The following is a 570,551-nucleotide window of genomic DNA, read 5'->3' as shown; positions in this document are numbered from 1 at the left end:
GAGTCTGTTCTTGCTGAATTTTGTATCCTTTTATTTCTTTCTTATTTACAGTTGTTTGTTTTAGAGCTAACAACATTTAACTGTAAATAAGAAAAATCCATTTCTATGCAATCTGTGTACTTACAGAACCAAGACAATTCTGTTTCTGTTTTATCAGTGCAATCTGTGTACATATAGAACCATCTCATCTCATTATCTGTAGCCGCTTTATCCTGTTCTACAGGGTCGCAGGCAAGCTGGAGCCTATCCCAGCTGACTACGGGCGAAAGGCGGGGTACACCCTGGACAAGTCGCCAGGTCATCACAGGGCTGACACATAGACACAGACAACCATTCACACTCACATTCACACCTACAGTCAATTTAGAGCCACCAGTTAACCTAACCTGCATGTCTTTGGACTGTGGGGGAAACCGGAGCACCCGGAGGAAACCCACGCGGACACGGGGAGAACATGCAAACTCCACACAGAAAGGCCCTCGCCGGCCCCGGGGCTCGAACCCGGACCTTCTTGCTGTGAGGCGACAGCGCTAACCACTACACCACCGTGCCGCCCCATATAGAACCAATATAATACAATTCTCATCTCATCTCATTATCTCTAGCCGCTTTATCCTGTTCTACAGGGTCGCAGGCAAGCTGGAGCCTATCCCAGCTGACTACGGGCGAAAGGTGGGGTACACCCTGGACAAGTCGCCAGGTCATCACAGGGCTGACACATAGACACAGACAACCATTCACACTCACATTCACACCTACGGTCAATTTAGAGTCACCAGTTAACCTAACCTGGATGTCTTTGGACTGTGGGGGAAACCGGAGCACCCGGAGGAAACCCACGCGGACATGGGGAGAACATGCAAACTCCGCACAGAAAGGCCCTCGCCGGCTACGGGGCTCGAACCCGGACCTTCTTGCTGTGAGGTGACAGCGCTAACCACTACACCACTGTGCCGCCCAAGACTTATCTTATCTTATAAGGAACATTACAGTACTGGTTTCCTGTTGCCTTCTACTGGATTATTATAGAGGTTTTCTCCTCTCAACCATTCACACCTATGGACAATTTAGAGTAGCCAGTTTACCTAACCACATGTTTTTGGACTGTGGGGAAAACCAGAGCACCCAAAGAAAACCCACGTAGACAACATACAAAGTCCACATCAGTCGCTGGGCTCAAACCCAGAACCTTCTTGCTGTGGGGTGACAGTGCTAAGCATTACACCACTATGCTGCCCTGAGTCTGTCTGTCTGTCTGTCTGTTAGAGTGGACTAATTTTGGGTCGAGTCTAATAGCTCCAAGAGCAACATGTCTGTACAGCATTGTTGCCCGGCTAAACGCTGAGGGCAGGTTTAAAAGATAATGGAGTTCTACTACAGACACACTTTTAATTTAATACAGGACTTGGGAACCCAGCTGACTATGGGCGAAAGGCGGGGTACACCCTGGACAAGTCGCCAGGTCATCACAGGGCTGACACATAGACACAGACAACCATTCACACTCACATTCACACCTACGGTCAATTTAGAGTCACCAGTTAACCTAACCTGCATGTCTTTGGACTGTGGGGGAAACCGGAGCACCCGGAGGAAACCCACGCAGACACGGGGAGAACATGCAAACTCCACACAGAAAGGCCCTCGCCAGCTACGGGGCTCGAACCCGGACCTTCTTGCTGTGAGGCGACAGCGCTAACCACTACACCACTGTGCCGCCCAAGACTTATCTTATAAGGAACATTACAGTACTGGTTTCCTGTTGCCTTCTACTGGATTATTATAGAGGTTTTCTCCTCTCAACCATTCACAACTATGGACAATTTAGAGTAGCCAGTTTACCTAACCACATGTTTTTGGACTGTGGGGAAAACCAGAGCACCCAAAGAAAACCCACGTAGACAACATACAAAGTCCACATCAGTCGCTGGGCTCAAACCCAGAACCTTCTTGCTGTGGGGTGACAGTGCTAAGCATTACACCACTATGCTGCCCTGAGTCTGTCTGTCTGTCTGTTAGAGTGGACTAATTTTGGGTCGAGTCTAATAGCTCCAAGAGCAACATGTCTGTACAGCATTGTTGCCCGGCTAAACGCTGAGGGCAGGTTTAAAAAATAATGGAGTTCTCCTACAGACACACTTTTAATTTAATACAGGACTTGGGAACCAAACAGGAAACATATCCTCAGCAGACTTCAGTTTAACAAACACACTGTATAACTCAACCGGAGAATAAGTAGATTAATGTTAATCTTAAGTAGATTAATCTTAATCTTAAAATATCCATATCCCAAACGTGTCTAAAATGTCAGTTGAAAAGTTGGTATAACAACATCGTTGACTGGGACCGTGATTCTGGACGTCCATGTCAACGGTGTGGGTTCAAAAAGTGTCCATGGAGAAATGTCCTGTTTATTAGTTATTACAGAGAAATAATGTTCAAATATAGTAATTGAAGTTCAAGGAAAAATACTGAAATCACAAAGGTAAAATGTCCAAAACACTGTAAATATGAAAACAGCAAACAACTCAACATGCCTATTCCTCTTTTTTACAATGATGGCACAAAATAAAAAAAAAATCCCCTCTTCTCACCACTATTTCAGATGCACAGAAGGCTATAGTCACACTATAGCTCACGATGTTTTGTGATGGGTTATCAATGAAAATAAGGCTTTTGGTGGCGATCCTTCCCCAAGCTTCAGGAAGTATTCCCAAATCCATCTGCGAGTATTCGCCACTGAGTTTTGCCGCCGAAAACATCACATGCATGCACTGAAATTTTTTGTGACAGTTTTGGCCACTCAGGAGGTGGAGATACACCAAAAAATAACTTGCGAAGCTTGAAGAACATTCGCCGTGCATGGCACGATTGGTGGTGATGCTACCAATTTTTCATCGCCAAGTATTCGCAAACCCATCACGAGCCGTAGTGTGAGCAGGGCTGTAGGAAAGATGCACCCAGTGTCTGCATAGTTCACCTGAGCTGGATATTCCACCACATTGTGCCCATTTTGTGACAACCAATGAAACATTGTTGTGGACTTCCAGTGGAGTGAATCGATTACACCCACAACAAAGCTCACGTTCATCATAATCTTCACTGTCACTGCTGTCGGATACCGGAGCTGTTGGTGACGTTCCTGCAACTCTTGATGCTCCTGGTTCTGGAGAGGGTTCAACTCTTGATGGTCCTGGTTCTGGGGATGGTCGTTTCTGCTGGATGGTTGAAGGTTCCTTAATAGAGATGGTGACTCACTTTCTCATTGATGGGGTGGTCTTTGGGGTGCACTTATTGGCTTTCTGTGTCTTTTCATGCTCTTTCATCCTCTCAGTTACAGTGTTGTCTATCTCCTTCCCACTCACAAGTTTACTCATTGTTTGCTTCTGGCTGTTGGACTTTTCCTTCTTTGACCATCTCAAGTTCAGCTCCCTATCAGTAAGAACCTTGAAGACATCATCATCATTCTGAACAACTTCATGAGCAGAAACTCCAACACCTCCCTCAAGAGTAGCATGACTGTCTATGGTTTCTTCAATGGCATCATAAACCCTGGCAAGCAGAAGATACTCTGAGGGACTCGCATCAAGACTGAGCAGGAATATGCCTGTTCTTTGAAAGCCAGACTGGAAATTCTCAGATGAAAGCACTTTGGAATAGACAGCTGATCCTAACTGACAAATTTTGTATCTTGTGATGGTGGATTTAAGTTCCTCTCATCAATTTATGACATTGATAACTGTAGATGTGCTCGAATGGACCATAACGTGCTACATCTAGTGGCTGCAGAATGTTGTGGTATGAACAGGGAGTATGAAGAAAATGTTGTTCTCCTGTGCCCACTCTGAAAGATGAACAGAAACATGTGATTTGTGCCCATCTAACAGCAACAGAATCTTTTCATCCTTTCCTCCTGGTATGAACTTCAAGAAATGGTTCTCCAGGTAGTCTTGAAACATAACTCCATTAGACCACCCAGACTCACTAACTGTGCCTGAAGTGCCTGGAGAACCTTCTTCTAGCAACTTGGACCACATACGCTGCTCAGGAAAGATGAAGAATGTGGACACTGCTGTGCTGGTCCTGCTGCCACATCCAAGGATTGTGATTGTCTTTCCTTTCTCAGAGGTTACAGCAAGAGGACAGTGGAGGTTTATGGTCGATGCGAGCAGTGCACCAGAGGAGTGGCTAGCTGGCTGTACTTACTTAGCCAAGAAACCCTAGGAAAGGGACCCAACCCAGAATGGGCGAAGAAGATGGTCGATGCTGATGCCCTTCTCATTGACACTGAAGATCAGGTGTGGCTTGTCAGTGAGGCCATGCTCCTGTAACATCTGCTTCAGTCTTTTGAAGTAGGAAGTGACCACTGCTTCAGATGCTATCTTTGCTCAAGCATAAATCAAGACCTCTGGGTTTTCAAACTCTCATTTCTGGCCAGCAACAGAGGAAACCTCGTATCCACTTGACGCTCAGCGGCTTTTCTTCAGTCTTCTTCCCAAGCTGTATTGACAGATCTAAGGCAATGTCCACACATTTCTTGTCTGGTATAACCAGAGCCATAGGTCACCATAGTTTTAAAATGGTTCACCAGTCTAGCTTCTTCATACTGCATGAATAAGGGCAACTTACTCATCACAGCTGTCTGAGCATCAACCTTACTCATCACACGGTCCCAGAGTATACATAGTTTTCACTGACGTCATGGCATTCCGGAGAAAGCCCTCCAGCCGCCATCTTGTGGGTCAAACAAAACGGACCATCGCCATTACCGGCTACGTTATCTCGGACGAATTTATGAAGTTATATAGACAGTTTTCTAAAATAAAGATCAATGTCGGCAAAATCAAGCAAACAGAAGTATATAGATACATTAGACGACATCTCACGACAACTGTATGCAGCCAAACTGGCCTTGATTGGGGGAATTGACCCCTATGAAGTGGACAAAGATGCATTTTCAAGTGACTATGCAGGGCTGCCAAAGCCTGAAACTGCCAAAGCCTGCTCCAAAGCCTGAAACTGACTTCATCAAACTTTAAAGGCTGTCTGATATATACAACTTTATATATTCTACAGCGCGCCTTTTGGCGGATGCCGCCTTTTTCACGGCTGAATCGCGCAGATCCGATTTTTTTTTAGGGGGGGCGTTGGAGTGTCTGATTATAATTTCAAAGTAAATTCTGTATTAAAATTACTAAATAAGCAAATCCGTTACAGTCCATGAAACAGGAAGTATAAGGATGAGAAAAAAACAGTTTCAATCGGAAAGCTGCGTACATTTGCGTGCCCCTGGTTGATTAAACACAAATCAAATCATACAGAATGGAACTAAAATGTTTTTCAAAAATGACCCTTGCATGAGTGAAGTGACAAGTGTCAAATAGAAACGTGACAAACGAGCGATATTAAGTGTACATTACAATGTAAACGTACACTCAGCGGTTCCAGTTAGGCATTCTCCAGAGATTGTTTACATGATGTTTTGGTTTCCAAAAACAAACTTAAACACAATTGATTGTTTATTTAAATAACTTACCACTTATAAAATGATTGGAGCAGACTTTGCTGTGTTTGGAAGGCTGATAATCCTTGCGGTTGATTCTCGCAAGCCATAGAGTTCTCCTTTGTATGCTGAGTTTGTTTGCTCGCCTTCGTGCTCCCGTACAGTGGGAATTCCATAAAAGCTCTGCTTGACATCATCGTCTGACCTATTACGACAGCCGTGAATACAACAGGTGTGCACCATTGCTAGCTTTAAACAGCCTGCTTGGGTTCTTTTGAAGACTTTGTACTCGCGCATTACAATGTGTGCTCAGTGACCCGTACAGTAAGCTTGACCCGCAAGATGGCCGCCACTAGGGAATCCCCGACTCTGTGACATCATGTGCAAACTATGTATAGTCTCAGGTACACTAAATCTTATTGCAGCTTTCTGGACAGACATGCCATTCTCTTTGACGTGGAGAAAAGCATTGTTCAGGGCCGCTAGAGAATATATCCTGGACTACTACTTGATTGATCCAGGATGAGCCTGAAAATATAAAAGAAGACAGAACATGATTACAAGACACATTGTAAATGTAATATAAAACTACAAGTAATTTCAAGAGTAATGAATAGTTTTATTGTGAATCTATACATTACCCCAGGCCCAGTAAAAGACTTAATGAGAGTATTTTTTCCACAGTGTCTCTTATCCTACTTAGAGGGAGGTTGGAATTCCTCAAACTTTAATCATTATACATTTGTACTGAGCTTTATCTATCATTGAAATATCAATTATTATAATATTGATTTCAAAATCTTCTCTTATTTGTTAACATTTCACAGAGGAGTAGCTCTATTTACACAGAATAAGTTCCACTTTCAGGACCCTCAACTGAGACCAAATGAGATTTTTAAAGGGCGCAGGCAGGGTTGAATAGCCTTGAAAGGGTTAATGTGGTAGTTGGCAGGCGGAAAATATTTTTCCCAAACTCTAAGAATAAACCCTTCAGTTCTCCATAGATATGTATGAAAGATTATTCAGAAAATGAATCTTGAGTGCCCATCAGTGTCAATATAAGAACTAAACTTTAATAGAAAAGTAAATTTCAGGAAAAAAAATGTTATAAGGGATGGTATAATCAATCAGTCTAAATATTTTCTACAAGACCGTACGCAAGCTTATGAAATCACATGACTTTCATTGACAGAATGTAAACAATGCACATGATATGCACAAAGTTGGCAAACCTTTCTTCTTAATAAAAAAAAATCAATAAATGTGTATCTTGTATTTTAGACATGACATAAATTTCACTGGGGCGGCACGGTGGTGTAGTGGTTAGCACTGTCGCCTCAGAGCAAGAAGGTTCTAGGTTTGAGCCCAGTGGCCGACGGAGGCCTTTCTGTGTGGCGTTTGCATGTTCTCCCCGTGTCTGCGTGGGTTTCCTCCGGGTGCTCCGGTTTCTCCCACAGTCCAAAGACATGCAGGTTAGGCTAATTGGTGGTTCTAAACTGACCGTAGGTGTGAATGTGAGTGTGAATGGTTGTTTGTCTCTGTGTGTCAGCCCTGCGATGACCCGGCGACTTGTCCAGGGTGTACCCCGCCTTTCGCCCGTAGTCAGCTGGGATAGGCTCCAGCTTGCCTGCAACCCTGCACAGGATAAGTGGTTACAGATAATGGATGGGATAGATAAATTTCACCAGATGAACAGTGAAAACAAACAAAAATTAAATATTTACCTGTTTAAAGACCCCCGCTGACTCTAAACTCATACTCTCAATCTATAACATGAATACACTTCCTCTCTGAACTATGATTTTGCACATTTCATGGTCATGTCATGCATCTTCATTCTGTGAACATTATTGCACATTCCGGCACACACTATACAGCATCGTTATTTATTTAACCCATTGCACAGATTCTCTTTTTTTCGCACATTCATATCATGACTCTGCATCTTCATCCTGTGACCTATTTTTGCACATTCTGCAACATACTGTACAGCTTGGACTTCTAAACAACCCATACACATACTCTTTAAATATGTCTATTTTTCAAATTGTATTTTTTAGATTCCTACTTATTTTTATTCTATTTATATTACTACTTTTGTCTATTTTTAAATTCTTCTATCTTAACTGTTCAAGCACCAACCACCAAAGCAAATTCCTTGTGTATGGGAACATATTTGATAATAAACTCGATTCTGACTAAAATGCATCTTCCCACTTCAGTGGCAACAAGCAAATCAGACACTCGTAGTAAATAGTTTCCCACAGGGTGCTCATGCACACTCCACAAATTTTGCAAGAAATCACACAAAAACAAAGCATAATGAACCTAGGGCATCAACAATCTTAGGCCCTCCGATGATAGTTATTTTTTCCCAGGTGGAGATGCTCCATAAACTGTGAGTGAATGATTCAGAGAACTCAGAAGATTTTTTTTTTAATCCTACTGCCGCCCACTCTCTAAAAAATGTGACCCTGGTCGCCCACTTCCATAAACACTTGACTACCCCTGCATAGTTCTTCCCTCTCCCAGCCAAACTAGTAAATGCAGAGGAGGAACACTAGCAATCATCAGCAGGTTGATGAGGATATTATAAGAAATATTACTCGAGCAGCACCTTTCCAAGTGGGATGGGTACCACCCTGTGCGAAAAGGACAGACTGATCTTAGTAGTCCAACTGTCAATAAAGCACAATAAAATAGTTCAGTGACTATTTTGTAGAAGCTACACTGGTATACAACACTGCACTGGTGCCAGGTTATAACATTCTGCTTTCACTAACTTATTTACCCACTTCTACAGTGTCACCCTTAGTGACCTCTGTCTGACGAAAGCATGCATCATTAGCACCTACATGGAAAACTATACTGTACAGGGTGTACTTACATGCCAAGTTTAGTGAAGATCTGTTGAGAAGTTGTGTTGATAAATGTAATGTGAAAGGCATTGAGGGAGGGGGTAAGTGGATGTTGTGCTCCCCAGGGACCTCCCTGGGGCCTGTACATCTCATCTCATCTCATTATCTGTAGCCACTTTATCCTGTTCTACAGGGTTGCAGACAAGCTGGAGCCTATCCCAGCTGACTACGGGCGAAAGGCGGGGTACACCCTGGACAAGTCGCCAGGTCATCACAGGGCTGACACATAGACACAGACAACCATTCACACTCACATTCACACCTACGCTCAATTTAGAGTCACCAGTTAACCTAACCTGCATGTCTTTGGGGGAAACCGGAGCACCCGGAGGAAACCCACGCGGACACGGGGAGAACGTGCAAACTCCGCACAGAAAGGCCCTCGCCGGCCACGGGGCTCAAACCCGGACCTTCTTGCTGTGAGGCGACAGCGCTAACCACTACACCACCATGCTGCCGGGCCCGTACATGAATTTTGTTTATATCTGCAAAATTCCGGGTCATCCCAGGACCTACTTGCCAAATTTGGTGAAAATCCGTTGAGAAATGGCAATGTTTGCTCAAAATAAACAAACAACCTTTGCCACTTATTATATAGATAACACTTGCCTACTGTCACTATAATGCATCTACTGGTTTGCTCCAAATATCTCATTGTATAATCAAGATGTCTTATCTCTTATGTGGGGCACTGATCCTAGGCGGATTACTATTGTCCAAAAAGCCCAGGAAAAAAAGCATCTTACATGTGGAATATGAATTTTAGGGTATTTGAGGTGTTTAGACTGCCATCAGCTCCTCATACTGAGGCCTCACTTACCCCCTGTGCTACTGTTACTCTTCTTCCACCAAGGCAGTTCCAAGTCTGGTTCAGAGCTGGTGCCTTATCTCAAACCAGTTCTTCACATTTTGACAGCCAAGGAACTGGTTCTCAGCCAGGAAAACTGGTTCCAGAGCAGCACCAAATCTTTGCTAGTCTAGAGTCAAGAACTGCTTATGTTAGGCTAGCAGCACTAGCATGGTTGGCTAGTGGCTGGGAAAGCAGACACATATAAAGTGATATAAGGATATGGTTCTCTATCCTGTGGAAAAGCAAACCAGTTTTTAAAATGCTCACAAGTTGAACCAGCTCCAAACCAGCACTAGCACCAGCCCAAAATTAGCACCTGGTTCACGTTGGTGAAAAGGGGGTATCAGTCACCACACAACTCCCCAGTTAGTGAGGGAGGTATCTATGGTGACTAACTCCAGCTGCTGGGGCACTACTCCAAGGTGGACCACTTTTGGAGAAAATGCTGAAGGACACATGGTGATAAATGATGAAATATGCACTAATTCAATCACTCATCGCTTATCCATTGCAGGTCTTGGGTGAGCTGGAGTTGATCTCAGTTGACATTGTGTGAGAGGTGGGGTACACCCTGGACAGGTCACCAGGCTAGTACAGGGTTAACATAGGCCAAGTTTACATTAGACCGTATCTGTGTCGTTTTCTTCGTGGATGCACTGTCCGTTTACATTAAAACGCCTGGAAACGCCGGGAAACGGGAATCCGCCAGGGTCCACGTATTCAATCCAGATTGTGTCTGGTCCGGTGCTGTGTAAACATTGAGAATACGCGGATACGCTGTGCTGAGCTCTAGCTGGCGTCGTCATTGGACAACGTCACTGTGACATCCACCTTCCTGATTCGCTGGCGTTGGTCATGTGACGCGACTGCTGAAAAACGGCGCGGACTTCCGCCTTGTATCACCTTTCATTAAAGAGTATAAAAGTATGAAAATACTGCAAATACTGATGCAAATACTGCCCATTGTGTAGTTATGATTGTCTTTAGGCTTGCCATCCTTCCACTTGCAAGTGGTAAGTGACTTGCGCACAGCGGCTCAGTCCCGAATCACTGCTCGTGCGCTTAACTCGAGCGCTATGTGAGCTGCGCAGGGCCGGAGTGCGCACCCTCCAGAGGGCACTCGCTGTTCAGGGCGGAGTGATTTGGAGCGCAGCCGCTGAGGAGGAAGCGATGAGCCGCACTGACACATTTCAACTTGCGTGCCGAATTAGTCATGTGATTAGCGTATCCATGTATTGGCGTTGCTGTGTGCACGCTAATCGTGTATTGGCGTTGCTGTGTGCATGCTAATCGTTTTTAAAAATGTTAATCTGATGATCCGCTGATACGGTCTAATGTAAACCCCACCACAGAGATAGTCAGCCATTCACACTCACATTCACACCTATGGGCAATTTAGAGTAGCCAGTTGACCAAATTCACATGTCTTTGGACTGCAGGAGGAAACCAGAGCACCCAGATAAAAAAGCAACACAGGCACCGGGAGAACATGCAAACTCCACAGAGTAAGGCCCCAGTTGACCAAACCTGGGACCTGCTTGCTGTGAGGCAACAGTGTTAACCACTGTACCACCGTACTGCCCAAAATGTGCACTATTTTGAACAAATATCCTTGAATTTGTAAAGTCAACTGGCTTTTTAAAATTGAGATCAGTTTGACTTTTTACTGGTGGTATATGTCAGTTAAAGGATATATGTGGTCGAGTAAGACTCAACAACCTTCTTATTCCCAGAAACACTTGAAGATAAGGATAACTTGGGCAAATCAGACAAATTAAAACCAGAAGAATTAAAATCAGACAGATCAGTATCACAATCTCTTCTAATCAGCCCTAGGAAACACCATAGGACTATTTATATTTATGGCAAAAGTATGTGAACCTTTGCTTTCAGTATCTGGTGTGACCCCCTTGTGCAGCAATAACTGCAACTAAACATTTCCGGCAACTGTTGATCAGTCCTGCACACCGGCTTGGAGGAATTTTAGCCCATTCCTCCGTACAGAACAGCTTCAACTCTGGGACATTGGTGGGTTTCCTCACATGAACTGCTCACTTCAGGTCCTTCCACAACATTTCGATTGGATTAAGGTCAGGACTTTGGCTTGGCCATTCCAAAACATTAACTTTATTCTTCTTTAACCATTCTTTGGTAGACCAACTTCTGTGCTTAGGGTCGTTGTCTTGCTCCATGACCCACCTTTTCTTCAGATTCAGTTCATGGAAAGATGTCCTGACATTTTCCTTTAGAATTCGCTGGTATAATTCAGAATTCATTGTTCCATCAATGATGGCAAGCCGTCCTGGCCCAGATGCAGCAAAACAGGCCCCAACCATGATACTACCACCACCATGTTTCACAGATGGGATAAGGTTCTTATGCTGGAATGCAGTGGTTTCCTTTCTCCAAACATAACGCTTCTCATTTAAACCAAAAAAGTTCTATTTTAGTCTCATCCATCCACAAAACATTTTTCCAATAGCCCTCTGGCTTGTCCACATGATCTTTAGCAAACTGCAGACAAGCAGCAATGTTCTTTTTGGAGAGCAGTGGCTTTCTCCTTGCAACCCTGCCATGCACACCATTGTTGTTCAGTGTTCTCCTGATGGTGGACTCATGAACATTAACATTAGCCAATGTGAGAGAGGCCTTCAGTTGCTGAGAAGTTACCCTGGGGTCCTTTGTGACCTCGCCGACTATTACATGCCTTGCTCTTGGAGTGATCTTTGTTGGTCGACCACTCCTGGGGAGGGTAACAGTGGTCTTGAATTTCCTCCATTTGTACACAATCTGTCTGACTGTGGATTGGTGGAGTCCAAACTCTTTAGAGATGGTTTTGTAACCTTTTCCAGCCTGATGAGCATCAACAACGCTTTTTCTGAGGTCCTCAGAAATCTCCTTTGTTCGTGCCATGATACACTTCCACAAACATGTGTTGTGAAGATCAGACTTTGATAGATCCCTGTTCTTTAAATAAAACAGGGTGCCCACTCCCACCTGATTGTCATCCCATTGATTGAAAACACCTGACTCTAATTTCACCTTCAAATTAACTGCTAATCCTAGAGGTTCACATACTTTTGCCACTCACAGATATGTAATATTGGCTCATTTTCCTCAATAAATAAATGACCAAGTATAATATTTTTGTCTCATTTGTTTAACTGGGTTCTCTTTATCTACTTTTGGGATTTGTATGAAAATCTGATGATGTTTTAGGTCATATTTATGCAGAAATATAGAAAATTCTAAAGGGTTCACAAACTTTCAAGCACCACCGTATGTGTGTGATTGGGATAATCAAAAACTACTTCATCCAATCGGCCCTAAGAAACACCATAGTAACAACTTTAATGTAACACCACATTAAATTTGTGTTACATTTTTATTATTTTCACCTCTCATTCACTCCTCACACTGGAGATGATTATGATGTTGATCCAGTTCTGCTTACACTGTTTCCTGTTCTTCAGGTTCAGATTTAATCCAGATTTAATCTGTTTTGGAGCCACTTGTCACTTTGGATCCAAGAGGTATGCCATGTTTTTTGTGAAAAAATCCAGATTTAATGTATGTCAAAATATTCATATTTTTGCTGTTTGGAATGCCCAGAGATACTGTGTTTGTTTGTTTGTTGGTCCTATAACTGACACACAGTTTATGACAGCAATCGTAGCTTACTGACAAGAAAAGCTTAGCATTAATAACTCTTCAGAGTGTTTATACTCTTCATAGTCTTTCATAATGTTAATCTCTTCGTCATTTCTTGTCGCTCAGATTGGAGAATTTCGTGAGCCTGCCGCTCTTGCTCACACTTCTAACATACGGGCATGGGGCAAAAGAGATGCAAATGAGTGCTTAATGTGCACATCTGCGGAAAAAAAATCTAGCAACTTGAAAATACAATTTTCATGTTGGTTAAGTACATATAGCCTGTGGTGCAAGTCATTATGCAGCATTAATTTGGAAAGTCCTCATGTTATTTCTAATGGAACTACTTAATGCAAGGCTTTTCTTGCTTATGTTCTTGCTTGTGATGTTTTACCTCATCATGCTTCTTCTGAGTCTGAATCAGGATCCCCATTTCCTACACCCTGTCCTGCAGTGTCTCCACCTGGTACCAGCAATTGACTCCAAAGACTTATGATGTTTCTCCTTCGCTTCAGCCAGAGCACCACACATTCACATTCTACAATAGTGGTCATGATTCATCATAAGGAGGGAAACTCAACCCTCACTAAAGTGTTAAGGTAAATCAGAGACTCCTTCATCTCATCATACCCGGACCTCAGTTTGCTGCAATTCATCCGCTGTCTCTCACACTCCTATAAAACATAGCCATGGGGTAAAAGAGGTTCAAACTTGAGTGTTTAATGTTCACATCAAATAAAAGCTGCAGGTGGCAAAGCGAACAGAAGGGGAACAGATACAGGATGTGAAAGATGCACTTTTGCTAGCAGTTACTCAAAACTTCTGCAGATTTTATCTAGGTGAACTTTTACATGTGAGCCTCCATCACATGACCCTATGGAGTCACAGAAGTGCCATAAAAAAAGAATAAATCTGCAAAAGAATAAGAAAATAAATGTTGAAAAAGAATAACAAAATGAATAAAAAATAAACAATAAAAATATGAAAATAAATGAATAAATAAAAATGAAAGAGCAGGAAAATAAATACAGAAATCGTGTGGATGTTTTATTTTCAGATATATATTGCAAGGATTGATTCAGGACACTCGTTTGGCAACATGACGTCATCATTATGACCAGTAAATCCAGAAATTAGTGTTTGTTATGAAAATACACTAAAAAAAATCATTGAATTGACCTGAGTTAAATGTGTAATTTGGTTGTATGTGAATAAACTGAGTTGCGTTTACAGTTTGTTTTCATACAGCCAGCATGATTTGTCCCAGAGTCGTCATCGTCTTCTTCTTCTTCTTTTGGCTGCTCCCGATTGGGGTCACCACAGCGGATCTTTCGTCTCCATTGTTCCCTGTCTTCCGCATCCTTCTCTACCACACCTGCCACTTTCATGTCCTCTTTCACCACATCCATGTATCTCCTCTTTGGCCTTCCTCGTTTTCGTGTGCTTGGCAGCTCCATCCTCAACATTCTCCTTCCAACATGCTCTGCATCTCTTCTCAGGATGTGCCCATACCATCTCAGTCTCATCTCTCTTAGCTTAATTCCCAAGCTCTCCACATGTGCTGTCCCTCTGATGTGCTCGTTCCTTATCCTGTCCAACCTTGTCACTCCCATCGCAAACCTTAACATCCTCAACTCCGCCACCTCCAACTTTGCCTCCTGTCTCTTCTTTAAGGGGACAGTCTCCAATCCATACATCACAGCTGGTCTCACTACTCTCTTATACATCTTACCTTTCACTTTTGCTGGGACTTTCCTATCACAAATGACTCCCAAAATCCTTCTCCAACTGCTCCACCCTGCCTGCACTCTCTTTCTCACCTCACTATTGCGGCCCCCATTTTCCTGCACAGTTGACCCCAGGTACTTGAATTCACCAACTTTCTTTACGTCTCCTCCTTGCATCTTCACTACACTCTCATCCCCATTCTCATTAATGCACATGTATTCTGTTTTGCTACTGCTCACCTTCATTCCTCTTCGTTCCAATGCATACCTCCATCTCTCCAAACCCAGCTCAACCTCCTTTCTACTTTCACCACATATCACAATATCATCCACAAACATCATTTCATGGTGACTCTTGCCTCACTTCGCCCGTCAAGCTATCCATCACTATGGCAAACAAGAAAGGACTCAAAGCAGATCCTTGATGAAGTCCCACCTTCACTTTGAACCATTCAGTCATTCCAACTGCACACCTCACTGCTGTTTCACTGTTCTCATACATGTCTTGCATCACTCTAATATACTTCTCATTCACTCCACACTTTCTCATACAATACCATAACTCATCTCTCGGCAATCTATCGTATGCCTTCTCCAGGTCTACAAACACACAATGTAGCTTTCTCTGGCCTTCCCTGTACTTCTCCATTAACATTCTTATAGGAAAAATTGCATCCAATGTGCTCTTCCTTGGCATAAACCTGTACTGCTGTTCACAGATTGCTACCTCTCTTCTCAATCTCGCCTCCAATACCCTTTCCCATAACTTCATGGTGTGGCTCATCAAGTTTATCCCTCTGTAATTACTGCAGCTCTGTACATCTCCCTTATTTTTGTATATTGGGACTAGCACACTCTTTCTCCATTCATTTAGCATTTTCTCATTCTCTAGGATCTTATTAAACAATCTCGTTAGGAACTCCACAGCCGTCTCACCCAAACATCTCCAAGCCTCAATCAGGATACCATCTGGTCTGACTGCTTTCCCAGTCTTCATTCTTTTCATGGCTGCCCTCACCTCACCCTTACTAACCAACTCTGCTTCCTGATTTGCTGTCTCCAATGAATCTGACCTTTTCTCTCTTGGATTCTCCTCATTTAATAAATCCTCAAAGTACTCTTTCCACCTTCTTAATACACTCTGTTTGTTAGCACATTTCCATTTACATCTTTCATCACTCTTACCTGCTGTACATCCCTCGCTTCCATGTTTCTCTGCCTAGCTAGTCTGTACAGGTCTTTCTCTCCTCCTTTGGTCTCCAGTCTTTCGTACAACTCCTGTTATGCATCTGCTTTCACCTTTGCTATTGCACTTTTTGCCTTCTGTCTCATCTCTTTCTATATAACCACCTGCTTTCCTCGTCTCTCTGATCATCCCAATTCTTCTTTGCTAACCTCGTCTCTTTTATAATTTCCTGCAATTCTTTGTTCCAACACCATGTTTCCTTGTCTTCCTTCCTCCTTCCCGATGACCACCCTAGCACCTTCCTTGCTACTAATATAGCAGTAGTATTCCAATCTTCTGGCAGACTTCCATTACCACTTAATGCTCGTCTCATTTCTTCCCTAAACTCCTTCTGATGTTCAGCCTCTTTTAGTTTCCAACACTTAATCTTCGGCTCCACTATTTCACGTTTCCTCTTTTTCACTTTTAAGCTCATTCTGCACACGACCACTCGATGTTGTCTAGCTACACTCTCCCCTGCCATCACTTTACAGTCTCCAATCTCCTTCAGGTTACCCCTTCTGCAGAGTATGTAGTCCACCTGTGTAGATCTTCCTCCACTCTTAAACGTCACCCTGTGCTGCTCTTTCTTCTCGAAGTATGTATTGACTATTGCCAAATTCATCCTCTTTGAAAAATCAACCACCATTTGCCCTTCCACATTTCTCTCTCTTACACCATATCTGCCCGTCACGTCCTCATCTCCTCTGTTTCCCTCGCCAACATGTCTGTTGAAATCTGCTCCTATCAAGTCAAGTCAAGTCAACTTTATTGTCAAATATGCTATACATGCTTGACATACAGCACAGATGAAATTTCAGTCCTCTCTGACCCACGGTGCAAACAGGCAATGCAATAAATAAAAACAGAATAATTGAAAAAAAATATATAAACAGTATAATCACTCAGATAAGAACTAGACATAGACTAAACACTCAAACAAACAATATAAACAGTATAAACACTCTAGATAAGAACTAGACATAGACTAAACACTCAAACAGACAATATAAACAGTATAAACACTAGATAAGAACTAGACATAGACTAAACACTCAAACAAACAATATAAACAGTATAAACACTAGATAAGAACTAGACATAGACTAAACACTCATATATACATACATACACACACACGTAAATTGGTGCAAATAAACAAACAGTCAAGGGCACTTGAGGTATAGCAGGTAAACATGAAATAAGCAGTATAAAGAAACTAGCAGCTGTTAAGGTGAGGTAGTGCGGAATAGTGCAAATAAGCAAGGTAAAGTGAGATATACGGTCCCTGAGTTCAGTGTGTTAATGAACGTTGAGATGTATGTGTGTGTGTGTGTTTGGGGGGGGGGGACTGTGAGGATGACACGTCAGGGGTGTGTGCGAGCAGAATCTGTGGCAGGGGGCAGAGGGGGGAGGAGGGGCAGGGTTAGGGTTCCTCCCTCGGTATACTTTCTACCACTTCATCCATCTTTTCCCAGAAAGACTCTTTCTCTTCATTCTCACATCCAACCTGTGGGGCATACACGCACACAACATTGATTACCACTCCTTGAATCTCCAACTTCATGCCTATCACTCTATCTGACACCCTCTTCACATCAATCACATTGTTGACCAACTCTCCCCTCAAAACAATACCAACACCACTTCTCTTTCCATCCACTCCATAATAAAACAACTTGCATCCACCTCCAATGTTCTTGGCCTTGCTTCCTTTCCACCTCGTCTCCTGCACACACAAAATGTCCAACTTCCTTCTTTCCATCATACCTGCTAACTCTCTCGCTCTGCCAGTCAGTGTTCCCACATTCAGTGTTCCTACCCTCAATTCTAAGCTCCTTCCCTTCCATCTTTCATGCTCTCTCCTAACATGCCTCCCCCCTGTCTTTTTCCTTCTCCGTTTTGGCGCAACAGTAGTATACTAACCAACAGTACCGGAGGCGACCGTTGTTAACCCGGGCCCCGACCGATCCGGTATGGTATTCTTTTCAATCCGCATGTTAGATTTGGCACAGTTTTATGCCGGATGCCCTTCCTGACGTAACCCTCTCCAATTTATCCAGGCTTGGGACCGGCACCAAAGGTACGCTTATGCACCCCCAGTGGCTGGATTATGATTTGTCCCAGAGTAAATGTGAAATAAATGGCACATATGTGGCTCCTGCTGCCTGATGAGATGTTTGATGATCCTGACTCTATTTGGCCTCCAGATGCTTTACCTCTTCTTGGAGCATTCTTCACCTGAGAATCACTTGCTGTTGCTGAGGATGGCCCACATACCGAACCTACAATTTGCTGTGAAACTGCTCTAGATGGTACCATAGAGATACCCTCAAAATGGCCATGGATTGTCTCACCGGGGTAGCCTAAAGATTGCACTTACTGAAATCAGTTTACGCTCAAGTCGTCTCATTCACTATTCAGTGGAAATTTTCACTTTCATATAGGGCTGCTCGATATTGGAAAAAATCGATATCACGATTTTTTCAGTAAATATCGATATCGCGATTTTTAAAACGATATTTATACACCTTTTTTTAAAGCCCTGATCATCAACACCTGAGGCACCGGGCCACATTTTTATAGTACAGGCCTCATAGGCTACCTGTCAACCCTTCCCGTTGTACCCTGAAACGCCTTTTACTTAAACTATTTACTGTGCAAGCGCGTACTTTGCATAGGTCCTATAGCCTGCACAAGGCTCACGTTCTCCTCACTCAACATTTCCGATCACAGAGGATGGAGCCAGCGCTGGTATTACCAGTGATTACTGCGTAACGTCCACGCTGGCTCGTAGCCAGCCAAGGATAAAATCTCTCTCTCACACACACACACACACACACTACAACGTAAGCTTGTGTGTTGTTAAGACACCAACATTAAACACGCACAATATAGAGACAAGTCCTTAAGAATTAACATGCATGAAAATAGGCTTCTCTTCCTTCATCTTCCAAATGTGGACTCCGCTATCTTTTTGGCATGTCAGCATTGAAATACCATTTGCAGAGATATTTCACTCGCCATTAAGAAAAGTAAAAGCAACACATGATTAGGGCTACATGATTAGCAGGGGGACACCGTTTTAAGCGCACGGAATTTTAAAAACAATGTAATTACATCTGAGTCTGTCTACATCGCGCAATAAACCCGTCCTTAGCAGAACCTACTTCAAAGCATGATGCTAGCTGCAGATGCACAAGTCAAAATCAAATGAACCCAAGTAAACATGCCGCGGCGGGCAACATTAATAACCAAATTGCCTTACCTTAAAACGCTGCCTTGACCACAGGACGACTTGCAATTATTCCACTTAAATCCACACGGTTTAACACATCTAACACAGCTAGCAAGCTGGATATGTGCTAATATTGTTGTGCTTGTTTTCTTCCGTAGATGCCATTTTTACATTACCCAGTCCCACATCCAAAAATATGACGTAAATGACAAAAAATCGTTTCATATCGATATTATGAATTTTGATATCGTTTGACACCAATATCGATATCGTGATAAAAATACGATATATTGCACAGCTCTACTTTCATACTATAGGCTTAAAGCTAAAAACATTAATGAGATAAAGATTGTCTGATGGTTGTGCTGAAGATCCTTTCAACACATCCTTTAGTACTGCTTGACTTTATAGCATACAGATGTGGAAGAGTAATGAGAAAAAATAATTGCACTGGTGTCTCCTAGAAGAGGATGGGGCTCCTTTTGAGAACGAGATCCTCTGAATTGCTGAGTGTGGATCATAATTTTTTGTAATAAATAAATAAATAAATAAATAAATTACAGTTGTCATTCGTGATTGTTACTTGTTTCAAGAATGTGATTTGAAAAAGGTCCTGTAATTGTAAGGAATTATGCCGTTAATGACTTTTCATTCACATATTTATAACAAGCAAAGGCACTGATTGGTCCATCACTAAGAATGAAAATAGTGAAAAAGTCTGAATACACTGCACTACATGGTTTACCTTAACATATGGTGGGCATACGGTGGTGCAGTGGTTAGTGATTAGCACTGTCGCCTCACAGCAAGATGGGTCTGGTTTCAAACCTCGCATCCTTTCTGGATGGAGTTTGCATGTTCTACTCATGCCTGCCTAGGTTTCCTCCCACAGTCCAAAGACATGCAGATTGGCTGCTCTAAATTGCCCATAGACATTTATGGTTGTTAGCCCTGCAATAGACTGGCAACCTGCCCAGTGTGCACCCTGCCTCTCACCCGAAATCAGCTGGGATTGGCTCCAGCTTCCCTGTGACCCCAGTGAATTAGTGATATAGATGATAGATAGACATACAGTGCTGTGCAAAATGCTGTAGACCAAAAATGGCTTAAAATAATGAAATTAAATGTTTCAACATTTAAAAAAATACCATAAACAGCAGTAAGCCATGACAAATGAAACAAAGTCAATATTTGGTGTGAGACGACCCTTTACTTAAAAAATAAATAAATAAATAAATAATAGCAGTCTCAGGTGCAGTTTGGGCAGTTTTATAAGGAAATGAACTATAAGTTTTACTGAGCATCTTGCAGAACCAGCCACAGTTCTTCTGGACACTTTGACTGTCACACTTGCTTCTTAAAGTGCCATTCCACCATTGGATGTATTCTTTGGCATAAAATACAATATATTTTGACAACATATGTAAATGGTATCACTAGATAGAGAAATCTTTTAGCTTCAAAATGATATATCAAACATAATTTTTTGACAACGACAAGTATATTAATTTTGCGACCAAAGTCACCTACCCTTTTAATTTCCGCGCGTGATGTCATCGGCAGGTTCCCCTTCTTGTGTACCACGTGACGTGTGACGTGGCACATATTATCAGCAATGGCGGATAGAACGCGATAAAAATAATACCAACAAATCTAGCTAATACCATTAAATCTAGCTAACTGAAAGATTAACTCAATTTTTTGCAATTTTTTTGGCCCCCATATACGAGGAGAAATGACTCTCTCACTTTGGGGGTTTCCTGGTCTAAAAATAGACCGACACGTGGTACACAAGAAGGGGAACCTGCCGATGACATCACGTTTCACTACCGCGCGGAAATTAAAAGGGTAGGTGACTTTGGTCGCAAAATTAATATACTTGTCGTTGTCAAAAAATTATGTTTGATATATCATTTTGAAGCTAAAAGATTTCTCTGTCTAGTCATGTTGTCATAAAATATATTGTATTTTATGCCAAAGAATACATCCAATAGTGGAATGGCACTTTAATTTTGCACCAAAACCCAGCAGCCTTCATTGTGTTTTCTTTTTTAATCTGAAAAGTGCTCTCTTATGGAATATGCTGCTCAGATACAAACTTTTTTTTCTGTAACATTTAATTTTGTGCTGGAAAATGAACGTTTGGACTCTAAAATGTTTTTGGACTGACTCAATAATGTAGAAGTCATGAAATAGAAATCTGTAACAAGTTTGTACGAAAAAAAATAGGGTGCTAAAACCTTTGCACTAAAAGTTTTGTTTATACCCTGTATGTCCAAATTAAGGCATGCAGTATAATGTGATTGGATATTATTGTGCACTTCATTTGTATTTGTTTGCTTTTGCCACTCAAACACCTTCCTACCATATTAACTAATACACTCAATACCATACTAATCTGCCCTGCCTCATGGTTGTTTCTACCCTTAACCAACATATCAACTGCACAGTTGAATATGTTTTTATAAAATTTTGGCACAATGGATTTTTAAGATTTTAAAAATGTAATATATTCCTATTTTTAGGCGCTGTCGCCTCACAGCAAGAAGGGTCTGGGTTCGAGCCCCGTGGCCGGCGAGGGCCTTTCTGTGCGGAGTTTGCATGTTCTCCCCGTGTCCGCGTGGGTTTCCTCCGGGTGCTCCGGTTTCCCCCACAGTCCAAAGACATGCAGGTTAGGTTAACTGGTGGCTCTAAATTGACCGTGGTGTGAATGTGAGTGTGAATGGTTGTTTGTGTCTATGTGTCAGCCCTGTGACGACCTGGCGACTTGTCCAGGGTGTACCCCGCCTCTCATCCATAGTCTGCTGGAATGGACCACTTGCATGTGACGTCACAGCCAATCCAGATTGTAAACAGACGACATCTTGTCGGTCAAACGCCTTTCCGCCTTCTACTTTTGGTTCCACTTCTACTTCTGGTTCTACTTCTACCTTTTCTGGAAAACCCTACTATATACAATTCTACTACAACGTCAACTCCACTGAAAATCAATAAAACATAAGACGAGTGGAATCCTGTGTTCGAGTCCTTCCCTTTCAAGTGTGGGAAACCCATGATGCTCATATACACTTGACAGTAGGCTGCCACGGGACCCTGACAGGCGTGCAAAATGGATTGCTGCTATCAGGTATACCATATATACAGTAATAGTGATAGACTACTGATACTTGATCTAACTGATAATATAAAATATTCAACCATAATAGTGGATATGGCGGCACATGATGGGGATGCTGCGGCTACAAGCTCTCCCTACCTGTGCACGTTTTTTATGTTTTTTGTGTGTATTTTTGCGTGTTGTTCGTCTGTACCGGACTTCAATATCCACTACAACCGTATGGACTTACTGGACATTGGTTTCCAGCAGAAAATGACGGTTTGTAGCGATTTCCATCACATGCACAACATTCCGGATGAGATAGCGAGACCAGCGGGGTCTCCGTGGATTGTTATCAGAAGCAAAGCGAAGGAGGCGGCGTCGGGAGAGGAAGCAAAAGCGAGGCTGCAGAGCCGGCCTGTTGACTAAGCTCAGAAAACAGCCACTCAAACTTCCACTGCCAAGCCTCTACCTCTCCAACGCCAGATCCATGGTAAACAAGATGGACGATTTGGAATTACAGCTGGAATTACCTTATTCTATTCTATTATATAATCGGCTGGTCAGTGCTAGTATTCAATACTTAAGTGACTTACCCGTCCAATGAGGATTGTTATTTTCTTGTTTACAAGATGCCACATCTGAGGGGGGCTGACAAATCCTGAATTTCTGTAAAGATAACTGTCCAGAGATTTATAAGCACGCAGTGCTTCACCACTGAACAGCGAGGGAAAGTTAATGAGGTAATTATCTGGCAGTTCAATATCCACTGACACGGTCGTGAAAACTATATGAAAACTATATTACATCCGTGTAGCGCGTATCGAGTGTGGGTGGAGCACAAAGGACGGCAGGACAACGTTTGGAGGCAGACAAGGCGATTTATTTTTATAACTTTTCAGTTTCCGTAATCTCATTCATTCATTCATTCATTCATACACACACACACTCGTCTGGTCCCGGGTTGCGCTCCCTCTCCTCTCTCTCTGCCTCCTTAAATAGGGAGCGGTTACTGGGAAAACACACACACAAACACAGGTTAATTATCCTCAGGTGTCGCGATTCTGCCACTCACCTTCCCCGGCTCCACCCTCCTGTCACAGACCGGCGCTTGACCACGCCCCCGCTGCCACATACCCCCACCGCCCGACTCAGGCCGGGCGCTCGTCCGGCCCGCAGCCGACTCCCCCCCCCTTGACGGGAGAGGAAGTCCGCTACGACCATCTGCGCCCCCGGCCTGTGGACCACCTTGAAGTTGAAGGGTTGGAGTGCCAGATACCAACGGGTAATCCGCGCGTTGGCATCCTTCATGCGGTGGAGCCACTGGAGGGGCGCGTGGTCCGAACAGAGAGTGAAAGAGCGCCCCAGCAGGTAGTAATGGAGGGCGAGGACCGCCCACTTAATCGCCAGGCACTCTTTTTCAATCGTGCTATAGCGCCCCTCACGCACTGACAGCTTCCGGCTGATGTACAGGACCGGGCGGTCCTCCCCCTCCACCTGCTAGGACAAAACGGCCCCCAGCCCTCTGTCCGACGCATCGGTCTGCAACACAAAAGGGAGAGAGAAGTCAGGGGAGTGTAAAAGTGGCCCCCCACACAGTGCAGCCTTTACCTCAGAGAAAGCCCGCTGGCACTGCTCCGTCCACTGGACCGGATCTGGCGCCCCCTTTTTAGTGAGGTCAGTCAGCGGGCTGGTGACGTCCGAATAATTAGGTATAAACCTACGATAGTAGCCAGCCAGCCCCAGGAACTGCCTCACCCCCTTTTTGGTCTTGGGCCTCGGGCAGGCCGCAATCGCTGCTGTCTTATTAATTTGGGGACGCATCTGCCCGTTGCCCAAGTGGAAGCCCAGATACCGTACTTCCACCCGCCCAATCGCACACTTCTTCGGGTTGGCAGTGAGTCCCGCCCGCCTCAGCGACCTAAGGACGACCCTCAGGTGTTGTAGGTGCCGCTGCCAATCATTACTATAAATGATGATATCATCTAGGTAAGCGGCCGCATAGGTGGCGTGGGGCCGGAGGACCTGGTCCATCAGCCGCTGAAACGTAGCGGGCGCCCCAAACAGCCCAAAAGGAAGTGTGACGAACTGGTGTAAGCCGAACGGTGTGGAAAAGGCCGTTTTTTCCCGGGATAATGGAGTCAAGGGGATCTGCCAATATCCCTTCGTCAAATCCAGTGTCGAGTGAAAGCGAGCCGTGCCTAGTCGATCGAGCAGCTCATCAATACGAGGCATTAGGTACGCGTCAAATTTAGACACCGCATTGACTTTTCTATAGTCCACACAGAACCGGACCAAGCCGTCGGCCTTGGGAACCAAGACCACCGGGCTGCTCCAGTCACTGTGGGACTCCTCGACGATGCCCATTTCGAGCATGGCCTGAAGTTCTTCCCGAACCACCTTTTTTTTGTGTTCGGGTAATCTATAAGGACGGCTCCACACTACCACCCCCGGGGGCGTCTCTATGTGGTGTTCTATGAGGTTAGTGCGACCGGGCAGGGGCGAGAACACATCCGAAAACTCGGCCTGCAACTGGGCGACCTCCGCGAGTTGGGTCAGGGAGAGGTGGTCTCCACAGGGGACCGGAGAGGTACGTGATGCCAATGACCCTTTTTGGACCTCCGGCCCCAGCTCCACCTTCTCCGGAGCTACCGACACCAACGCCACGGGGACCTCCTTGTTCCAGAGTTTCAGCAGATTGAGGTGGTAGATCTGTAGCGCCCCCTCCCTGTCCGTTCGCCTAACCTCATAGTCGACGTCCCCGACTCGCCGTGTGACCTCAAAGGGTCCTTGCCACTTGGCGATTAATTTGGAGCTCGACGTGGGCAACAGGACGAGTACCTTATCTCCCGGAGTGAACTCTCTAAGGCGCGTGCCCTTGTTGTACAGGCGGGCTTGCCATTCCTGGGCCTGCCGCAAATTCTCCTGAGTTAGGTGGGTGAGCGTGTGGAGTTTTGCGCGCAGATCCATAACGTACTGAATTTCGTTTTTGCTCGGTGAAGGTCCCTCCTCCCAATTTTCCCGCAGTACATCTAAGATGCCACGCGGGTTACACCCATATAATAATTCAAACGGGGAGAACCCCGTGGAGGCTTGGGGGACCTCTCGCACTGCAAACAACAAGGGTTCGAGCCACTTATCCCAGTTACGTGCGTCCTCACTTACGAATTTTTTGATAATATTCTTGAGGGTGCGGTTGAACCGTTCAACTAAACCGTCCATCTGTGGGTGATAAACGCTGGTGCGGATCGGCTTAATACCCAGTAGCCCATACAGTTCGCTCAGTGTTCGTGACATAAACGAGGTGCCTTGGTCAGTCAGAATCTCTTTCGGGATTCCAACCCGGGAGATGACGTGGAAGAGGGCCTCCGCAATACTGCGTGCTGAGATATTGCGAAGAGGCACCGCTTCCGGGTATCGCGTTGCATAGTCCACCAGAACCAATATAAAGCGGTACCCTCGTGTTGACCGATCTAATGGCCCGACGAGATCCATCCCAATTCTTTCGAACGGGGTCTCGATTAATGGTAGGGGGCGCAAGGGCGCTTTTGGAATGGCCGCTGGATTTACTAACTGGCATTCGCGGCACGCCGTACACCACTTACGGACGTCGCCGCGAATCCCCGGCCAATAGAATCGGGCCATTATCCGGGCGAGTGTCTTATCCTGCCCGAGGTGTCCAGCCATGGGATTAAAGTGAGCCGCCTGAAATACCAATTCCCGGCGGCAATTTGGAATTAGCAATTGGGTGACTCGCTCTTTTGTCTGAGTGTCCTGCGTCACTCGGTATAACCTATCCTTCAAAATGGAAAAATAGGGGAAGGACGGGGTGGCGCCCGGCTGGAGCGTCTGACCATCGATTACTCTCACTTGGTCAAACGCATGTCGCAGAGTCTCGTCTCGCGATTGTTCCAGTGGGAAATCTGCGAGGGATTCCCCAATAGAAAGAGGAGGGGCCGGTGGCTCCTCACTCTGTCGCGGAGATGACGTAGACGGCTCTGCGACCGCAGCTCCAGCCAAAGCGACACCGGGACCCTCCCCTGTTAACCGGCAGGACCCACTCTTTATTAGGCGTGCCATTAAACCCCGAAATCCCGGCCAATCAGTCCCCAAGATCAAAGAGTGGGTAAGGCGAGGATTAACCGCCGCCTTCACTATCGATTTCTCCCCTCTGAAATGTATGTGGACCGACACCAACGGGTAGCTGTGAATATCCCCGTGCACACACAACACCTTCACCCCTTGTGCTCCCCCCAATGCCTCGTCTTGCACCAGGCTTTGGCGGATCAAGGTCTGATTGCAACCTGAATCCACCAACGCCTGATATGTAGCCCCTTGTACACTTACCGGTATGCGATACGCTCCGGCCCAATCGAGGGCAGCCTCTGGCGCATCGGGGATCCGCACCACCACCCCCACTTCCATCGCTGCACACTGTTGCTGCAGGTGGCCCGGTTCCCCGCAGCGCCAGCAAACCGGCCCGGGCCTTCCCTCTGCAGCTGTGTTCTGGGGCTCACTCACCTGAGGGGGGGGGAGAGACAGACACAGAAGGGAGAAACGGGAGGGCACCACGGGTGCGGCGGGCCGGCTGGGGTGGAGCCGGCCCCCGCCTCCGCGGTGGGGGAATGGGGCGAGGACGGGACACGGGAGGAGGGGGGGGAGAAAGAGAGAGAGAAGAAGAGAAAGAAGATGCTGTCGTCCGCTGTCCTGCTGCCGGAACAGCTGCCAGATGATCCTCCGCCAGTCCCACGGCCTGATCCAGCGACGCCGGGCGGTGGCACTGGACCCACTCCGCGGTTCCAGCTGGTAAGCGGGCGATGAACTGTTCCAGCGCCACCTGGTCGATGATTCCCTCGGCGTCGCGATCTTCGGCCCTCAGCCACCGCCAGCAGGCGTCCCGGAGCTGCTGGCCGAACGCGAACGGGCTGCCGACTTCCTCCATCCGCAGCGCGCGGAAGCGCTGGCGCTGCTGCTCCGGCGTGCGCCCCACGCGCTGGAGGACAGCCCGGCAAAGGTCGGCGTAGGCCAGCCTGCGGTCGGCGGGGAGCTGTAGTGCGGCCAGCTGCGCCTCTCCCGTCAGGAGGGGGAGGAGGCGCGCCGCGCGCTGCTCCATCGGCCACCCCGAGGCTTCGGCGACCTGCTCGAACAATGTGATGAAAGCCTCGGGGTCGTCCTGCGGGCCCATCTTGGTCACGGTGAGGGGAGACGGGCCCGCGGCCGGGGCGCTGGTGGACCCCGCCGACGCGAGGAGACGCCGGAACGCCTCTCGATCTTCCTGCTGGGCCAGCACCAGGGCTTCAAAGCGGCGCTCCTGCTCCTTTCGGAGCGTGACAAGTGCCTGGTGCTGGCTCTGCTGAGCCGTGGCGAGGGCGTGGACCAAGTCCGCGAACGGGGAGGATTCCATGGGGCTGCTGTGTTGGTGCTCCACCTTTTCCCGGGTTTCGGCACCACTGTAGCGCGTATCGAGTGTGGGTGGAGCACAGAGGATGGCAGGACAACGTTTGGAGGCAGACAAGGCGATTTATTTTTATAACTTTTCAGTTTCCGTAATCTCATTCATTCATTCATTCATTCATTCATACACACACACACACACACACACACTCGTCTGGTCCCGGGTTGCGTTCCCTCTCCTCTCTCTCTGCCTCCTTAAATAGGGAGCGGTTACTGGGAAAACACACACACAAACACAGGTTAATTATCCTCAGGTGTCGCGATTCTGCCACTCACCTTCCCCGGCTCCACCCTCCTGTCACAGACCGGTGCTTGACCACGCCCCCGCTGCCACAGTCCAGTAATCGATAAGGGTCACTAATCTGTAGGTCGTTTATTTTAGACATATATCTAGTTATCTGTTCATTAGAAAAATGAGCCGTGTAGTCCGTCGGTTGAAATTGATCCATTTTGTACACGAGTGCAGCAGTATTCAGCTGTGTTGTTGACCGACAAGATGGCGGTTTACATTCCGATCACGTGACTGCAAGAGGTCTATGGAGCACTTGCATGTGAAGTCACAGCCGATCCAGATTGTGACAGACGCCATCTTGTCGGTCAAACGCCATATTCTGCCTTCTACTTCTACTTCTGGTTCTACTTCTGCTTTTACTTCTACCTTTTCTTCTGGAAAACCCTACCATATACAATTCTACTACAACGGCTGCGGCTACAAGCTCTCCCTACCTGTGCACGTTTTTTATGTTTTTTGTGTGTATTTTTGCGTGTTGTTCGTCTGTACCGGACTTCAATATCCACTACAACCGTATGGACTTACTGGACATTGGTTTCCAGCAGAAAATGACGGTTTGTAGCGATTTCCATCGCATGCACAACATTCCGGACGAGAAAAAAAAAAACATTCCGGACGAGATAGCGAGACCAGCGGGGTCTCCATGGATTGTTATCGGAAGCAAAGCGAAGGAGGCGGCGCCGGGAGCGGAAGCAAAAGTGAGGCTACAGGCAGAGCGGCCTGTTGACTAAGCTCAGAAAACAGCCACTCAAACCTCCACTGCCAAGCCTCTACCTCTCCAACGCCAGATCCATGTAAACAAGACAGACGATTTGGAATTACAACTGGAATTACCTTATTCTATTCTATAATTGGCTGGTCAGTGCTATACTCAATACTTAAGTGACTTACCCGTCCAATGAGGATTCTTGTTTACAAGATGCCACATCTGAGTCGCTGACAAATCCTGAATTTCTGTAAAGATAACTGTCCAGAGATTTATAAGCACGCAGTGCTTCACCACTGAACAGCGAGGGAAAGTTAATGAGGTAATTATACACGTCCGGGTATTCCTCTGGCAGTTCAAAATCCGGTCGTGAAAACTCCATCCGGTAAGCCATAAGGGTCACAAATCTGTAGATCGTTTATTTTAGACATATATCTAGTTATCTGTTCATTAGAAAAATGAGCCGTGTAGTCCGTCGGTTGAAACTGATCCATTCTGTACACAAGTGCAGCAGTATTCAGCGGTGTTTTTGACCGACAAGATGGGGGTTATGTACTTTCCGGTCACGTGACTGCAAGATCTCTATAGGCTCCAGCTTGCCTGCGACCCTGCACAGGATAAGCGGCTACAGAAAATGGATGGATTCCTATTTTTAAGGTCTCTTCTATCTGAAAAAACACCATGATTTATCTCTTACCTACCAAATTCATGCTTTACACCCTAATCTTTGGTGAGTGATTTGTGGTGCTGCGTCTGCCCTTAGAGTGGGGAGAGTATGGGAGAGTGTGCCGCTCCACACAGTTGTGCTGAAATAAGATACTCTTTATGCAAATTGATTAAGAGGGTTTGGAGCCCCACACCAATCAGAATGCTGGGAAGATTTTTTTTTCTTCTCACAGGCTTATTTCACTGTCAAAGTCAGCTCTACCGCATTTTTGAGAAGTCAGTTCTCAGGATGTCATTTACATCCGTTGGCTGTATACGGCCCACTGAAAAAAAGTGTGAACACATCAAACCCATCATCGTCAGCAGTACTTTTCCAAACAAACTGACACCCATGCTCATGTGTGTTAAATGAGGGACAGTGACATGGATAAATGAAGGGTCCTTCATGAGCTGTATGTGGGCTCCTTCTGGGTGTTGAAAGGGCTCCTTTATTTTACAACTTATTTTAACTAGGAAAACAGAATAAAGGACCCATAGTACAGTTAACTTCTCATCTCATCTCCTCTAGCCGCTTTATCCTGTTCTACAGGGTCGCAGGCAAGCTGGAGCCTATCCCAGCTGACTACGGGCGAAAGGCGGGGTACACCCTGGACAAGTCGCCAGGTCATCACAGGGCTGACACATAGACACAGACAACCATTCACACTCACATTCACACCTACGGTCAATTTAGAGTCACCAGTTAGCCTAACCTGCATGTCTTTGGACTGTGGGGGAAACCCACGGGGACACAGGGAGAACATGCAAACTCCGCACAGCACCCACGTGCAATGAACCGGTGCTACAGGTGCTCTAGCCCCTGCCCCTTTTCTGTTTGCTGTCCAAAGTGCCCTTTTCATAGGGACTGTTTTGTTGTTTTTTTTTTTTTTTTTTTTAATATTTGTAAAAGATAAGTTAGCTCCAACATCAATATTCTCTACAATTTGACAATAATATATGAAATTATAGATTTATAAAATAACGTTTTTCTATGTAAATGCGGGCATCAATCCGTGACGTCATGCATTCAGTGAACCTCTGTGCAGAAAGCGCATGCAGGCGGTTGACAGTGGAAGACAGTGCGAGGAACAGCATGGTAAGGTCACACTGAAAGTCTCCTTTCATTTCTTATCTGAACATGCAATATTGTGCAGCTTAGAACACAACAGTAAATGCGTAGGGTTGTTTATCATTTAATGAAGCCGCCTAGGCTATATTTAAACCGTTTGCTCCATCCATTTCATTAACGTGCACTGAAAAAAATGGCCTGTTAAATTAACACAAAAAAATCTTGTACATCGGTTGCACTTATTAAAATCATATCCACTAAGACCAATTAAGTCATGTTCAGTCAAACAGAACATGACTTAATTGGTCTTAGTGGATATGATTTTAATAAGTGCAACCGATGTACAAGATTTTTTTGTGTTAATTTAACAGGCCATTTTTTTCAGTGTGGCAGATTCGGAAACTTTAGTTTGAACGACGGCGTTAATAACATATTCTAGCAGCTTCGAAAACTTAAGGCTGAATGACGACGTCCACAACATATTCTAGGCTGTCAGACCTTCTTCTGCTGGCAACTGAGAAAGATATCCATATTGAATACAATGTTGTCATAGACATTTTCAAGAACATGGCAAACCGAAGACTGCTGCTTTGAAGAATACTGCAGCATTTAGATGGATCACACACACACACACACACACACACACACACACACACACACACACACACACACACACACAGAATGTTCAGTTGCATTTGAAATTTAGTTTTGAATAAAGTTAACTTGTGTGAAAAATTTGTTCCAGGTGCCCTTTTTTGAATGTTGAGCCCCTGCCCCTCCAAAGGTCTTTGCACGGCCCTGCCGCACAGAAAGGCCCTTGCCGGCCACGGGGCTCGAACCCGGACCTTCTTGCTGTGAGGAAACAGCGCTAACCACGACACCACCGTGCCGCCCATAAGCTTACATTTAACACTAATTGTTATTCAATTACTTGAATAACTAGAGTTAAAAAAAAGACTTCACCTGCCACAACCAGTCCATGGCCAAGAGCCAAAGAGAGCAAAATTGGCCATGCTCTCCATGTGTGGGTGGGAGAGACGGCATACTCTCTCCCCTGTCAGACATGGTGACACTAGCAAGTCACTGACTCACATTGCTTTCTAGAAAAGTGGTGACATCAAAATGAGGTTAATATTCTACATATTCATACCTAATTGTGAAACTGGAGCTTTCTGTTTGCCACCATGTCTCATTATTGAAGAGAATGAAGATGCTGCTAGAGACAGTAGCAGATGCAAGCAGATACAAACATTCACATGAAGCTTAACTGCCATGTGTCTGGTAATATTAAGCTATTTCATTCACTACATACAGGAATTTATCTAAAATTGGCAACAGCAACACATAACAGAAGAACATAACACTGTTAGAGAGTGTGCATATTTATGACCCTTCCTCAGCCTGGTGTGGAATACAGTATGAAAGTTTATGGACAAGCACAAACATACACGATGAATGGAATTAGATAATGGCTGATTTTTACAGTGGTGCTTGAAAGTTTGTGAACCCTTTAGAATTTTCTATATTTCTGCATATGACCTAAAACCTCATCAGATTTTCACACAAGTCCTAAAAGTAGATAAAGAGAACCCAGTTCTCTTTATGGGACCCCCTTGTGCAGCAATAACTGCAACTAAATGTTTCGGGTAATTGTTGATCAGTCCTGCACACTGGCTTGGAGGAATTTTAGCCCATTCCTCCGTACAGAACAGCTTCAACTCTGGGATGTTGGTGGGTTTCCTCACATGAACTGCTCGCTTCAGGTCCTTCCACAACATTTTGATTGGATTAAGCTCAGGACTTTGACTTGGCCATTCCAAAACTTTAACCATTCTTTGGTAGAACGACTTGTGTGCTTAGGGTCGTTGTCTTGCTGCATGACCCACATTCTCTTGAGATTCAGTTCATGGACAGATGTCCTGACATTTTCCTTTATAATTTGCTGGTATAATTCAGAATTCATTGTTCCATCAATGATGGCAAGTCATCTTGGGCCAGATGCAGCAAAACAGGCCCCAATCATGATACTACCACCACCATGTTTCACAGATGGGATAAGGCTCTTATGCTGGAATGCAGTGTTTTCCTTTCTCCAAACATAACGCTTCTCATTTAAACCAAAAAGTTCTATTTTGGTCTCATCCATCCACAAAACATTTTTCCAATACCCTTCTGGCTTGTCCACGTTCTTTTTGGAGAGCAGTGGCTTTCTCCTTGCAACCCTGCCATGCACACCATTGTTGTTCAGTGTTCTCCTGATGGTGGACTCATGAACATTAACATTAGCCAATGTGAGAGAGGCCTTCAGTTGCTGAGAAGTTACCCTGGAGTCCTTTGTGACCTCGCCGACTATTACACGCCTTGCTCTTGGAGTGATCTTTGTTGGTCGACCATTCCTGGAGAGGGTAACAATGACCTTGAATTTCCTCCATTTGCACACAATCTGTCTGACTGTGGATTGGTGGAGTCCAAACTCTTTAGAGATGGTTTTGTAACCTTTTCCAGCCTGATGAGCATCAACAACGTTTTTTCTGAGGTCCTCAGAAATCTCCTTTGTTCTTGCCATGATACACTTCCACAAACATGTGTTGTGAAGATCAGACTTTGATAGATCCCTGTTCTTTAAATAAAACAGGGTGCCCACTCACACCTGATTGTCATTCCATTGATTGAAAACACCTGACTCTAATTTCACCTTCAAATTAACTGCTAATCCTAGAGGTTCACATACTTTTGCCACTCACAGATATGTAATATTGGATCATTTTCCTCAATAAATAAATGACAAAGTATAATATTTTTGTCTCATTTTTTTAACTGGGTTCTCTTTATCTACTTTTAGGACTTGTGTGAAAATCTGTTGTTGTTTTAGGTCATGTTTATGCAGAAATATTGAAAATATTTTTCCAGTGTCAGTAACACTGTGACTGTTACTACGCCTGAGTAAACTGTGAGAGAAATATGCCATTTTTTATCCTTGCCTAAGTTTTGTTCGAGATTAGACAGTAGATAACACCATGATAGCATAGGCCCAATGCATAAAGATGCCAATTTTTTCATTCAGCAACTCCTTGACTACAAGTGGACAAAACATAGAAATACCACCAGGGTTCTCCAGAAAATCTGAAGTAGCCAGCGAAAAAAGGAGTAGGCGGTTCTGGAATTTGCAGCGGGAAAGCCTTTGGCACGCTAATGCATTACAATGCAAAACATTTTGAAATTTACATTCCTTCTGGTGGCTTCTGGTGCATTCTCAGCTAATAAATTATGAACAATTTCCCTGTAAAATACTTGCAAAATATGTATGAAATTTCCCTTTATATGTATGTGTGCTTGGCTTTCTCAGTTACCCTCTGTAGTATGCTACCTGGCTCTGTAACATAACTACGTACAGTGGTGCTTGAAAGTTTGTGAACCCTTTAGAATTTTCTATATTTCTGTATAAATATGACCTAAAACATCATCAGATTTTCACACAAGTCCTAAAAGTAGATAAAGAGAACCCAGTTAAACAAATGAGACAAAATATTATACTTGGTCATTTATTTATTGAGAAAAATGATCCAATATTACATATCTGTGAGTGGCAAAAGTATGTGAACCTCTAGGATTAGCAGTTAATTTGAAGGTGAAATTAGAGTCAGGTGTTTTCAATCAATGGGATGACAATCAGGTGTGAGTGGGCACCCTGTTTTATTTAAAGAACAGAGATCTGTCAAAGTCTGATCTTCACAACACATGTTTGTGGAAGTGTATCATGGCACGAACAAAGGAGATTCCTGAAGACCTCAGAAAAAGCGTTGTTGATGCTCATCAGGCTGGAAAAGGTTACAAAACCATCTCTAAAGAGTTTGGACTCCACCAATCCACAGTCAGACAGATTGTGTACAAATGGAGGAAATTCAAGACCATTGTTACCCTCCCCAGGAGTGGTCGACCAACAAAGATCACTCCATGAGCAAGGCGTGTAATAGTTGGCGAGGTCACAAAGGACCCCAGGGTAACTTCTAAGCAACTGAAGGCCTCTCTCACATTGGCTAATGTTAATGAGTCCACCATCAGGAGAACACTGAACAACAATGGTGTGCATGGCAGGGTTGCAAGGAGAAAGCCACTGCTCTCCAAAAAGAATATTGCTGCTCGTCTGCAGTTTGCTAAAGATCACGTGGACAAGCCAGAAGGCTATTGGAAAAATGCTTTGTCGATAGATGAGACCAAAATAGAACTTTTTGGTTTGAATGAGAAGCGTTATGTTTGGAGAAAGGAAAACACTGCATTCCAGCATAAGAACCTTATCCCATCTGTGAAACATGGTGGTGGTAGTATCATGGGTTGGGCCTGTTTTGCTGCATCTGGGCCAGGACGGCTTGCCATCATTAATGGAACAATGAATTCTGAATTATACCAGCGAATTCTAAAGGAAAATGTCAGGACATCTGTCCATGAACTGAATCTCAAGAGAAGGTGAGTCATGTAGCAAGACAACGACCCTAAGCACACAAGTCGTTCTACCAAAGAATGGTTAAAGAAGAATAAAGTTAATGTTTTGGAATGGCCAAGTCAAAGTCCTGACCTTAAGCCAATTGAAATATTGTGGAAGAATCTGAAGCGAGCAGTTCACGTGAGGAAACCCACCAACATCCCAGAGTTGAAGCTGTTCTGTACGGAGGAATGGGCTAAAATTCCTCCAAGCCGATGTGTTGGACTGATCAACAGTTACCGGAAATGTTTAGTTGCAGTTATTGCTGCACAAGGGGGTCACACCAGATACTGAAAGCAAAGGTTCACATACTTTTGCCATTCACAGATAGAAGAAGAAACCTTTATTTGTCACATCCACATTTCAAGCACAGTGAAATTCATCCTCTGCATTTAAGCCATCTGAAGCAGTGAACACACACACACTCAGAGCAGTGGGCAGCCACACCTGAGCACCCGGGGAGCACTTAGGGGTCAGGTACCTGGCTGAAGGGCACCTCAGCCCAAGGCCGCCCCACGTCAACCTAACTGCATGTCTTTCTTTGGATTGCAGGGGAAACCGGAGCACCCAGCGGAAACCCACACAGACAGAACATGCAAACTCCACACAGAAAGGCCCACACTGGCCTCAAACCCAGAACCTTCTTGCTGTGAGGCGACCACTACACCACCATGCCCCAAAGTTGTAGTTCCCTGACTGGGAATCGAACCTGGGCCGCGGCGGTGAGAGCGCCGAATCCTAACCACTAGACCACCAGGGACTATATAACAAATATGTAATATTGGATTATTTTCCTCAATAAATAAATGACCAAGTATAATATTTTTGTCTCATTTGTTTAACTGGGTTCTCTTTATCTACTTTTAGGACTTGTGTGAAAATATGATGATATTTTAGGTCATATTTATGCAGAAATATAGAAAATTCTAAAGGGTTCACAAACTTTCAAGCACCACTGTAGCTGATATAACCACATGGGCTCGGGATTACTTTGGCAAACCTTTGTCAAGTACAACAATACGGAGTTACATCCACATGCCAGTTAAACCTTTACTGTGCAGAAAGGAAGTCTTATGTTAACTGTGTCCAGAAGTGCCATCGATTTCTCTGGGCTCTGAGGTATCTGGGATGGACCATCACACAGTGGAAATGTGTGTATTGTGGTCAGATGAATCAGTACTCCAGGTCTTTTTTGTAAGAAATGGATGCCTTGTGCTTCAGACCAAAGACAAAAAGGTCTGTCATGGTATGGGGTTGTGCCAGTGCCCTCAGCAAAGGTAACTTAGACTTACATTAATGATGGCAGCATTAATGCAGAAAAGTACATCGAGATTTTGGAGCAACATATTCAGCCTTCAGGATCACATTTTTTTCCAGGGATATTTCAACAAGACACTGCAAAACCACATTCTTCACACATTATAAAGGCTTGGCTGTTGAAGAAGTGGGTGTCTGTCCTCAATAGAGAATGTGTGGTGAATTTTTAAAGGAAAAAATTGACAACGACGACCCCATCCTGTCGCACAGCTTCAGCCCTGTTTGCAGGAAGAATGGGACAAAATGACACCTGAAACGTGTCAGCACTTGGTGTCTTCAGTTCCTAAACATCTTTTAAATGTTGTGAGAAGGAATGGCAATGTTATAAAGTGTTAAATGCTTTACCGTCACAAATTTTTTTAAAATGTGTTGTGGAACAGGATAAAGCGGCTAGAGATAATGAGATGAGATGAGTGTTGGAAGAATTAAAATTGATGTGTTTATCAAAAAAAAAACCCAACCAATAAAAGTCATGAGGTAAAACATCAAATAATGTGCTACTGTGGTGTTTTGCATGCAGTACAGGTCAAAGATGATTTTCAAATAATTGTTACTTGGCTAAATTATGTGGAGAACTTCTGATATCTTGCATAGTTACAATCATGCAGCTTTTTCTGGTTCCTATTAAACAACTTTCTGCTAATGCAGCAGTTGCTCTAGAATCAAAGGCACCAGGTCTCGCACCTTCACATGAAATGTTGAGTTTAAGTAGTGCGTTTTCCGTGTTCACTCTGCTTGAACACACAGGAGTCTGGAGTGCCTCTACTGAATATAGTCCAAGTGACATAAACAATAGTGTACCATTCCAGACTATTGTTCCCTACATGAATGTTTAGTCAGATAGTCAGGGCTTTTAACCAAGTTGGTATCAGTCATGGCCATAGTTGGAGTATTCTGTGCTAGATGCATGCTTTTATGTCTCATGCTATAAAATCACTGGGTTGAACAACAGAGACATTGTTTTCACCAAGATTGGGTTCACAAACTGGAAAGCGGCATTAAAAAAAAAAGAGTCGAGATTCCAAAAGCATGCCACTGACAGTTGAACGCTATGCATAAATGGAACACAGAATTGGATCTGATGAAACCATATCTTGTCTACTAGGTCAAACACAAGGGGAGAATAACTGTTATTACATTAAATGAATTCGTGAAGTGGTGCAATTTCTCTGTGTGAATGAGTTGCATTTCATGGGAGCACAGAGAGAACTCAATCATGAAGGATTGATGATGATGTTTCTGCTGTCCTTTTCTGAAATTTATTTGGGTACACGTTGGTTAAATACACTAACCTTGCTGAAATAGCTAAAACTATTCACCAAAATGCAAAATACACCTCCGAAAATATGCAAAACAAAATAACACAGTAACTGACACTCTTGTTGGTCTTGCCAAGTGAAAAGGAAATATGAAAATACAGACACAGCAGGGTTCTGCATCAAAATGTGATGGGACTGGAAGTGTAATATTGAGAAAATGTCCTTAGTAATTCGATTTGTGTGTAACTCAGTTTCGGAGGAACATTTGATTGGTTTACTGGACCGGAGTTAGTTGGATGCAGAATATATAGGGTGTCCAAAAAGTCTCCATACACAGGGACAATGAACACTTTTTAGCAAAATGTAACTTTTGTTTTACAAAAGTTCCTCTACATGATTGTCATTTCTTTACAAACATACACAGTGTCATATTTCCCAATTATGATGATGTTGTGTTAACACATCTGGCATTATACATGTAATTGCATTTTGCATTCTTTTAAATGTTCTTTGCTCTATATATTTTCCTGGTACATCATGGCCTTCATGTGTTCTCCCAGGTAAAAATCAAGTAGCCAGAGATCTGGGGATCTTTGAGGTCACTCCATGGAACCACAGTGACCAATCTAAGAACCTGGAAACTATTGATCCAATCATCAAAATCAAGTTTCAAGTTTATTTGTACAGCGCTTTTAACAATAAACATTGTCGCAAAGCAGCTTTACAGAATTTGAACGACTTAAAACATGAGCTAATTTTATCCCTAATCTATCCCCAATGAGCAAGCCTGTGGCGACGGTGGCAAGGAAAAACTCCCTCAGACGACATGAGGAAGAAACCTCGAGAGGAACCAGACTCAAAAGGGAACCCATCCTCATTTGGGCAACAACAGACAGCCTGACTATAATATTAACAGTTTTAACAGGTATAACCCTCAACTGTCCTCATGGGGCCGTCCTTCACAGGAGTGGGGCGATAAAACTCCGACCAGACACAGGGCACCAGGATGGATCAAGCAGGTCCGAGGGGCAGAAGAGGCCAGCATCTCAATCCCAGGATCAACATGTAACTCAGAGGGACAGATGGGGGGGGGGGGGGGGAGAGAGAGAGAAAGAAAACACGTTGTTAGGTATGCCCTAAAAATGACAAGTATTAAATCTGTGTGGTAGGCTCGCAGAGACGAGAGTCTTTACATCAGGCATGACGCACAATGGCATGTTAATATGGTAAAAAATATATCATGACCTGCTCTGGCTGGATACTTGATTGGGTGATGGGAGCACACTCCTCAGCAATGATGAGATGCAGATGGGACCCTTAGGCCTGGCCAAGACAATTCAGTTACATTTCACCGGGTCTGGGACATGCGACAGAATGTCTGACGGCCGATTCCCTGCAGGCTACGATAGCCAGTCGAGGTCCCCACCGTCTCCACCAAAAGATTTCCTGTTGACTCCATGTAACTCAGAGGGACAGATTTGGGGTGGGGGGGGGGGAGAGAAAGAAAACACAGGTGGTTAGGTATGCCCAATGTCACCTGAATAAGTAGGAACAGTATACATATTGCACCGAGTGCAAGCAGGGACTCCGGCAACTAACTATGACAGCATAACTAAAAGGAGAGAGCCAGAAGGTAACACAGGCATGAGGGAGCCCCGGGACATAAAGCAGCCAGCCACTGCACCGTCAACAAACTCGAGTGAGCAAGCGAGTGGGGACTGACAGCATCCATACATCCCAGTTTACCAAAACACTCTGTCTGAGGACCCTCCAGATCTACTCCTTTACCTCATAAACACCATTAACAAAAGGCTTGACTAAACAGATATGTTTTCAGCCTAGACTTAAATGCTGAGACTGTGTCTGATTCCCGAACATTACTTGGAAGGCTGTTCCATAACAGTGGGGCTTTGTAAGAAAAGGCTCTGCCCCCTGATGTAGCCTTCACTATACGAGGTACCAGCAGATAGCCTGCACCTTTTGATCTAAGTAGGCGTGGCGGGTCATAGAGGAGCAGAAGTTCACTCAGGTACTGTGGTGCGAGACCATTTAGTGCTTTAAAGGTCAATAGTAGTATTTTATAATCAATACGAAATTTGATTGGGAGCCAATGCAGTGTGGATAAGACAGGCGTGATGTGGTCATATTTTCTAGTTCTAGTAAGGACTCTTGCTGCGGCATTTTGAACTAACTGGAGCTTGTTTATGCACTTATTGGAACATCCAGACAGTAAGGCATTACAATAATCCAACCTGGAGGTAACGAAAGCATGGACTAGTTTTTCTGCATCATGCAATGACATTAAATTTCTTATCTTTGCAATATTTCTGAGATGAAAGAAAGCTATCCGGGTGATGTTATCAATGTGAGTTTCGAATGAAAGACTGGGGTCAATAATCACTCCGAGGTCTTTTACTGCTGCACGTGAAGAAACAGAAAGGCCATCCAGAGTTACTGTGTAATCAGAAAACTTACTTCTAGCTGTATGTGGTCCTAGCACAAGTACTTCAGTCTTGTCAGAGTTAAGCAGAAGGAAATTTATAAGCATCCAGTGTCTAATGTCCTTAACACATTCCTCAATTTTATTAAGCTGGTGTCTCTCATCAGGTTTTGCAGAGACATACAACTGTGTGTCATCAGCATAACAGTGGAAACTAATACAATGTTTACGAATAATATCGCCCAGAGGTAACATATATAGAGAAAAAAGCAGTGGACCCAAGACAGAACCTTGTGGAACACCAAACTTTACCTCGGTACGTCTAGAAATATCACCATTTATATCGACATACTGATAACGATCAGTTAGATAAGACCTGAGCCAGGAGAGGGCCATTCCCTTAACTCCCACAACATTTTCTAGTCTATCCAGAAGAATGGAATGATCAATGGTATCAAATGCTGCACTAAGGTCAAGCAACACAAGTAGCGAGACACAGCCCTGATCAGACGCCAACAGTAGGTCGTTTACTACTTTAACCAGTGCTGTCTCTGTGCTATGATGAGGTCTAAATCCTGACTGATACATTTCATGGATGTTATTCCTATGTAAATATGAGCATAACTGCTGTGCCACAGCTTTTTCAAGGATCTTGGAGATAAAGGGGAGGTTTGATATTGGCCGATAATTGGACAGCTGACAGGGATCAAGGTCAGGTTTTTTAATCAGGGGTTTGATAACTGCTAGTTTAAAGGATTTGGGTACATAGCCAATCATAAGAGAAGAATTTATTATTTTTAGAAGTGGTTCAATTACTCCAGGCATTATCTGTTTGAATAGATGTGTCGGTAAGGGATCTAGTACGCAAGTTGAGGCTTTTGATGTAGAGATTAATGAAAGTAATTCAGTTTCTTTTAGGGGAGTAAAACATTCTAACTGATGATCTGATACAGTTATATTGTTAACTACAAGGTCACTTTCATTGTCTAACCTTAAATTAGTAGTTTGAATTTTTTGTCGGATATTCTCAATTTTGTCATTAAAAAAATTCATGAAGTCGTTGCTACTACATACTGCAGGTGTGCATGTGTTGATAGTGGACTTATTCCTGGTTAATTTTGCTACAGTATTAAATAGGAATCTAGGATTATTTTTGTTATCTTCTATTAGGGAGGAGAGATATGTTGATCTCGCAGCACTAAGAGCTTTTCTATACTTCAGGAAGCTTTCCTTCCACGCCAATTTGAACACTACCAATTTTGTTTGACGCCATTTACGTTCCAATTTTCGAGTGGTCTGTTTTAATGTGCGAGTGTCATCATTATACCAGGGTGCTAATTTTTTGTCTCTGACCATTTTCCTTTTTAGAGGAGCTACATTATCTAAAGTATGGCGGAATGTTGACTCTAAGCATTCAGTTGCCTGATCGAGTTCTGCAGGGGCTGACAGTGACCCAATCAAAGTTGACAGCTCTGGGAGATCATTTATAAAGCTCTGTGCAGTAGTTGACGTGAAAGTACGTTTAATACAGTAGCGTGGTGAGGTGCATATATTATTACTCAGACATATTTTGAATGAGATGAGACAATGATCTGAGATAACTTCAGACTGTGGAAGTATGACTATATTGTCTACGTTTAATCTGAATGTTAGTATTAGATCAAGGGTGTGACCACCATTATGGGTCGGTCCTATGACATTCTGCTTAATCCCGACTGAATCTAAGATGGACACAAACGCTGTTTTTAAAGGGTCTTCTGGGTTATCAAAGTGAATATTAAAATCTCCGACAACTAAAGCTTTGTCTAAGGAAATAACCAGATCTGAGATAAAATCTGCAAATTCAGAAAGAAACTCAGAATATGGCCCCGGGGGCCTGTAAATAATAAGCAATGGAATTAACTGGGTAGACTTATTTTTCGAGGCTACATACATTATATGAGTATGAAGAACTTCAAATGTATTAAATTTATAACCAGGTTTGTGTGTTACACCTAGATAATCGTTATAAATAACCGCGACGCCTCCTCCTCTGCCAGTTAGACGAGGCTGGTGTATATAACTGTATCCAGGAGGACTCGCTTCATTTAATGCTATATATTCATTTGGCTTAATCCATGTTTCTGTTAAACACAGTACATTAAACTCCTGATCAGTAATGAGTTCATTAACCATTAGCGCTTTAGATGTAAGAGATCTAATATTTAATAGCCCCACCTTTAGATCAAAGGTGCTGGCAGCAGCTGTACAGTCAGTCTGATCTAATTTTATATTGATTAGGTTACTGGAACAAACTCTCTGAAAATTTCTACCTTTTTGTTGAGCTCGGGGAACAGACACAGTCTCGATGTAGTGGGCCCTGAGTGACGACTCTGTGCAGCTAGCAGACAGTCGGTTTAGCCTGTTCGTCTGCTCCCTGGCCTTGGCTCTGGATTGTCAGAAATTAACTAGGCCTGTTCTGAGACTATGACCTATGCTGCAGGAAATGAGAGCAGCACCTTCCCGAGTGGGATGGATACCGTCCCGCCCTAACAGGCCAGCAGTGCCCTCAAAATTAGCCCAATTATCTATAAAGCCCACACTGTTTTCAGAGCACCACCTGGACAGCCAGCAGTTCAGCGACCATAACCTGCTGTAAGCTACATCGCCACGCCGCATTGGGATGGGGCCAGAGCATACTACAGCATCGGACATCGCCTTCGCTAATTTAAACACCTCTACAAAGTTACTCTTAGTAACCTCAGACTGACGAAGGCGTATATCATTAGCTCCTGCATGGATAACTATCTTTGAGAACCTGTGCTTGCCTAGGACCCTAAGATTACCTGCTATGTCCGGCGCCCTGGCTCCCGGTATACACCTGACTAAAGCTGCTGGTGCCCCTAAAGGCTGAGCTAATTTCACGTGCCGTATGATAGAGTCCCCTATAACCAGAGCTCTTTCAGGTTTCTCAGTGGGTGCATCACTAAGGAGAGCAAACCTGTTCGACACGTGACGCGGAGAGGAGTGGTGCTCCCGTGGGCGAGCCTCAGCGGTAGCTTTGGCTCTACGCTTATGCCGCCGAGCCGTCACCCATTCGCCCCGCTGTAAAGGCTCTAATGCCGGAGTTGGGGGATTGCTAACTCCACCTAGGGCGTCCAGACTTTCCCTAACAGAAACTACACTGTTCTCACGCTCACTAACCTGCTCTAAAGCCTGGACACGCGCTTCTAGCACTGAAATCTTCTCCGTCAGAGAGCTAACTAATCTGCACTTATCACAAGTAAAGCTAATAGAGCTATCGCTAGTGACGGAGGAAGAATGACTAAACATCCTGCACTCAGCACACTGAACAGGCTGAAGGGGTGCCATGATGAAAAGATTCACGTACCTTAAATGAAGATCTGTTGATATTAAAGCAGATCAGATGGCCTCCGCTTGTGGACTTTACACAGGAGGAGAAAAAAAGAAAGCTTCCGGTCTCGGCGTTCTTCCGAAAAAAGAAAGAGAAAAAACCGGAAAAAAAAACCGGAAAAAGGAAAGCGAAAGTGAAAAGTACAAAAATGAAAACGACAGTATAAAACACAATCATCTCCTATGTATGGAGACTTTTGGGACACCCTGTATAACCAGAAATAATCAGACAAATGAGGGATACAGTACTGATAATATCATCAGCCAGTGTTATGATGGAGCGTCTGTCATTAGTAGGATATAGGCATTGTTGCAACAGAAGTTTGGCAGGCACATTCCATATGTTCATTGCTATAACCATCAACTGCACTAAGATGTGGTTCATGCAGTCCAAGGAGTAATGTGTCAAAATCTTTTCTGATTGCTTTCAGTCACTCCATTCTTTTTCCCACCATTATTATCCATCCATCCATGATCTGTAACCGCTTATCCTGTGTAGGGTCGCAGGCAAGCTGGAGCCTATCCCAGCTGACTATGGGCGAAAGGCGGGGTACACCCTGGACAAGTCGCCAGGTCATTGCAGGGCTGACACATAGAGACAAACAACCATTCACACCTACTTTAGAGCCACCAATTAGCCTAACCTGCATGTCTTTGGACTGTGGAGGAAACCGGAGCACCCAGAGGAAACCCACACAGACATGGGGTAAACATGCAAACTCCACACAGAAAGGCCCCCATCGGCCACTGGGCTCGAACCCAGGACCTTCTTGCTGTGGGGCGACACTGCTAACCACTACACCACCATGCAGCCCCTTTTAGTTCCAGTGACGGAAATTGTAATGCTAAAGACATTCAAGACAATTGTGTACTTTGAATTACAATTACATTAAACTTCACTAATTAACTTTTGCTTTTTGTATCAATAAGCATAGTATTATGAAAATATACATTGTTTTCCAATAATGTGATAGTATTATTCATTTCGAACGCATGCACACACACATGAGCAATGAGCACACACACATATCCAGATCAGTGGGTAGCTATGCTACAGTGCCTGGGTAGCAGTTGGGGGTTAGGTGTCAGGTGCCTTGTTCAAGTTCACTTCAGCTTAAGGTTGCCCCATGTTAACCTAACAACATGTCTTTGAACTGTGTGGGAAACTGGAGCACCCGGAGGAAACCCACACAGACATGGGAACATACAAACTCCACACAGAAAGGTCCCCTGGCTTGAACCCAGAACCTTCTTGCTGTGAGGCGATAGCACTAACCACTAAACCACTGTGCCACCCCCCGCCATTATTATATGACCCAAATTTACAATACCCCCCTCACTTAAGGGGGACAAGTCACTATGAGATGACACGGTGTATAGTGGAGAGCCTGGAGGCTATCCTGAACATTTTGCTTGATGTTTCAGTAGACAATGAGGCAGCAATGGGTGTATACACAGAGGCAGCATGGCTGCTTAGGAAGTGTAATTTCTTTAAATTGGCAAATTCCTTGAAAAGTTCTCAGTTTCTTGAAGGCTGCAAATTCTATTTTGCAGGCAAAGTCTGTCCATGATCCGTCCTGAGGTAGTCATCACTGTCTCTCTGCAAGCACTGAAAAACATCAGAGGTGATGATGTATGGGATGGCTTTGATATATCAGCAGATAACCCACATGTTGCAAAAAGAAAGAGAGCCATCAGTACACAGATCACGATCATGTTTGCTCTCTCCAGAGCTGGTCTCACTGACTCCTCTACTCCCAGCCAGTCTTTGAAGAGATCTCTTCTAAACTTTTTCAACAAGGCAGTAGGTGAAATCGGAAACAGATTTTCAAAAAGAAATCTAGATTTGATGAAAGCACTAATCTGTCTCCTTCCACAGTCTACTACTTTTCTAAGTTTTGCCCTCTTCAGCCCCTCCAACTGCTTGCCGAAAATGACATTGCCACGGATAATGTGGAATGCGAAAGTCATGTTGCAAAATCCATGATACTAAATAAATACTCATCTGAAAATGTGGACCTCTCAGCTGTGTGCCAGCATGTACAAGGTTTATAAGGAAATGTTTTCTCAGCTTTATGCAGTGAATACCACTGCCTTGGTGATAGAGGGATCCACTAAAGTGTGAGAGTTCTTTTTCATGTGTTCTGATCCCCTTACTTCCTACCATGCAACATAACAAGAAAAGGAATTTGGTCATCTTGGCTCATAAAAAGTCTATAACAAAGGGACTAGATATGTATGAGAAGGAAAGGACTAAATTTTTGAAGGAATCATTTTGTGTGAAGCAAGAATAGCTTTGTTTTCTTCAATGTTCACCCAATAATTGTTGGGTCTTTTGATTTACTTTTCAACCAAGTTGAAAACGTGTATGAAAAAACAATACATTCATATGTTCATAGTTCAGTGTAGTTAGTTCATAATTACAGTGTCTTGCAGAAGTATTCATCCCCCTTGGTGTTTGTCCTGTTTTGTTGCATTACAAGCTGGGATTAAAATGGATTTTTGGAGGGTTAGCACCATTTGATTTACACAACATGCCTACCACTTTAAAGGTGGATTTTTTTTTTTATTGTGACACAAACAATAATTAAGATGAAAAAAAAAAAAGAAATCTGGAGTGTGCATAGGTATTCACCCCTTTTCATATGAAACCCCTAAATAAGAGCTGGTCCAACCAATTCACTTCACAAGTCACATAATTAGTTGATTAAGATCCACCTGTGTGCAATCAAAGTGTCACATGATCGGTCACATGACGTCTGTATAAATCAACCTGTTCTGGAAGGACCCTGACTCTGCAACACTACTAAGCAAGGAGCACGCCAAACAGGTCAGAGACAAAGTTATGGAGAAGTATAGATCAGGGTTGGATGATAAAAAATATCCCAAACTTTGAATATCCCACAGAGCACCATTAAATCCATTAGAGCAAAATGGAAAGAATATGTCACCACTACAAACCTGACAAGAGAAGGCCGCCCACCAAAACTCACAAGGAGGGCATTAATCAGAGATGCAACAAAAACACCAAAGATAACACTGAAGGAGCTGCAAAGATCCACAGCGGAGATGGGAGTATCTGTCCATAGGACCACTTTAAACCATATATTCCACAGAGCGGGACTTTATGGAAGAGTGGCCAGAAAAAAGTAATTGCTTAAATAAAAAAAAAAAAAAGAAAACACGTTTGGAGTTTTCCCTTACAGCATGTGGCAGACTCCCCAAACACATGAAGAAGATTCTCTGGTCAGATGAGACAAAAATTGAACTTTTTGGCCATCATGGGAAATGCCATGTGTGGCGCAAACTAGGGATGGCGAAAACTAAAAAAAATCTTGACCGACCACCGAGCCTCATTAGCCGGTTAAAGTCGGTTAACCAATGCAAACGGCGCACCTTTTGGCGGATGCCGCCTTTTTCACGGCTGAATCATGCAGATCCGATTTTTTTTTTAGGGGGGGCGTTGGAGTGTCTGAATAATTTAATCAGAGTAAATTCTGTATTAAAATTACTAAATAAGCAAATGCCGTTACAGTCCACGAAACATAGGAAGTATAAGTATGAGAAGAAAACAGTAAATCAGAAAGCTGCGCACATTTGCGCAGCTTTCGCGCAAACGTGCGCAGCTTTCTGATTTACTGTTTTCTTCTCATACTTATACTTCCTATGTTTCGTGGACTGTAACGGCATTTGCTTATTTAGTAATTTTAATACAGAATTTACTTTGAAATTATAATCAAACACTCCAACGCCCCCCCCCCCCCCAAAAAAAAAAATCGGATCTGCGCGATTCAGCCGTGAAAAAGGCAGCGTCCGCCAAAAGGCGCGCCGTTTGCATTTGTAAGCTAAAAAGCCTGTGTCTACACTTTTCTTTCGCCGAGTGGCAGCTGTCTTCAACTGGGGCGGGACATGACTGAATGGGTGTTTCTGATTTGTCAGCTGTCGTCCTTACACTGCATGGCACGCCCCAAGCGTTTACAACACAGAATTCCAGGTTCTCCACTCCAAAATCAGCAGCTTCAAAACGATTGATTTTTTTTTAACCGACAACCAAAAAAAATTAACCGGTTGACGTTGATTCGGTCAACCATCGGTCAAACGGTCATCGGTTAACATCCCTAGCGCAAACCCAACACTTCCCATCACCCTGAGAACACCATTCCTACAGGGAAGCATGGTGGTGGCAGCATCATGCTGTGGGGATGTTTTTCATCTGCAGGGATAGGAAAGCTGGTCAGGACTGAAGGAAAGATGGATGGCACTAAAGACAGGGTAATTCTGGAGGAAAACCTGTTTGAGTCAGCCAGAGGTTTGAGACTGGGATGAAGGTTCACGTTCCAGGAGGACAATGACCCTAAACATACTGCTAAAGCTACACTGGAGTGGTTTAAAGGGAAACATTTAAATGTCTTGGAATGGCCTAGTCAAAGCCCAGACCTCAATCCAATTGAGACATTTCTGTCACTTATAGACTGTTAGTAGAATCTGGGCTATATTATGCATTGCTATGCACTTTTTGATATGTTGTAAAAAAGAAATTATGCATTGCTAAATAAAAATGACTGCTCCACAATTTGGGAAATCTAGAACCTGGCCTGGAAAGGAGTGTTAACATGAGGTGTTTTGTAGAAAGTTGTTAGAAATCCTTATTTCCTCAACGCCCTTAGCTCGGATTTTTGCCTTTATCTAACTAGTTCGTCTAACTCAATAAAAACAAGTTTTTCTGTCACCGGCCATCTCAATTACATTACACTCTATAATGTATAATATGGTTAGTTCAGGACAGACACTTTAGAAATTGCTGACTGCTGTCAGGATGAGACTGGGCTGAAGCCGGCATGTTACAGCCAGCCAAGGTTTGTTAATTAACTCTAAAATTAATGCCCACATTTGGATCAGCATTTTATCAAGTGGTTGGCGTTAATCACAATTCAGATACAGGTTTTGAATTTCCACCTTGTCTCAGCTGTTATTAAAACTAAACACTTGATATCTTTTTGAAATCCTCAGCATGTTGACTCTCAATATGGGAAGGAAAATGGTTTCTAATCTGACAAAGCATGGCTGTTAGGTTAGGTGCCAGTTCACTTCAGCCTGCCCCATGTTAACATGACCGCATGTCTTTGGGGGAAACCGGAGCACCCAGACAAAACCCACACAGACACAGGGAGAACATGCAAACTCCACACAGAAAGGACCCCACTGGCCACTGGGCTCGAACCCAGAACCTTCTTGCTGTGAGGCAACCATGCAACACAGTACTGACACACATGCTAGTAAACAACACTTACACCACCATGCCGCCCACAAAAAAAAAAAGCCTTTGCCATGCACCATCTGACACACATGCTAGTAAACAACACTTACACCACCATGCCGCCCACAAAAAAAAAAAAGCCTTTGCCATGCACCATCTTGGGTCTACAACAGAAAAATGTCACTGTTGGGTACTTACCTGAAAAATCTAGAGCTAGACCTTTAAATACCGGTGAGTTTTCTCAATGGTTCATAATTATAAAGGAGGCCATACTGAAGACTGCTGAGGTTCAATGGAAGGGAGTGACTTCTTGACTGAAGGCATCAATTTGAAATCAGGGGAAGTCATTTCTAGCATGACAAAACAAGTCTATGGGTTGCACCACTTTAGCAAAAAAAAAAAAAAAGAATCCCTATTTCACTTTCTATGGGGACAACTGCAGCTTGAAGGTTAGAGAAGCAGCCTTGGGCCTAAAGTGTTGCTGGTTTGATTCCTAGGACTGGCAAGAAAAATTTTTATTTATGGCCACCAGGGGTTAAATCAACAGACTTCACTTTTATAAAGTTTAAATCTGATTCGGCTAGATAATGCATACACAGTACTGACACACATGCTAGTAAACAATGACTGTTGTCATAGCAATGTGATTCTTGCTGTCTAAAAAAGATTGCTTTTCTCAGTGAATAAATACAAACAAAAGCATATCACATAAAATGCAAAGAAAAAATTGAATTAAAAAACAAAACAAAACAACAAACAAAAAACCACTTCGAGTAGCCGGCGATGGAGCGTTTATAGGCAGCAAAACTGCCTCTGCTCACTGCACACGTGTGTGTGTGTGTGTGTATGTTGTATTTACTGCTTCAGTGATTGGGCTAATTTTTACAGCTAGACGATTGACACTTGGGCATCTTTCGGGTTGTTTACAACAATTTAGAAGCGATGTATCCACTAGATCTCGACCTCGGTAAATCATCTAGCGTGTAAACGTGTCACAATCTCAGATTCTCTCGTGTAATTTGTACTCAGAGCACGATATTTGAAACTCGGATAGAATGAGATGTCAGTACCCAGGGACATTGTCTTTCTTTTAAAGTAAAATCTGTACACAGTATGCAGGTACAAATATGAACAAATGAATAATCGATAATGTCTTGGATGGATATTTAATTTTTGGGTTTTGTTCGGCTTTAACTTCTGCCACAGTAACTCAGGACGAACACTTCAAGTAGTCCAGCTACTGTGGGCTGCACAGAGCCTTAGATTAAGAACACTGTTTACAGTGGTGCTTGAAAGTTTGTGAACCCTTTAGAATTTTCTATATTTCTGCATAAATATGACCTAAAACAACATCAGATTTTCACACAAGTCCTAAAAGTAGATAAAGACAACCCAGTTAAACAAATGAGACAAAAATATTATACTTGGTCATTTATTTAATGAGGAAAATGATCCAATATTACATATCTGTGAGTGGCAAAAGTATGTGAACCTTTGCCTTCAGTATCTGGTGTGACCCCCTTGTGCAACAATAACTGCAACTAAACGTTTCCGGTAACTGTTGATCAGTCCTGCACACCCGCTTGGAGGAATTTTAGCCCATTCCTCCATACAGAACAGCTTCAACTCTGGGATGTTGGTGGGTTTCCTCACGTGAACTGCTCGCTTCAGGTCCTTCCACAACATTTCGATTGGATTAAGGTCAGGACTTTGACTTGGCCATTCCAAAGCATTAACTTTATTCTTCTTTAACCATTCTTTGGTAGAACGACTTGTGTGCTTAGGGTCGTTGTCTTGCTGCATGACCCACATTCTCTTGAGATTCAGTTCATGGACAGATGTCCTGACATTTTCCTTTAGAATTCGCTGGTATAATTCAGAATTCATTGTTCCATCAATGATGGCAAGCCATCCTGGCCCAGATGCAGCAAAACAGGCCCAAACCATGATACTACCACCACCATGTTTCACAGATGGGATAAGGTTCTTATGCTGGAATGCAGTGTTTTCCTTTCTCCAAACATAACGCTTCTCATTTAAACCAAAAAGTTCTATTTTGGTCTCATCCATCCACAAAACATTTTTCCAGTAGACTTCTGGCTTGTCCACGTGATCTTTAGCAAACTGCAGATGAGCAGCAATGTTCTTTTTGGAGAGCAGTGGCTTTCTCCTTGCAACCCTGCCATGCACACCATTGTTGTTCAGTGTTCTCCTGATGGTGACTCATGAACATTAACATTAGCCAATGTGAAAGAGGTCTTCAGTTGCTTAGAAGTTACCCTGGGGTCCTTTGTGACCTCGCCGACTATTACATGCCTTGCTCATGGAGTGATCTTTGTTGGTTGACCACTCCTGGGGAGGGTAACAATGGTCTTGAATTTCCTCCATTTGTACACAATCTGTCTTTCTGTGGATTGGTGGAGTCCAAACTCTTTAGAGATGGTTTTGTAACCTTTTCCAGCCTGATGAGCATCAACAACGCTTTTTGAGGTCCTCAGAAATCTCCTTTGTTCATGCCATGATACACTTCCACAAACATGTGTTGTGAAGATCAGACTTTGATAGATCCCTGTTCTTTAAATAAAACAGGGTGCCCACTCACACCTGACTGTCATCCCATTGATTGAAAACACCTGACTCTAATTTCACCTTCAAATTAACTGCTAATCCTAGAGGTTCACATACTTTTGCCACTCACAGATATGTAATATTGGATCATTTTCCTTAACAAATAAATGACCAAGTATAATATTTTTGTCTCATTTGTTTAACTGGGTTCTCTTTATCTACTTTTAGGACTTGTGTGAAAATCTGATGATGTTTTAAGTCATATTTATACAGAAATATAGAAAATTCTAAAGGGTTCACAAACCTTTACGCACCACTGTGTGTGTGTGTGTGTGTGTATATATATATATATATATATATATATATATATATATATATATATATATACACACACATACACCGTGGTATGCAAAAGTTTGTGCACTCCTAGTCAAAATTGCTGTTACTGTGAACAGTTAAGCAAGTTGAAGATGAAATGATCTCCAAAAGGCATAAAGTTAAAGATGACTCATTCCCTTTATATTTTAAGCAAAAACAATTTTTTATTTTCATCTTTTATATTTTCAAAATGACAAAAAAGGAAAAGGGCCCGAAGCAAAAGTTTGGGCACCCTGCATGGTTAGTACCTAGTAACACCCCCTTTGGCAAGTATCACAGCTTGTAAACACTTTTTCTAGCCAGCTAATAATCTTTCAGTTCTTACCTGGGGGATTTTCACACATTCGTCCTTGCAAAAGGCTTCCAGTTCTACAAGTTTCTTGGGCTGTCTTGCGTGCACTGTTCTTTTGAGAGCTATCCACAGATTTTCAATGATGTTTAGGTCAGGGGACTGTGAGGGCCAGGGCAAAACCTTCAGCTTGTGCCTCTCGAGGTATCCCATTGTAGATTTTGAGGTGTGTTTTGGATCATCGTCTTATTATAGGACCCATCCTCTTTTTAGCTTCAATTTTTTTACAGATGGTGTGATGTTTGCTTCCAGAATTTGCTGGTATTTATTTGAATCCATGCTTCCCTCGACCAATGAAATGTGCCACTGGCTGCAACACAACCCCAAAGCATGATCGATCCACACCCATGCTTCAGAGTTGGAGAGGTGTTCTTTCCTGGAATTTGGCACCCTTTTTTCTCCAAACATACCTTTGCACATTGTGGCCAAAAAGTTCTATTTTGATTTCATCAGTCCACAGGACTTGTTTCCAAAATGCATCAGGCTTATTTAGATGTTCATTTGCAAACTTCAGATGCTGAATTTTGTGGCTAGGATGCAGGAAAGGGTTTCTTCTGATGACTCTCCCATGAAGGTCATATTTGTTCAGGTGTCGCTGCATAGTACAACAGTGCACCACCACTCCAGGGCCTGCTAAATCTTTCTAAAGGTCTTTTGCAGTCAAACAGGGTTTTTTATTTGCCTTTTTAGCAATCCAATGAGCAGTTCTTTCAGAAAGTTTTCTTCATCTTCCAGACCTCACCTTGATCTCCACTGTTTCTGTTAACTGCCATTTCTTAATAACATTACAATCTGAGGAAACAGCTACCTGAAAACACTTTGCTACGTTCTTGTAGCTTTCTCCTGCTTTGTGAGCATCAGTTATTTTATTATTCAGAATGCGAGGGAGTTGCTTAGAGGAGCCCATGGCTGTTGATTTTAGGGACAAGTTTGAGGAGTCAGAGAATTTATACAGCTTTGAAATCTGCATCGTCTGACCTTTCCTAACGAAGAATTTGAACAAGCCACAGCTCAATAAGCAAATTAAGGTCTGGAACCTTGGTAAAAGTTACCTGAGAACTCAAATGTATTGGGGTGCCCAAACTTTCTCATGGTGTTCCTTTTCTTTTTTCACTCTCCAATTGTCCAAAACAAAAATAATACACAAATCTTGCAGAAAACGCTGAAAAGAAATGTGTCATCTTTACCTTTATGCCTTTTGGTGATCAGTTCATCTTCTGCTCACTTAACTATTCACAGTAACAGACATTATCAGTAAGGGTGCCCAAACTTTGATATGTATGTATGTGTGTGTGTGTGTGTACACCTCATTTGTGCCAAACCAATTGGCTGAACCATTATTCTGGATGTTTAATGTTATTGTTGTTGAACATATTAGCATAAACTGTGTCAACCCTCAGTTAGACCTGTGATTTTTACTTGTTATGAACTACCTAATTCTTTCTCTCCTCACAGCTAATGCTTCTTTTTTTTCAGCATCTGCATGCAGACATGGAAGTTAATTCTGTTGTAGGTCATTTCATCATAGAAGCTCTTAGTCCCAGCCTGTGAGCACTTCACATTGCTTCCATAATCGAACATTAAAGAAGCTCGCACTGCAGGCTTTTTCTACATAATTCAGCCAAGTTTTTATTTTGTTTATTAAGCCTTAGATTTTTGCCTTGTCTTGACTTCGACTGGGTCCCACTGGATATCTGATTCAGTTCATTAAATATTTAGGAAACATGCTACACAGTGCAGCAACTTATTCCTTCAGATAAGTTAAGAAAAATATACTACAATAATATACTACACATAAATTAAGACAGTTTCTTAATTTATGATCTTTATTATCTGGGTGGAAACAGTTCATAAACAAGCAAACACAGAGTCATTATCCCAAAGCACCACTACTAAAGAGCACAGAGTATTGAGATTTTGTGGTCCATTGTTAAAAGAAAATATAGCTTTCATCAGAAATGCCACAGTGAAAGTGAAACAATTCGAGTAAGCTGTTAGAAAGAAGCAGTTAAATATATCTGCTTATAGAAGATTTACAGCTTTGTATCTATAATGTGAGAGACTGTCTAGCTGTAGGCATGTGATAAAAGAGTGCAGTAAATTGTTGGTGTCACTTGGATGAAAAAAATATGTATTATATTCAGTCATTCCAACAAGCACTTTTATTGTTACGCTGTGGGGATTGGTGGCTCAGTGGTTAAGATTATGAGCTCGTGATTGCAAAATTATGAGTTTAAACCCCAGGATGACCATCGAGCCTCCATTGGGTCATTTCCTCTAGCTCGATCATTAGGGATCTCAATCTACATCCTGATTCCTGCAAAGTTGCTTTGTGACAATGTCTACTGTTAAAATAAAATGTCTGATATACAAATAAAATTGAGCAAGATGCTTTACCCTGAAATGATCAACTCAACACTTTGATCATGTCCTGAGCATATCTTTTCCATTATATTGCCAAAGCAATATAGTTAACAGTTATTCCACAAAATCAAGCCGTACATGAGCCGATAGCCGATGAGGTGCGTAGCATCGAGCTGGCTATAAGCCATTAGGGTTGCCACCTGTGTCTGACAAAAATCCTGGACATTTCGACCATCCAGTCGACCTTTTTGCTTGTAAGCAACGGCACCCTTCACACATCTAACCCAAGACAAAAATCGCCCTTCTACGATGAAATTGTATTGCTCTAATTAGTAAAAATGATGCTTTTGCTAGTTATTTGTTTAGTTAATTGCTTTACATAATATAGCAGGTCTTCATTATTTTGGTTTATTTCCAACACTTTTTGGTTGTGGGGCGGCACGGTGGTGTAGTGGTTAGCGCTGTCGCCTCATAGCAAGAAGGTCCTGGGTTCGAGCCCCGGGGCCGGCGAGGGCCTTTCTGTGTGGAGTTTGCATGTTCTCCCCGTGTCCGCGTAGGTTTCCTCCGGGTGCTCCGGTTTCCCCCACAGTCCAAAGACATGCAGGTTAGGTTAACTGGTGACTCTAAATTGACCGTGAGTGTGAATGGTTGTCTGTGTCTATGTGTCAGCCCTGTGATGACCTGGTGACTTGTCCAGGGTGTACCCCGCCTTTCGCCCGTAGTCAGCTGGGATAGGCTCCAGCTTGCCTGTGACCCTGTAGAAGGATAAAGTGGCTAGAGATAATGAGATGAGATGACTTTTTGGTTGTGGACACCTGGGGGCAGTAGTGGGCACAGGTAAAAGGGGAATACATAATTAAATTGTTTGTTTGCTTATGTGGAATAAAAATAAATAATCTAATTTTTCATTGTATCTGAGAATACCTGAATGTAACAATGTAAGGTGTAGTGTCAAACAGCTTACCTGATTGCTTAGAGTGTGGTGTGTGCTTTGCTTGTGCTTGCCTGTGCCTCTGCTGCTCTTGGCTAAACAAATACATAGGAGGACATGTAACTGATATAACTGGGCACATACAGTACATACAGGAGTAGGCAGATAAGACTATTTGGATTTCATTTAATTCACCAAAACCTTACCTAATCTTCCATTTATATTTGGTGTTTTTCTTTGCTGCTGCTATGAGTCCTGGCTGATTTTCAATGAATGTCTTGAACTCAGTACAGGACAACTGAAAGTTTAGCCTGACTTGAAGCTCAGCCTTCACCATTGCAACAGAGAGTCTGTTTCTTTTATCAGTCCAAGCATCCTCCATTGCCCCTTTTCCACCAAAGCAGTTCCAGGGCTGGTTCGGGGCCAGTGCTTAGTTTGGAACCGGGTTTTCTGTTTCCACTGACAAAGAACTGGCTCTGGGGCCAGAAAAACCGGTTCCAGGCTAGCACCAACTCTCTGCTGGGCCAGAGGAAAGAACCGCTTACGTCAGCGGGGGGGCGGAGTTGTTAAGACCAACAACAGTAACAAGACAGCGAAAGATCGCCATTTTTAAGCGACGAGAAGCAGCAGCTGTACAAACGCGAAGTCAGCCATCATCATTATTATTGTTGTTGTTGCTGCTGCTTCTTCTGTGTTTTTGCTTTGATATTCGCGCCAAGGTTTATGCAAACGTAGCGCCGTAACTGACGTATACAGCGACGTAAGTGACGTATACAGCGACGTAATGACGTATTCAGCGACGTAATGACGTGGCTCCGCCTAGCACGGCGAGCTCGGAAAAGCAAACTGGTTCTCAGCTGGCTCGCAAGTTGAAATACACATTTTGCCCATTATGTACAAAAAACCGGGACATTCAGTGTCCCGGATTTTTATTTTTTTTTTCCGGGACAGACCATGAAAATCCGGGACAATCAGGAAAAACCGGGACAGGTGGCAACACTATAAGCCATGTACGACGAGATTGAGTGGAATAGCTGTTTTATTCTATCCACAGTCACTGGATTTTGAGAAACAGAGCATTTTTATTTTTTGCAAATTCGATAAATAAAAACTTTATATAAAATCTCATCTCATCTCATTATCTCTAGCCGCTTTATCCTTCTACAGGGTCGCAGGCAAGCTGGAGCCAATCCCAGCTGACTACGGGCGAAAGGCGGGGTACACCCTGGACAAGTCGCCAGGTCATCACAGGGCTGACACATAGACACAGACAACCATTCACACTCACATTCACACCTACGGTCAATTTAGAGTCACCAGTTAACCTAACCTGCATGTCTTTGGACTGTGGGGGAAACCGGAGCACCCGGAGGAAACCCACGCGGACACGGGGAGAACATGCAAACTCCACACAGAAAGGCCCTCGCCGGCCCCGGGGCTCGAACCCAGGACCTTCTTGCTGTGAGGCGACAGCGCTAACCACTACACCACCGTGCCGCCCCTTTATATAAAATGTCCGACAAAATCTTTTCCACTTACAATATAAACAAATTGGTGAAATGACAGTAGCAATTTGTGAAAAATGCTATATTCCATCCATTATCTGTAACCACATATCCTGTGCAGGGTCGTGGGCAAGCTGGAGCCTATCCCAGCTGACTACAGGCGAGAGGTGGGGTACACCCTAGACAAGTCGCCAGATCATCGCAGGGCTGACACACAGAGACAAACAACCATTCACACTCACATTCACACCTACAGTCAATTTAGAGTCACCAGTTAACCTAACCTGCATGTCTTTGGACTGCGGAGGAAACCGGAACACCCAGAGGAAACCCACGCGGACAACATGCAAACTCCACACAGAAAGGCCCTCGCCGGCCGCTGGGCTCAAACCCAGACCTTCTTGCTGTGAGGCAACAGTGCTAACCACTACACCACCATGCCACCCATGCTATAGTAATAATTCTTGGAAAAAAAAAAAGATACATTCTTAACATGAAATACTTTCATTCCATATTTTGTTGTTTTTTTATTTTTATTTTTGGGGTTTTGTTTTCGAATAGAGTTTTTATTTCATCCTCGGTTGGTTCAGCAACACGCTCCACCATTTTGTTTTTCTCTACTCACGGTATATGAGCTGATATCCTAGTAAAAGAGTAGCCAATCAGGGCACACAATTGCTCATATGCAGTGAATGTGGATAGAATATCTATCTATCTATCTATCTATCTATCTATCTATCTATCTATCTATCTATCTATCTATCTATCTCTAAGCTGACCAAGTCAGTGTTGCCCATACCAATAAAATCTGTTTTTATTTTAAAGCCTGCATTAATGTAGGAGTGTTTTTGGACCTTATTTTCATAAACACACACTTTGCCATTAAAAATATCCAGTATGTGCATTTGGCAGGTCCTGCTGGTGTGTGTTCATGCCAGTTTCTTCCTTTTCAGCAACAACTCCCTCTTGTGGAGAAGTGTGTGTGTGTGTGTGTGTGTGTGTGTGTGTGTGTGTGAGAGAGAGAGAGAGTGAGTGAATGAGTACATGACAAGGACAGCTGCTTGTTACTAAAGGCAATAAAATGAAATGGTATCATGCATCATGCAAATATCTTTCTTGACATACATTAAATCGTATTGATTTATGACTCATGTTAATTCCTCTCCTTTCTTGTTCGTGAAGCTGACAAAATCTTTGCCACTGCTGAGTGCTTGCTCATGTGCTCTGTTGACAGGTATACCTACAGTATGAACACGCTCCAGTGTTTGAGCTGACAGTGGAAACTGTGCTCATGAAGCTGATTGGGTTCCTTGGATGGGAGGAGTAATACTCTTCCACAACCTGAATGCCACACCACTATCCATGGCAATTGGCAATTAAGAATCTGCCTGACCTTCTCCTTTATAGAGTCGGGAATCAGTGAAGTTAAGTTGAGCGAGATGAAAATAGACTGACTTGGGCTAAAGATGCCATGTCCCCACATCCAGCTTTTGGTTCATTTGTGTAGGTGAACATTTGTCATGCTTACATGCCCTTAACATGGCTCAGTATCATCACTGTCCTGTGCATAAGAGCTGGGCCTTTTTGCCATGCAAATAGACGAGTCATGTTCACATCAGATCAGGTACGAGACATCATCATGTTGCCTGTTGCTCAAAAGCTTAGCACTTATACACACGAGGAACTTCTACAGTATCCAAGACAGCAGTGACTTTGGGAGTTGGCACCAGGAATATTTCTTTAATTCCATCAGACAAACGGCACTGGCTATGTATTGATCATGATACATCACAATTAAGCGTAGTTGAATAATAGTTTATGCTATTTATGCGGTCTTGTACTGTATGGCAGATCTCATCTCATCTCATCTCATCTCATCTCATCATCTCTAGCCGCTTTATCCTTCTACAGGGTCGCAGGCAAGCTGGAGCCTATCCCAGCTGACTACGGGCGAAAGGCGGGGTACACCCTGGACAAGTCGCCAGGTCATCACAGGGCTGACACATAGACACAGACAACCATTCACACTCACATTCACACCTACGCTCAATTTAGAGTCACCAATTAGCCTAACCTGCATGTCTTTGGACTGTGGGGGAAACCGGAGCACCCGGAGGAAACCCACGCGGACACGGGGAGAACATGCAAACTCCGCACAGAAAGGCCCTCGCCGGCCACGGGGCTCGAACCCAGGACCTTCTTGCTGTGATGCGACAGCGCTAACCACTACACCACCGTGCCGCCGTATGGCAGAATATTGGATTATATAAAGAATCTTACCTCTTGAGAACCCCACTAGTGTGGTCAATTTGTTGCTGTCTTTGTTTATGACAACATTATTATGACCTCTCTCTCTCTCTCTCTCTCTCTCTCTCTCTCTCAGGGAGAGATTGATTAGCGCTGAACTGGAGTGGTAGATGCAAAAAACAGTAATGGAGATATTAATGGATCAGCGTATGAGAGAAGTCTATAGATAAACAAGAATAAACAAATGTGAAAGTAACAACACCGAGGGCATATATCAATGGAACGTATTAATGTGAGTTAGATCACGAAAGACAGATTTACAGAGTGTATTTCGATTTCAAAGAATATTTTATAAATGACATTATTATTGGAATGCTGCTTGTCTGTATTTCATTTGTTTTGTTTTTTTAATGGAAAGTGATTTGGCAAGGCGTATTCAAATGGAGAACATAAAAAAAAGACATCTCAGTGGATGACTGCCAGGGCAGTTTCCTTCAGAACTAGTGGTGCACATTTTTCTGCTGAGTACAGCTAACAAAGTGGTAATTTTGTGACTGTGACTTCACCTGGGTAGCCTGTAAAAAGTCCACGTTACGCTATCTGCACTGTCTTCAACCTAAGTGACCCAGATGTCCTGGGACTCCTCCACATAAAGTACCAGTCAAAAGTTTGGACACTCCTTGTAATTCAATGGTTTTTCTTTATTTTTTACAACCCTGATTCCAAAAAAGTTGGGACAAAGTACAAATTGTAAATAAAAACGGAATGCAATGATGTGGAAGTTTCAAAATTCCATATTTTATTCAGAATAGAACACAGATGACATATCAAATGTTTAAACTGAGAAAATGTATAATTTAAAGAGAAAAATTAGGTGATTTTAAATTTCATGACAACAACACATCTCAAAAAAGTTGGGACAAGGCCATGTTTACCACTGTGAGACATCCCCTTTTCTCTTTACAACAGTCTGTAAACGTCTGGGGACTGAGGAGACAAGTTGCTCAAGTTTAGGGATAGGAATGTTAACCCATTCTTGTCTAATGTAGGATTCTAGTTGCTCAACTGTCTTAGGTCTTTTTTGTCGTATCTTCCGTTTTATGATGTGCCAAATGTTTTCTATGGGTGAAAGATCTGGACTGCAGGCTGGCCAGTTCAGTACCCGGATCCTTCTTCTACGCAGCCATGATGCAGTAATTGATGCAGTATGTGGTTTGGCATTGTCATGTTGGAAAATGCAAGGTCTTCCCTGAAAGAGACGTCGTCTGGATGGGAGCATATGTTGCTCTAGAACCCGGATATACCTTTCAGCATTGATGGTGTCTTTCCAGATGTGTAAGCTGCCCATGCCACACGCACTAATGCAACCCCATACCATCAGAGATGCAGGCTTCTGAACTGAGCGCTGATAACAACTTGGGTCGTCTTTCTCCTCTTTAGTCCGAATGACACGGCGTCCCTGATTTCCATAAAGAACTTCACATTTTGATTCATCTGACCACAGAACAGTTTTCCACTTTGCCACAGTCCATTTAAAATGAGCCTTGGCCCAGAGAAGACGTCTGCGCTTCTGGATCATGTTTAGATACGGCTTCTTCTTTGAACTATAGAGTTTTAGCTGGCAACGGCGGATGGCACGGTGAATTGTGTTCACAGATCATGTTCTCTGGAAATATTCCTGAGCCCATTTTGTGATTTCCAATACAGAAGCATGCCTGTATGTGATGCAGTGCCGTCTAAGGGCCCGAAGATCACGGGCACCCAGTAATGTTTTTCCGTCTTGACCCTTACGCACAGAGATTCTTCCAGATTCTCTGAATCTTTTGATGATATTATGCACTGTAGATGATGATATGTCCAAACTCTTTGCAATTTTACACTGTCGAACTCCTTTCTGAGATTGCTCCACTATTTGTCAGCGCAGAATTAGGGGGATTGGTGATCCTCTTCCCATCTTTACTTCTGAGAGCCGCTGCCACTCCAAGATGCTCTTTTTATACCCAGTCATGTTAATGACCTATTGCTAATTGACCTAATGAGTTGCAATTTGGTCCTCCAGCTGTTCCTTTTTTGTACCTTTAACTTTTCCAGCCTCTTATTGCCCCTGTCCCAACTTTTTTGAGATGTGTTGCTGTCATGAAATTTCAAATGAGCCAATATTTGGCATGAAATTTCAAAATGTCTCACTTTCGACATTTGATATGTTGTCTATGTTCTATTGTGAATACAATATCAGTTTTTGAGATTTGTAAATTATTGCATTCCGTTTTTATTTACAATTTGTACTTTGTCCCAACTTTTTTGGAATCGGGGTTGTAAATTAAAAGTCACCTCATGTCTAAAAGTAATGATAGATGTAGTTTCTCTTTACTTAGTTGAACGGTTCTTGAAATAATAAGGATTACTACAGTTGTGAAATAGGACTATTGACTGTATTTTTATTATTTACTTACTGTCTGATCTCAGTGGGTAGCACGGTGGTGTAGTAGTTAGCACTATTGTGCGATAACCTGGTGACTTGTCCAGGGTGTACCCCGCCTCTCACCCATAGTCAGCTGGGATAGGCTCCAGCTTGCCCACGATCCTGTACAGGGTAAGTGGTTATGGATAATGGATGGATGGATGGATGGATGTTTGATCTCAAATGCATTAACAATCTCTTAATGTAGAAGCGCCATCCCAAAATGATTGGATCTCAGCTCCTTTAATTTAAGAAGGCAAGAAATTGCACTAATTAACTTTTAACAAGGCACACCTGTTAACTGAAAAGCATTCCAGGTGATGACCTCATGAAGCTGGTTAAGATAATGGCAATAATGTACAAAACATCATCAAGGTAAACAGTGGCTACTTTGAGGAATTGAAAATATGATACATATTTTCTTTTTTAACCACATAATCCCAGATGTTATTTCATAGTTTGGATGTCTTCAGTATTGTTCTACAATGTACAAAATAGTTAAAATACAGAAAAACCAATGAATGAGTAGGTGTATCCAAACGTTTGACTGGTGCTGTAGTTGTAGAACCTCATTTACTTCTGTTTCCATACCACAGATGTCATTCTTGGTTGAACTTGAGAATCAAAAAGCTGATTCTGCTCTCAACTGGGGGAAGGATCATTCAAATTCACCACAGAGCACATGCTGTGCAGTGATACATCAAATATGAAAAACAGTTGAAGGTAGATGGTGAGCTCCATGCTGCTTTGCATGTCTGAAGGTGACACTCCTTGTTGTGCTGCCTAGGAAATGGTTATAGCACATATCCAATAATATTTATTGGAAGAAGGCACTTCTTGATCTGTGTTTGAGGACTCCTGTACCTAGTGCTGTACCTGTCTTCAGACACTGTGGTGCCACTTTCTGGTGCTCCCTAAAGAGCACAAATAGTTGGTCAGTGAGCAACTAGATGGCACTCAGTGGACACAGGGTTGGCCTCAGCACATTATTATCTGAATGATCAGCTAGAATAGTAGGTTTGTTAATAAGCTGTGATGCCAACAGTTTTCCCAGAAATGCTGGGTTCAGCCACAGTGTGACATGTTTGAATTTTGTGCTAACTGAAAACACATGTGAATCCTTGATTCATTTGTCTGTATTGTTGGCCAGTAGAAAATTCTGTGTTTAGCTGGTGTAACTTTATTTTTGCATCTTCTACTGGCATGAATGGTAAGTTGCACAAATTACTTGGCACCAAGTGCAGGTCCCAATCAGCGTTTTGGATGGATGTGGGGGATGTTCTGTGCCTATAGTAAGAGTTTGACAAAAACCATCAACCTGCTCTTGGTGTCTGCTCAAACTGCTCAAAGTTTGTTCATTAATGCTCAGCATTCAGCTCCATTCGGGCCTGGCAGAATAAACCACTTGACTTCCTGTCCTCAAATTCAAGAGAGTGAAAAATTTTTTTTTAAAAATGCAACAATTCATAAGAAACAGTAGAAATCCTGTGAACTAAAGGTACATCAATCTTTTAGTGGTGCAGAATTAATAAAGACCAAACTAGGCTTGTTATTTAAACAACAACAAGGATTATGACACTATATTTTAAAGCTAGACGGCCTTTTGATTTCATAAAATCAGTGAAATTTAGTTGGTCATTGTGATATATGTTTATTTCTGTAATATCTCAACAAAACAGGTCATTCTGTGGCTGGGAAGTTATTTCATTTGAAGGAATTCCCTAGCAAGTACTGTGTATGAAATCACTCACTTCATGCAGTCAAGCAGACAGAGGAAGTCCGTGTGCGCATGCGCAGGTTTACCTTCTTCTTCTTTTGGGTTTTACGGCAGCTGGCATCCACAGTGGTGCATTACTGCCATCTACAGGTTTACCTTGACCGTGCACTGACAGTTACATCATTCTGTCGCTAAACGAACAGCTGATCACACCGAGGTGCTCGCTGACCGCCGATATTTATTAGTTTGGTCCTGCGTTTCCTTTCCTTCGCAACATAACGTCTTTTCTTCTCGCTTTCTGTTACGGTCTTTCACGTTTCATTCGCACACTCACGTCCTCCAGGTTTCTCTTCTGTTTCAAATTTGTATCCCACAATGCCTTGTACGAACAGAGAAAGCCCACCACGTGATGCATGATGTAGTATCTTGAATTGGGTCATGGTGAAGCAGGACAAAATAGCAGAGAATTTAGGGCCATGTGGCTCCAAATTAATGAATTGTTCTATTTAAAAAAAACTAATAAAATTGGAAGTCTGTGATTCAAATTCAGTAGCTTTCGGTCCACTAAACAAAAATAATTGGGTGTCAGGGAAAATTATTTTTATGACCTACACTTGAAAAATTTGAAAGGCAGTCTACCTTTAAGCATCTTTGAATCCACCTCTGAATTTCTCACCTCCTGGCAATAAGAGAATGTAAAAGTGGACAAATGTAATACAAAGGGGAGCTTTTATAGGCTACCCACATGAGGTGACACTGATAACTTTGTCATTTGTATTCAGCAAGGAAACCAATATATGGTAAGTCTCCACTAGTTCTAAAAGAAACCACTGTGGCCTAGTCTGGAATGACGGGAAGTAGAACTAATGCTTTGAAGGTTTAAAAACCATATGTTTGGCAGCTCTCATGAGTTGTTGTTGGCCTTGTACTTCAGCATCTTCTTAAGATTTACAGTCATATCAGTATTAATTATTAAGTGAATACCTGAGAGACTGTGTGTCTGTTCAGGGAGCTGTTCATTTCTTGGCGAGTCCTACAGCAGGAACTCCTCGACTTGGGGCTTTTATTCCTCTGGAGCAAATTGCAGACGTCTGTGAGAGACAATCTGTGGCTCTATCATGTAGACATGAGTGGTCCCATGTTAGTCTTTCTTCATGTTCCAGTTTCTCAGTCCATTTCTCTCTCTCTCTCTCTCATGCTCTTTAGGTATGCTGGGGTAGTGGAGTTCTGACGTCAAAGAAGCACCATCACCTGATGCAGGGTATAAATAGGTACTTTAGCCGTTTTATTGACTATGGTAGACTAGATAAATCAATTATTTCTCCATAATATGCATTACTATAATTTATGCATGTGATTTCTTTTTTTTCTATTTCTTGGTAGCCTTCCAGGAAGCTGAAAACTGTTTCACCATGCAGTGCACTCTTGGTCCAGGACAAAACAATATTTCATCAGGGATTTAATTTTGATAGATCTCATGCAGTGATCATTAAGTATAACAAAAATGATCAGTTCTGATGTGCATCACAACTGAAAGATTAGCCTAATGGTTAGAGAAGCAGTTTTGGGGCTAAAAGGTTGCTGGTTTGATCCCCTAGACCAGCAGGAATAGTTGAAGTACCTTTCAGTAAGGAACCTGCTCCCCCAAAACTGCTCTGGGTATGTTGTATGTCACTCTGGAGAAGAGCATCTGCTAAATGCCTGTAATGTAGACATTAATCTGTATCATAATCAGATTTTCTGGCGTGTCTTTTTGTCAGTGAAAAATGTTAACTGTATCAGACTTATATTTATAAATATTCTTGGAAATATATCAAGCTGTGCTGTTTTTTAATGATGGTGGAAAAAAATAAATTTACGATATTATAAATGTGTCAAGTCATCAAACTGGTAAAAAAATAAATAAAAACACCACCAACAAAAACCCTAATGAAGGCTATAGGAAACAAGCCAATTTTTAAAATCATGCCAAATTGCAAGGTGCCTAGAAACTCCCATCATTACAAGTGGGTAACGTTATTCTTTAATCATGTCTACTGGCAGTAAGTCATTATGATTGGACTATAATCAAGAAGACTATATTTTACAATTTTTATTGTAAGGTCAGGCTGCAATCTTGAATCTTGATTTACTACTACTAGACATTATAATTATCTGGTTGGAAACTTTTAAAGACACTGTACAGTCATGTTAAATCAGAACCTCACATTTTCACTCTGTCCTTTACTTCACAAACAGAATCTGATGAAGCGATGCCTCGCAATCGAGGCCTCCAACATTTTCTTGCAACGTGAAATCTGTGATGTGAGTAGTGAAGAAGAAAGTGAGACTATATCATGAAGCTGCAGGTCTGATGCTTTCAGCCTCTGGTTGCTCTAGAAAGCAGTTGGTATGCAGGCCTTGGAAGAGAGAGTGGATAAAACCTTAACCAATGCCAAGTAAGTGTGCCTCATTATTGTCTGAATAGACAAATTTCAAAGCTTGGCTCTGTATAAGTCTTTTCAATATCTGCATGATTCCACTACTAAACCATGTTTTAATGGTTATATGAAAGGCTGAGTTTCTTTTCCAAGCTTTGGAAGAACATCTAAAATGCATAATGTTATATAGCATAGTGGATATGTCACTGACGCTTATTTGGCACACACACACACACACACACACATATCTCTAAATAATATTTCTAAATATAAAACACATTAAAAATACCACAACAACTTATAATGCGAAGCAGTGATTTTTTTTTAAATTACAGGAATAATGAAATCCCAATTGCTCCCCGGGTGCTGTAGGATTGCACACACACTGCTCTGGGTACATGTGTGTGCTCATTGCTCACATGTATGTGTGTGTTCACTGCTTCAGATGGGTAAAATGCAGAGGAGGAATTTCACTGTGCACGTGTACATGTGACAAATAAAGGCTCCTTCTTCTTCTTCTTCTTCTTCTTCTAATGTAACTTTAAATGTTGTCTAATGTAATGTAAGGTCTAGAAACTAAGCTCTAGTGTTCACTTGCATGCTGAAAAAGACTGACTTTTACTTGAATTACAAAGAATATACAATGAAAGAAATAGGCAGCATTAACTTTGAAAACATTTATTTTTCTTTCTTAACCACTTTATCCTGATTAGAGTTGTGAATCTATCCTGGGAACACTGAGCACAAGGCAGGAATACACTCTGGATGGTGCAGTTCAGAATAGCTAATTAGAGTACAGAAACTAATCCACCATGTTTTTGGGAATTAGGAGGAAACTGGATAACCTGGAGGAGGAAACCTACATGGACACATGCAAAACTCTACACAGACAGTAACCAAAGCTCAGGATTGAACTGGGAACCCTGGAGCTGTGACGCCATTACATATTTCAAAAAATAGTGCAAAACCACTAACATCCTTGATGTAAGATATTTATTTGTCAAATATTTTCTCAGTCTTACATTGTATTATTTATTGTTTTCCCACATTTTCTGCTACTGCATGCTTCATAATGGTTCAAAACACACATCCTGGCTATATTATTATTCAGAGCTATAGTCAAGACCTCTTTTGTCAAGTCCAAGACCAGGACTAGTCAAGACTTAGTCAAGACTGAGTCCAGAGAGGTTCGAGTCCAAGTCAAGACTAAATCCAGAGAGAGATAATGAGTTTTGGCAGGCATACGATTGATGACCAGGTGTCCAATGCTAATGCTTATTCTAGATAGATTTTGAATGAGTTAAACCAATGCCTGGTTGCTGAACAAGCTTACTTAATCAGTGACTTTTTTGAAGGAGGATTTACTTGTGGAAATAAACAACATATTTTTTAAAGGCAGCTGGACTTGGTCGAGTCCAACTAGAATATTTGGCGAGATCAGTGTCCAAGACTGAGACAACTCTGAGTGCAAATAGGCCTGCCAATGAGTCCAAGACAAATCTAAGACAATAGAAAAAAACATCTTGAGTCTGAACTCGAGTACGACAGCCCTGTCATTATTATTATTATTATTATTATTATTATTATTATTATTATTATTATTATGTGTATTACATTTCTGTTCTGTGTATGTTGTGTCATTAAAAATAGCTTAATGATTTTCTAAATAGTTCAAACAAGCAGCCAATGTGTTGTGATGGGGAACTGTGTAGAGAAGACTTACTGGTATTTTTTATTTATTTATTTTTTGTTAATAAGCAGACAGAGCTAGAAAGTGAGATGGAACTTGGTGGATTATTATTTTTTAATTAAAGAAGCCTTTCTGCAATTAAAAAAATAAATTATATATATATATATATATATGGTGGTGTAGTGGTTAGCACTGTCGCCTCACAGCAAGAAGGTCTGGGTTCGAGCCCCGTGGCCGGCGAGAGCCTTTCTGTGTGGAGTTTGCATGTTCTCCCCGTGTCTGCATGGGTTTCCTCCGGGTGCTCCGGTTTCCCCCAAAGACATGCAGGTTAGGTTAACTGGTGACTCTAAATTGACCGTAGGTGTGAGTGTGAATGGTTGTCTGTGTCTATGTGTCAGCCCTGTGATGACCTGGCGACTTGTCCAGGGTGTACCCCGCCTTTCGCCCGTAGTCAGCTGGGATAGGCTCCAGCTTGCCTGTGACCCTGTAGAACAGGATAAAGCAGCTACAGATAATGAGATGAGATGAGATGAGATATCAACCTAAAGAAGAAACTTCTTAAACTTCCTCCTTGCACTGCTTTGGTGACAGCTCCCTCTAGTGGTCTGAAGCAACTATTTATTCACATGTTTCCTCCATTTGAGGTTATTTGGCTAAAGAAGAGAAAAGAATTTCATCTTCTAATGGAGGCCAGATATGCACATAAATAAACAGAACACGACTCCACTGAAAAGAAACGATTAGTCCACACCACACCGATACTTTCAGGCAGCCATCAAGGTTAACTTTATTAGCAAGACAAAAATGTTTGTCCATTTCTCCTTGTAGCCTGAATATATAAATATCTGCTTCTGGTACACCCCTCCCTTTGTGATGAATGTGCCAGAAGATATTGAATTCTGGGTAAAGGTTAATTTGGTAAGCGGGAAAAGAAAACAGATAACATATAGGGATGATAAGGAAAAACTATGTGCTTTGGTATTTAGACAGGGCGGCACAGTGGTGTAGTGGTTAGTACTGTTGCCTCACAGCAAGAAGGTCCTGGGTTCGAGTCCAGCGGTCGATGAAGGTCTTTCTGTGCGGAGTTTGCATGTTCTCCCCGTGTCCACGTGGGTTTCCTCCGGGTGCTCCGGTTTCCCCCACAGTCCAAAGACATGCAGGTTAGGCTAACTGGTGACTCTAAATTGACCGTAGGTGTGAATGTGAGTGTGAATGGTTGTCTGTGTCTATGTGTCAGCCCTGTGATGACCTGGCGACTTGTCCAGGGTGTACCCCGCCTCTCACCTACAGTCAGCTGGGATAGGCTCCAGCTTGCCTGCGACCCTGTACAGGATAAGTGGCTACAGATAATGGATGGATGGATGGTATTTAGACATAAGAAATACAGAGTATTATTGTTTGAACTGCACAGAGATCAGTTCAGTAACTTGAATGGACAGCTCTGAAATGCAGCTTAAGCATCTATGTCATACAAATTTATCTCTTGAACATCGGTTGACAGCTATGAATATAGCCCAAACTGATTATAAAGCCATGTTCATGTTAAAGCCTTATTACTCAGTTACTTATTACTCAGTTACTTATTACTCAGTTGTGGTTGGTGGTCCACATTTGTGTTTGTCATTGAGTAAGATCTGTTCCTGGTGTGAACAGATGACTGAAATGACTCATAAGAAACAACACATATTGCTCATGAGGTCAGGGTACCCTAACTGTCATGATTAGGCCTTTATTTTTCAAGTGAGACTCCTTCTGCTGATATAATGCTAACAGAGTTTGATGATAATGATATGAAAAAGTGTGATAGGGAAAAGTTATATATTCAGATCTGGCTGTTTCTGTTTTGGTCACATAGGGGAGACTGGGGACGGTTGCAACAGGGGACAGTTGCAACAGGTCTTATTCCTCCAGTCAGAAACGTGCTAGAGTGATGACACTCATAAAGCACAGGCTCTGTTAGACCCTCCTTTTGTCATACTGTCCTGACCCTTTGTATGAATTAATCAAAACTTATTTCGTTTGAATCATTACTTTGTTGACTTCGAAGTGACATGGACAGCATGTGCCAAAGTCAGTAGGTCTCACTAACACATGATGTTCGGTCATGGCTGATAGGATGGGGACGCTTGCAGCAAGTGTTCCCAAGCTAAGCAGCTGTATAGATAGATAGATAGAAAGATTGATTGATTGATTGATTTACTTTATTGATCCCAAGCTGGGAAATTGTTATGTTACCACAGCAAGTTAACAGACATGCGAAAAGTACACACAACAGTATGTTTCAACATTTTTAGTTCAAAATAAGTACGGTTTATTGCTTATAGGTATTTTATTGCTTATGATGAACAGAATAGCCAAATATATCATAAGACCATGAGACGCAATGATAAACAAAAATAATTCCCCAAATAACTTGTCTGTAAGACTTATGAACGTGTGTGTGTGTGTGTGTGTGTGTGTGTGTGTGTGTGTGTGTGTGTGCCTGCATGCCTTATCTGTGAGAAAGAAGTGGTTCTTGTTATAATAATAGCATAAAAGCATTTTTATACAGGTCAAGGGTAATTGTCTTGAGTGTGTGTGTGTGTGTGTGTGTGTGCCAGGTATGCGGTGAGATGTGAGAAATAAAGCACAAGAAAACCAGCCAATATGCTGCTGAGAAAAAGAGAAACTTGCAAGTGAGGAATTGGGTAAGTTACGGTATGCAGGGTACTGGACCATTAGAAAAGTGTTTTCCGAGGACAAAGAGAGGAGTCTCAGGCGGTATTTAAAAAGAGCAGCTGACTCAAACTATGGGTTTAGTCCCAAAGAGGTAAGAGATTGAATAGCATCTGTAACATCTGCACAGTGACTCAATGTAGGCCTATGTTCTACACATAAACAAAACTCAATAACTGTTATTTGAAAAAATATTATTGTTATTATAGAAATGAATAATACTATCACATTATTGGAAAACAATGTATATTTTCATAATACTATGCTTATTGATACAAAAAGCAAAAGTTAATTAGTGAAGTTTAATGTAATTTTAATTGAAAATACACAATTGTCTAGAATGTCTTTAGCATTACACTTTCCCTCACTGGAACTAAAGGGGGCGTGGTGGTGGTGTAGTGATTAGCACTGTCGCCTCACAGCAAGAAGGTCCTGGGTTCGAGCCCAGTGAGGGTCTTTCTGTGTGGAGTTTGCATGTTCTCCCCGTGTCTGCGTGGGTTTCCTCCGGGTGCTCCGGTTTCCCCCACAGTCCAACATACATGTCAACCTTTGGTCAATCAAACCTGTATAACCAACCTCCAAAATCCGTATTTCCCTTATAAAATCCGTATAAGATGCAAATTAAAATAATTTACCTAAAATTTGAATGATAATTAACAATGATATATCCAAGTTACTTTTTATTCAGTATTAATAACAATAAACCTTCAGAATGAATACAAAGCTCCAATGTTTGTCAAAAACACAAAGTGTCACTCTAATGTTCTGAATTGTACTCCATGACAGCTTTTTTTTAGCGCTCTGCACCAATACCTCACTAGGCTGCATGTCACAGTAAGTGTCTGTGTTGATCTTGCCGGAGTGCCCATTCAGAATCTTTTCAGTCGCTAGTGAAAGTTGCTCAGGTGGAAATACGCGTTTCAAACAAAATGTAACTTCCCGGTTGGCGGGATTCTCGCAATGCGGTGTGCGCATGATCAAAAGTGGAACGAAGTCTCGCTACCACAAGATAACGCGTGATTTCATAAGACTCTTTACTGGCTGTTTGTGCTTTCTGTGGTGTACAGTACGTTTGTAAATGTTATGCGCTCTTTTATCATCGTGGGAATTGATTATAGCTCTAAATAAATATTGAAGTTTTTTTAAAGAATCCGTATAACTTTATTTGTACGCCCGTATACTACGTTTATTGAATCAAATCCGTATAAAATACGGACATTCCGTATAGGTTGACATGTATGGTCCAAAGACATGCAGGTTAGGCTAATTGGTGGCTCTAAATTGACCGTAGGTGTGAATGTGAGTGTAAATGGTTGTTTGTCTCTATGTATCAGTCCTGCTCTGACCTGGTGACTTGTCCAGGGTGTACCCCGCCTCTCACCCATAGTCAGCTGGGATAGGCTCCAGCTTGCCTGTGACCCTGCACAGGACAAGTGGTTACGGATGATGGATGGATGGATGGATGGATGGATGGATGGAACTAAAGGCCCCATACTTCCTCCAGCATGACACTGCCCTTGTGCACAAAATGGAGTTCATGAAGACACAATTTGTCAAGGTTAGTATTGAAGAGCTTGAGTGGCCTGTACAGAGCCCTGACCTCAACTCCACTGAACAAACACCATCAGTGTTCCATCATTCCTCTGTTCTAATCTTTCAACTGATCTTTGAACACTGTCTGTCCCCAGGTGGTGCTGTTGATCAAAATGCACGTGAGAAAACCTCTCTCCATTATGTTTGCATACCAGCAGAACCAAAGAAAGGCCAGCTTCTTCATCACTGGCCCGCAAATTAGCCTGGAGCATGTGGGCCCTGTTTTGGAGGAGATCCATATACTGTGGAAACACCTGTGAACACTGTATATCTGACACACACACACACACACACACACACACACACACACACACACACACACGCACACACACACACACAGAAAGTGAGCTCTTATTAAAATAATAATAAAGCATTCAACTCAAGCATGCAGATCTCAGTTGTACTGTATTTTATAGTATCCAATAGCCTCCAACTTTCTAATTTATTCCTGGTTAAATGCTCCATCATGTGCTATTATCAGTAGATGAGAGAGCATTTAATTAACAGAAGTCAAAGTTAGAGATCTCATCAGGAAATTATACATGAGTGGAATGGAAAACCCAAAGAGTTTCACTGATGATGGAAGTGTGCAGTCATTTGGTACATTTTGTCAATAACTATTTTTATTTATATGATGCAAACTCAGCGCAAACTAACAGTCGAGGTTTTAGAATGAGAGAGACAAGAAAGACACACAGTGAAAAGTCATTCTGGTTACTGCTATGCTTTCATAATTAGACTGACATCTGAAAAGATCATTTATACCGATTTTATACCACAGTGCTGTTGAATCCTCGAATCAGATTAGTCAGGAAGGTGTTGGTTCATTTTCTATAACACCACAGCTCAGACAACAGTGTTGGTTATTATTATTATTATTATTATTATTATTATTATTATAGTTTTATATCAGTGTGCTCAATCTAATCTGTTATAATTTCTTAAGTAACAACTAATTCATTTCTTTCTTTCTTTTCTTTCTTTAATTCATAGCAACTTCTATAGTGGGCGGCACGGTGGTGTAGTGGTTAGCGCTGTCGCCTCACAGCAAGAAGGTCCTGGGTTTGAGCCCCGGGGCCGGCGAGGGCCTTTCTGTGTGGAGTTTGCATGTTCTCCCCGTGTCCACGTGGGTTTCCTCCGGGTGCTCCGGTTTCCCCCACAGTCCAAAGACATGCAGGTTAGGTTAACTGGTGACTCTAAATTGACCGTAGGTGTGAATGTGAGTGTGAATGGTTGTCTGTGTCTATGTGTCAGCCCTGTGATGACCTGGCGACTTGTCCAGGGTGTACCCCGCCTTTCGCCCGTAGTCAGCTGGGATAGGCTCCAGCTTGCCTGCGACCTTGTAGAAGGATAAAGCGGCTAGAGATAATGAGATGAGATGAGAACTTCTATAGTGGACACTCCACATAATCTAAGCCTAATAATACATTAAATAAAAATATGATAGTTCAATAAAAATGTATAAATATTTGATATAGTGAAGCTTGGTCATGTTCATCTACAACAAACAAACAGAGAAAACAAAAACTTGATCACTTGTTTCATGTATGTTCCACTACATGAATACTAAATGGAACTATAAATGTACTGCTTGAAATGTGCAAAGTCGGGACAGAATGTTCTCATCTCATTATCTCTAGCCGCTTTATCCTGTTCTACAGGGTCGCAGGCAAGCTGGAGCCTATCCCAGCTGACTACGGGCGAAAGGCGGGGTACACCCTGGACAAGTCGCCAGGTCATCACAGGGCTGACACATAGACACAGACAACCATTCACACTCACACCTACGGTCAATTTAGAGTCACCAGTTAACCTAACCTGCATGTCTTTGGACTGTGGGGGAAACCGGAGCACCCGGAGGAAACCCACGCGGACACGGGGAGAACATGCAAACTCCACACAGAAAGGCCCTCGCCGGCCACGGGGCTCGAACCCGGACCTTCTTATTGTGAGGCGACAGCGCTAACCACTACACCACCGTGCCACCCGGATGGAATGTTGAAATTGAAATTAAAACTGAAAACAATGACGTGTAAATAAACTTTGACCTGTATTGCACTCAAAACAATACAACAGCATATTATTTGAAGTTTTGATGCTTACTTCATTAATTTTATTGTTTTTCAAAATAAACACATTTCAGTTTTGATTCTTAGAACACATTTAAAAAAAGTTGTGAAGGTAAAGCATTTACCACTTTGTAATGTTGCCATTCCTTCTCACAACATTTAAAAGATATTTAGAGACTGAAGACACCAAATGACGAAGTGTTTCAGGTGTTTGTCCCATTCTTCTTGCAAACAGGTCTTAAGGTGTGCAACAGTACAGGGTCATCATTGTCATATTTTTCTTTTCATAATTCTATTGGGGACAGAGGGGACAGGCATCCTCTTCTTCTACAGCCATGCCTTTGTAATGTGTGCAGAATGTGGTTTTGCAGTGTCTTGTTGAAATATCTCTGGAAAAGATGTAGTCTTGAAGGCAGCATATGTTGCTCAAAAATCTCAGTGTACTTTTCTGCATTAATGCTGCCATCACAGAAGTATAAGTTACCTTTGGGACTTTTTGGGACCGTTTTTTTTTTTCGCGCCCGCGCTCGTGATCCCCCCCCCCGCGTTGGGCTCTGTATAGCCAACAGAATGTTAACAGCTTTACATGGTCGTTTAAACATTTCTCGTCGTGTGTTGTACCTCGCAGACACGGCCCGTTATAAATTTGCTGTTACCAGAATGGCAATGATCAAGTCGTAATGTATTACTTAAGACTCTGTGTAATGTCATAGTAGTGTAATACTATGGTAGTAAAGTCTTTTTGATGACTAGTACAACATTCCGCTGGCGGGATTGTGCATATTATGGGGCTACGACAAGTTAAAGGCCTCTGCATGCTCCTGCGACAAGGCTTTCGCAGATAGCTTTTCGCAGACAGTTGTAATTTATTGTTGAGCGGGGAGTAATAGGCGTGCGCGATGTTATTCACCGCCACAATGCAAGGGGGCGCGAAGTTGCGAAATCGCTAGGAGTAGTTGGTGGGGGTGGTTAGTGGAGTGTTTATCCTCCGGTTACTTATAATGACTAGAACTGGAGTCGTATAGATGTACGTACTTCCTCACTTCCTCGATCAACCGCTCTTCGTGCTGCTCCATCTTCGCTCGTGTTTTTAAAAATGGCGGTCGTGAAAACAAACCAAACTGGGAAAGTAGGGAAGCGGAAGTGCGTGTACAGCGGATGTAGAGTGGACCAATCAGAGCCCTCTTGTCTGCAACACTGTCTGCGAGGCTTCTGCGGTGGTCACAATTTTTGGGAGGTGCGCGCAGAGCGTCTGCGAAGGTGGGGGGGGCTACGCAGACACTGCCTGCGACGCTATCTGCGAGGACTGGGTTGTCAGCATAAATTGGGCTTAAGGCACGCACACACACACACACACACACACACACACACTGATGACGTCACCTGCGCAACTTTGGTATTGGGCTTCCCCATCCAAAATGTTCACCCCCCCCCCCCCCCCCCCCCCCCGCCCGTCTTGTTTTTTTTTTCGGGGTTTTTTTGGGGGGACCTTTTTTTTTTGGGACCGTTTTTTTTTTTTCGCGCCCACGCTCATGCCGCCCCCCCCGCGATGCCGCCCCGGGTGGCTGCCCGGTCGGACCGCCCCCAGGACCGCCCCTATAGATTCTCAGCTGAGGGAATTCGTTACCTTTGCCAGCTGATCGAGGCAGACGTCTGCAATGTAACCCGCCGAAGCCAGGCCCTCACAATCGAGCAAATCATGTGCTTGTCACTGCGTTACTTTGCCAGTGGACAATATATGTATTCCATCGGTGATGCTGAAAACCTCAGTGAGAACACTGTATGTCGTATGATTCGCAAAGTGGTACTTGCCCTAACCAAACTGATGAATGCATTTGTCGTGTTCCCTGGGCATTTAACCGCACTTCAGATCAAAGAAGGGTTTTATGCAATCGCAGGTAATTACTAATATCAAATTGTGTCTGTTTGCCTACTCTCATAGAGACAATTGTGACTGACAATTGATATGACTAACAAAATATACAGGTTTCCCAAGAGTAATAGGAGCCATTGACTGCACTCACATCCGAATCAGTGCACCCCTGGGAGAGCATGAGGGGGATTATGTGAATAGAAAATCCTTCCATAGCATCAACGTACAGGTAAAAGGTCTACTTCATATAGGCCCACATTCAAATAGGTCATGTCCATACCTCAAATCAACCTGTCAGTACTGGTCCCATTTTGCATTAGGTGATGTCAATTTTTCAGGCAGTAACACAAAATAAAGAAAAGCCAAAATCACCACTCATTCCTACTGTATTTATTTATTCAAGTTCTCCCGTTCCTGAAAAGAAAAGACAGAAAAGCCAAATGAATGCTTGCTTGCACGTGCGCGCACACACACACACACACACACACACACACACACACACACACACACACACACACACTTACCATTATGAATGATGTTTTTATATTTCATTTTCACTTGTTGCCAGGTGCGTTTGGCACTGCTGTTGCCTCTGAAATGTTCACAGGACATACACCAACTTAGTCAAAGGGACTGAACAGTCAGTCATCCTAATTCATGTGACTCTGTGCACATATCAACTTAAGTAGGCTACTCCATGAATTTACCATACCAAATTTTATTCAGGATTTTTCGGACATTAAACAAGCTATATATGACTGGGGCCACGTCGAAGGACCATTTTCTGTGACTTGTGATTGATCATGAAGCTTTCTCTCATCCTATACTTCTGTTCTGGAACATGTAGAAGAGAGAATGTGCTTACGCATTTACCTGATCGGCAATTCGTTGCCAACATGCTTGCCGCTCCTTATTGGCAGCCGCTGTGTTAGATTTTGCTCTTAATGTTGTTTTGAACTCCTCGTAGCTTTGCATTATGACAGCGCATTCTTCCTCCGTGAAGTACGGCGACCGTGCCATTGTGAACAGTGGTGATTTGCGCTGATAACCTCCCCTTTAACGTGAACGCGCATTAACCCTGATTAGGTTAACACAGGTTCAACAAATCAATTTCATAATTGGCGTCGTAGTACCGTTTAACCCCAAACAAGATAACCAGGTTTTGTCAACCCCGGTTTAGCTGGGGAACCCTAGTCTGGCTAACGCGACTTCAAAGCTCTGCGAGCATTTGGTCTGGCAAAGATATTAAGCCCAACCGTTTCCCAGAGTGCGTGGTTGACCCGCCTCCCTGAAATGCCTCAGTTTGCTCCTGGTCGAAGCCAGAAAAGGCTGTGACGAAGCTTAAACCAATCACATCACTCTTTCCTCTGACGTATATGATGCGACGGGGCTAACTGGTAGATTAAACTCTTACTGAAGCCTGTCGGGAGCAAGGCGAAAACGTCCTTCCTTTCAATAAATACCTCCAGGGCTGCTCTTTGCTCCGTTTTCAATGAGAACTTGCTCCATGTTCGTAATGTTTCTAGTGAATGAAGCGCTTCCGGCATAGATTCTGTAAACAATCTATGGCTTCCGGTCGCAGTTCTACTACGTCACTGCCTTGAACATGCCTCTACCCAGGGCCGTTGGAGATGCTCAAAGTTGATTGGCTCCCGATTTTTCGGGAGCTTGGAAGAGCTGTAGATAGCTTGCCTGGCCAGACTAAGCTCGCAACAGGCCCTCGTGTTGCATCACGCTTAGGATGGGCGGGCCCAGGCTAGGGGAACCCTGGGTTACTTCTGGGTAGGTTGACCTCCGTTCGTAGTACAGGCTCCTGCTGGAGTACTGATTCGTCTAACCACAATACACATTTCCACTGTGATGTCGACGGCCCTTCTGGACACAGTTAACATAAGGCTTCTTTTTTGCACAATAAAGCTTTAACTGGCATTTGTGGATGTAACTCTGTATTGGTCCGTTTTTGCTTCTCAAAGACTAGGCCTTTCCTGAATACTGATTTTGTACCAAATCATGATTACAATTACCTGTTGACATCACCTGTTTCAAATCACATTATTATTTAATTGTTTTAACTCATTACTAGCCCTAAATTACCCGTCCCAACTTTTTTGGAATGTGTTGCAGACCTGAAACGCAAGAATGGATGTATATTATCAAATGAAATGAAGTTGACCAGACAAAACATGAACTATCTCGGGTTCATACCGTCTGCAGTGCAATACCGGTCAAAGTAAATTTACAAGCCACTGCTTTCTTTTTGTAAATTTTCATTTTCCACACTGTCCCAACTTTTTTTGATTTGGGGTTGTTTGATGTGTTGCTCTTTAAAAATAAAAGCAATGTAATTGTTTCCAAATTTTTTGATAGAAGACAAATAAAATACAGTGGATATAAAAAGTGTACACACCCCGTTAAAATGATGTAAAAGACATAAAAAAAACCATGGGGGAAAAACATAAAAAATAAAAAACCTACAATAAGTTGTTTGCATAAGTGTGCACACCCTTAAACTAATACTTTGTTGAAGCACCTTTTGATTTAATTACAGCATTCAGTCTTTTTGGGTCGGAGTCTATCAGCCTGCCACAGCTAGACTTGGCAATATTTGCCCACTCTTCTTTGTAAAAGTGCTTCAAATCTGTCAGATTGCGAGGACATCTCTTGTGCACAGCCCTCTTCAGGTCACCCCACAGATTTTCAATTGGATTTAGGTCTGGGCTCTGGCTGGGCCATTCCACAACTTTTTTGGGGTCATTGTCGTGCTGAAAGATGAAATTCCTCTTCATCTTCAGCTTTCTAGCAGACCCCTGAAGGTTTTGGGCCAAAATTGACTGGTATTTAGAACTGTTCATAATTCCCTCCACCTTGATTAAAGCCCCTGTTCCAGCTGAAGAAAAACAACCCCAAAACATGATGCTGCCGCCACCATGCTTCACCGTGGGTATGGTGTTCTTTTGGTGATGCGCAGTGTTGTTTTTGCGCCAAACATACCTTTTGGAATTGTGGCCAAAAAGTTCAACCTTGGTTTAATCAGACCATAACACATTTTCCCACATGCTTTTGGGAGAGTTGATGTATTTTTTTTGTAAAATTTAGCCAGGCCTGGATGTTTTTCTTTGACCCTTCCTCATAGTCCAGACATATGGAGAATACGGGAGATTGTTGTCACATGTAGGACACAACCAGTACTTGCCAGAAATTCCTGCAGCTCCTTCAGTGTTGCTGTAGGCCTCTTGGCAGCTTCCCTGACCAGTTTTCGTCTTGTCTTTTCATCAATTTTAGAGGGATGTCCAGTTCTTGGTAATGTCACTGTTGTCCCATATTTTCTCCACTTCTTGATGACTGTCTTCACTGTGCTCCATGGTGTATCTAATGCCGTGGAAATGTTTTTTTGTACCCTTCTCCTGGCTGATCCCTTTCAACAATGAGATCCCTTTGATCCTTTGTAAGCTCTCTGCGAACCCTGGCTTTTGCTGGAGGATGCAACTGAGTAAATGTCTGAACTTTATTTGGGGTTAATCCTGGGCTGCCAACTCTCACACAATGAGCGTGAGACACACGCATTTGATTGTCTTCACACGCTCACACGCCATACCTCCAATTTCTCACGCTAGAAAAAAAATCTAGTTTATCTATCTGATCTAGGCTACCCATTGCGTCGCGCCAACCACTTGCAATCGATCAATTACACCTTATGCACGGCTAAACAGGCAGAGAGGTGTTCCCTTCTGTACACACTCCCCTATGGTAGGTGGCGCATCTAATGATGCTGCACTTGTCGGAAGTTGGATAATTGCCTACCGTCAATTTAGAGGAAAAGGAGAGAGAAGAAGGTATCCGAGTTAAAGACGGGTGTCTCAGACAGGTTTGTACATATGCATGCCAATGTGTGGCGTTACTGGCGTAATTATGAACTTATATAAAGTTTCTTAATCGTTTTAGCCTATAAGTGTTGTGAGAATATTTAATGCCATATCGAGAGCTGTGTACTAGGCATGCTAAATCATTATAGGCCTACTGCCATGCCACAGCCTCTATCTTCCCCAACAAGCAGCACGGGAGAGCACCTCCTTAGCACACGTTTATTAAGGCGCATTTTTAGTTTGTTTACTGTATGTTATCATACTTTATGACTTTATTTGAAGCCATACTGGAAATGTTGTAAAATAAAGCAAGTAAGAGATAATATTACAAATGCAAGAAGAGCCATTAGCCATCATACCTATTGTTTATTTACAGGGTATTTATTTTTAATTATTTATGATGTATGTAATTGCTCAGTTAAAGTAAATAAAGCATGGTCACCTGTAATATCAAAGAATTTGAAATTGTGAATAATTAAAAAAAAAGACAGAGAACAATATACTGAGGAGACAGGGTTTCAAAGAGGGCAAGACAGGTAGAGAATATTTGTCAGATAACAGGCCCTGACGAATGCTCTATTACTAATAAGAAACATAGATAAGAAATAAATTAATAAGAAATATATTAATATAGCTTATTTAAGTATGACCAAAATTTTTAAGCCCAACTTTGTGTGCACAGTCCCACCTATGGCCAAGGTTCAGCTTTTTGTGTTTCAATACTGTTCAAACTTAATCATTTTAATGTTTCTTGTAGCACATGCACATTTTGCTTACTGTTTAAGCATTTTATTTGTTCTTTTGCTGTTGATATTTTTCCCCATGCCAATCTTCTGCTGAACCCAGTGGTGGGGAAAGCCCTTAAATGCATAATGAATAGTCAGTGAGGGACAATCTTATTTTTTGCAACAGTTATTAAAAACTTAACATTTAGTTTCAATTCAGAAGGTGTTTAGGCTTAGCTGATGAAATATTTTCAAACATGAACTTGCCTTTAAATCTGAAACACAGGTCTATAGGGCTACAGGAACATTGGCAGTCATCTGTAGTTTTCTAGTGTGGGGGCTTTTAAGCCAAAACTTGGTGCTTTTGTTGGCCACAAGCTGAAGGCCTGGCAAGTCAGGGTGTGTAAGAATGTAGGTATGGCACAGCAGGCCACTCCAAAAATCCACCAGAATGCAGGAACATCTACTAAATCCAAAATCTCAACCCCCCCATTGTCCATCTCCAGCTGGACGACCCACAAACAAAACACCAGAATGCAGGGGGACAAGTGAATATCAAACTGAATACAAAATTCCCACTTACTGCATGGTGTGCGGAAAAATTTTGCCGTCGAACCCCCCCCCCCCCCAAAAAAATCTCACTCCAAGGAATTCCGAAAAGTTGGCAGCCCTGTAATCAGAGTCATTTTAATTGATGGTAGGTGTGAACCCAAAAAGACTGAATGCTGTAATCAAATCAAAAGGTGCTTCAACAAAGTATTAGTTTAAGGGTGTGCACACTTATGCAACCAGCTTATTGTATATTTTTTATGTTTTCCCTCCTAACAGATTTGTCTGTTTTTCAATTGAATTGTACAGGTTATAGGTCACATTAAAAGTGGGAAAAGTTTTGAAATTATTTATTGTGGTCTCATTTTTTTTTACATCAGAAAAACCTATCATTTTAACGGGGTGTGTACACTTTTTATATCCACTGTAGAGGGCATGCTGTTTTTGGAATATAATCAGCATCGAGATGGTAACAGTAACTCGGCTTCACATTGAGCTTCATAACACCACCCTGTCATTGATTGTTTTCCTATAACTGCACAACCTACGGTGTTTTATTTCTTTCTTAGAGGTTTTTTTTGTTTTTACAAATAAATTCCTCTGACTGAAAAATTAATCAATTTTGAATTATGTTTCTTTTTGAAAAAGTTTTTCTTTCCATGATAAATATTTCAAGTTATTCTTTTGTATGTCCCACTGGCAATTGCGGTGAAGCAAAATGTGCAATGTTTTCATGCTCTCCACCCAACACAGAAATGCAGAAATGAAGTGCTTCACTCTGGTCAGTCTGAGTCCACTTTAAACCAGCAACATGCCAAAATGCCAAGACGTACTCTATGAAGGCTATTCTAAGTTTGTATCCACAAAAAGCTATTTTCAGATGCAAGTTTACCCGTGGTTATTGCTCCAGACAAAACTCCAGTGGTTTCAATCTAAAATAGTAAAGGGACAATTGTGGCTGAGTGAAGGAGAGAGAGAAAGCGGACAGGAGGATAGCGGGAGAAACTCGATTTGTAGCTATTCTAAAGTCAGACAGGGTCTGTCTGAGGGACATGGTGTTCAGTCTGATATTCTGGTTTTGTGGGAACATCTGTTCAGCACAGCCCAGCCCAACTGCTGCTGTGTCTGAGCTGAAAGCTCTCTCCAAACATGCTCACGCCTCAAGAGACTCAGTGTAAGGAAGAGGTTATTAAGCTCAATTACATGGCCATTCTCCTGCTGCTCTTCTCTGCCATTTAGCACACTTGCAGTTCTGCCTTTGTTGGACCCTGCTGCATGCCTCCAGACTCCTAAAGCTAAGCTTTTCTCATCATTACACATGACATGCTGGTAGTGCTTATTATTATATGCGATGATTTATACAAAAAATTTGCAAATCAAGGTGGTGTCCATTCAAAACATTGCACAAAATTGATGTCAGATGAGGGTCTGTTAACAGGCTTTGTTTCCCAGAACAGAGATCACATGAATATATATGGGCAACAACAGTATCAGCAAGCAACTGACTCCTAGGAAAGGAATGTTGTCTAAGATTCATGAGCATAACACATCAGAGCTTCCAGTAACAGGCAGCAGTGTTACAAATAATAAATACGTCAATTATCTTTTTTTTTTCTTCAGAAGGAAAGAAATGAAGGCTGAGAGTGAAAAACATCCTGAGATGTTCAGTATATGGATAGTAATATGGATAAATAAAGATACAAAAAACCTTCAGGAAGAAATGTTACTATAGAGGACTTTCACATGATGTCATTGCAACTGCAGATTTGTTTACGCAGCCATGTTGCCTGGCGAACTTTGTGTTTGCCAGTGACCGGCACAAATGTACGCAAGTGATGGTTAGCCCAATTCAGGAAACATCTACAGATAAAGTTGTAGAAGTTACATCTAAAAGAACAATGCCAGAGAACTGTAGTGCTTTTGGATGAAATAACAGACGTAGAGATAAGCCTGGTTTAACTTTTCACCGCTTCCCAGTGAACCTAGAAAGACGAGAAAAATAGTGAGCTGCAGTTAAACGGGAAGACTAGATGCCTACAAAGCATTCCTGTGTGTGTGGAGAACACTTTATATCAGGTTAATGTGAAAGCTCTATGTAAGGTTAAAATGTATATCTGGATCTGGGCTTTGGATGCGATATATTTTATTAGACCTAATACTTGACTAAACTAGCAGCATGTTTGTTATGTGCTGATAATGTAGACTCGGCTAAACACCATAAAATACCCTGGCTTGTTTATTACTGTTAGAAGTCCACATTTGAGCTTACCTTTGTCATAATAAGGTATTTTTCTTTATCAGGAATTTCCCATAACATTCTGGCATGCACGAAACCTGCCTCAAAATATCGGTAGCCATCTGTACTTTTGTAAGCCTTTAACATCTCTGGTGTATTTAGAAATCCATCCATCCATTATCTGTAGCTGCTTATCCTGTTCCACAGGGTCGCAGGCAAGCTGGAGCCTATCCCAGCTGCCTATGGGTGAGAGGCGGGGTACACCCTGGACAAGTCGCCAGGTCATCGCAGGGCTGACACACAGAGACAAACAACCATTCACACTCACATTCACACCTACGGTCAATTTAGAGTCACCAGTTAACCTAACCTGCATGTCTTTGGACTGTGGGGGAAACCGGAGCACCTAGAGGAAACCCACGCGGACACGGGGAGAACATGCAAACTCCACACAGAAAGGCCCTCGCCAGCCGCTGGGCTCGAACCCAGGACCTTCTTGTTATGAGGCGACAGCGCTAACCACTACACCACCGTGCTGCCCTGTATTTAGAAATCCCAAATACTAAATAGTTCAGGATGTCGTAGTGTCCCAAATCCAGTAGCTGGTTTGCTGAACACTTTTGCAGTGGAATAAATACATTTGTGGATAAATTAAGAAGAAGCCTTTATTTTTGTCACATTTACACTCAAGCACAGCGAAATTCCTCCTCTGCATTTAACCCATCTGAAGCGGCGAACAAGAGTGCGCATGTGCACATGCACACAAAGAAAGAGAGTATTAGTCAGACAGAACTGAGGAAGCCTTTTGGACTAGAGGTGAAACGTTTTCAAGAATCTTCAAGCAAGTCCAGTTGCCAATTTCTACCACCCACAGAGAGAGAGCAGTGTGCAGAATAAATAATAAATAAATACGTTTGTGGGTAAATTATATGGATCTGTGATGCCTGCATGTTTCAGCTTTTTCATGTCACATGATCTACTGGTATAAAATAAATTCTTAATCATTTCAGAGAGATTGTACTGACTGCAGTCGTCTTTATTTTCATTCTGAACTGTCGCGACTGTTTCTTTGTTTGCCTGGCAATATGGAGGACACTGCATGAAAAACAAAAATCTGTGACATCAGTGAAAGTCCTCTATACTGCACCTTTCCTTGTAGCCGTGGTAGTATCCACAAGGAGATTCTTTTACACCTTTATTATGTATGTTTTACCTTGAAACATGAGTATGGTGTACTTTTGAAGGACATAATTGGTCCGTAGGGATCTTTAATTTGCTTGAGGTATAAAGGTCAAAACGAAATGAACATGAAATGCAGCAATCTCCAGAAGTAAAAAGCACAATTATGAGAATAAACATTGTAAACAAATTTATTTAATCATAAAAGATTTACAATATATTGCTTATAAAAACAAAGACAAAGGCACATTGAGCTGTTTACCTGATTATTTATAAAGCTACACCTCTGGAAATGCTTTATGAAAATACTTCTTGGTGCCAGAGCAGAGTCTTATTCCCTTTATATTTGCCTTTCCAATGCTGTAATATGATTTTTCATTCAATACTCATATTTACACTGTGCTTTGTTTCTTTGGCAAATGAGTAAAATCATAATAATAATAAAAAAATCTTTGTTAAAGCAATGCCAAACACATCACATTCATTTACGCACATGGAATTGAACATGCTTCCACACATTCATAGACACACACACACATGTGCGCGCGCGCACACACACACACACACACACACACACACCTTTTCATGAACACAGACAGTGCTAAATCAAACTGTACATGTCATAAAATCTCTTATGAATACCTGCTCAGTTAATGTTTGAGCTCCGGTGAGCTGTGAGGAGTGAAGCACCAGCCACGTCCTCTTGCAATAAAGCCGCCAGTGCTTCTTTACTGTTATATATGCATAGACAATCTGATAAAGTGCATTAACTCTTTGGTTATGAGACACATCTAAAGCTTAAAGCTACTTCATTTCCCTGTGGCCTGTGCCTCGAGGCCTCTGATACACACCCGCACACACAAGCACACATCATTTATCACACACTGAATGTATTCCAGTTTCCACTGTTTGGAGGGAGCTGTTTTTCTTTGTTGATCATATGATGTGAGCACAGATAACACTCTCCCAGTCCAGAGTGACAGTAAATGGGCTCTAGCTCTCTCTCTCCTACTATTTCACTTGTCGTCACTGACGCTTACAGAGCAGTCCTCTGGAATCTTCTCCTCAGAGTTGCTGCGGGTTGACAGCTTATCCAGATCATCGTTCATCTCCCTGAAGCGCTCAGCCACACACTGCGCCGTGAGCCGAGCCTCAGGGTCCTGGTCCCAGCATTCGTTGATGGTGGCGCAAACCAAAGCCACACCCTACAGGAGATTACATTTGTTATTGCATTTCAGTACAGACACAAAGCCAAAACTGTTTTATTTTTCCAAACATAAGTGAAGACCTAAAAGTACTGTTTTATTATTTCTTTTGGATGTTTAACGTTCATGTCCGCCCACTTCAACATAAACAGGCTACTTCACCCAAATACTAACCAAATACAGCTTAATTATTTATTCTCTATATCATAAATATAACATATTAACTCAGCTGTGGTTACTGAATCATGGTCTCACAAAACATCAACAGAACAAATGAGCTATCTAACAAGTAAGGAATAAAACACACAGGGACATGCTGTTATAGAAAAATAATCAGCGATGGAGATGCGTCTTGAGGTAAAGTTCCTACACCAAAATTGATTATTTTCCAATAGCAATACATCCTGATGAGCTTTATTCCTCTTATACCAAAGCGATTTGCCAACAATTAATTTATTACTGAATTACACATCATCAATTTGATCTGTTTAAAGTGACATTTAATGTTATGGAACGTCTGCAAAATTTACTTAGTTCCTTGTTAATGTCAATGTTAGTTATCATTTCCATTCTAACAACTATAAACAGTTATTTAACTTAATAAGACAAAAAACACAGCTTGTCATGTTGCCAAAAATCCTCTGAGAAGACGTAGATATGCTGAAATTGAAATTAAAACTGAAAACAATGAAACTGAAAACAACTGAAAACTTAAGAAAATAAATCATCTTTGACCTGTATTGCACTCAAAACAATATAACAGCACATTATTTGATTTTTGACATCATGAATTTTATTGTTTTTTCCCCCCAAAGAAACACTGATTTTAATTTTGATCCTTGCAAAACATTAAAAAAAAAGGTGGGATGGTAAAGCATATACCACTTTATAATGTTGCCATTCCTTCTCACAACACTTAAAAGATATTCAGGGACCAAAGACACCAAGTGATGAAGTGCTTCAGGTGTCATTTTGTCCCATTCTTCCTGCAAATACCGTATTTTCTGGACTATAGAGCGCACCTGTATATAAGCCGCATCCGCTCTATTTTAAAAAAAAAATAAAAAAAAAGATATACAAGCCGCACCGGGCTATAAGCCGCAGATATCTATGTTGATATTTACTGCATGTACAGAATGATTTTGTACTGTAAATGTACATGTATGTACCTGAACAGATTCTTTCCGAACAGTGCCTTTTAACACGGCAGCAACTTTGCTGATTAAAACAGAACAGAACCAAGAGAAAATAACCGGTATTTATTTACCTTCATTTCTCCAGTGTTTGAAACCACAAGTCACTTTAATCATCTTCGCTGGATTTGAAAATAATTACCAGTTAGTAATTTGTCGTGCGTGTTCTATCTGCTAAAGATCTGCTAATTCTTCTTTGCATTGATTTTTCATCTATCTTATTTTTGATTCTACTTCCGGTTAGAGCGCCCCTAGCGGTGGAAGAAAAATCCACAGAATAGCCGCACCTTTGTATAAGCCGCATGGTTCAAAACCTAGGAAAAAAGTAGCGGCTTATAGTCCAGAAAATACGGTAGGTCTTAAGGTGTGCAACAGTTCGGGATTGTCGTTGTCGTATTTTTCCTTTCAAAATTCTCCACACATTCTCTGTTGGGGACAGAGGGGACAGACACCCTCTTCTTCCACAGCCATGCCTTTGTAATGTGTGCAGAATGTGGTTTTGCATTGTCTTGTTGAAATATCTCTGGAAAAGATGTCATCTTACAGGCAGCAGATGTTGTGCCAAAATCTCAGTGTACTTTTCTGCATTAATGCTGCCATCAGAGATGGGTAAGTTACCTTTGCCAAGGGCACTGACACAACCCCATACCATGACAGACCCTGACATTTGGACTTGTTGCTGGTAACAGTCTGGATGGTCCTTTTTGTCTTTGGTCTGGAGCACATGGCGTCCATTTCTTACAATAAAAGATCTGGAATACTGGTTCGTCTGACCATAATACACATTTCCACCATGTGATGGTCCATCCCAGATACCTCCGAGCCGAGAGATAATGATGGTACTTTTGGACACAGTTAATGCAAGGCTTCCTTTTTGCACAGTAAAGTTTTAACTGATATTTGTGGCTGTAACTCTGTATTGTGGTGCTTGACAAAGGTTTGCCAAAGTAATCCTGAACCCATGTGGTTATAAATGAATGATGGTTCTTGATGCAGTGCTATCTGAGGGATCAGAGATCACGGGTGTTCAGCTTAGGCTTGGGCCGTGTGCTTTACACACCCAAATTCCTTGAATTGTTTAACGATATTATGCATCATGGAACGTGAAATATTCAAATCCCTTCCTATCTTTCTTTGAGAAACATTGTTTTTAAACATTTCAATAATTTTCTCATGCACTTGTTGATAAACTAGAGATCCTCAGCCCATCTTGGCTCCTCAAAGACAGTCTGACTAACGCAACTTCAAAGCTCTGCGAGCATTGGTCTGGTATAGATATTAAGCCCAACCGTTTCCCAAAGCGCGTGGTTGACCCGCCTCCCTGAAATGCCTCAGTTTGCTACTGGTCAAAGCCAGAAAAGGCTGTGACGAAGCTTAAACCAATCACATCACTCTTTCCTCTGACGTATGTGACGCGACGGAAACTGCTTGAGTAACAGGAAGAAGAAGGAGGAGCTGAAGAGGAAGAGGACGATAATAGCGCGATCAAAGGTGAGACGACCACAACGATAGGATTCTCGCTGAGCCCCATTGATTTGGCTACCAGCGGGGCTAACTGGTAGATTAAACTCTTACCGAAGCCAGTTGGGAGCAAGGCGAAAACGTCCTTCCTTTCAATAAATACCTCCAGGGCTGCTCTTTGCTCCGTTTTCAATGAGAACTTCCCATTGAATGCTTTCAATACAGCATCTACCGCTGTGTCAAAGGCTTGCCGCTGCTCCATGTTCGTAATGTTTCTAGTGAATGAAGCGCTTCCGGCATAGATTCTGTAAACAATCTATGGCTTCCGGTCGCAGTTCTACTACGTCACTGCCTTGAACACGCCTCTACCCAGGGCCATTGGAGATGCTCAAAGTTGATTGGCTCCCGATTTTTCGGGAGCTTGGAAGAGCTGGAGATAGCTTGCCTTGCCAGACTAAGTTCGCAACAGCCCCCCGTGTTGCGTCACACTTAGGATGGGCGGGCCCAGGCTATCAAAGACTAGGCCTTTCCTGGATATTGATTTTGTACCAAATCATGATTACAATCACCTGTTGACATCACCTGTTTCAAATCACATCATTATTTAATTGTTTTATCTCATTATTAACACTAAATTACCCGTCCCAACTTTTTTTGGAATGTGTTGCAGGACTGAAATGCAGGGATGATGTATAGTAGCAATTGAAATGAAGTTGACCAGACAAAACATGAAATATCTTGGGTTCATGCTGTCTGTAATGAAATACAAGTCAAAGTAAATTTAGAAATCACTGCTTTCTTTTTTTATTTGCATTTTCAATACCATTCCAACTTTTTCTGATTTGGTGTTGTGGAACAAATGCATTACTACAAATATATAGTATTAGTATAAATCTGGGTGGCACAGTGGTTAGCACTGTTTTCTCACAGCAAAAAAGGTTCTGGGTTTGAACCTTGCAACTGACGGGGGCCTTTCTGTGTGGAGTTTGCATGTTCTCCTCGTGCCTGCGTGGGTTTGCTAAGGTTTCTTCCCACAGTCCAAAGACATGTGGATAAAGTAATCTGACTACTCTAAAGGTAGGCCATGTGAATTACAGTTGACACAACTGTCAGATCTCAACATCTTCTGACCAATCAGATTTGAGAATTCAACATTGTTGTGGTATAAAACTAATTACATTTATTGCCATCACAGACACAAGTCAATATAAATGTCCTTCTAACACTCACATAAGTTCATGAAAAGACAGAAAACTTTTTTGGTTTAGCTCATCTATTGCCTCGGTCACAACCGGCCGTACGTGCTCCTACGGCCGGTCTACGTGCAAAAAACACAAGAAACACACGGAGGGCACGCGTGAAACGCACGGAGGGCGCGTGTGTGACGTGCTGATTTTCGAGCCATAGACTGGCCGCAGAGGTTCTTTGTCATGTCAAACAAACTCTACGGGTGCTTACATTTTTTTCAGGTTGCAAGACAAACTTATGGCCAACGTGCATCTTTCTCCATGAACAAAAAAAACCACAGCAATTTGGGAAACGCCAAAAATCGCACGCCCAAAAAACTGTACGTCCGGTTGTGACCTAGGCTTATGCCACAGTCCGGTCCAGTCCATCCATGCCTGAGTTTGTGGGACTTCCATGCCGGCTCCAGGCTGGATCCGGGACAGGAATTCAGTCCTGCCCTGCTGGAGGCCATCTTCCCTGAAGCAGCACTCCCACACCTGCTACCACTCCTCTCCCATCAGCCAGGGCCTACTTAAGAGCTGTTTGGAGCTACTCCAGTTGCTAGACTGTCTCTTGCAGACTTTCCTCATCTCCCTACAGCCCTTTGGTATTGGGACTTCTCTATTCCCCCTGCCTGTATCATTCTGTGTTTTTTGCCTAGTTTTCTGTCTAATTTTTGCCACTGTTCTACCTGCCTGTTCCTTTGGATTGTGTTTTTTGCTTCCTCTGCCTGGGTTTCCCTTGTCCCTGTTTTCTTCAGTTTTCGTGAAGATTTTTCTGTCCTGTTTTTGTCCCTGACCGTGCCTGCCTGCTCTTCTGTGTTTTGACCTCTTGGCCCATTCTTTGACCACCGATTTTGCCTGAGCCCTATTGTACCTCTGCCCTCAACTTCATTAAAGAAGTTTCTTTTTGTACACTGCCTGTCTTGAGCCTGCTCTTGGGTCCTCACTTCACCTCAGCTCGCCATTTCTGACAATCTAGCTCTGTCAGTCAGATGGTTATTTCTCCCACTGAGATATTGACATGAAATCTATAAGTGAAATAAAATCATATGTCACTATGAGTATACTGTTGTGCTTCATTGCGCACACTCTGCCTTTAAAAGGAACAGGAAGAGCTGATTTGACTGCATATTGGATTAGCAAGCCTGTCCACATATCCTGATTACATACACTCTATGGCCAAAAGTGTGTGGACACCTGGGCATCACACCCATACGTGGTACTTCCTCAAACTGTTGCACCCAGTTATCTTTGTATGTTATGACTTCACAATTCCCCTGTTCCAGCATGACAATGCCCCTGTGCACAAAGCAACATCCATGAAGATATGATTTGCCAAGGAGGGAATGGAAGAACTCAAGTGGCCTGCAGGTGGCATGGGAGTGTAGTGGTTAACACTGTTGCCTCACAGCAAGAAGGTTCTGGGTTTGAGCCCAGTGGCTGACGGGGCCTTTCTGTATGGAGTTTGCATGTTCTACCTGTGTCTGCGTGGGTTTCCTCTGGGTGCTCCGGTTTCCCCCACAGATCAAAGACATGCAGGTTAGGTTAATTGATGGCTCTAAAGTGTGAATAGTTGTTTGTGTCTATGTGTCAGCCCTGCGATGACCTGGCGACTTGTCCAGGGTGTACCCCGCCTTTCACCCATAGTCAGCTGGGATAGGCTCCAGCTTGCCTGTGACCCTGTGCAGGATAAGCGGTTATGGATAGATGGATGGGTGGAAGTGGCCTGCACTTCTGGAAAGTCTTCCCAGAAGAGTGGAGGTTATTATAACAGCAAAGGGGGACTCAATCTAGAATGGAACTTTTTGCAATAAAATATGCTGAGAATAGTTAAATCCAACACGAACAGGGGTCTGTTAAGATCTCAAATCTCGTGTCTACACAGTTGGAACTCTTTACTGGATGCTATTCAATCACTGTCAACTATTAAGAAATTTAAAAGGGTGGTAAAAAGTCTCTTCATAGTAAATAATTAGGCTTTGTTTCATTTTTTTAATATTTATTTTATCAACATTATTGTTTTTTTTGTCATTATCATATGATTTTTTATTATATTTATTAGAATGACTTACTAACTATTTACTTAAGTGTAGTTTTTAATGATTGTTTATATATATATATATATATATATATATATATATATATATATATATATATATATATGGTTTTTTCCCACTTTTTCCAGAGCCCTCCTGAAAATCATATTGTATGACGTAGGTCTTCTGAATAAAGATTCTTCCTTTTCCTAATGGGATGTTCAACAAGCACATATAGGTGTGATGGTCAAGTGTCTGCAAATTTTTTGCCATATAGTGTTTTTGTTTTAACCTAACCAGTCTGATTGCTCCTATTAGCAAGAAAATTCACAATCTTACACCTTATTATTGTAGTTGCATAATTCTGCAGAAAATGAATCAACACCTTGTAACCAATCAGAATAGAGCATTAAAGAGCAGTGTGTTACACTTCTTTTTAATTAAAGAAGAAGTTTTTCAATTTCATAAAATCGGTGAAATTTAGTTCTCTCTGAAATTTGGTCATTGTGATATATGTTTATTTCTGTAATATCTCACAAAATATCAGGCCATTCTGTGGCTGGGAAGTTATTTAATTTGAGGAGATTCCCGAGCAAATAATGTGCATCAAATCGCTTGCTTTGTGCATTCAAGCAGACAGAGGAAGTCCGTGTGCACATGCGCAGGTTTACCTGCTTCTTCTTCTTTTGGGTTTTACAGCAGCTGGCATCCACAGTGGTGCATTACTGTCATCTACAGGTTTACCTTGACCGTGCACTGACAGTTACATCATTCTGTCGCTAAACGAACAGCTGATCACACCGAGGTGCTCGCTGACCGCCGATATTTATTAGTTTGGTCCTGCGTTTCCTTTCCTTCGCAACAGAACGTCTTTTCTTCTCGCTTTCCGTTACTGTAGTTGGTCTTTCACGTTTCATTCACACACTCACGTCCTCCATTTTTCTCTCCTGTTTCAAATTTGTATCCCACAATGCCTTGCGTGAACGGGGAAAGTTCACCATGTGATGCATGACGTAGTATCTTGAATTGGGTCATGGTGAAGCAGGAAAAAATAGCGGAGAAATTAGGGCCACATAGCCCTAAATTCATTCATTTTTCTATTAAAAAAAAACTAATAAAATTGGAAGTCTGTGATTCAAATTCAGTAGCTTTCGGTCCACTAAACAAAAATAACTGGGTGTCGGGGAAAATGTTTTTATGACCTAAACCTGAAAAATCTGAAAGGCAGTCTAGCTTTAAGAAAGTTAGTTATTATCTTCACTAGAGCATATTCTGTTGTTTGATACATGATTTATGTAATTACCAACTGATAAACTGTGTATAGATTATCTATTAAACATTAACAACCATAAACATTTATAATGTTTACAAAATGGCTGGTTTATAGTAGTAATCCATTAGAAATGGATTAGTGACTGAGTGTCTAATGTGGACTGTAAAAATAAAGTGCAACTGTTTTGATGTTGCAGAACATCCTATAAATTACTGTTTGTGATCAGTCTCTTTTTAGATAATCTCTTTTAGTTTCCTTCCATCAGCTATCAGTGAACCTCAGTGTAGCTGTAACTAGTGGCTGGGGTCTTACCGGATGCTTTGTCCAGTTGCTAGAAATCTCAGGCCGGCCCCGGTCTCGGAGCACATTGTCCTTCATGCTCTCCACACAGGGGTGCTCTCGCACTTTCGAGCCAAATGGAGGTTCATAATCTTTTACCTCTGAAACACAAACACACACACACACACACACACACACACACACACACACACACACACACACATATACACAGAGGAACACAATTAATCACTTACAGTATAACTTTCTATGGGAAAAAGTGCATTTTTAGAGATCGTAATTGTTCTCTGGAGCTCTAAGAGTCGATGTGAGAAATGCTGAGGTTTGAGAAACAGTAATGCTGGAGCTCTCCTTTGGAAATATTTGTTTGGCATTCCTCTTTACACTGGGAAAGCAAACAAATGCAAAACAACATTGGAGCGATCAGCTTACCCAGCAGAGTGCCAACAATAATGAGAAGTTATGATGCTGTGTTGTTTGTTTTCTGTATGAGAACAAATTGGAGGAAATATGGGATAATGAGTGGACTGTGCCAGAGAGAACACGGACAACAGTATTCCAGTAATTTTCCAAATCCTGTGAAATAGAGCTCATAGCAGCTGCGCTATAACTCACAACAGCTTTGCCGTATAACTCTCACCCATCCACACACACACAGCATGCAAGACAGGAAAAATGTACGACAAAGAAAATGGTTATAATAGAACAGTGGGAATGTCTGCTATTACAATACTAACCAAAACCCATTCCCACAAATGTAAGCAGATGAATGAGTTTACTTTGGAGAGTGCATTTTTTTTTTTTAAAGAGTGAATGTGTTATGCGGTTCTTCCCTGCTATACAGGCCCACAGGAAGAGGCTAGACCAGCATGGAGTCTGGGACAGGAAGTACAGGGCTGTGATTGGGCCCCCGCAGAGTAGCTGACTCCACAAGCGCACACATCCTGTTTTTGACAAGTGGACTTCCCCTGTTTCAATTCGAAAACAAAGCAGTCGTACTGCATTAACTACTATTCCTGCTGTCCCGGTTAGGCTTTTGGCTATACAACCGAGAAGGTAAAACGGTAGAAATCATACAACCCACACAATAACCTGCCTTGTGTACACTATGTTGGAGTGGTTTGTCAGTCTCACTCGTGAAAGGCATCAGAGCAGCATATAAAGCATAAGTGAGGAAATGGAAGCTCAGTTCTCCCTGTGCTGCCTGTCTGCTCTGGGGTCTGTGGCCTGAATGAAGTGAGTGTGCTCACTATGTGAGGAATGCCGTGGTTTTGCTAACAGATGTCCCGTACGCCAAGGCCTCGCTCTCCAGGCCGTGTCAATCCGTTCTAACCGAGCTTTCCAGGAAAACACTTTTTAACAACCTTTTCCTTTTCGGATTATTTGTCCGAAACCTCAACAGACCTACCTGTTTATGCATCCGGGATTTAAACAAGATTTAAATCTATCTGAGAGCAGGGTAGTCAAGCAGGACAGGCCAAAGTAGAACCCTTGACCTAGTTTACTTACAGCGCATGAAAGAGGCAGCAATAATGTTGTATGGCTAACAGACATTTTTTAAGACTTGAAGCATTTTGGGTAAGCACTGTGAATACGTATGCATGTCAGAGAGTCGAACGAGCCTGTAGCGAATATGACACCTGTAGTGACAAATGGTCTGGCCATATGGAGTTCTGTCACTTGTCACACAGCTGCTATGCTGCTATGCAAGCCATTGCTCTATCACAGAGGGTAGGAGTGGAAGTGATATTTAGGCTGGCTGCCTCTCAGCTCGCCGCTCTCCTCTATGCCGTCCCAGCCAGGGCCGCACCCCATGCTAATTTAGGACATGCTAACAACAACACAGTGAGCCAGAGCACAACAAGGCAGCTTCATGACTTTTTCGTGACTCCAATATATAATATAGCTCCATCTCTCGTGGATTCCGGTGTTCCAAGACTGAAAAACAGACTTCGAATAGATCCTGACAATTCCTGCTACATTGGTACAGCAAGATTGGCTGTGGAGAGGAATGTGATATTCCTTTCTGGTCTGTCGGGAAATGTCTCAAGTTCTGCAGATAAGCCTGCAGGAGCCTCGCAATCACAGAGGGGGGCATGCTGGGGCATGTGGGTAACACAAATCCCAAGCTTTGTTGGTATGCTTGACATCACACATACACATATGAACACACAGAATAGTGTGCACAAGGCTCATTAAAATAGCAATCACTAACTGGGTGATAGCACAGTATCACGGGATCAGTATAACTCTAAATGGTGTCACATCACTTCTGGGACCTATTCTGTGTATTGACAGTTTGTTTATAAAGAACTCACCGTCTCCACTGTTACTCATAGTAGAAATGGGTTAAATGTGGTCACTGACGTAATACGCTGCTTTCTTTCCTGACATACAAACATTTTTTCCTGTAACATTTAATTGCGTGCTGGAAAACTAATGTTTAAAATCTAAAATGTTTTTCTACTGACTTGATAATGAAGACGTGATTAAATAAAATACAAATCTATAGCAAAGTTCAAAGTAAAAAATACTTTTGCACAGCATATACACTGTATATAAAAAATACATACTGCATATTTTTTGTCCTGAGATAGTAGGTATTATTCTATCTACATTCCATGAGGGATTTGTTTTTCTCTGAATACATTTATTTCAATTGAAGCCTGGATTTTTCTCATTTTGTCACTGTGAGATAAAGCGACTTCACAAAAAAGTGGATTTTTTTTTCTAACCGTCTTTACTAATTTTTACAAGGGGTGGCAATAATCATGGCGGGCACTGTATATATATTTTTATTCTATCCACATTCCCTGGATATGAGCAATCACATGCTCTGATTGGCTACTCTACTACGAGGATATCAGCACATATACCGTGAGTAGAGAAAAACAAAACGGCAGAGCATGTTGCTGAACCAACCGAGGACGAAATAAAAAGTCTACTCGAAAACAAAACCCCAAAAATTGTTATTAAGTATTTAAAAGAACCAGAAATAGCTAAAAGAATCTAGTTTTTTGTTTGTTTGTTTTCCCCCAATATCTCCTGTTCCACACTCCAGCCCAGTCGGTGGCGGTAATGCACCTTTAAGTTGGTTTGCCAACTGCCAAAAAACCCTAAAGAAGAAGACCCCCCCCCAAAAAAAAGACAAACCAAAACAAAAAAGCAACCAAATATGGAATAAAAGTATTTAATGGTAAGAACGTAAGTTTTTAAAAAAATTTTCAAGAATTATTATTTGTCAGGTACGAGGTAGGAGGATGTAAGTGCAGAAGTAGATATTTAATAACAAAGTGCAAACACACACAGGCAAACAGTCCAAATCGGCAGGCTAAATCCAAAACGTAAAACATGCAAAAGGTTGGGTGAGACACAAACAGGATATCAGAGGCAAAACGAGAACGAGAATGAGAAACAGGCACAGGAATCAGGAAACAGAAAATCAGAAACAAGGGTAGAAAGGCTTGGTAATGTGTACTAATGTAGCGTAATACTTCGCACTGATTGTGCATCAGCACAGTCCTTAAATAGGTGCACATCTAGCTCCTTAATCAAGTTCAGGTGCGCATCGTTAACGCCACAGTGGGCAGGACTGACAGAACCCCCCCAAAGAGCTCCCTTTGGGAGCAAAAATCCATCCTACTTCTCTCCGTGGGGGCTCAGGTTCAGGACAAAACTTGGACTCCTGACTTGCACTGGTTTCGGGTTCTGGAGATGGCTCGGGCTCTGGACTGGACTCGGGCTCGAGCTGTGGAGATGACTCAAACTCTGGATTGGACACAGGCTCTGGAAATGACTTGGGCTCTGTGCAGGAAGCATGCTCAGACTCTGGACTTGACTTGGACCCTGAACTTGGCTTGATCCAGGACTTACAGTGGACTCAAGCTCCGGGCTGGATTTGAGCTTTGGGAATGACTTGAGCTTTGGGCTGGACTCTGGCTCCAGCTCAGGAGATGACTCAGTCTTGAGCTCTGGATCTGGCTTGGACTCAGGGCTGGTAGTGTGCTCAAACTCAGGGCTGGACTCGAGCTCTGGAGATGACCTGAGCTCTGGACTGGATTCTGGCTCCATCTCAGGAGATGACTTAGGCTTGAGTTCTGGAACTGGCTTGGACTCAGGGCTGGAAGTGTGCTCGAGCTCTGGACTTGATTTGCGCTTGGGACTGGACTTGAGCTCTGGGTATGACTTGGGCTCAAGGCTGTACTCAGGCTCAGTAGAGGACTTGAGCTCTGAAGATGACTCAGCCCCTGGACTTGACTTGGACTCGCAACTGGACTCAGGCATGGACTCAAGCTCTGTCAGCACATTGCTTCGGTCCTGGTTAGGACCTGGTGGCGGGCACTGGCTCTGACATTGGCACTGGAGCTGGCTCTAGTTCAGGCATGGGTTCTGATGCAGACTCTGGTTCAGGTATTGATTCAGGTGCTGGTTCTGGCTGAGAAACCAGCTCTGGAAAGACAGCCTCTAGGAGGGGCTCTGGAGCGATGGCCTCCTCCGCTGTGTCAGCCACTGGAGGGAGCTCTGGAGCGACAGCCTCCTCCGCTGCATCAGCCACTGGAGGGATCTCTGGAGTGACAGCCTCCTCTGCTGCATCAGCCACTGGAGAGAGCTCTGGAGCGACGACCTCCTCCGCTGTGTCAGCCACTGGAGGGAGTTCTGGAGCGACAGCCTCCTCCACTGCATCAGCCACTGGAGGGAGCTCTGGAGCAACAGCCTCTTCCGCTGCATCAGCCACTGGAGGGATCTCTGGAGCAACAGCCTCCTCTGCTGCATCAGCCACTGGAGGGATCTCTGGAGCGACAGCCTCCTCTGCTGCATCAGCCACTGGAGAGAGCTCTGGAGCAATGACCTCCTCTGCTGCGTCAGCCACTGGAGGGAGCTCTGGAGCGATGGCCTCCTCTGCTATGTTGGCCATAGGCATGATCGCCCCCCCCCAAAAAAAAAAAATTAATGGGATTCCTCCTTTTCTACCGATTCAAAAATGAACTGGAGCATGGCAAAGAAAGTCTGTGAGCTTTGAAGGCACGGGTGCTCGACTCGGATGAGATACTCCACCCATCGGCGAGCTCGTCCAGCTGTCCCAGTGAGCATGACGCTCACCCAGATCGGTTCTGGTGGCTTGGTGATATATTCCATAGTATATTGCCGGGAGGCCCATTACAAAATGCTGCTGGAAATACGAGGCAAGGGGCCGAGTTACCGTAACTCGGTAAATGCGTGGTATGGTAAACTGGATCACTTCCGCTACATCCATAGTTAGGCAAAGTATTCTGTCAGGTACGAGGTAGGCGGATGTAAGTGCAGAAGTAGATATTTAATAACAAAGTGCAAACACACACAGGCAAACAGTCCAAATCGGCAGGCTAAATCCAAAACGTAAAACATGCAAAAGATCGGGCAAGGCACAAACAGGATATCAGAGGCAAAGCGAGAACGAGAATGAGAAACAGGCACAGGAAACAGGAAATCAGAAACAAGGGTAGAAAGGCTGGGGGTGTCGTGGCTCAGGTGGATAAGGCGCCATACCATAAATCCGGGGACCCGGGTTCGATTCCGGCCCGAGGTCGTTTCCCGATCCCTCCCCGTCTCTCTCTCCCGCTCATTTCCTGTCTCTGCACTGTCTTATCCAATAAAGGTGAAAAAAAGCCCCAAAAAAATCTTAAAAAAAAAAGGCTTGGTAATGCATACTGACATAGCGTCATACTTTGCACTGACCATGCATCAACACAGTCCTTAAATAGGTGCACATCTAGCTCCTTAATCAAGTTCAGGTGGGTGTCATTAACAACGCGTGTGCTGGAGTCCACTTGATGCACGCGCAGCCCGGAGTGCACTTTCAAGTGCCACAGCGCACAGGACTGACATTATTATAGCATTTTCCACAAATTGCTCCTGTCATTTCGCTAGTTTGCTTACATTCTAAGCGCAAATGATTTTGTCTGACATTTTGTATAAAGTTTTTATTTATCGAACTTGCAAAATATAAAAATAAAAATGCTCTGTTTCTCAAAATCCAGTGAATGTGGATAGAATAAAACAGTTATTCCACTCAATCTCGTCATACATGGCTTATAGCCACCTCGGCGGTACGCGTCTCATCAGCTATCAGCTCATGTATGACTCGATTTCGTGGAATAACTGTTAACTATATGAAAACAGCTATTTTAAAAAAAATTAAGATCACATTACAATGCACAGACACAGCGACCCTCCAGAAACCTCCCAGCATTTCTTTCCACCTGCTCAATGAAGGATTGACATTCTACACATTCCTCACACTCCAGCAGCTCAGTTAACAGTATTGCTCCTATGTTCTACTTTTGAGTTATATTGAGAGGCTTCCAAATAACAGGAAACAGCAAATCGGTCAAAACCGCGCACAGGCCACATTGGACTTTCTATGCTGAGCTCTGGGACAATAGCCTGGCCACACTGGCAAAACAAAATGCCACAGAGTAATGGGAGAAATAGCTAACTTATTTTTATCCAATCCCTCCTTAAGGGGCAATCACCGTCTCCAGAGAAATAGAACTCTGTTCCTTTAAGGGGGTTAGAAATATTGACACAAGACGGTGCTCAGACAAGGTCTCTTTTTTTCTTTATAAAGTTCCATGAATAGAACAGACACAGAGAAGACCTATGTGTTTGGTACTGTCTTGCTATATACCCTGTTATTTGGCTGGTAGGGGTGTGGTGTTGCGAGTGATCTCACCTCCAATGGCGTTACACCTGGAAGTGATCTCCCACAGCACTAGAGCCATGGAGTAGACATCAGTCTGTTTAAAGGACTCAATGTTCTCCAGATTGATTCTGGACTCGAGAACCTCTGGCGCCATGTACCTCGCTGTTCCAACCTGCAATGAGGAGACAATACAGAGTCATGGCTCATTACATTGCTTTTTCTCTGTAGTCTAAACTCCAGCAAAGCTCTGATCTTCATCTTGGACTTCAAGGAGACGCTGCACTATCTGATCACTCAGCGAATACACTTTATATTCAGAACAATGATACTAAACATAAAACAATGAGCTGAGTTTGCAAACTGTGTTATACTGCATTTATACAATGCACAATCAAATTATAATACTGTACTATGATAAAAAGAGCAGTTCCATGTTTAGAAAATCTTCACAGGAAGTGACTTATTTACTCATTCACTCAACAGCTCTGTTCATTGCATTTTCAGCCTGTGAATCATAAATCAAGACAAACACAAAGAACAAAGGTCACACACAAATCGAAGTGTGAAGATGCTTGAGGGGGTTTCCCCCTACAAGTTCAAACATCTCCCTGCTCTAACTTTTACAAACTCACAACCGTGAGTTTCTGCATTAGCTAGGAAACACACCAGTGCACCATCAGTGGTGGCAATGTATGAAAGAGGAACTGAGTACAGATTTATAACTTACTGTATGGCTTGATTCCAGTAGCGGCTTGGAGATTTTCTGAGCATGAATTTCAATTTATCTATCCATCATAAGTGGTAACATTAAGTTAATCATCACCCTTGGCAGGGATGTATTCATTTAAATTAACAGGATAGATTCATATCAAGGAATAGATTTATCAGAATACCTCTTGTACCAAGGGGAATTAATGGGAAATTAGTAGTTTAAAGTTAATTGAAGATTAATTTGCATGTTTAAACATGCATGAACTTACATCAGGAATTTATTTGTCATTTCTTATCATTTGTATATTCTCTTTAATATATATCATATAAGAAAGGTCTATTCAATTCACATATTTGTTTTTTCTTGAATTTACCCAGATGTGTCTATCCTGTCTGTCCTGGTTCCCCGTTGGTGGAATGACCTTCCCACTGAGGTCAGAGCTGCTGACTCCCTGACCACCTTCAAGCGCAGACTGAAGACTCACCTCTTCAGGCTGCACCTCTCCCCTTCTTACCTGCCCACTGTGTAATTGCGTTTTGGTCTAGACCAACCCAGGCTGTGTACGGTCTAGCCTGGGGTTAACCGTTTTGAGTTCTCTTAGTTGTACTTTCTATGGTTGGTTTGTTTCCTTAGCTGTTTGAGTATTGGTATTTCAACAGCATATTACATTAATTATTGTTGTTACTTGTTCAGTTGGTACTATAACTTTCTTGTCTAGAAGTTCAGAACTTTTTGTACCTGACTTTTGCGCTCATTGTACGTCGCTCTGGATAAGAGTGTCTGCTAAATGCCATGTAATGTAATGTGTCATTCCTGATTCCTGAGTCAAACACACAACATTACCTGTCCACTATTAGCCAGGTCGTCCACAGACAAGGAATTATCCAATCGTAAAGCCAGGCCGAAGTCACACAGGCAACATGTGAGGTCATTCTTTACCAGGATGTTGGAGCTCTTGATATCTCGGTGGACGATGGGCACTTTGGGCCTTCCGCAGGGTGTGCGCTCGCTATGTAGATGAGCAATGCCCCGAGCCAGTGAGCCACCAAGCCTCCGCAGGTCCTCCCAGCTTATCAGGTGCCGAGTAAGGTAGTCCTGCAGATTCCCACGAGAGTGGTAGGCTGTGATTAACCAGAACTGCCTCTCGACCTTCCTTTCTTCAGCGGTGAGGAAGTGCAGCACATTCTCATGCTTCAGGTCAATGTCAGAGAAGACATCTTTCTCGTTCTTCCACGAGGCATACTCTTCACATGGGAAGATCTTCACAGCTACTGTCTCGAACTGCTGTGATGAGCTCTGCCTCAGCTTGGCCCGGTAGACCTCTGCAAAACGACCCTTACCCACCTGCATGTCCAGCTCGATAGGCAGTGGTTCTGTGTTATGGTTGAGGCTGTTGGCATGCGTGGAGCTGCTGTCTGAGCGATCATCATCCATCATGATGGCACATGCATCGCTGCAGTCTAGTGGACCTTTGCGTTTTGAAGGCTTCTTGGTCTCCCACTCACTGAGCTTTCGGCGTCGGTAGATGCGGTACCAGTAGAAGGAAGCTATGACCACCACAGCCAGAACCAACAGAGGCAGCAGGCTGCCCAAGATTACCAACACCACCTGATGGTTTGTCGTGTCTGGGGGCAAACATGGGGACAAAGCAAGCTCAGTCAATTTAGTCAGATAATTTATTCAAAACCAGTAAAACTTCTGTTTTGCAAAACACAGCAACTACAATTTCAGTCTCCACAGTTACTGTATGTTATGAAATGAACTAAAGGTTGTAATGCTGTTACTTGGATGCTGCTGAAGATGACAGATGTTTGCAAAGGTGCTAAATTTCACATTTAGTTTGCATTTCTGAGAGACACATGAGGAAAAGGTTGATACAATGAGACTCTGTCTACAACCTTTAAGGAAATTTACCATGCTACTAAGACTTCCTGCCAACCTGAGGTTTGGCAAAGCTTCTTGAAACATTACAGGTTGAGTCTAGAGGGCAAGACAGACTAGGGCCAGCTATAAGGGGCACAGAGTAGGGTAAAAAAGCTCAGATGGTCTCCATTTTTCCATCTCTCTCTCTCTCTCTCTCTCACACACACACACACACACACACACACACACACACACACACACACACACACACACCATCATCACTACAGTACAGACATAAAAGACTCAAAAATAGATACCCAACTCTGGAACATTTAACATGACAATAAAAGAAAAGAGCAGGCTGGAAAGGATTCCAAAACAAAGGAAGGTTAAAATAGAAGAGCTACTCGTGAAGACTGAAATCGACAGATTTACACTTTATACTTTTATACTTTATGGAATGAGAGGTGTATTTTTTGCACACAGGGGCAGAAACCATGAAAATGACTCCTTGCTGTGGTGAGCAGCATGGGCGATTGCTCTAAGACAACGAGGGAGGCTCAGCCTCCTCTAAAAATGACGAACATCGTGTAGGATGAATTGCGCTAGGCTTATGTTATAGCCGACCTTATAACATTGCTATTTCAGATCCAGAATCATAGAAATATATGTGCTCAACCCACTACAGTGCGAAATCATTCCCTTATAACTTTAATGTGTGCGTGAGTTTTTCCCCCTCGTGACAGCGCGATGCAGCCCAGCCTCAGTGGACTTCAATGGCATTTGGGAGCTCTGCACTTTTCAATCTCAAAATGCAAGACGATTATTGGACAAATACTGCGAAAACGCCCGCCCACAGACTCCCACGGACTCCCAGCCTCAGTGGACTTCAATGGCATTTGGGAGCGATGCGCTTTTCAATCTCAAAATGCAAGACGGTTATTGGACAAATACTGCGAAAACGCCTGCCCATGGACTCCGAGCCTCACGTGGGAGGGACATGGCAGTTTCTGCGAGGAGACTGGTGATTGGTGAAAGCGGCCGAATATTTTCTTTGATTGACAGCTCGTTTCAAATATAGACAGGCAGCGGTGAATTTCAGTTCAGTCCCATGTGGATTCGCAAGTGCTGTGGTGTATTGTAAGAGATCAGCTTACATTTCGATTTCATTCATTACATACGGTTTCTACCAGCTTTTTTAGTTTGTATATATTTTCATTGTAAATAAAGTGTAAATATAGTGTTGTCAAGTTTGCTATCTTAGTTCCAGAAATTTCGTTTATTTGAGTGACTGAACTTGAACTTGAGGGGGCTAGTCAGCTAGCAAGAAAGCTGCGCACGGATGCCAAGCATTGCTGATTTAATTTTGGCGAAGCCATTTGCCAGTCTTCCTTTCGAGGAAAAAATTAAAATTAAAGAGCAGGGTAGACCAACGCCTCAAATTGACTTGGTGAAAAAGGTAGGGAATAATACTCGTTCCTTTCAGCTCTCCTGGTATGAGAAAGTGAATTGGCTAACAGCAAGTGACCCACATCAACAACAGTAAATAGGCTACTTTAGTAATATGTCATGGATGGACCAAAAATATAGAATCTATTTAAAATGTTTATGCTGAGTATATTATATTGGAATATATATTTTTCTGGACATGAATTAAACACAGCTACAATTTGGAAAACATTTTTAAACAAAGACACAGCCGAGAACATTTCACACTACAGACCTGGATTAAAAGTGAAGGGTTATCAAAATTGTCAATAAAACATTTCTCAGTCAAAATAAGTAAAATATAGGGAACGTGTCATTGAATGAAATGTGTGGCACCCAGCTCTACTGCTGAGGTTCCTGACAAAGAGCTGCTTTCAATAATGATCAATTTTTAAACAACATGCCACAATTTTAAAATATAAAATGTTAAAATATACCCCACCCAACACCACCATCATGTATATTGGACAGTAGGCTAATGGGCCAAAAGAACCTGTTATTTCACAGTTTGTGACGCTGCCAACAATCAGCCAGATCAGAGGCAAGAGTATGGGCAAAATTGATGTGTTTTTTCTTTTAAAATCTGGAAATATCGTAACCGACCAGCCTCCCCTGTTTGAAAGACTACCAGCCGCCACTGGTGAGCAGTGAGATTAAGCATTCTCAGAGCATTTAATTAAACACATCATTGTGTTTGTGTATATGAGTGTGTGTGTGTGTGTGTGTGTGTGTGTCTACAGGCAGTACAAAGCTTATGTTCTCTCTAAGCCCTTGACTCACAGGTTAGTCAAATAGATCCAAATTGCTTCAACGTTTCAGTGACTCACACAACATAGCAACACAGACAGGATAGAACGTGACATTACCAAAACTCTTATTAAAATCGAAATAATAAGGCATGATTCGCTATGAAAGCTGATAAAGGTTTTGGAAAATTTTAACTCTGACACCCTCAAGGCAAATATCTCACTTTTTCTGAACACCACAAAAGTAAATTCAATTCACGTGAGTGCACTTAATCCTGCAAATTCCAGGTGGATATATGGCCTCTGGTGAAACATTTACAAACCAAGACATCACTGTTTTATTGCCACACGTGTAATTTAATAAAATTTACATTCTCCTGGACAGAGAATGTGGCAGTTTTCCTCGGCTGGGATTGGTCATAAGCATAGTATTGGGGTCACTGTTATTTGTTTGTTATGGTTACAACTCCATTTCACAGTCTGACTAGTGCCATAAAAGTGTTTAGCACTCTTTCTGCCAGAGCGCTCTCTCTCTCTCTCTCTCTCTCTCTCTCCCTTGCCAGTGACTCATACCTGTCTTTAGAGCATCTGCACTGGATTCCATAGTGTGGGGGGAAAAAAGAAAAACCATTCCAGACTAGACCTGTCAGACAGACAGCTTTTCTTCTCCTTTTTCTCAAAAAATAACTAGTGATAAAGGATCAACTGAGCGTGAACAATCCCACCTCAGAATCAGCCTTGGAAATTAGTAATTCATAAGAATGACACATAATGAGTTCCTACTGTCTTGAAATGCCTAAATACGCTGAACCTTTTCACACACACACACACACACACACACACACACACACACACACACACACACACACACACACACACACAGAGAGAGAGAGAGAGAGAGAGAGAGAGAGAGAGAGAGACTCTCTCATGGGTCTCTCACGCATGTCTCTAAATAATTTCCTGCAGAATACGAAGCGAGATCTATAAACATCTTATACGTTCTATACTCGGAGGGAAAGAAAAAAACAAAGCTAAAAAAAATGCACAGATATGATGTGAAAATTACTATCTTACAGCAGCAGTCTGTCACTGTGGCCACATACACTAACAAGCTGCAAAAGCTGAGTGTGAAACTTGTCATGTGTGAAGCTCTGACTATAAAAGGGAGACACTTCCAACAGCTATAAATCAGACAGCTGCTGTTGTCTACAGTACATTTGTCACTCTTTGTTCCGAGCAGATCACGTTCACAACTTCAACAACAGAAGAAAAAAAATGTGTGCGGCTCATGCTGCAACGATCAACATACGCTTTCTGACAAGCTTTACAGACTGCTTATTAAAAACGCATGTATCTTTGGTCGAAAGCTTATCCAGTAGCTGCTATCACTATGAAGAGGAAAACAGTAGTAGAGATGTGTGGTTCGCTTTGTGATAACTATCTGTCTTGCATTCAGATCCAGATCTGTTTGTGTTGTCCTCAAATGCATGGGCGGATCTACCGGGGTGGCATAGGGTGGGAAATGCCACCCTAAAAGAAAGCCTTGCCACCCCTGCTGCCACCCCAGTTGGCAGCGACGAATTCAAAGAAAAATTACGGCCAATTTGACATTTACGTGCGCGAATTTCCAATGTCCGACTGCGGCGAATGCAGCACGAGATAACGCCAGAGATTGGCTGTTTTGGAAAATTGAAAGGCGCGAAGCAAGGGAGCCAGGAGTCGCGAGGAAAAGAGACACGGGAGGAAAGGGGTAAAAGCTGATTAACTATCTATCAAGAAATGAAATGGAGAACGTTATTTAGCTAACTATACATGTAATGTGAAGCGTTTTGCTGAGCAACATGGAAATCGCCGCATTCAGCTGTTGTAGGCATGACAAGTTCATGTTATGCTCACTGGTGAGCCTTGACAAAGCGTGAGGAAAAAAAAACTATAAAATGTGACACTGGTGTAAATGGTTTAAATCATGCTGAACTTGAAGCAGTGTTGTTATTGTTGTTGTTTTTTAGTGTCTGTTCTTTTGCATATACAGTATAAAACTGTCCAGAAACGGTATAGACCTCATCTGAGAATGTGTGTTCTTCGTGAACAATAAAAGCATGAGATTAAGTTTGTCTGTATGAGTTTGTAAATGGCAGCCTGTGCCCTTTTGTAGTGTGTACATACTATTTGTCATCAAACTGTGATAACTGTGATTAAATTCAGTATATATACGTCTGTAATACGTTGCCACCCCTCAAAAATTCCTGCCCCCCTCTTGCCACCCCATAAATATTTTTCTAGATCCGCCCCTGCTCAAATGTCATGCAGAAACACAAAGAATAAAGGCTTGGATATTTCAAAAAGCACAGCCAGCAGTGCTTCACAGTCCACAGGAGTGTATAACCTCAGAAGGCCAAGGGTACTGGGAGGTGTGGCTCACCTAGACAGGCATAGCCCAAATTAAATCAAAAATAGTTCCACAATTATCAGGTCAATATACATAATCTTGGGCTCTATGGATATGTAAGACCTCGGAAAATATATTTCCAGTGTCAGTAACACTGTGACTGTTACTACGCCTGAGTAAACTGTGAGAGAAATATGCCATTTTTATCCTTGCCTAAGTTTTGTTCGAGATTAGACAGTAGATAACACCATGATAGCAATGGCCCAATGCATAAAGATGCCAATTTTTTCATTCATCAACTCCTTGACTACAAGTGGACAAAACGGAAATACCACCAGGGTTCTCCAGAAAATCTGAAGTAGCCAGCGAAAAAAAGGAGTAGGCGGTTCTGGAATTTGCAGCGGGAAAGCCTTTGGCACGCTAATGCATTACAATGCAAAACATTTTGAAATTTACATTCCTTCTGGTGGCTTCTGGTGCATTCTCAGCTAATAAATTATGAACAATTTCCCTGTAAAATACTTGCAAAATATGTATGAAATTTCCCTCCATACGGTATGTATGTGTGCTTGGCTTTCTCAGTTACCCTCTGTAGTAAGCTCCCTGGCTCTGTAACATAACTACGTACAGTGGTGCTTGAAAGTTTGTGAACCCTTTAGAATTATCTATATTTCTGCATAAATATGACCTAAAACATCATCAGATTTTCACACAAGTCCTAAAAGTAGATAAAGAGAACCCAGTTGAACAAATAAGACAAAAAGATTATACTTGGTCATTTATTTATTGAGGAAAATTATCCAATATTACACACTGTGAGTGGCAAAAGTATGTGAACCTCTAGGAATAGCAGTTAATTTGAAGGTGAAATTAGAGTCAGGTGTTTTCAATCAATGGGATGACAATCAGGTGTGAGTGGGCACCCTGTTTTATTTAAAGAACAGGGATCTATCAAAGTCTGATCTTCACAACACATGTTTGTGGAAGTGTATCATGGCACGAACAAAGGAGGTTTCTGAGGACCTCAGAAAAAGCGTTGTTGATGCTCATCAGGCTGGAAAAGATTACAAAACCATCTCTAAAGAGTTTGGACTCCACCAATCCACAATCAGACAGGTTGTGTACAAATGGAGGAAATTCAAGACCATTGTTACCCTCCCCAGGAGTGGTTGACCAACAAAGATCACTCCAAGAGCAAGGCGTGTAATAGTCTGCAAGGTCACAAAGGACCCCAGGGTAATTTCTAAGTAACTGAAGGCCTCTCTTACATTGGCTAATGTCAATGTTAATGAGTCCACCATCAGGAGAACACTGAACAACAATGGTGTGCATGGCAAGGTTGCAAGGAGAAAGCCACTGCTCTCCAAAAAGAACATTGCTGCTCGTCTGCAGTTTGCTAAAGATCATGTGGACAAGCCAGAAGGCTATTGGACAAATGTTTTGTGGACGGATGAGACCAAAATAGAACTATTTGGTTTAAATGAGAAGCATTATGTTTGGAGAAAGGACAACACTGGATTCCAGCATAAGAACCTTATCCCATCTGTGAAACATGGTGGTGGTAGTATCATGGTTTGGGCCTGTTTTGCTGCATCTGGGCCAGGATGGCTTGCCGTCATTGATGGAACAATGAATTCTGAATTATACCAGCGAATTCTAAAGGAAAATGTCAGGACATCTGTCCATGAACTGAATCTCAAGAGAAGGTGGGTCATGCAGCAAGACAATGACCCTAAGCACACAAGTCGTTCTACCAAAGAATGGTTAAAGAAGAATAAAGTTAATGTTTTGGAATGGCCAAGTCAAAGTCTTGACCTTAATCCAATCGAAATGTTGTGGAAGGACCTGAAGTGAGCAGTTCATGTGAGGAAACCCACCAACATCCCAGAGTTGAAGCTGTTCTGTATGGGGGAATGGGCTAAAATTCCTCCAAGCTGGTGTGCAGGACTGATCAACAGTTACTGGAAATGTTTAGTTGCAGTTATTGCTGCACAAGGGAGTCACACCAGATACTGAAAGCAAAGGTTCACATACTTTTGCCACTCACAGATATGTAATGTTGGACCATTTGCCTCAATAAATAAATGACCAAGTATAATATTTTTGTCTCATTTGTTTAACGGGGGCGGCACGGTGGTGCAGTTGGTCAGCACTGTTGCCTCACAGCAAGAAGGTCCTGGGTTCAAGCTCAGTGGCTGGCGAGGGCCTTTCTGTGTGCAGTTTGCATGTTCTCCACGTGTCTGCGTGGGTTTCTTCCGGGTGCTCCGTTTTCCCCCACAGTCCAAAGACATGCAGGTTAGGTTAATTGGTAGCTCTAAATTGACTGTAGGTGTGAATGGTTGTCTGTCTCTGTGTCAGCCCTGTGATGACCTGGCAACTTGTCCAGGGTGTACCCCGCTTCTCGCCCATAGTCAGCTGGGATAGGCCCCAGCTTGCCTGTGAGCCTGTAGAACAGGATAAGTGGCTACAGCTAATGGATGGATTGTTTAACTGGGTTCTCTTTAGCTACTTTTAGGACTTGTGTGAAAATCTGATGATGTTTTAGGTCATATTTCTGCAAAAATATCTCATCTCGGGCGGCACGGTGGTGTAGTGGTTAGCGCTGTCGCCTCACAGCAAGAAGGTCCGGGTTCGAGCCCCGTGGCCGGCGAGGGCCTTTCTGTGTGGAGTTTGCATGTTTTCCCCATGTCCACGTGGGTTTCCTCCGGGTGCTCCGGTTTCCCCCACAGTCCAAAGACATGCAGGTTAGGTTAACTGGTGACTCTAAATTGACCGTAGGTGTGAATGAGAGTGTGAATGGTTGTCTGTGTCTATGTGTCAGCCCTGTGATGACCTGGCGACTTGTCCAGGGTGTACCCCGCCTTTCGCCCGTAGTCAGCTGGGATAGGCTCCAGCTTGCCTGCGACCCTGTAGAAGGATAAAGCGGCTACAGATAATGAGATGAGATATCTCATCTCATTATCTGTAGCCGCTTTATCCTGTGTTCATAAACCCACACGGACACGGGGAGAACATGCAAACTCCGCACAGAAAGGCCCTCGCCAGCCACGGAGCTCGAACCCAGGACCTTCTTGTTGTGAGACGACAGTGCTAACCACTACACCACCGTGCCGCCCTGCAGAAATATAGAAAATTCTAAATGGTTCACAAACTTTCAAACACCACTGTACGCTACGGGGTGGTCACATGGTCCAGCTCAGCCAATCAGAGCATTATAATTGATCAACAAGTATGGTGTCACTTCCAGAATTGAAGACAATTTCGTGGTGAAATAATTGGATTTGCAGCAAATTATGGGCAGTGGAGATTATATAAATCGCTTGAACATTGAAAGGCAAGTTATTTTTTTTGTAGGCTCGAGTACCCAGTGCAGGCCATCTGTGTAGGTGGAGAAAAGTGCTGGTTGCCAGCGCTTCTGGACATCTCTGACCACAAAGTACACAGATACTACAAAAGTTTTAGTAAGTAGAGAACTTACCAAAAAAGCATTTTTAAAAATTTTTTACCGCAAGGCAATTATAGAAGTGTTCTATAATTGACTTCCGGGAAAAAGTTATAATTTTTACCAGAATTATCATTGCGTTCTGGCGGCATGGTGGTGCAGTGGTTATCACTGTCACCTCACAGCAAGAAGGTTCCTCAAGGAACCTCATAGCCTACGGGGACCTTTCTGTGCAGAGTTTGCATGTTCTCCTTGTGTCTGTATGGGTTTCTTCTGGGTGCTCCGGTTTCCCCCACAGTCCAAAGACATGCAGATTAGGTAAAATACCCAGCCACTGCAGTTGCACAAGCCAGTGCATACTTAGTGCTGGTCCAAAGCCCAGATAGATTGGGGAGGGTTGCATCAGAAAGGGCATCTGGTGTAAAACCTATGCCAATATGTGGTTGATAAATTGGGACAGATGATCCACTGTGGTGAACCCTAACCGGAGCAGCCAAAAGAAGAAGAATTATAGTAGTGTTCTACTGGAGCTGGTAACAGGTCCGTAGGGTTCAAGAAATTAACAGTCTTCTCTTAATATGTTCAATTTATATAGCACCTTTCTCAAAACCCAAGGTCGCTTTACAATAATAGGCAGAAAAAAGAAAAGAAGAAAGTCCACCAAATAGAGGTCAGGATATCATTCCAGTGGTGTAGCAGCCACAGTTCCACCAAAAGGCGCACAAAAACAAGTCCCACATCTCCAGCACAGCTGCCGTGATGCCGCCAGCAACATCGCTCGAACACCACGCCATGGATCCACAAAGCGAGCACAGAAGTACCGCCATGCAGAGCGCTGGTGTGTCCCAAACCGCCTGCACAGCTGCCGCGACACCACCGAGCAACATCGCTCGGAACATCACGCCAAGCATTAAAGCACAGAGCGCTGGACAACCACGATGTTAAAATGAGCAACGAGCTCACTGCAGTCCATAGCTGGGAGCACAGGCATCACCCACAGCGAACCAAGGCCTGGAGGGAACCGACGCCCAAAACTGGGTCCGGATCTACGCCACAACCGGCGGACAAAAACACTCAAACAAACATCAAACACAGAAAAAAGAAAAAAAATTAAAATAAAAAAGGAGAGAAAATAAAATAAAAAAGCTCCGGTGAGAAGCGGCAACCAGAATGCGCACGACGTACTCTCAACCGGAAACCGGAAACAAAAAAAAAATTCTCTTGTCCTGCAAGTGGTATTTTGTGTTCTTATAATTGACATTTGCTGCTCAGCTACTGAGAGCTGCAAAACTTTGATTATGCAGAAGCACAGACTTCATCCTAGTTTCGGTTTACATCACAAATACGCTATATTCAGTGAAAATAATGCCAAACAATTCTGTGAAAACTAACCTTGGCTCCTTTCCTATAAGTAAACAAGCACTTCCTGCAGCATGTGCTCACTAAAAGTAGAACTCCTCCTCAGAAGCTTGGACTGCCTTTTCACATTTTACACTTAACACACCCCAGAAGAGCAATGGAAATCTCTGTGTAATATACAACACACTAAACTTTATATTCAGACTGTCGATTACTACTGTAATGTTTATGTTTGTGTTCCATAAAGAAAGTACTAAGACAAATGGTGCACGCACCACTAAAGGCCTGCTAACACGAGAGTGTATTAAATCAGAGCATGCCCAGTGCACCCAGCTGTTTTGCTATGTGGTTGTGTTGTCTCTGTTTTGAGTTAAAGAGACAGGAAACCACACGTCTGGGATCCTCTGCTGCCTGCCTCACCACACAACCAGAGCCAACACTACAGTCTGTCTTGAACAGGCCAAACGCTACTAACTAGTGTACAGTTGGTGAAGAGTATTACGACTGTCTACAGGTGTCCTGTACATAACCTCGGTTGAACCCTAATACAGATATATCATTCTAACCAGGGATGTTCATGTTCGCTTATATATAAGTTTGCTGGTTTGATTCCCTTGACCAGCAAGAACAGCTGAAGTACCCTTGAGCAAGGCACCTGAACTGCTCCCCAGGCTGCTCTGGGTATGCTGTATGTTGCTCTGGATAAAAGCATCTGCTAAATGCCTGTAATGTAATGTACACATTTACAAATTTACCCTACATTCTGGATTCTTTGCAAATGGTTAACACCTCTAACACAAAAACATTTGCCTGTTACATATTCAGCGCAAACTCAGAGATATCCAGACTAGAGGCTCACATTAAATCCATCAAAAGGCATTCATTTGCACACACAAAACACACATTTTTATACAATTTAGGGTGACGTCAAGATGGGTACACGCCACATGAAGAGTCTTAGAGTTTTTATAAACTCACTTGTAATGGACGTCTTATGGCAGTTGTTAAACTCCATCAATAATGATTTAGGATATGCAATTATATCTCCATTATACTCTATAAACAGTATAACAATAAACGGCTTGAGAAAGTAATGAGAGTATGTCTCACTCATCAAAACTGTTCCAAAGTAATTTTATTCAAGTTAGCAACATACTGTAGTAATATAATAATAATTATGGTTATTTTCTTTCATCCTTCTAACAAATAGCCCCATTTCCTCAAGGATCAGTTTTGCAAATTTGGACACATAGCTCAAAGAAAATGATAAAAGTGTTCGACAAAAAAGTTTGCCAACAGACTTCTATTCGAAGTGAGATTTGCATAAACAGGTTGTTCATTCTTTTCTCAGTGCTGGAAATGTTTAAAAATTCTTGTCTGTGGTAATCACACATACACTACAGATGTGGGATTCAGCAATTATGCTGAGAAAAAATGGAATTTCCCTATAAAATATTCAGCACACTTGAAACAAAATACAATATTGCACTAAATATACAGTGCATATTCTCGGGCTATTCTCATGCAAAATCTCGAAATAGTTAAGTGAGAATGCCAGTAGGAACTTAGCTTCAACAAGGCCAGTTACAGAAGCTAAACTACAGTTCAGAAAAATCTGCACACACAGTCAGGCACATTTGCACTCCTACAGTCCTGTCATTCTGAAACACAAGCTGTTAAAAGTCATAACCACAGAGCTTTAACCCTGCAAACGCTGACTCTCTAACCCACCTACACAATCCTACAAGAACATGCTTACACTACTGCTTTCTGTGCTCGTGAAAGTGCATTCAACAAAGCCAAGATCACTAAACTGAGCACTTCTGTACATTCGGTCGCCCTAAGTCGGGACACTTTGTAAACTGTAAATAAAAATACTATGTGAAGATTTGCAAATCATGAAAACGCTATATTTCATTGAAAATAGTACAAAGACAACATATCAGATGTTGAAACTGAAAAATGTTATTGTTTTTTGAAAAATATATGCTCATTTTCAGTTATTTTTATTGTATTGTTTAAACTGTTTTCCCTCGTCTCGTCTCGTCTCGTCTCGTCTCGTCTTCTTCCGCTTATCCAGGACCGGGTCGCGGAGGCAGCAGTCTAAGCATGGAAGCCCAAACTTCCCTTTCCCCAGACACCTCGGCCAGCTCCTCGGGAAGAACACCGAGGCGTTCCCAGGCCAGCCGAGAGACACAGTCCCTCCAGCGTGTCCTGGGTCTTCCCCGGGGCCTCCTCCCGGGGGGACATGCCTGGAACACCTCCCCAGGGAGGCGTCCAGGAGGCATCCGAAAAAGATGCCCGAGCCACCTCAGCTGGTTCCTCTCGATGTGGAGGAGCAGCGGCTCTACTCCGAGCTCCTCCCGAGTGACTGTGCTTCTCACCCTATCTCTAAGGGAGCGCCCAGCCACCCTGCGAAGGAAACTCATTTCAGCCGCTTGTATCCGCGATCTTGTTCTTTCTGTCATTACCCAAAGCTCATGACCATAGGTGAGAGTCGGAACGTAGATCGACCGGTAAATTGAGAGCTTCGCCTTTTGGCTCAGCTCCTTCTTCACCACGACGGACCGGTAAAGCGACCGCATCACTGCGGAGGCTGCACCGATCCGCCTGTCGATCTCACGCTCCATCCTTCCCTCACTCGTGAACAAGATCCCGAGATACTTAAACTCCTCCACTTGAGGCAGGACTTCTCCACCAACCTGGAGAGGGCAAGCCACCCTTTTCCGGTCGAGAACCATGGCCTCGGACTTGGAGGTGCTGATTCTCATCCCAGCCGCTTCACACTCGACTGCAAACCGCCCCAGTGCATGCTGAAGGTCCTGGTTTGAAGAAGCCAACAGGACAACATCATCCGCAAAAAGCAGAGATGAAATCCTGTGGTTCCCAAACAGGATTCCTTCCGGCCCCTGGCTGCGCCTAGAAATTCTGTCCATAAAAATTATGAACAGAACCGGTGACAAAGGGCAGCCCTGACGGAGTCCAACATGCACTGGGAACAGGTCTGACTTACTGCCGGCAATGCGAACCAGACTCCTGCTCCGTTCGTACAGGGACCGGACAGCCCTTAGCAAAGAGCCCCGAACCCCATACTCCCGAAGCACCCCCCACAGAATACCACGGGGGACACGGTCGAATGCCTTCTCCAGATCCACAAAGCACATGTGGACTGGTTGGGCAAACTCCCATGAACCCTCGAGCACCCTATGAAGGGTATAGAGCTGGTCCAGTGTTCCGCGACCAGGACAAAAACCGCATTGTTCCTCCTGGATCCGAGGTTCGACTATCGGTCGAATTCTCCTCTCCAGTACCCTGGAGTAAACTTTCCCTGGGAGGCTGAGAAGTGTGATTCCCCTATAATTGGAGCACACTCTCCGGTCCCCTTTCTTAAAAAGAGGGACCACCACCCCAGTCTGCCACTCCAGAGGCACTGTCCCCGACCGCCACGCGATGTTGCAGAGGCGTGTCAACCAAGACAGCCCCACAACATCCAGAGACTTGAGATACTCAGGGCGGATCTCATCCACCCCCGGTGCCTTGCCACCGAGGAGCTTGCAAACCACCTCAGTGACTTCGGCTTGGGTAATGGACGAGTCCACCTCTGAGTCATCAGCCTCAGTCTCCTCAGTGGAAGACATGACGGTGGGATTGAGGAGATCCTCAAAGTATTCCTTCCACCGCCCGACAATGTCCCCAGTCGAGGTCAACAGCTCCCCACCCGCACTGTAAACAGTGTTGGCAGAGTACTGCTTCCCCCTCCTGAGGCGCCGGACGGTTTGCCAGAATTTCTTCGAGGCCGACCGATAGTCCTTCTCCATGGCCTCCCCGAACTCCTCCCAGTTCCGAGTTTTTGCCTCCGCAACTGCCCGAGCTGCAGCACGCCTGGCCTGCCGATACCCGTCGGCTGCCTCAGGAGTCCCGGAGGTCAACATGGCCCGATAGGACTCCTTCTTCAGCTTGACGGCATCCCTTACTTCCGGTGTCCACCACCGGGTTCGGGGATTGCCGCCACGACAGGCACCGGAGACCTTGCGGCCACAGCTCCGAACAGCTGCGTCCACAATGGAGGTAGAGAACATGGTCCACTCAGACTCAATGTCCCCCGCCTCCCTCGGAAGCTGGGAAAAGCTCTCCCGGAGGTGGGAGTTAAAGACCTCCCCAACAGAGTGCTCGGCCAGACGTTCCCAGCAGACCCTCACCATACGTTTGGGCCTGCCAGGTCTGTCCAGCTTCCTCCTCCGCCAGCGGATCCAACTCACCACCAGGTGGTGATCAGTTGACAACTCAGCCCCTCTCTTCACCCGAGTGTCCAAGACATAGGGTCGGAGATCAGATGACACGACTACAAAGTCGATCATCGACCTCCGACCTAAGGTGTCCTGGTGCCACGTGCACTTATGGACACCCCTATGCTCGAACATAGTGTTCGTTATGGACAAACTGTGACTAGCACAGAAGTCCAATAACAAAACACCACTCGGGTTCAGATCGGGGAGGCCGTTCCTCCCAACCACGCCCCTCCAGGTGTCACTGTCATCGCCCACGTGAGCATTGAAGTCCCCCAGTAGCACAATGGAGTCCCCAGTCTGAGCACCCCTCAGTACCTCTCCCAGGGACTCCAAGAAGGCCGGATACTCTATACTGCTATTTGGCCCGTAGGCACAAACAACAGCAAGAGCCCTCTCCCCAATCCGAAGGCGCAGAGAGGCGACCCTCTCGTTCACTGGGGTAAACTCCAACACATGGCGGCTGAGCTGGGGAGCTATAAGGAAGCCCACACCAGCCCGCCGCCGCTCACCACGGGCGACTCCAGAGAAGTGGAAAGTCCAGCCCCTCTCGAGGAGCTGGGTTCCAGAGCCCAAGCTGTGCGTGGAGGTGAGCCCGACTATCTCTAGCCGGTACCTCTCAACCTCCCGCACAAGCTCAGGCTCCTTCCCCCCCAGCGAAGTGACATTCCATGTCCCAACAGCCAGCCGCTGTGTCCGGGGATCAGGTCGTCGAGGCCCCTGCCTTCGACTGCCACCCAATCCACACTGCACCAAACCCCTACTGCTACCTCTGTGGGTGGTGAACCCACAGGAGGTCGGGCCCACGTCGCCTCTTCGGGCTGAGCCCGGCCGGGCCCCATGGGCAAAGGCCCGACCACCAAGCGCTCGCATACGAGCCCCAACCCCGGGCCTGGCTCCAGGGTGGGGCCCCGGCTGCGTCCTACCGGGCGACGTCACGGTCCTGGATTTTTTCTCCATAGGGGTTTTTTGGTGAACTGCTCTTGGTCTGGCCTGTCACCTAGGACCTGTCTGCCTTGGGAAACCCTAACAGGGGCATAATGCCCCCGACAACATAGCTCCTAGGATCATTCAAGCACACAAACCCCTCCACCACAATAAGGTGGCAGTTCCCTTATAATGAAATATGAATTCTGCTCATTCGTGCATATAAAATAGTATGTTTGGTGTCGGTGAGACAACTATGCAAGTTATCACTTAGGGCCACCAAAACAGTTTAAACAATACAATAAAAATAACTGAACAACAGCTGAACTGAACTACATACGCAAGGAATTACGTTTCAAAATAAGTACAACCCCAATTCCAAAAAAGTTGGGATGCTGTGTAAAACATAAATAAAAACACAATGTGAAGATTTGCAAATCATGGAAACACTATATTTAATTGAAAATAGTACAAAGACAACATATCAAATGTTGAAACTCATCTCATCTCATCTCATCTCATCTCATAATCTCTAGCCGCTTTATCCTGTTCTACAGGGTCGCAGGCAAGCTGGAGCCTATCCCAGCTGACTACGGGTGAAAGGCGGGGTACACCCTGGACAAGTTGCCAGGTCATCACAGGGCTGACACATAGACACAGACAACCATTCACACTCACATTCACACCTACGGTCAATTTAGAGTCACCAGTTAACCTAACCTGCATGTCTTTGGACTGTGGGGGAAACCGGAGCACCCAGAGGAAACCCACGCGGACACGGGGAGAACATGCAAACTCCGCACAGAAAGGCCCTCGCCGGCCACGGGGCTCGAACCCGGACCTTCTTGCTGTGAGGCGACAGCGCTAACCACTACACCACCGTGCCGCCCTATTTTGTTTATATATATATATATATATATATATGTATACAACCCCGATTCCAAAAAAGTTGGGACAAAGTACAAATTGTAAATAAAAACGGAATGCAATAATTTACAAATCTCAAAAACTGATATTGTATTCACAATAGAACATAGACAACATATCAAATGTCGAAAGTGAGACATTTTGAAATTTCATGCCAAATATTGGCTCATTTGAAATTTCATGACAGCAACACATCTCAAAAAAGTTGGGACAGGGGCAATAAGAGGCTGGAAAAGTTAAAGGTGCAAAAAAGGAACAGCTGGAGGACCAAATTGCAACTTATCAGGTCAATTGGCAATAGGTCATTAACATGACTGGGTATAAAAAGAGCATCTTGGAGTGGCAGCGGCTCTCAGAAGTAAAGATGGGAAGAGGATCACCAATCCCCCTAATTCTGCGCCGACAAATAGTGGAGCAATATCAGAAAGGAGTTTGACAGTGTAAAATTGCAAAGAGTTTGAACATATCATCATCTACAGTGCATAATATCATCAAAAGATCCAGAGAATCTGGAAGAATCTCTGTGCATAAGGGTCAAGGCCGGAAAACCATAGATAGTTAGATAGATAGATAGATAGATAGATAGATAGATAGATAGATAGATAGATAGATAGATAGATAGATAGTTTATTAAAAAACTCACATAGCAGTCACATGACTGAATTGCGTGACATATGTACACAATTGAAAAAATATACATAAATATACATACAACAAATTTGTAAATACATTTGAATAATTTATAAAATTTAGAAAGTAGTTTGATTAACTAAAATTTCTATAAGATGTTCTCTATTACGAAAACTGCATTGCACACATAGCAGGTATAAAGGTGTTTCTATGCCTGTCCGTTTTAAACCGCGGCAAGCAGAAGTTCCTATTTTGTCTTAGCATATACTTTGAGCAGTTAACTGGTGGCAAGAGGCAGTTTAGCTTGTGAATAGGATCACTGGTGATAGCAGTGAAGAACTTGGCACAGATGTTGGAACGTCTCTCCTTGAGTGTAGTGAGACCAAGGTTGGTGATACCTTCGCTATACGACGAGTGTGAGGCAAGAATTTTAATTACGCATTTTTGCACCCGTTCAAGTTCCTCGCTTAGGTATATTGGAAGCGCATGATGGTAAACCGGCGCACAGTATTCCAATATGGGCCTGATGGTACAAGAGTAAAAATCCAGAATGTCTTTAACAGGAACATTGGCCCTTTTCAATGAAACAATGAAAAACAACCGTTTATTCGCTTTCTTGATGCATTCTCGTATGTGATCGTTCCATCTGAGATTGTCCGAAATGGTAACTCCAAGAATCTTAGCAGATGTTACAACAGGGAGTTGATTACCTTCGATCACAAGAGGGGAGAAATCATGAGTGTTCTTCTTAAAATCAATAATTAACTCTTTACACTTATCAGCGTTTAGCTGCATGTTGTTCTTCAGTGTCCAATCAGCGACTGTTGACACAGCCTTCTGTGCGTTTCCAACATCACCGTGAGGTACGATCCCAGCTACCGTCGTGTCGTCCACGTACTTCCAAATCAGAGAGTCTACCTTCAGGTCATTGATCATGAGTATGAGAAGCCAAGGCCCAAGCTTGGTACCCTGGGATACCCCGGCTGGGACTGGCCCCCACTCAGACAGACAATCCAAAGATAGTTTGGTGCGCTGTTTCCGATTGCACAGGAAATCGATCACCCAATTAGTAACACACCCGGGGATGTCTAGAGCAAGGATCCTTTGAACCAGTAAATTGTGATCAATCAAATCAAACGCTTTTCGGTAGTCAAAAAGTACTACCCTGACAGCCGCACCAGATCGATCGGTGGCCTTGGACCAGTGGTGTAGCATTGATGTCAATGCGAAGAGCGTAGAGGATTTCGGGATACTGCCATGTTGGTTGGGGTCGATGATGTTTAAGACTGCTGGACCCACATGGGCAGAAACAACAAACTCCTCGGCTAACTTAGATATGGCAGGTGTCGGAGAAATTGGGCGGAGGTGTTTGGAAGCATCTACTACAGGTTTCTGTTTGGGCAGGGGTACGACGTCAGCAAGTTTCCATGAAGATGGGAGTTTTTGTTCTTTGAAGCTGCTGTTCAAGATTGAGGTGATCGGCTGGACAAGGATTTCAGCATAGTCGCATAGTAGCCAATTAGGAATGAGATCAGGACCTGCAGCCTTACGAGGGTTGAGCTTCTTGAGAGCCTTTAGAACCGCGGCCTCGGTGACAGTAAAGGAAGTATGGTCATCAGGGTGGCGTGACGTCTTGTCAAGAGGAACAAAGGACTCCATAGGCTTGAGAAAGGCGGCGTTGATGGTGTTGGCTAGCTCGAGATTGCTAGAGTTGTCATTCAAACCCTCCAGTTGCAAGTCCGAGAATAAAGATGTTGATCCAGAAGCTGGAACCATCCCTGCAATACATTTAACTGCTGACCACCAATAACGGGGCTTAGTGTCCCTTAGACTACTGACTTTCGAAGCATAATAATTACTGCGTAGCGATTTCTGTTTGCGATTTACGACGTTACGTAGGTGACGAAAGCGATCGGCATCTCCTTTGATAAACGCTTCTTGATGAAATTTGATGAACTATTTGAACTCGGCGGTGACCCAAAGTGGGTCATCAGTGTGGATTTTGAATTGCTTCACCGGCATAATGATGTCTTGGCCGATGTTGATGGTATCGATCAGAAACTTAAGTTTATCATCACAGGATTCGGCGGCGTCTACCAGAGACCAGTCGATACGAGAGAGATATCGACCTAGCTCAGACTTGCGACTGGCGCGCAGATCGCGTCTCAAGACTGATCTCCTACTTGAGCCCGTTTTCAGTGGTCTGGCTTTGGGGCGAACGGTGACTACATTGTGGTCGGATAGGCCGAACGAAGGCAGTATCTGTACGGCATTGTTATCGTACAATTGGGACATGTTGGTAATCACCAGGTCCAAAATCTGATCGCCTCTTGTTGGTTTGTTAACAATCTGCTTAAGTTTAAACTGAAAAGTAAGGCATCGAATATCCAATCTGTTGAAGTCCCCGCATAACAGCAAACCGCAACCAGGATACTCTCCTTCAATGGACGTAAGAGATTTGCACAGGTAGTCCAATAGAGTAGAATCGCTAGCGCTGTTGTTGAAGTGTGGGTGGTATACAGTGCCTGCGATAACGCAAGGAATTCCCCATGGAAGTCTAGTAGGCCTAAGCCACACCCAAAGGACCTCGAGAGTCGGATCTTGCAAATGATCAAGACATTTGAACTTGATCGAGTTTTCGATATAAAGTCCCACTCCACCATGATAGTCCGTGGTCCGATTCCGTTGCAAAAAGTTGTATCCTGGGATTTTTATGTGGTCAGCGGGTAAACTGTCCCTAAGCCACGTTTCCGTGAAGAAACTTAAATGAGGTTTCAATTCCAAAATAACTGACCGCACTTCATCTATTTTAGGTGCTAAGGACATGGTGTTAGCGAGGATCAAACTCAGTCCATGCATAAAACGTTCAGTGGTGCAAGGACGATGAGACTCACCAGTATTCCAAGGGAATGAATCCAAACACGGTCTTCTAATTATTGGATGCATCGGTGTTTGATTTCCATTGCGAATCGCGCTATTGCGTGATATTCTGACAGGTATATTTATCCCTTCACGGATGGGCGACTCGCAAAGGTGTTGCCTATGCGTGACTGCATCAGAGGTGTTGGTCTGAATATTTAATATCGTTGAAGTAGGATTATGCAAATGGCAAGGAACAGTTGAAACCCGTCCAGAAATCGGCATAACAGAGAATAAATCACTAAAGATGGAAGGAGTTGGGCTTGATTTACGATGTGTTGCAGTGGCATAAGTTTCTTGTGTCATCCAGCTCTGCAACCCCACCGAGTTGGTTTGGCGTTTGATATCCCAAGATAACAACGGGTTCTCCATAAGTTCTGATTGATGCAAGTTCCGACTGAACAATTAGTTGAAATTGCTCTCAAAGCACTGCCAGAATACCTCAATATCATTCTAAAGCCGCTGTATGATGAAAGAATAAAAATAAAGTGAAAAATTGTACAAAAAAGTACAAAAATCACAGAGCGCCAAAAAGTGCTGCCAAGTAGGCGCTCATGCGCAGTCGACTTCCGCCTGCCAACCATACTGGGTGCCCGTGATCTTCGGGCCCTTAGACGGCACTGCATCACATACAGGCATGCTTCTGTATTGGAAATCACAAAATGGGCTCAGGAATATTTCCAGAGAACATTATCTGTGAACACAATTCACCGTGCCATCCGCCGTTGCCAGCTAAAACTCTATAGTTCAAAGAAGCAGCCGTATCTAAACATGATCCAGAAGTGCAGACGTCTTCTCTGGGCCAAGGCTCATTTTAAATGGACTGTGGCAAAGTGGAAAACTGTTCTGTGGTCAGACGAATCAAAATTTGAAGTTCTTTATGGAAATCAGGGACGCCGTGTCATTCGGACTAAAGAGGAGAAGGACGACCCAAGTTGTTATCAGCGCTCAGTTCAGAAGCCTGCATCTCTGATGGTATGGGGTCGCATTAGTGCGTGTGGCATGGGCAGCTTACACATCTGGAAAGACACCATCAATGCTGAAAGGCATATCCAGGTTCTAGAGCAACATGTGCTCCCATCCAGACGACGTCTCTTTCAGGGAAGACCTTGCATTTTCCAACATGACAATGCCAAACCACATACTGCATCAATTACAGCATCATGGCTGCGTAGAAGAAGGGTCTGGGTACTGAACTGGCCAGCCTGCAGTCCAGATCTTTCACCCATAGAAACCATTTGGCACATCATAAAATGGAAGATACGACAAAAAAGACCTACCCGTAAGACAGTTGAGCAACTAGAATCCTACATTAGACAAGAATGGGTTAACATTCCTATCCCTAAACTTGAGCAACTTGTCTCCTCGGTCCCCAGACGTTTACAGACTGTTGTAAAGAGAAAAGGGGATGTCTCACAGTGGTAAACATGGCCTTGTCCCAACTTTTTTGAGATGTGTTGTTGTCATGAAATTTAAAATCACCTCATTTTTCTCTTTAAATCATACATTTTCTCAGTTTAAACATTTGATATGTCATCTATGTTCTATTCTGAATAAAATATGGAATTTTGAAACTTCCACATCATTGCATTCCGTTTTTATTTACAATTTGTACTTTATCCCAACTTTTTTGGAATCGGGGTGGTATATATATATATATATATATATATATATATATATATATATATATATATATATATATAAAGTCGAGTTTGGCTTAAAAATGTACCTGGGCTGTTTTCAGTTGATGACTCCTCACAACATTTCCTTTCAGCACCTGAAAAATGACCATTAGATTATTAGGCTACTTAGCATGGAGAGTGCTGAAGGGAAGGGGTCGGATTTTTGGTTGGATAGTTTCGAAATCTAGCATATTCTTGCTGGTTTCTCCAAAATGACCTACCCTGCCTTTAACTTTAACTTAGCTAGTAAGTTAGACGAACTCTTCTACCCTAGATAGTAGCTAGCTAGTTAGCTGCTACATTTTTCCATTTCAGTTACTTCTCTGGACAAATTGACTAAATCCAATTAGTTAGCATTAATTTCTTACTGGAGTACACTTACTGTGAGTGTGTTTCTTGTTTTCAGCCTTTTTTTTTCCTTTTTGCATCTTCCCACCCCAGATAGATAGTCACCTTTATAAACATATCATGACTGTCGATTCTTCGTGATTTTCTGTTAATAGTTATGCTAGATAAACCTTTTTGCCAAATAATAGAAAGTGTGTTTTCATATCTATATTAAAAATCATGGGACCCCATGGTGGTGAGGGGCAGTAGGCAAAAGATTATTCTACTTCTAGCAAGAAATGGTCCTGCCACTGAGAAAAAAGGGATAAAAGAATGAAGGTGAAACTCACTGTCAGGAAAAAATAGCTTCTCATTGCATTCATCCTCATCACAAGAACAGATGTAGAGCAGACCGCTGTCTGTCTTTTGTTCCTTCATCTCACATCTGGTGCTGTTGTAGTCCTTCAGAAACATGCCATACAGAGGTTGTGTTGGAGAGTGACACACTGTCTCGACTGTGTTGTTCTCCTCATTCTTCCTCCTGAATGACCACATCGCATCGCACATACAATAATTAAAGGGATTATTAAACAAAGATAGTGCTTCAGAGTGTTTCCACATCTGTCCATGCATAATAAACCTGCTCATCTCATTATCGCTAGCCACTTTATCCTGTTCTACAGGGTCGCAGGCAAGCTGGAGCCCATCCCAGCTGACTACGGGCGAAAGGCAGGGTACACCCTGGACAAGTCGCCAGGTCATCACAGGGCTGACACATAGACGCAGACAACCATTTACACTCATGGTCAATTTAGAGTCACCAGTTAACCTAACCTGCATGTCTTTGGGGGAAAACCAGAGCACCCAGAGGAAACCCATGCGGACAACATGCAAACTCTGCACAGAAGGGCCCTTGCCGGCCACAGGGCTTGAACCCGGACCTTCTTGCTGTGAGGCAACAGCGCTAACCACTACACCACCGTGCCACCCTAATAAACCTGCTCGGTTGAGAAAATGTTTAACTTAGCACTAATATTATACCATGTGCAACGAAGGTTGCTTTGTCTTTCATATTTATTAATAAAAAGAAAAAAATGTCGTACTGACTTACCAGATTGCCACACAGACTTCATCGCTTTTTTCACAGATCGAGGTAATGCTGCAGTTGAACTGACATATACCAGAGCCATCACAGGTGGATAGCTGCACATCGCAGAACTTACACAGTTTGTTTAGCTTAATCCTGCCAGGGACCATCCCACCTAAAACACAACACACAAGCACATGAGTTCAATACAACCTAGAACGTTTGAAATATGCTTTAAAAATGTGAGTAGCACATTGTGTTGGCTGGAGATGGGCAGGAAGCCATGGCCTAATGGTTAGAGAAGCAGCTGTGGGACCAAAAGGTTGCTGTTTTGATTCCCTGGACCAGCAGGAATGGCTGAAGTACCCTTGAGCAAGGCACCTAACTGCTCCCTAGAGGCTGCTCTGGGTATGTTGTACGTTGCTCTGGATAAGAGCGTCTGCTAAATGCCATTAATGTAATGATGCAATATCAGTTATACTACAATTCTCAAATCTGATTAAACAGAAAGTGTTGGTTAACTTTTATAACCGCAACTCTGGCAATAGTCCCAAATGTAAATCAAATGCTTTATATTAACCCTTTGGGGTTGAGAGCTTCGCCGGCAAAGCTTGACAGGTTTAGAATGAGTAGGTCATGTATTTAGATAAATATCTTCATGAGTTTTTTTGTCATACAAGCCTAATAAACATATTGACAGAAAATTTATACTTTACACTTTCCTATGTGCCCACTGCAAAATAATATTATATTTTTTAAATTATCTAAATTAGATGAAACGTAGCCCTGTGATGACCTGGCGACTTGTCCAGGGTGTACCCCGCCTTTCGCCCGTAGTCAGCTGGGATAGGCTCCAGCTTGCCTGCGACCCTGTAGAAGGATAAAGCGGCTAGAGATAATGAGATGAGATGAGATGAAACGTAAAACTTGTCACCTTACTCAGTCACACTTGAGTCGGAGTACTGAGCGCATACATCCATCGTAAATGGGATAAAATCTGTCAGACATAGTTTGGGCTATTTGGAGGTAAAACTTGTTGCGAGATGGCACGCGGGTTTTATGCGCTTCGGATGAATCAATTCATGATTCATTTCATGATTCAGGACAGTGATTCAATTCAATATTGAGAACTGAGACACTGATGATGAGCGGTTGCTTATTTATTTATTTATTTATCTATCATTTTCTTACTTCGACCTGATCCAGCTGAAAATCAGCTCAAGTAAGTGTAAATATTTCTTCTATTTCTGATGAGCAGATCAGTTGATATGCGTGTGCTGTAGTGCATACACAGGAAACATGACTGAGCAGTTTTTCCAGAGTTAAAAATATTTTTCCTCAAAAATTGTTAATTTTGCTCTATTTTGAGTTTAGAGAGTAAAATTTGGAGTTGGAGTGGGAGCAAAATAACAGAATAATTGTGTAACAGAGTAACAGAGTTGGTTGTGGCTCTGAACTGAGTAAAATAGTACAAGAGTTAATTTCAAGACACACTGAATAGAGTCAAATACCAAAATAAAGTCAAATAACAGATGAATGAAGCTGTTGTAAAAAGCAGTTTTAGAACTGTGTTGGAATGTGTGAAAAAAAACATGACCTTACCCACTGTGATTTGACCTGAGGGGATTAAGGGTTAATCTGATGGGATTAAGAGATGGCAGTGGGAGGGGGTTTCACTCTTCTCATTGAATGGAATGGAAATTTATACCCTCCTCATTGAATACCCCTCTCACTGCCAACCATTTATCCCAAAACAATAGGACATAATTTTTTTATGTCCAGTTAATTGTCCAAATCAATGGTGCAGATTTAAGTTTTTGTGCTTGATGCATTCCTCAGACTGAACAGAATCACCTCAAGTGATAAAAACGGTTCGTCACAATGGGTAAGGTCATATTTTTTTCACACATTCCAACACAGTTCTAAAACTGCTTTTTACAACAGCTTCATTTATCTGTTATTTTTTTTTAAAGTACAATCATGACATACATACTACATGGATATTATTGTAGCTGAACTTGTGCTGAAGACAAAAAAAGTCATATGACTTTGAAAATACTGCTCAGATTTGTTGAAATTGATAACGAAATCAGAGTATGCCAAAATCATTAGTCAAAGTCCTTACCACACCATTCATGGCGCGTTTGGCAGTGCCGATCTCCGTTTCATAGCCCTTGGCCTCTCGCCTATATTACATAGCTAGGGTTACAGTGGGGGGGCTAGTCCTCTGGTAACCACAAGAGTTTGACTCCCCACTCGCATCTGTATTGCAGTGTGCCTTGCCAGATGGCAGTAGGCACCATTTTTATGATGGTCTTGGGTATGACCCGACCGTGATTAGAACTCGCAATCTCCCGATCAAGGGGCAGACACGCTAACCACTAGGCCACTCGCCAGTAAAATCATTAGAGTGCCAGAAAATACCCTCAGACCCCAGAGGGTTAATGTGCTGCTTCTAATACAGGGATGATATTCCTAAACCATAATAATAATAATAAAAAGACAAAAAAGTATGACTGTTTAACAAAGAAAAAGATATTGCTGATATGGTGCTTTATGTAAGGACATAAACAATTATTTAATACTTATGGAAGAAGTCTTGGGTGTCAACACAAAGTCTCTGGACTTTGATCTTTCCAGTTTCTCAGGACCATGACAAGCTGCATCTGTTCTTATTACAACCCCAATTCCAAAAAAGTTGGGACGCTGTGTAAACTGTAAATAAAAACAGAATGTGATAATCTGCAAATTGTGGAAGCCCTATATTTCACTGAAAATGGTACAAAGACACCATATCAAATGTTGATTCTGAGAAATGTCATTGTTTTTTTGAAAAATATATGCTCATTTTGAATTTGATGTAAGCAACACATTTCAAAAAAGTTGGGACAGGGGCATGTTTACCACAGTGTTGCATCGCCTCTACATTTAACAGCACTCTGTAAATGCTTGGGAACTGAGGAGACCAAATGCTGCAGTTTTGAAAGAAAAATGTTGTCCCATTCTTGCCTGATATACAATTTCAGTTGCTCAACAGTTCAGGGTCTCCTGTCATATTTTGCGCTTCATAATGTGCCAAATGTTTTAAATAGGAGACAGGTCTGGACTGCAGGCAGGCCAGTTTAGCACCTGGACTCTTTTACTGCAGAGTCATGCAGTTTTAATATGTGCAGAAAACGGTTTGGTATTGTCTTGCTGAAAGAAGGAAGGCCTTGCCTGCAAAAGATTTTGTCTGGATGGCAGCATATTGCTCTGAAACGTGTATATATCATTCAGCATTAATGATGCCTTCCCAGATGTACAAGCTACCCATGTCATGTGCACTAATGCACCCTCATACCATCACAGATGCTGGCTTTTGAACTGTGCACTGATAACAAGCCGGATGGTCCTTCTCCTCTTTAGCCTGGAGGATGTGGTGTTCATGATTTCTAAAAAGAATTTCTATTTTTGATTCGTCAGACCTCGGGACAATTTTCCACTTCGCCTCAGTCCATTGTAAAAGAGCTCGGGCCCAGAGAAGGTGGAGGTGTTTTTGGATATTGTTTATGTCTGGTATTAACTTGCATTTGTGGATGCAGTAATGAACTGTTTTTTCACAGACAATGGTTTTCTGAAGTGTTCCTGAGCCCATACAGTGATTTCCCCTCTAGACACGTGTCTGCATTTAATGCAGTGTCGCCTGAGGGCCTGAAGATCACAGGCATCCAATGTCAGTTTTTAGCCTTGTCTCTTGCATACAGAGATTTCTCCAGATTCTCTGAATCTTTTAATGATATTATGTACCATAGATGATGTGATCCCCAAATTCTTTGCAATTTTACATTGAGGAATGTTATTCTTAAAATGTTGCAGTGTTTGCCCATGCAGTCTTTCACAGAGAGATGAACCCCTCATCTTTACTTCTGAGAGTCTCAGACTCTCTGGGATGCTCATTTTATACCAAATCATGTCACTGACTTGTTGCCAATTAACCTATTTATTTATTAGCATTACACAACTCTTTCAGTCTTTTGTTGCCCCTGTGTCAACTTTTCTGAAACGTGTTGCTGGCATCAAATTCAAAATGACCATATATTTTTCAAAAGGCAATAAAATTTCTCAGTTTCAACATTTGGTATGTGAACTTTGTACTTTTTCAACGAAATATAGAGTTTCCATGAATTGCAAATGATCACATTATGTTTTTATTTACAGTTTGCACAGCTTCCCAACTTTTTTGGAACTGGGGTTGTAATTTATGAAGTAAGGGAGAAAAAAATAGGCTGGTAAAGGAATGATTGTTAATACTTGCTATAAAGGAAGTAATAAGAGGAACTGATGATAATGATAATTGTTGACAAGTAACCGTCGTGTATGATCAGGACATCATGTTATAGGAAAATAATTCACTTTCACTTGGTCATCCATTGTGGATTATTTTCTTATAACAGCATACTCTGTTGTGTTTTATTCATTATATCATAAATTATGCATGAATAAAGCCTCTACATCAAATTTTTCTAATTATGACATTTTTCTAGTTATCTTAGACAATCAGCCAGTCCACATTTTTGCTCTGTTCCAGTTCCCACCATATCTTAGACAAGTAATTACCGCTCTACAGCCCTTAATTACCGACCTTAAGTTTGTTTTGGTCCGGAATAGAACGAAACTGTGGCCTAGTGGTCCCTGAGCACTGGATTAGGAAAATCTATATTATTATATTGCATTTATAATACTCCTTTCCTGTCTTTGATAGGGGCATACCAGTTGGTTGGAGGATGGGGAGTGTGTGAAGGTGCATTATGGTGTGTCAGCATGATTGGTGTGATCTCCTGGGCTGATCTCCTGGGCCATCTTCTCTTTATGACTTGTTCAGACCTGTTCTCCTCTGGAGCCACACTGAAAGTTTCCTCAGTCGCTAACCCAAAACACTTGGGACAGTTTTCCTTGAAACTAACACTCTTGTGCTGGAGTACTTCAAATTACTTATACTGATTTTGAATCTGGTGTGAAATGTGTGTGCTAAAACTATGTGTGAATGGTTTCTTTGTCATAAATAAATGTGATGCATAGTCAGGCTTAGCCAAGGGAATGATAGCAGCTGAAGACCCTTGGTTGTGTGTGTGCGTACTTGTGTGTGTGTGTGTGGTGGGGATTGTGTGCGTGTGTGTGTTGGGGGGGCATATGCAGGCATTAAACAGTGTAATGTAGCCCTCTAGACCAGCTGTTGGCTTGTGTAATAAGCTTGCCTCCCCTGATAAAAGCTTTCCTCTCCTCTGATAAAATGCTTCCCAGCTTCTGATTGGCTGTTTTGCACTTGGGTAAAATATCACAGGAAATGGGGTCCAATGTATATTTAACAATTATTCCATGAAATTGATTCGTGTATGAGCTGATAGCCGACGAGGCATGTAGTGCCGAATTGGCTATAAGCCATGTACAATGAGACTGAGTGGAATAACTGTTTTATTCTATCCACAGTCACTGGATTTTGAGAAACAGAGCATTTTTATTTAATTTTTTTGCAAATTCGATAGATAAAAACTTTATACAAAACATCTGAGAAAATCATTTCCGCTTAAGCGGACTTCTTAAAACCCATCAATAGGTGCACAAATTGAATTTAGTGTTTTGTTTTGTTTTTGTACAAAGTGCCATCTTGCTGTCGTGCCGAGGTATAGAGTAGCTTTAGACAGTTATTTAATTCTTCCTTAGACATTTCAGTTATGTAATTTTCAAACTTCTTTGAGATTTTGAACCATTCTAAAAAAAAATTAAATACATTTTAATGCTTAAAGATGAAGAATGTAAACAAACCGGTGAAATGACAGTAGCAATTTGTGAAAAATGCTATAATAATAATTCTTGAAAAATAAAAAAGATACGTTCTTACCATCCGATAATTTTATTCCGTATTTTGTTGCTTTTTTGTACAACCCCGATTCCAAAAAAGTTGGGACAAAGTACAAATTGTAAATAAAAACGGAATGCAATGATGTGGAATTTTCAAAATTCCATATTTTATTCAGAATAGAACATAGATGACATATCAAATGTTTAAACTGAGAAAATGTATCATTTAAAGAGAAAAATTAGGTGATTTTAAATTTCATGACAACAACACATCTCAAAAAAGTTGGGACAAGGCCATGTTTACCACTGTGAGACATCCCCTTTTCTCTTTACAACAGTCTGTAAACATCTGGGGACTGAGGAGACAAGTTGCTCAAGTTTAGGGATAGGAATGTTAACCCATTGATGCAGTATATGGTTTGGCATTGTCATGTTGGAAAATGCAAGGTCTTCCCTAAAAGAGACGTCGTCTGGATGGGAGCATCTGTTGCTCTAGAACCTGGATATACCTTTCAGCATTGATGGTGTCTTTCCAGATGTGCAAGCTGCCCATGCCACACGCACTAATGCAACCCCATACCATCAGAGATGCAGGCTTCTGAACTGAGCGCTGATAACAACTTGGGTCGTCCTTTTCCTCTTTAGTCCGAATGACATGGCGACCCTGATTTCCATAAAGAACTTCAAATTTTGATTTGTCTGACCAGAGAACAGTTTTCCACTTTGCCACAGTCCATTTTAAATGAGCCTTGGCCCAGAGAAGACGTCTGCACTTCTGGATCATGTTTAGATACGGCTTCTTCTTTGAACTATAGAGTTTTAGCTGGCAACGGTGGATGGCACGGTGAATTGTGTTCACAGATAATGTTCTCTGGAAATATTCCTGAGCCCATTTTGTGATTTCGAATACAGAAGCATGCCTGTATGTGGTGCAGTGCCGTCTAAGGGCCCGAAGATCACGGGCACCCAGTATGGTTTTCCGGCCTTGACCCTTACGCACAGAGATTCTTCCAGATTCTCTGAATCTTTTGATGATATTATGCACTGTAGATGATGATGATGATGATATGTTCAAACTCTTTGCAATTTTACACTGTCGAACTCCTTTCTGATATTGCTCCACTATTTGTCGGCGCAGAATTAGGGGGATTGGTGATCCTCTTCCCATCTTTACTTCTGAGAGCCGCTGCCACTCCAAGATGCTCTTTTTTATACCCAGTCATGTTAATGACCTATTGCCAATTGACCTAATGAGTCAATTGAGAATTGGCAATTGGCAATTTGGTCCTCCAGTTGTTCCTTTTTTGTACCTTTAACTTTTCCAGCCTTTTATTGCCCCTGTCCCAACTTTTTTGGGATGTGTTGCTGTCATGAAATTTCAAATGAGCCAATATTTGGCATGAAATTTCAAAATGTCTCACTTTCGACATTTGATATGTTGTCTATGTTCTATTGTGAATACAATATCAGTTTTTGAGATTTGTAAATTATTGCATTCCCTTTTTATTTACAATTTTTACTTTGTCCCAACTTTTTTGGAATCGGGGTTGTAATTTTTTGGGGTTTTGTTTTTGAGTCGAGTTTTTATTTCGGCCTCGGCTGGTTCAGCAACACGTTCCGCCATTTTGTTTTTCTCTACTCATGGTATATAAGCTGATATCCTAGTAGTAGAGTAGCCAATCAGAGCACCCGATTGCTCATATCCAGTGAATGTGTATATAATAAAATAGGATATATAAGCGCTACAACCAGTGAACAGCTTGTAAAACCATGAATATCCAGTTGCAACAAATTACACTGATGCAATATCAAACAAGCTATCAATGAAGTCACTTCACTATAACTTTGATCTTTGATACTGATATAAACTGCCAGGAACCACATATGTTTTAATTTCCCTCCCAGGGATTAATAAAGTCAGTCAGTCAGTCAGTCAGTCAGTCAGTCTGTCTGTCTGTCTGTCTGTCTGTCTATCTATCTATCTATCTATCTATCTATCTATCTATCTATCTATCTATCTATGTTCTGAGTTTGAGCAATCCAATAGTGAGGTGTTTGAAGAAATACTCTAGGGTTTATCAACTCTATCTGTATCATTGAAGTGATTATCACAGATTTCTAAGTTTTTTTTTCCACACTTCTCTGTCCTGAGAATAGAACAGGAAACTCACTTATCATGGGAGGCTAAAAGTACTTGTTGAACTTCATCAATAAATATTTAAAATATGGAACTAGATAAGGCTACCTCATGCCTACAACCATAATAATTTATAATCTATCAATAAAGGTGAATGTACGGTAGTTAATATTAAGTTAACTATAGAAAATAATAAGCATTCTACAAAAATATGTGCTTGACACAAAGTTTACTGGCTGCCCCAACAACTGCATTCGACTTCTATTGGAAGTGAGATTTGATGAAACGTGTTGTTAATGCTTTTCTCAATGCTGGAAAATGGTTTTGAAATTCTTATCTGTGGTGATTGCACAGACAATACAGATGCACTAAATAGACAAATTATATTCAAAACAGTACATTTTTCTTTAAAAAGTAAAAAGCACTTTTATACAACTTTGCAACAGTCATGCAGTGTTTAAACTATTCTCAGACAAAATGCAAAATATAAGCCAGAACTGATACTGAGTGGGAGATTTCTCTACTATTTCCCATTAAAAGCTTCAGAGACCCTTCATAAAAACCACTACATTTTCAGATCATGCACTTTTTGTACACCTTTTTTCCAGACACTGGGATACAGATTGTTCTTCGCTGGTAGTAACTGTTTCAACCACCATCTAATTAAATCCATTCAACTTTAAAAAAAAATATGGCATTAAACTAAACTGTCCTTTCTCTATATCATTTCCTGTCTTATGTTCTCTCCACTCCTCGCCAGTAAAGGATGGACCAGGTGACCTGGACAAGGAAGGAAGAATAGACAAGGTGGAAATCTGTCTTCCTTCGCACAGCTAAAATAACAAACTTTCGGGATTTTTTTATTTATTTTTTTTTACTGCCACTGTAGAAAGTTATCAGTGCACTGCAGTGCATAAAAAAAGTTCGCTACATGCGTCATGGGTGGAGTGCATCTGGTTTGAATTTGATATCACAGTGCCAAAACATGCAGGGAAGACAACAGACTGACTTTGCTGATCAGTTCAGCAAATGTTCATGGTTAGTGCAGCAGGCCAAGAGCGGCTTGCGTCCACGATGAGGAAAGGAAGACAAATATGGTCAAATCAGATCCTGCCACTTAGAGGTTATGTGACCCCTCTTCTCCTCCCTAAATAGCTGTTTCTCAGCTCTTCACTCAGAGGCCCAGAGAGGCAAGAGTAAACATGGGCTCAGACTAACACCCCTTCCTGCTTCACTGCCTGGGTGTTACAGTTTTCTGAAGGCCTACAAAAGGTCTCTTTCAGACAGCAAGCATTGCTCAGCTGCATGCACTGAAGAGCCTTTCACTGGAGAGTCCATCCCTGTAATCTTCTTAAAGGAGATACTGAAGTCCTCCAGTCCCCTTTATGTGTATGAGTGTATGAACAGTGCAACTATGGGTGTTCAGGTACTGTGTAAGTCCATGACTTTATTTGTGGTGTAGCTAGAAACATAGAAAGGGTTGGTCTCTGCATTTTGTGTCCAGGTCTAAAGCTTGACACTGAGCTGGTGGAGTTGTTAATGTTCAGTCAGCTCAGGCGACAGAAACGGTGGCACACTTTAACTCAGAGTAACATGTGATTATCCACATCATGGTAGCGCAGTCAAAATTGCATTCAGACAGACAGGCAGGCGAGCAGTGAGACGCGTAGAAGGAACGGCACCCAGATAAACAGATGCATACACATGATAACACACACATTTACAGCAATCACATGCACACACATTTGGATATGAAATAACTCATTCAGGGGCCTTCATAAAAATGGAGGAGGATCCAAAGTAAGTGCATCTGTTTGTACTTTACCCAATGACAGTGTGTGCTTTTGTGTGTAAATCACAAGTATATATATATATATATATATATATATATATATATATATATATATATATATATAATGATTTGATAATAGAAAAGGGTTCTCTCTCACTACAGACCAAAGAGGAACCATTAGATTTGTCTCTCACAGACAGGTTGCTGTTTCAGAAGAGAGCTGAGGCAGGGAGGGACTCATTAGATGTAATTAGTACCTAACTCACCTATAATTATGGGATGAAGAGTTAAAATGAATGCCAAGGCAGGGGAGAATAAACAAGCAGCTTACACTATTCAATAAAAGGAAGGGGGTTTGGCAAGAATTGAAATCTTTCCCTCCCTCCTGAGATCACACTACTGTGAAAGTGTCGCTTAGGCCAAGTTTACATTAGACCGTATCTGTCTCGTTTTCTTCGCGGATGCACTGTCCGTTTACATTAAAACGCCTGGAAACGCCGGGAAATGGGAATCCGCCAGGGTCCACGTATTCAATCTAGATCGTGTCTGGTCCGGTGCTGTGTAAACATTGAGAATACGCGGATACGCTGTGCTGAGCTCTAGCTGGCGTCGTCATTGGACAACGTCACTGTGACATCCACCTTCCTGATTCGCTGGCGTTGGTCATGTGACGCGACTGCTGAAAAACGGCGTGGACTTCCGCCTTGTATCACCTTTCATTAAAGAGTATAAAAGTATGAAAATACTGCAAATACTGATGCAAATACTGCCCATTGTGTAGTTATGATTGTCTTTAGGCTTGCCATCCTTCCACTTGCAAGTGGTAAGTGATATGCACTGGGATCACACACACAGCGGCTCAGTCCCGAATCACTGCTCGTGCGCTATACTCGCGTGCTCTGTGAGCTGCGCAGGGCCGGAGTGCGCACCCTCCAGAGGGCACTCGCTGTTCAGGGCGGAGTGATTTGGAGCGCAGGATGCCTGCGGAGCCGAGCGTATCCGTGTATTGGTGTTGCTGTGTGCACGCGAATCGTGTATTGGTGTTGCTGTTTGCACGCTAATCGTTTTAAAAACGTTAATCTGATGATCTGCTGATACGGTCTAATGTAAACCTCACCTCAAACTCAGTGAATAACAAAGAAAACGTTGGCAGCCATCATTAGTCTGGATTAGGAATTCATAACCTGCTGGGTGCAGGGGTTATGGCAAACTCTTCATGACGTGACCTTACAGATTTATGGATACAATAGAAATGCAACAGTTTTAACCCCCCAAATGAGATCACATGACTCCTGGCCTGGACTTCAGATCCTCTTTTTAAAAATTGATTAATGCATCTTTGAATGCGTGACCTGTTAAAATCATTTTATATTTTGTGGTGTAATAATTAATCAGTTTTACTTCATTATGGAATCATTGTCACTTCTTGAGACAAACCATGTTTGGTTGACTTGGGCAGAACTGCAGCAGTAAGGTGGCCAGTTCCTTTCTGTGCACTCATACACATTAACCAAACTGCATGTCTTTGGACTGTGGGGGAAACCGGAACACCCAGAGGAAACCCACACAGACATGGGGAGAACATGCAAACTCCACACAGAAAGGCCCTCGTCGGCCACTGGGCTCAAACCCAGAACCTTCTTGCTGTGAGGCAACAGTGTTAACCACTTCACCACCTTGCCGCATTTTCTCAATTTCCACACCCTATGTATAATAAATCAGCAATGAGATGGAAAGCAATGCCATATGATTCACCTATTATATAATAATAAAAGTAGTATGTTTTAAGACTGATGAGTCAAAGTGTGGAACCATCTGCTGCTCCTTAAAGTTTAGGAGGTTGACAATGTAACCCTGAAATAAAAAGTACGACCGACAGTGTCTTGCAAAAGTATTCATCCCCCCCTTTGTGTTTGTCCTGTTTTGTTGCATTATAAGCTGGGATTAAAATGGATTTTTGGAGGGTTAGCACCATTTGATTTACACAACATTCCTACCAGTTTAAAGGCAAAAATTGTTGTTTTATTGCGACACAAACAAGAATTAAGATGAAAAACAGAAATCTGGAATGTGCATAGGTATCCCCCCCCCCAAAAAAAAGTCAATACTTTGTAGAGCCACCTTTTGCTGCAATTTCAGCTGTAAGTCTCTTGGGGTATGTCTCTATTAGCTTAGCACATCTAGCCACTGGGATTTTTGCCCATTCCTCAAGGCAAAACTGCTGTGACTCCTTCAAGTTAGATGGGTTGCGTTGGTGTACAGCAATCTTCAAGTTATGCCACAGATTCTCAATTGGATTGAGATCTGGGCTTTGATTAGGCCATTCCAAGACATTTAAATGTTTGCCTTTAAACCACTCCAGTGTAGCTTTAGCAGTACGCTTAGGGTCACTGTCCTGCTGGAACGTGAACCTTTGTCCCAGTCCAAAACCTCTGGCCGACTCAAACAGGTTTTCCTCCAGAATTGCCCTGTATTTAGTGCCATCTATCTTTCCTTCAGTCCTGACCAGCTTTCCTGTCCCTGCAGATGAAAAACATCCCCACAGCATGATGCTGCCACCACCATGCTTCACTGTAGGAATGGTGTTCTCAGGGTGATGGGTTTGCGCAACACATGGCATTTCCCATGATGGCCAAAAAGATCAATTTTAATCTCATTTGACCTGAGAATCTTCTTCCATGTGTTTGTGGAGTCTGCCACATGCTGTCGGGAAAAATCCAAATGTGATTTTTTTTTAAGCAATGACTTTTTTTCTGGCCACTCTTCCATAAAGCCCCACTCTGTGGAGTGTATGGCTATGGACAGATACTCCCATTTCTGCTGTGGATCTTTGCAGCTCCTTCAGTGTTATCTTTGGTGTCTTTTTTGCATCTCTGATTAATGCCCTCCTTGCCCGGTCTGTGCGTTTTGGTGGGCGACCTTCTCTTGTCAGGTTTGTAGTGTTGCCATATTCTTTCCATTTTGTTCTAATGGATTTAATGGTGCTCCTTGGGATATTCAAAGTTTGGGATATTTTTTATAACCCAACCCTGATCTATACTTCTCTACAACTTTGTCTCTGACCTGTTTGGAGGCTCCTTGGTTTTCATATTGCTTGCTTAGTAGTGCTGCAGAGTCAGGGTCCTTCCAGAACAGGTTGATTTATACAGACATCATGTGACAGATCATGTGACACTTTGATTGCACACAGGTGGATCTTAATCAACTAATTATGCGACTTATGAAGTGAATTGGTTGGACCAGCTCTTATTTAGGGGCTTTATACGAAAGGGGGTGAATACCTATGCACAGTCCAGATTTCTGTTTTTTTCATCTTAATTATTATTTGTGTCACAATAAAACAACAATTTTCACCTTTAAAGTGGTAGGCATGTTGTGTAAATCAAATGGTGCTAACCCCCCCAAAATCCTTTTTAATTCCATCTTGTAATGCAACAAAACAGGACAAACACCAATGGGGGATGAATACTTTTGCAAGACACTGTATACACTCTCTGAAATAAAGGTAGCAAGCCATACTGTTCCTTCTTGCTAAGCTGCTATCATTGAGAGGACGTTTTACATGTTCGGTAGTATGTATGCATGTAGTATGTATATTATATCTGTAAACCTTTAAAAACTATTAAAATTACAACCCCAATTCCAAAAAAGGATGCTGTGTAAACTGTAAATAAAAACAGAATGCGATAATTTGCAAATCTTGGAAACCCCAAATTTCATTGAAAATGGTACAAAAACAACATATCAAATGTTGAAACGGAGAAATTTTATTGTTTTTTGAAAAATATATGCTTATTATGAATTTTATGTCAGCAACACATTTCAAAAAAGTTGGGACAGGGGCATATTTACTACTGTGTTGCATCACCTCTACTTTTAACAACACTTTGTAAATGTTTGGGAACTGAGGAGACCAATTGCTGTAGTTTTGAAAATGTTGTCCCATTCTAGCCTGATATACAATTTCAGTTGCTCAACAGTTCGGGGTCTCCTTTGTTGTATTTTGCACGTCATAATGCGCCAAATGTTTTAAATAGGAGACAGGTCTGGACTACAGGCAGACCAGTTTAGCACCTGGACTCTTTTACTATGGAGCCATGCAGTTTTACTATATGTAGAAAGTGTGGTTTGGCATTGTCTTACTGAAAGAAGAAAGGCCTTCCCTGAAAAAAATATTTTGTCTGGATGGCAGCATATTGCTCTGAAACGTGTATATATCATTCAGCATTAATGATGCCTTCCCAGATGTACGAGCTACCAATGTCATGTGCACTAATGCACCCTCAGATGCTGGCTTTTGAACTGTGCAGTGATAACAAGCTGGATGGTCCCTCTCCTCTTTAGCCTGGAGGACATGGTGTCCATGATTTCTAAAAAGAATTTCTATCTGTGATTCGTCAGACCTCAGGACGATTTTCCACTTTGCGTCAGTCCATCATAAAAGAGCTTGGGCCCAGAGAAGGTGGTGGTGTTTCTGGATATTGTTTATATCTGGTTTTAACTTGCATTTGTAGATGCAGTAATGAACTGTTTTCACAGACTATTGTTTTCTGAAGTGTTCCTGAGCCCATGCAGTGATTTCTACTACAGACACGTGTCTGCTGCAGTGTCACCTGACGGCCTGAAGATCACAGGTATCCAATGTCAGTTTTCAGCCTAGTCTCTTGCATACAGAGATTTCTCCAGATTCTCTGACTCTTTTAATGATATTATGGACCAGAGATGATGTGATCCCCAAATTCTTTGTAATTTTACATTAAGGAATGTTATTCTTAAATTGTTGCACTGTTTGCCCACGTAGTCTTTCACAGAGCGATGAACCCCTCCCTATACTTCTGAGAGACTCCGCCTCTCTGAGATGCTCTTTTTATACCCAATCATGCTACTGATCTGTTGCCAATTAACCATCCATCCATTATCTGTAGCCGCTTATCCTGTTCTACAGGGTCGCAGGCAAGCTGGAGCCTATCCCAGCTGACTATAGGTGAGAGGCGGGGTACACTCTGGACAAGTCGCCAGGTTATCGCAGGACTGACACAGAGACAGACAACCATTCACACTCACACCAATTAGCCTAACCTGCATGTCTTTGGACTGTGGGGGAAACCGGAGCACCCGGAGGAAACCCACGCAGACACCATGCAAACTCCATACAGGAAGGCCCTCGCCAGCCACTGGGCTTGAACCCAGGACCTTCTTGCTCTGAGGCAACAGTGCTAACCACTACACCACCCTGCCGCTGCCAATTAACCATCTCATTCTCATCTCATTATCTCTAGCCGCTTTATCCTTCTACAGGGTTGCAGGCAAGCTGGAGCCTATCCCAGCTGACTACGGGCAAAAGTCGGGGTACACCCTGGACAAGTCGCCAGGTCATCACAGGGCTGACACATAGACACAGACAACCATTCACACTCACATTCACACCTACGCTCAATTTAGAGCCACCAGTTAACCTAACCTGCATGTCTTTGGACTGTGGGGGAAACCGGAGCACCCGGAGGAAACCCACGCGGACACAGGGAGAACATGCAAACTCCACACAGGAAGCCCCTCGCCGGCCACGGGGCTCGAACCCGGACCTTCTTGCTGTGAGGCGACAGCGCTAACCACTACACCACCGTGCCGCCTGCCAATTAACCAAATTAGTTTTTTTTTAGCATTACACAACTTTTGCAGCCTTTTGTTGCCCCGTCCCAACTTTTCTGAAACGTGTTGCTGACATCAAATTCAAAATGAGCATGTATTTTTCAAAAACAATACAATTTCCCAGTTTCAACATGTGATCTCTTGTCTTTGTACTATTTTCAATGACATATAGTGTTTCCATGATTTGCAAATCTTCACATTGTGTTTAACGCACTTTCCCAAGTAATATCTCTGATATTTCTGTCTTAATGGTATTTATGCTGTTAGGGAGAGAGAACAGAAATCTGCCAGGACACATTGTGAATACAAATCAGGTTTTTACTGCGTATTAACGTTCCTACAGACCTGTTCATGTTCAAGTCCCCAAATAGAACAACAACTGTGCAAGACGCAGAAAGGGATGGGATAGTGCACAAACGCCTGAATGGAATGTTTGGTGACGTAAGAAGACATGACAGTGGAAAAAGTCTTGTATGAAAACACACCTCGCATCCACAACTCTGTCAGAAGTCTTAAAGCAACAGGAGGAGCGCAGAGGACAGGGTATAAACTGTGGAGGAACTTAAACCTGAGCAGCAGCGATAATAAACATTACGTCAGCGGTGGGTATCTGCTTACAGCAGTGACGTCATTCTGCTAAGGCACCTGTGGAAACGCGTGTATGCGCTCACGAAAGGAAGCGTGAGGTTTATACTGTACACACTACAGCAACACAAGAGAAGAGAAGAGAAGAGAAGTTGGTGTCAGGACTGAACTCGTGTTCAGCAGTGCTCCACTGTGGCGGTGTCCCAAATCTAAGAGAAGTGTCCACAAGCCCAGACTCACCCACTGCGCTCCTCTCCAGTGCGAATGGAGACATGAAGACAACGAGCCACCAGAGCACAGAAAAGCCAGCATACTCCATTAGCGCACTTTCCTCTGGCCGTGTCTCACATTCATGAAGTTCAAAGTGTCCCCGAGCTGCAAAGAAGTGTCCTCTGTGCGTCTCTCTGCTCCAGCTGTGGGGCCCCGGAGATGAACAGCTCTGTCCTTCTCTCTCTTTGTGTGTGTGTGAAGTGTGTGAGAGTGAACACTGAACTTAGCGGGTTGACTCACCCACTGGATTCTGCTCGCTTTGCTCTGAAACAGGAAATCTTTCAGTAAGGGCAGGACTTTTCCTCCTCCGACTCCCTCCCGCTGCACAACGCACTGTTTTTTTTTTTTTTGGTCCCAGTCTGTAATTATACGCCTTACAGTCTAATTTAGAGTAGACCACTTAAAATGACACGTTGACAATGTTACAGACAGAAGTTTTATCATTACTACACTACCGTTCAAAAGTTTGGGGTCACCCAGACAATGTTGTGTTTTCCATGAAAAGTCACACTTTTATTCACCACCATAAGTTGTAAAATGAATAGAAAATACAGTCAAGACATTTTTCTGGCCATTTTGAGCATTTAATCGACCCCACAAAATAATGTGATGCTCCAGAAACTCAATCTGCTCAAAGGAAGGTCAGTTTTATACACTCACTGAAAAAAGTGAAACAAAGCTGTTATTCATTTAATGTATTTGTTTTCATTCCAGTGAATAAAAAAAAGGTTTGCTCCCATATTCAAAAGTTGTTTAAATGAATTTAAAATATTCAGGTTTAACAAATATTATTTACATTAAGTAATAAAACCAATGCATTCAACAGTGTTGTGGCTCAGTCAACTAAGGCACCATACCTTAAGTCCAGGGATCGGGGTTCGATTCCAACCCGAGGTAATTTCCTGTCTCTATCCTATCTAATAAAGGTAAAAAGTAATTATTTTAATTTAGGAAAATCTGAAATAATTGCTTTGGTTCAACCATCGGAAATTGGTTTACATGAAGTTAAATATTTCAGGTCAAATCAAATGAATTATTTATATTGTATAACACTACAATATTAGGTGTGATCGATTACCTCAATTTTTTAAATTTGAGCCAGTGTTTAATTTTTTTCAGTGCTGAAAAAAAAAAAAATTAAACATTGGCTCAAATTAAAAAAATTGAGAGCCCTGTGATGACCTGGCGACTTGTCCAGGGTGTACCCCGCCTCTCGCCCGTAGTCAGCTGGGATAGGCTCCAGCTTGCCTGCGACCCTGTAGAACAGGATAAAGCGGCTACAGATAATGAGATGAGATGAGAAAAAAATTGAGGTAATCAATCACACCTAATATTGTAGTGTTATACAATATAAATAATTCATTTGATTTGACCTGAAATATTTAACTTCATGTAAGCCAATTTCTGATGGTTGAACCAAAGCAATTATTTCAGATTTTCCTAAATTAAAATAAATACATTTTTTTAAAATATTCTTTTGGGGCTTTTTTCACCTTTATTGGATAGGACAGTGTAGAGACAGGAAATGAGCTGGAGAGAGGGAAATGACCTCAGGTCAGAATCGAACCCGGGTCCCCGGATTTATGGTATGGCACCTTAGTTGACTGAGCCACAGCACCTCCAAATACATTGGTTTTATTACTTAATGTAAATAATCTTCGTTAAAACCTGAATATTTTCAATTCATTTAAACAACTTTTGAATATGGGAGCAAACTCATCTCATCTCATCTCATCATCTCTAGCCGCTTTATCCTGTTCTACAGGGTCGCAGGCAAGCTGGAGCCTATCCCAGCTGACTACGGGTGAAAGGCGGGGTACACCCTGGACAAGTCGCCAGGTCATCACAGGGCTGACACATAGACACAGACAACCATTCACACTCACATCTACGGTCAATTTAGAGTCACCAGTTAACCTAACCTGCATGTCTTTGGGGGAAACCGGAGCACCCGGAGGAAACCCACGCGGACACGGGGAGAACATGCAAACTCCGCACAGAAAGGCCCTCGCCGGCCACGGGGCTCGAACCCGGACCTTCTTGCTGTGAGGCGACAGCGCTAACCACTACACCACCGTGCCACCCCTGGGAGCAAACTAATTTTTTTTTTATTCACTGGAATGAAAACAAATACATTAAATGTACAACAGCTTTGTTTCACTTTTTTCAGTGTAGCTTCTCTAAAGAGCTCAACTGTTTTCAGCTGTGCTAACATGATTGTACAAGGGTTTTCTAATCATCCATTAGCCTTCTGAGGCAATGAGCAAACACATTGTACCATTAGAACACTGGAGTGAGAGTTGCTGGAAATGGGCCTCTATACACCTATGGAGATATTGCACCAAAAACCAGACATTTGCAGCTAGAATAGTCATTTACCACATTAGCAATGTATAGAGTGCATTTCTGATTAGTTTAAAGTGATCTTCATTGAAAAGAACAGTGCTTTTCTTTCAAAAATAAGGACATTTCAAAGTGACCCCAAACTTTTGAACGGTAGTGTGTGTGTTTTATTTTTTATTATTATTCTTGGACAGAAGATCAGGATATAAAACATACCGTGCACTTGAACCCTTGCTATTGATAGACGTCTGCATTCTAACCTTGTGTCAGACAGCTTAATCATTATAATTATGGGAAGACTTTTATTTCTGATGATTATAGTCTGAACTTACTTTCAGTTACAAAAATTATGATTTTTTTTCATGATTTCATACATTATAATAAAAACTGGCTTTAGGCTACACGGTATGATTTTGCAGTCACAAACAAAACTCATAGCTTTCATCATGAATTCATTTTTGCTCCTGAGTCGAGACCAGTGTATGTTCCGGGTGTCACGGTGGTATAGTTATTAGCACTGTCACCTCACAGAAAGAAGGTCTGGGTTCGAGACCCGTGGCCGGCGAGGGCCTTTCTGTGCGGAGTTTGCATGTTCTCCCCGTGTCCGCGTGGGTTTCCTCCGGGTGCTCCGGTTTCCCCCACAGTCCAAAGACATGCAGGTTAGGTTAACTGGTGACTCTAAATTGACCGTAGGTGTGAATGTGAGTGTGAATGGTTGTCTGTGTCTATGTGTCAGCCCTGTGATGACCTGGCGACTTGTCCAGGGTGTACCCCGCCTTTCGCCCGTAGTCAGCTGGGATAGGCTCCAGCTTGCCTGCGACCCTGTAGAACAGGATAAAGTGGCTACAGATAATGAGATGAGATTTCATACATGATAATAAAAACTGGCTTTAGGCTACACGGTATGATTTTGCAGTCACAAACAAAACTCATAGCTTTCATCATGAATTCATTTTTGCTCCTGAGTCGAGACCAGTGTATGTTCCGGGTGTCACGGTGGTATAGTTATTAGCACTGTCACCTCACAGCAAGAAGGTTCTGGGTTCGAGCCCAGTGGCTGACGGGGGCCTTTCTGTATGGAGTTTGCATGTTCTCCCTGTGTTTGTGTGGGTTTCCTCTGGGTGCTCCGGTTTTTCCTACAGTCCACATGGGGCCTGAAGGTTAGGCTGAAGTGCCCTTGAGCAAGGCACCTAACCTCCAACTGCTCCCTGGGTGCTGTAACATAGCAGCCCACTGCTCTGTGTGTGCTCATTGTTCTCTTGTGTATGTGTGTGTCACTGCTTCAGATGGGTTAAATGCCGAGGAAACATTTCACTGTGCTTGAGTATATGTGTGATAAATAAAGGCTTCTTCTTCTTCTTCCTAGTAGCTGATTAATGCTGGGATCAGATGATATACACTCAAAAAAACCCACATTGGATTTACTTAACCGAGTTATGGCAACCGGTCCCACGAAACTGTGTTAATTTAGATGTATTGAATACAGTTATGTTGAGTTATTCAAAACATCACTGTATTCAATACATCTAAATTAACACAGTTTCGTGGGACCGGATGCCATAACTCGGTTAAGTAAATCCAATGTTTTATTTTTTTGAGTGTACAATTTGTCTTTCACAGTGCTCGTTATGTCAGATTAGACAATCACAGTGCCATAAATGTCTTGGTTGGGAGGCTGGGAACACTACAAGTTTGACCTCGAAAAAATTACCATTCACGTCCTTATGTGTTGTCAGGGAGGAGGGTTAAGAAATTGTCAAAAATGGCTATCAAGGAAAACGCTGTAGGACGTGTCAAACGAGCTGAGAAAATGCAAAATATTCTTACATGCTAGACATTTCGTCTGGGTGTCATGGGGTGTCCCAGATGCCACATTGCTGTTCTTTGATTATGCCCCACTACAAGGCCCATTTGTCATTCCCATTGTTCATATTCAGGCCTGATGCTGGAAATTAGTCAGCCACAACAAAATCATATCAAAATCAGGCTGAATTTGGGTAGTCTGATCTTAGCATTATTGTCATTGCAACTAAAGGTCACAGAAACAGAAGTTTTGGCAGTGTCGGATTTTACATTGTGCAATTTCTGTGGTTATTTATTTATTTTTTTATTCATTCATTTATTTTTACTTGTCACACTGTGCCAAAAGATCCCAATAAAATCTTTTCAAATTCAATGGCAAGAACATGATCTCCATGTCCAAATTCCTTTATTAGGTTATGTGGTGTGTCCACTGTACAAGTCTCTGTGTATAAGCTGTTACTATAGAAACAAGAATACATTAGGAAAAGTGCTTTATTAACAATATTATTGTTCATGTTACAGACTTAAGTACTATCCAAGCTGTGTTGTTATACGAAAATAATGCACCAATCAGACTTGAGGATTCAACCATGCCGTCAAATAACTTCCTTTAATTGCTGGTCTATCATAAAAGAATCTTTACGTTTACTCTGACGTGGAGAACACGCTATATCACAGTTTATTACAGAATTCAGCCAATATTTTATTGGAATCATCTCATACAGTCATGCAAGTTAAATTAAATCCACTGTAATTGCATGGTCGAAAACTGGCAAAAGTCATACTGAATTGAGACAGAGGAGATAAATAGAAAGGGTGTAAACGAGCGATGGTGATAGAAAGAGGGAGAGAATGAATAAGAGGCACTCATGAAATTACAAAGGTCATGAAATTAGCAAATCTATCAACTTAATACAGCTAACATGGATGTACAATAGCACAATGGTTACTTATGTACAAACTCCATTTCCAGAAAAGTTGGGATATTTTACAAAATGCAATAAAAACAAAAATCTGTGATTTGTTAATTCATGTGAACTTTATTTAACTGACAAAGATACAAGGAAAAGATTTTCAGTAGTTTTAATGACCAACTTAATTGTAAATATAAACAAAGTGAGAATTTGATGCCTGCAACACACTCAAAAAAAGTTGGGACAGAGGCAAAATAAGACTGAAAAGTTGATAAGATATTCAAGTAACACCATTTTTGGAAGATTCCACAATAAGCAGGTTAATTGGGAACAGGTAAGGGTGTCATGATTAGGTATAAAAGGAGCAGCACCAAAGGCTCAGTCTTTGCAAGCAAGGATGGGTCATGGCACACTCCTTTGTGCCAATATCCATGAGAGAATTGCTCGTCAATTCAAAAAGAACATTTCTCAATGTACGATTGCAGAGAATTGAGGTCTTTCAAAATCTACAGTACATAAAAATTTGAAAACATTCAGGGAATTCAGAGACATCTCAATGCATAAAGGACAAGGTCGGAAACCACTGTTGAATGTGCATGACCTTCGAGCCCTCAGGCATCACTGCCTGAGAAACCATCATGCTAATGTGACAAATATAGCCACAGGGGCTCAGGAGTACTTTTAAAAACCATTGTCACTTAACACAGTCTGTCGCTGCATCCAGAAATGCAACCTGAAACTGTATTACACAAGGATGAAGCCATTCATCAATTCTATACAGAAACGCCACCGATTTCTTTGGGCCCGAACTCATCTCAGGTGGACCAAAAGACAGTGAAAACGTGTGCTGTGGTCAGATGAGTCCACACTTCAGTTTGTTTTCAGGAAAACCGGACGTCGAGTTCTCAGTGCCAAAGGTGAACACAACCATCCAGTGAAAGGTGCAAAAACTAGCATCTGTGATGGTATGGGGGGCATCAATGCCCATGGCATGGGTGAGTTGCATGTATGGGAAGGTATCATTGATATATTTGGGCATATATTGTGATTTTAGAATGACATATTCATCAAGGCAAAGTCTCTTCCCGGGAAGTCCATGCTTATTTCAGCAGGACAATGCCAGGCCTCATTCTGCACGGGCTACAACAGAAGAAGAAAAGAAGAAGAAACCTTTATTTGTCACATGCACACTTCAAGCACAGTGAAATTCATCCTCTGCATTTAACCCATCTGAAGCAGTGAACACACGCACACACAGCAGTGGGCAGCCACACACAGCGCCCAGGGAGCAGTCAGGGGTTAAGTACCTTGCTCAAGGGCACTTCAGCCCAAGGCCACCCCACATTAACCTAACTGCATGTCTTTGGACTGTGGGGGAAACCAGAGCACCCGGAGGAAACCCATGCAGACACGGGGAGAACATGCAAACTCCACACAGGAAGGCCCTCGCCGGCCATTGGGTTCGAACCCGGAACCTTCTTGCTGTGAGGCAACCGTGCTAACCACTACACCACCGTGCCGCCCAACACCATGGTTTCATAGACACAGAGTGCATGTGCTTGACTGGCCTGCTGCCAATACAGATCTGTCTCCTATTGAGAATGTATGTGGCATCATGAGGGGCGGCACGGTGGTGTAGTGGTTAGCATTGTCGCCTCACAGCAAGAAGGTTCTGGGTTCGAGCCCAGTGGTCGGCGGGGGCCTTTCTGTGTGGAGCTTGCATGTTCTCCCTGTGTCTGCGTGGGTTTCCTCTGGTTTCCCAGAGACATGCAGTTAGGTTAACATGGGGTGGCCTTGAGCTGAAGTGCCCATGAGCAAGGTACCTAACCCCTAACTGCTCCCTGGGCATTGTAGTATGGCTGCCCACTGCTCTGGGTGTGTGTGTGTGTGTGTTCACTGCTTCAGATGGGTTAAATGCAGGGGATGAATCTCACTGTGCTTGAAGTGTGCGTGTGACAAATAAAGGTTTCTTCTTCTTCTTATGAAGAGGAGAACCAGACAACGGCGACCACAGACTGTTGAGCAACTGAAGTCTTGCATCAAGTAAGAATGGACAAAAAATCCAATTGAAAAACTGTAACAATTAGTATCCTCAGGTCCCATACAATTAAAAAGTGTTATTAAAATGAAAGGTGATGTAACACAATGGTAATAATGCCTCTGTCCCAACTTTTTTGAGTGTGTTGCAGGCATCAAATTCTAACTTTGTTTATATTTACAAAGTACAATTAAACTGGTCAGTAAAACTATTGAAAATATTTTCTTTGTACTTTTGTCAGTTAAATAAAGGTTCACGCAAATTAACAAATCATAGATTTTTGTTTTTATTGCATTTTGGAAAATGTTCTGGAAATAGGGTTTGTACAAGGAGAGCATACCGGTATGTATGAGCGAGATATTGTGTATTAACCCAATATTGTCTTTCTCCCACTTCCCTCTCTTTCTTTGGAGAAAGAGACAGAACATGAGGTTTCACAATGTGAAGGACTAGAGCAGACAGACAGACAGGCCTGAACATGCAGACACCTGGCAAATTGCCACTCAGCCATCCTCACACACCCTATTGCTGAATGTGGAGAGAAGAGAGAGGAGTCACACAGTCTGTCTCCAGCACTAAACACACGGCCATGAACACCTGATGTAGAGACAGACAGAAATCACACATCAAAAGACGGCACATACGGCTGTGTTCTGAGCCCACAAGGCAAGACTGCCAAAATCTTGTGATGATCGATTGTAATTGTGCATGCTCATGTTGAAACATTTTCTTGGCCTACATAAGTGTACTAGGGCACGCACACATATCAGCACGGCTTAGACGTCTTGTTGGTCTCCTCCTCTATCTCTTCAGCTACACTGTTTAGCTAAACTGAAGTCCCAGATTAACACACACCCTCACTCCCTCAATCACCTGGACTGGATTCACAACTTATCATCTTACTCTCACTTAAAATTACACCGAGGGCACATTTGCGTCATCAGCATTTAATTATGTTCGAGCACCCTTGCCGAATGAACAGTGCAGGTTATGAAATATCTCATAAATGTTTTCAGTAGCATCAGAAAGTTACTTTTTCATAGAATGAGGTTTTACTGAAAGTGAGAGGAAGTGCCTGAGAGAGATCCTACTCTATAGCTCCCTCCACTGGGACTACTTTTAAGCACTGTGTTATTTGGCAAGAGAAAAGACAACTGGAAGAGAAAATTCAACCCCCTAAAGGATTTCAATAAGAAGACTTTATTTAGTACGCAGTCAAATTTCCCATGCTTTTTTAAACACTCCTTTCTACACAAGCTAAATACTAAGAATGTAAACATATCACTCTGGCAGATGAGTTATTGATGATACGAAGTGGTTTTATCGTCTTTCATCATATGCCCTTAGGCTGTTCTACACTGTGAGAAAACCAACTTAATATTTCATGGTTGATGCATATCTCACAAGAATATAAAGACGGGCATATCTAAACACACCAAAATCTAACAAGCTAGTCAATATATATTGTGAAAAGCAGAAGCCAATATACTATTCCTGTGGTTACACTATCCTTCTTTTGTATCAAAGCCTTCTCAGGAGTGCACAGTTTGTTCAGGTCTATTCTTGGCACTTAGTGGCGGGGTAGAGGAGTTGGGTTTCTGTTGACACGCTTTGCTTTGACAGAGGTGCCGTGTCTCACTCCTCCAGCGTCATATGATCTGAGCCACTGTGGAAAGCGGCAGCAGGAGGGATGCATCATACATACATACATACATACATACATACATACAAACACGGGCGCAGATGGGGGGGGGGGGACGGGGGGGGGATTCGTCCCACCCAGATTTAAATTCACCTTGTTCGGTCCCCCCCACTTATAGGGAGAAAAAAACGTCTATGCTGTCTTTCTTTGCATAAGGTAAACCTCACGGAAAATCAAAAGACTAATTACCATTCGGTTTATTGAGGTGCACAGCAGTACAGACAGTTGCAACTGCGCAGACTGCACAGCTTGCGAGCTCGAGGTTGGTTGCTATGGTTACCCACAACAAGTTTGACAGGCATATCAGGGACAGCTCCTCCTAGTTCAGGACCCCAACACGGCATGATGAAGGGTGCCAAAAGGCAGAAAACGATTGCATCGTTTTTTAAAAAAAAAATGACTGTAAGTAAAATGTGCCTTACTTTATCATATCACCTTGCAATTTTTTGATAGTCTGTTCAAAGTAATGTCGTAGTGAAAGTAAAATCGTACGGAGTGATGCCTTTCTGGTAGCCTCCTTCTTTCGGTGGTAGCCTGTAGATACAGTGCTCAGAAGGCAGTTTTAATGTTTAATCTGGCGTTCCCTGCCATAATTTCAGCGAGCATATTGTTTCATAAGGAAACTTTGCGAAGAGTTGTTGACTGACTGCCGCTCACGCAACACACAGGCATAGTTAGAAAGTCAGGATGCACTGGTTTACACGTTACACACACACACGTAGCCCAGCCTCTCGCTATGGTTAACAGTTGGAACTTAGCGGTTTTAAAACTAGTTTTGCAATTTCTGTACGTGATGATAATGTGTAAACTTTGGATTTCCATAGGTTATGTTAAAATGTTATCATTGTCCTGGCCTGCAGGTAGTTCCTGGTGATGGCAGTGAGGGAGGTGAAATAACATGTATACACACTACCGTTCAAAAGTTTGGGGTCACCCAGACAATTTTGTGTTTTCCATGAAAAGTCACACTTTTATTCACCACCATAAGTTGTAAAATGAATAGAAAATATAGTCAAGACATTTTTCTGGCCATTTTGAGCATTTAATCGACCCCACAAATGTGATGCTCCAGAAACTCAATCTGCTCAAAGGAAGGTCAGTTTTATAGCTTCTCTAAAGAGCTCAACTGTTTTCAGCTGTGCTAACATGATTGTACAAGGGTTTTCTAATCATCCATTAGCCTTCTGAGGCAATGAGCAAACACATTGTACCATTAGAACACTGGAGTGAGAGTTGCTGGAAATGGGCCTCTATACACCTATGGAGATATTGCACCAAAAACCAGACATTTGCAGCTAGAATAGTCATTTACCACATTAGCAATGTATAGAGTGCATTTCTGATTAGTTTAAAGTGATCTTCATTGAAAAGAACAGTGCTTTTCTTTCAAAAATAAGGACATTTCAAAGTGACCCCAAACTTTATATATATATATATATATATATATATACACACACACACACACACACACACACACACACATATATATACACAAAATGGAATAATTTGCTGACAGCTCAGTCCCCCCCAGTTCAAAAATCCTATCTGCGCCCCTGCATACAAACATACATACATATGGTCAGAGCCATAAACCAAAGGAAAGGATCTTTGCTTTGCTGAAAAAAGTAAAAAAGAATTTTGGCTATTAATAGATCCCTGTGAATACCAAAAATGTGTATTAGTCCAACACATTTCAAGTGAACAAAACAGTAAGAACATTTATGAAAGGATTTAAAAACACTGGGTGTGTAATATTAGTGACATAATACAGTGAAAGCCATTCAGAACAATGATGCCAAAAACACTTTCCATTCTTTTGTAAAAGCTTTTATAGCAAAGTAGATAGATAGATAGATAGATAGATAGATAGATAGATAGATAGATAGATAGATAGATAGATAGATAGATAGATAGATCACTGCTATTATTCAGAACAGCAGTGACACTATCATCGTAGTGGTGCTCAGGTTGTGACGCAGCTATGGGTATATTAAGAACAGCAATGTTCCTGGAAATTTTAAACATCCTAATGTCACTGTTGAGTTTAGAGTGTTGACAGTGGTGAAATGGTTGGACATTGACCACTGATGAAAGACTAGAGGATGGTGAACATACACTGTGCATGGAAAAGATGAGCTACAGTTTCTGTGTATATGTACAGTATGAGATGGCCTACCAAGGGAGGTGCGTTCAATAAAGTTGCCAGGAATAACATACAGTGCTTAAAAATCACAGGAAAAGCTTCTGTACCTGCAACATGCACAATATTCACTCTCCTATACAGCCTGATCTCACCACAGTTTTGCTGAGTGTTGTGTATCTACTGATCTAAGACACAAGCATTATACAAGCAACATCCTTTCTGCATGTGATAATAATGATTAAGCTAACACTCAAGCTCAATCACTTTATTTGCATGCAATGTAGTCCCGTGTTATACGTTGCACCACAGGCCTGCAAAGCAAATTATCCAAATACACATACAGACTACAGCTTTTCTAAAGTACAAAAATGCACAAAATCTACAACTGAATAGTTTATTTTGCAAATGTGTAATCTTTCTCCTGCTGTCAATAATTGCTCAATAATGTGCAAACATTTCTCATGGTTCCACAGCTAGTAGTTTTAGAAAGACAACATTATTCTAATTTTATGTTGGTCACCACAAGATTATCGCAGATTCACAGCGTAGGTTACATTTCGAAAGATTGTCTATGCATATGTTTCTACAACTCCAAATCAGAACAAGTTGGGCTGGTATTGAAAATGCAAATAAAAAATAAAGCAGCAATTTCTAAATTTACTTTGACGTGTATTTCATTGCAGACAGTATGAACCAAAGATATTTCATGTTTTGTCTGGTCAATTTCATTTCATTTGTTAATATACATCCATTTCTGCATTTCAAGTCTGCAGCACATTCCAAAAAGAGTTGGGACGGGGTAATTTAGAGCTAGTAATGAGGTAAAACAATGAAATAATATTGTGATTTGAAACAGATGATGTCAACAGGTGATTGTAATCTTGATTTGGCACAAAATCAGCATCCAAGCAAGGCCTAGTCTTTGAGAAGCAAAGATGGGCTGAGGATCTGTAGTTTGTCAACAAATGCATGAGAAAAGTATTGAAATGTTTAAAAACAGTGTTCCTCAAAGAAAAATACAACTGGATATTTCAGCCTTTACAGTGCATTATATTATTAAACAATTAAAGGAATCTGGAGGAATTTTGGTGCGTAAAGGGCAAGGGCTCAAGCCTAAGCTGAACACTCATGATCTCTGATCCCTCAGACAGCACTGCATCAAGAACCATCATTCATCTCTAGCTGATATAACCTCATGGGCTCAAGATTACTTTGGCAAACCTTTGTGAAGCACTACAATACAGAGTTACATCCACAAATGCCAGTTATAACTTCATCTCATTCTCATTATCTCTAGCCGCTTTATCCTTCTACAGGGTCGCAGGCAAGCTGGAGCCTATCCCAGCTGACTACGGGCGAAAGGCGGGGTACACCCTGGACAAGTCGCCAGGTCATCACAGGGCTGACACATAGACACAGACAACCATTCACACCTACGGTCAATTTAGAATCACCAGTTAACCTAACCTGCATGTCTTTGGACTGTGGGGGAAACCGGAGCACCCGGAGGAAACCCACGCGGACACGGGGAGAACATGCAAACTCCGCACAGAAAGGCCCTCGCCGGCCCCGGGGCTCAAACCCAGGACCTTCTTGCTGTGAGGCGACAGCGCTAACCACTACACCACCGTGCCGCCCCCAGTTATAACTTGACTGTGCAAAATAAAAATCTTATGTAAACTGTGTTCAGAAGTGGCGTCAACTTCTCTGGGCTTGGAGGCATCTGGGATGGACCATCACACAACAACATATCAACATATGTTGCCTTCAAGATGACATCTTTTCCAGGGATATTTCAACAAAACAGTAACCCCCCCCCCCCCCCCCCCCCCCCCCCACACACACACACATTCTGCACACATTACAAAGGCATGGCTGTGGAAGAAGAGGATGCCTGTCTCATCTGTCCCCAATCAAGAATGTGTGGGGAATTTTGAAATGAAAAATATGACAATGATGACCCCATACTGTTGCACACTTTAAGATCTCTTTGCAGGAAGAATGGGACAAAATAACACCCAAAAAGCTTCATCACTTGGTGTCTTCAGTCCCTAAACATCTTTTAAATGTTGTGAGAAGGAATGGCACCATTATAAAGTAGTAAAAGCTTTACCGTCTCAATTTTTTGTGAAATGTGATGCAAGAATCAAAACTGTAATGTGGTTATTTTGAAAAAAACAACAACAACAATAAAATTCACGAGGTAAAACATCAAATAATGTGCTGATGTACTGTTTTGAGTGCAGTGTAAGGGCAGTGTAAATAAAAATAGCTCACAAAACCAAGGCTACATTATATAAAGACATTTTACACAAGAGAACACAAGATGATGGATGGTGGGAAATGGAGCGTGTTTTATTGCGGGGCAAGTGGCTGGGGTACAGAGTTGAAGGCTGTGCAGAAAAGACTATAACCCTGTAAAGGAACTCATGGATGTCTACTAGAGTGCTAACAGAAATGAGAACAGCTGCTCACCTACGGTCTGATGAGTAAAAAAAATGTCAGTGCCACACTACAGATCATATCAGCTACACAAACAGCAAAAAAATGCTTACTTTGTTTTCCTTATGAGGACCATTAACATAATTATTAAGGCAGATAGTGAATGTTATGCCTACTCCTAAATCTAACCAAGGCTTTATTTTATTATTATTTTTATTTTAAATACAAGCTTTAGAAGAAAGGCAGTTTTCTTCATGGGGACCAGCCAAATGTCTACAGACTAACTCAGGCATTTATGAAGTCTTCAACATTTTTAATGATTCAGGTTTTTATGTGTCATGATCTTAACATGCCAATTGACTTCGGTATTTATAAACAGGATATCAGTTATCAAGGAGCACTTACATAGCTTACTAACTTTTAGTTAATAACATTCCAATGAACCTTGATAACACACCATTCTGTTCCAAGAATTTACGTAAGTATTTGTAGCCATGTACTTTATATTCTGAATATACAGGGTGTTTCAAAAAATTCGATATCACTTCACAATCTAATAACTTTGCCTTTGCCCAATTCTCATTCAACTGACCTCAAATTTTAAGAGCATGTGTGGAAACAGGTCAAAATTTTATGTTTAATGTTTATTTGCTTTTATCTTTTCAGGTATAGAAATGCTATTCACTGGAAAAGAAAAGGCGTTTTGTGTGTTAGAGTACGCTTGAATACAGTTGAACAAGACTGTGCAGAGTGCATTTATGAGAGAATTCTCTAAAAATGCACCAACTGCAATGCAGATTTGGACACGGCACAAAAAAGTTCAAAGAGGAAGGCTGTCTGTGTGTCTGTGTTTCTGTGGCTCAGGTGGCACGCATATTGAAAATTTGTGAAATCGTTCATACCTTTGAATATGAATTGCTCATTCAGATTTTGAGGAATAAATCTTATATTACTCAACATTAAGCCTGTTCAGTTTCATTTGCTTAGACTATGTAGTTTGTGGGATATTTACATCTCAAATAATATAACATTTTTTGAAACACCCTGTATATTTTTATTCTATTCACATTCACTGGATACGAGCAATCACACGCTCCGCCATTTTGTTTTTCTCTACTCACGGTATATGAGCTGATATCCTAGTAGTAGAGGAGCCAATCAGAGCGTGTGATTGCTCATATCCAGTGAATGTGAATAGAATAAAAATATACAGGGTGTTTCAAAAAATGTTATATTATTTGAGATGTAAATATCCCACAAACTACATAGTTTAAGCAAATGAAACTGAACAGGCTTAATGTTGAGTAATATAAGATTTATTCCTCAAAATCTGAATGAGCAATTCATATTCAAAGGTATGAACGATTTCACAAATTTTCAATATGCGTGCCACCTGAGCCACAGAAACACAGACACACAGACAGCCTTCCTCTTTGAACTTTTTTGTGCCGTGTCCAAATCTGCATTGCAGTTGGTGCATTTTTAGAGAATTCTCTCATAAATACACGCTGCACAGTCTTGTTCGACTGTATTCAAGCGTACTCTAACACACAAAACGCCTTTTCTTTTCCAGTGAATAGCATTTCTATACCTGAAAAGATAAAAGCAAATAAACATTAAACATAAAATTTTGACCTGTTTCCACACATGCTCTTAAAATTTGAGGTCAGTTGAATGAGAATTGGGCAAAGTTATTAGATTGTGAAGTGATATCGAATTTTTTGAAACACCCTGTATATTCAGAATATAAAGTACATGGCTACAAATACTTACATAAATTCTTGGAACAGAATGGTGTTATCAAGGTTCATTGGAATGTTATTAACAAAAGTTAGTAAGTTATGTAAGTGCTCCTTGATAACTGATATCCTGTTTATAAATACCGAAGTCAATTGACATGTTAAGATCATGACACATAAAAACCTGAATCATTAAAAATGTTGAAGAGTTCATAAATGTGGTGGTAATGTCAGTGGTGTCAGTGGTGGTAATGCACCTTGAAATTGGTTTGTCAACCGCCAAAAAACCCTAAAGAAGAAGACCCCCCCCCCAAAAAAAAGCAACCAAATATGGAATAAAAATATTTGATGGTAAGAAAGTATTATTTTTATTTTTCAAGAATTATTATTATAGCATTTTTCGCAAATTGCTACTGTCATTTCGCCAGTTTGTTTACATTCTAAGCAGAAATGATTTTGTCGGATGTTTTGTATAAAGTTTTTATTTATCAAATTTGCAAAAAAATTTAAATAAAAATGCTCTGTTTCTCAAAATCCAGTGAATGTGAATAGAATAAAACAGTTATTCTACTCAGTCTCGTTATACATGGCTTATAGCCAACTTGGTGCTATGTGCCTCGTTGGCTATCAGCTCACGTATGACTTGATTTCGTGGAATAATCGTGAAATATACAATATATTTATCTCATCTCATTATCTCTAGCCGCTTTATCCTTCTACATGGTCGCAGGCGAGCTGGAGCCTATCCCAGCTGACTACGGGCGAAAGGCGGGGTACACCCTGGACAAGTCGCCAGGTCATCACAGGGCTGACACATAGACACAGACAACCATTCACACTCACGGTCAATTTAGAGTCACCAGTTAACCTAACCTGCATGTCTTTGGACTGTGGGGGAAACCGGAGCACCCGGAGGAAACCCACGCGGACACAGGGAGAACATGCAAACTCCACACAGAAAGGCCCTCGCCAGCCCCGGGGCTCGAACCCAGGACCTTCTTGCTGTGAGGCGACAGCGCCAACCACTACACCACCGTGCCGCCCAATATATTTATTTTTATTAATTTGACAAATTCCTACTTTAGTACTGACTTGCATGTGAAACAGAACACAATCAAATAATCTAACTGTTAACTTGCTAAAGAGCCAGTTTATATCATTCAATTATTCATTACAAAGAATATTATTCAGTAACTTGTATGAGCTAATCAGTGTCAGAGAGCAAAAGAGATACTAGTGCAACAAGACTAACTAGAAAAGCACTCGGAGAGCGCTTAAAATAGTGCAGACCACATATTATATATCCAATGCAATTGTCACAGAAATCAGTACACTTGAGTGTGTTTGGGTCAACAAGCTGCCATTAAGTAGAAGTTTGCTCCACGTTGTCAATGCATGTGGTGTTGTCATGTTTCTCCATTGGTGTTTCCGTAAAATGCTTGTGTCTGGGTGCATACTGTTGTGAAACAAACAGAAAAGAAGCAAACAGAAAAGAAAGAAAAAAACATAGCAACACAACCTACAGTTTAACTTACAACGTCTTGTATAATTTCTAAATTATTTCTCTACCTTCCCAAAGTTTAATACTTTGCCTATCGTGTCACGAAACTGGAAACTGACATTTTGCAAGCATTTGGCCAGGCTATGGATAATCCTGATTTCATATTGTCATTGAGCAACACCATGTACAGTAAATGATACTGAGCTATAAGCAAGTGTGAGACAGCTGTAAAATAAGCAAAGACAGCCATAACTAACACAATTATTGGAATAAATGACTAGTTCAATGGAGTGCTGTAAAGACTAGCTAATATGGGAATGGCTCGTGTGGAGAGTTTGATACCAAAAGGGAGAACTCAGTGAGTCAATACACGCCTCTAGATAGGGTGTGTGAAGTGACATAGCCTACAAAATTTAATCCTTTTCCTGAAAGAAGGGTCATGTCATCACTCATTTATATTCTCTTCAGATCTGTATCCCAAGACTTACACATGCCCAATCATGCACACATTCGTACACACAGACTCATAATTACATGAGTATATCGGTGAATTGTACTGAATAGGTGGCATTACATTTCATATCTTTTAGATACACTAAACACTTTCCAAGATCAGTATTGAAAGTAATTCTGAACATAAAATGAGACCAATTTTCCAAAAGCATCACTACTGCCCTAACTCCAGGACAGAGAGAGTCCTCCATACCATTTTTGGGCTACAGTTTTCTTTGAACTCACTCCCTGTGATGGTTACACCACTCATAAATCATCTCACATGAGTTTAGCCTAGTCAGTTAGTCAATCATCGCTCTTACTCATGAAGCTGGGTGGCCAAATCGCACAGTTTTCACTCGGCAAATGAAATGACTGTGATATAACTGCCTAAATGTTTTCATCAGTAATTAACTGGGAAATGTCAGTGTTCAGTGTGAGACCTCTATCTATGTTGACAGGGAAACTGAGTGGAAAGGGAGAAAAAAAAAACAGATGCAGGAAAAGCAAAATCTGGAATATGTCATAAACATATGTTCTGTAAAGCACGTTCCTGCCTCCGCATTAGTTCATTCAGTGTCTAATTCAGCTCAGACAGGACCCAGAGAGTGACGGAAACAAGCCAAGGGTGTGTTATGAGAGAGACGAAGAAGAGTGTTTGTAGAAGTGTCTGAATTTTCTATGAGATCTAACCCATGATCCTCTCTGCTCTTTCACCCTTCACACACTGTCTCTGCTTGTGAATCGAGCTGAGTGTGGAAACACACATTTCCAAACAGCAAACAGATCGTGGAGGAGGCTGGAATGCTGACCCAACAGATTGCAGATTGAAAACTCTGACAAAAGATGTTCTAACTTCTGCTACTAGGATGGAGAACAACACATGGATATAGGGAAAACATGTGAAACGCCATACAGTAACCTGAGATCAGGACTCAATCCAGGACCCTGAAGCTCTAAGAAGGCAATGCACCCTCAATTCAATTGAATTAAATTATTATTTAAGCAGTGAACTCAGTTTGGCTTATTTTAAACTGAAGTGAGACTTTACATAAGGAATAAATCTTGTTGGGATGTGCTGTTTATAGGAAAACAGAGGGGAACCGTCAGGGCCTTCTAGACCTTCAGAGAAGGCCCTAACATATCAGCATTTCAAATGTTATATTTAATTTCTTTCATTCTTTCATAATTTCATTATAACTATTTTCTTCTGATTCTAATTTCACCTCATTTTCTATCAAATTTGCTTCTGAAATGAAAGGGTTACTGTCCTGAAAACATTAAAATCGAGTTGTCCAATGAGATTTTTTGTTTGTTTGTTTGTTGTCTCTAGGCTGAGAAGAGTTTAGATCTGGCTCACTCGTTGGTTAGGACTTCATTGCCGGGACAGAAGGCCATGGCAGTGTATGTTTATGTAGGAAGTGACAGATGAATTAACCAATCGGATTTCAAGTTATAGTTGGAGGGACCAAAAATGTATTGCCCTCAGCCTTCTCAAAGACCAACGCAAGCTTAACCGTGAGTCAGCACCGTCAGCGCAGCAGTGAAGTCACCTTCCAGCTGGTGTAGTGTTCATCAGTAGTGCTAGTGAATGCTAATAAAGTGGTCAAGCCAGTGCTATTGAGAACAAGTAGCACAGGCTAACGACTGAGAAACTAAGGCCCTGTCCACACGGCAATGGATTCAGGTGAATCCGATAAAATTTTTTATCGTTTTGGCCTGGCGTCCACATGGCACCGGCGTTTTGGGTGCCCTAAAACTATATTTTTTGAGATCGGTTTCCAGAGTGGAAAAATCTGGCAACGGCGCCGTTGCGAAGTCGTCTGGATGAGTAGAACGGATTTGTTTATGATGACGTCACAACCACATGACTAGAACAAGTCATCACGCCGGGTAGAAGAAGGGGTTTATGCGCATGCATCCTACTTCTTCTATTGTTCTGGTGTCTCCGATGAGACCGTCTTACAGCGCACATAGAGGTGTGGCATGTGTATTGCATCGTTTTCAGCAAGCATTGCGTTGCCATATAAACCTGATATTTTACTGATCCATTGCCCATGTGGACACGATATTTTTTTTACCCGCGAAAAAAAAATATCTTGTTGCCGTTGTCGTGTGGATGTAGCCTAAGATTTCTGTCTCCAGACTCTTCTTCCATGCATGCTTGCCACAGTATTTTTCACTCAGACTTAAGCATTTATTTCCATGTGTAATTTACTTAGTTACTTTTAAAATCAACACTGATAACTACACACAATGGAGCGACCTGGCAGCCTGCTGCTAATCCCTTGCAAAATCTTTTGCCCTGTCACTTTTTTGGTGTGTCTGGCTAAGGTTGGGCTGAACTGAAGTCCCAGCTCTAATAGTAACAGTTCGCCACTGGGGAAAACAACAACAACAAAACATCCCACCACCAACAAATAATGTGGTCTGATGCAGCATGACAAAGAATTGTTACCACCCTATAACAGTGCACCCTGAAGTGTTTATCCTAACCCAATGCAATTTGCCACCATTTCCAATTTTTTATTTATGATTCTGAACAAATTACATTTAACCATGTATAGTTACATTTAATGTTGTGGATCATCATTGAGACAATTGTTGTCGTTATCACTTACAATAGAGGAACTATAAACAGCCATTATAACAGTCTTTTGTTCACCAGTATCTCTTTTTCCCCCTTTCACTTCAAGTTTATAAAACATTAGTAAAAGCACAATGTATGGTGTTACAGAGAAACCAGTAAGCATGAAGTACTCTCTCCTGAAGACGCACTTGTGTCGGAAAATTTACTGCCTTTAACAAAAGGCTGACACTCTAGACTTCTTTTATAAACGTTAAAAAAGTCTACTTACAGAAACCTTCACCATATCATTGATCATGCTTTTCTTTGTTAAACAGCAAAACAGTTTTAATCCATCTATTAGTCTAAGAGTATGTGGAGTGTCTGCTATACAAATCCCTGTGAATTTAGAAAAGATACAGCATTACAACTACTGCATTAATATCAACCGATCATTTGAAATGCTGACAGAATGCCTGTACTGTTATGAAAATGAATCAATATCTTCAACAGAAGAATTCAATATCACTGTGGCATAACAGTAGCACATGTATAGGCAACACTCTGCATCCATACTTGTTCTTTAAAGATATGGATGTCTAAATTGAACATGAGCTCAAATTGGATAACAAATTCATGAAATACATGACATGCATTAAGGTTACTAGTGCATCTCAAAATATTGGAATATCGTGAAAAAGTTGTTTTTTTGGTCATTTAATTAAAAAAGGTAAACTTTCATATATTCTATATTCATTTTGTTTTAATTTTGATGATTATGGCCTATAGATCATGAAAATCAGAAATCCAGCATCTCAAATTATTAGAATATTTCATTTTGAATTTGAGTAAAAAGTATAAATACCTTGTGTCTCTCAGTCTAGTTCAGGACACACAACCACAATCATGGGGAAGACTGCTGATTTGACAGTTGTCCAGACGACAATCATCGATCCCGTCCAAAAGAAGGGTAAGCCACAGAAGGTCATTGCTGAAAAGGTTGGCTGGAAAAGGTGCACAAGCAACAGGGATGACTGCAGCCTCGAGAGGATTGTCAAGAAAAGTCGATTCAAGAACTTGGGAGAGCTTCACAAGGAGTCGACTGAGGTTGGTGTCAGTGTATCAAGAGCCACCATGCACAGACGTCTTTAGGAAAGGGGCTACAACTGTTGCATTCCTACTACCAAGCCACTCCTGAACCAGAGACTACGTCAGAAGTGTCTTACCTGGGCTAAGGAGAGAAAGAACTGGACTGTTGCTCAGTGGATTTGATAAAACACAGTGGACCAACACCAGGAGATGACATGGCAACCCAAATCATCACAGACTGCGGAAACTTCACACTTGACTTCAAACACCTTGGATTCTGTGCCTCTCCACTCTTCCTCCAGACTCCAGGGCCTTGATTTCCAAATGAAATGCAACTTTTACTTTCATCTGAAAAGAGGACTTTGGACCACTGAGCAACAGTCTTCAGTTAAGTATAATGCTTTCTTACTAAATTCTGTGAAAAAGCACCAACATTTCTAAAACTGAGACAAGAATAAAAAAATAGTGGAACCAGTTTAACATAATTGAAAGGGTTTCAGAAAGAGGTAGTTGTGTGACCACCATAAATATCTGGATTTTTTCCCCTTTGCTTTTAGATATAAAAATTCTGTTAAATCTTCACAGACCCAGGAACCATACCAGTTTTATGGTGAGACAGAAAGTTGTAGTCAGCATTCACAAAGGTGAGAGAGTGACAAACAGCGAGCACTAAGTGCTATGCCATTGCAGCTGCATATTTAACCAGTGGTTAAGGCTATTGATAGAAGAGAAACTCCCAGAACACGTGCAGAGTCTGGCAGGAAGATACATGTGGCAGTAAGGAGCTGCAGATAAGTGGTTATAGCAGTTTGAATAAGGTGAAATGATTTCCTCATTGGCAACACCACTAAACAAGATATGTTGCATTTTGAAAAACACCAATTTGGTGCACAAGGGAATCCAGGATTTTTTTTTTAAAAGCAAGTTAGTAAACTTTATATTATAGAACAAATCTTTTTATGTCAAAATTCCTTGCAAAATTGAGACAATAGTTTCAGGTAATATAATTTTGCAGTGATCTTCACTTATTTCCTTTTGATTTTATTTCTCAAGTGCTTGTGAACATAGTTTTCTGTGCTTCTTTTTGAGTTCTAGGCTCATTTACAATAGACATGACTCACCACTGACAACTATTTCTGTCAGTGTAATAAGCTTGTTGATATCTTACAGCATTTGACAGGTGCCCTCATCCAGTGTGACTTACAGAAGTGCTTTGAAGCCCATTCATCCATCCATAGATCCATTATCTATATATGGTTTATCCATCAGGGTCATGAGGGAAGCTGGAGCCAATCCCAGCTGACTTTAGGTGAATCTATCGCAGAGCTAACACAGAGACAAACAACCACTCACACTCACATTCACACCTATGGGCAATTTAGAGGAGCCAGCTGATCAAATCTACATGTCTTTGGGAGGAAAATGGAGCACCGGAAGGAAACCCATGCAGGCACGGGGAGAACATGCAACCTCCACACACAAGGGCCCCAGTCGTTTGTGAGATCCAAACCCAGAACCTTCTTGTTGTGAGGTGCCTCCCTGCTTTGAAGTTTCTATCAATAAATACACCTCATACTGGTTCACTAGGTTAGGGACTAAGAGTACTGTCAGGATACAAAGACTGTTGCCGAGGCTTGTAGTATGGAAAAACATACAAGCAGAGGTGGACGGTAACGAAGTACATTTACTTGAGTACTGTACTTAAGTATGCTTTTTGAGTATCTGTACTTTACTTGAGTATTATTTTTGTTGGAAACTTATGACTTTACTACATTTGAAAGACAAATACTGTACTTTTTACCCCACTACATTTCTATCAAGGTCTTCGTTACTATGAAGCAGCTTTGAAAGTAGATGTTTTTTCTTTTCTTTTCTAAAACGTGATTGTTTTTTTTGCAGGTGACACTGAGACAGCCTGTCAGTAATCACTAGGGTCACAACACGTGCATAGACTGTATAAAATCAAGTTCAACAATTTCTCAACAGCTTTATTTGAACACGATCAGTTGATGGAAGGAGGCGGTTCTTCTGGGGAATGCATCCATCCATGGCAATACCTAGAACCCATGTTTCACTTTTCTGAAAGGAATAAGGATTCGCTTCATTTTAAATGTTTAATTTGTTTGCCTAAAACGGAGCACATCACGGCCTACAAAAACTCTCCGTCCAACCTGCGTAAGCATATTGAGGTATGTAAAGGTTTTATTCCAAGAGAAAGCTTGCAATGAAGTTGTCTGTGCTTTTAGAGCTAGCGATAACATTGCAATAGCTATGCAGTCTGGTTAGTAAAATGACTTTCTCTGGATTTGCCCACCAAGTTGCCATAGTGTTGTCCAAGGCTAACATTAACACATAGCTAGTTAACTTGGACACCGTTAGCACAGCTCCATTTTTTACACACTAACATGAATAACGTTAACTTTTCTGAAGTCCTTTCATAAATATGTTTTATCATAATCTTGCCAAATAAACAGAATGTAGACATCTTTCTTTTCTCGTAGCGTTAGCTACCCAATATGATTTCGAGTTTGAAAAGAGTTTGCGAGCATGTCAGGTGGAGTTTCAGCTCTACAGGTTCCACAAGCTAGTCAGTAAACCCAGTAGGTTGCTTCAGAGACAATTAGGTATTGTAAGTGTTGACTGAAAATGTACTTTTAATACTTAAGTATTTCTAAAAGCTAGTACTTCAGTACGTTGACTTAAGTAAAAATTTGACTGTACAAATTTCACTTGTATTGGACCAGTAACATTTAACCAGTGGGATCTGTATTGGACCAGTAACATTTAACCAGTGGGATCTGTACTTTGACTTAAGTAATATAGTTGGGTACTTTGTCCACCTCTGCATATAAGATATGGATTTTTATCTCAATTGCTGACATCTCCTTGCATTAGGATATCTTTTCCATCTAAACAACAAAACACTGATGTAAATGGCTTTGGATAAGAGCATCTGCCAAACATCCATCCATTAACCATAACCACTTATCCTGTGCAGGGTCATGGGCAAGCTGGAGCCTATCCCAGCTGACTATGGGCGAGAGGCAGAGTACACCCTGGACAAGTCATCAGATCATCGCAGGGCTGACACATCAAGACAAACAACCATTCACACTCACGGTCAATTTAGAGCCACCAATTAACCTAACTTGCATGTCTTTGGACTGTGGGGGAAACTGGAGCACACCCACGCAGACATGGGGAGAACATGCAAACTCCACACAGAAAGGCCCCTGTTGGCCGCTGGGCTCGAACCCAGAACCTTCTTGCTGTGAGGCGACAGTGCTAACCACTACACCACCATGCCACCCATCTGCCAAACATGGAAAATGTAAATGGTTTCATTATAGGTTCATATACACTGGAATTCTTATTCACTAAGCATATACAGGAAAATGAGTACACCAAGCAATTTATGCCCGAAGCACAAAATATAATAAAATAACAAATGAGGAAAAAAAACCCCAAAGAAATGATCAAAAATTAAAAAAACAATAATTTGATTTCCCCACCAACTTTCCCTCAGTGATTAATGACTCATGCTGCTAATTTGTTTCTTAAATTGTAAAGAAGTAAGTTTTGTTGCTGCACTTCCAGGATGAAAAATGGGTGGGGTGTAGCAGTAATGCACATGGTTGTGAGCATGGGGTTTTCAGAGAACCCCATTTCCTGGTGATTTGTAGCAGTACTGAAATAGAGCTATGTGAGTATGACGAGGGCAAACCCCATAGCCTGAGAGGAAAACCTGATAAGGCGGGGAGGATGCGGCTGCTTGGGTTAGGGATCTGGCAGAGGCTGAATATCCATAATGAGGAGCAGGTCTGTCATTAGAGGATGAAAGCAGAGGGCTAAAACCAGAGAGAGGATGATTACAGGGAATTCTTATGATGGTTTGTGATACAAGACCCTTGCTGCAAGCAAGTTCAGGATTCAGAGTTTATGGTTCAAAATAAGAGCTTATAAACTGTGGTTGGAATCATGTACAAAGTTTACAAAGTCTCCTCCGATGTTCTGTACAACAACAAAATGACTGCTGAGACAAAAGAGGCATTTAACTTCAAGATCAAAAAACACAATCTTCAGGAATTCTGCCAAAGCAGCCAGAGACAGCGGGACTGCACAGCCTACATGAGCCGCAATGCAATTCAGACTGTCATTCAAATAAAACTGGCATAACTGCCCTCGGATTCGCTGCTGCCTCTGCTGCCAGTTCCATCTCTCAACGGTACACCAGGCAACAACTGCAGGCTGTAACTAAGAAACTAAGACATAGTATGGGACAGGAAATCCCACCAGGAAAGTCAGAATCCAATAACCTCGGGCCCAAATGTACAGCGCTGTCCCTCTTGCTGTCACCTATTACACCATAATGATTTATTGCTGCTGAGGCCTCGGTCAGCAGCCTTATCTTCTGTACAAGAGGGCGGAGGAGCTCTAATCTCTGCCCAGGATGAATAACAGCTGATAAGATTTTATATTTGTGTGTAGTGGGAACACATACTGGTGACATCTGTACAGTAAATGCCTGAGGGAGCTCGCAGTAACCAGATCAAGTAACATGTATGCCTGAAATACTTGATCAACCACATTATTTACTAAGTTTCCTGAAATGGCAAATGTAGTATGTGGTGATGTATATTTTCTCATCACAGAATGAAGAACTCAGACTGGAAAACAAACTTATGAGCAGACACCTGCATGAAGAAATCGCAAAAATACCACATTCCTTAAACGATAGAGATCAATTTATTTTTCCATAACGTATAACTCCCCCAAATTGCTCTTACTCTGAACACCGAAAATTCTTTCCAGGTGTGTGATAGTGATGTGGCTTGGTTTTCCAGCTACATCATACTACAAGATTCTTTATATCATGTCAGAGTGAATATCAATTTAACCAGTCTCAAATACCTTATAGTGAAGCTCATTACACTGTGAAGCTGGGAACCACATTACTGGGTTTTGATGCTGTCATCTCAAAGTGACCATACAATCCCCAGGGGGGCTGTGAAACACAATACTCTCACTCTGTCATGCGGTGACTAAGTGAGCAACATACACACAGGCCAGGGTGGACAGGAAGTGCACCATTTTGCCTGCCAGTTGAGGGAGGGCAAGGCCAATGAGGCTGTTGTTGATGTCATTATCTCTAGGAAAAGGCATAAATAGGACTTTACAAATAAGTGGAGGATGAATCATAAATGTTTAAGAAAAGACAGATTCTGTGGTTCATTACTACTAATTTGTAAGGCAGGGATAAAAACTGCCAGGCGTACAACTAAACCTAACCCTTCTCTTATAACCCCAAATCAGAAAAAGTTGGGACAGTGTGGAAAATAAAAAAAAGAAAAGAAAATGAAAGCAACGACTTGCAAATTTACTTTGATTTGCATTTCATTGCAGACAGTATGAACCCAAGATATTTTATGGGCTGGTCAACTTCATTGGAGAAGTTGGAAAGCACAAAAACATTGCACATTTTGCCTCACCGCAATACTAAGCGGACATGAAAATAAAACAGAAAATAAAATGCACCTTGAGTTGTCAAGCCTGTCTCCCAGTTCCTCATTTCCAAAGAGCCTTGAGAGTGCTCAGAAACATAATTCAAAATTCATGAATGTTTCAGTCAAAGGAATTTATTTGTCAATAAAACTCTGAGAAAGAAATAAAACATGATAGGTTGGGTAGTTATAGAAAAACAATCATTGACAGACCAGAGTTGATGATTTTCCAATAACAGCATGCCCTGCATTTCATTCCTCTTATACCAAAGAAATTTGGCAACAATTTCATTTTTTTTTTTTACAGAACGACGCATACAACCCCAAATCAGAAAAAGTTGAAAATGCAAATAAAAAAAAGAAAGCAGTGATTTCTAAATTTACTTTGACTTGTATTTGTTGCCCAAATGAGGATGGGTTCCCTTTTGAGTCTGGTTCCTCTCGAGGTTTCTTCCTCGTGTCGTCTGAGGGAGTTTTTCCTTGCCACCGTCACCACAGGCTTGCTCATTGGGGATAGATTAGGGATAAATTAGCTTAAGTCATTCAAATTTTGTAAAGCTGCTTTGCAACAATGCTTATTGTTAAAAGTGCTATACAAATAAACTTGACTTGACTTGATTATTTCATTGCAGACAGAATGAACCCAAGATATTTCATGTTTTGTCTGGTCAACTTCATTTCACTGGTTAATATATGTCCATTCCTGCATTTCAGGCCTGCAACACATTCCAAAAAAAGTTGGGACAGGGTGAGTAATGATGTAAAACAATTAAATAATGATGTGATTTGAAATAGGTGATGTCAACAAGTGATTGTAATCATGATTTGGTACAAAATCAGTATCCAGGAAAGGCCTAGTCTTTGAGGAGCAAAGATGGGCTGAGGATCTCCAGTTTATCAACAAATATGTGAGAAAATGATTGATATGTTTAAAACCAATGTTCCGCAAAGAAAGATAGAAAGGAATTTAGATATTCACACTCTACTGTGCATAATATAATTAAACGATTCAAGGACTCTGGAGGAGGTTTTTTTGGTGTGTAAAGGGCAAGGATGCAAGGCTAAGCTGAACAACCATGATCTCCGATCCCTCACACGGCGCTGCATCAAGAACCGTCATTCATCTATAACTGATATAACCACATGGGCTCGGGATTACTTTGGCAAACCTCTGGCAAGCACAACAATACAGAGTTACATCCACAAATGTCAGTTAAATCTTTAATGTTCAAAAAGGAAGCCTTGTGTTAACTGTGTTCAGACGTGCCGGAGGGCTCAGAGGCATCTGGGATGAACCATCACACAGTGGAAATGTGTATTGTGGTTAGACGAATCAGTATTTCAGGTCTTTTTTTGGAATAAATAGATTCTGTATGCTCCAGACCAAATAGGAAAAGGACCATCCAGACTGTTACCAGCAACAAGTTCAAAATTCAGGGTCTGTCATGATATGGTATGGGTTTGTGTCAGTGCCCCTGGCAAAGGTAACTTCTGTGATGGAGCATTAATGCAGAAAAGTACACTGAGATTTTGGAGCAATATATGCTGCCTTCAGGATGACATCTTTTCCAGAGATATTTCTACAAGACAGTGCAAAACCACATTCTGCACACATTACAATGGTATGGCTGTGGAAGAAGAGGGCGCCTGTCCACTCTGTCCCCAATAGAGAATGTGTGGTGAATTTTGAAATGAAAAAAAAAAAAAGACAATGGTGACCCTGTACTGTTCCACATCTTAAGACCTGTTTGCAAGAAGAATGGGACAAACACACACCTGAAACACTTCATCACTTGGTGTCCTCAGTACCTAAACATCTTTTTTTCAGTGTTGTGAGAAGGAATGGCAACATTATAAAGTGGTAAATGCTTTACCTTCACAACTTTTTATGAAATGTGTTGCAAAAATCAAAATTGAAATGTGTTTATTTTGAAAAAAACTATCAAATTCATGAGGCAAAGCATCAAATAATGTGCTGTTGTAGTGTTTTGAGTGCTATACAGATCAAAGATTATTTACAAATCGTTGTTTTCAGTTTTAATTTCAACTTCAACGTACCTTCCAAAGTTTTTTCTGATTTGGAGTTGTACTATCAGAGATGTATATCCTAACCAGTAGTCACAGAAATGCAGTGTGTTTTATATGTATAAATGCAAAGTTTGAGGGGTTTTCTGTCATGATGATTTAATTTCAACTTCTTCTTAATCTTTAAGGAAATTGAATAATTCCATCCCTCCAGAATAGTTTCTTTCTACTCCACAATCACGGATCAAATGTCTACATTCATTTGTTTTAGCATCACGATATCACTAATTTGTCGTGTCCATGATTTGACCCAACACCTCTAAAACCATGGGGGTGTTTATGGGAAAGCTAGCGCTACGTTCTGAACCACTGCTCTGAGAAGCATGTAACACTCTCTATATATAAAGACATGAGTATTTGTGGGCAGCACGGTGGTGTAGTGGTTAGCACTGTCGCCTCACAGCAAGAAGGTCCGGGTTCGAGCCCCGTGGCCGGCGAGGGCCTTTCTGTGCGGAGTTTGCATGTTCTCCCCGTGTCCGCGTGGGTTTCCTCCGGGTGCTCCGGTTTCCCCCACAGTCCAAAGACATGCAGGTTAGGTTAACTGGTGACTCTAAATTGACCGTAGGTGTGAATGTGAGTGTGAATGGTTGTCTGTGTCTATGTGTCAGCCCTGTGATGACCTGGCGACTTGTCCAGGGTGTACCCCGCCTTTCACCCGTAGTCAGCTGGGATAGGCTCCAGCTTGCCTGCGACCCTGTAGAACAGGATAAAGCGGCTAGAGATAATGAGATGAGATGAATATTTGTGGATCTCTCAGTGTATGTTCCTGTCTCTGGCACATATATATCACATGTCTCACCTTTTCTTTGCAGCCTAAATATTAGACCATCATGTCTGGCCTGTTTTGTTCACTTCCTTTTTCAATAACAGACAGTGATACAGCAGTTTCAAGTGGTCAGAAACTGAAAACTGTCACATGCTGACAGCGTGCTTAAATCCGATTGAGCCGAAAAAGCAAATTTGTGTTCCACATAGCTGTCTAACCCTGGTCAAACACTGTGTTTTAACAGCTGTAAACAGTGGAATCAAGGCCTTTCCACTTGCTATGTTATACTGGGCCATAGGGAGCAGGGTTTAGCTCAGCGTTGTCAGCATATTGACTTTACGCTTTCTGAGGGTGACATGCCCAGGCAAGGCACACAGCCAATGCAAACATTCTCCTAACACTGAATCACTGTTGCCAATCACACCAATCTTTAGTGTTGGTTCCTAAGTACTGCTAAAGGTTAGGAATTTAGTTGAATATAATTAGGGACGTCCCCACCTGAAATGGGGTGAAGATTGAACAAATATTTTCCAGCACAGTGTGTTTTTCCCCCTTTTTTATCTATACATTCATTGCAGATTCATTTCATTGAAACCCTTCTTGTAATTAATGTGGCATGAGAATTTCTATTTTCAGTATATGCCAAGTAAGTGGAGCACAGGTGTAGATCTGCAAATGAGGTGTCAAGAAGTCTGTAAAGAATGTATAGTTTCCTGTCATCGCTGTAGCCTGAAACCACAAAAAAATGTAAAAGAAAGAAATCCATCATTTCACAAATACAATGATGGAGTACACTTCTTGTTGAATGTTTTCGATGGTCTGCCTGGCAAGAAATAAATCATACAGCTTTTGTAATTATTATTTGGAACATTGATTCATTATATGATTTTATGGAACCGCGATCTGACAATACAAAGATGTCGGATGGCCGAAACTAAAGAATGCACTTGCTGATTAAATTAGAAGGGAATGTTGCTCTCCTAAACTTCTCATAGATCAGAGTGGGAAAAAGCTGTAGCAGAGCTGGACGTCAGCATCAGGACATGAACTGTTCTGTGTCCATGCCACAACACATACAAACAAGCAAACAAGAACGCATGTATGTGAAATGTGACAAACGGCTCTTCAAGGTGTTTCCTGACCAACATTGTAAGCAACACAATTATATCTGAACTGGTATCTTATTGATGTTATGGCGGTATTACCTAAAATTACCTCATTGTATTCCAGTGTCGAAATGTTACCATTAGAGCTGGGACTTCAGCTCGGCCCAACCTTAGCCAGACACACCAAAAAAGCAACAGGGCAAAGGATGCAAAGGATTAGCGGCAGGCTGCCAGGTCGCTCCGTTGTGTGTAGCTGTTGATGTTGATTTTAAAAGTAACTAAGTAAATTACATAGAGAAATGCATACTTAAGTCTGAGTGAAAAATACTGGGGTGACTGTGTGTAACCGCCTATAACCAGTCAGTTATACCAGTCTAATAATAGCTAAAAATCTCTGTGTGGCTAATAGATGATGCAGAGGAGGCGAAGAGTTCATCTATCAGCATTTATTCTGGAAAACAATGAATGACAGGGCGATCAACACACTGAGGCTACATCCACACGACAACGGCAACGAGATTTTTTTTTTAAATATCGCGTCCACATGGGCAACGAATCAGTAAAATATCAGGTTCATATGGCAACGCAACGCTTGCTGAAAACGATGCAATACACATGCCACACCCCTACGTGCACTGTAAGACGGTCCCATCGGAGACACCAGAACAATAGAAGTAGACGCATGCGCATAACTGCGCATGCGCACAGTGACTATCCCTGTCACTGTCACACGCACACACTTTCTCACTCCCTATCCTATGGATATAGTCCCTTTAAATCACGTGCTCTTTTTTTGAATGGAGACGCGGAAAGAGGAATGAATGGGGGTAGATGGAAGCCGGTACGCCAACATTCTGATATCCTCCAGAATTCTTTAATGGTCCGGAATAAATTGAATGCTACACGTTGATGGATTACTTTGTTCTTCTACGCCCTTTTTGAGGAATGTATTGTCGGACTTAAACCAACATCTGAAGAGGTGAGATCGCTCCTTTTTTTTCCCTATTTTTGCTGGCGGGATTGACTCTGCCCTAAGGGCTATTCTCTCTCTCTCTCTCTCTCTCTCTCTCTCTCTCTCTCTCTCTCTCACTTTGCACCATTACACAATAAATATTCACAGTGAAAATATTTTGTAAGTGCGTTTCATGAACCAAGTTATAGGATTTGTTGACAACTCGCATCGAGTTCGTTACACTTCTACCCGGCGTGAAGCACTCACAGTCATGTGGTTGTGACGTCATCGTAAACAAATCCATTCTACTCATCCAGACGACTTCGCAACGGCTCCGTTGCCAGATTTTTCCACTCTGGAACCCGTTCTCAAAATATTTCGTTTTGGGGCACCCAAAACGCCGGTGCCGTGTGGACGCCAGGCCGAAACGATAAACAATTTTATCAGATTCACCTGAATCCGTTGCCATGTGGACAGGGCCTGAGACAGGGGAAAGAATTCTGGCATCCCGACAGCAATAATACACCAGTTAGCACCCAGCCAAATGGCTACTCAGATAAACACTCGACTATTCACACAGAATTTTACGGCGCCAATTTACACATTTGATCTGATACAAACAGTGGATGTGTGTCGAAACATTCTTACATCAAAAAATAAACATCACATCTTGGAAAAAAATAAAAATATACTGTATTAATGAATATTGTCCATGCAGGATTCATGAAACCAGCCTAGCCCTTTCCAGACTTCCCAAGAATGATAATGTCCACAGATGTGTTACACTAATTAATACTCCATCAGAAACAATAGTGGAACAATTAACGGAACCCAACAAATTAACATATTTTACAATACAGGGATTTGGGGAAGTTCACAAAAAAACCCCCAAAACTTTATTCTTATGAAATTATGACATTGTTACATGTGCGTGGAAGAAGACTCTGGAGACAGGAATCTTAGTTTCTCGGTCGTTAGCCTGTACTACTTGCTCTCGATAGCACTGACTTGACCGCTAGCGTTGACTTTCGAGAAGGCTGAAGGTGATACATTTTTGTTCCCTCCCACTATAAATCAAAATCTGATTGGTTAATTCATCTGTCACTTCCTACATAAACATACACTGCCATGACCTTCTGTCCCGGCAATGAAGTCCTAACCGATGAGTGACCAGCTCTAAACTCTTCTCAGCCTAGAGACAACAACAAAAAAAAATCTCATTAGATAACTCCATTTTATTGTTTTCAGGACAATAACCCTTTTATTTCTGAAACAAATTTGATAGAAAATGAGGTCAAATTAGAATCAGAAGAGAATAATTAAAATGAAATTATGAAAGAAATTAAAGAATGAAAGAAGTTAAATATAACATTTGAAATGCTGACATGTTTGGGCCTTCTCTGAAAGCCTAGAAGGCCCTGATTGTTCCTTTCTGTTGTATTCTATCCATCCATCCATCCATCCATTATCTGTAGCTGCTTATCCTGTACAGGGTCACAGGCAAGCTGGAGCCTATCCCAGCTGACTACGGGCGAAAGGCAGGGTACACCCTGGACAAGTCGCCAGATCATCACAGGGCTGACACATAGACACAGACAACCATTCACACTCACATTCACACCTACGCTCAATTTAGAGTCACCAGTTAACCTAACCTGCATGTCTTTGGACTGTGGGGGAAACCGGAGCACCCGGAGGAAACCCACGCGGACACGGGGAGAACTCTGTGCAAACTCCGCACAGAAAGGCCCTCACCGGCTGCTGGGCTCGAACCCAGAACCTTCTTGCTGTGAGGCAATAGTGCTAACCACTACACCACCGTGCCACCCTGTTGTATTCTAGTCTTCAAAAAAAAATCCCCTGATTTTGTCTTTTGCTAATTTCTCCCCACTAGCTCTCCTCTATCACAGACACTTGAAGTCAGAGACTCCATCTTTTCAAATTGCTATTCATGGCAGCACATGGCAGCTGAACAGACTTGGAGGGAAGCACTACCTGCTATATTCTGCCTATATGCATTCACAGAAGCCCATAATTGGTTAGTGTGTCTCTGATTGACAGTCATCGCTCCAACATAGAAAGCTAACTTGGCTCTCTTGCTCTCTCTTCACTGTTGCATCATCAGAATTCGAACTTGCGTCAAATGGTCAAATACTTTTCTAGTCCACTATTCTGGATTTTTGAGCAGTTGATCTGAGACTTCACTTATATCTTTATTGAATTAACAGTGATGCAGGATCTCTAATGATCCAGTTATAAGGGTGGAGATGTTTACACGAAGCAGCAGCCTGTTAGAAACGTGCTCCATCACTGCACTGCACTGTTTTAGCATGCCCTCGTCCGCAAACCACAGGGAAAATTACTGGGCGGAGAGGTATACATCTTATAGCCTATTACGCCATGTTACCACCTGTTTATAAAATTCAAGACTTTTCACCCCCTTTGTGAGCACCCTAGCTCCAATTCTGGACAAAAGGGAGAATAATGAATCTGAACACTATTTCAGCTTCGCAATGGGGCTTTAAAAATGCAGCTGTTGAAGTAATAAAAAAACAAGACATAAAAGACATATGTTGAAGCACTCAAAAGGATGAAAAACAAAGGAAAACACGCCTTCAGACGGATATGAGGTCTGGAAATAGGGGCAAGGGCAGAGAAAAACAGCAAAGAATAGAGAAGGGAAGGGAGAAAGATTAGTAATATGAGAAAAAAGAAAATGACCAAACAATTACAGAGAAGGGGAGTGAGTGCGAAAGATCTGTGAGAAGAATGTGATATTTTGACTGACACCTAAAATCAACCTAGCTTTCTCTCTTAGGCTAGTGATGAATTATGTGTAGGATTGAGTAAGATGTAGCTGTCTATGTATCTCAGTTTATCTCATGTACATAACAAGCTCAAGATGAACAGACAAAGTTTATTTAAAAATAAATATTATGATGCTGGCGGCACGGTGGTGTAGTGGTTAGCGCTGTCGCCTCACAGCAAGAAGGTCCTGGGTTCGAGCCCCGGGGCCGGCGAGGGCCTTTCTGTGTGGAGTTTGCATATTCTCCCCGTGTCCGCGTGGGTTTCCTCCGGGTGCTCCGGTTTCCCCCACAGTCCAAAGACATGCAGGTTAGGTTAACTGGTGACTCTAAATTGACCATAGGTGTGAATGGTTGTCTGTGTCTATGTGTCAGCCCTGTGATGACCTGGCGACTTGTCCAGGGTGTACCCTGCCTTTTGCCCGTAGTCAGCTGGGATAGGCTCCAGCTCGCCTGCGACCCTGTAGAAGGATAAAGCGGCTAGAGATAATGAGATGAGATATTATGATGCTTGCTTGTAGGGCGGCACGGTGGTGTAGTGGTTAGCGCTGTTGCCTCACAGCAAGAAGGTCCTGGGTTTGAGCCCCGTGGCCGGCGAGGGCCTTTCTGTGCGGAGTTTGCATGTTCTCCCCGTGTCCGCGTGGGTTTCCTCCGGGTGCTCCGGTTTCCCCCACAGTCCAAAGACATGCAGGTTAGGTTAACTGGTGACTCTAAATTGAGCGTAGGTGTGAATGTGAGTGTGAATGGTTGTCTGTGTCTATGTGTCAGCCCTGTGATGACCTGGCGACTTGTCCAGGGTGTACCCCACCTTTCGCCCGTAGTCAGCTGGGATAGGCTCCAGCTTGCCTGCGACCCTGTAGAACAGGATAAAGCGGCTAGAGATAATGAAATGAGATGAGATGCTTGCTTGTAAAAATGGATAAGAGCATGTGATTATTTTTTTCATGCTGGACAGGTCAATTTATATAGCACTAAAAGCTGAAAAACACATTAAGAGCAACCGCAGAGCTTTAAAACCGTGTGAGTGCAAGGGAGGTGAGAGAGCGTAGACTTCAGCATAGAGGAAGTGGCTGAAATGTTGTCTGAGCTATAGGTTATATACTGCAGGACTGTTAGCTTGGCATCTGCAGGCCAAGTGTTTGAACAGCTGGGCCACAGCCTGCGAGCTCCAGACAGAGTTGAACTCACCTCAACAAACTTCAAAAACAGTGTAATAACTCATAAGAAAGTCACATTTTAAATGCAGCAGGACTGTCCATGCATTATGGATGACTTGATGTTCAACAATTTGTTCTGGAGTAATTGAAGACAGAGCTGCATTCCTGACGCAATCTAAGCAGGTTTAATCAGTCTTGTGACGCTATTTTCCAAAACCTGACTGATTGTGAAATAAGACCATATCAGTCTTGGTTCCTGAGTGTGTGTGTGTGTGTGTGTGTGTGTGTGTGTAGTCAGCACTGATAGATGTGGACTGTCTGGATCAGTTTGTATGCATCGACTAGTTAAAGTAGCCCCTTTTCCTTTTTTTTGTGTGAATTAAACCATCTTTATTTCTTTTAGGAAACATTACATCCAAGTACACATGGAGTGTGTCAGTGGTGCACTGTATGAGTAATCCTAAAGTGTGTTTTATGCAGTGTGTTTCTCAGTGACCCCAGTCCACCCATACTGGCTCTACCTCAGCACTCTGGTATGCAGCCTGCATAACCACCTCCTTCTCTCTTTCCCTCGCTTCACACGTTCATCTTTCCACCAGACCTACAGCCTTTTAAATTAGTTTATTCCACTTCCTGATTTTATTGCTCTCCACAGAGTGTGTCTGCTGCACACAGACTGGTGTGTTTAGTATGTGAAGGTGACTTGTGGTCAGGTGGTTTCATGTCGTAGTCATGCGCAGCAAATTGCCTTGGAAATGTGTAACAAATAGTTTAAGTGAGATTGAAAAGCACATAAATGGGAAGGAGACACAAACACAAGGAGAAATGCTTCTACAAGGTGTACAGAGAATTCCATAAGTCATGGATATCATTTTTTATGGGTGTTCATTTAACACTTTGACCAGATTTAAACAGCATATGGACGTGTTGGCTCTGCCAATTACACAAAAGAGTATAGCAGAAAACAGAGAGAGCACTGAACTCCTGACCTCTAGAAAAAATACAACATGACGATGCATTGCAACCTGGAAACCTTCAGTTTTGGAGTTGTGAATTTCATCTCATGAAACAAAGGATTGATCAAACGCTCCATTTAATTCAAGAGGACAAATCTGTTTTAATCTGGATTTGACACTCTTTAATGGTCAGATGACTCATAGGACTTACCAAGAGAATTAACTTGCTAATTGATTTTTCCTCCTCTCTTCTTCTCCGTTTCCCTAATCTTTTCCCTAACAGCTGCATCTCAGTACATACTGAAAAATAAAGTGTGATAGACTGGGCCTTCAAGAGCATTATCTGTGTGTCCTGAGTGTCAAGAGTAGACAGGCAAGTGTACTTTGTGAGGGGACAGAGGTGTTGAATGAGGGCTCTCTACTGTGCTGAGTTGGGACAGCAAAACACACACACACACACACACGCACACACACACACACACACACACACACACACACACACACACACCTTCAGGTGAAGCTAAAACTGGAATGGAGAACAGATGTGTTCTGGAGACATGGACTTGACTTACAGTAAGTATGTGCTAATGAAGAAGACCCCCACTTCTCTCCTGGAACACTGAGATCTTCCAAACACCACCAGTTAATGAGTAACATGGGTCTTCAAGAGCAACTTGGTATGGTGTACACTTCTGGTCATTTCGAGCAGTTCACTTTTATACCCATGTTTCACTTAGCATACAGCTAAAATACAATGTTTTAAACTCAAAGTCAAGGCTCTTAGATTTATGTCAGATATATCCTGCAATCCACTTTACTTGTACCTCAGAAACACCTGACCTCCAACAAAGAATAATGCAATTCTTCGTGTGTGTGTGTGTGTGTGACATCATGCTCATTCCCCAAACCGGAAGTCCGCCATGTTGGATGATAACAACAACCAGGAACCAGTGCTTCACGTGTGAGCTGCTGCAATGCTTCGTGATTTTCTCATCTCATCTCATCATCTCTAGCCGCTTTATCCTTCTACACGGTCGCAGGCAAGCTGGAGCCTATCCCAGCTGACTATGGGCGAAAGGCGGGGTACACCCTGGACAAGTCGCCAGGTCATCACAGGGCTGACACATAGACACAGACAACCATTCACACTCACATTCACTTTAGAGTCACCAGTTAACCTAACCTGCATGTCTTTGGACTGTGGGGGAAACCGGAGCACCCGGAGGAAACCCACGCAGACACGGGGAGAACATGCAAACTCCACACAGAAAGGCCCTCGCCGGCCCCGGGGCTCGAACCCAGGACCTTCTTGCTGTGAGGCGACAGCGCTAACCACTACACCACCGTGCCACCCTTCGTGATTTTCTTTTGATTTTATTGCCTTTGAAGAAAGACAGTGTGTGGGATATAATTGCAGTAATAATGCTACTCATAACGAAGAGAAACGGTTCTTCGGAATTCCCAAAATAATTAAAAACGGCAACAAAACAGATGAAGAACTGTCCAGAGAATGCCGTGCATATGCTGTGGTTCAAAAACATACATCGTAAGGACTTAACTGAGGAAAAAGCTAATTACACCCGTGTGTGTGGTGACCACTTTATATCTGGTAAGAGTTCATTGCTAATTAAAGCTGTTTTCTGCTGATTAAATTGAACTTTTGAGCCTTAGCGTGAACACTCCGCTTCTCACCTTGCAGGAGCACCAACAAACCTACGTGATAAAACAAATCCAGATTGGGGACCAACACTCAAATTAGGACACCATAAGATCAAGACAAAAACTCATCTTGCAGTATCAAGAAGCAACAAGATAAATGAAAGATCTGTCAAGAAAGCCAGATTAGAAGCAGTGCAAATCTTAGTCAGTTTGGATACACAAGGAGAACAATGTGGGTCATCTTTGCCAGGTGAGATATTAATGAAGCCATTCTAGTAACCCAGTAACTTCCTTTTGCTTATGCATTTTTTTTTTTTGGTAGAATGAGATAGTTCACAGTATCAGGGTATTCAGTCGGTGGTAATAAGGCTAAATCCTCTGTATAATCAGATGGCTTTAACATATACGGGTCAAAGCCACAAATTTCAACTTTTTCTCTGAATCTTGACTTGGCAGAAGACTCCAGAGAATCATAATGTTTCAAGAAAGTCAGATATGCATCACAATTATTGTTCACACGAGATGGCATTCTGGATGTGTATATCATCCAACATGGCGGCGAGTGCATACGTCACATTGTTTTTGTCACGTGGTTGCACATGAAGAAGGGAATGGTGTTTGAAGTTGGAATTCCACAGTTGGGAACTACATCCACCTGCCTGAATTCTCTGACAAATATATCTGAAGTCACATTATGGTGGTGCACACAGTCAACAGGTTTCTCTCTGCATCATTATTTACTTGATATGTAGCTTTGGTGTTGTAAAAATGTGTTTTAACAGCTTTGTAAATTTAGATTCATCACAAAAGTCAGACCAGTTTTACTAGCATCATTAGACTATTGTGACAATTTTCATGAACACAGATGAGAGAGCTTTCACCTTGCAGAGTACATTGCAGAGTCCTCAGAAATAAACGTATAAAGATCTACATGAATTATCAAACTTAGAGGCTAGCCATGCACATATAACCTTTCACTGGGGCTCCATTATCTTTCCAAGCAGAAGCATGAGTTTTGATCAGAACTCAGGAAAATTGACCTGGAACATTTCCAGTTTCTGAGTACAGTGGATTATAGAATAACCCCAGCCCATTTGTAGTTACTAGATGTTTTATTTCTGTAACGAACCAACTTAGACCAGAGATTAAACACTAAAATGGAGGATTTTTATTGAACATGGATGATACAAAATACATGCAAGTATACACAAACAAATATAAATCTAAACAGGTAAAAAGAAGCCTAATAATCAGAGTGCTAAGCTAGGCTGGACTAAGCTAATAACAAGGCAAGAGAGAGCAAAACAGAAATAGGATAAAGTCAAGCTAACATCCAGGCTAATAGCAAGACAAATAACATCAGTAAAATAGAACAATAGGATAAAAGCTGGGGGCACGGTGGTGTAGTGGTTAGCGCTGTCGCCTCACAGCAAGAAGGTCCGGGTTCGAGCCCCGTGGCTGATGAGGGCCTTTCTGTGCAGAGTTTGCATGTTCTCCCCGTGTCCGCGTGGGTTTCCTCCGGGTGCTCCGTTTTCCCCCACAGTCCAAAGACATGCAGGTTAGGTTAACTGGTGACTCTAAATTGACCATAGGTGTGAATGTGAGTGTGAATGGTTGTTTGTGTCTATGTGTCAGCCCTGTGATGACCTGGCGACTTGTCCAGGGTGTACCCCGCCTTTCGCCCGTAGTCAGCTGGGATAGGCTCCAGCTTGCCTGTGACCTTGTAGAACAGGATAAAGCGGCTAGAGATAATGAGATGAGATGAGATAAAAGCTAGGTCACAGATGCTAATGGATAAGTAAAAGGCTAAACTAATAGCATAACAAAGACAGCAAACATGCACACTACATTATGCAATACAAACACATGGGAATATGCAAAACTTCACAAAGCTAAGAGTCTGAGATGGGGTAAATATACAGTCCCAAAAATGAGCTGTGAAACAAGATGCAGGTGCTAGTAATCAGGGAAGGCATTTATCTTCAGAAATGTCTTTATCTTGATCAGGGTTGTGGTAGATCTCAGGAACATTCAGCATAAGTTAGGAATACACTCTGGCACAGGGCATCACTCATACACTCATTCCCATCTACGCACAATTTGTAATTGCCAATTCACCTAATAGTATAGTAATAATCAACTTAGCAACCACATTTCACTAAAACAGACACACCAACAGCATCATCCTCTTGGTTGGGACAACTCTCCAGATGGTCCCAATTGAGTTGTATTGAATTTAGAAGGTCCATGAAGATTTTGTCTAAAAAAAAAAGTCTGGACATTGTATAGCATTTGAATGCAATAATCTTTGACACAACAAAGCAAGAACACAAGAAACTATTTTCCCCATGAAAAAGCTCTAAAGATATGCATTTTCATTTGATGACTGGGTTAAGACAGGTTCAGTTCTTCGCTAATCTTGTTAGTATTTGGTAATGCACATGAGGTTCAGATTTAGAATTGGATTTGTGACTGAGTACCATTTGATTTATTTGGTCTGGTAGGTTATGCTTATCATGATGTCATCAAGTTTGGGGTGTCTGTCAGGTTAGCTTTAGAAGCTTTATTTGTCACATGCACAGTGAAATTCATCCTCTGCACTTAACCCATCTGAAGCACACACACACACACAAGTGAGCAATGAGCACACACACATACCCAGAGCAGTGGGAAACTATGCTACAGCACCCAGGGAGCAGCTAGGGATTAAGTACCTTGCTCAAGGGCACTTCAGCTCAAGGCCGCCCCATGTTAACCTAACCGCATGTCTTTGAACTGTGGAGGAAACCAGAGCACCCAGAGGGGACCCACACGGAAAACATGCAAACTCCACACGTTGGCCATGGGGCTTGAACCCAGAACCTTCTTGCTGTGAGGCGACAGTGCTAACCACTACACCACCATGCCACCTCACTGGCAGACTGAGGCCTGTTCTGTGTTAAAGCCTCCTGCTGATGTTTGGCAGATCTTTGGGTTCAAGTTAACATTCCATTTAATTAGCTCATTACTGCCTTGCCCAAACACTATCCTCCCCCAGCACTATTGCAGGGAAAAAAGTTAATATGCTGCCAGGTCCAGTGGAATGTTCCAGTCCACCCACAAACAGACACCTAATCTCATATGTTCATACACAGCTGCTGTGACCTACAAAGAGTTAAAACATAATCCGGGATGCAGGTTGGTCTGTGTTTGCTCTGAGACAACAAACAGATTTCTGAAAGAAACTGATTCTCTTAAAATCTCATGCTCTCTATAACAATCATAGTCAGCTTGGTCTACTTTGTCTTGACTGAGAAGTCCACATTCCTTCAGCCTGTCAAGGGAATTGACACAAGGGCTCACAAGAACCAATCTGTTATTGTCAGACTGGACACCCCCCCATTGGAAAGGCATGATATTCTCATTCTTTTCCTGAGTGGGAGTCAGTGGAATGCCCCTTTCTACTGCTGTGTCAATATAGAGCCCTACGCCTACTCAAAACCGCACACACACAGACACACAGCCACTATTTATCCCCTGGAACCATAGTAACCGCTCGAGCCATCTGAGCTGCTGTTAAGCTCACCATATCTGGAGAGAGAACATGGAAATACGAATGAGAGAAAAAAATATGAACGCAAGTTCCACGTTCCAGCTCTAGGGAAATCTCATCATGGAAGAGAAAGGAAACAGGAGGAAAAGAGAAAGAAAGAAAAGGATGTTGGTGCCTGGCAAAGTTTAGTGTGTCTGGTGAAAGATACAAATGAACCTAATGGCTTTTAAATTCGAATTTAAGGCCACTTGAGGTAAAGGCAAAGCACCAAACCTGCCAGCACTCAAAAGGGGTTGAAGAATGTTGAGTAGAAGAAGGTCCAGTTTGGTTATTGACATACAATGACATTCACTTAAACATTTATTATAATAATTGTATATATATCTAGTCAAAATTATTGACTATAGAATGCTTACAGTTTGTCTGTCTGTCTGCTCTATATATCAAGAACGAGTTGTTAAATGTTTGTAGGATTGATGCAGAAATGTCATTATAACCAGCAGATAAACTGATTAGATTTTGGAATTAATCCAAAAAAGGGGCGGCACGGTGGTGTAGTGGTTAGCGCTGTCGCCTCACAGCAAGAAGGTCCGGGTTCGAGCCCCGTGGCCGGCGAGGGCCTTTCTGTGCGGAGTTTGCATGTTCTCCCCGTGTCCGTGTGGGTTTCCTCTGGGTGCTCTGGTTTCCCCCACAGTCCAAAGACATGCAGGTTAGGTTAACTGGTGACTCTAAATTGACCGTAGGTGTGAATGTGAGTGTGAATGGTTGTCTGTGTCTATGTGTCAGCCCTGTGATGACCTGGCGACTTGTCCAGGGTGTACCCCGCCTTTCGCCCGTAGTCAGCTGGGATAGGCTCCAGCTTGCCTGCGACCCTGTAGAACAGGATAAAGCGGCTACAGATAACGAGATGAGACTTAATCCAAAAAGGGTCAAGGTCACAGCAAAGGGTCAAGTTAAAAAGTCTGAAAGGACTAGATTTGCTGTTGGTGGACGCATCCTTACTGACAATTTCTAAAAACAACTTGTAAAGGAGAATGAATACACCCAATCTGCAAGTATTATTAGCAAAAATGTTGAATTGAAAAACTGCTGCGAGTCCAGCCCATTAAAAACTGACATGGAACAGAGTTCTGCCCACATGTGAGGCATATGGAAAATGAACAGAAACATCTTTGCCTCAAGTCTGCTTTCTTCATCATTTACTGCATGCCAGAGCATGTACAAGTGTGAAAACAGCACAACTATCAGCTACACTGGGTTAGTCCAAACCCACAAGTCTGTCAGTTACCATAGAAACCTTCGTGCAGATTCCTGAATTTGTGGGACTTCAGGTAACTGAAGGGAGAACTCTGTCCAGCTGGCGCACTGCTTGGGTGGAGCTGCCAGTATCTCCCAATTGCTTGCTGGCATGCTGTGCTGAATGATTGGGCCTTGAGAGATTATTGTACTGGTTTCTAGAGCCAGCTTCTGAAAGCTCTTCACAGCTCCAGTAGGCTGAGCACTGTCTTAAAGGAACTTGGCCACCAACTGCTCAGCCTGCTGTTTTTTTTTTTTTCCACTATAAAGTCTGCACAATTTGAAGAATTATATCAATGGATAAAACAGATGTGTTAAATTCTAGTATCTTATAAGGCATGACTGTAGGCCAACGTAATATTTTAGATACATAAGAGCACTGGCCTTGAGTATAAGATAATAGCTTCTAATCATAACATATCATGGCAAAATTTGGTTTTATTTAGAAGCTCTTCATTAAAACTCAGACCTCTCATGCAAGAATCCTTCAAATCCCATCAGCGATATAATTATAGTTTTTTGTCATGGAGTCTTTGATGGTTAACCTCTAAAGCTTAGAACACTGGTACTGATATGAAAGAATGAATAACATTGGCAAATTGGTCAAACTGCAGTAAAAAATGATGGCACTAAAATACCAATCCTCCCTGTTAATGGTACTGATGCACCCACAGGCAACAAGTAACTCCCTTTTTGCAAGAAGCTTGGCTAAGCATGACAAGACAAGTAAATGCAATCATCTTTGACAGCTAATTTGTCTTTAAACGCAATCATGGCCATTTGTGTGAGCTTGTGAAAGAGCTAGTATGTTTTACACAACACATATACCCCATGAAACATGATGTGGACCCTTGTGTCTTCAATAAAAAAAAATGGGATACTGGAAGGGGGTGGCACGGTGGTGTAGTGGTTAGCACTGGCGCCTCACAGCAAGAAGGTCCTGCGTTCGAGCTCAGCGGCTGACGAGGGCCTTTCTGTGCGGAGTTTGCATGTTCTCCCCGTGTCCGCGTGCGTTTCCTCTGGGTGCTCCGGTTTCCCCCACAGTCCAAAGACATGCAGGTTAGGCTAATTGGTGACTCTAAATTGACCGTAGGTGTGAATGTGAGTGTGAATGGTTGTCTGTGTCTATGTGTTAGCCCTGTGATGACCTGGCAACTTGTCCAGGGTGTACCCTGCCTTTCACCCGTAGTCAGCTGGGATAGGCTCCAGCTTGCCTGCGACCCTGTAGGACAGGATAAGCAGCTACAGATAATGGATGGCTGGATGGATGGATACTGGAAGTCTTCTTTGTGTGTATGACAAGATGTATGAAAACAATTACACAACATGTTTGACTGAATTGAGTTCAAGTGTTTCTCAATCTTTACCTGTGGTCCAACATGATCCCACACTGGATCTCCTGTTGTGGAAGTGCAGTGCTCCAATTCAGATGGGCGTATGTACCTTTTGCTTAGTGTCTATGAGTTTTTCAAATTCTACATCCTTACAGCAGCCTCATATTATCAACACGAAACAGAAGGCCAAAAGAAAGAAAAATGGAGAAACAGGTGAAAATGGTGGCAATGTGGAAAAACAATCCAGATTGCTCATACACATCTAGCCAGAATTGGCACGTGCAAAATTTATATCTCAGTGATACTCTGGATATGTAGCCAATTTACTAAATAGGAAGATATTGGTACAACATTGTTCATGAAATCATTGTTGTTCTTCATATTTTATAATTTTATACTTAAAATATTTATTTGGTTGCTGGCTACAGTCAGTCCAATGTTAGCTGGCTAAAGGACTTTTCAGAATAGTAGGTTATGTCAAATAATCACTGGATAAAATGTTGCATTAAGGAAACTGAGCTGAATCTGCTTATCACATGATGGGTTTGTCACAGGCGATTGCTTTAAGACTACATACTAAGTCTGGCCTCCCCTAACAGTTTCATTAAAATGTGGCAATGAAATGTTTCCCAAAGTGTCTATTAGAAAGAAAGCACAACTTTATTCATCACACACTTGTGAAATTCCTCTCTGCATTTAACCCATCTGAAGCAGTGAACACACACATGTGAGCAATGAGCACACACACATACCCAGAGCAGTGGGCAGCCATGCTAACAGCGCCCGGGGAGCAGTTGGGAGTTAGGTGCCTCGCTCAAGGGCACCTCAGCCCAAGGCCGTCCCATATTAACCTAACTGCATGTCTTTGGACTGTGGGGGAAACCGGAGCACCCGGAGGAAACCCACACAGACACGGGGAGAACATGCAAACTCCACACAGAAAGGCCCTCACCAGCCGCTGGGTTCAAACCCAGAACTTTCTTGCTGTGAGGTGACTGTGCTAACCACTTACACCACCATGCCGCCCATTAATCATTATTGGTGAAATTAAACATTTTAAGTAATCAAAATATAAATATGAGAAAATATAAATATGTCACTGCACTGTTCATTCATTTTCAGACAGATTGTTTTCAGGGGACTATGCAGCTTCTGGGAAAATCTCCTTTGAAGCCCATGAAAGCGCCGCAGAACTCCAGTGATGCATGGCTTGTATGGGCTCCTGTGGGAGATTCAAATAGACTGTGTTTTACTGGAAGCCAAGTTTAATGCTCGTTGGACAACAGGCTTTTAATTTGTCATTTTGGGTCCTACCCGGATGCACAGCTTCCCCATATGATGATTGGGAGACCTCTCAAAAGGGCTGGACCTTGTAAATGTCTGCCAGTGCTTTAAGTGGTACTGAAGATGACTGACATCTCAAACATATTGGGTTTCTAAACTGCAGTTGTGGTCAGTGGTTTAATCCATAACAGATTTACACAACTTGTACAGCTTGCTATTTGATCTTTGTGATTGGTAAACAATATAAATTGCAACTATAAAGTTATGTTAAATTATGCCATGGCCTAAAGGTTAGAGAAGCAGCTTTGGGACCAAAAGGTCGCCAGTTTGATTCCCTGGACCACCAGGAATGGCTGGAGTGCCCTTGAGCAAGACATCTAATCCCTAACTGCTCCTCAGGCTGCTCTGGGTATATCTGTCATGTCATTTGCGTTTGTTTGTTTGAGACATTTTTATTTATTTCAATTTCGCTAGCTAGTGCGGCATGGCAGACACCACTAATTTTGCCGACCTGACTTTGGAAAAGTATTTTAACGAGAGACTGAGAATTAAACAGGAGGCCAGATGAACAGATTAAAAAAAAAACAAAAAACACAGACAGATACAGTCCCCTCTGAATGTACTAGAATGGCAAGGCTAAGTGTGTTGTTTTTGCTCTACATTAAAGACGTTTAGTCTTGAGATCAAACGTCGAATATGAGACGATAGATATTTCAGTTTTTATTTCCTGATATTTACATCTAGATATGGCAAACAACTTTGAACTTTTGAATTTGGTGACAGACCAGCCAGTTTTTTAGTGAGCAAAAGTATGAGATAGTTTTAAAGTAAATAACACCTAATTTCTGGTTCCATATCCCTTTCTTGCAATAACTGCATCAATCCAGTGACTCACTGACATCACCAAACTGTTGCATTCTTCTTTTGTGATACTTTTCCAGCTTTGTACCATAGCTTGTTTCAGTTGTTGTTTATTCAGGGGGTTCCTTTCTTCAGGAAGTGAAATGTGTGCTCAGTTGGGTTAAGGGCTGGTTATTGACTTATATGCCTGATATGACTGTGTATACTCATAAAAGTAACGGACACCCATGCTTCCCTATTCTAAAATCCACCAGCTGCTACGAGAGTGTGTAGCTTACATAAATCATCATCAAGAGGGAGAGTTGTCTAAGAACACTGATGGGTTTAAATCACACATTATACCCAAGGATGGCTGAAAGTAGCAAAACCATGTTGTTCAAATGTGATGTGCTAACATACTGTGTGTGTTAGGCTACATCCACACGACAACGGCAATGAGATGTTATTTAAAAATATATCGCGTCCAAATGGGCAACGATCAGTAAAATATCAGGTCCATATGGCAACGCAATGCTTGCTGAAAACGATGCAATACACATGCCACACCTCTAGGGGCGCTGTAAGACGGTCCCTTCGGAGACACCAGAACAATAGAAGAAGTAAGGACGCATGCGCATAAACTATTATGCGCGAGACTTCATCTCATCTCATCTCATTATCTCTAGCCGCTTTATCCTTCTACAGGGTCGCAGGCAAGCTGGAGCCTATCCCAGCTGACTACGGGCGAAAGGCGGGGTACACCCTGGACAAGTCGCCAGGTCATCACAGGGCTGACACATAGACACAGACAACCATTCACACTCACATTCACACCTACGGTCAATTTAGAGTCACCAGTTAACCTAACCTGCATGTCTTTGGACTGTGGGGGAAACCGGAGCACCCGGAGGAAACCCACGCGGACACGGGGAGAACATGCAAACTCCGCACAGAAAGGCCCTCGCCGGCCCCGGGGCTCGAACCCAGGACCTTCTTGCTGTGAGGCGACAGCGCTAACCACTACACCACCGTGCCGCCGCGAGACTTCATATTAGCCACAAAGTCAGGAAAATCTGTTCGTAAAATTACATTATAATGACCAAATACAATGAAAAGTATTTTTCCAGTCTCACCTGTGAAAGGTAATCCCATGTGATCTCGTTTGGACGGCAAACCTGTTGGTACAGTTAAACGCAGCACATGAATCTTTATTCTCCGCTTTGACCTATCCAATATGGCGGCGAGGATGACGTATGATTCTACGCGGAAGGCGGCGTCTTTAACGGTCCGGAATAAATTTAATGCTACACGTTGATGGATTAATTTGCTCTTCTACGCCCTTTTTGAGGAATGTATTGTAGGACTTAAATCAACATCTGAAGAGGTGAGATCGCTCCTTTTTTTCCCTATTTTTGCTGGCGGGATTGACTCTGCCCTAAGGGCAGAGTCTCTCTCTCTCTCTCTCTCTCTCTCTCTCACTTTGCACCATTACACAATAAATATTCACAGTGAAAATATTTTGTAAGCTCGTTTCATGAACCAAGTGATAGGATTTGTTGACAACTCGCATCGAGTTCGTTACACTTCTACCCGGCGTGAAGCACTCACAGTCATGTGGTTGTGACGTCATCGTAAACAAATCCGTTCTACTCATCCAGACGACTTCACAACGGCAACATTGCCAGATCTTTCCACTCTGGAACCCGTTCTCAAAAAGATTGTGTTTTGGGCACCCAAAACGCCGGTGCCGTGTGGACGCCAGGCCTAAACGATAAGCAATTGTATCGGAGTCACCTGAATCCGTTGCCATGTGGACAGGGCCTTAGTTATCTGGGAAAAATCTTGAACAAGTGGAGACAAGACAGTGGAAGTTGAGTTAATGTGAGAGCACGTTAGTCATTTCATACAGGAATAGAGTTGTATAGTTCATGTTGAGTAGATGCTGCACGTGTCAATGAAAGTTTTTAAAGATAAAGCATACAAACCAAACCAAAGCACAGCAGTACTTTATGGTGATTGAGGTGCCATTTGTGTCCCGCTCATATTGCATTTGTGAACATTATAAAACATTTTAAACATGGGTAAAGTGTCCTTCACAACAACCTACTGTATGTGTATAGTTCAGCTAACTGAGAAAACATCATTTTTTACCTGTCCTATCCCACTATAACTATACTTTACCTTCAAAACACTTAAATTGATTCACACATTAATGAAGATTACATTTTTTTTTAACATCTAAGGACTGAAACATCCTTTTCCAAAAGTCATCTATTACAAGTCATGGAAAAAACACATATTCACCCCATGAACAGATTCACTCTTGTGTTTAACAGGAAGTTGCATCATCAGGGCCGTAACTACCATTGAGGACACCGAGGTCATGTGCTCGGTATTTTTTTTCCACGGTATTTTTTTTTCACTCAGAAATGTGAAATTAATATATGATGAAAAGCGTTCTGACTTTGATCGGTGGAAAATTCTAAATTCAGCTTGCATCCCCCTGTTCTCATTTGTTTGTCTAAAAATAAAGTCCACATAATCATTTTTAAACGCAGCTGAAATATCCGACATTGGAAACATTTCATATTAGGCAGCCTCGCGATAGTCAGCTAAGCACCACGGGATACACAAGAGCTGAGCAGTGTTCTCATCAAGGTCCGACTCCGCAGCCAGCCAGTTTGTCAATTAGTCGTGGAATCTGAAAACTGACATAAGATGAAGAAGTCTACTACACTAAAACAAACCAAACTCAGCTTTGGAAAGTCAACAAGTGAGAGAAAAAGAAAGAGGGAAGAAGGGGAGTTAATTTTGCCAGTCACTGACAGTTATGTGCCGGAATGCTTATGATCATTAACAGTGCAATTTTAATTAGCATTTCAAGCAACAACAGTCGAAGCCACTTATAGATAGGATTTTCGTTTTCCAGGCGGCACAAACTCTTTTATTCTCTCTCGTCTCGATTTGATTTGGTGCGTTTCAGATCAGAAAAGGCTGGACAGTCGTGACCTGTTGTTTATGAAGTTATTGGGTGCTGACGAGACTTGAGCTATTTTGCTAACTTACCAGACTATAGGCTAACGTGAACCCAAGATGTTTTGATCATTGGTTGTATTTTCGAACGGAAATGAAAACAGGTAGCAAACTTATGTTCACATTTTATTTACAACATGATGTACCACCTCTGACTGCTTTCTGTCAATCATGAACAGCCCAGCCGCGTTCACAGCTCCTCCTCCGATCACCAATAATAATAATAGTAGTACTAATGATGATAATAATAATAATAATAATGTTTTAAAATCAAATAGAGGACACTGGAGAGGGTGAGGATCAGCGAGTTGAAGAGAGAGAGCCAGTAGAGGAAGAGAAGGGAAGAGCAGAGCCAGTAGAGGAAGAACAAGGAAGAACAGAGCCAGTAGAGGAAGAGAAGGGAAGAACTGAGTCATGAGAGGAAGAGATAACAGAATCAGGAGATAAAGATAGGGAAATAACAGGTGAAGATCAAGAAACTCCAAGTACAAGTTTGCCCATCCATGATCCGGCAAGCTATAAAAACAAAAGTTCCTACACAGATGAGGAGAAAAAGAACATTCTTCAGGGTAGATGGAGTAGGGACCAGTATAAATACCCCTAGCGTCAATTTGGGAAAAGGCTTCTGAGATATAGTGCTGAGTGGGGAAAAAAACACCCCTGGCTACGGTACTCTCCATCTGAGGATGCTGCATATTGTTGTGATCGTGCAGTTTTGAAATTGTTAAAATAAACATGTTCACCTACATGTTCATCTCCTTGTTGGGCTTGTGATTTTGACTCGTTTCCAAAATGTATGAAAATTCACCATATTAGGACGTTTTTTTTTTGGCAAATAAGATGTATCGCAATGTTTGACCTCGGTATTTGAAAAATCCTGGTTACGGCCCTGTGCATCATCTGAATTTTCTTAAGATCACAGGAAGAAGAAAAGTATGTTCTCATTCTCCTTTTCTTTATTTTCTACAGTATTGTGATCTGGCACGAGGACATTGTCAGCCAATTAGCATGGGTGCTAGACAACATATATAGTACCAGTCAAAAGTTTGTACACCTCTACTCATTCATCATTTGATCACCCCAACGACTCTCTAGGCCGTTCACATCCAGCCCCCAGTGACCCACACCAACAGGATTACGTAATGACACCTTAGGATTGCTTTTCACCCATGAGAGGATAAATACCTGATACTCCCTATTAGTCAGACAGAACTGAAGAAGCCTTTCGGATGAGAGGTGAAACGTCTTCAAGAATCTTCAAGCAAGTCCAGTTGCTCTCTTTTACCACCCAAAGTTTACTATGACCTAGATGACCGAGAATCTTCACAGACATCTACTCATTCATGTTTTTTTTTTTCTGTATTTGGATTATTTTCTACATTGTAGAACAGTACTGAAGACATCAAAACTATGAAATAGCATATGGAACATTACATGGAATTATGTAATAAACAAAAAAGCATCATACTTTAGATTCTTCAAAGTAGCCAGTGTTTACCTTGATGATGCTTTGCACACTACTGGCATTATCTTAACCAGTTTCATGAGGTAGTCACCTGGAATGCTTTTTAATTAACAGTTGTGCCTCGTCTAAAGGTAATTAGTGCAATTTCTTGCCTTCTTAATGTGTTTGAGATCAAACAGTAAATAGTAAATAATAAAAATACAGTAAATAGCCCTATTCCACAACTGTAGTAATCCATATTATGTCAAGAACCGCTCAAGTAAGTAAACAGAAATGACAGTGCATCATTACTTTCAGACATGAAGTGTCTTTTAATTAATAAAAATAAAGAAAAAAACATTGAATTAGAAGATGTGTCCAAAATTAGACCGGTACTGTACAACATTTCGTGCATTTGCTAAAAACTCAGCCTTGGTACTTTCAACCCTGTTGCACAATTAAGAGAAAAATGCAGTCACTGGGTCTCATTAACAAACTTTTAGTAAAGTTGTGTGTAAGCCAAACTGATTTTTTGCCAGATTTACAAAAAGTTTTGGAAATGGTGGCGCAGTGGTTAGCACTGTTGCCTCAGAGCAAGAAGGTCCCGGGTTCAAACCTCATGGCTGATGGGGGCCTTTCTGTGTGGAATTTGCATGTTCTCCCTGTGTCTATGTGGTTTCGCTCCGGGTTTCCCCCACAGTTCAAAGACATGTAGATTAGATAAAATACCCAGCTATAGAGATCTTGCATGTGATGTCACAGCCGATCCAGATCATGACAGACGACATCGTGTCGGTCAAATGCCATATTCCGCCTTCTGGTTCTGCTTTTACTTCTACCTTTTCTTCTGGAAAACCCTACTATATACAATTCTACTACAACGGCTGCGGCTACAAGCTCTCCCTACCTGTGCACATTTTTTATGTTTTTTGTGTGTATTTTTGCGTGTTGTTCGTCTGTACCAGACTTCAATATCCACTACAACTGTATGGACTTACTGGACATTGGTTTCCAGCAGAAAATGACGGTTTGTAGCGATTTCCATCGCATGCACAACATTCCGGACGAGAAAAAAAAAAAAAACATTCCGGACGAGACAGCGAGGTCTCCGTGGATTGTTATTGGAAGCAAAGCAAAGGAGGCGGCGCCGGGAGCAGAAGCGAGGCTACAGGCAGAGCCGGCCTGTTGACTAAGCTCAGAAAACAGCTACTCAAACCTCCACCTCTCCAACGCCAGATCCATGTAAACAAGACGGACGATTTGGAATTACCTTATTCTATTCTATAATCGGCTGGTCAGTGCTATACTCAATACTTAAGTGACTTACCCATCCAATGAGGATAGTTATTTTCTTGTTTACAAGATGCCACATCTGAGTCGCTAACAAATCCTGAATTTCTGTAAAGATAACTGTCCAGAGATTTATAAGCACGCAGTGCTTCACCACTGAACAGCGAGGGAAAGTTGATGAGGTAATCATACACGTCCGGGTATTCCGCTGGCAGTTCAAAATCCGGTCGTGAAAACTCCGTCCGGTAAGCCATAAGGGTCACTAATCTGTAGGTCGTTTATTTTAGACATATATCTAGTTATCTGTTCATTAGAAAAATGAGCCGTGTAGTCCGTCGGTTGAAATTGATCCATTCTGTACACGAGTGCAGCAGTATTCAGCGGTGTTTTTGACCGACAAGATGGGGGTTGTGTACTTTCCGGTCACGTGACTGCAAGATCTCTATTGGGGTTGCACAAGCTTAGTTCTGGTCCTAAGCCAAGATAGATTGGGGAGGGTTGTGTCAGGAAGGGCATCTGGTGTAAAATCTATGCCAAATCAAATATGCAGATCATAAATTGGACGAGCTGCTGTGGTGACACAGGAAGAAGACAAAAGTTTTGAAATGATGATTTTCTTTGTACTCACACGTGTATGTTGATCACGCACTCATTTGCATGTAGTGATGCCCACAAAGCTCCATAAAAGTCTACAAACTGCTGACAGCATGAAGTAATTGAGCAAGGTGAAGGCTAAAGGAAGTTATTTTGACTCACTTCTATGCCAGTAAAGATTTTATTCATGAAATAATTAGTTTTATTTATCTTAATTAATGTGTTAGTGTTGGCTTGCTTTCACTGAGAATCATATAAAATAAGTGTATTTCACTAAAATTGTCTTGATGGTTCTTATAGCTCCTGACCTAGTGAACTAACATGAGGATGTCTTTTTGATATGAAGCAGCTGGATAAGTGTCTGCTAAATGTTGTAAACATAATAAAAACAAGCAATTTCAAATCAACAGTATATTCCATACATAAGTGTGTTTTTGCAATTTCATGTAAATTATATGATTTGAAGTCAATAAAGTCAAGGTTCACATTAATTAGACTTCGTATGTGTAAGTTGACATGCACTCAGGAACATGAGTCGGATATGAACGTGTTTCAGAATTTACAGGATTTTCATGAATACCACGTTTCTGGAGTACGAACAACTTAAGCACAAATCCGTTTGTATCCAGCTTGATGGATGAGTCCCATTGTTAGGAAAGACACCTGATAAAAACTAACGTTTTCTTACGTTGAATGTTGACAAAAGATTAAAAAAGTAAACTTTTTTAAGAGTGGCTAAATGGCATTCAGCACACCGAGGCCTTAAATTATAGCTACTATCGACATGTTCATAGATTTATTTATCAGGTAAGTTGATCAAGTATTAAAGAAGCAATGCATGCGAGTCCCAGGATTAACACTTTGATTCTTGGAAAAAGAAGAACAAATCAGCCAATGTTCATGAAGAAACATCTCTGCCTCTTCTGCCTAGCTAAATGTCAGATATGAACGTTAGTATTGTGTAGATAGGAAAGGGTATTGTGTGAATAGAGGGATGAAAGGTGAAAGGTCAGCGAGGAGTCTGAAACAGCCACTTGTGGAGAAGAACAATCACTCTATCGATCAGTATGGAGGAGTGGGAGGAGACCAGGCGTGGAGGGTCCCTGACCACAGCAACGGAGTGCTCTGACCTCTCATTCTTTCCATCTCTGTATTTCCATACACTGCACTGAATGTGGTGGAATGTGTGAGATATTCTTCTTGTATACAAGCCATATTTTTTGTATATTAGACAGCTCCTCTGGGTATGTCCATTCGTCAGTATGTGAGCATAAGTTGTACATACACAGCATATCATTTGTGTATCTATGGTCCCCTCCACTGGCCTCCTGGTGAAATTACATGCAGTGTCTCGGCCTGTGAGTACGCATTACTTGGTGACTTAAAATGTCTTATGTGTTAGAGTAGAGTGGGGGAAAAAGCCCCCCTTAAGGAAAATTCAGTTTTTCTCCAAGTTGAAATGAACCATGTGTTTAGTTTTAATCATAGTTTTTGACAACAGTGACATGAACAATAATGCCACCTAAAGTTTGCCTAAAGTTAATACTTAATTTTTTTTTAACAAAAACAAACATTGTGCCAAGGGGGCCTTTTACCCCCCCCCCCCCCCCCCCCCCCCCCCCCCCCCCCAGTGGGGTTAAAGGCCCTCTGAGGTGGGGCAATAGGCCCCCTCACTCAAAAAAAAGCTGTTTGGATAGCAAAAGTGATTACTTAAGCCTATAATGTGAAAGAAACAAGAAAATATCCCTGAATTAATGAATAGATGCATTATTTTATTATATTTTGCATTTTAATTTCAATATAATATTTTTAATATTAAGTTCAAATTACTTGCTTTACTCAACCAGGTAAGCGAGATGTTATTAAAAACTATGTATCTGCTATTCAGAAATGTATGAAATACAGTATGATAAAAGGAAACGATGCCCCCTGGGGGCCATTTACCCCACCATTAAGGGGGCGTTTTACCCCACAGACTACACTTTTACAAAAAAGGGTCTTACTTTCAAAATGTGATTCAACTTTTTATACCTAATGTATTTTTTTAACGTACTGACTTGTCTACTCATACCACATACACAGCTGTGATATCTGACGAAATAGCAGCTATCTAAATACAGTTTTACTGATATCTGAAAATCATATCACTTACCATGAAATTTGATTTCTCTCCGCTGCATTGCTGATATGCGATCCACAGTGGATATTTGTATATCCCCGTTGTCAAGCCAGTCCATAGCAACAATAGAAATGTAACTTTGCGCCATCTGGTGGTTATTTTGGGTAAAACCGGCCGGGGGCGTATTACCCCATGGGGGCTTTTCCCAGACTCTATTCTACCTATTCTTAAATGTCTTCATTTGTGAAATCCCCCCAAAGTGTCATAAAAAAGTAAACACAACATTGTACTAATGAGATTTTGACCTTTTTTTATTGAAAGCTTCATTGAAATAATAATTCATAATAATAAACAGAAGTTTAAACTCAACATCCACTGATTTACAGAAACTCTCAGGATCACTACTCAAACACACAGGAGGCATGAATGTGCAGCATGAAAAAAAAAATAGCATCCTAGAATCGGTTCACTTCCATAATCTTTTCATCAACATACGTACAGTTAAAAAAGATTTCCATAAATATTTTCCATTTCCTCTCAAATAAGTTAATTTCTCACAGAGGTTGCGCTGTTTCGGCTGAATTTGGTCGGTCGTAGTTAATAGCTTCTGTTCTGACACGACATGACCTTCGCTGTTTTGAAAGCCACAGCTGTTAATTGGTCAGTAAAGTTCCTTACACGATTATATTTGATAGCCAATTAGAGGTGAAAAGGCAATGAGAGAATCTTAACAGCCAATGAAATATGTAGTGTTATGGTTTTTAGTGTTAAGGTTTCAAGTTCATTGCACTGTAAAACCCAGCAATGAGTTCAATCATTAAATAATTTATTCTAAGGACAAAACACTGCAATAAGCAACTTGGCATTGTTCCTACGGTATAAAGTCAAGTGTGTCTAATGGTTGAGAGATTCGTTTAGGGAATTATGGAATATTCAGCTTGATGTTCTTCATGTTTGTCATCGAAATTTGCTCCACATGATGAGTTTAACCTTTTCTGCAGTAGGTGAATGGTTTAATTCAGCTTGCTGTTGGATTTTACAGTGTGAAAATCCCATTCGGAATGGAAGAGCACAGTTTTCTGTGCTGTAACGCAGCAAGAAAATCAACGTTCAGTTCTACTGTTTCGAGCAGCTCCCTCTGTATCTCTAGTGCATCTGTATCTGCTATACAGAAGCCATTGGACCCTTTCCATGGTGTCACTGAAGATGCTCTGCTAACACTGTGGTCCTTATCAAAGCAGCAGTCAGTCTTTTTTAATCGCTTCCCATCTGCCACTGTAGCCCTCCAATACTGAATGCATTTTAGCAGCAATTACATGATAGAATGAATGATTAAAAAAAAACCACAGTAGAAAAAGAAACAGAATTTATTTCATTGAGAGAAATGGAAATGTGTCGCAAGCTCAACCTCCATACTGTAACAGAGCTTTCCTTGATTGGTTACACACTGTAGCCTATTCATCAGGACACATGGCAGAGAGGGATTCATATTCATCACACCTGGTCCATTATATTCATTATTCCAAAGACAAAAAGAAGTCCCTGTCCTGCCCCCCCACACTCCCCACACTCCCCCACCCCAGCATCCACATAGTTCAATTATATCGCTGTGAGAGAACGTTTCATTCATGGCAGTAGAAATCTAATTCTATGGTATCAGCAGCTACCAGTTTGCTTTAGCAACATATAAAAGGGACCACACAGAAGAATCTTCACTACAAGTCACCAGCTTTGCTTATACCCTGACCTGTAGCGGCTCATTATCGGATGTTAGCCAGTACGTGCTGAGGAGGGAACTGGTTAGCACCCAGAGATGCCCTATGTGAAGAGACAACGATGAGAGACGAGGCTCAACAAATTACTCATGCAGATTAACAGCTAGCATCGAGTCGGTGCAGCAAATATCTCAAGTCCTTGATTCGGAATAATGGGGTCTAGAAAAGACTTCCTTGAATTTTCAGCATCATTATGGAGTAGGGTACGACAGGAAATTGCTCAGTATAACTGACCGTGAAGCTATGAATGAACATTGTGGAGCATACAAAGCAGATCACTAACAGCGGAAACGTCACTATGTGTATTTAAACTGCATGTTGAGCAATGAAATATTTATTGATCATTAGTGAATTATGGATGACGGCTAGATATTTTTCCTTTTCTTTTTTTCAAAAGTGACTCCTATGTTTTAGATTTCCTTGCAAACTGGTTTAGTAAGAATGAGGTGAGAAGTAGAATGTGTGGTCGAAACAGTTAGCATGTCACTCTTATATAGATTTAGCTCTTCATTGATTTTTTTTCCTTTCCTTTTTTTTTGACAAGGCACTGGAGTAACCACCTGATCCCACATTAAAAAAAAAAAAAAATCACCTTGTTTTTCATTGTAACTGATTATCTTCACCAACACTGGGGTTTTCAACAGATGTGTGTGTGTGAACATTTTGTAAAGTGGGTCATTTACTTAAGCACATCTGGGAAACACTACGCCATGAGAAGAAATTCTGTTGAGCTTTATCATGCGGCTTGTCAGGTAGTTCACTCCCAGTATGCATTCCATACCGTTCCCATAACACATTTAGCTTCCTGTTTCCTCACTGTAGAACTGCTTAAGACTGAGGTAGCAAACTGCAAAAGTTTAAATACACACGTGACTACTTGAATTTTGACATAGGCATGACATGTTTGCAACACTGAGGACATGAAACCCTTAAAACGTTTCCTGAAAGCTTGTCGTTCCAGAAAAGCTGAATCGGAGGAACCGTGTTGAATATGTAACACTGAGAGACGTTGAGTCAGTGACCCGTGGGTGCTGTAACAGAGATGTACAGAGCTGAGAGTCAGTGAACTTTCCTTTTTACAGCTTCTCTAATGCCATCTACTGGGGAGACACCACACTCAATACAACGCATGCAATCTAAGAGTATTGCCCTCTCTCTGTCTGAGTGATTGGTAGGAAAGCTGCAGCAGAGGAAGGAAGTTTAACCCCAGAACCCACCCCAAATGTAAGTACTGGTCTGGCCGTCAAGGTCAAACAAATACTTATGAGACACAGAGACTAGAACAACAAAGAAAAAAGTATAAAGGAAAAGATCTACTCCACTGTCTCTACGGGGTTTCTTCATCTTTGGTATAAAATATGCCATCCATGGGCTGCATTTGATCCACAGCTAAGAAAGACTAAAGAAATTGTCAACAATTTCCTATTACTATTGCTTTTTGCACACATTTGCTTTATTTTAATTCAAAAGCTCCTATCTACGTACTTTTGCACTGCCAGTATTTTTTTTTCCTGGTTTTAGTTTTTGATTTTTTATTTTTTTTTGCAATGAAACAAGCAAAGCAGGCTGAAAACACCTTAAAGCTCATAAAAATATTGCAGATAAAAACAATAATGCCATTAAAAATGATCTCCACTACACAATAAACTGCATTTCCCAGGATGCAGTGATTTAACATTTTCTTCTTCTTCTTCTTTTGTGTTTTTTTTTTGCTAAAAAAATGCAACTCTCTTTAAACACGTCACTATATTTTGACTGTCCTTTCTTTTCAACACAAAGCCGCCATTGATAATTTTAAAATGTCTTCACAAGACCTTTCTCATTCCTCTGTACAGGTAATATCACAAGTCCCCCGCTCCAATTGTTCTTTCAGACAGTTTTTTTTTTGTTTCTTTGATTTTTTTTGTGTTTTTTTTTTGTTGTTTTGTTTTTTTGCAACAAGACGTTCAGTTTGGGAAAAGTCTTCGACGTTTCTCAAAATTAAGGCAACAAATATGATAAACATTGATATTCTCTAGAAAACTAAAATATAACTCATAAAAAAAATCAAAAGTAAAAGTAGCTTAGAATCTGAGGAAGACTTCTTTTTTTTCTCTCATTCTCTCTCTCATGCTTCCTCTTATAGAAAACTCACCATAGCTGAAAACCTACCTGCACATTCAGAAAAGAACTGGAAAACTTTGTACTTTGTACTTGAAATTCAACACTTCATGAAGAAAAAATGTCTTGTAAAGTTGTAGATATCCATTAAACTCCACGACTGCATATCTCTCTCCTCTGACCATGATGTAGGCTTCCACTGGCTTCTCTTGCTCTGCGCAGATGTCTGATAAATTCTCTCTTTTGTTTGGTGCTTGTGCAAAGGTGGACCCAAACATCTTCTGCTCAGTCTTTCTTTTTGTCCTCAGCACAGTCCCCCAATCTCAAGGCAACGCAGTCACCCAAACACCCCCTCCTCCTCCTCTTGTTATCTGATCACATGGAACAGGAAGAGCAGCAGCGACAGACAAAGCAGCCACCGATGGATAAAAGAGATAGACAAAGGAACGGTCAAGACACAACTCCTTTTAAGCATGAAATTTAATTTTGAGCTGCTAATATGTAAGAAAAGACCTTACGGTAGCATTAAAGGGAACCTCCACTCTGAAACACACCTGTTTACTTGTTAATATCCATCATGTGTTTTGGAGCTAATTTAAAGGTCCCATGGCATGAAATTTTCACTTTCTGAGGTTTTTTAACGTTAAAATGAGTTCCTCTGACCTTCTTAAGTCACCCCAGTGGCTAGAAATTTCATAATGTGTAAACCAAACTATGCCCAACATTTGAGAATGGCGCGTCAAAACGGCGCGTTGATAAGCTCTTCCCTTTACTACATCAGCAAGGGAGATGATCCCCACGCCCCCCCCTCTGGATTCCCACCCACTGTATGGATTGCCCCGCCCAGTTGTAGTGAGGAGACCATAGAGGACACAACAACATGGCATCATCTAAGCGAGCGAAACATGGAAATTGCGCTGTACATGGATGTGACAACACAGAAAAGAGTCCGTTTTTACTGCCGACGGGAGAGCCCCTGAAGACGCAGTGGCTTAATTTTATTTACTTCAATAATACGCCGTCGAGTCTACCTAAGACGGTGTATGTTTGTCGGAAGCATTTTCCTGAGGAATGTTTCCACAACTTGGGACAGTACAGGGCAGGTTTTGCACATCAACTGTCACTGAAGCCTGGGTCCGTACCAAGCATCCCTGCCGCATCAGCAACAAACACCGAACAAGTAAGTGTATAACTGGTCGTTTTGCCGTGTTTTAAAATCGGTGCGTTAGCCTAGCAATGGCTACATTAGCTGTGCAGCTAACCGCTTCCTGCAGTTAGCCAGGTAATCTGCGCTACAAAACTAAAGAGCATGCAGCATGCTCTGTTAAACTGAGTTTAGTCTGGAAATTGACTGTAACTTATGAGCTTATGTTTGACTATTGCTCCGCAATGCATGTCTTCTGTTGGATAAGCGATATGTTGCTGTAGTTGCTGCTTCTATCCTCTTTGGTTATGGAGTGCGTGTTCAAGCCTAGGGTATTATACGTTCGTAAACTACCACTCCGAACACTCTCACTCTCTGTTCTCTGTGTCACGTTGAGTTTACGAAAGGAGTCCGAGGGAGAACGGGGTTTTGTCTTAGCAGCGTGGCTACAGGAGCTGATAGCAGCGAGTATGTGTGTGCGCAGCTTGGTCAAGCCCCTCCCCCTCCCCCCATGGCCCGCCCCCACCCTCTACCCTTCCCCGCCTCCTGCTTCTCATTAGCAAAACGACGCACTGGGAAAAGCGCTGAAATGGGGCTTTCTCCCAGGAGGCTATATTTACGTGCCGAGGGTTCATTTCGAGAAAGGCTACGGATATAACATCCGGAAGCCTCCACGAGCCCGTTTAAAGCATCAACAAACCACCATGCCATGGGACCTTTAACGGTTGGTGCTGTGTTTTCATTATTCCTGTGAGAAGTTACAGTTGTATGCCATGCTGATTTTGGTAACACATTTACAGTGGTGTTTAACAGGAGGAACCATTTCAATGATCTCAATAAGCTATAAGTCATTATCAGTTTTCTCTGTTAACTCCTAAATGCAAAACCGTAAGAGCTTCTTTTCTCATTCACCATTTTCCAGAGACATTCAATGTCATATTAAAGAAAAATCTAACACAGGAGTAGTAACGCAGCAAATGTTTGACTCAGAGTTCCAGAATGCAGTGCAACTATATATTGCTGGCTTTCAGTCACATGACTTTTCTTAGTGGTTTTACCGGAAGTGAAATAACTGGTGGTCTAAATGGCTGCCGTAGTGCAAACAACCAGCGATAACTTATCAGAGTACGCTCGTAATCTATATATTCAGAAGATCGCTATGTGCAATGGAATCGACCTCTACAGTCTGGGAAAGAAGGATTTGTCACACGATCTCGAAAACTACCCTTCAGTTGATTTCCCCGACATCTCGAACTATCTGGTGTTGCAGACGTCCTTCTATACTGCAAAACAGGTGGAAGAGTATGAAGGCTTACAATTTTTTTTTGTATGTGGCTGGGTAAAGGACCTCGCTATCAAGTCGCTGCCGAATGAATCCTGTATTGTTTTTGCCTGTGTAAGTTTTTTTTAAACTTTTCGTTCACGTCTTTACAACGAAGCGCTGCAAGTTGAAGCGTAAACAAACAACAGTTGGCTTGATTCTCACTTGTGTTTGCTCTTATCTCTCAGGTAAATTATTCACAAAGATCATCAGAAACCCCTTTAAAGACCTGGATCTTAGTTAAACGAGACGGAGAAGAAGTGATCACGGAGCATTGTAACTGTATGGCTGGGCAAGAATTTTGTCACGACCTTCAGGCATATGGACTTTGTGAGCAGTGAGGAGTAAACAAAGAAACAGCTGGGGACTTTAGCGCTTCGTGACTAAAAAATGCACTGTAAAATAATGACACATAGCAAGAAAAGTACTTGGAAAACACTAAGGACGTAGCTGAGAAGGAGATACAAACCTTTCACGAAGTGATCACTGCAAACTCGAGCATGCTTCAACTCGGCTCCTTTTGATTTCAGTGAGAGGTTCAAAAGCCACCTTTCTTGACGTCTTTTTGTGAAATCCTGTGTTCGTTCACCCTTTTATTATTAGTTCATGGGGAACCCTGAAGAAACTTTTATCAGTTTCATGGTTCGATCGATTAAAAAAAACCCTAAAACAATGCAAGCGTAAGGCATTTTTCATGCAAGCAATGCATCTTCTCCATAAAAACGCTTTGTCAACTGACCTTTAGTTGACCATCAGCTAAAGGTTTGAATAACTAATGAGGCAGACGTGACGTCATGTGAAACCCAGCAATACACTCAGGGTTCTAGCTAGGCCTTTTCAGTGTATTGAGCTGATACACAATGTTTCCTTACTGCTACGCCCACAATATTGCCGACACACCTGTAAAAGTTGCCACTGCACTAATAAAAATACTTGTTGATCTTCAAAATGTGGTCTTTTGTTGAATTTTCTTTTGTTATCCCAATGTGGCAGTGATGGCGTGCTGCCATGTGAATGTTCTACATTCGGACATACTCAGCTCCCCGTCCACGTAAGCGCCCAGTGCATAGCTGCCCGAGTCGTTCCGTGTGGAGATTGTCACTGATCATGCTAGTCCGGTTTACCTCCTTCTTTATTCATGGTAAAGTGCCATCTGTGTTAAGAGGCACTTACACACCATGCACGTAATACATGTCAGTCCATGGCAATTTTTTTTAATCATGCAACACGGTGCATTGAAACCGTCGGAGTAACGGTCAGTAGGGGAAGGTATGATACGAGTTAGATCTGGATCATCATGTATTGTAATTGAATGGCTGAAGCTGAAAATAAAGCTGACACATCAACTGGTTGTTTTATTCTTATTCTATAAATATGTCACTAATATAGTTGAATATTAATTATAATAAGTCTTCAATCAAAAACAATCACAGCAACATTTGGCAAAAAAAAAAAAAAAAAATCTCATTAATATTACCAAAAAAGAGTGACTTTCAAGGAGGCCTACAAGTGCCAGGAAATGCACTAGAATGCATCTCTGAGCATGTAGGACCCATGAGCTTTCGGGGGCCTAAGGCGGCCCCGAAACCCCTGGCCGTTATGACTGGTGTCACTACGCTGATATTTTGGTCTAGTTAGAACCCTGATGGTGCAGTGGGGTTGAGTTATGGCAGAGACTAGTGATCTACATGATGACATAATGATGCTATTGATGGTGGTATTAACATGAAATGGATTTGGAAGGTTATTTGTTTGACAGAGTGCACAGATGTGCAAAGCCTTATAGCTAAGACAGGTCAAATCCCAAACTTTTGGAATATTTGTGACCATTAACACAGGTGGTAAATTGGCACAGAGCAGCGCTAATGTAAAAAGGGATCACAGCACAGCAATGTTTTACATTTAGGAGGCATCTTTTCACAACAAAATGGTAATAATAAGCATTTCCATGGTGGGTTTCTATTCGCCAATGTTTCCAAGATTGGCAGATAATGTGAGGTTAAAACTCATCTAAGATGGACTTGGTGTAGAGCAAAATCAGAGGAGGTGGACATGAGTGCATACTAAGGAGGTGAATTTATGCATGCTGTGCTCTCTTCCATTCAAATTAACTGGCTTTTTTAACCAGGCAAATTATATTTGCATCCATTGTGGTCAGTGTGTTAGTTTTTATGCAAAATGCCAGTTAAAGCCTCTCTCTCTCTCTCTCTCTCTCTCTCTCTCTCTCTCTCTCTATATATATATATATATATATATATATATATATATATATATATATATAATTTTATTTTTAAACAGTCACTGTACATCAAGCCCAGTGCCTGGTAGTGTTATCTAAATATGGAACACCAAAAGGACCATAAACACTCCAAAATATATCCTGTGCTTTTAAAACATATGGAAGAAAATGCACTTTTTTTTTTAATTTTCACATTTTATGAAGTGTGAATTATGTGTCACTAAGGCATATTTGACACATCTAAATGGATAGGTGTAAAAAGACTTGTGAAATAGGTATCAGTTGCACCTCAAAAGTTTGGAAAAAAAAAAGTGTGAAGTGGGATCAACTACAGGTGGTATTCCAGCTATTAGTAGTGTCAAAATCTAATTGTTTATTTAAGTACGGTATGATGGTGTTTTGTTTGTTTACAGGTATTTGTATTTACATCTATATGGTGGGCGGCACGGTGGTGTAGTGGTTAGCGCTGTCGCCTCACAGCAAGAAGGTCCTGGGTTCGAGCCCCGGGGCCAGCGAGGGCCTTTCTGTGCGGAGTTTGCATGTTCTCCCCGTGTCCGCGTGGGTTTCCTCCGGGTGCTCCGGTTTCCCCCACAGTCCAAAGACATGCAGGTTAGGTTACCTGGTGACTCTAAATTGACCGTAGGTGTGAATGTGAGTGTGAATGGTTGTCTGTGTCTATGTGTCAGCCCTGTGATGACCTGGCGACTTGTCCAGGGTGTACCCCGCCTTTCGCCCGTAGTCAGCTGGGATAGGCTCCAGCTTGCCTGCGACCCTGTAGAAGGATAAAGCGGCTAGAGATAATGAGATGAGATGAGATCTATATGGTGGTTTATGCGAGTTTAAGCAACAGATATATTTTGAAGTGGAGTAATATACATAAAGCAAACCGTGTTGTTCAAAAAAGGGCCAAGATTACATTGCTGAGTTTGAAATCAGGAAATTTTTTGTCTTATCCTTGTGTTAAGAGTGTGTCTAAGGAGGTAGTAATACTCACTGAAGAAGTCACAAAAAACTTTTCAAAAAAGTACTTGTGTTCTGGCATCATTTAAGCACAATAGTTTGTCTATGCGTGGGAAACCCTGCTTGATTATAGTGATGGGCACAGAGGTGGACAGTAACGAAGTACATTTACTTGAGTACTTTACTTAAGTACACTTTTTGAGTATCTGTACTTTACTTGAGTATTTTTTTTTCAACTTACTGTATGACTTTAACTTCACTACATTTGAAAGGCAAATATCGTACTTTTTACTCCAATACATTTCTATCAAGGTCCTCGTTACTCATTACTATGAAGCAGCTTTGAAAGTTGTTTTTTTCTTTTCTAAAACGTGATTGGTTTTTCTGCAGGTGACACTGAGACAGCCCATCAGTAATCACTAGGGTCACGTCACATCCATAGACTGTATAAAATCAAGATAAATGATTTCTCAGCAGCATTATTTGAACACGATCAGTTGATGGTAGAATGGAAAGTGGCGGTTCTTCTGGGGAATGCACACACACCCAGGGCCATACTGTACCTCGAACCCATGTTTCAGTTTTCAGAAAGGAATAAAGATTCGTTTCGTTTTAAATGTTTGCCAAAAACAAACAACATCACGGCCTCCAAAAATCTGACCTGCGGAAGCATATTGAGGTATATAAACATTTTATTCCAAGAGAAAGCGTGCAACGAAGTTGTCTGTGTTTTTAGAGCTAGTGATAATGTTGCAATAGCTATGCAGTCTGGTTAGTCAAATGACTTTCTATGGATTTTCCCGCCAAGTTGCCATCGCCTTGTCCACAGCTAACGTTAACACATAGCTAGTTAACTTGGACACTGTTAGTTAGCGTGTAAAAACGGAGTTACACTAACATGAATAACGTTAACTTATCTGAAGTCCTTTCAGAAATGCGTTTTAGCATAATCTTGGCAAATAAACAGAATGTAAAAATCTTTCTTTTCTAGTAGGATTAGCTACCCAATATGATTTCGAGTTTGAAAAGTTTGCTAGCGTGTCAGGTGGAGTTTCACTGACTAGCTAGCTTAACATTAAACCACCATGATGCACAGCACGAGTTCATTTTGTGAATTCACATTTCTGTCTTTGGTAACGGCGTTAGGTTTTGTAAGCATTGTGGCAATAATACAACAATGTGTTAAGGCCATTATTAAAAAATGTTCTGTTTCCGGTCCACTGGCCGGGTGAGTGCCGTTTGTGCGGTTGAAATTTTTTTTTTAATGCCGGTTTTTCGACATTTTTTTCGGGTTCGTAAATCTAAAATCGAACTTGACATTTCCGCATTCCCAGGGCTTTCCACTAAGGCTCATACTAGCCAGCCATGACAAATAAGTAACCAGCCGGGGGGAGTAAACACAAAATAAACTCCTGTGCACACAGTTCCCAGGATTAAATGTATTTTCCACAGACCATTTATTTATTCACTTTACTCAAATACAAAGTAAAATGGCAGTAAATCTTCTCTCTTTTCTTGCGTATTGCATCATGAGGCGTTCCTGGCTTGTAAATCTCTTATTTTCGGTGCATGACACATTCACGCAGCTGAGCATGCTATGAATTAACAACGACAACGGTCTGCAGTGGGGCTACACAATTAAACACTCAGCGAACATTTCTCCATTTGTGTATGAAAATACACTCCAACGGCTCAGTTTGGTTTCATTTACAACCAACGGTGTCTTTTGATGCCAGCACGTAATTGAACGAGAGAAGACTGGTTTACCGGAGACAAAATAAGCGTTATCTCTGCTTCTGTCCCCTCCGACAGCCTCGACACACTACTGCCTCCGCCGAGTGCGCGTGCACACACCGCATGTCGGGGCCGCGGATGAGTTACTCTCCCTTGATCAACGAAGTCGGCGGGGAATTTGTGGTTATTATCGGTACAAACAGCGCGAATCACAACTTAAATGAGTGCGGTTCAGTTTGACATTATTGTCAGTCCGTTAGATAAACATTTAATTTTATTAAAATTGAAAATTAATATTTAGAGCCTGTGGGCTACAAAAATAATAGTCATTAAAGTAGCCGGCTGGACTTAATTGTGTAGTCGGCTGTATGGCCGGCAGCCGGCGCTTGTGGAAAGCCCTGCATTCCGCACAGAACTGAATCAGCTCTGCACATGCGCCGTGCGGCACAAAAAAATGGCGGCCACCATGAAGGAAGGAGATCCGGAGTTTTCAAACATTTGCTTAAGTGTGAAATCGCAAAATGGTATTCTAGCGAACAACAAAATAGTAAAGATTCAGAAAAACAAATCATTCAGTGATCATTTTAATAGTGTAATTTCATCCGAACTAGGCCTAACGCTCGATTTAGAACTACAAAAAGTCCGTGTGTCGGACATTTTAAGTACCTTTGTAAAAGTTTTGCAAATGTTGCAGTCAGCATTTAAAATGCTAACTTAAAGTTTTTGTACAAGTTTCAGTTGATTAAACTGTCATATTTTATTAAATGTGTCTGCTTTTGTAATAAAAAAGTACTGAAAGAAAAAGCAAACACAGCATTGCGATTTCTTATCCATCCATAAAAAAAAAAATCCCTCCCTCCCTACTGAACATTTTTTTGCTCACCCGGTGGACAGAAAACGGATTTTTTTTTTAAGGATGGCCTGACAGAAAATGTACTTTTAATACTTAAGTATTTTTAAAAGCAAGTACTTCAGTACTTTAACTTAAGTAAAGATTTGACTGGACAACTTTCACTTGTATCGGAGTAACATTTGACCAGTGGGATCTGTACTTTGACTTAAGTAATGAAGTTGGGTACTTTGTCCACCTCTGCATGGGAACGATTTATAATTTTTGTTGTTGCAGATATTATTACTACTACTACTGGTTTTGTTAAGGAAGCACATCAACTACAGGGACTGCATTTAGTATAACTCTTGGCTCAGCCAGTTCAAAGTAACAAAGATTTGGATAAATATAAACAGCTAAGATGAAAAAAGAACACTGATAAACAGTGATGTTGATCCAATCTTGCAAAGGGATGTGATGTGGTTCCTTGACAAAAAAAAAAAAACCTACTATTTTTCCAAGTTTTGTTTCTCGTAAATTTATGACTACAATCTCAGAGACTATCCAAGTTCTTTCCTCATAAATTTATGACTTTAATCTCGGAAATTTAGAGTTTTTTTCTCAGAATATTATTCCCCCCCTCAGCGCCGTATGTATGTATGTATGTATGTATGTATGTATGTATGTATGTATGTATGTATTACCTACAATGGCCCAATACAGTGTTGTTGTACATAATTGATGCCTGTTTCCTGTGTTTTTTACATGATGCTTTCAAGCTTAATTAATGCCTTTTTTGTTTTTTTTTTACGTGATTATTTTAATTCATTAATGTCTCATAATTTACACTTCATAAGGTGTGAAATGTGTCTAATTGTATTGTTTACTTGTGTGTATTGAAAGAACAATATAAAATTTGAGGCTTTATGCCCTTTTTGGCATTCCATATCTAGTGAATCAACTTCACTCCTGCTCCAACACCATCAACTATTTCACATTTATTCAGTTTATCTATTCTTGTATGTACACTTTTTTTTGGATATTTTGATTATCTTTTGAGAATCTAAATCAGCATCCAAAGAAAGTCACATGAGAGAGAAAATGAAAATGCAGCAAAAATTCAGAAGAGCCAATCTTACCTTGTCTGGAATAAAACACTGATTCATAATGCTAGTGGTTTTCTAACAGCATTGATATTGCTGGCTATAGTGAATATGAATAGGTTATTTTAAGATAGTAATATTTATTTTGCTTACTTATCATGAATTTAGATGGATTTCTATTGGAGTTTCATATACATGCACTTTAAATAATGTAGCTGTATGGATGGGTGTGTGGCTTCACCGTGCATCTCACAGATGGTATGGATATTGATGCTGGCTAAAATAGAAGCTGATGTGTGACAAAAAGCTGCTTCATAAAAGCATGGTTATATATAGTTAGCATTTGGATGAAGAAATAGATTTATTTTGAAGTGGCATACTGTAATATTCATAAACCAAACCGTGTTGTAAATAAAGGGCCAATATTACATACAGTAGCGGAGTTTGAAATCAATAAGATTCTGTCTTGTTCTGATGTTAAGAGGGTGTCTTAGAAGGTAGTAATGCTCACACAACATTTTGGACCAACATGGGTTCACTAAGTCCCAGTGCATTGGCTGATTTTGAATGTTGCAATCATTCTGCACTGTTCAACCCTGTGCTTTAATTTATGACCACAAAAATAGAGTGCAAATGTGATGAAATTGGCTTGTGACCAAGCAAAATAACAACATGCCAGCATTAATCAGCAAACTATGCTTGGGCTGGCACGGAAATAGGGTGCTATATGTTATATAAAAAAGGATGCTTATTTGTAGCCTTATCTGACTTCATAAGTGGCCAAATTACAAAGATCAATATGTCTTCTGCATCATCATCATCATCACTAAAGAATAATGTCTATGGTACGAGATCGGATTTTCACAGACACAGCTATTCCATTATGTCAGTGTAACACAATGGAACCTGATAGGCTTGGTATTTTTATTTTTATTTTCTGGTTCCTTTACTAACAAGGTGATTAGCCCTTTTTAGTGAGGGGTGGAGTTTTCAGCCTTTAAAGTTACGTGCTACCCCATTCAAATGTGAAGCAGTGAAGTGTCTCCACTCCTGATAAAGTCTCTGCCTGACTGATATACAGATATTTATGACCTTCGCCAGCCTACAGCTCTGAACAGCACAGCTCTGCACTATTTGACGCGTGTGTGTAGGAAGATACAATATCAAGAGTCTCACTTAGCAGGCTGGTAGGAATAGGTGGGCGCGTGATCGGCCGTGCCATCCACACAGAGAGGCTGCTGCTGCCCGCTGGCATCCTGGGAAGAGGGAGGAACGCTCTGCGGAGAAGCCTCTGTCACCACCCCCTGAGCGACAGAGATGATATAAAAATGGGCAAATTTTTGAGAATCATGTCACCAGAAGCAACAATAGAAAGGATCTGAAAGTGAAATACTGAAAGGACGTCAAAGGGGAAAGAGACTAGAAATGCTATGATTGCTATGATTTATAGTCACAGATTCTGCCTGAAAAGTCAATCAATTACACTTTTAAACACCAGATTTAAGAGCAAATGATCTAGTCTGATTACATGACTAGTGTGTTTCATCATTTGGCCAATAACCTTGATTTCCTAGTGACTGGATGACCCTGATATAACCAATCTAGCATTAGCCTCTTATGGTGAAGCGAAAGGACACTTCAAACAGATGTCTGTATTTTCTTTAGCAAATCATGTAATTATAGACATACGCCTCGATGGTGGAATTCTGCAGTGACATACAGTACATTCGTGTCTAATCCTGATTATGATTAATATTTTCAAGGGGAATCTCTGTCAGATAATTTGTGAGCCTACTGCTGATTAAGTAATGTTCTGGATCAGCTCTAATTCAGCTGGTCCTCATTAAGCTCAGTTCCGGTGGGTGGGTGAGCGAAGCAGAGAGGCCTAATACACACTGCAAGATTTTCAAAATCATAGAGACAGAGAGAGGGCTTGTGATCTGTTGTCTTGTCCATTTAACTGTCTGCACATGATGCTCACATATTACACACTCATTCACCCAGAGTATTCCCTGACAAAGCGCACCTGATCCCAGAACAGAACTGTTTTGACATCATTTGGTAAAAAACGAGCATGAGCATCTTTCCGTACTTCTTGTTTCTGCATGCTTTTGAATTGTGAAAAAATAATACAACCCCAATTCGGAAAAATTTGGAATGGTATGGAACACGGTATAAAATATCTATCATCTGTAGCCGCTTATCCTGTTCTACAGGGTCACAAACAAGCTGGATCCTATCCCAGCTGACTATGGGCAAGAGGCAGGGTACACCCTGGACAAGTCGCCAGGTCATCACAGGGCTGACACAGAGACAAACAACCATTCACACCTACAGTCAATTTAGAACCACCGATTAACCTAACCTGCATGTCGTTGGGGGAAACCAGAGGAAACCCACACAGACGCGGGGAGAACATGCAAACTCCACGCAGAAGGGCCCTTGCCGGCCGCTGGGCTCGAACCCAGGATCTTCTTGCTGTGAGGCGACAGTGCTAACCACTACACCACAAAACAGTGATTTCTAAATGTACTTTGACTTCTATTTCATTGCAGACAGTATGAACCCAAGATATTTCATGTTTTGTCTGGTCAACTTCATTTTATTGGTTAATATACATCCATTCCTACATTTCAGACCTGTAACACATTCCCAAAAAAAAGTTGGGAAGGGTACTTTAGGGCTAGTAATGAGTTAAAACAATTAAATAATGATGTGATTTGAAACAGGTGATGTCAACAGGTGATTGTAATCATGATTTGTTACAAAATCAGTATCCAGGAAAGGCCGAGTCTTTGAGGAGCAAAGCTGAGCTGAGAATCTCCAGTTTATCAACAACCATGTGAGAAAATTATTGAAATGTTTAAAAACAATGTTCCTCAAAGAAAGATATGAATGGATTTGGATATTTCACCCTCTATGGTGCATAACATTGTGAAATGATTCAAGGAATCTGAAAGAGTTTTGGTGCATAAGGGGCAAGGGCACAAGCCTAAGATGAACACCTATGATCTCCGATCCCTCAGACGGCACTGCATCAAGAACCATCATTCATCTCTAGCTGATATAACCACATGGGTTCAGGATTACTTTGGCAAACTTTTGTCAAGCACTACAATACAGAGTTACATCTACAAATGCCAGTTAAAACTTTACTGTACAAAAAATGAAGCTTTATGTTAATGGTGTCCAGAAGCACCATCGACTTTTCTGGACTCGGAGGCATCTGGCATGAATCATCACACAGTGGAAATGTGTATTGTGGTCAGATGAATCAGTACTCCAGGTCTTTTTGGGAAGAAAAAAATGGACACTGTGTACTTTGGACCAAAGATGAAAAAGACCATCCAGACTTTTACCAGCAACAAGTCCAGAAGCCAGGGTCTGTCATGGTATGGGGTTGTGTCAGTGCCCTTGGCAAAGGTAACTTGCACTTCTGTGATGGAGCATTAATGCAGAAAAGTACATTGAGATTTTGGAGCAACATATGCTGCCTTCAAGATGACATCTTTTCCAGAGATATTTCAACAAAAACAATGCAAAACCACATTCTGCACACATTACAAAGACATGGCTGTGGAAGAAGAGGGTGCCTGTTCCCTCTGTACCCAATAGAGAATGTGTGGCAAATTTTGAAATGAAAAATATAACAATGATGACCCCGTACTGTTGTACACATTAAAGGGCTGATGACACGAACATGACTCTATGCAATTTCTTAAATAAACTATACAACATGGCAAACATGTTAGATTTCTGTTATAATTACGTGAAAAGAAGCTGTTGTTACGCGAATATCCAACTTTTAATTGCACAGCGCAAGAAAACTGGGTCTGTGGCTCGCGGCCATGTTGTGACGTCAGCGGAAGAACACGCTGCGGTTCACTGGCTGTTCTACTCTGGTTCTACTCAATGGAAATGGCACATGAAAACGCCGGTGAACTCTCTAGTGCTAGCGCTTCCTCTTCTGGGAGTCTAGAATTGTGTTGATCTCTTCCGAATAGAATCTATGATAGCCCCTTTGCCTCTCGTTGCTAGGCGGCAGTTACATGAAAGCCGCAAGCTTTCACAAGCAAATACATGACTGATATCACGCCGACTTTATGATTACATTTATGATTATCATGTAGAATCTATAGCTCTACGTACCTTTATCTTATGTCGTTTCACAACACATGTTCTGACAGGAGGACTGTCTTTGGATCCGGCATAGCTACTAGTAGACCCCCTCCGGAATACTGGCAGTGTTGCCAGATTGGGAGGTTTCCCGCCCAGTTGGGCGGTTTCAAGTGCATTTTGGTGGGTTTTGAACATATTTTGGGCTGGAAAACGTCAGCAGCATCTGGCAACAGATACTGCTGACGTTTTCCAGCCCAAAATATGTTCAAAACCCACCAAAATGCACTTGAAACCGCCCAACTGGCAACACTGTGTAGGCACTGCTGATGGTAGTAACACACGTTTGTGCTGAACTGAACACCCAAGAGATTCTTTTAAGCTGGGAAGGGTGTCAAAACAATCCAAATCGAAGTGTTCAGAGCACAGGACGGATGTTGGTGAGGGCTCCCACTTGTCACGAGTGCGCCTGACTTGCTTCACCCACTTCGCATGCAGCTCGGGATCTCTGGGAAACTTGAATAAACTTACCCCATCCTTGTGGGTTTTGGAGCAAAAGCTGGCAACACAATGCGAAGGCATAATAACCATATATATATATAATAATGTATAATAATGTCTAATAAAAATACTAATAATGATAAACTGAACACCTGTCGCATCAACAACAAACTGGTAAGTTAGGAGGAAGATTATTTCGCTGATGTCATATAGCTCCTCCTCCTCTTTCGTCTCCTGGGTGCTGCAGCCCTGTCAAATTTGCCCAAATAGCCACGTTTTTTATCATAACTTGTAAAATAGGCGCCTTTGTGAATTAATATATGGATCATCGGGAATTACTTTTTATGTTATAAAACATCGCCAAAGATGTCAAAAATGTGTCATCAGCACTTTAAGACCTGTTTGCACGAAGAATGCAGCAAAATAAACCTGAAACGCTTCATCATTTGGTGTCTTCTGTCCCTAAACATCTTTTAAGTGTTGTGAGAAGGGATGACCTGGCGACTTGCCCAGGGTGTACCCCGCCTTTCGCCCATAGTCAGCTGGGATAGGCTCTAGCTTGCCTGCGACCCTGTAGAACAGGATAAAGCGGCTAGAGATAATGAGATGAGATGAAATGAGATGATGATATTTATAAAGTAGTAAATGCTTTACTGTCCCAATTTTTTTGAAATGTGTTTATTTTGAAAAAACAAAAAAAAATCATGAGTAAAACATCAATTAATGTGTTGTTGTATTGTTTTGAGTGAAATACAGTTCAAAGATTATTTACAAATTATTATTTTCAGTTTTAATTTCAATTTCAACATACCCTCCCAATTTTTTTTCTGATTTGGGGTTGTAGAACCAAAAGAAAGTTTTGAGGATTTTTTTTTTGTATTTTAGTTTTTAAAAACCATATTCTTGGCAGAGCACTATCAGGTACCTTTTTATTCCTTGGGTGCCCAAAGAACATGGAGTAACCTTCTCCTGTTTTCTCTTTTGATTGTTCCTGCTTCAACTTCAAATACTTTCCTCTTGTATTCTTATTAGCTGCTGTTATACCTCAGCGCGGCTGTGGTATTTACTCAACACATTCTGATTGGTCAGAAGGTACCAGCTCCAAGGCAAATCACAGCGATATACTGTATATTTCACATGGACATGGGCTCACACCATTTCAACCAAGTTTAAAAAAAAAAACAGATTTAAAAATGTGATGTTCATGTACAGTATAATCACTGCTATGATGTTTATTTACCATTTATGGAAGGAGTTTCTAGTGACAGAAAGCTGTTTCTTTAGGTTTCCTAGTATGGATAGTCTTCATGACAGAGTTTGAATTTTTGTCTTATTAACTTAAATATAGAGATAAAATGAGCCTGATAAGGAAATGGCTGTTTATAGCTGCTATAGCTTAACAAGGAATGAACTTGTTTCATGGATGTTCCATAATATTTATTATTATACATACAGGACACTTTTTCCATGGAATAAAAACATGTATTCTATTCCCTTCTAGCGGGTTTATTGATGGCATGCAATATTGTTATCATATCACTTATCCTCTATGTATTACGCCACTCTCCCTAATGGAGAATGAGCATGCAATATTGTTATAATATTGCACGTTGTCAAGACAACACGATGTCACACATCAGAGACGTAAACGTTCCATGTTAGCGAGCATCAGTGACAATTTGTAAACAAGCCACCAGGTTTGCATCATTAAAAGCAGAAGATTTTGAGAGAATTTTGCCTGCCAGGTCACTCCATTGTGTGTAGCTGTTGATGCTGATTTTAAAAGTAACTAAGTCAATTACACAGGGAAAATAATGATAATATTTGGCTGGGCTGCGCTAGCATTGGCCTTCGCTAATACTACGGCGGCTGGAAGGTAACTGGACTGCCGCACTAACAGCACCGAGTCATGGGTAAGTTAGTGTTGGCCTTTGAGAATGCTACTGCTATGATGGCTGGAAGGTAATTGGATTGCCGTGCTAACAGCACCGAGTCGTGGGTAAGCAAGTGTTGGCCTTTGAGAATGCTGATATGAAGAAAGTGTGTATATAATAATAATAATAATAATAATAATATTGGCGGCGGCACAGTGGTGTAGTGGTTAGCACTGTCGCCTCACAGCAAGAAGGTCTAGGTTCGAGCCCCATGGCCAGCGGGGGCCTTTCTGTGTGGAGTTTGCATGTTCTCCCCGTGTCCGCGTGGGTTTCCTCCGGGTGCTCCGGTTTCCCCCACAGTCCAAAGACATGCAGGTTAGGTTAACTGGTGACTCTAAATTGACCGTAGGTGTGAATGTGAGTGTGAATGGTTGTCTGTGTCTATGTGTCAGCCCTGTGATGACCTGGCGACTTGTCCAGGGTGTACCCCGCCTTTCGCCCGTAGTCAGCTGGGATAGGCTCCAGCTTGCCTGCGACCCTGTAGAACAGGATAAAGCGGCTAGAGATAATGAGATGAGATGAATAATATTGGCTGGCTTTTTTGTGGTATATCAGATATATTCCATTCACTCATCTTCGACTTTTTCAATATCATGCTAGCTGAATGGAATATATCTGATATACCACTCAACAAATGTGTGGCAGTGGGGGCGTGGTCAAGCGTCGGTCTGTGACAGGAGGGCGGAGTCAGGGAAGGTAAGTGGCAGAATCACTACACCTGATGTTAGTTAACCTGTGTTTGTGTGCCTTCCCCAGTGACCGCACCCTATATAAAGAGAGAGAGAGAGAGAGAGAGAGAGAGCAGAGGAAGAGGGCTCTCTCCCCAATCAGATGACTTTTGTGTGTGTGTGTGTGCATGCGTGTGGCTGGGAGAGTGTGTTTTTGCGACTGAAAAGTGCAAATAAAAAGAGTTTTTGGAACTCAGTTCTGGCCTGCCGTACTTCTGTGCTCCACCCACCCGCTCTGATTTCTACAAAAAGCCAATATTATTTAAATATTACTATAAATGGATAAAAGAAAGACGTCATTTAAAAAATGAATAAAATGTGTAATTGTTGCCATTTATATCTGAGCCATGTTGCACCACCATGTTGTTGATTATTTTCCAATAGTGTTGTGGTTTATTCCTCACTTGTAATTGTTCTTATGCTGTAAGAGATGCTGGTATATCATTTGATACCTACATACACTAAATAACATCTCTAAATGCTGAGAAACTAGTTAATGTTTCCCAAACCTCTGGATGCTCTCACTTTTAGTGAGCTAGTTCCAAATGTGGGAATTTGCATTCCTGTCAGAAAATGTAGATGAGAGCACATACAGTATCAATCTTAACAAATCTAAATAGGCAAAAATGTGGAAAATGGTTTAGCCTGTTGATCTTTTGAAGCAGTGTATCCCATCCAAGCACTTTACTTAGCTGAGACTGGTCTACTGCTAATGTCAAAGATGGCACTATTTTGCAAACGTTGAAGGGAAGCTATGAAAAACACAAAAATATTACTGCCGATAGGAAATGGGTATAGTCATGTGGTGTGTACTTGAAGGGAGCGAAGAGTACAAAGTATGGAAATTGAAGGGCATCTTGCCTCCACTGAGATGGCTGAGGCAGGCACCGCAGTGTACTGGGGAATGTAGGTTCCCTGCATAGGAGCCGCAGCAGCTGCCGCTGTCATGTACTGCAAAGAGGGAAAGAACAACCACTCTGGTCAGACTGTGGTCAGAACAGTTTATTGGATAGTTTATTGGATTGGGAGGGCTACTCACAGTGCCAGTGGTGCCGAGGGACAGATGGTTCATCTGCTGGGTGAGGGGCCCCATCATGTTGGCTGGCTGCATGGATATGGTGTGGTCCATGGCTGGCGTAATCACAGCACCCTATGGGTGGGCACACACACACAGTATGCAGTTCCATGTCTGGATAACCTTCTTCACAAAGGTAATGCCCTTACACATACGCAACCTCATTTACATTCACATGTCCCCCCCCCCCCCCCCCCCCCGTCTCACTGTCATACAATGGAATGATCCGAATCACTCCAGCTGGGCCCTATTATGGAGGCCAGACATGTGTTGTTCCACTTCAACAAATGAAATAATGTGATCCAAATGCGCGTCACGCATACTTCTGTAGAGATGATGCATTGCTCACTTAGCGCTGGGGCTCGCATACACCGCGGCTATGTTTACGTTTCAACCGTGCTCCTTCATGAGTGTTAACACATGTGAGGTAAAAGATGGTGCAAGCTCCTGCCATTCTTAACTGCTCACCTAAGATCTCAACTGCGATCCATTGCACGAGTGAACATTTTGCGGCGCACTGCAATGCACACTCATGTCTTGATTACGATTAATAAGTCCAAAGGGATTCTCAGTCAGGTAGTTTGTCAAAAAGTACTTCTCTCCTGAAGTTTGGCCAGGTTTAGTTCGTGTCTGGAGTAACCACAGTGCTGACTAAAGCGTGTGTTATTAGGCGTTTTGGAGTGGGGCTGCTCTATATCTGATCAAATAGTTTCATCGTGTGTGTTACTCAGGTTCTCCTCCAGGAGTTACTAGGAGTGCTTTCATTTGTAGCATTGCGTAGCTTGAGCATAGTTGGGGATGTTATTTAGCACTGAATTATTTGTATAAAGAAAACTAAATAAAATCCATCCATTGAGGAATGGAGTACAATTACGATCTTCTGTAAAAAAAAAAACTAAACTCCACCCACCATTACTGAGTCACTGAGACAGAAGTGAATGGAACCATTCACCATAACCAGAGCATAATACTTCACATATTTGCAACCTGACTAGCTGACACAGGTGACAGGAATGAACCGTCGCCACATCAGGGAAAAAGAGAAGAGCATAAGCAGCATGGTTACCATTTGATTTCATCTTTATTCATGCAGGAACATAAAAGAGATTCTTGTTTCTTAATATCTTACTCATATGTTACCTCAGGGCAAGATGAGGTCACTACTACCTTAGAATCTATCACCATTTGCTGTAAAGCATGACTGGCTCCCAGCTGACCCCAGACAGCATTTATACAAAAATCTATGCTACTTTACACATCAATTTTACCAGCCAGATGTTTGATTCTTCAGGGTTCTAAAGGGTTCTTTGGTTCTATGAAGAACGCTATAACAGAGTCTCTTTCTCAGAAGCAATTTCGACAGTTAGAACTATAAACCATCTGATAAATATATACAGTACTGGGCAAAACTCTTAGGCACTCTATTTTTAATATAAACCTTGTATTTTATGATTTCTACATTATGGAGTCAGTACAAAACATTTTAGATTTTCACACATGAGTTTTCCAGCACAAAATAAAATGTTTGTATGTCAGCGTATTACACAAGAGACACTTTTCAGATAAAAAAACATAATGAAGGCTGCTGGGTTTTGCTGCAAAAATAAGAAGCAAGTGCGACAGTCAAAGTCTCCAGAGGAACTGTAGCTGGTTCTGCAAGGTACTCAGTAAAACTTACCCAATAATATCCTTATAAACCTACACAAATTCTACCCGAGACTGCTATTTTTTAAGCAAAGGGTTGTCACAGTAAATCTTGACTTTGTTTCATTTATTACTGTTTACTGATCTTCATAAAATTTATAATGTAGAAATATTATTTCTGAATGCATCTTTGCTCTACAGCATTTCTTTGCATGTGCTTATGACTTTTGCACAGTGTACTGTATGTAAAGTACCAGTCAACAGTTTGGACACACCTTCGAATTCAATGTTTATTTTTATTAATTAAGACACTTCGTATCTTAAAGTAATGATGGATGTTGTTTCTCTTTACTTAGTTGAGCAGTTCTTGACATAATATGGATTACTACAGTTGTGGAATAGGGCTATTTACTGTATTTTTATTATTTACTATTTCCTATTTGATCTCAAGGGTGGCATGGTGGTGTAGTGGTTAGCACTGTCGTCTCACAGCAAGAAGGTCCTGGGTTTGAGCCCCGTGGCCGGCGAGGGCCTTTCTGTGTGGAGTTTGCATGCTTTCCCCGTGTCCGTGTGGGTTTCCTCCGGGTGCTCCGGTTTCCCCCACAGTCCAAAGACATGCAGGTTAGGTTAATTGGTGGCTCTAAATTGACCGTAGGTGTGAATGTGAGTGTGTTTGTCTCTGTTTGTCTTGTTGATGATCTGGCGACTTGTCCAGGGTGTACCCTACCTCTCGCCCGTAGTCAGCTGGGATAGGCTCCAGCTTGCCTGTGACCCTGTAGAAGAGGATAAGTGGCTACAGATAATGGATGGATGGATGTTTGATCTCAAACGCATTAAGAAGGCAAGAAATTGCACTAATTAACTTTTGATGAGGCACATCTGTTAACTGAAAAGAATTCAAGGTGACTATCAGCACAGTGGTGTAGTAGTTCAAACTGTTGCCTCACAGCAAGAAGGTTCTGGGTTCGAGCCCAGTGGCCGACAGGGGCCTTTCTGTGCGGAGTTTGCATGTTCTCCCCGTGTCTGTGTGGGTTTCCTCTGGGTGCTCCGATTTCCCCCACAGTCCAAAGACATGCGGTTAGGTTAACCCTTTGATGCAAAACATATGCGCACCCCTTCTAATGCACAACATGGGTCAAAAATGACCCGCATTCATTTTCCAGGTTATTTCATGCTGACTGAGTTTTTCTTTGCTCTATCTTTTGAAATCAATTTATTTTATGATTGAATATTCCAAGTATTCTTTAAATATCTTCTTTTTAATTATCACAAATCATTAATTTAATTTTTTCTTTCCTACTTTATGAACAAAAATACTTTTTATATTACTACACATGGGTCATCCAAGTGTGATTTAAAATTTAATGTCTTAATACTATAATAATAATTTGTTTCAAGTAATTATTTTAGCAGTGAATGGGGCCAGTTGTTTATTTATTAACTATGTAGTTAGCTAAGCCAACTACAATAAAATTAGCTAACTAAAGTAGAATATGTCAACAGCTCGGTAGCTAATAGTAATTACTTGTAACTTTCTGACAAGTAATCTACTCACTCTCAAGGTAACCTAAACATAATCAATTTTTTTCTAAGGTAATGTTCGAACAACTGAAAAACATTACTTCCATGTATTAGATGGGCAAAGGGCGCTGTGCTGAGCTGTGAAACGTCTGACACAAGCACAATCCACAGTTCCCACCAAACGCTGGAGTAAATGCATGCGGGTCGGTTCTGACCCATGTGTGTAAACTTGATGTAGAATTACAAAAGCTGTGCTTGATCATAACATAAGAAAGGAAAAATAAAAATGATGATTTGTGCTAAACAAAAACAAGATATTTACTGCATATTTGGAAAAGTAAATGACAAAATGAATTTATTTCAAAAGTATATCATAGAAACACTCAGCCATACATGAAATAACCTGGAAAATGAATGCAGGTCGTTTTTGACCCATGTTGTGCATTAGAAGGGTAGTGATACAAAAAGGGGTTTTATTCAAAAAGTAAGAAAGGAAAAAATAAAATAAGGATGTATGATGATCAAAAACAAGTTAATTGAGGAATACCTTGAATACTGAATGATGGAATTAATTTATTGCAAAGATATAGAAGATAAAAACTCAGCCGGGTCACTTTTGACCCATGTTTTGCATCAAAGGGTTAACATGGGGCAGCCTTGAGCCGAAGTGCCCTTGAGCAAGACACTTGACCCCCAACCGCTCCCCAGGCGCTATAGCATAGCTGTTCACTGCTCTAGGTATGTGTGTGCTCATTGCTCACTTGTGTGTGTGCATGTGTGTGTTCACTGCTTCAGATGGGTTAAATACAGAGGACGAATTTCACTGTGCTCGAGTGTGCATGTGACAAATAAATGCTTCTTCTTCTTAACACTTTTTTTGTTCACCACATAATTCCATCTATGTTCAATATGTTATTTCATAGTTTTGATGTCTACAGTATTGTTCTACAATGTAGAAAATAGTCAAAATACAGAAAAAACTATGAATGAGTAGGCGTGGTCAAACTTTTGACTAGTACTGATAGAGTGTATACGGCTTCCAGATGTTTGTATGGATTAGAATTGTGTCAAAGACAAAACCATACATTTTTTTTTGTATGAAAGCTGTTCATTTGACACGATTAAAATTAGTAAGTTTGATCTAATACAGTGCTCAGCATAAATGAGTACACCCCCTTTGAAAAGTAACATTTTAAACAATATCTCAATGAACACAAACAATTTCTAAAATGTTGACAAGACAAAGTTTAATATAACATCTGTTTAACTTATAATCTGAAAGTAAGGTTAATAATATAACTTAGATTACACATTTTTCAGTTTTACTCAAATTAGGGTGGTGCAAAAATGAGTACACCCCACTGAAAGTCTCTGGAGCAAAGCTAAATTGTAGACTACAAATGTCTAATTTAACAAGAATACAATCACAGGTGGGGACGGCACAGTGGTGTAGTGGTTAGCGCTGTCGCCTCACAGAAAGAAGGTCTGGGTTCGAGCTCCGTGGCCGGCAAGGGCCTTTCTGTGTGGAGTTTGCATGTTCTCCCCGTGTCCGCGTGGGTTTCCTCCGGGTGCTCCGGTTTCCCCCACAGTCCAAAGACATGCAGGTTAGGTTAACTGGTGACTCTAAATTGACCGTAGGTGTGAATAGTTGTCTGTGTCTATTGCCGCTTTTCCACTACAAACGCGGCTGAGTCGGGCTGAGCCGTGCCGTGCTGAGTCGGGCTGAGCGGGGCTGTTGGAGTTGCATTTCGACTACAACCGCGCTGAACCGTGCTGGCTGGAAGTGGGTGGACACATTGGGTGGAGTTAGCGAAAGTGGGTGGACGTCAGGTGATGTCGTTAAGCAGCGCAAACAGTGACATCAGTGATCTTTTAAGCGGTAGTCTCACGACCCGAATAGTAAACAATAAACATGGAGGACATGGAGTCGTTAGTGTTACTGGTCTTGGTGCTGTGGCTTGTTGTCACCAACAACGCCAACAGATACTGGCAAGAGCGTATAGATGAGGCGAGGCGCATAAGGCTTCAGAAATTCTCGTAATTCGTAATTCTTCTTCTTCTGGGTTTGCGGTGTTTACAGATCCCAGCGCGCTCGCGGGGCGTGTGTGGGAGTGTGAGGACACTCCTCCTCACCAATCAGTGCACAGGGGAGTGTCTGCTCACGCCCCCAACCTCACTCGGCTCGCTTCAGCCCCACTCCAAAACCGTGCGAGTTTTAGGGGCTAAGCAGGGCTGAAGCGAGCTGAGTCGTGCTGGTTTTTGGTAGTCGAAACGCGAGCCGTGTCGGGCTGAAGTGAGCTGAAGCGAGCTGAAAAAGGGTAGTGGAAAAGGGCCATATGTGTCAGCCCTGTGATGACCTGGCAACTTGTCCAGGGTGTACCCCGCCTTTCGCCCGTAGTCAGCTGGGATAGGCTCCAGCTTGCCTGCGACCCTGTAGAACAGGATAAAGCGGCTACAGATAATGAGATGAGATGAGATGACAATCACAGGTGAGTATAATTAGTCATTACACAGGTGTCCAGCAGACAGTTGACTATAAAAGGGTGTTACTTAAAGAAAACCCCTCCCCATTTCATGCTGTCAGCAATGGCACCACATGGAAGAGAAATGACACAAGACCTGAGAAAGAAAATAATTTCTTTACACCACAAAGGTGAAGGCTACAAGAAGATCAGCAAAGCTTTACTTATCAGTCAGAAGACTGTAGCAAAAGTGGTACAAAAATTTAAGAAAGATGGAACTGCAACCATCTCACAGAGACGTCCAGGTCGTCCACGGAAGTTAACACCTTGACAGGAGCGTCTTCTGATGAAAGGGTTGAAGAAAATCGGCATGCAAGTTCACTGCAGTTATCTAAAGAAGTAGAAAGCCAAATTGGGGCGACTATTTCCCGTGACACAATACGGCGTACACTGCAGAGGAATGGCATGCATGGATACCGGCCACGAAAGAAGCCTCTTCTAAAGCCCAGGCACAAAAAAGCCCACTTAAAGTTTGCCAGGGCCCATGCTGACAAAGATGAAGACGACTGGGACTCTATACTCTGGAGTGATGAGACCAAGATAAATGTTTTTGGAACTGATGGCTTCAAAACTGTACACCGTCGCAAAGGTGAGGAATACAAAGAAAAATGCATGGTGCCTACAGTGAAACATGGTGGTGGCAGTGTCCTTATGTGGGGCTGCATGAGTGCTGCTGGTGTCGGGGAGCTGCATTTCATTGATGGCATCATGAATTCACAGACGTATTGCTCTATACTGAAAGAGAAGATGCTACCATCACTCCGTGCCCTTGGTCGTCGTGCACTTTTCCAACATGACTAAACACACATCTAAGGCCACTGTTGGATTTCTGAAGAAGAACAGGGTGAACGTAATTCAGTGGCCAAGTATGTCTCCTGATCTGAACCCAATCGAACACTTATGGGGAATTCTGAAGAGACAAGTTGAGCATCACTCTCCATCCAGCATCCAGTCACTAAAAGAGGTCATTGTTGAAGAATGGAAAAAGATTGATGTTGCAAAATGTCGCCAACTTGCTCATTCCATGCCTAGAAGACTTGGTGTTGTCATTAAAAATCATGGAGGCCATACAAAGTACTAGATTTTGTTGTGGCGTGTACTCATTTTTGCACCACGTTAATTTGAGTAAAACTGAAAAATGTGTAATCTAAGTTATATTATTAACCTTACTTTCACGTTATAAGTTAAACAGATGGTCTATTAAACTTTGTCTTTTCAACATTTTGGAAATTGTTTGTGTTCATTGAGATATTGTTTAAAATGCTACTTTTCAAAAGGGGCGTACTCATTTATGCTGAGCACTGTATTCTTCTATACAGAAGAAAAAAAAACATATTATAATTACAAAAACTCAGAAAAACAGTTATTCAGAATAGCAGCCAGTAAACAAGTCTAACAGTAACTGTTGTGCTTCAGTGATACATCTTCAGTAACTGTTTTTTCCCGGTCAAGGAGGCAGAGTACACTCTGGGTGTCCAAATTATTCTCTGCAGCTGCTTTTTAAGCATTTTATTTATTTTTTGTTTGTTTCTGTTTTATTTGCTGTTTTAAAAACCCTTTGCATTGTGACCCAGCTAAAACCTTGCTGCCATCTGTACTGTACAACTCATGCATGTCTGTGTTTGACAGAGTGTGTATATGAACAATGCCATACCGACTGATACATCTGAGCATCCTGTAACTGTAATGTGAAGTTAAATGTCACATCTTAGTGATTAGGCAGCTACGCACCAATATTTCACGCAAATAATCTAATGTGGCTGACACTGAACAGGGAGCGGTTGGCAGAATCTCGTTTCTACAATGCAGTTAGCGTCTATAAATTTCATGTAGCATTTAGGAGCAGCAGTATTATTTTCGGGTTGAGGGTTGCTTTGAGAGTCATTTCACGCATATGGAAGTATACACCCTTCCTCTCTCTTACAGACACACATGCACACTCAAAGTGCACTCAGACTCTGTGTCTGTCTCCTGTGTGAGTGCAGCTCAGCGCTGCTTGTACTGTCAGTAAGTCTGTTTAAAGAATAAACCGTACAGACACTCGGCGTCAGAGGAACTCTGTCTTTATCCTAGCTGTCAGAGCTAAACTGCTGGAGTTGTTCTTCTCATCTCTGCTCCGCCCAGGGCCTCCAGCTATGAGCCCCCCCACCACCTCCAACACACTCTTATAATGAGAGGAGGAAAAAGAGATTGCCGCTGAATAATTCTCCACTCTCATTTACAGTCATATCAGTGAGAGACACAGACAGATGATTAAGCTCTGCATGTGTTGTGTGTGTGTGTGTGTGTATTAATACATTTCCCCATAGGGCATGTATGCAGACAGCAAGAGAGCGTTTTTGCAGAACAGAGAGACTGTCTTGCTCATTTGCTTTTTTTTGCTTTTCTCAGACAACATCTGAAACGTTCCTTTACGAAAAGAAGCATAATGACCTGAAAGTGACTCCTTGATGTTAAAAAAAAAAAAAACTTTTAAAAAATGATAATCTCAACTTTGATGGATGAGCCTTGTGTCTAGTGACATCACAAGAAGGGAAACTGATGTCAAGAGGGAAAGGAAGTGGCCTTGTTTGTCCCTCAGAGGCAGCAGTGCCGAAGAAAATAAACTTCCAGGGAGGATGTTTCATATCAGTGTGTGATTGCTATACACAAACATGATATACAGGCATTTACTCTGGAACTGACTGCACTTCCAGTCAGGAAATATTCATCATCTTCACTGCTTTATCCAAATTAGGGTTGCGGTAGAGCTGAAGCCTAACCAGGAATGACTGTTTAATAATATATAATAAGTATTATTATTATTATTACTACCAAATTATATTTCTTTTATACTGTAAAAGAAATTTTTTTGGATGACCCTTTCAAACACACACACACACACTACAGTAACTGCCAAAGCACACCACCTTTTCAAACCCTGCAAACACAGCGTGTTCTGGAGAACGGTGCTGCAGTGGAGCAGAGATAAAAGTGCTCAATCTTTATTCAAACATTTGCTCCTTTGTCTCAACAAATGGCTGTGACTGGCACTGATTTAGGGAAGGGTCTCGTCTCCTTTCTTTTCCACTCAGTGGCCGTTCTGCTCTAAGCGGCTTTGCTATAATGCACTGTGTTGATGATTTGTTAATGTTCATTTCCTGAGAGGGATTTGGGACTATTCACATAGGCATTCTTCCCTTGGATAAGATGGGGGGGGTAGGACTGTGTTTGCCTTGAGAATTAGACAGACTGCGTAGGACAACTTTCTGTCTGTATATATGATAGAGTGTGTGTTGCATGTACGCTATGATGGAACACACACACACACACGTAAAAACATGGTGTGGCACTCTAACTGGAAACTGATGCATCGTACAAAAGATGCAAATCATATACGGTGTACACACACACACACACACACACACACACACAGTCTGGAGACATCCTCTATTGTGTGCTGATTTGCTTCAGTTCTCATCTCCGGTCGCTATGGTCACGTGTCTCCACGGTAACAAGGTGCCAAATACAGAGCTCCACTCTCGTTACGCTGCCTTCCTTTCCTCAAACGCTTTTTAACTGTCTGCATTGTGTCTATATGGGAACAGGAGAAAAAAAAGTTCCCTGTCTCGTGCTCTTCTCAGGATTTTGCCGTGCTGACTCTAACATCCTGTCAACAGACGTTTCCTTTTTTATCGTTTCCTTGGTGGCTAAGGTTTCATCTGATGACTATGGGAAAGAAGACTATGTTATAAAGCATGTTTACACATAATCATCCACAGGACAACACCCAAATCTGACATGTCTCCAGAAATATCATTATCTACTTAGACAGAGTGATAGAGACAGACATTCAGCCATTAACCTCTCAGTTTGTCTCTCTTTCAGTCTTTATGACTCGGAAGCTCATCTCATCTCATCTCATCTCATTATCTCTAGCCGCTTTATCCTTCTACAGGGTCGCAGGCAAGCTGGAGCCTATCCCAGCTGACTACGGGCAAAAGGCGGGGTACACCCTGGACAAGTCGCCAGGTCATCACAGGGCTGACACATAGACACAGACAACCATTCACACTCACATTCACACCTACGGTCAATTTAGAGTCACCAGTTAACCTAACCTGCATGTCTTTGGACTGTGGGGGAAACCGGAGCACCCGGAGGAAACCCATGCAGACACGGGGAGAACATGCAAACTCCACACAGAAAGGCCCCGGGGCTCGAACCCAGGACCTTCTTGCTGTGAGGCGACAGCGCTAACCACTACACCACCATGCCGCCGACTCGGAAGCTTCAGTTTTCAATTTCGAAGGCCTTTTCACCAACAGCGGTGTGTGGATGTTGGCAAACCCTATGGTTTCTGTGCGGAAAAAAAGAGAAAAGAAAGGCTGCCTCTGTGTACAATGATTAAAAACAAAACAAAATACAACAACAACATTCACAACAAAGCCTCCAATTAGAAAAAAAAGAAAAAACAAACGCAACAAGAAAAGAATCGGAAATATCAAAAAAGAAAATAGTTTAAAAAACAAGAACAAAAACCAAAACTAAAACAAAACAACCACCTAAAATACAAAATGACTCGAGACATGACTTGGAGAAAAAAAACAAGCAAACAAAAAGTTGGCACTTGTCATGGTAGTGCCAAAGGGGCACAGAACTGCACTACCCATCAGCCCCAGCATGTCACTAATCACTTGCACCTGTTTCACCTTGATTTGCCTCCCAGACATGACAGAAAGCTCAAAAGACAAATGGATGCAGCAGATATTTTTGAGATCCAGCAAAAGATCCTGGAGATGAACCACCTAATATGGCAACAACAGGGGGAGGAATGCTTGGGTCAAGGCCACACAGGAATGCCTTGAAGCCATGCACCCCGTTGAGAAATTTTTTGAGGATGTAGCTCCCGAAAAGCCAACGAGAACCATCTCTCCTTCGCCCTGCTTCTCAGTGTACGTCCTTCCCTCCCTCTGGTTCTACGCAGGACATCGCTCCTTCCTCTGGCTCTGCCTTAGACTTCACTACCCCGCTGACTTTGTGTTGGCTGTTGCTCCTCTCTTGTTCTCTGTCTTGGACGTTGCGCCATCCCTTAGCTATGCAGAAAAGATCGTTCCAGCTCACTGGCTTGTGGAGGACATCAGGTCTCCTGAATTACTGAATTTAGACGTTTGAATTCACACTCATCTCAGAAAGAAGAATGTCAGTGTTAAACCCCCCCCAAAAAAACATCACACGTCTGTCCTGCCATGCCAGTGTGTCCCTTTAACATACAGTAGTGCTTGAAAGTTTGTGAACCCTTTAGAATTGTCTATATTTCTGCATAAATATGACCTAAAACATCATTAGATTTTTACACAAGTCCTAAAAGTAGATAAAGAGAACCCAGTTAAACAAATGAGACAAAAATATTATACTTGGCGATTTATTTATTGAGGAAAATGGTCCAATATCACATCTGTGAGTGGCAAAAGTATGTGAACCCATGCTTTCAGTATCTGGTGTGACCCCCTTGTGCAGCAATAACTGCAACTAAACGTTTCCGGTAACTGTTGATCAGTCCTGCACACCGGCTTGGAGGAATTTTAGCCCATTCCTCTGTACAGAACAGCTTCAACTCTGGGATGTTGGTGGGTTTCCTCATGTGAACTGCTCGCTTCAGGTCCTTCCACAACATTTCCATTGGATTAAGGTCAGGACTTTGACTTGGCCATTCCAAAACATTAACTTTATTCTTCTTTAACCATTCTTTGGTAGAACGACTAGTGTGCTTAGGGTCGTTGTCTTGCTGCATGACCCACCTTCTCTTGAGATTCAGTTCATGGAGAGATGTCCTGACATTTTCCTTTAGAATTCGCTGGTATAATTCAGAATTCATTGTTCCATCAATGATGGCAAGCCATCCTGGCCCAGATGCAGCAAAACAGGCCCAAACCATGATACTACCACCACCATGTTTCACAGCTGGAATAAGATTCTTATGCTGGAATGCAGTGTTTTCCTTTCTCCAAACATAACGCTTCTCATTTAAACCAGAAAGTTCTATTTTGGTCTCATCCATCCACAAAACATTTTTCCAGTAGCCTTCTGGCTTGTCCACATGATTTTTAGCAAACTGCAGACAAGCAGCAATGTTCTTTTTGGAGAGCAGTGGCTTTCTCCTTGCAACCCTGCCATGCACACCATTGTTGTTCAGTGTTCTCCTGATGGTGGACTCATGAACATTAACATTAGCCAATGTGAGAGAGGCCTTCAGTTGCTTAGAAGTTACCCTGGGGTCCTTTGTGACCTCGCCAACTATTACACGCCTTGCTCTTGGAGCGATCTTTGTTGGTCGGTCACTCCTGGGGAGGGTAACAATGGTCTTGAATTTCCTCCATTTGTACAAAGTCTGTCTGACTCTGGATTGGTGGAGTCCAAACTCTTTAGAGATGGTTTTGTAACCTTTTCCAGCCTGATGAGCATCAACAACGCTTTTTCTGAGGTCCTCAGAAGTCTCCTTTGTTCGTGCCATGATACACTTCCACAAACATGTGTTGCGAAGATCAGACTTTGATAGATCCCTGTTCTGAACAACACAGACCCCATTCTGCTTTCCAATTTTGCTTTTAGACAGACGGCAATGTGGAATAAATTGTGCAACATTCCTGCCTTGAACATGCGGTGTAAAAAGGTCTCGTGTCTCTGTAGCCAGGTTTTGCACACAATAGAAGAAATATTTAAAAAAAATTTCACAGAACACAATAGTGAATAGTCTATATTTGCATTAAGTACTGTTATGTGATTAAAGCTGGTTTTTTTCCCCCTCTCATGATAGTTTCTGCTCTCGCAATAGCTCTTACACAGCTTTCTCTTTTTTTTCAGAAAGGTAACATTTCCATTTGCTCTTCATGTCATGCATGTGACATAAATGTGAAATGTGCTTCGCATTAAATTTAGCAAAATATTGCTTTATTGAATCTTCTGAAAAACCACCTCATGTGAGTGTAAAAACATTTTTTGTGATATCTGAGAGTTTTTCCCCCAAAATTAATGTTTCCATTACTCTTTTTTTTTTTAGTTCAGTATTTCAAGTTGCGTGTTAAGCATGTTAACGGAAACACAGCGATTGTGAAGCTGCTGCTGTAGTTGTTGTTTGCATCCATCTTCACCTCCCACATTTGACAATGCTATGGAGATAATAAAAAGCAATTCCTCTATTAATACATTCACCAACTATTTACCCATTTTATTACTACGGTAGTGATACCAAAGAATCACAAACACAAGTGTGATAACAAGTAACGAAAATAACTTTTCTTTGTCTTTCACCGTTAAATAATGGTGGTAAATAATGAATAACTAATGAAAAGTTAGCTAATTATTCTACGAAATCAAGTCGTACATGAACTGATAGCCGACGAGATGCATAGCGCCGAGTTGGCTATAAGCCATGTACGACGAGATTGAGTGGAATAACTTTTATTCTATCCACATTCACTGGATTTTGAGAAACAGAGCATTTTTATTTTTGGCAAGTTCAAAAAATAAAAACTTTATACAAAACGTCCGACAAAATAATTTCCACTTAGAATGTAAACAAACCGGCAAAATGACAGTAGCAATTTGTGAAAATGCTATAATAATAGTTCTTGAAAAATAAAAAAAGATACATTCTTACCATCAAATATTTTTATTCCATATTTTGTTGCCTTTTTTGTATTTTTTGATGTTTTCTTCTTCTTCTTTAGGGTTTTTTGGCTGTTGGCAAACCAACTTAAAGGTGCATTACTGCCACCATCTGGGCTGGAATGTGGAACAGGCGATACTGTGATGGAAAACCCCACGATATTCTTTTAGCTATTTGTGTTTTTTTTTAAATACTTGATAATTTTTAGCTCATCCGGCTGCAAGCCAGGCTGGATGAGCTTATGTGATCACGTGCCATCCGTCTTTGTCCATCATCTTTGTCTGTCCACAATTTACAAAAATCGCTACTCCTCCTACAGGATTGATCGGCTTTCAGTTAAACTCACATACAATGTTCTCCAGGCGGGTGTGCATAAAAGTTGTCAAGATAGTGGTGCCACCTGTCATCTTTATGATTCGATGTTCATCTGAAATTTTTGGGTGACTCGTCACTTTAATCACTACTCTTCGTAAATTGCTTGCACGTTTTTACTGAAACTCACCCAGAAGACTCTAAAGACATATACCAACAAGAATTGTTTGCCAGGTGGTGCCACCTGCCATGGATGAAGCTGCAGAGGGGTCACATACAATTTCATGAAAATCGCTACTCCCCCTACAGGAATGATCAGATTTTGATAAAACTCATATGGATTATTCCCCAGGTTGGTGTGTATCAATCACATGTATGATCGTATTTCAAATTCTAACACACAACAACAGTGGCCTGTATGAGCTACTGCCTCATTGAGGCTATTTTATTCGGGGTTTTGTTTTCAAGTAGAGTTTTTATTTTGTCTTCGGTTGGTTCAGCAACACGCGCTGCCATTTTGTTTTTTCTTTACTCATGGTATATGAGCTGATATCCTAGTAGTAGAGTAGCCAATCAAAGTGTGCAATTGCTCATATCCAGTAAATGTGGGCAGAATAATTAATAATATACATATATACTTTTAAAGTGTCAGCCCTGCGATGACCTGGCGACTTGTCCAGGGTGTACCCTGCCTCTCGCCCATAGTCAGCTGGGATCAGCTCTAGCTTGCCTGAGGCCCTGTAGAACAGGATAAGCGGCTACAGATAATAGTGGATGGATATGCTTTTAAACTATTTGAAGTATATCCATGATTTTCGACATGATTTGTTTCCATGATAATTTTTGTGTATCTAGGGCTCCTGGTCCATCCGCTGGCACTCGTTCTGCCGTCTAGCCAACTTGCATGTCAAAACTTGCTGCCCGCCATCTACAATACACAATATGTTTGGTTCAGTTCCTGCGATTTGGGTGAATCAGGGTTGAACTGTGTTCTCAGTAGTCTGCTTGTCTGCATACTCAACCCATCTCTCTCAGGTGCTGTTCGACTGGTTGGTTTGTGGTCCACACCTGAGTATAATTGCTGTGTTCATACCTGGCAAGAACACATTACACCATGATGGGAAGTGTGCCAGGGTTCAAATTAAACTGACTAAATACAGTCCTGGTTATGGGAAAGTGTCCTCTGTTGCACTGCCTCTTCTCTCTTCTCTTCCTTGATCTCTCTCTCTCTCTCTCTCTCTCTCTCTCTCCCTCCTTCACTTCCTTTCCTAATGCCTTGTGTTTGATTCATTTTGCAGGTTATGGAACCTGAATGCCCGAGGCAGCTGAGCGAACAATTTTAAGGCATCGCTAATATCCTCTAAAACTCCAAGGGATCACGAGTGGTTCCGGACATTCATGAAAAAAAAAATCCCCAGGAGCATAAGAGGTTAAGACAAACAAAATCCTCAACCCAGACCATTTAGATAGAAGGATTGAGGCCTAGTGTGCAGTAGAGTGCAGGTACAAGGCAGATGGTGGGCAGTGCTCCAAACATGCACTTGGAATTACCTTCCCCATTCAGATAGGGTTTTTTGTTTTTTTTTTTCTTTCATGCATGCGCATACATGTGTGGTGAGTTTTCCAAGTCTGGAGTGGCAGGTACCCTTCCTGTGTCCTTATTGTCTGTACAACAGCAAGATAAAGACAGAGACTGTGAGAAATGGTTAAAAAAAAAGTGAGTGAGAGGAAATGAGTGCTGGGAAAGGAGGTGGTGTAAAACGCCAAACTTTGTCGAGGCAGATGACAAAATGTCAAAGAAGCCCTGCATTCTTTCTCTCTCTCACAGCCACCAGGGGGCAGGACTAGGGCTGAACTTTAGATTCCCAGTGGTACTCATTACCAGTAAATCACAGTTCTCATTGCTTTTTCTTTGATAATTTTGACAATGCACAAACTAACAAATATATATATATATATATATATATATATATATATATATATATATATATATATATATATATATCCCCTCCTAGAACTGCCACCTTATTGTGGTGGAGGGGTTTGTGTGCTTGAATGATCCTAGGAGCTATGTTGTCGGGGGCATTATGCCCCTGTTAGGGTTTCCCAAGGCAGACAGGTCCTAGGTGACAGGCCAGACCAAGAGCAGTTCACCAAAAAACCCCTATGGAGAAAAAATCCAGGACCGTGACGTCGCCCGGTAGGACGCAGCCGGGGCCCCACCCTGGAGCCAGGCCCGGGGTTGGGGCTCGTATGCGAGCGCTTGGTGGTCGGGCCTTTGCCCATGGGGCCCGGCCGGGCTCAGCCCGAAGAGGCGACGTGGGCCCGACCTCCTGTGGGTTCACCACCCACAGAGGTAGCAGTAGGGGTTTGGTGCAGTGTGGATTGGGTGGCAGTCGAAGGCAGGGGCCTCGACGACCTGACCCCCGGACACAGCGGCTGGCTGTTGGGACATGGAATGTCACTTCGCTGGGGGGGAAGGAGCCTGAGCTTGTGCGGGAGGTTGAGAGGTACCGGCTAGAGATAGTCGGGCTCACCTCCACGCACAGCTTGGGCTCTGGAACCCAGCTCCTCGAGAGGGGCTGGACTTTCCACTTCTCTGGAGTCGCCCATGGTGAGCGGCGGCGGGCTGGTGTGGGCTTCCTTATAGCTCCCCAGCTCAGCCGCCATGTGTTGGAGTTTACCCCAGTGAACGAGAGGGTCGCCTCTCTGCGCCTTCGGATTGGGGAGAGGGCTCTTGCTGTTGTTTGTGCCTACGGGCCAAATAGCAGTATAGAGTATCCGGCCTTCTTGGAGTCCCTGGGAGAGGTACTGAGGGGTGCTCAGACTGGGGACTCCATTGTGCTACTGGGGGACTTCAATGCTCACGTGGGCGATGACAGTGACACCTGGAGGGGCGTGGTTGGGAGGAACGGCCTCCCCGATCTGAACCCGAGTGGTGTTTTGTTATTGGACTTCTGTGCTAGTCACAGTTTGTCCATAACGAACACCATGTTCGAGCATAGGGGTGTCCATAAGTGCACGTGGCACCAGGACACCTTAGGTCGGAGGTCGATGATCGACTTTGTAGTCGTGTCATCTGATCTCCGACCCTATGTCTTGGACACTCGGGTGAAGAGAGGGGCTGAGTTGTCAACTGATCACCACCTGGTGGTGAGTTGGATCCGCTGGCGGAGGAGGAAGCTGGACAGACCTGGCAGGCCCAAACGTATGGTGAGGGTCTGCTGGGAACGTCTGGCCGAGCACTCTGTTGGGGAGGTCTTTAACTCCCACCTCCGGGAGAGCTTTTCCCAGCTTCCGAGGGAGGCGGGGGACATTGAGTCTGAGTGGACCATGTTCTCTACCTCCATTGTGGACGCAGCTGTTCGGAGCTGTGGCCGCAAGGTCTCCGGTGCCTGTCGTGGCGGCAATCCCCGAACCCGGTGGTGGACACCAGAAGTAAGGGATGCCGTCAAGCTGAAGAAGGAGTCCTATCGGGCCATGTTGACCTCCGGGACTCCTGAGGCAGCCGACGGGTATCGGCAGGCCAGGCGTGCTGCAGCTCGGGCAGTTGCGGAGGCAAAAACTCGGAACTGGGAGGAGTTCGGGGAGGCCATGGAGAAGGACTATCGGTCGGCCTCGAAGAAATTCTGGCAAACCGTCCGGCGCCTCAGGGGGGGGAAGCAGTACTCTGCCAACACTGTTTACAGTGCGGGTGGGGAGCTGTTGACCTCGACTGGGGACATTGTCGGGCGGTGGAAGGAATACTTTGAGGATCTCCTCAATCCCACCGTCATGTCTTCCACTGAGGAGACTGAGGCTGATGACTCAGAGGTGGACTCGTCCATTACCCAAGCCGAAGTCACTGAGGTGGTTTGCAAGCTCCTCGGTGGCAAGGCACCGGGGGTGGATGAGATCCGCCCTGAGTATCTCAAGTCTCTGGATGTTGTGGGGCTGTCTTGGTTGACACGCCTCTGCAACATCGCGTGGCGGTCGGGGACAGTGCCTCTGGAGTGGCAGACTGGGGTGGTGGTCCCTCTTTTTAAGAAAGGGGACCGGAGAGTGTGCTCCAATTATAGGGGAATCACACTTCTCAGCCTCCCAGGGAAAGTTTACTCCAGGGTACTGGAGAGGAGAATTCGACCGATAGTCGAACCTCGGATCCAGGAGGAACAATGCGGTTTTCGTCCTGGTCGCGGAACACTGGACCAGCTCTATACCCTTCATAGGGTGCTCGAGGGTTCATGGGAGTTTGCCCAACCAGTCCACATGTGCTTTGTGGATCTGGAGAAGGCATTCGACCGTGTCCCCCGTGGTATTCTGTGGGGGGTGCTTCGGGAGTATGGGGTTCGGGGCTCTTTGCTAAGGGCTGTCCGGTCCCTGTACGAACGGAGCAGGAGTCTGGTTCGCATTGCCGGCAGTAAGTCAGACCTGTTCCCAGTGCATGTTGGACTCCGTCAGGGCTGCCCTTTGTCACCGGTTCTGTTCATAATTTTTATGGACAGAATTTCTAGGCGCAGCCAGGGGCCGGAAGGAATCCTGTTTGGGAACCACAGGATTTCATCTCTGCTTTTTGCGGATGATGTTGTCCTGTTGGCTTCTTCAAACCAGGACCTTCAGCATGCACTGGGGCGGTTTGCAGTCGAGTGTGAAGCGGCTGGGATGAGAATCAGCACCTCCAAGTCCGAGGCCATGGTTCTCGACCGGAAAAGGGTGGCTTGCCCTCTCCAGGTTGGTGGAGAAGTCCTGCCTCAAGTGGAGGAGTTTAAGTATCTCGGGATCTTGTTCACGAGTGAGGGAAGGATGGAGCGTGAGATCGACAGGCGGATCGGTGCAGCCTCCGCAGTGATGCGGTCGCTTTACCGGTCCGTCGTGGTGAAGAAGGAGCTGAGCCAAAAGGCGAAGCTCTCAATTTACCGGTCGATCTACGTTCCGACTCTCACCTATGGTCATGAGCTTTGGGTAATGACAGAAAGAACAAGATCGCGGATACAAGCGGCTGAAATGAGTTTCCTTCGCAGGGTGGCTGGGCGCTCCCTTAGAGATAGGGTGAGAAGCACAGTCACTCGGGAGGAGCTCGGAGTAGAGCCGCTGCTCCTCCACATCGAGAGGAACCAGCTGAGGTGGCTCGGGCATCTTTTTCGGATGCCTCCTGGACGCCTCCCTGGGGAGGTGTTCCAGGCATGTCCCCCCGGGAGGAGGCCCCGGGGAAGACCCAGGACACGCTGGAGGGACTATGTCTCTCGGCTGGCCTGGGAACGCCTCGGTGTTCTTCCCGAGGAGCTGGCCGAGGTGTCTGGGGAAAGGGAAGTTTGGGCTTCCATGCTTAGACTGCTGCCTCCGCGACCCGGTCCTGGATAAGCGGAAGAAGACGAGACGAGACGAGACGAGACGATATATATATATATTAGTGTGGGATATAAGGCCCGACTGGTGGATGTTGACCGATAATATTCGGATTTGTCCGTCTGTATTTCATTGCATTGGACCGGATGGCCAATAAAAATTAATTCGAATGTGTGTCTGTATTTCAAAAGCATCAAACTGGATGGCCCATGAAAAAAATTGTAAAGATATAGGTCTAATCTACTTCTTATTTTCTTCAAAATGCTACATTGGGCCAATACATTATGTTGTAACACGGCCTGTGAAACGGGGCCCCCGTGGGCACAATTTTAAAAATTCATCACTTCGCCACTGAAGGTCCTAGCCCCACCAAAATTTACAGGCACATCCCTCTCCCCGGGCCCTTTCAAACCAGCACAGGCACGGCCCACTATGACCCCGCCTCGGCCCATTATTTGCCCTTGAAACCCCCGTGTGATCACTACTCGCCGAAATCTTAATATGAGCCCTGGTTTGAGCCAGCCTTTAAAAATTCATAACTCGGCCACTGATGGTCCTAGCCCCACCAAAATTTACAGGCACATCCCTCTCCCCTAGACATTTCGAACCAGCAAAGGCTCGGCTCGATCTGATGTCAGGAGCGAGCATCGATTGCGGAAAGCTTTAGCACGAGCCCTAGCTCCAGCCACTCGCACATGTGGGGTTTTAAAAATTCATAACTCGGCCACCGAACGTCCTAGCCCCATCAAAATTTACAGGCACCTCCCTCTCCCTGAGTGGCACATTAAATAAGACAATAACAATACACTCAGCATTAACTGTTGTTTTTATTGCACAATGCAGTTGAAGTCGTGTTTTAGGGTTGGCAGCATCTGATTGATCCAGTCAGTGGATTAAGAGTTCAGTTTACATGAAACTTTGCAGTACAGTATTATGTTAAGTGCCAAACTGCCAATCAATGGTTATGTTATTATGTGCATTTTTTTTCATTCATAATAAGAATGACAGTCAGTCATACGCTTTGGAAGATGCAGATTTATATTTTTAATACAGTTTTTATTTTCTTCTATTTTCTAAGTTCTAGTTCAGCAAATTTTAGTTTGAATGCCAAATGATATTCCCATGTCTAGTTTTGAGTCATTTTAAAAGTCATTTTGTTACAAAGTTACTTGGACTCTCGGACTAAATTTTAACTCGGTTATGTAAGAAGAGTTGTATTGTTAATTACTAAATTTCTTATAGACTTATTATAAACAGTATAAAATAGTCATTGCTGACATAATGTTTCATGAGTGTTATTATAGTACCTATATATGAGCACCAGTAAGTTGTAACCAACTGGAACATCCTTGGCCCCCCATACTCTTTCTAGACATGGAACTGACCTGTGTGTGCTACTGTTTTCTTGGGTAGAACTTTAAGCATGTTTTTCTTGAATCTTCTGACATTTTCTTGTAAATTTTATTCAATTTGTAGTGTAATTAGCAACTAATGTCGAGTGTAATTTGGCTTTTGAAGATCACAAAAATGTGGCTGGAAAACCATTTCCAGGCATCTAAAGCCCTTCAGCTTCCGGGGCCCAAAGGCGGGCCCCAGACCCCTGGCTGCATTGTTCCCGTCATTCGGACAGGCTGAAATTCGGATGGACAAACAATATTTCAAACTTGTCCGTCCTGTGATAGTCTGCTTAAAATTCCTTATTTCCCCCATACTAATATATATATATATATATATATATATATATATATATATATATATATATATATATATATATATATATATATATATAAAACACAGTATATATAACACACATGCAGAAACCATGCATACACAGTGACATTAAAATCTCTCTCTCTCACACACACACACACACACACACACACACACACACACACACACACACACACACAGAAACAAACAGTTTGAACTTACAGTAGGTTGCATAACATACTGCTGGTGAGGCATCCAGGATGTACTCTGCACCTGTTGGGAGAAAAGCATTTCCTCATTTTCCCTTCTCTTCCTCCCCCACCTCAGAAACCCCCAGACCAGCGACGGCAGCAGCCAGAAATACAGTGTGATAATTACAGTGGGATCGGTATGCCACAAGGAGCAATATTGTCTCCTAATTACAGCAGCGCAGCAGCAGTTTCATCATCATAGCTCCGTCTGGCCCAAAATCTCAACTTTCATCTCCCCTGCCTCGCTGCTCTGCTCATAAAGCCCTGCCTAAATATTCCTTATTATTGCATTTGTGCCTCAACAAATGCAGCTATTGTTTTTCAGAATGGGAGAGTTAGTGAACTGCAGGAATTTCCGTGTCGACATGAGGAATATGGTCTCAGATGTGTTTTAAAACATGCGCTGAAATGAGTTAAAATGTGCATCACTCGTTGTTCACCCTCTGAGACGGATTCAGTAAGGATGCTCTGCGGCTTGGTGCACTAGTGTGATCATCTAGCACGAGCTTCTCTGAGGTGTGTAAGCACATACCTCGTCTCTCAGCTTGCTGCTGAAAGATTCATGTCCTCTGTCCTCTCTTTCTCTCTCTCTCTCTCTTGCTCTCTCTCTTTTCTATTTAAATCTGCAAGAGATACAGTTACCTCTTTTCCTGTACTTTCAAAGTTAGAGGTGCTTTTGCATTGATTTGTTCTCAATGAGAGTTGGAGTCATCTCTATTCGCTGCAGTGTGATTCAATATTAATTAATGTAGGCCCAGGTGGGGCGTTTGCATGTAATACCACTATACTCAATTAGGAGCTATTTTTCCCCTGTGTGTAACACTACAAAAAATGTGTTCATTCTGCTAAAGTAATCGGGTCTTTTGAGGCCACGCTCTCTCTCTCTCTTTCTCTCTCTCTCTCTCTCTCTCTCTGTCTCTGTCTGTGTGTAAGCAGGGAGCATGTTGTCGTGAGGACAGGAAGAGGTCCAGGATCTGAAGGGCTTTGTTTCGTTCCCAGCTCAGCTCTGTGTGTTGTTTAGTTTAGCTTAAGCCAAATCAATTAGGAATGTTCATTGCTCACACTCAGTGTTTACTCTCTTCCTTTTTTCCCCTACTTTTTTCTTTTTCTCTGTCCCTCTGTCCTTGCTGATCAAGGTTGAATCCGAGTTCATAACTCAGCAAAGAAAAGGAGGAACTGCACTCTGAGCTTTTGAATAATTGTGTGCTTAAATTTATGCGTACGTGTAGTTTTTCTTCGCATCTATACACTGTACACAAAGCGTGCCATGAACACGTCAAGCTGCACTTCAGTTAATGGCCACACACAGTATACGAATTACACATTCAGCTTCGCTGCTTTTTAAAGCTACAGTGTGAATGATGAAAATACATAAATCAGCATAATAACTGTCTCATCTCATTATCTCTAGCCGCTTTATCCTGTTCTACAGGGTCGCAGGCATGCTGGAGCCTATCCCAGCTGACTACGGGCGAAAGGCGGGGTACACCCTGGACAAGTCGCCAGGTCATCACAGGGCTGACACATAGACACAGACAACCATTCACACTCACATTCACACCTACGGTCAATTTAGAGTCACCCGTTAACCTAACCTGCATGTCTTTGGACTGTGGGGGAAACCGGAGCACCCGGAGGAAACGCACGCGGACACGGGGAGAACATGCAAACTCCGCACAGAAAGGCCCTCGCCGGCCACGGGGCTTGAACCCGGACCTTCTTGCTGTGAGGCGACAGCGCTAACCACTACACCACCGTGCCGCCCTCATAATAAATGTAAAAAAAAAAAATCTGTGTATCATTGCACGACCAATTTTTTCTAATCCTCTTGTATGGCTGACAAGGTGGCAGACGTACATGACTGAGCTGAAATTATTGATTCTGGAACTGAGAGGGAAGCTGTTGTCCATCAATAGAGCCCTCCTTCCAGCTCAGTGAGCAGTTTTCCTTGAGTGGAGGATGCCACGTCTACAGCAGCACCTGAGCTGTTTCTCCAAGCTGATAATGGCCAAGGAGTTGAACCACCATATTGAACTCTGGCCTCGGACTAGCATCTGATAATGAGGCTGGAATGGCCTTTGTCAGTTGGTGTGTGCAGGTTCTAAACAAGCTGTGACAGCCACCCATAAAAGTGTCTGGAGTTGGATTGGATCGTGATGTAGAACCCATGGCATGGAATGCACGTTTTCACACAGTGCTAGTCACAAAGGAATGGCACAGTGCAGAGATTTTAATTACATTTTTATTAAGCTTTAAAGGACTATGAAAATAAGTGCAGGAGTGGGCAGGATTCATCAGAATCCATCAGGGAATGGGCAGATTAAAATACAGTCCTGTGCACACCTCTATACGTAACCATAAAAGTGATATCAAAGTGATAATGTTACAAGAAAGCCACAGAAAGTAATTACGCAAAGTGTGGATGAGTGTACAAAGTGGCTTCATGTAGTGTGAAATATTTTCAGACTAACAAAGTACATTTAACCTGCTTTCTGTACCTTCTGCCTGTATTTCTTTACTGTCTGCCTCATTGTTTTTTCCACCGTGCTGACTAGTCGGCATTTCCCCAAAGCAGTGATTAGTACACACACACACACACACACACACACACACACACACACACGTATAATAAATCTAAAGCATATGACTTTACCTGATATGTGGAAACCGGTGAGGCAGCGATGAATGGTGTGATTGATGTCTGGGCGATCATGCGGTTGGTGGAGATACTGTATGGAGAGGAGTAGAACCTGCACACACACAGCCAAACATCAGTCATGCATAATGACAGAAGCTCACATAGCACGAAATGACTTAAAAGCTTTTACACATCTGTGGGGAAAGCCCAAGGTCTCATTTTACTTCACATGTCTGAAGGTACAGTGTGTGCATGTGCACTTGCTTTACAGTGTGGTGTGTATGCATGTGTGTGGTTGATCCAGTGATTCCCTATAGCTGTCTGCCGGTGGAGCGATGGGCCATGACTTTATTTAGCATTGTGTACCTAGAGCGGACATGTTTCATTTGGTAGGCTTGTTGCTATGCTATATCGATTGGTGTGCCTGGCGGCTGAGTAATGGAGCGTTGGGAGTGAAATGCTGTCTGCTCTTAGCTCCTAGTCCTTACATGCAGCACATGACAACCTGAGTGAACACATCTATTGTGTCACATGTTACCCCAATAAAGGCATATGGCCAATTAGAGCAATAAAACAGAGGGAGGTCTGGGATACACGTCCATGTTACAGTAGTCGCATTAGGTTCTCTCATGTGAGTCTGGTTTAAGGCCACGGCAGCTCGGCTCTTATTTATGTTCGCCATTAGTGACTATGGCCTCCTGTCAGTAAGATGATATGGCCCATTAAACGATTGGAAAGGTCTAATTGAGAACAGAACATTACTAATACTGTGGAATCGGCTCATGACTGGCTACGAGAGGCCTCTGTGATTAGCTCTATATGATCCGGACATATCAGAAAAGCAATATTTCAAATGTAGTAAATGCGGCTACGGAGAAACGCAAAGCATTTTTTCTTCCTGACTCCCTTGAGCGAGTTAAGGACAACGTGGAACATAATATAAAAAGCATGATGTATTTTTCTGTATCTCAGAGCGAAACTGAATATTCAGGGAAAATAATACAGGTGTCTGATGAGTTGGACGACAAAATGAGCAGTCATATTACTGGTTGATTATTTTTTTCCCCTCTCCTGTCTGCTCTCGGATTACGACTCAAAAATCAGAATAGGTAAGAAAAGTCAATGTAGATTATTCAGAACGCTGAAATGAATAAATCATGAAGGATATGGTCATGAAGTAGGTTAAAAGTAGGTCAGCTTTGATTTTAGCTTGTCTTTAAAATCATATTAATACACCATCTACTACATAGCCTCCTCTTCGTCTATATTGAGTTAGTAACCTCCCTTGTTTTATCTGTGTGTGTACGTGTGCATGTGTGAGACGGTAAATGCTGTGTCAGTCTGCAGAGGAAGAGGGCAGGATCACGGGCGCTGGGGCCGGAAGAGCTGGCCGAAAGACAAAGCTCATATTTCCCTTACACAAGCAGTCACATCCAGCCCTGCAGCCCATACCTGATGAAACACTTACACCCTGCAGTGCAACAGCAGCACAAATGCAGATGGGGCAGGACAGCTTGAGAATTAGTCATCATGCCTCAGACTTTTGCACCCCTTCTATAGTACAGTCATGGCAGCTGAGGAGAAAACTAATAAACCAAGTGTGTCTGGGAGAAAAACATAAAACTAAAAATAGACTTACCCATTCTGCATTGCGGCAGGGTCGTAGGGTAACGCCATTCCACTCTGAAATGCAAAAGAAACGTGAAACAGTAAAAGAGAGTTTGTGTCCATACAGAAGAGGGACGAACACCAAAGTGAGACAGAAGCTGTAAATTGTACTGAGTCATGTCCGCCGAGGAGCTGAGCTGTCTGGCCGAATGCTCTTTATGTATTTAAGAGCTTGGGCCAGGCCTTGCAACGGTGAATCTATTACCTTGCAGAGTCAGCCAGCCTTACTCTGCTTTGATATGGAGCAAAGTTATTTGGTATTTACAAGTCTGCAAGAGACATTGCTCATGTTGACATTGCCATGCCGGCTAAGTGAATGAGAGCAGAGAGTGGCACTGCTTGCCCTGTATTGGAGGGGACATGGATAAATAGGTCTCATATACTGCACCGTGCTGGGTGACAGGCTCTCAGCAGGGGAGAAAACACAGGGAGTAGTGGGAGATTTGCTCGAACAGCCCATGTGTGTACTGCACTATAAGTCCTCTTTGCTCTCTAAGGGCCCCTGGGGTGTTAGAGTATAGAGATCCTGTACAAACACAGACACCTGTCTGAGTCAGTCTGGACAAACTCCTGCCCAATGCCAGGTTTGGGTAATGGAGCTCACAGTGGTTGTGGGCTAGACTGGCATCTGGCATGTTTCCCTGAGCCATCATGCCAGTGGCTAGGCTGCCCAGAAAATGCCAGCTCTTCCTGCTCTGCTGCCGTGTCACCTCTCTTCGCAGTTCAGAAAAGAGCTGAGGAAAGATTAAAAGACTGAGAGGGAGGTAGGGAGCTTAAACAGGGCCAGATGTGCCTGTCATTCAAAGCATTGCCCCCTCCTCTGCTCTCTTCTTATCCCACTCTCCTCTCCTCTCTGCTACCCCCAAGCAGAATCAGAGGGCATGCTTAGCAGCGGGCGCCTCTCATCTCACTGATTCTGCTGCTGCTCTCCACACAGGCTCTTTTGTCTCACAGCTCTTCTTGCCTTGTCAAACCGATGCCTTTTGGTGTTTGCGTTCAGGGGTTAACTCCCTTTTCCTTTTCACAACTTATCCATGAATATCCCACTTTACTAAGGCCATGCTTTCATTTTATAGTCATACAGTTGTACAGTCTCTTATTTTATTCAATATATTTCATCTTAAATTTCTAATTAGCAATGGATATGGAAATGAAAAGACTTTCATATGCTTGTTGATCTTACTTTTGCAAGTGTGTGCACAGGGTTCAACACAGGAGTTCAAATATTTAACAGTTATTCCACGAAATTGAGTCGTACATGAGCTGATAGCCGATGAGGCACGTAGTGCCGAGGTGGCTATAAGCCATGTATGATGAGATTGAGTGGAATAACTGTTTTATTCTGTCCACACTCACTGGATTTTGAGAAACAGAGCATTTTCAGCAAATTTGATAAATAAATACTTTATACAAAATGCCCAACAAAATAATTTCCACTTAGAATGTAAACAAACCGGCAAAATAACAGGAGCAATTTGTAAAAAATGCTCTAATAATCCATCCGTTATCTGTCGCCGCTTATCCTGTCCTACAGGATCGCAGGCAAGCTGGAGCCTATCCCAGCTGACTACGGGCAAGAGGCAGGGTACACCCTGGACAAGTCGCCAGGTCATCACAGGGCTCACACATAGACAACCATTCACACCTACAGTCAATTTAGCACCACCAATTAGCCTAACCTGCATGTGTTTGGACTGTGGGGGAAACCAGAGCACCCGGAGGAAACACACACGGACAACATGCAAACTCCACACAGAAAGGCCCTCATCAGCCGCTGGGCTTGAACCCAGGACCTTCTCGCTTTGAGGCGACAGTGCTAACCACTACACCACCATGCCGCCCCTGTTCTAATAATTCTTGTAAAATAAAAAAGATACGTTCTTACCATCAAATACTTTCATTCCATATTTTGTTGCTTTTTTTGTATTTTTGGGGGTTCTGTTTTCGAGTAGAGTTTTTATTTCGTCCTCGGTTGGTTCAACAACACGCTCCGCCATTTTGTTTTTCACTACTCACGGTATATGAGCTGATATCCTAGTAGTTGTCAGAATGCAAGCACTTACAGATGCAGGTGCAGGGGAGACTAGGGGCTTCACCAACAGCATGCTGAACCAATACGTACAGCAGGAATCGTAATCCAGAAATGGGTGAGGGTCAGTCGATCAGCAAACAACGCAATGTAGAAAAGGCAATAGGCGAGGTCAGTAAGAAACGTGAACACGGTATCATATGCTGGAATTCAGGCGGAAAATAAACGGCTCGGTATAGTTAGACACGGGGTGCTAGACAATACTTCGCGAAGTGGGGAAATGAGAGCTGAGTGTGTGATATATATATATATATATATATATATATATATATATATATATATATATATATATGAGTGCTGATTGATTGCCAGATGAGACACAGGTGTAATTAGTAGTCAGGTGACAGAGGGCGCTGTGACTCTTGGGGCTTGTAGTACAGAGCGGCCATATTTGGAGGCTGTTCTGAACTCGTGTTTTCAGCCCCGTTACTGACAATAGTAGAGTAGCCAATCAGAGTGCACGATTGCTCATATCCAATGAATGTGGATAGAATAAAATATATTATATTTGCCAAATCATGTTTAAACAATGTGGTCTCAAATTGGTTTGCCAAACAATTTTCATGACTCAAATAAGATTTATATGTACTGTACATTTGATTATTTGGCATATCCTTCTTACACAAAGTAATTTACAAATGAAAGCGGATCAGCATAGGGTTAAGTTTGAGTGAGTGGTTCTACCCATTTTTCATCTGACCAAGTTTTGATTAAAAGTTCTATTTCATTTTTTAATTCTCAGGTCAAAATAAGCTGAAAGATAATCTAAATCATTATTATTGAAATGGTAATTTGCACAAACAAAGACAGCCAAGTTTCATGATGTAAACATGTAATATCGCTTCACTTTAAATAAAAATGTAAACGTGATCTTGCTGATCTCAATAGAACATATGGATTAAAGGTGGCAGGTGCTATAGTGGAAATGATGAGGATAATGAAATTCACCTCTCCTTCCCGAGGCCACGGTCTGCCGTTCTGGGGATACTTGCTCTGGCTCTGTCGCTTCTTCTGACCCCCATCTGCAAACTTACACAGCAGCGGCTCTGTGGGGGCTGGAGAAAGAAAGAGACGGCGAGGGGAAGAGAAGTGGGGAAAAAAACCATCAGTCAGCTGGTGTGTAGAGTGAGAGCGAATAAGCGGGGTTGCTAAAGGTCATCGTCAGTAGACTGATGGAGAGGTGATGACCTCAGCAGTGATGACTGTCAGGGGTTTGAACAAAAAGGAAATGTTACACCTCGGGTATCCACACAACTCCAAAGAGCCTGCAGAGCAGGGATGGAAAAGCAAGCCCCCTTTTGAAGTTTGATTCCCATCATGTTTCTTTTCTCTTTTCCCATATTCATTCCAGCCCCTGCTGCCCCCCTCCCTTCTCTCTGCTGAGATGCTCAGACTCCACTCTTGGCATGTGTTCCTTCCGAACCTCCAACATCAAAACAAGTTTGCTGGCACACCATCAAAGCCCAGAGTTTGATAGTGTTGAAAAAATAAGCAGCATAATCGCGATTGTAAATAACTTAAACATTATAATAGTCCCATGTTCTGACAGCCAACAGTGATATCTTCAAAATGAAAATGTTGTTTGATTTCTATGCTTGTGCGGCTGCATATCTAGGGGCAAGACCTTTTAAGTCAAGTATGACCAGTTCACATTCCCAAATTTGACAAGCGTTCAAAACAATTGTATTCCAGAAAAGGTCAACTCTAAGCTCAAGCACACGTTTGTTTTCTTTCTCTCTGTTTCTGTGTCCTCATTTCACACACATTTAACCAACAGTGTAGGCTGTAAAAGACACTAATATGTGTTCCTGGAACACTTTAAGTGCCTCGGTGCTCATTTTTTTCCGAAACAAAGTCCTATGAGCCTTTGTTAAACTGATTTGGTTTCCTCAGCAACCAGAAAAACTCATTTTGAGCAAGCAAAACTTTCAGAAAGATATGAACTGGCAAAGTGTGCTGATAGATGCGGGAGGCCTTTGTGTGATCTTTGTGCAGTCAACGCTGGTGACTAATCTAGCCTTGAGGCTAAACGACGTTACACTCACCTCTGCAAGTACCTCAGCCTGGCAGAGAAAACATTCGCTGTATCCAACACCTCAGACAGAAACTGGAACTAGACTGTTCAACAAGACTAACATCTCTCCAATGGGACAGTCATCCTATTTTATTTTTGATGATATGCAAATACGTAATAAAGAAGCATGCTGAAACATGTATCGAGCAACGGTAACATGACACAGAGAAACACCTAGAGGTTCTAGGCACAACATTAGGAACTGTTCATGCATTTTTCATGAGAGTTGTCAAAATTGGTTTAGTAATGAGATGTGATGAAGGCGACAAGATTATCTGTATAGCTTACTGATGTAGTTTCAAAGGACAACAGGGAGCAGCACAATAAGAGAAGAAAAGAGAAGAGGATATTTGACAAATAGAGAAAAGGGTATGGAAGAGAAGAGAAGAGAAGAGAAGAGAAGAGAAGAGAAGAGAAGAGAAGAGAAGAGAAGAGAATTGAGGACGTGGGTGAATTTGCTCAGGGCTGTCAGATAAGAGTCTTCTAATCACATACTACTGTGTGTGTGATGAGAGTGAGACAGCCTCTCTCGTTCACCTGCCTGGAGTGCGTGGGTCTACACCTGCAGCCCTGTCATCACATTCATATTACCCAGACACACGTTCACACACAGACTCGCACGGCCCTGTGCTGATAAGACCTGTGCACAAGCACTTCTGTTGTTGGAAGCAAGACAGCCAGAGAGGCAGAGCAGATCACAGCATTTACAGCATGCACAAAATGTTAGCACAAGCAACTCTCCCCCTCTCTGTCCTCGCCAAGTGCAAACAATGGGATAATGAGAGAGAGAGAGAGAGAGAGATTCAGCTGATTGAGTGAAAAAGTCAAAGATTTGCTTTAAGGTCCTTTCCCAGCAATGTGGGAAAAGGGCTAACTCTGGAATAACAACCAGCAGTGTCATAAAGTGGAGAGGCCAAATAACTCAGGGGGTTTCGCTGTGTTTTCAGAGAGAAGTATCCGAGGCTATTTTACGAGCACTGTCTGCCTGGCTTTCCCCGCATTTATTTTGTTAGTCAAGATGCCCTGAACCTTAACTGCTGATTCTCAGTCATGCGTTTTAAATCTGCACTTTTGATCTTCGATATTGGACTCACTAAAAGACTCTGGATATCACCCAGGGAAATGTTACACACACACACACACACACACACACACACACACACACACACACACACACACACACAGAGAGAGGGATGCTGGCAAGTAGGAATGCACCCAGTTGGTGGGTGAGGAGGTGTAATGATGGCGGGGAGGATGGCTGTGTTTCACTGGCATAAACTTTAATAAATCTCAGTGTTTTTCCAGTCTGCCTCCACTATCAAACTTAATGAAGCAAACCACGAGACACACAATTCAGTACACACACACACACACACACAAATATCACACTCGCACACAAAAAAAACTTCACCAAGAAGCAAATAATGTGGTATTATGGTGGAACTCAAACTCTATACTACTAAAGGAAGGCTGTCTCTCTCTCTCATACATGTCAACCTATACGGAATGTCCATATTTTATATGGATTTGATTCAATAAACGTAGTATACGGGCGTATAAATAAAGTTATACGGATTCTTTAAAAAAAATTCAATATTTATTTAGAGCTATAATCAATTCCCACGATGATAAAAGAGCGCATAACATTTACAAACATACTGTACACCACAGACAGCCAGTAAAGAGTCTTATGAAATCGCACGTTATCTTGTGGTAGCGAGACTTCGTTCCACTTTTGATCATGCGCACACCGCATTGCAAGAATCCCGCCGACCGTGAAGTCATAGACATATAAACATAGACGCCGCCTTCTGCGTAGAATCATACATCATCCTCGCCGCCATATTGGATGTGGCAAAGTGGAGATTCTTCACCCGTCTCTGGTATAGCGTCGAGACAGTAGCCGAGAATAAAGATGCCTCATTCATGTGCTGCGTTTAACTGTACCAACAGGTTTACCGTCCAAACGAGATCACATGGGATTACCTTTCACAGGTGAGACTGGAAAAATACTTTTCATTGTATTTGGTCATTATAACATAATTTTACGAACAGATTTTCCTGACTTTGTGGCTAATATGAAGTCTCGTGCATAATAGCCGCTCGGTGAAACCTGTCTCCAAACAACGAAGTATTTCCTTCGTAACTACGCTGATAACACTGTGTTTTTGTCAAACATTGGAGCTTTGTATTCATTCTGAAGGTTTATTGTTATTAATATTGAATAAAAAGTAACTGGGATATATAATTGTTAATTATCATTCAAATTTTAGGTAAATTACTTTAATTTGCATCTTATACGGATTTTACAAGGGAAATACAGATTTTGGAGGTTTGTTATACAGGTTTGATTGACCAAAGGTTGACATGTATGCTCTCTGTCTGTCTGTCTGTCTGTTCACCTATACAAATCGACATGGCTAGACACACATACTCCATACTTTGCACATGGATTGGTGACACCCCAGAAGGGCCCAAGACAACATTTTCGATTTTCCAAAACTTTGGATAGTGTGTCCTAATCCAACACACTATCATTTCCCATAGGCTACATGCTCACGCTAACACACTGCACGCAGCCTCGGTGGGGAATCCCCTCCCCGACTCGCCTGAGAGTTTCGATTGTACGGGACCTCACAATCAGCGTTCCTTGCAGGAGACTTCCACTAGGGTTGAGTCTATGTCTCCTTAGTGACTGGCAATAACTGTTAGTTGTAAAACTATTAGACACATCGGTCCTGACTGGATAAATCAAACTCGCCACCTGCCCCTTATTGGTCAATCATGCACTGTTGCACTTTCACAACATTAATAAAAAAAAATCAACTTCTATAACTGATCTTTCTTGGTCAGGGACTCTTAGTTTGTCCCAGGAACACTGTATGTGAGGTGGGGACACACCCTAAATGAGACACCAATCCATTATAGGGCACCATGTTTACACCCACAGGCAATTTAGCGTAGCTAATCCACTTCCTGGCGTGTTTCTGGGAGGGTGAAGGTGAACCTGGATGAAATTCAGGAGTTCAGAAATGAACTGGGGATCTGGGAGATGAGACTTTAGTTTCAGAAGGTTTACCAGTTTAGCTCACACTAATCTTACACTGGGCCTTCAATCTATCCAGGCTTGGGACTGGCACTAAGTATGCACTGTCTTGTACAACCTTAGTGGCTGTTTTTTTTTACCTAACCTGCATGTCTTTGGACTGTGGGAGGAAACCGGCGCACCTGGAGGAAACCCACGCAGACACGGGGAGAACATACAAACTCCACACAGAAAGGCCCCTATCGGCTGTGGGGTTTGAACCCAGAACCTTCTTGCTGTGAGACAGCAATGCTACCCGTTGCAACACCATGCCTTCACAGCATTTAAATTACTGTTCTCTCTTTTTTTTTACATATCGCTTCATTCTCAAATTCAGAATACATTTCTTTGCTCACACAGTTTCACCTTCTTATTTATTTGTGCATGCAAATGCTAAAATATAACCACACTTTTGTAATACGTTTTACAAGAGCAAAATCTTTTCCACCCTGTTTTGACTCCACAGATAAGAGTTCAAAGGAATTCCAGTTGTAAACCCATTTGCTCCCCACAACTACAGAAACACACACAGGCATGCATAGTGAATTGGCGTGACCATACTGAATTGCATTTCCCTAAACAGCTCAAGAGATTTTTTTTCCCTATTGTGAGGGCCGACCTACAGGAGAGAGGGCAACGCGAAGAAAACTTGATATTAAGGAACTCTGCGGCTTTTCTCTGAGTAGGCTGGTGTACATGTGCTTTAGTTTGTGTGGGTATGTGTCTGTTGCTTAGTGTTCTGAAAACATTTACCCAAACTGACAGCTCTAACCAAGCTGTTTATCAACTCTGGGTCATGGAACAACAGATATTCTAATGGAAAGGGAGGAAGGCACAGGCAGAGGAGTGAATGACAGGAGATGGAGAGCAGCTCAAATGAGAAGATAGACATGTGTTTCTAATCGAAAGGCTGACGTCCAGCTTGCCAACTCCTGCTGCGCTCCCACAGACCTGCAGGTCTCTCTCTGGGCGGTGCACATTCCTGCAGGACAGAAAGTGGGCGAGTCCGTGATCATTTATCCATGCTCTCACTCTCTCCCCAGTCCAAAAGCAACTGTGGGCAGGATGGCAGTGAGGGGATAAGTCTGATAACCACTAGACCATCCAGATGGGATCTCCCATTGAGAGCTGCCTGATTTCAGCCCAAATAAGATTATCCTTTAATAATATGTTTCCAGCTTTAATATAAGAAGGGTCATGTCAGATAATCCTTTGGCACTGATAAAATCTTATCCTACTTAACCGAGAACATTACTAGAATGCTCAGTATGTTATCAACAGATGCTAAGAGCTGCAAAGTTATAAAAATAACATTTCTGCTATGTACTAAAAACCTTTGCACTATTAGCGGTTTGCTCACACTGTGTTCCCAGTGAGACAAAAATCTAACATAGAAACGATGATGACAATGTTCCTACAGCTACTACAAAAATGTTGTATAATCGTTTACAAGCATTACATAATATTCTCAGAACATGGACTGGTATCGCATCCAGGGTCTAATACTCCCACTATACACCCAGAGTTCCTTCACTTATACTTACTAGTCCATATATTTTAATAGATTTACTATTGTATATTATAATCGTTTGATATCATATCTCATGTTGTCAATAATTGTAATTATTTTTTTCGCAGTCCAAATCCTGCGCTCTGATTGGCTGGCGAGCGGGTCCGTATCCTACAGTACGGACCCCGGTTACAGACCTCTGGCAACTCGCTCATTCACAACAACAATAAACATAGTAGAATTTTTTTGTCAAAATTTATCTTTTTTTATAAGATTTATTTATAAGATGATCAAAAATCTTATACATTTTTGCCAGCATTTCTCAGGAGAATAGCATTAATTTTACAGCATGGATAGTGATAATGACAGTGTTCACAGCGAAAGCAAGTTTTACTACCCTGAGGAAGAAGAAATAAAAGAAAACATTTCAGGAGAAAGCTAAAAACCTGTAATTTGCTAACACCGAGCAAAAACATGGCTGAATCCTGAATGACTCCTATTTGTATAAATAGGGGACTACATAGGCAGCAAAATGTAGTTGTTTTCCTGCCATGGAAGTGCACTTGTATACTGAGGAGGAAGCCATTTGCATTACAGCTGTGAATGAGGATTCAAACTGGCGGCTCGGCTCGGTTTTCCCTTTCGGGCGCTCTCGTTTTCTGATAGAATTTGGTAAAGAAAAAAATAAATATATTATTTACCAGCTTAAGGTCGGTCCGTATGGTGAAATACCGTGACCTCGGCCTTGAATACTGACCCAGAGGGCCTCGCTCAGTACTTTCAAGACCTCGGTCACGGTATTTCACGATATGGACCTCCCAGCTGGTAAATAACATATATATTATTTGTATCTATCCACATTCACTGGATATGAGCAATCGTGCACTCTGATTGGCTACTCTACTACTAGGATATCAGCTCATATATCGTGTGTAGAGAAAAACAAAATGGCGGCGCGTGTTGCTGTACCAACCGAGGATGAAATATAAACTCTACTTGAAAACAAAACCTCAAAAAACAAACAAACAAAAAAGCAACAAAATATGGAATGAAAGTATTTGATGGTAAGAACATATCTTTTTTGTTTTTCAATAATAATAATTATTGGCGGCACGGTGGTGTAGTGGTTAGCGCTGTCGCCTCACAGCAAGAAGGTCCTGGGTTCGAGCCCTGGGGCCGGCGAGGGCCTTTCTGTGTGGAGTTTGCATGGTATCCCCGTGTCCGCGTGGGGGTGCTCCGGTTTCCCCCACAGTCCAAAGACATGCAGGTTAGGTTAACTGGTGACTCTAAATTGACCGTAGGTGTGAATGTGAGTGTGAATGGTTGTCTGTGTCTATGTGTCAGCCCTGTGATGACCTGGCGACTTGTCCAGGGTGTACCCCGCCTTTCGCCCGTAGTTAGCTGGGATAGGCTCCAGCTTGCCTGCGACCCTGTAGAAGGATAAAGCGGCTAGAGATAATGAGATGAGATAATTATTATTTTTGCATTTTCACATATTGCTACTGTCATTTCACCAGTTTGTTTACATTCTAAGCTGTAATTATTTTGCCGGACATTTTGTATAAAGTTTGTATTTATTGAATTTGCATTAAAAAATAAAAAATGCTCTGTTTCTCAAAATCCAGTGAATGTGGATAGAATAAAACAGTTATTCCACTCAATCTTGTCGTACATAGATTATAGCCGACATGGCGCTATGTGCCTCATCGGCTATCAGCTCATGTACGACTTGATTTTGTGGAATAACTGTTAATTATTCTATTCATTATAAATTTGCATTTTATTTTCTATCGGGGCACCTGGGAGAACAGCTATGCTGAAATGTGTCCCCTGTATAAATAAAGCTTATATATAAGCTTCAGATTCACCATGACCCCGACTTATACTGAAGATGAATGCGTGAATGAATATTTGAGCTTTATTTTTTTGAGCCAAAGGTTCTAAGAGCTGCAGCATTCAGAAAACCTTCTCCTAACCTTCTCAGCTGGGCTGAGGTTAGCTGCAGTCATGCTGTAACAGGGTGTGTGGTATCACATTCAGAGTGTGGAAAAACTGGTTGTGTTTACCAACAGGCAGCGTGGTGTTTGTCCTGGCACAGTGTGTTCTGTGTGTTCTCGTCCTCGGCATGTGTGTGCTGAGGTGTGGGTGGGAGGAGTGTGTGACCCTGACGACGCGGGTGTCTCCAAACCGCCCACGCTCTAATAGCAGCCGCTGCATGCCTCTGTTCAAGTGCCAATGCTGCAGAAGACTGCACAAGCACAAGCTGGGGGTGGGCGGTGAGCGAGAGAGAGAGAAAGCACACAGATATCCTCTCTGATTGGGGTGCAAAGTGCTTTTATTGTGGCAGGTACAATACCAGATATATCGAAATGATCCAGAACAAGACAGTCATGAGTACAGATGAATGCAGGCATCTGGGATGAATGTGTTTATATACATGCAAATGTGTGGGATTTTCATTTTTATTTTTTAATTAATTAAGTAATTAATTTTTAGTGTTGTTACATGCCTTAGCTTGACTGTTTGTTGCAAACATCCTGAATTATAAACCACAGTTCTGTTCTGACAACAGCAACTACAATATAATAATAATTATTTTTTTTAATTTAACCCCTTATTAAAAAAAAAAAAAACCCACCACTCTCACTATTCAGGAATGCAGGGCATATGCGAGACATATGCAAATATTTTTGAAATACATTGTCACACGTTTGCAACATGGAGCTCGTTTCCACATTTCCATGATGCATCAGAAAGTGCCTTAAAAAAAACAACTCATGGAAAGAATAACAAAATAGCAGACAAGCACAATTATTCACTCGTAAGAATGGTTTTATATGCCAGCATTAATCCAACCTCAACTCATCAGCCGCAATATAATTAATCTGTCCTGATGTATAATAATAACAGTTAAAAAAATTATATATATATATCCATCTGTAAAATGTAAATCACTGAAATTGTACGAAGAGCAAAAACCTTGCAAATGAGTGCAGAGCGGATGATGGCTGAATAAAAAAGAGCCCTGAATCAGAAATGAGAAAGAGAAAGCGATTTGTCCAGAGACTGGATTTGTTTATTTTGGGCCAAAGCAGGTAAATACCAGTGGACTGTTTGATATGCGCTAACACTGAGAGAAAGAGAGAGATAGAGAGAGAGATGGGAGATGGCAGACGAGCTAGAGATACAGAGAGTAAAAAGATAGTGGGCAGAATACAAAGTCTGCATAATCATCTTAGCCTGCCCACTCCCTGCCTTTTAATGGCCTTATCACTGTTTTTGCGCCTGTTGTTTTGAGCTCTGGGCTGCAGGGAGATCGGCCCTGTAGCCTGTAGCTCACGTATAAAGCAGGCCATTGAAATGCACAGAGCTGCACTGTGATCCCACTAACCATACAAGCCTCGCATGGAGCACTTCTCCTTCACTCAGGGAGAAAGAAAGAAAGAAAGAGACAGACGTTGGGAGGGGGTGGAGTGCATTGTTTGTGTCCTCTGTTAAAATGCACTATTTCCTAGCCGAGTCAGACTTGCACTCCATTAGGGCTTTAGGTTTACATTGCCCTAAGAGGAAATACATTACTCTCTGGCAGATGCAGAAAAAAAACCCAAAAACGAGTCATTAAAGAATGAGCTGTCCTGTTCAATCTTCATACACAGAATAAAGAGGACAGTAAAAAGCAAAACTGTTAATTTGGCAAGTCATTGCGGATAAAGATGCGTGTGTGCCCATGCGTGCTTGTGTTTGTGCGTGTGAAATCAAATCAGTCTGATTTAGACATGCATGAGTCATCTACCAGCTTCAATTAAGGCTTCATAAAGAAAAGCACATTAGGATGTCTTAATGGGCTTCCTCTCAAAGCCCAAATCCCTGTGTTGTTGGCTGCTATCTCCTCCCAGGTCAGACGCACACACAGCTATTAGAGCACTCGAGATCTGATCGTTTTCACTGAAGGATTGTTTTACTCCCACTCTCTCCGCCATATTAGAATTCTATCTGCTATAAACGTGATAATCTCGGCTCGCCCATGTATGTCGCAGCGCAGCTAAATCAATCACTTAACCACCAAGGGGAAACACAACTGAAATAAAATAAAGCAGCCAAGAAGTTTAGAAATTACTTTCACAGGCGCACGCACACACACACACACACACACACACACACACACACACACACACACACACACACACACGGCTTGCAGTCTGTGAATTGAATTTTTAGGAGATTAATTTTAATTTAATTTCAAATTTCTTCTGGTTTGTAAGGTAATTGTAGTGTATGTATGTGTGTGTGTATATATATATATATATATATATATATATATATATATATATATATATATATATATAAATTCAGAACGCAATCGTGCGCTCTGATTGGCTACTCTACTTCTAGAATATCAGCTCATATACCATGAGTAGAGAAAAACAAAATGACAGAGTGTGTTGCTGAACCAACCAAGGATGAATATAAACTCTACTCAAAAATAAAACCCCCAAAATTGTTTTCAAGTATTTAAAAGAAACAGAAATAGCTAAAACAAATATATTGTCCGTCCATCCCCCATCCATAGCTCCTGTTCCACACTCCAGCCCAGTCAGTGGCGGTAATGCATCTTTAAGTTGGTTTGCCAACTGCCAAAAAACCCCTAAAGATGAAGAAGAAAACCCCAAACAATACAAAAAAAGCAACGAAATATGGAATGAAAGTATTTGATGGTAAGAACTCATTCATTTCATTATCTCTAGCCGCTTTATCCTTCTACAGGGTCGCAGGCAAGCTGGAGCCTATCCCAGCTGACTACGGGCGAAAGGCGGGGTACACCCTGGATAAGTCGCCAGGTCATCACAGGGCTGACACATAGACACACAACCATTCACACTCACACCTACGGTCAATTTAGAGTCACCAGTTAACCTAACCTGCATGTCTTTGGACTGTGGGGGAAACCGGAGCACCTGGAGGAAACCCACGCGGACACGGGGAGAACATGCAAACTCCACACAGAAAGGCCCTCACCGGCCACGGGGCTCGAACCCAGGACCTTCTTGCTGTGAGGCAACAGCGCTAACCACTACACCACCGTGCCACGAACTTATCTTTTTTTTTAATTTTCAAGAATTATTATTATAGCTTTTTTCACAAATTGCTACTGTCATTTTGCCAGTTTGTTTACATTCTAAGTGGAAATGATTTTGTTGGCTGTTTTGTATAAAGTTTTCATTTATCGAATTTACAAAAAATAAAAATAAAAATTGCGGGGCGGCACGGTGGTGTAGTGGTTAGCGCTGTTGCCTCACAGCAAGAAGGTCCAGGTTCGAGCCCCGTGGCCGACGAGGGCCTTTCTGTGTGGAGTTTGCATGTTCTCCCTGTGTCCATGTGGGTTTCCTCCGGGTGCTCCGGTTTCCCCCACAGTCCAAAGACATGCAGGTTAGGTTAACTGGTGACTCTAAATTGAGCGTAGGTGTGAATGTGAGTGTGAATGGTTGTCTGTGTCTATGTGTCAGCCCTGTGATGACCTGGCGACTTGTCCAGGGTGTACCCCGCCTTTCGCCCGTAGTCAGCTGGGATAGGCTCCAGCTTGCCTGCGACCCTGTAAAACAGGATAAAGCGGCTACAGATAATGAGATGAGATGAGATAAAAATTGCTCTGTTTCTCAAAATCCAGTGAATGTGGATAGAATAAAGCAGTTATTCCACTCAATCTCGTCGTACATGGCTTATAGCGCCGCACCTTGTATGACTCGATTTCGTGGAATAACTGCAAATCCAGTATGGCGTTCTCTCAGCAGCAGCCTACATCAATCAATCAATTACATAGAAATAAAGCATGCACTTCCTAGATCTGTGTAGCCTACACTTTTCCCTGATCAAACACTTCTTAAACATGAAGAGTGAGATTATTTTTTTCAAAAATGTGCTGAATTCTCGAGAATCAACACCATGGTTTTAAACACCATTTATCATTGTTTTGCTCTGGAATAGCGACATTAATAGTTATCAGTCAATATTTACTAACAGTATATTCACAATTCAATTAATAGCTCAAAAAAACTTAATTAGAAAAAAAAATCAGAAAATCAATCACTATGTCAATCCTTGAATCTGATTATTTTCACACTGCACATTAAAACCTGTAAAGAAAAAAGTTAACGTTGAACATGTTATCAGATCTAAAAGTAATACCACAGCAGAATCATGTGAGACGCAATTTTATCCTCTCTTTGTGGGTGTTTGAAGGACTTTTGGCTTGACACAAATCCAGAAACCAAATCTCATTCTGGACTACTGTCAGCTACTAGCTCTGCTCTGACAGAAATCACAAGCCCCCTTGTTGTTATGGTAATGTTGCTCCTTGCACACACACATATTTGGTTCAGATTACATGTAATATGTGTCTAAAATGAGAATTTAGACATAATGCTTAGAGTTTAGAGGGGGTGGAAAACGTGCAGAATTCTGAATCTGAAAAAATTTTTTTTTGATTGTTTAAACTTTCCAAAAAATGAAAAAGGTCATGGCTCCTGAGTGGCGCAATGGAAAATAATTTGCCAAATTGTCGGGAGCCAAGGGAGCAAAATTGTCTGTACTCTTGGAGTGGGAGGGATGGTATACTCTCTCTCTCTCCCCTGTCAGTCAGAGTGACTCTAGCCAATCATGAGCATTTTTTTTTAAAGATAGTTTTTTTGGGGGCTTTTTTCACCTTTATTGGATAGGACAGTGTAGAGACAGGACAGGAAATGAGCGGGAGAAAGAGATAGGGAGGGATCGGGAAATGACCTCGGGTCGGAATCGAACCCGGGTCCCCGGATTTATGGTATGGCGCCTTAGCCACCTGAGCCACGACGCCCCAAGAGCATTTTAATATGTTACGCCATCCTATGATGCAGCATGAAGAGGAGAAAAGCTGCGACGGCTGGCGTCACGTGTCTCGCATGGTAGCTGTTGTACAATATGGGAAAGAAGGCAGGTCGATGAGAATTGGCAGATGGGAATGGGAAAAATAATTAAAAGTATTAATCGTGTTCTGGTATGATGGGAGTGTGACGGAATCAAGCAGGCTTTAAGTGTGTCCTGTAATCACAGATTATGCATGTGATACTTCATGAGATTTTTAACAGCCATCCGAAAGCAGACGGAAGACAGGAGTCCTCTCAGCCTGAGCATCCACTTAAATCTTTTATAATGAGACACGATATTCCACATTCTCCTCCACCATCCTGCGAATGACAAATGAACTTGCACTAACTCAGCCACCATAAAGCACAGTGGGATCATACTTAAACAAGGCCATTCACACCACATGTTATGATCTCGCTTCCTCGTGCACAGCTTGGATTCATTTAAAGTGTGAAAGAAAATTCTTAAAATGAGAGCAGAAAGAAATGGTATGCAAACATGCACATGCAGCCAGTTACTGCTCTACTGAGTGCAGGTGTTTTCTCTGTTTCTCCGAAGGGAAGGAGAAAGTTGGATGGGGAGAGTGAGGAGGGAGAGTACCATGGCCCATTACACTCAGCAATAAGGCCAGAGAAAGTAAACTGCTTCATTAGCACATCTCTGTAACAGCCCCCCTCCCCTCCTGTCCCCCTTCTCCCCCCCACTCTGTGAAGCGTGTGCCTTAAACACACTGTCTAAACATCAGACGTCGGTCAGAGTCCAGTGCTCATTAGTGCCTTCGATTACTCGAGAAACCAGCATGCTCAGTCTTGGACCAGCTGATCCCAGTGCAGACACACTTCAAAGAGCAAGTCTGATGGAATAAAAGCACTCCAACAGATTATGAAAGGAGATTATAGCCAAAGGGCATGTGATTTTTTTTCCCCAGCATGCCCTTCTCTCCAAGCAAATGAAACAATGTGCTTTGATAGCTTGATGTCTTATTTGCTGTTAACAAATGGCTAAATAGTTAATAATAATAATAATAATAATAATAATAATAATAACTTTTGTGGAACAAAGAACCAAGACTGTACGTACCAGAAGCGAACCGTCAGGGCCTTCTAGGCTTCCAGAGAAGGCCCAAACATATCAGCATTTCAAATTTTATATTTAATTTATTTCATTCTTTAATTTCTTTCATAATTTCATGATAATTATTCTCTTCTAATTCTAATTCGGCTTCATTTTCTATCAAATTAACGTCAGAAATGAAAGGGTTACTGTCCTGAAAACATTAAAATAAAGTTATCTGTCAGTCCTGCGCACCTTGGCGCATGCACCTGAAGGCACGCCTCGGGCTGCACGTGCGCCAAACGAGCTCCAGCACACGCGCCGTGAACAAGGCGCACCTGTCCTCAATCAGTGAACTAAGTGTTGGGCTATTTAAGGACTGTGCTGAAGGTAATGTGACGTGAAGTATTACGCCATGTTCAGTGCGCATTACCGAGCCTTGTTTCCCGCATTTCTGATTTTCCTGGTTTCTCGACTCCTGTTCCTGGTTCTAGTTCTCATCCTCTTTTTGCCTCTGATAACCCGTTTGCCCCTCGATCGACCTCTTGCCTGTTTTCGTGTTTATGACCTTGACTGCTGATTTGGACTGTTTGCTGTTGTGTGTGTTTCCTGCACTTTTTGGATAAATCACACTGTATAATATTGAACACTTCTGCACTTATATCCACCTCTCTTGCACACCTGACATTATCCAGTGAGATTTTTTTGTTTGTTGTCTCTAGGCTGAGAAGAGCTTAGAGCTGGCTCACTCATTGGTTAGGATTTCACTGGTGGGACAGAAAGCCATGGCAGTGTATGTTTATATCAGAAGTGACAGATGTATTAATCAATCAGATTTTGATTTTTAGTGGGAGGGACCAAAAATGTATCACCCTCAGCCTTCTCGAAGGTCAACACGAGCTTAACCGCGAGTCGGCGCCGTCAACGCAGCAGTGAAGTCACCTTCCAGCCAGTGTAGCGTTCATCAGTAGTGTTAGCGAATGCTCATAAAGCAGTCAAGCCAGTGCTATCGAGAGCAAGTAGCACAGGCTAATGACCGAGTAACTAAGATTTCTGTCTCCAGACTCTTCTTTCACACACGCTTGCTACAGTATTTTTCACTCAGACTTAAGTATTTATTTCCCTCTGTAATTTACTTAGTGGATTTTAAAATCAGCATCGACAACTACACACAACAGAGCGACCCGGCAGCCTTCTGCTAATCCCTTGCAAAATCTTTTGCCCTGTTGCTTTTGTGGTGTGTCTGGCTAAGGTTGGGCTGAGCTGAAGTCCCAGCTCTAATAGTAATAGTTCGCTATACGTACAAACACACTGAATGGTATGAACTGAGGCTGGTGCTGCTTTTTTTCTTGCCCAGACTGTATATTCACACAATGTATCTTTGAAAAATCGTGTCAATTGTACACAGAGTGAAATGCCCCCTAAACGTAATCTCCAATTGGTGTCATTTATTTAAGCTTGCTTTGTTGTCACATCCACAACATATCAGCAGTGATTAAGAAGACATACATGAAATACAAAATCAGGTGTAATAAACTCGGAGGTGGATTATTTTCTTGATAAATAGGTTTTCAAAACGCCCTTGGAGGAGAAACTCGAAGTAAACATTTTCCAATCAAAGTACAAATGAAGGGAGAAGAGAACAATAGGGTTTGTGTGGCTTGAAACAGCTTTTCTGTTTACCAGAAGATACACAGCATGATTATGGACTTGAAACTCTTGAGTTTAAAAAATAGCAAACACAAATGCTGTTGTCTATCTGTCTTTCACAGAGAGTGTTCTTATGTGTATGCGTAATTGTTTTATAACTATGACATAACACCCCATACGATAAGGCTCAACCATAATGGCTTCGTAACAGCAAAGCTGCATTTCTGATATTATTATTTTATAGCCTTTGCATTCAGTATCTCAATCGGCCGTCACTGCTTTTCTTCATCCAGGGGCCCACAAACAGGAGGGTATACAATGTAGCGTCGCTTGTGTGTGTGGGTAGAGATGAGGAAATGTGGACACCTTATTCAAGATGTGAGTCCACGGGCTGAAAAAGTATCGTCAGCAGAACTGCTCGGTGCTCGGACCTCCCCAGATAATACCCAAAGGTGTGTTTGTATACTTTTGTGGGGATGGAGGGAGGGAGGGGGGTCACAACATTGCACTGTAGTAATCATTATCTCCCATAGCATCAGCATGTTGCCTGTGTGCATGAGTAATTATGAGAAGTACGCGTGCAGGTCTGATGACTCCACTGTGTCCTGTTAGAACAGCCAGTGCAAGCTAGAGCTTAGAAAACTAATATACACCTGATGGGACAGACTGTGTGTGTGTGTGTGTGTGTGTGTGTGTGTGTGTGTGTGTGTGTGTATGGGATAAGGCGCACACCCAGTATAACATGACCTTTTCCATGTCCTGTTACACACAGACACACAGCAATGATTGCCACGAACATGCTCACTAAAATAAATAGATATAGACTGCATGTCTTAAAGCTGTCTATTGTAATCCAATGACCTCTCGATCATGCAGCAGAAACGAGAATGGAGCATGCAGGGAAAGCATCTCTATCAGGCATGATTTAATAAAGTATGCCTCTTTGAGAGGAACCTTCACTTGTGTACACCACACTGCACTTTGACAGAGAGCCGGAACACAAACGCAACAGATCTATCATCATTTTGTGAAGCAGAGCCACATCAGTTCCAGCCGATGCGCAGCAGTCTTTCTGTTACACAGAGGCAGGGGGAAAATCAATGAGGCGCTATTTTTGAGCATTAAACCTGGATATCAATAAATGCCGCGTTTCATTTTCAAGGCTGAATCCATTACGGTGTGAGAGGAGGATGGATTTTATCCCTGACTTAAGAAAGGCAGCATTTTTGAGCAAGGTTATAAATCATATCACAGGACCCTCTTTTGACTTGCTCCTTTTCAACTCAGGAGCTTATTGAAAAACTTTTTTTGCCCCAATATTAATTCCTCCTGCAGCCAACAAGCATTTGTGTCAACTAGCAGCCAGTCGCTGGGTATGATAGCACATCTTTTATCCCCTTGAGCCCTAAATTTAAGCTTTGGAAACTTGTGTAAAAGTTGCAGACAGACTATATCATCACAGAAGTAACCAGAGTTCTTTCTTTTAGTCAGAAGACACTTGGGTTTATAATGACTTTGATTTGCAACTAAAACACACCTTGGGCTTTAAAGTGATTAACCAGGAAATTCTGAAATGATGGGGTTATGAAATATCATCATTATACATTAATACAAGATGCTCTAGATGAAAAAAATTAAGCGGACTTTAGCTTAAAAAAGCATGTTAAAGTTGTAACATCAGTCCGTTGGGCCATTTCCCCGGGTGCAGCGATACTGGATTAGCCAGATACGTGGATCCATAAGTGCATGACATAAGATTCTGCACACATTCTTCATTCCGTCCTGGATCCGCCATTGCGTGCAGCCAAAGCTATTATCACCGTCCATTTTTTTTCAAGCCTTATTTTGTCTGTGTATTACATTTTAAGTAGTATAATCCTAGTGATTTGTGAAGGAGTAGTGTCTTCATCCATATCTTCTCAAAGATGGGTAAATGGGGCAGCACGGTGGTGTAGTGTTTAGTGCTGTCGCCTCACAGCAAGAAGGTCCGGGTTCGAGCCCTGTGATGACCTGGCGACTTGTCCAGGGTGTACCCCGCCTTTCGCCCGTAGTCAGCTGGGATAGGCTCCAGCTTGCCTGCGACCCTGTAGAACAGGATAAAGCGGCTAGAGATAATGAGATGAGATGAGAGATGGATAAATGTACCAGGACTGTCATGGCATGGCTAGACTTTGAAGGAACCAAGATGTTTGACCGAGTGGCTTCATCAAGTAAAGCGAGAAAACTTTACTCCTGGAAAAAGCAGCAACTTGTTCAGTGAGCATCTCATTATCTCTAGCCGCTTTATCCTTCTACAGGGTCGCAGGCAAGCTGGAGCCTATCCCAGCTGACTACGGGCGAAAGGCGGGGTACACCCTGGACAAGTCGCCAGGTCATCACAGGGCTGACACATAGACACAGACAACCATTCACACTCACATTCACACCTACGGTCAATTTAGAGTCACCAGTTAACCTAACCTGCATGTCTTTGGACTGTGGGGGAAACTGGAGCACCCGGAGGAAACCCACGCGGACACGGGGAGAACATGCAAACTCCGCACAGAAAGGCCCTCGCCGGCCATGGGGCTCGAACCCGGACCTTTTTGCTGTGAGGCGACAACGCTAACCACTACGCCACCATGCCGCCATTACACTGAGCATTTTACAGAAAATTGTTTTGTGGAGGACTTGTATGAAAAAATCACAGGGAAGAAGATGAAAACAGATGAAAGATAAACAGGTAAATATGTATTTTTAAAAAATTAAATAAACAGGCAATAAACTAGCCAATACTTCATTTTGATTCCTTTTCTAATACTGCATTGCCATAATTTTTGTGGAGAAATGCAAACAAATTGACCGAGAAGTCATGCTAGACCATAATACGTATTATACTATAGTCTTGTATAGCATGGACTTGTCCACCTCCGCTGTGTTCACAGAAAATCACGTCACGCACGATGGAGTTATGGCGGCCTCCATGACAAAAAACAGTCCCATCGATTTCCATCACTTTAGTGGTTATATTGTTAAGGACAAATTCAACATGCAGCTTTTTTTTTGTATAAAGAACAGACATAAAGACCGACTTTTAGCTCAATTTGTTTATTTGCGAGATATTTTGTTTAAAGGTAGACTGTCTTTCAGATTTTTCAAGTGTAGGTCATAAAAATAATTTTCCCTGACACCTAATTATTTTTGTTTAGTGGACCGAAAGCTACTGAATTCGAATCACAGACTTCCAATTTTATTAGTTTTTTTTTTAAATAGAACAATTAATGAATTTAGGGCCGCATGGCCCTATAAATTCTCTGCTATTTTTCCTGCTTCACCATGACCCAATTCAAGATACTACGTCATGCATCACATGGTGAGCTTTCTCTGTTTGCGCAAGGCATTGTGGGATACAAATTTGAAACAGGAGAGAAAAATGGAGGACGTGAGTGTGTGAATGAAACGTGAAGGACCAACTACAGTAACCGAAAGCGAGAAGAAAAGACGTTCTGTTGCGAAGGAAAGGAAACGCAGGACCAAACTAATAAATATCGGCGGTCAGCGAGCACCTCGGTGTGATCAGCTGTTCGTTTAGCGACAGAATGATGCAACTGTCAGTGCACGGTCAAAGGTAAACCTGTAGATGGCAGTAATGCAACACTGTGGATGCCAGCTGCGGTAAAACCCAAAAGAAGAAGAAGAAGAAGAAGGTAAATCTGCGCATGCATACACGGACTTTCTCTGCCTGCTTGAGTGCGCAAAGCAAACGATTTCATGCACATTATTTGCTCAGGAATCTCCTCAATTTAAATAACTTCCCAGCCACAGAATGGCCTGATATTTTGTGAGATGTTACAGAAATAAACATTATCACAATGACCAAATTTCAGAGGGAACTAAATTTCACCGGTTTTATGAAATCGAAAGGCCGTCTAGGTTTAATACTTTTGAAGAAGCTATTCTGAGTGGCAATGAGTGACAGTGCTGTGACTTACAAGAAAAAAAAAGCATCTTATGGCCAAAGATTAGGCCTCATTTATCAATATTTTACTAAAGCTGTGTGATAATGTTTGTTTCAGAAACACTGACTTTCTTTGTACTCTCATATGTATTTTGAGTAAAGCCAATCTCTTGTAAATTACCGGGTGTGTACACGGCACGGCTGATTTGCATTTGATGACACGCACAAAACTCCATAAAAGGCCAAGCTCATAGTGCTAAAATGGAGTCTAAACTGCAAAAGTATACTTTCCCCGAGATAGAAGTGGAAATTATTTATGACTCATGTCTATGCCAATAAAAATATATAATATTAAACAGCATGAATTTCAACCGCTTGAAAAGGCCAAAATCTGTAGTCGAATTACAGGAAAGTTGAATGAGATGTGAATGAAGTGAGGTGAAAAGAAAATGGTTTGACATGAAAATGAGAAAAAAAAAGTATATACACTGCACTGAAGTGCTCATAGACACCAAGCACATCACGCAGGGAAGCTATTATTCTTTCTTTATTCAAAGCAAAATGTCCTGGTGACTCCCAGCCAGAAAAAATATCTCTCTCAGAGCAATTCACACTCCATGACTCTCTTTTGGAAAAACAGGAGTGTGTGTGTGTCATAGGAAGTTACACAGCACACTAAGACGTATATGGCATATTACAGCTTGAGGCACACTAGATTGGTCACTTATTGGTCTAATGAAGTGATGCACACGATTAAAAGAAGACGCTGTGGTAAACAGAACCAATTTAATACACTGAGTCATTCCAGTGCTTCCTCTGTTAATACAGCAGCATTCTGAATTGAACGACTAGTCTTTATAGATTTACGCCAAGCCATTTATGCAGCCTTTATTTATCACACGTACACTCAAGCACAGCCTTAAGCACACAGTGAAATTTGTCCTCCACATTTAACCCATCTGAAACAGTGAACACACACATGCACACACAAGTGAGCAAGGAGCACACACACATACCCAGAACAGTGGGCAGCTATGCTACAGCGCCTGGGGAGCAGTTGGGGGTTAGATGCCTTGCTCAAGGGAACTTCAGCCCAACCTCAGGCCATGGCCATCCCATGTTAACCTAACCTGCATGTCTTTGGACTGTGGGGGAAACCGGAGCATCCGGAGGAAACCCATGCAGACACGGATAGAGCATGCAAACTCCACACAGAAAGGCCCTCGCCGGCCGCTGGGCTCGAACCCAGAACCTTCTTGCTGTGAGGCGACAGAGCTAACCACTACACCACTGTGCCGTCCAACGTCTTGCTTTGATTCACTTTTTTCATATTTAATATTGCTTTAGTTAATGCTATTAATATGAAATGACTGGGTTTCATCAAAGTTTCTGAAACTTTTGTGTCAAAAGTTTGAAAAATGTGTGTGTAACTGAAATACACAAGCAATTTCACACTGACAGTGTAATCTAGAAATAAAAGTGCAGTAACTCGCCATGATTTATATGATCTGAAGCTGTTCAATCAAGGTTAACATGAGTTAGCCTTCTAATGTGTAAATGTGCTCACACTCGGACATCTCATCTCATCTCATTATCTCTAGCCGCTTTATCCTTCTACAGGGTCGCAGGCAAGCTGGAGCCTATCCCAGCTGACTACGGGCGAAAGGCGGGGTACACCCTGGACAAGTCGCCAGGTCATCACAGGGCCGACACATAGACACAGACAACCATTCACACTCACACCTACGGTCAATTTAGAGTCACCAGTTAACCTAACCTGCATGTCTTTGGACTGTGGGGGAAACCGGAGCACCTGGAGGAAACCCACGCGGACACGGGGAGAACATGCAAACTCCACACAGAAAGGCCCTCGCCGGCCGCTGGGCTCGAACCCAGAACCTTCTTGCTGTGAGGCGACAGAGCTAACCACTACACCACCGTGCCGTCCAACGTCTTGCTTTGATTCACTTTTTTCATATTTAATATTGCTTTAGTTAATGCTATTAATATGAAATGACTGGGTTTCATCAAAGTTTCTGAAACTTTTGTGTCAAAAGTTTGAAAATGTGTGTGTAACTGAAATACACAAGCAATTTCACACTGACAGTGTAATCTATAAATAAAAGTGCAGTAACTCGCCATGATTTATATGATCTGAAGCTGTTCAATCAAGGTTAACATGAGTTAGCCTTCTAATGTGTAAACGTGCTCACACTCGGACACGAGTAGGATATTATGAACGTTTTTCTGAAATTTTCTTGAATACAAAATTTCTTGTATAAATGGTCGTACGAATGATTTACAAATGAATCTGTTTGTATCCAGTTTATTTTGCTCTTAAAAACTGTTATGATTTTCTAATGAAAGAAGCTTTTAGCGCTCAGGAAATGATCAAAAGGGTCACCACTGTTTTGTGTTTGTATTTAGATGAGGTTCCCCCCCCCCCCCAAATTCTCCACCTTTTCCGGTTTATCAAGCCTGATAGTAATTACTGACTTTCTGCCTGAACGCACATTTTAACACCCATGAAAAGCCAGTGTTATTTTCGGCATAAACATGTATTAAAACATCGCTGGCTGCAGAAACAGAGGTTTTAAACATGCATTAATCTACAGCATGTTTAATGACTGACAAAACCAATTTACGAACATATTGCTTGCCAAGTCGTTTTTTTTTTACTGTGGATTTAATGGAAGAAATCAAAAACAATGTGCAATCTCAAACCATAAGGAGCTGTTCAACACCCTTCATATTTGGCCTTGGGATCGTTTTTTTTGCTGCATTGTCTGTAATAATGAGATTTTTTTTTGACAACTTAAGCACTACATAGCATTCCCAAATAACTTTGATGCACAGATGCAGCTGAACAGAGATTTCTCAGAAGTTCGGTTTCCTAGTGTACTTGGTGCCAAAAACACTCCTTAAATCTTTCAGCTGTGTGTGTGATTCAAAATCCCTAATTACAAACTTCTTGGAAAAAGATCTGAGATATGTGCAATGCATGAGTTTATACTGCTATACAATATATAGTATAGTATAGTATAGTATAGTATAGTATAGTATAGTATAGTATAGTATAGTATAGTATAGAGGGCTTTCGCGTGACGTCACCGCACCGCGAGAATTTGTTAGGGCGCCATATTGGAAGACCAAGTACACATCTATGCAAGTACATACATACATAAAACAAACTACACCTGAAATGTAGCAGCAAATTCTTTTATTAACATGTTAACAGTGTTTTCTTTACTACATTAACAGTTGTTCCATTCTATGAAAGACCTGTTCAGAATTTGTTCATTTATATTTCATATAATAATCAGTGCAGATTAAATGAAATTCTCCACTATAATGTTAAAAAAATTATAGCACTTGACCACTATTGCAATCTGTATTCATGCTGTTATGGATTTTTTTATTTCATAATTTATTTTTAATTTACTACTTCTCTTTTTATTTATATATATTTGAATTATTTGGGGCGGCACGGTGGTGTAGTGGTTAGCGCTGTCGCCTCACAGCAAGAGGGTCCTGGGTTCGAGCCCCGGGGCCGGCGAGGGCCTTTCTGTGTGGAGTTTGCATGTTCTCCCCGTGTCCGCGTGGGTTTCCTCCGGGTGCTCCGGTTTCCCCCACAGTCCAAAGACATGCAGGTTAGGTTAACTGGTGACTCTAAATTGACCGTAGGTGTGAATGTGAGTGTGAATGGTTGTCTGTGTCTATGTGTCAGCCCTGTGATGACCTGACGACTTGTCCAGGGTGTACCCCGCCTTTCGCCCGTAGTCAGCTGGGATAGGCTCCAGCTTGCCTGCGACCCTGTAGAAGGATAAAGCGGCTAGAGATAATGTGTGAATGTGAATTATTTGGACATGGGGGAAAAACTATATTTAAAATCCAAAGAGGGATGGAGGGAGGAAAATTAAAACAAAAGAAAGAAATGAAATACATAACATAAATGTGATAAAATTAAGGATGTTTTTATTCAGTAAACATTTAAAAAAATGTTCTACAACACTCTAGCCTAGTGACTTATCAGTAACAAAATGGTCTGAACATATTCTGTACTGTTGTAGACTTGAAGTATTCAGATCCGCTCTGCATAAAGCAGCTAAATCCTCTCTGTCTCCTGGCAGAAAGCTCCTTGGTTTGCTCCCCTTGTGTCTCAATCACAGCTGGTATTCTGTAGAAAGACTTCTTTTCACCTTTCCCATCAGCTTTGTTGGAACACCCTAACACAGCACAAAAGTTTACCATTGTAGGTTTTTGATGAATCAAGTGCCTCGTGGGTTCAAATACCACATGCTGCCGTTATTTCCCCTTAATCACAAGTTTGTTGGTCTTCCAATATGGCGCAGGGTTTGTTTACTTCCGGTTTCGGGTGACGTCAGTGAAAGGGGTCTATAGTATAGTATAGTATAGTATAGAGCACATGTGTTTAATCGCAAGTTCTTAGCTCACATCTGCCAGTGGGCACATCTGCGAGAGTAAATGGTCACCAGAACATCTGTAATTAGTGCTTCTCTTTGTGAACATGACTCTGCAGTATATGTTGAATCTTCACATTGATGCTGAGGTCAGTGGGTGAAACTGATGCAAAGTCCCAGAACAAGCAGGACCAGCTATTGATTTCTTTCTTTTTCTTTTTACAATTTTACACAGTAGTTTCAAGAAGGACGAGAACAGTCCATACTATTCTCTCTGAGGTTCTTGATTTTAACCCCACATTTCTAGTTTTACAATCTTAACCATATCTCTCATTTCCCATGGTGTACTACAGCCATTGTAGGTTACAAACAAACAAACAAACAAACAAACAAACAAACAAACCAGAGCTGAGGGTGGGAGTAATATTCTGAGAAAAAATATTTCTGAGATCAAAAAGCCACAAATTTGAGAATAAAATTCAAGAAAATTGTGTGTGTGGGGTGGGTGGGTGGTGGTTCTTTCTTTTTTTTTGTCAAGGAACCAGATTGTTTCACTTTGCAAGGTTAGATCAAAGTCATCACACCACAGATGCCATGGCTGAGGACCTGCGATCTTTCCTCTTCAGTTGCAAACCATAAAGAATAGAGAATGGGAAACTGCATCATGATGCATTGCATACTGAGTAGGGGTCGCCATATTGGAGGATGCACCTTTTCAAATCAGTTGTGGCTTCAATCTTTCCTTCACCAGGTTCTTTTTTCTCTTTCTCTTGAAGTTCATCTCACTTCATCTCATTATCTGTAGCCGCTTTATCCTGTTCTACAGGGTCGCAGGCAAGCTGGAGCCTATCCCAGCTGACTACGGGCGAAAGGCAGGGTACACCCTAGACAAGTCGCCAGGTCATCACAGGGCTGACACATAGACACAGACAACCATTCACACTCACATTCACACCTACGGTCAATTTAGAGTCACCAGTTAACCTAACCTGCATGTCTTTGGACTGTGGGGGAAACCGGAGCACCTGGAGGAAACCCACGCGGACACACGGATATGTGCAATGCATGAGTTTATACTGCTATACAACATATAGTATAGAATAGTATAGTATAGTATAGTATAGTATAGTATAGTATAGTATAGTATAGATCACCTGTGTGTAATCGCAAGTTCTTAGCTCACATCTGCCAGTGGGCACATCTGCCAGAGTAAATGATCACCAAAACATCTGTAATTAGTGCTTCTCTTCGTAAACATGACTCTGTAGTATATGTTTAAGCTTTTAACCATGCAAACTCCACACAGAAAGGCCCTCGTCGACCACTGGGCTCAAATCCAGAACCTTCTTGCTGTGAGGCGACAGTGCTAATCACTACACCACCGTGCCGCCCTGAAAATATTATGATTATTTAAAGTAACAAATATGTTACGTGATTATTTTCTTTTTTAAATTACAGACTATTTTTCATCTCATCTCATTATCTGTAGCCGCTTTATCCTGTTCTACAGGGTCGCAGGCAAGCTGGAGCCTATCCCAGCTGACTACGGGCGAAAGGCGGGGTACACCCTGGACAAGTCGCCAGGTCCTCACAGGGCTGACACATAGACACAGACAACCATTCACACTCACATTCACACCTACGGTCAATTTAGGGTCACCAGTTAACCTAACCTGGACTGTGGGGGAAACCGGAGCACCCGGAGGAAACCCACGCGGACACGGGGAGAACATGCAAACTCCACACAGAAAGGCCCTTGCCGGCCACGGGGCTCGAACCCGGACCTTCTTGCTGTGAGGCGACAGCGCTAACCACTACACCACCATGCCGCCCCCAGACTATTTTTATTTTCAAAATTTAATTTCATAATTTAATGACATCTGTTTTGACCTGCTTGAAGGACACGGTAATGGAGCTGATGAGCCGCAGCACAACAAACTTTCAGGATTCCTTTAACTGCAACAACTGTTGTTATTATAATAATAATAATAATAATAATAATAATAATAATCGGGGCGGCACGGTGGTGTAGTGGTTAGCGCTGTCGCCTCACAGCAAGAAGGTTCTGGATTTGAGCCCCGTGGCCGTCGAGGGCCTTTCTGTGTGGAGTTTGCATGTTCTCCCCGTGTCCGCGTGGGTTTCCTCCGGGTGCTCCGGTTTCCCCCACAGTCCAAAGACATGCAGGTTAGGTTAACTGGTGACTCTAAATTGACCGTAGGTGTGAATGTGAGTGTGAATGGTTGTCTGTGTCTATGTGTCAGCCCTGTGATGACCTGGCGACTTGTCCAGGGTGTACCCCGCCTTTCGCCCGTAGTCAGCTGGGATAGGCTCCAGCTTGCCTGCGACCCTGTAGGACAGGATAAAGCAGCTAGAGATAATGAGATGAGGTAATAATAATAATAATAAATATTGCCTAAATAAATAAATAAATAAATAAATATATAAAAACTTTAAAATGGACCATTTTGAGTACATGGGGGGGGGGGGGGATAATAGTAATAGTACAGCAAGAATTCACCATTCTACTGTGTTTTTAAGTTGGATAGTATAAACACTACTGCAGTGTCTACTTCCACCACTATTACTACTTGGTCTCTACCGTAATTTCTGTGTCCTGGAATCCTACAATGCCTTGTGTTGCTCACTTCAGCTGACTTCATAAACTTAATTTTAACTGGACAAAATGTTTGATGTGTTGCAAAAAAGTTATTGTTGACAAATTACTTTGACATAAGAGGGTTAAAACACTTCGAGGAGTAGTGCGTTTCATGGCATAGTGCAACACCATGTTATTGATTATTGTTCTACAGCTGCCTGACCAGTCATGATTTATTCATGCTTCAGAGACGTACCGTTAAAATCCATGTGATATGTGATAGAAACTTCTTCTTCTTTCGGCTGCTCCAGTTAGGGTTCACCACAGCAGATCATGATGATCCGTATATTTGATTTGGCATAGATTTTTACACCGGATGCAACCCTCCTCAATCTATCTGAGCTTGGGACCGGCACTAAATATGACCTTGCTTGTACAATCCCAATGGCTGAGTATTTTTACCTAATCTACATGTCTTTGGACTGTAGGGGAAACCAGACCACCCGGAGGAAAACCACACAGACACGGGGAGAACATGCACACTCCACACAGAAAGGCCCAGAACCTTCTTGCTGTGAGGCGACAGTGCTAACCACTACGCCACCCATGATATGTGATATAAACAATAATCACATACTGCATGTACTGTAGTACTATGTGGACATTACCCATCATTACTACCGTGCATGTGATTGCTGTAAATGTTCCATTACAGTGCAAGATAATTTTCATTTCATTACGAGATTTCAATTTCTTCAGTTTTGAGACTGAGACAATTCTTGATTTTACACAGCAGTTCAAAGATGGAAGAAAATAACCTGTACTGACATACTGAAACTGAAGTTATCGAGTTACGTTAATATTTCTAGTTTCATAGTCTGGAAAACTGTATCCCTGTCTCTGAAATCACTCACTCGTTCAATACTCCCTACTCCCTGTCTAGGGAATTAATATATAGAGGACTATATAGTGAGCTCATTGGTAAAATGAAAAAAAAAAAAAACGCTTTCGGGCACTAGTCCATCGCACTGGTATTTACGGCATTACTGTCGCACAATTAAAACGTGCCAGATCAGTCGGCTGGTGGGTTTTCAAAATAATAAATACATGCAAGTATGTATTTTTGTGATAAATACATATTTTACTGGGCGTATTTCCTACATTAATCAATAGAAAGTACCTGCATCTTTCAGTTCTTTTAAATCAAGGCTGAATACTTTCTTCTTTGCCGCTGCCTTTTCATCTCATTATCTGTAGCCGCTTTATCCTGTTCTACAGGGTCGCAGGCAAGCTGGAGCCTATCCCAGCTGACTACGGGCAAAAGGCGGGGTACACCCTGGACAAGTCGCCAGGTCATCACAGGGCTGACACATAGACACAGACAACCATTCACACTCACATTCACACCTACAGTCAATTTAGAGTCACCAGTTAACCTAACCTGCATGTCTTTGGACTGTGGGGGAAACCGGAGCACCCGGAGGAAACCCACACGGACACGGGGAGAACATGCAAACTCCACACAGAAAGGCCCTCGCCGGCCACGGGGCTCGAACCCGGACCTTCTTGCTGTGAGGCGACAGCGCTAACCACTACACCACCGTGCTGCCCTGCCGCTGCCTTTTATTAAATCAAATTTGAGACTTTTAATTTGATTTCTTTCAGCGCGACCGCAATGCATGATGGGATATATTGCTTTGGTTAGTGACCATCGGTTGTACAGTACTTTTCATGATGCATTGTGGGATACTTTGAGTGCACTATATAGGGTGTAAATAATCCTCACTAAGGTTTCGGACAGCACTACAAAATGGCGTCGCCACTATATAGTGCGCTATATAGTGAGTAGTGAGCGATTTCGGACACAGGGTATATCTCTCACTCACACAGTTGAGAAGCAGTGGTGCTCTAAACATGAGAGAGATTTCATCTTGCCTGTGGGATGGCCAGTTTGATAGGCTTAAACACATACAAACGCAAACACTCACAGATTTATACACACAGATATATACACACGAACACACACATCGAAGCAGTAAATTGGAGGTTGACAGAAATGGGAGGAGGTTGGAGGCAGGGAGTGTTTTAGATAGAGAGAGAGAGAGAGAGAGAGAGAGAGAGAGAGAGAGAGATATGAAGCTATCCATCATCCACCTGCCTCTGACACTGGGCGTCACACTACACATTGCAAATTATACAGCTACTGCCAGAGTCACAGCCTGCGCTCTCTCTCTCTCTCTCTCTTTCTCTCTCTCTACCATATGCTTTCTTTTTCTTTCTGTGAAAATAAACAGATACAAACGTACATTTAGAGGGAAGTCACAGCGATACACACATCGTTCTTTGCCATGTGTTCTGCTTTACCTTTCGGCAAAGCTTCATGACAGACTGGAAAAAAGGCCACACCAGCACTGGAACACACATCATGGAGGGACATTTGGTGTGCGTGTGTATGGTGGGGGGAACAGGAAGGGACACATGGTCCTTTGTTTACATGTTTATGTAATCACTGGTTTCGGTGAACTCTTACACTCATACAAACCAGTGACATTAATGCCTAAGCATCAAAGCTGTGTTTAATATTGGACTGGGACTCAAGCTGGAATAAATCACCATGGTCAACGACCACGTCAGTGTACAGTTTCTGGACCCTTTTGCATGTTTATGGTCTCAACCTAGAGACCATCAACCTTTCCTAAGCCACAAAAGTCTGAATAATATTTGGACTTCATTATATCTGCTTGTAAACGAACATAATCACATTTCTAAAGCCTGTACAGTATGCAAACACCAGTCAGTATGTCAGTGTGGTGTTGGAGGGAGTTAGTGAGCTCAGCCATCCAGCCTCTCTCTCCAGAGGGAATGAGGTCAAATGTATTGCCGAAGGACGCCAGGACACAGGTTATGTTTTGCACGGTTGGGATTTGATCTCTGAACCTCTGCAGTGTTTTACCGATATAGCATTGTTCAGGTGTAATGCAGAGCAGCATTCAGCTGTCAGTCGTACCTGGCACTCCTGGAGGGGTTTTGAGGAACTTGCCGTTGAAATGCTGAATCACCACATCACATTTCTCAGTGGACTCCATCCTGAGAGACCGAGAGAGAGAGAGAGATATTCAGGAGATTTGTGACTAGTCTAAGTTTTAGAAATGACTCAGCTTTCAATATGTTCTGTAAGAGTTCAGATGAATTTAACACTAATCTCAAATTGCATATTACGACGTCAATCAAGAAATGCATATTCTATGTACTACTCGGGAAGATCGAGAGAATAGAGTACTTCAAACACAGAACTAGTTTGCTGAATTCAGTTATATCACAGCTCGGTAGAAATCTCATTTCAGAGGTGTTGATTAATTCTCTATAACAGCAGCTCTGATAATAATACTGCCTTCAAGGCTATTCTCAAGTTTATATTAATGCAAATGTGATTGAGGTTTTTTTTTCAGTAGGAACAACAAACTCAAAGAGACTTTTATAGTAGATACTCATAATTTAAATCGAACAACAGATTATTTATGTGCTATATGTTATTTAACAGAGAAAAGGGAATAATCATGGCTATGGTTAAGCTTTGGGAAGAGATTGACTGTTTGTAGCAGCTAGAACATAAATGATGATAGGAGCTAAATTGTTTCGCACAACATTAAATAAATCTATATTTCAATAATTTGGTTCCGAAACGAGATAAATAAACTGTGATAAAGTTGAGAAAAAATATTTTCTTTAAACAAAACAAAAAGGTAGCATGGAAAGCACTATTTTCTGTTTAAAACTTTAATATAACACTATGAGGTTGTAATAACATAAAAAAATGCAAATCTAGATTTTGATATTTGAAATTTTATTAAAAAAAGTTTTTTTTTTCCAAAACGTGATAAATCCATTAGATCAATAAAAACTATTTGTGTGTGTGTGTGTGTGTGTGTGTGTGTGTGTGTGTGTGTGTGTGTGTGTGTGTGTGTGTGAAATATAACTAGAAACAAAAAGAAAAGTTGATCTACACATATGCCCGGCTCTGGACTTGGACCATCTCTTATATTAGACCACATATTTTCCCAAATTACATTCATCTTGTTGTCTACAAGCCCCAATCTATTTTACACACAAAGCTCTGAGGAATGTTAATAGACCCAGTCAGATGTTTACATGGAACCTTTAAAAAAATATGGATAAACTTTTTATTCTGAATGATGAATTTAGAAGTTTGGACACCTTGTACAACATGTACAGTTAAAGTTACAGTGGAGCAGAGTGCAGCGTGAAGTGAAGCTCCATACTGAAGAGAATACAGTAAAGCATCGACCTGATTTTTGATGGCTTTTGCGACCGCAGAGACTCTGATCATAAGTGCAAGGCATCATATCTCATAAACACTTGACCACCATCTCATTCATCTCATTATCTGTAGCCACTTTATCCTGTCCTACAGGGTCGCAGGCAAGCTGGAGCCTATCCCAGCTGACTACGGGCGAAAGGCGGGGTACACCCTGGACAAGTCGCCAGGTCATCACAGGGCTGACACATAGACACAGACAACCATTCACACTCACATTCACACCTACGGTCAATTTAGAGTCACCAGTTAACCTAACCTGCATGTCTTTGGACTGTGGGGGAAACCGGAGCACCCGGAGGAAACCCACGCGGACACGGGGAGAACATGCAAATTCCGCACAGAAAGGCCCTTGCCGGCCACAGGGCTCGAACCCAGGACCTTCTTGCTGTGAGGCGACAGCGCTAACCACTACACCACCGTGCCGTCCACTTGACCACCAGACAATGAAATTTGTATCTTTATTTTTATCCAGCACTTATTTTGAATTTGCTTTTAAAAAAAAAATAATAATAATGTGGGATTATTTATCTCATCTCATCTCATCATCTCTAGCCGCTTTATCCTTCTACAGGGTCGCAGGCAAGCTGGAGCCTATCCCAGCTGACTACGGGCAAAAGGCAGGGTACACCCTGGACAAGTCGCCAGGTCATCACAGGGCTGACACATAGACACAGACAACCATTCACACTCACATTCACACCTACGGTCAATTTAGAGTCACCAGTTAACCTAACCTGCATGTCTTTGGACTGTGGGGGAAACCGGAGCACCCGGAGGAAACCCACGCGGACACGGGGAGAACATGCAAATTCCGCACAGAAAGGCCCTTGCCGGCCACAGGGCTCGAACCCAGGACCTTCTTGCTGTGAGGCGACAGCGCTAACCACTACACCACCGTGCCGTCCACTTGACCACCAGACAATGAAATTTGTATCTTTATTTTTATCCAGCACTTATTTTGAATTTGCTTTTAAAAAAAAAAAAATAATAATGTGGGATTATTTATCTCATCTCATCTCATCATCTCTAGCCGCTTTATCCTTCTACAGGGTCGCAGGCAAGCTGGAGCCTATCCCAGCTGACTACGGGCAAAAGGCAGGGTACACCCTGGACAAGTCGCCAGGTCATCACAGGGCTGACACATAGACACAGACAACCATTCACACTCACATTCACATCTACGGTCAATTTAGAGTCACCAGTTAACCTAACCTGCATGTCTTTGGACTGTGGGGGAAACCGGAGCACCCGGAGGAAACCCACGCGGACACGGCAAGAACATGCAAACTCCACACAGAAAGGCCCTCGCCGGCCCCGGGGCTCGAACCCAGGACCTTCTTGCTGTGAGGCGACAGCGCTAACCACTACACCACCGTGCCGCCCCGGGATTATTTACTAACACATTTTACACTCATCAGGAGCTGCGCTTTGAGGCAGTGTATAATTACATATTAAGTGATATATCTAGATCCCAGGAGGAATAAGGTGCACTCAAAGTGGAAAATAACATTGGACTACATTCTCTACTAGAATAATAATATAAATCATGAAGATAATAAAAAGAGTCCCTCCACACACACATCAAAACTGTTCATTTATTTCATTCAAAATCTCACTAAAAGACTGGGATTCTCTGATATGTTGACAGTCAGTGGGATCTGCTATTACTGTTTCCATATTTGAATGGTACGTTGTGATTGGTCAAGTCGAAATAATGTGTTTGGTGGAAAATCAGTAGTGGCACTTGTCACGTTTTGGAAAGAAAGGGGAAATACAGTGCAGAGAAACATGTCAGATATCACGTTTTACATAAAATTGATTATGGAACTTTGAATAGTGATCAAAATCCAAACTTTTTTTGACGGGAACATGTTTTTTTTTTAAATGACACATCAAACCAAACTCTTCAGTTGGACAAATAGTATAATGTGTGATATGTTAATACATTTAAAATTGGAATTGTTTGCAAATAGCTTTTTAATAAGAGAGACAACACTATGGGGTAAAATAATCACACCGCCCCTTCAATGATTATTTTTCTATAAAAAACAAAAAACAAACAAACAAACAAACAAACAAACAAACAAACAAACAAACAAAAAACAATAGCACTGTGCTTTATTCCTTACATATTAAAACTTTGTACTTATGGGGAAATCTGATCAAATCCATGTGATGTAAACAATTATTCTATTCTTCATTTGCACATGACATCATAGCTAATTATACAAGAGGCTTTGAAACGGAAGTTGGCCATGTTGGAGGATGGACACAAACTTACGTGGCGCACATTTACTGTAGAAGATATGCTCGAGAGGTTGTTATGCTCAAGAATTCCTTTTGTTTCTTGGCTATGCCGACTCTTTGTGCTGTAATTGGATGCGGGCACAACACTATTAGAAACAAGGGGATTTATAAGTTCTTTAGAATTCCAGCAATTATAAATCACCAAGGAGAAAAAAACGAGCGTTGTCCACGGAGCATAGACATCAACAGCTGTCCGACATAAACCGGGCTGATCTAAGTGATGAGAAAGCAAAAACTACACGAGTCTGCAGTGAACATTTTATCAATGGTAAGTGCTATGAACTAGTTATTAATGAAAGATCACAATATATAAGAAATATTGGATCGTTTAATAGCCTGGTCGTGCAGAAACTTGCCGCTGTCAAACATGACAAAGCCGTGATCATCGAGTCTGTGGGCCGAGAATCAAAGGCTTCTACGATTATTTCATTTTAAAAAGAGCTGTATATAATTTTTGATGCTGCTGCTTTTATTTTGCTTTTTCTTTCCATTAGGGAAACCAGCTGATCTCTACAATTTTACAGATCCAGACTGGGCTCCAACACAAAATATGGGCCACAACAAAATCAAAGGTGGTAGTAAAGCAGGAGCTCAAAATGCAAGGCTTATAGAGCACAGAAAGAAATGCAAAATTATTGAAGAATATTCTCAAACGGGGCGGCACGGTGGTGTAGTGGTTAGCACTGTCGCCTCACAGCAAGAAGGTCCAGGTTCGAGCCCCGTGGCCGGCGAGGGCCTTTCTGTGTGGAGTTTGCATGTTCTCCCCGTGTCTGCGTGGGTTTCCTCGGGGTGCTCCGGTTTCCCCCACAGTCCAAAGACACGCAGTTAGGTTGACGTGGGGCGGCGTTGAGCTGAGGTGCCCTTGAGCAAGGCACCTGACCCCTGACTGCTCCCCGGGCGCTGTGTGTGGCTGCCCACTGCTCTGGGTGTGTGTGTGCGCGTGTGTTCACTGCTTCAGATGGGTTAAATGCAGAGAATGAATTTCACTGTGCTTGAAGTGTGCATGTGACAAATCAAGGTTTCTTCTTCTTCAGTGCAACTTGATTGCCTCATTATGCTAACTTACTTTATGAGTTTTATCCATCCATCCATCATCTGTAGCCACTTACTCTGTTCTACAGGCTCACAGGCAAGCTGGAGCCTATCCCAGCTGACTATGGGTGGGGGGGGGGGGGGGGTACACCCTGGACAACTCGCCAGGCTGACACAGGTGGGGTTTACATTAGACCGTATCAGCGGATCATCAGATTAATGTTTTTAAAACGATTAGTGTGCACACAGCAATGCCAATACACGATTCGCGTGCACATAGCAACGCCAATACACGGATACGCTCGGCTCCGCAGGCATCCTGCACTCCAAATCACTCTGCCCTGAACAGCAAGTGCCCTCTGGAGGGTGCGCACTCCGGCTTTGCGCAGCTCACAGAGCGCACGAGTATAGCGCACGAGCAGTGATTTGGGACTGAGCCGCTGTGTGTGAGATCTCAGTGCATGTCGGGCATGCGCGTCACTTACCACTTGCAAGTGGAAGGATGGCAAGCCTAAAGACAATCATAACTACACAATGGGCAGTATTTGCATCAGTATTTGCAGTATTTTCATACTTTTATACTCTTTAATGAAAGGTGATACAAGGTGGAAGTCCGCGCCGTTTTTCAGCAGTCGTGTCACATGACCAACGCCAGCGAATCAGGAAGGTGGATGTCACAGTGACGCTGTCCAATGACGACGCCAGCTAGAGCTCAGCACAGCGTATCCGTGTATTCTCAATGTTTACACAGCACCGGACCAGACACGATTTGGATTGAATACGTGGACGCTGGCGGATTCCTGTTTCCCGGCGTTTCCAGGCATTTTAATGTAAACGGACAGTGCATCCGTGAAGAAAACAAGACAGATACGGTCTAATGTAAACTTGGCCACAGAGACAAACAGCCATTCACACTCACACCACCAATTAACCTGCATGTCTTTGGACTGTGGGGGAAACCGGAGCACCCAGAGGAAACCCACGCAGACACAGGGAGAGCATGCAAACTCCACACAGAAAGGCCCTCGCTGGCCACTGGGCTCGAACCCAGAACCTTCTCGCTATGTGAGTTTTAATGAACTCAAAATTTTAAGGCAACCAAGTTACTCACTTTTTAATTCAAAACAACAAATATTTTTTACAGTGTGGATAACTTAACCAAAATTACTGCAGTGCTTATTTCATTTGCTTGTTTTATTTGTTTCTTTCAATTTAATGCAAAACCTGGTTTCTGTTTCACTTTACATTTCGTTAACAGCAACAGTTCTGAGAAGGAATCAGAAATGCAGATATCTCATTATCTGTGACAATTCCCCCTTCTGTCTCATGCATGAAGGAACATGTTTGTGCACAAAAGTATCCAGCACTCCACAGTTAATTTGTTTGGCCAATGAAGGTACATCATCAAAGTAATATCATGCATGTTTTCCCATTTGTCAGTGTGAACACCCTCGACAATGTGGTATATTGAAACCTTTTATCAAAATATATCTAAATATATCTAAGTCCTATCTAATATCTCCACAACCTTAAATAAAAATAAAAAACATACAGCATGCATTTATGAATTTAATCCGACTAAAATATTAAGCACATTTTTAACATTTTATTCTTCATCTTTTTTATGTTGATATAATTTATACTCTTGACATTGTTTATACTTGTTTGAAACCAATTCAATGCAATTCTAATGACTTAATCAGGATCGTAATTAATGATAATAATAACTGCTTAATGGCAGAGGTTAATTATGAGCTTTACACTTTTGTTCACAGAGGCTCTGTAGGTTTAGATGAGAACCATAGGGCTGGAATGATACACATGCAGACAGTTTGAGACAGAGTTCATGATTCAATCTAATAGATTGGGGGGGGGGGTCACAGGCAGATAAACATAATGTGTATGTCTGTGACAGGCAGATTAACATATCAAAGAGAGACAGAGAGAGAGAGAGAGAGAGAGAGAGAGAGAGAACATGCAAAGGTTATTTATTGTCATCCACACAACAACGGCAACGAGATGTTATTTAAAAATATATCGCGTCCAAATGGGCAACTATCAGTAAAATATCAGGTCCATATGGCAACGCAACGCTTGCTGAAAACGATGCAATACACATGCCACACCTCTAGGGGCGCTGTAAGACGGTCCCTTCGGAGACACCAGAACAATAGAAGAAGTAAGGACGCATGCGCATAAACTATTATGCGCAAGACTTCATATTAGCCACAAAGTCAGGAAAATCTGTTCGTAAAATTACATTATAATGACCAAATACAATGAAAAGTATTTTTCCAGTCTCACCTGTGAAAGGTAATCCCATGTGATCTCGTTTGGACGGTAAACCTGTTGGTACAGTTAAACGCAGCTAATCTTTATTCTCCGCTTTGACCTATCCAAAATGGCGGCGAGGATGACGTATGATTCTACGCAGAAGGCGGCGTCTTTAATGGTCCGGAATAAATTGAATGCTACACGTTGATGGATTAATTTGTTGTTTCTCACCTGTGAAAGGTAATCCCATATGATCTTGTTTGGACGGTAAACCTGTTGGTACAGTTAAACGCAGCTAATCTTTATTCTCCGCTTTGACCTATCCAATATGGCGGCGAGGATGACGTATGATTCTACGCGGAAGGCGGCGTCTTTAATGGTCCGGAATAAATTGGATTAATTTGCTCCTCTACGCCTTTTTTGAGGAATGTATTGTCGGACTTAAATCAACATCTGAAGAGGTGAGATCGCTCCTTTTTTCCCCTATTTTTGCTGGCGGGATTGCACCATTACATAATAAATATTCACATTGAAAATATTTTGTAAGCGCGTTTCATGAACCAAGTTATAGGATTTGTTGACAACTCGCATCGCAATGAGAAGATCATTGGCACTACTGGTGTTAAGAATCAGACCATTTCATAAATGAATATTTTGCTGTAGAGCTGCAGTGTTTGTACAATTGCATGTTTTTGCTTCACTATTACTGTCACTATTCTGCTTCTTGCATTACTACTGTGAACTAACACTGAACATAATAATAATAATAATAATAATAATAATAATAATAATAATATCCAAGCTCGTGTTTCACTCTCACTAGTGCTCTGTAAGGCTTTTTCCTGGTGATATTCGTTACACTTCTACCCGGCGTGAAGCACTCACAGTCATGTGGTTGTGACGTCATTGTAAACAAATCCGTTCTACTCATCCAGACGACTTCACAACGGCAACGTTGCCAGATCTTTCCACTCTGGAACCCGTTCTCAAAAAGATTGCATTTTGGGCACCCAAAACGCCGGTGCCGTGTGGACGCCAGGCCTAAACGATAAGCAATTGTATTGGAGTCACCTGAATCCGTTGCCGTGTGGACAGGGCCTTAATGTTTGTCTCTTGCATTTAAAGCCTGGCTATCTAGTGTGTTTGCACTCTTCATACATGTCAAGTTATACGGTTTTCCCGTATTTTGTACGGGAAAATGCAATTTTTTGGCTAATACGGCGTACACTGATTTTCATACGGGAAAATTACATTTTGTATCAGAGATTTTTTCCGTTACTCCGAGAAAATTTTCTTAGCATCCACCATTTATTTTTTCAAACACGCATGCCCAATGAAACGGAACTATTTTCGATTTATGTGGTTTTATACTTGCACGTGGTTTTCTTGGTCACTTAATTCCATCGGCTCGGACTGCCCAGACTTCTGTGACGGCTACAGAAGTTATGTTCTGCCAATTTCTCGTGGAACACAACATCCCCCCGACTGTGGCAGACCATTTTTCACAGCTAGTGAAAAAAAATGTTTCCCAATTCAAAGACTGCACAGGTAAGCATTTGTGGGGAATTTTTAAATTATTTTAAAAAAAGTTTTTACTGTTTGCATGTAGGAAAGCTTCCTCCATTATCATGATAATTTCGGGAGGCGATACTGGGAGTCACCGTTTATACAATGGCAACTGTAGTTACCCGGTGATTTCTGGTTTTGCTTCCCAAAACATTTAAATTGCTGATAGACATTATATGTAGACACAGATGACCAACACCCATTACTACCATCAGTCATCAGTAAACTGGAAAAGTACTGAATGAAGAGTAATGGTGGTAACGACCATTGGTAACCTGTCTCTAAAATGTGCAGTAGGGGATGGAAGCAATTTAACACCATCTACATGTTTGCCGTGCTCTGATTTTCTTTTATTGACCAGGAAAATAATAGATGTATATTGGGGAAAGGTCTTCGATGTAAAAACTGCTCTGGGTGTTGCCAGGTTTCCAATGCTGAAACAACTTTTTACTGCTTTGCTGTGCCTCCCACATAGCAATGCAGATTGTGAGAGGGCTTTTTCATTGGTTAGGAAAATTCATACTGAGTACAGAAAAAATATAGCTGCAGACACATTAACTGCATATCTGCAAATTAAAATGAACTGTGATGAGGAGCTACAACTGCTACCCAAGCAGTGATATTATAGCTAGTGCCAAATCTGCAACATCTTTGTACAACAAAGAACACTCCAAAAAGGAATAAGATTTAAATTCTTGTTATAAATTACTGGGAAGATTTTCAATTTAACTTCATAATTTATTAATGTTTTCACTTCTCCTTGTTTACATAATATACTTGATGTGGTTCAGTCATCTTTAGTTGGATCTAACACTGCTTGCGGTGTCAACACTTTTTTTCTCAAATGGAACTTTTACTAACCTTCATTTACTGTTTGACATCATTATATATAATTTATTACATGTAACCTACTATTTTAATTAACATACCTACTTAGTACTGCTGTTATATTTCAAGTAATTTTCTTTGGCGGAATGTAATATTGTAGGTGATGTCAACACTTGTCAAATAGAACTTTGTGTAATTTTTATGAACTATTTAATATTAATGCATTTTATTTGCAAAATTTACATCAATAATTCTGGTATTACTGATACAATGTACCGTATATTAAATAATTAAGTTTATAGTTCAGTCATTCTCTTTAGTAGATAACTGTTTATTTGACTGGACATATAGTCCTTTTTAATTTGGTTGTTTTCTCTGGGATCTAAAATTACTTTTTATTCAGTACATGTTTATTTGATCCCTTTAACTTGATGCAGTGTGATAAATATGCCTATTACAATAGGAGTGTATAATGTGGAATAAAACAATTGGTGCTTTGGATTATATATTGGAATTTTTTCTTGTGTATAAGGGCTCATGGGTGTATGTAAGGGAAAAGTACAGATTTTGTAAGGGCATGGGTAACTAAAGGTTGACATGTACAGTATGTGTGAGGCCTCATTCAGCTCTGTTCACCCAATCATGGCTGAATGGCTAATTGGTTGGCTGGTGCGTGCACACACACACACACACACACACACACACACACACACACACACACACAGAGTGGTGAAGCGTGAGCGTGAGTCTCTGCTGGGATCTCTTACACAGCCAGCGACCCTGAACACCAGCCAACACACCCCACACGCGCCACACGGAAGAGAGTGAGGCAAGAAAGAAAGAAAGAAAGAAAGAAAGAAAGAAAGACTTGTACACATTTACAGTTCAAACATCTGAAGACATTTTGCACTACTGAGTAGTTATAGTTGTGGTCAGAAGTTTACATACAGTGACATGAATGTCATCTTCGATATGAATATCATGGCAATATTTGGGCTTTCAGTAATTTCTTTGAACTGTTCTTTTGCTGTGGCAGAATGTACAGATTTAATTAAAAAAAGCACGAGAATTGGTGCACAAGTTTTAATTTTCTTTGGGTTTTCTGAAATCAACACAGGATCAAAATTATACATACACAGTCAAAAATGTACATACGCTCACTTAGATTATTAATTCAGAGGTGCTGCAACTTCCAAAATGTCTCTTATCTTGCCGAGGCCGAGGTCTCTTAACTTCCTGTTAGTGATCATGATTGACTACAGCTGGTAGTTTCTCTGTGCCTTCATAAAAAGGGTTTGTTTACAGCACTCATTGGATTGACCAACACACAATACAATGGGAAAGTCCAAGGAGCTCAGTGCAGATCTGAGAAAGAGGATCGCAGATATACACAACTCCGGAATGTCTCTTGGAGCCATTTCTAAACAACTGCAAATTTCAAAATCAGTTCAAACAATTGTATGCAAGTTATTGTGAGATGTAGTCACTTTGCCAAGCCACTTTGCTTCAAGAAAACCCAAACTGTTACCCTCAGCTGAAAGGAAATTGGTTTGGATGGTCAGGAACAACCTGGGAACCACCATGGCACAGCCCTGCCATGAACTGGAAGCTGATGGATCACTGTCTACAGTTCAGATCACCATGGACTAAGAGGCTACTATCCAATAAATAGCCCCCTGCTCCAAAACTGACACCTTCAAGTTTCACTAAAGTTTGAAGCTGACCACACAGACAAAGAAAAAAGCCTTCTGGAGGATAGCTGTATGGTCAGATGAGACAAAGATTGAGTTGTTTGGCCACAATGACCACCATGTACAGAGGGACACTGTACCAACTAGTGATGGTGGTAGGATCATCATGCTCTGGGGCTTTGGGGCTGTTTTGCTGCCAGTGGAACTGGTTCATTGCAGAAAGTGGATGGAATAATGAAGAAGGAGGACTACCTCAGAATTCTTCAGCATAAACTATCAGAAACCTGAACACGACTTGGGACTTGGGAGTTACAACAGGACAATGAACCCAAACATGCATCAGGGCTGGTTGTGGAGGATAAAGCAAGCTAATATTAAGCTTAAAACAAGTCCTGACTTCAACCCTATTGAAAATATGTGGACCGTGCTTATAAGTTGAGTCCATGCCAAGAAAAAAAATTAATTGAACTCTACCAATTCTACCATGAAGAGTCGTGAAATATCCAACCAGAATTCTGCCAGAAGCTTGTTCATGGTAAACAAAAATGTTTGGTCAAGGTGAATCTTGTGAGGAGACATTTTACCCAAATATTAGGTGTGCTGTATATATATTTTTGAGCCTGTATGTATAAATTTGACCCTGTGTTGATTTCAGAAAACCCAAAGAAAATTAAAACTTGTGCACCAAATTCTAGTGTTTTTTTTAATTAAAGCTGTATGCTGTACATTCTGCCACAGATAAAGAACAGTTCAGAGAAATTACTGAAAGCCCAAATATTGCCATGACATTCACATCCAAGATGACATTCATGTCACTGTATGTAAACTTCTGACCACAACTGTAGGTTAATGACATGAACACACACACACACACACACACACACACACACACACACGAGCTAGTGTGTGTCTGTGTCCATGGATACCTGGCAAAGCCGACTCCCCGGCTGACTCCGTTGGCATCCCGTAGTATCCGTGTGGAGATGACATGGCCGAAGGGCTTGAGCATATTCTCCAGCTCCTGTTCATCCATGGACACAGGCAGGTTGGAGATGTACAGGTTAGTAGGATCCTGCTCTTGTTGCTGTGAACACACACACACACTATACATGAAATCATCGAACAGGATTTTGTACTCTCTTTAATGATGCCAATATGCCATGCATTTCTGTACAGACCAGGTTGCATTACATTTCTACATTATAATTCCAGTTAAAAACAACTTTGAGAAATCATTAGTGGAGAAGAAACACATGGATCTTTTTTCAGCACCCGCTCTAAAAACACATTCCTTGGCAGCTTTGTTGTCTTCATGCTCGTAGCTGGTTTTATGTGCAAACTTGCAGAATTTTGTTGGCCCGTCTCATTTCAGCGTAATTGTCCCCCTGCTCTCTGGCTGAGCTCTTGGGTGATTATTGGATGGAAGGATAAAAGGGCAGCAGAGGGAGGGGAGGAGGGAGTTGTTGAAAGTAAAAGCTGTGTGGAAATAAGGAACAGGGGGAGATGGAGGGATTGTGTGCCATTCGACACACACCAACCTTCAGCTGCTGGAATTTTACTGCTCTAGGGAGAACCTCTCCCAATGAGAATGTGAGCCATAGTTAATAGAGAACTGGCAGGAGAAAAGACTGGGGGTGAGTGTCAAGAGTTTACGGAGCTAGGGTGTGTGTGTGTGTGTGTGTGTGTGTGTGTGTGTGTGTGAGTGAGAGAGAGGGAGAGAGAGATCCTTATTTCACCTGCGCTGGATCCTGTGCCTAATCTTGAAATGTTCTTTACTTTTCCACCAGAAAAAAATCAGGTTTTCAGCCAGAAAAAAATGGGCAAAGTTCCTGCACTAAAATGCTGCTGGTTTGGAACTAAGAATTGGTGACTTCAGTGGATTTGGGAAACTCAAACCCAACTAACAGGGAACATTATTAGTACATTCGGCAAGTATTTGATCACACAACATTCACAATTTAGGAAAAGTAAGGAAATGTTTGCATTAATGTTCCTCCAGCTCTCATATTGTCTCCAAATTGTAAAAATGTTTATAAATGTTATATAAAAACCCTTTTCCAAACCCCCAGACTATACCCGGCAGATTGCAATTCTTTGAAGCGGAGTCCTAGAACCATAACACTCAGAACACGTTTTACAAACATAAAACTATTTGCTATTTCAATTCCCACCATTAAAATAAGATGAGTTTTGAAAGATGTAACATTTGAAAATTAATTTTTGAAAATATGAGGAAAAATTTAATACAGGAACTGCAAATCCATGGTTCAGGGAAGAGTACGGTGGCTGGGAAGTGCAAAGCAAAATTGTAAAATGTGAAACACTTTTACATTTTATGGAACGAAATTACATTAGCAAAACACTTTTACCAAAGATAAAACAAACTTACATCTTAGAAAACAAATGGATAAGATGAGAAACACTTTTACGAGCACTGAGACAAATTTACAAGTGGCTGAACACTTTTACCCGTCCTGAAACAAATTTACAAACGAAAATCTTCACAGGAGGGGAATGTATCAAATGCTACAAGTGACCCGGAAGTGATAGAGTGAGGGATCAGTTCGTGATTGTCTTCTATGGAGTTTATGGTGATGGAACATCAACTGTGACCGAATGATGTTTTGCCCCTTTTGTAGAAAACACATGAACCGCTTAACGTGGTTCATGTGGACGATATCTAGAATTTTTAAAGGACACGGACCAGACAGAAGGACCAAACGCACAGGGAACAAGACAATGGCTGTGTCCGAAATCACTCACTCATTCACTACTCCCTACTCACTATATAGGGAATTCTATATAGAGGACTATATAGTGAGTAGTGAGTGATTTTGGACACAGGGAACATGAATTGACCGCTGACTCTATCACTTCCTGGTCACCGTACTTCTGGGTCGCTTGCGACATTTGGTACATTCCCCTTCTGTGAAGATTTTCGTTTGTAAATTTGTCTCAGGGATGGCACGGTGGTGTAGTGATTAGCGCTGTTGCGTCACAGCAAAAGGTCCGGGTTTGAGCCCCGTGGCCGGCGAGGGCCTTTCTGTGTGGAGTTTGCATGTTCTCCCCGTGTCCGCGTGGGTTTCCTCCGGGTGCTCCGGTTTCCCCCACAGTCCAAAGACATGCAGGTTAGGTTAACTGGTGACTCTAAATTGAGCGTAGGTGTGAATGTGAGTGTGAATGGTTGTCTGTGTCTATGTGTCAGCCCTGTGATGACCTGGTGACTTGTCCAGGGTGTACCCCGCCTTTCGCCCGTAGTCAGCTGGGATAGGCTCCAGCTTGCCTGCGACCCTGTAGAACAGGATAAAGCGGCTACAGATAATGAGATGAGATGGGAATTTGTCTCAGCACTCGTAAAAGTGTTTCGCATCTTGTCAATTTGTTTTCTAAGATGTAAATTTTTCTGTCCTTGGTAAAAGTGTTTTGCGAATGTAATTTTGTTTTATAAAATGAAAAAAAGAGAGGAGAATTCGACCGATAGTCGAACCTCGGATCCAGGAGGAACAATGCGGTTTTCGTCCTGGTCGCGGAACACTGGACCAGCTCTATACCCTTCATAGGGTGCTCGAGGGTTCATGGGAGTTTGCCCAACCAGTCCACATGTGCTTTGTGGATCTGGAGAAGGCATTCGACCGTGTCCCCCGTGGTATTCTGTGGGGGGTGCTTCGGGAGTATGGGGTTCGGGGCTCTTTGCTAAGGGCTGTCCGGTCCCTGTACGAACGGAGCAGGAGTCTGGTTCGCATTGCCGGCAGTAAGTCAGACCTGTTCCCAGTGCATGTTGGACTCCGTCAGGGCTGCCCTTTGTCACCGGTTCTGTTCATAATTTTTATGGACAGAATTTCTAGGCGCAGCCAGGGGCCGGAAGGAATCCTGTTTGGGAACCACAGGATTTCATCTCTGCTTTTTGCGGATGATGTTGTCCTGTTGGCTTCTTCAAACCAGGACCTTCAGCATGCACTGGGGCGGTTTGCAGTCGAGTGTGAAGCGGCTGGGATGAGAATCAGCACCTCCAAGTCCGAGGCCATGGTTCTCGACCGGAAAAGGGTGGCTTGCCCTCTCCAGGTTGGTGGAGAAGTCCTGCCTCAAGTGGAGGAGTTTAAGTATCTCGGGATCTTGTTCACGAGTGAGGGAAGGATGGAGCGTGAGATCGACAGGCGGATCGGTGCAGCCTCCGCAGTGATGCGGTCGCTTTACCGGTCCGTCGTGGTGAAGAAGGAGCTGAGCCAAAAGGCAAAGCTCTCAATTTACCGGTCGATCTACGTTCCGACTCTCACCTATGGTCATGAGCTTTGGGTAATGACAGAAAGAACAAGATCGCGGATACAAGCGGCTGAAATGAGTTTCCTTCGCAGGGTGGCTGGGCGCTCCCTTAGAGATAGGGTGAGAAGCACAGTCACTCGGGAGGAGCTCGGAGTAGAGCCGCTGCTCCTCCACATCGAGAGGAACCAGCTGAGGTGGCTCGGGCATCTTTTTCGGATGCCTCCTGGACGCCTCCCTGGGGAGGTGTTCCAGGCATGTCCCCCCGGGAGGAGGCCCCGGGGAAGACCCAGGACACGCTGGAGGGACTATGTCTCTCGGCTGGCCTGGGAACGCCTCGGTGTTCTTCCCGAGGAGCTGGCCGAGGTGTCTGGGGAAAGGGAAGTTTGGGCTTCCATGCTTAGACTGCTGCCTCCGCGACCCGGTCCTGGATAAGTGGAAGAAGACGAGACGAGACGAGAAAATGAAAAAAAGTGTTGCACATTTTGTAATTTTGTTTTGCACTTCCCGGCCACCATACACTCAAAAAAATAAAACATTGGATTTACTTAACCAAGTTATGGCAACCGGTCCAACGAAACTGTGTTAATTTAGATGTATTGAATACAGTTATGTGTTGAAAAACTCAACATAACTGTATTCAATACATCTAAATTAACACAGTTTCGTGGGACCGTTTGCCATAACTCGGTTAAGTAAATCCAATGTTTTTTTTTTGAGTGTAGTAGAGAAAACAAAATATTTAATCCAACAAAATAGGATCAGTGTGTTGCTAATACTGATGCTTACAATAGTTTGTTTGCAGTCATGTGATTCCAATGACGCACAAAATCCATACGGGGGCCAGGAAGAGAAAAGCAGAATGGATGAAATGGAGGAAAGCTTAGTACTGTATTAGTTTTGACAATATTACAAGAGAAACGTATAAACAGAAAATCATGATTTGAGCAACTATAAACGAAGCAAACTTTCGGTGTTTTTGAGAGCTTGTAAAGTGCTTCCCATGTAGAAAATCACTTCCTGACTTCCATCATGGCATGACGTGACATCATATGCAAATAAGCTATACATTTTGGGAGCTACAGACAAAATAGACAGAAAAGTAATCTACTAAATGTTGTCTTGTGCCTGCCGATTGTTGTTAACGGCTGTGTGTTTTGAATACATGTTGAAGTATAAGACTATTCAAATATTCCCAATTAGAGCTAGACCTTGTAAAATTCTCCAGTTATTATTACCTTTAAGTTCTCCATTAGTAAACACACACATCTGATTAGATCATGGTTCAGTTGTTAAACTGGTGGAAAAGTGGGTTGTTTCTTAAAAAAAAAAATTCTGACCAAGCCAACACTAGCACCGGCACTATGTCAGTAGGAAAAGTGTGTGTGTGTGTGTGTGTGTGTGAGAGAGAGAGATGTACAAGTGTGTGACACAAGCAGACGGTTCTGTCCATCCCTTTGAAGCCCAGATTCGAACATGTGTGACAGTGGGCCTTGAAACGAAAGGGAAGGTGACAAATCATGAAATGGGCTTGCAAGATGAGGTGTGCGGGTGTAAAAAAAAAAAAAAAAGAGTCATAGAGGGTGCAGTGTATATGGGAAGTGAGAAAAACCTGGCAGGAGAGCGAGAAGAATATCAAGTTAGTGGGCAAGCAAGAGAAATGAAGAGCTGAAGAAAAGCAGAGAGAGAGCGAGAGAGAGAGAGAGAGAGAGAGGGAGGATGGCAGGGGTTAGTGAGAGTGATCGCTTCCTGCTGTGATTTACGAGGGCTATTTTACTGTTCATGTCTGCACTGTGAGCTGGTAAAGGTTCAAATGCAGACCAACCCTGCAGGCGACAATTACTTCTTTTTTTAAGTGACTGTGATTAAAAGAGCAATAGCACTGCTTTTTATGCCATGTAAAATGGCATAGTATTCTTCAGGCCAACCGCTCCCTCCACCCACTCTCTCTATCTCAGTCTATACACTGACATAAAGCACCTCCTTAATAATGATATTAGAGCCAGAGCTTTCAAGAAAAAAAAAAAAGAAAAGAAAAGGTTTCACATAATTTTCAATCTATTCAAATCGGAGGCTCGGAGAAGAGTGACAGGATTGTGGAGGACTGTGGCAGTTATGAGGAATGGAAACACTTTCTGAATGTCAATATCAAGAAGGGTGAAGAATTTCCTCAAAATCTGACATTGCCAAAAATATGAATGATTCATAAATTTGAAATGAAAAACACCACCTTCTCCCGGAGGACCTGTGAACAAGATTCAAAAACGGTTTGAGTTAGGCCAGGCTCTGGAAAAAACAAAAAACAAAAAACTTTTTGATATGAATCCAGAATATTCCAGCATGATTGTGCTTTGGTTTATGGCTTATGCTATCTTATGTTCCTATTCTGAAAGTGCAAGTGAAGTAAATGTGTGTAGGCTCAGATAATAGCCTGAAGACAGACTGTTTCTGCTTCTTCTGCACTCTGAGCTTTGGCTCTTATGTGCTTCACATAGACGTATAAACTGCAACTGCAATCTCGCAATGAAAGAGAATGGGATTCTTAACTTATCCAATTCTCAAATGCTGCCCCTGGCATGAATAGGCTTAACCCTTTCCGCTGTGGTAAGGACTTAAAAAGTAATCATGTTTATGCTTTGTGTGTGTGTGTGTGTGAGAGAGAGAGAGAGAGAGAGAGAGAGAGAGAGAGAGCAAGGTGTTCTGAGAATAAAGATCTGTATTATTTCCAGTGACATGCATGTTTTATACACATGCATTATGTATGTATAGTGATCTGTATGTGTGAAATCCTGTCATGTATCAGCCATGAGTATGGACATGCTAGTAGACACATGGACACCCCCCCACACACTCACACGACTAAGAACAACAGATCAAACATGCTGTCCAGTGGATCTGACATGTCGTGCACATGGGACCGATCAGAACTATCCATCAAACACATGTGCGTGCACACACACACACACACACAGCTTAGATCTGATCCTGTCACAATGTCAACACGTGTAAAATCATAGCAAAAACCTCTTTGACAAAATACTTGATAATCTTTCCAGTAGTTTCCGAATTTTTTTTTTCTAGCAGGAAAGCTGTCAAAAATAAAGAACACTTATCTACCACAGTAGCCATGACTACACATCCTGGCATCAATAAAAACAATAAGGCAAAGGGGGCTTTGATTTCAAAATTCTGTCACAGATTGGAAGAGTTAAACCGTCCTTGCCTTTGTCACTGTCTGTGTGTGTGTGTGTGTTTGAGGAGATTTCAGTAAGCATCTGCGAATGTCATAAGAGCATGTGCATCTGCTGGACCTCTCTCTGCCCTGACCAGCCTGCCTGCTTTCATTTTAATCTTCATTAATCACTCACTACACTCAGTATCACTGCTTCCTCTAGTAAACAGCGTCTACTTACAATGACAGAACATGTCCTTGAAGCAAACTTTAATACTACAAACAAATGGATTGGCTGTGCAAGTAATCTTGTGATATAATTTATGAATCTGTAATGACAGTGTTATAAATACTTAATAATCCATAAACCATTGCCTCATCAGAGAAGCTGGCGCAGATGTGAGATCAAGGTCAGATTGCTGGCTGCAGGATGACATGCTGTAGCAATGTGGTCTTAGTATTACAAGAATTGACACTGCTTCCCATAACATATCAAACTTTATAAATGGTTATGATCAGGAGTTGAGATAATAGTTATTATTCTAGCCCCATTCACTTGATATGAGCAATTCTTGGATTTCAGTCACGTGACTTTTCTTAGCGGTTTCACTTCCAGTAAAACTGCTGGTGGTCAAGCAAACCAAAACGGCTGCCGTAGTGCAAACAACCAGCGATAACTTATCAGAGTATGCTCGTAATCTAGAAGCCACTGCTGGCTTTAGATATATTCAGAAGATTGCTATGTGCAATGGAATCGACCCCTACAATCTGGGAAAGAAGGATTTGTCACACGATCTCGAAAACTACCCTTCAGTCGAGTTCCCCGACATCTCGAACTATCTGGTGTTGCAGACGTCCTTCTACACCGCAAAACAGATGAAAGCGTGGAAGAGTACGGAGGCTTACAACTTTTTTTGTACGTGGCTGGGTAAAGGACCTCGGTATCAAGTCGCTGCCGAATGAATCCTGAATTGTTTTTTCCCTTGTAAGTATGTTTTATTTAAGCGTTTTGTTCATGTCTTTACAATGAAGTGCTGCAAGTTGAAGTGTAAACAAACAACAGTTGGCTTGATTCTCGCTTGTGTTTGCGCTTATCTCTCAGGTAAATTATTCACAAAGATCATCAGAAACCCCTTTAAAGACCTGGATCTTAGTTAAACGAGACGGAGAAGAAGTGATCACGGCGCATTGTAACTGTACGGCTGGGGAAGAATTTTGTCGCGACCTTCATGCATATGGACTTTGTGAGGAGTAAACAAGGAAACAGCTGTGGACTTTAGTGCTTCGTGCCTAAAAAAAGTACCATAAAATAATAACACATAGCAAGAAAAGTACTTGGAAAACACTAACCACAGCTGAGAGGGAGATACAAACCTTTCACCAAGTGATCACTGCAAACTCGAGCATGCTTCGACTCGGCTCCCTTCGATTTCAGCGAGAGGTTCAAAACCCATCTTTCTCAACGTCTTTTTGTGAAATCCTGTGTTCGTTCACCCTTCAAGCCATAGCCTAATGGTTAGAGAAGCAGCTTTGGGACCAAAAGGTCGCTGGTTTGATTCCCTGGACCAGCAGGACTGACTGAAGTGCCCTTGAGCAAAGCACCTAACCCCCAACTGCTCTGGCAAGATTGGTGGCATACCTTGTGTCTGATTAGCCAAAGAAAACCTGATGATGTGATCATCAGTTTGGTTGGTGCCTGACTGAAACACCCTTTTTTTTATTAGTTCACAGGGAACCCTGAAGAAACTTTTATCAGTTTCACGGTTTGATTGATTTGAACAACCTAAAACAATGCAAGTATAAGGCATTTTTCATGCGAGCAATGCACTTTCTCCATACAAATGCTTTGTCAAACTGAGCTTTGGTAGACCACCAGCAAAAGTTTTGAATAATTAATGAGGCGGATGTGACGTCACGTGAAACCCAAGAATCGTGCGCTCTGATTGGCTACTCTACTACTAGGCTATCAACTCATATAGCGTGAGTAGAGAAAAACAAAATGGCGGAGTGTGTTGCTGAACCAACCGAGGACGAAATAAAAACTCTACTCAAAAACAAAACCCAAAAATTATCATCAAGTATTTCAAAGAAACAGAAATAGCTAAAAGAATATAGTCCCCCCCCATATGTCCTGGTCCACAGTCCAGCCCAGTCAGTGGCGGTAATGCACCTTTAAGCTGATTTTCCAACTGCTAAAAAAACCCTAAATAATAATAATAATAATAATAATAATAGGGCGGCACGGTGGTGTAGTGGTTAGCGCTGTCACCTCACAGCAAATTACATTCAAATTACATTCATCTTGTTGTCTACAAGCCCCAATCTATTTTACACACAAAGCTCTGAGGAATGTTAATAGACCCAGTCAGAGATTTAAATGGAAACTTAAGAAAGACAAGGATTTTATTCAGAACAATAAATTTAGAAGTTTGGACACTTTCTACAGCATGTACAGTTAAATTCATAGCCGCGCTCCTGGGTGTGGAGCGAAGCTCCATACTGAAGAGAATATGGTAAAACATCAAGCTGATTTTTGGAGGCATGGTGGTGTAGTGGTTAGCACTGTCGCCTCACAGTAAGAAGGTTCTGGGTTCGAGCCCCGTGGCCGGCGAGGGCCTTTCTGTGCGGAGTTTGCATGTTCTCCCCGTGTCCGCATGGGTTTCCTCTGGGTGCTCCGGTTTCCCCCACAGTCCAAAGACATGCAGGTTAGGTTAACTGGTGACTCTAAATTGACCGTAGGTGTGAATGGTTGTCTGTGTGAATGGTTGTCTGTGTCTATGTGTCAGCCCTGTGATGACCTGGCGACTTGTCCAGGGTGTACCCCGCCTTTCACCCGTAGTCAGCTGGGATAGGCTCCAGCTTGCCTGCGACCCTGTAGAACAGGATAAAGCGGCTAGAGATGATGAGATGAATAATAATAATAATAATAAAAATAAAAAACCCAAAATACAAAAAAAGCAACAAAATATGGAATGAAAGTATTTGATGGGAAGAACGTATCTTTTTTTAACAAAGAATTATTTTTATAGCATTTTCCACAAATTGCGACTGTCATTTCGCCCGTTGGTTTACATTCTAAACAAAAATTATTTTGTTGGATGTTTTGTATTAAATTTTTTAATTCATCAAATTTGCAAAAAAGTAAAAATAAAAATACTTTGTTTCTCAAAATCCAGTGAATGTGGATAAAATAAAACAATTATTCCACTCAATCTCGTCGTACATGGCTTAAAGCCAATTTGGTGCTACACGCCTTGTTGTCTATCAGCTCATGTACGACTCGATTTTGTGGAATAACTGTTAAGTGTTTCTTAATTAAGTCCCAACCTGGATGAATTGCTCCCACTAGCTGGAATTCCAATACATTTTGGATGAGACTGATTTGGCAGTTTAGTGTGTTAAAAATTTAAATCAGGTGTATGAAAGAGAGGACATTTGTCCAGTGTGTCCAAGCATGTGCGCCAACTCCAGAACAATTCCTAGAGATAGCTGCAGTGTCCAAGTACATGTCTCACAGTGCCTAGTTCCCCTGAGGATGGAGAAAACTTCACCACGCCCAGCTATCTCCCACACTGCTCCATTCATCCCGTCTGGGTTACAACCGTCACTAACAACACACACAAGAAGCCCATGCTGAGCCCATTAGCCTGGGAGGGACTGCACGCTCTAGTTGGAGCGCTGCCTGGGGAGGCCAATGCAGAGGATTTGGAACGAAACCTGGAGAGCCATACAAACATTACAGACACAATCACGGGGGGAAGAAAAGAGCTGATACAACCTATTAACTCCCATTATGGAAGAGTGTGAACATTTCCTGCCCTGACTGGGTGGTGTGCAAAGGCATCTCATTAAATGAGGCAGGCCTTTCTTCCACTCAGATTCAGATTTTAGAGGTTTAAAAGCACAACCCCTTTTACGACTTTGGATATTCGTGTAATTAATGAGGTGTAATGGAATGGAAAATGTAAGGCTGGTCTAGGAGACTATGTGGGTGTAGCAATAGCTGCTTATATACCAGTGTTACATTTCTGTATGAAAACTGGACTCTAATACAACCCCGATTCCAAAAAAGTTGGGACAAAGTACAACTTGTAAATAAAAACGGAATTCAATGATGTGGAAGTTTCAAAATTCCATATTTTATTCAGAATAGAACATAGATGACATATCAAATGTTTAAACTGAGAAAATGTATCATTTAAAGAGAAACATTAGGTGATTTTAAATTTCATGACAACAACACATCTCAAGGTGGCACGGTGGTGTAGTGGTTAGCGCTGTCGCCTCACAGCAAGAAGGTCCTGGGTTTGAGCCCCGGGGCCGGCGAGGGCCTTTCTGTGTGGAGTTTGCATGTTCTCCCCGTGTCCGCGTGGGTTTTCTCCGGGTGCTCCGGTTTCCCCCACAGTCATTGACCGTAGGTGTGAGTGTGAATGGTTGTCTGTGTCTATGTGTCAGCCCTGTGATGACCTGGCGACTTGTCCAGGGTGTACCCTGCCTTTCGCCCGTAGTCAGCTGGAATAGGCTCCAGCTTGCCTGCGACCCTGTAGAAGGATAAAGCAGCTAGAGATAATGAGATGAGATGAGAACACATCTCAAAAAAGTTGGGACAAGGCCATGTTTACCACTGTGAGACATCCCCTTTTCTCTTTACAACAGTCTGTAAACGTCTGGGGACTGAGGAGACAAGTTGCTCAAGTTTAGGGATAGGAATGTTAACCCATTCTTGTCTAATGTAGAATTCTAGTTGCTCAACTGTCTTAGGTCTTTTTTGTCGTATCTTCCGTTTTATGATGCGCCAAATGTTTTCTATGGGTGAAAGATCTGGACTGCAGGCTGGCCAGTTCAGTACCCGGACCCTTCTTCTACGCAGCCATGATGCTGTAATTGATGCAGTATGTGGTTTGGCATTGTCATGTTGGAAAATGCAAGGTCTTCCCTGAAAGAGACGTTGTCTGGATGGGAGCATATGTTGCTCTAGAACCTGGATATACCTTTCAGCATTGATGGTGTCTTTCCAGATGTGTAAGCTGCCCATGCCACACGCACTAATGCAACCCCATACCATCAGAGATGCAGGCTTCTGAACTGAGCGCTGATAACAACTTGGGTCGTCCTTCTCCTCTTTAGTCCGAATGACACGGCGTCCCTGATTTCCATAAAGAACTTAAAATTTTGATTCGTCTGACCACAGAACAGTTTTCCACTTTGCCACAGTCCATTTTAAATGAGCCTTGGCCCAGAAAAGACGTCTGCGCTTCTGGATCATGTTTAGATACGGCTTCTTCTTTGAACTATAGAGTTTTAGCTGGCAACGGCGGATGGCACGGTGAATTGTGTTCACAGATAATGTTCTCTGGAAATATTCCTGAGCCCATTTTGTGATTTCCAATACAGAAGCATGCCTGTATGTGATGCAGTGCCGTCTAAGGGCCCGAAGATCACGGGCACCCAGTATGGTTTTCCGGCCTTGACCCTTACGCACAGAGATTCTTCCAGATTCTCTGAATCTTTTGATGATATTATGCACTGTAGATGATGATATGTTCAAACTCTTTGCAATTTTACACTGTCGAACTCTTTTCTGATATTGCTCCACTATTTGTTGGCGCAGAATTAGGGGGATTGGTGATCCTCTTCCCATCTTTACTTCTGAGAGCCGCTGCCACTCCAAGATGTTCTTTTTATACCCAGTCATGTTAATGACCTATTGCCAATTGACCTAATGAGTTGCAGTTTGGTCCTCCAGCTGTTCCTTTTTTGTACCTTTAACTTTTCCAGCCTCTTCTTGCCCCTGTCCCAACTTTTTTGAGATGTGTTGCTGTCATGAAATTTCAAATGAGCCAATATTTGGCATGAAATTTCAAAATGTCTCACTTTCGACATTTGACATGTTGTCTATGTTCTATTGTGAATACAATATCAGTTTTTGAGATTTGCAAATTATTGCATTCCATTTTTATTTACAATTTGTACTTTGTCCCAACTTTTTTGGAATCGGGGTTGTAATTAAATTCAACCTAATCTGGTACAAATACGGTACAATATTCCACAGTAACCAAAAAAAAAACAAAACAACAACAACACATTTATCAATGTAGGAAAAATGTTGGACATTTGACACTACAGATTAAATGGCCTAAATATTTTCATGATCCTAATCCTGCTTAATCAGTGTCCAAATTGTTCTGAGCTCCTATCAGGATTCTCTGGACAAAAGCTTGAGGCTAATAATCAGTCCAGTTTTTATCTTGTTCTCAATTTGCAATGAATGCAAATGATAGATCTGTCTCCCGATTGCTTCTTTTTGAATAATGATGCTGTATTGTAGCACTCAGTCTCACATTACTGCACCGTCTGTCCTGCTTTTACAGCCACTGGCATACCAGGTAAAGATGACCCTACCTTCACTGTAGGATCCACATGGGAGACTGACGCACCATCTCATCAGATTTGTCCATATACAGTACTTGTAATGTAACCTTCATTCTAGTGAATCTTTTTACCATGGTGAAGCAGCAGAGGTGGGTTTTTTTTCTTCTCAGCTTTTGCCATAGAGACTATAAACATCTATATCTTACTTATAGTTAAATCCGTCAAAGTGGATACATGTTTATGTTGTGACATGGATTTCAAATATGTACTTACAAGACACACAGTTGCATTTCTGCTCATTACAATGTTCATCATGTTTGGGTTGAATTGGCATGGTGGAAATTTCTGATGGTTTCTGCCCTCTGGTTGCTTGTTCTCATTTGTTCATTATGGAGCTGTACTCTGCAGCGTGACCATGTTTGAGTCGACTCATTTTAATAATAAATCAACCAACGTGTTATGAATTTGTTAGCACTTTCAAAAAAATTGAGATTATTTGAAATGTAAATATCCCAGAAACTACATAGTCTAGGCAAATTAAACTGAAAAGGCTTAATGTTGAGCAATATAAGATTTATTCCTCAAAATTTGAATGACAAATTCAAAGGTATATGGATTCCATGAACAATTTCACAAATTTTCAATATGCGCGCCGCCTGAGACACGGCACTCTAACACACAAAATGCCTTTTCTTTTCCAGTGAATGGCATTATCTATACCTAAAAAGATAAAAACAAAAAACATTAAACATAAAATTTTGAGGGGCGGCACGGTGGTGTAGTGGTTAGCGCTGTCGCCTCACAGCAAGAAGGTCCTGGGTTCGAGCCCCGGGGCCAGCGAGGGCCTTTCTGTGTGGAGTTTGCATGTTCTCCCCGTGTCTGCATGGGTTTCCTCCGGGTGCTCCGGTTTCCCCCACAGTCCAAAGACATGCAGGTTAGGTTAACTGGTGACTCTAAATTGACCGTAGGTGTGAATGTGAGTGTGAATGGTTGTCTGTGTCTATGTGTCAGCCCTGTGATGACCTGGCGACTTGTCCAGGGTGTACCCCGCCTTTCGCCCGTAGTCAGCTGGGATAGGCTCCAGCTTGCCTGCGACCCTGTAGAAGGATAAAGCGGCTAGAGATGATGAGATGAGATAAAATTTTGACCTGTTTCCACACATGCTGATAAATTTGAGGTGAATTGAACGAGAACTGGCAAAGTTATTAGATTGTGAAGTGATATCAATTTTTTTGAAACACCCTGTATATATATATATATATATATATATATATATATATATATATATATATGTCCCCTTTGTCACTCCTTATAGATTAATGTTATTCTGTGCTAATGTCAAAAACACACTCACTGGCCACTTTAATAGAAACTTGTTCTTGATTCTAAGATTCTTGTTCTTGGCTGCAGGAGTGGAACCCAATGTGGTCTTCTGCTGTTGCATGCTGAGATGCTTTTCTGATCACCATAGTTGTAAAGAGTGATTATATAAGTTACTGTATCCTTCCTGGCAGCTCAAACCAATCTGGCCATTTTACTCTGACCTCTCTTATCAACAAGACGTTTCCACCCGCAGAACTGTCGCTTCGTCAATGTTTTTTGTTTTTTTTGCACCATTCTGTGTAAACTGTAGAGACTGTTGTGTGTGAAAACCCCAGGAGATCAGCAGTTTCTGAAATACTCAAACCAGTCCATCTGGCACCAACACCCATGCCACAGTGAAAGTCACAGAGATCATAATTTTTTCCCATTCTGATGATTGAAGTGAACATTAACTGGAGTTGTTGATTTGTATCTGTGTGCTGCTGTCAGGGGCTTGGTTGATCAGATAACTGCATAAAACAGTTGTACAGGTGGATGGGTCTTCCTAATAAAGTGGCTGATGAGTATGTGTGTGTGTATATATACAATCCCAATTCCAAAAAAGTTGGGACAAAGTACAAATTGTAAATAAAAATGGAATGCAATAATTTACAAATCTCAAAAACTGATATTTTATTCACAATAGAACATAGACAACATATCAAATGTCGAAAGTGAGACATTTTGAAATTTCATGCCAAATATTGGCTCATTTGAAATTTCATGACAGCAACACATCTCAAAAAAGTTGGGACAGGGGCAATAAGAGGCTGGAAAAGTTAAAGGTACAAAAAAGGAACAGCTGGAGGACCAAATTGCAACTCATTAGGTCAATTGGCAATAGGTCATTAACATGACTGGGTATAAAAAGAGCATCTTGGAGTGGCAGCGGCTCTCAGAAGTAAAGATGGGAAGAGGATCACCAATCCCCCTAATTCTGCGCCGACAAATAGTGGAGCAATATCAGAAAAGAGTTCGACAGTGTAAAATTGCAAAGAGTTTGAACATATCATCATCTACAGTGCATAATATCATCAAAAGATTCAGAGAATCTGGAAGAATCTCTGTGTGTAAGGGTCAAGGCCGGAAAATCATACTGGGTGCCCGTGATCTTCGGGCCCTTAGACGGCACTGCATCACATACCGTACAGGCATGCTTCTGTATTGGAAATCACAAAATGGGCTCAGGAATATTTCCAGAGAACATTATCTGTGAACACAATTCACCGTGCCATCCGCCGTTGCCAGCTAAAACTCTATAGTTCAAAGAAGAAGCCGTATCTAAACATGATCCAGAAGCGCAGACGTCTTCTCTGGGCCAAGGCTCATTTAAAATGGACTGTGGCAAAGTGGAAAACTGTTCTGTGGTTAGACGAATCAAAATTTGAAGTTCTTTATGGAAATCAGGGAAGCCGTGTCATTCGGACTAAAAAGGAGAAGGACGACCCAAGTTGTTATCAGCGCTCAGTTCAGAAGCCTGCATCTCTGATGGTATGGGGTTGCATTAGTGCGTGTGGCATGGGCAGCTTACACATCTAGAAAGACACCATCAATGCTGAAAGGTATATCCAGGTTCTAGAGCAACATATGCTCCCATCCAGACGACGTCTCTTTCAGGGAAGACCTTGCATTTTCCAACATGACAATGCCAAACCACATACTGCATCAATTACAGCATCATGGCTGCGTAGAAGAAGGGTCCGGGTACTGAACTGGCCAGCCTGCAGTCCAGATCTTTCACCCATAGAAAACATTTGGCGCATCATAAAACGGAAGATACGACAAAAAAGACCTAAGACAGTTGAGCAACTAGAATCCTACATTAGACAAGAATGGGTTAACATTCCTATCCCTAAACTTGAGCAACTTGTCTCCTCAGTCCCCAGACGTTTACAGACTGTTGTAAAGAGAAAAGGGGATGTCTCACAGTGGGAAACATGGCCTTGTCCCAACTTTTTTGAGATGTGTTGTTGTCATGAAATTTAAAATCACCTAATTTTTCTCTTTAAATGATACATTTTCTCAGTTTAAACATTTGATATGTCATCTGTGTTCTATTCTGAATAAAATATGGAATTTTGAAACTTCCACATCACTGCATTCCGTTTTTATTTACAATTTGTACTTTGTCCCAACTTTTTTGGAATCGGGGTTGTGTGTGTATATATATATATATATATATATATATATATATATATATATATATATATATATATATATATATATATGTGTGCAAAGTGACATATCTAGATCCTAGGAGGAATAAGGTGCGCTCTAAGTGGAAAATAACATTGGACCACATTCTCTATAAGAATAATAATATAAAACATGAAGATAATAAAGAGTCCCTCCACACACATCAAAATTGTTCATTTATTTAATTCAAAATCTCACTAAAAGACTGGGATTCTCAGAGGTGTTGACAGTCAGTGGGATCTGCTATTACTGTTTCCATATTTGAATGGTATGTTGTGATTAGTCGAGTAGGAGAAAATGCATTTTGTGGAAATTCAGTCTTGGCACTTGTTGCATTTTAGAAAGTAAGGGAGTATACAATGCAGAGAAAGGTTCCGGAAAATGGCACTTATCACATTTTGGAACCAAACTCTTCATTTTTTATGCTGTTCCACCTTAATTTGACCAACATTTTGAACAAGCAGTTGTTGGAAATGACCAGTACCTTGAACAGTTGTGTAGCTGTGGATGAGAAGATTGGTCCCCCCAGTCTTACACTGGTTAAGCTATTCAATTTTATCCTTCAAAATAATAATAATAAAAAAAATCCTTGAAGCCAAGAATCATACTGAAGCCTATAATACATGAAGGTCATATCACTGAACAAAACAATTCAGGAGACTCAAGGTTTTTTCAATAATTATTGCTTGATTTTCATTCATTTATGGGTCTCTGTGTTAAGCATTCATGATCATTTAAACTTTGAACTCACCATCTTGTCTGAAAAGCAAAATGCTTCATGCAAAAGCTAGTATAAATTTTAAATTTAGGAGATAAAAAATTATCTGTACTTAATAACATGCCTTTAGATAAACTGCATGTTTTTACCTTCCAATTCAGCCATTATACAGGGTGTTCCAAAAAAATTTGATATCATTTCACAATCTAATAACTTTGCCAAATCTCATTCAATTGACCTCGGATTTTAACAGCATGTGTGGAAACAGGTCAAAATTGTATGCTGAATGTTTTTTTGTTTTTATCTTTTTAGGTATAAAAATACCATTCACTGGAAAAGAAAAGGCGTTTTGTGTGTTAGAGTACGCTCGAACACAGTCGAACAAGACTGCACACCGTGCATTTATGAGAGAATTCTCTAAAAATGCACCAACTCCAATGCAGATTTGGACACGGCACAAAAAAGTTCAAAGAGGAAGTCTGTCTGTCTGTGTATGTCTCAGGTGGCGTGCATATTGAACATTTGTGAAATCGTTCATGGAATCCACATACCTTTGGATTTCTCATTCAAATTTTGAGGAATAAATCTTATATTGCTGAACATTAAGCCTGTTCAGTTTCATCTGCCTAGGCTATGTAGTTTCTGGGACATTTACATCTCAAATAATATCCTTTTTTTTTTAAACACCCTGCACGTACCATATAATATGCCATTATTTGGGATTTTCTTCACCATGCGCCGCAGGATTTAATTCTTTTACCACTGCTATTTCTGTCACTCTGGAAAATTTCCCTGTTCTATTTGCACATGACATCAATCTGACTTTTGTGTAACTAAAACTTTGTCATTAATCATTGCAGACAATGCCCTTGAAAAGCTCACAAAAAACAGTCACAAAACTTAACACCCAATATTTACAGGCTTAAAAAGTCTTGAAAATGCAACTTCTTACATTCTGCAATAGCAAATATTAACAGACAAACTTCTTCACATCTTTATAGACTAAATAAGTTCTTTCAAGAAAAACTAGTGGAAAGAATAGTCACGATAGCCTGCTTTTCATTTTCAGAATCTGTAATTAATTTGCATTCAATTTGATTATTTATTTGTAAAGTCATATTTCAGTCAGATTTGGCCCTTAGAGAAATACTTGAATACTTTACATGATCATACAGCATATATAAAATCTAGGACAAGATCTAACCAGTTACAATATACTATATATAATGCGCGCGCGCGCACACACACACACACACACACACACACACACACACACACACACACACACACACACACACACACACACACACAGCCCAGTTGTACCTCTAGGTAATGCATCATAAATTCATTTGGCTCCCAACAAACATGATAGTGATGGATGGGTGCCATACAGAGTAGCGCCACACGGTCAGGGTTTTGTGTGTCAGAGTACAAATAGAGAGACAGAAGAGAGCCTGAGCAAACGTATGATTGAGCTCGCAGTCATGCAGATGTTTTGTGGTTCATGGGCTGCTAATCTTTATGGTGACCATTTGGCAAAAACACTATGGCGAGAGCTCAAGCAGTAGACACAGAAGAGCGCTCTGACATGGATAGTCTTTAGAACAAGCTTGTTTTAAAAAAAAGAAAAGAAAAAAAAGAATGGTGCTTTCCATTTTTGGATTTCGCTAAGCTTGCAATGAGGTTACTGAAATGTCAGCATCTTTATGTCCTCACTTACAGTGACAGCTCACCTGCCACACACACACACACACACACACACACACACACACACACACACACACACACACACACAGAGCATTCTCTATGTCAAAAGACAGATGCACTAGGAAGCCATATTTTCATCTTTCATATTTTACTGTATGTGACATGCCTGCTAGTTCACAAGCAACATTAATTCTGCTCTTTTCTGCTTTTAAATCAGACACAGGACACTGGTTTGGTGATTAAGTTTGAATAAAAGAACAGCTGTTGACGGCAGCTCTAATTAATGTTGCAGTTGTCACTTTACAAGGAATCAATAGCTTCAGTAAAGCTCTATCTTTTACTGTCCCCTTAACCAGTGAACAGAGACAGAGACTGTTACTCAACCACATTGGGTCACTTTAACTGGTAAGAGAATGGGGGTCATATTTGGGTTTCAACGCACAACATACGCATGCTACTTTATTCCGTATACATGTATATGTACACCATTTAGTGCATTTCCTGCCAGGTAAAAATATGTCCTCATGCTAGTATAAATAGCTCATTGTTCAAGAACTGGTAGCGAGGAGATAATAGAGACAACAAAAACAGTGCTAGAAGGACTACTGCTCTGCGTTCTGATGTTCTTTCTATAACAGTTTTCTATCTGTTTCTTGAAACATGCAGATGGTCCATCGTCAATAGTGACAACCAATGCATGCAAGAAAAGCAGCGGTTCGAAAACAAGAACTGGTCCAAACGGGATGTAAAATAGCTTGTGGGTAATTATAATTCATTTTACGACAGCTTAGAGAGAGTTGTCATGTAAAGAGACAACAGCAAAAGCAACAGCTGTGACATAAAAGAACTGCTGCATCATTCCAGCATGCAGCGTCACCATTGTTAAGTTTAACCTGGAAGAATTGCTTGTATATTTGTTTTTTCAAATGGATGAAATTGCTGATGTGTTTTAAATTTCAGCAGCTACTCTATGTAATGAATGTACAGATTATATTAAGACACCGAAATTGTCTATGTAGTCACAGGCCACATATTCAGAATACAGAAGAGCTTCTGCTGGTTTGTGCTGTAAACATTATCAGTGCTGGTACATCCATCCATCCATCCATCCATTATCTGTAACCGCTTATCCTGTACAGGGTCGCAGGCAAGCTGGATCCTATCCCAGTTGACTATGGTCAAGAGGCGGGGTACACCCTGGACAAGTCGCCACAGGGCTGACACATAGACACAGACAACCATTCACACTCACATTCACACCTACGGTCAATTTAGAGTCACCAGTTAACCTAACCTGCATGTCTTTGGACTGTGGGGGAAACCGGAGCACCCGGAGGAAACCCACGCGGACACGGGGAGAACATGCAAACTCCACACAGAAAGGCCTTCGTCAGCCATTGGGCTCAAACCCAGAACCTTCTTGCTGTGAGGCGACAGCGCTAACCACTACACCACCGTGCTGCCGCTGGTACATTTATTTAAGAAATTAAACTTTTTTTTTCTATTTGAGAAATCCAATCGCATAATGTTATATCTGACAACATAACCATAGAGACAGTGAAAGAGTGATCTGTGTGTAAGTATGAGTAACCAATCAGACGTGAACAACGCTACTGTCCCCACTCCTAAAGTACATGTCTGTTTGTTCCTGAGCAGTTGCTAACATCTACAGTATAGGCCTACAACTGGAATCATGTACTCAATTGCTGGCCTCGGTTCTTGGTGCCAAAAGTTCTAACACCTTGTGTAGTGGCAAAGATCCTAACTAAAATGAGAAGTGTTTCAGCACACACTGAGACAGTGGTCTATTGCAAATTTATCACAAGCCACACAGTCCCTCCCATGTGTCTCCCAGCATGGGTGTCGAACATAACTTGTCGCAGCCACTGGATAAAAAACATGAATAACTATGTTTACTGACTGCTCAAACACATTCACATAGAAATAGCCTTGTCACTGGGAATGAATAAAAATCTGTGGTTGAATTATAAAAATATTTGACAGTGGGTTTAAATGAGGGGGTCAGAGAGGATGGTGCAAGAGTCTTACAGAGCATGAAATACCAAACCAGTCAGTGAGATATCTAATTCATCAGAAGAACTTATGCTTGTCTAAATTCTTGCTTTGATATAAAGAACTTAGTAGATTTGACGCAGTTGGGTGTGTACGTGTCAAATATGGATGTACATTCACCAACCACTTTATTAGGAACACCCACCCACCTGCTGCTTCATGCAGTTATCTGATCAGCCAATCCCTTCACAGCAGCACAATGCATAACATCATGCACATACAAATCAAGAGCTTCAGTTAATGTTCATGTCAAACATCAGAATGGGAAAATTATGATCTCTGTGACTTTCACTGTGGTGTTGGAGCCAGATGGACCGGTTTGAGTACTTCAGAAACTGCTGATCTCCTGGGGTTTTCACACACAACAGTCTCTAGAGTTTACACAGAATGGTGTGAAACAAAAAAAAATATTGAGTGAACGACAGTTGTGTGGGTGGAAACGTCTTGTTGATAAGAGAGGACAGAGGAAAATGGCCGGATTGGTTTGAGCTGCCAGGAAAGATACAGTAACTCATATAATCACTCTTTACAACTGCGGTGAGCAGAAAAGCATCTCAGCATGCAGCAGCAGAAGACCACATTGGGTTCCACTCCTGCAGCCAAGAACAGGAATCTTAGAATCAAGAACAAGTTTCTATTAAAGTGGCCGGTGAGTGTATTGGCACTGCGTAAAAGTGGAGCTCCCAATGAGTGTAAATGTGTTAGTAAATAATCCTACATTCTTTTTTAAAAAGCAAATTAAAAATAAGGTCTGGATAAAAACCCATCTATCTTATGTAAATAAATATACAAATTGTGTTGTCTGATGGTTACGTAAGTGTTTATCAGAGACGTTGCACTGCACTTATGATCTGGTTCCCTGTGGATGCAAAAGCCATCAAAAATCAGCTTGATCTCATCTCATTATCTCTAGCCACTTTATCCTGTTCTACAGGGTCGCAGGCAAGCTGGAGCCTATCCCAGCTGACTACAGGCGAAAGGCAGGGTACAGCCTGGACAAGTCGCCAGGTCATCACAGGGCTGACACATAGACACAGACAACCATTCACACTCACATTCACACCTACGGTCAATTTAGAGTCACCAGTTAACCTAACCTGCATGTCTCTGGACTGTGGTGGAAACCAGAGCACCCGGAGGAAACCCACGCGGACAACATGCAAACTCCACACAGAAAGGCCCTCGCCGGCCACGGGGCTCGAACCCAGGACCTTCTTACTGTGAGGCGACAGCACTAACCACTACACCACCGTGCCACCCCAAAATCAGCTTGATGTTTTACCATATTCTCTTCAGTATGGAGCTTCGCTCCACGCCCAGGAGCGCGGCTATGAATTTAACTGTACATGCTGTAGAAAGTGTCCAAACTTCTAAATTTATTGTTCCGAATAAAATCCTTGTCTTTCTTAAGTTTCCATTTAAACCTCTGACTGGGTCTATTAACATTCCTCAGGGCTTTGTGTGTAAAATAGATTGGGGCTTGTAGACAACAAGATGAATGTAATTTGGAAAAATCTGTGGTCCAGTGTAAGACATGGTCCAAGTTCAGAGGCTGTCATATGTGTAGATCAACTTTACTTCTTGTTTTTGATTATATTTCACGCACACACACACACACACACACACACACACACACACACACACACACACACACACACACACACATTTTTGTTGATGTAATGAATTTGTCACATTTTAGGAAAAATCATCAGTTTTTTAAATGAAATTTTAAAAATTAAAATTTAGATTTGCATTTTAATGTTATTACAGCCTCATGGTGTTATATTAAAGTTTTAAACAGAAAATAGTGGTATTCATGCTACCAATTTTTTTGGGGGAAAAGAAAAAATATATTTATATATATTTTTCCCTCACGTTTTGGAACAAAACTCTTCAAATAAAAATCTCAAAGGCATACAGAGATGCAATTAATTTTATAATAAAGTATAGGGCAAATATTTTAAAGAAATAATTAAAACCATTAAAATTTGCCAGAAGAGCTGTTAAAAAAAATTCAGAAAAATCATCCGTAAAATGAGAAGGAAAGGCATATGGGATACTTCAAATTCATTGCTTAAATATTTTAACTTGGCCAATTAAATGCTTGTATTTATTATATTCCATGCCGCCTATTAATATGTTTCATGTGTCTCTGTAATGAAAAGCAGGTGAGGAATGAAGCAGAAACTTGTCATGAAGTTTATTTTTTAAATCTTTCAGACTCTTACTTAATGGTTTGTGGTATATTTATAAAATGCTCCAGGAAATGAAGGTAGGAATGTTTCATAAACTTGATTTAAGTCAAGGCTCCTTATTAATGAGCTGCATTTTCTTCTCTTATTAAACGCTCTGTACTTGTCATACTTTCTTTTTTATGTGTAGTAGGCGTTAAAAAATATCATGGATCGTGTCAGCGATATGAACACACGACAATCTAGTCTGAGCATAAAGTCCGAGAGCCTGCGATCAGATGTACCAATGAGATGTAGAGGTGTAGGTGCTTTGAGAGCAAGCAGGAAGACATCGTTATACATGAAGAGTCAGTGGAGAGGGTCAATTAAGTAAATCAACACAGAAACAAAGTTTGCTTTTGTGATTAACTTTGGTCAAGGGCAGAACTATGGTTGTGAAAAATGATTTTTTTTTTAATTGGTGGTTACTTCATGCACCATTATTTTGTTTTCACATGAAAAGGATTGTATTAAAAAAAAAAGAACACAAATCAGGCCTAACCACAAAATCATACCTTTGTGAAAAGTCAAGGTTTATACTTACAAGAATGGAACCCTACCTCTGACTCATTCTTTTCAACAGTAATGTTGAGTATTTCATCAAGGCATATAATACATTGAGGATGTAGCAATAAGAGAAAACTAATACTTTGGTAAACACAGAGTGCACTAGATGATCATATATTCTGTGGAAACCGAGATATTTAAATTGAGTGTTGAAAATTGTGATTCTTATTGCTCGTAGCTCAAAGTAATTAAGCATAATTTAAACATTTTGGGTATGCTTAATTACTAGAAGAAGGCCAACAGCTATTAACAGTGAATGGATGAAAAGATGTTTTCTGACTTCAGTCATAGTTGAAAATATTTACTAGAAATAAGTATTAAGTAGGGCAATACGGTGGTGTAGTGGTTAGCGCTGTCGCCTCACAGCAAGAAGGTCCGGGTTCGAGCCCCGTGGCCGGTGAGGGCCTTTCTGTGTGGAGTTTGCATGTTCTCCCCGTGTCCGCGTGGGTTTCCTCTGGGTGCTCCGGTTTCCACCACAGTCCAAAGACATGCAGGTTAGGCTAATTGGTGGCTCTAAATTGACCGTAGGTGTGAATGTGAGTGTGAATGGTTGTCTGTGTCTATGTGTCAGCCCTGTGATGACCTGGCGACTTGTCCAGGGTGTACCCCGCCTTTCGCCCGTAGTCAGCTGGGATAGGCTCCAGCTTGCCTGCGACCCTGTAGAACAGGATAAAGCGGCTACAGATAATGAGATGATAATGAAGTATTAAGTGCTAGGACAACAGTAGGTAAAGGAATTAACTCAAGAGTTTGTTCTCATAAGGAATAGTGTGGTAGATAACGGCCAGACTAATTAACAGTTATTCCACGAAATCGGGTCGTACATGAGCTGATAGCCGACGAGACGCGTAGCACCGAGTTGGCTATAAGCCATGTACGACAAGATTGAGTGGAATAACTGTTTTATTCTATCCACATTCACTGGATTTTGAGAAAACAGAGCATTTTTATTTTTATTTTTGGTAAATTCAATAAATAAAAACTTTACACAAAATGTCTGACAAAATCATTTCCGCTTAGAATGTAAACAAACCGGTGAAATGACAGGAACAATTTGTGAAAAATGCCATAATAATTATTATTGAAAAATAAAAAAAAATACATTCTTACCATTAAATACTTTCATTCCATATTTTGTTCCTTTTTTTTTTTGCTATTTTGGGGTTTTTCTTTTCGAGTAGAGTTTTTATTTCGTCCTCGGTTGGTTCAGCAACACGCTCTGCCATTTTGTTTTTTTCTACTCACAGTATAATAGCTGATATCCTAGTAGTAGAGTAGCCAATCAGAGCGTGTGATTGCTCATATCCAGTAAATGTGGACAGAATAATTGTGGTTATGTTATGTTAACTGCAATCTTCCTGTAGCTGAAGCAGTAATTCTCACCTTCTGAGGTGCAAGGATTGAGAAAAGAATGATTAACTAGAAGGGCATTTGGTAGAGTGCATACCTCCAGCAAGCCACATACTGTATTATCAGCATCAAAATCAAATCACTTGAACCTAGGATAATACTAAAGCTGCACACCAAATTTCATCAAAATCAGTTTGCTACTTTTTGAGTTACTTTGGGAACAGACAGAAAACATCCTGGATTCACATACATATCTGGATTTGCGTCAAAATCTAATAAATTGTTCTTTGACCCATGGCCCACCTTTCCTCAATATTTCACCAAAATCCATTCATGACATTTTACGCTGGGAAAAGTCAAACAAATAAACATTACATTACAGTCATTTAGCAGACGCTCTTTTCCAGAGTGACACAACATACCCAGAGCAGCCTGGGGAGCAGTTGGGGTTTAGGTGCTTTGCTTAAGGGTACTTCAGCCATTCCTGCTGGTCCAGGGAATCAAACCAGTGACCTTTTGGTCACAAAGCTGCCTCACCAACCTTTAGGCCATGGCTTCCAAGCAAACAAACAAACAAATAAATGGAGGCAAAAGCATAACCTCCTCCAACAAAGCTAGCAGAGGTAATAAATACACTTGTTTCTTTATTAATTTGAGGTCAGTTCTTATTAGGATGTTCTCCTTGTCTTGGTGGTGAGAACATTTTATGACTCTGACTCTTAATCTCTCACAATCTGCTGATGTAGTGACTATCATTCAGATCAATAATTCCTGGAAGAAACTGTCAACTTTAAGATGTTCTGCCAATAGATTCTTTATTTTGTTCCCTGTCAGGTATCTGTTTTGGTATCCAAAATGCCATCAGTAAGGATGTTGTTCCTTCTGGCTTGCTGTGTGTGTGTGTGTGTGTGTGTGTGTGTGTGTGTGTGTGTGTGATGTTCGTTTACACGAGCAATTTACTTGACCCTCGCCACAAGCATTTCACTGTACATACTATAAGTCCTAGCATACTGTGAAATGATAAATAAACTTTTTTATTGATTAGGTAATCAATAGCTTTTTTTCAGTTCTAAATATAAAGTAGTTTTGAAGGTGGCTACATGTGACAAGGATACTTTTAAGATCATTTACCCCATGCTGTAAATTCTGAGGGACATAATTTAAAATCCTTAACAAGACAGACAATAAAGCTGTTTGTAGCCTGTATGAAGATCAATACGTTTATTATATTTTGCCTTTTGATCGCCTATTACCTCATGTCCCATAGCAATAGGAACATACTGATCACCTGAGATAGCAGCAGCTTTTTCAGGACCCATGGTAGCAACTTGTTCCTCTGCAGTACAACCAGTAAAGCCAAGGAGGGATGCAGCAACCTCACAAGAACTACACTTAGACCTTACACTCCTGTACACCAGCGTTAGTCCTGCATTAAATTCCAAGGTAAACTCCGAAGTTCACTTCGATGTAAGAAGAGCAAATGTATTTATCACACGTACACTTAAGCACAGTGAAATTCCTCTCTGGATTTAACCCATCTGAAGCAGTGAACAGACACATAATAATAATAATAATAATAATAATAATAATAATAATTTCAACTTACAGTGGTGCTTGAAAGTTTGTGAACCCTTGAGAATTTTCTATATTTCTGCATAAGTATGATCTAAAACATCATCAGATTTTCACACAAGTCCTAAAAGTAGATAAAGAGAACCCAGTTAAACAAAGGAGACAAAAAGATTATACGTGGTCATTTATTTATTGAGGAAAATGATCCAATATTACATATCTGTGAGTGGCAAAAGTATGTGAACCTCTAGGATTAGCAGTTAATTTGAAGGTGAAATTAGAGTCAGGTGTTTTCAATCAATGGGATGGCAATCAGGTGTGAGTGGGCACCCTGTTTTATTTAAAGAACGGGGATCTATCAAAGTCTGATCTTCACAACACATGTTTGTGGAAGTGTATCATGGCACAAACAAAGGAGATTTCTGAGGACCTCAGAAAAAAGCATTGTTGATGCTCATCAGGCTGGAAAAGGTTACAAAACCATCTCTAAAGAGTTTGGACTCCACCAATCCACAGTCAGACAGATTGTGTACAAATGGAGGAAATTCAAGACCATTTTTACCCTCCCCAGGAGTGGTTGACCAACAAAGATCACTCCAAGAGCAAGGCATGTAATAGTTGGCAAGGTCACAAAGGACCCCAGGGTAACTTCTAAGCAACTGAAGGCCTCTCTCACATTGGCTAATGTTAATGTTCATGAGTCCACCATCAGGAGAACACTGAACAACAATGGTGTGCATGGCAAGGTTGCAAGGAGAAAGCCACTGCTCTCCAAAAAGAACATTGCTGCTTGTCTGCAGTTTGCTAAAGATCACATGGAGAAGCCAGAAGGCTATTGGAAAAAATGTTTTGTGGACAGATGAGACCAAAATAGAACTTTCTGGTTTAAATGAGAAGCGTTATGTTTGGAGAAAGGAAAACACTAAATTCCAGCATAAGAACCTTATCCCATCTGTGAAACATGGTGGTGGTAGTATCATGGTTTGGGCCTGTTTTGCTGCATCTGGGCCAGGACGGCTTGCCATCATTGATGGAACAATGAATTCTGAATTATACCAGCGAATTCTAAAGGAAAATGTCAGGACATTTGTCCATGAACTGGATCTCAAGAGAAGGTGAGTCATGCAGCAAGACAACGACCCTAAGCACACAAGTTGTTCTACCAAAGAATGGTTAAAGAAGAATAAAGTTAATGTTTTGGAATGGCCAAGTCAAAGTCCTGACCTTAATCCAATGGAAATGTTGTGGAAGGACCTGAAGCGAGCAGTTCATGTGAGGAAACACACCAACATCCCAGAGTTGAAGCTGTTCTGTATGGAGGAATGGGCTAAAATTCCTCCAAGCCGGTGTGCAGGACTGATCAACAGTTACCAGAAATGTTTCGCTGCAGTTATTGCTGCACAAGGGGGTCACACCAGATACTGAAAGCAAAGGTTCACATACTTTTGCCACTCACAGATATGTGATATTGGATCATTTTCTTCAATAAATAAATCAACCAAGTATAATATTTTTGTCTCATTTGTTTAACTGGGTTCTCTTTACTTTTAGGACTTGTGTAAAAATCTGATGTTTTAGTTCATATTCATGCAGAAATATAGAAAATTCTAAAGGGTTCACAAACTTTCAAGCACCACTGTATATAGTTCCTTTCTCACACCCAAGGTCACTCCACAATCACACAAAAAACCCCAAAATAAATAGATAGATAGATAGATAGATAGATAGATAGATAGATAGATAGATAGATAGATAGATAGATAGATAGATAGATAGATAGATAAAATAAAAAGTCCACCACAAGAGGGTCAGGATGCAACTCCAATGGCACAGCTGCCCACAATCCCACAAAAAGGCACACAAAGCTATGTCTCACACCGCCTGCACAGCCACCGCAACGCCACCGGGCAACATCGCTCGGAACACTGTGCCATGGATCCACAAACCGAGCACAGAAACACCGCCACACAGAGCGCTGGACAACTGCAATGCCAAAGGAGCAATGAGCTCATTGCAGTCCACAGCAAGGAGCACAGGCATCACCCATGGCAGACCAAGGCCAAAAGGAAACAGACGCCCAAAACTGGGTCTGGAGCTGCACCACAACCGGCGGACAAAACATTCAAACAAAGAACATTCAAACAAACAACAAACATCAAACCATACAAACACAAAAAGAAAAACAAAGGGAAAAAAAAGAAACTCAAAACGCTCTGGTGAGAAGCGGCAGCCAAAATGTGCACAGCGCATTCCCAACATGCACACACACATGAGCAATGAGCACACACACATACACAGAGCAGTGGGCAGCTATGCTACAGTGCCTGGGGAGCAGCTGGGGGTTAGGTGTCTTGCTCAAGGCCGCCCCATGCTAACCTAACCGCATGTCTTTGGACTGTGGGGGAAACCGGAGCACCCGGAGGAAACCCACACAGACACGGGGAGAACATGCAAACTCCACACAGACAGGCCATGATAACATGTTTACTCAATATAAGAATAATCAGAAACATACAGCATGTAAAAAATGTGAATTTGTCAATCCATTTAATCAGAAAATGAATAAAACCATTGACATAATATTTGCTCTTGTTTGCAGGGTAAATATCATGCCACTAGTGTTGATGAAATAAGACCAAAGTACTGATGAAGGATTTGGATTCTGGATGATAAAGGCACGGAATTAAGAGACATACCAGCATCAATGTGATTTTTTTTTAAAAGTGTGTTGTTCTTAATTTTGTCAATAATCAGAAAAAATGTCCATAATTTAACTTTGCAGTGTTGATTTTTAAATTCTTGTACTGGCTATCGTTCTCATCTCATCTCATTATCTCTAGCCGCTTTGTCCTGTTCTACAGGGTCGCAGCCAAGCTGGAGCCTATCCCAGCTGACTACACAGCAAATTCCTCAGTGTTGAATTAACACTTTCAGAGTTAATTTGGGTCCAATTGGACCTATATAAACACTCTGGGTGTTAATTCAACACTGGGGATTTTGCTGTGTACGGGCGAAAGGCGGGGTACACCCTGGACAAGTCGCCAGGTCATCACAGGGCTGACACATAGACACAGACAACCATTCACACTCACATTCACACCTACGGTCAATTTAGAGTCACCAGTTAACCTAACCTGCATGTCTTTGGACTGTGGGGGAAACCGGAGCACCCGGAGGAAACCCACGCGGACACGGGGAGAACATGCAAACTCCACACAGAAAGGCCCTCGCCAGCCACAGGGCTCGAACCTGGACCTTCTTGCTGTGAGGCGACAGCGCTAACCACTACACCACCGTGCTGCCCCCGGTTATCGTTGACAATTTAAAAAACTTTCCACATCAATTTCATTAAGGAGATTAACACTGTCATAACACTGTTAATAAAACACCAGCATACTCTTCAACAACATATTTTTAGCCAATTCTTTAACTCCACGTCTAAATTCCACAGATATGTGTACATATCCTAGTAATGCACTTGTACTCTACATTTTTATGTGTATTCACGTAATCATTGGTAAAGAGAGCATGGTTAGCTGCTTAAGAGTGTGTATGGCTTTTTAAGAGAGACAGAGACAGAGAGAATGATGCAGTTAGTCCAGGGTAATCCATCACAGAGCGGTGGTGGCAGCCCATCCCGAGCAGTGCTGTCTGTCAGGAATATGGCAGTGAATTAGGGCTACAAAGAGACACGGGCTGCTGCAAGAGCTGGAATCAATCACAGAATGACAAAACAGAAAAGCCCAAAACAACAAACGTGAGAAAGATAGCATGAGAAAATAAGAGAAGACATGCCTGAACTGCATTCTCAAAGACATTTCCTTTCATTGTGTCTGTTCTTACTCACAGCTTCGTCCACCGTGTGCTTTATATAAAATGATAATTTCATGATGACAGTATGACAGCGTGACAAAACGAGGTAGAGGTATTTTATGCTTAATTACTGCCAACATGTATTTCCAGTGAGCGTATGTACAGCTGTATGTGACCCAATACTGAACCATATTCACAGATGGATTAAACTGCTTCTCAGCAAAAAAGAAATAGAGAGGGAAAGAAGAGAAGAAATCACTATGACAGTTCTGGGTGAGGAAATGCAGCAGGGAGAGACTTAAGCGAACGGAGCAGCCAACATTTTAAAAATGACACCCAAGGAGGCCTTTTATTTGACACACTGCAGAGAGGCTGCAACAAAAAAAAAAAAGCAAAGCGTGTTTCAAAGATCAAAAATTGAAATATATTTCTAAAGCAAAGTAAAAAAAAAAACCCAAAACTGCTGTACAAACACATACAAACCAATAGACAACTCCATGTGTTATCACAAATCACACTTTGCCTGCAGATGTTTGTGTGTGATCCCACTACGCGCACATTATTTGGAAATGCTTTGGTAGCTCACATATCTCTGCGTGTCATGCTATAAAATTATTGCTGCATAAAAACTATAATAAAGCCGGGAGTTTCTTAGAGCAATCACTTTGTATGAACCTACTCTCAGGAGATACCTCTGTATGTGTTGTCGGGTTGACAATAAAATGAACAATCTAAGAGGATGTTCAAGCACTAGAGTCATATTTATGGCAGTGCGCAGCAGCCTAGGGGAGTTTCCAGTGATCTCATGGCTTGTGCAGAGCTTCACTTTGATGTCACACAGTCTTAAGTTGCTTTCATATATGCAACGTTTAGTCTGTTGGAATTGAACCCTAGTGCTTTTTCCTCTTTGGCGTAGTTTGTTTAGTTAGGTGAGAACACTGCCATTGCACTCCAGTGCATACCAAAATAATTGGTCTGAGACCATCTGAGTGATGTGGACTTTCTCCGGTTCCAATCTAGTGCTGTTTTTTTTTCCAGTGAGAATCAGCTCAGTTGAAGGAACTGAACCCAACCTGATGTGTTACATAAAATGTTTTAAACTAGTTACTTATATAAATAGTTTGTAATTTATTGAGCTTCGTGTTCTCCAAGTTCATATGATTTTTTTTATTTCTACCCATACTTTCCACTTTTTCCATCATCATATTTCTGAGAAATGAATGAAAGCATTGTATAATGCGCTAAGATGTTCTTAAAGTTTTTTGTTGTTGTTGCTTTTTTGGTTCATTTAATTAAGCAAAGTGTCAGACTAAACCAAACCCAGGATCAAATGACCCTAAACTATCAATTTTGCTTTGATTTAGTCCCTGCAAGCACAATTATAAATGAGAATGCACCCCTAATCTTTTCTTTTGCATATACAGCAACAAATCTGTTTGAATCATCTCATAGTGCATTTACTGTGCGGTTCATTTCGCCAGCTCTGAACACAGAGTGTGGCCCAAAACAACCGATCCAAGAAAGATAGGTGGTCTCTGTCTGTTTCCAGATGAAGTTGCTTTGACTGCAGTGAGAATGCAATTCAAGCCTGAATCAACGCAACTGCAGGAAATGAACCAAGCATGCTGTATAATTTTGGGTTGCTTGTATTTTTTTTTTTTTAATTTATGTGCTTAACTGACGTGTTACGTGCAACAGAGATGTAATGCTGCAATCAATGTGAATACAATATATACAGGATATATGCATCCATCGATCCGTCCATTATCTGTAACCACTTATCCTGTGCAGGGTTGCAGGCAAGCTGGAGCCTATCCCAGCTGACTATGGGCAAGAGGCGGGGTACACCCTGGACAAGTCTCCAGATTATCGCAGGGCTGACACATAGACACACAACCATTCACACTCACATTCACACCTACGGTCAATTTAGAGTCACCAGTTAACCTAACCTGCATGTCTTTGGATTGTGGGGAAACCGGAGCACCCGGAGGAAACCCACGCAGACACGGGGAGAACATGCAAACTCTGCACAGAAAGGCCCTCGCCAGCCACAGGGCTCGAACCCAGGACCTTCTTGCTGTGAGGCAACAGTGCTAACCACTACACCACTGTGCCACTAGGATAGATGCAATGAAAGGGAAAAACAAACAAACAAAAACTAAAAGCTCAATACAATTAACAAAGCGTTTTAAACTAGTTATTTATAACAAAATAAATAGCAAATAAACCAAAAGCACAAATTTCACCATGATTCATGATTCATAGGTTTTTCTGTATTTTGACTATTTTCTACATTGTAGAACAATACTGAAGAAATCAAAACTATGAAATAACATATGGAACATATATGGAATTATGTGGTAAACAAAAAGTGTTAAAAAAAGTTTCATATTTTATCTTCTTTAAAGTAGCCAGCGTTTACCTTGATGACACTTTACACACTATTGGCATTATCTTAACCAGCTTCATGAGGTAGTCACCTGGAATGCATTTCAATTAACAGCTGTGCCTCATCAAAAGTTAATTAGTGCAATTTCATGCCTTCTTAATGTGTTTGAGATCAAACAGTAAACAGTAAATTAAAAAAACAGTAAATAGCCCTATTCCACAACTATAGTAATCCATATTATGTCAAGAACCGCTCAACTAAGTAAAGAGAAACAACATCCATCATTACTTTAAGACACAAAGTGACTTTTAATTAATAAAAATAAAGAAACACCAAAGTGTGCATGTGACGAATAAAGGTTTAAAAAAAAAAGAATGAGAAGCTGTGTCTAAACTTTTGATAGGAGCTCTAAGTGAGAAAATCATGATAAAATCACATCACTGTCAGTAACACCATCAGAAGCCTGAGTTTGGAGCAGCCTCCAAGCATGGCCGCTCCAGACTACACGTCCCAAGAGTCACAGCGCCCCGTCACTACAATACTAATTACATCACCTGTCACCAATTCACCTGTTAATCACTCTGCCTACTTAAACCCTGCTCAAACAATCAGTCAGTGCGAAGTATTGCTCTGTGTCCCATACCTGACTTTACCAAGCCGTTTGATTTCTGCCTGACTTCCAGTTAAAGACCTCTGTTTACCTTTATTCCCAGCTTCATCTTCTCATCTGCCCTACGTTACTCTGCTTACTGATCAACTGACCTCCGCCCATTTTCTGACTGCGATTCCTGCTCTATGATTTGGCTCTGTTTGCAGTTTGCGCTGTACCCGCTCTCCCCTGCAATTGCATCCATAAGTGCCTGTGTTCTGACAATCACAGCCTGAAAGGCCTGGCAAAATATGAACTTCTTTGATTCCTGAGTCATCATTTTCACAGGTCAGTGTAATCTGTAAAGACAAAAAAAAAAAAAAAGGAAAAACTTTGCACCTGTGCCTGTCCAACACCCCAAAAGGGACTCCACACTATGATTCATTTAAAGGTTCTGTTATGGCTGTTCAGAGGCCATACAGCTAGTGAACCTGTCACCACCATTCTGAATCACAACATTTGTAGCAGGCGCTCTCTCGCTCTCTCTCTGACTGTCTCTCGCGCAAACACACACACACACACACACACACACACACACACACACACACATATACACATACTGCTGTCCTGGGCTTGTGATCAGGGCTAATGGGAGTCAGTTGTGGCTTGGTGTAATTGGGTAGGAATGTAGACTGGGGCACTGGGTGACAGGGCTTTTCCATGACACATAACTGGCTGGAGACAGTAGCAGCAGCAGAATGTAAGCCAGACCAAGACGAAGACAAGACTCTTTCTAAGGATCGTCCTTATCTAATCCATAACTGAAACAACACAGTAACACTGTTTGGCTGGACATCCAGTTCCAAGGCTGCTTCACGAATAACGCAAGGCCTTGGCAGCCTCTGTCTGAGAAATGGAGAACATCACAGTAACTGAAAAGCTTCTGGCACAGTCACAGTGAGGTCACAATCCTCTGAAGAGTCGTTCAGCACAGGAAACAGGAACTGGACAATGATAAGAATAAGTCTCACATTCTAGAGGAGTAGAATTTTCTTACACTTGAATAAGAGACTTGATTTAAAATAACTTTGGTATGATGAGTTTTAGCAATTGCCTCAAACTCTGAAAAAGCTTACATCCATATGCAAAACTAAAGAGAGCCTTCTACTACGAATACCATATGTTTAAAATTTTAAGTGCATGGTGGACGCTGACTCAGAATCTTCATCCTATTTACTATCTCCTATATGAACAACAGAACAAAGCCCAGTCCATGCCCTTTCATAAGATGCTGTCAGTGGAGTAACAGCTTAAATAAGAAGCCAATTCTAACTGCATAACATGCCATTCAGAGTGAGTTGTTGAAGGACAACATGTTCCTACAAGAGTGACGTCCTTAATGCAAACACATGCTGGTTTACGTATATGTTAGTTGCAGTAAGAACATTAGATGAAGGACATTCTATTGAGCATCTAACAGGTTTATGTAGTGATGCATCGAATAAAACCAGCCCTGGAGCAGCTGAGCAACTTTGTTTCTCGACTTGTCTTACAAACAGTGGAAAATAGATGGAAATGCAGTGCTTCCTGCAACTATGGTAACTAGTGGATGGGATTTAAAAAGGACTTGAATTTCAGAAACTAGGCACAACAAAAATGTGTTTATCCCACTGTCAGGAAATTGTGAGCTACTGTAGAATGGGAATGCTGCCATAGACAACTACAGTCTTCAACTTCAAGAGAACAAAATTGTCCATGCTGTCTGGGAGGGAGGAGTGGCATACTCCGTCTCCATTGTCAATCACAGCCACGCTAGCCAACTGTGACTGTCCCTGAACTGAAGTGTGCGGAAGAGGGTAGATAGCGCTTTCTTCCTACGGTAGTATCCTGAGCGACAGTTCAAAAAGATGCTGTGTCTGGCTTCAAGTACACTCACTGGCCACTTTAATAGGAACCTGTTCTTAATTCTAAGATTCCTGTTCTTGGCTGCAGGAGTGGAACCCAATGTGGTCTTCTGCTGTTGCATGCTGAGATGCTTTTCTGCTCACCACAGTTGTAAAGAGTGATTATATGAGCTACTATAGACCCTTCCCACTGACGTCACCGGAAACCGGAAGTAAACAAACCCTGCGCCATATTGGAAGACCAAATCGGGTTTTCAGAAAAGGAAAGAAAATAAATGCAGGGTCGAAAATACAAAAAAGGAGGCAGAAAATGCAAAACGAGTTAAGGTAGGACAAATGGTTACTTTTCTGAGGCAGCCCGCCGTGGCTGCAGGCTTTCAGTTGTGTCATTGAATGGTTACTTTTCTGAGGCAGCCCGCCGTGGCTGCCTGCAGGCTTATTTATTATAGCCCATTTAGTTAAAATAGTTGATATAAAATGTTTATAGTTATAGTTATGTGATGGTTGTCCTCAGTGTTCGAACTATGCCGATATTTTCGGGGGGTCCCTTTTTTTCCCTGGGGGGTGCTTGCGCTTGTCTCGGAGCGCGGATCTCCAAACACACGAGAAGCCTATCTTACGCACATATCACGCGGACTCCACACCTCCACACGCATCGCGTCTGAAGTCATAACTCATCAGGGGAAATCGTGTGTCTGCATTGGCATGTTCAAAAAACAACCTCGCGTCAACAATGATACCACACGCAAGAACAAAAAAAACAGTCAGGCTACTCAACAACCAACCTGGCAGCAGCAGTCGTTGTCATATCGGTTTATTTTATCTTTGATGTAAACACAACACTTCGGATATGCAAATGCTTCCCGTTACACACGATTGCTATGTCAATAAACATCATTTTGCCAATATTTTAGAGACCCCCCAACATTTCCCAAATCATGTTTTCAAGGGATCTCATGTCTGTTTCAGGGGATCTCGGATCCCCCGAGTACCCCCGTAGTTCGAACACTGGTTGTCCTGATTTAGACTGGTGTGGTTTTTTTTTTTTGGGGGGGGGAGGTTGCGCGATGTTGCACCCGGGTCCAGATTAGGGCAGAACCGGCCCTGGCTACATTTCAGGTGTAGTTTGTTTTATGTATGTATGTACTTGCATAGATGTGTACTTGGTCTTCCAATATGGCGACTACCGAAATCTCGCGGCGTGGTGACGTCATGCGGGAAGGGTCTATATCCTTCCTGGCAGCTCGAACCAATCCAGCCATTTTCCTCTGTCCTCTCTTATCAACAAGGCGTTTGTTTCCACCTGCAGAACTGTTGCTCGCTCAATGTTTTTTGTTTTTTTGCACCATTCTGTGTAAACTCTAGACTGTTGTGTGTGAAAACCCCAGGAGATCAGCAGTTTCTGAAATACTCAAACCGGTCCATCTGGCTCAAACCAACACCCATGCCACAGTGAAAGTCACACTTTGAGATCCCCATTCTGATGTTTGAAGTGAACGTTAACTTAAGCTGTTGATTTGTATCTGCATGATTTTTTTGCATTGTGCTGCTGTCAAGGGATTGGCTGATTAGATAACTGCATAAAACAGCAGCTGTATGGGTGTACCTAACAAAGTGGCTGGTGAATGTATATCTCAAAGGAAACATGCATTAGCCTTCACTCTGCCTGGTTGGTCGCTGCTGTGGAAATGGGGAGAGCTAGCTGTTGTATAGTCATTTACAAATGATCAAAATTGATTAAAAAAAGGGGGGAGGGTTATAGATTTAAAAAAAAAAAACAACAACATGATTTTAGCAACTAAGCAGAAAGAACTTTATCCTTTTGACTTTCATCTCGGGTAGAGAAAGAGAGAGCAAATAGTGAATCTGCTTGCCAACACTGTGAGCTGTTCCAGGAGAGGAAAGGGCACAAACCAGGAATGGAGGGAGGGGGAATTTTGAGGATGGAGGGGAGGGGGGGGGGGTCTATGAAACACCTGACCAGGGGCAGAGACTTGGGCTGGCCAGCTCGCTAAATGATTCATGCTGTCTAGGTAAGAGAGCAGAGACTGTCTCTGTGTCTCCAGGTCTCTGTCTCTGCCAGTGTCTGCAGGTAGCCTTGTTATGTTAATGTCTGGGGAAGCTCTTTGAAGCCACACTCATCTTGGAGATGGCTGATGAGAGGCCCTTTTTATGCCTTTCCAGAGGGACTCATTAGCAGAGAGGAGGAGGGGGTGTAGTGATGTTGGGAGAGATGGAATGATGGTATGGCGAAAAAGACAGAATAGCTCTTTTCACACAGATATTCCATAATATTGGCGTAAAGAACGCACAGCTTTAGCGATTTACACTGAACCAAATAAAGCCGGCATGAAGCTGCGCCAGTGTGTGTTTTTATATTGCGAGTCAGCGTTCCGCAACCAGAGGCGTGACGTGTCACAACGGAGTGTCGTCCTCTAGGGTGACGCATCTATGCGTTGGAAGTACGAATACCCTGAGCATATGGCATTGCTTTCAAAACAACAGCGGGTGAACTGAGTGTTGAGGTGCTTTTGTTAGCTGTGAACATTTACACTACTCTTCAGACACAAGTAAATCTGCTGAGCATCAAATGCAATATGTAATCACTTTTGTTAAATAATTCACATGTAACAGCCTCAATGTATATAACATGTTTGGGTCCTGTAGCCAAGTTGGCTTTTCAGGAAAAAGTCTGTCACAGAAAACTGTGCTTACAAAGAAACAGAGAGAGAGAGAGAGAGAGAGAGAGGTAACGAGGAAGACAGGAGTGGAGAGACTCATGTAAGCAACATGTTTGTGGGATCAGAATTATTTTGGAAGACAAAGTGAAGTAGGAAGAGATTTGAGGCAGAAAGGCGTGCGGACCTTAGACACCATTGACGGAGACGTTTGAATTCACGCTAGTCTCAGAAAGAAGAAACTCATTGTCAAAAATGTCACCCCTCTGCCCCACCATGCTGGCTGTCCCTTTTACACAAGCATCAATTCCGTCTCTGTTACTACAATCGTTCTGGCTCAGAGGAGGAACAACACGGGTCCCTGTTCTGCATTCAGACGTTTTATCCAGAACGCGAGGCAGAATAAAGGCGTAAGATTCCCGCCTTGAACAGGCTGTGGCTAATAAAGAGGTGAGAAAAGGACAAGGGGAGCTTAGCAAGGCAAGCTTACCGAGCTTCCTCCCTCTGTATATGCGTACAGATTATTATCATGCAGGATATTGGCAGACATACAGGCAAAGTCAAAGATGTCTATTTCTTTACGCACAGTGAGATGCTCCACTGACGCCAGATCCAGTGCTGGAATGAAACATGATTCTCTACTTGTACTCCCAAAAACAGCAATGTTACAGAATACTCACAAGACCAAGCCCAGTATATGCTGCCAATGCTCCACAGAGTTGCATGTATTTATATTTGACAAGGTCACTTGAGGTAACTTAAACTGTATGCTAAAACCAAGAATGTTGGCGCCTCAAAGCACTTTTCTTTCTTAATAAAGGATAGCAGAGATTTCAGATACTGGTAAATAGTTCAGAAAATAATGACTAAGGTTGAGGGAAATAAAGAAGCAGCTCTAAATCACGAATGTGCAGAAAAGTGATAGATGGAATGAGTAGAGAAAGCGAGTGAGGTGATATCTGGGTGAATTGGCTTCAGTCTGAGTTGCTTTAATAACAAGCCCAGGCCAACAGGAACACAGCCTCAGTCTCACACCATCGCTGCCTCCCTGTCTTCCAGGGGGGCTGGATTTTTCATTAAATAAATGCAATAACCAACGATCCTAGTGGATTATCACTGAAAAAGCATTTTTTGCTGATATGAGAGCAAGAATGAAAAATGAATTTTTCTTTTTTTTAGTGGGGGAAGCAAGATAAAAAAAACAGTAATGTTGTGAATGTATTTCAAGCAAATGGCATCTGGTGTCTGGTTAGACAGTTCTGTTGGGGTTGAAGTTAATAAGAGAAACGTAATAAAAGCGATGGAGTGGTGGCGCAGTCAGCTGAGAAGAGTTCATGAGAAAAAAAAATTGCCATAGAGCAGAGGGGCACTTACATAAACATTGCATTCTGGACTGGAGAAGTCTAGTGGTAGCAAAGAGAGCAATGCATCCCATGGTAACCAGAGAGGATGATTCAAATACCCTTGGGCCATGTACAAAACTGTGTGTGTGTGTGTGTGTGTGTGTGTGTGTGTGTGTGTGTGTGTGTGTGTGTGTGTGTGTGTGTGTGTAGGCTGCACAGCTGTCTGAAAAATCTCAAACATCCTGTTAGCTTCAGCTCAGATGCTGTGGGTTAATGACAACTTGTAAAACATATAATGTATAATAGATGTTTAAATGCAATCAAAGCACATATAGTTACTGGTATTGTGCTGATGGGAACTCAAAGGATAGTGTGGTTTACTTGTCGGCAAATATTTATATCCCCTTGAAGCGCACATTTCCCAGTGTAATAATTAGAAAATGTTCTATTCCAACTACACATGGAGACAAATACAGTTCAGGAGGGACATTTTTCCATTCCACAACAATCTCTACTTTTTTCTGCTTCATGTTCATCAACCTACTTTGTATCGTCTCAGTTGAAAAGCCTTCAAAATGGATTTGCTATAGAAGTTCTTGTGTATATGTCTGTGTGGTGTTAAAGGGTCACTCCGTGCCAGTTCTTCAGGCTGATGGATGACTTTATCCAATAGGCGATGTTTGGCACAAGGATAAACGGTTGCCATGGTTATTTCTGAGTGGGAAGTAGAAGGATTGACCCCTTGGGAAAGACATGACTCTTACCCGCTCAGTAGCAAGTCAATCAAAGGAAAAAGAAAGGAAAAGAGAGAGAAAGGGAGAGAGAAAGTCTAGATATTCTGTCATTTATTGTACAACCCTGCCTTCAAATACACATCCCAGTGGTCCTCACTCAGCTTGTTAAGATGAGCGCCTGTTGTTTTGTGTAAGACCAGCAGTTTATAAAGCCAGGATAAGAGGAGTTAAAAAATTGGACACCCACTTTAATGGTTATGTTCATGATTTTCAAAGCAGGTTTATCGAAATATTTATGATGGAATCATAAACTGTTCAGAGGCACAGTGGTGTAGTGTTTAGCAATGTCACCTCACAGCAAGAAGGTTCTGGTTTTGAGCCAAGCGCCCGACAGGGGCCTTTCTGTGTGGATTTTGCATGTTCTCCCCGTGTCTGCTTGGGTTTCTTCCGGGTGCTCCGGTTTCCCCCACAGTCCAAAGACATGGTGGCTAACTGGTGGCTCTAAATTGACCGTACAGTAGGTGTGAACGTGAGTGTGAATGGTTGTTTGTCTCTTGTGTCAGTGCTGTGATGATCTGGCGACTTGTCCAGGGTGTACCCCGCCTCTCGCCCATTGTCAGCTGGGATAGGCTCCAGCTTGCTTGAGACCCTGAACAGGATAAGTGGTTACAGATAATGGATGGATAATAACTGTGTGTTTATATAAGTAGTTCAGCTTAATTAATAGTTGTAACTGTTATTGTTCTCTTAATCCACTGTCTCAACTCAAGCTGGATAAAGAGATAATAACTCACAAATCACTGCAATTGATGGCATGTGTTCAGTTCAGAGCTTTATATATAATATTACAGTCCAAACTCCAACATACTGGATTATTGTGGCAAGCACTATAACTATCAGTAATATATATAGTATGTTAAAAAAATAAGTTTTAAACAGATATAAAATAAACTTCGATTTTCATATGAGTATTAAACAATTAAAATTATTGCTCAACTTTATACTCAAGGTAACTTAATAATTACTATACAAAATAAAGAACACAAAATCATATTAAAACACCAAATAAAGCACTAATATACTACTAATAAGCATAGTAAAACATTAAGTACAGCACTAATAAGCATATTAGAACACTAAAGCACTAATAAGCTACTAATAAGCATATAAGTACACTACCTGAAGCAATATTAAGCTACTAATATTTCCAAATAACTCCTGTATTCACTGCTTATATGAACAATTATTAGCTACAGAGACAGACAGAAATACTGTCTAATACAGTATGTAACCCTCTGTACTGAAGTCATATAAATAGTTTTGATTTGGTACACACTATTTGGGTCACTGCAGAATTCTATATGTGGTTTTTCACTATTATTAAAAGTGCATTATTTTTTAATAGTCCAAATAAAATACTCCATGGGCAAAACTAAATTCCATGCGTATGAGCATGCAGATATTTGCTTGGTACTATAGGAGGGTATTTCAAAAAGTTATCAACCTCATCCAGAAAACATTACAGGAGAAAGATTGTCCTTGCATTATTTTTCAACATAGTCTCCTTTAACTTCAATGCATTTAGGGAAACCATGGCCTAATGGTTAAAGAAGCAGCTTTGGGACCAAAAGGTTGCCAGTTCGATTCCCTGGACCAGCAGCAATGGCTGAAGTGCCCTTGAGCATGGCACTTAACCCCAGGCTGCTCTGGGTATGTTGTATGTCGCTCTGGGTAAGAGCGTCTGCTAAATGCTATTAATGTAATGTAATTCAGTCCACCGATGTTCAAGCTTTGTGAAAGAAACATTCCTTCATGGAAGAAGGTCACATCTTGAGCCTCCAGATCCTCCTCGACAGCATGGATGACTTCATTTTCAGTCTGAAAATGGCGACCCCGCAAGTGGGATTTCACTTTGGGAAACAGACAGAAGTCAGATGGTGCCAGGTCAGGTGAGTGGTGCATGGAGCAACAATCCAAAACCACATTTGGCTGCTTCTGCCATTTCCACCTCTGCTGTATGCCAGCTTGAAGAGTTCCTCTCCTTTTTTTTCTTTGATTGCTTCTTTCATTTGAGTTCTTGTGGACAGTAATATAAGGCTTTATAGTCTACACTGATTCCCCAAAATGGGAGTTACGCCCCTTGTTTCTGGGTGAGGCCGAGAACTTTTTGAAGTACCCTCGTACATTCAGTTCAGTTCAACTTTGTCTACCACTTTTAACAGTAGACATTATCACAAAGCAGCTTTACCAAAATCAGATGCCTAATAAACAAGCCAGAGGTGACAGTGACAATGAAAAACTCCCTGAGACAACATGAGGAAGTAACCTTGAGAGGAAGCAGGCTCAAAAGAGAACCCATCCTCTTCTGGGTTACATGGATAGTGGGACTATAAATCATTACTCTTCTACTGCTATAAAGTCAAACAGTCCTAAGTGTATTGAAAGGATGTTCATAGTCTTTATGATTACAGCAGCTCTTAGTTGCATGTCTATAATATTAAGGTGACATGATCCACTGAAGAAAGGGCGAGACTAAATCATAAATGGCTTTTGCGAGTTTTTAGGGTGGAACCATGCACAGCAGCCAAAGTGCAGAAAGCTCCAAGCAGAGGTAGAACATTTTTAACAGTATCTGTATATATTTTAATAATATGCTTCTTGAAAGAACAATAACCCATAGATGCTCTAAAAATCTCAAGTCGTGTATTAATTTCCCTTCATCATTTGTACTCTATTTGTAGCAGCCCTATCAATATGAGCATGGGAAGACTCAAACCACCATGCAGTTTGTATGACTAAACCTGAATAAATAATCATGTTTGCTATTTTCATACTGTTCCCACTGAAGGGGCCATTATGTGGTCCACAGTGGAAACTTGAACAATGCTCAATGTAGCAGTCACTCCTCTCCACATTCATAAATATACAGAGGATATAAAAAAGTGTACACACCCCGTTAAAATGATTGGTTTTTCTGATGTAAAAAAATGAGACCACAATAAATAATTTCAAAACTTTTCCCACCTTTAATGTGACCTATAACCTGTACAATTCAATTGAAAAACAAACAAATCTGTTAGGGGGGAAAACATAAAAAATAAAAAACTTACAATAAGCTGGTTGCATAAGTGTGCACACCTTTAAACTAATACTTTGTTGAAGCACCTTTTGATTTAATTACAGCATTCAGTCTTTTTGGGTTCACACCTACCATCAATTAAAATGACTCTGATTAACCCCAAATAAAGTTCAGACATTTACTCCGTTGCATCCTCCAGCAAAAGCCAGGGGTCACAGAGAGCTTACGAAGCATCAGAGTGATCTGATTGTTGAAAGGTATCAGTCAGGAGAAGGGTACAAAAACATTTCCACGGCATTAGGTATACCATGGAGCACAGTGAAGACAGTCATCAAGAAGTGGAGAAAATATGGGACAACAGTGACATTACCGAGAACTGGACGTCCCTCCAAAATTGATGAAAAGACGAGATGAAAACTGGTCAGGGAAGTTGCCAAGAGGCCTACAGCAACACTGAAGGAGCTGCAGGAATTTCTGGCAAGTACTGGTTGTGTACTGCATGTGACAACAATCTCCCGTATTCTCCATATGTCTGGACTATGAGGTAGGGTCAAAGAAAAACATCCAGGCCTGGCTAAATTTTGGAAAAAAAAATACATCAACTCTCCCAAAAGCATGTGGGAAAATGTGTTATGGTCTGATGAAACCAAGGTTGAACTTTTTGGCCACAATTTCAAAAGGTATTTTTGGCGCAAAAACAACACTGCGCATCACCAAAAGAACACCATACCCACGGTGAAGCATGGTGGCGGCAGCATCATGTTTTGGGGTTGTTTTTCTTCAGCTGGAACAGAGGCTTTAGTCAAGGTGGAGGGAATTATGAGCAGTTCTAAATACCAGTCAATTTTGGCCCAAAACCTGCTAGAAAGCTGAAGATGAAGAGAAATTTCATCTTTCAGCATGACAATGACCCCAAAAAGTTTTGGAATGGCCCAGCCAGAGCCCAGACCTAAATCCAATTGAAAATCTGTGGGGTGACCTGAAGAGGGCTGTGCACAAGAGATGGCCTCGCAATCTGACAGATTTGGAGCACTTTTGCAAGGAAGAGTGGGCAAATATTGCCAAGTCTAGCTGTGGCAGGCTGATAGACTCCGACCCAAAAAGACTGAATGCTGTAATTAAATCAAAAGGTGCTTCAACAAAGTATTAGTTTAAGGGTGTGCACACTTATGCAACCAGCTTATTGTACGTTTTTTATTTTTTGTTTTTCCCCCTAACAGATTTGTTTGTTTTTCAATTGAATTGTACAGGTTATAGGTCACATTAAAGGTGGGAAAAGTTGGTCTCATTTTTTTACATCAGAAAAAACTATCATTTTAACGGGATGTGTACACTTTTTATATCCACTGTAGTCCTTGTCTAATATCAACAAAGCTTCAACATAATAATCTATATGTATAGATGGAGAGAGAAACTCATTGGGTATCTGCATTGGGCCGGTCTCGGTCTCTCTCTCTCTCTCTCTCTCGCTCTCTCTCTCAGCAGAATGAACAACCTGGCAGCACAAGGTTATTTAGAAGTTCTTTGGAGAGGGCGAGTCAGCGAAAAGCATGCAGCACCGCTACTAAATGGGCTCGGATCACCAATGAATTCAGCCTCATTACCATCCAGGCCTCCCTCGCAACCAGCCGCCTGAGCAAGGACAACACATGCAAAGCCAATACACACACACACACACACACACACCAGAAAAACACCTCCTGCTCGTCAGCGTAGACATGCAAGCACACATACAAATGTATACATACGTAGATACACAGCATGCATTTCAAATGACACATACATGATATGCATTCTCAGTTTCACCTCATACCACTCACATTTCTTCTGCCTACTGTACATACAGGCCTGCACACACAAACACACATTGATGTGATGGTAGAGGTCAGAGCTCTCTCAGCTGGTGTTCTGCGGGTGGTGTGTGAGGCTGTCAGGTCAGAGCAGAAGTGTGCGGGCTCATCTGCTCCAGCCTTATTCGTGCCTTATTTATTCTAATCAGTGACAGACAGCTGAAGCAGAGCCATTAACACACTTTTATTCTAATGGATGCAGAGGAGCAGTTAGTCGGCATCCTAATGGGCGGTGTGTGTGACAGTGTGGCACGCCGATGGGCCAGCAGGGACTCGTGTGTGTCAACTCTGTCTCACTATCAAGGCCACCATCACAAGTCATAAATGTTAATGCATTCTTCTGCAGATTGACACACATGAATGCTCTTGTGCAAGTTTGCGTGCACACACACACACACACACACACACACACACACACACACACACACACACAGTAATCAAGTTCTGTTAGATGTGAGGAAGATGGGGGTCAGAAAGCAAGGATGAGCGGTAGGGAGGGAGAGGATGAAGAAGGAAAGTGATGAGGAACACGGTGAGAGAGAACAAGGAAGATACAGAGAGAGACAGAGAGAGAGAGAGAAGAATGAAAGGTTACAGCTGTTGATTTGTGCTCTCTGCTGAGACACTTGGGCTGCTGCTGTCCTCAAACTTTGATCAATGCCTTCTGCCTCTGCCTGTAAATCTCCTCTACACCATGCAATCAGGGAAGCAGACAGGGCGCAATCACGACGCCCTGGAAAATACAACCTCCTCCTCACACTGCCACACATGCCACCAGTCCGCTACAGGAAAAATAGTCCCCAACCTTAAAGCTAGACGGCCTTTCGATTTCATAAAATTTGTGAAATTTAGTTCCCTCGGAAATTTGGTCATCGTGACACGTTTATTTCTGCAATATCTAAAAAAACAAACAAACAGGAGATTCTGTGGCTGGGGAGTTATTTAATTTGAGGGGATTCCCGAGCAAATAATGTGCATGAAATCGCTCGCTTTGCGCAGTCAAGCAGACAGAGGAAGTCCGTGTGCGCATGCACAGGTTTACCTGCTTCTTCTTCTTTTCTGGATTTTACAGCAGCTGGCATCCACAGTGCTGCATTACTGCCATCTACAGGTTTACCTTGACCGTGCACTGACAGTGACATCATTCTGTCGCTAAACGAACAGCTGATCACACCGAGGTGCTCGCTGACCGCCGATATTTATTAGTTTGGTCCTGCGTTTCCTTTCCTTCGCAACAGAACGTCTTTTCTTCTCGCTTTCCGTTACTGTAGTCGGTCTTTCACGTTTCATTCGCACACTCGCGCCCTCCATTTTTCTCTCCTGTTTCAAATTTGTATCCCACAATGCCTTGTGCGAACAGGGAAAGCCCACCATGTGATGCATGATGTAGTATCTTGAATTGGGTCGTGGAGAATTTAGGGCCACATGGCCCTAAATTCATTAACTGTTCTATTAAAAAAAAAAAAAAACTAATAAAATTGGAAGTCTGTGATTTGAATTCAGTAGCTTTCAGTCCACTAAACAAAAATAATTGGGTGTCAGGGAAAATTCTTTGACATAAACTTGAAAAATCTGAATGGCAGTCTACCTTTAATATACAACTACTTTAACCTAGCTGTTGTTCCCTAGGGGAATTTTTTTAATAGGTAAATACAACAATTATTGCATTTCTGATAGTCCTGTATGGATGAAAACACCCCATTACTGCAAGTGCTATGAAACTTCTTGTACTGAAGCTTTATTTTTGATGCTTATTGTACATAGCAGTGCTGCTCTCAGACCTGATTCGACACAAGATTGAACTATTTTTCCTCTCTCAGGCACTATCAGACTTACACGCACACATGCACACACACTCTCTTACTTCCTCTTATGCTTCCACGAACTCACAACATGAGTGCTCTGATATTTCCCAGTATTCTGACCCTGAGTCTTTTTCACACACACACGCACGCACGTACACACACACACACACACACACACACACACACACACACACACACACACACACACACACACATCCCACCCCACTTTGAGGCTTATCTGTCATGACCTCGGATTTACAGGCAATAGAAAATGATAAAGGATATGAAGGACGGGCTGAAAGGTAGTGATAGATCACATTGCTGCAACTGAACCATGTCTCCAAGCTCCTCAGATACACACTGACATTCACACACACAAGCATCGATCAAAAAAAGTCCTAAATTATAAACATTTCATATGAATTCATATGACTTTGAACTTCTGATGGTGATGGGGCTGGATGGCATTCCATTTCATATGAATTAAGTCGAAAAGAAAATGAGCGACAAGCAAGAACATCCAGATGCTCTCACATGTTCTCCTTACAAGTAAACCATTAATTATGAGAAAATATTGAAATCATTACTGTTTAGTCTGCCTTCAATACAATATGGAAGAGTATCAAAACCAAGTAATGTACGCAATGTGAATGCAATATGCCAAAGTGTGGCAGGTTGCTGTATTTAATTTGCTTCCTGATTGCCAAACAGACTGAAACAAAAGAAACACTCTAATGAGAAATTTTGAACTAAGTGCCCACATAGGACACAAGCTCCATTCTAATGTGACCATAGCATGAAATATTCTGCAACTTACAAACACTTTCTGTTTTAATGACTCTCACCAGCTCCATTGTATGGATACATTAGAGTCCTGACGTAATGTTGATCAAAGAGCCAAAATGACATAGTGTTCTTTTCCACTATAAACACACGCTATCAATTCCTATGTGATTGTGCTCTAGGAGTTCAGTGGTGAGCTCATGTGGAGTGTAAAACCAGCAGTGTTACCCAAGAGCCTGCTGGAAGGCCTTGGGCGGCCATTAGCCTGGAGAAAGTTAATGCTAAGCCAGTGCAGCAGTGAGCTCATGTAGATTCTATTGCCAGAGGACCACCGCCATCTTTAGTAATGTCTACAACTGCTAGCACAGGAACAAAACAATGTCGAACAAGTGCTACAGTCCCAATAAGGATATGGATGGGAATGTGCAGTGTATCAGTTTTTGCATTTTTGAATACTGAATGACCTATTCTTGGGTTTCACATGACGTCATATCTGCCTCATTAGTTATTTAAAACTTTAACTGGTGGTCTACCAAAGCTCAGTTGACAAAGTGTTTGTATGGAGAATGTGCATTGCTTGCATGAAAAATGCCTTGCGCTTGCGTTGTTTTAGGTTGTTCGAATAAACCGTGAAACTGATAAAAGTTTCTTCAGGGTATGAGCTAATAAAAAAGGGTGAACAAACACAGGATTTCATAAAAAGACATTGAGAAAGGTGGCTTTTGAACCTCTCACGGAAATCGAAGGGAGCCGAGTTGAAGCATGCTCGAGTTTGCAGTGATCACTTTGTGAAGGGTTTGTATCTCCCTCTCAGAATAGAATAGAATAGAATAGAATAGAATCTTTATTGTCATTGCACATCAGGTATACAATGAAATTGCAGTGCTTCTCTGGCTGGTGCATAATAAATATTAAAAAAAAAAACAACAGTAAAATATTAAAAGAAAACAGTAAAATAAGAATAAGAAAGGAGTAAAATAGAAATAAGAAAGGAATGCATATTTACATCACTTACACATTACACTAGCGTACACTCTCTTATGAGTTCAGGGACCTGATGGCCCAGGGAAAGAAACTGTTTTTAAGTCTGATGCACCTGTATCTCCTGCCAGAGGGCATGAGGGTAAACAGGTGCTGTCCCGGGTGTGAGGGGTCAGCAGTGATTGCCCTCGCTCTCCTGAGACACCGTGTGCTAGCGATGTCTTCTAGCGAGGGTAGGGGACTGCCAGTGATGTGCAGTTTTAATGGCCCTCTGCAGGTTCTTTCTTTCTGCCACAGAGCAGTTGGCGTACCAAGCTGTAATGCAGTACGTCAGGACGCTCTCGATGGTGCTGCAGTAAAAGGCCACTAACAGTTTCTCCTCCAGATGGTTCCTTCTGAGTATCCTTAGGAAGTGGAGTCGCTGTCGAGCCTTTTTTACCACTGCGGATGTGTTGGCAGTCCAGGAGAGGTCCTCGGCTATATGTGTCCCAAGGAACCTGAAGGAGGACACCTGCTGGACACAGTCCCCATTGATGCTCAGTGGAGCTGGATCCCCCCTGTGTTTCCTGAAGTCAATCACCATCTCCTTAGTTTTGCTGGTGTTGAGCAGCAGGTTGTGTGCAGAACACCAACCTGCCAGCATGTTGACCTCATCCCTGTACGCAGTCTCATCCCCTCCGCTGATAAGGCCGATGACCGTGGTGTCATCTGCAAATTTAATGATGGTATTGGAGTGGTGGATGGGTGTGCAGTCAAGCGTATACAGGGAATACAAGAGAGGGATCAGCACACAGCCCTGAGGAGAGCCTGTGCTGAGGGTCAATGTGGAGGAGCAGGTGGTGCCTACCTTAACCGTTTGAGGGCGGTCAGTCAGGAAGTCTTTGGTCCAGGCACAGGTGGAGGGGGAGATAGCGATGTTAGTCAGCTTTTCCACCAAGATGTCAGGAAGAATGGTGTTAAATGCCAAGCTGAACTCTATGAACAGCATCCTGACGTAGTTCCCTGGCTGCTCGAGGTGACTGAGTGCTGTGTACAGAGCTATAGCGATGGCGTCCTCCGTCGATCTGTTAGCTCTGTAGGCGAACTGATGTGGGTCCGGGTTTGAGGGGAGACTCAGCTATGTCATTAGTGTTTTCCAAGTATTTTTCTTGCTATGTGTCGTTATTTTATGGTACTTTTTTAGTCACAAAGCGCTAAAGTCCCCAGCTGTTTCTCTGTTTACTCCTCACTCGATGGCCACCATACTGAAAACAATGTGTGTCTCGCTTTCTTTAACAGGGTGTCCTAGCGATCTTTTCAAAGAGTCTTTCAACAAGTGCACGCGATCAAAACAACCACGAATAATAAAGTCCATATGCATGAAGGTCGTGACAAAATTCTTACCCAGCCATACAGTTACAATGCGCCGTGATCACTTCTCTGTCTTGTTTAACTAAGATCCAGGTCTTTTAAGGGGTTTCTGATGATCTTTGTGAATAATTTACCTGAGAGATAAGAGCAAACACAAGCGAGAATCAAGCCAACTGTTGTTTGTTTACACTTCAACTTGCAGCGCTTCATTGTAAAGACATGAACAAAACGCTTAAAAAAACCATACTTACAAGGGAAAAAACAATTCAGGATTCATTCGGCAGTGACTTGATACCGAGGTCCTTTACCCAGCCACATACAAAAAAGCTGTAAGCCTCCATACTCTTCCACGCTTTCATCTGTTTTGCGGTGTAGAAGGAAGTCTGCAACACCAGATAGTTCAAGATGTCGGGGAACTCGACTGAAGGGTAGTTTTCGAGATCGTGTGACAAATCCTTCTTTCCCAGATTGTAGGGGTCGATTCCATTGCACATAGCAATCTTCTGAATATATCTAAAGCCAGCAGTGGCTTCTAGATTACGAGCATACTCTGATAAGTTATCGCTAGTTGTTTGCACTACGGCAGCTGTTTTGGTTTGCTTGACCACCAGAAGTTTTACCAGAAGTGAAACCGCTAAGAAAAGTCACGTCACTGAAACCCAAGAATAACACATAATATTACTACTACTACTACTACTAGCACCATGACTACTACTATTGCTAATACTATTACCACTACCACCAACAGTACTATTGCTACAACTGCTTTTAATACTATTACTAGTATTACTATTACTATTTGGGCTGCATGGTGGTGTAAGCACGGTCGCCTCACAGCAAGAAGGTTCTGGGTTCGAGCCCAGCGGTCGGCGGGGGCTTTTCTGTGTGGAGTTCGCATGTTCTCCCCGTGTCTGCATGGGTTTCCTCTGGGTGCTCCGGTTTCCCCCACAGTCCAAAGACATGTGGTTAGGTTAATATGGGACGGCCTTGGGCTGAGGTGCCCTTGAGCGAGGCACCTAACCCCCACTGCTCCCAGGGCGCTGTTAGCATGGCTGCCCACTGCTCTGGGTATGTGTGTGTGCTCATTGCTCATGTGTGTGTGCATGTGTGTGTTCACTGCTTCAGATGGGTTAAATGCAGAGAGGAATTTCACAAGCCTGATGAATAAAGTTGTGCTTTCTTTCTTACTACTATTACTACCACCATAATTACTACTGCTATCACTACTAATAAGATTAGTTCCACCACCACCACCACCAGAACAACAACAACAACAACTACTACTACTGCTACTACTATAATTATTATTATTACCATTATTACGACTACTACTCCTGGTATGATATTTATTACTTCCACCAACACTACTAACCCTTGTCAAAGTCCCTCAGGTCTTCACGCCTGACCATATTTCCTCACATCCAATATGTTGACTATGAAAACTGACTGTTCGTGTACCATCTACTGTTTCTCAGACCATGCCGTCTGCTGTTGTTACGAGATAATCAACATTATTCACTACATCTGTGAGCAGTTATAATGCTTTGGCTCATCAGTATGTATACACACTATGTACAGATATATACAGTATGTGTACACAGGTCAAAAAAGAAATAAATTATTTATTAGAAAAACTAGAAGGGCATTCGGTAGCGTGCATACCTCAGCCAAGCCATGTTTTTGGATTTACATCAAAACTTAATCAAATGTTCCCTGGCCCATGGCCCACATTTCCTGAAAATTTAATCAAAATCCATGCACTACTTTTTGAGTTATGTTGGAAACAGGCAAAAAATCCTGGATCCGCGTACATATCTGAATCCTGGATTCACATATACATATATATTCGGATTTGTATCAAAAACTAATCAATTGTTCCTTGGCCCATGACCCACCTTTCCTCACAATTTCATCGATTTTGAGTTACATTGGGAACAGACAAACAAACAGAGGCAAAAACATAATCTTCAACATAGTTGGTGGAGGTAAAGAAGAACAGTTGAAAATAGATTGACACATTAGCTTTATTTCTTTGTTACTTGCTATTTTCCACTTTTAATAAATGAATAAACCTAATAAAAATAAGAAGCTAAAGGTTACTGAAAACTGTTGAAAATATGACTGCGTCTGCTGCATTTTGTAGTTGACTTCCTGAGTTTAATAATGAGTTCCAGTTTAGGTGCATGAAAGCACTTTACTTTTGTGAAGATCATGAATCTGTTGATCTTTGGGGATCTCAGAACACAGTTGATTACATGCAGACAGTCAAATATGCAGATGCTAAACAATACCGTGCTTTGAAAACCAGTAACAGAACTTTAAATTCCACATTGTACATTTAAAGTAGTAGTGGAAGCTTATTACAAATGTTCTAAAGTACTAATGTAATGATCTCGTTGATTATATAAGTACAGTAAAGATACCATTCATCACACGTGAATAATTTTATCCTGTGTAATCAGTGCATTTCTCATAATGCTACATCTGCCTCCGTTTCCTGTGATAAACTCAAGACAGTATTTTGTTAGTGTATCTTCCTCCCATTCCTCAAACAGCCATTTTGGCACACACAGAGCAGAGTTTGTTATGGCTGTATATCCTGTACCCTCCATAGCAAAGTGTGGGTCAGACAGTGGAGCTGTGACCTGCTGAGGATGGGTAGGGAGCTATTTCCTGCAAACTTCACCCCAAACACCATCCATCAGCCTGTCCATCAGTCATGACCTTGTATCTCCAGGCATCAGCGAGCTGTCTGTGTTTGGATCAAACATGACTGCCGCCCTTGTGTTGTTTCTGGGCGCACAGAGGAGGATGGAGCCGGGAGATCAAATGCTAGCTGAGGCATTAATCACAAGCTGCTGGCTTTCCTGTTGTTGACTTTTTGATCCGATGGGGAAACACCCATTTCTGAATTGTATAGGAAAAAAAAAAACCACTGCATGTTTTGTCCTCCATATTTTTCAGGTGAATTTCAATGTACTCGGTGCAGTATGTATCATGAATCCTGTGAGTGTGTTTGGAGAAAGAAAGTGTTTTGTGAGGTGGTGTGAGAGAGAGCTAAAATCCTTCATTTGTCTTTGTTTAGTGCCAGACGGTCTTTGCAGCCAATCGATGCGCCTCGTACCTGGGAATCAGTTGTAGAGCAGCAGCGTTTATGGTAAAGACTAGGGAGTAAGAGAGGAGCGTGAGAAATGCCTTACTAGCATACACACACACTCTCACACACGTGCTTCACAGAGTTAGCGCATCAAAGCCGCCCTTTGCAGTTCTCCCAGCAGCTTGGCCCAGCCCTCATTCAGGAGACAGGAAGTGGGGTGCATTTAACTATGTGATGGGCTGGACTCTTCTAGACTGTTCCATAACTCCCCACTTTCAGTCTCTTTCGTTCAGCCTCAGAGAACATGCTGTTCCACCAGCAGCAGCTGTTTCCACAATGCAATCCCATGTGGAGTGATAACCACTCACCATCTCTCTCTCTCTCTCTCTCTCTCTCTCTCTCTCTCGCTGTCTCACATTCATTTATCCCTCTGTCATTGGAAATAATCTCTGACTTAAAAGGATATGAAATGTTTTCCAAAGAAACCTAACAATTTAATACCTACATCACACACACACACACACACACACACACACACACACACACACACGCACACACATATACATCTAACACATAAAAGTATTTCAGTACCGTATACTGCTTGGTGAAAGGTATTTGATTTTCTGGGTTCTACAGATGAAAATGAAATAGTGTGATCATCTCATCTCATCTCATCATCTCTAGCCGCTTTATCCTTCTACAGGGTCGCAGGCAAGCTGGAGCCTATCCCAGCTGACTACGGGCGAAAGGCGGGGTACACCCTGGACAAGTCGCCAGGTCATCACAGGGCTGACACACAGACACAGACAACCATTCACATTCACACCTACGGTCAATTTAGAGTCACCAGTTAACCTAACCTGCATGTCTTTGGACTGTGGGGGAAACCGGAGCACCCGGAGGAAACCCACGCGGACACGGGGAGAACATGCAAACTCCACACAGAAAGGCCCTCGCCGGACCCGGGGCTCGAACCCAGGACCTTCTTGCTGTGAGGCGACAGCGCTAACCACTACACCACCGTGCCGCCTAGTGTGATCAGAAAAGTAAAAAAAAAAAATTAAGCACGTGCTACTATAATTGTGAAACAAAAACTTTCAGTAAAAACGGAGGTAGGCTACATTAAAGCTAACATGAACATTACTTTAGCGAAGTGTCCTGTTTCTGTTAGCTATGCTAAGCTAACCTGTATAGGTTAAACTTAACATTAAGCTAAATTCAAGGTCATTACTGACTACTCAGTGAAAAATGTCAGCTGATGATAGTGAAATGGAAGTCCATACAGTTTTAGGTTAGAGATGCATTTAACAGCATTTAGCTTGTTAGATTTGATATGAAATCATTCAAGTTATTACAGCTAGGAATAATGTTATAAAAAGTTTACTTTTTGTTGAGAATGATCATGATAGTCTAATAGAGTTGTGTTCATGAAATAAATTCTTCTTCTTCGCCCGTCCAGCGTGTTCTGGGTTGGGTCCCTTTCCTAGGCTTTCTTGCCTAAGCAAGTACAGCCAGCTAGCCACTCCTCTGCTGCACTGCTTTTGGTCATGGACAATTTAGAGACACCAATTAGCCTAACTGCATGTCTTTGGACTGTGGGGGAAACCAGAGCATCCGGAGGAAACCCACACAGACACAGGGAGAACATGCAAACTCCACACAGAAAGGCCCCCACCGGCCGCTGGGCTCGAACCCAGAACCTTCTTGCTGTGAGGTGACCGTGCTTACACCACCATGCAGCCCAAATAGTAATAGTAATACTAGTAATAGTATTAAAAGCAGTTGTAGCAATAGTACTGTTGGTGGTAGTGGTAATACTATTAGCAATAGTAGTAGTCATGGTGCTAGTAGTAGTAGTAGTAGTAGTAATATTATGTGTTATTCTTGGGTTTCAGTGATGTGACTTTTCTTAGCAGTTTCACTTCTGGTAAAACTTCTGGTGGTCAAGCAAACCAAAATAGCTGCCGTAGTGCAAACAACTAGCGATAACTTATCAGAGTACACTCGTAATCTAGAAGCCACTGCTGGCTTTAGATATATTCAGAAGATTGCTATGTGCAATGGAATCGACCCCACAGTCTGGGAAAGAAGGATTTGTCACACGATCTCGAAAACTACCCTTCAGTCGAGTTCCCCGACATCTTGAACTATCTGGTGTTGCAGACATCCTTCTACACCGCAAAACAGATGAAAGTGTGGAAGAGTATGGAGGCTTACAGCTTTTTTGTATGTGGCTGGGTAAAGGACCTCGGTATCAAGTTGCTGCCGAATGAATCCTGAAAGGTCCCCGCCAGCCACTGGGCTCCGACCCAGAACCTCCTTGCTGTGAGGCGAAAGCGCTAACCACTACATCACCCCATGAAAAAATTATATAAGCATTTTTCTGAAACTTAGCTCGGCTAACTAACATGACAGTCAACGGTGTTGTTCCTTTCCGAGTCAAAATTCGCTTGTTGAAATTTATTAAGATAAGATAAAATAAATTGAAAAAAAATTATTCATCCCTCGGTGAAGAAATTTACATGTTTCAGCAGCTCAAAGATAGGAAAGAGTCAGGAATAGACAGTAACAAAAAATTGAGTACAGTAAAAGTACGGTATAATAAAAAACCCTCTCTATCTATCTATCTATCTATCTATCTATCTATCTATCTATCTATCTATCTATCTATCTATCTATCTATCTAAACAAAATAAAAATGGAACTTGAATAAGAGTAGTAGTTCACCTGAATTAGAAATATTGCACTAATAAAATACTGGCAACTGAAATAGAAATATTGCACCAGGAAGGGAATGTTATTGCACAGCATAACATAAATATCGAGGATGGAATATGTGTGTGTAAAATGACCAAAAACACAGGCTGTGAACATAATTGTACACAACACTTATGAGAGTGAGACTTAAATAAGAAAATACTTGCAAATGAAAAGGACATTGTACCAAATAGTAATATTATTGCACAGCATAAGTAGATGATGGCGATGAGATGCAAATAAAGTGACAAACTGACAAAAAGGGGATAGTAACATTTGAAAAACAGTGCTACGTTACACCAGGTTGTTGTTGTTGTTGAAAAGTCTAGCAGCAGTTGGGATGAAAGACCTGTGGTAGCGTTCCTTCTTACACTGTGGGTGCAGCAGTCTGCTGCTGGAGGAGCTGCTCAGAGCACCAGCTGTACAGTACCTATTGTACTGTTTTGTATTCAGTGCCATTTGGACACAAGTGCCTTGTGGTTGTGATTCCAAAGTATGTATGGATATCAGACCATAGTGACAAAATAAAAAGGTGACTCATCTCACTTAAAAAAATGTAAACGTTGGAAATAACTCGACTCAAAAAATGTAAAAAAAAAAAAAAATGTTGCAAATAAGAACGGCATTAAGCTACCAATAAGGTACATCCTTCCACTCTGTGATTCTTTTCCTTTTTAACATTACTGTGAGTAGTTATCCAGATGGAAAGATTGTATACTATACCAGCAACATCATGAAATGAATAGCTCACACTCTATCACATATTAAGGAATGTAAATACATTCAAGGCAAATTGGCCAGCCATTCATGCCTACCTGTATGTGAGCGTTTTAAACAAAGAAAACTGAAGGGAAAAGCTCTCGGCATCTCAAATGAAATGAAACCTTCTGCAGTTTTATGACTCTCTTACTATGTATATTTGGTTTGATTTCTTATTAGATTTGCTGGTGGAGGTGAAATCCATTGGCTTGTTTGAACAGCTCATCTCTATGGACATATAGCAGATGGTGTTTGCCGTTAAATTTCCAATCTGAATTTGCTCTGTGGGAAGAAATGGAGTCATACAGAATGCTACAAAATCCACTTGATGAACATGTTCCTGATTGGGCCTTTTGTTCTTGGCATGCTGGGATTAAGTGCATCTGTGGCGGGGATTACTTCACTAATGACCAGTAAATGGTCATCCCTGAAATACGGTACTTGCAGTACAGAGCATATTAAGGTGAGGTTTACATTAGACCGTATCAGCGGATCATCAGATTAACGTGTTTAAAACGATTAGCGTGCACACAGCAACGCCAATACACGGATACGCTCAGCTCCGCAGGCATCCTGCGCTCCAAATCACTCCGCCCTGAACAGCGAGTGCCCTCTGGAGGGTGCGCACTCCGGCCCTGCGCAGCTCACAGAGCACGCGAGTGAAGTGCACAAGCAGTGATTCGGGACTGAGCTGCTGTGTGTGTGATCTCAGTGCATGTCGGGCATGCGCGTCACTTACCACTTGCAAGTGGAAGGATGGCAAGCCTAAAGACAATCATAACTACACAATGGGCAGTATTTGCATCAGTATTTGCAGTATTTTCATACTTTTATACTCTTTAATGAAAGGTGATACAAGGCGGAAGTCCGCGCCGTTTTTCAGCAGTCGCGTCACATGACCAACGCCAGCGAATCAGGAAGGTGGATGTCACAGTGACGTTGTCCAATGACGACGCCAGCTAGAGCTCAGCACAGCGTATCCGCGTATTCTCAATGTTTACACAGCACCGGACTAGACACGATCTGGATTGAATACGTGGACGCTGGCGGATTTCCGTTTCCCGGCGTTTCCAGGCGTTTTAATGTAAACGGACAGTGCATCCGCGAAGAAAACGAGACAGATACGGTCTAATGTAAACTTGGCCTAAATGAGAATCTTTGAAATTTTAAATCTCACTAAACTGTTACTCATCATGAAAGGACTTTCAAAGTAAATTTAGAAACCATTGTTTTCTATTTTTATGTGTATTTTCCATACCATTCCAACTTTTTCTGGTTTGGGGGTGTAGAAGAGTCTATATAGTTAACAGTGTCTGAAAGAGTGAGGGAGTGTTTTCAGACACAGCAACTGTTTTCCCTACTCTTAACACACCAGCATATGGATGGTTTAGTAATTACCTCATGAGTTGGATCAGGTGCATTGGGAGTTTCAAAACATAAATCTCTGCAGGGCAATGGGGCTCCAGGAGTAGAGCTGACCAGCTCATACTTGGGTGATAGAATCTTGGCAAACCTAAATGAGTGGAAAATGCAGGCTTTGCTGCTAACTGCATGTAAACAATGCCTATGGATGCTTTTTCATAGCATACAGACTTTCTGGCAGATTTGTTTGGTACTTTTATGCTTATCACATAATGGCTAATACCCAACTAATGACAAAAAGGAAAAATCCACCCTGAATATCTTGCAGGTTAATGTTTATTAAAGTAACATGTCGTCTTTGTGAGTTGACTTTTTACCTCACCCGGGACGGAGTCCACCAGGGGGCAAGGTATTGTTTTCGGTGGGGTTTGTTTGTTTGTTTGTTTGTTTGTTTGTTTGTTAGCAACATTACGGGAAAACAGCTGGACCAATCCTCATGAAACTTTCAAGATAGATGGGCATTGGTCTCAAATAGAACCTCCAACATTTTGAGGGTCATCCAATCAAGGTCAACAAAAAGGTCAATTTTTTGTGATATCTTCCTTCATATTAATCATATTTACTTCAAACCAATTCCAAAATGTTCATCTTTCAATTCTGCTTCCATTGATATGCTACACGATGGGGTATCTCTCATAGTTTTCTTAGTGGTTGGGGTCAAATATCGGGGGGGGGGTCAAGCTCATTGCTAAAATTTGCATATTTTCCATTATAACTCAAAAATGGGTTAGAGATAGAGAGATGTTTATCATTAACAATATATAGGAAGTCATATATGGGCTTTCATTTGGCACCATGACCTCTGACCTTGTTTGTGTGTGTGTGTGTGTGTGTGTGTGTGTGTGTGTGTGTGTGTGTGTGTGTGTGTGTGTTAACAATCTAACGTCTAACTGGTTGCACTGATTGACCTCAAATTTTCAGGGTAGGTAGGCAATGGCCCGTAGATTATCTGATTAAAGTTTGGAGGTAATTGGGTCAAGGTGAAGGTCAAGGTCACGGAAAGGTCAACCTTTTGGTCAAAATAACATTTTCCATTATAATTCAAAAATGGTTGCCGATAGACAAATATTTACTATTATGAGCATATAGGAACTCCCATATGGCCTTTCATTTGGCACCATGACCTTTGACCTTGAGTGACCCTGAAAGGTCAAATTCAAGGTCACAGATTTTCAGAGGGCTGTAACTTGAAAACAGTTGGTGGTAGACAGATATTTACTGTTCTCAACTTTAGGAAGTGCCATATGGGCTTTCATTTGGCATCATGACCTTTGACCTTGAATGACTCTGAAATGTCAAACTCAAGGTCATGGATTTTCATAGGACTATAACCTGAGAGCTGACGATTGAGAAATATTACCAATATCAACATATAGGTATAAAATAAGTGCTGCTGGCTGAGGTTTGTTTTGCTTAGCAACACTGGTTTTAGTTTAAAATGTTTGCATCTACATATTGGTCTATAGAATGGCATTCGGTAGAGTGCATATCTCTGTCAAGCCACATATCAACATCAAAATCAAATCACTTGAACCAAGGATAATACTAAAGCTGTACACCAAATTTCTTCAAAATCCATTCACTACTTTTTGTGTTACTTTGGGAAGAGACAAAAAAAGATATCAAAATCAAATCATTTTTTCCTTGGTCCATGGCCCACTTTTCCTCAAAATTTCATCAAAATCCATTGACTACTTTTTGAGTTACACTGGGAACAAACAAACAAACAAACAAACAAACAAACAAACAAACAAACAGAGACAAAAACATAACCTCCTCTAACATAGTTGGTGGAGGTAATGAAAATATAGCACCAACCAACAAAGTAGCATGATAATTGCTATTCAATTGACAAACATTTCAATATAAACATGTATAATGCCTTTCAGGGTGGAGTTTTCCTTTAATTGCCCTTTTTAAATTGTGGTTTAGCAGTCTAAAAGTTTTGCTTCCCTGGTAAAGAACCAAGTAACAAGGTTCACAATTATGGTGAGAAAAGAGTTTCTCTGTCTCCCAGATGTGTACAGCTTTCATATGAATGCCTTCTACCCACGCTAGCTGGCTGTGTATACTACACTGGGAAAGTGTGCCAAGACATAGTGGTAAGCTGGGGTGTTGGTGAAACTTAGTATAGGGTTAGTATAGACACCCTGTAGTGTCTGAGCCATGGGAGCGATCACAGATGACAGGACTGCTATGAGGTGAGACTTAAATATGAGAGTGAGGGTGGAATGACATAGTGAAGATGACGAGATGAGTCACAGTGACTCTCTCACTATCTCTCCCTCTCATATTTGAAATGTGATATTCGTGATATTGGATTCTCCTGCTAACAGTTGGATGGAAATATATGGCAGTCTGCTCAGTGGTGCAGCGCTCTTGATTGAGTTCTAGGAAAAGGCTTGGATGATGACTCCCACACCTCTTCCTGCCTTCCCTCCCCTGTCTGTTCAGGCCATCTCTGTAGACCAACTTCACCCCAACATACAGTATATATAGATACACACACACACACACATACACACTCATCAACAACCACAACATTCTCCTTTACCCCTCGGCTCTTAAGCACACAGCTCCCCCACACTTCCTGAGTGCGTCCACTAAAAGCCCTTCCTTCCCCACACAGCTGCTAATGGACAGCTAATGAGATTGGTGAGAGTCTGACAGAGGCTAGGAGATACTCCCATTCAGACTATATCACCCATAATTCAATTGCAGCGCTTCCTATTGTTTAGGAACCGTTGGTTTTGAGAGCATACCACTCATACATACGACACCCTTCAGCTTAACCTCATACATCTACAGAGATTCTCAAGGTCTACCTTTCAGTCTGATGGTTAGAAAGCAATAGAAAATACCTTTAACCACCTCATAATTCTGCAAAGATTACATTTCAATATTACATGCCTGACTGGGTGAGTTTAGTGCGTCAGAGCATAACAATGAGCCAAAGTAAATGAAGAAAAATGCCACTCAACAGAAAAAACAAAGGACTCTAAAGTTTCCTTGCAAACAGCAATAAACAATGGCAGATCTGAATTACACAACCACAAGAGAAACATGACGGCAATAGGTTTGCTGGGTTCCATTTCATATTGTATTGTGTCGCAGTGTGATTGGGGTTTCGCCATGGCATCATGGACCAAGGAAGCCGCATTATGTTATACAAACCATCAGAGAGAGGAGAGGAGAGAACAGCCACCATTTTACACAACCGGAATGCGTCTGGTGCTTATTGCTTCCCGGACTCATTTCATTGTGTCGCAATAGATCTCCTTTATGTTTTCCTTGTCCTGTTTTCTGTTTTCTCCATTACTTCTCCCTGCTAGACGACTACAAAAGACAAGGCATCTGTTTTCAATCACAGAGAGCCCCCACCAAATCAAACAGCAACAACACACACCCACACAAAACGCAAAGCAAGCCCAGGAAAGGGGGAAATACCCTTCACTGGATATTTAGGGAACAGGAATTTGATGTCAACGTGTGGAGAAGGTAATCACACTGGTACCATTTGTTCTTTTTTTTCATTCTCTCCCTCCTTCCAGCCTCTTTGTGGGAAGAGTAATTTAGCTGCAGCAGTGGCTGGATTGCAAAACACTGCTTGGGTTTAGATTTCACTGCTTTGCAGATCTTACACATGAAGCACACCCAGTTTGGGGAGACGCACTAGTTTGTTGGCTCGTGAACCTTGTGAGCGGCTTGATGAGCAATAATAAGAGCAGGGATGTGATTTTTCCGCGAATTCGCGGAATTCCGCTTTTTTCATCTCAAAACTTGAAAAAAATTTTTTTTTCCGTCATTGAGATGAAACGAGCAGTGTTGCCAGATACTGCTGACGTTTTCCATCCCAAAATATGTTCAAAACCCGCCGAAATGCACTTAAAACCGCCCAATCTGGCAACCGCCCAATCTGTTACAGAGCGATGGGCCAATCACGTACCTCGTTTGAAACGAGGTACGTGATTGGCCCATCGCTCTGTAACAACCAATGAACGCACTTGTTAGATAGCTGTACACAAGCTCGCTTTAAACAAAGAGTTGAAAGATGGCAGCCTCCGTGATCGAGCGTAAAGATGCAAATCGAATTAAAGAAATCGACAGAATAGTGAAAAACAAGTTCCGCTGGGAATGGTTGGAGAAAGAGGTTGTTACAGACGTTGGACATAAGACTGTGAGACATTTGTTCAGCGATTTTGTTCTGAACACTGGAGTTATGAATATCCTTAAGTGAGTGAACACTGCAATAAATTGTGAATATCCTTAAGTGAGTGAACACTGGGGTTCTGAATATCCTTAAGTGAATGAACACTGTGGAGTTATGATTATCCTTTGGTGAGTGAACACTATAGAGTTATGTACTGGGTGCGATTTGCTGGGGGGGATGGTGGGGATCATCCCCCCCTCTGGTTTTTATCTCTGCTGAAAAAAAATCCTCGGGGACAAAACCCCGTCAATAAAACAAACAAACCAAAAAACAAGTTGACATGACAGGCATGTTGTGACACAGTTTTCTATGGTCTACATTGCACTCACTTTCAAAATGACCCGAAGTGGCAGCTTTGATGTTCACGAACGTCTAGGGTTGCCAACCGTCCCGTATTGGGCGGGACATCCCGTTTTTTGGGTAATTTTAATTTGTCCCGTCAGAGACAGATCCTGCCCCTCACTCCAATGCTGTGGTGCAAATCGCGTAATTGCCGTGAGAAGCGCTATTACCGCGAGTCGCGGTCATCTGCGATTTAAAACCATTCACTGTTGCCATATCCTGAATTTTTAAGCTATACTGACAAAATAGGCATCAAATTAAACTAGAGCAGATGGTGCAGCCAGTGGATACAGCCTAACTGTTCGATAAGGATAGCAGATAGCTTAAAAAAAAAAACTTCCGAAACAGGATAGACCTCAGCCTATAGTAGGGGAGCTTTTCTGCCTCACTCCTGCCTTTGTGATGTCTTCCTCTCTTCTTCTTCTGCTATGAAGCATTGCAGAAGGTTCTTAGGGTTTTCAAATGGACAATTAAGCAAATATCAGGGTTTTACAGCTACAGCAAATCATTTTTCAGTTTATGACATTGCCTTCATAAATATGAATGAATTATTTGGCCAAAGTTTAAAAGAGAAAAATGAGACAATAATATTAGAATTGTTTGTTATTTTGCATTGTTACTTAAAAATATCCATTAATTGGTCTATTAATTTTTAAAAGCTCTATTTTAGAAATGAATTTGTAGTGGCCTACATTTGAAACACTCACCTAAAGGCAATTCAGTACTGTAACTATTTTGGGGAACTGGGGTGCGTGTACAGGGCCTGTACCGGTACTTGTCCGCACCCGGAACAAATGCCGCTTTTCCACTACAAACGTGGCTGAGCCGTGCCGTGCTGAGTTGGGCTGAGTCGAGCTGAGCGGGGCTGTTGGAGTTGCATTTCGACTACAACCGCGCTGAACCGTGCTGGCTGGAAGTGGGTGGACACATTGGGTGGAGTTAGCGAAAGTGGGTGGACGTTACGTGATGTCGTTAAGCAGCGCAAACAGTGACATCAGTGATCTTTTAAGCGGTAGTCTCACGACCCGAATAGTAAACAATAAACATGGAGGACATGGAGTCATTAGTGTTGCTGGTCTTGGTGCTGTGGCTTGTTGTCACCGACAACGCCAACAGATACTGGCAAGAGCGTATAGATGAGGCGAGGCGCATAAGGCTTCAGAAATTCTCGTAATTCGTAATTATTCTTCTTCCGGGTTTGCGGTGTTTACAGATCTCAGCGTGCTCGCAGGGCGTGTGTGGGCATGTGAGGACACTCCTCCTCACCAATCAGTGCACAGGGGAGTGTCTGCTCACGCCCCCAGCCTCACTCGGCTCGGTTTGGCTCGCTTCAGCCCCACTCCAAAACCGTGCGAGTTTTAGGGGCTAAGCAGGGCTGAAGCGAGCTGAGTCGTGCTGGTTTTTGGTAGTCGAAACGCGAGCCGTGTCGGGCTGAAGTGAGCTGAAGCGAGCTGAAGTGAGCTGAAAAAGGGTAGTGGAAAAGGGCCAAAAGTGTCCCTCATTTGGATATGAGAAAGTTGGCAACCCTACGAACGTCCCCAGCAAATAGATACATTGTAGATAATCAGAGTGTGAACGTGGATTTAGTGCCATGAATCACATCCTTACTGATGAGCGCAACAGAATGAATGTATCCACACTGACAGCCTTCTTTTCCTCGCTGTCAATGGGCCAGACGTGCGTTCCTTCCCTGCTGAGAAATTCACAGAAATGTGGATTAAAGAAGGGCGAAACGCGGCGGATAGCGCACCGACGGGAAAGCAGAAAAGGCCACATGAACTGCGCCATCAGAGCAAACTGTTCATTTAGTATTCATGTATTTCAGTGATTTTCGAGTCATTGTCCATTTAATCTGGAGGAAGAGAAACATCACAGCAACGCGACAAGCAATGCGAACTTTGTTGTGTGTTAGTGTTCGTGTATTTAGTCAGAGAGATAGGAAGATGAATTTACTATCTCTGATTTAGTGTTCGTTTTCATTTAGTGTTATTCATTTGATATCATCGGATGTTATTGAGCTGTTAGCCTATTGTTACCTTAATTTTGTGACGTTTCATGATTAAAAAAAAAAAAACATCCCCCCTGGTGGCACGGTGGTGTAGTGGTTAGCGCTGTCGCCTCACAGCAAGAAGGTCCTGGGTTCGAGCCCCGGGGCCGGCGAGGGCCTTTCTGTGTGGAGTTTGCATGTTCTCCCCGTGTTCGCGTGGGTTTCCTCCGGGTGCTCCGGTTTCCCCCACAGTCCAAAGACATGCAGGTTAGGTTAACTGGTGACTCTAAATTGACCGTAGGTGTGAGTGTGAATGGTTGTCTGTGTCTATGTGTCAGCCCTGTGATGACCTGGCGACTTGTCCAGGGTGTACCCCGCCTTTCGCCCGTAGTCAGCTGGGATAGGCTCCAGCTTGCCTGCGACCCTGTAGAAGGATAAAGCGGCTAGAGATAATGAGATGAGAACATCCCCCCTTCTGGTTTTTTGACAAATCGCACCCTGGTTATGTATATGAAGTTGACATTGCTAGAGTAGAAACTGCAGAAAAAAAGTGACTGATATGCTGGAACTGCACATGGATGCTAGCATCTTTTTTCTTTGAGAGTTCCTGAAGACTTGTGGATGAATTCTTATGTTGCATCATGTTTGTTTGAAAAGGCACATTTAGGTATGTTCAACTTCTACAGTAATTGAAAGTATAAATTTTGTTTTTCCTTATACAATTTTCTATTTATTCTAATGCAGATGATTTAATTTAGAATGACATTTTTAGGTTTCATGTTTTGGTTTTTTGTCAGTTAAGAATCATTGAATTTACTATAGGGGCTCAGAGTTGCATGTTGACCATTAAATTGGCTTGAATTTGTTAATCATGACAAGTTTTTTTTCTTGTGTGTTTGCTTGCCATTTTAGTACAATTAAGTCAGAAAACCCCAGAACCCAGGAGCTTCGGGGGCTTCGAACCCCCAGACCCCCGGCTAAAATTTTCAGATAATTTCATCAGCCCCAAATCACATCCCTGTAAGAGTAGTCCCTGGTCCTGTGTGTGTTGCTGTGTCTTCTGGGTAATAGTCTTTTAATCAAAGATCAAAGGTAATTCTGACTCCAATAAGCATTACGACGCCACTGTTTGTCTTTGACTGAATGTTCCAGGCCTTCTGGCAGTTTTCAAGAGAGAAAAGCTCACTGTTCCCAAATGTATCAAGAAGCTATGAGCAAAAGAGAGCACTGATCTTGACTTAGCTCCTTTCTGTCCCCGTTACAGGGCTGAGCAATTATTAGGAGTTGTGTTTGCAGAATTGCAAAAGGCAGCAATTAATTTGTTCCATTCACTGGCATGTGTGTTGTGTTAGACATAATTTGTAGTTAAATACAACACTTTCACAGCAGATGACTAGTGCACTGCAGGCTCTGTGGCAGCCATGCCTGAACTCCTCTGTTTCTGATGAATGCACTACGAACTTTGACAGATCACTGAAGCCTGACCAGGCATAGTTGTAATCATGCAGCTACTTGCAATTACAATGAATTACAATTTAAAATTATCTCACACAATCTACGTCAAAACTGTGTAGCCCCATGTACAGTATATAACTGTATTATTTAGAAGACCTTACTTTTTAACCTAATTTTTAAGTTAAAAAAACAAAACCCTAGATGGGGCAGCACAGTGGCACAGCGCGTAGTGTTGCTACCGCACAGCTCCAAGGTTCTGAACTCTGGTTAATATCTGTGTAGAAGTTCTTTGCATGTTCTCCCTTTGTCCATGTGGGTTTCTTCTAGGTTCTCTGGTTTTCTCCCACCTCCTAAAAACATGCCAGTGGGCATGAAATAGAAATTGAGCTTACTGTAAGTATGAACAATTGGGTGAATGTGTGTGTGTGTGTGTGCATATTACCCTGAAATGGACTAGCATCCTGTCTAGGGTGTATTCCTGCCTCACATCCAGCGTTCAATGGCTAGGCTCCAGATCCAACGTGACCCTGACCATGATAATGTGATTACTGAAGATGAATGAATTAACGAAAAATCTAGATGAATTGTCCTCCATATTTGCAAACACTGACTGCATGGATAAAACCAATGTTTCAAAAAGGAGCTGATGCTAAGTACTCTTAAAAAAAAAACTGCTGTCCTAAGTGTTTCTTTGTTTCTGGGAATCAAGGACTAAAAGCAGGTAGAACCTAACGTCTGTGAGGATGTTGGATATCCAGTCAGGATTGGTTACGGAATTGACTTGAGCCAGTCATTTGAATTGGATTACTGTACATAACTAATTTGCATAAAATTGAGAAACTCTCGGATTGGCATCTTCATGTTGCTGTGTCGCATGTTACTGTTGTAAAGGAATTGTTGACAGTTATTTTAACAGTTGTTAGTGTGAATGCAGGGTAACTGTGGTGTAAAGTCAGCCATTTCTGATGATTGCCAAAGATTGTGCAATTTGGAACAGTCAGGCTTCAGATGCGTGCAAGAAACTGGATTCACTGAATTTCACTGAATTTACTGTTCTCTGAAAATATCTGCATACTCCCCCATCACACAACTCCAAGAGGAATTTTCTGAGGTTGTATATGTGTATGTGCCTGGGTATTTATTTCACTATTCCTAATTTGTGTTTGGTATGTGTGTGCGCGCGTGTGCGCATGTGTGCATGTTTTAGCACACTTGCCAATCACCCAGCAGCAGAAGTCTCTGCGACAGGTGCAGCTCTGACTCCCGCAGCGTAATTCACTTCTGGGCTTGTGGTATTAGAAGACACACACACACACACACCTAGACAGACTTTCACTCCTTCCTTACTGGCACTGACCTTGGATTTGTTATTATAAATGCCTTTAACTGCAGTGACCTGCATTCTCTTAATTTTCCTTTCGGTCATCTAAACCCTCAGCACTGAATGAATTCATGGGCACACACACACACACACACACACACACACACACACAGAGGAATTTTTTTCAACTATTATTTACACTATTTACACTAAAGAACTGTGACACTATTATAAGTCGGTATTTATTAAGTTTTACCCAGCTTCCCCGAACCCCCCCCAATACAACGAAAAGCAGTTCAGGTTGCTTGCAGTTTCCCTAAAGGTTCCAAGCCTGATTACATTCACAAAGCTACACTGCTACAAAAACACATAACAACAAACTCTGTCCTCTAGATAAGGACAATTTATGCAGATTTAGTGTCACAACCTTTTACTGAAAAAAAGAAAAAATCTACAAAAATATTTCTTTCGCAGAAATGTCTACTGGCTGAACGAACTGCCCTTATACTTCCTTTATAATTTATATGTTTCAAGGAAATGGGTTCTTCATTCAGCATTCCTTTAGGAGTGCAGAGTATTTCAAATAAATGCATAATAGCACAAAATTTCAGCATTTCAAAAATAATAAAGAGACCGAACATGATTTTAGCCCTTCATTATATTGCAGTACACTACATACTTACAGCAAACAGCAGAGCATGACACACAATTTGTGTATCCTAACAGACTTGAACACCTGAGAGGAGCTGCTGAGGGTAGATAAGATGAGTGCACTAAAACATGCACTTAACAAAGGGCCCCATTACGAAAAGAAAAAAAAAAGTGGCACACTGGGTATCTAAATGAATGGTACTTAATGGTAATAGTGGGTTGGATGTTGGTGGTAATAAATAATTCTCAGTGTGAGTGGGATCAATGTAACACCGGAGGGCACCTCCCGCTCCACTGGTGATGAGGCATGTGACCTGAGAGCCAGTGAAACGTCCACATGAAAGGCTACCTATAAAACCGATGCAACTAGAGCTTCAAATTGCAAGGCCGCTTTATCCGCGGGCTTAGGAGACTGGCGTTGGAATGGATTCTTCTTTTAAAGAGCAATTCTTCACTCCCAATTGCCTCTTCTATAAGACTGTGACATGTGGAGAATGAACCAGCGTATTTTCCACACACTCCCGTATCGGTCTGACGGAATGGTTTTGTGCAACGGGAACAAAAGGCATTATAGCGTACTCGCATATGCTGAAATCAGCTGCGCTAATTAACAGGCGCGGTACGCGTTTCACAGCAAACACGGACACATACATATTCATGCACGCTTGCTTGGATTAACACACAAACACACAGAGAAAGACATAGATGTGCACACACGCCACACAGACTCGCTCTCTCGGCAATTTCTGTGCCTTTGGGAAGAACTCATAATGAAAGCCAAAGATACAGTCTACCTGTCAAATTATCTTTCTGTTGCTCAGGCGGGCGAAAAAGAATTGGTGGACACACTGGTGCAGAAACACACACACACACACACACACACACACACACACACACACACACACACACACACACACAATGAGCAGTATAATCCTTCCATACCAAGTTAATTGGTATGACTGATGAGGACAAATTGAAACAGGATAAGGAATAAGGAAGCAGCAGCAAAACCATACAATGAAGTAATGACTGCAGTACAGAAAAGAAGAAAAAACAACCAAAGGACATTTCCATTTTAAATGTGTGCTTTGCTTTATGAAAAGAAACCTTTTTTTAAATACATTGTGTACCGGAACATTCCCATCCACAGAGTAATACTGAATAATATTCTGCATTGTGCACGGTTAAAAGCGATGCTATCAAGGGCATCAAGCAAGACCTGACTATAAGACCTTGGTGCTGAGTAAGCATAACCTTCATCGTCTCTGACATCCTTCTCTCACAGCTCTGACGGGGGCGTATTCGCTCTCGTCTGAGCTCTCACTGTTTATACAGCAGGAGCTTTGCTGTGGATGACTGATGTTTCAAGCATCTGAGCAGTAGTCTGAGGGTATATACTGACCTATACGCAATGACACACACACACATACAAAGGGCACAAGTGCAGAGGATATCAAAGTGTGGAGACCAGGTGCTGCCAACTAAAATGGCTTTCTTTTTTAGTAAAGACAAAAGAAAGTCAAAACAGACATGAGCCTTTTTTTTTTGCTACTTCAAATGTCCCCTATTTATTCTCTCTCTCTCTCTTGCTCACACTCTCACTCACACTGTGCACCCTACATAAAGAACTGAATGGTACATAGATTCTACAAAAGATAGGAAACACACTGGTTGAACAATCTGAGAACAAACCCCACTAGTGAGAAAAATTCCTATCTTACTCAATTTCCATTGACAAAATGCCCAAGCTGGAGCCAGCAGTCTGGTGCTGCTTCAGGAAACCAGCAAACCTTTTTAACAATTGCCCCATATATCCACCATTCCTATTACAGTCCTATCTTTCTATTTTACTTTTACTATTACTTATAGTGCAACACAACAGTGATGTTATTTGTTAGCAACTTTTATTTCTGACTTTAAAAAAAAGCATTTAAACACAGCACAAAAATATAGTCAGAGATGGTTATATAGATGATCACAAAATAAGAGATATTTGTTTTTATTAGTTTTATCTGTGTATTTTAAGTGTGGCTCCTTCAAGGAAGTATAGCATTAGCCCTAGTATTAGCATTAGACATGTACCTTCTGTTTTATAAAGTGCTATTGCCATAATTAAACCCTTAATTCACAATTGTAGTATTCAATTACACCAATTTTCATACTCATTATTCACACTTGCATGAATGTCTTATTTTAATGGCAGTCATGAAGAAAACATCATTTGCTCAGGTGTTGTCATGGTAACAAAGTGACACCACACACTAACGAACAAAACGGCTGTAAATTTTGCTGTAATTGAGTAAATTTCTGTCAAAAGCAATTACAGTAAACAGCTGTAAAACATATGTACAGTAAAGTACTGTAATACCTGACATAGTACAAAACAATGCATAACTAGAAGGGCACTCAGTAGAGTGCATACTTCTGCCAAGTCACATATTATCAACATCAATATAAAATCATTTCAACCTCGGGCAATACTAAAACTGTCCACCAAATTTCATCAAAATCCAGTCACTCCTTTTTGAGTTACGTTGGGAACAAACAAACAAAAAAATCCTGGATCCACATACATATCCAGATTCGCGCCAAAATCTAATAAATTTTTCCTTGGCCCATGGCCCACCTTTCCTCAAAATTTCATCAAAACCTGTTCACTACTTTTTGAATTACTTGGGAACAGACAAACAAAGACAAACAGAGGTGAAAAACAGACCCCCTCCAGCAAAGTTTTTGCCTGAGGCAATATACAACTGAGATGAAAGTTAAAGGTCTTACTCAAGGAGCCAACCATGGCAGTTTGGCAGTTCTGGGATTTGAACAGACAATCTTCTGATCTATAATTCGAAGCCTTAATCACTTCAATAAAATCTTTAAGGATGAGTAAATTCATTGCTTGATCAATGCAAGTTAGTGGAGCTAGTTATTGTGGGTCAGTGTTCAGGGCTTTGTGTGACAGTCTTGAAGGTAATAGACCTCTTGCAGTCACGTGACCGGAATGTAAACAGCCGCCATCTTGGTAAAAAACACAGCTGAATATTGCTGCACTCGTGTACAAAATGGATCAATTTCAACCGACAGACTACACGGTTCATTTTTCTAATGAACAGATAACTAGATATATGTCTAAAATAAACAACCTACGGATTAGTGACCCTTATCGATTACCGGACGTAGTTTTCACGACCGTGTCAGTGGATATTGAACTGCCAGCGGAATACCTAGATGTGTATAATTACCTCATTAACTTTCCCTCGCTGTTCAATGGTGAAGCACTGCGTGCTTATAAATCCCTGGACAGTTATCTTTACAGAAATTCAGGATTTGTCAGCCCCCCTCAGATGTGGCATCTTGTAAACAAGAAAATAACAATCCTCATTGGACGGGTAAGTCACTTAAGTATTGAGACCCCGGTGGTCTCGCTATCTCGTCCGGAATGTTGTGCATGCGATGGAAATCGCTACAAACTGTCATTTTCTGCTGGAAACCAATGTCCAGTAAGTCCATATGGTTGTAGTGGATATTGAAGTCCGGTACAGACGAACAACACGCAAAAATACACACAAAAAACATAAAAAATGTGCACAGGTAGGGAGAGCTTGTAGCCGCAGCATCCCCATCATGCGCCGCCATATCCACTATTATGGTTGAATATTTTATATTATCAGTTAGATCAAGTATCAGTAGTCTATCACTATTACTGTATATATGGTATACCTGATAGCAGCAATCCATTTTGCACGCCTGTCAGGGTCCCGTGGCAGCCTACTGTCAAGTGTATGTGAACATCATGGGTTTCCCACACTTGAAAGGGAAGGACTCGGACACAGGATTCCACTTGTCTTATGTTTTATTGATTTTCAGTGGAGTTGACGTTGTAGTAGAATTGTATATAGTAGGGTTTTCCAGAAGAAAAGGTAGAAGCAGAAGTAGAAGTAGCAGTAGAAGGCGGAAATATGGCGTTTGACTGACAAGGTGGCGTCTGTTTACAATCTGGATCGGATGTGACATCACATGCAAGTGCTCCATACTGTAGGTTCAAATCCCAGCACCACCAGATTGCCATGGATGGGTCCTTGAGTAAAACTCTTAACATTCAATTTAGATGTATCCTGCATCAATAGTAAGTCGCTGTTTTTAGCAGAGAAATGAGCATGTGCACTGGATTATGTCTCATTTTATACAATGTAAAATATAACATTACTTTACTGTAAAATTGACAGCCACATTTTTTTACAGTGCAGCAATCCCTTGACAGTTCTCCAGACAAGCTACATGTCAGTGCTGTAACTGAACAGATTTTGTGAACTGAGAATCAAATTATAGAACGGTTCCAGATTAGGCAGCGACATCAACACCGGCATGTTGTTAGTAGGAAACGGTTAATGTGGAAACTTGTCTGTACTCACAATCACAATCTCACACACACAGATACATACAGTATACATACCGTACACAGACAGTGTGCAATCAATTCTAAGGTGCCTCCCAGGGGAAGCAGACTGTCTTTCTGTCTCTCTCTGGAACATGAAGTTAAAGTTTGTTAAGTTTTTATTGCACAGTTTATGACACTGCAATACTGTAATGTTAAGACCTCCATGACCAAAGGAATCCCTTCTCTTCCATAACTTGGCCCAGTAAAGCAGCCTGGTCCCGAACTCCAGGAAACGACAATGTTATCTGTTAGTTCAGTACAAAGGGATGTGTGCTAACTCACTTTGTGAGAACACTAAAACACCACAGTACTGACAGAAAGAGAAATGACTACAAAGAGAGGCAGTGAGATCTTACCAGCTGGTAGTTCATGTTCCTACCACTCGCTTACTGCATTTAAAATGAAATACAAGAAGAAACTTTGCCTGGGGTAGAAAAAAAATCATCCCTGTGGTCATAAATATGTATAAAATAATAAGAAAAACCTTGTAAAACTGAAGGATGCAGTTTCTGATGCTCTGATCTTCCTTACCTCACCCTGCTCTCCATCTTCTCCATGTTACTGTATACTACAACAACAGCGTCACACTCCACACAGTCTCATAGATTTTCATTAATTGCCTTTATAGACCATGTAATCAGCCTGAATAATGCTGAATGTTGGAAATCTACGCTGGTTTGTATAGTTACGTTGGAACAGCACAGAATATTACATTTATGTATCACCACATTACTGAATTGACAGCAAATTAATTCTACATCACTATAGACAGCAGGGTAATAGTATAATTTTTTACAGTTAAATAAGGATAAATATATATAATAGCATCTGTGTCAACAGCTCGGCCTCAATTTTATGTCCAGATGGCACAAACACCTGGACATGATGCAGACCAACATGATCAGACCAATAAAATCCCTGTTATGCTTTGAAAAAAAACAAAACAAAAAAATCATGCTTTAATAAATTCAGTTACATTTTACCAGCTATTAAGCAAACTCAAAGGCAGGAATCAAGGCTATCAAACTCCTTTCAGGTTTTCCAGTGAGCCCAGTGAGCACTGCATATCAGATTCACTTCACTCAGAATTCAGACATCAGACATCTGAAATTCAAGACGGTTATTATCAGGGCAATCTGCCTTCCTTAATGATCTACCTCTTTGGTCACAGTGCAGGTGGGAGATGACGTGAGACTAATTTTATAATCAAGGTCTTTGGAACAAGATCAGTGACCCAACAGCAATATCATACACCAGAGCTGGAATATATATATATATATATATATATATATATATATATATATATATATATATATATATATATATATATATATGAGGGTGTTTCAAAAAATTCGATATCATTTCACAATCTAATAACTTTGCCGATTCTTGTTCAATTGACCTCAAATTTGAACAACATGTGGAAACACGTCAAAATTTTATGTTTAATGTTTTTTGCTTTTATCTTTTCAGGTATAGAAATGCTATTCACTGGAAAAGAAAAGGCGTTTTGTGTGTTAGAGTACGCTTGAATACAGTCGAACAAGACTGTGCAGCGTGCATTTATGAGAGAATTCTCTAAAAATGCACCAACTGCAATGCAGATTTGGACACGGCACAAAAAGTTCAAAGAGGAAGGCTGTCTGTCTGTGCAGGGCAAAAAGATCTGGGCCCTGTACTACGAACGGAGGTCAACCTACCCAGAAGTAACCCAGGGTTCCCCCGCTAAACCGGGGTTGACAAAACCTGGTTATCTTGTTTGGGGTTAAACGGTACTACGACGCCAGTTATGAAGTTGATTTGTTGAACCTGTGTTAACCTAATCAGGGTTAATGCGCGTTCACGTTAAAGGGGAGGTTATCAGCGCAAATCACCACTGTTCACAATGGCACGGTCGCCGTACTTCACGGAGGAAGAATGCGCTGTCATAATGCAAAGCTACGAGGAGTTCAAAACAACATTAAGAGCAAAATCTAACACAGCGGCTGCCAATAAGGAGCGGCAAGCATGTTGGCAACGAATTGCCGATCGGGTAAATGCGCAAGTACATTCACCCTTCTACATGTTCCAGAACAGAAGTATAGGATGAGAGAAAGCTTCATGATCAATCACAAGTCACAGAAAATGGTCCTTTGACGTGGCCGCAGTCATATATAGCTTGTTTAATGTCTGAAAAATCCTGAATAAAATTTGGTATGGTAAATTCATGGAGTAGCCTACTTAAGCTGATATGTGCACAGAGTCACATGAATTAGGATGACTGACTGTTCAGTCCCTTTGACTAAGTTGGTGTATGTCCTGTGAACATTTCAGAGGCAACAGCAGTGCCAAACGCACCTGGCAACAGGTGAAAATGAAATATAAAAACATCATTCATAATGGTAAGTCTGTGTGTGTGTCGTTCTTTTTCTGTACTGTTTCAGATGAAAAAGCTTTTGCCCAAGGACAAGAAGTAGGCTAAACAGCATTTGCCTTTTATTTATTCAAGTGTTTGCCTAATAGTTCAAATTGTTTTGTATATAGTTTATAATGTAGTTGTGTGATATTAATGATAATATTGTGGGAAAACTACTTTGCACGGACGTTCATTTAATTTATTCTATCGTCATTTTGTTTGTTCTATTTTTGTGTATTTTATTTATTTATCTGTTTGTCTAGTTGTATCTATTTTTCTAATATATTTTTTGCATTAATTGTTTTTTTTCCTATTAAAATAATCTTGTGTTCTTGTTATAACTTTATCTATTTATCTGACAGTTTAGTTGTATCTATTTTTGTTACAATTTCAATATTTTTAATATAAGTTTTTTTTCTATTAAAATGTTCGTGTTATATTTATTGTAGTTGTATCCATTTTATATCTCAGACTTAAATATTTTTGTAAAACAAGTGTTTTTCTATAAAATATTCTTGCGTTCTTGATAACTATGTTCTTGAGTGGGTTCTTTTTTTTTTACAGAAAAGCCGTTCTGCATGGACATTCATTGAAGCCCTCATTGTTTTTTAATGGTTATTTATGAGCGTTTAGGGGTTACAATAATGTAAGTCTAGGTTGCATTATATAAAAGGTATGTCCAGAAATATTGATGTCACTGTCTAAGCAGAGGGATGTGGCTTCTTTAGACGCTGTCTTCTTAAAACTGAATAAATATTTAAAAAGAGCCAAATGAGCCAGTCTTTTGAACGGCTCTTTTCAAAGAACGGATCACAAAGATGCGGATCCCATCAAAGAGCCATAAATCCCATCTCTAATCTGCGCTCCGATATCGCACGGGTCATCCAGGTACGCTGGCATTGTTTCTAGAGGAAATGTCGGTGGAGAGGTGGTGTTTAAAAAAGGTGTGGTTAATCGGAAACCTCGGGTTAACCAAGAACATAACCTGAGACGAGCAGGTTTGAGATGCAGCGTAAGTTGCCATGGCAGCATACCTCGGTTTGAACATAGCCAACTTTCGTAGTATGGGTTAATCGGGAAGTTACGCTGCACGTGATCAAGTTACTCTCGAAGTTACCCTGGTAAGCCAGAAAACCCGCTTCGTAGTACAGGGCCCTGGACGACCACCAGCATCGGAAGAGACGGTCGAGCGGGTTCGCGAATATTGAAAATTTGTGAAATTGTTCATGGAATCCGCATACCTTTGAATTTCTCATTCAAATTTTGAGGAATAAATCTTATATTGCTCAACATTAAGCCTGTTCAGTTTCATGTGCCTAGACTATGTAGTTTCTGGGATATTTACATCTCAAATAATATCACATTTTTCGAACAACGTGTATATGTGTGTGTGTGTATGTGTATATATATATATATACACACACACACACACACACACACACACTACCGTTCAAAAGTTTGGGGTCACTTTGAAATGTCCTTATTTTTGAAAGAAAAGCACTGTTCTTTTCAATGAAGATCACTTTAAACTAATCAGAAATCCACTCTATACATTGCTAATGTGGTAAATGACTATTCTAGCTGCAAATGTCTGGTTTTTGGTGCAATATCTCCATAGGTGTATAGAGGCCCATTTCCAGCAACTCTCACTCCAGTGTTCTAATGGTACAATGTGTTTGCTCATTGCCTCAGAAGGCTAATGGATGATTAGAAAACCCTTGTACAATCATGTTAGCACAGCTGAAAACAGTTGAGCTCTTTAGAGAAGCTATAAAACTGACCTTCCTTTGAGCAGATTGAGTTTCTGGAGCATCACATTATTTTGTGGGGTCGATTAAATGCTCAAAATGGCCAGAACAATGTCTTGACTATTTTCTATTCATTTTACAACTTATGGTGGTAAATAAAAGTGTGACTTTTCATGGAAAACACAAAATTGTCTGGGTGACCCCAAACTTTTGAACGGTAGTGTATATATACACAAACAGCTTTGAAATTGACCAGTTCTAACATATATTCAAACATTTTGTTGTTGTTGTTGTTTGCATTTACCTCAAAAAGGGTATGATTAGAATTTTAAATTCCATTTTTGGCAATGGTCAGGACAGGTGGAGGGAAACCAGCAGAAGACAGTAAATGTCATTGGTGTTTTGGAACAATCTCTGCAGAGATGTTTGTTCACTGTCCAGAAACTATTACATTTGTGTCTTAAATTCATTGAATTCCAAAGGATTCATTTTCATGATCTATTTCACCATAACAGCTGCTCTGACAATAGTCTTTCTTTCTTCTTCTTTCGGCTGCTCCCATTAGGGGTCGCCACAGCGGATCATCATGAGCTGCATATTTGATTTGGCATAGGTTTTTACACCGGATGCTCTCCCTGATGCAACCCTCCCCAATCTATCCAGGCTTGGGATCAGCACTAAGTATGCACTGGCTTGTGTAACCCCAGTGGCTGGGCATTTTTACCTCATCTGCATATCTTTGAGCTGCTCTGTCAATAGCGCTGGGAGTAAATCAAAACAGCAGTTAATATTAATTCACTCATTCTAATATGTTGTTTCTAGATAAATAATGTATACACGGACTTGTATGATGGATGCTCCACATAAACAGATTTTTAAAAAATCTAATCATTCATATGATGTAGTTTTCTGCGATTTGTTGTTGTTGTTGTAATGAGTCTCTAGTATCAGCTCTTTGTAACAATCAGAAGTAGTGCGGTAATGCTATGTTTTTCCACCATAAAAGACTCTTCAGGATGGAGACTTTGTGCTTTCTGGTTTCTGGATGACATGAAACGATGCATTTATTTTGCCTCATTAATTCCTGGATTTCATTAGTTATTATTTTCCTATAACAGCATGCGCTGCTGTGATGTATTCATTACTTACTAGCCTTAGTAACACAAGGCACACAATGTCAAAAAAGTTGTGGGGGTAGAGGATGGGGTTTGTTGTTAACTCCAATGTACTCTGCATTATTTCTGCAATGATATGCTTATTTGGAATAAGAAATGCTCAATTAGTCTTCTGGTGCTCGGAGAGAACAGTTGCATTCAGCAGTGTGTAAATGTGCAGATGTGCTATGACCTATAGCTTGCATTGATTTTTTTTTAAACCTCTTCAAGAGAAATTGAAAGATTTTTTTTTAAATATAACTTTAATTAAGGTGGCATGAAATTGCATCATTGCTGAGACCTCATTTGTCCTTTGGGCTGTTTATTGAATTTTGTTGCCACACGATACATTTTTCTCTGCTATTTGTGTGTCCTATACTATAGTATGGTTAGATACTCCTTCACTTAGTCTTCAGGGGATTTGGGTCAGCAAAAACAGGCTGTTTTCTTCCCTCCGTAGCTCACAACAATACACCAGTGCAGTAGTCAGCACTCCCTCACCCCTTCCCATAGTTGTAAAAAATAAATAAAAATTTAAAAAAGACAACGTACAGTAATTTACTGTAAATGCCCAGCATGACCACCTTTATTTAATGTGTATTCTGTTCAATGAGGCATGCAGCTGTCTAAGACGCAACAAGGCTTCTTGTTACCTCTGGGAAGCAGGCAAAGCAATCAAAAGAGAGCACCTTGTAACTCAGTGTAATAAGCTGAAGGAGGAATAGTACTGTGATTACCAATCAGAAAGAAAAAAAAAAGCAATAGAGACAAGAGAGAGAAAGAGGGTAGGGTTTTCTCATTCGCTCAGCCTTAGGCATCAACAGTACGGTCACAGACAGAAAGTGTAAGTTATATAATCCCACAGCATCCTCAGATAGGATAATTAGTTAGATTCTGCAATAATTAATTTTATCTGATGAATTCTGGGATGTCTATAATATGTTCTGTTGACTTAACATTTCCTACATACTAGTTCCACTGGCAAATTGCTGGAAAACAAACTGCTTCTCTTGAATGTTCATGATGCTTCAGCCTACTTAATATGTTCATAGTATTCCATTAAAATTCCTCACTATATTTATACTTTGTGACAATACAGGACACAGTTATAGAAGTGAGTAATTTATAAACACGTGATCTGTTATCACCCAAATGAGGATGGGTTCCCTTTTGAGTCTGGTTCCTCTAAGGTTTCTTCCTCATGTCATCTCGGGGTGTTTTTCCTTGATACTGTCACCCCTGATTTGCTTATTAGGGATCTAAATGTCCATCCAGATTTCTGTAAAGCTGCTTAGTGGCAGTGTCGATTGTTAACCCTGCTAGAGAAATCAGATCGAATTGAATTGAATTCAACCACAAAATAGAATTTTGTAACACTGCTTTGTGACAATGTCTGTTATTAAAAGTGCTATACAAATAAACTGACTTGACTGTATTTGCTTGCTGATACATGAGTATGAGTTATGGTAAATGATTGCATTTTTATGAAATCTGTATTAATAATTCATAATAACCCTTGCTTATAATTCTTTGTCCTTGGAAAGAAGTGCCATGTAAGTGTTTTCATACACTCTAATATCTCCAAATTAATCTTCAAATATACTGTACTTACAATCTTTGCGACATGCTGTAACACTAGTGTCGCGTTTCTCCATAATGCTGAGTGTCATACTGCATTACGTCTATGAGTGGTGATGATATTGTACAGCATTTTATTTAGAATGATAAGAAATGATAGATTTTAATTGCCATCAGAGAGCACTTCAGGTGACTGAATTGACTTATTCATAAGCTGTAAAATGTACAAGGTTTTTGTTGTTGCTCCTGTTTTTTTTGTCTTTTAATTAAAGTGGAACCTCTCAGTCCAAACCAATAAGACAATAAGTAAACACAGACACATTAGGGCAGATTTAAAACCATGAAGTTGGGATGGGGCAACAAAAGACTGGAAAAGTTGTGCAATGTTAAAAAAATATATATATATATATATATATATATATATATATATATATATATATATATATATATACATGTTCATTGGCAACAGGTCAGTAACATGATTGGGTATAAAAAGAGCATCCCAGAGAGGCAGAGTCTCTCACAAGTAAAGATGGGGAGGGGTTCACTGCTCTGTGAAAGACTGAGTGGGTAAACAGTGTAACAATTTAAGAATAGCATTCCTCAACATAAAATTGCAAAAAATTTGGGGATCACATTACCTATGGTACATAAAACCACAAAAGATTCAGAAAATCTGGAGAAATCTCTGCACGCAAGGGACAAGACCAAAAACCAACATGCTGCCATCCAGACAACATCTTTTGCAGGGAAGGCCTTGCTTATTTCAGTAAGACAATGCCAAACCACATTCTGCATGATTTACAACTGCAGGGCTCCATTGTAAAAGAGTCCAGGTGCTAAACTGGCCTACCTGCAGTCCAGACATGTCTTCCATTGAAAACATTTGGTGTTTTATGAAGCACAAAATATCACAGGGGATACCCTGAACTGTCGAGCAACTGAAATTGTTTATCAGGCAAGAATGGGACAACATTTCTCTTTCAGAACTATAACAACAACAGTTGATATGCTGTCTTTGTACTATTTTAAATGAAATATAGGGTTTCCATGATTTACAAATTATCACATTCTGTTTTTATTTGTGTGTGCGCGCGCGCATTTCAGTGTAGACAGACAGACAGACAGACAGACAGACAGACAGATAGATAGATAGATAGATAGATAGATAGATAGATAGATAGATAGATAGATAGATAGAGTTGAGTAGAGTAAAATGAAATATAAACAGTAATGACTGTTCATAAATGATTTGTATAGAATAATTTGTGAGGATGCGATATATGGAAAGTGGAACAGAAGAGATCGAGTGAACAGTTGTGCTCTAACTGAATGCATGAAGCATTGAAACGAGAGATCTCTCTTCATGAAGAGCTTCAACAGGACTTAGCAACAGACTGTTTCATTGTGCTTGCATTTTATTTAATGAGCCTTAAAGGAGAACTGAAGTCATTTTTAAACTTGCTTTATTTCTTAATTAATGTGTTATTTAATTACGTTTTCAGTTTTAGTAACCTTATATCGTGACTCGTATTGGCAACTAATTGCAATTAAATATTATACTTATCAGCCGATTCGGTTTTTAGCCATGTTGAATTTAGTTTGTTTGGTCCACGGCAGGCGTCACTTATCCGAGTGATCTTCACGAGACTTGTGCGAGACTTCGAAACGTGAAGTGTCAGCCAGGTGTCAGTGCCGCCATTTTGAAAACTGTTTTCCAAATGAAATATTGCACAAAAACAAGTTTAAATGACAATTACTGCCTACTTTTTTCAAACTTTCCTGATTGCCATCAAAACAAACAAAACTTCCGGCTTGATTACATCAGCATTCGAAAGAGGGCGCACGTGCGTCTTTTGACAACGTTGGCAGATGTTGGTCGCTTTGATTTCCGCTGTATGTTTTACTTCTGTCCTACGATGTCTTGCACAGGTCTCAACGAATCTCATTTATGGCCATTGCTTTGACATATGGACTGATATATTACAGAGCATATTTCAAACACTCATAACTTGCTGTAGCAGTGACAGAATAGCTGTCAAAAATGCATTCCTATATTTAATACAATGAGATAAATAGAATTTTGATAATAAAAAATTTGCCTTCAGTTCCCCTTTAAGCCAGACCATTTAGCTGATTTAATTGCTGTCCTATCATTGATCTAAAGATATATGCCACAACTGTAATTGTGTAATATCTTCAGAATCTTAGTGTAAACTCACAGTGACTTACAAAACCTCTATCCTCCAAGTTTTTTAAACTACTACTACTACTACTAATAATAATAATAATAATAATTATTATTATTATTATACTGACAGATGCTTTGAAAAACTCTCTCTCTCTCTCTCTCTCTCTCTCTGTCCATCTGTCTTTTTTTTTTGCTTGATTTGTAAAATAAGGCACATATTAATCCCGAGGGATATTTTCCCTGGCCCTTAAAATTAAGAGCTAAATTAGGAATCAGCTAGACAAATAGGAACTGCATTCCATGTGTCAGTGGGAAAAAAAAGAAAGTCATCCAGAAATTATTTTTGTCAGTCATAAATCACAGGCACATAATGCACTATTGTACAGTATTCCTGCTGCTCTTCTCCACTGTGTATTACATTCAGAATTGCACGGCTTACATGCTATAATGCAGAAGTTTTACTTCACAAATCTATGCTCATTTACGCTCCAAGTACAGACCAAAGTTTGATTTAACAATTCCTTCATCTCCACTGATTTTTGTACATTTTTATTGAGTGTTGTCAGTCCTGGAAATGAGTTTGAAGATAATGGTGAGATCAGGTTCCCTTGAGTTTATAAAAGCTTTATATATATATATATATATATATATATATATATATATATATATAAATTAAGAGACCACTGCAAAAAGTATCACTTTCTCTGGTTTTACTATTTATAGACGTGTTTGAGGAACATAGGCATTTTTGTTTTATTGCATAAACTACTGACAACATTTCCCCCAAATTCCACATAAAAAAACAATATTCTCACTTCGAGGATTTAATTACAACTGGTCACAATAACAAAAAACGATGAAGTGTTTTCAGACCTTGAATAATGCATAGAAATCAAGATCATATTCAATTTTCCATCCATCCATTATCTGTAGCCGCTTTATCCTGTTCTACAGGGTCGCAGGCAAGCTGGAGTCTATCCCAGCTGACTACAGGCGAAAGGCGGGGTACACCCTGGACAAGTCGCCAGGTCATCACAGGGCTGACACATAGACACAGACAACCATTCACACTCACATTCACACCTACGGTCAATTTAGAGCCACCAGTTAACCTAACCTGCATGTCTTTGGACTGTGGGGGAAACCGGAGCACCTGGAGGAAACCCACACAGACACGGGGAGAACATGCAAACTCCACACAGAAAGGCCCACGTCAGCCACTGGGCTTGAACCCAGAACCTTCTTGCTGTGAGCCGACAGTGCTAACCACTACACCACCGTGCCACTCCATATTCAATTTTAAACAACGCAATACTAATGTTTGAACTTAGCATGAGTTCAGAAATCAATATTTGGTGGAATGACTCTGACATTTAATCACAGCTTTCATGTGTTTTGGCATGCTCTCCATCAGTCTTTCATGTTGCTCTTGGGTGACTTTATTGCCACTCCTGGCACAAAAATTCAATCAGCTCAGCTTTGTTTGTTGGCTTGTGACCATCCAGTTTCCTCTTGATCACATTCCAGAGATTTTCAATGGAGTTCAGGTCTGAAGGTTGATCTTGTGGTCCTCCATCCACACACTGACTGACCTGGCTGTGTGGCATGGAGCATTGTCCTGCTGGAAAACCTAATCCTCAGAGTTATGGAACATTGTGAGAACAGAAAGAAGCAACTTGATTCATGTGTGCTTCACAAACAAATACCTGCCCCATTCCAGCCTTGCTGATGCACCTCCAGGCCATCACCATTCCTCCACCAAATTTCACAATGGGTGCGAGACATTGTGGCTTGTAGGCCTCTCCATGTCTTCGTCTAACCATTAGATGACCAGATGATGGGAAAAGCTGAAAACTGGACTCATCAGACAAGACGACCTTAATCCAGTCCTCTACGGTCCAGTCCTTATGGTCTTTCGCAAACCTCAGCCTGGCTTATCTTTGCTTCTCATCAATGAAGGTTTTTTCTAGCTTTGCATGACTTCAACCCTGCCCGAAGGAGCCTGTTTCGACACGTCCTTGCTCTGCACTTAACCTCAGCTGCCATTTGCCATTCTTTTTGGAGGTCACTTGATATCATCCTACGGTTGTTGAATGACATTCGAAGGAGTTGACAATTATCCCTGTCAGTGAAGAGTCGTTTTCACCCTCTGCCAGTCTGTAACTTTGTTGTCCCCAATGTCTGCTGCTTGTCCTTGTTCTTATGAACTGCTGTCTTTGAAATTTTGAGGATGGAAGCAACCTGACGCTCACTGTATCCATTTGCCAGTAAAGCCAGAACTGAACCCTTCTTTTTCTCACTCAAAACTTTTCTTTTTAACTCTTTTGGCATGACAAATTGATATTTTTATACTCCAATTCAATTTAAGGTGCTATTCGCACTGTTTTTGCCATCCAAACTGGTCCTATTGCAAGAGGATAGTGATGACCACAGCAGTGTTTTTTTTATACTTTTCCTTGTGAAATAAGATTTGGTTCAGGTGATCACCTAATCATGAAGTAAAATGAGGTGTGCTTGCATTGGAATTCCACCTCAGACACTGGAATGAAATGGCTGCCGTACATAGAGATGCTGATTTAAGAAAAAATGGAAGTGGTCTCTTAATTTTTTTTCCCAGAGCTGTATATATACATATATTTTTCTTTTTTTCCCCTTAATTAGTTGTAAGATGCATTCAGTACATTTCATATGACGGGATCTAAATTACAATAAATTAAAAATTAATCAGTATGTATAAACCAACTTGAGTTCAAGCATAGCCATAATCAGTGATATTTTGATAAAGCTTCATTGTGAATAGCAACATGATTATTAGCAGCACGAGCAGGTTGTGTGTGCAGCTTCATGGGTTTCTTACCTTGGCCATCTGGGCCTGCACTCCGTTTGCCTTCAGCGAAGCCACGGCTTTCTGAGCTGCAGCAGGACTGTCAAAATCCACAAAGCCATAACCTACACACACACACACACACACACACGCACACAGAGCAAAGAAAAGAAAACCAAGTCTTATAGCAAATCTTACAAAAAAAAAGATTTAGTAGAGATGATTAACAGCAACATGGTATCTTGATTAACAATAGAATTCACTGAGAGGATGTAAAATGCAACAGCGCATGCTGTTTTATCAAAATAGTCAATGATAAGATTGTGTGATGCTGTTGCCACCCCAAAGTTGATTCTTGTCCTTAAACAGTATGTCCCAAAGTGTTTTATTTCTCTTATACCACAGTAATGAATGACACATCATACTTTCTGAACCATTTAAATTATAGTATCTATAAACAGTTGTCCCCTCACCAGCCTCTTTTTTCTCTCAAAGCAAACAAACAAACAAACAAACAAACAAACAAACAAACAAACAAACAAACAAACAAACCTAGCATCCCAGGGAAAGCACAAACTTCTCTGGAATGAAGACTTTCCTTTGGCAGAAAACTCTCTCTCTCTCTCTCTCTCTCTCTCTCTCTCTCTCTCTCTCTCTCTTGCATGCTCATTCGCTTGCTCCTTAAAGGTTTGTGAAACCTCTGAAATATCTCCATAATTGTATTTGTAAGTGAATTTGTGTGTGTCTGCAATATTTGACCATTTTTGATGTAGACAGAGCAGTAAACCAACTGTTAACATTTGCATACTTCTTTTGTGTGCATTTGAATGTGTGCATTGGGAATATTTGTGGGGTCAGAGACAGGGCGCTTTCTTTTTAAAATTGTAAGCGGCTGTATTGAAGATATCTTGAAAATTAATCTCTCTCCATCTCTTTTTCCATGTGTCTTTGACTTTTATATTCAAATCTTTTCTGAAAACAAGCACCAAACATTCAGTGTAGGAGTGTGTCTGCTGCTGTCTTGCTCTCTGTTTCGCTGTCTGTCTTCGACAAACTCAGCACGCTGAGCATAGAACATATGGTTTAGATGTTCATGAGTACGATGTGTATACATAAAGAGACAGAGAGGAAGAAAGGGAGCAATATGCAGATGGTTAATGTCTCAGTTTGGAGAAATATTCAAGAGACTTGCAGATGCTATATAAGACTTTAATAGTGGGGGGGGGGGGGGGGGAGTAGCATGTCCAGAATGGCGCAAGCCGGAAGGACAGCTTCTGGTTAGTGAGAGCAGAGCACATTTTTTGAGGTTGTTGACCTCCCAGTCGTAACAGCGGTCACCAGGATGTTGGCAGGGACAGAAGGTCCAAGTTTAAGACTGCAGAGATGTGAATTCTACACACAATGATACACCCAGTTTAAACCACAGAGAAATGAGCCAAAGAGAAACCAAAGCCTCAGTGTAAAGAAAACAGACATGTGTGTGTATAAAATTACACACCTGATTATATATATATATATATATATATATATATATATATATATATACACTTTTGGATTGATAGATATCCTAATTAAATTTTTACTTTAAGAATACAATAACTGGAATGGCTTCCAATATTTTGTCTTTTATCTCTAAACTCCCTTTTCTTCAAGTTGTGTGTGTGTGTGTGTGTGTGTGTGTGTGTGTGTGTGTGTGTGTGTGTGTGTGTGTGTGTGTGTGTGTGTGTGTGTGTGTAAGAGAGAGAGAAAGAGAGAGAGTCATATGCATAACATTGTTTGCTAACGAAGTAATCAGAAATAAAATGTATATTTACCATTGGCTCGAATTTGACTTGCTTTCTAGCCAGTTGCATATATTAGCTATTGAAATAAATGCCAGTCTAACCTGGAATTAGAGAAGGCTATCTTAATTAAATATCACCAGCTCATGCAAAGATGATGTATTATTTGATACAAGTCTTTGCATACTCCAACATACTGAAACATTTTACTGAGGTAGGGCCAGGAACGTTCATCCTCAGGTTCAACACTGCAGTCTAGTGGCTTAACCAACTTCAGATACACAATACAAAGCTATAGAATTAAGTACATTGTGGAGCATGAGAGGGTCACCACAGATGGTGAATTGATATGATTCTTGATAGTTTTTTCTACAAAGTTGATCTTGATTGTATTCTTTCAACTGAAATGAAAATAAAAATATGCAGGCATCAATTCTATTGATGTACAGTATACAATCATTGGCTAAATGAAAGAAGACAGGTTTGAAATTTGTTACACGTACTTCTAAGTCAAATGTAAGTAATAAATTATGTTTTAGCTATTTGTTAATACAGTATGCAATTAAGAGTGCAAGTATTCAATTTCAATAACACTCAAGCAAAGTATAAATACCCTAAAATAATACCGTACTTGTGTGTCGTAACGAAGTACAATTACTCAAGTATTTTCCACTGCCTGTGATGTCTAACAAGGTTTGAGACACTTCCCTACTCGGTGCAGAACCTTTAAGCTCTTTTATATTCTTATAGATTTGCGCTTGTGAACTTGTGAAATAAGATCACAGGTTTTCATTAGGGTTCAAATGTAAAGACTGATTGATTCTCTGCTCAGCAATTTCTGTGTTGATTTGGTTGTCTGGTTCAGCTCATGTTGAAAAGCCATCGATGGCCAAGTCTGAACCTCCTGGCAGAGGCAAGTAGGCTTTGCCTCATATCCCCTGGTACTGAGTGGATTTCTGATGCCATCAATCTGCACAAGAATTGCTGGGCCACTGGCTGCAAATCAGCCCCAATGCATCACTTCTTCACCTCCATGCTTAACAGTGGTGTATCAGGTGTGCATGACTACAAAATTACATTTTGATCTCATCTAAGCACAATGGATGAATCCAGCTGTAATTCTAATAATGATTTGAAAAATTCAGGGTCCGCAATTCGTGCAATTCGGCACCTTTCTGTTTTAGCCAGCATTAACTTTTTTCAGCAGTTTGAGCTACAGTAGCTCTTCTTTGGGATTGGACCATACAGTGGTGCTTGAAAGTTTGTGAACCCCTTAGAATTTTCTATATTTCTGCATAAATATGACCTAAAACATCATCAGAGTGTCACACAAGTCCTAAAAGTAGATAAAGAGAACCCAGTTAAACAAATGAGAAAAAAAATTATATTTGGTCATTTATTTATTGAGGAAAATTATCCAATATTACATATCTGTGAGTGGCAAAAGTATGTGAACCTCTAGGATTAGCAGTTAATTTGAAGGTGAAATTAGAGTCAGGTGTTTTCAATCAATGGAATGACAATCAGGTGTGAGTGGGCACCCTGTTTTATTTAAAGAACAGGGATCTATCAAAGTCTGATCTTCACAACACGTTTATATGGAGGAATGGGCTAAAATTCCTCCAAGCCGGTGTGCAGGACTGATCAACAGTTACCGGAAATGTTTAGTTGCAGTTATTGCTGCACAAGGGGGTCACACCAGATACTGAAAGCAAAGGTTTACATACTTTTGTCACTCACAGATATGTAATATTGGATCATGTTCCTCAATAAATGAATGACCAAGTATAATATTTTTGTCTCATTTTTTAACTGGGTTCTCTTTATCTACTTTTAGGACTTGCATGAAAATCTGATGATGTTTTAGGTCATATTTATGCAGAAATATAGAAAATTCTAAAGGGTTCACAAACATTCAAGCACCACTGTATGGGCTAGCCTTCGCACCCCATTCGAATCAATGAGCCTTCGACACCCATGACCTTGTCACTGGTTCATCGGTTGTCCTTCCTTGGGCCGCTTTTGGTAGGTACTAACCACTGCATACTGGGAACACCCTACAAGAGGTGCCATTTTGGAGATGCTCAGACCCAGTCATCTTGCCATCACAATTTGGCCCTTGTCAACGTCACTCAGATCCTTATGCTTGCCCATTTTTTCCTGCTTTCAGCACATCAACTTCAAGAACTGACTGTTCTCTTGCTCCCTAATCTATCCCACCCCCTGACAAGTGCCATTGTAATGAGATAAATATATGTTATTTACCAGCTGGGAGGTCCGTATGGTGAAATACTGTGACCGAGGTCTTGAAAGTACTGAGCGAGGCCCTCTGGGCCGAGGTCAGTATTCAAGGCCGAGGTCACGGTATTTCACCATACGGACTGACCTTAAGCTGGTAAATAATATATAAATTTTTTTCTTTACCAAATTCTAACAGAAAACGAGAGCGCCCGAAAGGGAAAACCGAGCCGAGCCGCCATTTTGAATCCTCATTCACGGCTGTAATGCAAATTGCTTCCTCTTCGGTATACAAGTGCACTTCCATGGCAGGAAAAAACCTACATTTTGCCGCCTATGTAGTCCCCTATTTATACAAATGGGAGTCATTCAGGATTCAGCCATGTTTTTGCTCAGCATTAGCAAGTTAGAGGTTTTTAGCTTTCTCCTGAAATGTTTTATTTTATTTCGTCTTCGTCAGGGTAGTAAAACTCACTTTCGCTGTGAACACTGTCATTATTGCTGTCCGTGCTGTAAAATTAATGCTATTTTGAATCCTCATTCACGGCTGTAATGGAAATTGCTTTCTCCTCAGTATACAAGTGCACTTCTGTGGCAGGAAAAAAACTACATTTTGCCGCCTATGTACAGTAGTCCCCTATTTATACAAATAGGAGTCTCAGGATTCAGCCATGTTTTTGCTCGGAGTTAGCAAATTGCAGGTTTTTAGCTTTCTCCTGAAATGTTTGATTTTATTTCTTATTCCTCAGGGTAGAAAAACTCACTTTTACTGTGAAGACTGCCGTTATTGCTATCCATGCTGTAAAATTAATGCTATTCTCCTGAGAAATGCTGGCAAAAATTTATAAGATTTTTGATAATCTTATAAATAAATCTTATTAAAAAAAAGATAAATGTTGACAAAAAATGCTACTATGTTTGTTGTTGTTGTGAACGAGCGAGTCGCCAGAGGTCCATAACCGGGGTCCGTACTGTAGGATACGGACCCGCTCGCCAGCCAATCAGAGCGCAGGATTTGGACCGCAAAAAAAATAATCAATGTTATTCACTTCAGCTGTCAGTGATCATTGTTATATATATATATATATATATATATATATACACGCACACACTGTGCAAGGACCAAAATGGCTTAAAAATAATGAAATGAAATGTTTCAACATAAAAAAATACTATACGGTAAATAGCAGTAAGCCATAATTAACGAAACAAAGCCAATATTTGATGTGAGAAGACCGTTTGCTTTAAAAAAAAACAACAGTAGTCTCAGGTACACTGAGTGCAGTTTTATAAGGAAATGAGCTGTAGGTTTTACTGAGCATCTTTCAGAACCAGCCACAGTTCTTCTGGACACTTTGTCACACTCGCTTCTTAATTTTGCAGCAAATCCCAGTAGCCTTCATTATGTTTTCTTTTTTTAATATGAAAAGTGCTCTCTTATGTAATATGCTGCTCAGATGCAAACTATTTTTTTGTAACATTTAATTTTGTGATGGAAAACGAATGTTTGGAACTCTAAAATGTTTTTGTACTGACTCAATAATGTAAAACTCATAAAATAGAAACCTATAACAAAGTTTGTTTAAAAAAAAAATAGGGTGCCTAAGACTTCTCCACAGTACTGTAGGTACTAGTGCATCTCAAAAAATTAGGACATAGTAAAAAAGTTCTTTTTTTTCATAATTTAATTCAAAAAGGTAAACTTTCATATATTCTATATTCATTACACATAAAGTGAAATATTTCAAGCCTTTTTTTGTTTTCATTTTGATGATTATGGGTTATAGCTGATGAAAATCAGAAATCTTAAAATGTCTCAAAATATCAGAATGTTTCATTTCGAGTTTGAGTAAAACAATGTAAATACCGTGTATCTCTTGGTCTAGTTCAGTACACATACAGTAATCATGATCATGGGGAAGACTTTCCCAGTAAAACACTTGTGTCCATATAATATATACATTATAATGTTCGACATGCTAATATTACATTACATTACAGACATTTAGCAGACGCGCTTATCCAGAGTGATGTCCTACATACTCAGAGCAGCCTGGGGAGCAGTTAGGGATTGGGTGCCTTGCTCAAGGGCACTTCAGATATTCCTGCTGGTCCAGGGCATCAAACCAGTGACCTTTTGGTCCCAAAGCTGGTTCTCTAACATTTAGGCCATTGCTTCCCCTGTAATGTGTGTAGTGTAATATATACACTAGCTGCATTTTAATTAGGAATGATAGGATAGCTTAAAGATGTGAGCCAATGACTCAAACATGGTCTTACAAAAAAAAAGCAAGAAATCACAGAGTGATCAGTCATGATCATGGTAAAAATCCCGAAGACACCAGTTATAAAATTCAGAGTTTGTCCTTAACTAGCCCCTGTATGAACATTAATTCTTACCTAGGGCAGGTAAGGAAGCTCTGAGACAGCAATAAAAAAGGCTATAAAAAAGCATCTGCACATTCGCACAAGTCAGCGAAGCATGGCCGAACTGTAACGTGAATGAAATGATTTGTTTGTGTTTTTCTCCTCTCATCCCCTTCCCCCCCTTCCCTCTCTCCTAATGGGCCTGGCTCCCATCAGTGCTGGCACTGGGCCCATCAGGGTGGAGGATTCTGTGGGTGGGGGGTGTCTCTGGGAAGAGGAAGCCCTCTAAAGCCTGTAGCGATTTCCTCTATTTCCTTGCTTCTCTAGGCTGTGATTCATCTCTCTCTCTCTCTCTCTCTCTCTCTCTCTCTCTCTCTCTTTCACCCCTTCTGTTCTGCTTGCTTTTTTCCTCTTCAGTGGTTGTGATCTGGGATGTACTGGTTGAATTGAACCTGACCGTAACTAATAAGGATGTGGATTCAATTTACTGTGGTTCCTCATATTTTTTAAATAACTTTGTATTTTTTAATGGTACTATTTACTACATTTTAGCCACATAACCACATGCATGCACAAATACACACACACACACACACACACACACACACACACACACACACACACACACACACACACACACACACACAGAGTTGGAGAAGCTCCACTCTACAGCAGATTGTGCTGCAAGCTGGGTTGTTAGATTCCATCCATGGCGGAGTGTCTTCTGAAAAGAGGCTGTCTGCTAAATCATCGATTTCAGTTGGACGCCTCCCTCACCCCGTGGCTATTTTTAACGCTCCCCTCAGCCCATGCTGTACATCAACACAGGAGAACATCCTGGTCTGTTCATGCCATCGCCAACCCTTTTAGTCACGCTAACTCTTATCCGGCTGGAAGGCCTACTCCGACAGGCACATGAACGCTCATCCTGTTGTAAAGATTATCCTTACAATCACTCAAACACTGCTGCTGCACCAGAGCCTGCTTTTAAAATAATGTAAATGTTTCTCAGTGCAGAAAGACAGGTGTTGCTCACCATGCCCAATTCTGGGTGCTGAAAATCAGATGAACAGTACATTAATTAACTCACATATTTTGCTCTACCAGATGCCATGCAGAGGGGAACTGTCAGGGCCTTCTCAGCCTTCAGAGAAGGCCCAGTCATATCAGCATTTCAAATGTTATATTTATTTTCTTTTATTCTTTTCAAAATTTCATTAGAATTATTCTCTTCCAGTTCTAATTTGGCCTCATTTTCTATCAAATTTGCTTCAGAAGTGAAAGCGTTACTGTCCTGAAAACACTAACATTGAATTATCCAATGAGATTCTTTTTTTGTTTGTTGTCTCTAGGCTGAGAAGAGTTTAGAGCTGGCCACTCAGTGGTTAGGACTTCATTGCCGGGACAGAAGGTCACGGCAGTGTATGTTTATGTAGGAAGTGACAGATGAATTAACCAATCAGACTTTGGTTTATAGTGGGAGGGACCAAAAATTTATCACCTTCTGCCTTCTTGAAGGCCAATGCAAGCTTAACCGCGAGTCATTCATCAGTGCTGTTAGTGAATGTTAATAAAGCAGTCAAGACAGTGCTATCAAGAGCAAGTAGCACAGGCTATCGACTGAGAAACTGAGGCCAAGTTTACATTAGACCATATCTGTCTTGTTTTCTTCGCGGATGCACTGTCCGTTTACATTAAAACGCCTGGAAACGCCGGGAAACGGGAATCCGCCAGGGTCCACGTATTCAATCCAGATCGTGTCTGGTCCGGTGCTGTGTAAACATTGAGAATACGCGGATACGCTGTGCTGAGCTCTAGCTGGCGTCGTCATTGGACAACGTCACTGTGACAGCCACCTTCCTGATTCGCTGGCGTTGGTCATGTGACGCGACTGCTGAAAAACGGCGCGGACTTCCGCCTTGTATCACCTTTCATTAAAGAGTATAAAAGTATGAAAATACTGCAAATACTGATGCAAATACTGCCCATTGTGTAGTTATGATTGTCTTTAGGTTTGCCATCCTTCCACTTGCAAGTGGTGAGTGCCTTGTGCACAGCGGCTCAGTCCCGAATCACTGCTCGTGCGCTTCACTCGCGCGCTCTGTGAGCTGCACAGGGCCGGAGTGCGCACCCTCCAGAGGGCACTCGCTGTTCAGGGTGGAGTGATTTGGAGCGCAGCCGCTGAGGAGGAAGCGATGAGCCGCACTGACACATTTCAACTTACGTGCCGAATTAGTCATGTGATTAGCGTATCCGTGTATTGGCGTTGCTGTGTGCACGCGAATCGTGTATTGGCGTTGCTGTGTGCACGCTAATCGTTTTTAAAAAGATTAATCTGATGATCCGCTGATACGGTCTAATGTAAACCCCACCTAAGATTTCTGCCTCCAACCTCTTCTTCCACGTATACTCACCAGTATTTTTTATACTTAAAGGAGATATGCAGAACCATAGCCTCACTTTCGTTTATAAATGCCTTGAGACTTCAAGAATGGCACAGGAATAGTTTTAAGCATTAAACAATAAATCTAATATAGTAGTTTTTACAATTAAAGTGATTCATATAGGTAGCAGTCTGAGTGAATGACCTTGATATCCGCAAGGTCACAGCAGGAAGTCTATCGGTCTCATTGCCATTTCCGCTATACTAAAACACAGAGCTGACTGCAATTTTGAGCTTCCATTTTAAGCTAATTTATCGCCATGCCACAGATGTGTTGCTGGCGAGTGCAGCAAAATGACAGAAGGTGGATTTACATTGCATTCATAGCCCAAGAATGTTCAAACTGCAAAGATTTGGACGCATTTAGTGAGAAGTTCATGGGCACATTGGGCGGCTACGAAGTGGTTTCCTCTGCTCTGCACATTGTACTGAAGACTCGTACGAGACCTCTGATCTGTTGGAGTGTTGGCTATAAGCCCGTATTGAAAAAGGGTGCAGTACCAACAATTAAAGGAAAAGAAAACTACAAGAAAAGGAAAGTAAGTTCAGTTTCACCAGTTCTCTCGGAGTGTGAGCCAAGGGTTGTTGCTAAAACCCGGGATGGAATGGGACGGGACATATTATCACTCGGGCAGTGACCTCCCCGTGGTTGTTGCTGAAACCGGTGACATCCTGTCCTGTCCCAGGTTTTAGTAATCGCATGAGCCGAGCAGTAATGGCAGAGTACTCAGTATGGAAAAAATGGAGAATGAGTGGACCAGCTGTCTGATTTCTCCACTGGATATGCTTGCCTCAGCAACAATGTCTCACCCTTATGTGGAAGAAGCGAATGAACCGAGAACTGAACGAACAACTGAAAGTCAGATTGTTTCAAAACAATCGGCCACAAGGTCGGCCTTCAAGAAGTGAGAACACAGATGGGTATAAGATGCGACTCTCATTTGGATACAAAACAACAAAAACAACAACACTCATTGTTTACCTGCATTTAGATTAATACATGTAACTTGTATTGTGTGTTTAAGTTACCGGTATAAGATTATTTAATTTGCTTCAGAATGTGATTGTCTCAGTTCATCTGATTATTTAATTAGCCTTTTACGTTTTATCAGTGAAAATGCATGCATGTACATGTATGTTGCACAAGTTATAACACCTATACTGTTTTAATGAGAGTTAACCCACAATCAATGAAGTCAAATCAGTCTTAGTTGAGCAAGTCGGTAACGGTATTTCTTATTTTCACCATAAATTTTTTATTTATATGACTTTGGTCTATAGCTGTCAAAGGCCTCGGCCTTAAAACCGGTTACCGCTGTGACGTCACGCACTCAGGGCTGACTGGCTCAGCGGGGCAGCTCGAATGCCAACTTTGCGGTCGATTTTAACTCTCAAAAATATATTAGTTTTATTCCCATTTATGCAGCATACAAGAGTCAGGGATGGAGATACTATCTACTCAGAAATTTATTTAAAAATAAAGGCTCTGCGTATCTCCTTTAAGTATTAATTTCCCTGTGTAATTTACTTAGTTACTTTTAAAATCAACATCAACGACTACACACAACGGAGTGACCTGGCAGCCTGCCGCTAATCCCTTGCAAAATCCATTGCCCTCTTGCTTTTTTGGTGTGTCTAGCTAAGCTTTGGCTGAGCTCAAGTCCCAGCTCTAATCATAACAGTTCACTACTGATGCCATGTTCATACTTAAGTGAATGTAATCATTCCAAGCTCACCTTCAATTTCAACTGAATATTGACCACTTCAGTAACACTACTCACCTTTGCACTGGTTGGTGTTTTTATCGAGGATTGCCTTCGTTGATACTATTTTCCCATACCTGATGAAGAGAAAAAGCATACTGTTAGCAAAAATATAAATATATGTAGTATTATATCACACTACACTATCCTTTGCTCTATTATACAACTGTAAAATATCGAGGTAATGTTTTACATTAGGGTTCCCTTAGCTGACATTACTGAATGCATTAGTTAACAAACCTTGAACATAAACCTCAGGATTACTAAACATATAAGTAACATAAAAATTTGAATTAATGGGCATTTTTTTTACAAAATAAACCAGCACCTAAATTAATCAATGTTCATGAGACTGAAAAGCAAGTTAAAGTATTTACGCCCAGAGACCAAGGCTGCATTTCCCAAAAGCTTCACAAAGTCATCTTAACAGAGAGAGAGAGAGTGTGTTCAGTGTCATGCTAGCTCTACCATTTAACAATGATCCTTGTGCTTTAATGCTTTTGGGAAACCTAACTGAGAAGAATAATTTATCAGTAATTTATCAACATTTAGGAATGTACCATAACAGTTTTTGTGAATTTGATCACACTTATTTTTAGTCATGGATTAAATAAATATTAGTCAATGCAGGCATGCATAATCAACATTTAAACAAACATCAATTCATATATGTGTTAACTTTGTTTACACAATAGTGTATTAATAATGGTGGTTATAGGTTGCTCATGTTAACTAATTCAAGAAATACTGTCAGGTACGGTAAGGGAAACTTAAGTCAAAGCCTTACTATATTACAAACCTTATATTACAATAAAGCTGCTTGATAATGGATAAAATAATCAATAATATGCCCAATACTAAAATCTTGTTTATTTGATAAAGATTATTTTAGGAACAAAATAGCTTTAGTGTACATTTATAAGCTGTACATTATAAGCCTGTATTTGGTGTGTAGTTTGTATTTCTTTAAATCTATCAGTATTTGGAGGATGATTTCTAACTATTGTTCATGCCTGTTACTCTATTAAATATCTAAATATAATAATAGAATATGTCAATCAAAATCACGTATGTTTAATTAACTGAGAAAACCAGAGATTGTGGCCATGAATTCAATTTGATTAACTGTTCAGCTCTACGTAAATAGCAAATGTTGAATGTGTAGAACTACCCATGGCTATTAGATTAGATTCAACTTTATTGTCATTGTACATGTCACAGGTAGAAGGCAACGAAATGCAGATTGCATCTAACCAGAAGTGCATAGCAGTAAATAACATAAGTGTAATATACATAAATATAAATGTAAATGTACAGGAATTACTGGGTATGGAATGGTATAATGATATGATAGATATTTACAGTATGTTCAAAATGTGCAATATGAATGAACTGTAGTGCAATAGTATGATACATAGATATTTGCAGTATATGCAAAACACGGTATGAATAAACAGTAGTGCAAATAGTGATAGTGCAATGAAGTCAGTTCAAGTCAATTCAGTTTGTTTGGGGGGGGTTGTTGATGATTGTGTGTGTGTGTGTGTGTGTGGGGGGGGGGGGTCAGCATTGAGACAGCTGAAGGAAAAAAACTGTTCCTGAACCTGGTGGTTTTGGTCCGAAGGCTCCTGTAGCACCTTCCAGAGGGCAGGAGAGTGAACAGTGTGTGTGTGTGTGTGTGTGTGTGTGTGTGTGTGTGTGTGTGTGTGTGTGTGTACTCTCACTTTCACAAATTTATGCTAACGACAGAGTATTGATGGTTTTTCTGGCTCATTCAAAGTTTGATCCCATCTCCGAAGAGAAGAGGGTTTGAGATGGACCTAAATTTTCTTCTTCATTAAAACATTTACAAAGGATGGTTTATCAATAGATGTTTCTGTAGCCTCAAAACAGTAACTTTGAAGATAAAGTAAACATAATATGGAATAATTAGAAATGGAGATATGAACCATATGAAACTCTCAGTCTGAAGGACTCAATTCACAACTGTGTTATTGTCATTTCTCTACATTAGCCATAGAACATGTCACACAGAAGTATGAGACATTAATGTGCAAAGAATCTGCAGTGTGCTAAATCATTCTCAATTCATAAGCAATGATAAACCTGTGCAGGTATTGCACGATGTCAGAATGATCACCTCACACTCTTTCCATTCTTTCTTTCCTCCTTCTTTCATCAAAGAAGGTAATAAAGTTCCTTATCTGCTCTGTATCCGCCAGCAGAAAAGGATGACTGATATAAGAAAGGCCCTCCCAATGTGACTTTTAATTAATGTTTAATGTGTCTCCTTCCTCCAGGTAAGACGAGAGAGTATATTACTCCACTTTTATAGGGACAGAGGCGTTTAATAAAGGAGGGATCATTTGGCTGTCACCGTGAACAGTGACGGCCCATCAGGCTTTCATGCCACCAGCGTCGGTGAAATGGCAACTAATTCATCTCAACCACTCAAATCTCTAGTGACTCGACTTAGGGTGAGCTCTTCAGATTAAAAAAGAAAGTCTTGAGGCATTTTACATGTCTAAATCATACGAGGTAATATTGTTGGTACTTTGCACTCAAATCACACTTTAAAAAAAAATGAAAATGTCTACAATGCTGTATTGTATATATAAATACAGGTTTGTGTACCACTTCACCATTTACGTGTAGATATTCACAATTTGGGGGTGTTTAAACTGAGATGGTTGAGGCTGTTTGGATGTTTGTTACATGTCATACAGCATAATCAGTCAGCAACTCCACATGAGGAATACACAACCACAACAAATGACCGCACTGTTTGAGCTGCTGTCATTTCTTCTAACAAAGCAAGAGATAGCCAAAACACTGACGTCTCAGTTAAATAAATGATGAGAGGCACTGGGACCACTATAAGAATAACATTGTTTTATAGGAGGAGTGGAGGTAATGTGATTGAACATCTACTTAAAAGCGGGCATTTCAAAAATGGTCTTGAATTGAGCCTGTAATGAATCAACAACAAACACTCAAAGCCTCAAATGCTTTGAAACAAATTAAAAAGTCTTTTAAATAACCTTTGTTTCCTGTGTTGGTATTTTCATTGCACAAGCTTGAGCTGCTCTGGGATGCTTTGCTGGAAAATGGAAAGGTTTTAAATTTGTAATAAAAAGCTATAATGATCCACTATATAGCCAAAAGTATGTGGAGCACTGACCATCACACCCACACCCATACATGGGCTTTCTCTAAATTGTTGCTACAAAGTTGGAAGGATGGAAGGACGGAAGGAAGCCATGGCTTAATGGTTAGAGAAGCAGCTTTGGGACTAAAAGGCTGCTGGTTTGATTCCCTGCTAACCCCCAACTGCTTCTCTGGGGATATTGTATATTACTCTGGATAAGAGCGTCTGCTAAATGCCATTAATGTAATGGAAAGGCTGAGTTGTATAGGATGTCTTTGTATGCTGTAACATTACAGTTTCCCTTCAGTGGAACTAAGGGGTCTAAACCTAATTTTGCATGTCAGTAGCCCCTCTTACACATCATGTTCAAGGCAGGAATGTTGGACCTTTATCCCACCATGCTTTTCTGTGTAAAAGGTAAGAATATGGAATGGGGGTCTGTGTTGTTCTGCCTTTCAGCCTGAAGGATTGGTAGTAACAGAGCTAGATTCAACATTTGTGTTAAAGGGACAGCCGGCATGGTGGGACAGGGGTATGACGTTTTTAACCTTGACATTCTTCTTCCCATGACCAGCACAAATTCAAATGTCTCTGTCTGTGGTGTCTACAGTCAGCATACCTTTCTGCCTCAAATCACTTCCCACTTCTCTTCAATTTCTCCTCCAATGTATTTCTGATCACACAAACACAATGCTCAGTAACTTTGCTTGTGTTTGAAGAGTGGGACAAATGTGCACAGCTTGCAAAAACTCCTCAACACTTAGTTCACCTGGCATTATTGTTTTGAAAGTAATGCCAGTATGTTCGGGGTATTCGTATTTCCAATGTGTAGTATGTTATACATCACCCTAGACGCCAACACTCTGTTGTGTTGCACATCATGCCTCTGGGTCCAGAATGCTAGAACACAATGGTGGAGTTTTATGCCAGCTTTGTTTGGTTCAGTGTAAACACCAACTATGACATATTGAAGGGTCTTATTAATGGGAATATTGCGGAATATCTGTGCCCCTGTGCAATGGGAATATTGCGGAATATCTGTGCCCCTGTGCAAATTGCAAGCTTTATAAAGGCATGGTTTGCCAAGGTTGGAGGGGGAAAAAACTTGAGTGGCCTGCACAAAGCCCTGACCTCAACCCCACTGAACACCTTTGGGATAAACTGGAATGGTGACTGCACACTAGGCCTTATTACCAGACATCAGTGCCTGACCTCACTAATGCTCTTGTGGCTGAATGAGCAAAAAAATCACACAGTCACAATTTCCCAGAAGAATGAAAGATATTATAACAGCAAGGGGTGGGGGTGGGAAATAAATCTGGAATGGGATATTAAAAAAAGACACCAAAATACACATATGGGTTTTAAGACAACTTTTGGCCAGACAGATAGATAGATAGATAGATAGATAGATAGATAGATAGATAGATAGATAGATAGATAGATAGATAGATAGATAGATAGATAGATCGTCAGTCTGTAGTGGATCAGGGTAACAGCAGGTGCAAGGTAGGAGAATTTACCATGGATGGGACTCCAGACACATTCACTCATTCACTAATTCACACTTACAGGTAATTTCGAATAACCAATCCACCTACTTGCATGTTTTTAGACAGTGGGAGAAAATCAAAGAACACTGAGAAAACCCACACCAACTGAGGAAGAACGCTAAACTCCACACCAACTGAAACTTGAACTCAGTACCTGGGTACCCTGGAGCAATAATACCAACTGTGAAATACATTAACATTGCTGATGAATATATAATCTTACTGACTATAATAAAGTAAGATGATAGTACAGTAACACTTATCCTGTTTAATGTTCCAGTGAAGTCCTCCTGCTGTTTGTGATACCGAATCTACAGCAGTGATAATGCCAATCATTAGTAATTCAATGGCAATAATATTCTCAGGTTTGAATTTATCCATACACCATAAATGTGTATATTTTAAAATGTCATGCAGTAGAAATACCAAATACCATATCCAGAACAAAGAAGTCAATCTCTGTTATGCTATTCTAAATAAAAGCCAAATAATCTTAGAATCCAAATCATTCATCCCATAATATACTAACCCCATTTCCAGAAAACTTGGGATATTTTTTCCATAATACATTAAAAACAAAAAATCTGTGATTTGTTGATTCACATGAAACTTTATTTAACTGACAAAAGTACAAAGAAAAGACTTTCAATAGTTTTATTGACCAACTTAATTCATTCATCTCATTATCTCTAGCCGCTTTATCTTGTTCTACAGGGTCGCAGGCAAGCTGGAGCCTATCCCAGCTGACTACAGGCGAGAGGCAGGGTACACCCTGGACAAGTCGCCAGGTCATCACAGGGCTGACACATAGACACAGACAACCATTCACACTCACATTCACACCTACGGTCAATTTAGAGTCACCAGTTAACCCAACCTGCATGTCTTTGGACTGTGGGGGAAACCGGAGCACCCGGAGGAAACCCACGGGGAGAACATGAAAACTCTGCACAGAAAGGCCCTCGCCGGCCACGGGGCTCAAACCTGGACCTTCTTGCTGTGAGGCGACAGTGCTAACCACTACACTACCGTACTGCCCCCAACTTAATTGTATTTTGTAAATATAAACAAAGTTAGAATTTGATGCTTGCAACACACTCAAAAAAAGTTGAGACAGAGGCAAAATAAGACTGAAAAGTTTATACAATATTAAAATAACACCATTTTGGAAGATTCCACAATAAGCAGGTTAATTGGTAATATGATTAGGTATAAAAAGAGCAGCAACAAAGGCTCAGTCTTTGCAAGCAAGGATGGGTTGTGGCTCACTCCTCTGTGCCAACATTCATGAGAGAATTGTTAGTCAATTCAAAAAGAACATTTCTCATGACAAGATTTTAGGTCTTTCAAAATCGACAGTACATAATATTGTGAAAAGTGTGTAAAGGGCAAGGTCGGAAACCATTGTTGAATGTGCGTGACCTTTGAGCCCTCAGGTGGCACTGCCTGAAAACCCCTCATGCTAATGTGACAAATATAAGCCACAGGAGCTAGGGAGTACTTCAGAAAACCATTGTCACTTAACACAGTCTGTCGCTGCATCCAGAAATGCAAACTGAAACTGTATTACTCAAGAATGAAGCCATTAATCATTTCTGTGCAGAAACGCGGTCAATTTCTCTGGGTCCGAACTCATCTCAGATGGACTGAAAGACAGTGGAAATGTGTGCTGTGATCAGATGAGTCCACATTTCAGCTTGTTTTCGGGAAAATCGGACGTCGAGTTCTCAGTGCCAAAGGTGAACACGACCATCCAGTTTGTTATCAGAGAAAGGTTCGAAAGCCAGCATGTATGATGGTATAGGGGGCATCAGTGCCTACAGCATGTGTGGGGAGGTGTCATTTGATATATTTGGGCATATATTGGGATTTTAGAGAGACATATTCATCAAGGCGAAATCTCTTCCCGGGAAGTCCATACTTATTTGAGCAGGACAATGCCAGGCCTCAGTCTGCATGGGCTACAACAGTGTGGCTTCATAGACACAGAGTATGTGTGCTTGACTGGCCTGCTGCCAATACAGATCTGTCTCCTACTGAGAATGTATGTGGCATCATGAAGAGGAGAATCAGACAATGGCGACCACAGACTGTTGAGCAGCTGAAGTCTTGTATCAAGCAAGAATGGATAAAAATTCCAATTGCAAAAGTACAACAATTAGTATCCTCAGATCCCATATGATTAATAATAATAATAATAATAATAAATTAAATTTAGGGTGCTCCGGTTTCCCCCACAGTCCAAAGACATGCAGGTTAGGTTAACTGGTGACTCTAAATTGACCGTAGGTGTGAATGTGAGTGTGAATGGTTGTCTGTGTCTATGTGTCAGCCCTGTGATGACCTGGCGACTTGTCCAGGGTGTACCCCGCCTTTCGCCCGAAGTCAGCTGGGATAGGCTCCAGCTTGCCTGCGACCCTGTAGAAGGATAAAGCGGCTAGAGATAATGAGATGAGAATGAGATGAAATTAAATTTATATAGCGCCTTTCAAGAAACCCAAGGATGCTTTACAATAGTAGACAAAGAAAGAAAAAAAAATAAAAAATATAATAAGAAAAAAAAATAAATTAAAAGTAAAAAGTCCACCAAGTAGGGGTCAGGATGTAATTCCCGTGGTGTAGCAGCCACAGTCCCACCAAAAGGCGCACGAAAACAAGTCCCACATCTCCAGCACCGCCGCCGCGACGCCGTCAGCAACATCGCTCAGAACATCACGCCATGGATCCACAAAGCGAGCAGAGAAGCTCCGCCACGCAAAGCGCTGGTGTGTCCCAAACTGCCTGCACAGCCGCCGCGACACCACCAAGCAACATTGCTCGGGACATCATGCCAAGCGTTAAAGCGCAGAGGCTGGACAACCATGATGTAAAATGAGCAACGAGCTCACTGCAGTCCACAGCTGGGAGCACAGGCATCACCCACGGCGAACCAAGGCCTGGAGGGAACCGATGCCCAAAACTAGGTCCGGAGCAACACCACCACTGGTGGAGAAAACACTCAAACAAACATCAAACAACACAAACACACAGAAAAAAAAATAGAAAAAGAAATAAAATAAAACAAAAAAGCTCCGGTGAGAAGCGGCAGCCAGAACGCGCATGACGTACTCTCAACCGGAAACGGAAATTTTGAAAAAAATTTTGATTAAAAAGTGTTATTAAAATGAAAGGTGATGTAATAATACTTCTTTCCCAACTTTTTTTGAGTATGTTGCAGGCATCAAATTCTAACTTTGTTTATATTTACAAAGTACAATTAAGTTGGTCAGTAAAACTATTGAAAACCTTTTCTTTGCACTTTTGTCAGTTAAGCAAATGTTCAGCTGAATTAACAAATCACAGATTTTTTTTTTTTTTATTGCATTTAGGAAAATATCCCAACTTTTCTGGAAATGGGGTTAGTATGATAAAGAGACTTGGAAGAACTCTAACACATTTATAAATCTGCAGAGGATTTATTAAACATAAGCCAATTTATAAACACTAAATGTTTGGATGTATGCAAATGTCAGTCTTTATGCAGAATATTTAGTGTTGTGTGTCATAATGTTTCCATGTTACTTTGTTATACATTCATTTATTCATTCATCTTTGGTAACCGCTTTATACTGGTAAGATCAGCTATATATCCTGAGCCATTTACAGAACTTTTAGAGGACTTTTATATACAACAACAACAGCAATAATAATAATAATAATAATAATAATAATAATAATATAAGTAGAAGAAGAAGAAGCCCGGCAAAGTCCTAGCTCTACCTCCTCTTGGTGCTCTACATTGGGTGCTCATCTGCTCAAGGGAGAGTAGCATCTTCGAAAGGCCCCAGGTAGTGGTTGACAGAGCGGGCAAATTAATGATTGTGAAAACACATTCAAAAAGTAAAACATGCCACATCGCTCGTCGCGTGGATCAACAAGGAGCACATCCCCCAGGAAATGCCGAACAGCCTGGGGTCGAAAAATTGCCGACTGATTCGGCCAATTACATATGTCAGGTGAGTAGTTCCCAGACTGAGACCAGTTCACAAGATGGTCTACTCACCACAACATCTAACTCCAGTGCATCAAGCAAAAAACAAAAGCATCACTGGACCAAAGATCAATACAAAGAAGTGATGTGGGCCTACCACTACGCAGTCCTCAACAACCTGGATGCGCCTAAGACCAGTGGTACCTTCAACATGTGGAGATCACGAAATCCAGATCTACTTCCGGACATGAATGAGCTAAAGCTCAGTATGCAGAGGAGGTACATTGAAGAAACTATTGACGGCACTCGAGATTGACAAAATAATCGCCAATGTAAAGACACACTCTGGCATTGCTGGATCAACAACAATAGCAGCACAGCAAGGCCCAACGGTCTCGATCGAAGCTGCAGTGGAAACAGAGTAAGTGCAAGAAGAAGAACTTGTGGAGGAGGCTGCCACGACTGAGAAAATAGCTGTTGCTGCAGCAAACTTGCAAGTAGACCTTGTGGTAGAGATGGAGAGGAAGATCATCTAGAAGCTGCTTCAGACTGAAACGCTTCCCCTAGACAAATGGAAAGGCATGAGGAAAGTAAAGCTGAACAAAGAAATCTCAGGGAAGATTGACCTTAGCAACCATGCCATCGAGAGATAGGGCAGGGAAGAACACCTCACCCTCACCAAGATCTACCAACTCCTCTACGCCACTGCAGCTGTGGTTGCAGGTGAATTTAAGGACAAGCCCGCCAAGCGCTGGAAAGGAGAGGTACCTGCCTGGAAGCAATGCATTGAGCACCAGGTTAAGCACCTGAGAGGGCAACTCTCCATCTTGCTTGAGCTGACAAAAGGAGTCACTGCCAAAAAGATCCATTGCCTCTTGACCAAGATCTTTAGGAGATGGTGAATGGGACCAAACAAGCTTGTAGAACTCATCCAGGACATCTGGCTGAAGATCGCCATATGTGCCCAACATCTGGGATGGTTCAAGAAGCGAAGTAAGCAGTACCATCAGAACAAGCTCTTTGCTGAAAACACCAAGTTCCTGTACCGAGAGCCCAACAAAGAGCAAATCTTGGTGACCTAGCCACCAGACAAAGACAAAGTGCACAAGTTCTGGATAAACATTTTGTCAGATGGAAAGGAGCACAATGAGAGCACAATGTGGATCCATAATGAGGCCGAAAAGTATGAGAACACACCCAAACAACAGTGGTGTGAGTTATCACTCAACAACACAACTGCTGCTTTCAGCAAGACCAGCAACTGGAAGGCGCCAGGCCCGGATAAGCTCCAGAACTTCTGGCCCAAGAAGTTCACAGCCTTTCCCAGCCAGATCACAAAAGCATTGAATGAAGTGCTCTGTGAGCCACGTCTGATGCCTGAATGGATGACCAAGGGTAACATGTTCCTGCTCTTTAAGGGCAAAGACAGCAAGGACCCAAAGAATTACCGCCTGATTATGTGCCTGCCAACACTATACAAAGTACTCATGGTGGTCATCGCGGACAAGCTCTACGATCACCTGTTCAAAACCAACATGCTCCTGGAAGAACAGAAGGGATGCTGACGATGGAGCTGAGGATGCAAGGACCAGCTCCTCATCAACGAAATGGTGATCAGAGATGCCAAAAGCAGGAAAAAAAACATCTCAGCATAGCATGGATAGACTACAAGAAGGCCTTCGACAGTCTGCCACACACATGGATCCTGCAAAGCCTGGAACTCTACCGAGTCAGTCCGGTCATCACTAGGTTCTTGGAATATGCATATGCAATGAGAACATGGCAAACTAAAATGAGATTGTTCTATAGAGGAGGTCTAATCCAAACAGACGAGATCCAGATAAAGTGAGGCATTTTTAAAGGCAACTCATTGTCTCCCCTGCTGTTCTGCACTGCCCTGATAACACTCAGTGGCATCCTTAACCAAGAACAAGTAGGGTACAAGATCAAGACTAGCCAACGCATCAGCCACTTGCTGTATATGGATGACCTGAAGCTCTTTTCCTGCAATGACACCAATTTTCAAAAACAACTGGAGCTGGTAAAGCAGTTTAGCAACGACACACAAATGGAGTGGGGCCTCAACAAGTGTGCAAAGGTGACCTTCCAATGAGACAAACTCATCGAAGCTCTTGATGCTGTGCTCAATGACAAAGAAACCATCAAGAACCTGGACCCAGAAACTGTGTATCTTGGCATGGACGAGAGTGATGACATCAAGCATGAGCTGATGAAGACAAAGATCTCCAAAGAATATTACCGGTGCGTGCGACTAGTCCTCAAGTCAGAGCTCAACTCAAAGAACAAGATCACAGCCATCAACAGCCTGGCCATCCCAGTCATCCTGTACAGCTTTGGCATCATCTCATGGACAAACCGGGAGCTTAAGGACATGGATCGCAAGACCAGAAAGCTCCTCACAATGCACGGCCTTCTGCATCCTAGAGCAGATGTCAAGCGTTTATACATCTCGCGACATCTAGGAGGCCGAGGACTACTAGAGCTTGAGTCCTCAGAGGAGGATACCATAGCTGGACTGTGTGAGTACTTGGAATGGACTGACGGGCGCCCCCTGCAACTCTTGCAAGCACACCAAAAAGACCTGGGCAAATGCAAATCAGTCATGAAGAGAGGTCGTGAGATCAAAAGGAGGTACAGTTTACCCGAGACCATGAGTGCTAGCAGCAAGACCACCAAGAAACTACTCCGCATCAAGATCATGGAGGCCAGAATGCAGCTCTACAAAGAGAAACCACTGCACGGTCAGTTCCTTACCAGCCTGGATAGGCCGTACATCGACAAAGAGCAGACACACGCATGGCTCCGAAGTGCAGGACTCAAGGGTGAAACCGAGAGCCTCATCACAGCCGCACAAGATCAGGCCTTGAACACCCGTCACCACCAGAAATATGTCAAGGGCATGCAGGCCAACAGCAAGTGCTGTATGTGTGGTGAAGCTGAGGAGACCATCAGCCACATAGTGTCTGGATTCTGGGTACTGGCCCCAAAAGAGTACCTCGAGCAACACAACAGGGTTGGTCCCTGTGTCGGCAACTGGCTATTCCTGTGGTGGACAGTTGGTATCAACACAAGCCAGATGCAGTCATTGATAACGGAGACTGTGTAGTCATGCGGGATAAGATGGTGCCCATGGACCGAACCATAGCCACCAACAGGCTGGACATCGTGTTCCAGGATAAAAAGAACAAAACATGCATGTTCATCAATGTGGCCATCCTAGAAGACAACAACACGAGTATGGAGGCCAAGAAGATCATCAAGTACAAAGACTTCGAGATCAAGGTGCAACACATGTGGAACACAAAGACATAAGTGGTCCCAGTAGCAGTAGGCACACTGGGGACTATCAAGACTGGGTTCCAAGACCAGCTGGACAAACTCCCATGCAAGATGAGTGCAAAAGAGATCCAGAAGATTGCACTCCTTGAGACAGCATGCATCCTTCATCGAATCCTCAGCTGAATACCTATCTGATCAAAAAGTCTGAGAGGCCTGGTTGACCTCTGGCGAACAAACCAGCATGCTGTGCCCCAGTGCGTTGAAAGGAGGGTGGATAATAATAATAATAATAATAATAATAATAATAATAATAATAGGTTAAATTTCTATAGCACCTTTCATTATCCCAAGGGTGCTTTACAGGGGAAAAAGATTAAGCAGTAAGAGTCGAAGAGAAATGTTCAAGGAAAAGATACGTCTTCAATTGATATTTGAAAGTCGATAAAGAAGAGCAGTCATGGAGAGATTAAAGAAGAGAATTCCAGAGTTTGGGGGCAATGGCACTGAAGGACCTGCCCCCAGTGGTGAAAAGTCTGGCACGTGTGGCAGAAAGTACATTATTGCTAGAAAACCTTAGTGAGCGAGAAATGAGGTATTTGTTTCAGTACCATATTGAGTACTGCTGTTTTTATACTAAACACCTCTTAATCAAGTCATAATAGAGTAGATGTGACAGACACATGTCAACAGAGCGTCCTCACTGCCTCAGTTTCTCAGCGCAAACACACACCCCTTTCACACATCCCTATCCTTGGGGAAACAGAATTCAGTTTAAGAAGAATCACTTTGTTCTTGTGATCTAGTTCCACCTGGGCCCAGAGGTGCTTCTTTTCTATAATGAGTCAGGAGAGTTAACTGCCCTTATACTGCTCATTCTGTCCAAATGCTATATTTGTTACCTGGCATTGTCAGTGGTTTATTAATTTATTTTTCTTTTTTCACTCCTTTTTATTACAGCTCACATTTGTTTCCAAAACAACATACCAATGAGGCTGAATACAATCAAGTACAAACAGCTACACAGCTGAACAACTGAAGGTCTCTGACAGTCCTGGAATTTGAATTTCCCACTCTCAGATCACTTTCTGACCCAACACTGTTTAGAGTTGTTTGGATACAGTCGAGAGCTGGGATATTCAAATACAATTTGTGGAGGTCCAGTTACGCAAAATTCAAAGGACTGAATCAGTAATTAACATGACTGAATATGATGACAACAGTTACCTTTTAATGCCTAGTAACTAGTTCATGGTTGTAAATAAGATATATCAGTTTGAAGTGGTTTTGTTTTGTTTGTTTGTTTGTTTGTTTGTTTGTTTGTTTGTTTGTTTGTTTTCCTGCTTTGGTGTTTCATGTTAGCAGTTTTGGAGGATAACTCAAAAACTATTAGGATTTTTTTCATGAAACCTGAAAGTTTTGTTAAGTGACTAGATAAATTGTGCCTTCTGACATTTTGGGATTTGTGTGATTTTTATTTTTTCCATATTTCCATGGCAACCAATTCAACTTAGGAAAATTTGGAGTGGGGTTTCATGTGGGGGCCAGGAGGGATATATCATCTCCTGACTCTTGTTTAAACAAACCATGCCGTTCACGATTCAATCCAGAGACCGTAAATGAAATAAAAGTTGCTTACAGATAAATAATATGTAAACGCTTGTGTTTGTACACAGTAGAAGGTCTGCAACAACAGCCATGATTGCCTGTATTTAGAAAAAAAAATAGATCCATTGAATGAAAGCTAGTTTTTCATACATTGGCTCTGAAACAGTATTTTTAAGTGCACTGAAATATTTTGCTGGGTCCACATCCAGACTGTGATCCACCAGTCAATGGCTTCTAGTCTAGACTTTTGTTGTAGGACCTAGTGATATTTGTAGAACGCTGGATATTCAGTGTCACCTTGTTTAATCCTTGCACTGCAATTCAGGTGAAAAAAAAAGAAGCAAATAAGTTGCAGGTGAAAATATTCCCTTTGGACACAAGGAAAAATGCTATGGAACTTCATGTGTACAATTGTACACATTATGTCCGAAGGGGATATTTACTTTAGCATCAATTAGGTGTATGCATAGAATATGGCAAGTGTGTTGGTATTTTCACACACTTTCAGAAAAAAATGCCACTTCTAAGCCTAACATGTTATGACAGACAAGTCTGGGAACAATTCCCCCTTGGTTTTGTGTATCACCAAGACCAAAATGTATTTTGTGTACATAGCCCTCAACCATCGTGTGAAGTGCTAATGATAGCTCTCAAAGGGCCCTCACACACTCTGATCTGTGTGTTTATGTCTCCCCAGAACACGCGCACGGATGCTGGGCCGTTTGATGTCTCGTGCCATGAGATGTGAACTGACATCTTTCCATGTCTTTCAACACTCATCCAGGTGTGTGTGTGAGGAATCTCTTAATTGGCTACCAGTGCAGCTGTCTTGTCTGACACAGTGTTCATTATTTGAGTACAGAGTTGAGCATATGTCTCATATTTGTGGATTTGTTCACTCTGGAGTGGATTTCTGACTGTGCATGTTTTAAAAGACAGGCAACTATGCAGCAATTAGAAACAATATTACTTATATTATGAGACAATATTACAAGAATTAGAGGGAAACAGGATGTGGTGTAAGGGGCATTATGAGGGAAAAAGAATCAATGGTTCCTTAAAATGTTCTGTGGTCTAAAAGGCAGGAGACACTACTTGCATGAAACTACCAAAGGAGATTGAAGCTCTCTCTCTCACACACACACGCACACACACACACACACACACACACTACAAGCAGACAATCATCTGTTTCAGGACAGGTTAGGATAACACTGAGGAGCTGGTGCACTTGAGTTTAAAATAACAGCACAGTAGCCTCTTTGAATCAATTCCTATGATCCCTTGAGGTGCCTTTGAAGGAAAATGCAATGGGTCCAAGGGTAGAAAGTCACATCTAACATATGATTTGAAAGTTCTTGATTGCTACAGTATATGCATATCTTTTTACACATATTATATCAAGGACATGATCTGGAGGATCATAGGTGAAAAAATTATTCTTACACTTGAGCAATTCTTCATCATGGTATAAAATGTCATAATAGGCCTTTGATTCTTTTAAATAAATAAATAAATAAATAAATAAATAACTACTACTACTACTACTACTACTACTACTAATAATAATAATAATAATCGCATCTCATTATCTCTAGCCGCTTTATCCTGTTACAGGGTCGCAGGCAAGCTGGAGCCTATCCCAGCTGACTACGGGCGAAAGGCGGGGTACACCCTGGACAAGTCGCCAGGTCATCACAGGGCTGACACATAGACACAGACAACCATTCACACTCACATTCACACCTACGCTCAATTTAGAGTCACTAGTTAACCTAACCTGCATGTCTTTGGACTGTGGGGGAAACCGGAGCACCCGGAGGAAACCCACACGGACACGGGGAGAACATGCAAACTCTGCACAGAAAGGCCCTCGCCGGCCACAGGGCTCGAACCTGGACCTTCTTGCTGTGAGGCGACAGCACTAACCACTACACCACCGTGCCGCCCAATAATAATAATAATAATAATAATTATTATTATTATTATAATATACTGATAAGTTCACAGTCTCCATGTAATTGACTGATCTGTTCATACTGTTGCATATCTGTTAGGTCTCCATGACCTCAGATGAACAGCACCTTCTGCAAGATGTTTGCAGTTCCGAGCAATGCAGATTTCTGAAGAACCCCAACATTCTACTTGAGCTTCAACTGATCCAAGAAATATGGGAGTTTGCGAGGAATTGAGCCCAGTGCTCCTGTTCCTACTGGGATTACTATAGTTTTCCTCTTCCACATCCTTTCAAACTCCACTCTCAGGTCAGCATGCTTCTTGATCTTTTCAAATCTTCTTCTTCTTCTTCCTATTATATAATAATAATAATAATAATAATAGGCGGCACGGTGGTGTAGTGGTTAGTGCTGTCGCCTCACAGCAAGAAGGTCCGGGTTCGAGCCCCGTGGCCGGCAAGGGCCTTTCTGTGCGGAGTTTGCATGTTCTCCCCGTGTCCGCGTGGGTTTCCTCCGGGTGCTCCGGTTTCCCCCACAGTCCAAAGACATGCAGGTTAGGTTAACTGGTGACTCTAAATTGAGCGTAGGTGTGAATGTGAGTGTGAATGGTTGTCTGTGTCTATGTGTCAGCCCTGTGATGATCTGGCGACTTGTCCAGGGTGTACCCCGCCTTTCACCCGTAGTCAGCTGGGATAGGCTCCAGCTTGCCTGCGACCCTGTAGAACAGGATAAAGCGGCTAGAGATAATGAGATGAGATGAATAATAATAATAATAATAATAATAATAAAGCAACAACACCAAATATTCTTCAGCAAAATACCAATACAGATAAATATTTATTGATTATTACTTTTTTTAAATACAACCTATTGTTAAATGCATATTTCATTATGGATAATATATAGTATGCATGTGAATATTATTGAGACTATAATGTCATAGGACTTACACAGTACACTATATTTAATATTGTTAACTACTAACATGAACAGCAATTACTTTATCCAGATCTATCTATCTATCTATCTATCTATCTATCTATCTATCTATCTATCTATCTATCTATCTATCTATCTATCTATCTATCTATCTAACATCACACAGTATCTAGAGGCATTTAAAGGGTTTACGGAATGATGTTTCAATCAGACATTAAGACTAAAACATGGGATCTTGAACATCCTTTTTTTTCCTCCAAATACTTGTTGTTGGTGTTCAAGTCAAGAAATTCATTCTGACAGGTGAAATATATTAACCCTAGTGTTTTTATGATGTATGAAAAACTAATAATATTATTTTGAAAAAAAGGAACACAGTCATACTGTAAAAAGCATAAATGTCAACTATATAATCTAAAAAACTGAGATGAATCAAGATACAGTACATAAAGAACTGATTTATAATCATAGCACTCTGAATTGAAGCTGGATTGAATAAGGGGGTCTCAACAGATTACTGGAAATAACAGAGATGGTTTTGTAATGTGATATCTAGTTTTAATCAACACTAGAAATGTTGATAATCATTAACTCAGCAGGAGGTAATGAGATAAAGCACACATCCAATTATAACAAGTTGCATAGCCTCCAAAAACTATTTAGTCATCAACCCAAGCCCTAAACCAATTTCAGGATGATTATGAATTATGATGTAGTGAAGTGTGTGTAAATCTACTGAAGCTTACTATGTGCACAGCTTTATCTACCAACATTGGTCAACGCCATGGAAGGAAACAGTGACAAGGCTAATGCTATAAATAAGATGCTCATAGCAGGGTGAGAACCTTGACCTGTCACTGGTCTTGTCACTAGCAAGGAAAACAATATGCATGCTAAAGAAGGCTGAGTGCATCAGGCTCTGTGTTTCTGAAGCCTGTGTGTCAGATCCCCCCCAAAGGCCCCAGAGCTCTGTTCACAACATGGCAGCAAGGCACATGAGGGACGTTCCTCCAGTCACTCAGTTAGTCAATCACACACACAGAGAGAGAAAGAGAGAGATGTACATGACTGTGTGGGGATTAACTTGTGCTTGTGTCCTTTTTTTCTTGCCTCAGGGAAAATGCCTGAGTTTTGAAACAATGTGGAAGCAGAGGAAAAAAAAATCTATTTCTATTGTGTGCACAGATATTTTTAAATAAGGTGGTAAAATTCCCACTGCAAAAAAAGTATTTAAACATCCACAAAACAATCATAACCACATTCCCCTTATGTGTGCACGCACACACACACACACACACACACACACACACACACACCGTGAGAACATGATTACTCAAGACAGAGGCATAACTACAGGACTGGCAAGACAGGTAATCATCTGGAGCCTTGTTCACTGAAGATTTGGTCATGAGGAACGCCACAAGAAGCCATCATGTCTGTGATTTATATTCATTCAAACTCTTCATGCTGGTCAGGGTCGTGTTGGATCCAGAGACAATCCTGATAAGACTGGCAGGAGAATTCACTGAAGATGGGACAACAGGTCACTGCAGGGCAAAGCACTCATACTGTACATTCAAACTTTTATACATATATAGTGGCATTTTAGCATCGCCAACCCACCAACTGGCATGGTTTTATGAGGTGGGAGGAAACCAGAGAACCAGGAGGAAAGGCCTTGTGATTTGTGCAAGTTTGTTTAAATGAATGCACACTCTCAGGAAACAAAGTCCTTCATTGTACCTTTAGATGTACAATGGCTTGTCACTTGGGCAGGACCCTCTAAAGTATTTATTTGTACCATTTATATTGGGGGGGGGGAATATATGTGCCTTTTTGATCCTAAAAAGGTACATATATGCCCCTTTTCCACCAAATCAGTTCCAGGGCTGGTTCGGGGCCAGTGCTTAGTTTGGAACTGGGTTTTCTGTTTCCACTTACAAAGAACTGGCTCTGGGGCCAGAAAAACCGGTTCCAGGCTAGCACCAGCTCTTTGCTGGGCCAGAGGAAAGAACCGCTTACGTCAGCGGGGGGGGGGGGGGGGGGGGGGGGCGGAGTTGTTAAGACCAACAACAATAGCAAGACCGCGAAAGGTCGCCATTTTTAAGTGATGAGAAGCAGCAGCTGTGCAAACGTGAAGTCATCCATTATTGTTGTTGTTGTTGCTGCTTCTTCTTCTCCGTGTTGTTGTTGCTTCGATGTTCGCACCAAGGTTTATGCAAATGCAGCGACGTAACTGACATATACAGTGACGTAATGACATGGCTCCCCTTAGCACCTCGAGCTATGGAAAAGCAAACTGGTTCTCAGCTGGCTCGCAAGTTGAACGAGTTGTGAACCAGCACCAGCACTGGCCCCGAACCAGCCCTGGAACTGATTTGGTGGAAAAAGGGTAACTGTTACCTTGAAGCCCAATAATGAGCCCTAGAGGGTACAATAGTGTAGGTTAGGTTAGGTTAACATGGGGCAGCCATAGCCTGAGGTTTGGCTGAAGTGCCCTTGAGCAAGTCGCCTAACCCCCAACTGCTCCCCAGGCGCTGTAGCATAGCTGCCCGCTGCTCTGGATATGTGTGTGTGCTCATTGCTCACTTGTGTGTGCATGTGTGTGTTCACTGCTTCAGATGGGTTAAATGCAGAGGTTAAATTTCACTGTGTGCTTATGTCTGTGCTTGAGTGTACATGTGACAAATAAAGGCTTCTTGGCTTGGCTTCTTCTAGTGTAGATTGGGCCTTGTGGGACAGAAATGGGCTCGTACTGTACCCCTATTCCTGACAGTGTACATGTTCATGTCAAAATGAAGAGGTCTTCTTTATCAAAAAGTTAAAAGAGAAAAAAGGTAATAAAAAGAGAAGAAAATGTAGAAGGCAGGTGGTTAGTAGTGGAAATAGTGACAAACAAATATAGAAAGGTACAGTAAGTCAGAAAGTAATGCAATGCACAGCTAATTTTTGACAATCAAGCAGCTAGAGCAATTGACTTGGTTTGTAGCATAATGTTAATTATTTCTATATTTCCTGGTACAATTAGTTTTGTTTTGTTTGTTTTTTTCCAGCAAAATGCCATTTTAATTGAGTTGCCTGGTGTATATAGAACATGGTGATAAAATATCTCCTCTAAACACTCAACACAATAAAAATACATTAGCAAAGATGCTGTTTTTAAGCCTATGCAATATTATAACCATGATTAAGGACTTGGAAAGGGACTTGACTACAGCGGTCTCTATCCAGTAAGATGACAGAATATAACAACTTAATTGCACGCAGTCATCCTAAGAAGATGGTTAGATCATCATTTTGGAGCCCAATACACCAACAAGCCTACACTATAGATTAGGAAATATATTTGTTTTCATGAAAAAGTGGTTGTCTAGATGAGCCCTGGTGATGCATGCACGTATGTATATTTATACTATTAAATAAAAAAATAAAAAAAAAATATATATATATATATATATATTATTACTGCTATAACCACATCAGTTTCTTTTTAAAACATGCTTTGATTGATTTTTGATTATTTAATAAGACATCTGGGTAACATAATGGCAATGAACATTGGTCAAGGGGGAAAAAAGCATCAGTCAGAAGAGCCCCATGCATTTCTTTGCCCAGAGGCCTCACAGTATCTAGAATCACATTTCCGTATGTGAGGTTTAAATTAATGACAGCAAGTCACAGAAAGAAAAAGTAACAGTTTATTCTCTTGGTTTCTTTCTATAAGTGCAAAGGAATAATGAGGAAACACAGAAGTAATGAGAAGCACATGTTCACCCAAGGGTCACATTAAAAATGCATAATTCATAATCAGAGCTTTTATGATGTGTGGCTGTGGCATGTTTTCAGGATTGTTTGTCTGAGGAACTCAACATTACAAAAATCTGACCTGTATATCTGTAGCACGGCGGTGGAATAGCTTTAAACTCTGGAGCCGGTTCATATGTATACTGTGGATCCACTTTCCATGAAAAAAATGTGCATTGTTATGAATGTGTAGCGATTATTAAGATAATTGCCAACACATTGTGTCTGTTTCTAAAAATGAGGGCGGTGCATTTCCTAATGTTGACAGATAATGTCACACTAGGACTTTATTATGAAAACGTCACGCTATCATTAATTACAATATACACACCATCCACTGATGCTTCACGTCTTTTTCTGTCATAATATCCTATGAAGCAAATATTCTGTTCAGCTTGTTCGCTTAAATCATCCCTAAACTTGGCACACTGAGTCTGCCCTTTCAAAATGAAAAATGTTTTCTTTATCACAGTTAGTTGCTTTTTTCTTTACATGATAGATCTGTGTGCAGAAAGAGAACAAATCATTTAAAACTTTGAAAGGGGAGATAATTCCTCAGAGAACCGCCAGTATTTTTACTGATGGAAAGTTGCACGTCTAAACCTATTTATTATGCTAATATTAGTTTATTTATGACTTCAATTACCTACAACATTAAAGTTTGAGCCCCAAACTTTAAAAAATTCCACTCCAGGCTTTTTGATAGCCCCGTTTATGTTGTGGTGTTGAGGGCTCAGTTTCACTGTTCCCCCACGCCTACAAGCCTCCTACTAGGCAGCTGCACCATTTTTTTTTACAACATAATAAGGAATGCTTAGTGAAGTAGGTTCAGTGTCAATTCAGGTTCAGAGCCTTCAGCCTTTAAGAGTCTGCCATTGTGCCAATGTCCTAAAAAATATAATGCATATAAAATTTATAAAAGCTCTGTGTTTATGTCTTTTTTAAAGAAATAAAGAAAAAAATGTAAAAAAAAAAAAAAAAAACCAAAACCTGCTGAGATCTCTGAGATTTCTTCTTCAGGTTCTGGGCGGCACGGTGGTGTAGTGGTTAGCACGGTCACCTCACAGCAAGAAGGTTCTGGGTTCGAGCCCAGCGGCCGGCAGGAGCCTTTCTGTGTGGAGTTTGCATGTTCTCCCCGTGTCTGCGTGGGTTTCCTCCAGGTGCTCCGGTTTCCCCCACAGTTCAAAGACATGCGGTTAGGTTAATATGGGACGGCCTTAGCATGGCTGCCCACTGCTCTGGGTATGCGTGTGTGCTCATTGCTCATGTGTGTGTGCATGTGTGTGTTCACTGCTTCAGATGGGTTAAATGCAGAGAGGAATTTCACAAGTGTGTGATGAATAAAGTTGCGCTTTCTTTTCTTTTTCTTTCTATTGTAGCGTCGGCTCTCGAGTCTCCGCAAGACTTCCACAGAGAATCACAAAAGAAGATCTCCAAAATGTCAGCCTGACAACAGCACTTCACACAACCAGCAATGCCACCAAGATTCAGGCACCAGAGGACACAGGGGGTCACTGGAGCTTGTGTGTGTGTGTGTGTGTGTGTGTACTAGTGGGAACAGTTTAGAGCTCTACAATAGGGCAGAGCGAAGCCCACTCAGTGTCCAAAGATCATTGTAGGGTTATGGGAAAAAGGAAAGTGTCATTTTGGACCTTTTTTTTGCTGAGCCATGGAGGAAGAGAACCCCGAGGCGAATCCCTTTGACCTTTCCAAAATGTTACTGCCCGTTTGGCACGCCTGCTTCACCTAATGAAACTTTTATTGCCATGAATTTTTTATTCCAATCCTGCTCCAGGCCTGGGGCAAACCTGGAACGAAGCAGATTAGGACCTCAGAGAGAGACAGAGGGAACGACCATGCAAGGCAGCTTAGCACAAGAGAGAAAAAGAAATGAGCTGGGCTCAGCTTAATATGGACTCATATGCATAAATTCACACTTCACTATTGCTCTCCTGTTTCAGTGAAGTAATATTATAGGGATTATTCCAATTCTAACAAAGACAAAACTTGAAAAACATTCAGAACTCTGACTGAATCATGGCTCCCTCAGTATACACTTTCTGTTGGCGATATGGTCAAGGCAAAAATGAACTCCTTAAATAATAGCCCTCAGAGATCAGCAGGAATTTGTCAGTCATGAATGATCTTGCGTTCAACCCGCTGAAGGTTGAGCTCTATTCCCTTGTGCTTGGCCCTCCCACAGTGCAGTGGGGAAATTTGCAGTGCTGTTGAGAAATCTGTTCAGGGTTAGAACTATTGGAGAAAGTGTCTTGGCTCCACAGGCCAGTCCTCCCCCTTCCCCAAACAGATAGAACTATATCTGGATGATTCATTATAAGAACTGATTATGCAAGCTGCCCTCTGGTCTTCATGCAGAGTTTCACAATGACTTATCTCCCAAGACTAATGAGGCTGACCCTTCACTGCCTTATATGGGCCAAGATATTCTGGGAATTTCTGCACATCTATGCCATGTACATTTCTTTTCTTTCACTTGCATTGGAACAGGATGTCTCTGTGTGTGTGTGTGTGTGTGTGTGTGTGTGTGTGTGTGTGTGTGTGTGTGTGTGTGTGTGTGTGTCTGAGCAAAAGAGAGATATGTGTGTGTCTGATTGTATTTAAACTATAAATGGGCATGACGAGCAGAGAGAGAGAGAGAGAGAGAGACTCACGGTTGGCAGAGTTTGATGAGATCCTGGTCGGTGGTGCCAGGAGGGAGGCCGCGGATGTACAAGTTGGTTTTACTGAGCTGCTCCACTGCACTCTGGCTGCTGCTATTGGTGCTGGGACTGGGTGGAGCCATTGGAGGAGGGGGAGGGGCATAGGACTGCTGTTCCACCAGTGAAAATGGATACAGAGAGAAAGAGACAGAGCGGGTATCAGCCAACATATATTATAAAAATGCAACAGAATAGACACACACTCTAAACACCTCTCTGTGTACAGCAACATTTAAGAGCATTTCGGTATTCAAAGAAAGCCAAAGGATTTCTCGGAACTTGAGTTCATCTTGGAAGCATGTCTTTATTATGTTTAATTAATTTTTATTTCATATGATTAACATGAGAGATCAAGATGTATGGTTGTCATAATCGTATGTAATTGTTAGGCTTTTTTTTGGAAATGAAAGGGTTAAAAGCTTAAAATGACAACAGGAACATCTTTCAGTCATTTTTTTTTTTTTTAAATCTAGGTACACACAGCCAATCTACCTGTAGCTCACTTATTGATTTGGACTTTAGTACCTGTATATATGGCCGTGCACCTCCAATTAACCACCATCATTATAAAATAACAATGGAATCAACCTCTCACATTTTATTTTCCAATGAATCTCCATCAGAAAGACATTCTGGTTGTAGCTTAGCCACTGGCCTTGATCAGTCTGGCCTTGATTTTCACAACAAGTTTATATTCCGGCAGTTGTCACATCTGTGAGCTGAGAGATCCATAAAGCAGGTCAGTGAACCAGCTGGCCAGTGTGTGTGCGTGCGCGTGTGTGTTCATTAAGACTGCCACAGTTGAGGAAAGAGGACAGCCTGATTTACCCATGGACACGATGGCACAAAAAGAGCAATGAAAGGATGGCTGATCAACACCATTGTTTTCATTGAGTCAGTTTGAAAAAAAAACATATATACTGTATATATACTGTATATATATATTCTATCCACAGTCACTGGATATGAACAATTGCATGATCTGATTGGCTACTCTACTACTAGGTTATCAGGTCATATACCATGAGTAAAGAAAACCAAAATGGCAGAGTGTGTCACTGAACCAAGCGAGGACGAAAAAAATTCTACTGGAAAACAAAACCCAAAAAAATACAAAAAAAAAGGCAACAAAATATGGAATATAGCTATTTGATGGTAAGAACGTATCTTTTTTATTTAAAAAAAAAAGATTATTACAGCGGTTAGTGCTGTCGCCTCACAGCAAGAAGGTCCGGGTTCGAGCCCCGTGGCCGACGAGGGCCTTTCTGTGCAGAGTTTGCATGTTCTCCCCGTGTCTGCGTGGGTTTCCTCCGGGTGCTCCGGTTTCCCCCACAGTCCAAAGACATGCAGGTTAGGTTAACTGGTGACTCTAAATTGACCGTAGGTGTGAATGTGAGTGTGAATGGTTGTCTGTGTCTACTGTATGTGTCAGCCCTGTGATGACCTGGCGACTTGTCCAGGGTGTACCCCGCCTTTCGCCCGTAGTCAGCTGGGATAGGCTCCAGCTTGCCTGCGACCCTGTAGAACAGGATAAAGCAGCTAGAGATAATGAGATGAGATGAGATTTTGCCAGTTTGTTTACATTCTTCATCTTTAAGCATTAAAATTTGTTGAATTTTTTTAGACTGTTTCAAAAGCTCAAAAACGTTTGAAAACTACGTAACTGAAATGTCCAAGGAAGAATTAAATATCTGTCTAAATCTATTCTATACCACAGAATGACAGCAAGATCGCACTTACTACAAAAAAACCCCACTAAAGTCAATTCGTGCAGCCGTCGATAGGTTTTTAAGAAGTCTGCCAGAGCAGAAATGATTTTGTCGGACGTTTTGTATAAAGTTTTTATTTATCGAATTTGCAAAAAATAAAAATGCTGTATTTCTCAAAATCCAGCGAATATGGATAGAATAAAACAGTTATTCCACTCAATCTCGTCATACATGGATTATAGCCAACTCAGTGCCTCATCAGCTATCAGCTCATGTACGACTCAATGTCAAGGAATGTATATAATATAATATATTTCTTCCACAGTGTTCCAGGTTGGCTGTGTGATGTTTTAGTCCACTAGCTAACAGTCATGTTGGATTGTTTGCATTAGTGGTTGTTCTTAGGTGGTAATTAAAATGTAACATTCTATTTTTATTTCAAAGCATTTGTGCATTAATGCTTTAAATGTATAAAGTTTACACTGCGATCTATTAAATTTAAAATAATTTTTTTAGGAAATAAAAAAGTAAACCTGAAGGCCTAAACCTGAAATGCATGATTATCACTTTGTACATACACCATATGTAGTTGATGAATCATTCATTCGTGTCCGGAGTTGTAACATCCTACATATGCATGTTGAGCCTTATGAGCTAAAATGTCAACTGCAAATCAGTTCAACTAAAGACAGCTTGAACAAGTCAGTATCAGAAACAACAGTGTCAGTGTTGAACATATGAGGAGTACTAAAATGCAATAATAAAACAAAGGATGCATTGATACAAACAATAGCATTCTCTCTCTCTCTCTTATGATTCTCCAAAGTCAACTACAGTATATCACCGTTACTCTTGAATGTTCCTTAAGAGATTATGTGCTGTATTTATTGAGACAGAATGTACGGTAAATGCAACCCATGCCATGACTATATCCACAGTAGGTCCACTCAGATTCAGTGGTAGCTGCATTATAAAGCACAGGAAGAGCCTTACAGTATATTGAAACTGATATTTTAACATAAAAAAATATACCATGCAATTTTTTTCCTGTGTGAATGCAAGAAATAACATGCATTAAATCACTTATGGCACCTTCGAAGCAAAAATGAACCCATTTTATATTTGTACTTTGCAGGAAAACTGATTGGGGCGGCACGGTGGTGTAGTGGTTAGCGCTGTCGCCTCACAGCAAGAAGGTCCAGGTTCGAGCCCCGTGGCCAACGAGGTCCTTTCTGTGTGGAGTTTGCATGTTCTCCCCGTGTCTGCGTAGGTTTCCTCCGGGTGCTCCGGTTTCCCCCACAGTCCAAAGACATGCAGGTTAGGTTAACTGGTGACTCTAAATTGACCGTAGGTGTGAATGTGAGTGTGAATGGTTGTTTGTCTCCATGTTAGCCCTGCGATAACCTGGTGACTTGTCCAGGGTGTACCCCGCCTCTCGTCCATAGTCAGCTGGGATAGGCTCCAGCTTGCCTGTGATCCTGTAGAACGGGATAAGCGACTACAGATAATGGATGATTTTTGTGAATATAGCTTCGCACTATGGGAGCTATGGGAATAAACTGCTGCTTTTGAATGGACGTTAAAGAGGAAATCAAGTCTTTTAAAGAATCGTATAATTTCCTGGTATACCTCACAAGCGCAAGAGGCTTCACTCTGGGTGTCAGATCCCATCTACCTGGTGTGCGTGTCATGTACAGTCTGTTTAATGTGTGTGTGTGTGTATTGTCTCTGCCTCCGTTTGTGATAATCATTGGCTGTCACAGTGGTGCACATTGGCAAGTCTGGCCTGATATTAATCTATTACCTGTACTTCCCCACAGCCTACAATTACCACAGCTCGAGACAGACAGGTCTATCGGAAGACTGGCACGCTCTGCAACAATGTTATTCCCACAGCGCCGTGCCTCAGGCTACGGCTATGAAAGAAAGCATTGAGTTTTCACAAATATGACACAGACGCACACACAGGAGAAATGAAATGCAGGCCAGACACACAGTAGGTGTTGAGGTCTAATGAAATTTATACAAGTTCTGAAAATGAGGAAGAAAGGGGATATCTATGCAGAAGGATATATAGAAGATAAAAGCATATGCACACTGGTGCACCTCTCTACACACCTGTGTCCAACTACACACACACACACACACACACACACACACACACACACACACACACACACACACACATGTAATGCTTAAATGTGCAGCTGGCATGTGGAAATGTGGAATTCACAAACAGTATGTGCCTGGGACTCTGGAAACAGACATGACTGACATGCCTGCACTAATGGAGCGTACCCATGCATACATTTATGTGCACACACACACACACCTGACAGTAGTGTAGAAGCAAAAAGCCTTCTTTTAGCATGGGCTCATTTTACGCAGCAAGCCGGGGCCTTGTGTCTGCTACATGACGGCATGATGGAGAGAAGTAGCAGAAGAGAGCAAAAGAGCGCCTGATCAAAGAGCTTGCCTCTGAAACCTCTTTCAGCCAATTTGTGCAGCTGTCAGGGGGCAGACGATAGCACATCGGCATGTGTAATATGTCAGGAGGCGTGACGGGGAAGCCTTTGAAACGTCAAAAGTGCTCATTGCTCCCCCAGCACACAGCCCGGGGTTAGTGACAGGGGTAAAGCATGCTGCTTCTGTGACATGTTGACAAGGCTGTAACTTGAACATGCACATAAATATTTACAAATTGCATGTTAGAAGATGTATATATTAAGTTAACATTGTAATTTGTAATATTTAGCCATTCAAATACTGACAAGCCACCCAAATGACCCCACCCCATCTGCTGAAACTGCTGCTGTGTTCATGGCGCTTGGGACATGAGAAGATGAGCTAGGCCAACAAAACTATGGACATACAGCTAGGATGCTAGCTAATGACTGAAGCTAACAATTTGGCTAGCTTTTACATGGCTGTAACAGCCATTACTTCTTAGACATTGTGAAGGCATAGTAATGGTGAAAGAAAGACAACCAGCAGGAGTATCAACATTTCTCTGACATATCTCAGCAAATTGGGTGGCAGGGTGGTGTAGTGGTTAGCACTGTTGCCTCACAGCAAGAAGGTTCTGGGTTCAAGCCCAGTGGCCGACGAGGGCCTTTCTGTGTGGAGTTTGCATGTTCTCCCCGTATCTGCATGGGTTTCCTCTGGGTGCTCTGGTTTCCCCCAAAGACATGCAGGTTAGGCTAATTGGTGGCTCTAAATTGACCGTGAATGGTTGTCTGTCTCTATGCCCATGTTTACATTAGACCGTATCAGCGGATCATCAGATTAACGTTTTTAAAACGATTAGTGTGCACACAGCAACACCAATACACGGATACGCTCGGCTCCGCAGGCATCCTGCGCTCCAAATCACTCCGCCCTGAACAGCGAGTGCCCTCTGGAGGGTGCGCACTCCGGCCCTGCGCAGCTCACAGAGCGCGCGAGTGAAGCACACTAGCAGTGTTTTCGGGACTGAGGCGCTGTGTGTGTGATCCCAGCGCATATCACTTACCACTTGCTAGTGGAAGGATGGCAAGCCTAAAGACAATCATAACTACACAATGGGCAGTATTTGCAGTATTTTCATACTTTTATACTCTTTAATGAAAGGTGATACAAGGCGGAAGTCCGTGCCGTTTTTCAGCAGTCGCGTCACATGACCAACGCCAGCGAATCAGGAAGGTGGATGTCACAGTGACGTTGTCCAATGAGACGCCAGCTAGAGCTCAGCACAGCGTATCTGCGTATTCTCAATGTTTACACAGCACCGGAGCTGACACGATCTGGATTGAATACGTGGACGCTGGCGGATTCCCGTTTCCCGGCGTTTCCAGGCGGTTTAATGTAAACGGACAGTGCATCCGCGAAGAAAACGAGACAGATACGGTCTAATGTAAACGTAGCCTATGTGTCAGCCCTGTGATGATCTGGTGGCTTGTCCAGGGTGTACCCCACCTCTCACCCATAGTCAGCTGAGATCGGCTCCAGCTTGCCCATGACCCTGTACAGGATAAGCGGTTACGGATAATGGTGTGAAAAAAATCTTGGCAAATTATTATTATTTTAAATGGCTCTATACGACACTATATTAAACATTATTTCTATGTTGATGTTCTGTGCAAACAGCATTTCTCTGCACCACAAAAAAGACATCTTAGCAAGTGAAAATATCTTGAATCTAGTTAGATTTAGCTCCTATTTCCTGTAGTAAAATTACAATGAAACAAGCACATGATATTCAGCCTATTTCTAGGCATATTTTGCTATTTTTAAGCTTTACATTTTCTTATTGTATTTGCAAATAATGTTGCTTCTTTCTAAAAATAAATACTTAAATATATCAATTTTAATATGTAAATAGCTATTTAATATTAGCTATTTTTTCTGCCAATAGAACAAAACTATTTCAAGCTTAAAATGAAAAAAAAAAGTCTAGAAATAGGTTTAATAATCTCAGATTTGGGGGCAGCATGGTGGTGTAATCTGTTGCCTCACAGCAAGTGTGTAGCACTGTCGCCTCACAGCAAGAAGGTCCTGGGTTTGAGCCCCGTGGCCGTCGAGGGCCTTTCTGTGTGGAGTTTGCATGTTCTCCCCGTGTCCGCGTGGGTTTCCTCCGGGTGCTCCGGTTTCCCCCACAGTCCAAAGACATGCAGGTTAGGTTAACTGGTGACTCTAAATTGACCGTAGGTGTGAATGTGAGTGTGAATGGTTGTCTGTGTCTATGTGTGTCAGGTCTGTGATGATTTGGTGGCTTGTCCAGGGTGTACCCCACCTCTCGCCCACAGTCAGCTGGGATAGGCTCCAGCTTGCCCACAACCCTGCAGGATAAGCAGCTACAGATAATGGATGAATGGATGGAATCTCAGATTTGGTGTCTTGTAATCTTCTCAGAAATGCTAGATGATACTTATATTCTGTACAATTTTCAAGATATTGTAAAGTGAAACTCTGGGATTTTGTTAACCTGGGCTCTATTTTCCCATCTCTTTGAGTCCAGATCTTTACTAGGGACAAAATCGATTGAAATCTGTCCAGTATTGAGTGAGAATGCTATAACCGGTAAAAAAGCAAAACAGCTATACAATGTAATTCTATGGGAAAATCTTTGCATCAAAGTAAATCACTTGTTTTCACCACTGACAGGCTCATAATGTTATTATAAGTGTCTGACAACATGGAAAGGATCCCTACAGAGATACACTTGTGTCTGTTTCCCTCAATAACTGTAAAGAAACTCTGGCAAAAGACTGTTTTGATAGTTATAGCAGAACAAAGCTCCATACTTAAGAGAATACAGTAATGCATTGACCTGATTTTTGGTGGCTTGACTGTACGACGTCTGTACGTATGTATCAACGATGAACATGTACCACCACAGGGAACCCGATCGTAAGTGCAAGGCAACATATCTCATAAACACTTGACTACCAGACAACGAAATTTATATCTTTATTTACATAAGATAGATGGGTTTTATCCAGCACTTATTTTTAATTTGCTTTTTAAAAAATAACGTGGGATTATTTACTAACACATTTTATGGAAAATATTCAGGACAGTTTCATATAAAACTAGCTAAAACAGTTTTATTAGTCTACTAACTTGTTGGACAATTGACAATTGTAATCAGGAACCTGTTTGACATAAGTTTGAAATATGAAGATTGCAGCTTGAACCCTTGGAGCTCATACATTGCATTCAGTCAAGGAAGATGTTTTCCAGGAGGTTATTTTTCTTCCTGAAGGTTTTTATTCGACTTTTTTTTTCATCGCAGGGAACGTATCTTTGCATTGTATATACTTTTTTTACCTGAACGATTTCTTACTCTGCACACTCATGTAAACATAATTATTGGATAGTTCAATAGCAATTATGAGCATCTTTATTTAGTTTTAGAAAACCTAAAACTACTGCAAATCGATATCGATTAGCTCTTATGCCTGATATTATTCGATCGTAACTGTATAGTAATGATGTAAAATGAAAGCACTGGTTCACTGCTGTCCACCAGGCACCCAGAAGAGTCACACCATAATAAATGTTGTGGTGTTGGTTCTGGCACATGGCATGCAGTGTCAAAGAAAGGAATAAATATGTATTTGTAACTGTGATGCGTATCTCATTATTGGTGTCACTGTCACAAGACAATGCAGCAATTTCCTGACCTGAAATACACTACGCTACACAACTTGATCGTTCATATGCTATAATATTATTCTATTCAGATTGATTTTGGGTCCTTGCAAATGTTTTGCTCATGCACTCCGCTTTTAGGCCGTGACTAAATATGTATTAGTTTTACCTTTCTTTTCTTGAGGTCTCTGACGCAGATCCCCATTCGGTGCTGTTTTCTAATATTTACAAAAGGGATCTTTTCCATGTTGTCCGACGTTCATTCATATTGTCGAAATTAGCTAAATGTTTGGGCATGACTTTGGAAATAGACTTCATGAATTCTGTGTGACAACTTCTTTTGTAAACATCAGTGTAATGGCACTCCGTTAGCTCTTCCTTGGTTACTGTACCATTTCTAGAGTCAGTCGAAAAAACACTCTTTTTCCACGCGAGCGACGAGACATGACAACTTCCCTTGTCTTTCTAAAATGTTTACTTAAAAACAACAAGGTAAATCACAAGGTCTGGCGCAAAAGACTGTGCTGCTTCCACCGTGTTCTGACTCGAAACTAAGGTATACACAGTCAGTTACCATAGTTACCACTATAGTGATGTCACATCATAAGATTTAGTTCTTAGATTATCATCATTCATTTTTAACTGTTTTTAACTTAAATTATTATTGCTTAACTGGCCCTTACAATCAGGAAACAGCCCCTGTGTAAAAATTGACTAAAGGCACTGAATGAGGCACTGTGTTAGAGACCGGAAGAAGAAAAAGATAAAGCAGTGACTGTAGAAACAATCATTTTCTACAGTTTCTTGACAGTTATTGTGTCATTTAACTTGCTCAGTTTTTTTTTTTCCAATGTGTTGATTTCCCCCAAGATAGAGGCTGCTCAAATGGAAGCTCTGCTCCAACTGAGGATGGAGTTAATTTCTGGGTTACATATAGCCTAATTAAAAGCCTTTAGAGCCTTAACATTACAGATGGCACCTTTAAACCTGTCTATTGTTCAGTGATTTGAACAATTTTAAACGTGCAATGGGACTCCTTTATACTGAGGAACAGCCTCTGTAAAAATAAGAGATAAGCACAACTACAACTAATAAAATTTCAGTACAAGTGGTAATTATAAAGAGCTATCTTTAAAACTAGTTTTAAAAATGATAAAATCCTTTTCAAACGCCCACTTTTAAACAAATGGCACTTTCTCCCCTCTAATTTTCACCCATTTTCTCTAGGGTAACTAAATCTGTCTATCAAGCCTGTTAATGCCTATGTCCCTCCTCCTAGACTCGTTTTCTGAGGATAAATCTTCCCCTCCCATTCTTCCTTCTCTTGTAGCTTCTCGTTCTGTCACTGTCCGTAGGCCGGGCTGTGCCGGTGCAGTGCCCTAGTGCCGTCTCAATTTAAGGGTTAGTGATGTGCACACACATTATCTCCTCTTCGCACACTCAGATAGCCCTCATTTCCCTAAAGAGTCCTCCAGTCACCAAACAATTAGTATTTCTTGGAGAGTACTTCAAAATGAGTTTCGAATGGCTGCTCTTCTTTTCTACCCCACCCTCCATCGTGTGTGTGTATGTGTGTGAGAAAGAGAGATTTCCATGAGTGCAGGTCTTCTCTTCTCTGCTAGTGTGTACTGACTGGTGAGTTATCCATCCATCCATCCATTATCTCTAGCCGCTTAAGGCCTCTGCATGCTCTTGCGACAAGGCTTTCGCAGATAGCGTTTCGCAGACAGTTGTAATTTATCGTTGAGCGGGGAGTAATAGGCGTGCACGATGTTATTCACCGGCACAACGCAAGGGGGCGCGAAGTCACTAGGAGTAGTTGGTGGGTGTGGTTAGTGGAATGTTTATCCTCCGGTTACTTATAATGACTAGAACTTTTTTTTTTTTTATAATGACTAGAACTGGAGTCGTATAGATGTACATACTTCCTCAATCAACCGCTCTTCATGCTGCTCCATCTTCGCTCGTGTTTTTAAAAATGGCGGTCGTGAAAACAAAACAAACCGGGAAAGTAGGGAAGCGGAAGTGCGTGTACAGCGGATGTAGAGTGGACCAATCGGAGCCTTCTTGTCTGCGACGCTGTCTGCGAGGCTTCTGCAGTGGTCACAATTTTTGGGAGGTGCGCGCAGAGCGTCTGCGAAGGTGGGGGGGCTACGCAGACACTGTCTGCGACGCCATCTGCGAGGACTGGGTTGTCAGCATAAATTGGCCTTTATACTGTCCTACAGGGTCGCAGGCAAGCTGGAGCCTATCCCAGCTGACTGTGGGCAAGAGGCGGGGTACACCCTGGACAAGTCGCCAGGTCATCGCAGGGCTAACACATAGGCTACATCCACACGACAACGGCAACGAGATTTTATTTAAAAAAATATCGCGTCCACATGGGCAACGGATCAGTAAAATATCAGGTACATATGGCAACGCAACGCTTGCTGAAAACGATGCAATACACATGCCACACCTCTATGTGCGCTGTAAGACGGTCCCATCGGAGACACCAGAACAATAGAAGAAGTAGGACGCATGCACATAAACCCCTTCTTCTACCCGGCGTGAAGCACTCACAGGAACAAACACACAACAACAAGAAGATGGCTGCGACTACGCGAGGAAATCGTGCCTTCTGTGTGTACAAATTAGTTTTATTAGTGTGCATAGTTTTATATAACTTAATTTTCTTATTGTGTGTGAACATTTTGAAAAGCATTTTTATATAATTTATATAACTTTTTATATTGTGTGTGAACATTTTGAAAAGCAGTCGTATCCAATAAAAAAAAAGAAATTCAAGAAATGGTTCAGTTACTTGTTTATTTAAAAGAAAAGCTGTATACAAAAGTGAATGCAATGCAGTGGTTCATACAAAACAGCGAGAGTGCTGCTTGTTCTAGTCATGTGGTTGTGACGTCATCGTAAACAAATCCGTTCTACTCATCCAGACGACTTCGCAACGGCGCCGTTGCCAGATTTTTCCACTCTGGAACCCGTTCTCAAAAAATATCATTTTGGGGCACCCAAAACGCCAGTGCCGTGTGGACGCCAGGCTGAAACGATAAACAATTTTATCAGATTCACCTGAATCCGTTGCCGTGTGGACAGCCTCATAGACACAGACAACCATTCACACCAACAGTCAATTTAGAGCCACCAATTAGCCTAACCGCATGTCTTTGGACTGTGGGGGAAACCGGAGCACCTGGAGGAAACCCATGCGGACACGGGGAGAACATGCAAACTCCACACGGAAAGGCCCTCGTCGGCCACTGGGCTTGAACACAGGACCTTCTTGCTGTGAGGCGACAGTGCTAACCACTACACCACCGTGCCGCTGTGAGTTATCCAGTCTCAGCTAAATGTGTTTCTGCACAAGGCGCAAAGGTGTGTGCATTTATGCATAATGCATTTTTATCACATTGTTGACAGTGCAACAGCGCAGCGTTTTTTAAACAAGCATCATAATGCTTTCTTATTCCTTTCATCTTGGTAATAACACATAGATCTAGAGGACACACACACACACACACACACACACACACACACACACACACACACACACACACACACTCGTTCGTTCTTTCCCAAGGTCAGTGATCAACAATAAACACTGTGCATGGGACTGAGACATCTCTACTCCTATCACACTCTACCCGAGGGCTTCCTGGGGCTAGGGAAAGAATGCTGCCTATTTTGGGAGCAGGGCTGAGATCCCTTCCTTCCGGACAACAGAAGCCTGGAGGCCAAAGGAAATCCCAAAGACCAGACTATGCAGAGTACACACACAACTGAAGCTACATTCAGCTTTTATAAAGCATGACACCGTCTGACCCGAGGATCCATTACTGCATACATTAGCCCATTAGCCTCTAGCTAATGGCTGTACGGTGTCTGTAGAAAGACTACCAGAGGCAGCCATTAGGGCTCGCAGTCAATAATCTCCTGCATTACAGCCTGCATCTCCAAACAGATTTTGTAAACATTAGGGATCAGCCAAACAGATCTTCGTCTAACACTTCTAAGGAAGAGTGGCAGATCAAAGGAAGAGGATGTTGTAATGTAAGCATAGTGCAAAAGTAATATCTACAACAACAACAAAAAGCCACAGAGATTAGTTTTGTGTTTTTCACAAATCTAAACTTGACGTTTTTATTGTGTTAGTGTATTTTTTATTTTTATTTTAATATATAAATGGCATTTTAATGGAATATTTGTTTTCAAGAAAATGAACTTGACAAAATGAACAAAAACACAATTTTTACTCATATACCACTTTTGTCCTGAGCACTGGAATCCTTGACTTGCAAGTGACATCAAAGCCAATTAGAAACTCGGATGTCGGCCATGCTGGTGGACACAGAAATGCGGGGTTAAGTGCCATACAAAACACTATAGTCACATGTGCACAACTCTTTGTTTTCACTGCTTTAAGCGTTCTTTTAGCTATGCCATAGCTTTGTGCTGGGTGGCACGGTGGTGTAGTGGTTAGCGCTGTCGCCTCACAGCAAGAAGGTCCGGGTTTGAGCCCCGTGGCCGGCGAGGGCCTTTCTGTGTGGAGTTTGCATGTTCTCCCCGTGTCTGCGTGGGTTTCCTCCGGGTGCTCCGGTTTCCCCCTCAGTCCAAAGACATGCAGGTTAGGTTAACTGATGACTCTAAATTGACCATGAGTGTGAATGGTTGTCTATGGGCCCGTCCACACGAGTACGTTTTTGTCGAATTCGCATAAATACTTTATCGTTTCGGCCTCGCGTCCAGACGGATCTGGCTTTTTCGAGGTGTGAAACCGGTATTTTTTGAAAACGGGTCCCAGAGTGGGAAAATCCTAAAACGCCGGATAGCCCGGAGTCGTCTGGACGGCGAATGTGGATTTTTTCAGAAACGATGAAGTGTAAGCCCCGCCTCTCTAAACTTTAACCTCAGACGCTGCCGCTAGACGAGTCATAACAACAACAATGGCGGACTACAGGCTTCTATCATATAGTTCCACTTCATTGTCAGTCCACACAAAAGACTCTCCTCTTCCTCTCAGAGTTGCGCTGGCCATGATCGTCCTCTTCTCGTGTTATGAGCTTGTTTGTAAACAGCGCGTGACCATGCTCCATGGCTTCTCTTCCGGTTTTAGTGTATTGGTGTGGCGGCGTCACAGCGCCACATGCAGGCCTGGCATATGTACTACAGCGTTTTGGGTCATTTCTAGTGAATCCATGTGGACACAGATATTTCTGGAAATGACACCGTGTTTATGGAGGTTTTTTCCAAAACGACAGCGTATTGGGTGAGGCCGCGTACTCGTGTGGACGGGCCCTATGTGTGAGCCCTGTGATGACCTGGCGACTTGTCCAGGGTGTACCCTGCCTTTCGCCCGTAGTCAGCTGGGATAGGCTCCAGCTTGCCTGCGACCCTGTAGAACAGGATAAAGCGGCTACAGATAATGAGATGAAATGAGATATCTTTGTGCTGTGTATGGTTGTGGTCACAACAGTACTCGTGACCGTGGTAAATTCAGATTTTTTAGAATTCTTTCTGATTCGGAAAGAGGGTGAGGAAACTTTGTAGCTTAGTACGAAGAGGAGATGATCACGGCTGAACAACATTGGCAGGGCTGACGGTGATTTAACCGAGGCTAAAACCAAAACAAGTCATGTTTGTAGTGATCATTTTATCTCAGGTGAGATTTAAAAGCTTTCTAAATAATATTATTTTATATCTGGGTACTCGATGGTCAGTAGAAGCATCTTATCTTCAGAAAAATCTGACTTTTTAAAATAATATGGGTCAAAACCACATATATCTATCTTCTCTTTGTATCGAATCTTCGCTGGACTGTTCAAATCGTGGCAATATTGAGAAAATTCTGCACTGTTTACAGACACGCTTTCAGCATCCGCCGTCTGAGTTGCTTTGTATATCCACCAACATGTCGGACGCTCATGATGTACAGATTTTGATCACGTGGTTACAGGTCAAGGATTAAAAAAGAAAACAAACACATTAAAAAGATAGCAGCGGGTGCTGATGAGAATGTCCATTTGGTTTAAACATTTTCAGAGGTTCCTGCCACTTAGGTAATGATGACCAGGTTCAAGCATTTTGTTTCTTTTTCTGTGTTAAGGTGCATGAATTAAGCATTACCAATTAGGCTCGGAAAGATGGAATTATCCCAGCGTGGGCTATTCTTTATAACAGAATCCTGGGGAGAATAAACTTTTGAATCCTGAGATAGCCTGCTTAGAGTGAGAGAGTGCCTCCTACACAAACCTTTCACTTTTGACCTTTCCAATAAGTTACACAGTGCAGCAGGCCACATGCACAGAGAGAGAGAGAGAGAGAGAGAGAGAGAGCACCTGAGTCAAAGTCTGCTCTCTGCCGGTCTTTATGTTTCACACTACCTCTCTCTCTCTCTCTCTCTCTCTCATCAGGAATGCAGGAACAAACAGACTGGCTTTAATTTAGAAGCAGCACACAGCTCCAGAGGCTGAAACCATCCTTGAGCTTGTTAATGTCAGGCCCACGCTCATTTAATGTCATAAACAAGTTACACAAACATTCAGCCAGACAGGACTAACAACATCCTCCACTGTGGCCTCTCTCACGACACACACCAGAGAGCGGGAGAGAGAGAGAGAGAGAGAGAGAGAGAGAGAGAATGGCGTAGTATGGAAAGAAAGAAAGAAAGAAAGAAAGAAAGAAAGAAAGAAAGAAAGAAAGAAAGAAAGAAGTGTACATTTGTGTCCAAGAGAGAATATGTATTGGTCTAGCATGAACTTACACTCAATCTGCTCTCCAGCTCATCCCACCTACATAATAAATGACAATCTGTGCCTCATTCCACACTCTTTCACAGTGACTCATTCACATCTGTGATTTCAAAACAGCTACGTTACAACATTATTCACCAGAACTGTGTTCCCCTTCAAATATTCTCAAAGCATGAATAATTGAAGGCTCCATCTTAGTATGAATATACATACACATGCAAATTTCACTTAACTATATTCAACATGCAAATTCAGTTGTCACTGAGTTCACTGATAAATGGGAATTAATTGTATATAAAACAGCACAATGTCATATAATGCGAGTAGTTGGATTACTGGCCCTAAGAGTGTGTGTGTGTGTGTGTGTGTGTGTGTGTGTGTGTGTGTGTGTGTGTGTGTGTGTGTGTGTTCATGGTGCCCTGTGATACTCTCATCCAGGGTGTATTCCTGCCTCGTGCCCAGTTCCTCCGCGACCCTGACCAGAATAAAATGATTACCAAAGGTGAATGAATTTAAATAAAAATGTTTATTTAAAGTTGTAATGTGGATTCATTAACTTCCTTCAAAGATTGAAAGAAATTAAACTCATGAAAAGGACAAGGCAAATGAAGAGTACATTTTTTGGCTGCTGCATTAGCTTCACCAAATCCCCAGTCCCTCTAGGGCAAACACCTCATATTCAAATGTGAGGAAACAATCAATGTCTTTCTCATTTACATATGAACAGGCAGCGGGAAGCTCGCAAATCCGCCACAGTCCATTTTAATCTGAGAATGACTTTGTCCTGTATTGTTATGAGAAACAGTGCCGATGCTCTGTACTCTGCACTCCCAATCTTCAGTCTGGAATTAACATCAGAATGAAAAGCTTCCTCAGACCACAGCACTGATCGAGCCCTCTTGGCCACGAGTGCTGTTACCCCGGCAACAAAGTGGAGGACAAGGCAGGGCCTTATCAATCAATTAGAAATGTCTCTGAGCTGCAGGGTTACAGTCCCGCCTCAGTTTATCAAATTCATTATGGCCTTGGCCAGCGTACGAGCACGTTTACTTTGCAGACAAAAAGCTTTTCCTGAAATTATAACTCTACAACTCTTTAAGAGCTGATCGTCTTACAAGTACTTTGATCAATTTCACTATGAACTCAGTAAAAAGAAAGTAAGTTGAGAGGGTCATATACAATTCATATAGCTCAAAGAGAGTTTACTTTATTAAAATTCTTCCTCTAGGCTTGCCGTGGGCAGCACGGTGGTGTAAGTGGTTAGCATGGTTGCCTCACAGGTTCTGGGTTCGAGCCCAGCAGCCGGCGGGGGCCTTTCTGTGTGGAGTTTGCATGTTCTCCCCGTGTCTGTGTGGGTTTCCTCCGGGTGCTCCGGTTTCCCCCACAGTCCAAAGACATGCGGTTAGGTTAATATGGGACGGCCTTAGACTGAAGTGCCCTTGAGCGAGGCACCTAACTCCCAACTGCTCCCCAGGCGCTGTTAGCATGGCTGCCCACTGCTCTGGGTATGTGTGTGTGCTCATTGCTCACGTGTGTGTGTTCACTGCTTCAGATGGGTTAAATGCAGAGAGGAATTTCACAAGTGTGTGATGAATAATATTGTGCTTTCTTTCTTTCTTTCTTTCTTTCTTTCTTTCTTTCTTTTCAATCAGCTTTCCAAATATTCCAGACAGACACAATCCTGGGAATTCCTCCATCCATTGCTCCTTTTTTTGTCAGAGTTACTCAGTATCAAGTTAATTGCCATCATATGGCATTTTGGCGGATGTTGAGTCAGGCTCATGTTACAGTAATTTGAAGGAGAGAAGCAGAAGTAAAAGCAGGACTTTGTTCAGTCCTAACAATGTACATATGAGGTCAATACCAGCTCAAATTAGACTTGTGAAACTCGACTCAAATGAGGCAGGATTCAGTCACGCAGTTTAAACTCTGCTGCAGAAGCCATAACATTTGAATCCTCAACGCCATTATAGATGTATAAACTCTGCCATTTACTATATATTAAATAACACCACAGTGAGCTTGCACTTGCATACCGTATGTGGTGGAAATTACTCTAGGGAATTTCAACAGCTCATACTAATATGAATAATACTGGTGCACAAGTAACCACAATCAGCACACACACATCCTCAAACACATGATGAAGTGTTGCTCACACGCTGCCTGTGTCTGTCCTTCTCACTGCATTGAGTCATCTGTTTTCCAGTCCACTAGTCATGCACCATCAAACACTGTCATATCATGTCAGGGCTGTGTGTGTGTGTGTGTGTGTGTGTGTGTGTGTGTGTGTGTGTGTGTGTGTGTGTGTGTGTGTGTGTGAGAAATCAAAAATTTTTATCTATATGGCATGGCCCAACCTCATAAAAATCATGTTTCAACACAAGCATGTCTACTTCTTTAAAGGCCTGGTCCCACAATACCAATAACTACAACTATAACGATAACTATAAATAAATCGTTCCCCTGCAGGTTATGTGGTTGGTGCTCACACCAGACTGATAATGATACCTATAGCCCAGGCCTGGGTTTATCGGTATCAGTGAGATTGCTTCTGGAGCCATTTTTCCAGGCCTGGTCCTGATCCGATAAAACATCTGACCAATCATGTAATTGTTTACATGTGACGTTGTCTGAGCACATACTGTAATATTTTTCCCAGGCATCTTTGTACATCCTTGTTGCATAATGAAGTCATGGAATATGGATTCACGGAAAATTAAACATATAATACAAAGCACAGATCTTTTATTCACAGATATGTGATGTTTTCCATGCAATATCAATAGTAAATTAATAAAGTAAACATATAAATGCAGGTAAGATATTTTAATTATGAACTCCGGCAGTCCAAACATTTAATTGTTTTAGATTTCTTAATTTTTTTTATCCGTGATGCATCATCTGTATGAAACCCATAACCAATCTGTAATATACTGAAACATCCATGACCAATCTGTAAATTATTAGCATCCGTGATGCATCCGTGTTAAAATACATAACCACTCTGTATTTTGGATCCTTTTTTTATTATATTTCCGTAGTCTGTTACCTATCCGTATTACGGTATGTCAATCACCGGAGTATGTACATGGGTTATTTTGAAGTCCAAGCTGTACAGTACGACCCGGAATAATGTGCTACTACTTGGAAAAAACTTCCATGACTATTGTTAAGTTGCATGCATTTATTTACCTGAGTGGCAGAACCAACTGATATTATAGTCAGGATTATAGTTGTGGTGTGACTGCTCCAGACTGGAACTAAATTCAGGTATAGGTATAGTCATAGTTGTAGTTATAGGTATAGGTATAGTTATTGGTGTTGTGGGACCGGGCCATAAGTGTTAGGAAGGTGGTAGCTACCTGAATTGATTCGGACACTGAAATGAGGAAAGAAAACCAACACAAATACAGTGATGCCCTTCAGCATAAATATGATACTGCAGGCCCAAAGTCAATCTCTTTTTTCATACTACATTTTTCATCACTCTTTTAAATACATGCTGGTTTTTGATCAAAGTGTTCAACAGACTACATTAAGCTGTTTCTTTTAATGACTGAAATTTATACAGTTTTGACTGATTTGATGGCTATATTGAATTACCCTGAAAGGTTAGAACCATTCATTTCCCACCATCTTGCTTTTTTATTGTATGGCAAGTTGGGTTGAAAAAAGAGGACTAAAGCCAGTGAAGAACCCATGCAATATTTTCATTCCTGAAACCTGATGCGGTTAAACAGTAGAGACGGGGAAACAGGGGTGTTAAAAACACTGAGGTCAGTACTCCGTGCTGTGTTAGAGGGTGATATAGTATGTTGGGAAGACTGCCGTCACGCTCAGCAATCATCCAGACACTCCTCAAGGGAACTGTGGAGACCCACAGAGACTGAGTCAAGTACATAAATGTATTCAGAAATGGCTCATGAGAGAAGCACAAAAAATGTCTACACTAGGAGTCCTGTATGTCTGGTGTGTGGCAGATTGGATGATTTTTATGCTCAAACATGACTGTTAAACCTGGTCATTAACTGAATAGATGAATCAGCTACATTAGAGCAAAGAATCATCAGAATAATTATCCACCCCTGTCAAAGACATCTCAGATGTCTAAAATATTTAATTTCACTCCGTTTATTTTTGATCACTGTTACAGAATAAAAAGAAAATAATTTATTTTTTTCGCGGTCTGGATTCCATCAAATCCTGCGCTCTGATTGGCTGGCGAGCGGGTCCGTATCCTACGATATGGACCCCAGTTACGGACCTCTGGCGACTCGCTCGTTCACAACAACAACAAACATAGTAGCATTTTTTTGTCAACATTTATTTTTTTATAAGATTTATTTATAAGATTATCAAAAATCTTATACATTTTTGCCAGCATTTCTCAGGAGAATAGCATTAATTTTATATCATGGATAGCGATAATGACAGTCTTCACAGCGAAAACGAGTTTTACTACCCTGAGGAAGAAGAAATAAAAGAAAACATTTCAGGAGAAAGCTAAAAACCTCTTGTAGAAGTCAGAGCAGGTGGGTGGAGCACAGAAGTACGGCAGGCCAGAACTGAGTTCCAAAAACTATTTTATTTTGCACTTTTCAGTAGCAATGTATACTCTTCCAGCCACATGCATACACACACACACACACAAGTCATCTGGTGCGGGAGAGAGCTCACTTCCTCTGCTCTCTCTCTCCTTATATAGGGCGTGGTTGCTGGGAAGACACACAAACACAGGTTAATTGCTCTCAGGTGAAGTGATTCTGCCACTTACCTTCCCTGACTCCGCCCTCCTGTCACAGACCGGTGCTTGACCCCCCGCTGCCACACCTCTAACTTGCTAACGCCAAGCAAAAACATGGCTGAATCCTGAATAACTCAATTTTGTATAAATAGGGGACTACATAGGCGGCAAAATGTAGTTGTTTTCCTGCCATGGAAGTGCACTTGTCTACTGAGGAGGAAGCAATTTGCATTATAGCCGTGAATGAGGATTCAAAATGGCGTCTCGGCTTGGTTTTCCCTTTCGGGCGCTCTCGTTTTCTGTTAGAATTTGGTAAAGAAAAAATAAATATATTATTTACCAGCTTAAGGTCGGTCTGTATGGTGAAATACCGTGACCTAGGCCTTGAATACTGACCTCGGCCCAGAGGGCCTCGCTCAGTACTTTCAAGACCTCGGTCACGGTATTTCACGATACGGACCTCCCAGCTGGTAAATAACATATATGTATTTAACCCCTGAAGACTAATCCTTTTAATCAAGAGTATATGAGATTTTAAAATAATACTTTTTTTTGGGTGACCCTATCAAAATTAAGGAGTTTTGACAATGTTCACAATGCTTGATCTGCAGCAGTGATGCCCAAGACAATAAAGACTCAGCAACCCTGGCCCAATTTATCAGTATCTTCTGTTTCAAATGCTTCCAAGGAAACAGCGTGATAATGATCTGCAAATTATGCAAGCCAAAACCCATGAATATATTAACATTTCACAGCTCAACATTTCAACATTGAAAAATACATTTCAAACCTGCAGAAACTGTCAGGTAAGCCATTAGCTAGCTGACTGAGCTAAACTAGCTAGCCACAGCTTTTCATGTTTTACAGTAGGAAAGTTCTGCAGTAAAATTAAGGTGTTCAGTAGTGATTGCCTTATTGTGTTACATCTATCTAAGCATTGCTACAACCTATAGATAATGGCCAGAAAAATGTATAAGGTCCATCTTTTAGAAAACTGTAAGATTAACATGGAGCTAGCAAGAAACCTAGCAAGCTACCAAATCCCCAACAGCATTTGGCTAAGTTAGCTAGCCAGTTAACATAGCATTTCTTTATATCATGTCGATAATCGAGGCAATGTTCACTTCAGCATCGCTCACTTGATTAGTTCCCATAAGAAAAGAAAATTATAGATGTGCAAAAAGTAGACTGTAAAGAAATTACTTCAGTAGTTTTCCACCAGATGACTTGAACACTTACTTTTACTCAAATCAATTATCACAGCAGTATAAGTACTTTTACTAAAGTCAGCATATTTTGTAGGTGCTCTACCACTGACTAATTGCAAAAAATTATCAGTATCCATATTAAAACAGATATTACAGCAGAAAACATAATTACAGGAGCGTAAAGCATAATTAAATTAAGCTGCTTAGTTGTCTTCATGGTTTATTGCTAATCTGTGATACAAAAATTGATTGATGTTAAAGACATTGGCATTGATTTTGGGTAAGACTTTGTAAAATGCACTGAGTGTTCAAAACAGTCATTATATTATTCATTACTTCAAATATTTTATTTATATGAGAAGACTGCATGCTGGATATAGAGCTCAATATAGCCAATGTGCTGGATATAATGACTATGACTTTTTCAATGAATTCCTTGCTGGTAGCGTCATTAAATTTGCCTGTGCAAGCAATTTAGCCTGTGGCTTTCTTAGTAAACCTGCTTTCCTTTAAAGGGTTAAAGGAAAAACAGTGTGTTGCCTGGACAGTAGTCATGCTCAATTCACACTGTTTGTCCACCCACTCTATGTAATTATCTCCAGAAATATTTGTGTTTCTGAGCACAATGTGATCACTCCGATAAACAATCAGGGCTGACTCTTCACTTAATTCAGCAACGGCTTTTTTTCTGTTTTAGATGCATGATGGATATCAGGTGATCAGGGAGAAGCAAAACAATTATTTTTGCATAATAACAGCCATGCGCCATGCTCTACACACACACACACACACACACACACACACAGAAAGAGGCTGTTCTAAACAACAGCCTCTTCCCACTCAGTTTGTGCTTTACTGTCAGAGTGCCAATTACTATACAGGCAGGTAACATCCGTTTGAGCCAGGCTTCATCCCACCAAACCCATTACAATTCAGACACAGTGTGATAGACCTATTTAGTGCAGCACTACGCAACAAGAATGCCTCACTCCAGTGCACAGATACACATACACTAGATTATGTGGTTCAATGTCACATCTATGGATGAAAAAAGAGCATTTCTATAGAAATTGGGAAAAAGTAAAATGAATAAGAAAAGATCAAGTGTATATTCAGTACTATATTTCATCATCAAAAAATTCCTGTGCAGGGATTGGCTAAGGATGGCTCACGTGACATTAAATAGCGCCAACATTAATTAAGCAATGTATCTTGTGATGTAAAGAAAAAAGGATATGTTATGAGTCAGTCGTCCTGGATATACCATGAACTGATGTCACAATTTCAAGCTATACAGCCGACTCGAGTCACAGCTGTGGCTCTGTGAGCATTTCTGTGTGTGTAGATCAATGTATCATGATCATGCCTAATGAGGCTGAGTTAGACCTCGAATATATATTTTTTCAGGTTTATTTCTAGTTCTTTGTCATTAACACTTTTAGTTTGGAATTTTTTGACGAGGGATATCAATCAAAAATACCATGCGCTGAGAGGCTCCAGTTGAAATTATGGATTCCCTTCGGGTAACTGTTACAGTACTATTTTCTTCAGGGCCGTGCCTCTCACAATATAGTGCTATGCCAATCACCTTAGAGAATCCATAATTTCAACCAGAGCCTCTCAGTGCATGTTATATTTGATTAATATGCATATAATCAAGCTATTTAATAAATGATAGCCTGAAGCCATGAGTAAGCCTCACTGAATGCCGGATGTTTTAGCTAAATATAAACCCATGTATATCTTATGCATCTGATATGCATAGTACAGTACATGCAGTAATAAACAGCAGTAGTGGGACACCCCTACCCCCCAAAAAAACAAAACAAAACCAAAGGTCAAATTAGCTGGTAAGTATAAACCATTCAATTTGATAGGCAAGAAGGAGAGATTAAGAAAACGAGAATGAACAAGGGAGATCAATTTGATACCTTTAAGCGATTACCTTTCGAAAGCACTTCCTGTTGTTAATAATTGATCTCTTAAAAATCGGTTATTTTAATTGGTGGTATGGGGTGATCTTGGTACCGGTATACACACTTTGGGGACTCTTTCTTCAGGCAGATTTCAAGGAGTGACACTGCAGTGTGGTAAAAGTGCAATGCTGTGTCTTCTCCCAAAGGTAAGAAAACCAGAAAGAATCTGAACTCAAAACCTACCTGGAATTTCTTGGCTGCATCTACACTATGCAGAAAACACGGCCAGTCTTTATTCATCCAACATCCACCTCCACTTAACCAGATGCTCCAAAACCTGCTCACGTCTTTAAGAATTCACTTTATGGACACAGAAAATTATATATATATATATATATATATATATATATATATATATATATATATATATATATATATATGTATTAGTGCTGTCAAGCAATTAAAATATTTAATCGCGATTAATGTCGCGACTGTCATAGTTAACTCGCGATTAATCGCAATTTAATCGCACATTTTTGTCACATGAAAAACCATTGTAATTCTCTTATCAGCATAAAAAAGTGAATGGGCTTGCTTTGCACCAATTTTTTTTTTTTATTGCAAAGCATAACACGTCTTGACACAGCCACTGCAAAGTGAAACCTAAGCCGAGCACCGGCGCGGGGCTAGCAAGAGAACCATGAGTGAAATGATCTACTGTTTGAGTTAGTCTACAACTAAAGAGAGATAGGTTACACAGTGACGGTAGGCTTGACATGCTTGATTATAATATAAAGTACACTATTATATTAAGTTTAAGTTGTTCGTTGATAAATATTGCATTGAATCTGATCTTTACTGTTTCAGCTCACTTAACACATTTTGTACTTTTACACTTTCTGCCTGTTGATGCGTCGCGCTGTCCAATTAGAGGCGGCCAAATTTGCATATTACAGGAAGGATTTCTGGGATAGCATTGAGTTTACAGTTCAGAGGGATCTGGCTTCTTTAGACGCTGTCTTCTTAAAACTGAATAAATATTTAAAAAGAGCCAAATGAGCCAGTCTTTTGAACGGCTCTTTTCAAAGAACGGATCACAAAGATGCGGATCCCATCAAAGAGCTATAAATCCCATCTCTACTAGCGCACCCTCCTGGTTCTGGGGGGCAGAGGACTCTGGCTGTGCGGGGCGTGGCATTACAGTCTAGCTGCTATCGGTTTTCTAACCAAAGTCTCTGTTCCAAGTTCCTGGCAGTTTCAAAAGCTTATGAAAAACCTACATCATGCCACAGAGCGTTAATCTCGTGATAAAAAAATTATCGCCGTTAAAATTGAGTCAGGTTAATGTGTTAATAACGCGACATTTTTGACAGCACTAATATATATATATATATATATATATATATATAGTGTTTATACACTCATATTCATATCCTATTGACTATATTCTCTAAATAAATTTTGAGCAACATCTTCTTTGTTACATAAGTACAGTCTCCTCTTAATCCACAAACACAGCTAATATTACAAACTTTTGACATTAAAATCACCCCGGTCATATCTGATTTAATCTCATAACCAAGCACCACATGTCCAAAGCAAAGGAACAATTACACTAAGGATAAAGAGCAGGACTGATACAGCCCAGATAACATCTGTGAAGACCAACAGAGGCTTTTCCTTCAGAGAGGGGGGGAAAAAAAACAGAACCAGAGATTCTTTAATCTCTTTCCTAATAAGCTAAACCCACTCTGAGGAGCAGCAGTGCTGCCCCAGGTCCATCTGATCCTATGATCCCTTCAACAGCAGTCCTGCAAGCACCATCAAAAACAGACCAGCTTAAAGCAAGCCGAGTTTCAAAACCTGGAAGGCATGCTAATGAAAGTGAGTCAGTGTATTCTGCTTCAAACTAAAACAAATGGAATACCACATAAATACACCACATAAAAGACAGATACAAGCAATTCATGTATAGCAACCATACAACTTAATCCTCTGCTATTATGCATATGCTTAGTAGCTTCTTGTTTTCGGTTTTTATGTGCTTGTGCAATTATGCGCATGAGGTTGTTTTAAAATAGATACAATACAAATAAAGCCTGCACAATGTGTGTGTCTTTCCTTGTTTCTTTGTTGCTGTTGTTTTTTTTTTGTAATTTCTCTTCTCTGTGTTTTTCGTTCCATTAGCCATGATAATCTGCAGATGTGGGCTTGCCCACCTTGCTGAATTATGCAAACCCTGCTCAGCCTGGGTTCAGGAGTTTAGCAGAGGCTGATGGAGGGAGACAGACAGCTTGTAGTCTCTCTTTTGAAGAAGACAGCCTACCTCTAATCCACATCTCCCCTCCTCGCCCTCACTCTTTTCACCTTGTTGTCCAGTGCTTCACGTTTCATCCTCTTCCTTCAGTCTTGTCTTTAGAAAGGGCATACACTTTTCAACTTTTTTTTTCTTTTCAACTTCTAGTTTTTCACACACACACACACACACACACACACACACACACACACACACACACACACACATATATATGGCTCTGTGTTAGCCCTGCGATAACCTGGCGACTTGTCCAGGGTGTACCCTGCCTTTTGCCCATAGTCAGCTGGGATAGGCTCCAGCTTGCCTGCGACCCTGTAGAACAGGATAAGCAGCTACAGATATCACAGCAAATTCCTCAGTGTTGAATTAACACTTTCAGAGTTAATTTGTGTCCAATTGGACCTATATAAACACAGTAGGGTGTTAAATCAACACTCTGGGTGTGAATTCAACACTGGGGATTTTGCTGTATATATATATATATATATATATATATATATATATATATATATATATATATATATATATATATATATATATATATATATATAGGGGCGGCACGGTGGTGTAGTGGTTGGCGCTGTCGCCTCACAGCAAGAAGGCCCTGGGTTTGAGCCCCGTGGCCGGCGAGGGCCTTTCTGTGGGGAGTTTGCATGTTCTCCCCGTGTCCGCGTGGGTTTCCTCTGGGTGCTCCGGTTTCCCCCACAGTTCAAAGACATGCAGGTTAGGTTAACTGGTGACTCTAAATTGACCGTAGGTGTTAATGGTTGTCTGTGTCTATGTGTCAGCCCTGTGATGACCTGGCGACTTGTCCAGGGTGTACCCCGCCTTTCACCCGTAGTCAGCTGGGATAGGCTCCAGCTTGCCTGCGACCCTGTAGAAGGATAAAGCGGCTTGAGATAATGAGATGAGATGAGATATATATATATATATATATATATATATATATATATATATATATAATGTATGTATGTATATTCTGCATGTGATTTAGCCAACCCCTGTATAATATCTTAGTAAGACCCATCCTGAGGCTGCTCAGGTGCTAAATTCCACAAGCAAACATCCCAGGTTATGTGATTGAGATTGACATGCTTGTAAAATGGGTTTGCTGTCAAAGAGAGGTGTCTCAGGTGCAGTTAGAAAGAAATAACAGAGAAGCCCAAAATAGGGAAAGCATTTTGGAGATGTTACCATGTGCCAGTCCTACATCAGGTGAAGTACTGCCAATCAAACCATCTAAAATACAGACAGTCGTGAAAAGGACCGTTTGAAACCATTCGATTTTGTTAATGAGTCTGGCTTGTTTGATGTCATAATAATAAAAGAAGATTTAAAAAAGGCTCAGTTTGAAATTATTTGCTGGCAGAGGGAGAAAAGCACTGCCTCTTTCCCTGTACTAACTGTCCATGCTTTATTTGTTGATCTTTCTCTGATATTATCCGTCTCGGTGAACAAAATCTATCCATTTGCATACTAAGTGCAGTTTCATTTATTTATTCAATAAAAGTCCAATGCAGTGATCTAATTTAGTGTGTAATTTTATTGCCACACTTTCAATAAACCAACAGTTTTATTCTAAGAGCATAGCCTACATTTATTACCATGACACGCTTAGGTTACACCCACAACTACAAATTGAAAATGGCTTTATTTGTTGGAAAGGTGCTTGGCTTAATTGATTACGTTGGCCAAGAATATTTTCATAGTATGGTATTCTTTTTTTTTAATTCTTAAAAACAAGCAATTAACAAGATAATGTATATAACGCATCTCCAAACATTTATTTGTAAAACAGCATATACAGTTTCAGTATTAAATATTTCAACAGGATCATATGAGGTGAAAAATAAAAGGTAAAGTAATATGGGCATTAAAATATACTCCCAGTTCCAAGTGAACTATTTTGTCAAAGGTAGTGAATTTCTTGCAATAATGTCTTGTACATTCAGTATTAGTCTTTCCAGTCACTGGTGTTTTCAGCTATGCTCACTGGAGAGTACCAATACCAATTTTTCACAGCCAATATCACTTCCAAGGGCAAATATTAAATCTCAGAGCTGTAAGAAAGCACTAATATTGCTACCCGCCATTCTGCTGTAAATGGATATGAGTATACAGATCCTTCAACCATCTATTTTGAATATGCTCAGTCTGGGAAATGTAATGTAGATATGCACTACTATAAAACAACATCATGGTTTATAGATCCATGTATTGCATAAGTTCATGTATTAGCATCAGTGTGCACATAGTGGCAAGGACTGATATACAGTGTATGTGGTTATGGGGCTTTTGTGCAGGTAAAGCAGGCTATTATCATGCTGCTCGATCAAGAGTCTAATGGAGAGGAATAAATTGCAGTGAGTGAGTAGGTCCATCACTCCTCGTTTGTGTGCATGTGTGTGCATGTAGCCCCCAGATAGCAGCAGACTCATTAGTAGAGTTGAGCAATGCTGACTTTGTGCATTGTGTGCTGGTGGTTGTATTCTAATTAGGGTTAGGCAGTTAAGCCTTGGACCTCTGATTCTGCCCTCCCAGTCAAATCAAACTTAACACAGTTACCCGTCAAGACGCATCCGTCGATGAATTTCAATATGGTCTCATATGAGCTTCATGTCTTCCTTCAAGGGCTAATTAGTATGTAGCTCACATGAACTTCAGTAACACACACTCACACACACTTTCTTTGTCCTCATATTGTCATATTGACATAATTATTCATCAGATGCTATTTGCACCCAGGTTTCAATAGCCAATAAAGCTATTTGTACCTAGGGTGGATAGCCAATATGCCTATTTACACCTGGGTGTATATACCAGCACCCACAGCACCCTAGCCAACAATGCTATATACACCCAAACCCGAACCCAAACTGGTTGTAAATAACCAAATAGGTGTCATATGACTATATTCTCACCCGGGTGCACATATACACTCCATAATTATTCATGCAGCTAATTAATGGTATTGTCACGTCTAAATGTAATCCCTAAACACAGCCTCAATAGCAAAAAGGAAACAATTTGGCACTTTTACTTTTTTTATGTGAAAGCTGCAGTTTTGTAAAAGCAGTTTTTTCCCCACAACTGTCAGCTATTCCTGTCCTTGTGCAGACGACTGGTCCCCACCAAGACAGAAATACATGCCCACATAATACACTCTCTTTGTAAGCTCTCTTACACTTTCTGCACTCCCACCCAGCCCCACTCACTCCCTTTCAGCAAAATGGCCATCATCGTGGTTCTGAAAACATCACCACACCTCCATTAGACAGCCTACCACCATGTGTGTGCTTGATTGTGTTTGCATGTATGTGTCTGTGTATGAGTTCCAACTCTTTTTGAAGTGTGTGATGGGCTTGATGGATCATCAGATAGAGTGGAGTGGAACACCGCCACAGAGCTGCATGAGGCTTGGAGGTTTAAAAGAAATGCGCATAAAAAAAGTTTAACATCCTCTCCAAACCTCCTTCCTCTTTCCTGCTGCCACACCAGGAGATAAAAGCACTGTGCTTGTGCAAAGGCTGAAAAAAAATTACTTATTTTTTGCGCATGCCACCACTTTGACCAGCCAAATGCATTTCATCCTCACAGCAGCACAAGGGAATGACAAGCTGTGTGTGGAGAACAGAATCTCGCCAGAACTTCAAACAAACACAAGAAGGAAGATGGGAATCTTAGCAGACGATGCCTCACAGATCCAGGAGGATCCATGTGCCAGTAAGGCCATTAAGATCACAAATAACATGCTATGTTCCTACAGCAAGCTTCACTGCCGAATTTCGATTTTTTTTTTTTTTTGCTCATATCAGATGGTTCATATTTATATCTGAAAATTTTCCATATCTGTTTTTAAAATGAATATACCTGTTCTACTCAGACACATTGATTTCTCGGGCTATTTTTTAAACATTTCTCAGCTTTGATAGATTCCTTCCAGTTTTGCTTGAATGGCTTCCCCAAATATCAAGTAAATAACCAATTTCCTCATCCTTACACTGAATATAGTGACAGCTGTTACTGATTTCCATTGTTGTTTTGCCACACTGCCAACACTGGATGTTGACAACAGTGATATTCACACACATTACCGTGCATTGGGAAAAAGCCACATGGCCATTATCATTTATGTTGCATCAAAAATGCATTTGATCTCGGATCACACATGGAAGCAGCTCAGGTGTGATTTGAAACAATCCATGTTTTGTGTCCACATTAATGCATTGATTTGAATTTGTGTCTCTTCAAAGCGGTAATGCAAATGTGGCCTTAAGGCCAATTTATGCTGACAACGCAGTCCTCGCAGATGGCGTCTGCGTAGCCCCCCTTCGCAGACGCTCTGCGCGCACCTCCCAAAAATTGTGACCACCGCAGAAGCCTCACAGACAGCGTCGCAGACAAGAGGGCTCTGATTGGTCCACTCTACATCCGCTGTACACACACTTCCGCTTCCCTACTTTCCCGGTTTGGTTTGTTTTCACGACCGCCATTTTTAAAAACACGAGTGAAGATGGAGCAGCACAAAGAGCGGTTGATCGAGGAAGTGAGGAAGTACGTACATCTATACGACTCCAGTTCTAGTCATTATAAGTAACCGGAGGATAAACACTCCACTAACCACACCCACCAACTACTCCTAGCGATTTCGCGACTTCGCGCCCCCTTGCGTTGTGGCGGTGAATAACATCGCGCACGCCTATTACTCCCCCTCAACGATAAATTACAACTGTCTGCGAAAAGCTATCTGCGAAAGCCTTGTCGCAAGAGCATGCAGAGGCCCTAAGACTCAAACATAAGGGCTATATGTAGAAGCAGCCAGAGCAGGTCATGATATTTTTTACCATATTAACATGCCATTGTTGTGTGTTATGCCTGATGTAAAGACTCTCGTCTCTGCGAGCCTACCACACAGATTTAATACTTGTCATTTTTAGGGCATACCTAACAACCTGTGTTTTCTTTCTCTCTCTCTTTCCCCCCCCCAATCTGTCCCTCTGAGTTACATGTTGATCCTGGGATTGAGATGCTGGCCTCTTCTGCCCCTTGGACCTGCTTGATCCATCCTGGTGCCCTGTGTCTGGTCGGAGTTTTATCGCACCGCTCCTGTGAAGGACGGCCCCATGAGGACAGTTGAGGGTTATACCTGTTAAAACTGTTAATATTATAGTCAGGCTGTCTGTTGTTGCCCAAATGAGGATGGGTTCCCTTTTGAGTCTGGTTCCTCTCGAGGTTTCTTCTTCATGTCGTCTGAGGGAGTTTTTCCTTGCCACCGTCGCCACAGGCTTGCTCATTGGGGATAGATTAGGGATAAAATTAGCTCATGTTTTAAGTCGTTCAAATTCTGTAGAGCTGCTTTGCGACAATGTTTATTGTTAAAAGCGCTATACAAATAAACTTGATTTGATTGATTAGAGTCTGGTGGCCTAGCTGGAGCACAACGGCACACACAAAACAGCTTAATCATTCATAAAAGTAGCGAGGTTAATAAAATATGTAGGGCCACTCACCTGCATGCTGGCTAAATTCCCCTGAAATGCCTGTGCTTTGCATAAAAATCACCCAGTAAATCAAATTAACATACCTATTATAACATTTATACAGTGTGACTTATGTTGTATGTCAGAGTGGTGTGTGTGTGTGTGTGTGTGTGTGTGTGTGTGTGTGTGTGTGTGTGTGTGTGTGTGTGAGAGAGACTGAGTGAGTGAGTGAGTGAGTGAGTGAGTGAGTGAGTGAGTGAGAGAACAAATGAGACAGCTGTAGAGAAAGGAGAAGAGAACTTGACTCTCGCACCGAGCGCCACGCTGCGCATGTGGCAGCTTAGAGGACAAGGTCACACAGCCTGTAGTGTCTGTAAGACTAATCCTGTCATGCTTTTATCCTCCCCTTCCTATGCCACTTAAACGTACTCGCCTTTCTCTCTGTCCCGCTCTCATTTTATCGTTTGCTTGCTCCCTCTCTAAAACTGGGAAATGGTGAAAGAGCTGGATAGCGCCAAATAAGAATAAAAAAAAAAGCTCATTTAGATTATGATCACTACCACAGTGTGTGTGTGTGTGTGTGTGTGTGTGTGTGTGTGTGTGTGTGTGTGTGTGTGTGTGTGTGCGCAGTGGAGAGAGCTTGCAGTCATGGGCAGAGTTGTGTGACAGATAGAGTGGCTAATAAGTGTAGTCTGGAACTCTCTATTTCCACCCACTTCGAGACTTAAGGGAGTTTAACCAAGTGGAAAGACCACTGCTGTCGTGGATTTAATGAAAAAACAAGCAGAATTGTTTACTGAATAGACACTGATCAACATTTGTATCAAGATTCATTGCAAAATGCATCAGGTTTGAATCTATTTAGTATATACGCTGAAAAAAAGTCATAGCAAGTGAGACTATCTTGGATATAGGCAAATATTAACCTTGAGATTATTCTAAAACAAATATAATACTCGTCCTATTTCTAGACATTTTCGTTCATATCAAGTTCGAAATGGCGTTTTTATGATTCAAAATTATTATTTCTATAAAGACGCACAATTATCTGCAAAAAAATGGTATCACAAATACAAATGCCTAAATATCAGCTTAATCGTCTTGTATTTGTTTCAGAATAATCTCATAATGAAAAATAGAGAAGATATACTTTGTGCATGTAACAAGTTAAACTTGTTCTGCAAATCAAATCTATTACCATTAGAAGGGTAGACTTCCAGGTTTTGGGTGTCATTAGCCACTCTTTTTGTGTTCTTGAGCTCAGTGTTGTGTTCACCAAGTCTTTGAGTGTTTGTCACACATGATCCCAAATAAAAATGTGAGCTGTACAAATTAATTCAACCAGGAGCCAACAAAGCACTGTTTACATAACCTAATCCCAAACAGAGCACTTACTTTTGAGCTATAACATCCGGGACAGGGCTGTCTGTTGTTATAAGTCACCTACAGTATCCTTCGTACACTCCAAGCACAGCCTTTATGATATTGAGAATATTACAGAACAACCAGTTGTTTCAGATGGCTCATAGTATTTACAGAGTAAACAATAAGGTCAAAACAAATTGTCACCCCTAAAGCATTGTGAGTGTGGTGTATGCTCATTTCTTTACCCATGCATGGAGAATTGGACATGGTTATGGCAGGTTAAGAGCGCTTAGCCCATATCCGAATAGAGCGGCCTCTGCTGTGGTCATAACTGCCAATAAGGTGTGCATAAATTGGACTAGAGAAAGAGAGGCAAGGCTTGGAGGCAAGAGGCCGGACAGTGAAATCCCTCCGGAGTGTGTATTCAAGAATTTATGACACCTCTTCTCTCTACCCTGTCCTTGGCTTTGACTGCGCTGTTTCTGAGGGAGCCGATTTCCAGCATGTCTCCTGATTAAAACGCAGGAGAAGGATGGAGCAAGTGACAGCAGAGAATGAAAAAGGCCCATATTTGAGCACCATCCTTCCTTACGTCCTTCCCTTCTCCTTCCTCTGAGTTAGATACACTCAGGTTTAATTTCTGCAAAGATGACAAGACTTGTCAAATCAGCTGCTATGCAATGAGTTTATCAGAGATTGTTAAATACATCTAGTCAGCTTCAAGTGGTGGCAGTTTTAGTGTTTAGTCAGGCTGAACCTGTACCATTCACCTTTACCACCTGTACCATTCACCTTTACCCACACTAAGAGCTCAGATCTCATCAGTCATGATTTATTATCAGTTACATACGTTTATCCCCCTCCACTACCCAACACACACACACACACACACACACACACACACACACACACACACACACACACACACACACACACACACACACACACACACCATATGGCCTGGCTATACTTTATGGCCACAACCATTAGCCCATGACTATAAATGTTTGCCTAGGATGCTTTCCTAAATACCAGCACCTATATTTTAGGAATAAGTACGCACTGAAAATAATTATGTCTTTGGATGTAAAAAATATATGACTTCATAAGCGTATTTATTAAGTCCATTTCTGGACATTGCTACTACTTGTCTTATTTTTTGGCAGATAAAATTAAACTTCTTTCTAGTAATAAATGCTTGTTTTTGAAATAAGCAAAAATAATACCAATAAAATTAAAAAACAATGGCAAAAAGTCTTGAAATAGGCTTTACATTATATTCACTTTGCCTTCATAAGCTCAAAATATGGCGTAGTTACTTTACCTTAATATTTCATTATACATCTTTAGTAGTAATTCATTACTACATCATTACTAAGTACTTGTTCAAGGTCATAGTGGACACCCTTGACACTTGGTGCAAGGCAGGATTATGCCCTGGTGAGGACATTAGTCCATCAAATGGCATCATAGACAGATTGGCATACTCTTTAGAAAAGCCAGTTGACCTCCCAGCACTTATTTGGGAGGTTAGAAAAAACTGAAACCCATGTGAACACAGGAAAAACATGTGAAACACTGAACAGACAATAACCTGAGCTGAGGAACGAACCTGGGACCCTGGAGCTACGAGGGCCTGTCCTATAGCCACAATTTTCCCTTTTTTCATTTCATGATTAGTTACAGTGGCATTTTGGCAGAACCTTATGGTCTAGAGAGATTGCACAGATGGTCGATGATTATTTCAAAGTTGGAGACTGGACCTCCTTATAGTAGGCCAATGCTGTTCTACTATGACTTACTGAAATTGACAAAAATTGGCAGATTGTAAGTTATGCATTACAACCTTATCTAATAACTCTAATAACTCTACTATTATTAGTACAATACATCATCAGCATGTATTTAAACACTCTCCCCATCTTCTGTTAGATGTTCAAGCTGCCAAACTGACCAAACAAAATGCACATTCCTACAATATTTACAGTATAAAACGCTCACTAACCATATGTTGTGTGTACAGACAGTAGCTTTAGGCATGGAAGGCAGGAACAATGCCATGGAATTATGACCAATCCCTATACGGCTGCTCTTTGCATTAGTTTAGGTTGTCCCCCCTGTTTTTGCCATTTATCCCTGCTGCCCAGGCTTTGTTCAACACTTGGAGAGCCTAAAAGCAAGCTGTATGTAAAAACCAGAAGACAGACTCTTTAAAGGTAGAAAATCCATCAAGCATTCGTTACAAAGTGGTCCTTTATTAAAAATGCAGTAGATCTATTACTCTAGGACCAGGGCTTCCCTTTTCCCCTTAGCTTACGCAAACCAATAGTTTACCAAGACTCCTTTGTTTAGAGCCACTCACAGGCTATCATTAGAGATAAATCTGTCTGTCCAGTTGGTATCAGATCTCATTTGCCAAAGTATCAAAGGAATGCCCTCAATGGACTACTATGGATGCTTACCACAAGCTACTCAATTAATTTCATTGATAAATACCACATATGCTAATGGTGAATATATGAACAGCACATTGTCAGCACATTCTCCTCTATACTTCCTATTATTTCGAAATGACTGACAGTCCTAACCACCATTTTTGTTCTATATAAGCGTATGGTTGGCTAGTATGTTCCTGCTTTCTGAGTCAACCCCACCCTTCTGAACAGATGGCTGGAGAAAATGCCCAGGACCCAGCGGGGAGAAGAGAGAGAGAGAGAGAGAGAGAGAGAGGAAAGTCTAAAGAGACCACAATGTCAGAAGTGAGTTTAACAATAAAAAAAGGGGGGAAAAATCGTCTGTCCTCTATCTGGACAAAAATGCAATGTGTACCTAATGAACAAACTGTGTGTATAGAACTGTGTGTTGAGTGTGTACTGTGTGTATGTGTCACACCTACCAACCCTCACGATGGAAGTAAAGATTTGCATAATTTACGTTTAAATATTTTTCTCTGCTATTATTGATGTTCAGTATGAAATTCAATTTTCTAAGCAGGCCAAACATTTCTTGTCCTGAACATTTGTAAAGGAAGTATTCGAGGAATGACAGAATGTGCAGGTGAAAAAAACCTCAACAACATTGAATATGAAAGAATACACATATTCTTTACTTAAATAGAAGTATAGTTACTTGTGTAAGAATACTCTGGTAGAAGTACTGATTCACCTTCTTAAGTAAAAGCACAAAAGCACAGGCTCTGAAATGGACTCAAAGTAAAAAGTAGCCCTTTGAAGGACAATTCTACCAGCTGTTTCCCTACAAAGCTAATGGACCATCACATAATATAATATAATATAATATAATATAATATAATATAATATAATATAATATAATATAATATAATATAATATAATATAATATAATATAATCGGGGGGCTGTTGTGTGCATGTGGAAGAAGGCAAACCAACACTTTCTGAAATTAATTATCAATAATTAAATAGTGATAATAGGAACTAAATTGTCTTGTGAATGTTCCACAGCATTCAAATGCAAAGGTATTAAAAAAACAACAAACAAACAAACAAAACACTTCAGGATGCACCATTATTGGAAAGTTATTGGGGTGATAATGTATCAAATTACCCCACTTTTGATTATTTTCCTGTAACAGCATGCCTGTATGGTTTAATTCCTTAAATAATACTGTATTATGTATTATTTATTACTTTTTACTTTTTACCAAGGAGTTAACTAGAATGAGATTCAATCTCCGCAACACATTTAAACCCTGATAATTTATCCCCAGACTCCAAGAAAGCAATTTTCTTTTTTTTTTTGCCAAGGCTACTCTTTATTTACAGAGCATACAGCAGATGTCTCTAGGATCGTGCAAAATTTCACTAATGAATTCATGATGCCTGAAGAAATTCTGAAAAAGTACATGCACGTGTTTTCTTGCACGTGTTTGTGAGAAACGTCAAAAACCTGGATCCACTGTTCATTCAGAGGTATTTCTAAGCAAATAATTTCGTCTTTCTGTTCTGACTATTAAAAGCCAGGAAGCATGAGCATGTGAATACCATATTTGTAAAAAAAAAAATGACATTGAGAAAACTATGTACCGAAAATAAACATTTAAAAGGCAGGAGTGGTGGTAGTTTAATATTTTGCAGAAGACCACAGGAATGATTTAATACCACTATTAGTAAAAAATCTGTTAATAATCTACCACAGAGTATCATGGATCTAATCTCTGTGTGAAGCTTAGAAGCCACACACACATCCATCCAAACCTCTCCATAGACCTCAAAACCGAGGCAGATGCACACAGGAAGCGTTTTACTGCGTAAACGTCAGACAGCTGTCCCACTGGAAGAGTTTACATGTATAATTCACATGTACACACCCACACACAGCACTCATGTTAACTGTGTGTCTGTGTTATTGTGCCTCTAGCAAATAACACTGCTGCTGAAAATCCTCTTTTATGCATGCACTATTTTAAAGAGGAGGTAGAAGGCCAAGTTTGTTGTTTTCTTTCATAAAGGAAACTGTTGGATAGCAAGCATCCAGATACACTGATTATGGCTTAGTCCATTCATATCAAAGAAAAAAGAGGTAAAAAGCATTAAAGTATGTATTTGTAAATGTGTATGGCTGATTACCGATTACTGATCTTTGACCTGTTATATTGGAAGATTACTTGAAATGCACTTATAAAAGAGATCTAAAAGCAGTTATTGATTTAACCAACAACTACTTATGCAAAAAAAAAAAAAACACGCAACCTTTTTCTAAAGGATTTTCATGGATTTGTTACTTAAAGCAGTTTGTAAATGAAGTCTGTGTTGACAATAAATTTGTATAATTCATTATTTCAGAGATGGGACTAATTTTTCCAGTTTAAAGAATCTGTTATGTGTTATTAGTGCAGTCATGTGACTCAGATCACACATGGATTAAAAAAAAAAAAAAACTTTCAGGAAACCATAAATAACATATTATTTGTATTGATCTAGCGTTGGATAAAACTACAGAAGAGCTTCTTTATTAATAATATATCTTTTTTTCTGTCTCATAAAAGCTTGTTCACTGAAACAAAATTCAATTACCTTAGCAAGAAGATACCTTGAATAAAGGATGTTATCTAATATTTTTCATTATAAGATTAGTATTTAGCAAATATAAGACTATTAATTATTATGTTTGCTTATTTCAAGTAATAAACTTGGCAGATAATTTTACACTTTTCTAGAAATAACTACCTGGTAACCTAAATTTAAATTACAAGCTTGAAAATGAGTAAAACTATCTAGAAATAGGCTTAACAATCTTATATTTATTTAAAAACAAGACAGAGAAATATTAGTTGAATTTCCGTATTTTCAAGATATTTTCTATTTTTAGGTACTTTTTTTTCTAGTGACATCATGTAGTTAGCACTGTATTCTACCAAAGATTTCCATATTAGAAATTAGATTTTTTTTTTTTTTAATAAGGGTAATTGTTTCTTGGTTAGTGTGAATATGTGAGTATGTGTAGAAGTACATTTTCTCATTTAGTGACAATGGTGATTTTAATTGCATAGATAATGGATGTAAATGTACCTTATAAATGAGTTGACATTAAAGAATCTAATTACTGAGCTGATGGTAATTTACGAAAGGGAGGAACTGAAAGCTTTTTTTTTTCTGCATGGCAAAGCTGAAGTTCTGTGACAGAAGCATTATGAATCAATCCCCCAATTATCCATTGGCAGAGTAAATAACATGTTGCCACGCTATAATCTGAAGTTACATTGGGAGCAGTAGAAGCCTAATGAACCCCATAGAGAAGGTTCTTGAGACGCTGCTGACACGCTGCATGTCATCTCACTGCAGGCCAGTTAGCGTGAATTCACACTGAGAGCAGAGCTTTAAACAGACTACTGCATGTTATTTTTGCTGCATAAAATCTGACCCTTCTGAGTACAAATGAACCACACACGCACACAGTACAGCTTTGACTTCACACTGCTGACTGAATGGTTGAAGGGGCCTTCTGCTGGCACAATATCAAGGGGGAATTACTTCCCTTTAAATCTATTTCATATCCCACTGGTGTATGACTGCTGTCATGGATACCTCCCAGTGCATGCTCCATGCATGAGCACTCATTTACACACCTATGCCTTTACATCTATCGACACTCTGATAGGCATCTCTATACGGTACTAGCAGAGATTAAAGGCCCTTGATGTTCATTAGATGTTCAAAACCTAAGCAAACACTAAATGAAATGTCATTAAACTGAAACTCAAATATGGTCATTTGAGTGTGTAGGTAGCAGTTGAACGAAAACACTTCTTAATATGGACTAATACCAGAGTCTGATATGGTATCATACTTTCCAGCAGTATGTTGTGCATTCTGTCGAAGTGCACAAGGTGAGTGGGAGCCATTTAACAGAGACATAGAGAAAGAGAGAGAGAGAGAGAGAGAGAGAGAGAGAGAGAGAGAGAGAGAGAGATCAGTGATTGTGTGTCAGCTGCTCCTCTTGCCCCACATGATTGATTTCCCCTCGAGGAATACCTCCACTTTGAGAGCATGCTGGAATCAAGATTAATAAGAGGGCATTTACATCTCTAGTCTCCTTCTCAAATACACACACACACACACACACACACACACACACACACACACACACACACATGCAGGCATACGGTCATGCACACTAACATGGGGCCCTCGTCGTCATCCAAAGACAAAAATCTGAAATCTGAAACATAGCACGACTCTGCGCCAAATGAAATCTCCAGTTTCTTCCAATAATTTCCAAATCAATAATCATTCCCAGAATAATGCGACTTTTCCTCCTGTAATGCTAACACCTGGTTTTAGTAACATCAGTGGAAACTAATTCCTTTACAATAAGATCTTATTACAGTATGCATAGGTACATAGATTGTACCTCTAAGTCATTCTGTGGTGACATTTGAATAGAAAGGGAAAGAAAAAGAGAAACCGATGACTCCAGGGACTCAGCCTCCCATGGAGATGTTCTGGGAAATTCATTAAAAAAGCAGAAGAAGGTGCAAAATAATTGGACTTGACCTTGAAGGCAATGCGAGCCAATAAATAACAGGTCAAGAAAAAAAATATGTTGGGTAATTTGTGGGAAAAACACCGAAGGACTTTGTAAGAAATCAACATATTTTTTTTTTTACTTTTTCCATTAACATTTTTAACATTTGTTCAGAATGCAATAGTCTCATCTTGTCCTAGTGCTTTTAAGAGATTAAATAAAGAACCACCAGTAGCTATCCATTTATCTAATCAGAGTCCTTGCCTAATGCATTTTCCTGCCTAAAGTTTCTCCACCCTGATGTTAGAGAAAACCATCTCATCACTTGCGTGTTCACGCCCTTGGCCTGACAGCCGTTCTCTCAACATCCTCACTCCCTTTCTCACCTAACGAGTCGCACTATACAGATGCCAACTTTTTGTTCCAGGGGGATAAAGATGTGCATCTACTGAGGCAGGTAGAGATCACCAGCACTGTTACAGCATCTCGATCAATGCCTGAGAATCAATTTTCCACTTCAGAGTGGCGTAGGAGTCAAGAGACGGTTGTTATTATTCAGGTCCCTCATCAAAGCCTGCTGTGCTGAAGCGACAAAATCTCACATTTGGGTTTGTGTGCAAATGAACGAGTGTGTGTGTGACACACATAATTAACATGCTATTTCTCAGTTTCACTTATTTGAGGAAGTAAAGCTAAACCAAGTACCACATATCAGATATTGTCATCAGAAAGATGCTACCAGGGTGGGGACAGAGACAGGGAGAGGGAGCAGAGAAAGCCCAAAAACCAGAGAGCGGAGCACTGTACCTTAGTCTGGAGATAGTGAGGGTAGTAGTAGGTGTACTGGGGGTACATTGGTTGCTGTTCCAAGCGTTTGCCCATGTAGCTGGAATCCCTCTTGCCGTGGCAGGATACTGAGACTTGTGTGCTCGCTCCAAAACTCTGAATGCCTCTGCTCGTTGGGCCAGAGGCTAGATCCGTGCAGAAAAGGCAGTGAAAAGAGGATGGAGGGAGTGTGAGAGAGTGATGGGGAGTGCCACGGGACCTCCGGCTGTCCTTATGTCTGTCACTGTGTGGGAGTTGCGCTCTCAGTGTGTGAGCTGCACTCTCCTCCTGCTCTTCCTATGGGAGATTGGACAAGAAGATGAGGGGAGAACAGAGAGTCGGGGAAGGAGAGGTCTGTGCAGAAAGAGAAGAAGCAGTGATAATGAAGAAAAGGAAAAGGAAGCGATGGAAGAAGGAGGAAGGAGGGGTGGCAGATATCACTTCTTATGGAAAGCGAGCTCCTTGTCTCCTGCTCATGCCTCGACTTTGTCTCCGTCCCTGTAGTTTTTCTATCTCTTGGGTCAGAACAATTTCAGATCTCTCCAAAGGCTGTCAGATATTCCAAGCCAGTCTGCTCCGATGTGTCCTGCTCTGGTTTATACACAAAGACGCGATGCAGAGGGATGATGTAGCTGCGCTGAGAGAGCTGAATCTGATCACCGTCAGTGAGACCAAAACCGTCCCTGGGAACAAGGAGCTCACAAGGAGTCCAGCTTTGAGCACCAGGGGAAGCAGCACAAACTCCTTTAAAAGGGAAATCCAGTACTATCCTGAACCCCGAGACAAGTCCACCACACAATGCTCTTTCTCTCCAGCGTCTGGCTGAAGCCTTCTTTTCCCGCTGCCTCCTTGTCTTTCCACTTGCCTGTGTGAGTGTGAATGCGCGAGTGGAAGTAATTGTGCCTATGTGTGTGTGTGTGTGTGTGAGAGTGTGTGTGTGTGTGTGCGCGTGCGAGTGTGTATATGTGTGTGTGTGTGTATATGTGTGTGTGTGTGTGTGTGTGTGTGGTGTGTGTATGCGTGAGTGTGCGGCTGGGTGCTCCACTCTGTGGTGAGGAGTGAGGGCTCAGCTCAGGCAGCACTACGATCCTCCTCCTCCTGGTAGGCGGGACTAGAGGCAGGATGCAGCGCTCCCTGAACTGGGGGAGTGTCACGACCAGCCTCTCTCTTTCTCGCTTCTCTTTCTCCCTCCTCAAGAGCACAAATGCCCTCTGCTAGGCTTTCACTCTGCAGGCAGGAGGAGCCAGGAAGAAGGGGAGGAGAGAAGAAAAAGCGCCGTGAGGAGCATAGTCCCCCTAATGGTGATTTGTAGATTCCACATACATTTACCTGATAGTTCTTTTGATTTGCCTCTTTTGTTTTTCATTCTGGTTTTCAAAACTGACAGGTATAGACCTCTAGATTGGATACCCAGCTTGCAACATGCCTGGTAAATGCCTGGTATAGGTGTGTCTCAGAGCCGGGAAACAGTTAACCTTCATCCTACCAAGTGGGGTCCATCTGGACCCCGCACCTATATGTTTGTTTGCCATTTTAAAAATATGTGACATACTGCCTCGCCGTTTTATGAATTTGTCGGAATTTATGTCTTAATTAAAACACTAAAGCACCGGAAGATCAGCTTTTTGCATTGTGAAGGTATAATTAATTTGTTACTGGGGTCCAACCGGACCCCAGAGTAAAGTTTATCTGTCTTTCATTTTATAATTGAATAGCACACTGAAAGTTAACTTCTTTTATTTCTTTTATGTTCCATAATGAAACTACCAAGGCATTCCTTCTTGGGGTCCGTGTGGACCCCACTGCTGCAATAAGCACAGGCTGCAAAACAAAAGCCCTAAATTATTTTACAATTACTTTTTTGTTTTAAATTCTGTAAGAAAAGACCTAAGTTGTAATCCAGAATGTTTTACAGCTGCATGAGCTGCAAAAATCATGTATATAATGCCAATTTTTTTTTTGTGGCGCTATAATTTGCTACATGTATGCTAGTTATTGCAATATTATTGCAATGTTATTGCATTTATAATACATCATTGATATTCAGCCATAGTGGATTTTGTTCTTCAATAAAGTTATGTCTGTTTGCTGCATTGAATTGGTTCTTACTGCATTGATTTCAAGGTATTCCCTCCTGGGGTCCATACGGACCCCGCCTGGTAGTCTGTGTATGTAAAATTGGCTGGTAGGATGAAGGTTAAGTGTGTTCTTTATGCCTTGGGCCCTTAAGTGTATTGCTGTTATTAATACAAGATGTTCTGAACAAAACTTATCTGGTGATTTTGTCTTTATAAGCTTTAATTTTAAAGAAAAGTATTGGAGTCCAAACGGACCCCACATGGTAAGATTAAGGTGTAAAATAGCATGGTAGGATGAGGGTTAAAATGTTTGTGGTCCCTGAGGATTGGTTTGGGAAACATTGTTCTAGTCCATTTAATACTTTCACATCATTGTCTTTTGTAAATTGCTAGTACAAGTGTATGCGCAGCAGATTTTTTTTTTACCATGTGGCACCCAGTTGTCTCGGTAGCAGAGGCTGATAGTGTAACACACTGACACACTGGCATTCATGCATAGTAGAGCAGAGAAATGTGGCCTTAAGAAGCGCTTACGTAAGACTCTGTGCACTAGTTCTCGCCTCTTTTCCAAGAGCAGCACTTTCACTGGACAAAGATTTAACAATATAACAAGGAAAAAAAAAACTATGTTATAACTATGTTATATTCTGATGTGATAAATATTGCAATATACAGTGCATTCAGGGGCGGCATGGTGGTGTAGTGGTTAGCACTGTTGCCTCACAACAAGAAAGTCCTGGGTTCGAGCCCCGTGGCCGGCGAGGGCCTTTCTGTGCGGAGTTTGCATGTTCTCCCCGTGTCCGCGTGGGTTTCCTCCGGGTGCTCCGGTTTCCCCCACAGTCCAAAGACATGCAGGTTAGGTTAACTGGTGACTCTAAATTGACCGTAGGTGTGAATGTGAGTGTGAATGGTTGTCTGTGTCTATGTGTCAGCCCTGTGATGACCTGGCGACTTGTCCAGGGTGTACCCCGCCTTTCGCCCGTAGTCAGCTGGGATAGCCTTCAGCTTGCCTGCGACCCTGTAGAACAGGATAAAGCGGCTACAGATAATGGATGGATGGAAAGTGCATTCAATAACATTAAATCATGTTACAATTAACAATTATTTGCCCAAGGTGAAGTGAATATCAATGAATAATAAGTGAGACAAAGCTCAGACTATTATTTAAAATAATATTGGCTGGTGTTGAATGGTCTACCAGATATATTCCATTTAGCTAGCGTGATATTAAACGACTCGAAGACGAGTCATGGATATACCATGAAAAAAACCTTTATTATTATTATTATTATTATTATTATTATTATTATTACAACCCCGACTCCAAAAAAATTGGGACAAAGTACAAATTGTAAATAAAAACGGAATGCATTGATGTGGAAGTTTCAAAATTCCATATTTTATTCAGAATAGAACACAGATGACATATCAAATGTTTAAACTGAGAAAATGTATCATTTAAAGAGAAAAATTAGGTGATTTTAAATTTCATGACAACAACACATCTCAAAAAAGTTGGGACAAGGCCATGTTTACCACTGTGAGACGTCCCCTTTTCTCTTTACAACAGTCTGTAAACGTCTGGGGACTGAGGAGACAAGTTGCTCAAGTTTAGGGATAGGAACGTTAACCCATTCTTGTCTAATGTAGGATTCTAGTTGCTCAACTTTCTTAGGTCTTTTTTGTCATATCTTCCATTTTATGATGCGCCAAATGTTTTCTATGGGTGAAAGATCTGGACTGCAGGCTGGCCAGTTCAGTACCCGGACCCTTCTTCTACGCAGCCATGATGCTGTAATTGATGCAGTATGTGGTTTGGCATTGTCATGTTGGAAAATGCAAGGTCTTCCCTGAAAGAGACGTCGTCTGGATGGGAGCATATGTTGCTCTAGAACCTGGATATACCTTTCAGCATTGATGGTGTCTTTCCAGATGTGTAAGCTGCCCATGCCACATGCACTAATCCAACCCCATACCATCAGAGATGCAGGCTTCTGAACTGAGCGCTAACAACAACTTGGGTCGTCCTTCTCCTCTTTAGTCCAAATGACATGGTGTCCCTGATTTCCATAAAGAACTTAAAATTTTGATTCGTCTGAGCACAGAACAGTTTTCCACTTTGCCACAGTCCATTTTAAATGAGCCTTGGCCCAGAGAAGACGTCTGCGCTTCTGGATCATGTTTAGATACGGCTTCTTCTTTGAACTATAGAGTTTTAGCTGGCAACGGCGGATGGCACGGTGAATTGTGTTCACAGATAATGTTCTCTGGAAATATTCCTGAGCCCATTTTGTGATTTCCAATACAGAAGCATGCCTGTATGTGATGCAGTGCCGTCTAAGGGCCCAAAGATCATGGGCACCCAGTATGGTTTTCCGGCCTTGACCCGTACGCACAGAGATTCTTCCAGATTCTCTGAATCTTTTGATGATATTATGCACTGTAGATGATGATATGTTCAAACTCTTTGCAATTTTACACTGTCAAACTCCTTTCTGATATTGCTCCACTATTTGTCGGTGCAGTTAGGGGGATTGGTGATCCTTTTCCCATCTTTATTTCTGAGAGCCGCTGCCACTCTAAGATGCTCTTTTTATACCCAGTCATGTTAATGACCTATTGCCAATTGACCTAATGAGTTGCAATTTGGTCCTCCAGCTGTTCCTTTTTTGTACCTTTAACTTTTCCAGCCTCTTATTGCCCCTGTCCCAACTTTTTTGAGATGTGTTGCTGTCATGAAATTTCAAATGAGCCAATATTTGGCATGAAATTTCAAAATGTCTCACTTTCGACATTTGATATGTTGTCTATGTTCTATTGTGAATACAATATCAGTTTTTGAGATTTGTAAATTATTGCATTCCGTTTTTATTTACAATTTGTACTTGTCCCAACTTTTCTGGAATCGGGGTTGTATTATTATTATTATTATACATACACTCTCTCTTTTCCAGTTTTTTTATGTCCGTTAGTATGGTTTTCTCAACCATACCAAGTTTACAAGTTGTAAATATGCGTAAAGAATATGAAAAGAAGTTTTGTTAGCCTTTAGGGTGTCCAACACATCTTTCACTTTCCCAGCGAACAAAGAAATGCTTCTGTGCATGCACAGCAGAAAGCTCTCTCATTGAAAATTCGCATCAGCTCCAACATGTGACGTCATGTTGTCTTGACAACCGTGCAATGTCATAAACCATATTCAACGCTCATTCTCCATTGGATAGAGTGACATAATACACATAGGATAAGTGATATGCTAACAATATTGCATGCTATTAAACCAAATGAATGAAACCCACTAGAAGGGAAAAGAATACATGTTTTTATTCCATCAAAAAAGTGTCCTGTATGTGTAATAATTACCAATATTCACTGAGCCTGAGGTGGATAATTGTTTTAGTATAAATACGCAAGTGATTATTTTTAAAAAATCATATAAATTTTTTTTTTCAAACTTCAAAAGCAGCATGCAAACACTTGGCAGCCATTTTGCCAAGTTGCTTGAGGTATTGAGAAATATTCCGAGTCTCTCAACCAATCAGCGCATGCGATTTCCTATAATCACCTCCGTATTTATACTCAAATATATTATGCAGTGACGTGCAGACAATTCTTCAGCAGAAGGTCCTCAGATGGAAAATAGTGCATCAACACTGTCATACAGTCTATAGACAGTATATATTATTATATCCAACAATACCATGTAAACATTTGTTTCTAACTAACAGGTATGCACCAAATCCTATATTTAGAGACATTTAAAATCAATCCAGTCAAAATATTCCTCATACTATACTATTAACAATGATAATTCTCAAATAAGAAAAATGAATGACTTCCAGTTTTAAATTGTGTGGAGAACAAAAAAATAGCACGAGAGACACTGGAGGAGAAAACAACAACAACAACAACAACAACAACAACAACAACAACAAAGAATATGCTCTGAAAATTCCACTATGATGTTTTACCATTGAAAGCAACACTGAATATAATTTTTATGATGTCTTCCTTTTTAATAGGAAGTAAAACTACTGATTGACATAATTATTAATACTGATTTATTATTATTATTATTATTATTATTATTATTATTATTATTATTATTATTATAATTATTATTATTATTATTATTATTATTATTATGTGGCCTATGCCACAAACTAATCCTCAGTTCCTTGTAGGGTCCAAAATGTCACAAGATGTCACATATTCCTACCCTTGTGTCCTTGTGGGAACATTTGGTGCCCAGCAAGATATAAAAATATGCAAACACCCCCCAGGGAAAGGGTTAAATGTGTGCTTTATGCATACGGTACACAAGGAAATAAATACAGAAATATTTCATTTGTCTTTGTCATTTTACTCATATTATTATTTGATTGTTTGTCCTAATAACCTAAAATGCCCTCATTAATTAATATTGAAAATGTCAGGTGAGATTTGATGTTGGGAATGTACCATATGAAATAGATAATTTTATAGCAAGTCTATGCACTCACTGTGTCTGTAGGTGCTTTACTCTTTTCTTTCTGGCTTTGAAATTATCCACCACTGTTGAAGAGAATCCAAATTACATGCTGGCCCCAGGGATGCTTGTGTGGAGTGTGTGTTTTTACACATGGCCTTGAGGGAGCTCTTACTATGTGGAACAAAATACTAATGATATCCATACTCAGACAAGGCAAGATCGTTTAGAAAAAAAAAAGTGATGCAATATCAGCAACAGCTAATAATCATGCTACACATGGTGGTTTTCTTGGCAATTACTGGTTACAGACAGTACAATAGGGTTCGCTTCTGCACCGCGCTACCTTTGCCAGGGAAAACATTTGGGTTGGCCAGAAATTAAACTGAATTCTCTACATGGGGATTTCAAATATTTTCAGTTCATCTGAATAGTGTTGATCTATGAATTTATTTAATCAGCAGTATTTACATGTCTCCAGTGACCAAACAAGTGACTAGAGGAAAAATCCTTTAACTTTGTGAAGTAAGTGTTTTATGGGAGAATGTAGTGTTGAGCAAAGTTCAGTGCTCTCATCACTATGTCAGGAATGCTGGGGCACATATACAGTACTGGCAAATATACAGTACCAGTCAAATGTTTGGACACACCTACTCATTCATAGGTTTTTCTGTATTTTGACAATTTTCTACATTGCAGAACAATACTGGGGCGGCACGGTGGTGTAGTGGTTAGCGCTGTCACCTCACAGCAAGAAGGTCCGGGTTTGAGCCCCATGGCCAGCGAGGGCCTTTCTGTGTGGAGTTTGCATGTTCTCCCCGTGTCTGCGTGGGTTTCCTCCGGGTGCTCCGGTTTCCCCCACAGTCCAAAGACATGCAGGTTAGGTTAACTGGTGACTCTAAATTGAGCGTAGGTGTGAATGTGAGTGTGAATGGTTGTCTGTGTCTATGTGTCAGCCCTGTGATGACCTGGCGACTTGTCCAGGGTGTACCCCGCCTTTCGCCCGTAGTCAGCTGGGAGAGGCTCCAGCTTGCCTGCGACCCTGTAGAACAGGATAAAGCAGCTACAGATAATGAGATGAGATGAGAACAATACTGAAGACATCAAAACTGTGAAATAACATATGGAACATATATGGAACTGTGCGGTAAATAAAAAAAGTAGCCCAGCGGCTACAATTATCAACAGTCCATAATTATCGACACCTTTTCAGATTTACCAAAAAAAAACAAGTTTACAAAGGTGAATTTCAGTTACAACAGTTATTATTGGTTAATTAATCAACCGGAAGACCCCCTCGCCCTTTGATCTTGTCATCTGATGACGCAGCTCGTTACCTGAGATGGAATTTTTTTTACCACGATCAGCAATTTGAGGAAAACCCGGATGTTGTCATCACAGGTAAGCATGGTGGAAAGATCATGGACATGTTTTTACTTATCAAATACACCAATATTTCATGATCTCCTTGTAGAAACCTAGTTTGTTTCTTACTCTTTCATTTGACAGTCGCCATTTTGTATCTAAACATGCATTTGAGAAGTCACGTGAGGTGTCAGTAATAGTGATCACTTTCACTGGTGTCCACCATTATCGACACCCTGTGGAATTAAGTGACATTTACAACTGTTATAGATCGATCTTTGTGTAACATTGCTGAAGTAGATGTAGATCTTGTTGAAGTTAGACCAGAATTAAATTCCTAGCATATAAAAAATTACATGTTTGAAATATTCAGATTTTTCTATTCATTCAGAAAATATTTTTATTTTAGAAAAATAAAAATATTTTTCACAGTACTTTTGAAAAATAAAAGTGCTGTGATTTATGATAATTTTTTTCTGATTCATAACAGAATGGAATGTTTATAGAGTATTTGGAATCCTACTGCAATAAATAGAATTTGACCAGAATTAAATTCCTAGCATATAACAAATTACATGCTTGAAATATTCAGATTTTTCTATTCCATTCAGAAATTTTTTTTGCAGTTTGTTGTAAATATCTACTACATATTACAATATCAGTCGACATTTTATATTTTAGTTCGAGGAATGACATGCGACCTTTGACCTGGATTTTCATGTGGTTACAATGTCAATTGCCTGTTGACATTTATTGGTAAACTACAAAACTAGAAATTAATACAAACAACAAATGATTAACAAAATGTGATCTATGAAAATACTTAGAAAGTGGAACAAAAAGTTTTTCTGACAGGTTAAACATTATCAGTTAGTTTGCTTACAAACATTAGAATTACTTCCTCATTTACGTCACCACTGACATCGATATAGCTATATAAAAGATATTTTGTACTAAATATAAGTCTTCTATGTAAAACAAATTTTAAATAAAAACTATGTTTTGTTAACTTAATACCACATACCGATTATTATTATTTATTTTTTTATAAATAATCATCTGGATGTGGATAATTGTGAAACGGTGTTGATAACTGTGGACAAAGGTTTTGATACTTGTGGAACGTCATGTGATCTGATATGCTAAGTAATCGGGAATCAACTCATTTTTTTCCAGTGGAAGTTTGAGTAACTATTCATGCACAGTTTACATATTGAAAGTCTTTTCTACTTTTGCAATAGCCAGAAGATCGTTAAGGTGTCGATAATTGTAGCCACCGCTCTATTAAAAAACAAACATGTTTCATATTTTAGATTCTTCAAAGTAGCCAGTGTTTCCCTTGATGACGCTTTACACACTACTGGCATTATCTTAACCAGCTTCATGAGGTAGTCACCTGGAATGCTTTTCAATTAACAGATGTGTCTGTCAAAAGTTCTCATCTCATCTCATTATCTCTAGCCGCTTTATCCTGTTCTACAGGGTCGCAGGCGAGCTGGAGCCTATCCCAGCTGACTACGGGCGAAAGGCGGGGTACACCCTGGACAAGTCACCAGGTTATCACAGGGCTGACACAGACACAGACAACCATTCACACTCACATTCACACCTACGGTCAATTTAGAGTCACCAGTTAACCTAACCTGCATGTCTTTGGACTGTGGGGGAAACCGGAGCACCCGGAGGAAACCCACACGGACACGGGGAGAACATGCAAACTCCGCACAGAAAGGCCCTCGCCAGCCACGGGGCTCGAACCCGGACCTTCTTGCTGTGAGGCGACAGCGCTAACCACTACACCACTGTGCTGCCCTTGTCAAAAGTTAATTAGTGCAATTTCTTGCCTTCTTAATGTGTTTGAGATCAAACAGTAAATAATAAAAATACAGTAAATAGCCCTATTCCACAACTGGAGTAATCCATATTATGTAAAGAACCACTCAACTAAGTAAAGAGAAACAGCATCCATCATTACTTTAAGACAAGAAGTGTCTTTTAATTAATAAAAATAAAAAAAAACCCATTGAATTAGAAAGTGTGTCCAAACTTTTGATTGGTACTGTAAGTGGAAATGTTTTATTTAGGTTATTTTCTAACCTTGCAGTCTAACCTTTAAGAATTCTGTTGGTAAGGAGCCACAGTGGTAAAAATAGTCTTCTTAAAGATGTCTAAACCCTTCCCAGCCGTGCGTGATTTCCTCACATAATATGGATGACTACAGTTACATTTTTGACTGGTACTGTATGTTCCACATTGAAAACATATTTATGTTTCTTAAAGTAGAGCTGGGTGCCTCACAGCAATAAGGTCCTGGGTTCGAGCCCCGGGGCCGGCGAGGGCCTTTCAGTGTGGAGTTTGCATGTTCTCCCCGTGTCCACGTGGGTTTCCTCTGGGTGCTCCGGTTTCCCCCACAGTCCAAAGACATGCAGGTTAGGCTAATTGGTGGCTCTAAATTGACCGTAGGTGTGAATGTGAGTGTGAATGGTTGTCTATGTGTTAGCCCTGCGATGACCTGGTGACTTGTCCAGGGTGTACCCCGCCTCGTGCCCATAGTCAGCTGGGATAGGCTCCAGCTTGCCTGCCACCCTGTGGGACAGGATAAGTGGCTACAGATATTGGATGGATGGAAAGTAGAGCTGTCAAAGTATATTACTGGCAGAAAAAAAACTCTATTTTAGTCAAAACCGGGGCGGCACGGTGGTGTAGTGGTTAGCGCTGTCGCCTCACAGCAAGAAGGTCCTGGGTTCGAGCCCCGGGGCCGGCGAGGGCCTTTCTGTGTGAAGTTTGCATGTTCTCCCCGTGTCCGCGTGGGTTTCCTCCGGATGCTCCGGTTTCCCCCACAGTCCAAAGACATGCAGCTTAGGTTAACTGGTGACTCTAAATTGAGCGTAGGTGTGAATGTGAGTGTGAATGGTTGTCTGTGTCTATGTGTCAGCCCTGTGATGACCTGGCGACTTGTCCAGGGTGTACCCCGCCTTTCGCCCGTAGTCAGCTGGGATAGGCTCCAGCTTGCCTGCGACCCTGTAGAAGGATAAAGCGGCTAGAGATAATGAGATGAGATGAGTCAAAACCTGATTTTTTGACTTTTTTTTCTTTTTGCAGCTTTCCAGAAATGTATAGCTGTAGTGAAATCTTTCACACAGTCACACACCTATTTTATATGTACTATTATAAAGTCACAAATGTTGTAATGTTATTATTTCATAACTGACTGATTAAAGACAATCTACTGAAACCGCATTATGAAAATATGATGTACAGCTACACAACGTACATTAAACTCCACAGACCTGAGATGCATTCAAATTAGCAAACAAACATTTGTGAATATATAAATGGTCTGAGGAGGTAGTTCTCAGCAAACAAGCATGGACACTGGACTAAGGGAGATGTGTTCTCAGATGGGATTTATCCCAGAAAATAAAGGTAAGTGTCTGATTTCATTTCATTTTCTTACAGTAATTCAAGTGGTTATTTTGTCTGTCAGTTACATTGAAACTTTTTTTCTGAAAGCCTCTTTTTTGTATGCTATTGTAATCAATCCTTAGTGTTAGCTAAGTGATTGTATTGCTCTCTGTGGTCATTAGTTTAGGCTAACTCGCATACATGACATAGAGCATTAGGTATATCTACATACTAGGTATGTATCCATACTAAAGCATTAGGTATTTAAATTTTGAAATGATACCTTGGTTGTTATTAGTAGCCTCGAGGATTAATGTCACTGGAGTATGCGGATCTAAAGACACGCTCAAATGTAAAAGTTCAAAGAAAATCCATTTGCCTTGAACGTTCACCTCAGTTTGCTGAATTTGAATGCACTTCTGGTAACTATTTACACGTTGCTTGCAAACAGTGAACGCTTTTTCCTTTTCTTTGTTGAAGGATTTGGGATTCATTTCAGTGAAAGGTCTGGTGTGACAGCACAGGAGTTTGCATGCACACACTCATATTAAGGCAAGCAGTGCTCTTCAAAGCACCTTCCAAAGCGTACAGGAAATGATGTCTGTGACTCAGGGGTACCGCTCTCATGAGCCCAGAGAAACGAAAGTGGGAAAAAAGCTTCTCATCTGGTTAGAGCACAGCTGGGAAAACAAGGCATACCAGCCAGCAGATCTAAAAAAAAAAAAAAACACTGGATATTGTGTCACAGAAAAGAATGTGTAGAAGCTAAAGCTGATTCGAAAGCAGACAGTATTGTGGTGTCAGCCATGCAAAAAAAAAAAGAATTAAAGAGGTTGCCTGGAATATCAAAAGGCAAAAGTTGGGTCTTCAGAAGACACAGTACAAGGATATGTTGGTGCTGCTCTTGGGTCAGCCTGTTCTGTTTGAGTTTTAAGTACTCCATTATTTAAAATCACATAGTAAGGGCAGTCATGCAGCATCTCCACTGACATGTCAAGCTATGATAGATTGGTTCTGGTCCAATCTGGGTCTAAACTGGGATAATGCAGATTATGTTTGGGCATAGTGGCTGGCATGTACATTTAAAATGGCCAGCTTTAGTTTTGCTTTTATTAAGGGCCTTTAATAATGACCAAGGCAAAGTGTTGAGCACAACAGAATCAGCATCGGGGCTGAAATGTGCATGGCTACTGACTTTCTAGGATGGTTTTTGTGGCTACTGCCTCACAGATGCTGTAGCCACTATGTCATCGTGTTGTAAAAGTGTAAGAATGAGTGTAACAATCACACACGGCACATACACATGCAGGTGTTCCTATTAAAATGGCCGGTGAGTGTATACAATTCAGTTCACCATTCGAAATAAATGGACTAGGCTAAAGAAATCGCTTTCAGACATGTTTATGCTTATTACCGAGGGAAAGTGCATTCCTATTTTAAAATATACTCCAGGTTGTCCCCCTTTCCTCGCCTTCTTCAGCCAGTGGTCCCATGTGTGATGTAGATGTGACGCACTTCTGAGTTTTTACAGGAAGTTGTTGAAAAGAGTACTGAGACCACTGAGCTCTACCAGTGGGCCATTTCTAGGAAATAAGAGTTTGGGTCATGGCAACAGCATGTGTATGTCAGCCTCGGATAGGAGGTTTCAGTTTCGAAAATTGTAAGTGGTAAGAGTAAAATAATATAAAGTACAGACACTTGGTATATTTTACTTCTGTGATTTTTAAATTGTTCATTTTTGGATTACGCTTCATTTTTGTGGCTACTGCCTCATAGAGTAAATATATATGCTACAGTGGTGCTTGAAAGTTTGTGAACCCTTTATAATTTTCTATATTTCTGCATAAATATGACCTAAAACATCATCAGATTTTCACACAAGTCCTAAAAGTAGATAAAGAGAACCCAGTTAAACAAATGAGACAAAAATATTATACTTGGTCATTTATTTATTGAGGAAAATTATCCAATATTACATATCTGTGAGTGGCAAAAGTATGTGAACCTTTGCTTTCAGTATCTGGTGTGACCCCCTTGTGCAGCAATAACTACAACTAAACGTTTCTGGTAACTGTTGATCAGTCCTGCACACCGGCTTGGAGGAATTTTAGCCCATTCCTCCATACAGAACAACTTCAACTCTGGGATGTTGGTGGGTTTCCTCACATGAACTGCTCGCTTCAGGTCCTTCCACAACATTTCAATTGGATTAAGGTCAGGACTTTGACTTGGCCATTCCAAAACATTAACTTTATTCTTCTTTAACCATTCTTTGGTAGAACGACTTGTGTGCTTAGGGTCATTGTCTTGCTGCATGACCCACCTTCTCTTGAGATTCAGTTCATGGACAGATGTCCTGACATTTTCCTTTAGAATTCACTGGTATAATTCAGAATTCATTGTTCCATCAATGATGGCAAGCCGTCCTGGCCCAGATGCAGCAAAACAAGCCCAAACCATGATACTACCACCACCATGTTTCACAGATGGGATAAGGTTCTTATGCTGAAATGCAGTGTTTTCCTTTCTCCAAACATAATGCTTCTCATTTGAACCAAAAAGTTCTATTTTGGTCTCATCCATCCACAAAACATTTTAACAATAGCCTTATGGCTTGTCCATGTGATCTTTAGCAAACTGCAGACGAGCAGCAATGTTCTTTTTGGAGAGCAGTGGCTTTCTCCTTGCAACCCTGCCATGCACACCATTGTTGTTCAGTGTTCTCCTGATGGTGGACTCATGAACATTAACATTAGCCAATGTGAGAGAGGCCTTCAGTTGCTTAGAAGTTACCCTGGGGTCCTTTGTGACCTCGCTGACTATTACACGCCTTGCTCTTGGAATGATCTTTGTTGGTCGACCACTCCTGGGGAGGGTAACAATGGTTTTGTTATTCCTCCATTTGTACACAATCTGTCTGACTGTGGACTGGTGGAGTCCAAACTCTTTAGAGATAGTTTTGTAACCTTTTCCAGCCTGATGAGCATCAACAACGCTTTTTCTGAGGTCCTCAGAAATCTCCTTTGTTTGTGCCATGATACACTGCCACAAACGTGTTTTGTGAAGATCAGACTTTGATAGATCCCTGTTCTTTAAATAAAACAGGGTGCCCACTCACACCTGATTGTCATCTCATTGATTGAAAACACCTGACTCTAATTTCACCTTCAAATTACCTGCTAATCCTAGAGGTTCACATACTTTTGCCACTCACAGATATGTAATATTGGATCATTTTCCTCAATAAATAAATGACCAAGTATAATATTTTTGTCTCATTTGTTTAACTGGGTTCTCTTTATCTACTTTTAGGATTTGTTTAAAAATCTGATGATGTTTTAGGTCATATTTATGCAAAAATATAGAAAATTCTAAAGGGTTCACAAACTTTCAAGCTCCACTGTATATTTACTGTATGGACATGGTATCAGAAAACATCCATCCATCCATCCATCCATCCATCCATCCATCCATCCATCCATCCATCCATCCATTATCTCTAGCTGCTTATCCTTTTCTACAGGGTCACATATAAGCTGGAGCCTATCCCAGCTGACTATGGGCGAGAGGCGGGGTACACCCTGGACAAGTCGCCAGGTCATCGCAGGGCTGACACATAGACACAGACAGCCATTCACACTCACATTCACACCTACAGGCAATTTAGAGCCACCAATTAGCCTAACCTGCATGTCTTTGGACTGTGGGGGAAACCAGAGCACCCGGAGGAAACCCACGCGGAGAACATGTAAACTCCCCACAGAAAGGCCCTCGCCGGCCACTGGGCTCAAACTCAGGACCTTCTTGCTGTGAGGCGATAGTGCTAACCACTACGCCACCATGCCACCCATATCAGAAAACAATTTTATTTATAAACAGGCAACAGTTTGTGCAGATAGGTGACCATAAATCTGATTTCATGAACATTACATGCGGGGTACCACAGGGGTCAATATTAGGTCCAAAATTATTCATATTATATATCAATGACATATGTACATGTAGAGTTTCGCAAGTACTGAAATTTGTTTTGTTTGCAGACGACACCAATATTTTTTGTTCCGGTGAGAATTTGCAGCAGACTTTGGAGACAATCACAACTGAAATAAATAAACTAAAACTATGGTTTGACAAAAATAAATTAAATCTAAGCAAAACAAAGATCATATTGTTTGGGAGACACAAAATAGATTGTAATGTAGAATTGATAATAGACAATACTAAGATAGAAATGGTACAGGAAATTAAATTTCTTGGTGTGATTTTGGATCATAAAGTCTGCTGGAAACCTCATGTAGGATACATACAAGCAAAACTGGCAAAGTGCTTGGCAATTCTGTGGAAAACAAAACATATTCTTGATTGCAAATCTTTGCGTACTCTATATTACTCATTATTTTTGCCATATCTGACTTACTGTGTCGAAGTCTGGGGAAACACCTACAAAACCACTCTGCAGCCGATATGTACAATACAGAAAAGAGCAATAAGGACAATAAACAAAACAGGATACAGAGATCACACAAACCCACTATTCATAAAATCACACATGTTGAAATTTATGGATCTGGTCAAATTCAGAACAGCACAAATAATGTACAAAGCGAGAAATAATCTATTGCCAAAATATATACAAGGAATGTTTAGTGAAAGAGAGGGGTGATATAATCTAAGGGGAGACCTAAATTTTAAAAAACCAAAGGTTCGAACAAATATGAAAAGCATGTGCGTATCGAGCTCTGGGGTGACTTTATGGAACAGACTGGAGACAGAAATAAAACAAAGTGTAAATATAAATCTGTTTAAAAAAAGGTACAAAAAATATTTTTAAACAAGTACATGGAAGAGGAAGTATGTTAACGGAGGATGATGAGGGATAAATCTATAAATAGAATAGGGTTGATTGTTATATTAGAACTAACTTAGTACATGGTATATATTTATTTATGGGGATAGTTTATATATTTATATTTACAGGGATATGTATGTAGTATATATTTATTTTTGTAATTATATATTTATATAGATATTTATGAAGTGTATATATGGTATATAGTGTATATATATTTTTTGTAGTTATATATTTATATAGATATTTATGAAGTGTATATATGGTATGTAGTATATATTTATTTTTGTAATTATATTTAGATAGATATTCATGAAGTGTATATATGGTATATATTTATATAGGTGTATTAATGTAGTTAGGATTTCGGGGTAGTTAAAAAGGGGTGGGAAATTAAAAAAAGTATTGTACTTCTTCCCACTCCTTTTTCGAACAATGTGTGGTGTTTTGTCATGTCTTAGCTCTTTGTTATTTTTTTTAATTTCTCGTTTTCTTTCTTTTGTATGTACAAATAGTTACATACATTTTTTTATACATGTTCAAAATAAATTCATTCATTCATTATAAGCAGTAGCCACATGTACCCATAGGGTACCTTTGTTGTTGTTTTTTTTAGTACTGAAATACATGAAGGAGAACCCATTCTACCTTTCTGATAAACACTGAGTACTATCATTTTACCATTACCCATGCAGTGTAAGCCACACATTCATTTCACTACAACCAGACCATCTCTTTTCTATACACACTTTGGGTCTATTTACGTATCTATATAGAGAGCACCCCAGTCACCACTGCATACAAGGAATGTGTTCACAAGCTCACTAATAATGCAATCGTTAGTGATTTTTTACTGTTCAAACAGTCTTGTACTATCCACTGTAAAAAATGATGTGATCATGACTTTAAAAAATTACTTAAAAATTATGCAAAAATTTACAGCAATAACTTTGAGTAAATTTCCGTAGCATATTTTATTCAATGAACTCTACTTAAAGAAATCAAGTAAAATCACCAATTTTTTTTTATGTCCAAATATCAGCAGCATCGGAAAAAAAAATCTATTCATTCTACTAATTATTTTAAGTGAAATAATGAATAAATTAAGTAATATTACTTGATTGCTTTTCATAAATATTCATTATTTTAACTCAATTAAATTAAATAGATCTAACAAACTTTATTTTGCTTTTGTGTAACTTTTCTGCTTTACACATTTGCATGAGATGCACAACAGTGTAAATATTAAAACAGTAAAACAATCAAAACAAGTGTTGCCAGGCAAAACAAACCTCGCCCAGTAGCACTTATGATGAATATGAAGGAAGATATCGTGAAAAAGGGTGGCACAGTGGTGTAGTGGTTAGCGCTGTCGCCTCACATGGCCCTGTCACACTATAGCGTTTTGTTCGACGTTTGGTTGCGTTTTTAAAAATTTGAGAAACGCCAGGGAACGTCGACGTTCTTCAAATTAAGTTTCTAGGTCAACGATGTTGTAACGTTCTTGTAACGCTTGGGTAACGCTCAGCCAACGTTCCCTCAGTGTCAGGCGACGTTTGTGGTCGAAAATAGCAGGAAAACCTAGCGTTCTCATAGCGTCCACAGCGCTTTGATAGCATTATCATAGCGTTTGGGTAGCGTCTGCCTTGCGTCCAGGTAACGTTCTCGACGTTTGTCCAGCGTCTAGGTGACGTTCTCGACGTTTCCACAGCGTCTGCCTAGCGTTCCTGTAGCGTTCGAGTAACGCGTGGAGCGTTTGTGTGACGTTCCTGTTACGTTTCGCCAACCTGCGGCTGGACGCGCAGTATAAAAGGGGGGGCTTTTGGCCAGAGTGCATCACTTCCATTTCAACCACCGCGCAGTCAACATCGCAAACGAACGAACGAAACGAAAAGAAGTATGCCTCCCAAGAGCAAGAGGGCCAGCAGCAGAGGTCGGGGCAGCAGCAGGGGCCAATGAGCAGCATCCTCTCCCAGCCAGGAGGCTGTTTCCATCACTGCAGAGGTCCATCCCCCTCCTGTTGAAAGCGAGGCTGACAGCCAGCCAGCAGGCAGCCAGCAGCAGAAGCAGCCGAAGAACAAGAGGGCAACAATCACCCCCTCCAGGTCCCAGTCGCCATCTCCAGCCTCTCCAGGGTCTCCAGGGTCTAGCTGCTCCTCCTCCTCCTCCAGAAGCTTGTCAGCAGCCTCCTCACAGGACAGAGGCAAGAGGAAGAAGAGCGACAGGATAAATTACAGCCTCTCTGAATCTGATGAGGCCATCATGGTCGAGTGGTTACAAGAGAACCGGACATTGTGGGACTCTAAGCTCCAGGCTTACCACAAGATCACAAACAAGGAGAAGTTGTGGGAGGCCCAGGCAGAGAAGATGCAGAAGACGGTGAAGCACTTGAAGGGCTGGTTCCGGTCACTGCGGGATAAGAACACCAGACTCATGAAGCACAAGAGTGGTGACGGTGCCCCAAGAAGAACAGAGAGGGACGAGTGGGTGCTCAGCAACTTCAGGTTCCTGCAGGAGGTAGTGCGACACAGACCGGAGCCAGCCAAGCCCATCCTACCCAGCAGAGCCTCAGCTGCAGCAACTGTCCAGGAGGATTTACCGGTATCTGGACCTTCTATCACGGAGTGTACTGCCATACCTTCCAGATCTTCCACACCTGCCACAGCAGCCTCCAGCAGCAGCAGTTCCAAGAGGCCCAGACGATCTGGACAGGATGAGGATACCACCACCGAGGATGACATGTTGGCTACCCTGCAGGAGAAGGTCAAGGAGTCAGAGGCTATACTCAAGGGCTTGTTCCAGCCTCCAGCAGTGACCCCTGAGTCGACCTTTGCCAACTACGTGAGGGACAGCCTTCTCACAATGTCGAGCCGGAAGTTCAAGAAGGCCAGGGCCAGCATCAACATGATCCTCACGCGGCTGATGGATGAAGACACTGAAGAGGAAGAGGAGGACCTGCCTACCTTCTCAGCTACATGTCGGTCGGCCCCCCTCCTGGCATCACAACCACCAGGCAAGCCCAGAGCGACATGTTTCAGCCGGACCCTAGCCAGTGGCATGACAACCCGCCCACTGGCACTCCTTGGCAGTCACAGACCAGGGAGTGGATGGCCAGATACCACCAGCAGCAGCCTCACTCGTCCTTCCAGCAGCCTCACTCGTCCTTCCAGCAGCCTCACTCGTCCTTCCAGCAGCCTCACTCGTCCTTCCAGCAGCCTCACTCGTCCTTCCAGCAGCCTCACTCCTACTACCAGCCACAAAGGTTCTTCCAGCAACAGAGTAGGAACTCTCCCATCTTCCACACGCTGACAGCACCAGCCACCACCCATGCCTCCATCTCTACGGCCATCAGCTCTGCAAGACACGCCATGGACCAGAGCAACCAAGGCAGCAGCTCTCCAGCCCTGGTTGTCACTTGTGCCGCCACGGACGTTACCGTGTTCCCCACCGGAGTGTCTACAGCAGCCAGTGTCAGCGACTTGTTCAGCACCCTGGACAGTCCAGTTCCAGTTGCCACCCCGTCCACGGCTACCTCTCTGAATGACACGCTCAACACTCCACAGCCACCAGTGGACCCAGAGACTGACTCTTAGAACTTTTTGTTTAGGAATCTGTAAATAAATGTTGTACATAGTTTGAACTTTGCCTGGTTCTTGCATGAAACTTTCAATTTCTTGTTTTTAATATTGTACCCCCCCAAAAAAATAATGAAAAAAAAATAAAAAATAAAAAATAAAATAAGTAAAATAAAAAATATAAAATAAAATAAAAGATAAAATATAAAATAAAATAAAAGATAAAATAAAAAATAAAAAGTAAAATAAGAAATATACAAAATATAAAATAAAAGATAAAATAAAAAATAAAATAAAAAGTAAAATATATTTTTTATTTTATATTTTTCTTTTATTGTATATGTTTTATTTTATATTTTTCTTTTATTGTATATGTTTTATTTTATTTTATATTTTTCTTTTATTGTATATGTTTTATTTTATTTTGTTATTTTTTATTTTATTTTTTATTTTACTTTTTATTTTAAAATAAAAAAAATAAAAAGTAAAATATAAAATAAAATAAAAAATATAATAAAAAAATACAAAATCCAAAAAAAATAAATAAAGTTTAAAAAATGAAAAAGAATAAAACAATACAAAATAAAACTATGACATTTATTAATACTGTTTTATACATTTGGTTACGTGAAAAGGGGTCGACCGGGAACTCAGTAAAATAAATAATTGAAAAAGAGATCATGCCTAGAACAGATTGGCTAAAAAAGTAGGGCGATCAGTAAAAATAATTACTTCGAAATGACACACACAATTACTTTTATTATTACTGTTATCGACAAATAAGTCATTGTAAGTAAGTTACACATACAATATTTCAGTTTCTAAAAGTTGTGTCTACCAAAAAGTATAGTCTATATTAAGTCCATTCTGCATTGCAACACTAGGGTCCAGGTCTACACCATCCTGTCCTGCCAGTCCAGTGCCCCAGCTGAGGAGTTGACCCAGTGCTTGATGAGGTTCCTCTGCTTCTTGGCTTCCTTGGTCGCAGTGTTGGGGCCTGCAACAACCTGTGTGTCTTCCATATTGAAACCATCTCTCCAGGCACCAGGCACAAAGTCTTCTTCTGGACCTTCTGGCTGGTCCAGCTGTTGGTTCTGCAGCGTTGGATATCTGACCCTCATCAAGTTGTGAAGGACCAAGCAGGTCTTCACTATCAGCTTCACAGTCTCTGGCTTGTGCTGCATAGTGCCAAGAATCACCTGGAACCTGTTGGCAAGGATCCCAAAGGCGTTCTCCACGACCCTCCTGGCTCTCGACAGTCTGTAGTTGAAAATGCGCTCCTCCTGTGATAGACCACGGAGACTGTAGGGCTTCATCATGTAGGCTCTCAGGGCAAAGGCGTCATCTCCAATGAAGAAGTATGGAACATCTGTAGTGTCTTGTGGGAGAGGTATAGGCTGTGGAAACCCAAGCAGGTCTTCTTCATGTTTCAGCTCACTGGAGTTGTAGATCTGGGCATCGGATGCTGATCCCAGGCCTCCAAGATCTGCCCACAGGAACTTGTAGTCAGAATCCACAAGGGCCAGCAACACGATGGAATAGAACCCCTTGTAGTTGTAATACAAGGAGCCACTCTCTGCAGGACACCTAATGGCCACATGCTTGCCATCTAGTGCTCCCAGGACATGGGGGAAGTTCCACCTCTGATAGAATCTGTCAGCAACTTCCTTCCACTCTTCTGGCGTACTGGGGCAGGTCAGCATCTCATCCAGGTACTCGTCCAGTATGGCATGGCAAACCTCTCTGACCACCAGTGACTGTGTGTTGTGAGGTACTCTCCAGGCAAACTTCTGCGAAGCATAGCTGTCACCAGAGGCAAGGTGTCGCAAAGTCAGGGCCAGCTTCATACCAGGGTCGAGGGCCGGTCTAAAGCGAGTGTCCTTCTTGGTGATCCTGGGACCAACTCTCTGTCTCAGCTCATCAAACATCACTGCTGGCATGTGCAGGAAGTTGTGGAAGGAGGCTTGGTCTTCAGCTCGGAGTTCAGCCATCAGCTTGTCATAAACACCAAACTGTGGTCGCCTTCCTATCCAGGGTCTCACCCAGCTCTTTCTCCCTCTCCTCTTCCTTTTCTTCTTTGACTCTGCCTTGGACATCTTAACCTGGTGCAATGCCAACTGCAGGAGGTTGTTGTGATGCATGAGAGCAGCAACAGCATACTGGTGTTTCTCTTGGTCTGTCATTGTTCTGAAGTCTTCACTCTGTGAAAGTTCCAACAGGACTGTCGGTGGCCTCTGCAAGCCCCTTTAAATATATTTCTGGCAAGTGCCTGCCAAATGCTCCTGAACGCTACCAGTAGGTTACAGGCGCGTTACAAGGATGCTACATGGACGTTACACAGATGCTGGAAAAATTCAGAACGCTGACAGACGTTAGAAAGATGTTGAAAGAGCGTTACATGAGCGTTAAGAACGCTCGGCGAACGCTGACGAACGCTGAAAAACGTTGGCGACACGCTGGACAGACGTTCGATGGACGTTACACAGGCGTTAGGCAAGCGTTACCCAAGCGCTAGGCACGCGCTGGACACTCGACCCTGATGGGCCGGCGTCCGCCTAGCGTCCAGGGAACGTCCTGACTTTCGAGTAACGTTCAAGTAACGCCCGCAAACTTTTGTGTAACGTTCCTCTAACGTGTAAGTAGCGTTTTGATAGAACGTCCTGAATTTTTGTGCACACCCAAAACTATTTTTCACCCTCAACGTTCGCCGACGTCCCTCGACGTTCCCCAACGTTTGCCGACGCTCGTCTAACTTTCTTGTAACTTTTTTCTAACGTTCTCGACGTTCCTCTGCATTTCGCAACACGTTACTCGAACGCTGGTGAGAACGTCGTAGTGTGACAGGGCACACAGCAAGAAGGTCCTGGGTTCGAGCCCCAGGGCCGGCAAGGGCCTTTCTGTGTGGAGTTTGCATGTTCTCCCCGTGTCCATGTGGGTTTCCCCCAAACACATGCAGGTTAGGTTAACTGGTGACTCTAAATTGACCGTGGGTGTGAATGGTTGTCTGTGTCTATGTGTCAGCCCTGTGATGACCTGGCGACTTGTCCAGGGTGTACCCCGCCTTTCGCCCGTAGTCAGCTGGGATAGGCTCCAGCTTGCCTGCGACCCTGTAGAAGGATAAAGCAGCTAGAGATAATGAGATATCGCGAAAAAACTATTTTGACCTATTTGATGACCTTGTTTGTGAAAATACTTGGCCAATAAACATGGTTCTGATTCTGATTCTCTGCTGCTGTCATCCAATCAGAACATACCGTACTGCTCTCAGCCAATCAGAACACACCGTACTGTTCTCACACCATACTGTGCGATTATTACACTCTTACATTCTTACAGCATGATGATACTGTAATGAGGCAGTAGCCACAAAACCCTTGACCTTGACCAGAAGAGGATTAGGGTTATCGATTGCAGCTGATTCCCCTCTCGTTGCTGCCATGTCTGTTTACTGAGCTGAATATTTATAGTGGCCTTCAATATAGACCTGCATAAAGGGAAATATAAAAAAAAAACTTAAATTAATTCAGTTCTGTTGCGACTTTTGTTAACAGTACCCCCCACAGCTTCCAGTCACTGCCACTTTCATGACTTTATTCATGTGCCCCTTCAACATGAACAGCAATAGAAAGTATAGTTTAGACTTACCTTAAAACAAAAGCAATAGCAACAAAAGTCTGACAAATATGTCTTACGTTTTTCACCAGTCCACCTGCAAATAAATGAGTCTCTGTTCACTATCACTGAGCACGCTAATTTTCTGCTAAATATAGGGAAATGTGTCAAGTGCAGTTATAATACAGTCAAGACTGACTTGAAAATGCTAATGTGACTCAGACTTGTTTGTATTTTCTGACTTTTAAGGTCAGCTTGCTGTCTAAAATGAATAGATAAAGATACTTATATTAATATGAGATCTCAGATTAATATATATTAGATTAATTAGCTAATGCTAGCAGGCAGCTGAAAAGGATGGCACCATTTTTGTGCATGTAGCCAACAGACCTTATGTTAAAAAAAAAGATAAATAGAAGTAGAGTCACAGTAAATGCATTAAACAGTTAAAACAGCATCTGTCATAAATGTACTGATATGGTGCAAGTGTTAAATTACATCATAAATATATAGACTTACCTTAAAACCAAGAACTGACGATGTGCTGAACATCACACCAAGGAGGAAGAGAACCAAAGCTTTGGTTACATCAGCAAATATGTCAACAAATGGACTACTCAAATAAAATGATTTGATTTCACACTTTCTACATCTTACAAACAAATAACTGCAGAAAATGTATTCAGAATACTGTTAGATTATTTTCTGTATTTTAACAGTGAAATTGACCAAAAATCTGACACGAAAAATGAAATTTTGATTTTAAAAATGAAATATACTTAGAATTTATTAGTTGTGAATTTATAATTTTAATGAAATCTGGTTCACCACTGATTTTTTTTACAGTCTACAACATCTTAGTTTCAATTCATTCTTGATTTCTTGTATTTAAAGACATCTGTATTTCAGACCAATGATTGGAATATTCAGAATGTACTGTGCAAGTTAATCTGTTAATCTTTTATTTTTATATCTGGGCATGTACACAGTAAAATCGCAAGAGTTAAAATGGCAGTGTTAAGTGTTATTTACTCTAATAGAGTTAAATCAACTACAGCTGGAGTAACAGTTACTCCTGCGCCTTTGTTAAATTACAGAGTTAAAATCATGAGAGTTAAATTAGTCCCACCCCGATTATTATTATTATTATTATTTTCCCAGGTGGCACGGTGGTGTAGTGGTTGGCGCTGTCGCCTCACAGCAAGAAGGTCCGGGTTCGAGCACCGTGGCCGGCGAGGGCCTTTCTGTGCGGAGTTTGCATGAAATGTATTTACATGGAACAAAATTAAACTTTATATAAACAATACATTAAATGAGTTGACACTAATAAGAGTAAATTCAAATTTACTCTGGAAAGAGTTGTTTCCCCCCAAGAGTTAATTTTCATCAACTCTCTCTGGTGTTAACCAGAGTTAAATTTTAACTCTATATGGTGTTAAAGTTACTCTGAAAATTTTACTCTGGTTGCAGAGTTAAAGTGACACCCTGTGGAGTGGGACCATACAGTATGTTATCCAGACAGAGTTAAAAATTAACTCTATAAGAGTTAATCCAACTCTGCCAAATTTACTGTGTACATACAAATAACAAGGAACAGTGAAACTGTGATGTAACACTGTAATTAAATAAATAAAGGCAATGTTATGTGCAGGGTGGCACGGTGGTGTAGTGGTTAGCGCTGTCGCCTCACAGCAAGAAGGTCTGGGTTCGAGCCCCGTGGCTGGCAAGGGCCTTTCTGTGTGGAGTTTGCATGTTCTCTGTGTGGGTTTCCTCCGGGTGCTCTGGTTTCCCCCACAGTCCAAAGACACGCAGGTTAGGTTAACTGGTGACTCTAAATTGACCATGAGTGTGAATGGTTGTCTGTGTCTATGTGTCAGCCCTGTGATGACCTGGCGACTTGTCCAGGGTGTACCCTGCCTTTTGCCTGTAGTCAGCTGGGATAGGCTCCAGCTTGCCTGTGACCCTGTAGAACAGGATAAAGCGGCTAGAGATAATGAGATGAGATGAGTGTTATGTGCATTTTGTAAAAATAAAAAAAGTTTACCTGTATAACACGTTCATTAATATATCTTCACTAACTCTATCAACAGCTTTGCAGTCTTGTGGGCGGCATGGTGGTGTAGTGGTTAGCATTGTCGCCTCATAGCAAGAAGGTTCTGGGTTTGAGCCCAGCGACTGACGGGGTTCTTTCTGTGTGGAGTTTGCATGTTCTCCCCGTGTCTGTGTGGGTTTCCTCCGGGTGCTCCGGTTTCCCCCACAGTCCAAAGACATGTGGTTAGGTTAACATGGGGCAGCCATGGCCTGAGGTTGGGCTGAAGTGCCCTTGAGCAAGGCACCTAACCCCCAAATGCTCCCTGGGCGCTGTAGTGTAGCTGCTCACTGCTCTGGGTACGTACGTGTGTGTGTGTGCTCATTGCTCACTTGTGTGTGTGCATGCGTGTGTTCACTGCTTCAGATGGTTTAAATGCAGGAGATGAATTTCATTGTGCTTGAGTGTGCATGTGATAAATAAAGGCTTCTTCTTCTTGTGACAGTTCCCATTCTAAAACACACATAGTGACTTTTAAGGTTCCAGTATAAAACTCTCTGGCACCTTAAATATTCTCTTTTGAACCCTATGAAAGAGGATTTCTCGATTCTCAAAAAAAAAAAAAAACGTTTAGGATGGTCGAACCATTATATATCCAAAAGGGCCATTAAGCATTAAGTGATACAGCAGATAGCAGTGCTACCTCACAGCACCAGGATCCCTGGTTTGATCCTGAGCTTGGCTTATTTTCTATGTCGCCCTTTCTCCCTGTGTTCGTGTGGAATCTCTGTTTCCTTTGGGATCTCTGGTTTCCTCCCACTAACTTGCCTATAGTTCTCTCTCTCTCTCTGTGTGTGTGTGTGTTGTTGTTGGTTGCACTCAGATGAACAGCATTGTGCCTAGTGTTACTGGAATTGCATCGAGATCCATTGTGACCCTGACCTGAATAAAGTAGTTACTGATGATGAACAAATGAATGAATGACTGTTGTAAGAAGGAAGTAACCTTAAGCAGCCTTTTTTGTAAGTAAGAGTGTGGAGAGGACACACAGAAAAGAGACAGTCTGGTAGCAGTGAACAGAAGATGATAGTGAACTACTCACCAACATAATAGAAAGGTTGAAAAATATGAGTCGCTTTTTCCTGTGTTTGCAAACAAGCCACAGATGTGAAATGAGTTAGTTTGGAACAAGCCACAGAATGCTGTAGGCGGGTGAGTGTGATAGCAAACTGCGTGTGAAGTAGTGTTAGACTCTCTCTCTCTCTCTCTCTCTCGCTTGCTCTCGCTCTCTCTTTGCTCATGGAAAGCTTTAATCAAGAAGCTTTTATTTCAGGACAGCCTGAACTGTTCCTTATCACACATGACTGTCACCATTACTGCATGCACACTACTGAAGAATGTTTGTTAGAGCTCTTTAGACAACAACCTACTTGGAACGCTGCCTGGTGCAATACTGAAGTGGCAGTTGAAAGGACGGAGGTATCAGTGACAGAGCAGCACAGTTTAGAAATGGACAGTGGATAAATACTTTCCAGCCAGAGCTAAATACTTTCATGTGAATGATATACACTGGACTCTGAGTAGACTTTACTATTCTTAAAGGAGCTGTATAATAGGAAGTAGCTGTAAATCTTTCCTTCAGGCATGTTTCTTTTATCCATCTTGATCAACACTAGCCCTCCCTACAGTAAAGTCACTGCGTTTTATCGCTCATCATGGCTTGTTAGGTCTGAGGTTAGTCAAGGTTCATTTCTCAAAGCTTTGTTCCCTATGTGGAGACTTAAAGCCATAAAGTTTAATAGAGTTCCTTCTAATATTGTACCAAGTGACCCATAGTACGACCACGCTTCATGCACATTCACGAACATAAAGTAAATCTACAAGTACAAGCAACTTGAGAACATGTTGTTCCTCATCATGCTAGGCTGTATTTTATATTTCCTGCAGTATGCATCTAGTTAAAAGGCACTCTCATGTGAAGAAGAGTGGGCCAGGTAGTCCAGTATATTTGCAATTACAGCATGTGTATTCCACGCATACCAACTACTGGTATCCATGTGTGTATCCTAATATCTCCTCCAACTGCTGGGCACCCCACTGGTACCATTATAGGTTCACTTTTTTTTTTTCCTTCCATTGTAATTGCTTTTGACATTGGATATTAAACTCATTGGGACTCATTTCTCAAACTGGATACGAACAGATGTATTCATAAATTGTTCCTAAGACCATTTACATAAGAAATGTGGCATTCATAAAAAGGTAATTAGTTCAGAAAAATACATTCATATCCTGTGAGAGCTCCTGAGGTTGTATAAATTTACATATAAGGAGATTTGTAGGCTTCAAATCATATTATTGTCCAGCGTTACATCTGCATATTACATATGTAATTATATATTCATAGAACATTCTCAAGTTTAAATTGTTTATTCATTAATTTACATATGAATTGAATGAAAAATGTGTTGTTGTTTTATATGAATGACTTGAAAGAAGACACATACGTATAAAAATACCCCACAATCCAGAGATGGGTTTTCCCAGACATTTGACATTCTGATCAATGAATGATAAAATCCATGTTGGGTACTCTCGATCATGGCATTGTGATATATGATATGCTCCAAATATGATCCAGCTTCTTGCAAGAATTTAAAAAAGTATGTGGCAACGGGGGCGTGGCCGAGCGTCAGTTTGTGAATGAAGGGTGGGGTCAGGGAAGGTGAGTGGCCTCGTTACACCTGCTGTCAATTGATGTGTGTGTGTGTGTGTGTGTGTGTGTGTGTGTGTGTGTGTGTGTGTGTTTCTTGCAGTGATGGTGGAGCATAAGAAGAGTAGGAGAGCAGAGAAGGGGTGCTGGGACCAGAGCACGACTGTGTGTCTCTGTGTGTGTGTGTGTGTGTGTGTGTGTGTGTGTGTGTGTGTGTGTGTGTGTGTGTGTGTGTGAGTGTGTATGCACATACGTGTCCTAGAGTGCCCGAGTGAGAAGCTAAAAAGCTTCAATAAACGTGTGCCTGAACATTAGCTCCTGCCTGTCATGCTTCTGTACTCCACCCACATCAGGAAAACTATCACAGTGGTGCCGAAACCCAGGAGTACAGAAGGGAGACGCCCATGGAGTCCTCACTGTTCAAGGACCTCATTCATGCCCTCGCTACTGGTGCCGAAACCCAGGAGTACAGAAGGGAGACGCCCATGGAGTCCTCACTGTTCAAGGACCTCATTCATGCCCTCGCTACTGCTCAGCAGAACCAGCATCAAGCACTGATTGCCCTCTGGAAGGATCAGGAACAACACTTTGAGGCCTTGATGCTGGCCCAGCAAGAAGATTGCCAGGTGTTCCAGCACTTGCTCGCGTCAGCGGGGTCCTCAGCCGCCACTGCAGCAGACCCTCCCCACCTCACCCTAACAAAGATGGATCCACATGATGATCCAGAAGCCTTCCTCGCACTCTTCAAGCAAGCAGCTGAAGCATGGGGGTGGCCGGTCGAGCAGCACGTAGCGTGCCTACTTCCGCTGCTGACTGATGAGACACAGCTCATCATGCTGCAGCTCCACCGCTGACAGCCAGCTCATATACGCTGGCTTAAAGTGAGCCATTCTACAGTGTGTCAGCTGCTCCCCAGAACAACAGCATCAGCGCTTCTGGGCGCTGAAGTTGGAGGAGGTCGGCTGGCCGTTTGCGTTTGGCCAACAGCTCCAGGACGCCTGCCGGGGGTGGCTGAGGGCAGATGACCGCAACGCCAAGGGAATTATTGACCTGGTGACGCTGGAACAGTTCATCGCACGACTTCTGGAAGGAACGGTAGAATGAGTCCAGTGTCATCACCCAGCATTGCTGGAACAAGCCATCGAACCGGCGGAGGACCACCTGGCAGCGGTTCCGATGGCAGGAGAATGTGCAGGAGGACGTGTTGCCTCTTCTCCTCTTTTCTCTCTCTCTCTCCCTCTCCCTCTGCTTCTCGTCCCCGCCCAATTCCTCCACCGTAGAGACGGGGGCCGGCTCCCCCCCAGCCGGCCCGACGCACCCATAGTGTCCTACTGTTTTCCCCTTCTGTGTCTATATCTTCTCCCCCTCAGATGAGTGACGCCCAAAACACTGGTGCAGAGGGAGAGCCTGGGCCAGTGTGCTGGCGCTGCAGGGAGCCGGGACATCTTCAAGGTCAGTGCTCCGCAATGGAGGTGGGAGTGGTGGTCTGGATCTCCAATGCGCCAGAGACCACCCTCAATCGGGCCAGAGCGTATCGTATACCAGTAAGTGTACAAGGGGATAAGTATCATGCCTTGGTGGATCCCAGCTGAAACCAGACCTCAATCTACCAAAGCCTGGTGCAAGGTGAGGCATTGGGGAAAGCACAAGTGGTGAAGGTACTGTGTGTCCACGGGGATGTTCACAACTACCCATTAGTGTCTGTCCACATTCTATCTCAGAAAGAGAAGCATAGAATAAAGGTGGCGGTTAATCCTCGTCTCACCCATTCGCTAATTTTGGGGACTGATTAGCCAGGGTTTAAAGAACTGATGGAACACATAGTAAGAGGTGGGTCCTGCATTAATACATCACTGGAAAGTCCCGGTGTGGCATTAGCTGGGGAAGCTGTCACAGAGCCGTCTACATCAGCACCATGTCAGGGTGATAAAAGACTGCCCCTCCTCCCCCTCTTGGGGATTCCCTTGAGGATTTCCTGTTACAGCAGTCGTGAGATGAGACTCTGTGTCATGCATTTGACAAAGTGAGAGTAATCAATGGTCAAACTCTCCAGCCAAGCGCGACACCGGCCTGCCCCTATTTTGCTATTATTAAGGATAGGTTGTACCGAGTGATGCAGGACACTCAAACCAGTGAATAAATAACTGAGTTGTTGATCCAAAAGAGCCATAGGGAACTCATATTCCATGCAGCTCACTTTAATCCCATGGCCAGACACTTAGGGCAGGATAAAATACTAGCCCAAATAATGGCCCGGTTCTATTGGCCAGGGATTCATGGGGATGTCTGTCGGTGGTTGTGTAGTGTGCTGCAAATGCCAATTAGTAAATCCTGCGACCACTCCAAAAATGTCTTTGCACCCTCCCCCCCAATCAAGACCCCTTTTGAGAGAATTGGGATGGATCTCGTCGGGCCATAAGATCGGTCAGCACAAAGATATCGCTTTATTTTAGTTCTGGTGTACTATGCAACATGATATCCGGAAGCGGTGCCTCTCTGCAATATCTCAGCATGAAGTATTGCGGAAGTGCTCTTCTGTATTATCTCCCAGGTCAGGATTCCGAAAGAAATCTTGACAGACCAAGGCACTACATTTATGTAGTGAACTGAATACTGCATGAACTGTATGGATTATTGGGAATTAAATCTATCTGCCCCAGTGTCTGTCACCCACAAATGGATGGCTTAGTGGAAAGGTTTAATCAAACCCTCAAAAACTTCATTTGGAAATTTGTAAGTGAGGATGCACATAATTGGGATAAATGGCTTGAGCCCCTGTTATTTGCAGTTTGAGAGGTCCCGCAAGCCTCCACAGGTTTTTCACAATTTTAATTATTATAGACCCTTCCCACGTGACGTCATGACAAATGCGGCCACCATTTTGGACATGAACTACCAGTAGTCTACCACAGCCAACAACGAGGAATGACGGCGAAGCATCAAAAGGAATATAGCCATCAAAGAAAGTTTTTACTTTCAGCAAGACTTCCATCATGCCATTATATTGTTGTGCACCTGGATGTAGTAACCATCAACACACAAGGCAAGATTTATCATTTTATCGGATCCTGACAGATGCTGACCGACGGAGAAGATGGATGGTCTCTAAAATATTGGCAAAATGATGTTTATTGACATAGCAATCATGTGTAACGGGAAGCATTTGCATATCTGAAGTGTTGTGTTTACATCTGTGGCAGCGGGGGTGTGGTCAAGCGCCGGTCTGTGACAGGAGGGCGGAGCCAGGGAAGGTGAGTGGCAGAATTGCTACACCTGACGGTAGTTAACCTGTGTTTTGTGTGTGTTTTCCCAGTAACCGCTCCCTATTTAAGGAGGCAGAGAGAGAGCAGAGGGAGTGCAACCCAGGAGCAGATGCAGAGTGTGTGTGTATATGGGCTTACGCCACAGTAGACTGAAAAGTTGTGTGAATAAATAGCCTTCTCTGCCTCGAAGCGTGTCCTGCCATCCTCTGTGCTCCACCCACACATTAATAGTGCTACAGTGGTACCGAAACCCGGGAAAGGTGGAGCACCAACTTGGCAGCCCCATGGAATCCTCCCCGTTCGCGGACTTGGTCCACGCCCTCGCCACGGCTCAGCAGAGCCAGCACCAGGCACTCGTCATGCTCCGAAAGGAGCAGGAGCGACACTTTGAAGCCCTGGTGCTGGCCCAGCGGGAAGATCGAGAGGCGTTCTGGCATCTCCTCGCGTCGGCAAGGTCCACCAGTGCCCCGGCCGCGGGCCTGTCTCCCCTCACCATGACCAAGATGGGCCCACAGGACGACCCCGAGGCATTTATCACCTTGTTCGAGCAAGTCGCCGAAGCCTCGGGGTGGCCGATGGAGCAGCGCGCGGCGCGCCTCCTCCCCCTCCTCACGGGAGAGGCGCAGCTGGCCGCACTACAGCTCCCCGCCGACCACCGGCTGGCCTACGCCGACCTTCGCCGGGCCGTCCTCCAGTGCGTGGGGCACACGCCTGAACAACAGCGCCAGCGCTTCTGCGCGCTGCGGATGGAGGAAGTCGGCCGGCCATTCGCGTTCGGCCAGCAGCTCCGGGACGCCTGCTGGTGGTGGCTGAGGGCAGATGATCGCGACGCCGAGGAAATCATCGATCAGGTGGTGCTGGAGCAATTCATCGCCCGCTTACCAGCCGGAACCGTGGAGTGGGTCCAGTGCCACCGCCCGGCATCGCTGGATCAGGCCGTAGGACTGGCAGAGGATCATTTGGCGGCTGTTCCGGCGGCAGGACGGCCAACGACGCTGCCTCTTCTCCCCTCTTCTCGCTCTCTTTCTCCCCCATCCATGTCCCGTCCTCGCCCCATTCCCCCACCACGGAGGCGGGGGCCAGCTCCACCCCAGCCGGCCCGCCGCACCCATGGTGCTCTCCCGTTTCTCCCTTCTGTGTCTGTCTCTCCCCCCCCTCAGGTGAGTGAGCCCCAGAACACAGCTGCAGAGGGAAGGCCCGGGCTGGTTTGCTGGCGCTGCGGGGAACCGGGCCACCTGCAGCAACAGTGCGCAGCTGGAGGTGGGGGCGGTGGTGCGGATCCCCGACGCGCCAGAAGCTGCCCTCGATCAGGCCGGAGTGTATCGCATACCGGTAAGTGTACAAGGGGCTACATATCAGGCGTTGGTGGATTCGGGTTGCAATCAGACCTCGATCCGCCAAAGCCTGGTGCAAGACGAGGCATTGGGGGGAGCACAGGGGGTGAAGGTGTTGTGTGTGCACGGGGATGTTCACAGATACCCGTTGGTGTCGGTCCACATATATTTCAGAGGGGAAAAATCTATAGTGAAGGCGGCGGTTAATCCTCACCTTACCCACTCTTTAATTTTGGAGACTGATTGGCCGGGATTTCAGGGTTTAATGGCACACCTAGTAAAGAGTGGGTCCTGCCGGTTGACAGGGGAGGATCCCGGTGTCGCTTTGGCTGGAGCTGCGGTTGCAGAGCCGTCTACATCATCTCCGCGACAGAGTGAGGAGCCACCGGCTCCTCCTCTTTCTATTGGGGAATCCCTCGCAGATTTCCCACTGGAACAATCGCGAGACGAGACTCTGCGACACGCGTTTGACCAAGTGAGAGTAATCGATGGTCAAACACTCCAGCCGAATGCCACCCCGTCCTTCCCCTATTTTTCCATTTTGAAGGATAGATTATACCGAGTGACGCAGGACACTCAGACGAAAGAGCGAGTCACCCAGTTATTAATTCCAAAGAGCCGCCGGGAATTGGTATTCCAGGCAGCTCACCTTAATCCCATGGCTGGACACCTCGGGCAGGATAAGACACTAGCCCGGATAATGGCCCGATTCTATTGGCCGGGGATTCGTGGCGACGTCCGTAAGTGGTGTACGGTGTGCCGCGAATGCCAGTTAGTAAACCCAGCGGCCATTCCAAAAGTGCCCTTGCGCCCCCTACCATTAATCAAGACCCCGTTAGAAAGAATTGGGATGGATCTCGTCGGGCCATTAGATCGGTCAACACGAGGGTACCGCTTTATATTGGTTCTGGTGGACTATGCAATGCGATACCTGGAAGCGGTACCTCTTCGCAATATCTCAGCACGCAGTATTGCAGAGGCCCTCTTCCACATCATCTCCCGGGTTGGAATCCCGAAAGAGATTCTGACTGACCAAGGCACCTCGTTTATGTCACGAACACTGAGCGAACTGTATGGGCTACTGGGTATTAAGCCGATCCGCACCAGCGTTTATCACCCACAGACGGACGGTTTAGTTGAACAGTTCAATCGCACCCTCAAAAATATTATCAAAAAATTCGTAAGTGAGGACGCACGTAACTGGGATAAGTGGCTCGAACCCTTGTTATTTGCAGTGCGAGAGGTCCCCCAAGCCTCCACGGGGTTCTCCCCGTTTGAATTATTATACGGGCGTAAGCCGCGCGGCATCTTAGATGTACTGCGGGAAAATTGGGAGGAGGGACCTTCACAGAGCAAAAATGAAATTCAGTACGTTATGGACCTGCGCGCAAAACTCCACACGCTCACCCACCTAACTCAGGAGAATTTGCGGCAGGCCCAGGAACGGCAGGTCTGCCTGTACAACAAGGGCACGCACCTTAGAGAGTTCACTCCGGGAGATAAGGTACTCATCCTGTTGCCCACGTCGAGCTCCAAATTAATCGCCAAGTGGCAAGGACCCTTTGAGGTCACACGGCGAGTCGGGGACGTTGACTATGAGGTTAGGCGAACGGACAGGGAGGGGGCACTACAGATCTACCACCTCAATCTGCTGAAACTCTGGAACGAGGAGGTCCCCGTGGCGTTGGTGTCGGTAGTTCCAGAGAAGGCGGAGCTGGGGCTGGAGGTTCAAAAAGGGACATTGGCAGCACGTACCTCTCTGGTCCCCTGTGGAGACCACCTCTCCCCGACCCAACTCATGGAGGTCGCCCAGTTGCAGGCCAAGTTTTCGGATGTGTTCTCGCCCCTGCCCGGTCGCACTAACCTCATAGAACACCACATAGAGACGCCCCCGGGGGTGGTAGTGCGTAGCCGCCCTTACAGGCTACCCGAACACAAAAAAAAGGTGGTTCGGGAGGAACTTCAGGCCATGCTCGAAATGGGCATCGTCGAGGAGTCCCACAGTGACTGGAGCAGCCCGGTGGTCTTGGTTCCCAAGGCCGACGGCTCGGTCCGGTTCTGTGTGGACTATAGAAAAGTCAACGCGGTGTCTAAATTCGACGCGTACCCAATGCCTCGTATTGATGAGCTGCTCGATCGACTAGGCACGGCTCGCTTTTACTCGACACTGGATTTGACGAAGGGATATTGGCAGATCCCCTTGACTCCATTATCCCGGGAGAAAACGGCCTTTTCCACACCGTTCGGCTTACACCAGTTCGTCACACTTCCGTTTGGGCTGTTTGAGGCGCCCGCTACGTTTCAGCGGCTGATGGACAGGGTCCTCCGGCCCCACACCACCTATGCGGCCGCTTATTTAGACGATATTATCATTTATAGTAATGACTGGCAGCGGCACCTGCAACACCTTAGGGCCGTCCTTAGGTCGCTGAGGCGGGCGGGACTCACTGCCAACCCAAAGAAGTGTGCGATTGGGCAGGTGGAAGTACGGTTTCTGGGCTTCCACTTGGGCAACGGGCAGGTGCGTCCCCAAATTAATAAGACAGCAGCGATTGCGGCCTGCCCGAGGCCCAAGACCAAAAAGGGGGTGAGACAGTTCCTGGGGCTGGCTGGCTACTATCGTAGGTTTATACCTAATTATTCGGACGTCACCAGCCCACTGACTGACCTCACTAAAAAGGGGGCGCCAGATCCGGTCCAGTGGACGGAGCAGTGCCAGCGGGCTTTCTCTGAGGTAAAGGCTGCACTGTGTGGGGGGCCACTTTAACACTCCCCTGACTTCTCTCTCCCTTTTATGTTACAGACGGATGCGTCGGACAGAGGGCTGGGGGCCGTTTTGTCCCAGCAGGTGGAGGGGGAGGATTGCCCGGTCCTTTACATCAGCCGGAAGCTGTCAGTGCGGGAGGGGCGCTACAGCACGATTGAGAAAGAGTGCCTGGCGATCAAGTGGGCGGTCCTCGCCCTCCGTTACTACCTGCTGGGGCGCCCTTTCACCCTCTGTTCGGACCACGCACCCCTCCAGTGGCTCCACCGCATGAAGGATGCCAACGCGCGGATCACCCGTTGGTATCTGGCACTCCAACCCTTCAACTTCAAGGTGGTCCACAGGCCGGGGGCGCAGATGGTTGTGGTGGACTTCCTCTCCCGTCAAGGGGGGGGGAGTTGGCTGCAGGCCGGACGGGCGCCCGGCCTGAGTCGGGCGGTGGGGGTATGTGGCAGTGGGGGCATGGTCAAGCGCCAGTCTGTGACAGGAGGGCGGAGCCAGGGAAGGTGAGTGGCAGAATCGCTACACCTGACGGTAGTTAACCTGTGTTTTGTGTGTGTTTTCCCAGTAACCACTCCCTATTTAAGGAGGCAGAGAGAGAGCAGAGGGAGCGCAACCCGGGAGCAGATGCAGAGTGTGTGTGTATATGGGCTTACGCCACAGTAGACTGAAAAGTTTTGTGAATAAATAGCCTTCTCTGCCTCGAAGAGTGTCCTGCCGTCCTCTGTGCTCCACCCACACATTAATAGCGCTACAACATCAAAGATAAAATAAACCGATATGACAACGACTGCTGCTGCCGTTGGGGACACAAACTAGTAGAAAGGAAGTGTGCCAACAGACTTCCTTTGTGGTCGATTCTGCTTTAAGGTAAGATGCATTTAATTATTCGTCTGCTGTGGGTTTGGAAACGGTAGCCTGACTGTTTGTTGACGCGTGTTGAAATGGAAGATTGGTTGTTGACATGATTTCCAGTGATGCTTTGGTGCTGCTGTGGATCAGATGTGTTGAGTAGCCGGACTGTTTTTTTTTTCTTGCGTGTGGTATCATTGTTGATGTGAGGTTGTTTTTTGAACATGCCAATGCAGACACGATTTCCCCTGATGAGTTATGACTTCAGATGCGATGCGTGTGTGGAGGTGTGGAGTCCGCATGATATGTGCGTAAGATAGGCTTCTCATGTGTTTGGAGATCTGCGCTCTGAGACAAGCGCAAGCGCAAGCACCCCCCCCAAGGGAAAAAAAGGGACCCCCCGAAAATATTGGCATAGTTCGAACACTGGGTTGGAGAAAGTAATGGCAAATAGTGAGTGCACAAACCATAGAAGGTAAACTGTACACAGCACCAGGGCAGTGTGATGGTATGTCTACTTTTAGATTGTGTTAGCTTATCAATGAACACACTCGTCACTCGACAAGTTTCACGTCTTTACGACGGATACTTAAATGTGTGTTAGGTATTATTGTTGCAGTCTAAGCAGTCATTGTAGCAGCTAGATGAGCGAGAACCGAAAGGGTTTGTGCCATAAACCGTTATTTCTTCATGTCCAGAATGGTGGTCGCGTTTACGAAGGTCACGTGAGTGAAAAGGGTCTATATGAGCGGAAGCCGCGTGGCATTTTGGACATGCTACGAGAGAATTGGGAGGAGGAACCTTCACCTAGCAAGAACGAAATTCAATATGTTCTCGACCTGCGCACAAAACTCCACACATTCACTCACTTAACCCAGGAGAATTTGTGGCAGGCATAAGAACATCAAGTCCGACTGTATGACAGGGCATGCACCTTAGAGAGTTCACACCGGGAGACAAAGTGCTTGTATTATTGCCCATGTTGAGCTCCAAATTCATCGCCAAGTGGCAAGGGCCCTTCGAGGTCACATGGCAAGTCAGGGGCATCGATTATGAAGTGAGGTGAACAGATAGGGATGGGGCATTGCAAATTTACCACCTCAACCTGTTAAAATGTTGGAACGAGCGGGTCCCTGTGGCGTTGGTGTCGGCAGTCCCCAAGAAGGTGGAACTGGGGCCAGAGAAACAAACAAACAAACACCTCAAGCCACTCCGGTCCCTTGTGGAGACCAGCTCTCACTGGCCCAACTCACAGAGGTAGCCAAGTTGCAGAAGGAATTTTCTGAAGTGTTCTCGCCCCTGCCTGGCTGCACCCACCTCATAGAACACCACATTGAGACGTCCCTGGGGGTGGCAGTACGTAACTACCGCTTGCCCAAACACAAAAAAAGGTGGTCCAGGATGAAATCAAGGCCATGCTCAGAATGGGCATAAGTGAGGAGTCCTGGGGGCGTTGTGGCTCAGGTGGATAAGGTGCCATACCATAAACCCGGAGACCCGGGTTCGATTCTGGCCCGAGGTCATTTCCTGATCCCTCCCCGTCTCTCTCTCCTGCTCATTTCCTGTCTCTACACCATCCTATCCAATAATAAAGGTGAAAAAAAGCCCCAAAAATATCTTTAAAAAAATAATAAGTGAGGAGTCCCACAGTGACTGGAGCAGCCTGGTGGTCCTGGTTCCCAAGAGTGACGGGTCAGTCCAGTTCTGTGTGGACTATAGAAATATAGGTGTCTAAATTTGACGCATACCCAATGCCTCGCATTGATGAGTTGCTCAATCGATGCTGCTCACTTTTATTTGACACTGGATCTAACGAAGGGGTATTGGCAGATCCCCTTGACTCCTCTATCCCAAGAGAAAATGGCCTTTTCCACACCATTTGGGTTACACCAATATGTCATGCTTCCTTTTGCATTATTTGGGGCTCCCGCAACATTCCAGCAGCTCATGGACAAGATCCTCTGCCCTCGCACCGCCTACACAGCCGCGTACCTCAACGACGTCATTATCTATAGCAATGATTGGCCGCGGCTCCTGGAACACCTTAGGGATGTCCTAAAGTTGCTGAGGCATGTGGGTCTCACAGCTAACCTGAAAAAGTGTGCAATTGGGTGGGTAGAAGTACAGTATCTGGGTTTCCACTTGGGTCATGGGCAGGTGCATCCCCAAATTAACAAGACTGCAGCAATTGCGGCCTGCCTGAGGCCCAAGACCAAAAAGGGGGTGAGACAGTTCCTGAGGCTGGCTGGCTACTATCGTAGGTTCATACCTAATTATTTGGACATCACCAGCCCACTAACTGATCTCACTAAAAAGGGAGCACCAGATCTGGTCCAGTGAACGGAGCAATGCCAACAGGCTTTCTATAAGGTAAAAGCTGCACTGTGTGGTGGGCCACTTTTACACTCCCCTGACTTCTCTCTCCCCTTTGTTTTTTGCGTCCATTTGTTTTACAGACAGATGCATCAGACAGGAGGCTGGGGGCCATCCTGTCCCAGAAGGTGAAAGGCGAGGAACGACCTGTGCTGTACATCAGCCGCAAGCTCTTGATGTGTAAAAGCAAGTACAGCACTATTGAGAAGGATTGTCTGGCCATCAAGTGGACAGTCCTTGCCCTCTGATACTTTCACCCTCTGTTCAGACCACATGCCCCTCTAGTGGTTCCACTGCATGAAGGATGCCAACATGCGGATCACCCATTGGTATCTCACCCTCCAGCCATTTAAATTTGAGGTGGTCCACAGGCTGGGGGTGCAGGTGGTGGTGGCGGTCCCATCGGGGGGGGGGGAGTTCGTTGCAGGCTAGATGGCACCCTGGCCTGAGTCAGGCGGTGGGAGTATGTGGCAGTGGGGGCATGGCCGAGCATCAGTTTGTAAATGGAGGGTGGGGTCAGGGAAAGTGAGTGGCCAAGTCGTTATGTCCATCCATCCATCCATCCATCCATCCATTCATCCATTATCTGTAGCCTACAGTTCTACAGGGTCACAGGCAAGCTGGAGCCTATCCCAGCTGACTATGGGCGAGAGGCAGGGTACACCCTGGACAAGTTGCCAGTTTATTGCAGGGCTGACACAGAGACAAACAAGCATTCACACTCACATTCACACATACAGTCAATTTAGAGCCACCAGTTAACCTAACCTGCATGTCTTTGGACTGTGGGGGAAACCGGAGCACCCGGAGGAAATCCACGCAGACATGGGGAGAACATGCCACAGAAAGGCCCTCACCGGCTGCTGGGCTCAAAGCCAGGACTTTCTTGCTGTGAGGTGACAGTGCTAACCACTACACCACCGTGCCGCCCAAGTCATTACACCTTTTGTCAATTGATGTGTGTGTGTATTTCTTGCAGTGATGGTGGAGCATAAGAGGAGTAGGAGAGCAGAGAAGGGGTGCTGGGACCAGAGTACGACTCTGTGTGTGTGTGTGTGTGTGTGTGTGTGTGTGTGTGTGTGTGTGTGTGTGTGTGTGTGTGTGTGTGTGTGTGTGTGTGTGCACATACGTATCCTAGAGTGCCCGAGTGAGAAGCTGAAAAGCTATCAATAAAGTGTGTCTGAACATTAGCTCCTGCCTGCCATGCTTCTGTACTCCACCCACATCAGGGAAACTATCATGAGGTATCTCCAGATTCTTGGGGTTTTAGCACAGTGACAATCCAAAAGAAATCCATAAATTAAGACAAATAAGATTAGCTATTTAATTAGGACAAAAGAAAACTGTGGTAGCCATTGCACTGCAGTGGCTGAGCAGCATTATTAGAAGATTTAGCATACACCATGCTTAGGAGGTGGTCTTTCACTGTTTAGTCATCATTTTGTTGTTTTCAGCTCTCTGTTAGCTTTACCTATTATGGATCACCAACTGCAAATCACCTGTGCCTTAGCTGTGCTTGTAATTTACAGATGAGTGACATTTATCAGCATGATACAAAATAAGTACAAAGAAAATCAATGTTGCCAAAAGGCCTGTAAATCTGGCAGAATGTTTTAGTTTGGTTTGGCCTGTGAAAACATTTGTACACAGCTTTAGTAAAATATCCATAAATGTACAGTAAATTCACCCAGTGACTGGACACAATTAATTTCAAACATCAAGAAATTGCCATTTCTTACATCCCCACACTTCTGCACAAGCAACAGCACCACATTGATTAGCTATCATATCACACAAAGCTGCATTGTACGCATTCCTGTTTATACTGACAATCAGCCAGTACGTTTGATATACGACCCCAAATCCAACCCCAAGTTGGGACGCTATGGAAAATTCAAATGAACAAAGACAGCAGTGATTTCTAAATTTACTTTGACTTGTATTTCATTGCAGACAGAATGAACCCAAGATATTTCATATTTTGTCTGGTCAACTCCATTTCATTTGTTATTATATATCCATTCCTGCATTTCAAGTCTGCAGCATGTTCCAAAAAAAGTTGGGATGAGGTAATTTAGAGCTAATAATGAGTTAAAACAATTAAATAATGATGTGATTTGAAAAAGGTGATGTCACCAGGTGATTGTAATCATGATATGGTACAAAAGCAGCATCGAGGACAGGCCTTGAACGTGAGGAGCAAAGATGGGCTGAGGACCTCCAGCTTGACAACAAACGTGTGAGAAAATTATTGAACTGTTTAAAAACAATGTTCCTCAAAAAAAAAGATGCCAAGGAATTTGGATATTTCATGCTCTATGGTGCATAATATCATTAAATGATTCAAAGAATCTGGAGGAATTTCAGTGCATAAAGGGCAAGGATGCAAGCCTAACCTGAACACCCATGATCTCTGATCCCTCAGATGGCACTGCATCAAGAACCATCATTCATCTCTAGCTGATATAACTACATGGGCTCAAGATTACTTTTGCAAACCTTTGGCAAGCACAACAATACAAAGTTACATCCACAAATGTCAGTTAAAACTTTACTGTGCAAAAAGGAAGCCTTGTGTTAACTGTGTCCAGAACCCGCTGTCGACTTCTCTGGGCACTGAGGCATCTGGGACAGACCATCACACAGTGGAAACATGTATTGTGGTCAAACGAATCAGTATTATAGGTCTTTTTTTGGAAGAAATGGACACTGTGTGCTGCGGACCAAAGACAAATAGGACCATCCAGACTGTTAACAGCAACAAGTCCAGAAGCCAGGGTCTGTCATGGTATGGGGTTGTGTCAGTGCCCTTCGTAAAGGTAACTTACACTTCTTTGATGGCAGCATTAATGCAGAAAAGTACATTGAGATTTTGGAGCAATATATGCTGCCTTCAAGATGACATCTTTTCCAGGGATATTTCAACAAGACAATGCAAAACTACATTCTGCACACATTACAAAGGCATGGCTGTGGAAGAAGAGGGTGTCTGTCCCCTCTGTCCCCAAAAGAAAAAGTGCAGCAATTTTTTGAAACAAAAACTATGACAACAAAAATCCCCTACTGTTGTACACCTTAAGACCTGTTTGCAAGAAAAATGGGACAAAATAACATTTGAAATGCTTCATCACTTGGTGGCTTCAGTCCCTAAACATCTTTTAAGTGTTGTGAGAAGGAATGGCAATATTATAAAATGGTAAACACTTTACTGTCCCAACTTTTTTGAAAAGTGTTGCAAGAATCAAAATTTAAATGAGTTGAAAAAAACAAAAACTTTAAATGAAAATGTAAAACATCAAATAATGTGCTGTTGGATTGTTTTGAGTGCAATGCAGGTCAAAGATTATTCACGTTTTCAGTTTTAATTTCAATTTCAACATATCGTCCCAGCTTTTTCTGATTTGCGGTTGTAATTAGGTTAATTGGGAACAGGTCAATAATATGATTGTGTATAAAAAGAGCATTCCAGAGAGGTTGAGTCTATCAGAAGTAAAGATGGGGAGGGGTTCACCACTCTGTGAAAGACTGTGTGGGCAAACAGTGCAACAATTTAAGAATAACGTTCCTCAATGTAAAATTGCAAATAATTTGGGGATCACATTATCTCTGATACATAATATCATTAAAAGATTCAGAGAATCTTGAGAAGTCTCTGTACACAAGGGACCAGGCTGAAAACCAACATTGGATGCCTGTGATCTTCAGGCCCTCAGGTGACACTGTATTAAAAACAGACACAATTCTGCAGTGGAAACCATCGTCTGTGAAAACAGTTCATTACTGCATCCACAAATGCAAGTTAAAACTAGATATAAACAACATCCAGAAACACTGACACCTTCTCTGGGTCCAAACTCTTTTACGATGGACTAAGGTGAAGTGGAAAATTGTGCCAAGGTCTGACAAATTGAAATTTGAGTCATGGATACCACGTTCTGCAGGCTAAAGTGTAGAGGGACCATCCGGCTCAGTGCACAGTTCAAAAGCCAGCATCTGTGATGGTATCAGGACATTACTGCACATGGCATGGGCAGCTTGTACTTCTGGGAAGGCATCATTAATGCTGAATAATATATACAGGTTTTGGAGCAATATGCATCCATCCAGATGATGTCTTTTTCAGAGAAGGTCTTGCTTATTTCAGCAAGACAATGCCAAACCACATACTGCACGTATTACAGCTACATGGCTCTGTAGTAAAAGAGTCCAGGTGCTAAACTGGCCTACCTGCCATCCAGTTCTGCCTCCCATCAAAAACATTTGGTGCATTATGAAGCACAAAATACGACAAAGGAGACCCCGAACTGTTGAGAAACTGAAATTGTATATCAGGTAGGAATGGGACAACATTTCTCTTACAAAACTACAGCAGTTGAACTCCTCAGTTCTCAAATGTTTACAGAGTGTTGTTAAAAGTATAGGTGATGCAACACAGTGGTAAACATGCCCCTGTCACAACTTTTTTTTTTAAATGTGTTCCTTGCATCAAATTCAAAATGAACATGTTTTTCAAAAACAATGAAATTTCTCCGTTTCAATGAAATATATGATTTCTATGATTTGTAAATCATAGACAGCCTGCTTTCATTTCAGATACCATATAATGGGAAGTATTACTAAAGACGTGATCTTATTTTATTGATGATTAGAAGCTTTGCTCTTTTTTTGTGATTCCCTCATTTAAAAGAAAAAAAAAACTTGAGGCTGAGTTGAAGAATTCATGCTAATACTTTTTTTTAATTTATTTACTGATGCATAACACAAAATCTTTTAATGGTTATCATAGTTTTTAAAGAATCACTTTATCATTAAATTAAGCAGGTTAACACCTTTGAATTTTAGCTCTGATACCCTTGTGGGTTGCTACCAAAAGATTTCCCATCGAGCTAGACTGAGTGTTGTTAATGAGGGTGTATATGATCAACCGAATAACAAATTACACCATGCATCTATTTGTAATAATACAGAAAATCACTGTCATGTAGAGAAATTACTGTCAAAATGTAACATTTTAATTACGTTATTAATGACTCAGTGGACAAACTATCTATTAGCTGAAACATGGCATTTTCTGATGTGCTATACTCATTAAGCTATCCAAGCTAAACCTATCTTCTGGGAGTAAAGATGCCATACAACAGATTTCTTTCATTAACTAAAATCAGATTAATGAACATTATTCATCGTGGGAAAGGATTCAGAAAAAAATAGCTTACCTGTTTGATTTTACATTTACCTGATGGTGTAATGAAGAAAAATGTAAATAATGCTTATTTCCAGTACTGAATTACAACCAGGAGTACTCTGTCACACACGCGCACACACACACACACTGCCTGCAGGTAGAGGTGTCTCTGGTGGAGGAAAGCACGCCTGGTCTAGCATGACTGACAGGAGGGGCTCCAGACACTGGAAGGTAATTAATTTCTGTAAACGACCACCATGTCTGTCAGCTTTTATAAACGAGAGTTTATACGTTATGGACGATTTAACCACCACGCTGAGGGGAACTGACAGAGATGAGTGGAACAGAGACAGAGAGTGAGGTGAATACAGCCCAAAGTTAATGTGAATAGAGCACCCTGATGATGCGAGAATTTAATTGTCATATTAACTTTAGCATTGCTTTACCCTCAACCATAAGCAAAGAAAAGATATTAATAGTGCTAATGATAGGGGTTGACCCTTCACAGCCTTTCTGCTTTTACATACCTTCACAGCAACAATATATTAATATTTTTAGTCCCATATTCAACATCTCAGCTAAAAGTATGACATTCAACAAAAATGTATATAATGTCCAATATAGTATCTTGTATGTACAGTGTACAAATACAAGTATGAGCCAAAAGGTACTAAAATGCTTATACAACTGATCTACTTACAAATTTTATGAAAATTCAGCAAAATTGCCTTGTGCCTAGGATAGGCTCCAGATCCACTGCAATTTTGAGCAGAATATACTGACTGCTAAAAATATCACACACACACACACACACACACACACACACACACACACACACACACACACACATTACTGTAATAGTGAAAATCTATACAGTTATCAGTATAATACTGTTCTAATCCAGGATGTCCCTTCTTCTTCCACCACCAGTTTCCCCATCAATCACTTACAAACACTCTAAAACAATCAGACAACAAGACAGTATCAGTGCATCATCTTTAAAGTGAGGATGCACATACTGAGCTGTGAGTTTGCAGTCTTTCTACAAACTGAGGAGAAGGTCAAACACCAAGACTCAATATTCTGCCAAAACCAGGGGCCTTCAATAAACAGCATGCAAAAATACATTCCACAAATATTGCATAATGTGAAAGAGAAATGATCTGATTAGGAAAATGTATTCTGGTTCTCATGGCTTTTTTATTCATGTCATGCATTTGCACTTTCTTTTAAACTTGTGTTTGATATACAGCATTTCATGCTTTTCACCCAGCAAATTAAATTGTATATGTTACAGAATCCTTTTTGTTCTTTCTAAGCTCTATGGCCATCTTAACAGAATTACACCCAGCAATAATATCACTCATATAGGGCCCATCCAGAGTAGTGCACTCATGGAAGTACAATTTACAAACTTAAAAAAAAAAGAAAGAAAGAACGAAAAAACACAAGGAGCTCTTGAGAAAAAGAAATCTATCCAGTTTACTGAGGTTAAGAAAGACCAACTGCCACTTGGGTAATATAAAATAGCATATGAACATTATTTTAGACTTCCTCTATAGAAAACAGGAAAATACTGAAAGCCATCACTTGTAAATGTAGCACATAATAGTCACACCCTCTGTGGTGCCATGTATCCTGTAGCTTCAAACACTTGCTCCCTATAGGCTGTTAGGTGTTTTGATGAGGTGCTCAGACACCCATGTTTCTTAAACACAAGTGGGAAAAGAGAGACTGGACTCATTCAAACCCTCTGTGCAATGAGGCTTGTGAAATATGTTTTCTTCTGCAGATTACTGAACAGCAAGGGAAAAAGAGCAGAACAGAGGCCATGATCCTAGTTCTTCATTCTTGAATAAGATACAGAGGATATGGTGGAGGGTGCAGGGAGAGAAATACAACACTCCAAATGGCTAAAGAGCATATACTGAGGAAATATATATATATATATATATATATATATATATATATATATATATATATATATATATATAAACACAGCTAGGAGACATTTTATGTTTTGGTACTTCTTGTTTTTCATGCATTAATTCATCGTCAGTAACCACATTATTCTGGTCAGGTTTATGGTGGATCTGGAGTCTATCCAGGGAACACTGGGCATAATGCAGGAATACACCCTGAATGGATTGCCAGGCCATCTCAGGACACCATGTATGTATATATTCACACACAGTTTAATGTAGCTGATTCAACAACCAGCATGTTTTGGGAGATGGGTTGAAATCAGAGGAAACCCACACAGACACTGAGAGAACATGCAAAACTCCACAGAGACCGTAACCTGAGCTCAGGAGCAAACTGGTATTTGAATCTGAAAATACAGTGGGGCAAAAAAGTATTTAGTCAGCCACCAATTGTGCAAGTTCTCCCACTTAAAAAGATGAGAGAGGCCTGTAATTTTCATCATAGGTACACTTCAACTATGAGAGACAGAATGGGGGGAAAGAATCCAGGAAATCACATTGTAGGATTTTTAATGAATTAATTGGTAAATTCCTCGGTAAAATAAATATTTGGTCACCTACAAACAAGCAAGATTTCTGGCTCTCACAGACCTGTAACAACTTCTTTAAGAGGCTCCTCTGTCCTCCACTCGTTACCTGTATTAATGGCACCTGTTTGAACTCGTTATCAGTATAAAAGACACCTGTCCAGGGGCGATTTCTCAGAGACAACAAGGGAAGGTGAACTTCCCCTAAAATTCTCTCCCCAAACTGCAGCGTCTACGACGTTGAACTCTCATTAAAACAATAACTTGCATAACATAATATATGCCCAAGATTGTATTTACGTTCATAACTATCCCTATGTCATCCTGTAACTTATTTGAGTGATGTCTGACGAACTTGCAGTTCGCTACGAGAATCACCTTTGCTGGCAGCCGGGTATCCGTTGCAGTCTACAAGACGGCTCTGAACAGCCAATTTCATCTAGTTGTTATTGGTTAAAATCGACAAAATCGTCACTTCCAGGGAAGCCGGGTATCTCTGGAGGTAAACGGGACATTGGGAGGGCCAAGAAGCCGGGCTGATAAAGGATTATTGGAGGTGGTGTTTGAAAGACATGAGGAGGGTGGTTGCTGTACTTCGGCGAGGAACACGGTAAGCATGATCAGTCAGTCCCTAGCGGATGTCGAGAAAGTGTAGTCGTGTGCCAAAGTGCTGTCCGAATTTCTTTTCATATAAACGTTTCTTCTCATTGATGTCTCTGGGGTAAACGGGACATTGTGAGGGCCAAGAAGCCGGGCTGATAAAGGATTATTGGAAGTGGTGTTTGAAAGACATGAGGAGGGCGGTTGCTGTACTTCGGCGTCGGCGAGGAACACAGTAAGCATGATCAGTGTTGAGAAAATGTATGGTCATTTTTTTTTTATTTAGGGAGACTATGGTCTGAGCTGCAGGTTTGGTACAAAAACACTGACTTGCAGGGCACTCTGGGCAAGCTGAGTGATTCTCTGTTGTTTTTCAAAGACATGGAGCTGGACAGTTCAATGCCCCAGCTATACAAGCTGCTGTCTTTAGTTGCAACTATTGGCGCCACATCAGCTGGAGTCGAGCGTACCTTCTCTTGTTTAAAAAGAGTGAAGTCTTTCACTCAAAATACAATGGGCCAACACCGTTTAAGTAGTCTTGCTCTGCTGGCCATTGAGAAGAAATTGGTGAAGTCTCTGGAAAGCACAACCAGCTGGTATGACAGGGTCACAGACCATTTTCTGGAAAAGGAGCGGAGGGCAGAATTTGTGTATAAATAGTGTGCATCATATAATGTTCATGACTCTGAAGTGTGTATATTGTTCAGTAATGTTAAGAGAATGGTGGGCTCTGTGTTATAGGTTATACCTGGGTATAATATTCAAGGTTCTGTGTGTTGCATAGCCTACCTGGTTATGAATTTCCAGACTGTGTTGCAGAAGATGTTCAAGGATGTGTTGCACAGCTGGGTGTTGTGTTAAAGACTCTGTGTTGCATATCAGGGTATGATGTTCAAGGCTCTTCGTTGAATAGCCAGTGATTTTTGGATGTTTGATATTTTTGATGGGGCATCCAGGTTTGAGCCCCGTGGCCGGCAAGGGCCTTTCTGTGTGGAGTTTGCATGTTCTCCCTGTGTCCGCGTGGGTTTCCTCCGGGTGCTCCAGTTTCCCCCACAGTCCAAAGACATGCAGGTTAGGTTAACTGGTGACTCTAAATTGAGCGTAGGTGTGAATGTGAGTGTGAATGGTTGTCTGTGTCTATGTGTCAGCCCTGTGATGACCTGGCGACTTGTCCAGGGTGTACCCTGCCTTTCGCCCGTAGTCAGCTGGGATAGGCTCCAGCTTGCCTGCAACCCTGTAGAACAGGATAAAGCGGCTACAGATAATGAGATGAGAGATGAGATGAGATATTTTTGATTAAGGATATGAGGCACTAGCCTGGCAAGCCAGACAATAACATGAAATGTACAAGCAAAAATACTTTCTGCCACTAGGTGGGGTTGTCTAGTTCACTATGCTAATGGGGCACACCTTTCTATGCTTTGATATCTGGCCTACAGGTTTTACGATGAATGCGTAAAATGGGCTTCCCCTGTTTTAAAAACCAGCAGCCGCCACTGCACCTGTCCACAACCTCAAACAGTCACACTCCAAACTCCACTATGGCCAAGACCAAAGAGCTGTCAAAGGACACCAGAAACAAAATTGTAGATCTGCACCAGGCTGGGAAGACTGAATCTGCAATAGGTAAGCAGCTTGGTGTGAAGAAATCAACTGTGGGAGCAATTATTAGAAAATGGAAGACATACACGACCACTGATAATCTCCCTCGATCTGGGGCTCCACGCAAGATCTCACCCCGTGGGGTCAAAATGATCACAAGAATGGTGAGCAAAAATCCCAGAACCACACGGGGGGACCTAGTGAATGACCTGCAGAGAGCTGGGACCAAAGTAACAAAGGCTACCATCAGTAACACACTACGCCGCCAGGGACTCAAATCCTGCAGTGCCAGACGTGTCCCCCTGCTTAAGCCAGTACATGTCCAGGCCCGTCTGAAGTTTGCTAGAGAGCATTTGGATGATCCAGAAGAGGACTGGGAGAATGTCATATGGTCAGATGAAACCAAAATAGAACTTTTTGGTAAAAACTCAACTTGTTGTGTTTGGAGGAGAAAGAATGCTGAGTTGCATCCAAAGAACACCATACCTACTGTGAAGCATGGGGGTGGAAACAATATGCTTTGGGGCTGTTTTTCTGCAAAGGGACCAGGACGACTGATCCGTGTAAAGGAAAGAATGAATGGGGCCATGTATCGTGAGATTTTGAGTGAAAACCTCCTTCCATCAGCAAGGGCATTGAAGATGAAACATGGCTGGGTCTTTCAGCATGACAATGATCCCAAACACACCACCCGGGCAACGAAGGAGTGGCTTCGTAAGAAGCATTTCAAGGTCCTGGAGTGGCCTAGCCAGTCTCCAGATCTCAACCCCATAGAAAATCTTTGGAGGGAGTTGAAAGTCCGTGTTGCCCAGCGACAGCCCCAAAACATCACTGCTCTAGAGCAGATCTGCATGGAGGAATGGGCCAAAATACCAGCAACAGTGTGTGAAAACCTTGTGAAGACTTACAGAAAACGTTTGACCTCTGTCATTGCCAACAAAGGGTATATAACAAAGTATTGAGATGAACTTTTGTTATTGACCAAATACTTATTTTCCACCATAATTTTCAAATAAATTCTTTAAAAATCAGACAATGTGATTTTCTGGATTTTTTTTCCTCATTTTGTCTCTCATAGTTGAGGTATACCTATGATGAAAATTACAGGCCTCTCTCATCTTTTTAAGTGGGAGAACTTGTACAATTGGTGACTGACTAAATATTTTTTTGCCCCACTGTAAATATCACCTTTAATAGCACTAACAGACCAAATGGGGCAGCATGGTGGCATAGTAGTTAGGACTATCGCCTCACAGCAAGAAGGTTCTGGGCTCAAGCCCAGCAGCCGACAGGCGCCTTTCTGTGTGGAGTTTGCATGTTCTCCCCGTGTCTGCATGGGTTTCCTCCAGGTGCTCCGGTTTCCCCCACAGTTCAAAGACATGCGGTTAGGTTAACATGGGGCAGCCATGGCCTGAGGTTGGGCTGAAGTGCCCTTGAGTAAGGCACCTAACCCCCAACTGCTCCCTGGGTGCTGTAGCACTGTTTTGGGTATGTGTGTGCGCTCATTGCTCACTTGTCAAGTCAAGTCAAGCCAACTTTATTGTCAAATATGCTATACATGCTCGACATACAGCACAGATGAAATATCAGTCCTCTCTGACCCACGGTGCAAACAGGCAATGCAATAAATAAAAACAGAATAATTTAAAAAAACAAACAGTATAAACACTCTAGATAGGAACTACACAGACTAAACACTCAAACAATATAAACAGAATAAATAAACAGTATAAACACTAGATAAGAACAAGACAGACTAAACACTCAGACAATATAAACAGTATAAAACACTCTAGATATGAACTAAACACTCAAACAATATAAACAGTATAAATAAACAGTATAAACACTAGATAACAACAAGACAGACTAAACACTCAAACAGACAATATAAACAGTATAAACACTCTAGATATTAACTAGACTAAACACTCATATACGTACACACACACACACACACACACACACACAAATTGGTACAAATAACCAAACAGTCAAGGGTACTTGAGGTATAGCAGGTAAACATGAAACATGAAATAAGCAGAATAAACAAACTAGCAGCTGTTAAGGTGAGGTAGTGCGGAATAGTGCAAATGGGCGAGGTAAAGTGAGATGTGCGGTCCCTGAGTTCAGTGTGTTAATGAACGATGAGATGTGTGTGTGTGTGTGTGTGTGTGTGTGTGTGTGTGTGTGTGTGTGTGTGTGTGTGTTGGGGGGGAATTGTGAGGATGACATGTCAGATGCTGAAGGGGTGTGTGCAAGCAGAATCTGTGGCAGGGGGCAGAGGGGGGAGGAGGGGCAGAACAGGGAGGGAGTTGAGCCTCCTGACCGCCTGGTGAAAGAAACTGTTCTTGAGCCTGCTGGTTTTGGCCCGGAGACTCCGCAGTCTCCTCCCCGACGGCAGCAGGCTGAAGAGGCTGTGAGATGGGTGGGTGGGGTCACCTGCAATCCTGATGGCTTTGTGGGTGAGGCGGGAGTTATAGATATCCATAAGAGAAGGGAGAGAGACACCAATGATCTTCTCAGTTGCTCTCACGATGCGCTGCAGGGTCTTGCAGCAGGACACGGTGCAGGCGCCGTACCACACGGTGATGCAGCTGGTCAGGATGTTCTCGATGGTGCCTCTGTAGAATGTGTGCATGATGGGGGCTGGGACTCTTGCTCTCTTCAGTTTGCGGAGGAAGTACAGATGCTGTTGGGCTTTTCTGGCCAGTGATGTGGTGTTGTTGTTCCAGGACAGGTCTTCAGAGATGTGCACACCCAGAAACTTGGTGCTGCTCACCCTCTCCACTGCAGCACCATCGATAGATAGTGGAGCATGGGTGTGCTCTCTCCTGAAGTCCACAACAATCTCCTTCGTCTTCTCCATGTTCAGACGGAGATTGTTGTCCTTGCACCACATGGCCAAGCGGCTCACCTCACTCCTGTAGATTGTCTCATCGCCGTTGTTGATGAGACCCACCACAGTCGTGTCATCCGTGTGTGCATGTGTGTGTTCACTGCTTCAGATGGGTTAAAGAGGAGGAATTTCACTGTGTGCTCAAGTCTGTGCTTGAGTGCACATGTGATAAATAAAGGCTTCTTCTTCTTCTTCTTCTTCTTCATATAAACTTACAACTAAACTGCACAAGTAGACATTATGCTCGAAGCCAAGAAGATGTATTTATGCTTTTTTTTTTTTACCTTAGAATTACACAAAATTTGGCACTTTGTGATTTTTATATCTGCATACATGCAATGCATTTCTCAGCACTAAAAATTATTACAATTAATACCATGATTACAGTAACAAAGCCATGCTTCTACACTCACACTCAAATTCACTAAGCATGCACTACTACTATCCATTTTAATTTCTGCATTCATCTCATCTCATTATCTCTAGCCGCTTTATCCTTCTACAGGGTCGCAGGCAAGCTGGAGCCTATCCCAGCTGACTACGGGCGAAAGGCGGGGTACACCCTGGACAAGTCGCCAGGTCATCACAGGGCTGACACATAGACACAGACAACCATTCACACTCACACCTACGGTCAATTTAGAGTCACCAGTTAACCTAACCTGCATGTCTTTGGACTGTGGGGGAAACCGGAGCACCCGGAGGAAACCCACACGGACACGGGGAGAACATGCAAACTCCACACAGAAAGGCCCCCGCCGGCCCCGGGGCTCGAACCCAGGACCTTCTTGCTGTGAGGCGACAGCGCTAACCACTACACCACCGTGCCGCCAATTTCTGCATTCATTTCAATAAATTTAGTATTTAATAGAGCTGCATGTAAGGTCATCCTTCCAAACCAAACACAACTGTAGACCTCTTTACAATGATGGGCTGTTTTTTCCACTCGATGTGTTTAACAACCGGGTAGAGACTCAGTGGAAGTCTCCTGTACAGGATGTTGTTAACTTAAATATCCTTTCCCTGATACATCATTAAAATTTCCTATTTACAGTATGGAATCCACAGAATTCCCAATGAACATTTTTCTTGTATGTAGCTCAATAAATAACTGAGTGAAAATACACAACAACCTACTTACTGATGATGCTCTGATAGAAACAGACATTTGATACATACACAATGTGTTAGCAATGCTATAGAACATGCACTGACTAAAATTCTCATTCAGACTGTCAGTGGGTGTTGGTTTTACCTTCTTTTAAATATGTACACCATTCAAACAATAGGTTATATTAAAGGATTTATATTCACCAGGAAATTTGTTTTTCTCCAGTAAGCAAGAATTGAAATTTAGCTGATTCCCCATGCTGATTTGTTATGTGGATATTTGACAGCTGCCCCAGGGACCTTCATGCCATATTAATGGAAAGAAATATGACCAAGACCACTGTAATTATAAAAGCACTCCAGGCAGACACACTGCATCATAATTTACACAGCTCCCATCATGTTTAGTACTGTTTTCAAAGCAGGGCAAGGAAAACCATTATCAGTTTCATCAATGTTGTTATACTTATCTTCTTCATTAAACATACCTCAATTCATCTTCACTAACTGAACTGGATTGATGAAACTGAATGCAAAATTGAGTTGAGTTTGATTGCTGCATAGAATCTCGAGGAAATGTCTTCAGCACCTGACGTCTTCTTCTGATTTCTGTCAAAGCCTGAAAAACAACAGGTAGAGACTGTCTCAAGGCTTTGTTGAGAAACCAGTATTTTGAGGTGTTGAGCTGTGTTCCAGCTGGATCAGGAATACAACCTGAGAGATAAAATGCAAGGAGCCAAACAGTGAGCATTTACACAGAACAAGCTTCACTTTGCCACACAGAGGCTCATACCTTTTCCCCCAACAGTTCTCTGTTCATATCTATGAGTAAGAATCACTACTCTATCCATCACTTACATTTCCTTAAAAGAGCTCCTGTTTTTGATCCTGAGTGTGTCTAATAACAAATTCCCTCCAAGCTGTTGTTCTATTTTGAAAAAGATAAATACCTCCTTTTTCTCCATAGAACTGACCAAAACCTCAGAGAGGAAGTTCAGTAGTGAATTTTTATGCATGTAACCAGAGGGACTTTATGTTATTATTATTTCTCCATTATGGACTCATAATTGCAGAAAAATACTGCCATTCATTAAAAAGAAATCCTATATTACAGCTATGAGTTTAAACCCAAAAGAAATGTCAAAAAATAAATATAAATAATAAATAAAACACTACAGATCTTTATAAATAATGCTATGGCTAGAACATATAGTCACATTATTACTGTCCAATTCCATTAGGATAAAAATTAATAATCTTACCGAAGCTGTTGACATGAATGAGAACTTTAATATCTTAGAAAAAGCTAACTCACCTCTCTGACTTAATTAACTGAAGTGTATTCCCAGCAACTGTGTGTATATAACCAGAGGTAGGTAGAGTAAGTAAAAACTGTATTCAAGTAATTTTGTAATATACACCTTGCAGTTCAACCCAGACACATCATCAGTGATGTAACCTGGGGTCATCGGGTGTTTCAGGTCTTTCAACATCATGCATCCTCGCCCAGGCAACCCAGCCAGGGATAACCAGTCCCCGACTTGTGTCTGGGTAGCTTGTATGGTCCACGGATCACCCCATTTAATCCACAGCCATCTGGATGCTTTCTCCGCAGCATCTGTGATGTTCTTGATGGCTTTCTTGTTGTGCAGTCCTTTGATCCCCAACAGCTTCAAGGCTCTGAAATGTGACTGGCCAGTGAATCCATGGCAGCCGACCTCAATGAGGTAGCAGTAGGTTCTCCATCCCTTGCTCCAGCATTTGGCTGCAAGCTCCTGGTATTTGGCCCTCTTCTTCTCAAAAGCCTCTATGATCTGGTCTTCCCAGGGCACAGTCAGTTCCAGCAGGACCACTTGCTTTGATACTTTGGACATAAGTACAATGTCCGGCCTGATTGTGGTCACAGCAATGGTGTCGGGAAACTTGAGCTGTCTCCCCAGGTTGACCTTGAATTGCCAGTCACAGGCTGTCGCCAGGAACCCCCCAGCTGGATTCTTGTGCTGTTAGGGCTTCTCTCCAGCCTTCACAAATGCAGTAGCATGCTTGGCTGGTTCTTGATGTCTACTCGAAGAGATCCCTGTACTGACAACCTTTGCTATTGCCCTCAGCACCTGGTCATGCTGCCAGCAATAATGGGCTTTTGGGCAACTGCTGAGTATGTGCTTCAAGGATCAGCTTCCGTGGCACAGCAGGCATGCTGGGTTTTCTGCCAGGCCCCAGGAAAGGAGATTGGTTGGGCTGGGGAGTACATTGTAGATGGACTGGATCAGGAATTTGATCAGTTTGGCTCAGCTTTCCACATCTCTGACCACAAGATCTTCTGGTCCATCACCTACTTCCATTGAGTCCACACCCCTTGCTGTCACATCCTGACCATCCTGCTAGTGTGAGTCTCCTCCACCCCTGCACGGATTTCCTCCTGAATCAGCTGGCGTCTTTCCTTTCCCTGAGCCTTGTTGTATTGTGATGGTCTTGGGATGTTGCCCAGTCCTGCCCAACCTGATGCTACTGTCCCCACCAGCACTCTATGCCACAGCTGCACTTCAGTCTGGTTGACTATCTCCTGAGCCCTCCACTTCCTACTCGTCCTTATCTCTATCCCAGCCGAGGAGACTTTGGTGTCACTTGAGTCTCTGTATAGCAGCACCTGCCTTGCCTGGAAAACCATAAACTCTTCTGATGAGCTGCAGAAGGGGAGTTGGAGTTTAGTCTTCCTTTCATATAGGGATGTCATAGACTAGCAGTGGCCAGAGGAGCTGTGGCAGAATGCCATGCTGGTAAATCCAGGCTTTGAACTTTCCTGGGAGCCCTGACTTGTCCACCGCTGCAAGCCAAGTCCCCAGCTCTCGACCAGTTTCTTGAAGAGTTGCTGTATCCCTCAGTGTACTGTTGAAGGTCTTTTCCAAGTAAAAGTATTGATACTTTATAATAATAATGAGACCGTCAATGATGGCATAGCTCACTCTGGTCCCGTCTAGTCCAGAAGGAACGATCTAAAGGGCCACCTTGTACAATAAATGTTGCAAGCTACCGTATATACACTATATACAAGCTCTATATAGAAGCTATATACACCCTAGGAATACCTACCTATTTGCCAGAAAGAATCCAAATCATCATGGAATTGACTGAGAAGAAACAATTTTTTGTTGAACTGCTCATTAAGGCTTAATTAGTCCGTAACTTCATTAATAATTGTAATTAAGCAAATCTGGGTAGAGGTTATATGCACCATAGGCACCCCTACCTTCATGCCAGAAAGAATCAAAATCAGTGAAGAATTGAGGGAGAAGAAGCAATTTGTGTGGAAACTGCTTGTTAAGGATTAATTACTCCATATCTTCATTATTAATTGCTATTACGCAAATTTGGTGAGAAGCTATATGCACCCCAGGCAGACATACCTTCCTGCCAAAAAGAATAAAAATCAGTGAAGAATTGAGAGAGAAGAAGCGATTTTCGTGAAATGTGAATGATGCCAGACAGACAACAGACAACACATGATGCCATAAATTCATCACCTGTCGGCAGGACATAATAATAATAATAATAATAATAATAATAATAATAATGGGTGTGGCACAGTGGTGTAGTGGTTAGCACTGTCGCCTCACAGCAAGAAGGTCCTGGGTTTGAGCCCAGCGGCCAGCAAGGACCTTTCTGTGTGGAGTTTGCATGTTCTCCCTGTGTCTGTGTGGGTTTCCTCCGGGTGCTCCGGTTTCCCCCACAGTCCAAAGACATGCAGGTTAGGTTAATTGGTGGCTCTAGATTGACTGTGAATGTGAGTGTAAATGGTTGTTTGTCTCTATGTGTCAGCCCTGTGATAACCTGGTGACTTGTCCAGGGTGTACCCTGCCTCTCGCCCATAGTCAGCTGGGATAGGCTCCAGCTTGCCTGAGACCCTGCACAGGATAAGTGGCTACAGATAATGGATGGATGGAACGTCACATGATGATTTATTACATCTATAATGTATTACATTCAAATGCATCAGAATATCAGTAATGTCCAAAATACAAAATTTAAAGTGCTTGTCTAATAAACACACCATAAAATCTGCTCATTCAAGTACTATATCGTATTCCTAATAAAAATAGAAACATTTAATTACATATTTACTAAATACCATAAATTAAGGCAACTTTGCTACAGGTTAGTCTTATGAATCTTCTAAACTTGCTGTGTGGATGGAGGACAAAGCTGGGAAAGGCACGTCACCTGTGAGCGGGTTTATGTTGATGAGGGTTCTGTGTTGCAGAGAACTGACCCACACAGAGCTGTGTGCGCACGTGTGTGTGTGTGTGTGTGTGTGTGTGTGTGTGTGTGTGTGTGTGTGTGTGTGTATTCGCCTGTACCTTCATTTTCCACTTGAACCTCACATGGTACACATCCCTTCCATTTTTTCATAACTTTAAATCTTTGGAAACCACTCCCAAAATCACAATACTGTTTAATCTCTAAAACCTTAACAACGTCCTTGTCTTTATTTATGTTTGTCCATTTGTGTATTCAAACTCCATGTGAATGTTGCCAGGGTGACACAGATGTGAAGATATCTTGCACATGTGCACTAGGAGTTGATGTTGTAGAAGCTGTGTGCATGTGAATAAAAATAATGCAATAAATTAAAGTAGAGAGAATTGTAACAGAGTGTAAGTTCATTTTTTAAATCGTAAATATACTTGAGTAAAAGTAAAACGTATTATGCATTAAAACTACTCCGATAAGTACAATTTAATGGAAAAAGTTACTTAAATACATATAACAGAGTAAACATAGCATGTTACTCCCCACCTCTGTATATAACCACCCATTCCTCTACAGAATTATTCAAGTTCAGTTAAACTTTATGGTAACACTTGATAGAATGCATACCTCAAACAAGTCCAAGATTTCAAATGATGAATATGATGTGATGGCTCAAATGACAGCCTAAAACCCTGAATACAAACACATAAATCCCAAATTAGCATAGTCTTCATACAATAATGGCTGTGTCCAATAAAAGAAACAAACATGGAATGTTGTGTGTGTGTGGGGGGAATAATAGTAAAAAACAGACAGCTAAAAATTACTACCATCAACACCATTTATCGGACATGGATTATGAATCAAATGTGTGCAGAAAACTGAAGAAACTTTGGCAAGAGGACAGTCAGACGTTCCAGGACATCAAGTTTTCCTTGGATAAGAACCATGGCAGAATGTAAGGTCAACTTGAAAGAAGTTGTCAAGATCTGGTTGCGAGACCTGCCAAGTACTTACATCATAGAGAAGTTAGCATATTGAATAACTGGTACCACCTGGGAAACAAAATAGGATATGCAAGAGTGGAGAAAAAGCTGTCATTTATGTGACAAATTTACTACAATTAAAGATGGAACAATCACTGGAGGTTTTGTGCCAAAACTAGAAGAAGATTTGAAATTTGTGTCACCTATAACTGTATAATTGGGCTGCAAAAATGAGAGACATAATTGCATGGATAAAAATGAAAAAGAGACCAGATGCTTTCAAAATCCATGCCCCACTGCAGCTGATATTAGCATTTCTAGACTTGTTACAAACATAGGATTGCAATTAAATGGATAAACTGCACCATAAAATTATATCCATGCAGTTCTAGAAAATAAGTTATAAAAAATAAAAAATATGCATTGTTATCAGTATCAGCATCTTTATCAGAGAAATGAGAAGTGCAAAGAATACAGATTTCAATCTGCAAAGAGCACGCTTTCTTTATCTTTCTGTAAAAGAATTATTTGAAGGAGAGGTAGTGAAAACATTCTACTAAAGAGTTTGGAGTTATCGACATGTGAGGTACTTTTTCACTACTCAAAAAAGGAATCAAAAAGTACTTATTTCAGTTGAACAATGTTTTTTTTCTCAAGGCTATTCAGAGTATTAAAAAATATGTCCAAATTATATCAGTGCATCCAAATATTCTACTTAGGAGTCACAAAAGATATAAAAAGAAAAACAACTCCTGAGAACTGGGGAATTGAAAATGCACGATAACTGAAAACCAGGACAAAATAATGTGACCAAAGACATGATCTTGGAACATGATTCCTCGTTAACCAAAATCTGATATTTTTGAACATTGTTAGTTAGATATAAAAAATGGAGAAAAGAAGAAGATGAAAAAGGAAAACCTTCAGAAGTATGTTGACAGTACTGTGGACTGATTGGAGACAAAATTCATATTTGTTTTGGCCTTGTCCTAAATTGAATCCTTAGGAAAATATTCATAAAGGAATATATGCCACTTTAATATTGATTGATTCCTGGACCCAGTAGTGTACACAATAGATGCTGAGATTGTACACATATATTTTGTTTTAGTGTATTTAAAAGTTTTTATCTTTGTGTCCAGATGGTGTAATTATTTAAATTTGTGTGTCCATAAAATAGAACAAGCCCTTAGAGCAGGATTTATTTATTTATTTATTTATTTATTTATTTATTTAACTGGTATCTATGTTGGTACAAATCAACATATTATATCTTGGAAGAATGAAATCTGTGTACGTGTATTCTGTTTCTACAATACAGCAAATTGCCATATTGTGCATTGTGAAATACATATTAAGGATTGTCAAGATGTTCACTAATAACTATCTATGTTCTATCATAAAAAATAATAAACAATAATTAACAACAAATTTAATAACCCATAATATAAATAAGAATGAAGCAGGTAAAAATCAGTATGTTGTATTGTGTATTTTCTCCCATTACAAAAGTAAAGAATTGCAGGATTTTCATTGACTTTATATCAGGGCTCTGACTCACTCAATCAAGGGCATCCATTTCTGTTCTTAAGTCACTATACCCTTTAGCTTTATGCTGTTATGATGTTGAATGTTGTATCATCCTTCCATTTTCCCGAGGTCTGTTCAGATGGTTGCAAGGTTCTTTGAACAATATTCTTACTTACCTCATAGCTCATTTTCTATCAAATCCCCCTGCCTCCCACCAGTCTCAGTGATTAGCTGTTAGCATTGTGCTTTACAGCAAGTATACAGTAGTGTTCTTAGGTTTTCACAGGAGGTGCCATTTTTTCCATCCATCTAAAATGTTTAACTGTGGTCTCAGATTTTGCTTTTCATACACATCTATTCATATACATCTTCTGAGCATCAGGCCCTGATGAATACCAAGAGTTGATACATGTTGGCCCATATGTCTGTCTATTTGTTTGAACGATAAATTAAGGATATTATTTCACCGGAAGACGGAGTGCCACAGAGTGGAAATTTTTTTCCACAGTCGTCTGCATTATCCTACATCTAGCAAAACTTCTGGGATTTAGGTGTCCCCCCCATATTTCTACATGCTTTACTTAAGAGTACCTGTCGGATTAACCAGAGCCATATAGCACTTCCTTCTTCTTTTGTATATCTTCTGAGCTTTGCTACATAGAAAGGTGTTTAGGGAGTGTGTCTTTTATATATGTATATGTTTCATTCCACCAATTAACCAAAATGACACATAGTGTGATAATCAGGAATCAGTATGCTTTTAAAATGACCTAAGCAAAATCACCATAGCTAGTTAGGTTCTTGTGTAATCTTGAGTTGATGCTAAAGCATTTTAATAAAGTAAAAGGGAGGTTACAACAAAACAAGGTGATTCATTTGCTTTAAGGTGATGATACTTTAAGGTGATTACTGTTTTATTTTTTTTTCATGACTTTTTACAGGCGGCATGGTGGTGTAGTGGTTAGCGCTGTCGCCTCACAGCAAGAAGGTCCGGGTTCGAGCCCTGTGGCCGGCGAGGGCCTTTCTGTGCAGAGTTTGCATGTTGTCCACATGGGTTTCCCCCACAGTCCAAAGACATGCAGGTTAGGTTAACTGGTGACTCTAAAGTGAGTGTGAATGGTTGTCTGTGTCTATGTGTCAGCCCTGTGATGACCTGGCGACTTGTCCAGGGTGTACCCTGCCTTTTGCCCGTAGTCAGCTGGGATAGGCTCCAGCTTGCCTGCGACCCTGTAGAACAGGATAAAGCGGCTAGAGATAATGAGATGAAATGACTTTTTACTTCACTATGTAGACCAGTGTTGTAGTCGAGTCACTAAACCTCGGGTCTGAGTCCAGTCTTGAGTCCCCAGTGTTCAAGTTCAAGTCATTAAAGAAAATTTCGAGTCGAGTCCAAGTCAAGTCCAAGAACAAGACTCCAACTGTTCAACTCAACTGGCTGTTGATGCCTTTGTGTGAAACTGTCTCTGCTACTGTGTTAGACTAACGTTACTGCTTGACTGCCCCATTTTAGTTAATAGGCTACAGATAAAAAGCTTGTTCATCACTCAGCAAGCCCCGCCCACTATCAACAGGGCAAATAACATGAGAGAGGGTCAACACTAGCTAGTTCTTCAGTCAGCAAGCCCCGCTATCAACAGGGCAATGAACATAGCGTGCCACTTCCTTCTCTGGGTGGAGTCTTGCCAAATGACGACTGAAGTTCAAGGTTACCCCCGTCGTCTCCTTGATAGTTCTTCTACATATGGAACACATAGCAGTGCATTTTTTTTACCACTGCACGAGAAGTCTGTATAAGCAAAGCGGACAATCCTAGGGGCTTCTCTCCAGGCATTTTGGCGCCATTAACGTTAGTTTGTTCCTGAACATGACGTATGAACAGGTGAATGTGCATTCTCTTGCATGAAATTAGTATAAAAATTAATGTAGTTATAAATATCTTATGCCAAATTATTATGGCATGTTACAAAAATAAAGAAAAAATCAGAGTCTCATCTCATTATCTCTAGCCGCTTTATCCTTCTACAGGGTCGCAGGCAAGCTGGAGCCTATCCCAGCTGACTATGGGCGAAAGGTGGGGTACACCCTGGACAAGTCGCCAGGTCATCACAGGGCTGACAAAATCAGAGTCCTCGTCTCCAATTTATGAATCCAAGTGCAGTTAATGCACAAGTCTTGAGTCCAAGTCCGAGTCATCAGTGCTCAAGTCCAAGTCAAGTCACGAGTCCTTAAAATTAGGGCATGAGTCAGACTCGAGTCCAAGTCCTGGACTCGAGTCCTAGACTCAAGTACAACAATCCTGATGAAGACTTTGCTTATTCTGTTAACTTTAGCATCATAATATCTGCAGTAGTAGACTAGATTTCTGATTATCTACAGTACTATGCAAGTCTTAGGCACCCTATTTTTCCCAATCAAACTTTGTTATTTCTATTTTATGGCTTCTACATTATCAAGTCAGTCCATAAACATTTTAGAGTTCCAAACGTTCAGTTTCCAGCACAAAATTAAATGTTACAAAAAATAAATAAAAATGTCTGTATCTGAGCAGCATATTACATAAGGGACTGCTTTTCAGATTTCTCATCTCATCTCATTATCTCTAGCCGCTTTATCCTTCTACAGGGTCGCAGGCAAGCTGGAGCCTATCCCAGCTGACTACGGGCGAAAGGCGGGGTACACCCTGGACAAGTCGCCAGGTCATCACAGGGCTGACACATAGACACAGACAACCATTCACACTCACATTCACACCTACGGTCAATTTAGAGTCACCAGTTAACCTAAGCTGCATGTCTTTGGACTGTGGGGGAAACCGGAGCACCCGGAGGAAACCCACGCGGACACGGGGAGAACATGCAAACTCCACACAGAAAGGCCCTCGCCGGCCCCGGGGCTCGAACCCAGGACCTTCTTGCTGTGAGGCGACAGCGCTAACCACTACACCACCGTGCCGCCCGCTTTTCAGATTTTTTGCTGAAAAATTACAAAGCAAGTGTGACAGTCAAAGTGTCCAGAAGAACTGTGGCTGTTTCTGGAAGATGCTCAGTAAAACCTACAGCGCGTTTCCTTATAAAACTGCACTCATTGTACCTGAGACAATTTTTTATTTTATTTTTTTAAGCAAAGGGTCGTCTCACATCAAATATTGACTTCGTTTCATTTATTATTGGTTACTGCTGTTTATAGTATTTTTTTTATGTTGAAACATTTAATTTCATAATTTTTAAGCCATTTTTGGTCTACAGCATTTCTTTACATGCACCTAAGACTCTCTCTCTCTCTCTCTCTCTCTCTCTCTCTCTCTATATATATATATATATATATATATATATATATATATACTGGGTGCGATTTGCTGGGGGGATGGTGGGGATCATCCCCCCTCTGGTTTTTATCTCTGCTAAAAAAAAAATCCTCGGGGACAAAACCCCGTCAATAAAACAAACAAACCAAAAAAAAAGTTGACATGACAGGCATGTTGTGACACAGTTTTCTATGGTCTACATTGCACTCACTTTCAAAATGACCCGAAGTGGCAGCTTTGATGTTCACGAACGTCCCCAGCAAATAGATACATTGTAGATAATAACAGTATCCAGAGTGTGAACGTGGATTTAGCGCCATGAATCACATCCTTACTGATGAGCGCAACAGAATGAATGTATCCACACTGACAGCCTTCTTTTCCTCGCTGTCAATGGGCCAGACGTGCGTTCCTTCCCTGCTGAGAAATTCACAGAAATGTGGATTAAAGAAGGGCGAAACGCGGCGGATAGCGCACCGACGGGAAAGCAGAAAAGGCCACATGAACTGCGCCATCAGAGCAAACTGTTCATTTAGTATTCATGTATTTCAGTGATTTTCGAGCCACTGTCCATTTAATCCGGAGGGAGAGAAACATCACAGCAACGCGACAAGCAATGCGAACTTTGTTGTGTGTTAGTGTTCGTGTATTTAGCCAGAGAGATAGGAAGATGAATTTACTATCTCTGGTTTAGTGTTCGTTTTCATTTAGTGTTATTCATTTGATATCATCGGATGTTATTGAGCTGTTAGCCTATTGTTACCTTAATTTTGTGACGTTTCATGATTAAAAAAAAACAAACCATCCCCCCTTCTGGTTTTTTGACAAATCGCACCCTGTATATATATATATATATATATATATATATATATATATATATATATATATATATATATATATATATATATATAAATTGTGTACAAGAAACCAAAACTTCTTTCACTTTAACTCTTAAGTCCCAAGATCTATTTTAATAAAAAAAAATATTAGGTTCAAACCTTGCCCCAGTAGGAATTCTATAAAACAGGACATGCTGTTAGCCTGAAGGCATGAGTGTGGCTATACGAAAAGTGAGGATGAGCAATTGAGAGACAGTATGGCAGAGCTGAGACAGAGTGACAAGGAGAAAGATGAAGAGTTAAAGGGTAGGAGAAAAAGATTTAAGGCTCATGTCAGGAATGCCAAGCACAATAAATATCAGAGGAGCCACTGTTGGGATGGCACTAAAATGGCTCAATCAAAGCACAAAGACATAGCAGCCAACATTAGCATGCTAGTTTAGCCATGGTAATTTAATCATGTAATGATTAGCAAAAAAATGTAACCCTGTCAGAATGGATTAGGTAAGAAGTGATTTAAGAGCACATTAGGTTTAGTGGCACGCTAACTGTGTGTTGCATTGTAACTGGGATTGTTACACTAAGTGTGTGGTTACACTCCTCGAGTAGTGCACACAGGAACAAGGGGAACTGATGCATAAATCAGACTTCAAACTGGGGGGTAGGGGGATGATACTGGCAGCTAGCTGGAGGAGAGCATGAGAAAGCCCTGAAATGTTCTATCATAAAGCAGCTCATTCATCAAGCGCTGAGAGGCTGGCTTCACCCCGAGGCCTTGGCTGCAACCAACAAGACTGTCTCTCCCTTCTTCATGTTTCCAGGATTTTCAGGGTTGGGCTCACTTTAGCGTGGGTGATTTCTGAAGGTGTTTAATTAAAACACCCCGGAACAACCAGAAAGTGACTGAACTGTGAGCAGCCATCATGAATCATGCTGAGCTGCACTCGTTGCTCCCGCTGTGGGCAGAGGTCTGGATTAGCTTCAGCCAAACTCATAACCTGGCCTCATTTTCAGATGTCCCACACCTGCCAGCTCACCCACGCTGTGCTTGGAGAGCAGTAAATCTAGCCATGCGGGGTACCGTTCATCACTACTGATCAGGTTATCACTATACATCTGACTCTTTCAAGCAGGAGTACAACAGAGAAAACCCTGACATAATGCATAGAAAAAAACAGCCACAAACCATGTCTCAAAAGGAGCTTTTTGGAATCAAGAAAACTACTATATTGCATTATTCAGGTTCTTGTATATTCGTAGAAAGAAGAGTTTTCAATGTTTTTTATCACTATGATACTGTAGTTATTACCTTTTCAAAGGGGTTCTATATGGAACACTCTGTTATAGGGCAACACTTCAAAATTAACCCTTTAATAAGAGTTTATTGGAAGCATAAATGTATGTTCAGTGTCACATTGGAAGTTCTACATCATTCATCATTGGATACTTTACTCAAGTTGGATTTTAAAAATTGGAGCAATTTTTTCTTCCTAACGTTGGTCAACGCAAATTCCCATGATGTATTTCCTGTCACATTTCTTCATGGAAATGCTTCCAATTAAGTAATAATTGAGATAGCATTAGTAAAGTAACAGTGAAGAGAATAGTTGTTAGCTATAGCTAGTATTATTCAACCTGAGACATAAAAGTCTCTGCATCTTGCAGAAATGCTATGTGTATCTCAATTATTTGCACAATTAAATAATAATGCCACTAAATATCACTCTGTCCATAACAGTTGTTTATAATGACCTAGTGAGCTTGACTCAAATGTTTTAAAGTAATTTATTGGTATTTTAGCATTTTTACAGGCAAAACATCCACAAGCACACTAAATATCTTTAGGCCATTAAAAGCAACTTTAATGAAGAATGTTTATAGGTTATGTGCAATTTTGCCAAATGAGAATTTTATAGAGCTAATATAATGTATAATAACTAATATAATTTAAGAATGATATAAAGAACATCCCAAACCTCTGATGTAACTTTATGCAGTGGGGGCTTGATGCGACTGCAATATGTGCTGGCAAAGCGTCTGACATTAATGTTTATTTTACAAAGGCTCTAGCTAATCATGCAAACTGCGCCTGGGACCATCTACTAAATGCACTCCGCGTGAGGTGCATGGTTTAAAAGCCACTGAGGAATGATACAAATGATCAAAATCATAGGACTATTAAGGAAATTCAAGTTCAGTAATAAAGTAATAATTGTTAATAAAGTGAGTAAATGAAGACGGTCATAAATATTACATTTAGAAAAAAATCTATGTACAGAATAAGCTGGGCGCATTCCTGGTTTTTTTTCCCTTTCTTTTTTTTTCTCAATTCATGGCTCTTATAGCACTTGGAAATTGGAAATGTCAAGTAATGTTTAGGATTTTTGAATTTATTTCTGTAGGAAATTTATGAATGTGTTCATGTGCCATAGCAGAGTATCCAAACCCAGAGATAACAGATGACAAAATGCAGGCTATGGTACTCCTACTGCAGTACGGGGGGGACTGCACTAAATTGTACCTTTCCATGTTGCTTGGGTGGTACCCTCAGTGTACGTTTTTGTATCTTTATTATATGACTATAGTGTACTTTTAAAAAAGATTTAAAGTACATAAATTGAGTTTGTAAGATGAAGCTTTAAAAGGTACACTACATTCAACTTCCTGGGTAAAAGATACATGGTAAATGTATGAAATGTGTATTGCAGTGACAGTGAAAGGTACAGAGTGGTATTTGTCTTAAAGTGTAATTATTATTGTTTGAAATGATCCAGATATTGCAAATACCAAATATTGCAGGTAACATAAGCAAAACCTGAAAAGTTCCCTGAATTGTTCTTTCATCAAGGTCCTAAAGTGGTCTTGTAATATTACCTGTATTGTCATAAATGAAGTAAATGTGAAAAAGGTGAATAATTCACTGACACAAATACATACAGTAATGTACAAAGCTAATGTTGAAGACAAGGCATGGATAGACTACATCATGCTAGACCATGTTTTAATCTACTGACAGTGCTTTAAGTGGGCCAGTAAACACTGGTACGCAGTACCGCCACGTTGAGATTTTAACCCCTGGCGTACCGGGACTTTTTATGGCATACCAGGACTTCTCACAAGCTCACAGTACCCTTTCCTGTCCTCTCCATATCAGGGTGTAAACTACATTACCCAGGGTGCACTACGCAATACTCACCTCTCTTGATGCTCACGGGACTATATAATGCTCACTCGCTTGTTCACAGAGAAGTCGGAAACAACAAACGGGGAAAAGCAAAGAAACAAAAGCAGGACAGTCATGTTGACATGGCTACAAAAGGGCACAAAGAGAATGAGAGTCGAAACAGAGTCAGATGATGACACAGCTCTTCGATAGTCAAATTCTACTGCAGCAGAAAACGCAGGTGGGGAGCGGCAAGCTAACACTAGAACATCTGCTAACAGCGTAGAGCCTGTTGTTATTGCAACCCCTGCAGCCAACTGCGAAATTATCAATAAGTAGTTTGTTGAAAAATTTATTTTGTAAAAATTGGCATTGTCTTCCTATCTTTTATTTACTGTAGAAATTCAGAATGTATTACTTGATACAGTACTGACCACCCGACTCATATGCCAACAGGTGAATATGGGGAGTACTGGCACTTTTTTTTTCCCCACTTAAAGCACTGTCTACTGATATCTGTATTTTTTTAATGTACTGTATGCAAAATGGTAACAAAAAAAGCTGCAAAATCAACCAATACAATTCCATGGCAGATGGCTTTCCTACCCATCGACTCCCCTTGATAAATATTTTATTAAATCCTAACTTGTGACTTTACACCAGCAGAGTAAGTAATGTGACAATGTTTCATAGCAATGCTGCTATCAAGTCTTTAAATAATCAATTACGCTGCTTTATGGGCTAATGGTAAAATACAAATTAAAGCCAAATGGGGCAAAAAAGACCAGACCTGTGATGAGATGGGCTAAAGTGCACTCATTTTTTACTTGTTAAGCTGTTCAATTGCTCCACTTCCCCCTGCAGGTGCAACAGATTTAAGTTCTGTGCAGGGAAATAACACACATGATGAATTAGGAGTGTGCTTGCTTTGTGTGACGAATGAAGCAGAAGGAAGGCCAGCATGTGCGAGTGTCTGTCCTCTAGCGTGTCAGTATTTCTCTGTGTGCTCTGCCAGGGCATGAGCACCAGCATAGGGCTGACTGATCACCTGTCTCCAGGTTTGCTGCAGGGGTCTCCTTCTGCTTCGCATAAGGTCGTTCATTGACTCCAGAAGTTTGGAGGTGCCCTATGTGACTAAGCACTTTTTTCCCATTTGGCACTTACTCTGACTAATTCAGCCTAATAAATGGAACGTCCTCAAAGCTTGTCAAGACACAGGCATCATTACTATGAATTATGAACACTCAACAACACTGAATCCATGCACTGACTTTCTTGTCATTCTCTACAGGATTATCCTTATGGGATACAACCATCATATCCCATGCAAGGGCCAATACCTCTTTATCATACAAAAAACTTTTTTTTTCTGTGGCTGACTTACATCCATTCAGGCCTGTTTCTTGTAGTAGGATCCCTGGTCTTGCCTGCCGAGATCTGTCCACATGTTTGGCACAGAAGTAAACAATTTAAGATATAGCACAAAGTGCATGAGAAAGCTATTTAGAGAACAGACATGATACATGATAGAGAAGTGATGAAAGGAAGTTAAGAGCTACACACTTCTTACTTGAAAGGGAAGATTACAGTACATTCAGACTCCTATATCATTCAAGGTAAGCTGGAAAATGGAAAGTCATAGTGCATATGTAATATACAATTGCTGATTGCTGATTTCCTGATTAATTCCAAATAAATAAAGATATTAAAGGAAGTATTAGGCAAATTAAAAGGTAATAGAGCCCTGTGATGACCTGGCGACTTGTCCAGGGTGTACCCTGCCTTTTGCCCATAGTCAGCTGGGATAGGCTCCAGCTTGCCTGCGACCCTGTAGAACAGGATAAAGCAGCTACAGATAATGAGATGAGATGAGATAATCAGGTGAATCACATTGCATACAAGTTTGTTTACTAGAAAATTGTGTGTGTGTGTGTGTGTGTGTGTGTGTGTGTGTATACAGTGGTGCTTGAAAGTTTGTGAACCCTTTAGAATTTTCTATATTTCTGCATAAATATGACCTAAAACATCATCAGATTTTCACACAAGTCCTAAAAGTAGATAAAGAGAACCCAGTTAAACAAATGAGACAAAAATATTATACTTGGTCATTTATTTATTGATGAAAATGATCCAATGTTACATATCTGTGAGTGGCAAAAGTATGTGAACCTTTGCTTTCAGTATCTGGTGTGACCCCCTTGTGCAGCAACAACTGCAACTAAATGTTTCCGGTAACTGTTGATCAGTCTTGCACACCAGCTTGGAGGAGTTTTAGCCCATTCCTCCGTACGGAACAGCTTCAACTCTGGGATGTTGGTGGGTTTCCTCACATGAACTGCTCGCTTCAGATCCTCCCACAACATTTCAATTGGATTAAGGTCAAGACTTTGACTTGACCATTGCAAAACATTAATTTTATTCTTCTTTAACCATTCTTTGGTAGAACAACTTGTGTGCTTAGGGTCATTGTCTTGCTGCATGACCCACCTTCTCTTGAGATTCAGTTCATGGACAGATGTCCTGACATTTTCCTTTAGAATTTGCTGGTATAATTCAGAATTCATTGTTCCATCAATGATGGTAAGCTGTCCTGGCCCAGATGCAGCAAAACAGGCCCAAACCATGATACTACCACCACCATATTTCACAGATGGGATAAGGTTCTTATGCTGGAATGCACTGTTTTCCTTTCTCCAAATATAATGCTTTTCATTTAAACCAAAAAGTTCTATTTTGGTCTCATCTATCCGCAAAACATTTTTCCAATAGCCTTCTGGCTTGTCCACGTGATCTTTAGCAAACCACAGACAAGCAGCAATGTTCTTTTCGGAGAGCAGTGGCTTTCTCCTTACAACCCTGCCATGCACACCATTGTTGTTCAGTGTTCTCCTGATGGTGGACTCATGAACATTAACATTAGCCAATGTGAGAGAGGCCTTCAGTTGCTCAGAAGTTACCCTGAGGTCCTTTGTGACCTCACTGACTATTACACACCTTGCTCTTGGAGTGATCTTTGTTGGTTGACCACCCCTGGGGAGGGTAACAATGGTCTTGAATTTCCTCCATTTGTACACAATCTGTCTGACTGTGGATTGGTGGAGTCCCAACTCTTTAGAGATGGTTTTGTAACCTTATCCAGCCTGATGAGCATCAACAACGCTTTTTCTGAGGTCCTCAGAAATCTCCTTTGTTCGTGCCATGATACACTTCCACAAACATGTGTTCTGAAGATCAGACTTTGATAGATCCCTGTTCTTTAAATAAAACAGGGTGCCCACTCACACCTGATTGTCATCCCATTGATTGAAAACACCTGACTCTAATTTCATCTTCAAATTAACTGCTAATCCTAGAGGTTCACATACTTTTGCCACTCACAGATATGTAATATTGGATCATTTTCCTCAATAAATAAATGACCAAGTATAATATTTTGTCTCATTTGTTTAGCTGGGTTCTCTTTATCTACTTTTAGGACTTGTGTGAAAATCTGATGACGTTTTAGGTTATATTTATGCAGAAATATACAAAATTCTAAAGGGTTCACAAACTTTCAAGCACCACTGTGTGTAAATGTGTATATATATATATATAATTATGTATCATGTATATTAATGCAGAATCTAATGGTGATTTTCCAGAAGCTCATAATTTATCTGAAGTAATTCATATGCTTAATATTCTCCAGTAATGTTTGCTGTCTTCTTACTCAGACAATTTTTTGACCCAAACTAAACTTCCTGCTACATGAATACTTCAATGCATCATGAATTACCTTAGAATATTTACAGTAAATATATACTTTGGGTGGCTAGCAAACTGTTCCTGTGGCTGGCAACCACCTTTGTATTATTTTCAACTTCAGATTTTCATTTTCAATGACAGTGTGTCTATTGTAGAATCAGATTCATGGCCTTGGCTGACAGGAGTGGAATCTGATATGACGCTTAAGCCATCCACCCCAAGGTTCAACATTCTGAGATGCTTTTTTGCTCACCATGATTGTAAAGAGTGGTTATTTGAGTTACTATATACTTCCTCTCAACTCAAACCAGTCTGGCCATTTTCCTCTGACATCTCTCAGCAACCAGACATTTCTGCAGGTACAGCTGCTGCTCACTGAATGGTTTTTTTTGGCACCAACTGGCACCAACAACCATGCCACAATCAAAATTACTGAGATCACACACCCCAACTCCCCTCTGAGGTTTGATGTGAGCAATAACTAAAGCTCTTGACCTTTATCTGCATTATTTTATGCATTGTGCTGGTGATTGGCTGATCATTTCTCAAAGGTTTATATGAACTGAACATTGACACTGAATGACATTCATTACTAGCATGAATAGATATCTTACACCATCAACATTCATGAAAAAAATATTGTAATAGACATGAATCTAACTGGAACACACAATGGGATTTTCCTGTTTGTCACTCATCCTTTTCCCTTTGCTCCATCTCAAACATTCTGTGCCATTTGGCCAATATTGTGGTTACTCCAAATTCTTGTGGGTGAGTCATATTATATTCCAGTGCCTATGGGATATTGTCTTCCCAAAAATTTCCCTGCCACATGGAGCCTATTTGGCTGCCCATGAAAGAGTGCATGTGTGAAGCCTCATTCACATCCACCCTGATTGCCTTCCAGAGAACCCAGGCAACAGCGTGAAATGACCTAAATGTGTCCAGGTCCAGCCCAAGTGCGTTCCCTCCCAATATAACAGCAATAAACCACACACACACACACACACACACACACACACACACACACACACACACACAATCTTGTGCTAACCCAACTGTGAGACATAATGATAGAATAATTCCAAACCACACCATTTCTAAGAATTTAAAAGTCTGCATCAAGGAGAAAAAAAACAGCAACTGAGGAACTCAACTTATGTGTTACAGTATTTAATAGATTATGATGTGCTTTTCAGAAGACACCACAAGCAGCTGTTGCTTTGAATAAACAATATAAACATGTAAAACCAGGTCTATTTAGGTCACAACTGAAGTAATCACACACACACACACACACACACACACACACACACACACACACACACACATTGCAAGTGACACCAAATGTAAACTTCGTGTAATGTGTTGAGTGCAGTCTATGAATTACAGTACAGAGATATGTGCAATGCAATTAATGTCCAGCAATGACAATGTGCTGTTGTTCAATAGTCTGATGGCTTGTGGGAAGAAAATGTCTCCGTTCATGTGACTAATGATGCTGCGCTATTGTCTGCTAGAAGGAAGCGGAGTGAGCAGGTTGTGGTTAGGGTGGCTGGGGTCACACATTAGGTTTGTATTGCAATACCAGTATCGGTTTAAGAATACAAATTAGAGTCTGTATCTGTATTAAAATTCAAACCACAAGGGTTGGGTTTTTTATTTTATTTAATTTTTTTGTGAACCCTATGCTCTGGAAACAACGGAAAACCATGAAAAAAACAGCCTGCTGGAAAACCACTATTACTCCACCCTAGCTATTGGGATTATAACCTAATACATATATATTATTCTGAATGAGCAGATAATGTGTTTAAAATGAACACAAATACAGATACTAATAGGCTCACTATTCTTTCTTTATTTTTTTAGAGGGTTTTTTTTTTTTGCTTGTTTTTTTGTTTGCCAGAAAGCTTCCCTGAAAGGGCATCTATTCAAAACAATCCTGTAGGAAGTCATAAGTAGAGTGGGAGGTTTTTATTTTCATGCGATGGGGCTCGAACGTAAGTATGAAATTTGTAGGACATGTTAATTAATGGAGACAGAGAAAGACACATATCATGTTAATTAATGTGAATGTGCAGCAGTCCTCAACAACTGCCTTTTTGGGGTCATTGGGGTTTAATTAAGCCACTAGTTTATATTTATATGTTTATTTTATATGCCCATATTTTGGGAAATAAAACCAACTAAATTCCTTAGAAATGTTGTGGGTAGGTATAGAAACAAAAATAATAACTGCTAACGTAGCATTTAAAAAAAACAGCACACACCATGCTGACACTGCTACCATCTCTCTCTCTCTCTCTCTCTCACACACACACACACACACACACACACAGTAGACTGGTTCAGGAACTTCATCTACTGGATTGGGAATGATGCATCAACAAGTTCTATTTCCAAAATTTAGACATTATTAATTTATTCATCTTCAGTAAGCTTTATCCTGGTCACAGCTGTGGTGGGGGGCGGCACGGTGGTGTAGTGGTTAGCGCTGTCGCCTCACAGCAAGAAGGTCCTGGGTTCGAGCCCTGGGGCCGGCGAGGGCCTTTCTGTGTGGAGTTTGCATGTTCTCCCCGTGTCCGCGTGGGTTTCCTCCGGGTGCTCCGGTTTCCCCCACAGTCCAAAGACATGCAGGTTAGGTTAACTGGTGACTCTAAATTGACCGTAGGTGTGAATGTGAGTGTGAATGGTTGTCTGTGTCTATGTGTCAGCCCTGTGATGACCTGGCGACTTGTCCAGGGTGTACCCCGCCTTTCGCCCGTAGTCAGCTGGGATAGGCTCCAGCTTGCCTGCGACCCTGTAGAAGGATAAAGCGGCTAGAGATAATGAGATGAGATGAGACAGCTGTGGTGGATCTGGAGCCTATCCTTGGAAGAAATGCACTCTGGATAGGATGCCATTCTATAGCAGGGAACCATCAACACACATACACACATTTATACTTAGGGGTAATTTAGAGTCCCCCCTAAATGTGGCTTTAGAGTTCCCGTACCAGCATGGGGTTTTTTCAGGAGTTGGAAGGAAACCAGAACCTCCAGAGAGTCTCACCATGCTGCCTGTATATATAAATTACAGTTCAAGAAACATAATTTTCTGCTCTTCCTGTACAGTCACATATATGAATGAATGAAGATTATTAGGAAGACATACTAGATAAACACACAAGTGCATGATATTTTTAAAATAATTCGAAAACTTTAAAATTTACTAAAAAGATAAACCTTTAACCCTCTCTGGTATGGTGTTACTTTCAGGCAACATTACAAATATTTTTTACCCATTGCGATCATAATGCATACCATAGAGGGTTAAATGTCAAACATGGGCCATTAGTCAGCTATGGTTCAGTGGCCTTCTGGCTAATGGGTGATTCAGTTTAGCAAATTCTCTAAAAATATCACAGTTACAGAGAGAAATACAGTACCGGGCAAAAGTTTGGACACACCTTTTAATTCAATTGTTTTTGCTTATTTTTATTAATTAAAAGACACTTCATGTCTTAAAGTAATGATGGATGTTGTTTCTCTTTACTTAGTTGAGCGGTTCTTGACATAATATGAATTACTCCAGTTGTGGAATAGGGCTATTTACTGTATTTTTATTATTTAGTGCAAGAAATTGCACTAATTAACTGTTAATTGAAAAGCATTCCAGGTGACTACTTCATGAAGCTGGTTACAATAATGCCAATCGTGTGCAAAGCGTCATCAAGGTAAACGCTGGCTACTTTGAAGGATCTTAAACATGAAACATATTTTGTTTTTTAACACTTTCTTGTTTGCCACATAATTCCATCTATGTCCCATATGTTATTTCATAGTTTTGATGTCTTCAGTATTGTTCTCCAATGTAGAAAATAGTCAAAATACAGAAAACCATATGATTGATTAGGTATGTCCAAACTTTTGACTGGTACTGTATACTGTCTGGTACGGCATGTTCCAGATTCACACAGTCTGTTATCGCTGTAGTGAGGTGCTCTAGTCACCCTGATGAAAGTAGAGTATTTCAGCTATGCAGTACAAGGAAGAAAATAACACTCTGACTGACTTGGTGTAATAAGGCAAGCAGAAGGATGTAGGTTGCAGGGCAGTGTAAAGTGCAGTCTATTAAATGGGAGTATAGGAGAACGGAGAGGAGGGCACAGAGCTAAAGGTCACTGTCACCCTGTTCTGGATCTCCTGTCACTCTTTTTAAGACAGCTGTGTAGCCTCTAGTTCAGTCTAGTTCATCTCCTTACTTAGCACAAAATTACATAGGACTTCCATTGCTGTATTAAACACTGGCTTCCAAGAATACAGAGAGAGGGAAGGAAAAAAGAGTGAAGAAACAGATAATCAATAACGAACAGCTTCATAACGCAAGCGCCATCTGAAGAGCAAGCCAATATATTACTCATGACTAATACATGCATTGGAGGATTCAATTCAATTTACAGGAGAAAAGCAGAGAAAATAAATAAAACATGGAAAATAAATTGGGCCACTCATTCAAATTCATTAGAACCTGCCCCAGAGTGCCTTCAGAATATTCCCTTTAAAGTACAAATGCACAACAACTTCATATTTTCCTAGAGCAGGCCAGAGGGTTGGGCACTAACTCAGAACAGATGAAGCTTATACACCACTGCCTCCTAACTGTATGACTCAGCCTGAGCAAAACAGATTAATCAGACTAATGATAACAATAAAAGAAATTCACATCACTGAGAGTCAGCTTTGCGTGAAACTGCAAGTATTGACGTGTGCATTTGGCCATGCCGCTGAGGCGGGCTTTTCTCTGAGGGATGTTTTAATAGGTGAAATCCCTCTCCCCTCCTTCCCTTGTCCAACCCAGTGCATAGATTACATCATAATCCGCATAACATTATAGTGAGTGTGTTAAATGAATGACAAATGAGTTTATTTAGGCTTAATCCATCAATATGACACAAAGGGGTAGGGAGAGGAGGAGAGTGCAGAGGGAGGGTGGGAAAGTTTCACTCGTGTTCTTGTTCTACACCCAGAGTCTTGAGCCAACTGGACCAAAAGCATCATGTACAGGGAGGGCACAAAAAGTGACACATTGCCCCAGTTCCTTAATACATGCATAAATTAATTACCATCAGGTCGATGCTGCGTGAACATTGAAGAAGCTCTATTTAGAGTATTATAAAGTGGATATGACCTTGGCTGACACTGTAGCAGATTAAATGTGGAAAAAATGTGTCTTCCTTTTCAGAAGTGCATTGATGCAGTTAAAAAGGGTTAAATTATGATCTACTGCCAATGCAATCATACTAATCAATTTATCAACACAATCACAAAACCTCCATTTTTTTTTTAAGAAATCGAACAAGGAGGCATGGTGGTGTAGTGGTTAGCACTGTTGCCTCACAGCAAGAAGGTCCTGGGTTCAAGCCCAGCGGCCTTTCTGTGCAGAGTTTGCATGTTCTCATGTCTGTGTGGGTTTCCTCTGGGTGCTCTGGTTTCCCCCACCATCCAAAGACATGCAGGTTAGGCTAATTGGTGGTATAGGTGTGAATGTGAGTGTGAATGGTTGTTTGTCTCTATGTGTTAGCCCTCTGATGACCTGGTGACTTGTCCAGGGTGTACCCCACCTCACACCCATAGTCAGCTGGGATAGGCTCCAGTTTGCCTGCGACCCTGTACAGGATAAGCGGCTACAGATAATGGATGGATGGATGGATAGATGGTTGGAAATCAAACAAGCAAGTGCCATTTTGTTAATTTTTTTATTAATCTGGTCAAAAAAAAGTGCTAATCCTACCTCTCTGCCCAAACTAAATTATGTTCTGATATTTCAAGGTCTTATGATCATTTTTTAACCATTTGCTCCTCAAGTATCAGCTTATTATTTAGTCATTTGTCTTATTCTGTAGCTATGAAGAAACCCAGAGGAATGTTTCCTTGTATATCTGCAAGGTGCAATAAAAATTTCATTGCATATTGTTCAACTGTATTTGTTCAAATCAAAATCAACTTGAAGTGAAATGAAACAAAACCAAATGAAATGAAAGTATGGACACATGGATTGATCCTAAAGGAATTTATAATCATTTGGATTGTCCATCCATCCATTATCCGTAATAGTTTATCCTGCATGGGGTCACAAGCAAACTGGAGCCTATCCCAGCTGACTATGGGTGAGAGGCGGGGTACACCCTGCACAAGTCGCCAGATAATCGCAGGGCTGACACATAGAGACAAACAACCATTCACACTCACATTCACACCAGGGGCGATTTCTCAGAGACAACAAGGGAAGCCGAGCTTCCCCTAAAATTCTCTCCCCAAACTGCGACGTCTACGACGTTGAATTCTCATTAAAACAATAACTTGCATAACATAATATATGCCCAAGATTGTATTTATGTTCATAACTATCCTGTAACTTATTTGAGTGATGTCTGACGAACTTGCAGTTCGCTACGAGAATCACCTTTGCTGCCAGGCTGTAACCTTTCTTATTTCAATGGGCTCTATGGACTGGCAGCAGTGTTGCCAGATTGTGCGGTTTTAAGTGCATTTGGCTGGTTTTGAACATATTTTGGGATTGAAAACGTCAGCAGTATCTGGCAACACTGACTGGCAGCTGAGTATCTGTTGCAGTCTATGAGAGGGCTCTGAACAGCCAATTTTGGCTAGTTGTTATTGGTTAAAATCAACAAAATCATCACTTCCAGGGAAGCCGGGCTTCTCTGGGACTAAACGAGACAGTGGGAGGGACAAGAAGCCGGGCTGATGAAGGATTATTGGAGGTAGTGTTTGAAAGACATGAGGAGGGCAGGACTTCAGCGAGGAACACGGAAGTATGATCAATCCCTAGCGGATGTTGAGAAAGTGCAGTCGTGTGCCAAAGTGCTGTCCGAATTTCTTTTCATATAAACGGTTCTTCTCATTGATGTCTCTGTACATTACTCTGTAAATAAATGTAAATATTACTCGTTGTGCTCCGTTAACTTTCATCCATTCTATCAGTTTGATCATTCGTGAATTCACTCATTTATTTCATTTGTAGTTCAATCTGGTTGTAGGCTAGCTTGAGCCTTATTGGGATCTGCAGTGCTAGCTGCTAACAGAAATTGGTGACGTCTCTGGAAAGCACAACCAGCTGGTATGACAGGGTCACAGACCATTTTCTGGAAAAGGAGCGGAGGGCAGAATTTGTGTATAAATAGTGTTCATGTTCATGAATCTGAAGTGTGTATATTGTTCAGTAATGTTAAGAGAATGGTGGGCTCTGTGTTATAGGTTATACCTGGGTATAATATTCAAGGTTCTGTGTGTTGCATAGCCTACCTGGTTATGAATTTCCAGACTATGTTGCAGAAGATGTTCAAGGATGTGTTGCACAGCTGGGTGTTGTGTTAAAGACTCTGTGTTGCATATCAGGGTATGATGTTCAAGGCTCTTCGTTGAATAGCCAGTGATTTTTGGATGTTTGATATTTTTGATTAAGGATATGAGGCACTAGCCTGGCAAGCCAGACTATAACATGAAATGTACAAGCAAAAATACTTTCTGCCACTAGGTAGGGTTGTCTAGTTCACTATGCTAATGGGGCACACCTTTCTATGCTTTGATATCCGGCCTACAGGTTTTACGATGAATGCGTAAAATGGGCTTCCCCTGTTTTAAAAACCAGCAGCCGCCACTGATTCACACCTACGGTCAATTTAGAGTCACCAGTTAACCTAACCTGCATTACTTTGGACTGTGGGGAAAACCGGAGCACCTGGAAGAAACCCATGCAGACATGCAGAGAACACTCAAACTCCACACAGAAAGGCCCCCATCAGCCACTGGGCTCAAACCCAGGACCTTCTTGCTGTGAGGCGATAGTGCTAACCACTACACCACCGTGCTACCTCATTTGGATTGTATACAGTGAAAACAATATTGTGTTGACAGTCATGTGACCAAGATTTTAGGAACAGTGAGTGAGTGAGTCTGCCTGCAGTGTCATCACACAAATCTTCTGAATCAAAGCAAAATTAAGCACAGTGCCAAATTAGCATAATTTATCATAAATATATAAGACTTGCCATACTGATATTTGTTTTGAATTATTGCATAGGCATGCTCTCTCTCTCTCACACATACACACACACACACACACACACACACACACAGTGTGTGTGTGTGTAATGAAACTGAACAGCATTCTCTTGTGGCTTGTGTTCTCAGCTCGGCTGAACTCATTCCCACCCTGCCATCATAGACTGCATGGAGAATCAGCACTCTCCAGTGTCTCGTTCAGAGCTTTTATCTTTTCACTCTCTATAAAACATAATAAAATATGTCAAGCAACCTCAAATTCAACTCCATTTGGTAATGGCTATTTGCATTGCTATTCAATTGTGAAGGAATATATTACACTTCATTTGTTTTAACGATATCATTTCCTTTTAAACTACCATTTTATTTTAAATAACAGAGTTTCCAGTGAAAATTAAAAATAAACATACAATATTTGCGTTTGAATGAGCAGAAAGATGTACACATGGAAATGTGAAAGAAAGAAAGAAAGAAAGAAAGAAAGAGAGTGTATGTGTGGCCTAACAATCAGGGAGTTAACAGTTATGAATCCAGACACTTGTGCCGGGCAGACACACTTCACATTTTCCACTCCGCACACACCCACTTATTAAGTATCCTCCATCACAGAGTTTGCTTTACACTGCTTCTACCTGCCAGTGTGTGTGTGTGTGTGTGTGTGTGTGTGTGGTCAAAGAAAAAGACCGAGACAGAAAAAGATGTAATGCTGAAATGCTTGCTGATCTAAGGAGTTGTGTCCATTTTTGTTGCATGGCTTTAAGAAAATCATACTGTAGTACGAAGAAAAATAATATATAAAATCCATATTTACATTTTAATTTCAATGCACTAGAAGCCATTGAGAATCAGCACATGCTTACTGTAATGCAGCATCAGCGGAAATAGTGTTATTAGGCAAAGCTACAGGTGTTGCGTTTTCTACTGAGCAAACTACATTTCATACATAATAAATCTACAGTGGTGTTTGAAAGTTTGTGAACCTTTTAGAATTTTCTATATTTCTGCATAAATATGACCTAAAACATCATCAGATTTTCATACAAGTCCTAAAAGTAGATAAAGAGAACCCAGTTAAACAAATGAGACAAAAATATTATACTTGATCATTTATTTATTGAGGAAAATGATCCAATATTACATATCTGTGAGTGGCAAAAGTATGTGAACCTCTAGGATTAGCAGTTAATTTGAAGGTGAAATTAGAGTCAGGTGTTTTCAAGCAATGGGATGACAATCAGGTGTGAGTGGGCACCCTGTTTTATTTAAAGAACAGGGATCTATCAAAGTCTGATCTTCACAACACATGTTTGTGGAAGTGTATCATGCGACAAACAAAGGAGATTTCTGAGGACCTCAGAAAAAGCATTGTTGATGCTCATCAGGCTGGAAAAGGTTACAAAACCATCTCTAAAGAGTCTGGACTCCACCAATCCACAGTCAGACAGATTGTGTACAAATGGAGGAAATTCAAGACCATTGTTACCCTCCCCAGGAGTGGTCGACCAACAAAGATCACTCCAAGAGCAAGGTGTGTAATAGTCGGCGAGGTCACAAAGGACCCCAGGGTAACTTCTAAGCAACTGAAGGCCTCTCTCACATTGGCTAATGTTAATGTTCATGAGTCCACCATCAGATGAACACTGAACAACAATGGTGTGCATGGCAGGGTTGCAAGGAGAAAGCCACTGCTCTCCCAAAAGAACATTGCTGCTCGTCTGCAGTTTGCTAGAGATCACGTGGACAAGCCAGAAGGCTATTGGAAAAATATTTTGTGGATGGATGAGACTAAAACAGAACTTTTTGGTTTAAATGAGAAGTGTTATGTTTGGAGAAAGGAAAACACTGCATTCCAGCATAAGAACCTTATCCCATCTGTGAAACATGGTGGTGGTAGTATCATGGTTTGGGCCTGTTTTGCTGCATCTGGGCCAGGACGGCTTGCTATCATTGATGGAACAATGAATTCTGAATTATACCAGCGAATTCTAAAGGAAAATGTCAGGACATCTGTCCATGAACTGAATCTCAAGAGAAGGTGGGTCATGCAGCAAGACAACGACCCTAAGCACACAAGTCGTTCTACCAAAGAATGGTTAAAGAAGAATAAAGTTAATGTTTTGGAATGGCCAAGTCAAAGTCCTGACCTTAATCCAATGGAAATGTTGTGGAAGGACCTGAAGCGAGCAGTTCATGTGAGTAAACTCACCAACATCCCAGAGTTGAAGCTGTTCTGTACGGAGGAATGGGCTAAAATTCCTCCAAGCCGGTGTGCAGGACTGATCAACAGTTACCGGAAATGTTTAGTTGCAGTTATTGCTGCACAAGGGGGTCACACCAGATACTGAAAGCAAAGGTTCACATACTTTTGCCACTCACAGATATGTAATATTGGATCATTTTCCTCAATAAATAAATGACCAAGTATAATATTTTTGTCTCATTTGTTTAACTGGGTTCTCTTTATCTACTTTTAGGACTTGTGTGAAAATCTGATGATGTTTTAGGTCATATTTATGCAGAAATATTGAAAATTCTAAAGGGTTCACAAACTTTCAAGCACCACTGTATATTAACATATCTGTAATACCCCATGACCATACTATACATTTATTTATATTGAATAAAGTCATTTTACACCAGACCTCTGACATTAATCAGAATTCATTTTGTTGTAGAGGTCTTATATATCTATATAACACTGCTATGCTACATGCATTTATTATTATTATTATTATTATTATTATTATTATTATTATTATTAAATTTCTCAAAAAAATTTTCTGAACATGTGCTCAAACAAATTTCAGAAGAAGAACACAGTTAATAAGAAGACAGTTAAACCTATTAAATACTATTATTGTAATAGTATATTACAAGGTATTAAGGAAAACAGCAAAGATTGTTCACTCAGATTTACAGTTTTAATAATTCTGCACATTACTGGTTAACGCTACTTATCACCTTTTTCTTTTGCGTTTTAAAGACAATCCACAGGTCATTGCTTTTTCTGGGGGTTGATAATTTGATATTTGCCACAGTTCAAAACTTTATCAAAGTATTTCAACATAATCACATACTCAGTAGTGTACTTAAAAGTAAAAACCACATGTTTGGCCCTACTTGTTTTGGGTTGACATGAGGAAATCTGGATAGAGTCAAATCAACACAGTGTGTCAGTCTTAAATATGGATGGAACCAAAATGTCAGTGATATTGATATAACACAATGAGACTAATCCAAAGGGGATTACTTAAAATGGATGGCAGTTTTTTCCAAGGGGGCAATTTTTGTTATTTGCTGTAGCAGATTGGATGGTGTCTCACTGCACACCCCCAACTCCCCCATCCCTGTAGATAGATATACTTTAGTCTGGGAAATGAGAATTTCTCATAATATATTGCTTTAATTAACCTAATAGGTTAGGGGGAAAAGAATGTGGATGTAGACGATCTTATTGAGTGCTAGATGAAGGCAATAGCAAAGATACTCCTATTACCTAAATTTGCAAGGCGTGTTCCTTTGTGTGCTGCAGTGATTTCCCCTGTCTGTGTGTAATGGGGCTAAACTGAGTTAAAAGTGGTTATTAAATGCCAGAAATGCCGCTGTTTGTTCCTTTGTTTTCTGTTTCAATTTTCCCTCTCTCTCTTTTTTTCTAGAGTTGCAGTACCTGCTAATCTTCATGAAGAAGTCCTCATAGTGGGAGGCACATTGTCTTTAAGATGTTATTAACCTTTACTATATGTGGTTGGTGGAGATGGTTATACACTGCTACTGCTTCTCACCATATAATTAAAAAAAATTATTACAATCACAGAAAGAACTAGAAAATTGTGTTTGACACAGGCTTATAGTGCATACTGTATGTTGTAGGTATGTTCATTTAAAAGGAACATTTGGAAATGGAACAGAGGAAAAACAACATTAAAACAGCAATATCTAATATCACCTTGCTATCTATAAGCATGCCTGTCTTGTTATAATTTATTCCTGCAGTTTTCATCTCTAAATAAATGTATAAAAAATCAAAGAAAAAAAACAGGTAAGAGCATATTTACACTTGCCTATTGGGCCACTGCTCCAGAGACAGATGTTGGATAAACCAGGTTAGAAGGCACGTGCCATACACCAGACATTTGGTTTTTGCTAGATTAGCCTTTTTTCCTTTGATTTTGATTTCTAGCTACACAGCTATACAGTATTACATACTGTGATACAGGTTTTGTTCTTGTCTTGTCGTCATGTTTGTTTTTTGTTTTTTTTGCTGCCTTCGAGGTTCTTTTTGCCTTAGCCCGGCTTTGTTCCATCATTTTTCTTGTGTCTGAGGGATGGCGTGAAGACCACCATTGTCAAATCCAAGACAAGTTTAAGACCAGGAATAGTTGAGACTAGGTTAACATCCAGTCTTAAAGGGGTCGGGGCCAAGTCAAGATGGAGTCCAAATGAAAGCAAGACTGAGTGAAGATCAAGAACAAAAAAACATCACATTTCAAGACTGCACTTCACCTAGTTTGCATTATTTGTGCATTGAGGCCAATAATTAGGCTGTGTTCTATAGAAAAAGGAATTCCTTCGTTGTAGACATTACGTCTGCAAAAAAAAAGGGACAATGTGAACATTAGTTTTATAAACTACTGCATGAGACCAAGATGATATAGAATAGAATGCCTTTATTGTCACTATATGCATGTACAATGAGATTAAAAGCAACTCCAGTCACAGTGCAAACAGCATAAAAATATGCAATATAAACACAGAACAAAGAATATGGTGCAAAAAAAAGGGGTGCTATGTACAGTGTTGTGTTCCACATTATGGAGTGGGGTATTGCACATTATAAGTATTGCACAGAGAGAGTCCGGGCATTGCGCATTATAAGTATTGCACGGGGAAAGTCCAGGTATTGCACATTATAAGTATTGCACAGGGAGAGTCCGGCTATTGCACATTATAAGTATTGCACAGAGAGAGTCTGGGGGCTGGGGGGGTTAGACTATAAAGTCAGTGCATATTAGAGTTCAGGGTGGTTATGGCTTTTGGAAAGAAGCTGTTTTTGAATCTATTTGTTTTTGTCTTGATACACCTGTAGCGCCTCCCTGAGGGCAATGGGTCAAACAGATCAAAGCCAGGGTGGGAGCTGTCCTTGGTAATGTTCTTAGCTCTGCTGAGGCAGCAGGAGGTGTAAATGTCCATCAGGGAGGGGAGAGGGCAGCCGATGATCTTCTGTGCTGCCTTACTACTCTCTGGAGCCTCTCCCTGTCTGCAGCAGCGCAGTTACTGTACCATACTGTGATACAGTACATCAGCAGGCTCTCAATGGATGAGCGGTAGAAGGTCAGCAGCAGGTTGGAGTCTAGGTTGTACTTCCTGAGGACTCTCAGGAAGTGTAGCTGCTGCTGATCCTTCTTGATGACTGCCGTGATGTTCTCTGTCCAGGAAATGTCGGCGGAGATGAGAAGGCCAAGAAACCGGAAGGTGTGGACCCTCTCCACACACTCGCCGTTGATATGAAGGGGGGCTAGGTCAGTGCTGTGCTTCCTGAAGTCAACGATGATCTCTTTGGTTTTCTTGGTGTTCAGAGCAAGGTTATTCTCCGAACACCAGGCTGCCAACTTCAGGACCTCCTCTCTGTAGGCTGCCTCGTCTCCCTTTGAGATGAGTCCAACCACAGTGGTGTCGTCAGTTATTTATTTAGTTATATATTTAGTGAGACCAATGCCCAAAACTGATACACATTCAAATGCTAATAACTCTAAGGAAAGTTCAAGTCCATCCATCCATTATCTCTAGCCGCTTACCCTGTCCTACAGGGTCGCAGGCAAGCTGGAGCCTATCCCAGCTGACTATGGGTGAGAAGCGAGGTACACCCTGGACAAGTCACCAGGTCATCGCAGGGCTAACACATAGACACAGACAACCATTCACACTCACATTCACACCTACGGTCAATTTCGAGCCACCAATTAGCCTAACCTGCATGTCTTTGGACTGTGGGGGAAACCGGAGCACCCAGAGGAAACCCACGCAGACACGGGGAGAACATGCAAACGTCACACAGAAAGGCCCTTGCCAGCCACGGGGCTCGAACCCGGACCTTCTTGCTGTGAGGCGACAGTGCTAACCACTACACCACCGTGCCGCCCGGAAAGTTCCAGTCAATTTAAATAAATAAATAATCTCATGACTGGACTTGAGTGTCTACACCCTTACTTGGTTGGTTTTATTTGGTCCAGTGCATTGTATGTCTGTCATTGTTGTTTGTAGGTGATGTTTGTTAAAATAATGACTTGTCTAGTACTGTATCTGAAACACACATCACACTACTTTTGTTACCCACCTAGCCTATAGTAATCATCCAGAGATGTAACATGCATGTAGGTGGATTTGCAACTTCAAATTGTCCTGAGCAGTGTGTGTGTGTGTGTGTGTGTGTGTGTGTGTGTGTGTGTGTCCTCTGCCCTTCTGCCTGGATGCAACATGACTCTGACCAGGATAAAGCAGTTATGAATGAATGAATGTTTGGAGTACTGCATGTCCACCATAATAGGCATTAGGTATGATTATACTTTGCCTGAACCCCAGCAGGAACTATCATTATCAGATTGTGTACATAACACATTCACTGCAACTGCAGTGTACATTTGATATTGCTGCTGCAGTACAACAACATTTTATTTTAAATTTATACTGGCATTTGATATTGATATTGATATTAACATTCATGCAGTCATTTATGCCTTACAATGAATCTAGCTACTTCTAATATGCTGGACCTAAATCATGTGTAAACATAGTCAATATCTGTTATCCAGAGTGCGAATTACCCCACCATAATTGGGGGGTACCATCATGGTCCACTATCATATCAATCGCCCCCCCGGTCCTGTCCCGTCTCATCTATGAAAGTCGGTGTCAGTAACTCAACACAATAACTCTGAACAATAATTTTTAATGTCATTAAGAAGCATGACAAACCATACAGTGCTACCACAGAAGAAAAACAGCAGTACAACCTGATAACCTTCTTTGTCAGAACAAACTGGGTATCAACACTACAAATGAGTCACATACAGTATACACACACATGCAGAACAGTCCTGCTGAATGTCTTGCTCTCTTTCACCCTGCTGTGCCTCTCCTGTCTGCTGGGAACCCATTTTCTTTATTCACATGAACAGTGTATAAAACCTAACTGCACCTACACTTGTACTGTAATTGTCTGTAGATCTTAGTGCTAATATTTACTACTTACTCTTTTAGCACCAAAAAAATGCCTGATGTCTGGCCCTTTTCTTTTCCTCATGTTTGGCCTACTGTCTCTGTGAATAAACTCAAACAGGGTACTCAGATGAAACTATGACTATCTTAAAAATAATACAAAAGGAATGTAAGTAAAAACAATAGAAAACATCCATGTACTATTTTGCCTAGGCTAGCCTACTACCTGGCTCTTTTTATGTTGCCCCCAGTCCCCAGAGGTTCTGATTGTAATTTTGCATAGGCTTAGCTAGGCCTACATCAGAACTTCTTGTGCCTAATCTCACACACACAGGATGGGCCTATGTGCCAAATTAATTTCAGAAGGGCACAATTTATTCATGATAAAATGAGAATGGAAACATATGGAGTTCTTCTCCTTTGAAATGAGAATCGTTTCTATACCACACTGTAATAAGCTTGATTTAAATAGAGACTTAGCTTATCTTGTTAACTAACGTTGGTAACTAACGTTAACGTCCGTCCACTGTAGCCTTCTGGCCTCAGTGGGTAAGTAATTCAATGTATAAAGATGTGACATGAGCTGAAAGAACAAATCACTTTAATAAATGAAAGTTGTAAAATAACATATTTTCAACAGGCTAAAAGTTGGTTAGCAACTAACATTACCAATGCATGTCTTCTGCTGCAAACCACAGACTGTATAAATTGCTGCAAACCCATGGACTGTATCTGATAAATCAACTGAATACGGTGTGGACTAGAAGCTGTTGCTTCTAGCGCAGGGCTTTTCAAAGTGTGGGGCGCGTCTCCCCTAGGGGGCGCCAGAGTTCTTCAGGGGGGGCGCAACATGAGGAAAAATAAACCAGAATAAGTTACTATTGCGGACATTTAGCGAACTTCAGCTAGCCTTTGCCAGAGACAAAATGGATCGATTTTTAGTACCTAAAGCTACAGTGAGTGAGGAGACAGAGTCTGGGCCAAGCAAAAAAAGAAGGAAGTATGACCACGATTATTTAAAGTTTGGCTTTTCATGGACTGGATCTGAAGATGCTCCACTGCCACAGTGTGTTGTCTGTCAAGAAGTGCTAGCTAATGATGCTATGAGATGTTTAAAATGTGTAAAACAAGATGTTTAAAAAAAAGCACAAATGTTTAAAATGTGTAAAAAACAAAGAGGTTTTCAAAAAGCACAGATGTTTAAAATGTGTAAAAAACAAAGAGGTTTTCAAAAAGCACAGATGTTTAAAATGTGTAAAAGAAAATGGAACATTAAGTATAGCAACAACAAAAATTGTGGGGGGGGCGCTGTTGTTTATTTGCTCTCTGCGGGGGGGCTGACTCTCCCACACTTTGAAAAACCCTGCTGTAGGTCGTTCTAGCGCTGCGGTGACAAAAAATGGTACGATCCACAATCGGGGTGTCTGTCTGAAATCAATTTATATTAAAATGCTCCTACAAGGGCGGCACGATGGTGTAGTGGTTAGCGCTGTCGCCTCACAGCAAGAAGGTCCGGGTTCGAGCCCCGTGGCCGGCGAGGGCCTTTCTGTGTGGAGTTTGCATGTTCTCCCTGTGTCCACGTGGGTTTCCTCCGGGTGCTCCGGTTTCCCCCACAGTCCAAAGACATGCAGGTTAGGTTAACTGGTGACTCTAAATTGACCGTAGGTGTGAATGTGAGTGTGAATGGTTGTCTGTGTCAGCCCTGTGATGACCTGACGACTTGTCCAGGGTGTACCCTGCCTTTCGCCCGTAGTCAGCTGGGATAGGCTCCAGCTTGCCTGCGACCCTGTAGAACAGGATAAAGCGGCTAGAGATAATGAGATGAGATGAGATGTTCCTACAATAAGAATGCCGAATGGGAGTTGGTTTGAATTATATATTCCTTTTCACAATATAAAAAAAAATATCGGACCCCCCCAAAACTTATATTTTTGTCTCTTTGGGGGGTACTGGGTCTTCACTGGGGGGTATAGTACCCCCCAGTACCCCCCAGTACCCCCCGTAATTCAAACTATGCTGTTATCATCCAACTGATGCAACCATCCCAATATTCAAATACTCAACCCAGATCTACAATATGTGCTTCAGCTATGTAGTAGAGATAATCTTATAATAATACAACCCCAAATCAGAAAAAGTTGAGACAGCAAATAAAAATGTAAGCAGTGATTTCTAAATTTACTTTGATTTGTATTTCATTGCAGACAGTATGAACCCAAGATATTTCATGATTTGTTTGATCAACTTCATTTCATTTGTTAATATACATCCTTTCCTTTATTTTAGACCTGCAACATATCCCGAAAAAGTTGGAACAGGGGTCATTTACGACGAGTTATGAGTTAAAGCAATTAAATAATGATGTGATTCAAAACAGGTGATGTCAACAGGTGAACACCCGTGATCTCCAATCCCTCAGACAGCACTGCATCAAGAACCGTCATTCATCTATAGCTCGGGATTACTTCCATGACACAGTGGAAAGTGTATTGTGTTCAGACAAATCAGTATTCCAGATCTTTTTTGTAGGAAATGAATACTGTATGCTGTGGATCAAAGATGAAAAGGACCATCCAGACTGTTACCAGCAACAAGTCCAGAAGCCAGGGTCTGTCATGGTATGGGGTTGTGTCAGTGCCCTTGGCAAAGGTAACTTACACTTCTGTGATGGCAGCAGGAATGCAGAAAAGTACACTGAGATTTTGGAGCAACATATGCTGCCTTCAGGATGACATATTTTCCAGAGATATTTCAACAAGACAATAGAAAACCACATTCTGCACACATTACAAAGGCATGGCTGTGGAAGAAGAGGGCGCCTGTCCTCTCTGTCAACAATAAAGAATCTCATCTCATCTCATTATCTGTAGCTGCTTTATCCTGTTCTACAGGGTCGCAGGCAAGCTGGAGCCTAATCCAGCTGACTACGGGTGAAAGGCGGGGTACACCCTGGACAAGTCGTCAGGTCATCACAGGGCTGACACATAGACACAGACAACCATTCACACTCACACCTACGGTCAATTTAGAGTCACCAGTTAACCTAACCTGCATGTCTTTGGACTGTGGGGGAAACCAGAGCACCCGGAGGAAACCTACACGGACACAGGGAGAACATGCAAACTCCACACAGAAAGGCCCTCATCGGCCATGGGGCTCGAACCCGGACCTTCTTGCTGTGAGGCAACGGCGCTAACCACTACACCACCGTGCCACCCGTGGGGAATTTTGAATCGAAAAATGCAACAGCGATAACCTCGTACTGCTCACACCTTAAAACTTGTTTGCAGGAAGAATGGGACAAAATAACACCCAAAACATTTAATCACTTGGTGTTTTCAGTCCCTAAACATCATTTAAGTGTCGTGAGAAGGAATGGCAACATTGTAAAGTGTTAAATGCTTGACCATCCCAACTGTTTTTGTGTGTTGCAAGAATCAAAAATATAATGTGTTTATTTGGGGGGGGAGATGACAACAACAACAACAATACAATACAATTCATGAAGTAAAACATCAAATAATGTGCTGTTGTATTGTTTTGAGTGCAATACAGGTCAAAGATGATTTACAAATCATTGTTTTCAATTTTAATTTCAATTTCAACACACTGTCCCAACGTTTGCTGAATTGGGGCTGTATTAAGATGTGAATCTTTTTTCCCAAATAAAACCATCTAATATCATCAAATTCACTAAAGCTAGGTAAAGTTAAAGAATATCCCTTTACAAAGCTATTAATTCACTAAGCTAGCAAAGGCAAGAAACACCTAGATGTGATTCATCCTTTTAACTTGCTATCTAGGATCAAGTGGGCTAATGAGTCAAGTCAAGTCTATTTTTATAGCGCTTTTAACAATAGACGTTGTCGCAAAGCAGCTTTACAGAATTTAAATGACTTTAAACATGAGCTAATTTTATCCCTAATTTATCCCCAATGAGCAAGCCTCTGGCGACGGTGGCAAGGGAAAAACTCCCTCAGATGACATGAGGAAGAAACATCGAGAGGAACCAGACTCAAAAGGGAACCCATCCTCAAACATGTATTTGTAATGAGACAGATAATGTGGTACATGTAAGCTACATGTTTATTTCCGAGTCTAATGACAATGATATTACTATTAGCCATTCTTAGATTTGGTAGTAGCCCAATGTGAAACCACATCCATTTATAGGTGTGGCATCACACCTGGGAATAAATCTAGCAGAAATAAAATTAATTTCAGAACTATAATGATGTCAGTTAATTGCTTAAGAGACAACTAAACTGGCGGCATGGTGGTGTAGTGGTTAGCGCTGTCACCTCACAGCAAGAAGGTCTGGGTTCGAGCCCTGTGGCCGGCAAGGGCCTTTCTGTGCAGAGTTTGCATGTTCTCCCCGTGTCCGCGTGGGTTTCCTCCGGGTGCTCCGGTTTCCCCCACAGTCCAAAGACATGCAGGTTAGGTTAACTGGTGACTCTAAATTGACCATAGATGTGAATGTGAGTGTGAATGGTTGTCTATGTCTATGTGTCAGACCTGTGATGACCTGGCAACTTGTCCAGGGTGTACCCCGCCTTTCGCCCGTAGTCAGCTGGGATAGGCTCCAGCTTGCCTGCAACCCTGTAGAACAGGATAAAGTGGCTAGAGATAATGAGACAACTAAACTGGTTGAGTTCATTTATATATTTGGTTGCATGGTAATTTTTTTTTTACACTGAATTATAAAGTCAGGCTTTAAAAGACTATGGCGTCTCTGATAATGTCACACTAATCAGCAATAAGTGCTTCATGACAGGTAGCAGTTCAAACAGCTCTGGTGTTTTCACAGAGCACATAGTTCTACAGGTTGTGGAACACACACACACACACTTGCAAGACTAAGGCTACATCCACACGACAACGGCAACGAGATATTATTTAAAAATATATCGCGTCCAAATGGGCAACGATCAGTAAAATATCAGGTCCATATGGCAACGCAACGCTTGCTGAAAACGATGCAATACACATGCCACACCTCTAGGGGCGCTGTAAGACGGTCCCTTCGGAGACACCAGAACAATAGAAGAAGTAAGGACGCATGCGCATAAACTATTATGCGCAAGACTTCATATTAGCCACAAAGTCAGGAAAATCTGTTCGTAAAATTACATTATAATGACCAAATACAATGAAAAGTATTTTTCCAGTCTCACCTGTGAAAGGTAATCCCATGTGATCTCATTTGGACGGCAAACCTGTTGGTACAGTTAAACGCAGCTAATCTTTATTCTCCGCTTTGACCTTTCCAATATGGCGGCGAGGATGACGTATGATTCTACGCGGAAGGCGGCGTCTTTAATGGTCCGGAATAAATTGAATGCTACACGTTGATGGATTAATTTGTTGTTTCTCACCTGTGAAAGGTAATCCCATGTGATCTCGTTTGGACGGTAAACCTGTTGGTACAGTTAAACGCAGCACATGAATCTTTATTCTCCGCTTTGACCTATCCAATATGGCGGCGAGGATGACGTATGATTCTACGCGGAAGGCGGCGTCTTTAATGGTCCGGAATAAATTGAATGCTACACGTTGATGGATTAATTTGCTCCTCTACGCCCTTTTTGAGGAATGTATTGTCGGACTTAAACCATCATCTGAAGAGGTGAGATCGCTCCTTTTTTCCCCTATTTTTGCTGGCGGGATTGACTCTGCCCTAAGGGCAGAGTCTCTCTCTCTCTCTCTCTCTCTCTCTCTCTCTCTCTCAATTTGCACCATCACACAATAAATATTCACAGTGAAAATATTTTGTAAGCGCGTTTCATGAACCAAGTTATAGGATTTGTTGACAACTCGCATCGAGTTCGTTACACTTCTACCCGGCGTGAAGCACATGTGGTTGTGACGTCATCGTAAACAAATCCGTTCTACTCATCCAGACGACTTCACAACGGCAACGTTGCCAGATCTTTCCACTCTGGAACCCGTTCTCAAAAAGATTGCGTTTTGGGCACCCAAAACGCCGGTGCCGTGTGGACGCCAGGCCTAAACGATAAGCAATTGTATCGGAGTCACCTGAATCCGTTGCTGTGTGGACAGGGCCTAAGCCAAGTAGATCTGATGACGGCCTGAAGTGTGCATGAGGAGAGCAGAACAAACGGCAGATTGAAGACTATTTGAGCTACAAGACAAACAGACCATCCTAATTGTTTATTTTTATTTCTATATATCGACTTTGCCTCAGGGACGGTCTGGAGGGTTTTTAACGTATAGATTTTTTTCTGTATTTGTCATAAAATATTTTCACTTTGTATCTGAGAAAGAGTGGGAATTGTCTGTTTTTCTTAGGGCTGTCATTACAGCTCTCATTCATGGCAGAATTTATAAATGCTTTGGCTGTTTCTTCTGGATGAATGCATCTCTCAAGGTAGCAGTAGAAACTCTCCATGGCTCCATTTGCATCTAGAAGGAAAAGCAGTAATGCAATCCTTAATATTTTGTTATTTCCAAATTGGTTCCAAACAAGCTGAAATGAGCCACTGGCAATTACCTATTCAATGCATGTAAAGAATAGCATTGTTAGGTAAAGTTTTGGAGACAGTTAAAGCTACAATCTGGCCAATTCATGTAACAGACTGAAAGCATAGTGTATTTTATGTAGTTACAGTTTGCAGGTTCAAATGGAATTACTGTGGTGTTCGTTTCTATTCTTACAATCTGAAAAGGGCATTTAGTCAATAGACTTGACATGCTGAGAAAATGGAGCAGGCCTTATTGTTCGTGACAGCCAGTGCAAATCATAGATATTGTCTGCTTTGTGCTTCACCTTGGAGGATCTTGGTGTACCAGGGCAATATGATATCAGCCTGGCTCACTTGCTCATTATAACACAGAGACAACTAGAAGGGCACTTGGTAGAGTGCATACCTCCACCAAGCCACATTTGGATTTGCATCAAAATCTAATAAATTGTTCCTTGGCCCATGGCCCATCTTTCCTAATTTCATCAAAATCTCTTCACTACTTTTTGAGTTACATTGGGAACAGACAAAAAAATTCCTGGATCTGCATATATATCTGACATTGCATCAAAATCTAATCAGTTGTTCCTTGGCCTATAGCTCACCTTTCCTCAAAATTTCATCAAAATCCATTCAGTCCTTTTTTGAGCTATGTTGGAAAAAGACAAACCAACAAACAAATAGAGGCAAAAATTATAAGCTCCAACAAAGTTGGCAGAGGTAAATGCAAGTCTTACATCTCTCATAAACTACATCCCTTCATACATATCAGGTTAAAAAAGTACAGCATTGAATACACACCCCAAACCTTAACTGTTTTTAACTTTTCATACATCATTAGTCATACTCATTCATATAAATTTGGGATTTGAGACCATTTTATCAGGACAAGTTTTCTGCTGTTGTGTCAACTCATCTAGCCTTACTCCATAATTTATTGAAGGGTGGTGTGCACACAAAAACATTGAAACTACTGAAAAATATTTGTAAAATATTAATCTTTCCTAAAAGCCTTACCTTTTAGGAAAGACTAATACATTACCTACAGCATTATTTAATGAGCCAGCCGCCCTAGTCATTAGTCATAGTGTACTTCATGAATCATAAACCATATTTTTTAAATTATTTTTATCCTGTTTTTTTTTTTTTTTTACAATATCATGTCCAGCATAAGGCGGCACGGTGGTGTAGTGGTTAGCGCTGTCACCTCACAGCAAGAAGGTCCGGGTTCGAGCCCCATGGCCGGCGAGGGCCTCTCTGTGCGGAGTTTGCATGTTCTCCCCGTGTCCGCGTGGGTTTCCTCCGGGTGCTCCGGTTTCCCCCACAGTCCAAAGACATGCAGGTTAGGTTAACTGGTGACTCTAAATTGACCGTAGGTGTGAATGTGAATGGTTGTCTGTGTCTATGTGTCAGCCCTGTGATGACCTGGCGACTTGTCCAGGGTGTACCCCACCTTTCGCCCGTAGTCAGCTGGGATAGGCTCCAGCTTGCCTGTGACCCTGTAGAAGGATAAAGCAGCTAGAGATAATGAGATGTCCAGCATATAAACTAAATTTCTTGATATAGCTTGTAATCAATTTGGTTACATACATTTAAAAAAGACACCAACCTCATCAGATTAAAAAATTATACAACAGCAGTACCTACTTTACATCCATTCATTATCTATACTGCTTATCCATTAGGGTTGTGGGGAAAGCTGGAGTTAGTGCCAGCTGATTTGTGCTAACTTGTGCAGGTTGCAGGGCTAACACAGAGACAAACAACCATTCACACCTACAGGCAATTTAGAGTAGCCAGTTGACCTAACCTGCATTTATTTGGACTGTGGGAGGAAACCCACATAGGCATGAAGAGAACATGCAAACTACACATGGAAAAGTCCCAATCAGACATGAGGTTTGAACCCAGAACCTTCTCCCTGTGAGGCGACAGGGCTAACCACTGCACCACTATGCCACCCTACCTACTTTACATGTTATATACAATAATGTAGCTTAGTCTGTACATTTGTAGTCTCCACATGCAATGTAAACACGTACAGCCATTTTTAGGCTTGGTGTGACATTATCACACTCACACATTCACTTTTATTAACCAAATTATTTACGGTCATGGTCACATTGAATTCAGAGCCTATCCTAGGAATACTGGGCATTGAAGAGGGAATACACCCTGAATGGAATGACAGTGCACATGGAACACACACACACACACACACACACCTGGGGCAATTTATCTTAGCCAATCCACCTACAGGTATGTTTTTATGAGGTAGAAAAGGAAACCAAAAAACATGCACATAAATATATAGTTTTATTCCTGTCTTTATGATAGTATTTATTCATTTCATGATTCAAATCTTTATTCAAATCTTCTGCTCACTGATTTCTGTGCTATCTCTCTCAGATTTTGGTGATACAACCCTATCAAAATTCACCAACCAATAGAATGCAAATTATGACACTAATTACTTACTTACTTATGCCTTCTACCCCTCCTGGGGCATAGGCTGCCAACAAGGGATCTGCAGGCATCTCGGTCTTGGGCTATCCGCTCCAGTTGGCTCCAGGTGTATCCCATTCTTTTGGTGTCAGCTTCAAGGTCTTGGCACCACATGTTTCTGGGCCATCCTCTGTTCCTCTTGCCTTGGGGATACCAGGTGAGTGCTTGTTTGGTGATGTTGGAGGCTGGCTTACGGAGTATGTGGCCAATCCACCTCCAGTACTGTCTCAGGATCTCTTCTTCTGCAGAAAGCTGGTTGGTTCTCTGCCAAAGGTCCTGATTGTTTATGGTGTTTGGCCAGCAGATCCAGAGGATCCTTCACAGACTGGCATTGATGAAAGTCTGCACTATTTTCATTGTTGAAATTATGACACTGACCAATGAAATTGTCACTGCCTCCTTGGGTGCATTCGCTAGGGAGGCATGGTGGTGTAGTGGTAGCACTGTCGCCTCACAGCAAGAAGGTTCCGAGTTCGAACCCTGTTGCTGATGTGGGCCTTTCTGTGTGGAGTTTGCATGTTTTCCCTGTGTCTGCATGGGTTTGCTCTGGTTTCCCCCACAGAAATGTGGTTAGGTTAACATGAGGCAGCCATGGCCTGAAGGTTGGGCTGAAGTGACCTTGAGCAAGGCACCTAACCCCCACCTGCTCCCTGGGCACTGTAGCATAGCTGCCCACTGCTCTGGGTATGTGTGTGTGCTCATAGCTCACTTGTGTGCGCATGTGTGTGTTCACTGTTTCACTGCAGAGGAAACATTTCACTGTGCTTAAGTCTGTGCATGTGTGACAAATAAAGTGTTCTTGTTTACTTACAGGCGGTTTGGTATGGTACAATTCACGAGTACACAAAAGCAGTCTGAGCACAAGCAGGGGCTATTTGAGAGAGAGGGGAAAACATTGTAAAATCTAAACGTGAAATGAACAAATACTGCTCTCAAATTGAAAGACTATGCTCTTGATTAAAGACAAATAAAACTCCACACTGACAGTAACAGAAGCTCAGGATCGAACCTGGAATCGTGAGTTGGAAACACTACCCACTGTATCACCACACTCCCATGTGCAATTATGTTTCCGTTTATAAAGGAAGTCTTTTTTTACTAGCATTACATTAGTTTTGCATAATTTGTACTATAGTAAACTGATAGAAATATCCAGTTCTATACAGATATGACCTCAGATGTCACAGCTTTCCCAAAACGTTCACAGAACTGTTTGAATATTGCTAAATGTTTTGTTTGGTTGGTTTTTTAGAGTGTCTAAAATTCTTTAATATTAGGAGACTTCAATTTACTTACTATTAACAGACTAGAGTTTTATTAATCACATACTCTATGGCTTACCAAAAGCATGTGTACTTGTTTAAAAAGAGTAAGAAGCTAAGAGATTAAATTTTTGTGAATTATTTACTATTTCCTTAATTCTGTTGCCCAGCAACATTCTAAAATATACTGGTGAGTCCAGGCATGAAAAATGTATTAAAAGCAAAACTGTGTTGATTTTTTTTTTTTAATTTAGAAACTAGATAGGTAACATATAAAATCTATAGTATATCATAGTTAGAGGATGTTGTGATAATGATGATGGAGAGATTACTAGGAAGCACATTATCAACAGAATTCATGCTGATTAACTACTGCTTTTACTTACTGTAGTTTCTTTTAAGCATCAATTCACTTTTGTGGTGTTTTTTCTTCCCTCCCCATCAGTGTTTCTCTAGACTTAGGGATTCTAAGGATAAGGTTAGAGCACGAGGAAGTGTTGAACATGTACAGTGGTGCTTGAAAGCTTGTGAACCCTTGATAATTTTCTATATTTCTGCATAAATATGACCTAAAACATCATCAGATTTTCACACAAGTCCTAAAAGTAGATAAAGAGAACCCAGTTAAACAAATGAGACAAAAATATTATACTTGGTTCATTTATTTATTGAAGAAAATGATCCAATGTTACATATCTGTGAGTGGCAAAAGTATGTGAACCTTTGTTTTCAGTATCTGGTGTGACCCCCTTGTGCAGCAATAACTGCAACTAAATGTTTCCGGTAACTGTTGATCAGTCCTGCACACCGGCTTGGAGGAATTTTAGCCCATTCCTCTGTACAGAACAGCTTCAACTCTGGGATGTTGGTGGGTTTCCTCACATGAACTGCTCACTTCAGATCCTCCCACAACATTTTGATTGGATTAAGGTCAGGACTTTGACTTGTCCATTCCAAAACATTAACTTTATTCTTCTTTAACCATTCTTTGGTAGAACGACTTGTGTGCTTAGGGTCGTTGTCTTGCTGCATGACCCACCTTCTCTTGAGATTCAGTTCATGGACAGATGTCCTGACATTTGCCTTTAGAATTTGCTGGTATAATTCAGAATTCATTGTTTAATCAATGATGGCAAGCCGTCCTGGCCCAGATGCAGCAAAACAGGCCCAAACCATGATACTACCACTACCATGTTTCACAGATGGGATAAGGTTCTTATGCTGGAATGCAGTGTTTTCCTTTCTCCAAACATAACGCTTTTCATTTATACCAGAAAGTTCTATTTTGGTCTCATCTATCCACAACATATTTTTCCAATAGCCTTCTTGCTTCTCCATGTGATCTTTAGCAAACTGCAGATGAGCAGCAATGTTCTTTATGGAGAGCAGTGGCTTTCTCCTTGCAACCCTGCCATGCACACCATTGTTGTTCAGTGTTCTCCTGATGGTGGACTCATGAACATTAACGAATGTGAGAGAGGCCTTCAGTTGCTTAGAAGTTACCCTGGGGTCCTTTGTGACTTCGCCAACTCTTACACGCCTTGCTCTTGGAGTGATCTTTGTTGGTCGACCACTCCTGGGGAGGGTAACAATGGTCTTGAATTTCCTCCATTTGTACACAATCTGTCTGACTGTGGATTGGTGGAGTCCCAACTCTTTAGAGATGGTTTTGTAACCTTTTCCAGCCTGATGAGCATCAACAACGCTTTTTCTGAAGTCCTCAGAAATCTCCTTTGTTCGTGCCATGATACACTTCCACAAACATGTGTTGTGAAGATCAGACTTTGATAGATCCCTGTTCTTTAAATAAAACAGGGTGTCCACTCACACCTGATTGTCATCCCATTGATTGAAAACACCTGACTCTAATTTCACCTTCAAATGAACTTCTAATCCTAGAGGTTCACATACTTTTGCCACTCACAGATATGTAATATTGGATCATTTTCTTCAATAAATAAATGGCCAAGTATAATATTTTTGTCTCATTTGTTTAACTGGGTTCTCTTTATCAACTTTTAGGACTTGTGTGAAAATCTGATGATGTTTTAGGTCATATTTATGCAGAAATATAGAAAATTCTAAAGGGTTCACAAACTTTCAAGCACCACTGTAGCCTCACTAATCCCCCTGAGTAAGACTGGAGGAGCTCTATTCTGCTGTTTCTGTGCAGCTCTTTTTTAACTTAATTGCAATCAGACTATCAAAGAAAGTCCCAGCATGGAGGATGGCATTCAGTGCAGAGAGAAGCACATAGATACTCCAAAAGAGCATACTTTCCAATTACTGTATATCCACAGTCTTACTGATCCTGAAATATTCACTGCTCTGTAATTACTCTGAATGAGATGACACCACGAGCAACATTTAGTGAGAACAAAAATCTGTGAGCTGACAATCAAAGAACATTTGCTCACTGTTTCACATAGTGCTTGTCTTACATCAATAGACATCTTCCCCCAATGAGTAGAGCTTTGTCATCTAAAGCAGTAGCCTTGTCAGAGCTATAAAGGAGGCATATAAAAATGTTTAGGCTAGCATGTGCTGAGCTCAGGCATTTACCCATTACACCAATGTCCTACTTTTGAAATTCTGCAGAAAACAAGTACGATTAATTATTATGCTTCCAATAAAGACCTTTCAGTGCACTGTATAGTGGACCTGTCAGAGCTGATGCAGGACTAACAGAAGATTTGCAAGTATTAGATTTTTTTCATCTTTACAAACCAAAATTCTGAAGCCACATCATGCATCAATATTCTTCTCCTCACCAGAGCAAAGCATTCGGAAAGTTTTGGCAAAATATGAAGGCAAGATATCTCCAACCCAATATAAGCACATCATGAGCTCTGGTGAGCACATCTTGTCCTGAAAGTGGTTATGTAGTATGACTTTTTAGAGAGGGTTTTTTTTTTTTTTTTGCATGTGCAGCAGCCTGGGAAAACCCTTCGCATAGTCATAATTTTTAGCTTTTCTACTATACTTATGAAAACTAAAAGTTGAGCTGAACTGAATTGTGTTTCTCTTATGCATATACACTGGATATAAAAAGTATGCGGGCGGCACGGTGGTGTAGTGGTTAGCGCTGTCGCCTCACAGCAAGAAGGTCCGGGTTCAAGCCCTGTGGCCGGCGAGGGCCTTTCTGTGTGGAGATTGCATGTTCTCCCCGTGTCCGCGTGGGTTTCCTCCGGGTGCTCCGGCTTCCCCCACAGTCCAAAGACATGCAGGTTAGGTTAACTGGTGACTCTAAATTGACCGTAGGTGTGAATGTGAGTGTGAATGGTTGTCTGTGTCTATGTGTCAGCCCTGTGATGACCTGGCGACTTGTCCAGGGTGTACCCCGCCTTTCGCCCGTAGTCAGCTGGGATAGGCTCCAGCTTGCTTGTGACCCTGTAGAACAGGATAAAGCGGCTAGAGATAATGAGATGAGATAAAAAGTATGCATTGGATATAAACAAACATCAGATCTTTTTCCACCTTTAATGAGATATCGCACTAAAATTCAACTGTTAAACAAATAGCTGTTGTTTTTTTGAGTGGGGGAACGGTTACATTGATCTGATTGCATAACTGTATATCCCTGACACAATCCTTTGTTAAAGATCTTTCTTTTTTTATACTGTATAACAGGAATCAGTCTTTTGCTGTGAGAGCCTACCAACTTAACACACCATAATTTGGCAATTTTATTCCACTATTCCTTGTAAAAACATTCCAGATCAATCAAACTGTGAAATGATCTCCTGTGCACAGCCTTCATATCTTTCAAGTCTTTTGAACCCTTTCCAAAATGTTGATCGCCTTCTTCTGAAGCCATTTCTTTGTTGATTTAGATTTGTGATTTTGGTCATTATCATTCTGGACCGTGAACATTTTCTTCATCTTTAGCTGTCTATGAGGCTTGCAGGTTTTGGAGTTTGGAGCAATCCCACAGACCCAGCCGATGAGAACCAGGCTCATAGCATGATGTTGCGACCACTACGCTTCATCATGGGTCTGGTATTCTTTGAGTGAAAAGGTGTTCTTGTTTTTGGACCAAAGATATCTTTTAGAATTATGTCCAATATGTTCTAACACATTTTGCCTCATGGTTCAGAGTGACTGTATGTATATTTGATGGGTTTTGATGTGTAGTTTCATGAGAAGGGGTTTCTGGCTAGCGACCCTTCCCCATAGCCCAGACATAAACCCAGGCAATGACCAGTACCTGCCATATATTTCTGTAGCTCCTTTAATGTTGTCTCTTGGCTGCCTCCCTGATAAGGTTTTGTCTTGTCATTCAGCAATTTTGAAGGGATGTCTTGTTTTTGGTAATATCACTGTGGTAATATTTTCTCAACTTATTGAGGATGGCCTTTACGGTCTTACATGGTACATCTAATATTTTGGAATTCTTTTGCACCCCTCTCCTGATTGATACCTTTCCACAAAGAGATCCTGTACATGCTTTTGTCAGCTCTTTGCAGAAAATGGATTCAGCTGTTGGATGAAACCAAGATGTCAAGAAAATCCAACAGAAACAGTTGATCTTTACTTAGGTTTTAATCAGAATTACTAGATTGTTGTATTATAATTACTTTTGACCATGTTCTTTTTCTTTTCTAAAATTCTGTTTGTTTTTCACTTGGATTCTACTGGTTGCTGTATCACATCTCATCTCATCTCATTATCTCTAGCTGCTTTATCCTGTTCTACAGGGTCGCAGGCAAGCTGGAGCCTATCCCAGCTGACTACGGGCGAAAGGCGGGGTACATCCTGGACAAGTCGCCAGGTCATCACAGGGCTGACACATAGACACAGACAACCATTCACACTCACATTCACACCTACGGACCAGTTAACCTAACCTGCATGTCTTTGGACTGTGGGGGAAACCGGAGCACCCAGAGGAAACCCACGTGGACATGGGGAGAACATGCAAACTCCACACAGAAAGGCCCTCGCCGGCCACATGGCTCGAACCCGGACCTTCTTGCTGTGAGGCGACAGTGCTAACCACTACACCACTGTGCCGCCCCATTATTATTATTATTATTATCTCATCTCATCTCATTATCTCTAGCCACTTTATCCTTCTACAGGGTCGCAGGCAAGCTGGAGCCTATCCCAGCTGACTACGGGCGAAAGGCGGGGTACACCCTGGACAAGTCGCCAGGTCATCACAGGGCTGACACATAGACACAGACAACCATTCACACTCACATTCACACCTACGGTCAATTTAGAGTCACCGGTTAACCTAACCTGCATGTCTTTGGACTGTGGGGGAAACCGGAGCACCCGGAGGAAACCCACGCGGACACGGGGAGAACATGCAAACTCCACACAGAAAGGCCCTCGCCGGCCCCGGGGCTCGAACCCAGGACCTTCTTGCTATGAGGCGACAGCGCTAACCACTACACCACCGTGCCACCATTATTATTATTATTATCACAAAATTCTGAAAATTTAACATAGGTGTGCAGACTTTTTACAGTATATCCACTGTATCTCAACTAGTAGTTATGTCTGTTTACCACCAAAAGGGAAAAGAGCAAATTCCACTGAAAGATGCCTTTATAAGCTCAACATTCATAACCATATCTGTTGATGAAAAAACAGCATTATTGGCAAATTTCAAAGAGTTATAAGTTTACAATGGAAAATGAGTTATTTTATTGATTATTAACATCATCCACAACAGTATTTCTGTCTCATCAGCTAAGGTTAAAGTCACTCGAGCCTCTTCATGGTCTTTTCACTGTTCACACTAACATTGGTGGGGAAGAAATTATTGAATTCAGATACTTCTCATCTCATTCTCATCTCATTATCTCTAGCCGCTTTATCCTGTTCTACAGGGTCGCAGGCAAGCTGGAGCCTATCCCAGATGACTACGGGCGAAAGGTGGGGTACACCCTGGACAAGTCGCCAGGTCATCACAGGGCTGACACATAGACACAGACAACCATTCACACTCACATTCACACCTATGGTCAATTTAGAGTCACCAGTTAACCTAACCTGCATGTCTTTGGACTGTGGGGGAAACCGGAGCACCCGGAGGAAACCCACGCGGACACGGGGAGAACATGCAAACTCCACACAGAAAGGCCCTCGCTGGCCATGGGACTTGAACCCAGAACTTCTTGCTGTGATGCGACAGCACTAACCACTACACCACCATGCCGCCCATTATTATTATTATTATTATTATTAATGTCTTTTAATTAGGTAATTTAAACATTCCAAAAACATCATCTGCACAGAGTTTGTATGTCATTTTCTTTCATTTGGTGAAGTGAAATTAAGGAGCATTGCACATTTTGACACCCGCTGTCTGATTACAAACTGAAATTATTAGGCCTCTTTAGGCAGATTGACTGCATTTACCACTGCATTTGTCAAATTGGATTCTTACCCAACAAGATCATTGCAGGCAGATGGCATGCAAAGCTTGAGAATATAAGCATCTCCATTTTGTTTTGGTAAAAATATTTGTTTTCTTAGAGATATCAAAGAGTAGAGAGATCAAAGTACATTTCACACATACATACATACATACATATATATATATATATATATATATATATATATATATATATATATATATATATATATATATATATATATATATATACACAAACACACACAAATTTTGGTCAATTTTGTTTGCTAGAATTTAGCCACAATGACAATAAATGCTGGCACACAAATGTGTTCGTTGATTTTGTGCTTTTTCTTTTAAGAATAACAGTATTTGAACATTTTCATACCAGAAGGAATGGAAAGATCATTAATAAAAAAAATATTTTAAGTAAATGTAATCTTCTAAGTACAACCCCAATTCCAAAAAAGTTGGGACAAAGTACAAATTGTAAATTAAAATGGAATGCAATAATTTACAAATCTCAAAAACTGATATTTTATTCACAATAGAACATAGACAACATATCAAATGTCAAAAGTCAGACATTTTGAAATTTCATGCCAAATATTGGCTCATTTGAAATTTCATGACAGCAACACATCTCAAAAAAGTGGGGACAGGGGCAATAAGAGGCTGGAAAAGTTAAAGGTACCAAAAAGAAACAGCTGGAGGACCAAATTGCAACTCATTAGGTCAATTGGCAATAGGTCATTAACATGACTGGGTATAAAACGAGCATCTTGGAGTGGCAGCAGCTCTCAGAAGTAAAGATGGGAAGAGGATCACCAATCCCCCTAATTCTGCGCCGACAAATAGTGAAGCAATATCAGAAAGGAGTTCAACAGTGTAAAATTGCAAAGAGTTTGAACATATCATCTACAGTGCATAATATCATCAAAAGATTCAGAGAATCTGGAAGAATCTCTGTGCGTAAGGGTCAAGGCCGGAAAACCATACCGGGTGCCCATGATCTTCGGGCCCTTAGACGGCACTGCATCACATACAGGCATGCTTCTGTATTGGAAACCACAAAATGGGCTCAGGAATATTTCCAGAGAACATTATCTGTGAACACAATTCACCGTGCCATCTGCCGTTGCCAGCTAAAACTCTATAGTTCAAAGAAGAAGCCGTATCTAAACATGATCCAGAAGCGCAGACGTCTTCTCTGGGCCAAGGCTCATTTAAAATGGACTGTGGCAAAGTGGAAAACTGTTCTGTGGTCAGACAAATCAAAATTTGAAGTTCTTTATGGAAATCAGGGATGCCGTATCATTCGGACTAAAGAGGAGAAGGACGACCCAAGTTGTTATCAGCGCTCAGTTGAGAAGCCTGCATCTCTGATGGTATGGGGTTGCATTAGTGCATGTGGCATGGGCAGCTTGCACATCTGGAAAGACACCATCAATGCTGAAAGGTATATCCAGGTTCTAGAGAAACATCTGCTCCCATCCAAACGACATCTCTTTCAGGGAAGACCTTGCATTTTCCAACATGACAATGCCAAACCACATACTGCATCAATTACAGCATCATGGCTGCGTAGAAGAAGGGTCCGGGTACTGAACTGGCCAGCCTGCAGTCCAGATCTTTCACCCATAGAAAACATTTGGCGCATCATAAAACGGAAGATACGACAAAAAAACCTAAGACAGTTGAGCAACTAGAATCCTACATTAGACAAGAATGGGTTAACATTCCTATCCCTAAACTTGAGCAGCTTGTCTCCTCAGTCCCCAGACATTTACAGACTGTTGTAAAGAGAAAAGGGGATGTCTCACAGTGGTAAACATGGCCTTGTCCCAACTTTTTTTGAGATGTGTTGTTGTCATGAAATTTAAAATCACCTAATTTTTCTCTTTAAATGATACATTTTCTCAGTTTAAACATTTGATATGTCATCTATGTTCTATTCTGAATAAAATATGGAATTTTGAAACTTGGCGGCACGGTGGTGTAGTGGTTAGTGCTGTCGCCTCACAGCAAGAAGGTCCTGGGTTCGAGCCCCGGGGCCGGTGAGGGCCTTTCTGTGTGGAGTTTGCATGTTCTCCCTGTGTCCGCGTGGGTTTCCTCCGGGTGCTCCGGTTTCCCCCACAGTCCAAAGACATGCAGGTTAGGTTAACTGGTGACTCTAAATTGACCGTAGGTGTGAATGGTTGTCTGTGTCTATGTGTCAGCCCTGTGATGACCTGGCGACTTGTCCAGGGTGTACCCCGCCTTTCGCCCGTAGTCAGCTGGGATATGCTCCAGCTTGCCTGCGACCCTGTAGAAGGATAAAGCGGCTAGAGATAATGAGATGAGATGAGATTTTGAAACTTCCACATCATTGCATTCCGTTTTTATTTACAATTTGTACTTTGTCCCAACTTTTTTGGAATCAGGGTTGTAAAATGTTTGTTTGTTATTTGTTTTGTTTTTTATTACATGTATAGATGTTCCTAGAAGGTGAAGCAACTGGCTTAGTTAAACACAAAGGTAAATATCCATTTCAATTGGCATTTGACTATAATTAAATAGCCATTTGAATTGGTGTTTTATTCTAATTAAGGGTTAAAGATTGGCATTAAGTTGTTTGAGAAATTGAAGGCAGTTGGATTTCCCAGAATGTTTGCCAAGAGTACTACATTATCCTGGCTCTTTTGCCCAGATCTACACCACTCTCCACTCTTCTGAAACCCAGGAGTGTCCTCATTTAGGCTTTTCATTTGGCCCACATCCTTCTTACACTCGAGCAAGATGAACTAGAAAGTTTAATGACATTATTAACATCAAAATGAAAACTGGATCCATGAGCAGTACTAATTAATGTCACTAAGGGTTTGAACACTTTACCACTCTCAGATCCTGCACATTCTTTACAAGAAGAGCCATCAGTAGTAGGTTAATTCAGTGGACTCTCATCTAATCCTTCATTTCTTTGTTTTTCCATTCCTCTATTTCCCATTGTGTTTTGGACAAATGCTTACTTCCTGGAAAAGGAAAAAAAATGAGGAGATGAACAGCTTGGCCTGTTCAGACTGGATTTAATAGAACTTTGAAAGCAAGTGTGGGCTGCTGAGGAGAAGAAGCTATGCTAAAGTCAATATGGCTGCAGATGTTACAATTATCAAAAGGAGAATAATACACAACTGCTGCCACGTTTTCCTGCCTAACACAGAGACTTCCTGCTTCGATTGCCAGGCCAAATGCTACAGGCCTTATCAATATTGTGTGTGTGTGTGTGTGTGTGTGTGTGTATTTTGGGGTATTGTGTGTAAGTGAGAAAGAAACAAAGAAAAATTAGAAAGACCGAGTGTGCTTTCCAGATGGTCCTTACAAACAAAACTAATTTCCCCTAATCACAGTCTTGGCCTCAGGACTTTCTGCACATGTTGCACTCTGCTCCTTCATGGATGAGATTTTTGTTGTCTGTTTGTTCCATGGTCCACAATCCAGATGCCTGTATCACGTCAACTGCTTTAACTTTCTTTCTTTGCTATATCCTGGTACTTGCTATATTATTCAGGTGGCATAAAGACACTGTCTGGATGGAAAGTTTTGCCAGCTTGCTCACTCCAATTTTGTTTTTATCCAACTTGCATTTCATGCCTTAAACCTAGATTTTCTTACTATTTCGCTTATTGACTCATTATAAAAACACTGAGGTTGGAATCATTTGCTTGGTATTCATGTAATATATAGATTTAGGCACTGCCTAAAAGCTGAGCTCCCATCTGTTTCTGGGTTGTAAAATTTTCTTATATCATAGCCAGTCTCTTTTGTTTTATTTCTTTACTGGCTAACACTGATCACTAGGCGGTGTGTATGACTGGTAATTACTAACACTGACCACTAGGCGGTGTGTATGACTGGTAATTACTAACACTGGCCACTAGGCGGTGTGTATGACTGGTAATTACTAACACTGACCACTAGGCGGTGTGTATGACTGGTAATTACTAACACTGGCCACTAGGCGGTGTGTATGACTGGTAATTACTAACACTGACCACTAGGCGGTGTGTGTGACTGGTAATTACTAACACTGGCCACTAGGCGGTGTGTATGATTGGTAATTACTAACACTGACCACTAGGCGGTGTGTATGACTGGTAATTACTAACACTGGCCACTAGGCGGTGTGTATGACTGGTAATTACTAACACTGGCCACTAGGCGGTGTGTATGACTGGTAATTACTAACACTGGCCACTAGGCGGTGTGTATGACTGGTAATTACTAACACTGGCCACTAGGCGGTGTGTATGACTGGTAATTACTGACACTGACCACTAGGCAGTGTGTATGACTGGTAATTACTGACACTGGCCACTAGGCGGTGTGTATGACTGGTAATTACTAACACTGGCCACTAGGCGGTGTGTATGACTGGTAATTACTAACACTGACCACTAGGCGGTGTGTGTGACTGGTAATTACTAACACTGGCCACTAGGCGGTGTGTATGATTGGTAATTACTAACACTGACCACTAGGCGGTGTGTATGACTGGTAATTACTAACACTGGCCACTAGGCGGTGTGTATGATTGGTAATTACTAACACTGGCCACTAGGCGGTGTGTATGACTGGTAATTACTAACACTGGCCACTAGGCGGTGTGTATGACTGGTAATTACTAACACTGGCCACTAGGCGGTGTGTATGACTGGTAATTACTAACACTGGCCACTAGGCGGTGTGTATGACTGGTAATTACTGACACACCATTAGGCAGTGTGTATGACTGGTAATTACTAACACTGGCCACTAGGCGGTGTGTATGATTGGTAATTACTAACACTGGCCACTAGGCGGTGTGTATGACTGGTAATTACTAACACTGGCCACTAGGCGGTGTGTATGACTGGTAATTACTAACACTGGCCACTAGGCGGTGTGTATGACTGGTAATTACTGACACACCATTAGGCAGTGTGTATGACTGGTAATTACTAACACTGGCCACTAGGCGGTGTGTATGACTGGTAATTACTGACACTGGCCACTAGGCGGTGTGTATGACTGGTAATTACTAACACTGACCACTAGGCGGTGTGTATGACTGGTAATTACTAACACTGGCCACTAGGCGGTGTGTATGATTGGTAATTACTAACACTGACCACTAGGCGGTGTGTATGACTGGTAATTACTAACACTGGCCACTAGGCGGTGTGTATGACTGGTAATTACTAACACTGGCCACTAGGCGGTGTGTATGACTGGTAATTACTAACACTGGCCACTAGGCGGTGTGTATGACTGGTAATTACTAACACTGGCCACTAGGCGGTGTGTATGACTGGTAATTACTGACACTGACCACTAGGCAGTGTGTATGACTGGTAATTACTGACACTGGCCACTAGGCGGTGTGTATGACTGGTAATTACTAACACTGGCCACTAGGCGGTGTGTATGACTGGTAATTACTAACACTGACCACTAGGCGGTGTGTGTGACTGGTAATTACTAACACTGGCCACTAGGCGGTGTGTATGATTGGTAATTACTAACACTGACCACTAGGCGGTGTGTATGACTGGTAATTACTAACACTGGCCACTAGGCGGTGTGTATGATTGGTAATTACTAACACTGGCCACTAGGCGGTGTGTATGACTGGTAATTACTAACACTGGCCACTAGGCGGTGTGTATGACTGGTAATTACTAACACTGGCCACTAGGCGGTGTGTATGACTGGTAATTACTGACACACCATTAGGCAGTGTGTATGACTGGTAATTACTAACACTGGCCACTAGGCGGTGTGTATGATTGGTAATTACTAACACTGGCCACTAGGCGGTGTGTATGATTGGTAATTACTAACACTGACCACTAGGCGGTGTGTATGACTGGTAATTACTAACACTGGCCACTAGGCGGTGTGTATGATTGGTAATTACTAACACTGGCCACTAGGCGGTGTGTATGACTGGTAATTACTAACACTGGCCACTAGGCGGTGTGTATGACTGGTAATTACTGACACTGACCACTAGGCAGTGTGTATGACTGGTGGTACACGTACATGGACAAACCACAAAAAATCGACTCGATGGGTCTACCATTTTTTCTTAGGTATGGTGCTCCGCTATTACATTTGTTGCTTCAAACAAATAGTTGGTTAAACAGGTAGGTTTAAGCTCCCGATTGACGCAACAGCAGGAGATCTCTACGACACCACAGCCATCTAAGGCAGGGAGTCCAAAAGGGCAAAACTGACCATGCTATCTGGATGGGAGGGCTGTTTTTATTCTATCCCTATCAAGTACACAGACACTAACCAATTGTGGCCATCTGTGAGCTCATGAATGCGGAAGGTGGCTGTTAATGCTTTCCTCCGAGTGTGTTCAGCTGCACTGTAAAGTGGCAGTGTGAAAAGATGGGCTGGCTGGCATCATGTGTCTTGGAGAAAGCATGTGCGAGCCTTCCCAGTTGGTAGCTGTCATGTGATCGGGGAGAGTTTGTTAGTGGGTGGGAACAGCCAAATTACAAAATTGGGAGAAAATGGGGTAAAAACTATGCATCTGAATATATGTTGAAAACTGTAAATGCAGTCTTCATTAATGTCTATTCATTCAATTTCAGTGACTGCTTTATCCTGCAGTAGATCTAGAGCCCACCCCTGGAAAACACCCTGGATATGATGCCAGGGGTTTCTGTTAATATTCAACCTGCTAATTCAAACACACATACTCACTCACTCTCTCTCTCTCTCTCTCTCTCTCTCACACACACACACACACACACACCATTCATGCTGTGAACTGTAGTCTGAGCAATAACAATGAAACCAGAACCGTTCCAGAAACCATTCTTGTAACACATTTTTTGCTTTCAGCTTTTTACTGGTCACAGCATTCCCACTTTTTAAACATATTTAACTCATATGATGCACAGATAATGGACATTTCAAGCATTTAAAATTTTTATTTTTAAAAAATAGTAATTTTATAAAATACATTTTCAACATGGATGGCATGGTGGTGTAGTGGTTAGCACTGTCGCCTCACAGCAAGAAGGTTCTGGGTTCGAGCCCAGTGGCTGACGGAGGCCTTTCTGTGTGGAATTTGCATGTTTTCCTTGTGTCCGCATGGGTTTCCTCTGGGTGCTCCGGTTTCCCCCACAGTCCAAAGACATGCAGGTTAGACTAATTGGTGGCTCTAAATTGACCGTAGGTGTGAATGTGAGTGTGAATGGTTGTTTGTCTCTCTGTGTCAACCCTGCGAGACCTGGTGACTTGTCCAGGGTGTGCCCCGCCTCTCACCCATAGTCAGCTGGGATAGGCTCCAGCTTGCCTGCGACCCTGCACAGGAGAAGCGGTTATGGATAATGGATGGATGGAATTTCAGCATGAATGTTATAGGGCAGTTACAAGGCAGTTAAATTCTGATGGTTCTAACACATCATCTCTGCTGTAATGTTCTCATGAAAGGGTTTAAATCCCAACAGTAATTTAAAATAACATGACAAACTTCCTAGTTTATTTTCATTCTCCAGGGGCTGTGCCAGAGAATCATTATGGTGTATTGCAAACATAAGAAACATAAAATTGTTTCAAAGTCCAAATTAATTAATTATGATTTGCAATTAACGGAAACCTTATATTTCATTAAAACCAGTACAAAGACAAAATATCAAATGATGAAGCTGAGAAATTTTATTGTTTTTGAAAAATATATGCTCATTTTGAATTTAGTACAAGCAATACATTAAAAAAAAAGTTGGGACAGGAGCAAAAAAAGATTGGAAAAGTTGTTTAATGCTAAAAAACCTAATTAGGTTAATTCGTAACAGGTCAGTAACATAATTGGGAATAAAAAGACCATACCAGAAAACCATCGTCTGTGAAAACAGTTCATTACTGCATCCACAAATGCAAGTTAAAACCATATATGAACAATATCCAGAAACACCACTGCCTTCTCTGTGCCCGAGCTCTTTTACGATGGACTGAGGCGAAGTGGAAAAATATCCTGTGGTCTGACAAATCAAAATTTTAAATTCTTTTTGGAAATCATGGACACCACATTTTCTGGCCTAAAGAGGAAATGGATCATCAGGTTTGTTATCAGCATATAGCTCAAAAGCCATCATCTGTGATGGTATGGAGGTGCATGTGTACACATTACGTGGGTAGCTTGCACAGCTGGGAAGGCATCATTAATGCTGAATGACATATACAGGTTTTGGAGCAACATGCTGCCATCCAGATGATGTCTTTTTCAGGGAAGGCCTTGCTGATTTCAGCAAGACAATCTCAAATCACATTCTGCAGGTATGACAACTGCAAGGCTCTGTAGTAAGAGTCCAGGTGTTAAACTGGCCTGCCTGCAGTCCAGACCTGTCTCCCATTGTAAACATTTGCCACGTTATGAAGCGCAAAATACGACAAAGGAGACCCTGGACTGTTGAGCAGCTGAAATCCTATATAATGCAAGAATGGGACAAAATTTCACTGTCAAAACTACAGCAATTGGTCTCCTCAGTTCCCAAAAGTTTACAGAGTGTTGTTAAAAATTAGAGGTGATGAACTACAGTGGTAAACATGCCCCTGTCCCAACATTTTTGAAATGTGCTGCTGGCATCAAATTCAAAAGGAGCATATATTTTCTCAAAAACAATAAGATTCACAGTTTTAACCTTTGATATGTTGTGGTTGTACTATTTATAGTTAAATATAAGGTTTCCATAATTTGCAAACCATCACATTCTGTTTTTATTTACAGCTTACATAGTGTCCCAACTTTTTTGAAATTGGGGTTGTAGACATTTGCCAAAAACCTTGGATTATGAAACAATTTTATGTTTCTTAAGCTTGCAATGCACCATACTGTTGTTGTAGTACTGTAACATTTCAATTCAAAATAGTCTCATGCTGACATACGGTATGTGGAGAAATTCACACAGGCTATAAATGTACAGGAAGTTATTTGTATTAAAATTAGAAATGGGTTTTGGGTGGCCATAGCTTTTCTAATGACTTATAGTGCATTAATTTTTATTGCATGAAAGTGTTTGCTTATTGCTTAAAATTATTTGGGTTTCATTGCAAGCAGACTTTCAGCTCATTCTCTGAATTACATCATCTATAATTGAATTGAATGAATTTAAATCAAATGAACCCCAATCCTGCTAGCTACAAATAGTGCATTTATTACATGACTCAGAAAAGTTAAGTGAGCTTTATTGTTTCTGGGATTCTTTTGAAAATCTTGTTCCAATTTTGGGTGGTGTTTCAAAAGTACACTGAATGTCATTTAGGTTTCTTGCAACATAGAAATTCAGATGATTAATTTTATTTCTCAGTCATTGTGTGTCCTTGGATTTTATTTTATTTTTTTTACTAATCCCTTTTGTTGCTTCCTTGTTTGCTTTCCAAAGTCTTTTTATGCTTATTTTGGTTAAACTGCTGTTCCTGTCTATAGTTAGTTATTATCATGTAAAGCTACACATACAGTGTCTTGCAAAAGTATTCATCCCCCTTGGTGTTTGTCCTGTTTTGTCGCATTACAAGCTGAAATTAAAATGGATTTTTGGAGGGTTAGCACAATTTGATTTACACAACATGCCTACAACTTTAAAGGTAAAAATTGCTGCTTTATTGTGACACAAACAATAATTAAGATGAAAAAATAGAAATCTAGACTGTGCATAGGTATTCACCCCCTTTCGTATGAAACTCCTAAATAAGAGCTGGTCCAACCAATTCATTTTATAAGTCACATAATTAGTTGATTAAGCTCCACCTGTGTGCAATCAAAGTGTCACATGATCTGTCACATGATGTCTGTATAAATCAACCTGTTCTGGAAGGACCCTTACTCTGCAACACTACTTAGCAAGCAACATGAAAACCAAGGAGCTTCCAAACAGGTCAGAGACAAAGTTGTGAAGAAGTATGGATCAGGGTTGGGTTATAAAAAAAAAAAAATCCCAACTTTGAATATCCCACAGAGCACTATTAAATCCATTATAGCAAAATGGAAAGAATACGTCACCATGACAAACCTGACAAGAGAAGGCCGCCCACCAAAACTCAGACTAGGCAAGGAGGGCATTAATCAGAGATGCAACAAAGACACCAAAGATAACATTAAAGGAGCTGCAAAGATCCACAGCAGAGATGGGAGTATCTGTCCATAGGACCATTTTAAGCCGTACATTCCACAGAACGGGCTTTATGGAAGAGTGGCCAGAAAAAAAGTCATTGCTTAAGAAAACATGTTTGGAGTTTGCCCAACAGCATGTGGCAGACTCCCCAAACACATGAAAGAAGATTCTCTGGTCAGATGAGACTCAAATTGATCTTTTTGGCCATCATGGGAAATGCCATGTGTGGCACAAACCCATCGCCCTGAGAACACCATTCCTACAGTGAAGGATGGTGGTGGCAGTATCATGCTATGGGGATATTTTTCATTTGCAGGGACAGGAAAGCTGGTCAGGACTGAAGGAAAGATGGACAGCACTAAATACAGGGCAATTCTGAAGGAAAACCTGTTTGAGTTGGCCAGAGGTTTGAGACTGGGACGAAGGTTCACATTCCAGCAGGACAATGACCCGAAACATACTGCTAAAGCTACACTCTAGAATGGTTTAAAGGGAAACATTTAAATGTCTTGGAATGGCCTAATCAAAGCCCAGACCTCAATCCAATTGAGAATCTGTGGCATAACTTGAAGATTGCTGTACACCAATGCAACCATCTAACTTTAAGGAGTTGGAGCAGTTTTGCCTTGAGGAATGGGCAAAAATCCCAGTGGCTAGATGTGCTAAACTAACAGAGACATACCCCAAGAGACTTGCAGCTGTAATTGCAGCAAAAGGTGGCTCTACAAAGTATTGACTTTGGGGGGATGAATACCTATGCACACTCCAGATTTCTGGGGTTTTTTTCATCTTAATTCTTTTTTGTGCCACAATAAAACAACAATTTGCACCTTTAAAGTTGTAGACATGTTGTGTAAATCAAATGGTGCTAACCCCCCAAAAAATCCATTTTAATTCCAGCTTGTAATGCAACAAAACAGGACAAACACCAAGGTGGATGAATATTTTTGCAAGACACTGTAGACACATGGTTGGTTTACACATACATCTTGTTAATGTCCCAGAAACAATAAAAATTGGGCTTGCCAGAAGGAAGAGAAAGTTTTCACATAAAAATGCAAATGACTAAAATTTACTTCTATAATATCCCACTCGTCTTTACCAGGGTATCATAGAGAGGACAGATCTGTGCTATGATCAAAATGGAGCCATATTCATCAGTGACCATATGCAGCAGCTGTAACAGTGTACATCCCTAGCAGAACTCAAAGTACATTATTAGCCAAAAATCCTAAACATAGTCTAGCTTTAGCTGTAGATTTCGTTCCTAACACCCACTCCCTCACATTACTATGAGCTATCGCTTCCCTCATAAGTCTTCATTAAGGGCCTCTTGCTGGATCATAGAATCACAGCAATTGCCAAGACCAAGTCCCAGGGACAATTAGCTCATGTTGTACAATAACATTATGTTCTATGTGGCTCAGAGGCAAACGCACATGTAATGCTGAGGCTAAAGATGATGCCAGAGCACAACAAAGGAAAAAGCATCCCTTGTTCTGATGAGTTGAAATTGAAACCACTTTTACTTGGCAGAATGACAGACCCTTGTCCCAGCCGTTACACACATGATTTTATCAAGTATGCCAAATCCAAACTTTCATTCAAGTATTATTTAATTATTTTGCATCAAATACCTCCTAACTGTTTTGAGCACATTCTTTATTTGTACTGAAATATTAAATAGTTGTGATTTTAAGGCCCATACGAACAGTGGAAATGCCAAGAAATGATTTCATTCCTGAGGAAGTGGAACAGACTTTCGTGGATCAGTTTGGTATAATGCAGCGTAATAGACAGTTTCAACAGAGATAATTTTTATGTTTCCAATCAAAGTTGACCTCCATAAGATCAGCGAAACAACAGCCAGTACTATGTAGATTAGCATATCATAGCATGTCCTTAATGACATACTGTATGTCATGCCGCATTTAAATACAAATCATAAATGAGACTTGTGTTGTTCTAAATGACCATGTTGGTTCCTCACAGCCCCAGGTGTTTGATCCTTGTATCAAGCTATTCTCACCCACTTTTCAAAACAAGCCAGGAAATGGATTGGCTACTCTAAGTTGCCTCTGGGTAAAGAAATGTGTCTCTGAGTGTGTGTATTTGTGTAATGCCTTGTGATGGATTGACATTATGCCCAGGGTGTATTCTGACCTTCTGCCTTGTGTTCCTGGAATGCCTTTGAATCCACCACTACCTTTACCAGGTAACAACACTTACTGAGGTTAAGATAAACAAGATAAACACCTTTTCAACTGGTTAGTTGTCATAAGTCTTTCCCAGCAAGAATATGCATGGTCCTCTTGAACAACATTTTCTTCAGAGACACTTTAGATGCTTATAGACTCTACTATCTAGATAAAAGTAAGCAAATGGTTGTTACCTCGCCCGGGACAGAGTCCACCAGGGGGCGAGGTATTGTTTTCGGTCGGGTTTCTTTGGGGGGTTTTTTGTTACCAATATTATGGGAAAACAGCTGGATCAATCTTCATGAAAATTTCAGGATAGATGGGTATTGGTCTCAAATAGAACCTCCAACATTTTGAGGGTCATCTGGTCAAGGTCACCAAAAAGGTCAAAATTGTTTTTGTTGTGGCTACTGCCTCATATAGAGGCGCTAGCCACTATGTCATCGTGCTGTAAGAATGTAAGAGTGTGACGATCAGTTTTGAAAACTGTAAGAAGTTCGAGTAGAATAATATAAAGTACAGACACTTGGTATATTTTACTTCTGTGATTTTTAAATTGTTCATTTTTGGATTACGCTTCATTTTTGTGGCTACTGCCTCATAGAGTAAATATATATGCTGTATTTACTGTATGGACATGGTATCAGAAAACAATTTTATTTATAAGCAGTAGCCACATGTACCCATAGTAGGGTGCATCAGTTGCCCCCTAAAAATGAAAAGTTCCTCCGATCATGATGCATTTTTGTTTTTATGTTCCTTTTGGTAAGAAAACACACTGGGTGAAATATTTTGACAAAATTCAAAAGTTTAATGGTGGCACCAGGAGATCAAAGTTATGGAAAAAGCTGCTATTTTATGACTTTTATGACAATTTTGATCACTTTTCATGAAACATTATGGCACCATATAGAGTATACCAAATATCTTAGATACACATTTTTAGTACATATTCTAAATATACTATCAAGCACAGTTTGAGTTTTAGCTGTTCATTGAATCATTGTTCAACTACTTTTAAACAATACAAATGTATTATGAATCACATTAATGCTTCTCAATCCCTTGCAAAGGTTCTTAACATGATCTCTGGCTCACAAGAAATCAATAAATGGAGTCCAACATTGTGATTCAAACTTTACGCGAAAACATAAAATAAACGTTTTTTGGCAAAAAATGAACCTCATGGTACCACCATTAGACTTTTGAATATGGTCAAAAAATTTTACAGGATGTCTTTATTGGTGAAAAGGAACACCCAAACAAAAATGCATCAGATTTTATGAAAGTGAGGGCAACTGATGCACCCTAACCCATAGGGTACCTTTTTTTTTTTTTTTTTTTGCGATATCTTCCTTCATATTCATCATAAGTGCTACCGGGCAAGGTTTGTTTTGCCTGGCAACACTTGTTTATTCTGTTTTTTAACAGTCTCATGATTGCAAGTTCATAACAATGTGTATGTGTGAAAACTTATGAAGGTTTAGTCATTAGGTTCCTTTTTCTTCACTATTTTTATTTGCATGAAATAATATAAAATCCAACCACACCACCCTCATTCAAATTTGTACAAATTCTTCATGTTGGGGTTTTTTCACTTGAAGCTATAATAGACAAAGAGAAGAATTCATCTGCAATACCTGTGCTAACAAATGGTGAGCCATCCCCCTTCGAATCAGTACTAAGTCAAACTCCTCCACTATTAGCAAGCTGTGCCAACCTTTATCTGAAAAAGAAAAACTGCAGCCTAGTTTTTAAAATGTGTTCTACTGCTACTTTTTTAGGACACACGGATATATTGATATGACAGTGTATGGCTTTCTGATGGCAAAAATATAGATCATAGTTTGTCATTAAGGATCATTCAACAATTTATCCTCTATATAATTTATAGTATGGCATGAGTTTACCCATCTATACCCATTTAAGGACGTGAACAAATAAGACAAAGAGAGGAGCAAAGATCAAGAAAACATCTTTAAATCTGTCATACACAGTGGTACATGAGGAGGGAAATCCCTCTTCATGATTATACAAAGCCAATAGTCATCCAAGATGGATGGATGGTAACAAGGAAACAACGCAGTTGAAATCTGCAATCTGCTGGCAAGCTGAGGCAATCCTCTGACTCTGTCACCTTTTACCACATGGCAAGTCACTGCTTCTGCCAAATACTGTACACTCTTGCAGAGGCGTGGGTAGGATAGATCACATGAGAGTCATGTAGAGATAAACAGCATGGTCTAGAAACCCCGACAAGACTAAACAAGTAGTATGTCGACATATGATCTGCTCTGGAGATTAGTGGTGTATTTATCCATCATATCAGTGTTAACATCTTTCTACAGCAGATAAATTCCTACAGTATATCCTAGATGAGTCCTTTAAGGACACATTTGGATAATGAGGTTTTTTTTTTTTACAGGTGTACAGAAAGGTTTGTTTTGCACTAAATCTGATTATTGTGTTTGCTGATCAGGCAGCTGTGTGAATGTATGAGGCTATTTGCGCAGTAGAATCACTGCCTCTGCATTGCTATGTGACAGGCTGGTTATGATGCAGATTCCAGGTGAGAAGAAAGAGGCTGTCAGGTGTGGGCAACTGCATCCAACAGAGCCCCAGCAGCTAATGACGGCTACTTTAATGAGAGCTGATACATGATGAATGTGGCCATATGGTCAGACAGCCTGCATGAGCCAGGAGCACACTTATCTTTTAGCATTCGCCGAGGTAAGGGAACATTATAGCGCTAAAGTAACTGGAACAGCAGGGAGAGGATGTGACCTTCAGCCACCCAGTGGAGGCTCACTGATCTGTCTGTAGTTCACAAAGGTCTGACTGCTCTAAATGAACTCTTAATGTTCATCTGCTTGCTGTATATGAGATATTAGTGCTGACTCCAGCATAACCTGTAACTCAGTGGTTGGTGGGTAATTGCCTATCGTTTTGCTCTTTTCCAAAACAGGAGGTTTCAGTCATTTCATATTTCAAAATGTCAGAATAATTAAGAGGACTTCATGAAATTACATCATTTTCTATTTATCTCACTATTTGTATTTTATATAGTGATTTGTACAGGAGCCGTCTGTATGTACTGGATCTAAGGATTGGATTCCATTAAAAATGGACCTGACCTCTTTACACCCACCTTCTTGGGATCGAGTATTGACATACTTTAAAAATACTGTGGGTCAGTTCATTACAAATATATATTATGATTACCTTCACCATGACACATTATAGTAGAGCACTCTCTTGAGAATGTACAGTAATGTAAAGTTCAATCGTTTGAAGTTAATTGGCTTGAAAAAATGTATCTTAAAATAATTCAGAATTATCTAATGTCCCGTGCTTCAGAACTCCATCTGTATATATTAATCCACAGTATTTTCATTGGGCAGGTTTTACTTCGGCACTTTAACAGTGTAGAATGAGTGCTCTTCATTAAAAGAGCAATTTGTTCACTCAGTCACGGGTGACCAGAAGAGCATGGCGAGTGTTAGTCTGGTCAAGCTTTTACATTTGTTTTTCATCCATTTTGTGATTGATTTGCAAATTACTGACCTGATGTACTTACGCACCTAGCTGAACACATTTCATGCTTCTGCGCTTTGACAGAAATTATAGAGATATGGTTCTATATTCCTGCATGCAAGCAGCATATGCTCATGGGTAAATTTTAGGTTAATATCAAATCCTTTTTTCACAGTCATACACTTATAATACAGTTCACACTGTGTATTAAGTAGAGAATGGAAGAACTTTTTTAACAAAGTGAAATATTGTGTAATCCCATGTGGTTGCATTAAAAACCTTCATATCTAACAGCATCCACAAGACTAAATGTTACATCAATGATATCAGGACTTCTCTCAAACAGCCAGGCTGTATAACTTTCTCTGCATATCTGGGCATATGTGTGTGAGACAGAGAGAGAGAGAGAGAGAGAGAGAGAGAGGAATACAGAAAGAGAATAAGATGAGAGAGTGTGAGATGGTTATTCAGCTATATCAGAGTGGCTAAAACCATATGTTGTCCCTGCTCGAATTTCCCCTGCTTGCCTATTCTGGCACACTGTGCTTGACACACACTAAGGGTATGTGAGTGGTGCCACATTGTCTTCTCACACCAGATGTTATCATGCTGTCTAATTGGCCTAGCAAAAACAAAGGAAGGGGCTTGAATGCAGTACCCACAATAGCAGTGCAAAGTTCTCCTCAGCCTGGCGACTCAGAAACAACTTCAACAGAAAACCAAATTAAAGCTTCCCACAGTCAAATGGGTCCATGAACTTTCCACATGAGGTCTATTCTGCCTCTAGGTTCAGTGCCAATGTTTTGAGCATGTTTGGTGTTCTCATGAGGTACAGTAAAAACCTGTATCACAAACTTCCTGAGACTGCAGAGAGCATCTACTGTCAGAGACCTGTTCTCCAGTTTAATGTAATAACCTTTCGATCAGTTTCCCATGGATTGGATTTCCTCGCCTCAAGTTCCTTGTTATTGTAAGAATTAAGCTATTTACACAGCCATCCTGTGCAGACGCCACTGCTAGAGCTATTAACAGAAATTTTTGTGAAGAAAGGAAGTAGGAAGCAGTGAGAGAAATGGGCCACTATATCCACTTAATCTTTATTTCAAAAGAAAATATTTGGGTTTAATATTTCTAAGGTCATGATGCATTGTACTTTCAAGACAACATTTTTACGCTGGCAATTCTTAAAACACATGAACCAGATTGTAATTAGGGTTCCTACTTCAGGTTTGCCTGAGTGAAATCAAAGACTAGTACTCTTACCTCTCAACACCCTGCGCTGCCATATGTTGTAAGTGTGAATGATATTTTAGATCTATGTGCTCTACAGTTCAGCAATGAGCCCTTTTATTGTTGCTGGACCTTAATAACTTCCAGTGGAAGCATAAAGCAGTGCTCTTTTACACACGTTATGCATCACACTTGTCATGTAATTCAGTTAGGTGAATGTATTGCATATCTCAGTGCAGCAAATCATTGTGTGCTTATATTCTGTTCAGTTTGCATTTAGTATATCTGTATAGATAACTGTGGTTAAAGGAGATACGCAGAACTCATCTCATCTCATTATCTCTAGCCGCTTTATCCTTCTACAGGGTTGCAGGCAAGCTGGAGCCTATCCCAGCTGACTACGGGCGAAAGGCGGGGTACACCCTGGACAAGTCGCCAGGTCATCACAGGGCTGACACATAGACACAGACAACCATTCACACTCACATTCACACCTACGGTCAATTTAGAGTCACCAGTTAACCTAACCTGCATGTCTTTGGACTGTGGGGGAAACCGGAGCACCCGGAGGAAACCCACGCAGACACGGGGAGAACATGCAAACTCCACACAGAAAGGCCCTCGCCGGCCCCGGGGCTCGAACCCAGGACCTTCTTGCTGTGAGGCGACAGCGCTAACCACTACACCACCGTGCCGCCCATATGCAGAACTTTTATTTTTAAATACATTTCTGAGTGGATAGTATCTCCATCCTTGACTCTTGTATGCTGCATGAATGGGAATAAAAAAATATATATTTTTGAAAGTTAAAATCGACCGCAAAGTTGGCATTTGAGCTGCCCCGCTGAACCAGCCAGCCCTGAGTGCGTGACGTCACAGCGGTAACCGGTTTTAATGCCGAGGCCTTTGACAGCTATAGACCAAAGTCATAGAAATAAAAATTTATGGTGAAAGTAAGAAATACCATTACTGACTTGCTCAACTAAGACTGATTTGACTTCATTGATTGTGGGTTGACTCTCATTAAAACGGGATAGGTGTTATAACTTATGCAACATACATGTACATGCATGCATTTTCACTGATAAAACGTAAAAGGCTAATTATGAACTGAGACAATCACATTCTGAAGCAAATTAAATAATCTTATACCGGTAACTTAAACACACAATACAAGTTACATGTATGTAGCAAGAGTTCTAGGTGGGTGGATCACAGAAGCACGGCAGGCCAGAACTGAGTTCTCAAAAACTCTTTTATTTAGCTTTTCAGCTTTTATATTCACTCTCACACACACGCACACAAGCGTCCAGGTTGGGGGAGAGCCCCCTTCCTCTGCTCTCCCTCTCCTTTATAGGGCACGGTCACTAGGGAAGACACACAAACACAGGTTAATTCCCATCAGGTGTAGTGATTCTGCCACTTACCTTCCCTAACTCCACCCTCCATTCACAGACTGACACTTGACCACGCCCCTGCTGCCACAATGTATTAATCTAAATGCAGGTAAACAACATGTTGTTTTTGTTGTTTTGTATCCAAATGAGAGTCAGAGCTTACCCGTCTGTGTTCTCGCTTCTTGAAGGCCGATCTTGTGGCCGATTGTTTTGAAACAATCTGACTTTCAGTTGTTCGTTCAGTTCTCCGTTCATTTGCTTCTTCCACGTAAAGGCAAGATGGCAGCAATATCCAGTTTAGAAATAAGATGGCTGCTCCACTCATTCTCCATTTTCTCCATACTGAGTACTCCGCCATTACTGCTCGGCTCAGGCAATTACTAAAACCCGGGACGGGACGGGATGTCACCGGTTTTCGCAACAACTGCGGGGAGGTCACTGCCCGAGCGATATGTCATGTCCCATTCCGTCCCGGGTTTTACCAACAACCCTCAACTCACACTCCGGGAGAACTTGTGCAACTGAACTTACTTTCCTTTTTTAAAAATAAATAAATAAATAAATAAATACTTTCCTTTTCTTGTAATTTTATTTAATTGTGGGTACTGCACCCTCTTTCAATACGGGCTTATAGCCAACACTCCTCAACAGATCAGAGGTCTCGTACGAGTCTTCAGTAAAATGTACAGAGCAGAGGAGAGACCACTTTGTAGGCGCCCAATGTGCCCGTGAACTTTTCGCAAAATGCATCCAAATCTTTGCAGTTTGAACATTCTTGGGCCATGAATGCAATGTAAATCCACCTTCTGTCGTGTTGCTGCACCAGCCAGCAACACATCTATGTAGCATGGCGATAAATTAGCTTAAAATGGAAGCTCGAAATTGCAGTTAGCTCTGTGTTTTAGTATAGCAGAAGTGGCGATGAGACCGATAGACTTCCTGCTGTGACATTGCGTACGTTAAGGTCATTCACTCAGACCACTACCTATATGAATCACTTTAATTGTACAAATTACTATATTAGATGGGCAGCACGGTGGTGTAGTGGTTAGCGCTGTCACCTCACAGCAAGAAGGTCCGGGTTCGAGTCCCGTGGCCGGCGAGGGCCTTTCTGTGCGGAATTTGCATGTTCTCCCTGTGTCCGCATGGGTTTGCTCCGGTTTCCCCCACAGTCCAAAGACATGCAGGTTAGGTTAACTGGTGACTCTAAATTGACCGTAGGTGTGAATGGTTGTCTGTGTCTATGTGTCAGCCCTGTGATGACCTGGCGACTTGTCCAGGGTGTACCCCGCCTTTCGCCCGTAGTCAGCTGGGATAGGCTTCAGCTTGCCTGCAACCCTGTAGAACAGGATAAAGCGGCTAGAGATAATGAGATGAGACTATATTAGATTTATTGTTAATGCTTAAAACTATTCCTGTGCCATTCTTGAGGTCTCAAGGCATTTATAAACGAATGTGAGGCCATGGTTCTGCATATCTCCTTTAAATGTGTGTTGATTTTTGTACTGGTTGTGCTGTATGGAACAATTTCCCAGACATAAATTAACCCCAAACTTGGTATTCCAGAATTCCCAAAAGGTGGAAACATCAGTAGAAATACACTTAGCATTACCAATTAAAGCATCTCATAATAAGCACCTGAGATGTTCCCGTCTTAATGATGATTAACTGTAGCTGATGAACCTTAAATGAACACTTATTGATGAAAACCCTTAGATGATGGCTTAGAGTGTACTGTGGATATTTATAACTCATAATACTTGATTAAACATTCAATTTGGGGTAACCAATGTGAATAAGTATAATTAGAAGTTGTTAATTTGATCCAGGTCTTCTTAAATCAAGTCCTGCTAGCATACACATACAAGCAGGTGGATCACCAACTGGCTCAAATAGTTTTTGGAAAATGGCCCCTCTAAAAGCAGTTTAATTTAAAACTGATAAACAGTCACTAATATTGAGCAGCTGTAAAAAGAAAGAAAGAAAGAAAGAAAGAAAGAAAGAAAGAAAGAAAGAAAGAAAGAAAGAAAGATATCATTCAAATGTTCTATTGGGCTTCCAGGGTACTTGAAAAAAAGGGAGGGGGTTCTGTTAATACAAAGCGACTCTTGAGGTAACTGTAATTTAAAAAGTAAATCATTAGTAGTCTATTGAAGTAATTACTTTAGTGGCTCCTTTTAAGGACAGTTTCAAGATTGAATAATAAATCTTTAATACAACAATTTATGTGCAATATGCAGTTTAATCAGCTACCTGCTATTTATTAAATATATTCTTTTATTGACTGTGCAGGCACATAGAACACAATACACTTAGTATCTGGTTCAGGATAAAACAGTAAGATAGTCTTTTCAGATCACTATACATACAGGGTAATATTTTTATTTAGCCATTTGGCATCCCTTACAATGTGCAGGGTGTGCAAAGAAACATAGATCAATGTGCACAGCGGAGTCATATACTAAAACACTGAGGTTTTAAACTAGATTCAATGAGCTTACAGATAATATGAATCTCTATGCATTTTTTTTCCTAGAAGAAGCCTTTATTTGTCACATGCACACTCGAGCACAGTGAAATTCGTCCTCTGCATTTAACCCATCTGAAGCAGTGAACACACACATGCACACACTCAAGTGAGCAATGAGCACACACATACCTAGAGCAGTGGGCAGCTATGCTACAGCACCCAGGGAGCAGTTGGGGGTCAAGTGCCTTGCTCAAGGGCACTTCAGCCCAAGGCCACCCCACATTAACCTAACCGCATGTCTTTGAACTGTGGGGGAAATCGGAGGAAACCCACACAGACATGGGGAGAACATGCAAACTCCACACAGAAAGGCCCCCGTTGGCTGCTGGGCTCAAACCCAGAACCTTCTTGCTGTGAGGCGACAGTGCTAACACCGCTACACCACCGTGCCACCCAATCTGCATCAGTATAAAACTAATAGGCTTTGTCTGTCTCAAACCTCTTACCTACTGCAGAGATTCTCTCACAGTGCAAAGCTTCAAACTGCATGGGATCTTTAAGAAAAGGTAACAGCATGTTTCCTAGGGTTTTGTTTGGACAGGATGTGGTTCGCTTCAAATGTAACCTGTTTCATATTGCAGATTTGGCAGTTAGAGCCATGAAAAGGTACCCAGTTAAAATGAGAGCTATGTTTGTGATATGGATTGCCTAAAACTGTTAACTAAAACCCAAAGCTAAGTCGCTGGACCTAAAATCCTGCTTTGTGGTATACCACTGAACTAGCATATAACATAGCGGAAAAGTTGTGACCAACCAAGAAGCCATTGCTGCGCTTAAACTGTATCCAGCTTACCTGTATCTAGATATGCCATTAGTTTGGTATTGACATAATTCACCACACCTTCTAAAACCTGCTACGTAGCTGTAATAATTGCAGAAAAAAATATGCTTATGATTGCAGTAAAAAACATAAAACCTGAAAGAATGTTGTCAGAAATTGAAGTTGGAGATATTGAAAAAGGAACAGGCAATCACAAGGAAGCATGAGTGAGGAAAAGAACAGGATGCAATACCCAAATTAAAAAAGCTGGAAGCAAAGTGGGTCAAGAACAGGTGTACAAAGTTTGGAAAACTTGACCACAAGGCTTAAGTCAGGGTTTGGGATGGGATCTAAAACAAAATGAGAGACAGTGTCAGGGACAGAGATAGAATAAGATACTGAGAAACAGCCCAAAAAAAAAAAAAACAGTCTGAGAGATTGAAACAGATGATGCAAAAAGCACAGGTGGAATGAAGAGATGATGTTATACTGGTCAAAGAACAGGGACTGTGAGTGGAAAGGTAGACAATCAGGCCTCCGACTAACCTATTGGATTGGGCTAGAGTAGCACACAGAAAATGATCAGGACCTGACACTGGATGAAGTTCTTGAATTACACATTATATAAGGGAAAGCTTGGGGGCTGAACCTGATGCAGAGGAAAGCTCAGGGGTTCATCATGTCTCTGAGGAGAGCTTTGGATCGAACACATTACAGAGGATGTCAAAAGCTCAAGGCCTGATATTCAGAGAGAAATATGAACTGTTGATTGAAGCTGGGAGGAAACAGGACCAAAATCTAACTCAGGGTTTGGGTCTAATGGAGGAAACTACTAATGGAGGGAGCTGATCCTGACAACTCAGTAGCAAGAATCATTCCAGCTTCAAGGACAGGAACTGGGACAGGCATCAGATCAAAACCAGGTGATTGTCCTGGGCATGGAAAAGATCAGAGACTGAGGTTAAAACAAATATGGCACCAGAGCTAAGGCTTAATTATAAGCTTGAGGACATGCAGAGGTGGAACTAGGGGTATGAACAGATATAAAGGCACCACCAGGTGCTTGAGTAGAGAAAGAAGATACACTGGAAGCTTGAGTACAATTCAAGACAAAACTAGTTTTGAGCACAGAAATAAATACTGTAGGAAATAGGGCTGCTTTATGACAATAAGACAGAATGAAAATCGTACAATCATATTCATAGATTAACACAGAAAGTACAGCCTAAGCAAGGAACAGACACGGAGCTACAGCTACAAGCAAAAGTAGAAACTCAGCTGAAAATAGGGGCAATAGGATAAAGGAAACAAGAGCAACTTGGACATCATTAGCACTGGAACCATAAATTGGTGTTAATGGAGCTGGCCCCTGTAGTAGACATGACAGCTAGAAACAGAAACATATTCTTAGGAATAACAACTGCAACCAGACAGCAGCCCATCACATTTACCAGATAGGAGGTGAAGCCAGGTTCAAAGGGCCGCTTGGGGGCGAGTCTGCGTCCGAAGGGCTGCCCATGCCATTGCGACAACAGGGTAAACACTTTACTATTGCACCATTCTGGAGCGCTGTATTAACAAGACTATACCATTTGGATGGTGAAGCTATTCTTCTGGAACCACTGTAAAGTGGATGCCTCTTAGGCTGTTTTTGTCTGTGAGTGTGTTGTTATTCTAAAGAGTTCACAAACTTTCAAGCACCACTGTACATGTGGTATATAAGGAGAAAGAATGACCCAGCAAACAATGCAGTGGACATGTTTGGAACTGGCTCTGGCATTCATGTGTTACAGAATGTAGCAAAAGGACAAAATGTACAGACAACAAATGATTTTGGAAGAGAGCAGAAGAACATTTAAATAATATTGGCTGGCTTTTTTTTCATGGTATATCAGATATAGTCTAGTCAGCTAGCTTGGAATATATCTGATATACCATGAAAAAAAGGCAGCTATTATTATTATTATTATTATTATTATACATGGGCGGCACAGTGGTGTAGTGGTTAGCGCTGTCGCCTCACAGCAAGAAGGTTCTGGGTTCGAGCCCCGTGGCCAGCGAGGGCCTTTCTGTGCGGAGTTTGTATGTTCTCCCCGTGTCTGTGTGGGTTTCCTCCAGGTGCTCCGGTTTCCCCCACAGTCCAAAGGCATGCAGGTTAGGTTAACTGGTGACTCTAAATTGACCGTAGGTGTGAATGTGAGTGTGAATGGTTGTCTGTGTCTATGTGTCAGCCCTGTGATGACCTGGCGACTTGTCCAGGGTGTACCCCGCCTTTCGCCCGTAGTCAGCTGGGATAGGCTCCAGCTTGCCTGTGACCCTGTAGAACAGGATAAAGCGGCTAGAGATAATGAGATGAGATGAGATTATTATACATACTAGGGGTGGCACGGTTCACAAAAGTCGCGGTTCGGTACGTATTGCGGTTTGAGGTCTGCGGTTCGGTACGTATTGCGGTTTTTTTTTTTTTAAATCTTAAGTACTCTGTATTTGGGCATATAGCCTACTATTTACCTTAAGTAAACATAGTTTAGGATACAGCATTTAAGAGAGGTTAAAATTATAGTTACAATGAAATAATCATGCACAAACTGAGTTTGAGTTGACATAAGCACATTTTATGAACAATCTCTGATGAAAAGCCAGGTAGTATTTTGAAACAGCAAGAGGGAAGACATGGATGATTTCAACAGCTTTTTTATTTACTACAGTATTTATACAAAGTGTCAGGAGTGTTTGCTGCCATGTTGTGGCATCTAGAGGAACCAGGTGTCTTTTGTCACATACAGAGTTTTCATAATTGGAAGAAATAAAAATGAGTTCTTAAAGCTTACTTTTGAACAGATGTGTGTGTTAAAGTATTCCCACGAGTGTACGGCATTCGTACTTTACAAAGCTTGCATATTGTGACGTTTTTGTCAATTGATTTTTTGACCGGCGTCATCGCATGTAATGGGAAAACCAAAATGTTCCCACACACCTGATTTGAATGCTGCGGGGGCATCCTCTATGTACGACGACCTGCCTTCTCCACTCCCACTTGCCATTTTTGCACTTGCCATCCACACTCCGCTGTCACTTCAATTCTTTCACATCGCGCGA

The 570,551-nt window shown here is 41.7% G+C and overlaps 2 protein-coding genes, 1 long non-coding RNA gene and 1 other non-coding gene across 6 annotated transcripts; 1 reads left to right on the top strand and 3 right to left on the bottom strand.

Annotated features, from left to right (window-relative positions):
* Nucleotides 1-12,745: 12,745 nt before the first annotated feature.
* On the top strand, nucleotides 12,746-35,539 carry LOC132886994 (uncharacterized). Its single transcript, XR_009654758.1, has 3 exons — nucleotides 12,746-12,804; nucleotides 13,377-13,521; nucleotides 35,468-35,539. It is a non-coding gene; the product is annotated as an uncharacterized LOC132886994 (long non-coding RNA).
* Nucleotides 35,540-35,603: 64 nt separating this feature from the next.
* trnae-cuc (transfer RNA glutamic acid (anticodon CUC)) lies at nucleotides 35,604-35,675 on the bottom strand. Its single transcript has one exon. It is a non-coding gene; the product is annotated as a tRNA-Glu (tRNA).
* Nucleotides 35,676-84,190: 48,515 nt separating this feature from the next.
* Nucleotides 84,191-140,724, bottom strand: tgfbr2b (transforming growth factor beta receptor 2b). 2 transcript variants are annotated; one of them, XM_060922274.1, is made up of 8 exons: nucleotides 140,415-140,724; nucleotides 124,198-124,348; nucleotides 123,437-123,627; nucleotides 122,807-122,854; nucleotides 100,945-101,726; nucleotides 99,420-99,561; nucleotides 92,723-92,850; nucleotides 84,191-85,218 (listed from the first exon to the last, which is right to left on the bottom strand). In XM_060922274.1, the coding sequence occupies exons 1-8, from the start codon at nucleotides 140,491-140,493 to the stop codon at nucleotides 85,030-85,032; spliced, it is 1,710 nt and encodes a 569-aa protein (XP_060778257.1). In that variant the 5' UTR covers nucleotides 140,494-140,724; the 3' UTR covers nucleotides 84,191-85,029. The 2 variants fall into 2 exon arrangements, with proteins under 2 accessions (XP_060778257.1, XP_060778258.1); XM_060922275.1 differs by lacking the exon at nucleotides 122,807-122,854 and having other exon boundaries at nucleotides 140,415-140,723.
* Nucleotides 140,725-196,545: 55,821 nt separating this feature from the next.
* Nucleotides 196,546-444,428, bottom strand: rbms3 (RNA binding motif, single stranded interacting protein). 2 transcript variants are annotated; one of them, XM_060922273.1, is made up of 14 exons: nucleotides 443,342-444,428; nucleotides 403,858-404,012; nucleotides 380,930-380,988; nucleotides 370,353-370,444; nucleotides 286,042-286,199; nucleotides 274,086-274,165; nucleotides 244,804-244,910; nucleotides 241,738-241,781; nucleotides 240,114-240,210; nucleotides 237,432-237,482; nucleotides 216,492-216,602; nucleotides 216,314-216,403; nucleotides 209,350-209,477; nucleotides 196,546-199,214 (listed from the first exon to the last, which is right to left on the bottom strand). In XM_060922273.1, exons 1-14 carry the CDS (start codon nucleotides 443,414-443,416, stop codon nucleotides 199,211-199,213), a joined length of 1,251 nt encoding a protein of 416 aa, XP_060778256.1. In that variant the 5' UTR covers nucleotides 443,417-444,428; the 3' UTR covers nucleotides 196,546-199,210. The 2 variants fall into 2 exon arrangements, with proteins under 2 accessions (XP_060778256.1, XP_060778255.1); XM_060922272.1 differs by having other exon boundaries at nucleotides 403,858-404,015; nucleotides 443,342-444,427.
* Between the last annotated feature and the right edge of the window lie 126,123 nt (nucleotides 444,429-570,551).

Source organism: Neoarius graeffei, chromosome 5 (assembly GCF_027579695.1).
Source record: "Neoarius graeffei isolate fNeoGra1 chromosome 5, fNeoGra1.pri, whole genome shotgun sequence".
NCBI classification, from domain to species: Eukaryota; Metazoa; Chordata; class Actinopteri; order Siluriformes; family Ariidae; genus Neoarius; species Neoarius graeffei.
Note: the sequence above shows the minus strand (reverse complement) of the source record. Positions and strands in the feature narration are given on the sequence as shown.

Bases quoted from the DNA above. Each gene is read 5' to 3' on its own strand.
- rbms3 (XM_060922272.1), bottom strand. From the start codon at position 443,416: ATGGGCAAACGCTTGGAACAGCAACCAATGTACCCCCAGTACACCTAC. The intron at 286,200-370,352 runs GTAAGAAACCCA...GTGTGTTCACAG, and splicing joins TGCAGGCCCAGATGGCCAAG to CAACAAGAGCAGGATCCTAC. The intron at 216,404-216,491 runs GTGAGTAGCCCT...CCCTCTTTGCAG, and splicing joins CCCTCGGCACCACTGGCACT to TACATGACAGCGGCAGCTGC.
- tgfbr2b (XM_060922274.1), bottom strand. From the start codon at position 140,493: ATGGAGTATGCTGGCTTTTCTGTGCTCTGGTGGCTCGTTGTCTTCATG. The intron at 123,628-124,197 runs GTAAGTCAGTAC...GTGGTCATTCAG, and splicing joins GAAGTCTGTGTGGCAATCTG to GAGGAAGAATGAGGAGAACA. The intron at 101,727-122,806 runs GTACATTTTTAA...GTTTGCCCCCAG, and splicing joins ATCAACTGAAAACAGCCCAG to ACACGACAAACCATCAGGTG.